The sequence below is a fragment of the Musca domestica genome, unplaced genomic scaffold, assembly GCF_030504385.1.
Source record: "Musca domestica strain aabys unplaced genomic scaffold, Musca_domestica.polishedcontigs.V.1.1 14, whole genome shotgun sequence".
NCBI lineage: Eukaryota > Metazoa > Arthropoda > Insecta > Diptera > Muscidae > Musca > Musca domestica.
Genome location: NW_026712192.1, coordinates 4,502,190 through 4,926,055, shown reverse-complemented (window position 1 = coordinate 4,926,055; position 423,866 = coordinate 4,502,190). Strand labels below are relative to the sequence as shown.

Below are 423,866 nucleotides of genomic sequence, written 5' to 3'. Positions count from 1 at the left end.
TATTGAAAACTTTAAAATGGCGTTTAGCGATTATTTGTGATCACTTTTTAAGCATGAATTCTCGAAAACTTTAAAATGGCCATAACTCCTAAATATTGAGTTTTCGGCATTTTTAGCTATTATTTGTGATCAGTTATTTGGGCATGAATATTGAAAACTTAAATGGCCATAACTCCTTAAATATTGAGTTTCGGCGTTTTTAGCTATTATTTGTGATCAGTTATTGGGCGTGAATTATTGAAAACTTAAAATGGCCATAACTCCTTAATATTGAGTTTCGGCGTTTTAGCTATTATTTGTGATCAGTTATTTGGGCATGAATTATTGAAAAACTAAAATGGCCATACTCCTTAAATATTGAGTTTTCGGCGTTTTTTAGCTATTATTTGTGATCAGTTATTTGGGCAGAATTTATTGAAAACTTTAAAATGGCCATAACTCCTTAAATATTGAGTTTTCGGCGTTTTTAGCTATTATTTGTGATCACTTTTTTTAAGCATGAATTATCGAAACTTTAAAATGGCCATAACTCCTTAAATATTGAGTTTTCGGCATTTTTAGCTATTATTTGTGATCAGTTATTTGGGCATGAATTATTGAAAACTTTAAAATGGCCATAACTCCTTAAATATTGAGTTTTTCGGCGTTTTTAGCTATTATTTGTGATCACTTTTTAAGTATTAATTATCGAAAACTTTAAAATGGCCATAACTCCTTAAATATTGAGTTTTCGGCGTTTTTTAGCTATTAGTTGTGATCACTTTTTCAAGCATAAATTATCGAAAACTTTAAAATGGCCATAACTCCTTAAATATTGAGTTTTCTGCGTTTTTAGCTATTATTTGTGATCAGTTATTTGGGCATGAATTATTGAAAACTTTAAAATGGCCATAACTCCTTAAATATTGAGTTTTCGGCGTTTTTAGCTATTATTTGTGATCAGTTATTTGGGCATGAATTATTGAAAACTTTAAAATGGCCATAACTCCTTAAATATGAGTTTTCGGCGTTTTTTAGCTATTATTTGTGATCACTTTTTAAGCATGAATTATCGAAAACTTTAAAATGGCCATAACTCCTTAAATATTGAGTTTTCGGCGTTTTTAGCTATTATTTGTGATCAGTTATTTGGGCATGAATTATTGAAAACTTTAAAATGGCCATAACTCCTTAAGTATTGAGTTTTCGGCGTTTTTTAGCTATTATTTGGGATCAGTTAATTGGGCATGAATTATTGAAAACTTTAAATGAATTATCGACAACTTTTAAATGGCCATAACTCCTTAAATATTGAGTTTTCGGCGTTTTTAGCTATTATTTGTGATCAGTTATTTAGGCATGAATTATTGAAAACTTTAAAATGGTCATAACTCCTTAAATATTGAGTTTTTCGGCGTTTTTAGCTATTATTTGTGATCAGTTATTTGGGCATGAATTATCGAAAACTTTAAAATGGCCATAACTCCTTAAATATTGAGGTTTCGGTGTTTTTAGCTATTGTTTGTGATCAGTTATTTGGGCATGAATTATTTAAAACTTTAAAATGGCCATAACTCCTTAAATATTGAGTTTTCGGCGTTTTTAGCTATTATTTGTGATCACTTTTTAAAGTATTAATTATCGAAAACTTTAAAATGGCCATAACTCCTTAAATATTGAGTTTTCCGGCGTTTTTAGCTATTATTTGTGATCAGTTATTTGGGCGTGAATTATTGAAAACTCTAAAATGGCCATAACTCCTTAAATATTGAGTTTTTCGGCGTTTTTAGCTATTATTTGTGATCACTTTTTTAAACATGAATTATCGAAAACTTTAAAATGGCCATAACTCCTTAAATATTGAGTTTTCGGCGTTTTTAGCTATTATTTGTGATCAGTTATTTGGGCGTGAATTATTGAAAACTTTAAAATGGCCATAACTCCTTAAATATTGAGTTTTCGGCGTTTTTAGCTATTATTTGTGATCAGTTATTTGGGCATGAATTATTGAAAACTTTAAAATGGCCATAACACCTTAATATTGAGTTTTCGGCGTTTTTAGCTATTATTTGGGATCAGTTAATTGGGCATGAATTATTGAAAACTTTAAATGAATTATCGACAAATTTTAAATGGCCATAACTCCTTAAATATTGAGTTTTCGGCGTTTTTAGCTATTATTTGTGATCAGTTATTTAGGCATGAATTATTGAAAACTTTAAAATGGTCATAACTCCTTAAATATTGAGTTTTCGGCGTTTTTAGCTATTATTTGTGATCAGTTATTTGGGCATGAATTATCGAAAACTTTAAAATGGCCATAAGTCCTTAAATATTGAGTTTTCGGCGTTTTTAGCTATTGTTTGTGATCAGTTATTTGGGCATGAATTATTGAAAACTTTAAATGGCCATAACTCCTTAAATATTGAGTTTTCGGCGTTTTTAGCTATTATTTGTGATCACTTTTTTAAGCATGAATTATCGAAAACTTTAAAATGGCCATAACTCCTTAAATATTGAGTTTTCGGCGTTTTTAGCTATTATTTGTGATCAGTTATTTGGGCGTGAATTATTGAAAACTCTAAAATTGCCATAACTCCTTAAATATTGAGTTTTCGGCGTTTTTAGCTATTATTTGTGATCAGTTATTTGGGCATGAATTATTGAAAACTCTAAAATGGCCATAACTCCTTAAATATTGAGTTTTCGGCGTTTTTAGCTATTATTTGTGATCAGTTATTTGGGCATGAATTATTGAAAACTTTAAAATGGCCATAACTCCTTAAATATTGAGTTTTCGGCGTTTTTAGCTATTATTTGTGATCACTTTTTTAAACATGAATTATCGAAAACTTTAAAATGGCCATAACTCCTTAAATATTGAGTTTTCGGCGTTTTTAGCTATTATTTGTGATCAGTATTTGGGCGTGAATTATCGACAACTTTTAAATGGCCATAACTCCTTAAATATTGAGTTTTCGGCGTTTTTTAGCTATTATTTGTGATCAGTTATTTAGGCATGAATTATTGAAAACTTTAAAATGGTCATAACTCCTTAAATATTGAGTTTTCGGCGTTTTTAGCTGTTATTTGTGATCACTTTTTTAAGCATGAATTATCGAAAACTTTAAAATGGCCATAACTCCTTAAATATTGAGTTTTCGGCGTTTTTAGCTATTGTTTGTGATCAGTTATTTGGGCATGAATTATTGAAAACTTTTAAAATGGCCATAACTCCTTAAATATTGAGTTTTCGGCGTTTTTTAGCTATTATTTGTGATCACTTTTTAAAGTATTAATTATCGAAAACTTTAAAATGGCCATAACTCCTTAAATATTGAGTTTTCGGCGTTTTAGCTATTATTTGTGATCAGTTATTTGGGCGTGAATTATTGAAAACTCTAAAATGGCCATAACTCCTTAAATATTGAGTTTTCCGGCGTTTTTAGCTATTATTTGTGATCAGTTATTTGGGCATGAATTATTGAAAACTTTAAAATGGCCATAACTCCTTAAATATTGAGTTTTCGGCGTTTTTAGCTATTATTTGTGATCAGTTATTTGGGCATGAATTATTGAAAACTTTAAAATGGCCATAACTCCTTAAATATTAAGTTTTCGGCGTTTTTTAGCTATTATTTGTGATCACTTTTTTAAACATGAATTATCGAAAACTTTAAAATGGCCATAACTCCTTAAATATTGAGTTTTCGGCGTTTTTAGCTATTATTTGTGATCAGTTATTTGGGCGTGAATTATTGAAAACTTTAAAATGGCCATAGCTCCTTAAATATTGAGTTTTCGGCGTTTTTAGCTATTATTTGTGATCAGTTATTTGGGCATGAATTATTGAAAACTTTAAATGGCCATAACTCCTTAAATATTGAGTTTTCGGCGTTTTTAGCTATTATTTGGGATCAGTTATTTGGGCATGAATTATTGAAAACTTTAAATGAATTATCGAAAACTTTAAAATGGCCATAACTCCTTAAATATTGAGTTTTCGGCGTTTTTAGCTATTATTTGCGATCAGTTATTTAGGCATGAATTATTGAAAACTTTAAAATGGTCATAACTCCTTAAATATTGAGTTTTCGGCGTTTTTAGCTATTATTTGTGATCAGTTATTTAGGCATGAATTATTTAAAACTTTAAAATGGCCATAACTCCTTAAATATTGAGTTTTCGGCGTTTTTAGCTATTATTTGTGATCACTTTTTAAAGTATTAATTATCAAAACTTTAAATGGCCATAACTCCTTAAATATTGAGTTTTCGGCGTTTTTAGCTATTATTTGTGATCACTTTTTAAGCATGAATTATCGAAAACTTTAAAATGACCATAACTCCTTAAATATTGAGTTTTCGGCGTTTTTAGCTATTATTTGTGATCAGTTATTTGGGCATGAATTATTTAAAACTTTAAAATGGCCATAACTCCTTAAATATTGAGTTTTCGGCGTTTTTAGCTATTATTTGTGATCACTTTTTAAAGTATTAATTATCGAAAACTTTAAAATGGCCATAACTCCTTAAATATTGAGTTTTCGGCGTTTTTAGCTATTATTTGTGATCACTTTTTTAAGCATGAATTATCGAAAACTTTAAAATGGCCATAACTCCTTAAATATTGAGTTTTCGGCGTTTTTAGCTATTATTTGGGATCAGTTAATTGGGCATGAATTATTGAAAACTTTAAATGAATTATCGACAACTTTTAAATGGCCATAACTCCTTAAATATTGAGTTTTCGGCGTTTTTAGCTATTATTTGTGATCAGTTATTTAGGCATGAATTATTGAAAACTTTAAAATGGTCATAACTCCTTAAATATTGAGTTTTCGGCGTTTTTAGCTATTATTTGTGATCAGTTATTTGGGCATGAATTATCGAAAACTTTAAAATGGCCATAACTCCTTAAATATTGAGTTTTCGGCGTTTTAGCTATTGTTTGTGATCAGTTATTTGGGCATGAATTATTGAAAACTTTAAAATGGCCATAACTCCTTAAATATTGAGTTTTCGGCGTTTTTAGCTATTATTTGTGATCACTTTTTAAAGTATTAATTATCGAAAACTTTAAAATGGCCATAACTCCTTAAATATTGAGTTTTCGGCGTTTTTAGCTATTATTTGTGATCACTTTTTTAAGCATGAATTATCGAAAACTTTAAAATGGCCATAACTCCTTAAATATTGAGTTTTCGGCGTTTTTAGCTATTATTTGTGATCAGTTATTTGGGCGTGAATTATTGAAAACTCTAAAATGGCCATAACTCCTTAAATATTGAGTTTTCGGCGTTTTTTAGCTATTATTTGTGATCAGTTATTTGGGCATGAATTATTGAAAACTTTAAAATGGCCATAACTCCTTAAATATTGAGTTTTCCGGCGTTTTTAGCTATTATTTGTGATCAGTTATTTGGGCATGAATTATTGAAAACTTTAAAATGGCCATAACTCCTTAAATATTGAGTTTTCGGCGTTTTTAGCTATTATTTGTGATCACTTTTTTAAACATGAATTATCGAAAACTTTAAAATGGCCATAACTCCTGAAATATTGAGTTTTCGGCGTTTTTAGCTATTATTTGTGATCAGTTATTTGGGCGTGAATTATTGAAAACTTTAAAATGGCCATAACTCCTTAAATATTGAGTTTTCGGCGTTTTTAGCTATTATTTGTGATCAGTTATTTGGGCATGAATTATTGAAACTTTAAAATGGCCATAACTCCTTAAATATTGAGTTTTCGGCATTTTTAGCTATTATTTGGGATCAGTTAATTGGGCATGAATTATTGAAAACTTTAAATGAATTATCGAAAACTTTAAAATGGCCATAACTCCTTAAATATTGAGTTTTCGGCGTTTTTAGCTATTATTTGCGATCAGTTATTTAGGCATGAATTATTGAAAACTTTAAAATGGTCATAACTCCTTAAATATTGAGTTTTCGGCATTTTTAGCTATTATTTGTGATCAGTTATTTAGGCATGAATTATTTAAAACTTTAAAATGGCCATAACTCCTTAAATATTGAGTTTTCGGCGTTTTTAGCTATATTTGTGATCACTTTTTAAAGTATTAATTATCGAAAACTTTAAAATGGCCATAACTCCTTAAATATTGAGTTTTCGGCGTTTTTAGCTATTATTTGTGATCACTTTTTTAAGCATGAATTATCGAAAACTTTAAAATGGCCATAACTCCTTAAATATTGAGTTTTCGGCGTTTTTAGCTATTATTTGTGATCAGTTATTTGGGCATGAATTATTGAAAACTTTAAAATAGCCATAACTCCTTAAATATTGAGTTTTCGGCGTTTTTAGCTATTATTTGGGATCAGTTAATTGGGCATGAATTATTGAAAACTTTAAATGAATTATCGACAACTTTTAAATGGCCATAACTCCTTAAATATTGAGTTTTCGGCGTTTTTAGCTATTATTTGTGCTCAGTTACTTGAGCGTGAATTATTGAAAACTTTAAAATGGCCATAACTCCTTAAATATTGAGTTTTCGGCGTTTTTAGCTATTATTTGTGATCAGTTATTTGGGCATGAATTATTGAAAACTTTAAAATGGCCATAACTCCTTAAATATTGAGTTTTCGGCGTTTTTAGCTATTATTTGTGATCACTTTTTTAAACATGAATTATCGAAAACTTTAAAATGGCCATAACTCCTTAAATATTGAGTTTTCGGCGTTTTTAGCTATTATTTGTGATCAGTTATTTGGGCATGAATTATCGAAAACTTTAAAATGGCCATAACTCCTTAAATATTGAGTTTTCGGCGTTTTTAGCTATTGTTTGTGATCAGTTATTTGGGCATGAATTATTGAAAACTTTAAAATGGCCATAACTCCTTAAATATTGAGTTTTCGGCGTTTTTAGCTATTATTTGTGATCAGTTATTAAAGTATTAATTATCGAAAACTTTAAAATGGCCATAACTCCTTAAATATTGAGTTTTCGGCGTTTTTAGCTATTATTTGTGATCACTTTTTTAAGCATGAATTATCGAAAACTTTAAAATGGCCATAACTCCTTAAATATTGAGTTTTCGGCGTTTTTAGCTATTATTTGTGATCAGTTATTTGGGCGTGAATTATTGAAAACTCTAAAATGGCCATAACTCCTTAAATATTGAGTTTTCGGCGTTTTTAGCTATTATTTGTGATCAGTTATTTGGGCATGAATTATTGAAAACTATAAAATGGCCATAACTCCTTAAATATTGAGTTTTCGGCGGTTTTAGCTATTATTTGTGATCAGTTATTTGGGCATGAATTATTGAAAACTTTAAAATGGCCATAACTCCTTAAATATTGAGTTTTCGGGGTTTTTAGCTATTATTTGTGATCACTTTTTTAAACATGAATTATCGAAAACTTTAAAATGGCCATAACTCCTTAAATATTGAGTTTTCGGCGTTTTTAGCTATTATTTGTGATCAGTTATTTGGGCGTGAATTATTGAAAACTTTAAAATGGCCATAACTCCTTAAATATTGAGTTTTCGGCGTTTTTAGCTATTATTTGTGATCAGTTATTTGGGCATGAATTATTGAAAACTTTAAAATGGCCATAACTCCTTAAATATTGAGTTTTCGGCGTTTTTAGCTATTATTTGGGATCAGTTAATTGGGCATGAATTATTGAAAACTTTAAATGAATTATCGAAAACTTTAAAATGGCCATAACTCCTTAAATATTGAGTTTTCGGCGTTTTTAGCTATTATTTGCGATCAGTTATTTAGGCATGAATTATTGAAAACTTTAAAATGGTCATAACTCCTTAAATATTGAGTTTTCGGCGTTTTTAGCTATTATTTGTGATCAGTTATTTAGGCATGAATTATTTAAAACTTTAAAATGGCCATAACTCCTTAAATATTTAGTTTTCGGCGTTTTTAGCTATTATTTGTGATCACTTTTTAAAGTATTAATTATCGAAAACTTTAAAATGGCCATAACTCCTTAAATATTGAGTTTTCGGCATTTTTAGCTATTATTTGTGATCACTTTTTTAAGCATGAATTATCGAAAACTTTAAAATGGCCATAACTCCTTAAATATTGAGTTTTCGGCGTTTTTAGCTATTATTTGTGATCAGTTATTTGGGCATGAATTATTGAAAACTTTAAAATAGCCATAACTCCTTAAATATTGAGTTTTCGGCGTTTTTAGCTATTATTTGGGATCAGTTAATTGGGCATGAATTATTGAAAACTTTAAATGAATTATCGACAACTTTTAAATGGCCATAACTCCTTAAATATTGAGTTTTCGGCGTTTTTAGCTATTATTTGTGATCAGTTATTTGAGCGTGAATTATTGAAAACTTTAAAATGGCCATAACTCCTTAAATATTGAGTTTTCGGCGTTTTTAGCTATTATTTGTGATCAGTTATTTGGGCATGAATTATTGAAAACTTTAAAATGGCCATAACTCCTTAAATATTGAGTTTCGGCGTTTTTAGCTATTATTTGTGATCACTTTTTTAAACATGAATTATCGAAAACTTTAAAATGGCCATAACTCCTTAAATATTGAGTTTTCGGCGTTTTTAGCTATTATTTGTGATCAGTTATTTGAGCGTGAATTATGGAAAACTTTAAAATGGCCATAACTCCTTAAATATTGAGTTTTCGGCGTTTTTAGCTATTATTTGTGATCAGTTATTTGGGCATGAATTATTGAAAACTTTAAAATGGCCATAACTCCTTAAATATTGAGTTTTCGGCGTTTTTAGCTATTATTTGGGATCAGTTAATTGGGCATGAATTATTGAAAACTTTAAATGAATTATCGACAACTTTTAAATGGCCATAACTCCTTAAATATTGAGTTTTCGGCGTTTTTAGCTATTATTTGTGATCAGTTATTTGAGCGTGAATTATGGAAAACTTTAAAATGGCCATAACTCCTTAAATATTGAGTTTTCGGCGTTTTTAGCTATTATTTGTGATCAGTTATTTAGGCATGAATTATTGAAAACTTTAAAATGGTCATAACTCCTTAAATATTGAGTTTTCGGCGTTTTTAGCTATTATTTGTGATCAGTTATTTGGGCATGAATTATCGAAAACTTTAAAATGGCCATAACTCCTTAAATATTGAGTTTTCGGCGTTTTTAGCTATTGTTTGTGATCAGTTATTTGGGCATGAATTATTGAAAACTTTAAAATGGCCATAACTCCTTAAATATTGAGTTTTCGGCGTTTTTAGCTATTATTTGTGATCACTTTTTAAAGTATTAATTATCGAAAACTTTAAAATGGCCATAACTCCTTAAATATATTCAGTTTTCGGCGTTTTTAGCTATTATTTGTGATCACTTTTTTAAGCATGAATTATCGAAAACTTTAAAATGGCCATAACTCCTTAAATATTGAGTTTTCGGCGTTTTTAGCTATTATTTGTGATCAGTTATTTGGGCATGAATTATTGAAAACTTTAAAATGGCCATAACTCCTTAAATATTGAGTTTTCGGCGTTTTTAGCTATTATTTGTGATCACTTTTTTAAACATGAATTATCGAAAACTTTAAAATGGCCATAACTCCTTAAATATTGAGTTTTCGGCGTTTTTAGCTATTATTTGTGATCAGTTATTTGGGCGTGAATTATTGAAAACTTTAAAATGGCCATAACTCCTTAAATATTGAGTTTTCGGCGTTTTTAGCTATTATTTGTGATCAGTTATTTAGGCATGAATTATTGAAAACTTTAAAATGGCCATAACTCCTTAAATATTGAGTTTTCGGCGTTTTTAGCTATTATTTGATCAGTTATTTAGGCATGAATTATTGAAAACTTTAAAATGGCCATAACTCCTTAAATATTGAGTTTTCGGCGTTTTTAGCTATTATTTGGGATCAGTTAATTGGGCATGAATTATTGAAAACTTTAAATGAATTATCGAAAACTTTAAAATGGCCATAACTCCTTAAATATTGAGTTTTCGGCGTTTTTAGCTATTATTTGTGATCAGTTATTTAGGCATGAATTATTTAAAACTTTAAAATGGCCATAACTCCTTAAATATTGATTTTGCGGCGTTTTTAGCTATTATTTGTGATTAGTTATTTGGGCATGAATTATTGAAAACTTTAAAATACCATAACTCCTTAAATATTGAGTTTTCGGCGTTTTTAGCTATTATTTGTGATCACTTTTTTAAGCATGAATTATCGAAAACTTTAAAATGGCCATAACTCCTTAAATATTGAGTTTTCGGCGTTTTTAGCTATTATTTGTGATCAGTTATTTGGGCATGAATTATTGAAAACTTTAAATGAATTATCGACAACTTTTAAATGGCCATAACTCCTTAAATATTGAGTTTTCGGCGTTTTAGCTATTATTTGTGATCAGTTATTTAGGCATGAATTATTGAAAACTTTAAAATGGTCATAACTCCTTAAATATTGAGTTTTCGGCGTTTTTAGCTATTATTTGTGATCAGTTATTTGGGCATGAATTATTGAAAACTTTAAAATGGCCATAACTCCTTAAATATTGAGTTTTCGGCGTTTTTAGCTATTGTTTGTGATCAGTTATTTGGGCATGAATTATTTAAAACTTTAAAATGGCCATAACTCCTTAAATATTGAGTTTTCGGCGTTTTTAGCTATTATTTGTGATTAGTTATTTGGGCAAGAATTATTGAAAACTTTAAAATACCATAACTCCTTAAATATTGAGTTTTCGGCGTTTTTAGCTATTATTTGTGATCACTTTTTAAAGTATTAATTATCGAAAACTTTAAAATGGCCATAACTCCTTAAATATTGAGTTTTCGGCGTTTTTAGCTATTATTTGTGATCACTTTTTTAAACATGAATTATCGAAAACTTTAAAATGGCCATAACTCCTTAAATATTGAGTTTTCGGCGTTTTTAGCTATTATTTGTGATCAGTTATTTGGGCATGAATTATTGAAAACTTTAAAATGGCCATAACTCCTTAAATATTGAGTTTTCGGGTTTTTAGCTATTATTTGTGATCAGTTATTTGGGCATGAATTATTGAAAACTTTAAAATGGCCATAACTCCTTAAATATTGAGTTTTCGGCGTTTTTAGCTATTGTTTGTGATCAGTTATTTGGGCATGAATTATTTAAAACTTTAAAATGGCCATAACTCCTTAAATATTGAGTTTTCGGCGTTTTTAGCTATTATTTGTGATTAGTTATTTGGGCAAGAATTATTGAAAACTTTAAAATACCGTAACTCCTTAAATATTGAGTTTTCGGCGTTTTTAGCTATTATTTGTGATCACTTTTTAAAGTATTAATTATCGAAAACTTTAAAATGGCCATAACGCCTTAAATATTGAGTTTTCGGCGTTTTTAGCTATTATTTGTGATCAGTTATTTGGGCGTGAATTATTGAAAACTCTAAAATGGCCATAACTCCTTAAATATTGAGTTTTCGGCGTTTTTAGCTATTATTTGTGATCAGTTATTTGGGCATGAATTATTGAAAACTTTAAAATGGCCATAACTCCTTAAATATTGAGTTTTCGGCGTTTTTAGCTATTATTTGTGATCAGTTATTTGGGCATGAATTATTGAAAACTTTAAAATGGCCATAACTCCTTAAATATTGAGTTTTCGGCGTTTTTAGCTATTATTTGTGATCACTTTTTTAAACATGAATTATCGAAAACTCCTTAAATATTGAGTTTTCGGCGTTTTTAGCTATTATTTGTGATCAGTTATTTGGGCGTGAATTATTGAAAACTTTAAAATGGCCATAACTCCTTAAATATTGAATTTTCGGCGTTTTTAGCTATTATTTGTGATCAGTTATTTGGGCATGAATTATTGAAAACTTTAAAATGGCCATAACTCCTTAAATATTGAGTTTTCGGCGTTTTTAGCTATTATTTGGGATCAGTTAATTGGACATGAATTATTGAAAACTTTAAATGAATTATCGAAAACTTTAAAATGGCCATAACTCCTTAAATATTGAGTTTTCGGCGTTTTTAGCTATTATTTGTGATCACTTTTTTAAGCATGAATTATCGAAAACTTTAAAATGGCCATAACTCCTTAAATATTGAGTTTTCGGCATTTTTAGCTATTATTTGTGATCAGTTATTTGGGCATGAATTATTGAAAACTTTAAAATGGCCATAACTCCTTAAATATTGAGTTTTCAGCATTTTTAGCTATTATTTGCGATCACTTTTTTAAGCATGAATTATCGAAAACTTTAAAATGGCCATAACTCCTTAAATATTGAGTTTTCGGCGTTTTTAGCTATTATTTGTGATCAGTTATTTGGGCATGAATTATTGAAAACTTTAAAATGGTCAAAACTCCTTAAATATTGAGTTTTCGGCGTTTTTAGCTATTATTTGTGATCAGTTATTTGGGCGTGAATTATCGAAAACTTTAAAATGGCCATAACTCCTTAAATATTGAGTTTTCGGCGTTTTTAGCTATTATTTGGGATCAGTTAATTGGACATGAATTATTGAAAACTTTAAAATGGCCATAACTCCTTAAATATTGAGTTTTCGGCGTTTTTAGCTATTATTTGTGATCAGTTATTTGGGCATGAATTATTGAAAACTTTAAAATGGTCAAAACTCCTTAAATATTGAGTTTTCGGCGTTTTTAGCTATTATTTGTGATCAGTTATTTGGGCGTGAATTATCGAAAACTTTAAAATGGCCATAACTCCTTAAATATTGAGTTTTCGGCGTTTTTAGCTATTATTTGGGATCAGTTAATTGGACATGAATTATTGAAAACTTTAAAATGGCCATAACTCCTTAAATATTGAGTTTTCGGCGTTTTTAGCTATTATTTGGGATCAGTTAATTGGACATGAATTATTGAAAACTTTAAATGAATTATCGAAAACTTTAAAATGGCCATAACTCCTTAAATATTGAGTTTTCGGCGTTTTTAGCTATTATTTGTGATCAGTTATTTGGGCATGAATTATTGAAAACTTTAAAATGGCCATAACTCCTTAAATATTGAGTTTTCGGCGTTTTTAGCTATTATTTGTGATCACTTTTTTAAACATGAATTATCGAAAACTCCTTAAATATTGAGTTTTCGGCGTTTTTAGCTATTATTTGTGATCAGTTATTTGGGCGTGAATTATTGAAAACTTTAAAATGGCCATAACTCCTTAAATATTGAGTTTTCGGCGTTTTTAGCTATTATTTGTGATCAGTTATTTGGGCATGAATTATTTAAAACTTTAAAATGGCCATAACTCCTTAAATATTGAGTTTTCGGCGTTTTTAGCTATTATTTGTGATTAGTTATTTGGGCATGAGTTATTGAAAACTTTAAAATACCATAACTCCTTAAATATTGAGTTTTCGGCGTTTTTAGCTATTATTTGTGATCACTTTTTAAAGCATGAATTATCGAAAACTTTAAAATGGCCATAACTCCTTAAATATTGAGTTTTCGGCATTTTTAGCTATTATTTGTGATCAGTTATTTGGGCATGAATTATTGAAAACTTTAAATGAATTATCGACAACTTTTAAATGGCCATAACTCCTTAAATATTGAGTTTTCGGCGTTTTTAGCTATTATTTGTGATCACTTTTTTAAGCATGAATTATCGAAAACTTTAAAATGGCCATAACTCCTTAAATATTGAGTTTTCGGCGTTTTTAGCTATTATTTGTGATCAGTTATTTGGGCATGAATTATTGAAAACTTTAAAATGGTCAAAACTCCTTAAATATTGAGTTTTCGGCGTTTTTAGCTATTATTTGTGATCAGTTATTTGGGCGTGAATTATCGAAAACTTTAAAATGGCCATAACTCCTTAAATATTGAGTTTTTGGCGTTTTTAGCCATTATTTGTGATCAGTTATTTGGGCATGAATTATTTCAAACTTTAAAATGCCATAACTCCTTAAATATTGAGTTTTCAGCGTTTTTAGCTATTATTTGCGATCACTTTTTAAGCATGAATTATCGAAAACTTTAAAATGGCCATAACTCCTTAAATATTGAGTTTTCGGCGTTTTTAGCTATTATTTGTGATCAGTTATTTGGGCATGAATTATTGAAAACTTTAAATAAATTATCGACAACTTTTAAATGGCCATAACTCCTTAAATATTGAGTTTTCGGCGTTTTTAGCTATTATTTGTGATCACTTTTTTAAGCATGAATTATCGAAAACTTTAAAATGGCCATAACTCCTTAAATATTGAGTTTTCGGCGTTTTTAGCTATTATTTGTGATCAGTTATTTGGGCATGAATTATTGAAAACTTTAAATAAATTATCGACAACTTTTAAATGGCCATAACTCCTTAAATATTGAGTTTTCGGCGTTTTTAGCTATTATTTGTGATCACTTTTTTAAGCATGAATTATCGAAAACTTTAAAATGGCCATAACTCCTTAAATATTGAGTTTTCGGCGTTTTTAGCTATTATTTGTGATCAGTTATTTGGGCATGAATTATTGAAAACTTTAAAATGGTCAAAACTCCTTAAATATTGAGTTTTCGGCGTTTTTAGCTATTATTTGTGATCAGTTATTTGGGCGTGAATTATCGAAAACTTTAAAATGGCCATAACTCCTTAAATATTGAGTTTTCGGCGTTTTTAGCTATTATTTGGGATCAGTTAATTGGACATGAATTATTGAAAACTTTAAAATGGCCATAACTCCTTAAATATTGAGTTTTCGGCGTTTTTAGCTATTATTTGGGATCAGTTAATTGGACATGAATTATTGAAAACTTTAAATGAATTATCGAAAACTTTAAAATGGCCATAACTCCTTAAATATTGAGTTTTCGGCGTTTTTAGCTATTATTTGTGATCAGTTATTTGGGCATGAATTATTGAAAACTTTAAAATGGCCATAACTCCTTAAATATTGAGTTTTCGGCGTTTTTAGCTATTATTTGTGATCACTTTTTTAAACATGAATTATCGAAAACTCCTTAAATATTGAGTTTTCGGCGTTTTTAGCTATTATTTGTGATCAGTTATTTGGGCGTGAATTATTGAAAACTTTAAAATGGCCATAACTCCTTAAATATTGAGTTTTCGGCGTTTTTAGCTATTATTTGTGATCAGTTATTTGGGCATGAATTATTTAAAACTTTAAAATGGCCATAACTCCTTAAATATTGAGTTTTCGGCGTTTTTAGCTATTATTTGTGATTAGTTATTTGGGCATGAGTTATTGAAAACTTTAAAATACCATAACTCCTTAAATATTGAGTTTTCGGCGTTTTTAGCTATTATTTGTGATCACTTTTTAAAGCATGAATTATCGAAAACTTTAAAATGGCCATAACTCCTTAAATATTGAGTTTTCGGCATTTTTAGCTATTATTTGTGATCAGTTATTTGGGCATGAATTATTGAAAACTTTAAATGAATTATCGACAACTTTTAAATGGCCATAACTCCTTAAATATTGAGTTTTCGGCGTTTTTAGCTATTATTTGTGATCACTTTTTTAAGCATGAATTATCGAAAACTTTAAAATGGCCATAACTCCTTAAATATTGAGTTTTCGGCGTTTTTAGCTATTATTTGTGATCAGTTATTTGGGCATGAATTATTGAAAACTTTAAAATGGTCAAAACTCCTTAAATATTGAGTTTTCGGCGTTTTTAGCTATTATTTGTGATCAGTTATTTGGGCGTGAATTATCGAAAACTTTAAAATGGCCATAACTCCTTAAATATTGAGTTTTTGGCGTTTTTAGCCATTATTTGTGATCAGTTATTTGGGCATGAATTATTTCAAACTTTAAAATGCCATAACTCCTTAAATATTGAGTTTTCAGCGTTTTTAGCTATTATTTGCGATCACTTTTTTAAGCATGAATTATCGAAAACTTTAAAATGGCCATAACTCCTTAAATATTGAGTTTTCGGCGTTTTTAGCTATTATTTGGGATCAGTTATTTGGGCATGAATTATTGAAAACTTTAAATGAATTATCGACAACTTTTAAATGGCCATAACTCCTTAAATATTGAGTTTTCGGCGTTTTTAGCTATTATTTGTGATCACTTTTTTAAGCATGAATTATCGAAAACTTTAAAATGGCCATAACTCCTTAAATATTGAGTTTTCGGCGTTTTTAGCTATTATTTGTGATCAGTTATTTGGGCATGAATTATTTAAAACTTTAAAATGCCATAACTCCTTAAATATTGAGTTTTCGGCGTTTTTAGCTATTATTTGCGATCACTTTTTTAAGCATGAATTATTGAAAATTTTAAAATGGCCATAACTCCTTAAATATTGAGTTTTCAGCGTTTTTAGCTATTATTTGCGATCACTTTTTTAATCATGAATTATCGAAAACTTTAAAATGGCCATAACTCCTTAAATATTGAGTTTTCGGCGTTTTTAGCTATTATTTGTGATCAGTTATTTGGGCGTGAATTATTGAAAACTTTAAAATGGCCATAACTCCTTAAATATTGAGTTTTCGGCGTTTTTAGCTATTATTTGTGATCACTTTTTTAAGCATGAATTATCGAAAACTTTAAAATGGCCATAACTCCTTAAATATTGAGTTTTCGGCGTTTTTAGCTATTATTTGTGATCAGTTATTTGGGCATGAATTATTGAAAACTTTAAAATGGCCATAACTCCTTAAATATTGAGTTTTCGGCGTTTTTAGCTATTATTTGTGGTCTGTTATTTGGGCGTGAATTATTGAAAACTTTAAAATGGCCATAACTCCTTAAATATTGAGTTTTCGGCGTTTTTAGCTATTATTTGTGATCACTTTTTTAAGCATGAATTATCGAAAACTTTAAAATGGCCATAACTCCTTAAATATTGAGTTTTCGACGTTTTTAGCTATTACTTGTGATCACTTTTTTAAGCATGAATTATAGAAAACTTTAAAATGGCCACAACTCCTTAAATATTGAGTTTTCGGCGTTTTTAGCTATTATTTGTGATCAGTTATTTGGGCATGAATTATTGAAAACTTTAAAATGGCCATAACTCCTTAAATATTGAGTTTTCAGCGTTTTTAGCTATTATTTGTGATCACTTTTTTAAGCATGAATTATCGAAAACTTTAAAATGGCCACAACTCCTTAAATATTGAGTTTTCGGCGTTTTTAGCTATTACTTGTGATCACTTTTTTAAGCATGAATTATAGAAAACTATAAAATGGCCATAACTCCTTAAATATTGAGTTTTCGGCGTTTTTAGCTATTATTTGTGATCACTTTTTTAAGCATGAATTATCGAAAACTATAAAATGGCCATAACTCCTTAAATATTGAGTTTTCGGCGTTTTTAGCTATTATTTGTGATCAGTTATTTGGGCATGAATTATTGAAAACTTTAAAATGCCATAACTCCTTAAATATTGAGTTTTCGGCGTTTTTAGCTATTACTTGTGATCACTTTTTTAAGCATGAATTATAGAAAACTTTAAAATGGCCATAACTCCTTAAATATTGAGTTTTCGGCGTTTTTAGCTATTATTTGAGATCACTTTTTTAAGCATGAATTATTGAAAACTTTAAAATGGCCATAACTCCTTAAATATTGAGTTTTCGGCGTTTTTAGCGATTATTTGTGATCAGTTATTTGGGCATGAAGTATTGAAAACTTTAAAATGGCCATAAATCCTTAAATATTGAGTTTTCGGCGTTTTTAGCTATTATAACTCCTTAAATATTGAGTTTTCGGCGTTTTTAGCTATTACTTGTGATCAGTTATTTGGGCATGAATTATCGAAAACATTAAAATGGCCATAACTCCTTAAATATTGAGTTGTTAGCTATTATTTGTGGTCAGCTATTTGGGCATGAATTGTCAAAAACTTTAAAATGTCCATAACTCCTGAAATATTGAGTTTTCGACCTTTTTAGCTATTATTTGTGACCACTTTTTTAAGCATTAATTCTCGAAAACTTTAAGATGGCCATAACTCCTTAAATAATGAGTTTTCGGCGTTTCTAGCTATTTTTTGTGATCACTTCTTGTAGCATGAATTATCAAAAACTTTAAAATGGCCATAACTCCTTAAATATTGAGTTTCCACCATAGTATGGAGGGTATATTAAGTTTTTCATTCCGTTTGCAACACCTCGCAATACACATTTTAGACCCCACAAAGTATATATATTCTAGATCAGTATAAAATTCTATGTCGATTTAACGAGGTCCGTCCGCGTGTCCGTCTGCCTGTCTGTCCGTCCGTCCGTCCGTCTGTGGAAATCACTCTAGCTTCTGAACGAATTGAAGAAGATTGATAAAATTTTACTCAAATGTATATTATGTCTGCACGACTTTTGGTATTGAAAATGTAGTTCCACGTTTTGGTATTGCCCCCATCTACGGTACCTCCCGATATTCGGTATTTTGATGATTTTAGCGACGTTATTTACTGGAATTGTTTCGAATTTGGTATTTAAAGTTCGTAATGGATACTTAAGCGTAAGACAGAAAATTTTCTGTGCAGGTCCACGTTTTCGCATAACCCCAAAAACAGTACTTCCAAATATTGGGTATTTTAATTACTTTAGCGACATTGTTCACCAGAATTGTTTCAAATGTGGTGTTTTGAGATTCGTAATGGATACTACAGCATAAGACGGAAAATTGTCTGCGCATTGACCACGTCTTCGTATAGCCCCCATATAATGGTTCCTACCGACATTCGGTATTTCGATGATTTTAACGACATTATTTACCGGAATTGTTTAAAATTTTGTATTTGAAGTTCGTAATGGATATTACAGCCTATGACAGAAAATTGTCTATGCAGGTTCACGTCTTCATATAGCCCCCATATATCAGTACCTCCCTATATTCGGTATTTTGATGATTTTAGCGACATTATTCACCGGAATTGTTTTAAATTTGGTATTTGAAGTTCGTAATAGATACTGCAGCCTATGACAGAAAATTGTCTGTGCAGGTCCACGTCTTCGTATAGGCCCTATATATCAGTACCTCCCCATATTCGGTATTTTGACGAGTTTAGGCGCAATACTCACCGATATTGTTTGAGATGTCGTATTTAAACTTCGTAGTGGATGCTACAGCCTCTGACAGAAAATTGTCTGGCTGGTCCAGGTCTTTACACAGCTTCGATATAACGCTACCTCCCTATATACGATATTTTGATGATTTTAGCGTCATTATTCGCCGTATATTTCAAGTTATCGAATTTGAATATGATAATGGCTTATGACAAACAATGCCTTTGTAGGTCCATGTCATATAGACCCCAAGAAAACGGATATATTCGGTATTTTAAAAATTTAAACAGAATTTTTTAAGGAGTTTGTTTTTTGAAAATTTCCAAATTCATTCCAAATTGTGGAGGGTATTCAAAGTTCGGCCCGACCGAACTTCCTGCTTTTTAACTTGATAGCTATTATATTGAGTTTTCGGCGTTTTTTATTTGTGATCAGCACCTAAATTAAAAAAAACACCATAAAGTAGTCTTTTTCAATTAATTTATTTCTTTTGTATAATTCTTCAAATATTTATTTTATTCACTAATACATAATTGAATAATATATAATTTAATTCAGTTTTATTGTTTGCTACTAATTATATTTTTTTATGCGTATTAATATTTTTGGTTTTTGGAAAAATGTCTTCTGAGTTTTTTTTTTTTGCGGTTTCTTTAACCAACTTTTTTACTTTGTCAGGCAATAATTGTTTTTTTTTATTTTATTTTTAAATTTCACTAACAAACATCCGTATCTCAAAATCTGTTTCAATGCATTTTTTGTATGTAAATGTACGCTAATATCAATTGTTTATTTGTGAGTATGGGTTTCATTCTTATTTTTTGTTTTAAATATTGCGTTAAAATTCTAAGTCACAATTAAAAATACGTAAAGTTTTTGTTCGCCTTTTTTCTGCTGCTTCAAAAGATTTGTGTATTTTTTGAGATCGGTTATGGATCATGGCATAATTAATAAGTGAAATTTGGAAACCCTTCTCCAGTACAAGAAACAAATGTTGATATTTCATTTGGTTTTAAAAAGTCCCTTGGAACACTGAGCCATGGTTACAAACTTTTTGGAATAAATTATGTCAAAATATTAAGTAGAAATTACAAATAATTTATCAAATACGCCATGACCTATTACCTTTCAATATTTATATTTAAAAAAATAAAACTAAAAAACTCTCAATTTTTTTTGTATAAAAATAAATTAAAATTTGTTTATATAAAAAAATAAAATAATGTTACATTTCTTTTTTTTCTTTAATGTTGACATAACAATGCGACTGCAACATTTGAAATATCACAAATTAATCAGGTTTCGTGAACTGAAGTTTCATCTCTTCCCCCGTTTTGTCTTGAAACTCTGTGAACAACGAACATCATTTTTGGCTAAAAAAGTCTACTCATCTCTAAATTATTATTCTTGCAGACCACTGCCGAGTTTTTTTTTTATTCACAAATCTAAAACATAAAATAAATCTCTCCAAAAATCGAGAAATTCTCAATAGTCCGCTTGGGTTTAAATAAAAAAAAAACTAAAATATAATAATTGTTTTCCAGTGCTAATTTTGATATGTTTTCTTAAATGTACAATCGAGTGTTTATTTCAAGTAAACAATTATATTTAATAAGCCTAGAAATTAATAAAAAAAATAATAATAATAATATTTAAACTAAAAGCGATGGTATGCCGCCTCCATATTTATTGCCTGTAGGCTGCTGCAGTGGCGATTTCAGCTCTTCCACAATTATTGTGCCATTTTCATCCACGGAATGGCTAAGTAGAAGATTCTCAACTTGTTCGTCGGACAATAGCTCTTTGGGTTCGGATCTAAAAAAAAATAAAATACTTTTTATTGATTATATATTATTTACACATAAACTAAGATTATGTATGTCCTGTTATTTGCAAGCTATTATGTATACTCAGCATTAAAATTTGGGGAATTAAGAAGTTTTGCACTTTTGTGTAGTAAAATATGGGCATTCTCCTAAAACTGGTCGACTTTGCGGAGTATCTCAACGACGCACAGAGGAGTGAAACCACAAAAAACGGACAATAATTGAATAAATTTTTATAAATTGGAATAAATTTTTATAAATTATTATAGAACACAAAATTCTGCTTCAGTACCGAACATTTCAAAGTCATACGTTGTTCACTTTTCTAGTTACAACGTGCTAAAGATGAGAAATGTTTCACTTTAGTTTTTTTCTCATCAAATGTGATAATATACCCTACAAGGTATGGGGGTATTACAAGGTTGGGGGTATTATAAGTTTGATTAGGCCAAAAATTATTATGGATCTCCCATCTCGCCGAGCTGAGTTGATCTATGTTAAATTGTAATCACTGTACAGGTCGCAATTATGACCCGATCCTCACGAAAATGAAAATGAAGGTGGGGTCATAATAGCAGCCTATTGTATTTGGAGATGATCGCATAATATTTAATTGAAATAAAACAAAAACAGAAACAATTCCTGATTTTGTAGTTGCTCTACAGGTTGTAGAATTCGATGCTCATTTGCGCGGAATTTGATGCTCATATCCAAAATAGTTAGACCGCTTATAACTCAGGAACGTCTGGGCGGATTTTGACAATCTACACAAATTTGGGAAAGGATAAAATCTAAGAAAATCGCCTAATAATATGACAATAAAAAGTGAATATTACTATGAAGGGTACATTATCTTTGTCATTCCGTTTGTAATTCCTCGAAATACTCATGTCAGACCCAACAAAGTATATATATTCTTGATCAGCGTAAAATTCTAAGTCGATTTAGCGATGTCCGTCTGTCCGTCTGTCTGTCTGTTGTAATTTCGCTATCTTTCAAACGAATTGAAATAGAAGGCTAAAATTTGGCACAATTGTTTACTTTTCAAGAAGGCAGGTTATGTTCGTAAATGGGCCATGTAGGTGCACGTTTTCATATAGCCCCATATAACGGTACCTCCCGATATTCGGTATTTTTGATGATTTTAGCGACATTATTCACCGGCATTGTTTCAAATTTGGCATTTGAAGTTCGAAATGGATACTACAGCCATTACTCACCGGAATAGTTTCAAATTACGTATTTAGAGCTCGTAATGGATACTACAGTCTGTGACAGAAAATTGTCTATGCAGGTCCAATCCTTCGTATAGGCCCCACATACCAGTTCCTCCCTATATTCGGTATTTTGACGAGTTTATTTGAAGTTGGAAATGGATGCTACAGCCTATGGCAGAAAATTGTCTATGTTGTTTCAGGTCTTTGCACAGCTCCGATAAAACGGCACCTCCCTATATACGATATTTTGAATGATTTTAGCTACATTATTTACCGTTTATTTCAAGTTTCGAATTTGAATATGATAATGGCTTATGACAAACAATGCCTATGTACGTCTTATAGCCCCCAATATAACGGTATTCGGCATTTTTAAGATTTTAACAGAGTTATTAACGGATTTTGTTTTTTGAAAATTTCTAAATTCGTTCCAAATGGTGGAGGGTATTCAAAGTTCGGTCCGGCCGAACTTACGACTTTTTAAGTTGTTTTTGTCATACTTTTTATAGCATGCGATTTTTTTTTATATTTGACTTACAAATTGAATTTTATATTTGGTAACATTTTTTTTTTACTTTACAGCACTATGTTTTGGGAGTATCCTATTCAAGTCGCAATTAGTAGTCCGATTCTCAAGAAATTTTGCATTTGCATAGGGTTAGGTTAAAATAAAACACGAATATTTTTCATGATGTATATTGAGGGGTTCAAATGAACCCAAAAAATTAAAACTTTCCCGAGCTTGAAGTGGCTCTACAGGTCACAATTAAAAACCCATCCTGACGGAATTTTGCATAAGATTAAGGCTCAGAAAAGCGCAGAAGTGTAGTATTTTGGACGACCCTTGATACCAAGCGGGTAAAATGGACCACAACTTTTGTGTGAAATTGTTATGGATACCTATCAACACGAGAGCATATATAAAAAAACCAGAGATAACATTTGTGCGGGACTGTATAACATAATTTTAAATAATCGACTAAAATGTGTTTGGATCTAAGAGGTTTTCCAATATATTATAGAGTTGTAGGGTATCAGATGGTCGGCCCCACACGACTTTGTTTACTTGTTTTAAAATGGAAACATCGACTACAAGTGTTTATCATTGTTTTAGAATAACCAAGTTTTTGTTGTTGTTGCAAAATGGTCAGTCTTAATTACTTTATTGTTGTTTTTATAAAAACAACGTTTGTTTATTAGTGGAGAACGATGGTAATGTTTAGCAGGGGGTAAGCCAGGGAATACCTAGGTTTCGGAAAGAGCCACCAATTCTCATCAGTTCCCTTGTTTTTTGTCTGGGATATTCTCCCCAGAAGTTATTTTAAAAATAACTTCTATTTCAAGTGACGAGACTGTAAGCTTAATAGAAAAGGAGGAAGAAGAGGAGACAGCATAACAAGTGGAGAAAGATGTAAATGTTTATAAGTGCGGTTGTAAGATTTAGAAGATTTTCCAAAAGAATTTTTGCTTTATTTAATTTTTTGGTTCCTCTTCTATTGAGCTTACGATCTCGTCACTGTTCTATAAAAAAGTTTTAAAAACAGTGATGCAAGATAGACCCATAGTTACTTTTGAGGATTTCCATGGAATCACTTTCTGAGCCGATTTAATGCCAGTCCGTCTGTTCATGTATTTTTCGTGAACTTCTTCAAAAAACATTTTTTTGACCCAAGGACGAATCCTATTGAAATTGGTGAGAATCGGTTCAAATTTAGATATAGCTCCCATATATATCTTTATCCGGTTTCAGGTTTATTGTGCCCCATATAACCAATATCAGTCCAAATTTACTGAATTTTGGCACATCCGACCGAATTCAGTGTAGAAGCAAGTACATCAAATTTAGTGAAAAACCGTTCAGATATAGCTATAGCTCCCACATATATGTTTCATCTGATTTTTGGTTTTTAGTACCTCACATGCGTAATATGCATTCGACAACAATGAGCTCGGAAATAACTTTGCCAAATTTTATCGAGAACGACAGCTAAATATAATCCAATGGTCATCGAAAATGCTAGAATTTTTCCCTGTCCTTAACTCTCTCCTCTGGCGTGTCGATTGGCTTCAACTGTGTGATCAGGATTTTTTTTGTTTGTTTGTGGTTCATTTGAACCCCTAAATATTTTGCGATCATCTTCAAATGCAAGAGGTTTTACTGTATTGCCAAATTTAGACTCATCCATATGATTTGCTTGCCTACGATATTTGGTTACATTCGTCAACGAAATCAGCATAAAAAGCCAGAAATTCGCCTTTTTGTGTATTTTGAATATCGCCTGTAAGTTATTTTTAGAGTTTCGGTAGAATGGAAATTTTCGTATTTTTCACAAAATATAGTGTTCCAATCTGCCCGCCAAGAGGGCATTCTGAATTGATAAAATTTGTCAAAATCGCTCCAGCCATTCTAGAGATATAAGCATTCTAGCTTATATCCCCATCCTTTGTATATACGCTATACATATCCGATATATTTACCATCGGCATCTATGTAACGGTCGGAATTGACCTGTTCGTCTATTTGTGATTTCGCCGGGATTAAAAATATTCGCGGTTTAATGGAAATTTTGACTTTTATTTAAGGCAAATGTTATGGTCTCTTTCACCCATTAAATATTACCCTATGACCATCAAAATTGGAAGTCTTCTACCCAGCCCTAAGCTCTAGCCCCATACTAACTTCTGCGTCGATTGGTCTACAGGGTTGCCCATATTCGACGGACCCATGTTTTTTTTTTAACCAAAGAAAAATTTGGCGGTTGGCAATGTTAATCATTTAATTTGTTCCAAGTAGATTTGTTTACATCAATTTTTGAATATGATATCTGTCAAATGGCCGCCTCTGGCGTTAATGACGTATTGTGCCCTTTTTGCTGCATTTTCCATCGTTTTTGCTAACATTTCGGCCGGAATAGCGGCTATTTCTTCACGAATGTTGTCCTTGAGCTCTTCTACGGTCCTTGGCTTGTTAACGTAAATCTTTGACTTCAAATATCCCCACAAGAAGAAGTCAGGCGGCGTCAAATCGGGCGGTGGCCAGTCCAAATCACCACTTTTCGACATCAAACGGCCCGGAAACAAATTCTTCAGAAAATCGATTGTTATGCGACTTGTGTGCGGTGGAGCGCCGTCTTGTTGAAACCAGAACTGCCTCATACGCTTTCGACGAATAATTGACATCACAAAATTGGTCATCATGTCGCGATAACGCTCCTGATTGATGGTAACAGCATTGCCATTTTCATTTTGGAAGAAAAACGGCCCAATGACCGTTTTCGCATTAGCGCCGCACCAAACTGTGACTTTTTCGTCATGAAGAGGCACTTCTTGAATCTCCTGAGGATTTTCAGTGGCGTAAAAACGGCAAATTTGCTTATTTACGGTCCCATTCAATGCGAAATGGGCTTCATCGGACATGATAATTTTTTTCCAAAATTGCTCGTCATCTTCGGCCATTTCGATGACTCTTTGGGCCCATTCCAATCGACGAGGCTTGTCCGCAGGCAACATTCTTTGCGTCAATTGAATTTTGTACAGGAACAAATGCAAATCAATGCGAATAATCCGTTGTAAAGTGGACCGAGCCATGTCCAACTGCTGAGAACGGCGTTTTTGGGATGTTCTTGGGGACCTCTCAACACTGGCTCGTACGGCAGCGATATTCTCGGCCGATCGCCTTGGTCGACTTTTATATGGCCTCTTCGGATTAGAAAGAGTCTTACCAGTCGAACATTTTTCGTATAAACGCTTACTGGTGTTCTTAGAAGGCGCAATTCTCACATTTTTTTAATTTTTTAAAAGCACGTTGAGTTTTCACAATTGACTTCTTCTGTTGAATGTAAATTTCAACTATTTCAGAGCGCTTGCGTGGCGTGTATTGGTTCATGATAAAAATCAGCTTGGACTGACGCTTCAAACGCGTTATGTCATTAAGCGATGTGACATCTCTGTCAAAAGTTATGGCGTTGCCAGATGGGTCCGTCGAATATGGGCAACACTGTATAAATGCGACTTCAAGAGCAACTGCAAAATCAGGAAATTTCTCAGTTTTTGGTCCATTTCAACTCCTAAATATTATGCGATCATCTCAAAAAGTAATAGGCTTCTATTCTGGTCGCAGCCCCACCTCCATTCTAAATTTCGTGAAGATCGGGCCATAATTGCCAACTGTAGAGTGATTACAAATTAACATGGATGGACGGACGGACGGATATACATAGCTAGATCGACTCAGCTCGACGAGATAGGAAGATCCATATATACATTCCTATATGGGAAACCAATAATTTTGAGATGTTACATAATTTTTAGCCCAATCAAACGTATAATACCCCCAACACATAGTGTTGTAGGGTATAGAAATTCATCACCCAAGTATACCTGCACAACATTCATGGCTATAGCTCTGAGTGTGCCAAAGAAATATTTTTTTAAAAACTCACAATTATAGCTCCGAGGGTCCTTCAAAAATATAATTTTAAGTAACCACTATTAAAGACCTAGTTGTTTGAAAACCCACATAAGGATTTCCTCGTGAGTTCTTTATCCCATGAAAGAAAATTGTCTACATAAGTCCACGATATCGTATATCCCCCATATAACGGTACCTCCCGATATTCGGTATTTTAATGATTTTAGCGATTGGGTACTACAACCTATGAAGGAAAATTGTCTATATAGGTCCCGGTCTTTGTATAGCCCACATATTATTAGCGACATTTTTCACCGGAAATATTTCAAGTTTCGTATTTGAAGTTCGAAATTATTACTAGAGCCTGTGACAAAAATTACTTATGCAGATCCACGTCTTCGTATAGCCCCAATATAACGATTTTCATTTTAGCGACGGTTTTTTTTTTTTGGGAACATTTTCCAGTTTCTTCCAAATGATGGAGGGTATAAAAAGTTCGGCCAGTCCGACCTTAGCTTAGATTTTTTACTTGTTTGATATTGTAAATAACATATTATTAGAAAAAAAAAACATGCTGAATATACATAATGCTTATTTACATATTGACATCAATATAAGTAGGTATTTCGGACTTATGTTAATAAAAATAAAAAAAATATAAAACATAAACCAACAACCACATTTAGATTATAAAAAAAGCCAATCAATAGTACTTGCCTCAGATAAAAGAAGAAAATTTAGAGCAGGATTTCGAATTTCAAATGACAAAAGGGAAGGAAATGTTACAAATTCAATAGAGAGATGATGGTATCAGGTTGTTAAGAGTCTTTTGTTTTGGAAGTGTTTTGCTTTTTGGGAATAAATCTTGTTGTTGTTCTTGTTTTTGTTATGTTTCAGTTTTAAAAAAATGTAAGAAAATATACTAAGAATTGAAAAAGAAACACACAGATATTGGCAAAAATACATTTGATAAAAAAACAAATAAATTTTGAAAATTTAGGAAAAGAAAGGAAATTTGATTTATTTATTTTTTTATTTCAGTTTTGTGAAATGATGTTGTAAAGCGCCAAATAGTCCAGTTTTTTTGTGCAATGCTCTATTTGTATTACTTTCATAATTGTTATTAGTTTTTGGAGTTGTTGTTGTTGTAGTAGTGGTAGTATGTTTATTAGTATTTGTATGGCTAGAATTTGTAAAAGTGCGAAAAAGTGTTAAATCATGCCTTGTGATCGGTAATGGGCGAAGAGCGTCAGCCTCTTCCCCTTCTTGTGCTTCTTCTTCTTCTTCTACTGACCTGGCAAATAGAAAGAAATCACCAGCCGATGTGGTGGACGATGAAGTGGATGTGTTGTTGGCGCCCGACATACCGCTGCCGACATTTTGTGTCCCATTACCGCCGCATTCATTGTTCATTTCCGATTCACTGTTGCGCCGTTCCAGGGTTCGTCCTACCTTTTGGAAACCAAATGAAAACACATCTTTCACCTTGTCACTGGCATCGATGAGCAGGTCAAGTGACTGCCTTCGCCCACCCACTTTAAGGCTATTCGAACGGGACAACCACTGACTAAGCGATTGTTTGCGATTCATTTGCTCTTGTTCCTGGAATATTGTGGTACAGGTCACTTTACGTTTCGGCTCATCCGAGGAGGAAGACGATGAATGGTGGGATTGAGCATCTTCGGCCACACCATCGGCATGATCATGCAATAGACTTTGATTCGAATAGCTGGAACTTGTGCTCTCCGAGTGGGATAGGCGTATTTCGGTCCATTGCTCAATGTCATTGTCATCGTTATCCGTCATTAAACCGCCACCGCCGCCGCCACCTTTTTCTGTACTTGAACTATTGTCTGTGTTCAAATTTTGACCACTGCCAATGGAGGAGGAACATTTCACCTCATAGGGACCATGCCGCTGGGCCTGGGCAAAGAGATTATCACTGGTATTACTGGTGCTGGCCGATTTATGCATGCCACCGGCGATTTTTTGAGGAAATGTCAGAACCGATTCAAAATCTCTTAACAAATGTGGACATTCATGTTCATCCGGATGCCGTTGGCGTATGGGACTTGAATTTGTGCTCAATTTATCGGGCATTTCGAGATACTCATCACTGGTATCGATATCACAGGAGAATTGTTGAAATGTTGCCATTTCACCAGAGGACGATGTGTACGTGGACGTTGTATCATCGGCGGCTTGATTTAGCATGGTTTCGTAATTTATCAGATTCTGTTGTTGTTGTTGCTGCTGCTGTCGCTGGCGATGAATTTCCTCGGAAATTTGTTCGAGATTTTTCAATGCCTCATTGTAGGTCATTTTCGCCTCGGCCACTTTATTCTCTAGGCTATTGATTTTCTCTTTTTGGGTTTTCAGAATGCCGTTGTAGTTAGCCCGCGTCTCGTAGTAGGGTCTGAAAAGAAACGTCGAAAATCGTAATTATATCGGGTTTTTGTAATATCTTCGAAACGAAAATCAAACTACTTACAAATCACTTAAATCATGTTGATAAGCCAATAAATTAATCAAAAGTAAATTTCGCCGAATATTGAAACTAAAAAAATCAAAAAAAAAAAAAAAATAAATAAATAAATAAATCAAACAATAAAATTAATATAAATTAAACTGTATTGAAAAAAAAAAATAATAAAAACCATATGCAACACAAAAAATAATTTTAAAGAAATTTAAACCCTCCACATTTTTAGAAATGTTCGGTTATTATTATGTCTTTGTGCATTGGTTTGTAACATTGAAAAGGAAGCGAGATAGACCCATAGTTGCTCTTAAGGATCTCCATAGAATCACTGAGTCGATTTATGAATGCCGTCTATCCATGTATTTTTGTGAACAAAATTCAGGCCGTACTTATTATTCGATTGACATGAAATTTTGCAAACAATATTTATTTGGCCAAGGACGACCTCTTTTGAAATTGGTAATAATCGGATCAGATTTAGATATAGCTCCAATATATCTTCAACCGATTTTGGGTTAATGTGCACCATATGGCTAATATAAGTCCAGTCTAGAAGCAAACCAAATTTGGTAAAAATCGGTTCAGATATAGCTATAACTTCCATATATATGTTTCATCCGATTTGGTGTTAAAATACCTCACATGCGTAATATGCACTCCACAACAATGATATTTGATACCGGACATCAGATGCAGCCCAAGAACACCTACGCCAAATTTTATTAAGATCGGTTCAGATTTGGATATAGCTTCCACATATATCTTCAAACCGATTTCGGGTTTATTGTGCACCAAATGGCCAATATCGGTCTAAATGACCTGAATTTTGGTACATCCGACGGAATTCATCCTAGAAACAAGTCCTTTAAATTTGGCGAAAAACAGTTCAGATATAGCTATAGTTACCGTATATATGTTTCTTCCGATTTGTGTTTTTAAGTCCCTTACATGCGTAATATGCCCACCACAACAATGATTTTTGGTACCAGATATTAGATACAGCCCAGAAATACCTTTGTCAAATTTTATCGAGTTCGGTTCAGATTTGGATATTGCTGCTATATATATATATCTTTATCCGATATCAGGTTTATTGTGCACCAAATTTCTAATATCCGCCTGGAGCGAATTGTGGCATTTCCGACCGAATTCAGTCTAGAAGTAAGTACTACAAATTTGGTAAAAAATCGGTTCAGATATAGATAAACTCCCATACATATATTTCATCCGACTTGGTAGTTTAAGTTCCTCATATGCGTAATGTGCACTCCACAACAATAATATTTAATATCGGACATCAGATACAGCTCGAATATACCTCTGTCTCTACTATCATTCTTTACTAATAAAAAAACGTTGTTTTTATAAAAACAACAATAATGGGATTAAGCCTAACTATTTTGCAACAACAAAATACTATGGTATCCCAAACAAACATGCCAACACTGTTCTATATTTTTATTCAGCATAAAATTCTGTTTCGATCTCCGCCTGTCTGTCTGTTGAAGTCACGATACATCCCACATTATTTGACATAGAGCTTCAACATTTGGCAGAACAATTTATATTGTGTCTAGGATGGTTTGTATGAAGATGAGATATATCGGTCCACGTTTCGGTATAGCCTCCAAATATAACGGAACCTCCCGATATTCGGTATTTTTATGATTTTTGCGACATTTTCTTCACAAATTTGTCAAAAAATCGATATTTGTAGTTCGTAATGAGTTCTAGCTCCGGTGGCGGAACATAGTATATATAGATCCACGTTTTGGATCCCCTCCCGATATTCGGTATTTTTATGATTTTTGCGACATTTCTTCACGAATTTGTCCAAAAATTGGTATTTGTAGTTCGCAATGAGTTCTAGCTTCGGTGGCGGAACATAGTATATATAGGTCCACGTTTTGGTATAGCCACCATATGACGGTACCTCCCGATATTCGGTAGTTTGATGATTTTAATCACACTTTTTCACGGATTTTTCCAAAAATTGGTATTTGTAGTTCGTAATGAGTTCTAGCCACGGTGGCGGAACATAGTATATATAGGTCCACGTTTTGGTATAACCCCCATATGACGGTACCTCCCGATATTCGGTAGTTTGATGATTTTAATCACACTTTTTCACGGATTTGTCCAAAAATTGGTATTTGCAGTTCGTAATGGGTGGCGAAACAAACATACAACGCTACCTCCCGATATGCGGTATTTTGATGATTTTAGCGACATGGTATTGTTTCAAAATTGGTATTTAAAGTTCGTAATGGATACTACAGCCTATGACAGAAAATTGTCTCGGCAGGTCCACGTCTTCGTTTAGCCCTCCCAATATTCGGTATTTTGATGAGTTTCGCCATATTTTTGCACGGATTGGTCTAAAAATTGATATTTGTAGTTCGCAATGGGTTCTAGCTCCGTTGGCGAAACATGGTATGTATAGGTCAACGTTTTCGTATAGCCCCACATTCACCAAAAAAAAAAAATAAAACTCACATTGGTATCAATACAAAATGTATTTCGCACATTCCGAACTCACTCACCTTGACGCCTTGATGGCCTGTCGTAATTGTCCCTGTAATTTACCCACACGATTATTGGCTACTTCCAGTTTCAATTGACACATTTTCAACGAGTTACGAGCATCGGTAACCTCCAGTTGTGATTGATTGACTTTGCCTATGAGGAAAGAAAATAACATTAGCAGGACAACAAAGCCGCATTACCACGCGCGCACACACACACACACACAAGTAAACAAATTATGGTAACATGTCACGTAAACAGGATATGATGGAATTTAACGTCATCAATATGTGGGGTGTAGTGAGGTGAGGGGCGGCAGTTATGAAGGAACTATAAATAAGCATACTTACTGGCGGCATGGCTTAGCATCTCCTGGCAGGCTGTATCCAGTGTGGATTTCTCACCCAGACCCTGTTCGGCTAAATAGACCATTTCTTTGGCTGCTGCATGAATAGATTTGGCCTTTTCATAATTTGCTGCTGCCAACTGGGTTTCTTTGGCAAGCTGGTGACGCGGGACAAAGAGAAAAATTCATAAAAAATTAATGTGGTTTTAAAATTAGCAGCAGTCTAAAGAAAGGAAGCGATTTTCACACACACACACTTCCGCACAGCTTAACAAAAATATATATTTTCTTGTTTACACCTCATTACACACTCACCTGTGCAGCATAAATGCGGGATTCATAATAGGGTTTAGCCGCCTCTATAGAATTGCCCAACTTGTGTGCCGACTGTTTTATCCTAACCACACTTTCGGCCAAAATTCGTTTAAACTCACATTTGGCTTCCTTTGGTTGGTTAGTTGGTTCGTTTTTTTTTTTTTTGTTTTTCCAGCATTCGCCCAGACGGCAATGGTGATGATGAACATCATGAAAATAAAATGAAATTATTTTGTCATATTTTCTGTGGAAAGATTTCTTGTTTCTTGTGATATGTACAGCAACAAAAAAAAATTAAATTGTCCTCCCACATCCCACATAAATGTTAGAGGAATGTGTTCGGTTGGATGCCGGCAACAGTACTTACATCAAGTTCCACTTCGTATTTATTAATATTGTCTGTGGCTGTATTGAGTTTTTCCAGTTCGACCTAGAGCGGGAGATGGAAGATAGGAAAACGGAACATAAAAAACAACAACAACAAAATAGCATTAAATAGAGGGATTACATTTTCGTTAAATGACTTTAAAAAAAAGACTACATCAATGAGATAAGGTTAAAGGTTACAATGTTGGTTGTTAGTGATATTTTGTTAAAACATATTCCACAGATTATAACGAAGGAAATAAGTTGAAGAGGATATAGGACGTTTACCCATCAATAGATAATTTGTACAAATAATTACAAAATGTTGCTCGATAACCCAAAAGAGCGAGTGAAGAGAGTTATTTTGAGAGGTGTCTCAAATTACGGGAAACAATTTAATTATTTCAATTACACTGTGCGACAAAAATCAATGCTTTCACTAATTACAGGAAACCACCAGTTGTTTACAAAAGTAGAGCTAAAAATAAAAGACATGTGTATCGGCGTTTTCAAAGTTTTTATCACAAAGTAACCTAAATAAAGGATTTAAGTTCCCCCTCTTCCATTCTTTTTGAAAATTACGGATTTATATTTCTTGGAATCTTGAAATTTTAAGCATTTATTGCCTTCCCGATACGACGATTATTTTGGTTTGGAGGATTTTTTGGGCGTCCTTTACCCTACTACTATGTGGGGTAGGGTATAAGAACGCCCAAAAAAGGGTATAAGGGTATAAGAACGCCCAAAAAAATTTACCATTTGGTAACCGCTCCACTCGGAGACCTATACGTCCATTGTGTTCATCCTAGAAGAATAGTAAGAAACAAGTAAAAAAACATTAAGTTCGGCCGGGCCAAACTTTTAATACCCTCCACCTTAGGGTAAAAGAAACATTAGAAGAAATGTGGCAAAAACCATTAAAATGCCGATTATGGGGAGGTACCGTTATATGGGGGCTATACCAAAACGTGGACCTATAATTACAATGTTTCGCCACCGGAGCTGGATCCCATTATGACCCACAAATACCAATTTTTAGACAAATCAGTGAAAAAATGTGGCAAAAACCATCAAAATAACGAATATCGGGAGGTACCGTTATATGGGGGCTATATCAAATCATGGACCCATGCATGCAATGTTTCGCCACCGAAGCTGGAACCAATTATGACCAACAAATACAAATTTTCGAACAAATCCCTGAAAAAATGTGGCAAAAATCATCAAATTACCGAATATCGGGAGGTACCGTTATATGGGGGCTATACCAAAACGTGGACCTATAATTACAATGTTTCGCCACCGGAGCTGGAACCCATTATGACCAACAAATACCGATTTTCAGACAAATCCGTGAAAAAATGTGGTAAAAAAACTAAAATACTAAATATCGGGAGGTACCTTTATATGGGGGCTATACCACAACGTGGACCTATACATGCAATGTTTTGCCACACGCTCAGGGACCCGCTATGACCTACAAATACCAATTTTAAGACAAATCCGTGAAAAAATGTGGCATAAATCATATACCAAATTATGGACCCATACATGCAATGTTCCGCCACCGGAGCTGGAAACCATTATGACCCACAAATACCAATTTTTAGACAAATCGGTGAAAAAATGTGGTAAAAAAAACTAAAATACTAAATATCGGGAGGTACCTTTATATGGGGGCTATACCACAACGTGGACCTATACATGCAATGTTTTGCCACACGCTCAGGGACCCGCTATGACCTACAAATACCAATTTTAAGACAAATCCGTGAAAAAATGTGGCATAAATCATATACCAAATTATGGACCCATACATGCAATGTTCCGCCACCGGAGCTGGAAACCATTATGACCCACAAATACCAATTTTTAGACAAATCGGTGAAAAAATGTGGTAAAAAAAACTAAAATACTAAATATCGGGAGGTACCTTTATATGGGGGCTATACCACAACGTGGACCTATACATGCAATGTTTTGCCACACGCTCAGGGACCCGCTATGACCTACAAATACCAATTTTAAGACAAATCCGTGAAAAAATGTGGCATAAATCATATACCAAATTATGGACCCATACATGCAATGTTCCGCCACCGGAGCTGGAAACCATTATGACCCACAAATACCAATTTTTAGACAAATCGGTGAAAAAATGTGGTAAAAAAAACTAAAATACTAAATATCGGGAGGTACCTTTATATGGGGGCTATACCACAACGTGGACCTATACATGCAATGTTTTGCCACACGCTCAGACCTACAAATATGACCTATAAATACCAATTTTAAGACAAATCCGTGAAAAAATGTGGCATAAATCATCAAAATACCGAATATCGGGAGGTACCGTTATATGGGGACTACACTAGAACGTGGACCGATATATCTCATTTTCAATACCAACCATCCTAGACACAATGCAAATAGCTCTGCTAAATTTTGGAGCTCTACGTCAAATAATGTGGGCTGTATCGTGATTTCAACAGACAGACAGACGGACAGACAGACAGACAGACGGACAGACAGACGGACATCGTTAAATCGACTTAGAATTTTATGCTGATTATGAATATATATACTTTATGGGGTCTAAAACGAATATTTAGGGATGTTACAAACGGAATGACAAAGTTAATATACCCTCTTTTCCAAGGTGGGGGGTATAAAAAAGGAAGAAATGGTTGATAGAAGGGGGTGAAGATAGAAGATAGAGTAATAGAATGTGATCTACGGCTAAGGAATTTGCCGTGTCGTCTTTAGCCACTTGAATCTTTTGGCTAATTGAAGAATTACTATAGGGTCAGTATTAGAAAAAGAAAACAGACCATGTGACACTAGTTCAACCACCAGCCTGTGTCTCACATTAATGTGTGCTGGGCAGTGGCACTTCTTCTTCATCTTGACAGATCCTACAGTAGTCAATGTCGTCGCTATCCCATTTCGATGTCATTGCTCTTACCTTACAGTGACCTGTGATGATACCGACCATAAGCTTTAGATCGGGTTTCGACAATGACAATAGCGATTTTGTTCTCTTCTCTGAGAATGTGGACCAGATTCTTTTGGAGATGGTGCAACCCATTTCGTCCAGCCATTTTTGTTGGATTCTCTCAGAGTAATGTATGTGAATAACCTGTAGGAAGTACCACATTGGTGGTTTAACCGAGTTATCTACTTCAATGGTAGTTGATTCGGATCCTAGCCTGACCATTTCGTCTGTAGTCTCGTTACCTGGGACGCTCATATACTCTGTATCGTTCCAATTTTAGTACGACTTCGGATTAATTGTGCACCAAATGGCCAATATCAGCCAATTTTATCAAGATCGGTTTAGATTTAGATATGGCTCCCACATATATCTTCGACCGATTTCACATTTATTATTCCCCAGGTGATTAATATTAATCCAAATTGAGTGAATTTTGACACTTCCGGCGGAATGCACCCCAGAAGCAAGTTCCTCAAATTTGGAGAAAATCGGTGCAGATATAGCTATAGCTTTCATATATATATGTTTCATCCGATTTGAGGTTTTAAGTCCCTCACATGTGTAATATGTACTCAAAAAGAACGATATTTTTTGCCAGATATCAGATACAGACCAGAAATACCTCTGCAGATTTTATCAAGATCGGTTCAAATTTCGATTTAGCTCCCATATACACATTTATTCGATTTCAGGTTTATTGTGCACCAAATGGCTTGTGGCAGCGCATGTGGACTGAATTTTGGAAATTACGACTGAATTCGTCCTAGAAACCTGTACTTCAAATTTGTTGTAAGTCGGTTCAGTTATAGCTATACCTCCCATATATATTTTTTATCCGATTTGGAGTTTAAAGTTCTTCATATGCGTAATATGCACTACACAAGAATGATATTTGGTACCAGATAACTTATAGAGCTCAAAAATACATCTGCCAATTTTATCGAGATCGAATCAGATTTGGATATAGCCCCCATATATATTTTTATCCGATTTTACGTGCACCAAATGACCAGCATTTTGGCACTTCCGACTGACTTCAGTCTAGAAGCTAGTACATCGAATTTGGTGAAAATCGGTTCAGATATAGCTATAGCTTCCATATATATGTTTCGTTCGATTTGGTGTTATAGTCCCTCAAATGCGTAATAGACACTGCACAACAATGATATTTGATACCAGACATCAGATACAGCTCGAGAAGACATCTGCCAAATTTTATCGAAATCGGTTCAGATTTTTATATAGCTTCGATATACACCTTCATTCGATTTTACGGCTGTTGCTCACCATATATATAATATCAGGCCAAATTGAAATTTCATATTTAAACGAATTTATACGCATGGTGGTATATGGTATCATATAGTCGACCCACCCGAATTTTGATCTTTCCTTTCTGGTTTTCAGATTATAGTTGAGTTTTTTAAAGGTTGGTTCACATTTGGATTTAACTCCCATATATATCATCAGCTCCAATAGGATGGATTTTGGTGAAAATCGGTTTGGAATGCCTCCATCAAATTTAGTGGAGATCGATTCAGAGTGGGATATAACTCTCATATATTAGTACCTTTCGGTTCAAAATTATATTTTCTCTAAAGCCGTAATATAGATTAAATAACAATCATAGTTGGTATTATCTACTTCATATTAATTCGAAATATAAACAATTATTTATTTTTAGTACCTAATAATCATAGTGATATTGAGTATCATAAAGTCGTCCCGCCCGACTCTTGGCCTTTCTTTATTATACCCTACAACACTATGTGTTGGGGGTATTATAAGTTTGATTGGGCCAGAATTTATGTAACACCTCGAAATATTGATTTCCCATATAGGAAAGTATATATGGATCTTCCTAGCTCGCCGAGCTGAGTCGATCTAGCTATGTATGTCCGTCCGTCCGTCTGTCCGTCTGTCCGTCTGTCCATGTTAATTTGTAATCACTCTACAGGTCGCAATTATGGTCCGATCTTCACGAAATTTAGAATGTAGGTGGGGCTTGGACCAGAATAGAACCCTATTGCTTTTGGAGATGATCGTCAAATGTTTAGGGGTTGAAATGGACCAAATACTGAAAAAATATCGGATTTTGCAGTAGCTATACAGGTCGCAATTATAGACCAATCGACGCGGAAGTTAGCATGTTGCTGTAGTTTAGGGAGGGGAAGAAGCCTACCAATTTGGGTGGACATCGGATAATATTTAGCGGGTAAAATAGACCATATCTTTTGTGTTGAAAAAATTCAAAATTTTTCATTAAACCGTGAATATTTTAAATCCCGGGGAAATCACAAAGCCATCACAAGGTTACTTCTGACCTTTACATTGATGTTAACATCCAACAAATCGGATATGTAGCAAAATATGTGCGATATATATGTCTATCAAAGAAGATATGCTTGAAAGATCTCTTATATATCGAGAACGGCTGAACTGATTTCGACAGTTCTCATTAATTCAGAATGGCCTCTTGGCAGAAAAGAAAAAACGTCTAAAAAAATCGCATAAAAATATCTCTCTAAAGATGAAAATATTAATTTTGTAAAATTTTCTCATATTTTTTCAATTTTTGTCATATTTTTGGCATATTTTCATTTTGAATTAAACATTTGGTAATATTTCTACAGCTAACAAAACTAAGTAGTTAGGATATCAGGATATCATATACAGATCGCATTTATGGCCCGATCCTTACGAAATTTTGCATGGAGATAAGATGAGGGTCAGAATAGAAGCCTACTCTTTTTGGAGATGATCGCCATATATTTAGGGATTGAAATGGACCAAAAAGCTGAAAAAATTTCGGCAGGTCGTAATTATCGCCCGATCCTCACGCACATTTGAACGGGGGTTACCGCACATTGCAAAAGACAAGCAGTTTCTAATGGCCATCCAAAAATATTCAATGTGTGAAATAGTTTGCCAACTTTTGTAGACAAACTACGAAAATTTCCATTCCAGAGACTTTTTGGAGAATTCACAAATACAGGAAAGACGCACTTCTGACTATTTCGTTGAAGAATATAGTCAAATATCTGTATCTCATATAGATGCGTTTCAGTCAAAAACCAATAATAAATGTTAATCTTTTGCCACTTCTGAGAGATTATAGGTTTTTGGGAAATATTGGTTTCAGATCTAGGAAGACCATTTAAGTGCAACATCTACCAATAAATAGGAAATGAGCAAATTAGTTTAAGTTGTTATTTTTCGAAAATTAGAGAACGAAACCTGATGGTTTTCTTTAATTATTTGTCACAATATCTTGTGGAATTTTGTCGAGTACTTCGCCTTTATAAACTGTATGGTTTATTATAGTGTTGTAGGGTATTCAACGGTCGGCCCCGCTCGACTGTAGCCTTTGCTTACTTGTTGGTTATAAATACAAAGGTTCATAAGTGGATATATATGGTAATTTTTTTTTCCGTTCCAAATTTAATTTTTTAATTCAACACAAAAATCAGGAGTTTGCTAAACGTATTTCGAATGGTGTTTTCCAATGACATTCACTTTCATATTTATGCACAGAAGCGGCCTATCCATGCTATACATTGTCTCGAAAGAAATAAGCTTCAATTGTAAAGAAATCAGTTTCCTAACGGCTGTTCGAATAACAATAACGAAACATTTTTTTTCAATCCTCCAACTGTGACATAATTGCTTCTTTTATTCGCATGTTTTCAATTTAGATTCAAAATCGAATCCCCACACTCTTTTTGAAGAAAGTATGCGCGAGTTAAACAATATTTCCCTGAATTTATAAACGAGGAGTGATTGCCACTTTAGGTGTTACGTTTTTGCAATAGACTTCTTTAAAGCGATATAGATAGATATACACAAACCAGTAAAGAAAGTCCTAAAGTCGGGCGGGGCCGATTTTATGATACCCTACACCACTTTGCTAATTTAGTTGAGCTCCACTTAATAATTAAAAGTTTTTATGGGAGAATTCAATCATACACGCTATGATTGTAATTATAATTTAAAATTCAAAGGACTAAATATGCCGAAGCATTTGTATCTTTTAAATTCGGACTTGTATTGCCCATTTGGTGCGAAATTAATTTGAAATCGGATAAAAATATATATGGGAACTATATCCAAATCTGAACCGATCTCGATAAAACTTGGCAAAGATATTTCTGAGCTGTATTTGATATATTTCCCTGGATATCGTTGTTACGGAGTGCATATTACGGCTGTGGGTAACAAATACAATAAATCGGATGAACAATATATATGGGAGCTATAACTATATCTGAACCGATCTTCACCAAATTTGGCATACTACCTTCTAGACTAAATTCGGTCGTATGTGCTAAATTCCATCCCATTTAGACAAATATTAGACGTTTGGTGCACAATCGAAAGTAAATCGGACGAAGTTATATATGGGAGCTATATCCAAATCTGAACCGATCTCGATAAAATTTGGCAAAGGTATTTCTGAGCTGCATTTAATATATATCCCCAAATATTGTTGTTACAGAGTGCATATTACGGCTGCGTAGGACAAAAATAACAAATCGGATGAACAATATATATGGGAGCTATAGCTATATCTGAACCGATTTCGATAAAATTTGGCATACTTATTTTCAGGCCTAATTTGATTGTATGCGCAAAATTCCATACTATTCGGGCTGATATTACACGTTTGGTGCACAATAAAAGGCAAATCGGACGAAGATATATATGGGAGCTATATCTAAATTTTTACCGATTACCTCCAATTTCAATAGGGTTCGTCCTTGGGCCAAACAAATGTTGTTTGCAAAATGTAATCTCAATCGGATAATAAATACGACCTGCATTTTGTTCACAAGAATACATGGACAGACGGACGGACAGACGGACTGACATGCATAAATCAACTCAGAAAGTGATTCTATGCAGATCATCAAAAGGAACTATGGGTCTATCTCGTTTCCTTTTGCCTGTTACAAACAAATGCACAAAGACATAATACCCTGACCACCTTGTGGTGTAGGGTATAAAAAGGATATATCTCTTAAAGGACTTTAATATATTTTCCATGCTTTATTATCATACAGAGAAGTCTCATTATAGGTCTTCTACATAGAGAACATCGTAGACAAAAAAAATATCTTCTTCTACTTTGAGAGAAACGGGTTATCACAACTCTGATATACGGAGGAATCCTTTGACAGAAAACATTATATAAGTCTTATATTTTGATAGTACGGTGTATGTAAAAAAACCATAAATTGGGTGAGGCCCTTATATGGGGGACCTGGTCTTATTTCCAAATATAAGAAAATCAGGATTATTAAAATATCGAATATAAGTGGATAACGTTATATGCGCGCTATAGGAAAATGTGGACCTAGATATTCAATATTTTTCCATCGGAGCCAGAACCCATTATGACCTACAAATACCAAGTTTTAGACAAATCCGTGGAAAAAGTGACAAAAATCATCAAAATAACGATTATCGGAAGGTACCGTTATATGGGAGCTATACAGAAACGAACCTATATACACTCGTATACAATGTTTCGCCACAGGAGTTAGAACCCATTATGAACTACAAATACCAATCATTAGACAAATTCGTGGCAAAATACTGAATTTCGGGAGTTTATATGGCCGTAGGCCTATATAGATAATGTTTTTTTTTTCGGGGGATAAACTACTCACAAAGAACTCCATGTGTAGTATTTCACACAATTCTATTAAAAAAATGTGACTGAAATCATCAAAATATCGAATATCGGGAGTATTTGATATATGGGAGCTATACAATATCTTGCACAGACATGGCCCATCTTCGAACTCGACCTTCTTGCAGACAAAAAACTGACCTGTGCTAAATTTTAGCTTCCTATATTAATTTGTTTTGACTCTAGCGTAATTACAGTCGGGTGGGCAGCGTTAAATCGTCTTAAAATTTTACGCTGATCGAGAATATACATACTTTGTGAGGTCTTAAATTATTATTTCGATGAGTTACAAACGGAATGACGAACTTAATATACCTCATGGTGGAGTTTATATAAAATGATGAAAAAACAAGTAAGCAAAGGCTACAGTCGAGCGGGGCCGACCATTGAATACCCTACAACATTATAATAAACGATACAGTTTATATAGGCTAGATACTCGAAAGAATTCCACAAGATATTGTGACAAATAATAAAAGAAAACCATCAGGTTTCGTTCTCTACTTTTCGAATAATAGCAACTTCAACTAATTTGCTCATTTCCAATTTATTGGTAGATGTTGCACTTAAATGGTCTTCCTAGATCTGGAACCAATATTTCCCAAAGATCTATAATCTCTCAGAAGTGGCAAAAGATTAACATTTATTATTGGTTTTTGACTGATACGCATCTATATGAAATACATACATTTGAATATATTCTTCAACGAAATCAGCGTTATCGAAATAGCCAGAAGTGCGTCTTTGCTGTATTTGTGAATTCTCCAAAAAGTCACTGGAATGGTCTATTTTTTTGTTCTATTTCAACCCCGTAAATATATGGCGATCATCTCCAAAAAGAGTAGGCTTCTATTCTGACCCTCATTTTATCCCCATGCAAAATTTCGTAAGGATCGGGCCATAAATGCGATCTGTATATGATATCCTGATATCCTAACTACTTAGTTTTGTTAGCTGTAGAAATATTACCAAATGTTTAATTCAAAATGAGAATATGCCAAAAATATGACAAAATGGAAAAAATATGAGAAAATATTACAAAATCAATATTTTCATCTTTAGAGAGATATTTGTATGCGTTTTTTTAAACGTTTTTCCTTTCCTGCCAAGAGGCCATTCTGAATTAATGAGAACTGTCGAAATCAGTTCAGCCGTTCTCGACATATATGAGATCTTTCAAGCATATCTTCTTTGATAGACATATATATCGCATATATTTTGCTATATATCCGATTTGTTGGATGTTAACATCAATGTAAAAATCAGAAGTATCCCTGTCATGGCTTTGTGATTTCGCCGGGATTTAAAATATTCGCGGTTTAATGAAAAATTTTGAATTTTGTCAACAAAAAAGATATAGCCTATTTTACCCGCTAAATATTATCCGATGACCACCCAAATTGGTAGGTTTCTTCCCCGCCCTAAACTCTAGCTACATGCGAAATTCCGCGTTGATTGGTCTATAATTGCGAACTGTATAGCTACTGCAAAATCCGACATTTTTTCAGTATTTGGTCCATTTCAACCCCTAAACATTCGGCGATCATCTCCAAAAGAAATAGGGTTCTATTCTGACCCCAGCCCCACCTCCATTCTAAATTTCGTGACGATCGGGCCATAATTGCGACCTGTAGAGTGATTACAAATTAACATGGACAGACGGACAGACGGACATACATAGCTAGATCGACTCAGCTCGGCGAGATAGGAAGATCCATATATACTTTCCTATGTGGGAAATCAATATTTCGTGGTGTTACATAATTTTTGGCCCAATCAAATTTATAATACCCCCAACACATAGTGTTGTAGGGTATAATTCAACTTTGAGAATTTTGACTCTAACTATGAAGTTTTTGAAAAATGATTCCTTTGGACATAAAGGTCTCAAACTTTTGAGGACCCATTAAAAGTCTTCTATTTTTTGGTCTTCTATCATGTTGCTCTGATAGAATATGGTTAATAATTATCTTGTTGCATAGTGTAATCATAATTTTCATAAAATACGGAAATAGTCTCTAGTTCTCTTCAAATTTCGCACAGTGCAATATTTGTACTAACATTAGGTCCAATGGACAGTTGGATATAAATGTGTATTATTTTTTTAAAGACACCTCACCATTGGCCATTTCAGTTTACCCATTGTAACGAAATAAAAAGAAGCAATTTTACTCTCTTACCGCTGCCAAAACTGCCTCATTGTCTGCATTACATTGTACGCCTTCTAGCCTTGACTTTTACAAAAATAACCAGTAAAGAAAGTCTTAACGTCGGGCGGGGCCGACTTTATGATACCCTACACCACTTTGCTAATTAAGTAGAGCTCCACATAACAATTAAAAGTTTTTATGGGAGAATTCAATCATACACGCTGTGATTATAATTATAATTTAAAGTTCAAAGGACTAAATATGCCGAAGCATTCTTTTAAATTCGGACTTGTATTGCCCATTTGGTGCGAAATTTATTTGAAATCGGACGAAGTTATATATGGGAGCTATATCCAAATCTGAACCGATCTTGATAAAATTTAGCAAATGTATTTCTGAGCTGTATTTGATATATTTCCCCAAATATTGTTCTTGCATAGTGCATATTACGGCTGAGGAGGACAAAAATAACAAATCGGATGAACAATATATATGGGAGCTATAGCTATATCTGAACCGATTTCGATCAAATTTGGCATACATATTTTCAGGCCTAATTTGGGTGTATATGCAAAATTTCATACAATTTGGGCTGATATTACACGTTTGGTGCACAATAAAAAGCAAATCGGACGAAGATATATATGGGAGCTATATCTAAATTTTGACCGATTATCTCCGATTATCTATAGGGTTCGTCCTTGGGCCAAACAAAAGATCTTTGCAAAATTTCATCTGGATCGGGTAATAAATGCGACCTGTACTTTGTTTACAAAATACATGGACAGACGGACGGACAGACGGACGGACGGACGGACTGACATGCATAAATCAACTCAGAAAGTGATTCTATGCAGATCATCAAAAGGAACTATGGGTCTATCTCGTTTCCTTTTGCAAACAAATGCACAAAGACATAATACCCTGACCACCTTGTGGTGTAGGGTATAAAAATCACTTAAAGACTTATTTTTTATACACTTGATATGATGCCACGATGCTCTATTCCAGACATAGATAATTGTCAAAGAGGCAAATGAAAATATAAACATCATTGAATATTTAACGCCTCGTATCGATAATATTTTGCTTTAGCCATGACATAAGCTCTATTTATACACAAAGCTCATACAACAATAAGACAAGTTAGATTTTATTTTGGCATTAGCTATAAATTGACCAAAACAGAAACAAAAATCTTCACTATCTATTGTGGCTGTTGCTGTTGTTGTTTTTACATTATAGTTCTCGATATAGCAGCACTGCTGTTGTGAATGATTCTCATTTTGTCGTTTGGCCAAAAACAGTTCTTCATTGTTTGTACATGTGTATAAATATATGCGTATATTTGTACGCCTCCCCCCAAAAGTATTACTAACCCAATTCATTTCTTAGCCAAACAGCTAGACAACACTTGTATTCAGCACATACATACATACATACATATGACCATAGATATTGAACTTTCATTTGGTTGTTCTCGCAGAATCCCTTTTTCGTCCAATTTCTCTTTTAGTGTCATCATCGTCATCATCATCAATGGTTATGATTTTCCCTTTTTCTCGGACTATTAATTGGCACAAAATGGCTACATTAGTGTGCAAAACAGGGCAGACGAAGTAGGAGAGGAAGGAGCGAATGGGATGAAAGAAAAAAAAAACATTTGCTGTAATTGAAAAAAAGCAGCTAATGATGCTGAATTATTTATTTTACTAGGATGGCTATTACAGCGAAAATATCAATAACATTACTTCTTATTATGAAGTTCCGGTATTGTTACCCGGCAAAAAATGTTACTATTTTTCAGTACACTTATTTGTTATCATTTCAGTATGAATAGAAAGATAATGGATATAATCTTGAGTACTTCGTATCAGGGATGAGACAGTGTGATAGTGACGTTAGAGTCAATGTCTAAAATTTGAAATGAGAACTCAACTTCGCCTTCATAAAACCAGTAAAGAAAGTTCAAAAATCGGAGAGGACCGACTATACGATACCTTACACCACCATGAGTATTTAGTGACAAAAAAAAATTAAATTGCGATTTTTTGTGAAGTAGATCATACCTACTATGAACCTTATTTGATTGCGTATCTTGGCATTAGAGTAGCCACAATTTGGGAACTATATTCAACTCTAAATCGATTTTCAACAAATTTGAAGGAGGCTTTTTCACCTCTAGTATCAAATAACATTCCTGTATATTAACATATAAACTAGTAAAAAAGCTGTAAGTTCGGCCGGGCCGAACTTTGAATACCCTCCACCAATTAATACAAATTTAACAATTTTCAAAAAAATAAAATCGGTTAAAAAGTCTGTCAAAATCTTAAGATACCGAAAGTAGCCGTTATATTAGGGTATATTCGACGACGTGGACCTACATAGGCAACTTTTGTCCTGAACCATTACAATACTCAAAAAAAAAAATAGATCGGTGAATAATGTGGCTAAAATCATTAAAATACCGAATATCGGGAGATACAGTTATATGGGGGCTATACGAAGACATGGACCTGCACAGACAATTTTCTGTCATAGGCTGTAGTACCCATTAGGAACTTCAAATTCCGGTGAATAATGTCGCTTAAATCACCAAAATACCAAAAAAAGACAGGTACAATTATATGGGGGTTATACCAAAACGCGGACCTAAATGGAAAAATTCGTTTGAAAATGAAAAAATCTCTGCTATTTCGGCTGATATTACATATATGATGGACAATAACCGTAAAATCGGATGAAAATGTACATCGAAAGTATATAAAAATCTGAACCGATAAAATCTGGCAGAGGAATTTTCGAGCTGTATAAGATCTCCGGTATCGAATATCATTGTTGTGGAGTGCATATTACGCATGTATATCTATATCTATATCTGAACCGATTTTCACAACAATTTGTAGTATATGATTCTAGGGTGAATTCAGTCGGAATTGCCAAGATTCAGTTAATTTGAGTTAATATTAGCCATTTGGTGCACAATAAACCTGAAATCGAATAAAGATATATATGGGAGCTATATCCACATCTGAACCGATCTTGACAAAATTTTAGGCACTTATTTCGGAGCTATATCTGATATCTGGTGCCAAAGATTATTGTAGAGTGCATATTACGTTTGTGACGGACTTCCGATTTTTGATGAAACATAAATATGGGAGCTATAGCTATATGTTAAGCGATTTTCACCAATATTCGAAGTACTTGTTTCTAGGATGAATTCGAACGAAAAACGAAACAAAAACAAATATTTGGAAAATTTCCAATCAATCTAATATTCAGAGATTTCGCGATTGTGAACCCTTTGAGGAGGAAGTACCAGAAGCAGTGCGCAGATATATCCCATTTTCACAGCATATCTTGTGTTAGTAAAACTAATGGCATGTAAAAAGTATGAGGAGAACCCGTAGCTTATTTCGGATTTTATGATCATTTTAGTTATTTAAAATTTTGACTCTTTGTGGGAGAGGTACTAGAAGATATGGTCCGATCTCTACCATCTTTATAACAGATCTTGTATTGATGGAAATATTGAGATATAACAAGTCTAAATGGACTTATATGTTAATTTCACACTTTATGAGCTTCATGGATTTTCAAAATTTTGACCCTCTGTGGGAGAGGTACCGGAAGAAGTGGTGTATTATATATAAGAGTTATATTTGTTCGAAATTTTGACCCTTTGTGAAGGAGTGGACCGATATTGTCAATTTTCGCACCTGACCTAGAACTGATGCAAATATTAGAATTTGCAAAGCTGGAGCATAATCTGATCATCGTTTACCTTTCTGTGCAGAAAAATATTATTTATTTATTTTTATACCCTCAACCATATGACTAGAGAGGGTATATATCATTTGATAGGTCAAAACGTGTCTAGTCGAAATAACGGTTTTAGACCCTAGGTCTCTTTGGAAAAATCTGTTTCAGGACATTTGGAGTCGATCTAGCGATGTCCGTTGGTCCGTCTGTCTGTCTGGCTGGTGCGCACGATAACTCTCGAAGAGAGAGAGTCCGATTTGGTCCAAACTTGGTACATCGCAATATGTTTGTCAAACTTAGATCGGATTCGGAGTTGGACAATATCGGTCCACTCCTTCTGGTACCTCCCCCCACAAAAGGTCGAAATTTCCAAAAATATATTTTCTGCACAGAAAGAGAAAGGATAATCCGATTATACTCCAAATTTGCAGATCCTAATGTTTCCATCAGTGCAGACAGGTACGAAAATGGACAATACCGGTCCCCTCCTTCTGGTACCTTCCCCAGAATTTGTCAAAATGCTACATTATTCACCGGTTTTCCTCAAGTTTCGTATTGGAATATTGTAATGACTTATGACAAAATTTGCCTTTACAGGTCCACGTCTTCGTATAGACCCCAATATAACGGCTATATTCAGTATTTTTAAGATTTTAACAGATTTTTTTTTTTTTTAATTTGAATTTTATTTTTTTGAAAATTTCCAAATTCGTTCCAAATGGTGGAGGGTATTCAAAGTTCGGCCCGCCCGAACTTACTGCTTCTTAACCGTTATTCTGTTGAACAGTGTAATTAAAGCATGCAATTGTTTTCCAATAACAAAACTAGTTATGTTATATTGCTTTAGGGCACAAAGGAAATGGTGTTTGATATGACGTTGTAGGCCCTTCTCGGGTATAGCCCTTTTTTACATGTATTGCCATTACAAAATTACGAAAACATGGCAGTTATTGTATTTTATTTAAGCGAATTTTACAGTATTGATTTATTTGTTTTCTTCTTTTGCTGGAATTGGAGGAGGTCAAGGTTGTGTAGATTTGTCTCCCTCTAAATATTATGCATTTTAATCGATGGTATTCTCCAAAGAACGACCACTACATTTCATTGTCATTGTTAATGTCATAGATTTTGTGCTTGCTAGATCATCGATTCGATCATCTGCGCTTTAAAAATATACAAAATCATTTGGCGTTGTTGTTGTTGTTACATTTATGTTTTTAATTTAGATCTCCGTTGAGATACGATGAGGGTCATTGTTTGACCATAAACAAGAACCGAAGAAGAACAGATAAAACAAATCACATAATACTGTGTAAAAGTCGTTGTGTTTACATCAACATTTCTATGCAGACACATGGGGACATTGGGTTGTGTCGAACGAAAAAAAAGAAAACTAGTAAAAAAACTTTAAGTTCGACCGGACAAAATTTTCAAAAAAAAAGTAAATAAATAAATAAAATCCTTTAAAAATTCTGTTAAAATCTTAAAAATACAGAAAGCAGCCGTTAAATTAGTGTCTATACGACGATGTGGACCTGCAGAGGCAACTTTTGTCATAAGTAATTACAATAATCAAATGCGAAATTTGAAAAAAAATCGGTGAATAATGTAGCTAAAATCATCAAAATAACAAATATCAAGAGGTGCCGTTACATGGGGGCTATACGAAGGCGTGGACCTGCACGGACAATTTTCTGTCGTAAGCTGTATTGTCCATAACGAACTTCTAATACCAAACTTGAAACAATTCCGGTGAACAATGTCGCTTAAATCACCAAAATACCGAAAATAGGGAGGTACCATTTATGGGGGGCTATACCAAAACGTGGACATACATGGCCCATTTTCAATACCAAAAGTCCTGCAGACATAATATGTATTTGAGTAAAATTTTATCAACGTACTTCATTTTGTTCGGAAGCTAGAGTGATTTCCACAAACGGATAGACGGACGGACAACGCTAAATCGTCATAGAATTGTATTCTGATCAAGAATATATATACAGATGCGTTTAAGGTCTGCTAGACTTTTGGTATTGAGACTGGGCTTTATAGGTCCACGTTTTGGTATAGGCCACAGGAGGTAGTAAAGGATTTTTCGGAGTTTTAGTAACAATTTCAAACCGAATTTGCTGTACATTGGAAATATGTATTCTCAGTATGTAGGAAACATCCTTGCAGAGAACTATACACAAAGATCAAGTTCTGGAATAGACCCTATTGGCTCAACTCTAGTTTAATAAAAACTCTCGGATTTTTTTGAATTTTTTCCAGGGGTAGGTATTTGATCCTTGATTCTTGGAAAGTATTTATACCCAACACCACATAACCACATAGTGGTAAGGGTATTATGTCTTTGTGCATTTGTTAGTTACTTTTGAGAATCTTCATAGAATCACTTTCTGAGTCGATTTATGCATGTAAGTCCCTCTGTCCGTCGGTCTGTCTGTCTGTCCATGTATTATGGTGAACAAAATGCAGGTCGCATTTATTATCTGATTGAGATGAAAATTTCCCAACGATATTTGTTTGGCCCAAGGACGAACCCAATTGAAATTGGTGAGAATCGATTAAAATTTAAATATAGCTCCCATATATATCTTCAGTCAATTTCGGGTTACTTGTACACTAAATGGCCAATATCGTCTCAAACGACTTGCAATTTGGCACATCCGACCGAATTTAATCTAGAAGCAACTGCATCAAATTTGGTGAATATCTGTTTAGATATAGCTATGGCTCCCACAAATATGTTTCATCCGATTTGGTGTTTAAGTCCCTCGCATTCGTAATATGCATTCCGCAAGAATGATATTTGGTACCAGATATCAGATACAGTACAGAAATACTTCTGCCAAATTGTATCATGACCGGTTTAGACTTGGATATAGCTTCCACATATATATTCAACCGATTTCGGGGTAACTGTACACCAAATGGCTAATATCAATTCAAATTGCATGAGTTATAGCACATCCGACCGAATTCAGTCCAGAAGTAAGTACATCACATATAGTTCAGATATATCTTTAGATCCCACATATATGTTTGGTGGAACTCGGCTCCGAAATATATATTTTTTTTAATAATCCTTCTCGAAGCGATATCATGCGCCCTATATCAATGTTATTTGGTACAAAAGATAAAAGTGACTACGTCAAATTTAGTGAACATCGATTCTGAATTGGATATGCCTTCCATATATCAGTCACCCCTGAAATCAAATTATAACTACTCTGAAGGCAAATGTTGATGAGTGGTAAGATCTACTTCAAATAAATTCTTTTGTTGCGGGAGCTCTACTAAATATGCATAGTGGTGTAGGGAGTCATATAGTCGGCCCCGCCCGATTTTTCACTTTTCCTTACTGTTTTTATACCCCCTATCATAGTATGATACCCTCCATTAAGTTCGTCATTCCGTTTGTAACACCTCGAAATACACATTTTAGACCCCACAAAGTATATATATTCTTGATCAGCATAAAATTCTATGTCGATGTCCGCGATGTCCGTCCGTCTATACGTCTGTGCAAATCAGTCTAGCTTCCGAACGAATGGAAGTAGATTGATAAAATTGTACTCAAATGTATGTTATGTCTGCAGGACTTTTGTTATTGAAAATGAGCCATGTAGGACCACGTTTTGGTATAGCCCCCATATAACGGTACCTCCCGATATTCGGTATTTTGATGATTTTAGCGACATTATTTACCGGAATTGTTTCAAATTTGGCATTTGAAGTTCGTAGTGGATACTACAGCCTAAGACAGAAAATTATCTGTACAGGTCCACGTCTTCGTATAGCCCCCATATAACGGTACCCACCGATATTCGGTATTTTAATGATTTTAACGACATTATTTACCGGAATCGTTTCACATTTGGTATTTGAAGTTCGTAATGGATACTATATCCTAAGTCAAAAAATGAGCCATGTAGGTCCACGTCTTCATATAGCCCCCATATAACGGTACCCCCCGATATTCGGTATTTTGATAATTTTAGCGACATTATTTAACGGAATCGTTCCAAATTTGGTATTTGAAGTTCGTAATAGATACTTCCGCATAAAACAGAAAATGGACCATGTAGGTCCACGTATTCGTATAGCCCCCATATACCGTAGCCCCCGATATTCGGTATTTTGATGATTTTAGCGACATTATTTACCGGGATTGTTTCAAATTTCGCATGTGAAGTTCGTAATGGATACTTTAGCCCATGCCAGAAAATTGTCTGTGCAGGTCCACGCCTTCGTATAGCCCACCTATAACGGTACCCACTATATTCGGTATTTTGATGTAATAACTTATGACAATAGTTGTAATAACTTATGACAAAAGTTGCCTATGCAGGTCTACGTCGTCGTATAGGCATTCGGTATTTTTAAGATTTTAACAGAATTTTAAACGGATTTTTTTTTTTTTTTTTGAAATTGCCAAATTTGTACAAAATGGTGGAGGGTATTAAAAGTTCGGCCCGGCCGAACTTACGGCTTTTTTACTTGTTAATCCTCAAAGGAGTCACGAACCGACCGTTTTTGACCCTTTTTCAAAATGTGGCTAAAATCACTTTCAACGGTATTGTAGCAAGTCAATGTAAATTTTCTAAATTTTTACACCCCCCAACACTACGTTTTGAGGGTATTATATGCATATCGCAATTATCGTCCGATCCTCGCGAAATTTTGCATGGGGGTAGGGTTAGGGTCAGAATAAAAGCCCATTGTTCTTAAGATGTACATTTAGAGGTGCAAATGGACTAAAAAATTTTTTTTTTTTTAATTTTGTAGTCGCTCTATAGGCCACAATTGAAAACTAATCGACGCGGAATTTCGCATCAGAAGAGAGTTAAGAACAGGGAAGAAGCCTAGCATTTTGGATGACCATTGGATTTTATTTAGCTGTAAAATTTGGATTTTATTTAGCGTGTGAAATTGTTATGAATACTTAACAACACTACGGAGTGCGTAAATATTGGCCAAATTTTCCGGGTCAAAAAAACTAAGGGTAACCTCTGGGCGGGGCTCCTTGACATTATTTCAAAAACGAAATATTCCAGAATGGATTTGAATATAAGAGGACTTCGAACATATTGTAGTGTTGTAGGGAATCACATGGTCGGCCCCGCACGGCTATAGCCTTTGCTTACTTGTTTTATCTGCATTAGGTGAATTATGAAAATGGAATACTTCGATCAACTATTCCTGGTACCTCCAGCACATTTTAACATTTTCTAAAAATTATCACATATTTCATATAAAGTGAAGGAAGCAGTCGATTTAGTCAATACCTAGCCCGTCGCAGAATTTTTATCCGATACGAAATCGACAATATTGGCCCATTACTTTGGAACCTACCCCGTAGAGAGACAGCAATTTGAATAATCGCAACAGAGGACCGAATATATATAAATAATAGAACGTTAACTGAGGGTATATATGTGTCGGCGAAACCGACTGCTACTTTTTACATTGTTTTTTTTTTTTTTTTTTTTTTGAACGCCCTCAAATCTACCAATTTTTTTATGCGATACACCCTAATATTTAACGAAGAACACATTTTGCACATTTTTGTATACAACATACTTATATATTCCAAAAAAAAAAAAAAAAAAAAAAAAAAAAACATTTGACAATGATTTTCCACAAAATAAGTTTGTGGTAAATGTGTGTGGGATTGGCACAGATTTCGTATAGGTACGGTGATTTTCTCATAACTTATTCATAAATTCCGAAATGTGAAAATTCAACATCCAAGCGAAAAAGAAAAAAAGACTTACTTGAACTCGTGGATCCACTGGGGCATTATTGCTTTCCGTTGACATGATGGTGACTATGAGGATTTTGGTAATTGGGTTTGTTAAAAAAAACTACTGCTTCAGAGAGAATAAAAATTTTTTTTCGGTGATTTGTAAAGAAACAAATTTCACTTTTTTAATATCAACAACAATAACAACACATTTTTTCACTTCGTTTTCAACAAATTTCTAAATTTCCATTTAAACTTTTCTATGTTGGAAGAAAACACTTTTATTGATTTATCTCCTTTTTTAAATGAACTTCTTTTTCTTCTTCCCCAATTTCTTTTGCAAAATTCTTAGAAAATTTCATAACAAATTTGTTTGCCTTTTAATGCGTTTTTCATGAAAAATTCACTTCTTTTTTTTGTTTCCCGTTCATTTATCCGTGGATTTCGTTCGTTTATACTGCACATCCATGCGTTATATTTTCTCTACTTCGTTTGGACGGTCGGTCACTCGACTCGGTTGGTTGGTTGGTAGTTTGTAATATCTGCGTGTTTGTGTGCCTGTCTCTACAGCGGAAGAAATTTTCCAACTTTGCTGCTGCTGCTGCCGCCGATGTCGCTGATAAATGTAACTTGCAGCAGTTATATTCGATTTATTTTCCTCTCTTTTGCCCGTCTCCGCAAATTCATGCTCTGGATTTTCTCCAAGCAGATATGTGTGTGTACGTTTGTTGCTGTTATTATTTATCTTCGTCGTTTACTCCCCAGTTGTCCCCACCCTAGCTGTCGGTTGGAAATCTGACATTTTCCCCCATTAGGTTCGTTGAATACAACCTAAGGTTATTGTTGTATCTCTTTTCTACAAATTTTTGGGGGGTGAACTGAGCTAATGGGGTCGGGAGAAGGGGGGCTTTATTTACAGTTACTTTTTCCTCAGATATCAACGTCAAAGAGTGTTAACACCATTGTCTTGTGTCATTCGTTCGTTTACCGTTACCGTTGCACTCAATGTGTTTGGGGGTCTGTTATAGAATTTTCCTTATCGCCGTTTAGTCGCTGTCTAAACTCGCCAAGTTATCGCGCAAAACAGAAACGAAAGCAACCCCCATTCGCAAATTCAGCTCTTAACAGACTGTTTTCATTGCCTGTGTTTGCATGCCGTTGGGGCTCTTCGTCGTTTACTGTCTGTTTATATTTTAATGGGGGGAGAGACCATGTTTGCTCTCTGTCTACCTAACTCTCTCGTGACCATAGACAAAACATGCTCTTTGTTTTGTTTTCTTCTTGCTTTTTTGTTTTATTTGACGTTTTCATGTGCCACTCAGATGTCAGGTGGCGGCTATTGTTTATTTTCTTATCGAAAGACATTTATCTTTGGTTTCGTTTATCTACAATTTTATTTTGTTTTGTTTCATTGTTCGCGGTTTGTATCTCTCGAATACAACCATGTATATAAACAAAGATTTAATTTGTACAGTACACGAATCTTAGAGATACAAAGGTATACTGTACAGAGATCAGAGAAATATCCGTTATTTTCAAATTGAAAATTTTGAGATATGTAACCTTGTACCCAGTGTGACCGCTGGAAATTTTCAAAAAGTGTCACAAAAAGTATCATTTCTTGAAAAAAGTGGCACATATCATTTTAAATGGTGGCACAGAAAGTGGCACAATTTATTTCACATTTTATTTAAAAAATAACAGTTTAGAACAAAACAACAAATTCATCTATATGTAATACTATATAGTAATAATATATGTATGTACATATTGCATATTTAACCAGTAAATAAAGCCTTGAAGTCGGACGGGGCCGACTTTATGATACCCTACACCACTTTGCTAATTTAGTAGAGCTCCGCATAACAATTAAAAGTTTTTATGGGAGAACTAAATCATACACGCTATGATTATAATTATAATTTAAAGTTCAAAGGACTAAATATGCCGAAGCATTTGTATCTTTTAAATTCGGACTTGTATTGCCCATTTGGTGCACAATTAGTTTGAAATCGGATAAAGATATATATGGCAGCTATATCCAAATCGGAACCGATCTCGATAAAATTTGGCAAAAGTTATTTCTGAGCTGTATTTGATATATTTCCCTGAATATGGTTGTTACGGAGTGCATATTACGGTTGTGGGTAACAAATATGACAAATATATATATATGGGAGCTATAGCTATATATGAACCGATCTACACCAAATTTGACATACTAGCTTCTAGACTCAATTCGGTCGTAAGTGCCAAATTTTATCCAATTTGGGCAAATATTAGACGTTTGGTGAACAATCAGAGGTAAATCGGACGAAGTTATATATGGGAGCTATATCCAAACCTGAACTTCGTCCTTGGGCCAAACAAATGATTTGTACAAAATTTCATCTGGATAGGGCAATAAATGCGAACTGCACTTTGTTTACAAAAATACATGAACAGACAGACGGACGGACGGACATGCACAAATCGAATCAGAATGTGATTCTATGCAGATCATCAAAAGGGACTATGGGTCTATCACGTTTCCTTGTGACCACCTTGTGGTGTAGGGTATAACAAGTAAAAAAGCTGTAAGTTCGGCCGGGCCGAACTTTGAATACCCTCCACCATATGGTACAAATTTGGCAATTTTCAAAAAACTAAAATCCATTAAAAATTCTGTGAAAATCTTAAAAATACCAAATGTAGCCGGATATTAGGGTCTTTACGACGACGTGGATCTGCATACGCAACTTTTGTCATAAGCCTGCACAGACAATTTTCTGGCACAGGATGTAGTATCCATTACGAACTTCAAATACAAAATTTGAAATAATTCCGGTAAAATTGCATCTAAAATCAAAAAAATACTGAATATCGGGGTACCGTAATATGTGGGCTATACGAAGACGTGGACCTGAACGAACAATTTTCTGTCACAGGCTGTAATATCCATTACGAACTTCAAATGCGAAAATTGAAACAATTCCGGTAAATAATGTCGCTAGAATCACCAAAATACCGAATATCAGGGGGTACCGTTATATGGGGGCTATACGAAGACGTGGACCTGCACAGACAATTTTCTGTCATAGGCTGTAGTAAAGTAATTAAAAATTGAAAGAAAAGAACAATGTTGACAACTTTGAGAATGCGAAAACCACTTACAAACACCTAATATAAGAGCGTTCGCTCTGAAATTTGCTATCGCAAATTGGAAATGGCAGCGTACGACGCTTTTCATTGTTTCATTTCATTTTATTGTTTTAAATACAGCATTTAGATTAAAATATACGTAGTTTAAAAAAAGGTGGCACAATGTATAAAAAAGTGGCACAAAAATTCAAAAAAGTGGCTCATTTAGGATCAAAATAAAAAAGTGGCACAAAGGTATCAAAGCCCAAAAAAGGTGGCAAAATTGATACTTTAGTGGCACAACGGTCACGCTGCTTGTACCTTATGTTTACATTTTTTTTTCGAAACACACCTCATTGTCAAAATGTATATTCATAACTCCATTGTATATACGAAAATCAGAGATGGGAACCTGTTATCAATAAATTAATTTTTATTTTTTCAGGAGAAATTCAAATTGAGTTAGAATCAATATGCTTATTGCTACGCATATATGGACAAAATTTACCCTTTCTGCAACTTTCGTTAAAATAGCCTACCTTGAATTAAGCCTACCATGGTACGAACTACAACTACTAAATTTTAGACCAATCTGTTATAAAATGTCGCTTTAGACAAAATAACGAATATCCGAAGGTACCATTTACTTGTGGACCATTATTCACCGGAATTGTTTCAAATTTGATTTTTGATGTTGGTAATGGATACTACAGCCTAAGGCAGAAAATTGTCTGTTCATCTCCCGTTAACGGCACCTCCCGATATTCGGTATTTCGATGATTTTAGCTACATTATTCACCGAATTTATATACCCTCAGCTATATGGCTACGGAGGGTATATATCATTTGATACGATCAAAACGTGCCTAGTCGAAATAACGGTTTTAGATCCTAGGTCTCTTTGGACCAAATCCGTTTCAGAACATTTGGAGTCGATCTAGCGATGTCCGTCTGTCTGGCTGGCTGGCTGGCTGGTGCGCACGATAACTCTCGAAGGGAGTATCCGATTTGGTCCAAACTGGGTACATGGTAATATTTTTATCAAACTTAGATCGAGTTCGCAGATGGGCAGGATCGACCCACTCCTTCCGGTACCTCACTGACAAAAGGTCTAAATTTTCAATAAATATATTTTCTACACAGAAAGAGAACGGATAATAGGATTTTGCAAATCCTAATATTTGCGTCAGTTCTAGGTCAGGCGTGGAAGTGGACAATATCGGTCTACTCCATCAAGTACCTCCCCCACAAATGATCAAAATTTTGAATAATTGCAACTCCCGATTGTCTTGAAATTTCACACATCCCAATATTTATATTAACCCAAGGTCTGTTTTTAAGATGGAATATATCTGTCCACTCCTTCTGGTACCTCCCCCATAAATGGTCGAAATGTTCAAAAATATATATATTTTTTGCACAGAAAGAGAAAGGATAATCCGATTTTGCTCCTACTTTGCAACACCTAATATTTTCGTCAGTGCTAGGTCAGGTGTGAAAATGGACAATATCGGAACACTCCTTCAAGTAACTCCCCCACAAATGGTCAAAATTTGAATAATTATAAGTCTTATAAAATGTGATGTAATAATTCGATTGTCTTAAATTTTCACACATCCAAATATTTTTATAAACCCAAGATCTGGTGTTAAGATGGAATATATCGGTCCACTCCTTCTGGTACCTCCGCCACAAAAGGTCGAAATTTTGAATATCCATTAAGCTCATAAAACGCGAAATTAACATCAGATTCCATTTAGACTTGGTACATATGAATATTTCTATCAACACAGGATCTGTTAAAAGAACGGTAGAGGTCGGACCGTTCCGTCTGGTACCTCTCACACAACACGCCAATGTTTTGAATAACCGAAAAGTTTATAAAATCCGAACAGAATTTTTAAAGGATTTTATTTTTTTGAACATTGCCAAATTCGTTCCAAATGATGAAGGGTATTCAAAGTTCGTCCCAGCCGAACTTACAGCTTTTTTACTTGTTTTATGAACTAATGGATTTGTTCCAAAAATGCTTCTTAAAAATATTCCTCGAAAATCAATTTCTTTGCTATTTTTTAACCCATTCTTTTTGGCACAGAAGTTTTTGACAATTTTGTTAAAAAAAATACGTTTACTGTCAGGAAGACCTTGTAAGAATTTTTTTTTAAATTAACAAATTGCATACTCCTAAGTTATGGAAAAGATTTTCAAAATAGAAAATTTCTAGCAATGATCAAGCACAATAAAAATGCCAATGTGCCCTGATTTGGATCTTGGATATAAACCAAGAAAGTCTATATAGAGTTTTTGAAAGAATCTACAGGTTTCTGAAGTCTTTCCCATGAGGGTCCTGAGGGCGATATTAGGATGTTTGATAGCTTTGCAGGTTTCACACTTGTTAAAATATTCCAACGTCCACAATTTCCATATAGGTTACAATTTTTTGAAAAAAAAAAAAAAAAAAACATAATGTAAAAACACATAAAATGTTTTTTTTTTCTAAATTGGCGAGTTTTTGAGAATTACTTAAAAACCACAATTCCTATATAATCAGGAAGTCTTAAAAAACATTTAAAAAAATTCACGATTTTATTTTATTCTGCATATCGACAAGAAATCCACGTTTTTGGTATTTTGACCACCATTCATTTCCTAAAAAGTGTACGATTTTGTGCAGAAAAATATTGTAAGAATTATTTTCTTAAAAAGACACAGTCCGGAATTCTTAACAATTAATTTAAAAGTCCAAACTTCTTGACCAGGTAGTCCTTAAAAAAATATTCTTAAACGATCTTAATTACCATAACTATCTAAGTTCGGATATGTACGAGGGAGCATGACAATTTTTTGAGCCCTCGTACATATCCGAACGTGACGAGGAAGTGGATCGATATTGTGCGTCTGCGGACACAATTTAAGTTTGATACAAATATATTTTACGATGGGCCAACTTTGGACCATATCAGACATTCCCTTCGAGAGTCATGGTGTGCTCCATACAGCACAGATTTCCATTTCATTAATGCTATACAAATTTAATGCTTGCATTGGGAATAGCATGGACAACAACCACCTGTACAATTTCTTTGTACTAAAACAACTATACTTGAAAAGTAATTGAGAGTTGCCGTACGAGAGCGCAGTGGGAACACATTATTCTCTCCATGACAAAATTGTTGCCTATCTCTGGAATACACAAATCCAATGCATACTATTTAATGGAGAATTATAATAAAAAGTGATATCATTATTTTATTTATTGGTATATACTACACCGCATTGTAGGGTAGGGTATTATGTCTCTGTGCATTAGTTTGTAATATAGAGAAGGAAGCGAGTTAGACCCATAGTTCTTTTTGATGGTCTGCATAGAATCAAATTCTGAGTAATAACTGAGTACAGATATATTTTATCTTAACAACAGATCTTGTGTTAGCAAAAATGTTTGTATATGTGAAGTTTGAAGAAAGTTAAATGCTTATTACGCATTCTTCGAGCGTTTTGTGTTGCTAAAAACTTGAACCCTATGTGGGAAGAAAATATTCCGATCTGTACCATCTTTTCAACAGATCTTGTGTTTATGGAAATATTGAGATGTTCCAAGTCTGGAATGGAATCGAATGTTAATTTCGCGTTTTTTGAGCCCTTGTAGTGGAGGTACCAGAAGGAGTGGACCGATCACAAAAGATCTTTAATTGTTCACAACAGCTCTTTTGCAGTGTTAGTTAGTAGAAATAATGGTATGTGTGAAATATAAAGAGAACCTGATGTTTATTTCGAATTTTATAAACGTTTTATTTATTCAAAACTTTGACCTTTTGTGAGGGAGGTACCAGAAGGAATGGTACGATTTCAACCGTTTTTATTACAGATCCTGTGTTGATAGAAATATTCAGAAGTGCCAAGTCTATTGGAATCGCATGTTAATTTCTCGTTTTATGAGCTTAATCGATATTCAAAATTTCGACCTTTTGTGGGGGAGGTACTAGATGGAGTGAACCGATATATTCCATTTTAACACCAGATCTTGGGTTCATAAAAATGTTGCGATGTGGGAAATTTTGAAGACTATCGGATTTTTACATCACATTTTGTAATAGTTATAATTATTCAAAATTTGTACCCTTTGTGGGGAAGCACTTGATTGAGTGGACCGATATTATCCATTTTTCACCTGACCTAGCACTGACGCAAATATTAAGATTTGCAAAATTGGATCAAAATCGGATCATCGTTTCTCATCTGTGCAGAAAACATATTTTTATACCCTCCACCATACTGGAGGGTATATTAACTTTGTCATTCCAACTTCTCAAAATACTCATGTCAGACCCAACAAAGTATATATATTCTTGATCAGCGTAAGATTCTAAGTCGATTTAGCGATGTCCGTCTGTTGTAATCACACTATCTTTCGAACGAATTGAGATAGAAGGTTAAAATTTTGCACACATTATTATTTTTCCAGTAGGCAGGTAAATTTCGGAAATGGGCCATGTAGGTTCACGTCTTCGTATATCCCTTATGTAACAGTACCTCCCGATATTCGGTATTTTAATGATTTTAGCGACATTATTCACCGGAATTGTCTCAAAATTGGTATTTGAAGTTCGTAATGGATACTACAGCCTATGACAGAAAATTGTCTGTGCAGGTCTACGTCTTCGTATAACCCCCATATAACGGTACCTCCCGATATTCGGATTTTGATGATTTAGCGACATTATTCACCGGAATTGTTTCAAATTTTATATTTGTAGTTCCAAACCAGCCATCTTCAATCAGACTAAGGTCATAAGCGAAATGGACAATATTTTTCTACTCCATTTGTAGCTCTCCTAAAGAGAATAAAAATTTAGAATAACAATAAAATATGTCGAAATATATTTTAATAAACGGATAAAGGCTGAGGGTATCAATCTGTCGGCAAAACCTACTGATACTCTGTAACTTGTTTACCTTACCTTTCAATATTTTATTCGTCTCATACAGTTTCCAATTTTATACCCTAGACCATACTATGGAGGGTATATTAACTTTGTCATTCCGTCGATTTAGCCATTTCCGTCAGTATGTCTGTCTGTCCGTCTGTCTGTCTGTTGTAATCACGCTATCTATCGAACGAATTGAGATAGAAGGCTAACATTTTGCACACGTGTTTATTTTTCCAGTAGGCAGGTTAAGTTCGTAAATGGGCCATGTAGGTCCACGTTTTCATATAGCCCCCATATAATGGTACCTCCCGATATTCGGTATTGTGATGATTTTAGCGACATTATTCACCGGAATTGTTTTAAATTTGGTATTTGAAGTTCGTAATGAATACTACACCATATGCCTATGCAGGTCCAGGTCTTCGCACAGCTCCGATATAACGGTAACTCCCTATATACGATATTTTGATGATTTTAGCTACATTATTCACCGTTTATTTCAAGTTTTGAATTTGAATATGGCAATGGCTAATGGCAAACAATGCCTATGTAAGTCCACGTCGTATAGACCCCAATATAACGACTGTATTCGGTGTTTTTAAAATTTTAACAGAATTTTTTAAGGATTTTATTTTTTGAAAATTTCCAAATTCGTTCCAAATGGTGGAGGGTATTCAAAGTTCGGTCAGGCCGAACTTACTGCTTTTTAACTTGTTATTTTTTGCTCGTCCGTAACCTTCAACAGCTTCGCCTTCTAAGCATATGGGAATGATGATCCCCCTTTACATTATTGGCCGTTTGATTTGGGTGATTCTTGGGGAGAGAAAATGTAAACAAAAACGTTTTTTTTCCCAAATATGAGAGTGACGAGCATAAATAATTGAGATACTCTCTACCACAAAATGCACTGTTGCTGGTGCTGTTACTGTTGTTGCTGTTCTCAGGCATAATGGGCATGACCACTAATACACTCACAAACTAAAACCACACACAGATACTCTCTCACTGTTCTCGCCTTACAAATGGTATATGTATTTAACAAATTAATAGCACGTACTATGAGATACATTAGTACAGGCAAAAGAGACCCAGAGAGAGACAGTGATGGCAACTGAGAGCGAGAGAATGGAGCTATCTTATTAGACATAAAGTTTGAACCGTTTATTTTCCAGTCTTCGATGAGTATTCAAAGCGAACGGTATTGAAATAAAAATACAAACGGCGAAATAATAAACAAATAACAAAAAAAAATTACAAAAAACAACAAAAAAGTGATTACAAATGGTAATGAGAAGAAAAATCTACAGTTTTTTTTATTAGAAAGAAAACAAATTTTCGGAAAATCTAGATATGAGAAAAATTTGTTTCTTTTGGAGATAATTTTAATTGGGTCTATGTGCGTTGGGTAAATGTGTGTTGACATACAAATGTATTTAAGCCAAGTTAATTGAATGGCCAATGATTTTGTATAACCAGAATTAAAATTGAAAAATTATAAAATTGAATATTAAGAAAGAGAATGTTTTTTTAGATGTGTGTGTCTATGTGTTTTGGCTTTTGGTATTGAAATTCGAGTGGAGTTGCTGCACCAGCCATGTTTGTCTGGATTTGTAAAGTTTTGCTGGTGTGAGTGCAACAATTTGTGGAAAATGTGAAATAAATTACCTACCATTACCCACAACAACAGCAACAACAAAAGTGGCTGACAACATGACGACAACAACAACAACAAGCTAAAATAGTGTAGAAGATAGAAGTGCCCAAAAAGAAGTGCAATGGAAAACACCATAGCTGTTGATGAGGAAGAAATTGAGGAAAACGAAGACAACAACAACGAATGACAAAGAACCGTGAAGAAGATGAAGAACAAATGATAGTGAAATAAAACAACAGCAACAACTACATCACTGTGTTTGTTTGTAATTCTTGTTTTTGTTTAAAAATTCAATGGCTTAAAATCAATATTTGCGTAACCAACAACAAATACAAAAAAAAAAAAGAAAACAATGCTGGAAAAAGAACGGAAAATTCAAAAGCAACAACAATTACAATAAGAGAATAACAAAATGGAAATAAATGTTGTCAATAAAAAAAAAAACAAATTCAAGGGCTTGCCTTTGCACTGGTCGGGTAGCGGATATGTTCACATATAAAGAACAGGACAGGTCATGTTGTCACATACAAATTAAATGGGTACTTCAACCAGAAGAAGTCAAATTGTATGGTCAAAAAAATATTAAAACATTGTAAATTAAAAAAAATTCTCAAAGAAAAACAAATTTCCAAAAATTCTATTAGATAATCGTTGCGGACCACCTACTTCCCCCGAATAATTCTCCTAGCATTTTGGGGTTATATAAAAAGAATACAAAACCATCCCAAAAAAACGTGACTCTTCTTTTGAGGCCTCTCGAAACTCTTTAACTAAATTAGTGCTGGGAATTTTCTATGGAATCCCCAGTCCAAACCAAAGTTAGCAGACGAAATTAGTGAAAAACGCAAAAGACATGCTTTGCGTCAGCTTTTTTCTTTTCAATTCCTTTCTGCTATGTACTTGGTTGTGTGAAGTTTTTGGTTTTTTTTTCGGACGAAGTCTTTTGCAAATCCTACTTTGTGGCTATGGCAGAGATGGGAATTTGGAATATGCATTGAAAACTTAAAAAGAAGATTTTTTTTGTTGGGCGCCATTTGACCTTAATTTTAGAAACAATAAATAGAAAGTCCTAAAGTCGGGCGGGGCCGACTTTATGATACCCTACACCACTTTGCTAATTTAGTAGAGCTCCACGTAACAATTAAAAGTTTTTATGGGAGAATTCAATCATACACGCTATGATTATAATTTAATGTTCAAAGGACTAAATATGCCGAAACATTTGTATCTTTTAAATTCGGACTTGTATTGACCATTTGGTGCAAAATTAATTTAAAATCAGGTAAAGATATATATGGGAGCTATATCCAAATCTGAACTGATCTCGAAAAAATTTTGCAGATAGATTTCTGAGCTGTATATAACATATTTCCTGAAATATCGTTGTTACGGAGTGCATATTACGGCTGTGGGTAACAAATACTAGAAATCGGATGAACAATATATATGGGAGCTATAGCTATATCTTAACCGATCTTCACCAAATTTGACATACTAGCTTCTGGACTCAATTCGGTCGTAAGTTCCAAATTGTATCCCATTTGGGAAAATATTAGACGTTTGGTTCACAATAAAAGGTAAATCGGACGAAGTTATATATGGGAGCTATATCCAAATCTGAACCTATCTCGATAAAAATTAGCAAAGGTATTTCTGAGCTGTATTTGATATATTTCCCCAAATATTGTTGTTACAGAGTGCATATTACGGCTGCGGAGGACAAAATTAACAAATCGGATGAACAATTTGGTTGAATATGAATATGCAAAATTCCATACTATTCGGGCTGATATTACACGTTTGGTGCACAATAAAAGGCAAATCGGACGAAGATATATATGGGAGCTATATCTAAATTTTTACCGATTATCTCCAATTTCAATAGGGTTTGTCCTTGGGCCAAACAAATGTTGTTTGGAAAATTTCATCTCAATCGGATAATAAATGCGACCTGCATTTTGTTCATAAGAATACATGGACAGACGGACGGACGGACGGACGGACAGACGGACTGACATGCATAAATCAACTCAGAAAGTGATTCTATGCAGATCATCAAAAGGAACTATGGGTCTATCTCGTTTCCTTCTCCATGTTACAAACAAATGCACAAAGACATAATACCCTTACCACTATGTGGTGTAGGGTATAATGAGCAACAAGGAAAAACAAAAGTAGGACATGATCTACTACATAATGCCTTAGAGCTCTCTGAAGGGAAATACACATTGATATGACTTTGGGCCCGAGCTCCTCGCCAAAATCTTTAATTCTCTGACTAGTTTAGGTACATTACTTGGTACTTACTTTAGGTACATTACATGTAAAAAGTTCGACGGGGTCGAATTTTTTAATATCCTCAACCATTTGGAAATAAATTGAAAAACATTTAAAAAATGTCGAAAATTTCCATTTAAATGAAAGCCGAGGACCTGCATACGCATTTTTTTGTCAAAGGCTGTAGTACGCATTAGGATTTTAAAATACAAAATTTAAATCAATTCCGTTGAATAATGTCGCCAATATCATTAAAATCAGACAGACTGACGAACATCGCTAAATCGACTTAGAATTGTTGTTTCTGACATGAATATTTGGAGGAGTTACAAAGAGAATGACAAAGTTTATATATCCTCCATAGTATGAGGAAGGGTAAAAAAATGGGTTTTGGAAGTATAAATAAGGCATTTTTTATTGGGCGCCATTTGCCAAAAGTTTTGCGTAACGGATTAAAATAACAACAAGTAAACAGTAAGGAAAGGATCAAAGTCTGACGGTGCCGACATTAAACTACTCTATACAACTATGCAGGGAAATACGTAGGGGGATGGCCCTGGTCTCGAGCCGATATTCTCTGAATTTTGAAGGGAACTCGACAAAATTTTGCAAATTTTTTTCTATGACGTATATGATATTTTGTACGACAAGAGCCGATTTTCATCAAAATTTGACATACTTGCTTCAACGCTATATCTAAATATAAACAAATGTCGACAATAATTCATGGGGGTATTTCAGCCCCTATCTGCTATATTGTACCGAATGAAACACTTATATGGGGTATATTACGGATTTGGGAGACTTAAACATCAATTCGGTATTAGCTATATGTGAACCGGTTTTTACAACATTTCATAAACTTTCTTAAAAATGTCAAAACATTTCCATTTGGTCAGATATCACAGATCTGGTGGACAACAATCTTGAAATCTAAACCTGAGCCTAAACCTATATATAACCTTGTCTGATGTCTTGTATGAATTGAGAGGTATATCTATATTTAGACCGGTTGTTACCAGCTTCAAAAATTTCATCTTAATCGGACAATGTGAGTATATGCGACCTGCACCTTGCTTAGAAAAATCCATGAACAGACGGACAGACAGACTCACGGATGCCACGCATATATCTGACTGAGAATGTAATTTCATGTAGATCATCAAAAGGAACTATGTCTTTGTGCATTTGTTCGTAAAATGGAAAAGGAAACTCTTGAAGATCTTCATAGAATTACTTTCTGATTCGATGTATGAATATGTCCGTCTGTCTGTCCATTTATTTTTGTGAACAAAATGCAGGTCGCGTTTATTATCCGATTGTGATGGAAATTTCCAAACAATATTTGTTTTGCCAAAGAACGAACCCTATTGAAATTGGTGCGAATCGATTAAAATTTGGATATAGCTCCCATATATCTTCAACTAATTTAGAGTTAATTGTGCACAAAATGGTCAATATCATTCCAAATGACCTGAATTTTGGCACATCCGATCGAATTCAGTGTAGGAGTCTAGGAGTAAGCACATCAAATTCGGAGAAAAGAATATAAAAATAAGTGCCTAATATATTATCAAGATCGGTTCGGTTTTGGATATAGCTTTTTATCCGATATCAGGTTTTTTGAGCACCAAATGGCTAATATTTTGTAATAAATTTGGCACTTCCGACGGAGTTCAGCCCAGAAGCAAGTACTTCAAATTTTGGTGAAAATCGGTTCAGATATATTTATAGCTCCCATATATATGTTTTAACGTTTTAATGTTAAAGTCCCTCATATGTGTAACATGCACTCCACAACAATAATATTTGATACCGGACATCAGCAAAAGCTCAAAAATACCTCTGTCAAATTTAATACAGATCGGTTCACAAGCTATTACAATATTCAAATGCGAAACTTGAAAAAAAATCAGCTTATAATGTAGCTAAAATCATCAAAATACCGAACATAGGGAGGTTCCATGAGGGTTATAAAACGTGGACCTGCACAGACAATTTAATGGCTTTGGCTATAGTATCCATTACGAACTTCAAATACAATATGTGAAATAATTCCGGTAAATAATGTCGCTAAAATCATCAAAATACCCAATATCGGTAGGTACAGTTATATGGGGGCTATACGAAAACGTGGGCCTACAAGGCTCAGTTTCTGTCTTAGTATGTAGTATCCATTACGAACTTCAAATACAAAATGTGAAATAATTCCGGTAAATAATGTCGCTAAAATCATCGAAATACCCAATATCGGTAGGTACAGTTATATGGAGGCTATACGTAAACGTGGACCTACATGTCTCATTTTCTGTCTTAGTATGTAGTATCCATTACGAACTTCAAATACCAAATTTGAAACAATTCCGGTAAAATTGTCGCTAAAATCATTAAAATACCGCATATCGAGAAGTACCGTTATATGGGGGCTATACGAAGACTTGGACCTACATAGCCCATTTTCAATACCAAAAGTCCTTTGAGTAAAATTTTAATAACCTACTTCATTTCGTTCGGAAGCTAGAGTGATTTCCACAGACGGACAGACTGACGGACATTGCTAAATCGACATAGAATTTTATGCTGATCAAATATATATATACTTTGAAGGGTCAAAAATGTATATTTCGAGGTGTTAAATACGGAATGACAAACTTAATATACCCTCCATACTATGGAGGGTATAATAAAGGTATCAGTCGGTATTGCCGACAGCCTATGACCGTTTGTAAATATATATTCAGACTTTATTGAAGAAGTTCCGAATTTCCATTTTCCATTTCATATCTGACATAAGCATATTACAACGTACCAGGACAATACTACTCCTTCACATTATATGAGATATGTATTTCAATTAATTTAATACTGATAAAAATAGTATGACCTGAAATATGTAAATAAAATCGTATTTTTTTCAATTTTAAAAATTGTTACTCAAATTTGTAACTTCTTGTGGGGAAGGTGCCAGAAGAAGTAAGTAAGCAATTCAGCATTTTCCATGCATTTTCCCTACCGAAACCGCCACTTTGGTTAGAAAATCGAAAAAATTCGATTATCTGAAATCAGTTGGGAATATAAGGCATATATAGCCAGAAAGTACCCCTCGAGACCTTTCATTTATGACCCGCCTCAATGACGCAGCTAGTATAGTTTTTGTGCAATTCAGCATTTTCCATGCATTTTCCCTACCGCCAACACCACTCTGGTTATTCGTCCTCGTCGGGAAATTATGTCATTTTCCTGTTAAATTAATTTAATTCAAATTAATTTAAAAATACGTTGATTTATCCAAAAAAAATGGTAAAAATCATTAATATTAAAAAAAAACTATTTTTCAATTAACCCCTTGCGCACCAACACATTGCATTTATATTTTAAAATTTATCTTCACGGGCATTTCCCATATAGGAAAGTATATATGGATCTTCCTAGCTCGCCGAGCTGAGTCGATCTAGCTATGTATGTCCGTCAGTCCGTCTGTCCATGTTAATTTGTAATCACTCTACAGGTCGCAATTATGGCCCGATCCTTACGAAATTTTGCACGAAGGTGGAGTTAGGGTCAGAATAGAAGCCTATTTCTTTTGGAGATTAAAATAACAACAAGTAAACAGTAAGGAAAGGATCAAAGTCTGACGGTGCCGACATTAAACTACTCTATACAACTATGCAGGGAAATACGTAGGGGGATGGCCCTGGTCTCGAGCCGATATTCTCTGAATTTTGAAGGGAACTCGACAAAATTTTGCAAATTTTTTTCTATGACGTATATGATATTTTGTACGACAAGAGCCGATTTTCATCAAAATTTGACATACTTGCTTCAACGCTATATCTAACTATAAACAAATGTCGACAATAATTCATGGGGGTATTTCAGCCCCTATCTGCTATATTGTACCGAATGAAACACTTATATGGGGTATATTACGGATTTGGGAGACTTAAACATCAATTCGGTATTAGCTATATGTGAACCGGTTTTTACAACATTTCATAAACTTTCTTAAAAATGTCAAAACATTTCCATTTGGTCAGATATCACAGATCTGGTGGACAACAATCTTGAAATCTAAACCTGAGCCTAAACCTATATATAACCTTGTCTGATGTCTTGTATGAATTGAGAGGTATATCTATATTTAGACCGGTTGTTACCAGCTTCAAAAATTTCATCTTAATCGGACAATGTGAGTATATGCGACCTGCACCTTGCTTAGAAAAATCCATGAACAGACGGACAGACAGACTCACGGATGCCACGCATATATCTGACTGAGAATGTAATTTCATGTAGATCATCAAAAGGAACTATGTCTTTGTGCATTTGTTCGTAAAATGGAAAAGGAAACTCTTGAAGATCTTCATAGAATTACTTTCTGATTCGATGTATGAATATGTCCGTCTGTCTGTCCATTTATTTTTGTGAACAAAATGCAGGTCGCGTTTATTATCCGATTGTGATGGAAATTTCCAAACAATATTTGTTTTGCCAAAGAACGAACCCTATTGAAATTGGTGCGAATCGATTAAAATTTGGATATAGCTCCCATATATATCTTCAACTAATTTAGAGTTAATTGTGCACAAAATGGTCAATATCATTCCAAATGACCTGAATTTTGGCACATCCGATCGAATTCAGTGTAGGAGTCTAGGAGTAAGCACATCAAATTCGGAGAAAAGAATATAAAAATAAGTGCCTAATATATTATCAAGATCGGTTCGGTTTTGGATATAGCTTTTTATCCGATATCAGGTTTTTTGAGCACCAAATGGCTAATATTTTGTAATAAATTTGGCACTTCCGACGGAGTTCAGCCCAGAAGCAAGTACTTCAAATTTTGGTGAAAATCGGTTCAGATATATTTATAGCTCCCATATATATGTTTTAACGTTTTAATGTTAAAGTCCCTCATATGTGTAACATGCACTCCACAACAATAATATTTGATACCGGACATCAGCAAAAGCTCAAAAATACCTCTGTCAAATTTAATACAGATCGGTTCACAAGCTATTACAATATTCAAATGCGAAACTTGAAAAAAAATCAGCTTATAATGTAGCTAAAATCATCAAAATACCGAACATAGGGAGGTTCCATGAGGGTTATAAAACGTGGACCTGCACAGACAATTTAATGGCTTTGGCTATAGTATCCATTACGAACTTCAAATACAATATGTGAAATAATTCCGGTAAATAATGTCGCTAAAATCATCAAAATACCCAATATCGGTAGGTACAGTTATATGGGGGCTATACGAAAACGTGGGCCTACAAGGCTCAGTTTCTGTCTTAGTATGTAGTATCCATTACGAACTTCAAATACAAAATGTGAAATAATTCCGGTAAATAATGTCGCTAAAATCATCGAAATACCCAATATCGGTAGGTACAGTTATATGGAGGCTATACGTAAACGTGGACCTACATGTCTCATTTTCTGTCTTAGTATGTAGTATCCATTACGAACTTCAAATACCAAATTTGAAACAATTCCGGTAAAATTGTCGCTAAAATCATTAAAATACCGCATATCGAGAAGTACCGTTATATGGGGGCTATACGAAGACTTGGACCTACATAGCCCATTTTCAATACCAAAAGTCCTTTGAGTAAAATTTTAATAACCTACTTCATTTCGTTCGGAAGCTAGAGTGATTTCCACAGACGGACAGACTGACGGACATTGCTAAATCGACATAGAATTTTATGCTGATCAAATATATATATACTTTGAAGGGTCAAAAATGTATATTTCGAGGTGTTAAATACGGAATGACAAACTTAATATACCCTCCATACTATGGAGGGTATAATAAAGGTATCAGTCGGTATTGCCGACAGCCTATGACCGTTTGTAAATATATATTCAGACTTTATTGAAGAAGTTCCGAATTTCCATTTTCCATTTCATATCTGACATAAGCATATTACAACGTACCAGGACAATACTACTCCTTCACATTATATGAGATATGTATTTCAATTAATTTAATACTGATAAAAATAGTATGACCTGAAATATGTAAATAAAATCGTATTTTTTTTCAATTTTAAAAATTGTTACTCAAATTTGTAACTTCTTGTGGGGAAGGTGCCAGAAGAAGTAAGTAAGCAATTCAGCATTTTCCATGCATTTTCCCTACCGAAACCGCCACTTTGGTTAGAAAATCGAAAAAATTCGATTATCTGAAATCAGTTGGGAATATAAGGCATATATAGCCAGAAAGTACCCCTCGAGACCTTTCATTTATGACCCGCCTCAATGACGCAGCTAGTATAGTTTTTGTGCAATTCAGCATTTTCCATGCATTTTCCCTACCGCCAACACCACTCTGGTTATTCGTCCTCGTCGGGAAATTATGTCATTTTCCTGTTAAATTAATTTAATTCAAATTAATTTAAAAATACGTTGATTTATCCAAAAAAAATGGTAAAAATCATTAATATTAAAAAAAAAACTATTTTTCAATTAACCCCTTGCGCACCAACACATTGCATTTATATTTTAAAATTTATCTTCACGGGCATTTCCCATATAGGAAAGTATATATGGATCTTCCTAGCTCGCCGAGCTGAGTCGATCTAGCTATGTATGTCCGTCAGTCCGTCTGTCCATGTTAATTTGTAATCACTCTACAGGTCGCAATTATGGCCCGATCCTTACGAAATTTTGCACGAAGGTGGAGTTAGGGTCAGAATAGAAGCCTATTTCTTTTGGAGATGATCACCAAATGTTTAGGGGTTGAAATGGACCAAATACTGAAAAAATGTCGGATTTTCCAGTAGCTATACAGGTCGCAATTATAGACCAATCGACGCGGAATTTTGCATGTAGCTAGAGTTTAGGGCAGGGAAGAAGCCTACCAATTTGGGTGGTCATCGGATAATATTTAGCGGGTAAAATAGACCATATCTTTTGTGTTGAAAAAACTCAAAATTTTTCATTAAACCGCGAATATTTTAAATCCCGGCGAAATCACAAAGCCATGACAAGGTTACTTCTGATCTTTACATTGATGTTAACATCCAACAAATCGGATATATAGCAAAATATGTGCGATATATATGTCTATCAAAGAAGATATGCTTGAAAGATCTCTTATATGTCGAGAACGGCTGCACTGATTTCGACAGTTCTCATTAATTCAGAATGGCCTCTTGGCAGGAAAGAAAAAACGTCTAAAAAACGCATAAAAATATCTCTCTAAAGATGAAAATATTGATTTTCTAACATTTTCTCATATTTTTTCAATTTTGTCATACTTTTGGCATATTTTCATTTTGAATTAAACATTTGGTAATATTTCTACAGCTAACAAAACTAAGTAGTTAGGATATCAGGATATCATATACAGATCGCATTTATGGCCCGATCCTTACGAAATTTTGGATGGGGATAAGATGAGAGTCAGAATAGAAGCCTTTTCTTTTTGGGGATGATCGCCATATATTTAGGGGTTGAAATGGACCAATAACTGGAAAATTGTTAGCAGGTCGTAATTATCGTAATTATGGGGGTTACCGGACATTGCAAAAGTCAAGCAGTTTTGGATGGCCATCCAAAAATATTCAATGTGTGAAATAGTTTGCCAACTTTTGTAGACAAAATACGAAAATGTCCATTCCAGTGGCTTTTTAGAGAATTTACAAATACAGGAAATACGCACTTCTGAATATTTCGTTAATGCTGATTTCGTTGAAGAATATAGTCAAATGTCTGTATCTCGTATAGATGCGTTTCAGTCAAAAACCAATAATAAATGTTAATCTATTGCCACTTCTGAGAGATTATAGGTTTTTGGGAAATATTGGTCCCAGATCTAGGAAGACCATTTAAGTGCAACATCTACCAATAAATTTGAAATGAGCAAATTAGTTTAAGTTGCTATTATTCGAAAATTAGAGAACGAAACCTGATGCTTTTCTTTTATTATTTGTCACAATATCTTGTGGAATTCTTTAGAGTATCTCGCCTATATAACCTGTATCGTTTATTATAGTGTTGTAGGGTATTCAACGGTCGGCCCCGCTCGACAGTAGCCTTTGCTTACTTGTATTTTAAATGTCTTTAAGAGGACCTTTATCTATTAAAACCACAAAGAATTATAATTATATTATTAGTAAACTTTCCATCCCTGGCATTTGTACATGCGTGTGGCACATTGTATTGTTGTTAATTTCCTTTTTCCTCTGTTCTTCTTCTAATCCCTTCATTTGCTTTTCTTCCTTCTTGTTTTTTTTTTATATTTTTTATTTGTAGATAGTATTCCCAATGTTCTCATATGATTTTTCGGATGTACTTATATCTGCGGGTTTGCAAGCTAGTCCGTCCGTCTGTCCACAAGAAAAAGCGCAACAAAAAACTTTTTTTTGATTTCTTCCTTCGTTCGTTTCGTTTTGTGAGCAAAGTTGTGTGCCTCTGCTGTCATCTTCTTTTTTTCTGCTGTTTTATTGTTGTTGTTATATATTTTTGTTTTTTGGTAGTATGAACACGCGAATTGTAACAATGTGACGTTTGTTCAGAACCATCTGTTATTTTTACTTGGAAACCCGAATACAACACGTGAGGGGCAGGGGGCATGGGGGACAGAAAACGGAATGCCAGACATAAAAAGTTTGTGTGTCGAAATGTTATGTTGCCAAAAAAAAAAAAAAACAAGAGACAGACAGTCAGAGGAGAGAAGAAAGCCAACTAAAAACAGACACTCCTACCAATTGAAAAGGGAATTTATTCGAGTCCGAGAATGGGATTAAGGGGACTATTTTCAGATTTGGGCGTGGTTAATTTTATCCATAACGATTATATCTTAGGGGTTATAGGAGTTATTTTTTATGTTTCTCAACCGATTATAATCAACTCAGTCTTAAAAGTTATACGAACTCCGATTCTGACCACTAAGGAAAAAATCAAAATTGGGCACGCCCCATTATTGGATACCCTACACCACGGTGAATATTTAGTTGAACTACCAATAAAAAATAAACGTCTATATTGGGTATCTATAGAACGTAAAATATATCAACTACAGTAGATATTTAAGGCATATTACAGGCTTAATTTTAAATCGGTTCAATTATACCCTCAATTATACATCTCATTTGTTACGACCAAAACGTGCTTCATTGAAATTAAAGTTTTAGCCCTTTGGGGGTATTTGGACCAAATCCGTTTCAGGATATTTGGAGTCGGTCTAGCGATGTCCGTCTGTCTATGTGTATGGCTGGTGCGCTCGATAACTCTCGAAGGGAGTATCCGATTTGGTCCAAACATGGTACCCCGTAATATTATTATCAAACTTACATCGAGTTCGGAGATGGGCAACATAGGTCCCCTCCATCTGGTACCTCCACAACAAAAGGTCAACATTTTCAAAGAAAATGTGTTACTGCACAGAAAGAGAAAGGATGATCAGATTTTGCTCCAATTTTGCAAATTCTGATATTTACATCAGTGCTACGTCAGGTGTGAAAATTGACAATATCGACCTCCCACTAAAGGGTAAAAATTTTGAATAATTATAACTTTTATAATATGTACTGTAAGTCTCTGATTCTCTTCAAATTACACACATCATAATATTTTTATTAACTCAAGGACAGGGGGGAAAATTGAATGTATCGGTCCACTACCTTCTAGTACCTCCCTCACATAGGGGTCAAAATTTCCAATATTCATGAAGCTCATAAAACGCGAAATTAACATCCAATTCCATTCAGACTTGACAAATCTAAATATTTTATCAACACAAGATATGTTATAAAGATGGTAGAGATCGAATCATTCGTTCTGGTACTTCTCCCACAACCGGTCAAAATTTCGAATAACCAAAACGATAATTAAATAAGCATCCTGTTCTCTGCAAATTTTACACATTCATTTATTTTTACTAACACAAGATTTGATGTGAATATGGGATATATCGGTCCACTGCCCCTGGTACCTCCCCCACAAAGGCTCAAAATGTTGAATATCCATGAAGCTCATAAAAAGCGAAATTAACATCCGATTCCATTTATACTTGGTACATCTAAATATTTATATCTACACAAGATTTCTTATAAATATGTCAAAGATCGAACCATTCCTTCTGGTACCTCCCCTACAAAGGGTCGAAGTTTTGAATAACCAAACCGATTATAAAATCCGAAATAAGCATCCGGTTCTCTTCATATTTCACACATCCCATTATTTCTACTAAAACACGATCTGTTGTGAAGATAGAATATATTGGTCCACTCCTGCTGGTACACCACCCCCAGCCCCCCACAAAGGGTCAACATTTTGAATATCCATGAAGCTCACAATACTCTTAATTAACATGCGATTCCATTTCAGACTTGGCACATCTCAATATTTGAATCAACACCTTATCTGTTATAAAGTGGTAGTATCGGACCATTTCTTCTGGTACCTCCCCCACATAGGGTTCAAGATTTTGAAAAACAAAACGCTCAAAAAAGCGAAATAAGCACCAAACTCTCTTCAAGTTTCACACACAAACATTGTTGTTAGCACAAGATCTGTTGTGAAGATGATATATGTATGTGCGAATCCCTATTGATACCTCACCCAAAGATCACAATTTTCAATACTTTTGTCTGTCATAGCTTGCGAAACAATTTAAATATTTCTCTCAGCAAGAAACCTGAGGTGAATATGGATTTTGTGATTTCGCATAAAATTGGATATAAATGTTCGATTTTCTAGTAATTTTGTCCATACCAATATATTTATCTGCATTCGATGAAGTATGAAAATGTCCATTCCTTCGAAATCTACCCCATAGAGGATCAAAAATTTGAATAATCATAGCAGTAGTCAAAATATATTTATGGGGATTGGGTCAGAATAGCAGCCTATTTTCCTGATTTTGAGGATGCTCTATAGGCCACAATTATGAAGCAATCGACGCGGAAATTTTCATGGAGTTAGAGTTCAAGGCAGGGCAGAAAGTAACCAAATTGTATGGTAATCTGCAAATATTTAGCTGGTAAAATAAACCATAACTTTCATCTAAAAACTACCAAAATGTCCACTAAACCGCGAATATTTTTACCCCGGCCAAATCACAAATACATTAAAAGGTCACTTCTGACCATTACAGTGATGCTAATAGCCAAGCTATCGGATATGTAGCAAAATAGGTACAATATATATGTAAACGAAACAGATCTTAGTTATTCTGCTTATAAGTCAAGAACCGCTGGACAGATTTTCACAATTCTCATCAATTCGGAATGGTCTCTTGTCATAAAAGGATAATATCTATCCTTTATTGTCATAAAAATATGACAATAAAAACGTTAAGATTTTTTTTTTTTTTGTTTTTTAAATTTTTGTCAGATTTTTTTTATCGCATGCGATTTCTTCAATTTAGTTTACATTTTTGAATTGTATTTTTATAACCTCCACCTTAGGTGGATATATTATATTAAATATTCGTCGTAGACCCCATAAAGTATATATATTCATAATCAGCATAAAATTCTAAGCGATTTAACGATATCACGATACAGCCCACATTATTTGACGTAGAGCGCCAAAATTTAGTAGAGCAATTTGTATTGTGTCTAGGATGGTTGGTATTGAAAATGTGATATATCGGTCCACGTTCCGGCATAGTCCCTATATAACGGTAACTCCCGAAATTCGGCATTTTGATGATTTATGCCACATTTTTTCACTGATTTGTCTAAAAATTGGTATTTGTAGGTCATAATGGGTCCTAGTTCGTGTGGCGAAACATTGTATGTATAGGTCCACGTTTTGGTATATTCCCCATATAACGATACCTCCCAATATTCGGTATTTTGATGATTTTTGACACATTTTTTTTTATGAATTTCTCTGAAAATTGGTAGTTTCAGGTCATAATGGGTTCTAGCTCTTTTGGCGAAACACTGTATGTATAGGTCTACGTTTTTGTATAGCCCCATATAGCCGTATTTTGATGAGTTTTGGCACATTTTCCCATGAATTTTTTTAAAGTTAATATATGTGGGTCATAATGGGCTCAAATGTTTCCTTTTCCCCTTAGGTGGAGGGTATTAAAAGTTTGGCCCGGTCGAATTTAATGTTTTTTTACTTGTTTTTTTTTTTAAGTTTACATCCTGTTACTCACGAAATTGTGCATGAGGTTAGGGTCAGAATTAAATCCTATTGTTTTGAAGATTCACATTTAGGGGTTCAAATGGACCAAAAAATTAAAATTTTCCTCATTTTGCTGTTGCTCTACAGGTCACAATTGAAAACCAATCAACACGGAATTTTGCATGAGAAGAGAGTTAATTACAGGGAAGAAGTCTAGCATATTGGATAGCCATTGGATTATATTTGGCTGCTGTCGGCCCCGCACGACCATATCCTTTGCTTACTTGTTTTTAACTTGTTATAAATCGGATTCGATTATTATACGAGAGCTTTATCTATGTTTATATCCTTTGTCGACACCGAGTCTTTTTTTAGAAAGAACCCATTACATTTTTTCCACTGGTAGTTTGTTTATATTACCTTTTGATGGTAATTTGTTCTTTGGAATTATTTTCATTATTTTATTATTATTATTTATTTATTTATAATTATTGTTATTATTATTATTATTATTATTATTATTATTATTATTATTATTATTATTATTATTATTATTATTATTATTATTATTATTATTATTATTATTATTATTATTTTAATTTCTCAGGAACAAAAATGACAAATTTTGGTATACCTTAGTCCATTGGTATTAATGATTTTTTTAAATGAATAAATAATAAAAATATTTATTTTATTTTTTATATTATATATGAGAGATAACAATGGATGTGTACTGTTCTTTGTTGCAAATCGAGTTTGTGATTGAATTTAGAAACAATAATTCAATCACAAACTCGATTTGCAACAAAGAACAATACACATCCATTGTTATCTCAAGAATTTTTGAATAAAATAAACAAATGCGAAACCAGCATCGGTCGCGTTAGAATGTTTATTCACCATTTTTATTTTAAATTTAATATACCTATATCAATATATTTAGAATAGAAATATATGTATATACTTGTTGCAAAACCACAAAAGAGAAATATATTTTTGAATACAGAAGTAAAATTAAACCACATTGTGGGCTTCTTATAATATTGCCAGTCTATGCAGAGAAAAAATATTTTATTTACGATTGTATATTTGTTAATTGTTTTTAATGTTCGCTTGTCGTTTAACTCTTCTTGTGCAATTTCGAAAAAAAAAAATAGAATAAAAATCCAGTGATTTTTAGTACATATATGAAGAAGTTATAATATTAATTTTCTCTGAAACAAAATTTATTAGAAAACAAGTACGCATGCAGGGCCGACCATGTGATACTCTACAAAAGTATAATATACAGATGAAAAAACTGCAACAAAGTCAAACACCAAACTTTTTAATTTTTTTTTTTTTAATTTTATTGAAAACAAAAAATGTCGGAAATAGCATCAAATTTTAGAATAAATTTAGATTTGTTCAAATTGGTCACATTAGGCATGAATTATGGCCTTCAAACGGCTCATTTTTCAATATTTGCCGAATGGAATATTTCGATATGTTCAGCTCACGAGCCATTTGTCGGACACTGCGACGCGGGTTCGATCAAGTCGCTTCCTTACTTTTCGAGCCATTTCTGCTGAAGTTGCTGTTTTCTTCCGTCCACTTCCTTGACGTCGGGCTACGCTACCAGTATCACGGTAACGAGCGATAGTACGAGACACAAAAGATTTATTCACCTTTAAGTATTGTATTACTCTAACGATAGCCACTTGTGGTTTTCCAGCCAAATATAAAGAAGTCACACTATCTCGCTTGAATTCCATCTTTTCAATTGTGTGTTTCCATGTGTTTCAATTGCGACCTGTATAGCGACTGCAAAATCATTAACATTTTGTTTTTTAGTCCATTTGAACCCCTAAATATACATCTTTGAAAACAGTAGAAATCCTAACCCTACCCACATGCAAAATTTTGTGAGGATCAGATCTTTGATTGAGAAAAATATGTAGATATACCAAATTTAAAGAGAATCGCCGAATTTCGCCGTTTCACAAGTTATGAGAGATTTTAATTTTTGAAAATTGTGACCATTTGTGGGGGAGGCACAAGAAGGGGTGGGCCGATATCTATCATCTTCACACCAAATCTTGTGTTAGTAAACATTTTGGAATGTGTTAAATTGAGAAAAAAATCAGATGCTTATTTCGCATTTTATGAGAGATATAATTTTTCAAAATTTTGACCCGATGTGGTGGAGGTACTAGAAGGAGTGATCTGAAATATTCCATCTTCACACCAGATTTTGTGTCGATAGAAATATTAGGATGCGTAAAATTTGAAGAGATTTTGATGATAAATTCGTATTTATGAGAGGTAAAATTATTCAAAGTTTCGACCCGTTGCGGGGAAGTACCAAGAGGAGTGGTCCGACATATTCCATCTTCAGTCCTTGTCTTGTGTTGATAGAAATGTTGAAATGTGCCGATTTTGAAAGGAATTAGATGTCCATTTCCCGTTCTACGAACCTCATAGCTATACAAAATTTTGACCCCTTGTGGGGGAGGTACCAGAAGGAAATGATTATCTTATTGTTATCAATGTATTGGAATGTGTAAAATTTGAAGGTAATCGGACTCTTATTTCTCTTTTTATAAAAGTTATAATTATTCCAAAAATGACCTTTTATGGGGGAAGTACTAGATGCAGTGGGCTGATATTGTTTATTTTCTTTTTTTTAGTGCGCACCAGCCAGCCAGGCAGACAGACCGATGGACGGACATCGCTAGATCGACTCCAAATGTCCTGAAACGGATTTGGTCTAAAGAGACCTAAGGTCTACAACAGTTATTTCGATGAGGCACGTTTTGGCCGTATCAAATGATATATACCCTCTCTAGCCATATAGCTGAGGGTATGAAAAATCACCATTTATAATTATTATTCCATTGCTTTTTTCTCTTGGCTGCGACGGCTAGCTCATGACTAGTCCGCAACTCTACTGAGTGAATATAAAGACTAGACTCGAAAGCCCTTGTTTGAGTAGTCCCCATTGCACCTTTCGTTGGACTTTCTGTAAAATTTAGATATTGTACTTTTTAACCATTGCTGCCCACCAGAATGCTAATGCTGGAATAGGTCTAATTAAGCTGCTGTACAGCCAGTAGACATTTTTGGATTTAAGACCTTCCTTAGACCTATTGTTCTTTCCCAGATTGACCAGCATCTTTGAACTTTTATGTTTATGTGGCCTTTCCAATTAAGATTTTTTATTCAGAATTATTCCTACATATTTGACTTTATTTAAGATACTAATTGCCTTTCAGGGAATCTGAAACATCGATGTGTCCAAGTTTAGTCTTCCTGGGGAAAAGACAAAATTCCCTTTTTTTCGGGCTTACGTTAAGTCCTCTTGGCCTGTAAAGTTATAAGCTATCTTTAAGAACCATTCGGTCCTAAGTTCCTCCCTCTCTGAAGTATTTTAACATCATTTGTATAGGAGACAGGCACCTCCTTGGTTTGATTCGTTAATATTTAGTTTATGGTTGTTACCCACTGGTGATAAAACTGCCCTTTGCGGGGTTCCCTTAAAAAATGTCCATAATATGAATGACCGTAGCTTATCCATCACTTCCTTAGCATGTGGCTCATGCAGTTCTGAAGGAACCGATCTACCTTTGGATAACTCAAATTGATTCTGATGTTATTGATAGCACCTCCAATATCTATTCACATAGCAAGTGTTTACATATTCTTATTAATCGTATTTGATGTATAATTATATATGCCGATATGTCGGAACACTCGGTGGGAAATGGGTATTTATTACATTTTACATTTCTTCAGAAATTTCCATTCCATTGCCCATTTCATCAACCATTATCTTGGTTTGAGAATACTTTCCGCTATCCACCTGCTCACAAAAATGTTTGAAGGAGTTGGACTTGGATGCCCTTGTTATTGGCCCCGAATACTGCAAGCATCTTACGTCTGGCCCTATGATATTGCCGTTACTCATTACCTGCTATAATAAGAGTTTGTTATTTTGCCATGTAAATTTTAGGGGAATACCCCATTTTTATACCAGTGAGCAAGGTAATGCGGAGGTTGTGTTGTTGTCATTATTTTTGGAATGCCAGTAATGCAAAGGTCATGTGCTTTTCATTACTAGTAATGCCGAAAGTAGCACATATTCTTCCCAAATTTTTGCTTTTATATTTTCTTTAATATTTAAAACAAAATGCGTATCCCTTATGAATACCATTTTCTCTTTTGAAAAGCAAACTCCCCCAGACTTTCTAAGATTTAATGTTATGCAGCATCAAGTTCCCGGCCAACTTTGACCTTTTCCATTTTCAATACAATGTATAATATCAGTAATAATACCATGTCCATGCCCGCCACCAGCCTCATTCAAACTCATCCAGCATGAGATTATTTTGCGGTTTGATGTATTTTCTGTTTCGCTTTTTTGTTGCCATTCTCACATTCTTGACATTTGTTTAAGTTTCAATTATTTATTTCTCTCCACAGCTTTCAATCGTTGAAGAGGAGTTTGGAGTTTCATTTCCTGCACTTGTATCATTGACGACGACATCATCGTCCCCATTGTGTCGCGCCCTTTTCCGTTCCCTTTGAATTATTAAATACACTTGCCAACAACGAAGTTCGATGTTGGGAGTGTGGAGTAGAGTGCTGTTTTATGCCACCTTCTTTGGCCACTTGCAAAGTTATCAAGAAGTCTGGTGTTTTCTACTCAATGAATTGAATGAAATTTCTCCCACACTCACACTCTCTCTTTCCGTTTTCATCTCACTGGTCTCTCTCTCTCCCTCTCTTTTTCCCCACAATAACGCAAATCTTTGTCTCTTGACATTGTTTTCCAGTGAGAATGTTTTGTTTGCCATGACCAACCAAGCCATGAAACAATAAGGAATCATTATTTCTTCCGTTCCGTTGTGTTCGGCATATTCTTCGTCCGTCTTGGTTCGGCAATGAATGGTTTGTTGTTACGTGTGCATTTCATGGATAAAAAGATACCTCCGACATTGTATGGTGGATGTATTGATGGAAAATGTTATGGGTTATGGTTGCTGTCGGTTGGTTGGTTGGTTGCGAGATAAAACGACAAGTGAATGTTTGTTCGAATTTGAAGGTTTGATTGTTGTGCGACAGAGTAGAGCCGAATAGCTTGCTCGTTCGGTAGACAACAAAAAGGTTTGATGTCAGCTGTGTTGTGAATGTGTGACTGTTTTATGTGTGCTGCGGCTGTTTTATGTGTGCTGCGGCGCAAATGCTTATGTTGTTCGCAGCATATTTTCGATGTTCGAATATGTTTTGTTGTCATAAAATATTTTGTTTATTTATTATGCAGGGTACATACAAAATTTTGTTTGTAGAGAAAAATGTATAGTTGTTGTTGTATTTATGTTTACATACAAACTCTCATTTGTTGTACGCTCTGTATTTGACATAGTCCCACATACACATGTATACCTTTACTATACGTATTGTAATCAGCAGCCAGCCGCATGTGGATGATACACGTTTTTATGTCGCGTGAATTAGATAACCTGATTAATTATGTTTATTAAAAAAAAAATTGTTTTCTTTTTTTTCTTTCTTTTATTTATTTATTCGTCGACTTGCGACTAAGAGGATGGAACTAAGACTAACTTTTACATTTTTAATTTACTTATTCTACAGGTATTATTTGTTAATTAATTATTGCAGTGTTAGCATAAGTTTATTTTAAATGAAATTTGATTAACACACTTTTGTAAATAATTGTATACTCAGCTCCAGACAGTTTTAACTGGAAAAATAAAATAAAGTCAAACTAAAGAATGTCAAATTCACTTATGCTTACAGTGCAATAATTGTACACGTTTTATTGGCTAATTGTTTCCAAGAACTTATCAATTTTATCAGGGGTAGTATGATTATACGTAACTACTCCCCCCTTTAGACTAGAATTCTCCTGAATTCTTTTATTTAATTTTACAGTTATATATTTATGTTTTGTTATGATTATGAAAATTAAAATAATTATTACAATTACTATAGAAATATTACATACATATGTTATTTTAGTGTGGTATTTTAATTTTCCGATATTTCTTACATTGTATTGATGTTCTTTTTCAATTTGTTCGAACGATATCTTATGTTTAAAATTTTGAGTTTTGTTTGTATTTTCAATTATTTGTCTTTCTTTTGTAATTTCTGCAATATTTGAAAAATAATAATCTTTTATCCTAACTGAACAATTATTAAAATTAATTAAATAATTTCCATTTAACAAAATTTTTTCAAAGTTACAAGTTTGATTTACAGTCGTGTTTATTGCATTTTTAATTATAATTGTGTCTATATCTAACTGTATAATTTCAAAGTCTTTATTTTTTATCAATTGACAATTATTCTTTATTAAACAATGATGACTTAACTTTAAATCTTTTAAATGTTTATTCTCTTCAAATTTATAAGTTTTATTTTGAAATTCAAAAAATCTTTCCATATTAGATTCTATTTCATTATTTTCATTATCTGGTATTGGTACAATAAATCTTAATTTTACTGTTATAAATTGTTTAGGTATTTTTATTCCAAACACAAGATAAGAGTTGTTAAGAAATGTTGTTCCAAACTGAATATATTTAAGTTTGTTATAATCTATTTCATATTTTCTTATTTCTCTACTTGTTAAAATACTTGGGTGTACAATCCCGTATTTTGCAGAAATTACGTTGTCTTGCAAATGCTCTATCTTATTCTTAATTAATTGTATATTAGTCAATTGTTCTAAGTATAAACTTTTATTATTTTCTTCCTCTAAAAATTTGTTTATAGAGTTTAATTCTTGTTCTATTTTCTTTCTATCATTCTTAATTACCATCTTTAAATGACTTAAAGTTATATTGAAATAATCATTAATTACAATCTGTTGATTATTATTTTCCTTAATTTCATTAATATTAAGAAGATGTTCTTGTATGTTCCGTCTGTCTTCATCGTCCATCGTCCCAAATAACCATTTGGTCATACTTCCTATACCGTTAATTAGTCCACGTCTTTTTCTATTTTGTTTGGGTATCAACGTCATTAATTTATTTCTGGCATCTAATAGTTCTAACTCAAGTAATTCTTTGTTTTCGATTTTCATTAGAATAATGTTATCTGTTATGTCATCTAAAATTGTTTCAATTTCGTGAAGATTGATTATATGTAAAATTATGTCCGATTCATTAACAATTTTCTGATTTCCCATGCAAATGTCCATATATCCTCTTTGTTCTGTCAGAAATTTTGTAGTAATTATCCCTCTAGTCTGTGGTATCCATATTAGTATCATCAGTATTGTCCAAATCTGCAAATTTCAAAGGTCTTTTAATATTGCACGGATGTATTCGCTCCAGTTTTGTCTTTTTATATTTCGGTTGTTCCTTATGTCGGACGGCCTTATAATTTTTTATAAACCCTTCTTTTCTATTTTCCTTATAATCTTCTCTAGAGTTATTTATTTTATCTATTATTTTTCTTTTACTGTCCTCTAAATACTTTCTAACTTTATTTTCATCCATTTTTCCTTGTTGAACCTCTTTAGGAGTACATTTAATAGTTGAGTGATATCGTTCGTTGTAATTTCTAATTGATCTCTGAATTAATTGTTTCACCGGTATTTCCTTATTTGCTTTATACATTATCCTAAACTTTTCCGCAATTGTGTTGTGAAATCGTTCTATGTCGGCGTTTCCCGTGTGACTATTAGGTTTGGTCAGATGCAATTCTATATTTTCATTGTCTAAGAATTCCTTTAGTCTAGTGGCGTTAAATTCATTATCGGCTATTATTTTCCTTGGCTTCCCTACCTTTGTAAAATGATCATCTAATTGCTCCATTATTGTTAAATGATTTCTATCATTCAATGGATACGCTGCACCGAATTTAGAAAATTTATCAATTATTGTCAAAAAATGAAATCTTTTAATCACATATGTGTCAATATGTATTATTTCGTTTTTCGTCGACGGTGTTTCTGTGTATGAGAATTTCAATTTAATTGGATTTCTATCATATTTTATCTCCTGACAAACTTCACATTGATTTATAACTAATTGAATTAGTTCCATTAATCTTGGGTAATAAATTTTATTTTTTAGTTGGTTATAGGTTTCCTGTATGCCCGAGTGCATACTTTCTTTTACATGATATAATGATATCTGTTTCACCGCCTCCACTTCTGTTTCTATATCTTGAGCCCTGATAGTGCATTTAATAAATTCCACTTGTTTCTCATTAGAGTACATTTCTATTAGTTTTTCCTGAACAGTATTATAGCTTCTCTCCGATACTTCCGAAAATATACCTATTTTTCCTTTGGTAATATACTTTCTAAATATTTCCCCCATTTCGTGAAAATCACTTTCCGCTATGAAAATTATCCTTTTATTATGTAAATGTTTTATTTCCTGAACTTTATCATTTGTAAGTATAATCTGTGTCCTGTACTTATTCACTATTTCTTCTTTTATAAAGAAATGATCTTGTAAATTTTCATCAGCTGAATGAATTGTAATCATTGATACATCATCATCATCCTCAATATTATTTATTATTCTCAATTCTGAATTATTCTCCGAATTTTGTACCTTATCTGAAATGGTATCATCTTCATTATCTTTCTCAATTCTACTTAGAAAATCTGCCACCTTGTTTTCCTTGCCTTTTATGTATTCTATATTAAAATCGTATTCTCCTAATTTCAAAAACCATCGCTGGTGCCTGGGTGACATGTCTTTCCCTCTATATTTTGTGTGTAAAAATCTGATGGGTTGGTGATCCGTAAGTATTTTAAATTTTCGACCATAGAGGTATGGTCTCAAATAATTAACGCTCCATAATATTGCTAGAAATTCTTTGTCCGTTGCCGAATAATTTCTTTCGTGATTGTTAAGCGTTCTTGATGCAAAACAAATTGGATGTCCCTCCTGTGACAGTACAGCACCGATTGCGTAATTCGACGCATCTGTAGTTAATGTAAATTGTCTTTCATAATTTGGGTATCTTAAAATTGGATGAGAGCTAATTAAAGATTTTAATTTTTCAAAAGCTTCTATGTATGTAGGGTCCCTTAAATTTATTTTTACACCTTTCTTTAAGTATTTTGTTATTGGCTGTGCGACTTTAGCATAATCTCTCACAAATTTTCTATAATATCCCGTTAATCCCAGGAAACTTTTGATTTGTTTTTCTGTTTTAGGTAAATCTAATTCTTGAATAACCTTAATTTTATTGGGGTTTGGTTTTAGTCCTTCCTTTGTCAGAATATGCCCCAAAAATTCTGTCTCTCTTTTCATGAAATTACATTTGTCGATTTGTATTTTTAAATTTGCCCGTTCCAATACCGTGAAAATGTCCGTTATGGCTTTAACGTGTTCCTTAAGAGAAGTACTAAAAATAAGTATATCGTCCAGATAAACTACACATGTTTTATTAATGAAATCTCTTAGTGTTTCATTCATTAATCGTTGGAATGTCGCTGGGGCATTTTTTAACCCAAACGGCATTCTTATGAATTCATATAATCCGTGAGGTGTCACAAAAGCTGTTTTCTCTCTGTCCTGTTCTCTTATTAGAATTTGATGGTATCCCTTGGCTAGATCCAAGGTAGTAAAATATTGTGCTCGTCCTAGTTTATCTAAAATTGAATCTATGTTCGGTAGTGGATATTTATCATCGATCGTCACTTCATTAAGCTTCCTATAATCTACCACTAATCTATATTTACGCTCTCCAGAATTATCTATTTTCTTGGGTACTACTATTAATGGGCTTGAATATCTTGAACAACTTTTCCTAATTATGCCCTGTTCCTCCATTTCCCTGATCTGTCGTCGTACTTCTTCTTCATGTTGTGGCGGATATCTGTATAATTTGGAATTTATCTGTTCATTTGTTGTCGTTCTTATTTCATGTTTTATTGTCATTGTACTTGTCAATTGGTCCCCTTCTTTAAAAAATATTTTGTCGAATCTTCTTAAAATTCTCGTAACTTCTAAATGCTCCTCTGCATTTAAATGATTCAACTGAATTCTGTCCAAGTCAACTTCCAGTTTTTCCAATGAACATATTTCCAAATCCTTATATGGATTAATTAAAAATTTTGTAATCTTGTTATTAAATGTTATGTGTCCGTCTATTAAATTTATCATCGTGTTAAAATGGTTTAGTAAATCAACTCCTATAATAAAATTGTACTTTCTTCCTTTTAACTCTTGCATTTTCCACTTAATTTTTGTATAATTTGGTAAGTTAAATTCCATAGGTGCGTCAGTTATAACTTCAAATTTAATTATGTCCTTCCTAGTTATGGTGCTAAATTCTATAGGTTGTTTTAGTAAAACTCGTTCAAAATCTTTTACCTTACTGTCAATCAGGCTTAAGTTTGCGCCTGTATCAATCAAAGCTTTATATTTCCTTTTATTAATCGTAATGGTTATGGTAGGTAAACAATCGGAGGTTGTTTCCGAAAAAAATTATTTTGTCTTTGGTCTTGTCTGTTATCCTGATGTAAATTTGGTTCAGAGTTTCCTACTACTCGATAATTATCTACTTCTATATTGTCTATTTCCATAGGTTCCTGCTGGTCTTGCCTAGGTTGATTCAAGCGATTTTGGCTGAAATTTGGCCTAGGGTTTCCTACCTGTTGCTGAAACCTTCTGAAATTTCCCGACATATTATTATAGTTACTTTGTTGGACTCTATACTGTCCTGAATGATTAAAATTTCCATTTTGATTCCTATTATTATAGTTATTATTATAACTGTTATTTTGTTGGACTCTATACTGTCCTGAATGATTAAAGTTTCTATTCCTATTATAGTTATCGTTATTATTATTATTATAGGTTTTATTATTATCATTATTATTTCGTTCTTGTCTAATATCCGACCTAAAATTATTTTGTCCTAACCAATTCCGTTGATTATATCCCTGGTTATTACTGTTAATCTGCGGATTAAAATTATTCCTATTTTGCGACCGATTTTGTCTAAATGTTACGTCGTCTTTAGTCCTAAACTTCCTATATTCTGGCCTAATGCATGTGTCTTCAAATCTCCTTCTTGTCAATATTTTTAATATATCATTAATGTTTCTTTCTTCGTAAATTTTGTCTAACAGTGTACCTTGTGTCATTTCCTTAACTGTATTTACTAAAAGACTGTCCACGTTTGATAAGTCAATATAGTGGTCATTTCGGTAATAAACTATTAACTCATCTGCCTTATATTTTAGATTCTGCAACTCTATTATTAATTCACTTACCGAATTTACTTTTAAGTTGGCTATCATCCTATATATATTGTGTGGTTCCACGTTCGGTCTATACCTTAGTTTTAAAGTCTCTTTGATTAGTTGCCAGTTGTCCGGTGTGGGTATGTTTATTATGACGTCTTTAGCTTGTCCCTGGATTATTTTATAGAATATTGTTCTTATGGCCTCCTTCTTAATATTTTCATCTTGTATAGTTGACAGCAAGTATTCAGTGCTACTAAAAAAGCTGTTCACCGTTACTTCTCCGGTGCCGGTGAAAATGGGTAGATGATTTATCGTTTTTAAAATGTTGTTTTTTGCATTATTTGATTGTGTATCATATAACACCGGGTTACGCTGTTGTTGTTGTAGTTCTTGTGTTTGCTGTTGCAATTCTAGATATGCTTGGCGTAACCGTTCCAATTGTTGATCCTTTCTGGCTAGTTCTTCTGCCGCATTTACGGATGCGATGTGAGCTTGTTCCTCCATTCTTCTTCGTTTGTCGAAGACTTTTTGCCTTTGCGAATACACTTTTAAAAGAAAAAAAAAGGATTGACTTCCTTTATCTAGTGGTGTCCACTTAACTTAAATGTTCACTGCACTATTGTTTATTTTAGTGGTGTTCAATTTTTTGAATTATTCACTGCACTATTGTTTATTTTAGTGGTGTTCAATTTTTTGAATTATTCACTGCACTATTGTTTATTTTAGTGGTGTTTAATTTTTTTTTTTTTTTTAATTATTCACTGCACTAATGTTTATTTTATAATCCTGGAGGGTCCCGTAGGATTCGCAGAATTTATTTAATTATTTATAATTTAGGTACGTTTCACTGGATCCTTTTTAATTCCTAAAGGATCCTACCGACTGCGCCAATTAGATAACCTGATTAATTATGTTTATTAAAAAAAAAATTGTTTTCTTTTTTTTCTTTCTTTTATTTATTTATTCGTCGACTTGCGACTAAGAGGATGGAACTAAGACTAACTTTTACATTTTTAATTTACTTATTCTACAGGTATTATTTGTTAATTAATTATTGCAGTGTTAGCATAAGTTTATTTTAAATGAAATTTGATTAACACACTTTTGTAAATAATTGTATACTCAGCTCCAGACAGTTTTAACTGGAAAAATAAAATAAAGTCAAACTAAAGAATGTCAAATTCACTTATGCTTACAGTGCAATAATTGTACACGTTTTATTGGCTAATTGTTTCCAAGAACTTATCAATTTTATCAGGGGTAGTATGATTATACGTAACTCGTGCGTTTCTTTCGCAAGCTTTAACAACAACAGCAACAGGGAGAACATCAGGATGAAGCCCTACGATTTGTCGCAGAAAAATTTCTTTGGAATATAGCGAGGGGAGGGGGTCAATTTTATTAATAGGTAGACAGGTAGATTATATTTTTCCTAGGCGATAACTTGGTCCAGGATTTGGAATAGTTACTCAGCAAAGATTTTGGGTATCACATTAGCGGAATAACTCATTAGAAGGCAATGTAAATTTAATTGTCAGATCTCAGTTAGAAGATATTAGAACATCTTCGTTGCCAATCTCCAACAGGGCACGTCCTCAAATTATCCTCACCTGGGAGGGTAAATGATCACCCCAGTCTATTTGTAAATACCGAGATACCTCTCCAAGAGAGAATTTGGTAAAAGACTGATTTTATAATTTCACCGAGGGGATCTCTGATTTCCAGCGGAACAAAAATTTTGAGGACAAAAAAACAAGTTCAAAAACAGCTAAGTTCGGCCTGACCGAACTTTTAATACCCTCCAACATTTGGAAGGAACTTGAAAAATTAAAAAAAAATCCGTCGAAAAATACCGCTCAAATGAAAACCGTTATATGGGTGCCATACGAAGACGTGCACCTGCATAAGTAACTTTTTTTCATAGGCTGTAGTACCGATTCCAAATATCAAACACGAAATTTAAGACAATTTCGGTAAATAATATCGCTATAATCTTAAAAATACTGAATATCGGGACCTACCGTTATATGTGGGATATACAAGACGTGGACCTGTATACCCAAGTTTTTTTTTTCGGGGTTGTAGTACACATTACGAACTTCAAATACGAAATTTCAAAAAAATTCCGGTGAATAATGTCGCTAATATTATCAAAATACCGAATATTGAGACGTATCGTTATATGGGGGCTATACCAAGACGTGCATCTGCATACGCAATTTTCTGTCATAGGCTGTAGTACCCATTGAAATCTTCAAAAACGAACTTTAAAACCATTCCGGTAAATAATGTCGCTAAAATCATAAAACCACCGAATATCGGGAGGTACGGTTATAGGGGGGGCTATACGAAAACCTGGTCCGATATGGTCCATTTAAGATCTGTCTACATGTTTGCAAAATTTTAGCCTTCTATCTCAATTCGTTCCAAATACAGCGTGATTATAACAGACTGACGGATAGGCAGATAGGGGGACATCGCTACATCGACTTAGAATTTTACCCTGAACAAGAATATATACAAAATTTTAGCTTTCTATCTCAATTCGTTCCAAATACAGCGTGATTATAACAGACAGACGGATAGGCGGACAGGTGGATATCGCTACATCGACTTAGAATTTTACGCTAATTAAGAATATATACCTGGTTCTAACATGAGTATTATGAGGAGTTACAAACGGAATGACAATGTTAATATACCCTCCACAGTATAGTGGAGGTGAGGCCAACGTATTGCCACGTTCATTGCAAACAACATAAGGTCATCCGGGGCGCAAATGTGTAAACTCAAGATATTCAGAAGAAGGACTGAGGCTTCAAGGCAGGAAGATTTCCTAAAGATCCAGAGCCCTCCTGCAACATTTTCGGAAGCAGGAAAGACATTCAGATCACCGGAGGAGCAGAATGCCGGGAAGTCTTCCTTGAAAAAGGAAAAAAAGCTTACCACTAGTCAGTGGTGCGGGCAAGCTAGGTCAGATATTTGGAGATGGTATCTATAAGGAACTAAAGACAGGGAATAACAAAGGAAGCCGCAGAAACCGGAAAAAAAGAGACTTAGTTAAGACAGAAGAGAAAGAGGGCCACAGAACATGAAAAGGAGCTGCCATCTTATTCCAAAATTGCCAGGAAGCCCTATAGGGACGAACTGTGCTGTGCAGTAATCAACACTACAGTGAGACCACCGGACCAGGAAAACTGCGCAAAGATCACCTGAAGTCTGTAGAATGCTAGGTCCACAAAGATAAATTGGAACACCTCCGCCAAGGCAGGGATCCAATAAACCTAATAAATTGCGTAGCGGAACTATTTGTGTGTCCCAAAAATGCTGTACAGTAATAACTAGCTGATAGAAATGAACTAATGTATGAAGTAGTCTTTGCTTTCAATAATCAAAATTTGGCAAATTAAAATAAAAAAATAATAAAATTAAGTACAAAATATTCGAATTGAATTAAGAAAATGAAAAAAAGGAATTCCTTAAAGAAAAAAACAATTAACAAAACTGGGCATCATTTCTATGTGGAGATCAAATCAAGAACGTCGAGAAATATAATGTGGGAATTTAATTATATCAACTGGAATTCAATTTCTCAATATGATTGCCAAGCGAAAAATTGATGCGCCTTTGTCCTGAGAGTGTAAATATGGATATTGGATGTACAATCTGACAAAATTCGCTATAACTTAGCGGTTTGGATTCATGTGTTAAAGGGTAATCAACTACCTTATAGGGTAAGAAATGTTGAATTATAAAAATCATATCCTTGTAGTCATCAACATGTATGGAGTCATAATACTTTATTCAGTGAGATATAAGGATCATTTCTAACCTTAGAGCTGGGTGTTCATAGAACGATGTGCGGTTTCGAAATGTTGTCTGATTTGTATACCCTCAGCAATATGGCTAGAGAGGGTATACATAATTTGATACGGCCAAAACTTGCCTCATCGAAATAGCGGTTTTAGACCATATGTCTATTTGTACCAAATCCGTTTCAGGACATTTGGCGGCGATCTAGCGATATCCGTCGGTCCGTCTGGCTGGTGTGCACGATAACTCTCGAAGGGAGTATCCGATTCGATCCAAACATGGTACATCGTAATATTATTATCCAAGATAAGATCGAGTTCGGAGATAGGCAATATCGTTCCACTCCTTCTGGTACCTTCCCCACAAAGCAAAGGAAATAATTTACTTCATGGAAAGAAAAAATTATTCGATTTTGTTTAAGCTTTGCACATCCCAATATTTTTATCATTGCAAGGTGAGGTGCAAAAATTGATTATATCGGTCCACTCCATCAAGTACCATCCCCAAAAAGGGTAAAAAATTTGAATAATTATAGCTCTTCTAAAATATGAAGTAAGAGTTCGACTATCGCCAAATTTCACACATCACAATATATTTATTAACATAAGATCTGCTGTGAAGATATCAGTCCACTCCTTCTGGTACCTCCCACACATAAGGCCAAAATTTTTAATATTCATGAAGCTCATAAAACGCGAAATTAACATCCAAGTCCATTCAGACGTGGTGGCACATCTCAATATTTCCCTCACCCAAAGATCTATTATAAAGATGTTAGATATTGGCCCATTCTTTCTGATACCTCCGCCTTAAAGGGTCAAAATTATGAATAAGCTAATCGATCATAAAATGCGAATTAAGCATCTAATTCTCTTGAAATTTCAGACATCCCAATATTTCTGCTAAAAATGTCTGTTGTGAGCACTCCTTCTGGTACCTCCCCCACAACGGGTCAAAATTTGTAATAACTTAAACTCTCATAAAATGTGAAATACGTATCCGATTCATTCGAAGCTTGACAGTGCTGCCATAAAAATTACCGGCATTTATAATGGAAATAACTCTTTAGTTTCTGTGGTAGCTTAAAGTGAAATTTGATGAAGAATATTTTTGCCTTCGGTGTCATCTCTCAAAAATGATGTTTAGTTGAGGAATTTTTCATATTTTCAAATGAACGTTAACCCTTAATATGTTTTTAATATTTTTGAATTCCTGGGTTTTGGTAAGGTTTGATGTCTTCTGGGACCTTCAATTGAATTTAAGGCTAACAAATATTGTGAATATTTTGTTTCCCGTTTAAAAGGAATTTTTATTTTTTTTCTCAAAAAAAAAAAAAAAAAAAAAATCGACTAAAAGGGAGCTCTTTGGCTCCTTGAGGGTTAATATTTTCAATTAAAATTATAAATATAAATTTTACGGATTCCAAGGTTTGACCCAAGGGCGAACCCTATTGAAATTGATGAGAATCGGTCCATATTTCAGATATAGCTGCCATATATATCTTCAACCGATTTCCGGTTAATTGTGCACCAAATGGCCAATATCAGTCCAAATAACCTGAATTTTAGTAAATCCGACCGAAGCAAGTACATCAAATTTGTGAAAATAGGTTCAGATATAGCTATAGCTTCCATATACATATATGTTTCATTCGATTTGGGTTTTTGGTACCAAATATCAGATACAGCTTAGAAATAAGTATTTCAAATTTTGTCAAGATCGGTTCAGATTTGGATATTGCTCCCATATATATCTTTATCCGATTTCTGGTATATTTTGTGCACCAAATGGCTAATATCAGCCCAAATTAACTGAATTTTTCACTTCGCACGAAATTCAGCCTAGAAGCAAGTATATTAAAACTGGTTGAAAATCGGTTGAAATATAGCTATAGGTCCCATAAATATATTTCATCCGATTTGGTGTTTTTTAAGTCCCTCACATGCGTAATATGCACTCCACAACAATAATATTTGATACCGGACATCAGATACTGCTCGAAAATACCTCTGCCAAATTTAATCGAGATCGGTTGAGATTTTTATGTACCTTCGATATACATCTTTTGTCCACAATATACGTAATATCAGCCCAAATTGAATAGATTGTTTTCATATTCAATCGAATTTTCCAATTTGGTGAAACTCGGTCCGGGATATCTATTGCCCCAGTAAATATTTTTATACCCCCAACCATAGTATGGATGGTGTATTAAGTTTGTCATTCCGTTTTTAACACCTCGAAATATACATTTTAGACCCCACAAAGTATACATATATATTCTTGATCAGCATAAAATTCTATGTCGATTTAGGGATGTCCTCCGTCTGCCCGTCTGTGGAAATCACTCTAGCTTCCGAAAGAATTGAAGTAGATTGATAAATTGTTACTCAAATGTATATTATGTCTGCTGGACTTTTGGTATTGAAAATGGGCCATGTCCATGGTCCACGTTTTGGTATGGCCCCCATATAACGGTACCTTCCGATATTCAGTATTTTGACGATTTTTGCAACAATATTCATCGGAATTGTTTCAAATTTGGTATTTGAAGTTTGAAATGGATACTACAGCCTATGACAGAAAATTGTCTGTGCAGGTTCACGTCTTCGTATAGCCTCAATATAACTGTACCTCCCCATATTTGGTACTTTGTTGATTTTAGCGACGATATTCATCGGAATTGTTTCTAATTTGGTATTTGAAATTTGAAATGAATACTACAGCCTATGACAGAAAATTGTCTGTGTAAGTCCATGTCTTCGTATAGCCCCCATATAAAGGTGCCCCCCGATATTCGGTATTTCGATTATTTTAGCCACATTATTCACCGGATTTTTTTTCAAGTTTCTCATTTGAATATTGTTACCTATGCAAGTCCATGCCGTCGTATAGACCCTAATGTAACAGCTACATTCGGCACTTATAAGATTTTAACAGAATTTTTAACGGATTTTATTGTTTTTGAGAATTCGTTCAAAATTCTTTCCAAATGGTGGAGGGTATTCAAAGTTCGTCCCAGCCGAACTTACGGCTTTTTTACTTGTTTAATTCTTATATGAGTTGCAATGTACAACAATGTTATTCGGTACTAGTGGTACAAAGGCCTCTGTCAATTTTATTGAAAATCGATTCAGAGTTGGATATGGTTCCGAAATTGTGACTACTCTAAAGCCATGATACGCATTGAAATAAGGTTCATAGTTGTTATGATCTACTTCACAAAAATTCCCAATAAACGTTTGTTTCTTACGGGAGCTCTACTAAATACGCATAGTGGCGTATGGTATCATATGGTCGGTTCCGCCTGACTTTTGTCTTTTCCTTACTGGTTTTTGTGTTGCACTGTGTTATCTTAGTTTTAGCATTAAAAAATTCAAATTATAAAATAAAATTATAAAAAAAAATAAAAACAGCTCATGTTCAAAAAAAAAATTGTCGCACGACCCTCGTAAATCATTGCTCCGCAAATAAACCCCATTTTTTTGTTAACGACCATTTTTATAATGTTCTATTATCTTTCATTTTTTAGGTGAATTGCAAATACACATAATACCTACAACAACAACAACAAATATCAGATGAAGCAAAGAATCGTGAGAAATCTTCAAAATAAAAGAAATACCCTGCAACAACAACAACAAGTAAATCAAATAAATAAAGAAAAGCATCTGCAACCAAAATACGTCAACATTATCTCGTGTGTTTAGTTTAAGCATTAAAGAAATCAAGTTAAACGAAATATAAGAAGAAGAAGAAGAAAAAAAATTCCCAAACGAAATAGAAGCTGAGGCGTTATTTTTTCGGGAAATCGACAACAAGAAAAAATGTTGCAAAATCAACAGTAACAACAACAACAACAGATTACAACCACTTCTCGCCATAACATCATCAACAACATCCTTTTTTTTTCGTTTGCCCAAACAACTCGAAAAAACGACGAGGAAGAAGTTCTGCAAAAGTTCAAGTGGTTGGTTTCCATCCTCCTCTGTTTCTCATTCAAATTTCATTCATCAGAAGTTTTGGTCGTTCTGTTGTAACAACAGCTGTCAGCTGGGTTTTTTTTCTGGTGGTGGTGCTACTACTTAAACTCTACACCCAAAAACCAGCTTTGCGCAGACGCTGTTTTCAACTTCTGGGCTCAGTTGAATTTAAGTACGGAGGCATATACAACAACAGCAACAACAACGCTGTTGTTAAACAGTAAATTTTTCAAATTTTCGTTACTTTTTTCGGTTTCCGTCAACAAACTTCGGTGTGTGTGGCAGTGCGTCAAAACGAGCAACCAACAACCTACCGGCAACCGGCGACCTACACGATAACATTTAATTGGATTTTTTATTTGTTTGTACTTCTCTTTTTCGTTGTTTCGTTTCGTGTATTTTCATTTACTGCCTAACTTCGTTTGTTGTCTGTTTGACTGGCTGCCTACTTATCGTCAGTCGTCGTATTTGGCTGCCTGTCTGCCTTTGCATAATGTTTGTTATCTTCGCGGTATCATCATCAGCAACATCATCGCCGGCGTCCAACACATCATATGTTTGGTGAATCTGTGTTAAGCAGTCAACGTGTGGTATTAGCAAAAAAAAGGTACGTATTCTACAATTGTTTTTTTTTTTTTATCATCAAATCGCTTATTTTTTTCAAGGTGTGTCATAACGTACCCCTACGTAGTCAAAAACAAAAATCGACCTTTAGACTTTTGTCTGAAATAAAAAGACAACATCTCGATCTTTCGATTTTGACCAATCAGCCAAACATCGGGTTTCGGTTCCCAAAATCAAATACCAAAAGCCGACTTTGCGATCTTTACAGACTGGCAATAGTCGACTTGGATTTTTAGATTTTCCAATTCCAAAAGTCGATTTATCCCAATATAACACGAACAAATTAAAAACCAGTAAAGAAAGTCCTAATGTCGAATTCAATCATACACGCTATGATTATAATTATAATTTAAAATTCAAAGGAATAAATATGCCGAAGCATTTGTATCTTTTAAATTCGGACTTGTATTGCCTATTTGGTGCGAAATTAATTTGAAATCGGATAAAAATATATATGGGAACTATATCCAAATCTGAACCGATCTCGATAAAATTTGGCAAAGATATTTCTGAGCTGTATTTGATATATTTCCCTGAATATCGTTGTTACGGAGTGCATATTACGGCTGTGGGTAACAAATACAATAAATCGGATGAACAATATGGGAGCTATAACTATATCTGAACCGATCTTCACCAAATTTGGCATACTACCTTCTAGACTAAATTCGGTCGTATGTGCCAAATTCCATCCCATTTGGACACATATTAGACGTTTGGTGCACAATAAATGGTAAATCGGACGAAGTTATATATGGGAGCTATATACAAATCTGAACCGATCTCGATAAAATTTAGCAAAGGTATTTCTGAGCTGCATTTGATATATTTCCCCAAATATTGTTGTTACAGAGTGCATATTACGGCTGCGGAGGACAAAAATAACAAATCGGATGAACAATATATATGGGAGCTATAGCTATATCTGAACCGATTTCGATAAAATTTGGCATACTTATTTTCAGGCCTAATTTGGTTGTATGTGCAAAATTCCATACTATTTGGTGCACAATTAAAGGCAAATCGGACGAAGATATATATGGGAGCTATATCTAAATTTTTACCGATTATCTCCAATTTCAATAGGGTTCGTCCTTGGGCCAAACAAATGTTGTTTGCAAAATTTCATCTCAATCGGATAATAAATGCGGCCTGCATTTTGTTCACAAGAATACATGGACAGATGGACGGACGGACGGGCAGAAGGACTGACATGCATAAATCAACTCAGAATGTGATTCTATGCAGGTCATCAAAAGGAACTATGGGTCTATCTCGTTTCCTTTTGCCTGTTACAAACAAATGCACAAAGACATAATACCCTGACCACCTTGTAGTGTAGGGTATAAATATCAGGCGGTTTTGCCGACAGATGCCGATGCCCCGATTATTTTAATATATTTTGACTTCTGTTCCGAGGGAATGGGCCAGTATTGTACATTTCGTATCGGACCTACATAAATATGATATAAATAATATATTCACTTTATAAGAGATATGTGATAATTTTAAGAAAATATTTGACCTTTTGTGGGGATTTACCAGAATAAATGGACCGATATCTACCATCTTTGTAACAGATCTTGTGTTGATGGAGCTGTGCCATGTCTGAATGGAATCGAATGTTAATTTCGCGCCTTATTAGCTTCGTGGATATTTAAAATTTTCACCCCATGTGAGAGAGGTACCAGTAGGAGTGGACCGATATATTCGATCTTCACACCAAACCTTGGGTTATTAGAAACAATGGGATGTGTGAAATATTAAGAGAACCCGATGGTTATTTCGGATATTATACTCGTTTTGGTTTTTCAAAACTTTAACCCTATGTGGTGCAGCTACCAGAAGAAATGGTCCGATCTCCACCATTTTTATAACAGATCTTGTGTTGATTGAAATATTGAGATGCGCCGAATCCGAATGAAATTGGTTATTAATTTCTCGTTTTATGAGCTTCATGGATATTCAAAACTTTGAGCCCTTGTGGGGGAGGTGCCAAAAGGAATGGTCCGATTTCTACCATCTTTATAACATATCTTGTGTTAAAAGAAATATTGAGATTTATCAAGTCTGAATATTAATTTCTCGTTTTATGAGCTTCTTGAGTGTTCAAAATTTTGACCCTTTGTGGGGGAGGTACCAGAAGGAGTAGAACGATATATTCCATCTTCACAGCAGATCTTGTGTTAATAGAAATAATGGGAAAAAAATATGAAGAAAACCAGCCTAATACAATATTTCAAGATTCTATCTTCCGCAAATTCGTCGTTCATTCTAGATCAGTCAATTATTTCAGTACTCTTTTATATATGCAGATAAAAACAAGTAAGCAAAGGCTACAGTCGAGCGGGGCCGACCGTTGAATACCCTACAACACTATAATAAACGATACAGTTTATATAGGCGAGATACTCGAAAGAATTTCACAAGATATTGTGACAAATAATAAAAGAAAACCATCAGGTTTCGTTCTCTAATTTTCGAATAATAGAAACTTGAACTAATTTGCTCATTTCCAATTTATAGGTAGAAGTTGCACGTAAATGGTCTTCCTAGATCTGGAACCAATATTTCCCAAAGACCCATAATCTCACAGAAGTGGCAAAAGATTAACATTTATTATTGGTTTTTGACTGAAACGCATCTATATGAGATACAGACATTTGACTATGTTCTTCAACGAAATCAGCGTTAACGAAATAGTCAGAAGTGCGTCTTTCCTGTATTTGTGAATTCTCCAAAAAGTCACTGGAATGGATATTTTCGTATTTTGTCTACAAAAGTTGGCAAACTATTTCACACATTGAATATTTTTGGATGGCCATCCAAAACTATTTGGCTTTTGCAATGTCCGGTAACCTCCATTCAAATTCGCGTGAGGATCGACTTGCTGACAATTTTGCAGTTTTTTTGTCCATTTCAACCCCTAAATATATGGCGATTATCTCCAAAGAGAGTAGGCTTCTATTCTGACCCTCATCTTATCCCCATGCAAAATTTCATAAGGATCGGGCCATAAATGCGATCTGTATATGATATCCTGATATCCTAACTACTTAGTTTTGTTAGCTGTAGAAATATTACCAAATGTTTAATTCAAAATGAAAATATGCCAAAAATATGACAAAATTGAAAAAATATGAGAAAATATTACAAAATCAATATTTTCATCTTCAGAGAGATATTTTTATGCAATTTTTTAGACGTTTTTTCTTTCCTGCCAAGAGGCCATTCTGAATTAATGAGAACTGTCGAAATCAGTGCAGCCGTTCTCGACATATAAGAGATCTTTCAAGCATATCTTCTTTGATAGACATATATATCGCACATATTTTGCTATATATCCGATTTGTTGGATGTTAACATCAATGTAAAGATCAGAAGTAACCTTGTCATGACTTTGTGATTTCGCCGGGATTTAAAATATTCGCGGTTTAATGAAAAATTTTGAATTTTTTCAACACAAAAGATATGGTCTATTTTACCCGCTAAACATTATCCGATGACCACCCGAATTGGTAGGCTTCTTCCCCGACCTAAACTCCAGCTACATGCGAAATTCCGCGTCGATTGGTCTATAATTGCGACCTGTAGAGCAACTGCAAAATCAGGATTTTTTTCAGTTTTTGGTCCATTTCCACCCCTAAATATTATGCGATCATCTCCAAAAGAAATAGGGTTCTATTTTGACCTTAACCCCACCTACATTCCAAATTTCGTGAAGATCGGGCCATAATTGCGACCTGTAGAGTGATTACAAATTAACATGGACAGACGGACAGACGGACAGACGGACGGACGGACATACATAGCTAGATCGACTCAGCTCGGCGAGCTAGGAAGATCCATATATACTTTCCTATATGGGAATCCAATATTTCGAGGTGTTACATAAATTCTGGCCCAATCAAACTTATAATACCCCCAACACATAGTGTTGTAGGGTATAAAGACGATTTCGAGGAGTATATGTCGGCATGACCTATTTATACGTTATAACTTGTTTTTATATCCTCAGCCATATGGCTACAGAGGGTATATATCATTTGATACGGCCAAAACGTACCTCACCGAAATAAGGGGTTTTTAACCTAGTTACAGGATATTTGGAGTCGATCTAGGGGTGTCCGTCCGTCTCTGGCTGGTACATCGTAATATTATTGTCAAATTTAGATCCAGTTTGGAGATGGACATCATTGGTCCACTCTTTCTTCTACCACCCCTATAAAATATTAAATTTTTTGCAGAATATAATCTATCTCATAGAACAAGAAAATCATAATATTTGCGTTCGTACTAGGTTAGGAGCAAAAATAGTTAATATAGACCTACACCTTGTAGTACCTCTCTGTGAAACTGTGAAAATGTGAAATGAGAACTAAATATGAAAAATAATGAAATTATATAGGCCCATTCCTTCTGGTACCTCCACCACAAAGAGGTCAAAATTTTGAATAACCAAAACGTCCAAAAAATGCGAAATAATCATTTGATTCTTTCTAAGCTTTACACATTTCAATACTTCTTCTAGTACAAGATCAATTTTGAAGATGGAGTATATTGGTTGGCACCTTCTGGTACAGCCCCCACACCGGAACTAGTTCCGCCGCCGGAAATAGAACCCATTGAAACCTACATATACCAATTTTTAGACAAATCCGTAGAAAAGTGTGACGAAAATCATAAAAATATCGAATATCGGGAGGTACCTTTGTATAGCAGCAACACGGAAACGTGGACCTATACATACAATATTCCGCCACTGGAGCTAAAACCCGAGCCGAAAAGATGTCGCATATCAAATAATCAAAATACCGAATATCGTGAGGTACCGTTATATGGGTGCTATGCCAAAACGTGGACCTATACAAAAATGTGAGAAGTGCGCCTTCTAAGAACACCATTAAGCGTTTATACGAAAAATTTTCGACTGGTAAGGCTCTTTCTAATCCGAAGAGGCCATATAAAAGTCGACCAAGGCGATCGGCCGAGAATATCGCTGCCGTACGAGCCAGTGTTGAGAGGTCCCCAAGAACATCCCAAAAACGCCGTTCTCAGCAGTAGGGCATGGCTCGGTCCACTTTACAACAGATTATTCGCATTTGTTCCCGTACAAAATTCAATTGACGCAAAGAATGTTGCCTGCGGACAAGCCTCGTCGATTGGAATAGGCCCAAAGAGTCATGGGTCCGTCGAATATGGGCAACCCTGTACATACAATATTTCGCCACATGAGAATAACCAACAAAGAGCAATTTTTAGAGAAATCCGTGAAAAATGTGACAAAAATCATCAAAATACCGAATATCGGGAGGTACCGATATATGACTATACCAAAATGTGGACCGATACATCTAATTTTCAATAACAACCATCCTAGACACAATACAAATTGTTCTGCTAAATGTTGACGCTCTTCGTCAAATAATGTATCGTGACTTCAACAGATAGACGGACAGACATCTTTGAATCTAACTTAGAATTTTATGCTGTTCATGAATATACGGCTCTACGATGAATATTTAGGAATGTTACAAACGGAATGACAAAGTAAATATACCTTCCTATCCATGGTGGAGGTATAACAAGTAAGCAAAGGCTATAGACGTACTAGGCCGACCATGTGATACCCTACAACAGTATAATATGTTGGAAGATCCTTTAGGTCCTTGTCGTTTAGTTTTTAATTGCATAACCTATAGAGCGACTGCAAAATCAGAAAAAAAAATAAGTTTTTTGTTCATTTGTATTCCTAAATATATATTTTCAAAAAGAATAGAGTTAAATTCTGACCCTAATGGAAAATTTCGTGGAACTTCACACACGTTTAAATATTATCCAAAAGTTGTCAAACATCTCATTTAGAGTGGAGGAAGAGTCGATATAAACGTAATCTGGCACGTTGTTATATTTTTACATCAGTCTGGGGTATTTTCGGAATCGCCCTCCATTTAGGGTCAACAGTTTGAATAATCATAACACAAGTCAAAATATATTTGAAGAAAAGTAAATTGACGAATGGTATACATCTGTTGGCAAAATTGATACTTTTTGACTTGTTTGAATGCCAAGTTTTGCGCACATATTTTGATTTTCCTGCCTAAAATAGCCATTTATAATGCAGCCTAATACAAATTTTTTTTTTTCAAATTTGACCTAAAGAAGTGTTTTCTGAACTCCAATATTTCTCTATTTTTTTCTCATTAAGTAAACAAATATAAAGAAAATTATTTGAATTCATAGAATGCATAAAGTTCTAAATATCGTGTAAACATTAAATAATCATTGCCTTAATTATTTGTTTGTGCAATAAACACCCAACAAATATGGTGCATAGAGCAAATATTCAAAAATAAAAAAAAATCCAATGAAATTTAAATACCAACAGTGCAATGAAAAAGTAAGCGGCACAAGGGAAACCCACATTTTTCTTAAACATTTGTATGCCCTCAGCCATATGGCTAGAGAGGGTATATATGATTTGATATGACCAAAACGTGCCTCATCGAACGATAACTCTCCAAGATCGTAATATTATTATCAAACATAGATCAAGTTCGGAGATGGGCAATATCGGTCCACACCTTATGGTACCTCCCCCATAAAAGGTCGAAATTTTCAAAAAAAAAGTTTTAGTACACAGAAAGAGAAAGTATAATCAGATTTTGCTTCAATTTTGCATATCATAATATTTGCATTTTGCAAGTACTAGGTCAGGTGCGAAAATGGACAATGTCGGTCCGCTCCACCAAGTACCTCCCCCACAAAGGATCAACATTTCGAATAACCATGAAGCTCTGAAAACGCGAAATGAACATCTGATTCCATTCAGACTTGGCACATCTCAATATTTCTATCAAAACTAAATCTGTTATAAAGATGGCAGACATCGGACCATTCCTTCTAATAACTCCCCAACTAAGGGTCAAAGTTTTGAATAACTAAAACGATTATAAAATCCGAAATAAGCATCCGGTTCTCTTCATATTTCACATATCCCATTATTTCTACTAACACAAGATCTGCTGTGGAGATGGAATATATCGATCCCTTCCACAAAAGGGTCAAAATTTTGTATATCCATGAAGCTCATAAAACGCGAAATTAATATCCTTTTCCATTCAGACTTGGTAAATCACAATATCTCCATCAACGCAAGATCTGTTAGAAAGATGGTAGAATTCGGATAATTTCTTCTGGTAGGATTCAAGATTTTTGAAAAACAAAACGCTCAAAGAATGCGAAATAAGCATCCAACTCTCTTCAAATTTCTCACATCCAAATATTTTCACACATCCAATATTTCTTGATGATATATATCTACGAACCCCTTCTGGTACCTCAACCACAGAGGGTCACAATTTTCAATTCTGTTATCTGCCTTAATTTGCGAAACAAGTCAGCGATTCTTTACAACTTGCTTTATATAAATATTTCTCTCAGCCAGGAACAGATTTCGCATAAAATTGGATATAAATGTTGGATTTTCTTGTAATTTTGACCATACCAATATTTTATCTGTATTACATAAAACATAAAAAATGGAGTTCTTCGGTCGACTATATCTGGTACCTCACGCACATTTTAACATTTTCTAAAAAATAATCATATATCCCATAAAAAGTGAGGAAAGTTATCAATAAAGTCCAAAGCTGGTACGTCACAATATTTATTGCATATTTATTTAGGTCCGATACGAAATGTACAATATTGGTCCATTCCCTCGGAACCTCGGAAACGGAAGTTCAACAATGTAAATAATCATAACAGAAGTCACTATTTTTCTTAAAAATCGCATATTGTCTGAAAGTATACATCTCTCGGCAAAACCGACTGATACTTTTTAACTTGTTTAGTAGTCAAATTGGGCTACTGTTTAATTAGAATTCCGCAAATTTGAAAATTTTCAAAAAAATAAAATCAGTTAAATATTATGTTAAAATCTTACAAATACCGAATGTTGCCGTTATAATGGGGTCTATACGACGACGTGGACCTGTATAGGCAAATTTGTCATAAGCTATTATAATATTCAAAAGCGAAACTTGAAAATAAATTTGTTTATAATGTGGCTAAAATCATCAAAATACCGCATATAATAATAGGTACCATGGGGGGTTATAAAACAGACAATTTTTGGCATAGACTGTAGTATCCATAACAAACTTCAAATACAAAATTTCAAATAATTCCGGTAAATAATGTCGCTAAAATCATCAAAATATCGAATATCGGGGGTACCGTTATATTAGGGCTATACGAAGACGTTTTCTGTCATAGACTGTAGTACGAAATACCGAGTTTCGGGAGGTACCGTATATGGGGGCTGTACGAAGACGTGGATCTATATGGCCCATTTTCTGTCTTATGCTGTAATATCTATTACGAACTTCAAATACTAAATTCTGCAGACATAATACATATTTGAGTAAATTTTTATCAACTTACTTCATTTCGTTCGGAAGCTAGAGTGATTTCCACGGACGGACATTGCTAAATCGACATAGAATTTTATGCTGATCAAGTATATATTTTGTGGGGTGTAAAATGTATATTTCGAGGTGTTACAAACGTAATGACAAACTTAATATACCCTCCATACTATGGTGGAGGGTATAAAAATAAAAACTTGAAGATTTCAGAATTATTTTAGAATAGAAATTTAGTCCAAAAACACTGCGATGTAGTGCGAATTTAAAAACTCTCACCTTATCGCTCAACTGCAGACTGAATTTCAAGCTTCTAACCCAAGGCATCGATGAGGCATTGTATCATTTTTATACCCTACACCACATAGTGGTAAGGGTATTATGTCTTTGTGCATTTGTTTGTAATATGGAGAAGGAAACGAGATAGACCCATAGTTACTTTTGAGAACCTTCATAGAATCACTTTCAGAGTCGATTTATGCATGTCAGTCCGTCCGTCCGTCCGTCTGTCCATGTATTCTTGTGAACAAAATGCAGGTCGCATTTATTATCCGATTGAGATGAAATTTTCCAAACAATATTTTTTTTGGCCCAAGGACGAACCCTATTGAAATTGGTGAGAATCGGATCAAATTTAGATATAGCTCCCATATATATCTTCATCCGATTTCGGGTTAATTGTGCACCAAATGGCCGATATAAGTCCAAATGGACTGAATTTTAGTACATCGGACCAAATTCAGCCTAGAAGCAAGTATATCAAATTTAGTGAAAATCGGTTCAGATATAGATATAGCAACCATATATATGTTTCATCCGATTTAGTGTTTTAGTCCCTTACATTCGTAATATTCACTCCACAACCGTGATATTTGGTACCAGGTATTAGATGGAGCACAGGAATAGCTGTTTTAAATTTTATCGAAATCGGTTCAGATTTGGGTATAGCTCCCATATATATCTTCATCCGATTTCGGGTTAAATGTGCACTAAATGGTCAATATCAGCCCAATTCACCTGAATTTTCGTACATAAGACCGAATTCAGTCTAGAAGCTAATACGTCAAATTTGGAGAAACCCGGTTCAGAGATAGCTATAGTTCGTAAAATGCCCGATAGAATTAGATAGATTTTGATTTTGTACCAAATATCTCATAGAGCTCTGAAATGCCCTGTATAAACCTTTTTTCGAGAGCTCTACTGAATATGCATAGTGGTGTAGGGTATCATATATGTAGTCGGCCCCGCCCGACTTTTGAGCTTTCCTTACTGGTTTTCAATTCTTTTATATAAATAAACTATCTATTTCGTGCCGCACCATACTTTTGCTCCCAACTGTATCAGACCATCAGAATGTGCATTTGCATTTACTCTGTTTTTTTTTGTTGTTTTCTTCTTCTTTTTGGTGTTCCAATATTTATTGCTGTTCGTATTTAAATAACGTGCTCTTTGAACGAAAAATTGAAATGAAATTATTGTTTATTTGTTGTTGGTACTTCAGTCGCGGCCGATATATATATTTCTTTATTTGTATTACTGGAACGTGTGTACCCATTGTCTGTTGGCCCGTTTCGCTATGGCAATACCCCTTTGCGCTCTACTTTGGCGGAGTTGTAATGTTAATGGATGCATTCAATTTTTCATTTGAAGTTCGTAAGAACTCCATGGTGTTCTTTATGATTTGTTTATGTTAACAACAAAATTATGTGATCCAAATACTCACACACGCACGCACACATATCAGCAATTCACATGCAAATGTTACCCGCTGCCTACCCAAAATGCGGGTTTACATTCCAGCTACTTTACAAATTATATTTGCCTTTTAACGCTTTTAACGCCTCTTTTCTTATTTACCCAAGTCGTACTGCTTTTTGTTTTTGTCTTTGTCGGTCACATCCAAAAGATGAGATGCGATCAACTACTGATGGATGGATTTTGTGTTGGGCATTCCATGCCATAGCATTTCTGGTTTTTTTTTTTTGTTTTTCTTTCTCGTGATGATTGGACAGTTCCTTTTGTTTACATTTCGTCAAATGAATTGTTTACATTTTAAATTAACACGACAACAACAATAAATGTATTAAATGACTTCTGTTGGTGTTGGCTACTGTTTAAGGAAATGATTTTGGAAATCGACACAAGTAGGACAACATGAGGATAATGACAATGGACCAAAAAAGATAACGACTCATACGGGAATAGATAAATGCGTGAGACACGTGTAGGTTCGGAGAGTAGAAGATAAAAACAAAACTAAAACCATTTTAAGACTGCTGTCATTTCAAAGCCACTCGACCGACAACTGTTAAAATGATTCCAGTGACAGCTCATTGTATTGTTTACAAGCGTACAAAAGCATTTTGGTGAGAATTTTCCAGAAAAAAAGTTATTCCTGATGGAATTCAGGCGTGATAGTGTGATTTCTTTATATTTGGGTGGAAAGCCACAAGTGGTTATCGTTAGAGCACTCCAGTTCTTATACAGGGTTGCCCATATTCGAAGGACCCATGACTCTTTGGGCCCATTTCAATCGACGAGGCTTGTCCGCAGGCAACATTCTTTGCGTCAATTGAATTTTGTACGGGAACAAATGCAAATCAATGCGAATAATACGTTGTAAAGTGGACCGAGCCATGCATAACTGCTGAGAACGGCGTTTTTGGGATGTTCTTGGGGACCTCTCAACACTGGCTCGTACGGCAGCGATATTCTCGGCCGATCGCCTTGGTCGACTTTTATATGGCCTCTTCGGATTAGAAAGAGCCTTACCAGTCGAAAATTTTTCGTATAAACGCTTAATGGTGTTCTTAGAAGGCGAACTTTTCACATTTTTTAATGTTTTAGAAGCACGTTGAGTTTTCACAATTGACTTCTTCTGTTGAATGTAATTTTCAGAGCGCTCGCATGGCGTGTATTGGTTTATGGTAAAAATCTGATTGGACTGACGCTTCAGACGTGGTATGTCATTAAGCGATGTGACATCTCTGTCAAAAGTTATGGCGTTGCCAGATGGGTCCGTCGAATATGGACAACCCTGTATGTGAATAAATCTTTTGTGTCTCGTACTCGCTCGTTACAGTGATACTTGTAGCGTAGCCCGACGTCAAGGAAGTGGACGGAAGAAAACAGCAACTTCAGCGGGAATGGTTCGAAAAGTAAAGAAACGACTTGATCGAAATCCGCGTCGCAGTGGCCAAAAAAATTGGCTCGTGGGCTGAACATATCGCAATATTCCATTCGGCAAATATTGAAAAACAACGAGCTCGGGTTAAAGCCATTGAAATTCCAAAAAGTGCAAGAACTTACACCGCAAAAGAGCTAAAGAGTCGCTTCGCTTGGCCGAAAGTGATGAACTGCCGAATTTGATTTTCTCCGATCAGAAAACATTCGTTGTCCAGCAGAGCAGTTTGTAAACAAACAAAATGATCGTGTTTACTTGCCAAAGAGGTCAGCTGAAAATGTGCACCTTCGGTTGGCCACCAGAACTCAAGCGCCGGCCATGGAGATGGTGTGGACCGCCCTAAAAGCCGATGGTAGCTCTCCACTCGTATTATTCGACCGTGGCATCAGAATAAATGCCGAATATTATCGCGAAAATATTCTGGAGGGTGTATTAAAGCCTTGGGCATGCAAACATTTTGGCCGCAGATCTTGGACATTCCAACAGGGCTCAGTAACATCGCACTCAGCACGCGCCATCCAAAAATGGTTACAAAATGAGGTTCCTCGCTTCATTTCCAGCGCACAATGGCCACCAAAATCTCTGGATTCCAATCCGTTGGACTATTGTGTCTGGAGTATTTTGCAAAGCAAGGTTGGCACTAAAAAATATCAAAGTGTTGATCACCTCAAGCAAACGCTTCGCCGGAAATGGGTCAAAATACCGCAGAGAAACCTTCGGGCAGCGTGTGACGGTTTCATTGGACGTTTGAAGGCCATAATTCGTGCCAAAGATGACCAATTCGAACAAATCTAAACTTATTTAAAAATTTGATGCTATTTCCGACCATTTTTGCTTTTGTTGCAGTTTATTCTTTATCTCACCCTGTATATACGGGAGCTATAGCTATATCTGAATCGATTTCACCAAAATCGGAAGAGCTTGCTTTTGGGCTGAATTCCATCGGATGTGCCAAAATTCAGGCCATTTGGAGTGATTTTAGCCATTTAGAGCACAAAAAACCTGAAATCATGTATAGATATATGTGGGAGCTATATCCAAATCTACAACAATCTCGACAAAAATTTTAAATCAATTATTTCTGAGCTGTGTCTGATATCTGGTACTAGAGATTATTGTTGTGGAGTGCATATTACGCACCAAATTGGATGAAACATATATATAGGAGCTATAGCTATATCTGAACCGAACCACAATTAACCTGATATCGAATAAATAAATATATATATATATATATATATATATATATATATATATATATATATATATATATATATATATATATATATATATATATGTATATATATATATATATATATATATATATATATATATACACATATATATATATATATATATATATATATATATATATATATCCGAGCTATATCCTAATCTGAACCGATCTCGATAAAATTTGGCATACTTATTTTCGAGCAATATCTAATGCTCGGTTCCAAATACCATTTTGGTGGAATGCTTATTACGCATATGAGGGACTTACAACCACAAATCAGACGAAGCAAATATATAGGAGTTATAGCTATATCTGAACCGATTTACTCAAAATTTGGTTAACTTGTTGCTGGACTGAATTCTGTGGGATATACCGAAATTCAGGTCTTTTGGACTAATATTGGTCAACCAAAATCGGTTGAAGATATATGGAAGCTATATCTAAATCTGATCCGATTTTCACAAATTTCAATAGGGTTCGTTCCTGGGCCAAATAAATTTTGTTTGGAAAATTTCATCTCAATCGGATAATAAATGTGGACCTGTATTTTGTTCACAAAAATACAAGGACAGACGGACTGACGGTCTGACATGCATAAATCGACTAAGAAAGTGATTCTACAAAAATTCTTAAAATTTACTATGGGTCTATCTCGCTTCCTTCTCCATGTTACAATCAAATGCACAAGAAAACAAGTAAAAAAGCTGTAAGTTCGGACGGGCCGAACTTTGAATACCCTCCACCATTTGGTAAAAATTTAACAATTAAAAAAAAAAAAACCGTTAAAAATTCTATTAAAATCTTAAAAATACCGAATGTAGGGTATATACGACGACGTGGACCTGCATAGGCAACATTTGTCATAAGCTATTACAATATTCAAATTCGAAACTTGAAAAAAAATCTGTTTATAATGTAGCTAAAATCATCAAAATACCGAATATAGGGAGGTACCATGGGGGTTATAAAAAGTGGACCTGAACAGACAATTTTCTGTCATAGGCTGTAGTATTCATTGCGAACTTCAAACACTAAATTTGAAATAGTTTTGGTAAATAATGTCGCTAAAATCATCAAAATACCGAATATCGGGGGGTATCGTTATATGGGGGCTATACGAAGACGCGGACCTAATTGCTCATTTTCTGTCTTAGGATGTAGTATGCATTACGAACTTCACATTTTTATACCCTACAACACTATGTGTTGGGTTTGATTGGGCCAGAATTTATGTAACACCTCGAAATATTGGTTTCCCATATAGGAAAGTATATATGGATCTTCCTAGCTCGCCGAGCTGAGCCGATCTAGCTATATATGTCCGTCTGTCCATGTTAATTTGTAATCCCGCTACAAGTCGTAATTATGGTCCGATCCTAACGAAATTTTGCACGAAGGTGGGGTTAGGGTCAGAATAGAAGCCTATTTCTTTTGGAGATGATCGCCAAATGTTTAGGGGTTGAAATGGACCAAATACTGAAAAAATGTCGGATTTTGCAGTAGCTATACAGGTCGCAATTAAAGACGCTATACAGGTCGCAATTAATCGATGCGGAATTTCGCATTTAGCTAGAGTTTAGGGCGGGGAAGAAGCCTACCAATTTGGTTGGTCATCGGATAATATTTAGCGGGAAAAATAGACCATATCTTTTGTGTTGAAAAAAATCAAAATTTTTCATCAAACCGCGAATATTTTAAATCCCGGCGAAATCACAAAGCCATGACAAGGTTACTTCTGACCTTTACATTGATGTTATTATCCAACAAATCGGATATATAGCGAAAAATATGTGCGATATATATGTCTATCAAAGAAGATATGCTTGAAAGATCTCTTATATGTCGAAAACGGCTGAAATGATTTCGACAGTTCTCATTAATTCAGAATGGCCTCTTGGCAGGAAAGAAAAAACCTCTAAAAAAAATCGCATAAAAATATCTCTCTAAAGAGAAAATATTGATTTTGTAAAATTTTCTCATATTTTTTCAATTTTGTCATATTTTTGGCATATTTTCATTTTGAATTGAACATTTGGTAATATTTCTACAGCCAACAAAACTAAGTAGTTCGGATATCAGGATATCATATACAGATCGCATTTATGGCCCGATCCTTATGAAATTTTGCATGGGGATAAGGTGAGGGTCAGAATAGAAGCCTACTCTTTTTGGAGATGATCGCCATATATTTAGGGGTTGAAATGGACCAACAAAACTGCAAAATTGTCAGCAGGTCGTAATTATCGCCCGATCCTCACGCACATTTGAATGGAGGTTACCGGACATTGCAAAAGCCAAACAGTTTTGGATGGCCATCCAAACATATTCAATGTGTGAAATAGTTTGCCAACTTTTGTAGACAAAATACGAACAGTGACTTTTTGGAGAAGTCACAAATACAGGAAAGACGCACTTCTGACTATTTCGTTAACGCTGATTTCGTTGAAGAATATAGTCAAATGTCTGTATCTCATATAGATGCGTTTTAGTCAAAAACCAATAATAAATGTTTATCTTTTGCCACTTCCCAGAGGTCTTTGGGAAATATTGGTTCCAGATCTAGGAAGATCATTTAAGTGCAACATCTACCAATAAGTTGGAAATGAGCAAATTAGTTTAAGTTGCTATTATTCGAAAATTAGAGAACGAAACCTGATGGTTTTCTTTTATTATTTGTCACAATATCTTGCGGAATTCTTTCGAGTATCTCGCCTATATAAACTGTATGGTTTATTATAGTGTTGTAGGGTATTCAACGGTCGGCCCCGCTCGACTGTAGCCTTTGCTTACTTGTTTTTTACTCAAAATGAATTGCAACATTGTGAGCCATTTCTAACTTTGTTTCCATTAAAAACTCCCTTTTTATCTGTCAAAGAAACACTCTACAGAACAATGTGGTGTTGGTGGTAACAATGGAGTTATCATTTCCCGGCTTCAAAAGGAAATGAATGTAAATGGAAAAACTTGTAAAGAACATGGAAAGTTTCTTTTCGCATTCTGTAAACAATTTTTCTTTTCTTTTAATTTTAATCTTAATTAAGATGTACCACAGCTGCAGTGGAGTTTGAATTCAGGGTGTGACCATCCAACCAACTGCCACTCTCTCAAGTTTTGCAACAAGAAGCCAAAGCATTGCATATTTTTGGTGTCACACAATTTTTTACGTAACTCCCTTTTTTGTTTGATTGCCTTTCAATTCTTTTATTCAATTCGATTGCCGACGATGACAAAGAAATAAATTGAAATTCATTAAAATATTTCTTAATGCTGCAATGAATGTCATATTCTGGTGTGTGTGTGTGTGTGTGCGTGTGAGCGCGTCAAAATGGAAATTTCGAATCAATGCACACTTAATTGGCATAGCAGCTATAAAGTTTAAAATCTATGGAATTTTTATTGATTTTTTCACAAAGACATGAAAATAGTTGGTGGTACTTAAAATTATGTACACAAGCCGCTTGTAGTTGCAATTACAGCACGTTCGGAAATAGGAGGCGTAAATACGTATGATTTCGAAAGGTGTAATGGCCTTGACATTAGCTGAATTAACATTCATGACTATCATTGGGAATTTTCAACACAAGGTTGTAAGTGAAACCAATGAGGAAAAGATCAAAGGCATGATCGAAAGACTATTTGATATCCTACACCAATCTGCTTATGGACGACAAGTTAAAAAGTTTCAGTCGGTTTTGCCGACAGATGTATAGCCTCAGCCAATGTTCGATTACAGGGTGAGATAAAAAAAAGCTGCAATAAAGTCAAACGCCATAATTTTTCCTTTTTATACCCTACACCACAAGGTGGTCTGGGTATTATGTCTTTGTGCATTTGTTTGTAACAGGCAAAAGGAAACGAGATAGACCCATAGTTCGTTTTGATGATCTGCATAGAATCACATTCTGAGTCGATATATGCATGTCCGTCGTTCCGTCTGTCCGTCCGTCTGTCCATGTATTTTTGTAAACAAAGTACAGTTCGCATTTATTGCCCTATCCAGATGAAATTTTGCACAAATCATTTGTTTGGCCCAAGGACGAACCCTATTGAAATTGGAGATAATCGGTCAAAATTTAGATACAGCTCTCATATATATCTTTGTCCGACTTGCCTTTCATTGTGCCAAACCAAACGTGTAATATCAGTCCGAATAGTATGGAATTTTGCACGTTCGATCAGATTGGACCTCAAAATAAGTATGCCAAATTTGATAGAAATCGTTTCAGATATAGCTATAGTTCCCATATATAATGTTCATCCGATTTGTTATTTTTGTCCTCCGCAGCCGTAATATGTACCCTGTAACAACAATATTTGGGTAAATTTATCAAATACAGCTCAGAAATACATTTGCTAAATTTTATCGAGATCAGTTCAGATTTGGATATAGCTCCCATATATAACTTCGTACGATTTACCTTGGATTGTGCACCAAGTGTATAATATTTGCCCAAATTGGATGAAATTTGGCTCTTACGACCGAATTGAGTCTAGAAGCTAGTATGTCAATCGGTTCAGATATAGCTATAGCTCCCATATATATTGTTCATCCGATTTGTTGTATTTGTTACCCACAGCCGTAATATGCACTCCGTAACAACGATATTCAGGGAAATATATCAAATACAGCCCAGAAATATCTTTGCCAAATTTTATCGAGATCGATTCCGATTTGGATATAGCTTCCATATATATTTTTATCCGATTTCAAATTAATTGTGCACCATATGGGCAATACAAGTCCGAATTTAAAAGATACAAATGCTCGACACTTTGGTATTTTTTAGTGCCAACCTTGCTTTCCAAAATACTCCAGGCACAATAGTCCAACGGAGATTTTGGTGGCCGCTGTGCGCTTGAAATGAACCGAGGAACCTTATTTTGTAACCATTCTTTGAATGTCCAAGGTCTGCGACCAAAATGTTTGCGTGCCCAAGGCTTTAATACACCCTCCAGAATATTTTCGCCATAATATTCGGCATTTATTCTGATGCCACGGTCGGTTAATACAAGCGGAGAGCGACCATCGGCTGTTATGGCGGCCCGCACCATTTCCATGGCCGGCGCTTGAGTTCTGGCGGCCACATTTTGCACATTTTCAGCTGACCTCCTTGGCAAGTAAACACGATTATTTTTTTTTGGTTACAAACTGCTGGACAACGAATGTTTTCTCATCGGAGCAACCCAAATTCGGCAGTTCACCACTTTCGGCCAAGCGAAGCAACTCTTTAGCTCTTTTGAGTCTATTTTCATTCTATTGCGGTGTAAGTTCTTGCACTTTTCGGAATTTCCGAGCTCATTTTTCAATATTTGCCGAATGGAATATTTCGATATGTTTAGCTCACAAGCCATTTTTCAGTCACTGCGACGCGGGTTTCGATCAAGTCGCTTCTTTACTTTTCCAACCATTTCTACTGATGTTGCTGTTTTCTTCCGTCCACTTATTTGACGTCGGGCTACGCTACCCGTATCACGGTAACGAGCGATGGTACGAGATACAAAAGATTTGGTACGATACCACTTGTGATATTCTAGCCAAATATAAAGAAATCACACCATCACGCTTGAATTCTATCACGAATAACTTTTTTTCTGGAAAATTCTCAACAAAATGCTTTCGTACGCTTGCGAACAATATAATGAGCTGTCACTGGAATAACTTTAACAGCTGTCGGACGAGTGGCTTAGAAGTACAGCAGTCGGAAGTTGGTTGCAGTTTTTTCATCTCACCCTGTATACCTAAAATATAAGGATTCCTAGGGATTGTAATCCGAAAATTTTCAAAAATGGAAAGGGAGGGATGAAGCCATGATTAGTCAAATTCATCACCCTGCCAAGTCTCATGAAATATGAACTGGGGTACAATTTATCTGATAGGGCTCATTGAGACTTAATTTTTTGAAGGTGACAATATACAACCAGGTTTTGGTGGTCTCCACAAACGTCTCTACAATACAAGCTCTTATCCAAATCTAACGTCCATTTTCATCATGGAAAAACGTAGGAAATGATTTACAATCTGCATTAAAAAACACTCGACATTTAGCTATTGTCATTTTTGTACAGAAAATTGTTGCTGATTCCGGCAATACTTCTTGGCTAAAGTTCAGCAGAAAACCAACAGCATTAGAGTAATGGTGGTGGTACCATGCCATGCCATTCTTTGCATGTGGTTTCTTCATCTCCAACCATCGGCAAGCAATGATTTCTATTTTCTCCAGCCGCTCGTTCGTTCGGTGAGTGCAGAATTTCTGCTTGCAATTTGTGTGCGTTTTATTTTTTTGGTTCAATGAACCGTCCACCGAACGCAACAAGACAACACAAACACACTTGGAACACATTGCACTTAGCTTCTGTGACACTAAATGCTGGGCAAAACAACAAAAAAAATAACTCAACAACAATAACTACAAACTAACCCAACTTGAACTTCGTTCACAAGAGTTTGTCAGTCCTTCATTCAAGCCTTCCGCCCTACCTCATTCCCCAGCTCATCGTTTTGTAAAAAGTGTGAAATTGCATTTTATTAGAAAACAGCGAGATGATGATGCCGTTGTCGATGGTGATGGTGATGGTGATTGCAACAACAACAGCAACATCATCATCGAACAAGACGGCTGTTACAACGACCCCACCACAACTTTGATGTCTAAACCATAACAGGGAGATGCAACAGAATTGTAACAGTGAATACGCAGAGAATTTAATACGAAGTACTCGCACAAAATTCGAAGAAATTATAAACAAGTTCGGAGAATTGCCAGATTTTTGTTATACTGCAAATGCTTAGCAAAAACTTGAGAGCGGTGTGAGAAAAAGAAATGTAGAGAAACAGAAAATAATGGATTATTATTAAAATAATATAAAGCATGATCCAGTAATGAGTAAAGTAGATACAAAGTAATTGCATTAGACTACAAACCCGAAGTTTGTGACTTTGAGACTAGGGGTCAGCATTCGAAGAAAAAACATAAAAATACGATAAATAGTTTTTGTGCGGGAGTTTCAAGAATGAGTCTCAACTAAATATTAGATCATTTGAACTTTACAGGGGTCTCAATTTGACAAAGATTGTTTTTTTTAACAAATGCACCGATAAATTCGAATTTCAATATATAGCATTTTCAGATTAAATGAAACCTTTTGCAATTCAAATGAAACTTTTTGCAGCGGGAATGAAACCTTTTGCAGTGGAATTGAAACCTTTTGCAACCGAAATGAAACTTTTTGCAAATCAAATGAAACTTTTAGATTTTTAGAAGAAAAAATAACAAAACATTTTTATTTTTAGTAGGTTTAAAATTAAATCAACTAATTATAACTAATATATAGTTAAAGAGGAATTTTTTTTGATTATTAATAACTATGTTTTTATAAAATTTTTTCTTAAAGCTTCCATAAAACACAAGTGTAGATGCAAAAAGATTGAAAAAAGTTTTTCAAGGTATTTTTTCAAAGGACCCGAATTAGGTACCTTTTTATAATCTCCTCCATGGAAAGGAGGATATATTAAATATGTCATTCGGTTTGTAACACATCTAAATATTCGTCGTAGACCCCATAAAGTATATACAATTATGATCATAGTTGATTTAATGATTTCCACTTATCTGTCTATTGAAATCACGACTGCTCTATCTCCATAATCAATAAAGCTGCGAAGCGGGAATCCTTTATTAGGTAAGATTAATAGTATACTATAACTATAAAAAATTGTGGTAAAGCTTAATTTCACATTTCAGTCCTGGCCATACCTGTAAAGGCCAAAATTTGTTTAAATTTATCTTTTTAGTGTTAAGAATTTGGAATTTAATAATATGGAAGCATTTTATATGAAATCAATAAAGAACCATTTGTTATTACAATAATTGAAAATTTAAGAAATAATATAAATAAATGTAGATATTTATAATCAATAAAAAATCCTCTTTGTCAATATATTAGTTATAATTAATTTATTTAATTTAAAAACTACTAAAAATAAAAATGTTTTGTTATGTTTCCCTCTATAAATTTAAAAGTTTCATTTGATTTGCAAAAAGTTTCATTTCGGTTGCAAATGGTTTCATTTCGGTTGCAAAAGGTTTCATTTCCGCTGCAAAAGGTTTCATTTCCACTGCAAAAGGTTTAATTTCCACTGCAAAAGGTTTCAATTTCACTCCAAAAGGTTTCATTTCCGCTGCAAAAAGTTTAATTTGAATTGCAAAAGGTTTCATTTAATCTGAAAATGCTATATTCAAAAATATTGACATGTGCTTAGTTTAAATATATTCAATTTTTACGCTTGCTTTACCATAGCGGAGTATATTGAAATGTGGTAAATTTTGAAGAAAAACTGATTTGAAAATGTTTACCTTTTGTGGGGAAATTATCCGAAGGCGTGAGCTGATATTGTCTTGACCTAGCATTGATCTCTTTGTATGAGGAATATTTTTATCTTTGAGATTTTAGACTAATCGTGTGGGAGGCACAAGAAGGAGTGAAGCGATCTCCGAGATCGATCTATTTATATCCTCAGCCATATGGCAAGAGAGGATATATATTAATTGATACGTCCAAAATGTGACTCATTGAAATAACGACCTTAAGTCTCTTTGGACCAAACTGTTTCAGGACATTTGGAGTCGATATAGTGATGTCTGTCCGGCTTGCAGATGCTCACGATAACTCTTTGGTCCAAATCAGATCAGTGCTAGGTCAGGTGCGAAAATACACAATGTCGGTCCTCTCCATCAGGTACCTCCTCAAGAAAAGGTAAAACTTTTGAATACGATGAACATCCAATTCTCTTTAAATTTCACAGATCTCAATATTTCTACCAGCACAAGATCTGGTGTGAAGATGGTCGATATCGATCCGCTCCTTCTGGTACCTCCCCAATGAAGGGTCAGAATTTGAATTACCATGAAGCTCATAAAAAGCGAAATTAGCATCCCATTATTTTCAACCATCTTATTATTTCTTAATATTTCTATCAACGGAAGACAAGACAGGTGTGAAGATGGAATATGTCGGACCGCTCCTTGTGATAATATAATTATTATGACTGTTAATTATAAATAAACATGGACCATCTGTTTGTGATACCTCCCCACAAAGGAGTCAACATTTTTCATAACATAACCGATCAAAAAATGTGAAATAAGCATTCGATTCTCTTTACCGATTCCCGATTACACACAAATCAATATATTTATTAACAAAGAATCTGGAGTGAAGATGATAAATATCTGTAGACATTGGTATGGGCAAAGTTACAAGAAAATCAAACATTTATATCAAATTCTATGCGAAATCATAAATTCCCATAAATTAAATATTCATATCAGATTTTTGGTTAAGAGAAATATTTGAAAATGGAAAATTGTAAAGAATCGCTGACTTGTTTCGCAAGTTATGACGGACCCTTTGGATGAGGTACCAGAAGGGGTTCGCAGATATGTATAATGTTCACAACAGATCTTACGTTAGCAAAAATGTTTGTATGTGTGAAATTCGAAAAGATTTGAATGATTATATCGCGTTTTATGAGCGATTTGTTTTTCGAAATTTTGACCCTTTGTGCGGGAGATACATGAGGGGAGGATCGATATTGTCTATTTTCGCACTTGACCTAGCACCGATCGAAGCAGAATCGGATGATCCTTTCTTGTGCCGTGAGGAAAATTTTTTATATGAAAATGACGATATTTTGTGAGGGAGGTACCAGAACTTCATCTTCGAACTCTATCTAATTTCAATAATAGTATTACAAGTTTGAACCAAATCGGATACTCCCTTCGAGAGTTATCGTGCGTCCGAGCCAGACAGACGGGCCGACGGACATCACCAGATCGATTCCAAAAGTCCTGAAACGGATTTTGTCCAAAGAGACCTAGGGCATAAAACCGTTATTTCGATTTGGCCGTATCAAATGATATAGGGTCTAGCCATATGGCTGAGGGTATAAAAATGGTCCGGAAAGATCTCTTTCATGACTCGCTATGGGGTTAAAATTTTCTACCAAATCTATTTGTATTGTTATCAGTTATGTTGCCGGTGACTCGATATACCTGAAATGCATGAATTCCAAAGAACCTGAATCCGAAAATTTATAAAATTTGGTAGATGGGGAAATTGCCCACTCTATGTGGGTTACTTAACGATATAAACTTTGGCGATACACGTGTATTATATTTTTTAGCTCTAATTTTATAACCTACTGGTTTTATTCTGTAATTATAAATCAGTAAGGAAAAGTCAAAAGTCAGACGGGGCCACTATGCATATTTAGTAGAGCTCCCGTAACAAAATCATTTATTTGAAGTAGATCATACCACCTATAAACATTTGGCTTTAGAGCAGTTATAGTCTGGTTTCCAATTCTGAATCGATTTTCACTAAATTTGACGGATACATTTTAATTCTTTATACCAAATAACATTGCTAGTGCATGATATAACTTCGAGATGGATTATATAAAAAAAAATATGTATCGGAGCCGAGTTCCACAAAATGGAAACGTACGTCCCGAAATTCACTTCATTTGGGCTGATATTAGCAAAATAATGGCACAATAATCCTGAAATCGGATTAAATATATATATGGGAGCTATAGCCAAATCTTAGCCCTTCTAGATAAAATTTGGCAAAGGTATTTCCGAGCTTTATAAGATATTTTTTACCAAATATCATCATATTACGAATGTGAGGGACTTAAAAACCAAATCGAACCGAGCCGATTTTCTCCAAATTTGGTGTACTTGCTTCTAGACTGAATGCGGTTGGATTTACCAAAATTCAGAACTTTTAGACAGATATTGGCCATTTGGCCGATCCGATTATCACCAATTTCAATAAGGTCCGTCCTTGGGCCAAACAAATATTGTTTGGAAAATTCCATCTCAATCGGATAAAAAATGAGACCTGCATTTTGTTCACAAGAATACATGGGCAGACACACTGACACTGAAGATCTACGAAGATAATTATGCACCTATCTCTCTTCTTTGTCCATGTTACAAACAAATTATGTCTGTTATGCATTGGTTCGTAACCGACCTTTTCCACTATGTTGGGTAGGGTATAAAAATTGATTACTGTCGCACAGTGTAGCTATAACTTTTCAAAAAAGAGATATGATTCCGTGATTTTCTTTAAACTTCTCAAATCCCAATAATTATACCAACATCAGATCTGGGATGTAAATAAGATATGTCGATTGAGGCGTTGTAAGTAAGCGGAAGTTACGATGCTGGTGTTTGTGTTGAAGACAATCGGAAATTGTGTTTGTGTTTTGGTTACAGATTTATGGAGATAATCCGGAGCTCTAGTAAATAAACGTCGGGTGTTATGAATTTGTAGGCAATCCGTAATGAAGTTGCCGTTCGAATTGTGAACGAGCGGGTTCGTATTGGACCGACAGCTCTGAGTGTTAATACTCGGCAGTATCGTATAAGATGTTTCTGGAACTCGCTGTAATACCGTTTGACTGCGGATCGTCAACTCCTTAAAATCCTAAAGAATATATCAAAATTTAAAGTAGATTTTTTGTTGAGCAGGCAGACAAATAAAGGGTGATATAAAAAAGCTGCAACAAAGTCAAACGACATAATTTTTACATCACTTTTTAAATTTTATTGAATGAAAGCAAAAAATGTCGGAAAAAGCATCTAATTTTAGAATAAGTTTAGATTTGTTCGCATTGGTCACCTTTGGCATGAATTAATCACTTCAAAAGGGACAATGAAACCGTCCAACGGTAACGAGGGATGGTACGAGACTCCAAATATTTATTCACATTTAAATGCTGGAGTGCTCTAACGATAGCCACTTGTGGTTTTCCATCCAAATATAAAGAAATCACACTATCACGCTTGAATTCCATCACGAATAACTTTTTTTCTAGAATTCTCACCAAAATGCTTTTGTACGCTTGTAAATAATATAATGAGCTGTCACTGGAATAATTTTAACAGCTGTTGGACGAGTGGCTTAGAAATGACAGCAGTCTGAAGTTTGTTGCGGTTTTTTCATCTCACCCTGTATAGGGCTCAAAGACCCTATCTTGTAATATAGAAAATATTTTTCATTTCATGTGGCAGACATCTGCATTCGATTATTTCATGTCTTGACGAAAAATTTCATATTTTAACGCCTATATCACATATTACTACAGCGTATTGGATTAAGCCACCCGAAGACCGTCTACTTTCACTGGCGCCCAACGTTTCCCCTTTCAAACGTATTTTATTAATATTGTTAATGTCATCCATTGACAAGGTCGTGTCACCCATGCCAGTGGCTTTCGATATGGGGACATGTGTCCCATCCTGTTTTTTTTTTTTTCTACTTTTTTCAAAAGCTCTCAATAACATTTTCTCTGATTTCCCTTGTTGTCTATCACTCAACCCCCTTTGCCTTTTGAGTTGTTTAACAAAAAACAATCGGCGAAAAAAAAACTCTTTCATTAAAAAAGCCATGTTTCTGGTAATCATGTTTTCTGGATTTGCTTCCTTTATCCTCTCCAGTTGGTTGGTGGTTTAGTCCTTGAACTTTATTTTGTTAGGGGATATATTTCAATATTATTGCAAAGAGAGAGAGAGAAAAAAACAACAAAAAAACAAAAGCAAAACAATACATGCTGGCATTGCTGGCCTTAACGCCACTGCAACATGTACGGCTACATGTGTTGGAAACCTTTCCTTTCTTTGTTTGTTGTTATTTTTACAACACACAATTTGCATGGTGGCACCGCTCGGCTACCTTTAACGTTTTGCCATTGTTGTAAGGCGTTGTTTCAATTTCACTGTGAAGGTTTTCCTTCATCTGTTTGGATTTTCCAATACAAAAACAAAAAGGTGGCCGCTGTGTGGAGGCCATTGTTGGGTTATTGTCGTTGCGTTTCATCGACGGCACCATCCATGCCTTGACTCTCTCACCACATATTCTGGTGTCTTTGGGTTGTGTGTGTGTGTGTGTGTGTATCTATCTGTTCGGTATGGTGTCACTGGCTTTGTTGCTTTCGATTTTCATTTTCATGCTATTTTTAAAGATCCAACGCTATCCACGTTGTTACGCTTCAGTTGTGGCTAAGAGGGAATGTACGCTGCTGGTCACAAATGTGCGCTGTGCCGGTGTGAATGTGTGAACTTTGTGTATGCTCAGCGTTTAATGTATTACACACTGTTTATATTGGCATATTCGTGAAACAAAAGTTTGGAGGGCTTAATGGGAATTCTGGGAAAACAGCTTTGGGGTTTATTAGAGCTATAGAGAATATGGAGTACACAAATATGCTCTCCTTTAATGTGGACTGTCTTCTCCAGTTCCTCTATAATATTGAGTTTGTAAAATGTGCGAAATATTCGAAATCGGGGTTTAACCTTATAAAGAGGCGGAACAACTCTAGTTTAGTAAAAACTCTAACATTTTTTCGACATTTCCAGAGATAGGTATTTTTACCCTGATTTCGGGAAATTATTTTTTCTTGGGGGACGGACCCGGGACCCCAGATTTTTGACCCGAAAGTCCGGGTTCAAGACCCGGTCTGGACCCGGATCCACTTGCCCGATGTAGGCAATATAGGTCCAACAAGTGCTCACATGATGGAGTAAGTGGTCATGGTTCGGAAGTTATAGTCAAATTATCGATTTTTTGGACCCGGATTTTTTATAAAACCCCCAAGAAGTCAAAAAAGGGTCCATTAGTGGGGGTCAACAAAATTGTTGCCAAATTATACCTGACACTCTTACCTTTCCAAAATGCTACATTTTTTGCTTATACCTTTTTCGGGTCCAGAGATATGGGTTTTTACATCCGCATAACCCGATTCTAACCAGTTCATTGAAATTATGTTTCCAATAAAAAGGGTTTATTCCGTGTAGCAGTCTATTGTCTATATAGGGTAATAGGGTAATTGTATCCGGGTCTAGTCGGGGTCTTGAACCCGGAATTTCGGGTCAAAAATCTGGGGTCCCGGGTCCGTCCCCCAAGAAAAAATAGTTTCCCGGGATCAGGGTAAAATACCTACCACTGGAAAAAATTTCGAAAAAAATTGAAGAGTTTTTACTAAACTAGAGTTAAGCCATAAGGGCTATACCAAAATGTGGACCGATATAACCAATATACTTCATGTGATGCTATTTTAAATTTTAAAGCTCTTCAATAAATTCTGCGAAATATACCTCAAAAATTCGGGGTCCTTGGATATGGTTAAGGCAATGTAAAGAATTTAAAAAAAAACTTTGGCCTGAAAACCCAAAACATTTGGGGGCATTCCTCTAAAAACTAATTACTTTCAATTCATTTGGAGTTTCCCACACTTCATAGTGGCTGTTGCACAGCGAAATTATGAGAACATTTTCAGCGATTCCGGAAAATGTGCTAAATTTGTCGAAAACAAATTAAAAAGTATTTTTCTGACAAATGTATACCCTCAGCTATCAGAGTTTATGAGATGAGAAAATCAGACAACTATTACCAATTGTTAATTATTGTTTTAATGTCCTGTGGCGGAGGTACGAGAAGATGTGAGCCGATAAATTCCATATTAAATTGTTGTTAAAAAATATGTACATGGATCAAGTTAAAAAAGAACCGCAAGCTATGAGCGATATAAATATTGAATATTGTGAATCCTTGTGGGAGAGCTACCAGAAGGGGAAGGTCGATATATCTTCATCTTCACACCATATCTTCCGTTAGTAAAAATATTGGAATATGCTAAATTTGAAGAGAATCGGATGCATATTTCGCATTTTATATGAGTCAAAATTTCGAGCCGTTGTTGGAAGGCTACCAGAAGGTGTGGTCTGATATATCTCGATATATCTAGTGCGCCTCAGCGAAACAGTCAGTCAGACAGACGGACCAAATCTGTTTCAGGACATTTGGAGTCGATCTAGCGATGTCCGTCCGGCTGTCTCTATTGTTGGCTGGCGTACGATAGCTCTCGAATGGAGTATCCGATTTGGTCAAAACTTGGTACATCGCAAAGTTATTATGAGACTTAGATCGAGGTCGAAAATGGGCAATATCCTTCTGGTACCTCTCGAACAAAAGTTCGACATTTTCAAGGAAAGAGAAAGAATAATTCGATTTTGCTCCAACTTTGCAAATCCTAATATTTGCATCTGTGCTAGGTCATGGATAATATTGGCCCACTCCATTAAGTACCTCCACAACCAAGGGTCAAAATATCGAATAATTATATCTTGCATAAAATGTGATGTAAGAGTCCAATTTTCTTCAAATTAAACACATTATAAAATTTTTATTAACCCAAGGTAGGGTATGAAGATGGAATGTATCTATCGGTCCACTCCTTCTAGTACCTCTACCACAAAGGGTTAACATTTTGAATATCCATGAAGCTCATGAAACGCGAAATTAATACTTGATCTTCTTCGGACTTGGTACATCTCAATATTTCTACCAACACAATAACTGTTATGAAGATGGTAGAGATCGGACTATTCCTTCTGATATCTTCTTCACAAATGATTAAAGTTTAAATCCGGTTCTCTTAATATTTCACACATCCCATAACTTCTACTAACACAAGATCGGCTGTGAAGATGGGATACATCGGTTCACTCCTTCTGATACCTCCCCCGCAAAGGGTAAACAAATTGAATATCCACGAAGCTCATAAAACGCGACATTAACATCCAATTCCATTCGAACTTGCCATATCTCAATACTTCTATTAACACAAAGTCTGTTATAAAAATGGTAGAGATCAGACCATTTCTTCTGGTACCTCTCCCACAAATGGTCCAAAATTTGAATAACCAAAACGAGCACAAAATCCGAAATAAGTATCCGGTTCTTTTCAAATTTCACACATCTCATTATTTCTAATTACACAACATCTGCTGTGAAGATGGGATATATCGGTCCTCTCCTTCTGATACCTCCCCCACAAAGGGTTAACATTTTGAATATCCATGCAGCTCATAATACGCGAAATTAACATCCGATTCCATTCAGACTTGGCACTTCTCAATATTTCCATCAACACAAGATCTGTTATAAAGATAATAGATATCAGACCATTGCTGGCACCACCCCAACGTATCCCCCTACGTATCCCCAACGTATCCACCTTACTCTCTTTAAATCCCACACATACAAACATTTTTGTTAACACAATATCTGTTGTGAAGGTGATATATATCTGTGAACCCCCTTCTGGTACCTCACCCAAAAAGGGTCACAATTTTCAATATTTTAATCTGTCATAACTTCTGCAGAGTTTTATTTCACGTGTGAAACGGAGGAACAAATGAATAACTGAACGATGTATTCATTTTGAATATAACTAGTCTGTGTACTAGTTCATCCAGCTCTCCTGTTTGGATTTAACTTTCACTCCATTTATTTTCCCATCCTCCTTCCAACAACCAAGTGTTACCAAGTGAATAAATGAAGAGACTCACCATGGAATAATTCATATTTATTTATGCATCGGCCTATTATTGCCATCGTCGTGGTTGCTGTTGTTGTTGCTGCTGGTATTTTGTTTGCGATATTTATAGATAGGCATAGAAGATACATATTTACACGGCGTTACAATGTTAAACATTCATATCGGAACCAACAGTTTGGTGGCTTATTTTTACAAGCACCAGCACGAAATGGTGGGTGTGTTGGGGTATAGTGTACCATTTGAAACCAATTGAATGGGAAAAAATGGGACTAAAATTAGTAAAAATTTGCGGGCGAGGGATTCATTGCAAATCGTATTTAGTTTAGTCAATGATGCAGGGTACATGAGGTTCACTGGGACCATGTGTAGCGCATTTTGTACTAATTTAATATTTGCATATGGTTTTTCTCATACTTCGCGTCTCTGTCTTCCTGCCCCCCTCCCCCCCCTTTCGTGTAAATTAGTCATTTTCTTCAGAGCCATGTCATATTTCTGATAATTTTCATTGTTGTTGTTTCGGTTGTTCATAGTTCCACATCTGAATGTCTTGCTGTTCGAATATGCCAATATTTGTTTAAAGGTATTTCAAGAAATGAAAATACAAATAAATGAAGACAGAAAACACATTAATGCCGAAGAAAACAATGTTGGTCTTTGACGTCAGGTTGAGCCAGCCAGCTGAAGGGGTTGTTAAACCATCGTCATTGCAACGATAATCAACGGCAAATTGGCATTCGTCTCGATTTGTCCATGAAGCTTTTTATGGTGTCGTACGGGTGTGTCATATGGACGGCCTTTGTCAGAGGTGTTTCACCAAGCGAAATTATCTCAATTCTTGGAAATCTTTGTCTCAAAGAAGAGTTGAAGGGATTTTTGGGAAAGATTCAGAAATATAGGTTATGTTATATTTGATTTAGAAAAGTTCTGGAAATGTTCTATTTGGAATAATTTAAAATAACAAATACTTTTTTTTTAATTTTTCAGGTAATTTGGAATTTATTAATCTAATACAGAATTTATGTAAGTATTTCACATAGTGTATTTAATTTTGATTTATTAATTAATTTTGAAAATTATTATAACGTTACCTATAATTAATATTACTAAACAAAATAAAGGGTGATTTTTAAAAGTTGTAGTAAAGTTTTTGAAAAAACCTATATAAAATACAGGGAAAAAAATAAATATTTTTTATTTGAAGGACACCATCTATTCTTAAATTGGAACCTACTCCAATAAAAATATAGTTAAGGAACCATATTCGTATGCAGCCTGACATGGAATAGCTGACAGAAACAACAAGTAAAAACCAATTGGAGCCGAGGTCCACCAAATGGAAACGTACTTCCCGAAATTCACTCCATCTGGGCTGATATTAGCCATTATTTGCACAATAAACCTAAAATCGGATTAAGGATATATATGGGAGCTATATCCAAATATTAGCCGATCTCGATAAAATATGGCAAAGGTATTTCCGAGATCTATAAGATATCTGGTACCAAATATCATTCTTGTGCAGTGGATATTACGCATGTCAGGGATTTAAAACCCGACATGTATATGGAAGCTATATCTGCACCGATTTTCAAATTTGATGTACATGTTACTAGACTGATTTCGGCCAGATGTGCCAAAATTCAGGTCACTTGGACTGATATTGGCCATTTGGTGCAAAATAAACCTGAAATCGGTTGAAGATATATATGGAAGCCATATTCATATGTCAATCGATTCTCACCAATTTCTGTAGGGTTCGTCCTTGGGCCAAACAAGTATTGTTTAGAAAATATCATCTCAGTTGGATAATAAATGGGACCTGCATTTCACAAGGATACATGGAAAGACTGACGAACAAACGGACTGACATTCATAAATCGACTTAGAAAGTGATTCTATAAAGATCCTCAAAAGAAACTATGGGTCTATCTCGCTTCCTTCTCTATGTTACAAACAAATGCACAAGGGCATAATAGCCTTACCGCTATGTGGTGTAGGGCTGTAGTACCCATTACACAGTTCGAATACGAGATGTGAAACAATTCGGGTGAAGTAAGTCGCTAAAATCAATAAAATACCGAATATCGGGAGGTACTGTTATATGGGGACTATAAGAACATGCATAGTGAACCTGCTTTTAGGCATAGACTGTAGCATCCAGTACGAACTTCAAATATCAAATTTTATACAATTCCTGTGAATAGTGTCGCTTAAATCACCAAAATGCCGAAAATAAGGAGGTATCATTATATGGGAGCTATACTAAAACGTGGACAGACATGGACCATTTACGAACTTAACCTGCCTTCTGCCAAAATACACATGTGTGCAAATTTTTGGTTTCTATCTCAATTCATTCGAAAAATAGCGTTATTACAACAGACAGACACACGGACATCGTCTTAGAATTTTACGCTGATTCAGAATATATATACTTTGTAGGGTATATCATGAATATTTCGAGCAGTTACAAACGGAATGACAACGTCTCCAGATGTAACCCCTCGAAACCAACCGTGAATTCAATATCAAATTTCAGAACTTAAAATCTATCTCTTCACCCAATATTAAATTTAGTACCATTTAGTACTTCTCGAATAATCATAGTACACATTGTCAAATCCAACTTCTTCTCTAAAACTATAAACCAACAGTAGCCTCCATATCAAATCTCAGAACTCCAGCTCCATCCTAAGGCCCAATCCGAAATTTATTATATTATATTATACGCACAACTACCGATCTATATGTATATCAAAATTGTATATGTATATACCTATTTAAAACTTTCCGTACAGCTATTATACACATTTCCGAAACCACAGCCATATTTCAATTCCAAATACCAACAGATACCTCAAATATTAAATTTAAAAACTTTAGTCCTATTTCAGCTCTATTTCACGCAATTCTAAATTTAGTACCATTTAGTATTATTCGCAGGAAAATAAGATGCATTTCTAAACCACTGCCATATCTCAAACACAGATGACATCAATAATCTAAATATCAGAATTTAATCTCTATCCCTTCACCCAATACCAAGTATAGTACATTTAATAATTTTCGTACAATTATAGTACACATTTTCAAAACCATCCCCATTTCTCAATTCGACATACCAACAGAGACTTTAATATAAAATGTGAGGATTCCAGTCCTACCCCATTCATCCAATACCAAAACTAATACCATTTAGTATTTTTGGTACAAACGAAGAGCGCATTTTGAATCCACAGCTATACCTGAAACACAGATACTAACTTTGACTTCTATAGCAAATTTCAGGATTACAGCTCTATTCCTTCGCCCAATTCCAAATATAGTACTATTTAGTACTTTGTGGGTACTTGTAGCATAAGACCACTATAGACCACTAAGACCTCCCCTATATCTCAATTCCAGGTATCAACTATATCAAATTCCAGGATTTCAGCTATTCCTTCATCTAATACCAGATAATGTTCCTTTCAGTACTTGTCGTACATTTGTAGTACACATTTTCGAAACCACCTCCATATGTACAGCATACATGTGAACAGCGAACCTAATACCAAATTCCAATTTCAAGCACTATTTGCTCACCCAGTACCAAATTGAACCAAATATAGTACTATTTAGTACTTTTCGTGCCCTTGAAGTACCCATCTCCAAAGCCAACTCTTTAACACTAACCTACCACCAAAACGGACCCCAATATAAAATTTGAAAATTTCAATTTGGTGCGTTCACCCTAACCCAAACTATGGCAACTCTTGTACCATTTCGTACAGTTCGCATAATAAGTACACATTTCCAAAACCACCTTCATATATTAAACCTACTTTCCAACCTTGATTCTCAAATTTCCAGTTTTTAGCTCTACCCGTTCACATAATACATAATACCAAACAGTACAATTTTAGAAGCTTAGTACAAATTATTTCGTAACCTAAAGTTCGAATTTCCAAATACCCTTTGGTACATCTATCCTGCACTCTATCAGTGTCTCTCACTCCAAATTTCAGAATTTTCATTCCGTATGTCAAATTATATATTTTATATATTTATATTGTCAAAAATATATTTTAGAGATTCTGACTCCAAATTTCAGAATTCTTCTTCCACTGGTCAGAGTAGTACATTTTAGTACTTTTCGAACCCTTTTGGTCGAATTTCCAAACACTCAGCCTTACGCACCGAGACTGAACCTTGTGCCAATTTCCAGATTCGTTTCAAGATTCATTTAAATTGCTATCAGACCTTGCCCCTGACTTTATCAGAAATTTCATTTCGTGTTTCCCCAAAACACTACCTTTCCCAAATTGTTTGCCTACCTTATGAGTGTTTTGCCTAATTGGGCAGCAACAAAAAATATTCCATTACTAATTTTGAAATCGAACTCATGTGAGAGACTTGTACACATGATTTGATCGGATTGGATTTGAGCTCTGTATTTGCTGTTTATTTTTTCTTCGTTCCAACAATTATCACTTAATCTCAATAGTTAACGCATGAATTGAGAACAATCTGACATGTTTATTATCGCGATTATTGGGAATTACAACGACAACAAACAAAATTGTTTTCATGTTGTGCAGTGTTTTGCGATTTCAAATAAATCCCCAATTGACAAAGTGGCAGGCTAGGCCAAACCCAAGAAGAAAACATTTCAATTGGTCAATCGAAAAGTCTGTTGAGATTGGACAGGCAAAGAAAAACTTGCAGTAAGAAATGAAAGGGGATAATTTTATTTTGAGGCGACTACTGTACGAAAAAAATCAAAAAATAAAATTGAATAGTTTGTATTATTTATTTAATGAGCTAGAATTCTGAAATTTGGAATGAGAGACCCTAATGGAGTGTAGAATAGACGTCCCAAAGGGTTTTTGGAAATTCGAACCTTAAGGCTACGAAAAATTCTAAAATGATACTAAACTTCTAAAATAGCACTATTTGGTATTATTTAAACGGATAGAGCTAAAAACTTGAAATTTGGTATAAGAATGAAGGTTGGAAAGAAATTCAACATATGAAAGTGGTTTCGGAAATGCCTACTAAGTGTGCGAACTGTACTAAATGGTACTAAAATTGGAATAGTTTTGTTTAGGGTGAACGGATAAAATTTTGAAATTTCGTATTGGGGTCCCTGCTGATTGTTGGTTTGGGATAAAGAAGTTGTTTTGGAAATGGGTACTATAGTTGCATGAAAAGTACCAAATAGTACTAAATTTTGTATTGGGTAATCATATAGTGCTTGAATTCTGAAATTTGGTATTGGGATCGCTGTTCATGTGCAGCCTGGACATGTAAAGGTGGTTTCCGGAAATGTGTACTATAATCGTACAAAAAATACCATATTTGGTATTGGGTGAAAGAATATAGATACAATTTTATGTTTATATCACTGATGGTATCTATTTTTGAGATTTGGTGTTGGTTTTGAAAGGGCTAGATAGAGCTAAAATCCCGAAATTTGATATTGATGTGTCTGTTGGTATCTGGTGTTGAGATCTAGGGATAGTTTTGCAAATACGTACTCTAATTGTTCGAAAAGTAGTAAGTAGTACCATATTTGATATTGAAGTCTTTGTTCGTTTCTGGAACTGAGATATGGAGGTGGCTTTGGAAGTGTGTACAATAATTGTACGAAAAATATTAAATGGTACTAATTTTGATATTGGGTAAAGGAATAGTGTTGGAATCCTGAAAATTGATATGGATGTCACCGTTGGTGTGTGGGCTTGAGATATAGAAGAGGCTTCGGAAATGTGTACTGTAATTTTTCGAAAAGTTCTAAATGATACAAATGTTGGGACTTTTTGGTATTGGTTGAACAGGTAGTTCTTGAAATCAAAAATTTGGTATTAGGGTCGCTGTGTACTATAATTGTACGAAAAGTACTGAATGGTACTAAATTTGGTATTGGATGAAAGTATGGTGTAAGCGTGAAAGTATGATGGTATCTATTTTTAGATTTGGTGTTGGTTTTGAATTAGTACTAAAATTGTTATTGGCTGAAGGAAAGAGTATAGATGTCACTATTGGTTTCTGTGCTTGGGAGGGCGGTCCTGGTCTTGGAAACGCGTGCTATAATTTTTCGAAAAGTACTAAATGGTACGATTTTGGATCACCGTTTGGTGTGTAAGATGGAGAGATGTAGATTGTTTCGGATATGTGTACTAAAAGTTACTAAATTTGATATTGGGTGAAATGATAGAGCTGAAAGTCTGAAATTTAATATTGAGGTCACTGTTGCTTTTTAGGGTTTGCACATGGATACGTTGGAGCAGTTTTGAATAGCAAAATTGGATGTAGGGCCATTGTACAATATATTTACTAATACTCTCCTCGGTAAAAAGGAGTACTAACAAGTTAAAAAGCAGTAAGTTCGGCCGGGCCGAACTTTGAATACCCTCCACCACTTGGAACGAATTTGGAAATAAAATCCTAAAAAAAAACTTTGGTAAAATTTTAAAAATACCGAATATTGCCGTTATATTGGTGCCTATGCGACGTGGACCCACAAAGGCATTATTTGTCATGAGTCATTACCAAATTCAAATTCGGAACTTAATAAACGTTGAATAAAATCATTAAAATATAGAATATAGGGAGGTACCGTTATATCGGAGCTGTGCGAAAGCCTGAACCTGCGTAGACAATTTTTTGTCATATTCTGTAGCATCCATTATGAACTTCAAATACGACATTTCAAACAATTTCGGTGAGTATTGTACCTAAACTCGTCAAAATGCCGAATATAGGGAGGTACTGGTATATGGGGCCTATACGAAGACCTGGACCTGCATAGACAATTTTTTGTCTTAGGCTGTATTATCCATTGCGAATTTCAAATACCAAATTTTGAACAATTCCGATTAAAAATATCGCTAAAATCATCAAAATGCCAAATATCGGGAGGTAGAGTTATATGGGGGCTATACGAAGACGTGGACCTGCACAGACAATTTCCTGTCTTAGGCTATAGTATCCATTTCGAACTTCAAATACTAAATTTGAAACAATTCCAGTGAATAATGTCGCTAAAATCATCGAAATACCAAATATCGGGAGGTACCGTTATATGAGGGCTATACGAAGACGTGGACCTGCATGGCCCATTTACGAACTTAACCTGCCTACTGTAAAAATAAACCTGTGTGCAAAATGTTAGCCTTGTATCTCAATTCGTTCGAAAGATAGCGTGATTACAACAGACAGACGGACAGACAGACGGACATCGCTTAATCGACTTAGAATTTTACGCTGATCAAGAATATATATACTTTGTTGGATCTGACATGAGTATTTCGAGGAGTTACAAACGGAATGATAAAGCTAATATACCCTCCATAGTATGGTGGAGGGTATAAAAAGGCCAAAGACGAACTACTGAACGTATCTAAAACGTAAAGGTTGACTTTGCGATGACGAGGCTGGCGGGTACTTTTTAGTTGTTAATAAAAGTTTTAAAAATTTGTGTGGACGGGCTAGGGACCGGTCTCAATGAATCAACTTCGTTTTAGGACATTTGGTGTCAATCTAGGGGTATCTCTTCGTCCTTCTCTCTGGATGGTGCTCACGATAACTCTCAAAGGGAGTATCCCATTTGGTTCAAATTTGGTACATCGTAAAATTATTATCGAACTTAGATCGAGTTCGGAGATGGGCAATATCGGGCACCTTCTTCTGGAACCTCTCCTACAAAAGGTCGAAATTTTCAAATAAAATATTTTATTGCACAGAAAGAGAATGGATAACCTGATTTTGCGCAAACATTGCACATCCCAATATTTTTATTAACCCATGGTCTATTGTGGAAATGGAATATATAGGTCCACTCCTTGTGGTACCTCACCCACAAAGGGTCGACATTTTTAATAATCATGAAGCTTATAAAACACGAAATTAATATCCGATTCTATTCTGACTTGCCACATCTCAATATTGGCATCAACACAAGATCTGTTATAAAGATAGTAGAGATCGGACCATTCCTTCTTGTACCTCCCGCACAAAGGGTTAAAATTGTGAATAACCAAAACAATTATAAAATTCGAAATAAGCATCCGATTCTCTTAATATTTCATACATCCCATTATTTCTGGTAACACAAGATCTTCGGTCAAGAAGGGACATATCGGTCCACTCCTTCTGGTACCTCCCCCAAGAGGGCCAAAGTTTTGAATATCTACGCGAAATTAACATCAGAATTCATTCAGACTTGAAAAATCTCAATATTTCCATTAACACAATATCTTTTATAAAGATGGTATAGATCGGAAAATTTCTTCAGGTACCTCCATCACAAAGGGTCAAAGTCATGAATAACCAAAACAGTTATAAAATCCGAATTAAGCATCCGTTTCTCTTCATATTTTACATATCTCACTATTTCTACTAGCACAAGATTCGTTGTAGGGATGGGATATATCGGTCCACTCCTTCGGGTACCTCCTCCATAAAGGGTCATAATGTTGAATATCTATGAAGCTCATTAAACGTGAATTTAATCTCTGATTCCATTAAGACTTGGCACATTTCAAAATTTCTATCAACACCATATCTGTTATAATGACGGTAGAGATCGGACCATTCCTTCTGGCACCTAAATACTTTAAATAACCAAAACAATTATAAAATACGAAATATGCATACGGTTCTCCTTATATTTCACACATCTCATTATTTCTACTAACACAAGATCTGCTGTGAAGATGTGATAAATATTAGTGGATTTTTCGGATCAACTCAAAAATAGTTGTTTAGAGATTTGATTTGACATTCCCACCAGTATTGGAAAAACGTGGGCCGAGGCAGTGAATAAATTTTCCAAACAATTTTCAGATCAGATTCTCTGGGAACTTCCATGCATATGAAGAAATCCTTGTCTCTTATCTCAAATTCCTATCCAAAATTGCTGTAGGGTGTAATGAAAAAATTTTCAAAATTCTTAAAATATATCAAAATACTTATGCATGGTCATGCATGCTCATATGCATACATATGTCAATGTTTTTTTTTTTTTAGCGAATAGCAATTGGTATGCGTACGGGCATAAAATGAGTCTCAAAGTCATTCAACATATGACAGCAGTTGAAGTTGAAGAAATCGATAACAAGTGAGCAACCGCTTAAAATACGAACGAGAAACATTATCGGCTCGGCCGGCTATGCTATGGGAGCTCCACACCAAAAAAAAAAAAAAATGGTTGGACAGACAAAATATGTTGAGGCTAATTGCTAGACGCTGGTGTATTAGACCAGTGCTTAGCAATTACGCTTGTGCGCCTGGGCCGGGTGCGTTGATTCCGCTGCTCTGCTTTATGACACCAGCAATTCACAGTTGTCAGCAGGCATTGGACAGGCGGGCGAGCAATTGAATAAAATATATTTTTTTTTTCGCTCAATAAAATGTAATAAATTATGTGAGGCACGATCGGCCAAATGTTTTCAACGCTTACAACAACCGCTTGGATGTTAGCCAACCAATCATCTGAATTGGTCAGCCAGCCAGCCAGCCAGCCAGCCAACAGTAGCTGACAGAACATAGAACCGAGATCACAAGCAAATTTTAGATAAGAAATATCTCAAGTTATCTTGCAATACAGCTAAGCTCTCCCTGCCTTGTTTTGACATATCTGGCATATTCACAACTTGGAGTCATAAATTGATAAACACCATCAGACTCTCTCTCTCCTCCCCACACACCCTCTTCGACCACTCTCCACAATTGCCTTGTTACGCTTTGGCCATAATAAATTCTAAAAAATACGTTCAGAATTGTTTCGAGTCATTTGGATTTTGTATTGGTATTGGAATTGTGTGATTGATGGTATCATGGTTTGTAGTTTTCCAGTCATTGTTGTTGTTTTTGTTATTATTTATAATAAACAAGAAAAATGTTGTCAAGACAAGTTGCCAAGAATGAACGAACGAACGAACAGGCCAAACGATATCAAATCAGTAAAGGTAACACCTTAATACAAATTCAACTATCATCATCTTCGATTGATGGCAGGTTGGTTTGTTTGTTGTCGGCCCAGAGAGTGTTTGTTGTAATGATGTTGTTGGCGGGTGGCAAGCTAGTTTTTTTTAACACGCAACTGGGCGCGCATGCGCACCAAATTATTTTAGAGCCGCATTATGTTGTCATTGCCGGTTGTTGGAGTGTAGATTGTGGCCGGCACAGTGGCGCCCAACAAAAAAAAAATCATTACCAAAGAATTGGTCAATTAAACGGCATCCTAACCCCTTATTTTGCTATGGAAATTCCATAGAAAATATGTACTTACCTTAGTGCTTCGAAGAGCCAATAAATGAGTTTTAAAGAGCTATTGTTCCATTTTATGCCTCCAATGGAGGCTGTCCGTCCATATGCCTGTCTGATGAAATCATAATAGTCCACATTATTTAGCTTTAAAATTCGGCACAAAGATTTCTATTACATGCAGGCTGTTTGAATTGATAATGGGTTACATTTGCCCACATTTAGGTATAGCTCCTATATAACGGTACCTCCAGATTTTCGGTATTTTGAAGGATTCTGCCACAATTTCCAACTAAATTATCTAAAAATTGACTTTTGGGGTTCTTGGCAGATCCCTTCTTTGCCTGCAAAAAATATTCGCTACAGGTCCACTAATTGCTATGCACCTCACACTTAACAGTACCTCCAGATTTTCGGTATTTTAAAGGTTTCTGTTTCAATTTCCAACCAAATTAGATGAAACTTGACAATTTGGGTTTTCCAGATTTCAGATTTTCAGTATTTTGAAAGTTTCTGCTATAATTTTCAACCAACGCAGCTGAAACTGAACATTTGGGTCTGTTCTCTCTTCCGATTTTCGTTGTTTTGAAAGTTACTGCCACAATTTCCAACGAAGTTAGCTGAAACTTAACAAATGGGGTTCTCGATAGGTATAGCCTTCAGATTTTCAATATTTTGAAGATTTCTGCCACAATTTCCAATTAAATTAGCTGAATCTTGACATTTGGGATTCTTGGTAGGTCAGTTCTCTCCTTCGGTGGAAATCACTCTAGCTTCCGAACAAAATGAAGATTGTCGGTAAAATTTTACTGAGATATATTTTACATCGGCAGGACTTTGGTATTGAAAATGGACCGAATTTGTCCACCTTTGTGGTATAGCCCCCATATACTGTTACGGCAGATTTACGGCGTATTTTGGCTTTTGAGGCACAATTTCAAAACGAATTTGCTGTAAATTGGCAGTTGTGTCCAAGTTTTGTTAAGGTCCCGACGTAACTGTACCTCCCGATGTTTGATAGTTTTATGATTTATGTCTCACTTTTCACCGGAATTGTTTGAAATTAGGTATTTGGAGTTTGTGATGGGTACCACTTCTTACGACAGAAAAATGTCTTAACAGATCCACCTCTTCGTATAGCCCTCGATATTCCACATTTTCACGATTTTCGCCACATTTTTCACCGGAATTGTTTCAAATATGAAATTTAAAGCTCCTACGTTAGAGAATTGTCTAAACAGGACCACGTTTTCGTATAGCTCCATATAACTGTACCTTCCGATATTTGGTATTTTCACGATTTTACCATAATTTTTTACCGAAATTATTTCGAATTTGGTATTTGGGGCTCATAATAAGGAGCACAGCTTCGTATAGCCCCCATAAAATAGTACCTTCCGATACTCGTATATGCATCTTTTAACACAAAATTATCTCCAAAGTGGAAGTTCGCAATATTCCATCTCTGGCAGATAATTGACAATATAAGTCAACCGATTCGTATAGCCCCCATACATATAACTGTACCTCCCATGGATGAAATCCGTTTCAGAACATTTTGAGTCAATCTAGCGATGTACTTCCGCCCGTCTATCTGGTTGGCTGGAGAGCACAATAACTCTCGAAGGGAGTATCCGATTTCATCCAAACTTGGAACATCGTAATATTATTATCAGTCTTAGATCAAGTTCGGAGATGGGTAGTATTGGTCCACTCCTTCTGGTATCTCTTACAGCAAAGATCAACGTTTTCACAGGAAATAATTTGCCATAAAGAACAAGAGAGGATAATCCATTTTGTGCCAACTTTACAAATCCTAATATTTTCACCAGCCCTAGGTCTGGTGCGAAAATCGACAATTTCGGCAAACTCAATCAAGTACCTTCCACACAAAGGGTTATAATTTTAAATAATTATAACTCTTATAAAATGTGAAATAAGAGTCCAATGATCCGAGCCATGCCCAACTGCTGAGAACGGCGTTTTTGGGATGTTCTTGGGGACCTCTCAACACTGGCTCGTACGGCAGCGATATTCTCGCCCGATCGCCTTGGTCGACTTTTATATGTCCTCTTCGGATTAGAAAGAGCCTTACCAGTCGAAAATTTTTCGTATAAACGCTTAATGGTGGCGCACTTCTCACATTTTTTAATGGTTTAAAAGCACGTTGAGTTTTCACAATTGACTTCTTCTGTTGAATGTAAATTTCAACTATTTCAGAGCGCTCGCGTGGCGTGTATTGGTTCATGGTAAATCTGCTTGGACTGACGCTTCAAACGCGGTATGTCATTAAGCGATGTGACATCTCTGTCAAAAGTTATGGCGTTGCCAGATGGGTCCGTCGAATATGGGCAACCCTGTAATAAGGATGGTAGAGATCGGACCATTCCTTCTGGTAACTACCCCACAAAGGGTCAACGTTTTGGGTAAGCAAAACGATTATAAAATCCGAAATAAGCGTCATGTTCCCTTCGTATTTCACACATTCCATTATTTCTACTCATACATGATCCCCTGTGATGGGATGGGATTAAACGCGAAACTAACCTCCGATTCCATTCAGATTTGGAACATCTCGATATTTCTATCTATAAAATATCTGTTATAAAGATGGGAGGGATTAGAGGATTTCTTTTGGACCATTTCTTTTTGGCTCAAAATGTTTAAAAAATAAAATCCTGAAATGAAGCGAAATAGGCATCCAACTCTCTTCCAACACAGACAAACATTTTGCTAGCACAATATCTATTGTTAAGTTAATATATATCTGCGAACCTCTTCTGGTACCTCATCCACAAAGGGTCACAATTTTCAATACTTTTAGCTTTCACAAAAATTCCTTCTTTGAAATGTCTATAAATATTTGTTCAAAAACACTGTTCCTCATTCTCCCCACTCATTCAGCCACACACTCTCTCATATCGAAGATAGTACATACTATGTGAATGTAGGTGCGTCTTGCTACGCTACGATCATTACTTATTAACGCATGCGTTAATGCGCCTGTGCGTCGCTGCTTAATGGAAAACGTGATGAGAATAGAAATATTTCTATTGGGTACCCTGAAGAAAAACTCCGATTTACCAATTGCACGTTGTTTCGATTTATCATGTTGTTGTTGCGGTTTTAACCAGAATTTGACATTAAACTATAAATGTTGTAATTGTATATTGCAACTAACTGGTTTGCTGCTGGCGACGACGCCGACGACGATGATGATGACGTTGGCCTATTGATTTGAAATTGTAAAAAAAAAACAAATCAACGATTAAGAACGACTCGTGCGGCCATTAATCGTTTAATGAGTTGCTCAATGCAGGTGATGAGATGAGTTGCTTGGATGGATGGATGTTGTGAGGAGTTGGCGATGAATTTGTATTCTGTTGTGTTTTTTTGTCAAGTATTATAACATACATCTTGCCACATAATAACTAAGAAACATGTGATAATGTTACCAATTTTTATACAAAATTGTAAAAGATGTGGGGGCATAGAGGCAGGTGTTAAAATAATTTTTTGTACTATTCGCCATACTACAGAGGGTATATAAATCTTTGGGTATAAAATCTTTGTTTGAAACTCCACGAAGTAAGCGTAGTACATATATATAAATGATGTTGCTAAAAACTATCAAAATACTTCATATTGGGAGGTAACGTTATATGGAGGCTATGCGAAGACGTGGGCCTACATACGCAATTATTTGTCATAGCCTGTAGTACTCGTTACGAATTATAAAAACGAAATTTGAAACAACTCCGGTGAAAAATGTCTCTATATATATAGACTTTTCCTCTTCAGGGGTAAAGAGCTTAGAAATACCTTCTAGTATGGATTTTCAGACAATTTCATTGGAAAATTTGGCTACAATGTATGGGGGCTATACGATATCGTGGACAGATATAGCCTATCTTCGAACTTGACCTATCTACAGACAAAAGACTGATCTGTGAAAAATTTTGGCTTCCTATCTTTATTGGTTTTGACTCTAGCGTGATTACAAAAGACGGACGGACAAGGCTAAATCGTCTTTGAATTTTATGCTGATCAAGAATATATATACTTTGTTATGTCTGAAATTATTATTTCGATGAGTTACAAACGTAATGATGAATGTATAACAAGTAAAAAAGCAATAAGTTCGGTCGGGCCGAACTTTGAATACCCTCCACCAATCCAATAAAAATTCTTTTAAAATCTTTAAAATATCTAATATAGGAAGGTGCCGATATATGGGGGGATATACAATATTGTGGACCTATACAGATAATTCTCTGCCGAGGTATAAAGTACCCACAAGAAACTCCTTGTGTGAATTTTTAGACAATTCCGTTGAAAAATGTGGTTAAAATCATAAAAATACCGAATATCGGTGGTACCGTTATATGGGGGATTTACGATATCGTGGACCTATATAGACAATTCTTTTTGAGGAGGTAAAATGCCCACAAGGGACTCCTTTTGTGGAATTTCAGACAATTCCATTGGAAAATGTGGCAAAAATCATCAAAATATCGAATACCGTGGGGGTACCGTTACATGGGGGCTATACGACATCGTGGACCTGTATGGACAATTCTCTGCCGAGGTATAAAGTACCCACAAGGAACTCCTTGTGTGGATTTTCAGACAATTCTGTTGAAAAATGTGGTTAAAATCATAAAAATACCGAATATCGGTGGTACCGTTATATGGGGGATTTACGATATCGTGGACCTATATAGACAATTCTTTTTGAGGAGGTAAAATGCCCACAAGGAACTCCTTGTGTGGATTTTCAGACAATTTCGTTGAAAAATGTGGGTAAAATCATCAAAATACCGAATATCGGGGGGTACCGTTATATGGGGGCTATACGATATTGTGATCCTATAAAGATAATTCTCTGCCGAGGTATAAAGTACCCACAAGGAACTCCTTATGTGGATTTTCAGAAAATTCCGTTGAAAAATGTGGGTAAAATCATCAAAATACCGAATAGCGGGGGGTACCGTTATATGGGGGCTGTACGATATTGTGGACCTATATAGATAATTCTCTGCCTAGGTATAAAGTACCCTCAAGGTACTCCTTGTGTGGATTTTAAGACAATTCCGTTGAAAAATGTGGGTAAAATCATCAAAGTACCGAATATCGGGGGGTACCGTTATATGGGGGCTATACGATATCGTGGACCGATACAGCCCATCTTCGAACTTGACCTGCCTGCAGACAAAAGAGAGATCTGTGCAAAATTTTAGCTTCCTATCTTAATTCGTTTAGACTGTAGCGTGATTACAACAGACGGACGGACAGGGCTAAATCGTCTTAGAATTTTACGCTGATCAAGAATATATATACTTTGTTGGGTCTAAAATGGTTATTTCGATGAGTTACAAACGGAATGACGAACTTAATATACCCTCCATACCTTTTTTGGTGGAGGGTATAAAAATAAATATATTTTGTTTCGAAATGCTGAAAATATTTATCTGTCAACAGCCCGGTAAAACTTTCTAATTTTCATTAAAATTGGCTTCTAGTCTTCAAAATCAATTTTTATAAATTACCGGCTAAATAGTCCTTTCAAGCAAATTTCTAAAATCACGAATCATTAAATCTATTTTTATACCAAACCAAATCGTGTTTATCTTCAGTTTATTTCGCTTTCCATTCCCCACACCAAACCAATGAACGATTTACGCCAATCCTTTATGACTAATCGTATCACCATGTTCCCTGTTTTTCTACTTTTCTTCCGTTTCCTTCTTTACATTCACCTCTGACACTCGTTGGCTGATTTTAAAACGTTGCTGGCAATTTACATACATTCGGATATACTAATTACGAAAACAACCCTCTAATCAATAGCCATCCATCCATCCATCCAATTCATTCGTTGGTTTTGAAATGCGCATGCGAGCTGAAAGGGGTGAGCTTGTGTGTGTGTGTCGTTGTGTTTGGCAAACGAAAACAAAAAGCGAAAAAAAATAAATAAATTCGTTTTTTTTTTTTCAAATTCAAATAAAGGCAGGTCAGTACTAATTGTTACTACTTTCGTCATCAATTATATTTTTTTTTCGTGCTTTTACTTTTGTTTACATTTGTGTGTTTGTTTGTTTTTTTTTGCCTTTTTCGCGACCTATCAACCTTTATTGGGGGGACTTATCTGTGAGCGGTTGGTTCAACGAAAATGTGGAAGTCATTGATCCCCCCCCCCCTCTACAAAAAGCATAACCATAATATTTATTCGAGTGCTTGACACTTGAAAACGTCAGACCGATAACAGCCAGTGGCGGGGTGCAGTGATAATAAGGGAAATGTTGTTGTTTTTTTTTTTTCAACAGATTGATAAATCAATCAATTTTTATTGTTATAATAAACAAATTTATTGATTTTATTAAAACAAATTATTATTATTAGTAAAAAAAGATACGTCATTGATAATGTTGTTTTCGTCATGGCGTAGTTAAACCTATCATCTCATAAATCAAGGTGCTTATGATTAAAGCAAATGAGCTACAAGCAAAATATCATGTGTTAATTTTTAAAGCCTCAGTGATATGGCTAGAGAGGGTATATATTATTTGCTACGGCCAAAACGTGCCTCATGGAAATAATGGTCTATCCGTTTCAGAAAATTTGGAGACGCTCCAGAGATGTCCGTCCGTCTGTCTGGTTGGCTGGAGCGCACGATAACTCTCGAAGGAAGTATCCAATGTGGTCCAAATTTGGTACATCGTAATATTATTGTCAAACATAGATTGAATACAGATATAGGCAATATCGGTCCACTCTTTCTGGTACCTTCCCCTCAAAAGGTCGAAATTCCCCAAAAAATATTTTACTGCACAGAAAAAAAAGGATAATCCGATTTTGCTCCAACTTTGCAAATCCTAATATTTGCATCGGTGCTGGGTCAGGTGCGAATATGGACAATATCGGTCCACTCCATCAAAGGGTCAAAATTTTGAATAATTATAACTCTTATAAAAGGTGAAGTAAGAGTCCGATTGTCTTTCTTCTTGTACCTCGCCCCCACCAAAATTTTAAATACCCGTATTCATCAGACTTTGCATATCTCAATATTTCCATCAATACTAGATATGTTATGAAGAATGTACAGATCGCACCGTTCCTTCTGGTAACTCCTCAACAAAGGGACAATGTTTTGAGTAACCAAAACGATTGTAAAATACGTAGTAATACATTTCACACATCCCATTTTTTCTACTAACAAAAGATCTGCTTGTGGAGATGGAATATATCGATCCACTCCATATGATACCTCCCCACAAAGGGTCAAAATTTTGAGTATCCATGAAGCTCATAAACCGTGAAATTAACATCTGATTCCATTCAGACTTTTTACAACTCAATATTTCTTCTTACACAAGATCTGTTATAAAGATGGTAGAGATCGGACCACTGCTTCCGGTATCTCCACCACAAAGAGTCAAAGTTTCGAATAATCAAAACGATTATAAAATCCGAAATAAGCAACCAGTTTTCTTCATATTTCACACACCACACTATTTCTAATAATACTAGATCTGCTGTGAAGATGGGATATATCGGCGCACTCCTTCTGTTACCTCCCCCCCAAAGGGTCACATATTTGAATATCCGTGAATCTCATAAAACGCCAAATTAACATCCGATTTCATTGAAACTTGGCCCATCTCAATATTTATGTCAACACAAGATCTGTTTTAAAGAAGGTAGAGATCGGAGCAATTCTTCTGGTATCTCCCTCACATGAGGTTCAAAATCGACCCCTCAACATGCAAATCTCTTCAAATTTCACACATACCAACATTTTTGCTAACGCAAGATCTCTTGTGAAGATGATATATATCTGCAAACTCCACATAGAGACACAATTTTCAATAATCTTATCAGTCATAAATTGTGAAACAACTCAGCGATTCTTTACAACTTGTTATATCTAAATATATGTCTCCCAACCAAAATCCTCAGATGAATATGGAATTTATGATTTTCCATGTTTATAATAATATTTATATCATATTTATTTAGGCCCGATACGTAATGGTCAATGTTGACCCATTCTTTCGAAACCCACTCCGTAGTGGGTCAAGAGGGCTGAGTGTATAAATCTGTCGGCAAAACCGACCGATACTTTTTTACTTGTTAATCCGAAGTCCAATATTTGGCTTAAATCGAAATAAATTCAAAACGCACTTCATTCCCAAACGGAATTAATTTTACTTCCTTCTGTTGAGACTTTCATTCAAAATTAAATTCTTGATATTGCTTGTATTTGTGAAACTCTTCACACCCTACCTGCCATGGCTATGCATGGCTGGCAGGCAAACTTAATTTTGGGAGTACTGTTCCAGTTCCTTTGCTGTCATGCCATAATTCCAATACCGTTTGGTAATTTAAGAAACTTTCATTGCCAAAAAAAAAAAAAAAAGGAAATAAAACTTTTTTCATTCCTGTTGTTGTTTTCATTCATTAGTCGAGATGTAAGCATAATGTAAATGAACAACTGGAGCATAAATATTGGGGTAGTTCGTCAAATAGTCACAAACTTTACATATCCTTGAAATTTTGCATAATTTTGATACATAGTTCCGATATCCAATTTTTAGAAATGCTTTCTAAAAGTATTGAAGTACTAAAAATATTTCTCTAGTTAAACATTTATATACCCTCAGCTCTAAGGATTAAGAAAACAAAAAAAAAGTTAAAAAGCAGTAAGTTCGAACTTTGAATGCCCTCCACCATTTGGAAATTTTCAAAAAAAAAAATCCTTGAAAAATTCTGTTTAAATTTTAAAAATACCGAAAATAACAGTTTTATTGTTGTCTATACGACATGGACCTACATAAGCATTGTTTTGTCATAAGCCATTACCATATTTAAATTCGAAAACTTGAAATAAACGGTGAATAATGTAGATAAAATCATCAAAATATCGTATATAGGGAGGTACCGTTATATCGGGGCTTTGCGAAAACCTGGACTAGCCTAGACAATTTTCTGTCATAGGCTGTAGCATCCATTACGAAGTTCAAATACGACATCTCAAAGAATTTCGGTGGGTATTACACCTAAGCTCGTCAAATTTGATTCAAACTTGGTACATCGTAATGTTACTGTCAAACATAGATCGAGTTCGGAGATGGGAAATATATGTCCACTCCTTCTCGTACCTCCCCGCAAAATGTCAAAAATTTCGCAGAAAATAATTTTCCGCATTGGTCCACCCATTCTTGACAATATCGACTCAATCCCTCTGGTACTTCCACCACAATGGGTCAGATTTTTGAATAATTATATTTCTTATAAATTGCGAAATAAACATCAGATTCTCTTCAAATTTGACATGTACCAACATTTTTGATAATACAACATCTGGTGTGAGGATGGGATATGTCGGTCCGCTCCTTCTAGTACCTCTTCTACAAAGTGGTCAAAATTATGAAAACGCTCATAAAATACAAAATAAGCATACGATTGTCTTCAAGTTGCACATATCTCAATATATCTTTCAACACAAAATATGGTATGAAAATGATAGGTACGGGCTGCTCCTACTCGTACCACCCCCACATAGGGTACATGATTTTGTAAAACAGAACGCTCCAAGAAAGCGAAATAAGTATCTTACTCTCTTAAAATTTCACCCATACATACATTTTAGTCAATACAAGATCTGTTATGAAGATGATATATATCTGCGAACCCCTTCTGGTAACTTACCCAAAAGGATTTCTTACAACTTGTTATATCTAAACATTTCTTTCATCCAGAAACCTGATATGAATATGGAATTTTTGATTTCCCGTAAAATTCCATATAAATGTTCGATTTCCTTCAAATTTTGCACATACCAATACTTTTATCTGCATTAGATGAATGGAATATTTCGGTCCGCAATATTTGGTACCTCACGTATACTTCCACATTTTTAAAAAATTTGCACATATTTCATATAAAATTTAGGAGTTGACAAAATAGTCTAAATAACGTTGTAATATTTATATCAGACTTAGGTCATATACGAATTGGACAATATTGCTTCGGAACCTCCCCCATAAAGGGTCAACGGTTAGAATGATCATTACTCAAGGCTGGCGGTATACATCTGTCGGCAAACCGGTTGGTAGTATTTAATATGTTTTTTTTTTCAATAAGCCACTATTTTTTGGCAATGCAAGGGCAATTTACTTAATTTAGGTAATAGGATTTATTTAGGATTTATAAGCCGAGTAACTCATAACCTTTTAATGAGTTACTCGGCTTATATACCCCCCCGAGTTTCTGCTGGAAATGCCTACTGTTTTTGCAAGATTTACAGAGATTCTTCCATATGAGGAAAACTTGTAAAATATGTATTATCTTCAGAAGATATGTCTATCTCCATAGTTATTATTATTTCTTGAAAGTCCACAGAAAGTATTTCCCAGTCGCAATTCAAACTACCTCAACAAATCACAATACACCCTAATCGTTGACAACACGTGCTACCACTCTTTCATTGTTCGCATAAATCCTTCTTTCATGTTTATATGACTTCTAATTTTAATTTTTTTTTTTGCCTTCCTGCCTTCCAATCTGGCATCCACACTTATTTCTAACAACTTTTACTTGAAGCGCTGCCAACACAAGAGATATCTTTATTTCTACGACCAAGTCAGTGAGTGAGAGTGTGGTTTTTTTGTTGTTGTTGACAACAATGGAACACACATGTTGTAATACAACCTCAAAACAGTTCTAATAAATATATTATACCTCACATTCTCCACCGATACAATATATATTACTAAGCATGGAATCATCCACCTACATGGCACCCCGCCGTGGATTCAGTGCAGTTGTAGTTCATAGAAGGCTACATGTTGTGTGTATGTGTGATTGTATATTCATATGTAGGTATATATTTTGTAGAATGACACACCACCGCTGAATAATTGTTAGTGGGTCAAGTGGCTGGAGTTATATTAAGCCATGTGAACAACCGCTAAAGCAACAATAATAGCAACAACAGCAGTGGGAGAATAAAAACAACAACTAAATACAAACATAAAGGATTCAGGAAAATGTTGGAACGAAACTTAGAAATGCATAAACTTGAGCCTATGCCGTATGCGAACATATACATACATATATCTTACAGTCAAACCTCATTATAAATCACTTTATCATTGGAACCATTTGTTTATTTTTAACCAATAATTATGTATCAAATATAATTAAAATTGATTAACACTTTTTAAAAAAAAATAATATTTTTCAAATATTTGTTAATCGTCAAAGCCATAGCTAACTGTAGCTGCATCCATTTGCTTATCAGTATGCCAACATTGAATGCCTTCCCCAATAGCCCATATTCCCGCACATGCTTAATAAATGGAAATATGGATACGAATTTCCTCTTTTTCATGTTATGGTAGGCATTTGTTATTGTTGTTGCTGTTGTTGGCGTCACATGCAACAACAATAGCATTAACAATATTAAAAGTGCAATATTTATTATAAATATAACAGCAACAAAAGCGTTTTCATTCTTTTACTTTCTTAAATGGCACCCTATAGTCGGCGAAATGAAACAACACAATGTTGGGGGGGTTGATGGATTCGGTGGCAGCGGGCAATATTTTTGACTCTCTTTATACCCTCCACCATACATAGATGGAGGGTATATTAAGTTCGTCACTCCGTTTGTAAGGAAATAATAATTTTAGGCCCAACAAAGTATATAGTCTGTTGCAATCACGCTAGAGTCAAAAGGAATTAAGATAGGCAGATAAAATTTTGCACAGATCAGTCTTTTGTCTGTGGACAGGTCAAGTTCGAAGATGGGTTACAGGTCCACGATATCGTATATCCCCCATGTAACGATACCCCCGATATTCGACATTTTGACAATTTTATGGACATTATTGACCAGAGTTGTTTCAAATTTCGTATTTGAAATTCATAATGGGTACTACAGCCCATGACTGTCTATGCAGGTCCACGTTTTCGTATAGCCTCTATATAACCGTACCTCCCAATATTCGGTATTTTTATGATTTTTGCTACATTATTCACCAGTTGTTTTTTAAGTTTCGTATTTGAAATTCCTAATAGATACTAAAGCCTGTGACAGAAAATTGTCTACGCAGGTCCAGGTCTTCGCACAGCTCCGATATAACGGTACCACCCTATATACGATATTTTGATGATTTTAGCTACATTGTTCACCGTTTATTTCAAGTTTCGAATTTGAATATGATAATGGTTTATGACAAACAATGCCTATGTAATTCCACGTCGTATAGACCCCAATATTATGGCTATATTCGGTATTTTTAAAATTTAAACAGAATTTTTTAAGGATTTTATTTTTTGAAAATTTCCAAACTCGTTCCAAATGGTGAAGGGTATTCAAAGTTCGGCCCGGCCGAACTTCCTGCATTTTTACTTGTTAAATTTATTTATTAAGAATATATTATACATATTATAGAAATTAAATAATTCATCAGAAGTCCTCGAAAAAATATTCTGAAAAATACCTTTCATTTTTGTTAGGAAGTTCCATGAAAGAATGTTTTTAAAAAATCCACTAGTTTTTCCAAGAAGTCCGTAAAAAACGTCCTTTTATCTGAATTCTTAAAAAAATATTTAACAGCCAATAATTTCACAAAAATCACGATTTATAGTAGACTAATTCCTCAAAATTGTCTAAAAAATCCAAACAATTTGACCAAGATGTTTTTTTGGAGGAAAACTTTTACTTTTTTTCGGAAAGCCTTTGAAATAAAATCCATGGTCTTTGACGTGAAAATTTTTGATCAGGAAGGAAATTTTTTCTTATATAACCAAAATTTTTACTTGGAAGATCTTACCAGGAAGATCTTAAAATTACATTTAAAATTAAGTCAGCGGTCCTTAACAATTCTCTTTTTTATATTATTTTTTCAAATCCACTATTATTTATTGGCTTTAAAAACATTCAAATAACAATATTCAACAAATTTATTAAAATCCAATTTTTGCTTACAACATGATTATCGAAAAATGATTACTTTTTGCACGAAAAAGTAAATCCATATCTAAATCCTAGAAACCAACAGTGACCTCAATATCAAATTTCAGGATTCAAGCTCTATCCATTCACTCAGCGGCAAATTTATTGCCATTTAGTACTTTTCTAACAATCATAGTGCTTTTTCCCAAATCCATTTCTTTCTCTCAAAACTATATACTAATAGTGACCTCCATATCAATTTTCGGAATACCATCTCTATCCCAAATTTATTGCCATATTTTTCGTACAGTAAACTACGCATGTCCAAAACCACCTCCTTCTCTCCACTGTAGACAACAACAGACATCTCGATGACAAATTTCAGAATTCCAAAAAATCCCAATACCCAAAGGCACATTTTATAGTATTTTGCACCTTTCGTACGTTCACAGTACGCATTTTCAGTACCACCTGCTTCTCTCAAGTATAGACCCCAACAGTAACATTCATATCAAATTTCAAGATTTCAGCCACATCCCTTCACCCAATATCAAATTTATTACTATTTAGTACTTTTCGTACAGTTATAGTACACATTTCCAAAACCATCTGTATATCTCAACAGAGACCTAAATATCAAATTTTAGAATTCCAGTCCTATACTTTTACCCAATACCAAATTAATACCATTTGGTACTTTTCGAACATACATAGGACACACAAATAGATATAGATATAGACAAAAGATACCATCATTAATATAAATATCAAATTTCAGAATTCTATCTTCATCCCTTCACCCAATACAAAATAAAGTACCATTCAGTAGTTTTCGTACAATTATAGTACAGATTTCCGATTTTTGGCAAACTAATATAATATAGAAGGTATGTGAACATCATTTATAATTTAATATATTTTTTCAAGGACCCTTTATAATCGTTGTAGTCCTAAAAAATATTTTCTTAAATATTTATCCAATGTTTTTCTAAAAATATGTTTTTTGGAGCACTTCTTAAAAACGAGGTTTTCCTCAAATATATTTTCAAGCTCCATCTATAAACCTAGATTTTTATAAATATTTTCAAACACCACTTGTAAAACTGGATTTTTTTTTTAAAGTTTAAGCACCACGTTTAATATCTCTGTCCCACAGTTACTCAGGCTAGGCGCTCATTTGCATAGCAAATTTTAAATTAATAACCCATTATTTGACAACCTTATCAGTAGGTTAGGAAGTTTAAGGATTATTTTTAGATCTCTTTTTTTTGAAAATATTTTAAAATAATAAAAATAAAAAATATGTTTTTTGAAGCACTACTTAAAAACGAGGTTTTCCTTAAATATATTTTCAAGCTCCATCTATAAAACTAGATTTTTATAAATATTTTCAAACACCACTTGTAAAAGTGGATTTTTTTTAAATTCTTAAGCACCACATTTAATACCTCTGCCCACAGTTACTCAGGCTAGGCGTTAGTTTGCATTGCAAATTTTAAATTAATAACCCATTATTTGACAACCTACTCATAATGCATTGGGTGAGAGGTTTACATTACTTTATAGTGCGTTTTTCGGCTCATGTGGATCCATAGTTTTAGCTAGGAAGTGGATTTTAAGGATCATTTTTAGATCTCTTTATACCCTACACCACATTGTGGTAAGGGTATTATGTCTTTGTGCATTTGTTTGTAACATGGGGAAGGAAACGAGATAGACCCATAGTTACTTTTGAGAACCTTCATAGAATCACTTTCTGAGTCGATTTATGCATGTCAGTCCGTCTGTCCGTCCGTCTGTCCATGTATTCTTGTGAACAAAATGCAGGTCGCATTTATTATCCGATTGAGATGCAATTTTCCAAATAATATTTTTTTGGCCCAAGGACGAACCCTATTGAAATTGGTGAGAATCGGATCAAATTTAGATATAGCTCCCATATATATCTTCATCCGATTTCGGGTTAAATGTGCACCAAATGTCCACTATTAGTCCAAATTACCTGAATTTTGGCACACCCAACCGAGTTCGGCCTAGAAGCAAGTATATCAAATTTGGAGAAAATCGGTTCAGAAACAGCTATAGCTCCCATATATAAGTTTTATCCGATTTGGTGTTTAAGTCCCTCACATTCGTAATATGCACTCCACAGGAATGATATTTGGTACCAGATATCAGATAAAGCCCAAAAATGGTTGATTTTAATCTATTAAAATCTGTTCCGATTTGGATATGCCTCCCATATATATCTTCATTCGATTTCGTGTTAATTGTGCATCAAATGGCCAGCATCAGCCCAAATGGCATGAATTTTGGCAAATCCGACCGAAACCAGCCTATAAGCAAGTACACAAATTTTAGTAAAAATCGGTTCAGATATAGCTCTAGCTCCCATATATATGTTTCATCCGATTTGCTCTTTAAGTCCCTTACATTCGTAGTATACTCTTCACAGGAATGATATTTGGTACCAGGTATCAGATAATACCCAAAAATAGTTGATTTTAATTTTATCAAAATCTGTTCAGATTTGGATATAGCATAGCATACCATACTCTTCACATTATTCTAACGATTTCAGGTTAATTGTGCACTAAATGGTCAATATCAGCCCAAATCACCTGAATTTTCGTACATAAGACCGAATTCAGTCTAGAAGCTAATACGTCAAATTTGCAGAAACCCGGTTCAGAGATAGCTATAGTTCGTAAAATGCACGATAGAATTAGATAGATTTTGATTTTGTACCAAATATCTCATAGAACTCTGAAATGCCCTGTATAAACCTTTTTACGAGAGCTCTACTAAATATGCATAGTGGTGTAGGGTATCATATAGTCGGCCTCGCCCGACTTTTGAGCTTTCCTTACTGGTTTTTTTTGAAAATATTTTAAAATAATCATAAATCATAGGGTTTATACCGTGTCGCTTTATTCACCACTTCTGCATTTTTTTTATTCACTACTTCTGCATCATTTTTATTTCAATTATTTTCTTCCCGTACATTATACTTTTCATTCATATTCTGCATATTGAAAATGAAAGACAAGCAAGAAAAAGACTCTTAAATGGTAGGTGGCGCTTTGTGTCAAAACTTTTCACATAAATCACACAATAAAAAATATTAAAAACGTTGCACAGAAAGCCTGAGCCAGTTGAGCTTCTTTTGTTGGGGTAGGCCGGCAGGCAGGCAGGTCATTGAAGAACGATTTCATTCACTCTCAGGCAGTATTTGATTTGTAGTTATTAATAACGCAGTTGTATGCAAATCAAACAAATGGTGCCAATATGAGGAGGATTTCTTCAAAGGCAATATATTTTAGCGAATTTAAAATGGAGATTGAGAACAATTATGTATTTTTTCCACTAGGAAGCCATAGCACGTGGAATGCTGTTTGATGGGGAAAATGCTATTCATAAGGAGGTTTATAAAACATAAAGAGAATAACTTGAAAATATTATCGGTAGAAAATATTGAATTATTATACAGGATGAAATGAAAAAAAAAAAAAAAAACTGCAACCAACATCAGACTGCTGTCATATCTAAGCCACTCGTTCGACAGCTGTTAAAATTATTCCAGTGACAGCTGATTATATTGTTTACAAGCGTACAAAAGCATTTTGGTGAGAATTTTCCAGAAAAAAAGTTATTCGTGATGAAATTCAAGCGCGATAGTGTGATTTCTTTATTTTTGCCTAGAAAACCACAAGTGGCTATCGTTAGAGCTGTCCAGCATTTAAATGTGAATTTATCTTTCCATCGCTCATTACCGTGACACTGGTAGTTTTGCCCAACGTCAAGGAAGTGGACGGAAGAAAACAGCAACATAAGCAGAAATGGTTCGAAAAGTATAGAAGCGACTTGATCCAAACCCGCGTCGCAGTGGCCGAAAAATGGCTATTCGGCAAATATTGAAAAATGAGCTCGGGGTAAAGCCATTGAAATTCCAAAAGGTGCAAGAACGTACACCGCATTGGAAAGAAAATAGGCTAAAAAGAGCTAAGGAGTTGCTTCGCTTGGCCGAAAGTGGTGAACTGCCGAATTTGGTTTTCTCCGATGAGAAAACATTCGTTGTCCAGCAGAGCAGTTTGTAAACAAACAAAATGATCGTGTTTACCTGCCAAAGATGTCAGCTGAAAATGTGCACCTTCGGTTGGCCACCAGAACTCAAGCGCGGGCCATGGTGATGGTGTGGGCCACTATAACAGCCGATGGTCGCTCTCCGCTCGTATTAATCGACCGTGGCATCAGAATAAATTCCGAATAATATCGCGAAAATATTCTGGAGGATGTATTAAAGCCTTGGGCACGTAAACATTTTGGCCGCAGACCTTGGACATTCCAACATGACTCAGTAACACGCGTTACCCAAGAATAGTTACAAAATGAAATTCCTCGCTTCATTTCCAGCGCACACGGGGCCACCAAACTCTCCGGATACCAATCCGTTGGACTATTGTGTCTGGAGTATTTAGCATGGTTGGCATTAAAAAAATACTAAAATGTCGATCACCTCAAGCAAGCGCTTCGCCGGGAATGGGTTAAAATACCGCAGAGCTACATTCGGGCAGCGTGTGACGGTTTCATTGGTCGTTTGAGGGCCATAATTCGTGCCAAAGGTGACCAATTCGAACAAATCTAAACTTGTTCTAAAATTTGGTGCTATTTCTGACAGTTTGCAGTTTTTTTTATCTCACCCTGCATTTAGTTATTTCTTATATTACCATTGCATTTTTAGCTCATGTCGAACTACTTTCCCTTGGTCAATGATCCCATTTCATACCTTCATTAAAAAATATATGTTTATTTTTCCTCTGATTTCACTAACTTGAAAAATTTTCCATGTTTCTGTTTTTTTTCCTAGGTATGTACCTTGTTCTGTACGATAGCTGCTACCTCAGTTTGCCTCAGTTTTAATACGATAATATTGTTACTTGGCGCAATTTACACACAGTAAGTTAAAAGGTCAAATTCGCAATAGTCACAATTAATTCAATTCAATTGTTTTTTTTTTTGTAATTTAAATACAGGGTTATTTCCCTGTTATTGTTGTTGCCCCTATGTTCGTACTTCATTTGTATGAGCTAAGCAAAACAAAATAAAACAAATAATAAATTCTGTATTAATTAATAATGGATTTTTTTTTTAAATATTTCAATCGATGTGTGCTCACATTCATATATATATATATGAAGGTAAGGTGATGAGTCTCTAAGTTATCACCAGTGAATTGGGGAAAGGTTGGAATTTGGGATCTTCTACTTTATGTATGAGGAGTACGTTTCAGATTGGGCGATAATCTGAAAGTGTTTAATAACACTATGCATTTTTTTATAATTAAAGAAACAACTCAGTAGATTATGAAAGCAGAGCTAACAAGAAAAACACACAGCTCAGTTCGGCAGGGCCACACTTTTAATACCCTCCATTATTTTGAAGGAACTTGAAAAATATTCCAAAAAAAAAAATCCATAGAAAAATGCCACTCAAAGGAAAACCGTTATATGGAGACTATACGAAGACATATATTTTTGTCATAGGCTGTAGTACCCATTACTAATTTTACATTTATAAAAAAAATCCGGTGAAAATGTCTCTAATATCATCAAAGTAACAAATATAGGGGCTGACGTTATATGTGGGCTATATGAAGAAGTAAACCTGTATACGCAATTTTTTGTCATAGCAAGTACTACCCATTACGAACTTTAAATCCGAAGTTTGAAATGATTCCGGTAAAAAAATGTCGCTAAAATCATCCAAATAGCGAATATCTGTGCGTACTGTGGTATGAGTGCTATACGATATCGTGGACTTATATAGACCATTTTCCTCCAGGGGGTTAAGTACTCAGAAGGAACTCAGAAGGAACTTTCAAACAAGGAGTTTGGCAACAATCATGATAATACCTTATATCGGCAGGTACCATTAAATAAGATATATACGATATCGTTAACCTATAATTCTCTTTCAGGGGGTAAAATATCAACGAAAAACTTCTTGTGCAGAATTTCAGACATTCCCATTGAAAAATCTGGCAAAAATCATCAAAATACCGAATATCAGGGGACTATATCTTATAGCCCCCATAAAGGTGTGTACTGATACAGCATATCTTCGAATTTGAACTGCCTGTAGACAAAAGACTGATCTCTGCAAAATTTTAGCTTCCTAAATCGTCTTACAATTTTAAGCTGATCAAGAATGTATACTTTGTTCGGTCCAAAATTATTATTTCGATGAATTACAAACGGAATGAAGAACTTAAGATACCCTCCATTCTATGTAAAGAGGGGACAAGTTCCCCTCTCTTCAATTTTTTTTTTTAATTTTTAGATTAAGATTCTTTAGAGTCTTCGAGAATATTACTGGTAACAATTATAAGATTATTTTCGTAGAAAATTTTAACCCTCAAGCGAGTCACAAAAGGGATATTTTTGGTCTTTTTTCTTTTTAAATAATGACAAAAAAACTCCCGTTAAACGGCAAAGTAGTAAGGTTAAATATTTTGCGAAATTATGTGTCATTAAAAGCATATTTTAAATGTTTACCCGCCCTTTATGTGAGTTTATGCAGAAATCTCCTACAAAACATCATTATAGAAGGATGAAGTCAAAGACAAATATATTCTTTATGAAAGAAGAAGTCTCAAACCACAGACAAGAAGTCTCTATTTCTGTAATATAAATATATATCATTGTTGTCAAAAAAAGATTAAAAATTATCAGTCGGTTTTGCCGACAGATGTATACCCTCAGCCAATATATTTAAAATATATTTAAATAATCATATTTTGACTTCTGTTACGATTATTTTAAATTGTTGACTCTCTATAGAGTAGGTTCCGAAGCTATGGATCAATATTGTCCATTTCGTATTTGACCTAAATAAATGTCATATAATTATGATACAAATTCATTAACATTTAGTATTCATATCCAAAACAATCTACATTTTTTCATACTGGACACCAACCAACAGTGATCCAAAATTAAAACCATTTAGTACTTTTCCAACAATTAAAGTACATATTAATAAAAAAAACATCTTCATATCACAATTCCAGATACCAACAGTGACCTTAATTTCAAATTTCAGTATTCCAACCCTATCTCTTCACCCAATACCGAATTCAGTACCATTTTGTATTTTTCGTACAAATCACCCCCAATTCTCAAAAAAAGATACCATCATTGATCTAAACATCTAATTTCCGAATTTTATCCTATCCCTTCACCCAATATCAAATAAAGGACCATTCAGTACTTATCGTACAATTTTAGTACACATTTCCAAACCACCGCCAAATCTCAAACGTAGATACCATCAGTAATCTAAATATTAAATTTCAGAATTTTATCTCTATCCCTTCACCCAATACCAAACATTCAGTACTTTTCGTACAATTATAGTACTCATTTTAGAAAACATTCTCATATTACTAGACTGCACATGGATGGCGATCCCAATACCAAATTTCAGATTTCAAGCACTATCTGTTCACCCAATACCAAATTCAGTACCAGATATAGTACTATTTAGTACTTTTCTTGCACTTGTAGTACTCATTTCCAAAACCAGCTCTTTATCACAAATCAAACACAAACAGGGACACCAATAAAAAAAATTCCACAATTCCAGTTTCATCTGTACATCCTAAACCAAACTGTTTCAAATTTAGTACTATTTAGTACAGTTCGAACACTTAACAAGTAAAAAAGCAGTAAGTTCGGCTGGGCCGAACTTTGAATACCCTCCACTATTTGGAACGAATTAGAAAATTTTCAAAAAAATAAAATCCAATAAAAATTCTTTTAAAATCTTTAAAATATCTAATATAGGAAGGTGCCGATATATGGGAGATATACGATATTGTGGACCTATAAAGACAAATCTATGTCTGCGTGTAATGTACTCACAAGGAACTCCTTGTATGGATTTTCAGATAATTCCATTGGAAAAGTGGCTAAAATAATCAAAATACCGAATATAGGGGAGTACCGTTATATAAGGGATATACGATATTGTGGACCTATATAGACAATTCCGTTTCAGGGGTAAAGTGCTCACAAAGAACTCCGTGTGTGGATTTTCAGACAATACGATTGGAAAATGTGGCTAAAATCATCAAAATACCGAATATCGCGGGGTACCGTTATATGGGAGCTATACGTTATAGTTAACCTATATAGAGAATTCTCTTTCGGGGGGTAAAGTGCTCACAAAGAACCCCTTGTGTACAAAGAACCCCATTCCGTTGAAAAATATGGCTAAAAACATCAAAATACCGAATATCGGGGGTACCGTTATATGAGGGCTATACGATATCGTGGATCTATATAGATAATTCTCTGCCGAGGTACAAAGTACCCACAAGGAACTCCTTGTGTGGATTTTCAGACAATTCCGATGAAAAATGTGGGTCAAATCATAAAATACCGAATATCGGGAGGTACCGTTAAATGGGGGATATACGATATCGTGGTCCTGTATAGACAATTCTCTCTCAGGGGGTGAAGTACTCACAAGGAACTACTTGTGTTGATTTTAAGACAATTCCATTGAAAACACTCCATCTGTGACTCGCATTCCAAATTTAAGAGTTCTAGCTCTATTGCTTCCTCAATAGTACCTCAGTACCTTTTAATATTTTCATACCCTTCTAGTACGAATTTCCAAAAACCTTTATCTTCGAATCAAAAGTGACCTTCACCTAAAATTTCAAGATTTTAGATGCAGCTGTTTCGTCTAGGCGTTGATGAATTATTAAGTCATTCAATCGATTGGAACAAAATGTATTTTCAGTGGCCACAAATTTTGAGATCTATTTATTCATTCAATACCTTTTTAATCCGAAACTTAGAACATACCTTTTTAGGTCATGAAATCTTCAGACTTAAGCCACAAATTTCTAGTTCTATTATTTTATTGTCAATGATTAAGAAAAGTTGCCATAGAATTTTTTGTGCCTGTTTCGTCTGAAACCTTTTTCGAATATGAAATCCCAGACATAGGACTCGATCACTTGTACTATGGCTCTATTCGTTCATTTAATTCCAATATTAAAATATAAAGTACCTTTTAGTACTTTTCGTACCTTTTTATTCTGAACTGTAGAAAACCCCTTTTTGAGGCCATGAAATTTCCAGACTTTAGGTTCCATTAGTGGTATCAAATTTCTAACTTTAATCATTCATTTAATGTCAGTGTTACAATGTATTTGAGACTCCATCAGCTATAGGAAAATTCTAGTTATATTAGTTCATTTGATCTGATGCGTACATATCTGATACCACAACTCTATTAGCCAAATACCATGACACAATATTTAGTATATTTCATACTCCTATAATTATTTTAGTATCCCATTTATTCGAATTTACAAATTATCGAACTGCAGCTTATCCTAAGAGACCGAAAGTGATTCCATTCTGAATTTCAAAATTCAAAATTTAATTGTTGGCTTTTTTAGAACCCTTTTAGTCTTTTTAGTACCTTTTAATTCCAATTAACCAAAAAAATGCAGTTGCACCACACCGTCAGACACATATATTGACAGAAATTAAAAATTCAAAGCTTCACCCATTACTTAAATAATAAGTTACAGTATTTAGCACATTTAGCACATTTAGTTCTATTTTCCAAAAATCCCGCACCGGAGGCAATACAAATTGTATGCCATGGGTATTTTAACACCGTTGTGGAGTCCAATTCTCGATATAAAAAAATATAAAAACATCTGGAAAGTTTTATCCTTCCTCGATCCGAAATTCTATTAGCCTACCAAAAGAGAGGGTCGGTTCCTTGGCTCTTTTAACAAAATGTGAGGAGTTTGTAGAAAGTGAGAGCAAAAAATTGACCCCCTTGCCCCAATTCTCATATGGACTTGGCGACTGATTAATATTCCATGTCGCCATGGATAACATCATCCATCGTCTGTGTGCGCCAAGCAGACACCCTTGAATAAATAAACGAGGGTGGCCATAGACAACCTCACACACACCCACACCCGCAAATGCACATCAAACAACAAAGATAACTTGTTGTACAACCAAAGAATAACAAAGAACCACAGAATGGAAATATTTGCAACTGAAATAACACAAATTTCATTCAAGTCGTAATTTAAGTTTTCAAAAATTATTTCTTTTTCGTTCTTCATTTTTTTCAAATTTAATGGCTTTCCAAGGAAAGTGAATTCATGAATACGCAGTGCTAATTTGAAACATTTACCAACAGTTGCAGAGTGAGAGAACTTTTTTTCTGCGGGGAAACATTTTAAATTTGATTATGGAATCAGGGCACGTTCCTGCAGATATATTTTGTGGGGAGACAGTGAACACAAACATTGTAAATATTTCAAAAAAATTGTTTTTTTTTTTTGGCTCGGGGATTTTTTTGTTGGCTTGTTTTTTTTTTTTTGTGGTGAATGTTGATTTGGAAGAAATTTAAATTCAGTGACATCACAAATCACCAACTAAGCACCAAGTTGTAGCAACATTGTCAGCATCTGTAGCATACATAGAGTTATCGATTGGACCGCTCATTCTCCTGGCAGCTAGCTGACCGAGTTGTTTGGTTACTATTTTAGTGGCAGCCATTTAGCCGCCACAACATCAAATGAATTGAGAGTTTGGAGAGCCATACATACATAAATACTTGTATGTATTTAGATGAGTGCTGCAAATGGGTTATTGGAATGGGACTTTAAATGTGAAAATATCTCAAAAAAAAAAAAAAAAAAAAAAAAACGGGATTGAATTCAAATCAATTCTAGTAAGAATGAGGTTTGTCGCAAGTCGGAAAATGGGTACTTTTTTGCAGAGGAAGACAATTCGGATAATTGAAAATGCAAGATCAACAAGAAAACAAGATGTAAGTTCGGCCGGGCCGAACTTTTAATACCCTCCACCATTTGGTAAAAATTTGGCAATTTCCAAAAAAAATAATAAAATCCGTTAAAAATTCTGTTAAAATCTTAAAAATACCGAATGCCTATACGACGACGTGGACCTGCATAGGCAACTTTTGTCATAAGTTATTACAATATTTTAATGCAAAACTTGAAGAAAAATCTGTTTCTAATATAGCTAAAATCATCAAAACACCGAATATAGGGGGTACCGTTATATGGGGGCTATACGAAGACGTGGACCTGCACAGACAATTTTCTGGCATGGGCTGAAGTATCCATTACGAACTTCACATGCGAAATTTGAAACAATCCCGGTAAATAATGTCGCTAAAATCATCAAAATACCGCATATCGGGGGGTATGGTATATGGTGGCTATACGAAGACATGGACCTACATGGCCCATTTTCTGTTTTATGCTGCAGTATCTATTACGAACTTCAAATTCCAACTTTGAAACGATTCCGGTAAATAATGTCGCTAAAATCATCAAAATACCGAATATCGGGGGGTACCGTTATATAGGGGCTATACGAAGACGTGGACCTACACAGATTATTTTCTGTCTTAGGCTGTAGTATCCATTACGAACTTCAAATGCCAAATTTGAAACAATTCCGGTGAAAAATGTCGCTAAAATCATCAAAATACCGAATATCGGGAGGTACCGTTATATGGGGGTTATATGATAACTTAGACCTACATGGTCCATTTACGAACTTAATCTGCCTACTGGCAAAATATACATGTGTGCAAAATTTTAGCCTTCTATCTCAATTTGTTCGAAAGATAGCGTGATTACAACAGACAGACATACCGACGGTCATAGCTAAATCGTCTTAGAATTTTACGCTGATCAAGAATATATATACTTTGTTGGGTCTGACATGAGTATTTCGAGGAGTTACAAACGGAAAGACAAAATTAATATACCCTCCATAGTATGGTGGAGGGTATAAAAATTAAACATGTTAAAAAATAAGTCAGTCGGTGTTCCGAGGTATATTTACCCTCAGATCGAGTTCAGAAATGGAAAATATCGTTCCGCTCCTTCTGGTCCCTCCCCCAGGAATGATCGAAATTTTCGAAAAAAATATACTGCACAGAAAGCGAAAGAATAATCCGATTTTACTCCTAATTTACAAATCCTAATATGTGCATCAGGTTCGAAAATGGACAAGGGGTCAAAGTTTTGAATAATTATAACTCCTATAAAATGTGATCTAAGAGTCCGATTGTCTTCAATAATATTTTTATTAACCCAAGGTCTTGTATGAAAATGAAATATATCGGACCACTCTTTCTGGTAACTCCCCAACAAAGATTCATAGTTTTGAATAACCAAAACAATTATAAATTCCGAAATACGCGTCCGATTTCTAACACCCCATATTTCTAACACCCCATTATTTCTACTAACAGAAGATCTGTTATAAAGATGATAGAGATTGGACCATTTTTCTGGTACCTCCCCCACAAAGGGTCAAAATTTTTGAATAACCATGAAGCTCTTAAAGCGCGAAATTAACATCCGATTTCATTGCGACTTGGCAAATCTTAACATGTCCATCAACACAAGATCTGTTATAAAGATGGTAGATATCGGTCCCCTCCTTCTTGAACCTCCCCCACAAAGGGTCAAAAATTTGAATATCCATGAAGCTCATAAAACGCGAAATAAATATCAATTCAGGCTTAATATATCTCAATATTTTCATCAACACCGGATATGTTTTAAAGGTAGTAAAGATTGGACCATTTCTTCTGGTACCTCCCCCACATAAGGTTCAAAAACAAAACGCTCTAAAAAAGTGAAGATATCTTTTAAGAGATAAAATTGTCCAAACAATATTTGTTATGCCCAAAAAAGAACCCTACTGAAATTGGTGAGAATAGGTTCAAATTTAGAAGTCCCTCACATTCGTAATATGCACTCCACAAAAATTATATTTGATACCATATATCAGGCCAGACATACCTCCGCTAAATTTTATCAGGATCGGTTCAGATTTGGATATAGCTCCCATATATATCTTCAACCGATTTCGGGTTAATTTGGCACCAATTGGCCAACATCAGTCCAAATGACCTGCATTTTTGCACATCCGAACGAATTAAGTCTAGAAGCTAGCACATCAAATTTGGGGTTTTAAGTCCCTCACATGCTTAATATACAATCCACAAGTGTGATATTTGGTACCAGATATTCTGTGGAGCTCCAAAAAAAAAAACTTCTGTCAAATTTTATTGAGATCGGATCAGATTATGATATAAAGTGCACCGAATGGTTAATATCAGCCCAAATGAACTGGATTTCGGTAATTCGGACTAAATTCTGAAAATCTGTTCTGAAAATCTGTTCTGATATAGCTCCCATATATATGTTTCATCCGATTTGGGGTTTTAATACCCTCACATGCGTAATATGCACTGCACAAGACAATTTTCGGTGCCAGATATCAGATACAGCCCAGAAATACCTCTTTCAAATGTTATCTAGATCGGATCAAATTTGAATATAGGACCCACATATATTTTTTTATCCGATATTAGGTTTATTTTACACCAAATGGTTAAAATCAGTCCAAATAAACTGGATTTTGGCACATTCGGCCGAATTCAATCCAGAAGCACGAACATCAAAAATCGGTTAAGATATAGCTAGCTCCCATATATATGTTTCATCCGATTTGGTTAAGAATTTTATATAGCTTCGATATACATCTTCATCCGATTTTATGTTTATTGCTCACAATACAGGGTTGCCCATATTCGACGGACCTTTGGGCCCTTTGGGCCCATTCCAATCGACGAGGCTTGTTCTTTGCGTCAATTGAATTTTGTACGGGAACAAATGCAAATCAATGCGAATAATCCGTTGTAAAGTGGATCGAGCCATGCCCAACTGCTGAGAACGGCGTTTTTGGGATGTTCTTGGGGACTTCTCAACACTGGCTCGTACGGCATCGATATTCTCGGCCGATCGCCTTGGTCGACTTTTATATGGCCTCTTCGGATTAGAAAGAGCCTTACCAGTCGAATTTTTCGTATAAATTTCAACTAATTCAGAGCGCTCGCGTGGCGTGTATTGGTTCATGGTAAAAATCTGCTTGGACTGACGCTTCAAACGCGGTATGTCAATAAGCGATTTGACATCTCTGTCAAAAGTTATGGCGTTGTCAGATGGGTCCGTGAAAAATGTACAACCCTGTATCATCAACCGATTTTTTTTTTAATTGTGCACCAAATGGCCAATATCAGTCCAAATCAGCTGAATTTCGGTACATCCGACCGAATTCAGTCTAGAAGCAAGAACATCGAATTTGGAGGAAATCGGTTCAGATATAGCTAAAGCTCCCTCACATGCGTAATATGCACTCCACAACAATGATATTTGATGCCGAGCCTCAGATACTACTCGAAATTACCTCTGCGAAATTTTAAAAAGATCGGTTAAAAATTTTATGTAGCTTCGATTTTATGGTTATTGCTCACAATATATTTATATGAGCCCAAATTGAATATATTTTTTCATATTCAGCCGAATATTACCATTTGGTGAAACTCGGTCCGGAATATCAATTGCTTCAATAAATATTGTTAATATATTCCTTATCGAAGTCATATCATGCACTATAAAGCAATGTTATTTGATTCATAGTTGGTATGATCTACTTCACATAAATTCCTAATATAAACTTTTTTTTTACCGGAGATCTACTAAATACGCATCATGTCATTATCAACTCCGCCCGACTTTACTTGTTTTTTTGGCCCAAAAGCCTCAACTCATTTCCAAGGATCTACGGCTGTAGTCTGCAAAAGTAGGCGACAGCTTTGACGCCCCCTCTCCGTGAGGAGAACTCTTGAAATATTTGAAGAAAAAAAAATCACATATTTCTATTTAATAACCCTTTCCTTGTTTTATTATAACACAGACACACACACACATGAAAAAAGATCAACCAACTGCAACAACTAATCACTACGCATTCATTTCATATTTATTTGTCTTGTAATTGTTGTCGTTGTTGTTATTGTCGTATCTCTTCAGAGCAATATAGATTTGTGTACTATATTGTTGAGGTCCAATAAATCGATTCTTTGGTGGTTGCCGGGAGAGGGGGATTAGACAGCAGCAAGATACCGACCTGTGTATCTGTCACTGGCAAACAGAAAACGCAACGCAACTCCAATGCATGTTGCTGACCCAAATTCAAAACACGCATTCATTTGGTGCTCATTTGTTGATATTTTATGGATGTTTTTTGGTGTTGTTGTTGTCGTTTGGAATTCAGATGCAGCAGTAGCACCAATGACTAGGCTGCAGCGCCAATATTTGATAGCAACATACATACAGAATCGACCGGGGCAAAGTTAGAGAAATCAAGCTAATGAATGCAGTTTGTAGTCGTTATCTGATTGCGAATGAGCAAGTCTATTGAATATTTGTATATCGCCGATGCTGATGATGAATTATAGATTTGCGATCTTTATAACCAATTGGCCATGCACAATCCAACTGGGGCAAAATTAGTTGAAAATAGCATTTATTTTTCCCAAGCCTTCCACGGGCCTTAAGGAAAAAAACAAAAAAAAAAAAAAAAAACGGGTGTGGCCGACTATATGATACCCTACACCATTATGCGTATTTAGTACAGCTACCGTAACAAAACAATTTATTTGAAGAAGATCATACCACCTATCAACATTTAACTTTAGAGCAGTTAAAGTTTGGTTTCAGCGGGGACTAATATATGGGAGGCATATCCAATCGTTCGAATCGATTTTCACTAAATTTGACTCAGACATTTTAAGGAGGATTATATTTAAAAAAATATGTATCGGAAAATTTACCAAAATCCAGGACTTTTGGACAGATATTGGTCATTTGCTGCACAATTTAGCAACAAAGTCAAACGCCATAGTTTTTACGTTTTTTTTTAAATTTTATTGAATTAAAGCAAAAAAATGTCGGAAATAGCATCAAATTTTAGAATGAATTTAGATTTGTTCGAGTTGGTCAACTTTGGCACGACTTATGTCCTTCAAACGACCAATGAAACCGACACACGCTGCCCGAATATTGCTCTGCGGTATTTTGGCCCATTCCCAGCGTTTGCTTGAGGTAATCGGCACTTTGGTATTTTTTAGTGCCAACCTGGCTCTCCAAAATACTCCAGACACAATAGTCCAACGGATTGGTATTCGGAGATTTTAGTGGCCATTGTGCGCTGGAAATGAAGCGAGGAACCTTATTTTGTAACCATATTTGGGTGGCGCTTGCTGAGTGCGATGGTGCTGAGTCCTGTCCTGTTGAAATGTCCAAGGTCTGCGGCCAAAATGTTTGCATGCCCAAGGCTTTAATACACCCTCCAGAATATTTTCGCGATAATATTTGGCATTTATTCTGATGCCACGGTAGATTAATACGAGCGGTGAGCGACCATCGGCTGTTATGGCGGCCCACACCATCACCAGGCCGGCGCCTGAGTTCTGGTGGCCAACTGAAGGGGCACATTTTCAGCTGAGATCTCTTTGGCAAATAAACGCGATAATTTTGTTTGTTTACAAACTGCTGGACAAAGAATATTTTCTCATCGGAGAGAACCAAATTCGGCAGTTCACCACTTTCGGCCAAACGAAGCAACTCTTTAGGCTCTTTTGAGCCCATTTTCTTTCCGTTGCTGTGCAAGTTCTTCTTGGAATTTTAATGGCTTTATCCCGAGCTCATTTCTCAATATTTGCGGAACGGAATATTGCGATATGTTCAGCTCACGAGCCATTTTTCGACCACTGCGACGAGGGTTTCGATCAAGTCGCTTCCTTAGTTTTCGAACCATATCTGCTGATGTTGCTGTTTTTTTCCGTCCACTTCGCTATCAGTATCACGGCAACAAGCGATGGTACGAGACACAAAAGATTTATTCACATTTAAATGCTGCAGTGCTCTAATGATAGCCACTTGTGGCTAGCTTGAATTCCATCACGAATAACATATTTTCTGGAAAATTCTCACCAAAATGCTTTTGTACGCTTGTAAACAATATAATGAGCTGTCACTGGAATAATTTGAACACCTGTCGGACGAGTGACTTTGAAACGACAGCAATCTGAATTTGGTTGCAGTTTTTTCATCTCACCCGTATATGTGATATTTAGCTACATCTGAACTGATTTTCACCAAAATTTGAAGCACTTGCTTTTGGGCTGAAGTCCATCAGAAATTCCAAAATTCAATCCATTTGTTCTGATATTGGCCATTTGACTTAAAATGAACCAGAAATCGGGTAAAAATAGATTTGGAAGCTACATCGAAATCTGAACCTATCTGGATAAAATTTGGCAGAGGTATTTCTGGGTTTTTCCTGATATCTGGAACCAAATATCATTGTTGTCGAATGCATATTAGGAATGTGGGGAACTTAAACAACAAATCGGCTTAAACCGATATATTAATGTACTTGCTTATAGACTAAAATCGGTCGGATATGCTATTTGGTGCACAATTAACCCGAAACCGCTTGAAGTTTTATATGGGAGCTATTTCTAAATTTCATTCGATTCTTACCAATTTCAATAGGGTTCGTCCTTGGGCCAAACAAATATTGTTTGGAAAATTTCATCACAATCGGATAATAAATGCGGTCTGCATTTTGTTCACAAAAATACATGGACAGACGGACATGCATAAATCGATAGGAAAGTGATTCTATGAAGATCTTCAAAAGTAGCTATCGGTCTGTCTCGCTTCCTTCTCCATGTTATAAAAATATTCACAAATACATAATATCCTTACCACTATGTGATGTAGGGTATAATGATTTCCATGTTTATCCTTGGAACAACGACTTGTTACGAGATTACATGCCAACAAAAACAGGTAGACGAACAACTTAGCCAGTTGAGATATGATGATCCTCCCCAAACAAAATACTGATTCGAGGACTAATATTTCAAGGTGTCACCACATTCTGGCTCCGAACCTATAACACCCCCTTTCCCACAGTTGTCTATAGCATAAAAACTATTTGCCCCAAAAAAATCATTCCATTTTTTCAGTCATTTGTCTTCGGATGTCATAAATCTGTTATTAATGAATTAATAGAAACATAAAAGCCATTTTCTGATGAGTCGTCCTCCTGCATATCGCCTATATATATTTTTTCTTGGTTTGCTCTAAAAATAAAATTAGTTCACCGCGAGAAATTGTTGTGGTACTATTTTCAGAGCACCGGCCATAAATACACAGACACACATAGATATGTACTCACGAGCTTATTGACACAAGCCATGAATAATATTTTCTGAAAATACTAATGAAGAAAACCAACCCCTCCCGGAAAAGAAATTTAATGAAGTGTTCAGTAATGAGATGTTGAAAGGTATTTGCAGATAATTCTTGACTTTAAAGTGGATATTTTTAATTATTGGGGAGGAGATGTGTGGAATTTTGTATTTTTTTTTTTTTCAAGTAGTTATCATAAAACAGTTGCACTTGTTCGTGTTAAGTAATGAATGCCGAAAATCTTTTATACTACCATATTTGAGAAATTAGATGGCGATAATGTCAAGTAGTCCTATGCGCTTTGACTCGAAATATGTAGTTATGGCAGTAACTTCGGGTTTGCCAGCAGGTGTATACCCTCAGCGAATGTTCGATTATTCAAATATATTTTGACTTCTGCTATGATTATTCAAATTGTTGAACCTCTATGAGAGTGGGTTCCGAAAGAATTGACCAATACTGTCCATTTCGTATCGGACCTAAATAAATTTGATATAAATTTTGCGATGTGCCGGGTTTGGTCCGTATTTGTCCCTTCCATCACTTTTTATAAAATGTGCCTGAGGTACCAGATATAGTCGACCGAAGTGTTCCATTTTCATAATTGATCTAATACAGATAAAAATATTGGCATGGGCAAAACTAAAAGAAGAAGAGGTTGGTATATATATACCATCTTCACAACAGATCTTGTGTTAGTAAAAATGGTTCTCTGTGTGAAATTTGAAAAAAGTTGGATGCTTATTTCACATTCTTTGAGCAAATTGTATTTCAAAATTTTTAACCCTTTGTGGGGGAGATACTAGAAGGAAGACGCCGATATATCTCATCTTCATAGCAAATCTTGTGTTAGTAGTAATAATGGGATGTGTGAAATTTAAAGAGAACCAGATGCTTATTTCGAATTTGATGATCGTTTTGGTATTTAAATCTTTGACCCTTTGTGGGGGAGGTACCAGAAGAAATAGTCTGATCTCCACCATCTTTTTAACAGATCTTGTGTTGATCGAAATAATAAGCTGTAACAAGTATGAATAGAATCGGATGTTAATTTGGCGTTTTATGAACTTTGACCTTTTGTGGGGGAGGTACCAGGAGGGGTGGACCAATGTATCCCCTCTTCACAGCTGAGCTTTTGTTAGAAAAAATGTTTGTATGTGCGAAATCTGAAGAGAACCGTATGCTTATTTCGGATTTTATGATCGTTTTGTTTTTTTAAACTTTGACCATTTGTTGAGAGGTACCAGAATGAAAGGTCCGATCTAAAAATGAAATATTGAGCTGTTCGAAGTCTGAATGGAATCGAATGTTAATTTCACCTTTTATAAGCTCGTTTGATACTCAAAATTTTGAACCCTTTTTGGGGAGGTATCAGAAGAAGTAGTCTGATTTGTTCCATCTTCAAACTAGACCTTTGGTTAATAAACATATATTGTAATGTGTATAATTTGAAGACAACCGGACTCTTACATCCCACTTTATAAGAGTTATAATTATTCAAAATGTTGACCTTTTATGGCGAAGATACTTAATAAAGTGGGCCGTATTTTCGCCAAAATCACCAAATCGGATAATTCTTCTGAGAGTTATCGTGCGCACCAGCCAGATAGACAGACGGACGAAACCTCATGATCGACTACAAATGTCCTAAAACAGATTTGGCCAAAAGAGCCGTACGGTTTGAACCCTTATTTCGACGAGGCATATTTTGGCCGTGTCAAATTATATATACCCTCTGCAGCCATATGATTATAAAAATGTCTGTTTTTCTCAAACTTAGATCAAGATCGAAGAAGGGAAATATCGGTACCTCTATAAACTAAAAACGAATTTAACAAAATTAAAAAAATTTCACACATCGAATAGATCGGATCACTTCTTCTGGTTCATCCCCCCGACGGATAAGAATTTTGAATACCCATAGCTCCTATAAAAAGCATAAAGAACGTCCGATTCTTTTCGAACTTCATATTATATATATCTTATATCCCAATATTTCTACCCACACAAGATCTGGTTTAAAGATGGAGATAGATCGGACAACTCTTAATATTTCTTCTATCACAAGAAAAAAATACAAACCGCAACGGCTGATACTTGTCCGTTTCAATAGGACTCGACCGAATTAGGCCGAATTTTCAATCTACCGATTACAAATATTTTTCCATAAACAACTTTGAATGGAATTCAAGCGTGATTTCTATATATTTGGTTGGAAACCCACAAGTGGCTATCGTTAGAGCACTCCAACATTTAAGTGTGAATAAATCTTTTGTGTCTAGTACCCGAAAGTAGACAAAAGAGACAGCATCATCAGCAGAAATGGTTCGAAAAGTAAAGAAGCGACTTGATCGAAACCCGCGTCGCAGTGGCCGAAAAATGACTTGTGAGCTGAACATATCCCAATATTCCATTCGGCAAATATTGAAAAATGAGCTCGGGGTAAAGCCATCGAAATTCCAAAAAGTGCAAGAACTTACACCGCAACAGAAAGAAAATAGACTCAAAAGAGCTAAAGAGTTGCTTCACTTGGCCAAAAGTGTTGAACTGCCGAATTTGTTTTTCTCCGATGAGAAAACATTCGTTGTCCAGTAGTTTGTAAACAAAAAAAAAAAAAAAAATAATCGTGTTTACTTGCCACCAGAACTCAAGCATTGGCCATGGTGATGGTGTGGGCTGCCATAACAGACGATGGTCGCTCTCCACTCGTATAAATCGACCGTGGTATCATAATAAATGCCGAATATTATCGCAAAAATATTCTGGAGGTTATGTTAAAGCCTTGGGCACGCAAACATTTGGGCGCCACCCAAGAACGGTTACAAATTGAGGTTCCTCGCTTCATTTCCAGGGCAATATTCAATCTTTTAAACATTCTGAGTGAAATCTTTCAATTGCAGAAAAATAAAGTTGTACAGATTCCAAATTTGGTTTAGTTTTCGAAATAATAAACAACAATTGAGTTTGTTTTTATTAAATTGGCAAAATTTGCAATTTTACTAAAATAGTAGTTTTTTGCCAGTAGTCGGCCCCATTTTCCAATGCTCGGCAAGTTTATTTGCCAGTAGTCGGCATATGGCATTTCAGTAAAAAAAAAATATTATTTTGTAAATTTTTTTATTTCAAATAGTATAAAACAATGCTATATTACTAATTCACAGTTTAATCCAGAATTTGAAATTAATTTCGTTTTTAAATAGTGTTTTATTTAATTATCACTCTAAACCAAATATAGGTAGAAAATCAAGAATAGTATGTTTACCTTCAGTACCGTATGGATTTTCAATTAAAATAAAAATGAGATAAAATAAAAAATGTACCTTTCTTATATTTGGAATTTGTGAATTTATCTCTTTCCTTTAGATAGCCAACATTTTTTTCAAAAATGCCACCGCTATCTAAAACATTAAATAGTTGATTTAAAAAACCTACTTAATTTAGAAAAATTGGTCAAAAAGCACAAATAAAAGCAACTGCAGACTCAAAACTATTTTTTGATTTGAGTAGTTTTTGGATTATTTTTTAATACTTTGCTCAAGTTTTGGTGAAATTGGTCAAAAATGATATTTTTCTAGTAAACGGCACCCCCTGCCGACTACTGGCAAATCTCTTTTTTTCTGTTCCTAATGTCGGCATTAAATAATATAACAGAAAAATTGTTGATTTTTATGTTTTTTAGTTATAAAATGATCTTTAGACTGTTATTTACTTTAATAAAATATTTCTGATTCTAAAAGTGTTAAATTTAATTTACATAAGTCGATTATTAAGTTGACACCACCACTATTTTTTTTTCTTTAGAAACAAGCACTATCGCATGCGTTGGAAGACACTCACTGACGAAACCCGTTATTCGCTCGTAATAAATGATCGGAGGTCATTGTTTTTCTACAGAAAGAGAACAGGGAACACTGTTGACGTTTTTTTTTTTTTTGCAATTATTTCATTATTTGGTCAATTCTATTTTTAGTTATTTAAGTTTAAATTTCAAAACTGCCGACTACTGGGACATGCCGAACTTAGGCGCACTTACCCTACGTCCCAAAAAATACAAACCGCAACGGTTGATACTTTCTGATTCGTTTTCAATAGGATACGACCTTAGGCCGAATTTTCGATCTTCCGATAACAAAACTTTTTTTATAAACAACTTTCAAATTTATATCTATATTTCATTCGATATACGACCTTGTTGCCGTTATATATATTATATATAACAAAACGGTAACAACCTGTCGTATTTAAGCAATATATTTTATAAATAAACTTTTGACACCTATGAAGAGTAGCACTTATAATTTCTAAACAATTTACTGTTTTAAATGAAATTAATAATCCATTGTTTAGTGTTCGATGGCAGAACTAAGAAATGTGAAAAATTCTCAAGCAAAACATCCGGTCAAGCACCCACAATATTTAAATTATTTTTTCTTGTTTTTCCAAAATAATTTGTAATCATAAATTGATTCACTCAACATCGATCGATTTCATTTCGGGTTTGTTTATTTATTTATTTGCTTTAATTCACTCAATACTGTTAAGTGATATAATTGCTAATATTTCTCAATCATTTGGCAATTATAAGCAAATACTGCCGCGGCAGCTGCTACTGCTGCTGGGAGCGTCAAAGGAACAATATTTGTAGACGTAGCTTCTATTCAAAAAAAAAAAAAAAAAAAAAAAAAAAATGAAACATTCTATCGACTAAGATTTGACGTCTCATAACATCTTGTTATGAATATTCATATTTTAACAATTTTATTAGCTTCTATATGTTAATAAATTTATCAAACATTTTGTATTATGTTCTTTTTTTCGTTTTTTTTTTTTTTTTTTTTGGAAAATATTTATATTAGTTATATTTTTTTTTATTTTGAAAACATCTGTTATTGATTAGATGATACAAGTGGTGAGGGATATTTGTGTGTTCTATAAATAAAGGCCAATATTAATTCGACAACGACTAATAAATATGTTATGACATATGAAAATTGCATAGAGACAGTTTTTTTTATATATACCCTAAGATTCTATGTTTATTTATATGAAGAAAATGGTGTTCTATTGCGGAATATTAAAGTAACATAGCCTTGAATTCACTTCGAAAGAAAAATTCACGTGATAGATAATAAATTTTAAATTGTACATCAGAAAATTAGCTATTTCTACAAATTAGGAATTAATAGTTCTTGGTATGATTCGTGAAAATATTTTGGTTCCGACGAAACAAAAACGAATTGGAACATCATCTGTAATTATCAAAATTGTGTTGAATACAATGTAGTGGGGGAGGACGTAATATGGAGAGAATCTTAACATTTTTATACCCTACACCACAAGGTGGTCAGGGTATTATGTCTTTGTGCATTTGTTTGTAACATACAAAAGGAAACGAGAAAGACCCATAGTTCCTTTTGATGATCTGCATAGAATCACTTTCAGAGTTGATTTAAGCATGTCAGTCCGTCTGTCCGTCCGTCCGTCTATCCATGTAGTCTTGTGAACAAAATGCAGGTAGCATATATTATCCGATTAAGATGAAATTTTGCACAAATCATTTGTTTGGCCCAAGGACGAATCCTATTGAAATTGGAGATAATCGGTAAAAAAATTCAGATATAGCTCCCATATATATTCGTCCGATTTGCCTTTTATTGTGCACCAAACGTGTAATATCAGCCCGAATAGTATTGAATTTTGCACATACATCCAAATTAGTATGCCTAATTTGATCGAAATCGGTTCAGATATAGCTATACCTCACCTATATATTGTTCATCCGATTTGTTATTTTTGTCCTCCGCATCCGTAATATGCAGTCTGTAACAACAATATTTGGGGAAATATATCAAATGCAGCTCAGAAATACCTTTGCTAAATTTTATCGAGATCGGTTCAGATTTGGATATAGCTCCCATATATAACTTCGTCCGATTTACCTTTGATTGTGCACCAAACGTCTAATATTTGGCCAAATTGGATGAAATTTGGGACTTATGGCCGAATTGAGTCTAGAAGCTAGTATGTTAAATTTATAGATATAGCTACAGCTCCCATATACATTGTTCATCCGATTTGTTGTATTTGTTACCCACAGCCGTAATATACACTCCGTTACAACGATATTCAGGGAAATTCAGATTTGGATATAGCTCCCATATATATATATATTTATCTGATTTCAAATTAATTGTGCACCAAATGGGCAATACAAGTCCGAATTTAAAAGATACAAATGCTTCGGCATATTTAGTCCTTTGAACTTTAAATTACAATTATATAGCGTGTATGATTAAATTCTCCCATGAAATCTTTTAATTGTTATGTCGAGCTCTACAAAATTAGCAAAGTGGTGTATGGTATCATAAAGTCAGCCCCGCCCGACTTTAGGACTTTCTTTACTGGTTTAGCAATATTATGGTTAGCAAATATATGGATCTATGCCTCCTGTATCTGTCTCTAATGACCCGTATATAAAAGTTATGGGCTAGCGATTATGTATGAACCTGCCGATGTAGATGTGCTAAAATATACGTCACACGTTATATTTACAATGTAGTTCCGCTATTAGACGCCAAAATATCTATAATTTTATAAAGTCCGCCATTAAATAGAGAGTACATTTACTGCAACACGACGAAATATTGGTCGAAGACCCCATAAATTATATTATATTATATATTCATGGTTGGAGTAAAATACTATGTCGACTTATAGGCATTAATATTATTCGAAAGATGTTTATTACATATATATAGTCCAGATTTCAGTTTTAGTGCTTATAGTATAATATATATATAGTATATAGTATAACCTCATGATTTTATGTGGCTTGGAGGTTTGGCGTTTTTTTACCTCTCAGGAAAAATGTTTACCCCCGAAGAGACCAAAGTATAATTTTTTCAGGTAATCGTTTGGGAAGTGTCAGGGGTTTAGCAATACATGTTGGCTATACCAAATCGTGAGCCTGCATTGATCATTATCTCAAATAGGGTTACCGCCTTCCAAAAGCTCAAAAGACTAATTTTGGAAAATTTAGATCTAAAATTTGACTAAAATTCTAAAAAAACACAAAATCGAATTTTATTTATGTATATAGCCCATACCAAAAAATAGTCAGATATGACCCGTTTTTCGAACCTGTCATTTTTAAAGTAATCCAAAACTCTATATCAATTGTCTATGCTTTATTTATTATTCAAAATACAAAGGTCTTTTAGTGCTAAAGCTCCTACATAAAGAGCTCTAACATAACTTTGGGCTGATACCAAAAAAAAAAAAAAAATAAAAATAAATAAAATAAAATAGACTGACATTCCTAATCTTTCAAACGAGTAATTCTTGAAGTTATCCCAAGCTCTATATCAAATTTCTGTGTACCACATGGCCGATATCAGTCCAAATGCCATGAATTTTGGTACATCCGACCGAATTCTGTCTAGAAGTAAGCATATCATATATAGCTCCCATATATAGGTTTCATCCGATTTGGTGTTTAAGTCTCCCACATTCCTAATATGCACCTCACAAGAATGATGTTTGGTACTAGTTATCAGATACATCCCAGAAATGCCTCTGCCGAATTGAATCAAGATTGGCTCAGCTTTGGATATAGCTCCCATATATATCTTTATCCGATTTCAGGTTTTTTATGCACCAAATGGCTAATATCAGCCCAAATGGACGGAATTTTGGCACTTCCTACAAAATTTAGCCAAAAAGCAAGTACTTAAGATTTTGGTGAAAATCAGTTGAGATTTTGCTATAGCTCCCATGTATATGTTATATCCGATTTGGTGTTAAACTCCCTCACATGCGTAATATGCTCTACACAACAATGATATTTGGTACCAAATGACTTATGGAGCACTCCCCAAAAATTATATTTGATGCCGGGCATCAGATACTGCCCGAAAATACCTCTACCAAATTTCCTCTTTCTCACCAAAATACTTCCAAGTTATAAACCTTCCTTACACCTGAACATTTACTGAATATTTTTATTCCAATAAAAAATCCACGTTTATAGTCCTTTAAAAATTCTTTAAAAAATCCACTTTTATAGTCCTTTAAAAATTCTTTAAAAAATCCACGTTTATAGTCCTTTAAAAATTCTTTAAAAAATCCACGTTTATAGTCCTTTAAAAATTCTTTAAAAAATCCACTTTTATAGTCCTTTAAAAATTCTTTAAAAAATCCACGTTTATAGTCCTTTAAAAATTCTTTAAAAAATCCACGTTTATAGTCCTTTAAAAATTCTTTAAAAAATCCACTTTTATAGTCCTTTAAAAATTCTTTAAAAAATCCACGTCTATAGTCCTTTAAAAATTCATTAAAAAATCCACGTCTATAGTCCTTTAAAAATTCATTAAAAAATCCACGTCTACAGTCCTTTAAAAATTCTTTAAAAAATCCACGTCTATAGTCCTTTAAAAATTCTTTAAAAAATCCACGTCTATAGTCCTTTAAAAATTCTTTAAAAAATCCACGTCTATAGTCCTTTAAAAATTCTTTAAAAATCCACGTCTATAGTCCTTTAAAAATTCTTTAAAAATCCACGTCTATAGTCCTTTAAAAATTCTTTAAAAAATCCACGTTTATTGTCCTTTAAATGTCCTTTAAAAATTCTTTAAAAAATCCACGTCTATGGTCCTTTAAAAATTCGTTAAAAAATCCACGTCTATAGTCCTTTGAATATCCTTTAAAAATTGTTTAAAAAATCCAAAGCAAATGAAAAGTGACAGCTCTAAGCAAATTGGTTTATTTCCAATAACAAAACCAATAACATTGGCTTCTATGACAGCCAAAACCGATAAAATTCTAATTCGAAAATAAAACCGATAACATCGATTTTCATGACACCAAAGCATTTTTTCTTGTCGTTTTTAAAACCAATAGTGACAAAATTGGTTTCGCTTTACAGCTTTTTTACTTGTTTTAAATATTTTTCATAAATATTTACCACTAAATTTAGTGGACGATTCACACCATTCTGGTGGGACTATAAAAAATTACTATTACAATTTATTTAGCCCCAACACACAAATCAAAAAAAAAACATAATTTAATTTGTTAAACATTTAAGGGAAGCAACAATTAATTCGTTGGCTAAACAAGTCATATTAACGCCACGTTTAAACGAAAATTAATTGCTGCTGCTGTTGCTGCAAAAGAGAAAGAATGTTTATCACACGAAATTGTTTATATTTTCCTTTAAATGAAAAAAAAAATAAGAAACAAAAAATAAATCGACTATATCATCATTGCTATTTGTTATTGTTTTTTTTTTTTTTTTTTTTTTTTTTGTTTTATTAGTTTCCCAGTCATTAACAAACTTTGTTTGCCAAATTGTAAGTGTTTCTAGCCAACGTCCGCCACGTTGCGATTATGAGATAATCGAATGGATTTCAGTTAATGAATGAATGAACGACTGACCGACCGACCGACTGAATGAAAACTCATTACTTTTACAATTACTATCGGCCGAATTGATTAACAACTTGCAATTGACAATTGCCGCCAAGTGATGAATATAAAATTAATCATTAGCCACTTTTGTCCGGCAGATGTTTCGTTGAACGCGCATCGATTTTTCATTCACTTTGTGAATGGCTGTTAACAAAGTATCGGCTAATTGCATTAGATGGACAGGCTTTTCGTGTGATTGACAGCGTAAAGTGACTGTAAAATGAGCTAACGAACTGGATGTTAAGCAATTTTCTCGTTTTGTTTGGTTTTAAGGGAAAGTTTGGAATATTTGGAATTTATAGGCTTTAAATATTAGAGGCATTTTCACAGGGGAATGGCGATTAAATTTTTCAAGAGGTTGAAGCCGAATTTTATGGAAAATTGTCTAGCCTCTCTTAAATTTTGAACTAAACTTGATTAGTAACTAAAATTTTTTAATTGGTATTCTTTAGATAATTTAAAATTTTAAGACTATTTCTACTTTTAATGATGTTAATATTTTATCTCTTTCAGGTTAGTTCCCGAACATATTGGATACTTTGATCCGTAACAAATATTGATAGGTATGTTCAAATGTAATATCGAAATTTCGGACGCTTATGGACTTACAGAGGATAGTGAGGGTTTTAAATGTAATCGTATGCTACACCGATCGACAACATTAAAATTCTTTGCAATTTACTCGATAAGCCCTTTAGATGAAAAAAGTAGAGCTGAAGACAGAAGACAAGTGAATTTGAAAGTTCAAATCTCAAAGTAACCTAAAAACTTCCCAAATTTCAACTTTTTTTTTTGAAATTTTCTAATTCAGATTAATTGGAATCTTTTGAGTAGGTCCTGCTGCAATAATACTGATAACCATACAAGGAATTTTTTAGTCGAACATATTAATTTTCAAACTATTCGCCAAAAGGGACTTTATGGCACTTCCCTTTAACATAATCGTAACAAGTCCATATATTCCACAAAAATATTTATCATAAAGTTCCAGAATGGTTTTGAGAATACATCAAAGTCTGAATTTTACCTAAACGCTTTCAAGGCGTCTATGTGTAGCCTCGACCTTATAGAAAAGGGACCCCAAAATTTTAAGCTATATATAGGAAGGTTAGTATAGAGATTTGAAAATTAATAGAGAACTTCAAGAATCATTGTTTAAAAATGGGTAAAGTCGCTGCCTTTTTGGTATTGGTTCCCATATTACCCCCATATGAGAACTGTGTGTGTTTATATGGCTACAGAGGGTATATATCATTTGATACAAAAAAAGTGTGTAATGAAAAAACGGATTTAGACCCAAGGTTTTTTGGACTAAATCAGTTTCAGGAGATTTGGAGTCGATTTAGCGATATCCGTCCGACTATCTGTGTGTCTGGCTGGTGCGCACGATAACTCTCGAAGGGAGTATCCGATTTGTTCCAGAATTGATACGTAATATTATTATTACATTTAGATCGAGTTCGAAGAAGGGCAACAAAAGGGCAATAAAAATGTCTAAATGTTCCAAGTAAATAATTTATCTTATAGAACAAATCCCAACATTTTTATCAGTGCTAGGTCAGGTGCGAAAATGAACAATATCGGCCCACTCAATCAAGTACCTCCCTCATGATTATAACTCTTATAAAATGTGAAATAATGATACGACTGTCTTTAAATTTTTGCACATATCAATATTTCTATCAACACAAGTTTTAATAAAAATGACGGAGAGAACACTCCTTGTACTACCTCCCTCTCTCTCGCAGCAGGTCAACATTTGAAGCTTATTACAAAAACAACAATAAACATCCGAATACTTCTATTTCTATCAACTCAAGGTCATGTGTGAAAATGGAATATTTCGAAGATGACCTATATCGGTCTACGATATCGTATATCCTCCATAGAAAATTTGAAGGCTTAATTCTGTTGGAAGTGCCAAAATTCAGTCCATTTGGCTATTTGGTGCACAAAAAAACCTGATATCTTGTAAAGATATTTAGGCACTTATTTCTGGTACCAAATATCATTCTTGTGGAGTGCATATTACGTATGTGAGGGACCTAAAACACCAAATCGGATGAAACATATATATTGTAGCTATAGCTATATCTGAACCGATTTTCACCAAATCTAAAGTACTTGTTTGTAGGAAGAATTCTACCGAAATGGCCAAAATTCCGTCCATTTGAGCACAATGAACATTATATCGGATAAAGATATATATGGAAGCTATAATCTAATCCGATCTCGATAAAATTTGGTAGAGGTATTTTTGAGCTCCATAAGTTGTCTGGTAACAAATATCACTCTTGTGAAGTGCATATTACGAATGTGACTTAAACACCAAATCGGATGAAACATATATATGGGAGCTATAGTTATATCTGAGTCGATTTTCTCCAAGTATGATGTACTTGCTTCTGGACTGGATTCGATGGGACGTGCTAAAATTCAGGTCATTTGGTGCATAATTAATCCGATATCGGTTGACGATAGATATAGGAGCTATTTTAAAATTTGAACCGATTCTCACCAATTTCAATACGGTTCGTCCTTGGGTCAAACCAATATTGTTCGGAAATTTTCATCTATATCCGATAAATAAATAATAAATGCTACCTGCGTTTTATTCAAAAAAAAAAAAAAAAAATACATGAACGGACGGATGGACAGACAGAGGGACTGACATGCACAAATCGACTCGGGAAGTGATCCTATGAAGATCCTCGAAAGTAACTGTGGGATTATTTCGCTTCCTTCTCCATGTTAGAAAAAAAATGTACCCTATATGTGGTGTAGGGTATAAATAATTTTTCTATTTTAAGGACCTTATGTGGGGTTTTTTTATAATATTATATAGCGGAATATATATTACATATATAGGGCTAGGTGTGGAATAATTCATTCAATTTATTTTTTAATCAATAACAAAACTACGAATTTTACCAGACTCACTTCTAAATTGTGAATCCTTTAATGCAAGTCGTAGAAAATTAAGGTGCAATGTTAGATTATGTTTAAATATGTTTGTGTATGTGTGCGCGTATATTAAAGTACTACATGCACATTCCATGCTTGTATGTATTACTTTAAGTTCAATAAACTCATCTTCCTTGCTTGTGTGTGTTTATGTATGTGTGAGTTTTGTTTTTGTTACTTCGACTATCTCAAGTTGATTGAACTTTTCTTAATTAAAAGAAAAACCCCATAATTGCTTAATGGAAAAACTAAATGAAATTGATAAACAAATTTGAATTTATGTGGCAAAACTTCGGATCGGATACAAAATTGTGACAAGCTGTTGGTGTAGGAAGTAAAGTTTTCTAACTTAAATTGCAGAGTTGAGGAAGAAAAAAGAATACAAAAAAAATATATTTTTTACAGAAGGTGTTTTGGAACGCGTTATTTTGTTGCAATGACGCTTAGAATTTAATTTAAGACATTTAAAGTTTTTACAAATTAATTTCGAATTTTGAATAACTAAGCTGATAAGTTCGGCTCTGTTGAACTTCCCTTCATAGGACAAAAAAATATATAGGTTTGGTTTTTGGAACAAATCGGGTTATCGATGTACATTATTCAAATTGGAATCTACAAAAAATTTGCACATATTTCCATACCCTACACCACATACTAGAAAGGGTATTGTGTCTTTCGGCATTTGTTGGCAACATGGAGAAAAAAGCGGGATAGTTACTTTTAGGGATCTCTATATCATCACTTTCTAAGTCGATGTATGCATGACAGGCCGTCTGTCCGTCCGTCCGTCTGTCTGTCTGTCCATGTATTTTTGTGAACAAAATCCTGGTCGTATTTATTATCCGATTGAAATGAAAATTTCCACAAATCATTTGCTTGGCCTAAGGACGTACCCTATTAAAATTGGTGAGAATAAGAAATAGCTCCCATTTATATTCAACCCATTTCGAATTAATTGTTCACCAAATGGCCAATATCTAGAAGCAAGTACATAAGATTGGGAGAAAATCGGTTCAGATATAGCTATAGCTTCCATATATATGTTTCATACGATTTGATGTTTAAGTCCCTCACATTCGTAATATGCACTAAAAAGAATGATATTTGGTACCAGATATCAGATATAGATCGGTTCAGATTTGGATATTTCTCCCATATATATCTTTATCCGATTTCAGGTTTATTGTGCATCAAATGGATAATATCAGCCCAAATTGACTGAATTTTTTACTTCCGAAAAAATTTAGCCCAGAAGGACTGAATTGTGGCACTTCCATAGGAATTCAGCCCAGAAACAAGTACTTCAATTTTTGATCAAAATCGGTTCAGATATAGCTATAGCTCCTCCCATACATATGTTCTATATCGATTTGGTATTAAAGTTCCTCACATTCATAATATGCACTCCACAACAACGATATTTGATACCAGACATCAGATACAGCTCGAAAATACCTCTGCCAAATTTTATCGAAATCAGTTAAGATTTTTATATACCTTTGATTAACATCTTCATCCAATCGATTTAGCGATGTCCGGCCGTCTGTCCTTCTGTGGAAACCACTCTAGCTTCCGAACAAAATAAAGGACTGCAGGACTTTTGGTATTGAAAATGGGTTATGTAGGTCCAGGTTTGAGTATAGCCCCCATATATTGGTACCTTCCGATATTCGATATTTTCGTGATTTAAGCGACATTATTCACCGGGATTGTTTCAAAGTTGAAATTAGAAGTTTATAATGGATACTACAGCCTAGACAGAAAATGCAGGTCCACGTCTTCATATGACCCCCCCCCATATAACGGTACCTCCCAATATTCGGTATTATGATGATTTTAGCGACATTATTCTATTAGCGGTACCTCCTGATAATCGGTATTATGATGATTTTAGCGACATTATTCACCGGAATTTTTACAAATTTGGTATTTGAAGTTCGTAATGAATACTACAGCCTATGACAGAAAAATGTCTGTGTAGATCCACGTCTTCGTATAACCCCCATATAGCGGTACCTCCTGATATTCGGTATTTTGACGATTTTATCGGCATTATTCACTGGAATTGTTTCAAATTTAGTATTTGAAGTTTGTAATGGATACTAAAACCTATGAGAGAAAATTGTCTGTGCAGATCCACGTTTTGGTATAGCTCCCATATAATAGTACCTCCCTATATTCGGCATTTTGATGATTTTAGCTACATTATTCACCGAATTTACCGAACTTACAGCTTTTTTACTTGTTTCGTATTCAACCGATTTTTATACCCTACACCACAAGGTGGTCAGGGTATTATGTCTTTGTGCATTTGTTTGTAACAGGCAAAAGGAAACGAGATAGACCCATAGTTCCTTTTGATGATCTGCATAGAATCACTTTCTGAGTTGATTTATGCATGTCAGTCCGTCTGTCCGTCCGTCCGTCCGTCTGTCCATGTATTTTTGTGAACAAAATGCAGGTCGCATTTATTATCCGATTCAGATGAAATTTTGCAAACAATATTTGTTTGGCCCAAGGACGAACCCTATTGAAATTGGAGATAATCGGTAAAAATTTAGATATAGCTCTCATATATATCTTCGTCCGATTTGCCTTTTATTGTGCACCAAACGTGTAATATCAGCTCGAATAGTATGGAATTTTGCACATACAACCAAATTAGGCCTGAAAATAAGTATGCCAAATTTGATCGAAATCGGTTCAGATATAGCTATAGCTTCCATATATATTGTTCATCCGATTTGTTATTTTTTTCCTCCGCAGCCGTAATATGCACTCTGTAACAACAATAGTTGTGGAAATCTACCAAATACAGGTCAGAAATACATTTGCTAAATTTTATAGAGATCGGTTCAGATTTAGATATAGCTCCCATATATAACTTCATCCGATTTACCCTTTATTGTGCACCAAGTGTCTAATATTTGCCCAAATGGGACGGAATTTGGCGCATACGACCGAACTGAGTCTAGAAGGTAGTATGCCAAATCTGGTGAAGATCGGTTCAGATATAGTTATAGCTCCCATACATATTGTTCATCCGATTTGTTATTTTTGTCCTCCGCAGCCGTAATATGCACTCTGTAACAACAATAGTTGTCGAAATCTACCAAATACAGCTCAGAAATACATTTGCTAAATTTTATCGAGATCGGTTCAGATTTAGATATAGCTCCAATATATAACTTCGTCCGATTTACCTTTATTGTGCACCAAATTGGATGAAATGTGGCACTTTCGACCGAATTGAGTCTAGAAGCTAGTATGTCAAATTTGGTGAAGATCAATTCAGATATAGCTATAGCTCCCATATATATTGTTCATCCGATTTGTCATATTTGTTACCCACAGCCTTAATATGCACTCCGTAACAACGATATTCAGGGAAATATATCAAATACAGCTCAAATTTTATCGAGATCGGTTCAGATTTGGATATAGCTCCCATATATATCTTTATCTGATTTCAAATTAATTTTGCACCAAATGGGCAATGCAAGTCCGAATTTAGAAGATACACATGCTCCGGCATAAAAACTTTTAATTGTTGTGCGCAGCTCTACTAAATTAGCAAAGTGGTGTAGGGTATCATAAAGTCGCCCCCCCGACTTTAATACTTTCTTTACTGGTTTTTTAATGGCGAAGTTTAAGGCCTCAAATGAATGATGATCCGATTTTCTGTTGCGGGGCCTTTGTTACTTAAATGTAATTTGCATATATTTTTTTCATTATTGATCGTTTAGTCGTTGATAAGATAAATTGCTAGTTTTCAATCAAAAATTGTCTTTTACGCATGTTAACTAACGAACGAACCAGCCAATACTGGCCAAGTTACGACTATGCCATGCTACAACGGCCAGCCTAACGCATTCTTAATTACCTAGGCTGGCCATATATATATATTTTTTTTTTGCATCATGTAATATGGCATAATGGTTATGGATTTTTAATTGATATTTAAAATGTGTAATTTTTTTCAGCTTGTTGCACAACATGTTTATAAAAAATTGAAAAACAAAAAAACAATAACAAATATTATTTAGCAAAACACAAATTCTAAAACTTGGTAATAATTCAAAAAAGTGTGTGTACATATTTTTCGCACATAATCTTTGTGAAACGTCCATCATAATTATTTTAAATATGTATTTGTTGTTTATAAAACAGCAATTTTTTATGACCCACAACGCCTACAGACGTGCGAAAAAATACAAAATAATTTGTTGAGAGGTGAATAAAAAAACGAAAAAAAAACAACAAATTACTAAGCAAATAAACCCATAAACTATTTGATAAAATCTCTGTATTAAATAATTATTTAAATTATGACAACATCTGTTGTTGCCAGTGCATTAAATTTTACGATAATAAAATACGATATGACTTTTAACGGAAAAAAATATTTATTATGAAAAAAAAAAACCATAATAATGGAATGGAATAAAAATATAAAGACCAAATATATAAACAAATTATAAGAAATATAAAAATTTAAATATAACAAGTTAAAAAGCATCAGTCGGTCTTGCCGACAGATGTATACCCTCAGCCAATGTTCGATTATTTCAAAATGTTTTGACTTCTCTTATGATTATTCAAATTGTTGACGCTCCATGGAGTAGGTTCCGAAGGAATGGGCCAATGTTGTCCATTTATTTAAATATTGACGTTTGGACTACATTGGTTACTTCCTTCACTTTGTATGAGATACGTGATAATTTAAAAAAAAAAACAAGTATTCCATTTTCATACCAATACATTTAAAAATATATTGGTTTGGGCGAAATTACAGAAAAATCGAACATATATATTCAATTTTATTGGGAAACATAAATTTCATATTCAGATCAGATTTCTGGTTAAGGTACCAGAAGTAACGATCCGATCTCTACGATCTTTTTAACATATATTGTGCTAATGGAAATATTGAGATGTACCAAGTCTGAATGCAATCGGATGTTTATTGCCTGTTTTCTACTCAAAATGTTGAACCTTTGTGGGGCAGGTACCAGAAGGGGGTGGACTGATATATCCAAACTTCACACCAGACCTTGGATTAATAAAAATATTGTGATGTGTGTAATTTGAAGACAGCCGGAAGCTCGGACCCTTTTTGGGGAGGGACCAGTAGGAATGTTCCGATCTCTACCATATTTTAAGCAGATCTTTTGTTGATTGAAGAATTGAAAATTACCAAGTCTGAGTAGAGTCGGATGTTAATTTCCCGTTTTATGAGCTTCATAAGTTCTCAAAATTTTGAACCTTTGTGGGGCAGGTACCAGAAGTGGTGGACCGATATATCCCATCTTCACACCAGACCTGTAATGTGTATAATTTGAAGATAATCGGTCTCTTACATCAAATTTTATAAGAATTATAATTATTCAAAATGTTGACCCTTTGTGGGGGAGGTATTTGATGGAGTGGACCGATATTGACCATTTTCGTACCTGACCTGGAACTGATGCAAATATTAGGATTTTCAAAATTGGGTTAAAATTGGAGCAAAATCGTATTATCTCTTTTATACCCTCCATTGTATGGAGGGTATAATTAAGTTTTTCATTCCGTTTGTAACACCTCGAAATACACATTTTGGACCCCACAAAGTATTCTGATCAGCATAAAATTCTATGTCGATTTAGCGATGTCCGTTCGTCTGTCCGTCTGTGGAAATCACTGTAGCTTCCGAAAGAATTGAAGTAGATTGATAAAATTTTGCTCAAATGTATGTTATGTCTGCAGGAATAGAAAATGGGTCATGTAGCTCCACGTTTTGGTATAGCCCCCATATAACGGTACCTCCCGATATTCGGTATTTTTAAGATTTTAGCGACATTATTTAGCGACATTAATTCAAAATTGGTATTTGAAGTTCGTAATGGATACTAGACCCTAAGACAGAAAAGAGGCCCACGTCTTCGTATAGCCCCCATATAACAGCGCCTCCGGATATTCGGTATTTTGTTTTAAAATTGGCATTTGAAATTCGTAATGGGCACTACAGCCTAAGACAGAGAATGAGCCATGTAGGTCTGCGTCTTCGTATAGCCCCCATATAACGGTACCTCCCGATATTCGGTATTTTGATGATTTTAGAAACATTATTTACCGGAATTATTTCAAATTTTGTATTTGAATAGCCCCCATATAACGGTACGTCCGATATTCGGTATTTTGATGATTTTACCGACATTATTTACCGGAATTGTTTCAAATTTGGTATTTGAAGTTCGGAATGAATACTACAGCCCACGCAAAAAATTGTCTATGCAGGTCCACGTTTTATTACCCCCATGGTACCTCCCTATATTCGGGATTTTGATGATTTTAGCTACATTATAAACTGATTTTTTTCAAGTTTCGCATTTGAATATTGTAATAGCTTATGACAAAAGTTGTCTATGCAGGTGCACGTCGGCGTATAGACTCTAATATATACGGCTACTTTCGATGTTTTTAAGATTTGAATTGAATTTTTAATAGATTTAATTTTTTGGAAAATTGCTAAATTTGTTCAAAGTTCGGCCCGGTCGAACTTACAACTTTTTTACTGGTTATTATTCAAAAATTTTGACCCTTTGTTGGGTAGGTACCAGAAAAAGTGGTCCGATCTCTACCATATTTATAGCAAATCTTGCTTTGATGGAAATATTGTTATGTACCAAGTCTAAATGGAAGCGGATGTTAATTTCGTGTTTTATGACATTCATGAATATTAAAAATGTTGACCCTTTGTGGAGGAGGTACCATAAGGAGGGATCCGATACATTTCACCTTCACACCAGACCTTGGGTTAATCAAAATATTGTGATGTGTGAAATTTGAAGACAATCGGACTCTTGCACCAAATTTTATAAGAACTGTAATTATTCAAAATTCTAACCCTTTGTGGGGGAGGTGCTAGATGGATGGATGGACCGATATTGACCATTTTCGTACCTGACCTAGAACAGATGTAAATATAAGGATTTTCGAAATTGGAGTAATATCTTTTTATCATTTCTCTTCCTGTGTAGTGAAATATTTTTTCGAAAAATTTGACCTTTGTGGGGGAAGTACCAGAAGGAGTAGACCGATATTGCCCATCTCCGAACTCAATCTAAGTTTAATAATAATAATAATAATAATAATAATAATAATAATAATAATAATAATAATAATAATAATAATAATAATAATAATAATAATAATAATAATAATAATAATAATAATAATAAAATAATAATAATAAAAATAATAATAATAAAAATAATAATAATAATAATAATAATAATAATAATAATAATAATAATAATAATAATAATAATAATAATAATAATAATAATAATAATAATAATAATAATAATAATAAGAATAATAATAAGAATAATAATAATAATAATAATAATAATAATAATAATAATAATAATAATAATAATAATAATAATAATAATAATAATAATAATAATAATAATAATAATAATAATAATAATAATAATAATAATAATAATACGTTGAACCAAGTTTCGACAGAATCTGATATTTCCTTCGAGAGTTATCGTGCGAACCAGCCAGATAGCCCAACAGGCAAACGAACGGACATCGCTAGATCGACTCCAATTGTCCTGAAAAAAGAGACCTAAGGTTTAAAACCGTTATTTCGATGAGACACGTTTTGGCCGTATCAAATGGTATATTACCTCTGTAGCCATATGGCTGAGGGTATTATCAAAATTTGTGTAATGAAATATGAAATATTTGTGCGAGCTCTTCACGCCATCTCTGCAATGGCCCATTCCGTGTGCATGTATCTCTCCAAGATTTCACACAGTGGAATGTGATTTAAAAGTAATGATTTTTAAAAAATGAAATATTTTAACTTTTGAATTTCTGAAAGTGCTCCTCGACAGTTTTTCAACGATGCTTTCCATATGGATCTATCCGTCGAGGATTTCACACTTCCCTGTTAGCTTCCTAATTCCTTTTTATACCCTCCACCTTGGAAAGGAGGGTATATAAACGTTGTCATTCCGTTTGTAGCATCCTTAAATATTCGTCGTAGACCCCATAAAGTATATATATTCATAATCAGCATAAAATTCTAAGTCGATTTAACGATATCCGTCTGTCTGTCTGTCCATCTGTCTGTTGAAATCACGATACAGCCCACATTATTTGACGTAGAGCGCCAAAATGTAGCAGAGCAATTTGTATTGTGTCTAGTATAGTTAGTATTGAAAATGAGATATATCGGTCCACGATTTGGTATAGCCCCCATATAACGGTACCTCCCGATATTCGGTATTTTGATGATTTTTGACACATTTCCTCACGAATTTCTCTGAAAATTGGTTGTTGTAGATCATAATGGGTCCCAGTTCGTGTGGCGAGTCATTGTAATTATAGGTCCACGTTTTGGTATAGCCCCCATATAATGGTACCTCCCGATATTCGGTATTTTGATGATTTTTGACACATTTTCTCACGAATTTCTCTGAAAATTGGTAGTTGTAGATCATAATGTGTCCCAGTTCGTGCGGTGAGTCATTGAAATTATAGGTCCACGTTTTGGTATAGCCCCCATATAACGGTACCTCCCGATATTCGGTATTTTGATAATTTTTGCCACATATTTTCGCGGATTGGTTTAAAAATTGGTATTTGTAGGTCATAATGGGTTCTAGCTCCGTTGGCGAAACATTGTATGTATAGGTCCATGATTTGGTATAGCCCCCATATAACGATACCTCCCAATATTCGGCATTTTAATGGTTGTTGTCACATTTCTTCTAATGTTTCCTTTACCCTAAGATGGAGGGTATTAAATGTTTGGCCCGGCCGAACTTAATATATTTTTACTTGTTCATATTTAAAATAAAATTTATTGGTTCCATATTTTCATTTTATGGTGTGCAATAAAAAGTCCAAATTCGTTTATTTGCTTTAACACTGACATCTAACGTGGTCTCACATAAATTAAGTTCAAATTGAGGTTGAGATCTTATTTGATCTCAATAACTCACTTGAATTTACCTTAACACGAAAAAAGGGTAGGGCCCCCACACAAAGAGACACTCGAACTGGGCCGGGGAGGGAGAAAAAATTCTGCAAATCGGTGTTAAGGCTGACTTAAGTGGAGATGAGATATTGTACATGCCTCTTGGCCAATGGCTTATGTGGCACTGGCGAAAAGGGCTTTAAGGCTATAAGAAGATGTCATTACAATTACATCAGCCGGTCGTCGTCGTCGTTGGCGTCATCGTCGTCATTGTAACCGTTCATTGTACTGCACTTAGTTCTCCATATTCTGTCAATAACACCTTGTACGTGTCATATTTCGAAATTGCAGGCAGGTCATCAACGACATCATCGCCAAAGCCGTAGTCATGTTGGCTGCCTTGTCATTACCAATTTTTCCTGGCAGGTGATACTAACCAGGTCTCTTTAGGTTTTATGTTTATCATTCATGCCTCCATTCAAAAGCAACAGCAGCAGCAGCAATAGTTAATGCCCAGTGTTATGTTTAGGATTTTCTTTTTTTTTCGTTTTTTGCTTTGTTTTGTTTTACGCTATCATTGTGTCCTTTTGAGCTCCATCCAGTAGAACAATAACCCAATAAAATTTGTCAGAGAACACAAATTCAAACAGTGAATGAACCAAAACAACTGCAATGAGAATATCAGAGTGCCAAAGTGGTCGAGTGGAGAAAAGTTTATTCACCGTAACTAGGAATTGAAATTGAATAATATCCGATACAACGTTCTACCGCTGTGGACTTAACAATGAAAATATATGAAGGTACTTCGCTTAACTTGTCGTACCTATTCCCATTTTCCGTCTGCATTGTAAATACCGAACACGTTACAAAAATACAAAAACACTTTACAAAAATACACCGGTTACGGTAACACAAATACAAAAGGTGTGGCTTAAAATAAACTCGTCAACTATTTTATTGTCGCATTTTTTTTTACACTTAACCCAAAACAATGAGATAATGCCGTGCGCTTTAAATGCGTTGTAACTCAGTTCAGATTAAGGTAGCCCGGTGGATGGAAAAGTGATTTAAAATATTTGTTTGAAACAATTTTTTTTTTTGAGAAAAAAATCACAAATCTTCCTTAAAACGTCAGATACGGAGAATGTATATTTAGAAATGTAAAGCAGCAAATGAAAGTCAGTAGGGAAGGCAGACCTATGTGATACCAGGTGCCCGGACATAATCTCTCCATTGCAGTTATGGTGACTGTATATGTTCGATACGTTCCACCACAATTTTCCAATACTCGTCAATCACGGATGCTGATTGGAACACTGGCATCTCCTCTACAACTCCCTTGGCGGTTACCGTAGTGAGCGGAGCGCCGCTGGGTATTGGTTGTTGGCGGTAGGCTCACCTTGCCCTTATTGGAAGTAGTTGTAGTTGTAATAATATACAGACATGAGACAATCAGCGGTCACTCAGAACCTCTGCGTTCACTTGTCTGTATTTGCATATGTATTAGAATTAGACAAGGGATCCTCAACGATTACTTAGAACCTCCGCGTTCACTTGTCTTTTAGAAACGAAAGCGTAAAGCCTCTGTCGCCACCCCAATTACTTAAGGTAATTTTGTTTTCATCACACGCGCGAAGCTATACGAAGCCTTTCCCCCACTCCCCTGAGCTAAACATACACATAGTCCCTGTTCGATTTTATTTTGGTCATAACTCCCATAATAATGTGGGTATAAAAGGGTGAGATAAAAAACACTGCAACAAAGTCAATCGCCATAATTTTTAATTTTTTTTTTTTTTCAAATTTTATTGAATGAAAGCAAAAATGTCGGAAATCAAATCAAATTTTAGAATAAATTTAGATTTATTCGAATTGGTCAACTTTGACACGAATTATGGCCTTAAAACGGCCAATGAAACCGTCACACGCTGCCCGAATGTTACTCTGCGGTATTTTGACCCATTCCCGGCGAATCGCTTGCTTGGGGTGATCGACACTTTGGTATTTTTTAGTGCCAACCTTGCTTTCCAGAATACTCCAGACACAATACTCCAACGGATTGGTATCCGGAAATTTTGTTGGCCATTGTGCGCTGCAAATGAAGCGGCGAACATCATTTTGTAACCATTCTTGGGTGGCGCATGATAAGTGTTATGGTGCTGAGTCCTGTTGCAATGTCCAAGGTCTGCGGCCAAAATGTTTGCATGCCCAAGGCTTTTATACACCCTCCAGAATATTTTCGCGATAATATTTGGCATTTATTCTGATGCCACGGTCGATTAATACGAGCGGAGAGCGACCATCGGCTTTTAGGGCGGCCCACACTATCACCATGGCCGGCGCTTGAGTTCTGGTGGCCAACTGAAGGGGCACATGTTCAGGTGACATCTTTGGCAGGTAAACACGGCCATTTTGTTTGTTTACAAACTGCTGGTTAACGAATGTTTTCTCATCGGATAAAACCAAATTCGACAGTTCACCACTTCCGGCCAAGCGAAGCAACTTTTTACCTCTTTTGAGTCTATTTTTTTCTGTTGCGGTGTAAGTTCTTGCACTTTTTGGAATTTCATTGGCTTTACCCCGAGCTCATTTTTCAATATTTTCCGAATGGAATATTGCGATATGTTCATCTCACGAGCCATTTTTCGTCCACTGCGACGCGGGTTTCGATCTGTTCGGACCATTTCTGCTGATTTTGCTGTTTCTTCCGTCCGCTTCCTTGACGTCGGGCAACGCTACCAGTATGACGGTAACGAGCGATGGTCTGAGACACAAAATATTTATTCACTTTTAAATACTGGAGTGCTCTAACGATAGCCACTTGTGGTTTTCCAGCCAAATATAAAGAAATCACACTATCACACTTAAATTCCATCACGAATAACTTTTTTTCTGGAAAATTCTCACCAAAATACATTTGTTCGCTTGTATACAATATAATAAGCTGTCACTGGAACAATTTTAACAGCTGTCGAACGAGTGGCTTAGAAATAATAACAATCTGAAGTTGGTTGCGGTTTTTTCATCTCACCCTCTATATGAAGAAATGTAAAGCAACAAATGAAAGCCAATAGGGAAGGCAGACCTATGCGATACTCGGTGCCCGGACATAATTTCTTGATTGTAATTATATGGACTATGATCGATATTATTTTTGTCATAACGCCCATAATAATGTGGGGATTAGAGGAGTAGAAAATTTCAAGGCCCGGTTGGACAAAATTATGATTTAATGAATTTTATTACTAATATCTTCGGAACTACAAGAGATATCATAACATTTGACATCATTTTGAAAATACAAGAGTGTAGGCTATAATGTAGTTTGAAGAACTCAGTTCCCCATAATAGGTCCATATGAGTCGTTGGTGTCGCTATACAGGGTTGCCCATATTCGATGGACCCATCTGGCAACGCCATAACTTTTGACAGAGATGTCACATCGCTTAATGACATACCGCGTTTGAAGCGTCAGTCCAAGCAGATTTTTACCATGAACCAATATACGCCACGCGAGCGCTCTGAACAGAAGAAGTCAATTGTAAAAACTCAACGTGCTTTTAAAACATTAAAAAATGTGAGAAGTGCGCCTTCTAAGAACACCATTTAGCGTTTATACGAAAAATTTTCGACTGGTAAGGCTCTTTCTAATCCGAAGAGGCCATATAAAAGTCGACCAAGGCGATCGAACGAGAATATCGCTGCCGTACGAGCCAGTGTTGAGAGGTCCCCAAGAACATCCCCAAAACGCCGTTCTCAGCAGTTGGGCATGGCTCGGTCCACTTTACAACGGATTATTCGCATTGATTTGCATTTGTTCCCGCACAATATTCAATTGACGCAAAGAATGTTGCCTGCGGACAAGCCTTGTCAATTGGAATGGGCCCAAAGAGTCATCGAAATGGCCGAAGATGACGAGCAATTTTGGAACAAAATTATCATGTCCAATGAAGCCCATTTCACATTGAATGGGACCGTAAATAAGCAAACTTGCCGTTTTTACGCCACTGAAAATCTTCAGGAGATTCAAGAAGTGCCTCTTCATGACGAAAAAGTCACAGTTTGGTGCGGCGTTAGTGCGAAAACGGTCATTGGGCCGTTTTTCTTGACATGATGACCAATTGTGTGATGCCAATTATTCGTCGAAAGCGTATGAGGCAGTTCTGGTTTCAACAAGGCGGCGCTCCACCGCACACAAGTCGCATAACAATCGATTTTCTGAAGAATTTGTTTCCGGGCCGTTTGATGTCGAAAAGTGGTGATTTGGACTGGCCACCGCGTTCACCCGATTTGATGCCGCCTGACTTCTTCTTGTGGGGATATTTGAAGTCAAAGGTTTACGTTAACAAGCCAAGGACCGTAGAAGAGCTCAAGGATAACATTCGTGAAGAAATAGCCGCTATTCCGGCCGAAATGTTGGCAAAAACGATGGAAAATTCAGCAAAAAGGGCACAATACGTCACCAACGCCAGAGGCGGCCATTGGAGAGATATCATATTCAACTAAAGTCGGGCGGGGCCGATTTTATGATACCCTACACCACTTTGCTAATTTAGTTGAGCTCCACATAACAATTAAAAGTTCTTATGGGAGAATTCAATCATACACGCTATAATTATAATTATAATTTAAAATTCAAAGACTAAATATGCCGAAGCATTTGTATCTTTTAAATTCGGACTTGTATTGCCCATTTGGTGCGAAATTAATTTGAAATCGCATAAAAATATATATATCCAAATCTGAACCGATCTCGATAAAATTTGGCAAAAATATTTCTGAGCTGTATTTGATATATTTCCCTGAATATCGTTGTTACGGAGTGCATATTACGGCTGTGAGTAACAAATACAATAAATCGGATGAACAATATATATGGGAGCTATAACTACATCTGAACCGATCTGAACCAAATTTGGCATACTACCTTCTAGACTACATTCGGTCGTATGTGCCAAATTCCATCCCATTTGGACAAATATTAGACGTTTGGTGCACAATCAAAATAAATCGGACGAAGTTATATATGGGAGCTATATCCAAATCTGAACCGATCTAGATAAAATTTAGCAAAGGTATTTTTGAGCTGCATTTGATATATTTCCCCAAATATTGTTGTTACAGAGTGCATATTACGGCTGCGGAGGACAAAAATAACAAATCGGATGAACAATATATATGGGAGCTATAGCTATATCTGAACCGATTTCGATAAAATTTGGCATACTTATTTTCAGGCCTAATTTGGTTGTATGTGCAAAATTCCATACTATTCGCGCTGATATTACACGTTTGGTGCACAATAAAAGGCAAATCGGACGAAGATATATATAGGAGCTATATCTAAATTTTTACCGATTATCTCCAATTTCAATAGGGTTCGTCCTTGGGCCAAACAAATGTTGTTTGCAACATTTTATCTCAATCGGATAATAAATGCGACCTGCATTTTGTTCACAAGAATACATGGACAGACGGACTGACATGCATAAATCAGAAAGTGATTCTATGCAGATCAGCAAAAGGAACTATGGGTCTATCTCGTTTCCTTTTGCCTGTTACAAACAAATGCACAAAGACATTATACCCTGACCACCTTGTGGTCCTTGATTTTTAAAAAAAAAAAAAAAACATGGGTCCGTCGAATATGGGCAACCCTGTATTTGCAATCATTCATGGTGTTAGTTTGTGTTTCTGCTTGGGGACTCCGTTAGTTTAGCCCCCAGAGACGGACAAACATGTGAAATAGATTATTTTATAGTCTGTGGCTCGGTCCTCATATATCCCGACATTTATATGCTCATACATGTGTATATACACATGCATGCATAAAAAAGTTTACAACAACTTATTATACGACAAGCATTTGTGAAAAGACACGAGTTTCATGTCTCTGTAAGAGAAGGTGTATAGCACATATCACCTGTTATGCTGCTACCTACACACATATGTAGGAACACACACACACTCACGGGGACCACAATCGCGGTTCACATAATGTGTCACCGTTTGTTGCAAAGAAAGGACTACCCATCCGCATATGGCTGCTTGGTTAGTTGTATCTGCATTGTTTTGTTGGTTGTATTTTACGTGGGTATTTGTCTCGAGTTATTGTGGCCTGGTTTGTGTTGTTATCGTTGCTGTTGTTGGGGGGGTCTTGTAACCATTTTGTCTACAGGGATGTCTGTATGTCGTCCCGTGTCTATGACTATGACACTAAGAGACACTTTTTTATGCATTCGTTTGTTCGTTTCCATTTCCTCATGTGTTGCACTACTTACCTTTCATGAATCGGGAGGACTAGATGACTGCAGTTTTTCGATGTGCATTCTAGGTAGGGTTGGTTAACTATGACACAATAGGGTTATTGAAGAAGATATATTAATAATTAAATAATTAAAATTATAAATAACCAGTAAAGAAAGTCTTAAAGGCCCCGCCCGACTTTATGATACCCTACACCACTTTGCTAATTAAGTAGAGCTCCACATAACAATTAAAAGTTTATATGGGATAATTCAATCATACACGCTATGAATATAATTATAATTTAAAGTTCAAAGGACTAAATATGCCGAAGCATTTGTATCTTTTAAATTCGGAATTGTATTGGCCATTTGGTGCACAATTAATTTGAAATCGGATAAAGATATATATGGGAGCTATATCCAAATCTGAAGCGATCTCGATAAAATTTGGCAAAGATATTTCTGAGCTGTATTTGATATATTTCCCTGAATACCGTTGTTACGGAGTGCATACTACGGCTGTGGGTAACAAATATGACAAATCGGATGAACAGTATATATGGGAGCTATAGCTACATCTGAACAGATCTTCACCAATTTTGACATACTAGCTTCTAGACCCAATTCGGTCGTAAGTGCCAAATTGCATCCCATTTGGACAAATATTAGACGTTTGGTGCACAATAAAAGGTAAATCGAACGAAGTTATATATGGGAGCTATATCCAAATCTGAACCGATCTCGATAAAATTTAGCTAATGTATTTCTGAGCTGCATTTGATATATTTCCCCGAATATTGTTGTTGCAGAGTGCATATTACGGCGGCGGTGGACAAAAATAACAAATCGGATGAACAATATATATGGGAGCTATAGCTATATCTGAACCGATTTCGATGAAATTTGGCATACTTATTTTCAGGCCTAATTTGGTCGTATGTGCAAAATTCCATAGAATTCAGGCTGATATTACACGTTTAGTGCACAATAAAAAGCAAATCGGACGAAGATATATATGGGAGCTATATCTAAATTTTGACCGATTATTTCCAATTTCAATAGGGTTTGTCCTTGGGCCAAACAAATGATCTGTGCAAAATTTCATCTGGATCGGGCAATAAATGCGACCTGTACTTTGTTTACAAAAATACATGGACAGACGGACAGGAGGACGGACGGACATGCATAAATCGACTCAGAATGTGATTCTATGCAGATCATCAAAAGGAACTATGGGTCTATCTCGTTTCCATACTACCCTGACCACCTTGTGGTGTAGGGTATAAAAAGTTAAATAGTACCAGTCGGTTTTGCTATTCGGTTCAGCTATTGTTCGTCCGTTATATTAAACACAAACTAACACCATGAATGATTGAAAATATAGCGACACCAACGATACTCGAAACAATAACAAAATCAGCGGTTGTTTGCTGCAAAGCAGGACTATGGCTAGCTAGAATGCAAAACTATACCAACGAACATTTATATAATAAATCCTGCATAATACAGGAGCTCAGCGTCCTATTAATGATTATGGTGACAGATATTTTATGAATCCATAAGCAATATTTCACGACGGTTCGATTTTCTAAGTAGCAGCGCCATGACATTTTTAATTGCTACGCTACAATATCTTTTTGGTGTTATTGTGGAAAAATCACGGTCCAATCGAAAAAGTAAACTTTTCGTTTAAAATTCTGCAGAAAATCGGGCAATATTTTCACATTTTATGGGAGCTATTATATATCAAATATTGACTCTCTAAGGGGAGGTACTTAAAGGACTGTCTACTTCCATGTTGTACGTTTTTATACCCTACACCACAAAGTGGTAAGGGTCATATGTCTTTGTACATTTGCTTATAACAACGGAAAAGGAAGCGAGATAGACCCATAGTTACTTTTGAGAATCTTCATAGAATCACTTTATGAGCCGATTTATGCACGTCAGTTCGTCCGTCCCTCCGTCCATGTATTCTCATGAACAAAATGCATGTAGCAATTATTATCCGATTGACATGACATTTTGCAAAAAATATTTGTTTGGCCCAAGGACGAACCCTATTGAAATTGCTGATAATAGGATCAGATTTAGATATAGCTCCCACATCTTCAACCGATTTCGGGTTAAGTGTGCACCAAATGGCTAATATAAGTCTAAATTACCTGTATTTTGGTACATCCCATCGAATATAGTTTAGAAGCCCAAGTAAATCAAAATATCAGATACAGCTCAGAAGTAAGTGATTTAAATTTTTTCAAGATCGGTTCAGATTTCAATGTAGCTATAGCTAATATCAGCCCAAATGGATAGAATTTTGACAATTCCGACTGAATTCATCGTAAAAACAAGTACTTCAAGTTTGGTGAAAATCGGTTTAGACATAGCTATAGCTCCCACATATGTTTCCTCCGATTTGGAGTTAATCCTCACATGCGTGATATGCACTCCACAACAATGATATTTGGTATAGAATATCAAATACCTTGAAAATTTTTGACGAAATCCGAGCAGATTTGGATATGGCTCCCATATATATTTTCGTTCGATTTCAGGGATATTTTTCGCCATCCGTTATTATACCCTCCACCATAGTATGGAGGGTATATTACGTTTGTTATTCCGTTTGTAACACCTCGAAATATACATTTTAGACCCCGCAAAGCATATTCTTGATCAGCATAAAATTCTAAGTCGATTTAACGATGTTCATCCGTCTGCGGAAATCACGCTACCTTCCGAAAGAAATGAAGATAATATTTTGGGACAGAAAATTACCTATGCTAGTTCAGATCTTCGACAGATAGCCCTCATATATCGGTACCTCTCCATATTCGGTATTTTGTTGATTTCAGCGACATTATTCACCGTATTTGAAGTTCCCAATAGGTATTACCGGCTGCGACAGAAAATTGCTTGTGTAGGTACAGGTCTTCGTATAGCCCCCAATATATCGGTAACTCCATATATTCGGTATTGTGATGATTTTAGCTACATTATTCATCGGAATTGTTTCAAATTTCGTATTTGAATATTTTAATGGTCTATGACAAAAAATTGTCTGTGCAGATCCACGTCTTCGTATAGACCCAATTCCCTATATTCGGCATTTTTAAGTCTATATCACAAATTTTTAACGGGATGTTCCCAAGAAATTGGCCAATATTGTCAAACTCCTCTCTGATATAAATATTACAACGTGTCATTTTCACTTAAAATGAAATATATATTGCGATATCGGAAAAATTTACAAATATGTTATATACATATATAAAACTTTGATCCTTTGGGGATCAAGGACGACATCTGACATTTTCACATCTGGTGTTAGTAAAAATATTGAAATATGCGAAGTTTGGATAGAATCGGATGCTAATTTCGCAATTTTAGGACGTTTTGTTATTAAAAATTGTCTCTTTGACTCCTTTGTGGTAATAAAAATATTAGGATGTATGAAATTTGTAGACAATCAGTTTTTCATTTCGTATTTCATGGGAGATATAATAATTCAAAATTTTTACCAGTACCTCCCCCATCAAAAGAAGTGGTCCTATATACTCCAACTTTACACCAGATCTTTTTTTGAAGGAAATATTGTGACCTGCCGAGTTTGAAACGAATCCGATGCTCATTTCGCGTTTTGCGAGTCTCATGGCTTCCAAATTTTGACCCGTTGTGGGGGAGGTACCAGAAGGAGTGAACCAAATCTCGTGTAATAAAAATATTGTGTTGTATGAATAATTGAGAGAATTGGATTCTCAAGTTTCGCTTATTATGATCGTTTTGGTTATTCAAAATTAGTGACCCTTTGTGGAGGAGGTACCAGAAGAGGTCTGATCTATACCATCTTTACAACAGATCTTGTGTTGATCAACAAATATGGAGATGTACCGAGTAATCGGATTCTTATTTCGCGTTTCAAATTTTTTAAAATTTTTACTCGCTGTGGCATAGGTATCGGAGGGTGTGGGCCGATATATCCCGCATTCACATCGGATCGTTTGTTATTGAAAATATTGGGATGTGTGAAATTTGAAGAGAATCGGTTGCTTATATCGCACTTCATGAGAGATATAATTTTTCAAAATTTTGACCCGTTGTGGGGGGGGGGCTGTACCAGAAGGAATGGTCCGATATATTTTATCTTCATAACAGATCTTGTGTTAGTAAGAATATTTCGATAGGTAAAATTTGTAGGCAATCGAACTCTTACTCCACATTTTATAAGAATTATAGTTATTCCAAATTTTCACCCTTTGTGGTCGAGGTACTTGAAGGAGTGGCCCAATATTGTCCACTTTCATAATCGACCTAGAACTCGTAGAAATATTAGGATTTGCAAAGTTTGTACAAAATTCGATGATTTTTTCTGGTTCTATGAGGTTAATTATTTTCTTTGAAAATATTGACCTTCTGTGAGGGGGGTAGCAGAAGGAGTGCACCGATATTTTCCGTCTCCGAACTCGATCTAAGATTGACAATAATATACGAGTGTGGACCACATCGGATTCTCCTTTCCTTTCATCAGCCACACCGACAGACAGACTGATGTACACCCCTAGATCAACGCCAGTTTTCCTGAAACGGATTTAGTCCAATTATATCTAGGGTATAAAACCGTGATTTCGATTAGGCACGTTTTGGTCGTATCAAGTAATATATATACCCTCTGTAGCCTTATGGCTGAGGTTATAAATAGTGCGCTTCAGTCCCTAATGGTTACACTTACAGGGTTGCCCATATTCGACGGACCCATCTGGCAACGACATAACTTTTGACAGAGATGTCACATCGCTTAATGACATACCACGTTTGAAGCGCCAGTCCAAGCAGATTTTTACCATGAACCAATACACGCCACGCGAGCGCTCTGAAATAGTTGAAATTTACATTCAACAGAAGAAGTCAATTGTGAAAACTCAACGTGCTTTTAAAACATTAGAAAAAGTGAGTAGTGCGCCTTCTAAGAACACCATTAAGCGTTTATACGAAAAATTTTCGACTGGTAAGGCTCTTTCTAATCCGAAGAGGCCATATAAAAGTCGATCAAGGCGATCGGCCGAGAATATCGCTGCCGTACGAGCCAGTGTTGAGAGGTCCCCAAGAACATCCCAAAAACGCCGTTCTCAGCAGTTGGGCATGGCTCGGTCCACTTTACAACGGATTATTCGCATTGATTTGCATTTGTTCCCGTACAAAATTCAATTGACGCAAAGAATGTTGCCTGCGGACAAGCCTCGTCGATTGGAATGGGCCCAAAGGTCCGTCGAATATGGGCAACTCTGTATAATTCCTTCAGAATCAGTTCTGACTATAATTACTATCAAATCGTTCGGCCCTTAACTATGAAGTTTTAAGGTAGACTTTCCTGAGGTGCCATAAAAAAACTTCTCCGTACTTGTCCAAGAGCAGGGGAATAGGATGGCGAATATGGTTGAGTAATCATTGTCATTGAACTCCAGTGAAGAGGGAACTATTCTCCATAAATATTTCTCTATTTCGTGAATAGAACGACTAAGCTTCTCTTACCTTGGACGAAGCTGCACCCTTTTCAGAAGTCTTCGTTTTGGTTTGAAAATGAATAGATAATATCATGCAAATCAGTCAAAAACACATCTCCCTTTTTATACCCCTATTTAACCTACATACATATGTGCATACATGATTATCTGAGTGTGTGTCATAAAAAATAAATAGAATATAAGTTTCATTTAGTTTACACAGTTCATTTACCTTAAGATTACCTACTTTCGTCGTTGCCATTTTTTTTTCATTCTCCTTGCTTCCATTTTATTAGTTTTCTATTATTTTAAAACTGCTATCCTCGAACTTTGTCTTTACTCCTTGCACTCACCATACATATGTGTGCACATAGCTATCTACATATACATATATCTCTAATGGCAATTGCTGTCAATGTTCGGTATGTGTGTCACTACGACGGATATGCTGTTTTGTGGGGGTATAGATTACTTGGCAATGGTCGTTCACACACACACACACACACACACACACACACGCACACATATTTAACCCACAAATACCGTTCAACTAACATTTCATAATTTATTTAAAGCACTTCCTTTAGCATTTCACCTATTAACGAATTATAATTTTATATCCTTTCTTTTCGTTTCATTGCAGGTAAATGCAATTCTCTTGACTTTAAGGCAGTACTGACATATAAGTGTAAGTTACATATTTATCTGTAAATAAATTATTAGCTGCCCTGACACACGAAATTAGATATCAAGGCCCCGTCGACGATTGGCATAATTTATTTGCATAGTTGTGGGGAAATGGCATAGAAGGGCAATACATGCATAAAAATGCATTTCCCAAGGAGTCATGTTTTGAAATCGGCCAGTTTTGGTTCTAATAAAGAAGCCAATAGCACTAAATGCAAAGGAGAAAATCTATAATAAAAAAAAATGGCATGATGATTACTGATGGTGTAAAGGGGTGATTTAAGGTAGAAGTTAAGGATATTCAATATTTAAGGTTCACAAAAAATCCATAATGTACAAAATGGTACGGTATTGTTATTAAGAGAATTGAAATTTTAGATTGTGAAAACAACTAAAATTTACAAAATTATGTTGAACGTTTTGAATAAGCTAGATCATTAGGATTTTCCATGAATCATTTTGGGAGGAGCATATCTTGAAAACTGTTCAGAATTTTCTAAGGTTCAATTTTTTTATATTTTTGTCTCGAGTTCGGATCTATGAATACGAAGCTAATATAATTTAAAAAAAAATTATATTGATTGAAAAGTAAGAGCTAGAACTTCGAAGTTTGGCATGAGGGTCACTTTTTTGGTAAGGTAAAGTGTTATTTTTGCAAAGGTACGTTATTTTAAACTATATGATTGAGCGAGAAGTATGAGCTTAAATTGGGATATTTTGAAAGTGGGTTGGAGTAAAGTGTTTTCTTCAAAATTCTGATTTTGGATTAGATAACATTTATATGGCCCTATATCCAAATAAAGCAATTAAGATCAAGTGTAAGGTAATGAGAAAAAACTGCAATGTCTAAACCAGTAAAGAAAGTCTTAAAGTCGGGCGGGGCCGACTTTATGATACCCTACACCACTTTGCTAATTTAGTAGAGCTCCGCATAACATTTAAAAATTTTTATGGGAGAATTCCGTCATACACGCTATGATTATAATTATAATTTAAAGTTCAAAGGACTAAATATGCCGAAGCATTTGTATCTTTTAAATTCGGACTTGTATTGCCCATTTGGTGCAAAATTAATTTTTAAATCAGATAAAGATATATATGGGAGCTATTTCCAAATCTGAACCGATCTCGATAAAATTTAGCAAAAATATTTCTGAGCTGTATTTGATATATTTCCCTGAATATCATTGTTATGGAGTGCATATTACGGCTGTGGGTAACACATACAAGAAATCGGATGAACAATATATATGGGAGCTATAGCTATATCTTAACCGATCTTCACCAAATTTGACATACTAGCTTCTAGACTCAATTCGGTCGTAAGTGCCAAATTCCATCCCAATTGGACCAATATTAGACGTTTGGTGCACAATAAAAGGTAAATCGGACGAAGTTATATATGGGAGCTTTATCCAAATCTGAACCGATCTTGATAAAATTTAGCAAAGGTATTTCTGAGCTGCATTTGATATATTTCCCCAAATATTGTTGTTACAGAGTGCATATTACGGCTGCCGAGGACAAAAATAACAAATCGGATGAACAATTTATATAGGAGCTATAGCCATATCTGAACCGATTTCGATCAAATTTGGTATACTTATTTTCAGGCCTAATTTGGTTGTATGTGCAAAATTCCATACTATTCGGGCTGATATTACACGTTTGGTGCACAATAAAAAGCAAATCGTACGAAGATATATATGGGAGCTATATCTAAATTTTTACTGATTATCTCCAATTTCAATAGGGTTCGTCCTTGGGCCAAACAAATGTTGTTTGGAAAATTTCATCTCAATCGGATAATAAATGCGACCTGAATTTTGTTCACAAGAATACATGGACAGACGGACGAACAGACGGACTGACATGCATAAATCAACTCAGAAAGTGATTCTATGGAGATCCGCAAAACTAACTATGGGTCTATCTCGCTTCCTTCTCCATGTTACAAACAAATGCACAAGGACATAATACCCTGACCACCTTGTGGTGTAGGGTATAAAAAGCAGCTAAGTTCAGCCGGGACGAACTTTTAATACCTATCACCATTTAGAAGGAACTTGGAAATTTTCAAAAAACAAAATTTTGGAAACTACCACTTAATTGGAAACCGTTATATAGGGACTATACGAAGACTTCAACCTTTTTGTCATATGCTCTAGTACCCATTACAAACTTCAAATAAGAAATTTGAAATAGTTCCAATGTCGCTAAAATCATTGAAATATCGACTATCGGGAGGTACTGTTATATGGGAACTATACGAAGACGTGGGCCTGCAAACGAAATTTTTGTCATAGGTTGTAGTACCCATTAGGATCTTCTAATGCGAAATTTTAAACGATTTCAGTGAATAATGTTGCTGAAATCATCCAAATACCGACTACTGGGAGGTACCATAATATTGGGCCCATACGAAGATGTGGAAATAGCTTCAAATTTAGAATAATTTTAGATTTTTTTCGCCTTCAAACGGCCAATGAAACCATCACATGCTGCCCGAATGTTGCTTTGCGGTATTTTGGCCCATTCCAGCACGCGTGCTGAGTACGATCGTGCTGAGTCCTGTTGGAATGTCCAAGGTCTGCGGCCAAAATATTTGCGTATCCAATGCTTTTATACACCCTCCAGAATATTTTCGCGATAATATTCGGCATTTATTCTGATGCCACGGTCGATTAATACGAGCGGAGAGTGACCATCGGCTGTTATGGCGACCCGCACCATCACTATGGCCGGCGCTTGAGTTCTGGTGGCCAACCGAAGGTGCACATTTTCAGCTGACCTCTTTGGCAAGTATAAACAACAACTTTTTTTTTGTTTACAAACTGCTGGACAACGAATGTTTTCACATCGCAGAAAACCAAATGCGACAGTTCATCACTTTCGGCCAAGCGAAGCAACTCTTTAGCTCTTTTGAGTATATTTTCTTTCTGTTGCGGTGTAAGTTCTTGCATATTTTGGAATTTCAATGGCTTTAGTCCGAGCACATTTTTCAATATTTGCCGAATGGAAAATTGCGATATGTTCAGCTCACAAGCCATTTTTCGGCCACTGCGACGCGGGTCGGGCTACACTACCAATATCAAGGTAAGGAGCGATGGTACGAAACGCTGGATTGTTCTAACGATAGCCACTTGTGGTTTTCCAGCCAAATATAAAGAAATCACAGTATCACGCTTGAATTCCATCACGAATAACTTTTTTTCTGAAAAATTCTCTCCAAAATGCTTTTTCTACACTTGCTAACAATATAATGAGCTGTCACTGGAATAATTTTAACAGCAGTGGCTTAGAGATGACAGCAGTCTGAAATTATTTGCAGTTTTTTCATCTCTCCCTGTAGAGGTGTTACAAATACAAACAAATTTTATATACCCTCCGTCCTTTGTGTAGAATACAATAATCGACGAGATTTGACTAAGACAAAATTGGTCCACCCCATCAAGTACCTCCCGAACAGGGGTTCGGTCTATAATTGCGACCGGCATAGCTACTGCAAAATCCGACATCAATATATTTTTATTAACACAAGGTCTTGAGGGAAGATAATAGATACCGGCCTACCTCTTTTGGTACCTCTCCCACAAAGGGTCACTAGTTTATTTACTTTTATCTATCATAACTTGCGGAACAAGTCAGAGACTCTTTTCAAATTTGGTATATGTAAATGTTCCTCTCAACCAGAAATATGACGTGAATATGGAATTTCTGGTACCTCCCGCACAAACGGTTAAAATTTTGATTGAAATTTATTCCCATAAACTTGGTAATATATGTCTCACTTTCTTCAAATTTTGCAGCCCAATATTTTTATCAGCGATAGATGGAACACTTCGGTCCACTATATTTGGTACCTCTCGCATATATCAAAATTGTCATTTTTTAATTTTTCTCCAAACGACCGATAGTAGCCTCATTGAAAATTCAGTCATTCCGAACTTTGTCCTATTTTATTTGCTATCTCTGTGATTTCCAAATTAAATCATCGGTCTTTGGCATTTGTTTCGATATCTTTGTTCTTCTTATTCAATTATCTTACAATTTATTTACATTTGTTGTTGTTGTTGCCCAACAAAAAATCCGTCAATGCAAATTAAATAAAATGTATTTCTTAAACTTGGAATGTTTGAAATTTTTGTTCTTCCATTGCTTGTTTGTTATTGCTTCGATTGTCTACTTAAAGCTGGCAGTGCTAATGGTGCTCATGGTGTTGGCCATTTGCACTTGGAGGTGTTCTTTGGGTCACGTATTGGCCGTAAACAGCAACAGCAACAACAACATCAACGATGACGACAAGCCGTCGTACATCGTTTACAAATATTTTGAATAGATTAATTATCGAGACCATTGTGCGAATATTGAAGTATGTTTCTGTGGGCATTTGTTGTGGTGCTTAGTTGCTGTTGTTGTTGTTGTAATTGCTTTTGTGTTGCTGTATTGTCGATTTCAATTTTTATTTCTATATTTATTTGTTGTGTTTAATGATTTTAACGCCAACTCGTAAATAGATTTACGTGAATTTCGATCTTAACTACTAATTTTTGTGGTCATAGCTTCTGCTGCTGCTACCGCTGCCGTTGTTGTTGTTATTGTTATTGCCATATCGCTGTGCGCTTCTTGTTGAATGTCAAACTCAATGCGTTGTGGTTGCGCTCTAACCTAGTGCTGTCATTGCTTCTGCTAAAATTCCGCTTGAATATTCATTTGAATTCGCTGATATCACAGCCGAGATAGCCGAAGCTATTGTCGCAGCTGTTGCCGCCGCTTTATAGTCGACAAGTGCTGACCGAAACGAGCCACCGTCTATGACATCGAATTGACATTGACTTTGTCCTTAACAGCAAATTTTTGGTTTTCACTTCAATATTATGTGATTTCTATGGTTATGGTAAAACGTCGAACAAAAAACGGTAGATATTTTTAATTGTTATTAACATTGATGTGCCTATAGTAATTTGATTGTTCTTTTTGTTTTTGTAATTCCAAAAATGAATTGATTAAGCAATCAAATAGTTCCTTTTTTATTTTGGAAAATACGAGAATTTTTGTGGATGGATTGGGAGACCTATCCACAAAATCGGCTATCCTCAATATCCCAAAAAATGTAAAGTTTCCTTTTATGGGGGCTATACCTATTTTGATTATTTTCTAAGAAGAGAAAATCAACTCAGCTGATTTGGTTGGAAAATGGGATCCAAAGGTAAACAATGATTTTGCGACAAATGCATACCCTCAGCCAATGTTCGATGATTTAAATATATTTTATCTAGAACTGATACAAATATTAGGATTTGTAAGGTTGGAGCAAAATCGGGATAATCCGATTCTCTTTATGTGCAGTAAAATATTTTTTTTTTGGAAATTTCGACATTTTGTGGGAGAGGTACAAGAAGGAGTGGACCGATATTGCCCGTCTACGAACTCGATCTAAGTTTGATAATAATATTACGATGTACTAAGTTTGAACCAAATTGGATACTCTCTATGACAGTTATCGTGCGCACCAGCCAGACGGACAGACGGGCATCGCTAGATTGACTCCAAACGTCCTGAAACGGATTTGATTAAAAAAAACCTAGGGTCTAAAACCATTATTTCGATGAGGCACTTTTTGGCCATTTCAAATGATACGATAGATACTAATATTTACATCAGTGCTAGGCTAGGCCCAAAAATGGATAATATCGCTCCACTTAAATACCTCCCCCACAAAGGGTCAAAATTTTGAATAATTATAACTATTATAAAATGGGATATAAGAGTCCGATTGTCTTAAAATTACACTCATGAAAACATTTTTATTAACGGAAGGTCTTGTGTGAAGATGGAAAACATCGGCTCACTCCGTCTGATACCTCCAAACAAAATGTCGAAATTAAAAAAAAAAAAATATTCTACTGCACAGAAAGAGAAAGAATAATCCGATTTTGCACCAACTTTGCAAATCTTATTATCTACAACAATGCTATGTCAGGTGCGGAAATGGGCAATATCGGACCAGTCTATAAAGTACCTCCCATGCAAAGGGTTTGAAAATATGATGTAAGAGTCCGATGGTCTTCAAATTACACACATCACAGTATTTTTTATCAACCCAAGGGCCGGTGTGAAGATGGAATAAATCGGTCCACTCCTTCAGGTACCTCCCCCACAGAGAGTCAACATTTTGAACATCCATGAAGCCTATAAAACGCAAAATTAACATCCGATCCTATTCTGACTTGGTACATTTCAATATTTCCATTAACACAAGATCTGTTATAAAGATTGTAGAGATCGGACAATTCCTTCTGGTACCTCCCACACAAAGGTTCAAAATTTTGAATAACCAAAACGATTACAAAATGTGAAATAAGCATCCGGTTCTCTTCATATTTCTCCACATGCCATTATATTTACTAACATAAGATCTGCTATGAAGGTGAGATATATCGACGCCATCCTTCTTCTTGTATCTCCCTCACAAAGGATCACAATTTTCAATACTTACTTGCGAAACAAGCCAGCGATTCTTTAGAACTCGCTATATCTAAATATTTCTCTCAACCAAAAACCTGAGATGAATATGGAATTTATGAATTCTCATAAAATTGAATATATCTGTTCGAATTTCTTGTAATTTTGCCCTTAACAATATTTTTATCTGTATTAGAGGAAGTATGAAAATTGAATACATCAGTCGATTATATCTGACACCCAATGCATATTTTAACATTTTCAAAAATTATCACATATTTCATAAATGTGAAGGAAGTCGTCGATATAGCCCAAACCTGGCACGTCGCAATATTTGTATTATATTTATTTAAGTCCTATACAAAATGGACAATACTGGCTCATTCCTTCGAAGCCAACTCCACAGAAGTGAAATATATATTTGAATAATCGAACTTCGAACTGAGGGTATACATCTGTCGGTAAAACCGACTGAAAAGTTTTAACGTTTTTTTCTTGGTTTCGTCGTATTCTACTGGCCGCAATTATAGACCAATCGTATCGGAAATTATCATGGGGGATTCGCGTATAGGGCAGGGAAGAAGTCTACCATGACAATCGGGTAATATTAAGTTGTTGAAACTTAACCTCGATTCTTTCTAATGCTGAAATAATAAATAAATACATGAAAAGGACACCTCTAACTTTTCATTAATGCTGAGGACTTCCATGAATATTTCAAGTTTTGTTACCAAACCCAAGGTAAATTTTTTTTACCCCACCGGCTATGGCCAGAACTTGTTATGACTCGGGGCTTGCCATGCCTCATAATAAATACTGTGGTGTTTTCCAAAGACTGTGCTCGAAATCGTCGAGGGTCATACCCTGAGTCTTCGTTAAACTAGTCATAGATTATTTGATTTAAAAGGTGCTTGAGTCAGGTAAGGGATGTCGTCCCTTCTAATGAGCTCTAGATCAGCACCTTCCCGACGAAGTTTGAAAAGGTTACCCTCTATGAATCGAATTTAATTCAGAAATCGACAATAATTTTTGGGTTTAACTTAACTCTTTGAAGTCTTTGGATTGTTTTTCTCATCAGAAGATATAGGGACTCCTTAATAACATCCAAATTTGTTTCATTGCCACCTTTCCACCTTATCATAAACTTACTCCTCTGTACCACAGAAAGCTATTTTCTGTCGTTCGTTTGGTGTCGTATTCTTGACATTACCTGACTACAAATACCGAGGCACTCATATTGCAGATTGCTAGATAACGGCGGAGTCTGACTGTTTAGCTCAGAGGGGCTCCGCCGATGGGAGTAAAACGCCGAATGCGTCGAGCAGTGGACCGTAGGATATGTAAAAAAGATAAAACACAAGGGGTTTTTCTTAGTATAAATGAACTATTTATTCCTAGTTTGGTTAGTGGGTAACAATATTACCTTTGGCAACTATATGCCTATCTATGCACAACGATATGTGCCTTGCAAACGATATTGCGGGTGTTGTCTGTCCGAATGACAGCGAAATACCCTTAATGTCTAAAGGAGGCGGCAAAACAAGTGACAACTAATTAGTAGTTAAAATGTCAAAGGCGCTAGCACAAGGTTGCAATAAACCGTAGCGCGTACATTTTAACGACTAATTAAGGACCAAACCAGGGGTCAATAAATAGCAATATTTTATGCAATTCTAAATTAAACATGCCGACCCCCTTGAAACATCAAAGCATGTTTCAACACAATTAACTTAATCTATATAAGATCCAGTAGTAGGTACGGGTTGTATAGTGCAGTGTGAGCTTTTTTTCGAACTAAATGTAGGGAATGGAAACGCAGATGAATCGGCAGTAACAGATTCGGGATCCATCTCCGCTACAACGATAATATGAAGCCGCAGATGAATCTGCAGTAACAGATTCGGACTTCAATCAAGTTATATTTATACACGAAATGTAGTACTTTGAAGCCGCAGATGAACCTGCAGTTACAGATTCGGACTTCATTCGAGCTATGTGTTTCTCGAAACGATATTCGAGGCGGGTTCCAATTGAGACCCTGTGCCAATGCCGGTATATAAACCGCCATCTGTCGTGAGACCGATTTTACGCGAAGGTCGCTTTACAACATTGTTTTCAAATTTAAACTTCTTTTTATTATTTCCATTGAATAAATTTGTTTTTATAAATTTAATTAAGTTCTCTTTCGACATTTGGTGTAGTGATTTTAAACGAACCATTTCCGATTTTTTATTTTGGACCTCGACAGATGTGGAGAATGTACATTTTGAGGGACGAAAAGCTGGGGCTGCAGCTGACAACAACGATTTTGACGAGCTTGCCTGAGCTTTTGGAGTCAAAACCGGAATCGAACTATTCGGTTTTACTGACTCGCGATGTAATAACATGTGATGACGTTGACCACATTTCAAACAACTATTTTTACTAGTACAATTTACTAGTTTATGTCCCTTTACCAAACAATTTATGCAATGGTCGTTGCGCTTTACGAATGCAAACCTATTTGCGGGGGATAAATTCTTAAACTTTGAACACAAATGAAGCCGATGGATTTTCTCACTACAAAGAGAACACGTTTTCCCAATTGAAGGGGAATACGAACATTTAGAGTTGGACTTGGTAGCGGTATTAAACGAATTTGTATCAGTCGAAGGAATCGATTTCTCTCGATAACTTTCCAAACACACAAGCGTGTTTATCCTTTCTGAAAGAAATGTGTCTAAATCTTTCCACGAAGAAAGGGCCGATTTGTTTTTAATACCTTGTTCCCATAGCATTGTCGTTTCTTCCGGCAAGCGTTGCAGGCAAAGAAAGACAAGTATCGGATCCCATTGATCTGTGGGAACGTTATAGATCGACATAGAAAAAATGCAACTATTTATTCCCCGTCGGATCTCCTTAAGACCCACTGCAGTTTCTTTCTCAAGAATCGGAAGATTATGCAACGACTTTAGTTGTTGATGAACCAATAATCGAATATTGTTGTATTCATCATTTAATGCTTTCCATGCGAAAGCGAAACCACGATTTGTTAGAGGAAACTGCGAAACGATTTCCCGAGCTTCTCCAGAAGTTTTGTTCAGCAAATAGAACATACGTTCAACATCACTCAATCGAGAGTTATTAATGTAAACGGCGCTAAACAATTCCCGAAAGGAAGGCCAAGAAGAAAAATCTCCCTCAAAAACATTAATATCAATTGGTGGCAATGTCATATTGTGAACGATATCACAACCAGAAGAAATATTTGCCGCCATATTTTCCTGCGATTCAGGAGCCAAAAGTAATTTAGCCGATTGCTCTTGATTTTTATCCGCAATTTTAATCGAATTTCTTGTTATGCACCGATATTTGATAATTTTTCTATTAATTGTTGCCATTGTACTTGAATAAGTGTTAATGGAGTCGTTATATTTACTCTCTGCCAAATGCAGAGATTCCTTAGCGACACTTTCCGAATTTTCTATGTTTCGCAAGGATTTATTTACCGATCGCCATAATTTTTCGAACTTGCTCTTCCTTTCCTCTAAAAAACTAATATCTAAATCATTATCTTCTATTGCACCTATTTGTGCACCAAATTCTGTTAGAGCGTCCAATGCTCTAAAGAAGGTTTGTAGAGGAGTGAAGGCCATAATTAAATGTAGAAACGCCGAACTAATTTGGGGAAAAATACTAAAATAAATAAAATAACAATTTTATTTTTATTTATTTAATTAGTCAAAATGACCTTTTGTAGGGTGTATAAGTTTACTAAAGGATAAAAAACAACGATCAAAATTTAATACACGATAGTATTAATATTATTCTTACTTCAATAACAACAATAATTTTACACCCAATACCAACTAATATAACAAACAGAGGTGACCGACCAACGTAGTGTAGCTACTCAACCTAAGCGGACACGACAGAAAGAGGAATACACAAAAATATTCTTCCTTCGTTTGTTATGTTCGTTCACTGATCTAACAATGCACAAACAACAAGTGCTGATCAGAGAACGACGACAAAGCAAGCAAGCAGCGGTGGGGGTTCAAACAGTGTTGTTGTTGTTTGCGACAAACAAAACAGAAAATGAATTTGACTGTTGTTACAACGAGAAAAAGAGAATAAATGTAACAACAACAATATGCAATGTTAAAGAATAATATTGCGATCTTTGCTTTAGGTAGTAAAGCACACCAAACTAAGAACTAACAACGACGACGTTTTTGTTGGTATCAACGAAACGAGATGTTTAATGTTTTGTTGTTTGAAACGAACCAAAACAAAAAGAAAATTAGCGAACGATTTTTGCAACAGTTTTACTTTTGAGTTTTGTTTTGATTTTGATGCTGCCTAATACAAGCATCCAAATTAGAAGCCGACGATTGGCGAGAAACAAAACAAAAGGGAAAGAGGTGACGTTGTAAAACGACCTTTGTACCCAAACAAAACCGATTGTTTTGTTGGTGTCGCGGTAATTTAATAACGCGAGCTCACTTAAAAACAACACTGCACTATACGTACCTTGTAATGCAGGAGTAATGGACTGTATATTTATGGATTCCAAAAGCGTCCAAGAGGGCTGGAATATCCGGTTCGATTGGACCAATGTTTAGCTCAGAGGGGCTCCGCCGATGGGAGTAAAACGCCGAATGCGTCGAGCAGTGGACCGTAGGATATGTAAAAAAGATAAAACACAAGGGGTTTTTCTTAGTATAAATGAACTATTTATTCCTAGTTTGGTTAGTGGGTAACAATATTACCTTTGGCAACTATATGCCTATCTATGCACAACGATATGTGCCTTGCAAACGATATTGCGGGTTTTGTCTGTCCGAATGACAGCGAAATACCCTTAATGTCTAAAGGAGGCGGCAAAACAAGTGACAACTAATTAGTAGTTAAAATGTCAAAGGCGCTAGCACAAGGTTGCAATAAACCGTAGCGCGTACATTTTAACGACTAATTAAGGACCAAACCAGGGGTCAATAAATAGCAATATTTTATGCAATTCTAAATTAAACACTGACCATATGGCAACGGTACTGCTTGTATATCTTTATTTAAGACTTGCAATACAAATATTTTAATTTGACGACTCTCTCCTGAACCTTGTACCACTCCGACCAAACACATATTTCTCCGCGGATCATGCAAGTTATTGGTCATACTACTAAATATAATTTGGAATATCGAAAAGATATAATGGATCTCAATCAGCCAGTATTCAGTATTATCCTTACAACCCCTTCGAAAAACTATCAATTTGGTAGCCAAATCACCTTTTTATAATTATACTATAATTCGCTCCAATAGCAAATGTATTTGCTCAATCTTCCATTTATGGCACAAATTACATAAAGCTCCATTCCAAAAAATCGATACCGTAATTACTTTGAAAATCCAATAAATCTAACCCTTATTATTGGCTATCACACGATGTTTGCCCTTTTCAAATGCACACTTGCATTCGTTTTTTGGGCGCGCCCCCCTTCCGCCCACATTACTATCTGCATTTTTCATTTGGTTTCGCCAAAAATGAAAAGAACATTCAACCAAACACTACCACTTGTACATGCAATCGTATTTTATTTAAATAACAATATCATGTTGTTGCAGAGTAACATTTTCAGGACATGCAACCGAGAGAGTAGGTGGATGTGTGGGTGTATGATTGTACGAAAGGCTGCTTTCAAAGGATATGCGCATTTAATATAAAATTCAATGTCATGTTCACATGTTTTTTTTGCGAATGGAGTGAGAAACAGCATTTTTAAATGTCGCTGTTCAACACAACACTGCACATGTGAATGACATACATTTTAAAGATGGAGCAGAGGAGGAGAGAGCGAGAGTGTGCCAAATGGATGAGCCAAAATGAAATATTTAAAGTCTGTTTTTAAGTAGATGGGTGTAGAGAAATGGGCTTTAGTAAAAAAGACAAGAGTTTAATTTAGAAGAGACAAACGAAAAAAATTCGCCTTTTTGGTAAAATAGTTGGGAGTCAAGTTTGGCGAAGCCTCGGAAGCTAGAATATAACATATCAGGCTTTTTTGCCTGATGATATATCGGTTCACCTCTTCTGTTTTCTCCTCGATAATTGTCGAGTGTTCCAAAAGCATTACATATTTCATAGAAATCAAAGGAGATTTTCAAATAAATATTGGAAAAGTAATCTAGGATTTCTTCCACTTTTTAGCTAAAAATGTAAGGGAAATTTTTAGGAGATATTTACAGAATGAAGTTCCGTATTCGGAATACTTATCCAACAATATTTTCGAATTCGCTGTAAATTTTCTTAAAAATCCACTGTGCAACAGCCAATTTGGGGTGTTGGAAAACCCAGTATTCGGTTTGTAAATCAATACCCCAAAAGGTGTTAGGGTTTCAGGCCAAATTTATTTAGGACCACTCCATCTAGCATTAACCATAGACAAAGGGACGCAAATATTTGGACCTATATTTTGCAAACTCTTCGATAAAAGTGAAGTGAAATAACTGACTGATTGATCGAGAATCAACGCCCAGATAAAATGGCTGAAGGCAGAATCTTGAAATTTTGCACAAGTGTTAGTTTTGGTACGCTTCTTGTCTGAGCTGTCTTGTTATCGAGCTGAGTTTTGGGAAATTCGTACTAAAATGGTACGAAAAGTACTAAAATGTCCAAAAATTGAATACTTTGTAAGGGACAAACGGAATTAGCTAGAATTCCGAAATTCGAAATGAAAGATACTGATGGATTGCAGGAAAGACATATAAAGGATAGAAATTCGAACTTTAGGAGGCCTAACTCTAGTTTAGTAAAAACTTCAATTTTTTCGAAACTTTTTCCAATGGTAAGTATTTTTATCCTGATTCCGGGAATCTATATTTTTTCTTGGGGGACGGACCTGGGATTCCAGATTTTTGACCCGAAAGTCTGGGTTCATGTCCCGCACTAGACCCCGATCCACTTACCCGATATAGACAATATAGATCCCGTAAAAGATATTAGCATAAATTGCAGCATTTTGGAAAAGTAAGAGTGTCAGCTATAATTTGACATCGATTTTGTTGACTCTCATAATGGACCCTTTTTCGACTTTATGGGGGTTTTATAAAAAATACGATTCCAAAAAATCGATAATTTGACTGTAATCTCCGAACCTAACATGTGAACACTTGTATTTTCATAAGGTTTCAAACGATACCTATATTGTCTATATTGGGTAAGTGGATCCGGATTTTCGGGTCAAAAATCTGTGGTCCCGAGTTCGTCTACCAAGAATAAAATAGTTTCCTGGAATCAGGGTAATAAATTTCGAAAAAATTGAAGAGTTTTTACCAAACTAGAGTTGTTCCGAAGAAATTTTTTATGCGAATCCAGGTATTGGAAATGTAAGTTTGATAACGAAAGTGGTCTTGGAAATGTGTGCTAAGTTTCAAACTGTACTAAATGGTACTACATTTGGAACAGTTTGGTAAACGAATGAAGATGGAATTTTGAAATGTTTTATTGGGATCCGTGTAGTAGGTTGGTTATAAGGAGTTGGTTTTGCAAATTTGTACTACAAGTGCAGGAAAAGTACTAAATAGTACCATATTTGCCACAATTTGGTATAGGCTAAATATATATTGATTGAAATCTGAAATTTTGTATTAGGGTCGCTATTCATTTGCAACCATCGTCATACGGTTTCAGGAAGGTGTACTATAATTGTGCGAAAAGTACTGAAAGGTACTATATTTGGTATCGAATGAAGGGATAGATGTATCTGTGTTTGAGATTTGGCGGTGGTTTGGAAATGTGTACTATATATGTACGAAAAGTACTAAATGCCACTAAATTCGGTATTGGGAAAAGGGATTGGGCTGTCATTCCGAATTTGATATTGAGGTCCGAAATTGCAACATGGAGGTGGTTTTGGCAATGTGTATTACAATTGCACGAAATGTACTAAATAGTACTAAATTTGGTATTGGTTGAAGAAAGAGAGGTTAAATTCTGAAATTTGTCATATTTGTCACTGTTGGTTTCTGGAATTGAGATATGCATGTGGTCTTGGCAATGTGTACGATAATTTTTCGAAAAGTACTTAATGGTACTAATTTTGGAACTATTTGGTATTGAGTGAGGATATAATGCTTGAAGTCAGAAATTTTGTATTATGTTCGCTTTTCGTGTGTAGCTAGGGCATATGAAGGTACTTTCGGAAATGTATACCATAATTGTACGAAAAGCTCTGAACTGTACTATCCTTGGCATTGGGTGAAGGTGAAGTAGAGATAATATTCTGAAATTTTACATTAATATTACTGATGGTATCTGTGTTCGAGATTTGCATGTGGTTTTGGAAATGTTTACTACGATTGTGCGAAAAGTACTAAATTTGTATTGGGTAAAGGAATAGTGATGGAATCCCAAAATTTGACATGTATGTGACTGTTGGTGTCTATGATTGAGATATAGAGGTGGTTTTGGAAATATAAACGATAATTGTTCGAAAAGTAGTAAATGGTACTAATTTTGGAACTATTTGGTAATGGACGCTGTTCATGTAAAACTTGGACATACGAATGTGGTTTTGGAAATTTGTACTACGATTTTACGAAAAGTACTTATTAGTACTAAATTTGGTATTAGGTGAAGGAAGAGAGATAAAACCCTGACATTTGACATGGATGTCACTGTTAGTGTCTGAAATTTAGATATGGAGGTGGTTTTGGCAGTGTGTGCCATAATTGTTCGAAAAGTACTAAATGGTATTAATTTTTGATCACTGTTGGTGTCTGGGATGCAGAGATGAAGATTGTTCTAATTTCGTATTTGCTTAAGGGATAGAGTTGAAAACCTTAAAACTGAGATGCCTGTTGGTTCCTAAGGTTAGCATATGGAGACGTTGAAAAAGTTTAGGAGAGAAAAATAGAATGTAGGTCCGGTCCACTGTGCAAGGTTTTACTAATATCCTCCTAATAACAATAATAATAATAATAATAATAATAATAATAATAATAATAATAATAATAATAATAATAATAATAATAATAATAATAATAATAATAATAATAATAATAATAGTAATAATAATAATAATAATAATAATAATAATAATAATAATAATAATAATAATAATAATAATAATAATAATAATAATAATAATAATAATAATAATAATAATAATAATAATAATAATAATAATAATAATAATAATAATAATAATAATAATAATAATAATAATAATAATAATAATAATAATAATAATAATAATAATATAATAATAATAATAATAATAATAATAATAATAATAATAATAATAATAATAATAATAATAATAATAATAATAATAATAATAATAATAATAATAATATAATAATAATAATAATAATAATGATAATAATGATAATAATGATAATGATAATGATAATGATAATGATAATGATAATGATAATGATAATGATAATGATAATGATAATGATAATGATAATGATAATGATAATGATAATGATAATGATAATGATAATGATAATGATAATGATAATGATAATGATAATGATAATGATAATGATAATGATAATGATAATGATAATGATAATGATAATGATAATGATAATGATAATGATAATGATAATGATAATGATAATGATAATGATAATGATAATGATAATGATAATGATAATGATAATGATAATGATAATGATAATGATAATGATAATAATGATAATAATAATAATAATAATAATTATAATAAATAAATAAAAAATAAATAAAATCCGTTAAAAATTGTGTTCAAATCTTAAAAGTACCGAATGTAGCCGTTATACTATAGTCCATACGACGACGTGGATTTGCAAAAATATGTGAATAAGGTAGCTATAATCATCAAAATACCGAATAGAGGGCGGAACCGTTATAGGAGGGCTATAAGAAGTCGTGGACCTGCACACATAATTTTTTTTGTCATAGGCTGTAATATCCATTACGAACTTCAAATACCAAATTTGAAACAATTCGGGAGAATAATGACGCCTAAGTTATCAAAATACTAAATATAGGGAGCTATACGTGGTTCTGCACAGACAATTTTCTGTCATAGGATGTAGTGTCCATTACGAACTTTAACTACCAAATTTCCGGTGAATAAAGTCCCTTAATTTATAAAAATACCGAATATCGGAAAGTACCGTTATATTGTATACGTGGGCCTGCACATACAATTTTCTGTCTTAGGCTGTGGTATGCATTTCGAACTTTAAATACCAAATATAAAACAGTTCCGATGAATAATGTCGCTTAAATCACTATACCAAAACGTGGACCTACATGGCCCATTTAAAAAAAAAAAAAAAAAAAAAAAATATATATATACTGCAGACATAATATACAATGGAGGAAAATTTAATCAACCTACTTTATTTCTATAGTTAGCTAGAGTGATTTCCAAAGACGGACATCGCTAAATCGACATAGAATTTTATGCTGATCAAGAATATATATACTTTGTGTGGTCTAATATGTTTATTTCGAAGCTAAAATTTTAAGGTGGACATTTCGCTGATTTAGTAGCGGGCACTTGCTAGTATTTAATATAGAGCATTGTAATTTTATTGAGAGTTTGCAAAAGTTTTAGAATCATGCTTTTAAAAAATTGTCTCGTTGATTAATTCCGATTTTTCCTGTAATTATTTTGAAAATTATGTGGGCTATATTTAATAATTGTCTTAAATATTTTCATTTAAACTCTGTTATTTGAACTCTTCTTATTCATGTCGTGTGAATTCGTGTCAATTGTTCTCTCCATGTGAACTCCACTTTGTTTTTTTCTTTTGCGTCTCAATGTGTTTTGAATAAATGAATGCCCAGCATGAATAATGCAACAAAACATTTTTCACTTTTCGCAAATGCTAGAAAAATGTTCGAAGAATAAACGAAATAATACATTACTTATTGTTCGGGAAACTTTTTCTCACAAACATGCAAAAATACATATTAACGAATACAAATGGACGATGTATACCTTGACATGGAAAAAATTTGCCGGAAAAACAAAGAAGAGGCCGTGCAAGATATTCGAAAGATGAAAATTGTGTGGCGGGGAAATAGTGGTTTCGCAACACAAAAAGGGAAATAAAAATGTTTTTCGGTGAAAAGTTGAAATCATAAAACAAGTTAGAACGTGTCAGCAGAATTTGTCGGCAGATGAATTACCCTCAACCCATGACCAGGCGCATGAATACTCGTATATACATACATTTCTATAAATAATACATGCATATTCATGCGAATTCCAAAGTATTGACTTGTGTCAAAAATGTCGAAAGTTATCTTACCTCAGGCTGAATTTGGACAATACATTGAAGCATTCATCATATGTGTGGTGTCAATATGTCCTCAAAGGAGAATTTTCTCTATTTTCATATGTCGCATTGAAATTCCACATGTAAGTCAAAATTTGTAGTAAAAAGGACTAATTAATGCTAAAATACCAAATTTAGAGCTAAAATACCAAACTTTTACAGATTTTTATATTTGATGTGTCCAAAAGTTTTTTAAACTCCCGAAGGAGGTATCCAATGTAGCCCAAAATTTCCACATCCTAATATAGCTCATATCAAATAGGATATATCGGTTCAAACAAATTTTAAAAACTCAAACAAATCATAATTTGTATTATAACTCTAACATTATAATATTTATATCAGACTTAAGCCTAGTTCGAAAAATCGATAATATCGGCCCGCTCCCGAAAGGGTCGAAATGATTAACCGATCCTCCTCCAACTAGACACATTCACATACTTCTGTAAGCATTGTATCTAGATACATCTTGCCATAATTTTGAAGAAGATAATAATTTGAATAAAATATGGAATTATTTGATTTTTCTTGTTAGTCAAAGTAAAAAATTGATTCGAAATTCAATTTCAAAATCCCAATATATTATGGAACAAAAAAATGTACTTTATATGAAAGAGTAGAGCAAGAGCTTTTATATTTAGCATGGTACTTAACACTAAAATGTCATAAAAATATATAAAGAAGCTTAGTTTAGCCGGACCATTTGGAAGAAACTTGCAAAATATATAAAAAAAAAAACAAGTAAAAAAACATTAAGTTCGGTCGGGCCAAACTTTTAATACCCTCCACCTTAGGGTAAAAGAAACATTAGAAGAAATGTGGCAAAAACCATTAAAATGCCGAATATCGGGAGGTACCGTTATATGGGGGCTACACCAAAACGTGAACCTATAATTACAATGTTTCGCCACACGAACAAGGACCCATTATGACCCAAAAATACCAATTTTTAGACAAATCAGTGAAAAAATGTGACAAAAACCATCAAAATACCGAATTTCGGGAGGTACCGTTATATGGGGGCTATACCAGAACGTGGACCGATATATCTCATTTTCATTTTCAATACCAACCATCCTAGACACAATGCAAATAGCTAAATTTTGCTAAATTTTGGCGCTCTACGTCAAATAATGTGGGCTGTATCGTGATTTCAACGGACGGACAGACGGACATCATTAAATCGACTTAGAATTTTATGCTGATTATGAATATATATACTTTATGGGGTCTAAGACGAATATTTAAGGATGTTACACACGGAATGACAAAGTTAATATACCCTCCTTTCCAAGGTGGTGGGTATAAAAATTCGTTTAAAAATGCAGCTATAATGTTAAAAAAATCCAACTATCAGGTGTTACAAGTTTAAGGGGCTATGCGGAAACGTAGACCTCTACGGCCAATTATCTGCCAGAGAAGCCGAAGCTTATTACGAAGTCTTAACTAAAATAATCAAAATGCCGAATATTGGGAGTATAATTATGTGGGGGCTATATGAAGATGTGGACCTCCAATGAACAATTTTCTTAAACAATTCTAGTGAAAAACCAGTAAGGAAAGCTCAAAAGTCGGGCGAGGCCGACTATATGATACCCTACACCACTATGCATATTTAGTAGAGCTCTCGTAAAAAGGTTTATACAGGGCATTTCAGAGCTCTATGAGATATTTGGTACAAAATCAAAATCTATCTAATTCTATCGTGCATTTTACGAACTATAGCTATCTCTGAACCGGGTTTCTCCAAATTTTACGTATTAGCTTCTAGACTGGTGATTTGGGCTGATATTGACCATTTAGTGCACATTTAACCCGAAATCGGATGAAGATATATATGGGAGCTATATCCAAGTCTGAACCGATTTCGGTAAAATTTAAAACAGCTATTCCTGTGCTCCATCTAATACCTGGTACCAAATATCACGGTTGTGGAGTGAATATTACGAATGTGTGGGACTAAAACTCTAAATCGGATGAAACATGTATATGGTTGCTATATCTATATCTGAACCGATTTTCACTAAATTTGATATATTTGCTTCTAGGCTGAATTTGGCCCGATGTACTAAAATTCAGTCCATTTGGACTTATATCGGCCATTTGGTGCACAATTAACCCCCAATCGGATGAAGATATATATGGGAGCTATGTCCAAATCTGAATCGATTTCGATAAAATTACAAACAGCTATTTCTGGGCTGTATCTTATATCTGGTACCAAATATCATTCTTGTGGAGTGCATATTACGAATGTGAGAGGCTTAAACACCAAATCGGATGAAAGATATATATGGGAGCTATAGCTATATCTGAACCGATTTTCTCCAAATTTGATATACTTGCTTCTAGGCCGAACTCGGTTGGGTGTGCCAAAATTCAGGTAATTTGGACTGATAGTGGACATTTGGTGCACATTTAACCCGAAATCGGATGAATATATATATGGGAGCTATAGCTGTTTCTGAACCGATTTTCTCCAAATTTGTTGTATTTGCTTTAAGGCTAATCTCGGTCACATGTCCCAAAATTCGGGCCATTTGGGCTGATATTGGCCATTTGGTGGTCAATTAACCCGAAATCGGATGAAGATATATATGGGAGCTATATCCAAATCTGAACCGATTTCGATAAAATTTAAAACAGCAATTTCTGTGCTCCATCTAATACCTGGTACCAAATATCACGGTTGTGGAGTGCATAGTAGGAATGTGAGGGACTTAAAGATCAAATCGGATGAAAGATATATATAGGAGCTTTAGCTATATCTGAACCGATTTTCTCCAAATTTGATATACTTGCTTCTAGGCCGAACTCGGTTGGGTGTGCCAAAATTCAGGTAATTTGGACTGATAGTGGATATTTGGTGCACATTTAACCCGAAATTGGATGAAGATATATATGGGAGCTATATCTAAATTTGATCCGATTCTCACCAATTTCAATAGGGTTCGTCCTTGGGCCAAAAAAATATTGTTTGGAAAATTTCATCTCAATCGGATAATAAATGCGACCTGCACTTTGTTCACAAGAATACATGGACAGACGGACGGACGGACGGACGGACGGACTGACATGCATAAATCGACTCAGAAAGTGATTCTATGAAGGTTCTCAAAAGTAACTATGGGTCTATCTCGTTTCCTTCTCCATGTTACAAACAAATGCACAAAGACATAATACCCTTACCACTATGTGGTGTAGGGTATAAAAATGTAACACAACTGATCAAAATAACGAGTATCTGGTAGTGCATCCATATGGGGATTATGAGACCTATGTAGACCTTGCAATGCAATGAAGTTGCTGGGAACACAATCAGCTAATTTACAGCAAATTCAAACTAAAAAAAACCAAAAACACCTTAAAACGAGCGATACAGTTATGTGGGGGCTATCCCGAAATGTGGGCATATATACCCCATTTTCAGTAACAAAAGTGATTTCCGCAGACGGACGGAGATCGCTAAATTGACATATAATTTTATGGTGATCTAGAATGTATATACTTTGAATTTACCGCATAGGAAGAGAACGGATAATTAGCTTTTATTCACGCTTTGCAAATCGTCATGTTTGCATTGCAGCAAGATCAGGTGCGAGAATGGACTACTCCTTCTAGTACCTACCTCACAAAGGTTCCAAATTTGAAATATCTAAAACTCTCATAAAATGCGAAATATTCAGCAGAATCTCTTCAAATTTCATACATGCCAATATTTTTACGATTACAGAATCTGATATAAAGGTGGGGTATAGCGGACCACTCCTTCTGGTACCTACCCCACAAAGGGTCAACCTTTTAAATAACCAAAACGCTCATAAAATGCGAAATAAGCATCCGATTACTTTCAAACTTCGCACATCCCAAAATGTCTACCCAAATCTGACGTGAAAATGGGATATATCGGACTACTCCTTTGAATGCCTTCCTCACAAAGGGTCAAAATTTGGAATATCAATAACGCTCATAAAATGCGAAATATACATCAGATTCTTTTTTAATTTCACATATCCTAATATTTTAACCATTACAAGATACACATTCACACCTTCTGTTACCTCCTCCACAAACGTCAATATTTTGAATAAGATGGGATATATCGGCCCATATTTTCTAATACCTCCTCCACAACGGGTAAACATTTTGAATAATAATAATTATTCTAAAATTTGAAATAAGAGTCCTATTGTCTTCAAATTTCGCTCATCCCAATATTTTAAAAAATACATTTCAATGATTTTCTTCAAACCTTGCATTTTGCAATATTTTTACCAAACAAGAGATCTGATCTGAATATAAAATTTATGAGCCCACTCTCTCTGGTACCTTCTCTACTTTTTAACATTATGGCATTTTCCTAACAATTTAATGCCTGTGTAAAATTAAAAATTCTAAAATTCGGCCTGTCCGCTATTACGGAGTGAAGAAAATTAAAACAAGGTTGCGGAGTTGCTCAAATTTTGCTAGAGTTCGAGACTTGAAAAAACCTCGTTTCCGACTCCGAAACTATTTCCTTTTTTAATATGAAATATTCTCTTCTCTTATTCTCTTATTTCTGACGCCGCAATTTTTTTATAAGAGTGAATTTCTAAAAATGCTTGGACTCAGCATCCCTTATTGAACAGAAATTTGTAATGATCCTGGTAGGAATGATCAATGCAAAAGAACAAGAATTATAAAAATTTTGAAATTTTTATTTTGTTTTGTCCGAAAATGACAAAAATTGAGTATATCGTAAAACATCGCTTCTTTGTTATTTGTAAAGCGTTTTTATAGAGAAGGACCCAGAATATATGCTTTTTGGTGTAGTAAATAAATTCAGAAAAACAGGTCCATATATATGAATATTTTTCAAAATTCTTCTACCAACTCTGAAACTGAAATTGCATATTACAGTAAGAAAAGATTTAAATATTGAAAAAAAAAAAAATAATAATAATATAATATTTTCGATTTTTTATTGCTAGTTATGTAGAGTCCGACTTTAAAAACATATCTGACCTAAATGACCAAATACCATAAGCATTGGAGTGAAAACCAAAACATCTTAATGTCTTGTACCGAAGTGTGGAATCATAAAACATTACTAAAATAGCAAAACCAAAGAATTTTGCCGCATTCTCATGTCTTGCCATGCATCCATCCATTCTGCTCTCAAGGGGTGTAATGGTTTGATGATTTATGGTTGGCATTTATTTGTAAAGGAAAAGCCGGCAAAAAAAACCGAAATCATTTTGTATGTAAAGAAAATCGTTTTTAAGCAGACATTAAATTCGACACCATATGTGAGTGTGTGTGTCCAAACACATGACCCATTTTTTTTTTTGGCCAAAATAAGAACAAAATTACCATCATTTCGAATGAAAGCGAAAAAAGCTAGAAAAAAATTGATTTACATATCTTTGCACCATAATCGATCTTATCATTATCAGGAGTGTCGTCATCGTTATTATGTTTTGACACATGTCAAAATAATACCAACACAACACTACTTGTCTTTTGGACCATTAATAAATATTTAATTTTTTTATTTGTTTGTGATACCCACCAAATTATTCGTTGGCATTTAAGCCATAAAACGTACAATGTCACAGTCACACCGCTATCAATGTCAGGCGGGTGTCATCCGCTACTGCTCTGTTATTTCATTGATTGATTTTTATGACTTCCAACTTGACTTTCTAGTGTTTCATTTCCGCAACCAGCATTATTTTACACAGTAGGTAAAATTTCACTTTTAGCATTATTTTGTAGAAAAGGAAAAAATAATAAAAAAAATCCATTGGCCCATGAGGGGATCGAACCCGCGACCTTCGCGTTATTAGCACGACGCTCTAACCAACTGAGCTAATGGGCCTCGTCGTGTTAGCTGGCACTAGTTATGCCATTGTTGTGGTGGAATATTCACACAAACAGTCCGCACGTTAGAGCTGCCAGCTGTTAGTTGGTGGAATTTTTTTTTGATAAGAATTTCTAAAAATAAACTGCGTGTATTTTGTTCGCATGGGTCTTAATGGTATTCAAAGCAGCAGAGTGTTCAAACGGAATTTATTAAAGTAATGAATAACAAATGTGTGTCTGTGTGTGTGACAAGGCTTAATATTATGTTTTAATAAATTATTCAACTAAATGGTTGATAATCTCGGATGACACATTAGCCATATTCGATGTTTCTCTAAGCGTAATTCCTTTGAGATTTCAACCCATTATTTACCTTCTACCATGTAATGGGAGGATATATTAAGGTTTTTATTCCCTTTGTAAATCTATTATAAAAATTCCACATTTCCATCTGTCTGTCCGCCTGTGGCAATCACTAATTCTTGACGAGAGAGACCCAGATGATTAACCATTTTCCATAGTTATATTTTCTTTGTAAATTTCATGGAATTGAAAATGGCATTACCTTCAAAGAGTCACACAATAAGGGTGAGATCCATTTTCTAGCTTTGAAATTTGGCTTAAACATTTACATTACGTCTAGGATGTCTAATATTAAAAACGGGGCGTATGGATCCACGTTTCGGTATGACCTCCATAAAGCACAATTTATAGCTTTCCTTACAGGGTGAGATAAATCTCGGAAATAGCATCAAATTTTAGAATAAGTTTAGATTTGTTCGAATTGGTCACCTTTGACACGAATTATGGCCTTCAAACGGCCAATGAAACCGTCACACGCTACCCGAATGTTGCTCTGCGGTATTTTGCCTCATTTCTGGCGAAGCGCTTACTTGAGATGATCGACACTTTGGTATTTTGTAGTGCCAACCTTGCTTTCCAAAATACTACAGACTCAATAGTCCAACGGTTTGGTATCCGGAGATTTTGGTGGCCATTATGGGCTGGAAATGAAGCGAGGAACCTCATTTTGTAACCATTCTTGGGTGGCGCGTGCTGAGTGCGATGGTGCTGAGTCCTGTTGGAATGTCCAAGGTCTGCGGCCAAAATGTTTGCGTGCCCAAGGCTTTAATACACCCTCCAGAATATTTTTGCGATAATATTCGGAATTTATTCTGATGCCACAGTCGATTAATACGAGCGGAGAGCGACCATAGGCTATTATGGCGGCCCACACCATCACTTGGCCGGCGCATGAGTTCTGGTGGCCAACCGAAGGTCCACATTTTCAACTGACCTCCTCGGCAAGTAAACACGATCAATTTGTTTGTTTCCAAACTGCTGGACAAAGATATTTTCTCATCAAATTCGGCAGTTCACCACTTTCGGCCAAGCGTAGCAACTCTTTAAATCTTTTGAGTCTATTTTCTTTCTGTTTCGGTGTAAGTTCGTTCACTTTTTGAAATTTCAATGGCTTTACCCCGAGATCATTTTTCAATATTTACCGGATGGAATATTGCGATAAGTTCAGCTCACGAGCCATTTTTCGGCCACTGCGACGCGGTTTTCGATCAAGTCGCTTCTTTACTTTTCGAACCATTTCTGCTGATGTTGCAGTTTTCTTTCGTCCACTTCCTTGACGTCGGGCTACGCTACCAGTATCACGGCAATGAGCCGAGATACAAACGCTTTATTCTCATTTATATGCTGGAGTGCTCTTACGATAGCCACTTGTGGTTTTCCAGGCAAATATAAAGAAATCACACTATCACGCTTGAATTTCATCACGAATAACTTTTTATACCCTACACCACAAGGTGGTCAGGGTATTATGTCTTTGTGCATTTGTTTGTAACAGGCAAAAGGAAAAGAGATAGACCCATAGTTCCTTTTGATGATCTGCATAGAATCATTTTCTGAGTTGATTTATGCATATCAGTCCGTCTGTCCGTCCGTCCGTCTGTCCATGTATTTTTGTGAACAAAATGCAGGTCGCATTTATTATCCGATTGAGATGAAATTTTCCAAACAACATTTGTTTGGCCCAAGGACGAACCCTATTGAAATTGGAGATAATCGGTAAAAATTTAGATATAGCTCCCATATATATATTCGTCCGATTTGCCTTTTATTGTGCACCAAACGTGTAATATCAGCCCGAATAGTATGGAATTTTGCACATGCAACCAAATTAGGTCTAAAAATAAGCATGGCAAATTTTATCGAAATCGGTTCAGATATAGCTATAGCTCCCATATATATTGTTCATCTGATTTGTTATTTTTGTCCTCCGCAGCCGTAATATGCATTCTGTAACAACAATATTTGGGGAAATATATCAAGTGCAGCTCAAAAATACCTTTGCTAAATTTTATCGAGATCGGTTCAGATTTGGATATAGCTCCCATATATAACTTCATCCGATTTACCTTTTATTGTGCACCAAACGTCTAATATTTGCCCAAATGGGATGGAATTTGGCACATACGGTCGAATTGAGTCTAGAAGGTAGTATGCCAAATTTGGTGAAGATCGGTTCAGATATAGCTATAGCTCCCATATATATTGTTCATCCGATTTATTGTATTTGTTACCCACAGCCGTAATATGCACTCCGTAACAACGATATTCAGGGAAATATATCAAATACAGCTCAGAAATATCTTTGCCAAATTTTATCGAGATCGGTTCAGATTTGGATATAGTTCCCATATATATTTTTATCCGATTTCAAATTAATTTCGCACCAAATGGTTAATACAAGTCCGAATTTAAAAGATACAAATGCTTCGGCGTATTTAGTCCTTTAAATTTTAAATTATAATTATAATCATAGGGTGTATGAGTGAATTCTCCCATCAAAAATTTTACTTGTTATGTGGAGCTCAACTATATTAGCAAAGTGGTGTAGGGTATCATAAAATCGGCCCCACCCGACTTTAGGACTTTCTTTACTGGTTTTCTGTAAAATTCTCACCAAAATGCTTTTGTACGTTTGTAAACAATATAATGAGCTGTCACTGGAATAATTTTAAGAGCTGTCGGACGAGTGGCTTAGGAATGACAGCTGTCTGAAGTTGGTTGCAGTTTTTTCATCTCACCCAGGGTTGTCCATATTCGACGGACCCATCTGGCAACGCCATAACTTTTGACAGAGATGTCACATCGCTTAATGACATACCGCGTTTGAAGCGTCAGTCCAAGCAGATTTTTACCATGAACCAATACACGCAACGCGAAATAGTTGAAATTTACATTCAACAGAAAAAGTCAATTGTGAGAACTCAACGTGCTTTTAAAACATTAAAAAATGTGAGAAGTGAGCCTTCTAAAAACACCATTAAGCGTTTATACGAAAAATTTTCGACTGGCAAGGCTCTCCCTAATCCGAAGAGGCCATATAAAAGTCGACCAAGGCGATCGGCCGAGAATAATGCTGTCGTACGAGCCAGTGTTGAGAGGTCCCCAAGAACATCCCAAAAACGCCGTTCTCAGCAGTTGGGCATAGCTCGGTCCACTTTACAACGGATTATTCGGATTGATTTGCATTTGTTCCCGTACAAAATTCAATTGACGCAAAGAATGTTGCCTGCGGACAAGCCTCGTCGATTGGAATGGGCCCAAAGGTCCGTCGAATTTAGGCAACCCTGTGTATAGACCCACCATATTACGGTACCTCCCTATACTCGGTATTTTGATGATTTTAGCTACATTTTTCAATGGAATTGTAACCCCATATATCGGTACCTTACTATGTTCGATATTTTAATGATTTTAGCGACATTGTTAACCGGAAGTGTTTCAAATTTCGTTTTTGCCGTTCGTCATGGGTACTATGCAGGTCCACGTCTGCGTATACACCCCAAAATAATGCTAACTCCCTGTATTTGGTATTTTAAAAGTTTTGACAGAATATGTAATGGATTCTAGGGTAAGTGCGCCTAAGTTCGGCATGTCCCAGTAATCGGCAGTTTTGAAATTTAAACTTAAATAACTAAAAATGGAATTGACCAAATAATGAAATAATTGCAAAAAAACGTCAACAGTGTTCTCTGCTCTCTTTCTGTAAAACAACAATGAGCTCCGATCATTTATTACGAGAGAATAACGGTTTTCGTCAGTGAGTGTCTTCCAACGCGTGCGATAGTGCTTGTTTGTAAATAAAAAAATCGTGGTGGCGTCAACTTAATAATCGATTAAAGTAAATTAAATTTAATACTTTTGGAATCAGAAATATTTTATAATAGTAAATAATAGTCTAAGGATCATTTTATAACTTAAAAAACATAAATAATCAAGCATTTTTCTCTTATATTATTTAATGCCGACATTAGGAACAGAAAAAAGAGATTTGCCGATCAATTTGTTTGTTTCCAAACTCCTGGACAAAGATATTTTTTCATCGGAGAAAGCCAAATTCGGCAGTTCACCACTTTCGGCCAAGTGAAGCAACTCTTTGACTCTTTTGAGTCTATTTTCTTTCTGTTTAGGTGTAAGTTCGTGCACTTTTTGAAATTTCAATGGCTTTACCCCGAGCTCATTTTTCAATATTTACCAAATGGAATATTGCGATATGTTCAGCTCACGAGCAATATTTCGGCCACTGCGATGCGGGTTTCGATCAAATCGCTTCGTCAGGGGGTGCCGATTACTAGCAAAATGCCATTTTTGACCTATTTCAACTACTGGCAAAAAACGACTATTTTGGTAAAATCGCAAATTTTGCCAATTTAATAAAAACAAATTCAATTGTTTTTTATTATTTCGAAAACTTATTTTTCTGCAATTGAAAGATTTCACTCAGAATGTCGAAAGATTGAAAAGCCTAAAAGTGCCGACTACTGGTACATTTACCCTATTCTATTTTTTTTTTTTGACATTTTTGAAAGTCGTTCCAAATGGTGGAAGGTATTCCGAGGTTACTTATTGTTATTTAACTTATTTTTTCTCCTATAATATTCTTCTATCTCCTATAATATTTCAATATATATTTCTTATATTTCAGGTAACTATTTCCTATATATGACTATGCCCCATTGATTGTGATATTGTTATCATTTTACAAAGTAAGTTTTAATGCAAAGTTAAATTTTAAAAATAATAATTTCCAAAAACAATTTTCTCCATACAATTCCGTATATACCCTATATGTATATTCTGCATGCTATAATAACTAAACTAGCTATCTTGTTTTTTTTTTGTTATGACAATATCACTCAAAACTTCTCAATTTATTTCAATAATGTCCACTTCACAGTAATAAATACGCCCCTCTCTTAAAATCGGTTTATTTGTTATTTCACAATGACTTTCAAAAAATTGAACAGACAAACAAACCGAAAATCCCCGATATTGTCTCACTAAACGAACTACCCCCCACACAATTATTTGTCATCGTTACACGCATTGCAATTTAAATTAATGAAATTAAAAGCAATGTTGATAACAGCAGTTACAGGCAGAGAGAGAGAGAGAGAGAGAGAGAGAGAACCACTGGCAATAATCAGACAACAACAACAACAACTACGACAGCGTCGAGGGTACTTCTAATGCTTGTTGTTTTGTGGAATAGAAATGACCGCATTAGCTACAAACTATTATTTCCTAGGAACCTAATAACGGCAAGCATTTCCACATTATTGCGCGATTATCTCAAGTCAATTGCCTGCAAAAAAAAATGCAAACGCAAAATGCAATAGAAATTAGTAACAAATTGCAATTGTTCCCAGTAAGAATGCAGTGTTTTATTCTTATCGTAAGGGCAGGGGAAAAATAGGAGAAGTAGGATTATTTCGTTCAGACTTAAATCTAAACCAGTAAAGAAAGTCTTAAAGTCGGGCGGGGCCGACTTTATGATACCCTACACCACTTTGCTAATTTAGTAGAACTGCGCATAACAATTAAAAGTTTTTATTGGAAAATTCAATCATACACGCTATGATTATAATTATAATTTAAAGTTCAAAGAACTAAATATGCCGAAGCATTTGTATATATTAAATTCGGACTTGTATTGCCCATTTGGTGCACAATTAATCTCAAATCGGGTAAAAATATATATGGGAGCTTTATCCAAATCGGAACCAGTCTCGATAAAATTGGGCAAAGATATTTCTGAGCTGTATTTGATATATATCCCTGAATATCGTTGTTACGGAGTGCATATTACGGCTGTGGGTAACAAATACAAGAAATCGGATGAACAATGTGTATGGGAGCTATAGCTATATCTGAACCGATCTTCACCAAATTAGACACACTAGCTTCTAGACTCAATTCGATCGTAAGTTCCAAATTTCATCCAATTTGAGCAAATATTAGACGTTTGGTGCACAATCCAAGGTAAGTAGGACGAAGTTATATATGGGAGCTATATCCAAATATGAACCGATCTCGATAAAATTTAGCAAATGTATTTCTGAGCTGTATTTGAAATATTTCCCCAAATATTGTTGTTACAGAGGGCATATTACGGCTGCGGAGGACAAAAATAATAAATCGGATGAGCAATATATATGGGAGCTATAGCTATATCTGAACCGATTTCGATCAAATTCCATACTATTCGTACTAATATTACACGTTTGGTGCTCAATAAAAGGCAAATCAGACGAAGATATATATGGGAGCTATATCTAAATTTTGACCAATTATCTCCAACTTCAATAGGGTTCGTCCTTGGGCCAAACAAATGATTTGTGCAAAATTTCATCTGGATAGGGCAATAAATGCGAACTGTACTTTGTTTACAAAAGTACATGAACAGACGAACGGACGGACATGCATAAATCGACTCGGAATGTGATTCTATGCAGATCATCAAAAGGAACTATGGGTATATCTCGTTTCCTTTTGCCTGTTACAAACAAATGCACAAAGACATAATACCCTGACCACCTTGTGGTGTAGGGTATAAAAATATGAATTTAATAATAGAACAATGCAATTTATTCCAAAAATTTTGTTGTCAGGTCAGCTGGGCCTCTATCTCCGAACTAACTCCCCAAGAATGGTGAAACTGTTCAACAATACGTAGTTAGATAACTGTGATGGTGGATAAGGACAAATGTATTAACATTTCTTAACAAACTGGAAGTTTCTGAGTTAGGATGTGCCGAGTTATTCGATTACCGATACAAAGTATGAGAAAAGCTATTTCTCAATTTGATTTTTCTGTATATCCACCACCATAGTATGAAAGGTATACTAAGTTTGTCATTACGTTTGGAACACCTCGAAATATACATTTTAGATTCCGCAAAGTCTATATATTATTGATCAGCATAAATTTCAATGTCGATTACGCGATGTCCGTACGCCCATCTGTCCGTCTGTGGAAATCACTCTATATTCCGAACTATATGAAGTAGGTTGATAAAATTTTACTCAAATGTATATAAGTCTGCAGGACTTTTGGTGTTGAAAATGGGTACATGTACGTCCACGTTTTGGTATAGCCCCCATAAAATGGTACCACCCTATTTTCGGTATTTTATTGATTCAAGAGACATTGTTCACCGAAATTGTTTCAAATTTGGTATTTTAAGTTCGTAATGCATACTACAGTCTAAGACAGAAAATTGTCTGTGCCAGTCCACGCCTTCGTATAGCCCCCATATTACTGTATCTCCCGATATTCGGTATTTTGATGAGTTTTTAACTACATTATTCACCGAATTTTTCTTTTCAAGTTTCGCATTTGAATATTGTAATGACTTATGACAAAAATTGCCTATACAGGTCCTGGTCGTCGTATAAGCCCTAATATAACGGCTACATATGGTATTTTTAGACTTTAACATAATTTTTAACGTGTTTATATATTTTTTTTTTTTTGAAAATTGCCAAATAGGTTCCAAATTGTGAAGGGCATTCAAAGTTCGAATCCGCCGAACTTACAGCTTTTTTACATGTTTTGAGATGATATGTTTTTATACCCTCAGCAATTTGGCTAGAGAGGATATCATTTGATACGGCCAAAAACGTGTCTCATCGAAATAATGATTTTAAACCCTAGGTCTCTTTGGACCAAATCAGTTTCAGGACATTTGGAGCCGATCTAGCCATGTCCACCCGTCCATCCGTCTGGCTGGCTGGCTGGTGCGCACGATAACTTTCGAAGGGAGTATCCGATTTGGTCCAAACTTGGTATTTTGCAATATTATTATCAAACTTAGATCTAGTTCGGAGATGGGAATTATCGGTCCACATCTTCTGGTACCTCCCCCACAAAAGGTCGAACTTTTGAAAAAAAAAAAATATTTTATTGCATGGAAAGAGAAAGGATAATCCGATTTTGCTCCAACTACTAATATTTGCGTCAGTGCTAGGATAGGTGCGAAAATGGACAATCGGTATACTCCATCAAGTACCTCCCCCACAAAGGGTAAACATTTTACAACTCTTATAAAATGTGATGGAAGTTTCCGATTGCCTTCAAATTTCACACATCCCAATATTTTTATTAACCCAAGGTCTAGTGTTAAGATGGAGTACATCGGTCTTCTCCTTCCCGTACCTCCTCCACAAATGGTCGAAATTTTGAAAAGAAAAACATATTTTCTGCACAGAAAAAGAAACGATAATCCTATTTTTCTCCAACTTTGCAAATCCTAATATTTGTGTCAGTGCTAGGTCAGGTGCGAAAATGGACAATATCGGTCTACTCCAACAAGTACCTGCCCCACAAAGGGTCAACATTTTGAATAATTAAAACTGTTATAAAATATGATGTAAGAGTCCGATTGCCTTCAAATTTCACCTATCCCAATATTTTTTTAACCCATGGTCTGAATAATTACAACTTTTATAAATGTGATATAAGAGTCCGATTGTCTTCAAATTACAAAAAGACCCCAACATTTTTTTTATCTCGTGTGAATATGGACCGATGTTCTAGATACCAAAAATTCCAAATGCAATTCCAGATACAAAAAATTCCAAAATCTTGCATTTTGAAATTTATCTATTCTTTTTGTCCAAAATTTTTCTGTCCAAAACTATTTCCACATCTCCATATGTGAAACCTAGAAACCAAGAGTGACCTCAATATCGAATTTCAGAATTTCCTCTCTATTCCAATAGCCAGCGACATATTTTGTGGCATTTTGCACTTTTCGTACATTTATAGTACGCAATTCCAAAACCACCCCCTACTCTCACCTACAGTCAGCAACAGTGTTATCCATACTAAATTTCAGGATTTCAGCTCGAAACACCGCCAAATGTCAATCGCATATACCATCAGTAATCTAAATACCATATTTGAGAATTTTATCTCTACCCTTAACCCAATAGCAAATTTAGTACCATTCAGTACTTTTCGTGCAATTGCGGTACATATTTACGTAACCACCTCCATATGTCCAGACTATCCTAATACCAAATTTCAGATTTCAAGCACTAACTATTCATCCAATACTAAATTGTACCAAATATCGTACAATTTATTTATTTTCGTGCATTTGTGATACACATTTCCAAAACCACTTTTTTATCACAAACCAACCACAAACAGACATAAAATTTTAAAAGTCCAGCTATTTCCGTTCGCCCTAAACCAGGCTGCTCCAAATTTGGTACCATTTAGTACAGTTCGCACACATGGTACACATTTCCAAAACCCTCTTCATATATCAAACTTTCTTTCCAACCTTGATTCTCATACCCAACTTTAAGTTTATAATTTTTTTCAATCCTAAGAGGTAACATTTAAGAAGTTTACTACCATTTTAGAACTTTTCGTGACCGTAAAGTTTGAATTTAAAAAAAAAACCTTTGGTTACTCTCATTCTAAATTTCAAAATTCTAGCATATTGCCCTTGTCCAAAACAATGTTTTCAATTTTTAGTACTTTTCGTACCGTATTTCTAAAAACTCTTATCACACCTCTACGCACCCATTATATAAGGTAGAAATACTTCGATATAACCATAATAAAATAGACTTTTATTGAACATTATTATAGAATTCCAAAGCAAGTGTTTTGAAATTAAGAATAAAACAAGTTGAAAAGCACTAAGTTTGGCCGGGCCGAATTTTGAATACCCTCCACCATTTGGAACGAATTTGGAAATTTTCAAAAAATAAAGTCCTTAAAAAATTCTGTTAAAATTTTAAAAATACCGAATATAGCCGCTATATTGGGTTCTATACGACGTTTACCTACATAGGCCTTTCATTATCAAATTCAAATTCGAAACTTGAAATAAACGGTGAATAATGTAGCTAAAATCATCAAAATATCGTATATAGGGAGGTACCATTATATCGGAGCTGTGCGAAGACTTGGACCAGCATAGACAATTTTCTATCATAGGTTGCAGCATCCATTATGAACTCTAAATATGTAATTTGAAATTCCGGTGAATAATGTCGCTAAAATCATCAAAATACCGAATATCGGGAGGTACAGTTATATGGGGGCTATACGAAGACGTGGACCTGCACAGACAATTTTCTGTCATAGGCTGTAGTATCCATTACGAATCTCAAATACCAAATTTGAAACAAGTCCGATGAATAATGTCGCTTAAATCACCAAAATACCGAATATCGGGAGGTACCGTTATATGGGGGCTATACGAAGACGTGGACCTGCACAGACAATTTTCTGTCATAGGCTGTAGTATCCATTACGAATCTCAAATACCAAATTTGAAACAAGTCCGATGAATAATGTCGCTAAAATCATCAAAATACCGAATATCGGGAGGTACCGTTATATGGGGGCTATACGAAGACGTGGACCTGCACAGACAATTTTCTGTCATAGGCTGTAGTATCCATTACGAATCTCAAATACCAAATTTGAAACAAGTCCGATGAATAATGTCGCTAAAATCATCAAAATACCGAATATCGAGGGTACCGTTATATGAGGGCTATACGAAGACGTGGACCTGCACAGACAATTTTCTGTCATAGGCTGTAGTATCCATTACGAATCTCAAATACCAAATTTGAAACAAGTCCGATGAATAGTGTCGTTAAAATCATCAAAATACCGAATATCGAGGGTACCGTTATATGAGGGCTATACGAAGACATGGACCTACACAGACAATTTTCTGTCATAGGCTGTAGTATCCATTACGAATCTCAAATACCAAATTTGAAACAAGTCCGATGAATAATGTCGCTAAAATCATCAAAATACCGAATATCGAGGGTACCGTTATATGAGGGCTATACGAAGACGTGGACCTGCACAGACAATTTTCTGTCATAGGCTGTAGTATCCATTTCGAACTTCAAACACCAAAGTTGAAACAATTCCGGTGAATAATGTTGCTAAAATCATCAAAATACCGAATATCGGGAGGCACTTACATATGGGGCTATATGAAAACGTGGACCTACATGGCCCAATAACAACCTTACTGGAAAAATAAATACGTGTGCAAAATTTTAACCTTCTATTTCAATTCGTTCAAAAGATAGCGTGCTTACAACAGACATACAGACCGACGGACATGGCTAAATCGACTTAGAATTTTACGCTGATCAAGAATATATATACTTTGTTGGGTCTGACATGAGTATTTCGAGGAGTTACAAACGGAATGGCAAAGTTAATATACCCTCCATAGTATGGTGGAGGGTATAACAAATGTTTAAAACATATGTGTGTCTTTAATTTTATGAGTATTTCATTAATTATTTTGAACTAAATTCTCGCGTTTCATTCATTGATTTATTTTTGTTTATAGTAGAAAACGATTTGGGTATTACAAAATTTAAGTGTTTTATTTGCGATTGATCTCCATAGATGATGATATCGATCATTTGTTGCGGGCGCAACAAAAATTAAGAAAATCGCTTAAAATAATCAATCATTATTTAATAGCATTATTTGGCTTAAAACGTTTTGAAAAAATATCTATCTGGTGATGGCGAGAAAAAAGAAAAACAAATTGTCCGAAATTTAGTGGAGGTGGCTGGTGTTCGCGGAAATAATTGCCAGTACTCAAATCAGATGCGGCCGAAAACGGAAAAAGTGTGTTGTTTGTAAACACAAAAAAAAAAATGAGACTATTAAAGAAACTTAAGACATTAACAAAGTAGCGTAAATATAAACACCCTCGTTTAGATAGGAACACACATACATTTTTGCCATATCCCTCCTCTCTTTAATGAGAGGGCGTCTGCTAAGACAAAAATAATTTGTTATTCCAACTAATTGTTTTCTTTTTTGTTAATTTTTTTTTTTTTTGCAAAGCCAAAAAAGTCCGCCCAGACAAATTGTCTCAATGTCTCGGCATGTATTTAATTTATTAAATTACATATGAGACAACATCATCGCAAAACTTATCCCAATCTGTATGACCTACTTATTCTTATTGGGAAAAAGTGTGTCTCAAAGCTAATTAGCTTTGGTCAAATTTGGAAGTTCTTTTTGCTTGAGGTTTGGCAAAAGGTAATTATGATGAAGGGTAGGGTAAATGAAGAGTGGGTAATGTACTTGAGATTATTGATTAATAATGTTTCCATAAAATGCGTTAAATGAAGTAAAAATTTGTTGAGTTCAAATGAAGGCCCCGAAGTTCTACATGACAGCAAATTTGGCAAATTTCAAAAGAAAATTCAGTTAAATTCTTTTGATAAAATATGGCTAAAAATCTGACAATATGTTAGAAGCGGCGGCCATGGTGATGGTGTGGGCCGCCATAACAGCCGATGGTCGCTCTCCACTCGTATTAATCGACCATGGGCATTAGAATAATTGCCGAATCTTATCGCGAAAGTATTCTGGAGGGTGTACGAAAACATTTTGGCCGCAGACCTTGGACATTCCAACAGAAATCAGCACCATCGCACTCAGCACGTGACACTCAAGAATGGTTACAAAATGAGGTTCCTCGCTTCAATTCCAGCGCACAATGGCCACCAAAATCTCCGGATACCAATCAGTTGGACCATTGTGTCTGGAGTATTTCGGAAAGCAAGGTTAGCAGTAAAAATACCAACGTGTCGATCACCTCAAGCAAGCGCTTCGCCAGGAATGAGCCAAAATACCGCAGAGCAACATTCGGGAAGCATGTGACGGCTTCATCGGCCGTTTGAAGGCCATAATTCGTGCCAAAGGTGACCAATTCGAACAAATCTAAACTTATTCCAAAAGTTGATGCTATTTCCGGCATTTTTTGCTTTCATTCAATAAAATTAAAATGTAAAAAAAATTTAAAAATTATGGCGTTTGACTTTGTTGCAGTTCTTTTTTAACTCACCCTGTATATGCAATTTTGTGAAAAATTATAAATTCCATTTTCATCTCAGTTTTCTGGTTGAGAGAAATATTTAGATATAGCAAGTTGTAAAGAATCGCCGACTTGTTTCGCAAGTTATGACAGATAAAAATATTAAAAATTGTGACTCCTTGTTGGTGAGAAACCAGAAGGGGTTCGCAGGTACACATCATCTTTACAACTGATCTTGTGGTAGCAAAAATGTTTGTGTGTGTGAAATTTGACGAGAGTTGGGTGCTTATTCCGCTTTCTTTAGGCGTTTTGTTTTTCAAAATCTTGTACTCTATGTGGCGGTGGTACCAGAAAAAGTGGTCTGATCTCTAGCATCTTTATGACAGATCTTGTGTTGAGGGAAATATTGAGATGTGCTAAGGCTGAAAGGAATCGGATGTTAATTTTGTGTTTTATGGTCTTAATGAATATTCAAAATTTTGACCCTTTGTGGAGGAGATAGCGGAAGAATTTGATTGATATATTCCATATTTAAACCAGATCTTGGGTTAAAAAAATTAGATTGGGTTAAAAAGTTAAAATATTGTGGTATGTGTAATTTGAAGACAATCGGACTGTTACATAAGAGTTATAATTATTCAAAATGTTAACCCTCCGTGAGGAAGGTGCTTGGACCGATATTGTCCATTTTCTCACCTGACCTAGCATTGGCGGAAGTATTATGATTTCCAAAGTTGGAGCGAAATCGAATCATCTTTTCTCTTTCGGTGCAGTAAATTATTTTCTTTGAAAATGTTGACATCTTGTGCAGGAGGTACCAGAGGGAGTGGACCGATATTGCCTATCTCCGTACTCGACTTAAGTTGGGCTATAATATTACGGTGTATCTTGTTTGGACCAAATCGGATACTCCCTTCGAAAGTTATCGTGCGCACCACCCAGCCGAACAGACAGACAGACAGACATCGCTAGATCAACTTCAAATGTCCTGAAACAGATATGGTCCAAAACGGAAACAGATTTGGTCCAAAGAGACCTAGGGTCAATAACAGTTATTTCGATGAGGAACGATTTGGCCATATCAAATGAAATATACCCTCTTTAGTCATATGGCTGAGGGTATAATGACAATGCATTGGCCTTACTCAATTTAATAGATGTAGACCTTTATTCACATGGCAATGAATGCATAGACTTGAAATAACATGACCCTATTGGCATGACGAAGTATGGACCCATATTGGCATGACAATACATAACATAGACATATTTTCACATGACAATTCATTGTTATGACAATGTATAGACGTCAATATCGTCAATGACTCATATTGACATGACAATCCATGGATCCATACTAACATGAACATGGACATATGTTGAAATGGCAATACATGGTTCTATATTGTCGTGAAAAAAAGAACATGTATACGATAGAATATGTCCCCCTTCGCGACCCATGGGAAAATATCCAAGCAATCTAATCAAAAGTTTCCTCCGTAAGTTAATTCTGAAAATAACATGTATCATATATGTTACGATACAACCTCCGATAAGTTCCCCCGGTTAACAAAACGCTCCATGGTCGCTTAACAATTGTACAGCTTATTAAACATAACACTTTCATATCAATTTGACGGAGGGTGTATTGTACCGAACTTAAATATAATCCGGGAATCAATTACACAAAACAGACGGTGGACAAGTGAGTGTGGGTGATTGGAGCGGATCATGGCACTCAATTAAACGAGTGTTTACTAACGACACACTTTTCCATATTTGTCATTGACTGGGATTGGTTTTGGTTGGTATAATCCCAACAAATGATAAATGAGCAAATGGAAAATACACCTCAGAAGCAAATACACACTCACTCACGCAACAGCTGTAAAATGAGATAAATATTGGAAATTTAATTTATTGAGACACTGCTTTTGAATTTCCCATTTAAATTTGTATCGGCCGCACGTCTAATTGGTTTATTTCATGGGAACTAAGTTAGCATGGATGTGTAATTCAGAAAGTTACAACTTAGATTTGTTTGTATGGCATCAACGGAAGTTTAAAAAAAAAGTTAAAAAAAATCCTGTACTACGATTCCGATGAACTACAATAACAATGTTTCAAATTTCCATATTCTTCCGTTCACTCAAAACGGAATTGTAACAAATTTAATACCATTTAATACTTTTTAGAACGTATTTCCAAAACCACTTCCATATCGCAATCTTACACACTAACGTTGATCCTAATGCCATATTTCAGATTTCAGGCAGCATCCATTCATGGTGTACCAAATTTAGTACCATTTGGTACCTTTCGTACGCCTGCTGAACGCATTTCCCAAACCAAATATTTATACACCAGTATAGACCCCAATTCCAAGATTTTATATTTTCAGATATATCCGTTTATCCAAAACGGAATTATGCCAAATTTAGTACCATTTAGTACACAGTTCTTTCCCTTGGAACATATTTCCAAAAGCCCCCACTTATATCAACACTACTTCCCAAACTTAATTTTTGTACCCTCAGTCATATGGCTACAAAGGGATATATAAGGGAGGGATATATAAGGGAATATTCATAGCAGAAGTCAAGATATTTTTAAATATTCGAGCATTGGCTGAGAGTATACATCTGTCGGCAAAGCCGACCCATACTTTTTTACTTGTTTTATCAAAAATCAATATTTGAGATATGTCAAGATTTTTGTATGACATTTACTACTTTTAGTACGCTTCTAGTCCGAAATTCCAAAAACTTAGCCTTATCTCACCCCTGTCCACCAACAGTGACCCACATAAACCCTGTAAAAATATCATTTAAAAATTAAGGATAGTCCTTCAAAAAGAATTCGTCCTTGTCCTCCAAAAATCTTCGTAAAAATCAGTAGTTATTTCTCTGATACCCTTTTTTCAATGCCTATGGCTGACTTCTTTCGCATGTTATGGCAGATATAATTATTTAAAATGTTTTCCCCTTTGTCGGGGAGTTATGGAGTAGAAGTGGGCCGTTTGGCATGTATGCCATATGGTCCATATATCATCAAAACATTGAGATAAATGAGGTTTGCAGAATAAAGGTGTCTGGCTCCACATTTGACATGAGTAGAGTAAAGGTCCTAGGGAAGGGGTTCATTCTCGCACCTGACTTAGTACTGATACAAATATTGGAAGTTCAAAATTTGAATAAAATGTTCTTCAAAATTTCTTTCTCCGAACTCTAAGTTTGGTAAAAATATAACGATGCACCAAGTTTCGATCTAATCGGATACTTCCTTCTAGAGTTATCGTGTGCACCAGCCAGTGATATGGATGGGTGGACACAGCTAGAACAACTCCAAATGTTCTGAAACGGATTTCGTCCAATGAGAAAATATTCTCAATAAATAAATCAGTAATAAAAGGACGAAAGTCGGGATCTACTATATAATACCTTACAGCACTATTCGTATTTAGTAAAGCTCCCATAACAAAAAAAAAATTACTGGGAATTTATGTGAAGTAGATCATACCAACTATGAACTTTACTCGAATGCGTATCTTGGCTTCAGAGTAGTCAAAATTTGGGACTTATATCCAATCCAATCGATTTTCAACAAATTTGATTGTGGCTTTTGTACATCTAGTACCAAATAACGTTGATGTATTGTGCATGATAATATTAAAAAAATATTTATAGGAGCAATAAATATACCGAAGTTTCACCAAAAAGGAAAAAATTCGGTTGAATGTTAAAAAATCTATCCAATTTGAGCTGATATTACATATATAGCGAACAAAAACCAATGAAATCGGAAGAAAAAGTATATCGAATCGGAAGAAAAAGTATACCGATCTCGAAAAAATTTGACAGAATGATTTTTGGGCTGTATCTGATGTCTGGTACCAAATATTATTTTTGTGGAGTGCACATTGTGCATGTGAGGGACTCAAAAACATGACATCGGGTGAAACATATCATATATGGGAGCTATAGTTATATTTGAACCAAATTGGATGTACTTGCTTCTAGACTGAATTCTGAATTGCTTCTAGACTGAACACTTTAACGCGAAATCGGATGAAACATATATATGAGAGCTATAGCTATATCTGAACCGATTTTCACAAAATTTGATGCGCTTGCTTTAAGGCTGAATTCGGACGGATGTGCCAAAATTCAGTTTATTTGGACTGATATTGGCCATTTGTTGCACAATTAACACGAAATCGGTTGAAGATATATATGGAAGCTATATGCATATCTGAGCCGATCTTGACAAAATTTTAAGCACTTATTTATGAGCTGTATCCGATATCTCGTACAAAGGATTATTGTTGTGGAGGGCACATTATTCAGGTGAGGGTTTATAAAACCAAATCGGATAAAACATGTATACGGGAGCTGTAGCTATATCTGAACCAATTTTTATTTTTTGGGTTTATTTGGGTTGATATTAGCCATTTGGTGCACAATAAACCTGAAATCCGATCAAGATATATATGGGAGCTATGTTCAAATCTGAACCGATCTTGACAAATTTTAAAAGAGCTCTATCTGATATCTGTTACTAAATATCATTGTTGTGGAGTGCATATTACGCATTTAAGGGACCAAAACCCGAAATCGTATGAAACGTATATATTGAAGCTATAGCTATATCTGAACTGATTTTCTCTAAATTTTATGTACTTGCTTCTGGGCTGAATTCGGTCGGATGTGCCAAAAATTCAGGTCATTTGGACTGATATTGTCTATTTGGTGCACAGCTAACCCAAAATCGGATAAAGATATATGTGAGAGTTATATCCAAATCTGAACCGATCTTGGCAAAATTTTAGGTACTGATTTCTGAGCTGCATCTGATATGAGGATAATAAATGTGACCTGCATTTTGTTCACAAAAATACATGGAGAGACGGATGGACGGACTGATATGCACAAATCGACTCAAAAAGTGATTCTATGAAGATCCTCAAAAGTAAAAGTAAGTATGGGTCTATCTCGCTTCCTTCTCCATGTTACAAACAAATGCACAAAACCAAAATTTGATCTGAAAAAATCTAATTTTTTATAGTTCTTGTAAGACTTTAAATTTCCTAAAAATTTGTCAACCACATTAACACAATTCCATGTATCTGATATTTGACACTGCAGAAGTACAAAGGTGACTGACTGACTGCATTTGCAGTTGAGAATGTCTGAATCACTGCAGAAAAATCAAAGTAAATTCCAAAACAACAGCCATATTTTTTATGTTGAAGCAAAAAAAGTCTCACTTATGTTCTGCTATGTAAAAAATGTGCGAATAATGTGTATCCCTTCCCCTACTTATCGCCGAATGCGCATACATAAATATGTATGTATCAACATACATACGTATGTGTATGTACGCATGCATCACATGGGATGTTCGTAGTTATGTATGTAGGTTGGTTGTTCGGTTGGTTGGTTGATATGTTCAAATGTATTCCTGCTGTCACTATCATGTTTTCAAGTTGCTCTTCCACCTCGCCAAAGAAACCCAAAACAAAACCGGAGAAAAATAAAAACATTGACAAGTTTTAGCTGCTGATTTTTCTGCTGAACGCCTGGTAGTCGAAACTAACGAACACTACAACAAAAAAAAAATACACTACAACCAACCTGTCATCTACAACTACGAACTACATGAATACATATGTATATGTGTATTCACATATGTATAAGGAAACACTGTTAAGAAAAAGTTACTTCTCATGGCTCTGGATGGCATGGCTACTACTAACAGTGCGTATGTCGTATGTGGAGTCTAACTTCACATGACTTCAGAAAACTATATTTCTGCGCAGGGTATTATTACGAGAGGGAGAAGGGGTTTGTTTGGGGTATATGACTAAGGAACACAACAAAATATGTTGGAAATTTATATCACCCCCTGGGCAATTTCTTCTCATTTAGCTTATTCTCTGTTTTAACAGAAACTTCAATGGGTTGGACTAAAGGTCACACATTCGATGGGTTTCCTTAGGAATATTTTGTAAAAAATTCCTAGTACCTAAATAATGCATGACAAAATTTGTGAGCAATGGCAATCGATGATCAGTGATACGGAACACACAAAAAAATAATTTTGAAAATGAGTTCTGGATGACTCAACCGCATCAGCAAAACAGCAGAGTTAGTTGCAAAAGCCTCATAAAACATTTACGACCAAATAAACTGTTATTACTTCGTTTTGTTTATTGCACATGAAACGATATTTTGTAAAACTTTTAAATATTATTATAAGTACGATGACAAATTTTTTATTAGGGGCGTGGCACTTATATATAAAATCATGGTTTTCGTATATTTGAGGGACATCCATAGCCACAAACTAAGATTTTGGATTGTTTTGAAAATATCTTATTGGGAAACTCTAACACCAATATCCGCGCAAACATTTAAAGCGACCGTCAGAACAATTTTCGTGGATTATTATAACCTCCACCATAGTAGGGAGGGTATCTTAAGTTCGTCATTCCGTTTGTAACATCTCGAAATTTACATTTTAGACCCCACAGAGTATATATATTCTTGATCAGCATAAAAATCTATGTCGATTTAGCAATGTCCGTCCGTCTGTGGAAATTACTCTAGCTTCCGAAAGAAATGAAGTAGGTTGATAAAATTTCACTCAACTGTGTATTATGTCTGCAGGACTTTTGTTATTGAAAATTGGCCATCTAGCTCCACGCCTTCATGTAGCCCCCATATACCTAACCTCCCGATATTCGGTATTTTGATGATTTTCGCGACATTATTTACCGGAACTATTTTAAATTTGGTATTTAAAGTTCGCCATGAAAACTACAGCCTATGACAGGAGGTACCTCCCGCTATGCAGTATTTTGATGATTTTAGCGACATTATTTACCGGAACTATTTTAAATTTGGTATTTAAAGTTCGTAATGAATACTACGTCCTATGACAGGAGATTGTCTGTGCAGGTCCGCGTCTTCGTATAGCCCTCAAATAACAATACCTCCCGATATTCGGTACTTTGATGATTTTAGCTACATTATTCACCGGAATTATTTCAAATTTTGTATTTGAAGTTCGTAATGGTTGCTACAGCTTATGCCAGAAAATTGCCTGTGCAGGTCCACGTTTTAAACTCCCATGGTACCTTCCTATATACGGTATTTTGATAATTTTAGCTATATTATAAACAGATTTTTTTTTCAAGTTTCGCATTTGAATATTGTAATAGCTTATGACAAAAGTTGCCTATGCAGTTCCACGTCGTCGTATAGACTCCAATATAACGGCTACATTTGGTATTTTTAAAATTTTAACAGAATTTTTAACGGATTTTATTTTATTTATTTTTTTTTTATTTTTTTGAAAATTGTCAAATTTGTATTAACTGGTGGAGAGTATTCAAAGTTCGGTCCGGTCGAACTTACAGCTTTTTTAGTTGTTTTTAATTGAGCGGCTATTGGGGCTAAAATTGAGATGTTGTAAAGTAATATCAGAATTATCAACGCTGTTTATTGGTGCCGGAACTAAATTTTGAGTGAAGGTTTCAAAATAAAATAATTTCACAGAAAAAATCTCTCGTGGATTTAGGCCTTTTCAGTGACTGAAAGAGTTTTAACATTTTAAAAAAGACTACTGCAGACAAATTCTTGTATTTTTAACAGAAATATTGGATGTTTGAGTGTATACCTTAAACGACTGTCCGAGCTAAAATCCTAAATTTAAAAAATAAAAATGTTAAGGAATGCCCGAGCTGTCATCGTCCATATGTATACCCTACACCACATAGTGATAGGGGTTACTTACTTACTTTTGAGAATATTCATAGAATTATTTCTGAGTTGATTTATTCATGTCAGTCCGTCCATTTATTTTTGTGAACAAAATGTAGGTCGCATTTATTATCCGATTGAGATGAAATTTTCCACACAATATTTGTTTGGCCCCAGGACGAATCCTATTGAAAATGATGAGAATCGATTCAAATACAGATATAGCTCCTCAAACGGGTTAATTGTGTACCAAATGACCAATGTCAAAATTTGTAGGAATCAGTCAAAATTTAGATATAGCTCCCATATATTTAAATTTAATTGTGCATCAAATGACCAATATCAGTCCAAATTACCAGCATTTTGACACATACGACCGAATTGAGTGTAGAAGCAAGTACATCAAGTTTGGAGAAAATCGATTCCGATATAGCAAGTGCTCCCATATATATGTTTCATGCGATTTGGTGTTTTTATCTCTCACATTCTTAATATGCACTCCAGAAGAATGATATATAGTACCAGATATGAAATACAGCCCAGAAATACCTCTGTCCAATGTTATCGATATTGGATCAGATTAGGATATAGCTTCCACATATATCTTTATCCGATTTCTGATTTATTGTGCAACAAATTGCTACTATCAGCACAAATGTACAGAATTTTGGCAATTCCGACTGAATTCATGCCAGAAACAAGTACTTGGTGAAAATCTATTCAGATATAGGTATAGCTGCCATATTTATGTTTCAACCGATTTGGGGTTTGAAGTCTCTCACATAACAATGATTTTTGGTACGAGACATAAAATATAGCTCAGAAATAAGTGCCTAAAATTTTATCGAGATCCCTTCAGCTATGGATATAGCTGCTATATATATATATATATATATATATATATATATATATATATATATATATATATATATATATATATATATATATATATATATATATATCTTTATAGGATTTCAGGTTTATTGTTCACCAAATGGCTAATGTCAGCCGAAATGAACTGAATTTTTGGCACTTCCGATGGAATTCAGCTCAGAAGGACTGAATTTTGGAACTTTCAACGGAATTCAGCCCAGAAGCAAGTACGTAAAATGCATGCGATACATTTTTGGATTTTTTAGTGATAATAATATTTGGCCTTAGGAAATGTTTATAGTTCTATTCAATAGTTCTATCGCGGATTGTTTTATATTATTTTGAGGAGGTTTCATATTGGGTTTTCAGAATATTTTTTAAAAAGGGATACCAGAGCTATTATCTTAGATTTTTGTTAGAATATATTTTCGAATAATATTAGGCCTTAGGGGTTTTGAAGGAATATCACTTAGTTTACTTTGGAATTCTATAGCAAATTTTCGAAGCTACATTCCTGATTGCAGATTTTTGGAATACTTATGAAATGACTATCATAGCTTTATTTTTTTTTAATATTTTAAAAAAGACCTTAAAACCCGCTATTTCGACGGGGCAAGTATCAATTGATATATACCTTCTCTAGGCATATGACTGAGGGTATAAACAGGGTTACAGGGATTTAGCGATTAAATATAATACTGCTGATGTTTTATACCCTACGCCACAAGATGGTCAGGGTATTATGTCTTTGTGGATTTGTTTGTAACAGGCAAAAGGAAACGAGATAAACCCATAGTTCCTTTTGATGATCTGCATAGAATCACTTTCTGAGTTGATTTATGCATTTCAGTCCGTCTGTCCGTCCGTCTGTCCGTCCGTCCGTCCGTCTGTCCATGTATTCTTGTGAACAAAATGCAGGTCGCATTTGTTATCCGATTGAGATGAAATTTGCCAAACAACATTTGTTTGGCCCAACGACGAACCCTATTGAAATTGGAGATAATCGGTAAAAATTTAGATATAGCTCCCATATATATCTTCGTCCGATTTGCCTTTTATTGTGCACCAAACGTGTAATATCAGCCCGAATAGTATGGAATTTTGCACATACAACCAAATTAGGCCTGAAAATAAGTTTGCCAAATTTTATCGAAATCGGTTCAGATATAGCTATAGCTCCCATATATATTGTTCATCCGATTTGTTATTTTTGTCCTCCGCAGCCGTAATATGCACTCTGTAACAACAATATTTGGGGAAATATATCAAATGCAGCTCAGAATTACATTTGCTAAATTTTATCGAGATCGGTTCAGATTTGGATATAGCTCCCATATATAACTTCGTCCCATTTACAATTTATTGTGCACCAAACGTCTAATATTTGTCCAAATGGGATGGAATTTGGCACATACGACCGAATTTAGTCTATAAGGTAGTATGCCAAATGTTGTGAAGATCGGTTCAGATATAGTTATAGCTCCCATATATATTGTTCATCCGATTTATTGTATTTGTTACCCACAGCCGTAATATGCACTCCGTAACAACGATATTCAGGGAAATATATCAAATACAGCTCAGAAATATCTTTGCCAAATTTTATCGAGATCGGTTCAGATTTGGATATTATCAGATTTCAAATTAATTTCGCACCAAATGGGCAATACAAGTCCAAATTTAAAAGATACAAATGCTTCGGCATATTTAGTCCTTTGAATTTTAAATTATAATTATAATCATAGCGTGTATGATTGAATTCTCCCATAAAAACTTTTAATTATTAAGTGGAGCTCAACTAAATTAGCAAAGTGGTGTAGGGTATCATAAAATCGGCCCCGCCCGACTTTAGGACTTTCTTTAGTGGTTTTTTTTTTGTATTGTGATTGTGGTCTTTCATAATATATAAATACGATACTGGTCAAAGCTTTTAATTGGTGGGATGTGAAAAAAAAACTAAAATTATATAAAATGCTTAGAGACAATGTGATTAGGACCTCTAAAGTATTTATCAGTAATGTGCCAATATTAATATTGTCTCCTAAGGGATATGCATTTAAAATACCAAAAAAAAAAAAAAATGCTTATTTGGATGGAAAATATGGTTATAATGTTAAACATGTCCGTTTTATGAAGGAAAGTTCAAAACCCGGACATATCTCAAACAGATGTTAAGTGGAGGTGAAAAACTAAAACTTCAAAATATCAATTTACCGCCACTTCAGGTGGAGAGAGTGGCTTCATACCTAAAAATCGGACCCCTATACGAAATATGCAAAAATGTTTATATTCCTCCTGTTACATAGCGAATTAATGTCTCATAAGAACATGATTTATTATGTTAAAAAACAGTATCCACTTTCCTCCCACTTTTCTCCACAAAATGATGAATCACATATTGTTGTGGCATAAGTCTGAAAGCTCCACCACAAAGAAGTATGCGGTTAGAATAACAACTACAAGTTGGGAATATTTGCCCAAGGCGTCTCGTCATCATAACCTGTCGTACAGCTTTTTGTATTGTGGCTGGCAGCAATATTATTCATAGTTGTTGTAAATGTTGGATGCGTTAGCCAGCAACAATTGGTTGCAAAGTGCAGCAGCAGCAACAATTGCCATCGCAATCAAGTGGCACTCCATTATTCCTTTTTTTCAATGCCATTATGTGCTGCATTTTTTCTGTTTCTGCTTTGTTTTGTTCGTTTGACCATTTTCGCCAAACATGCTCAAGGGGTGTAAACCGCTCTACACACAACCCACAACATTGAGGGGAAATATCGTTGATTGTGTGTGTGTGTGAACAGGCCTTTGGTATTTGATTGACTTGACTGGCTGACTGACTGACAGACAAGCCAGGATTGTGAATTGCCTTTGGTTGGGTAGTTGGCAGTTTTTTTTGCTGTTGTTTTGGAAATTGATGTTTTTCTACCCAATTTGGATGAGTCCATATCAGGTTCCTGTTTCTCGGCAGATGAGTTGTTACACACAAATGGTTTGATGCGCAAAGGCGATGTTGTGGAAAACAATGTTATTCTCTTTTGTTTTTTTTTTTTTTTTGCATTTTTAGGCTACCCTGATTGAGTTGTTGAGGAGGATGGTGTGACAATTCCCAAGGAATGCGAGTAATGCAGCTTAATTATAGCCTCCACAATACTATGCAGGTATATAAACTTTGTCATTCCGTTTGTAACTCCTCGAAATACTCATGTCAATTCTAAGTCGATTTAGCGACGTCAGTCTTTCTGTTGTAATCACTGTCTTTGGAACAAATTGAGATAGAAGGCTAAAATTTTGCACCCCTGTGTATTTTGCGGTAGGCATGATAAGCTCGCAAATGGCCCATGTCGGTCCACGTTTCCGTATATCCCCTATATAACGATACCTCCCAATATTCGGTATATTGATGATATTAGCGATATTTTTTACTGAGTTGTTTCAAATTTGGTATTTAAAATTCGTAAAGGGTACTTCAGCCTATGACAAAAAATCGCATATGCAGATCCACGTCGCTCCCAATATTCGGTATTTTGGTGATTTTATCGTCATTATTCACCTCAATTGTTTCAAATTTCGTATTTGTAGTTCCTAATGGGCAGTACAGCCTATGACAAATAATTGTCTATGCTGGTCCCCGTTTTTATATAGCCCTACATAGCGGTACCTCCCTTTTTTCGGTATTTTAATTATTTTAGCATACTTATTCATTGGAATTGTTTAAAATTTCGTATTTGAAGCTCGTAATGGGTACTACATTTTCCATTTTTATACCCTACAACACTATGTGTTGGGGGTATTATAAGTTTGATTGGCCCAAAAATTATGTAACACCTCGAAATATTGGTTTCCCATATAGGAAAGTATATATGGATCTTCCTAGCTCGCCGAGCTGAGTCGATCTAGCTATGTATGTCCGTCCGTCCGTCTGTCCGTCTGTCCATGTTAATTTGTAATCACTCTACAGGTCGCAATTATGGCCCGAACCTTACGAAATTTTGCACGAAGGTGGGGTTAGGGTCAGAATAGAAGCCTACTCCTTTTGGAGATAATCGCCATATATTTAGGGGTTGAAATGGACCAAAAAACTGCAAAATTGTCTGCAGGTCGTAATTATCGCCAAATGTTTAGGGGTTGAAATGGTCCAAATACTGAAAAAATGTCGGATTTTGCAGTAGCTATACAGGTCGCAATTATAGCCTACCAATTTGGGTGGTTATCGGATAATATTTAGCGGGTAAAATAGACCATATCTTTTGTGTTGAAAAAATTCAAAATTTTTCATTAAACCGCGAATATTTTAAATCCCGGCGAAATCATAAAGCCATGACAAGGTTACTTCTGATTTTTATATTGATGTTAACATCCAACAAAACGGATATATAGCAAAATATTTGCGATATATATGTTTATATGCTTGAAAAATCTCTCATATGTCGAGAACGGCTGAACTGATTTCGTCAGTTCTCATTAATTCAGAATGGCCTCTTGGCAGGAAAGAAAAAACGTCTAAAAAATCGCATAAAAATATCTCTCTAAAGATGAAAATATTGATTTTGTAACATTTTCTCATATTTTTTCAATTTTGTCATATTTTTGGCATATTTTCATTTTGAATTAAACATTTGGTAATATTTCTACAGCTAACAAAACTAAGTAGTTAGGATATCAGGATATCATATACAGATCGCATTTATGGCCCGATCCCAACTAAATTTAGCATGGAGATAAGATGAGGGTCAGAATAAAAGCCTACTCCTTTTGGAGATAATCGCCATATATTTAGGGGTTGAAATGGACCAAAAAACTGCAAAATTGTCTGCAGGACGTAATTATCGCCCGATCCTCACGCACATTTGAATGGGGGTTACCCGACATTACAAAAGCCAAGCAGTTTTGGATGGCGATCAAAAATATTCAATGTGTGAAATAGTTTGCCAACTTTTGTAGACAAAATACGAAAATGTCCATTCCAGTGACTTTTTGGAGAATTCACAAATACAGGAAAGACGCACTTCTTAACGCTGATTTCGTTGAAGAATATAGTCAAATGTCTGTATCTCCTATAGATGCGTTTTAGTCAAAACCAATAATAAATGTTAATCTTTTGTCACTTCTAAGAGATTATAGGTCTTTGGAAAATATTGGTTCCAGATCTTGGAAGACTATTTACGTGCAACATCTACCAATAAATTGGAAATAAGCAAATTAGTTTAAGTTACTATTATTCGAAAATTAGAGAACGGAACCTGATGGTTTTCTTTTATTATTTGTCACAATATCTTGTGGAATTCTTTCTTTCGAGTATCTCGCCTATATAAACTGTATCGTTTATTATAGTGTTGTAGGGTATTCAACGGTCGGCCCCGCTCGACTGTAGCCTTTGCTTACTTGTTTATTTTCAAATTTCTCGAAAATGGTAGAGGTTATTAAAAGTTTTTTCCGTCCGACCTTAGCTATTTTCTCACTTATTTCTAAAACTAATTGTTTTTCGATTATTTAAATATATTTAGATTTTTCTATTATGATTATTCAAATGTTTGACTCTCTATGAAGTATGTTCAGAAGGAATGACCAATATTTCTATTTCGTATCGGACCTAACTAAATATAATGTAAATATGGCGACGTGCCAGATTTGGACTATATCTTAACATTAAATGGAATATTTGATAATTTTTAGAAAATTTTAAAATGTGCATGAGGTACCAGACCGAAGTATTATATTTTCAAAGTTGACTTGTTTCGCATGTTATGACAGATAAAAATATTAAAAATTGTGACCCTTTGTGGGTGAGGTACCAGGAGGGGTTCGCTGATATATATCATCTTCACAGCATATCTTGTCTTAACAAAAATGTTTGTATGTGGGAAATTTGAAAAGAGTTCAATGCTTATTCCGTTTTCTTTGAGCGTTTTGTTTTTTGAAATCTGGAACCCTATGTGGGGGAGGTCTGAGTGGAATCGGAGGTTGATTTGGCGTTTTATGAGCTTTTGACCATTTGTTGGGGAGTTGCCAGAAGGGGTAGACCGATATATCTCATCTTCGCCGCAGACCTTGTGTTTGTAGAAATAATGAGATTTGTGAAATATGAAGAGAACCGGATATCAGAAGGAATTGTTCGATCTCTACCATCTATATAACAGATCTTGCGTTGATGGAAGTATTAAGATGTGGCAAGTCTGAATGAAATTGGATGTTAATTTTGAGTTTTATGAGCTTCATGGGTATTCAAATTTTTGACCCTTTTGTGGGGGAGGTACGAGAAGGATGATAAATTCTATCATCACACCAGACCTTGGGTTACTAAAAGTATTGTAATGTGTGTAATTTGAAGACAATCAGAATCGTACATCACATTTTGTAAGAGTTATAATTATCCAAAATGTCGACCCTTTGTAAGGTACTTGATGGAGTGAGCCGATATTGTCCATTTTCGCACCTGATCTAGCACTGATGCAGATATTAAGATTTGCAAAGTTGGAGCAAAATCGTATAATCTATTCTCATTCTGCAAAGGAATATATATATTTTTTTTTTTTTTTTTCGAAATTTCGACGCTATGTTGGGGAGGCACCAGAAGGAGTGGAGCGATATTGTCCATCTCCGAACTCGATCTAAATTTCAAAATAATATTACGTTGTGCCAAGTTTGGACCAAATAGGATACTCCCTTCGAGAGTTATCGTACGCTACAGCCAAACAGCAGACAGATGGACGGACATCGCTAAATCGACTCCAAATGTCCTGAAACGGATTTTTGTCCAAAGATACCTAGGATATAAAACTGATATTTCCATGATGCACGCTTTGGCTGTATCAAATGATATATACCCTCTAAAAATTTGTAGAATAATACCGTTTAAATAAAAATCATTAAATAGGGCTATACGAAGGTATGTGGGGGAAATACCAGGACCTGTATAAGTAATTTTCTTGTCCAAACGTCAAATACGAAATTGTCCGAACTTCATCTTACCACGTCGTGGACCTGTATATTCAATTTTATTTGTCATAGGATACCCATTACGAACTTCAAACACGACATTTGAAAGATTTCCGGTGAAAAATGTCCCTAAAATCATCAAAATATCGAATATTGGGATGTATTGTTATATAGGGGCTATACGAAGACGTCGACCTGCATATGCATTTTTATACCCTACACCACAAGGTGGTCAGGGTATTATGCCTTTGTGCATTTATTTGTAACAGGCAAAAGGAAACGAGATAGACCCATAGTTCTTTTTGATGATCTGCATAGAATCACTTTCTGAGTTGATTTATGCATGTCAGTCCGTCTGTCCGTCCGTCCGTCTGTCCGTGTATTTTTGTGAACAAAATGCAGGTCGCATTTATTATCCGATTGAGATGAAATTTTGCAATTTTGTTTGGCCCAAGGACGAACCCTATTGAAATTGGAGATAATCGGTAAAAATTTAGATATAGCTCCCACATATATCTTCGTCCGATTTGCCTTTTATTGTGCACCATACGTGTAATATCAGCCCGAATAGTATGGGATTTTGCACATACAACCAAATTAGGCCTGAAAATAAGTATGCCAAATTTGAACGAAATCGGTTCAGATATAGCTATAGCTCCCATATATATTGTTCATCCGATTTGTTGTATTTGTTACCCACAGCCGTAATATGCACTCCGTAACAACGATATTCAGGGAAATATATCAAATACAGCTCAGAAATATATTTGCCAAATTTTATCGAGATCGGTTCAGATTTGGATTTAGCTCCCATATATATCATTATCTGATTTAGAATTAATTTTGCACCAAATGGGCAATACAAGTCCGAATTTAAAAGATACAAATGCTTCGGCGTATTTAGTCCTTTATATTTTAAATTATAATTATAATCATAGCGTGTATGATTGAATACTCCCATAAAAACTTTTACTTGTTATGTGGAGCTCAACTAAATTAGCAAAGTGGTGTAGGGTATCATAAAATCGGCCCCGCCCGACTTTAGGACTTTCTTTACTGGTTTTGTTTGTTATTTTTTAGATTTAAAAACCGATTTTGAAAAAATTCCAGTTTTTAATGTCTTTAAATTCATAAAAATACCGAATATTGGGAGTTATCGTTATATAAGGGCTATACGAAGACTTTGATCTGCATAAGTAATTTTTTGTCATAGGTTCTAGTACTCATTAGGATCTTCAAACATAAGATTTGAAACAATTGCGGTAAATAATGTCCCTAAAATCATCAGAATGCCGAACGTGATCCGCCATGGGCCGAACTTAACTTACCTACTCGCAAAATACACATGTGTGCTAGATTTTAGTCATTTATGTCAATTCGTTCCGAAAGTGATTACGACAGACAAATAGACGGATATCGCCAAATCGAGAATTTTATTGTGATCTGAATCTGGGCCTAACATGAGTATTTCGAGGAGTTAAAAAGGGAATGACAATCTCAATATACCCTCCATAGTATGGTGGAGGGTATATAAACTTTGATTTTGGTAATTGCTTGGGTCCACCCTTACTATGGAGGGTATATTAATTTTGTCATTCTGTCCGTCTGTCTGTTGTAATCACGCTATCTTTCGAACAAATTGAGATAGAAGGCTAAATTTTTGCAGACATGTATATTATGCCAGTAGGCAGGTTAAGTTCGTAAATGGGCCATGTAGGTCCAAGTTATCATATAGCCCCCATATAACGGTACCTCCTGATATTCGGTATTTTGATGATTTTAGCGACATTTTTTACCGGAATTGTTTCAAATTTGGCATTTGAAGTTCGTAATGAATACTACAGCCTAATACAGAAAATTATCTGTGCAGGTCCACGTCTTCGTACAGCCCCCATATAACGGTACCCCCCGAAATTCGCTATTTTTTAGCGACATTATTTACCGGAATCGTTTCAAAATTTGGTATTTGAAGTTCGTAACGGATACTTCAGCCCATGCCAGAAAATTGTCTGTGCAGGTTCACGTTTTCGTATAGCCCCCATATAACGGTACCCCCTATATTCGATATTTTGATGATTTAAGCTACATTATAAACATATTTTTCTTCAAGTTTCGCATTTAAATATTGTGATAACTTATGACAAAAGTTGCCTATGCAGGTCCACGTCGTCGTATAGGCATTCGGTATTTTTAATATTTTAACAGAATTTTTAACAGATTTTATTTTTTTGGAAATTGCCAAATTTGTACCAAATGGTGGAGGGTATTAAAAGTTCGGCCCTGCCGAACTTACAGCTTTTTTACTTGTTTTCCACTCGATTTGGCTGAAAACTTCCATTTTGGTTTGTTTTTTCGGGGTTAGAAAATTTCCGAAAGGAAAGGAATATTTTACCTAAATCTTTGCAAGTTTATAACGAGCTGCTACGCAAAAACCCCTCCTCTGTCTTGTCACACCGCCCTCGTTCCTTATTGTATACTTATACACTCCCGCCCCCTTTTTACTGGCATTTCACCGCACACAGAAATATCCGTAAATTGGATGGTTGGATGGATGCTATGTAGCAGTGTGGTAGTCAGTGACTACTGTTACTTGCCACTTTGCCCCCACCACCAACAAATCTACGAACATTTCTCCTCCGTCCGTTCGGTGTTTGTATTTTTTTTTTCTTTTTTTTTTTCTTTTTTTGTTCGGCTGATAAATTCTTTTCTCTGACTACACTAGCTGGGAGGAAAACAAAACGCTTGCTGGTCTTAACTGGGAGCCTGTTATTTAACATGAATTATCATAAACATGTTTGTGACAGATAGATGATGAGCTTGTAAGTTATCTTTACTCTCTCCTCACGCACACGTGTGTGTGTGTGTGTGAGTGATTGAAACGCGTGGTTGATAGGTGGCAATTTTCATTTTTCTTTCGTTCTTTGAAAATTTCTCTGATGGGGTTCGGAGGTGAGGATAAATGTGGGGGTGGTGGGATTGCTAAATTGTGTGAATTGTGAAATCGTTGGTTGTGTGGGAGAATGTGGCGGAAGGGGGTTTGATTATTGTGATATATTCTGTAATGGAGAGGATGGTCGGCACCAGTGATGCTGTTACTGATAAAAAAAATTCGTTTTCTGTTATGTTGCCTGGTAGATTCCAATGATAGTGCAGATAATGATGACGATGATGATTATGAGTTATTGTTGATAATTTTTTGTGAGATATGAATAGGTATTCCCCCAAAAAGAGGTTTCCTATTTCGTTCTATCATTTTCATCATCACCTTATCTAAATGGGTAGCCATATCACCGGTGGTGGTAGTCTTATTATTTTATGATTAATTACTATTTTATGATAATTGTCATTGGCCAAGTGTAAGTAAGGCAGGCAGGCAGTTTGTTTGCCTCAGTTTGCTCATATCACATGGAGGTATAGGCGATCATAAATTCCTGCCAGTATTTTTGATAGCCCGCATACATTTTTTCTGTGTTGTTGTTGTGGTTGCTTCTTCTTACACTTGTCCCATATCATATTTAATAATTTTTTTACTGGCTTTGCTGGCTTTTTTTTTTTTTGCTGTTGTTGGGTTTTTCGTTTGATGATATTGTGGCTGTCGACGTTGTTGTGGCTGGTGGCTGCCCGGCATACACATGACTTTGAATATGTGTGTCCGCAGCTATCTTTTTACACTCTCATAATAACGAACGTCCAGCCAGCCAGCCAGCCAGTTAGGCAGCCCGCCAGTAAACCAATCATACGGTAGGCAGGCAGTCAGCCAGACATCCAACCATTTAGTTACCCGGCACACCAGTCACTTGATCGGCATAATGTCCAACCAGTAACATGGGCAAGGTATATTCTCGAATTAATTGAATTCAAATCAGCAGTTGGAGCCGTAGTAGTAGTAGTAGCTGCGGCTTTGTATGAATGTCACTTTTGTTCCCATAGGCGCCATTCACAAAGAAAACCAAGCCATGTCTTCTCCATCTTCTTCTCCTTCTTGGTGTCCCCACAACTCATAATTGAAGCCGGGTAGTTTCTTCTTCTTCTGCTGGCGATAGTGCACTTTTATGGCTTTTCTTTTCAGCCCCTCCGTCCAGCTCGACCTCCTCCTCCTCCTCCTTTCTTGGAGCTGAATGTCCATCAATGCATGTAAATCAAGACATACGCAAGTGTATTATTATCCAACCACTGCCAACGGACCCGTAAACCCATCCATCCAGCCATCCATCGAATCGTTATGTTTTGCTTTGGAATTGCATTACCCCCCAAAATTATGGACATTATCCATAATTTGCATTACCTGAAACATTTTGGAAACTATGACACGCTGAAGGGTAATTGACATGTGAGCCCATCAATATAATGACCTTAGCATTTGTAGGGCATTTTAAGGTAACAGTTCTCATGACATTGATTGGCATTGTTAATGGATGAGAGGGAATATTTAAGAGGGAGGGGATTTGAATTCAGGAAAATTAAAATAAATGGAAACAATGATTTCTCACAGCACAACAATTATATGATGGATACAGAGAGTAAATATCACTTGATATGTCCAAAATGTGCCTCATCGAATTATTGGTTTATGGACCCTAGAACTCTTTATAACAAATGTGATTTAAAACATTTGGAGACGATCTAGCCACATCTGTTTATGCGATATATACGTAAGAAATATGTTAGGATGGAAAATAGAAAATATTGTCCCAAAAAGGGATATGTAGTACAATATTTTGCTAAACAACTGTCGAAACATCGATTAAAATGTTTTAACTCGCTAAAGTTATAAGAAAAAAATCTGTGTCCGGATCTAAGATCCGATCGGATAATTACGGTTACTTACTGAAGTTATTTTTTAACTTTGGGATTAGCTTTCACATGATATCTCCCATTTGTACATAATACCTTCCTTATTTTTAAATTCTTTGTCAGTTTTGGGGTATTTGAGTATATTCTCTAAAATGTTTTATTGCAATTAGCAAGAAGGGTTGGACCGAAATTGCCAATTACCTAACCTAATCTGAGTTTGACAATAATATTACGATTTACAAAGTTTGGGGGCAAATCTAATACTCCCTTAGATAGTAACTAAGCGCACCAATCAGGTCGACGTACGGACTGGTATACCTGGACCGACTCCAAAGGTCCTGAAACAAAGTACCCTAAACAGAAATTTCCCCCTCTTCCACATTTTTTCGAACTAGGGTTTCTCGGCATCCGTTCCAGAGCTGCTTTACCTTATATGTCTTTGTGCATTTTTTGTACCATGGAGAAGGAAGCGAGATAGACCCATAGTTACTTGTATTCTTGTCCTTGTACTATTGTGAACAAAATGCAGGTCGATTGAGGTGAAATTTCCCAAACAATATTTGTTTGACCCCAGGACGAACCTTATTGAAATTGGTAATAATCAGATCAGATTTAAATGTAGCTCCGTTTTAATGTTAATTGTGCACCAAATGACTAATATCAGTCCAAAAGTCCTGAATTTTGGTACTTCCAACCGAATTCAGTCTAGAAGCAAGTACATCAAATTTGGTGAAAATCGGCTATAGCTCCTACATGTATGTTTTATCGTATTTGGGGTTTAAAGTCCCTCCCAAGCGCAATATGCACTACACAAGAATGTTTTTTGGTATCAGATATCAAATACAGCCCAGAAATACCCCTTCCAAATTCTATCGAGATTGGTTCAGATTTGGATATTGCTCCCATATATGTGTTTATTTGATTTCAGTTTTTTTTATTTGATTTCAGTAATGAATATTAGTCCAAATGACCTGAATTTTTTCTAGAACCTAGTTCGTCAAATTTTATGAAAATCGGTTCAGATATAGCTTTCGCTCCCATATCTATGTTTCATCCGATTAGGTCTGTAAGTCCCTCAAATTAGTAATATGCATTCGACAACAATGATATTTGGTACAAGATATCTTACAAAGCTCGGAAATACCTGTGCCAAATTTTATCGATATCGGCTAGGATTTGGATATAGCTGCCATATACAAGGTGAGATACAAAAACTGCAACAAAGTCAAACGCCATAATTTTTTATTTTCTTTTTTATATTTAATTGAATGAAAGCAAAAAATATCAGAAATAGCAGACACAATAGTCCAATGGATTGCTATCCGGAGATTTTGGTGGCCATTGTGCGCTGGAAATGAAGCGAGCAACTTAATTTTCTAACCATTCTTGGGTGGTGCGTGCTGAGAGCGATGGTGCTGGATGGTGTTGGAATGTCCAAGGTCTGCGGCCAGAATGTTTGCGTGCCCAAGGCTTTAATACACCCTCCAGAATATTATTCACATATAAATGCTGGAGTGCTCTAACGATAGCCACTTGTTGTTTCCTAGCCAAATTTCCTGGAGAATTCTCACCAAAATGCTTTTGTACACTTGTAAACAATATGATGAGGTGTGACTGGAATAATTTTAACAACTGTCGGACGAGTGGTTTAGAAAGGACAGCAGTCTGAAGCTGGTTGCAGTTTTTCATCTCACCCTATATATCCGTAATCCGATTTCAGGTTTTATGTGAAAATAATGGCTAATATCAGTCCAAATAGTGTGAATTTCGGGACGTACGTTTCCATTTGGCGGAACTCGGTTCCGATATATATTTTTATACCCTCCACCTTGGAAATGAGGGTATATTACATTTGACATTCCGTTTGTAACACCTTTAAATAATCGTCGTAGACCCTATAAAGTATGATTAGGGAGGTACCGTTATATGGGATAGCCCCTTTATAACGCTACCTCCCGATATTCTGTATTTTAATAGTTTTTGCCACATATTTCCAACAATTTGTCTGAAAATTCGTATTTGTACTTCGTTATGAGTTTTACCTCCAGTGGCGGAACATCGTATATATAGGTCCACGTGTTCGTGTAGCCCCCGTATAACGGTACCTCCCCACATTCGGTATTTTGATGGTTTTAGCCACATTTTTCTACGGATTTATCTAAAAATTGGTATTTGTAGTTCGTCATTTTTAAACATACATGTAAAATCGCAAACTCATTGGTCTTGAGTTATGGTGGAGGGTACTAAAACGTATTCCTGTATATTGTTATCATCCTAATTTTAATATGTCCTTTTTATTTCTTGGATATCCTAAAATGAATTTCCAAACACGTGAAATGTTTGTTCCGTAATGGTTTTGTTAAAAAATGTTAGATATGTCTTAAAACACAATGGGAATAAAACGTTCTAAAATAATTCCGAATTATAATACATTTTATAATTTTATTACTAAAATTGAGCGGCTGTATACTGTTTAATTTACAATATGCCTATTCGATTACATATGCATTCGTTTGCATGGGTTTAGTGTGTGTGTGTGTGAGAGACATATGACGAACAAAATCCTATCGATGAAAGCAAATAAATTGCAAAATTCTTTTCATTTTACGCGAGCAAATAAAAATCTATAAAATTAAATATTTACGGATATCAAACAAAATAATGAAAAGAAAAAGTGTTAAACGTGTCTACGGCTGTTTATTGTCTAGGCATGCATTTGAAAATATTGATATTCCATTAACAAGGTGTGCGAAAGGAAAATTACATTTAATGACGTTTTAGGTAATGATGTAATTAATTTATTTATTTATTTTTTTTTTTTTTTTGAATGAGTGGCTCTATAGCATTAGAAATTTTTCTGTTGGGTAAATATATTTTGAAATTATAAAATTCCATGGTTTTTGTTCCTCTATCAGACCTCAGTCTGTTATAAACATTACAATATGCAAAGTTTGTAGTATATTGAGAATTCCCTTCGCTTTCTGTGAACTGTTTATTTTAGCTGGATCGACTCGAAAAATTTTGAAATTAATTTTGTCGAAAAGGAGACATGGGTTTTAAGACCGCTATTGTGCAGATAGATAATACTAAGCTCATGTCAGATATTATGGAACTAACTATGATTTCTTTTTTTTCGAGAGAGAGAGAGAGAGAGTGAGGGATTGTGAGCGAGAGAGGGAGAGTATTGCAACTTACCAAGGATATCAATATTATTATCATTCTAACAAATGCCCGCCACTTCGTCAGCGAAAAGTCCAACTTAAAATGTTTAATTCGTTCCAATAGCGTAAAATTATTTTGTCCTGTCCTTCTGTTGTAATCACGCTAGGGTCAAAAAGAATAAAGATAGAAAGTTACAATTTTGCACAGATCAGTCTACAAATCTGTCTACGAATCCATACTAAAAGTTCTTTCTATACACTTTACCCCCTGGAAGAAAAATGTCTATATAGGTCCACGATATCGTATAGCGTAACTACAACGGTACCTCCCGATATTTGGTATTTTAATGATTTTCTCGGCATTATTCACCGGAATTGTTTCAAATTTCGTAGTTAGAATTCGCAATGGATACTACAATCTATCACAGAAAATTGTCTATGCAGGTCCAGGTCTTCGTATGGGCCCCATATATCAGTAACTCCCTGTATTCGGTATTTTGACGATTTTAAGTAAAATATTAACCGAAATTGTTTGAAATTACGCATTTGAATTAAATTGTCTATGCAGGTCCAGGTCTACGTATAGCTCCAATAAAATGGATAAAATGGTCCCAATATTCGATATTTTTATGATTTTCGCGGATTTTTTTCAAGTTTCGCATTTGAGGATTGTAATGGCTCATGGCAAAAGTTGCGTATGGAAGTTTATACAGACTAACCAATATAACGGCTGTATTCTGTATTTTTTAAGATTTCAGCCCTATCCCTACACACAATAACAAATTTGGTAACATTTAGTATCTATCCCTTCAACCCAGGCTAAATTTAGTACTATTTGGTACTTTTCGTACAACTATAATAAACACGATTAAAACCACCTCCATATCTTAACCACAGGCACTAACAGTGACATCCATATTAAATTTTAGGCTCTTAGATCTCAATGCCAAAATTAGTACTATTTAGTACTTTTCGTAGAATGTATAGTACACATTTGCAAACTCACCTCCATATCTCAATTCCAGATACCAAGAGAAATCTCAATATGAAATTTGAGGATTCCAGCCCTATTCCTTCAATCAATTCAAATTTTGTTCCATTTAGGACTTTTCGTACAAATATAGGACGCATTTCCGAACCACTGCCAATTCTCAAACTTAGATACCATCAGTAATCTTAATATCAAATTTCAAAATTGTATTTTTATCCCTTCAGCCAATACCAAATTTGATACCATTTAGTACTTTTCCATCTCCATACCTTAACATCAGACACGGACAGTGGTACATACACCTGAACAGCGACCTTAATATCGAATTTCAGATAAAATTTCGTATTGGAAGAACTTAGTGGGTACTACAACCTTGCCATAAGTTTCATATTCACATGGAGGTCCACGTCTTCGTATAGCCCCATATAACGGTACCTCCCGATATTCGGTATTTTGATGATTTTAGCGACATTATTCACCGAAATTGTTACAAATTTGGTATTTGAAGTTCGCAATGGATAGTACAGCCTAAGACAGAAAATTGTCTATGCAGGTCCACGTTTTCGTATAGCCCCCATATAACGGTACCTCCCGATATTTGGTATTTTGATAATTTTAGCGACATTATTTACCTATTTAACTATTTTAAATTTGGTATTTAAAGTTCGTAATGAATACTACTGCCAATGACAGGAGGTTGCCTGTGCAGGTCCGCGTCTTCGTATAGCCTCCATATAATGGTACCTCCCGATATTCTGTATTTTGATGATTTTAGCTACATTATTTACCGAAATTGTTTTAAATTTCGCATTTGAAATTCGTAATGGATACTACAGCCTATGACAGAAAATTGTCCATGCAGGTCCACGTCTTCGTATAGCCCTCATATAACGGTACCTCCCGATATTTGGTATTTTTATGATTTTAGCGACATTATTTATCGGAATTGTTTCAAATTTAATATTTAAAGTTCGTAATGGATACTACATCCTATGACAGAAAATTGTCTGTGCAAGTTCACGTCTTCGTATAGCCCCCATATAACGGTACTCCCAATATTCGGTATTTTGGTGATCTTAGCGACATTATTTAGCGGAATTGTTTCAAATTTGGTGTTTTAAGTTCGTAATGAATACTACAGCCTAAGACAGAAAATGGGCCATTCAGGTCTACGTTTTCGTATAGCCCCCATATAACGGTACCTCCCGATATTCGGTATTTTGGTGATTTTAGCGACATTATTAACCGAAATTATTACAAATTTGGTATTTGAAGTTTGTAATGGATAGTAAAGCCTAAGACAGAAAATTGTCTATGCAGGTCCACGTCTTCGTATAGCCTCCGATATTCGGTATTTTTATGATTTTAGCGACATTATTCACCGATATTGCTACAAATTTCGTATCTTAAAATAGTAAAGGGTACTACAGCCTATGACAAAAAATTTCGTATGCAGTTCCACGTCTTCGTATGGTCCCCATGTAACGTTTAAGTGGTACTTTTCGAATTTTTTTGGCGAAAATTTTCAAGTTCCTTCCAAATGGTGGAAGGTATTATCAGTGACTCTCATTCCAAATTTCCTACGCACCAAGTCTGACCCACGTGGAAAATTTCAAATTCTAGCTTCAGCTGCTTCGTTTGGTCGTTGATTCTGAGTCAGTTATTTCACTACTCTTTTATGTGTATGGTATCGATTTATGGCATCGAAAATAAATTCTTTCTAACTCACAAAAAAATTTCGTCATACTATTTTTCCCCACCCAAACCACCTATGTTTTCCCTAAAATCAATATCTTACTCCTTGCAATTTTCTCATCATTTTCAACATTTTCAATTTAAGAATTTATTTTTGAAAAAAAAAAAACTCACTTCCTTTGTTTCTTTTTAATTAAATTAATTTTCTTTTTATTGAGCGGCAGCAACAGAAAATGTGTGAAGCCAAACAATTGATTGTGTGCTATTTTTTTTCTTTCGTTGCTTCTCTTTCTTGTTTGCTTTTTCATTAATTGAGATCACACGTATTGTTGGAATAGTGGCGTTGTTGTTGTTGTTGCTGGGGCTGATGGCCATGCATTCAATTGAACAATTTGTTTGTTTTTAATTAATTGACACTAAATAACAGTTATAGGACATCGACTATATTGCAAAGCGGGCAGAGAAAATAGAAAACAGAGAAACCCCGAAAGAAAGTGTAGCATGGAAAACTTAGCCGCAGCAACAGCTATAACCGTGATCTTGCGTCTGACCCACAAATAATGCAAAATAGACTGCAGAAAGATGCACGGCATTTCAATCAATTAACAACTACAACTAATTAGAACCAGGTTAACAGCCTAGATAATCGACATCCAATTCCAAAGTGTCAATTGGGTAGAAGATGTAGAAGTTTTTTTTTTGCAAAAGTGTGTATTAAGCTGGGTGCTTTTTTTTCAATTTTAAAATTAAAAGCAGTAAGGAAAGGTCAAAAGTCGAGCGGGACCGACTATATGACACCCTACACCACTATGCACATTTAGTAGAGCTCCCGTAACAAAAAATATATAATTATATGAAATATGAACGTCTTTTGAATGTGTATCATGGCTTTAGAGTAGTCGCAATTTGGGAACTATATCCAACTCTGAATCGATTTTCAACAAATTTGACGAAGGCTTTTGTATCTGTAGTACCAAATAGCATTGCTATATAGTGCATGATTATATAAAAACAAGTAAAAAAGCTGTAAGTTCGGCCGGTCCGAACTTTTAATACCCTCCACCATCTGGTACAAATTTGGCAATTTCCAACAAAAAAAAAAAAAAAAAATAAAATAAAATAAAATAAAATCTGTTAAAAATTCTGTTAAAATCTTAAAAATACCGAATGCCTATACGACGACGTGAACCTGCATAGGCAACTTTTGTCATACATTTTTACTATATTTAATTGCGAAACTTGAAGAAAAATCAGTTTACAATGTAGCTAAAATCATTAAAATACCGAATACAGGGAGGTACCATGGAGGTTATAAAACTTGGACCCGCACAGACAATTTTCTGTCATAGGCTGTAGTATTCATTACGAACTTCAAATACAAGATTGAAACAATTCCGGTGAATAATGTAGCTATAATCATCAAAATACCGAATATCGGGAGGTGCCGTTATATGAGGGCTATACGAAGACGTGGACCTGCACAGATAATTTTCTGTCTTAGGCTGTAGTATCCATTTTGAACTACAAATACCAAATTTGAAACAGTTCCGGTAAATAATGTCGCTAAAATAATCAAAATACCGAATATCGGGTCGTACCGTCATATGGGGGCTATACGAAGACGTGGACCTTCACAGACAATCTTCTGTCATAGGCTGTAGTATCCGTTACGAACTTCAAATACAAAATTGAAACAATTCCGGTGAATAATGTAGCTATAATCATCAAAATACCGAATATCGGGAGGTACCGTTATATGAGGGCTATACGAAGACTTGGACCTGCACAGATAATTTTCTGTCTTAGGCTGTAGTATCCATTACGAACTTCAAATACAAAATGGAAACAATTCCGGTGAATAATGTCGCTAAAATCATCAAAATACCGAATATCGGGAGGTTCCGTTATATGGGGGCTATGCGAAGATGTGGACCTACATGGCCCATTTTACAAAAAGTCCTGCAGACATAATACGCATTTGAGTAAAATTTTATCAACCTACTTCATTTCGTTCGGAAGCTAGAATGATTTCCACAGACGGATAGATGGACGAACATTGATAAATCGACATAGAGTTTTATGCCGATCAAGAATATATATACTTTGTTGGGTCTAAAATGTATATTTCGAGGTGTTACAAACGGAATGACAAACTTAATATACCCTCCATGCTATGGTGGAGGGTATAAAAATATTTATTGGAGCAACCGAGTTTCACCAAATAGTAAAATTCGGTTGAATATGAAAAAATCTATCCAATTTGGGCTGATATAACATGTATGGAGGACAATAACCGTAAAATCGGATGAAGATATATATCGAAGCTATCACAAATTCAAACCGATCTCGGTCAAATTTGGCAGAGGTATTTTCGAGCTGTAATTGATGTCCGGTATCAAATTTCGTTGTTGTGATGGGCATTGTACAAGACATGTGAAGCTTTAACACCAAATCGGATGAAACATATATGTGGGCGTTATAGCTATATCTGAACCGGTTTCCACCGAAATTTGAGGTACTTGTTTCTAGGATGAATGTATCATATGTGGTACCAAATATCATTCCTGTCGAGTGTATGTTACGAAAAGGATTGACTTAAGCATTAAATTGGATGAAATATATATGGGTGCCGATTTTCACTAAATTTGAAGTGCCAAAGTTCAGTTTTTTCGGCTTATATCAGCCACTGTTGCACAATAAACCTGAAATCGGATAAAGATATATATGGGAGCTATATCCAAATCTGAACAGACGTCGATAAAAATTGGCAGAGGTATTTCTGGGCTTTATCTCATATTTGGTACCAAATATCATTCTTGTGGAGTGAGGGACTTTAACACCAAATCGGATATAACATATATATGAGAGCTATATCTGAACCGATTTTCACCAAATTTCAAGTACTTGTTTTTGGGATGAATTCAGTCGGAACTGTCAAAATTCAGTCAATTTGGTCTAATTTTAACCATTTGGTGCCCAACAAATCTGATATCGGATAAAGATATATACAGATTAGGGCTATGTCCTAATCTGATCAAATCTCGATAAAATTTGACAGAGTTTTTTTTTTTTTTGAGCTTCATTAGTTATCTGGTAACAAATATCATAGTTGTCGAATGCATATTACGAATTTGAGGGACATAAAACCCGACATCAGTTGAAACATATATATGGGTGCTATAGTTACATCTGAGCCGATTTTCACCAAATTTAACATACTAAATTCGGTCGGATGTACCAAAATACAGGTCATTTTGGCCTAATATTTGTCATTTGGTGTATAATAAACCCGAAATCGGTTGAAAATATAAATGGGAGCTATATCTAAATTTTAACCGATTTTCACCAATTTCAGTAGGGTTCGTCGTTGGACGCGAAATTTAATCTCAATCGGATAATAAATGCGACCTTCATGGACAGACGGACGACGGACTGACACGCATAGATCGACTCAGAAAGTAATTCTATGAAAATCCTAAAAAGTAACTATGAGTCTCTCCCGCTTTTTTCTCCATGTTGCAAACATATGCCCAAAGCCTTGATATCCTTACCACTATGTGGCGTAGTTAAAAAAAAAAACAGATCAATTTTCTTTTAAATGTCTAGTATTATGTGTCTAGTGGTGTAACATTAATAAATCCACTATTATGCCTCTGTGCGGTGATTCTTAAAAAGGCTACAATTTAAGCTCTGGTGGTTTCTTCAAAAACAATCCAAAATTGTAGGATATGCAGCCTATAAAATAACTCACGAGTAAAACTATACGGTCATTTTTCTCTAATATTCAGACCTCCGAAAAAAAACTCGCTCCAATTCGAACGAAAACTCTCCTTGGAGTAGAAAAACCAACGAGCAAAACTTAATTTTTCGGTTTAGCTCGAATATGGGAGAGCCAGTTTTGTTCGTTTTAGAAAACGAGTAGGTTCTACTCTTGGGGAGCACTTCTTTAAGTTTTGTCATGTCGTTGTTGTATTGCTTTCTCTCACTCTCACACTTCAAGCAGTTCCACTAGCGAGGAACTTTCACTTCCGAGTAAAAATGAGTAAATCTGTGCTCTGCTAATATAGTTTAAATCCACTACTACATATATTTTGTTCATTTAAAAAAGACTAGTTGTAAAATTCTAAAAAATATCACTCATAGCAGATTTAAAATAATTAAACAATATTTTCTTTTTTTCAGACAAAAAATAATTCCATTGAAAACATAAATTGGTAAGTTTCCCAATTAAACCTCTCCAAGCATGATAAATCCAGATATATCCACAGAACCTTGATCTGAATAGAATCATATTTTGAATCAATTTATTAATGTCTATCTGTTCATATATCTTCAGCAAATCTTTTGTTAGTAGAAATAATGGGATGTGTGAAACATGAAAAAAAAACCGAATGCTTACTTCGAATTATATATTCGTTTTGGTTATTCAAAATTTTCACCCCTTGTGGGCGAGGTGCAGAAGGATCTCTATTATCTTAATAATAGATCTTGTGTTGATAGAAATATTTAGATGTGCCAAGACTGATTGGAAACGGATGGTCATTTTTAAAAAATTTTGACCCCTTTTTTGGGAATGTACCAGAAGGAGTTGGCCGATATTGCCCATCTCCGAACTCAATCTCAGCTTGATAATAATATTACTATGTACCAAGTTTGGTTCTCTAAATCTCAAAAGAAATTTATAAATATTAGACATTTTTGGTACATCCACCATAAAATGTCAAAATTTTCACAGAACCTAATTGTCCTCACAAAAGAGGAAATTATCGTCCAATTTTCTCCAAACTTTTCAAATCCCAATATTCGAATTAGATAAAAGGGCTAAAGTGTTGAATATTTATAACACTTATAAAATGAGAACTGAGCATCCGATGCTCTTCTAGTATTACACAACTCAATAGTTCTACTAGCTAAGCAGCTGATGTAAAAATGGGCAATATCGGTACACTCTTCCTGGTATCTCTCTCGCAAAGGGTCAACATTTTGAATAACTTATAAGTCTCATAAAATGCGGAATATGCATCCGATTGTCTTCAAATTGCACACATCCCAATATTTTCACTAACACAAAATCTGATGTGAAAATGGTAGATATCGGTCTACTCCATCTGGTACCTCCCCCACAACCGGTCAAAATTAGCATCAAATAGCATCAAATTTTAGAATAAGTTTAGATTTTGTTCCAATTGGTCACCTTTGGCGCGAATTATGGCCTTCAAACAGCCAATGAAACGGTCACAAGCCGCCCGAATGTTGCTCTGCGGTGTTTTGACTCTTTCCCGGCGAAGCGCTTGCTTGAGGTGATCGACACTTTGGTTTTTTTTTTAGTGTCAATCTTGTTTTCCAAAATAATCCAGACACAATAGTCCAACGGATTGGTATTCGGAGATTTTAATAGCCATTGTGGGCTGGAAATGAAGCGTTGAACCTCATTTTGTAATCATTCTTGGAATTCTGTTGCAGTGTCCAAGGTCTGCGCCAAAATGTTTGCGTGCCCAAGGCTTTAATACACCCTCCAGAAGATTTTCGCGATAATTTTCAGCATTAACCCTGATACCTCTTATAACCCTGATGCCACGGTCGACTAATACGAGTGGAGGGCGACCATCGGTTGTTATGGCGGCCCACATCATCACCATGGTGATGTTCAGCTCACGAGCCATTTTTCGACCACTCTGACGGGGGTTTCGATCAAGTCGCTTCTTTCGAACCATTTCTGAAGATGTTGCTGTTTTCTTTTGTCTACAGCCTTGACGTCGGATTACGCTACCAGTATGACGGTAACGAGCGATGGTACGAGATACAAAAGATTTATTCACATTTAAATGCCGGAGTGCTCTAACGATAGCCACTTGTGGTTTTCCAGGCAAATATAAAAAACACACTATCACGCTTGAATTCCATCACGAATAACTTTTTTTCTGGAAAATTCTGAACAAAATGATTGTATACGCTTGTAAAAAATATATTGAGCTGTCACTGGAATAATTTTAATAGCTGTTGGACGAGTGGCTTAGAAATGATAGCAGTCTGAAGTTGGTTGCTGTTTTCTCATCTCACCCTGTATCTCTCATAACATGCGAGACAAGTTTGCGATTCTATTCAAACTTGGTAAATATTTTAAGCACAGCTCATCAATGCTTGAGACATAAGGAGACTATACAGAAACCTGCGTCATATTGAGTAATGCTAATTTTCATTCAATGTACTTCCGAATTTCCAATCCAAAAATAAATGCAATGTCCAAAATTATAAAGTTCATTAGACAATTTTTCTTAATTAACCATTAATTCCGTAACATTTTCGAATTTTCTACATTTCCTTACATTTTTGGTGAACAATTACTTCCATTTTAATACCAGATTTTTGTGGAACTTTTCAATATTTAATAAAACAAAAGACTAATTGGTCATTAGTATTCTATGGGTAAAAATGTGCGCACAACAAAAACAATTTATTTGAACATTTGTCCATTTTATGAGAAAAGAAAACAAAAAAATAAAAATACATTTTGTTAGTTGTTGTGATGTAAATTGCAAGTGGGCGGCTTGTGGTTTTCGGGCGTTGCAGCGATAAATGAAAGTAGGAAAAAAAAACAAAACCGAAAACTACGGAGGAAAATATTTCACACTACAAACAATTATACAAAAATAAATCATGAATTTGTAGTGTTTCCGGTTTAAAATTAAATTTTTTAATTTACAATATTTTTTGGGGGGAATTCGACCAAATTGGAAAAAAATTAAATAAAATAAAAAATAATAATAATAAATAATATTAAAAATAATTACCGGAAAAATCCAGCAAATTAAGAAAGTATCGCCAAAAATACAAGACACGTGTATTGGCGTTTTGAAAGTTTCCAATGTTACCAAAATAGAGGAGGCAAGTTCCTCTCTCTTTCACAACTTTTGAAATGTTCGTATTAAAACTCCTTAGAACCCGTATATCTTAGGTAAATACAGCAAATATTTTGGTCGGAAATTTAAATCCTCAAGCGAGTCAACAAAGGGGTCATTTTGGTCCTTTTTTAGAGTATGGTCAAAAACTCCATTTAAGTGGGATCGTAGCAAGTCAAAATATTCTACAAAATTATTTCTCATAAAAATCTACAGTAATTCCTAGAAGAAATCAAAAGTCTAAACATTACATAAACGGAAGGAATTCAGATATATTAAAAATACATTTTAGGGTTAAAGCCTACCTTATGTGAGTTTATGCAAAATGCTCCAGCAACGCATCATTTTAAAAGGATAACATAAAACACAAAATTATTCTACAACAATTTTCATTATAAGTTAACAACGAATCAAAATCTTTATATGCATTATTTATCAAGAAAATATTTCTCAAAAAAAAAAAAAAAAATGTTCTCAAAAAAGTCAGAAAATATTCCCAACATATTTTGATAATTTTTTCGGCTAGAGAGGGTATTAATCATATGATACAGACAAAACGTGCCTCATCGAAATAGAGGTTTTAGACCCTAGGTCCCTTTGGGCAAAATATAATATTTTTGTCAAACTTATCTCGATTTAGAAGATGGACAATATCGGCCCACTCCTTCTGGTACCTCCCCCACAAAAGGTCGAAATTTTCAAGAAATATATTTTACTGCACAGAACGAGAAAGGATTATCCGATTTTGCTCCAACATTGGAAATCCTATTATTTGCATCAGTGCAAGGTCAGGTGCGAAAATGGACAATATCGGTCTACTCCATCAAGTTCCTCCCACACAAAGGGTCAAAATTTTGAATAATTATAACTCTTATAAAATGTGACGTAAGAGTCCTATTGTCTTCAAATTTCACACATCCCAATATTTTTATTAAGCCAATGTCTGGCGTGAAAATGGCCCACTCCTTCTGGTACCTCCCCCACAAAGGCTCAAAATTTCGAATATCCGTGAAGCTTATATAACGGGAAGTTAACATTCATACTTGGCACATCTCAATATTTCTATCAACACCAGATCTGTTATAAAGATAGTAGAGATCGGACCACTCCTTCTGGTACCTCCCCCAAAAGTGTGAAATTTTTGAATAACCAAAACGATTATAAAATCCCAAATAAGCATCCGGTTCTCTTCATATTTCACACATCCCATTATTTTTACTATCACAATATTTGCTGTAAAGATGGGATATATCTTTCCACTCTTTCTCTATATAGAGAGCTTAAATTGCTTCTATAATTATTGGCTTCAAAAATGCGCTGAGTCGGTCCACATTTGGTATAGTATCCCGATTTTAAGTATTTTTCATGTTTTAGTTATATTTTCGATCGAATTTCGTCAAATTTTTGTTATCTTGAGTTCTTCTACGTTAAAATGAAATGTGGAAAACCCGTTAAAATGCCGAATATCGGGAGGTACCGTTAAATGGGGGCTATACCAAAACGTGGACCTATGATTACAATGCTTCGCCACACGAACTAGGACCCATTATGACCAACAAATACCAATTTTTAGACAAATCAGTATGGGGGCTATACCAAATCATGGACCCATACATGCAATGTTTCGCCACCGGAGCTGGAACCCATTATGACCAACAAATACCAATTTTCAGACAAATCCGTGAAAAAATGTGGCAAAAATAATCAAATTACCGAATATCGGGAGGTACCTTTATATGGGGGCTATACCAAAACGTGGACCTACACATGCAATGTTTTGCCACACGAACTAGGACCACAAATACCAATTTTTAGACAAATCAGTGGAAAAATGTGGCAAAAAAAAATTAAAATACCGAATATCGGGAGGTACCTTAATATGGGGGCTATACCAAAACGTTGACCTATACATACAATGTTTCGCCACACGAACTAGGGCCCATTATGACTCACAAATACCAATTTTTAGACAAATCAGTGAAAAAATGTGGCATAAATCATCAAAATATCGAATATCGGGAGGTACCGTTATATGGGGACTATACCAGAAAGTGTACCGATATATCTCATTTTCAATACCAACCATCCTAGACACAATATAAATTGCTCTGCTAAATTTTGGCGCTCTACGTCAAATAATGTGGGCTGTATCGTGATTTCAACAGATAGACAGACAGACGGACATCATTAAATCGACTTAGAATTTTATGCTGATTAAGAATATATATACCTGATGGGGTCATCGCGAATTATTAAGGATGTTACATACGGAATGACAAAGTTAATATACCCTCCTTTTAAAGGTGGAGGGTATAATTAGGTCCACAAGTTGGCACATCCCTTTTATGAAGATATTCCTTGATTTTGGTTATTACGAAGGTCTTCGCCATACTTCCTAATTGACGTGGCTTATTAAGTTTCCTAAATAATGAAAACAATTTAACTTTCTCACTTTCTACCCAGTTGTCATCATATTTTTCCTTATGATGGCAACCCTAACGCCCATAATGCAACCAAATGCATTTCGGGCATATTAAAAATTTTATTCGTCTATAAAATGTGTTTTGCATCGTTTTCTGGTCCATATGTCAGACATTTGCTCCTATCTTTACAACATGTGTGGGGGTAGGCGTGTGTTCGTGTGTGTGTGACACAGTGTCACACCTCAAACATTTTAACTTTTTTAATTGTCGACATAAATCATTTGTAGCCATTGTGGTTTGGAGAATGGCATGGATGGCAGAGACATGTTGAGGGGAGAATCTCCCACTTCCATACGTTTCATTTCATTTGTCATTCCTGAGACACAGCGAACAAAAGAAGGAACATGAAGAATTTGTTAGACAGTTGAGCATCACAAAAAAGAAACAAAGAAGATAAAGATAAAATACAAATTCACTGAATTTCATTTAAATAAAATGAAACATTTGTGTTTCAATAGCTTGACAAATTTAAATAGCATTGCAGGTGAATTTAAATGCAATGTGGAGAGCCACTCGGAATGAATATTGTGGAGATTTCTTTGTTTAAATCTTAGTCCAAGACAAAAGAAATGCAAATTCATTGCTCCAGCTTTTCTAAGCAATCAATGCTCTATGAGAAGAAAAAGATGTTATTGCAGTAAAAAACTTCAACTCATTAGCTTGGGAAGAAGAAGCCCGCAAAACGGTTGACAGAGTTTTTTTTTTTTTTTTCATAGCGTGTTTGTTGTTATATCTGGAAAAATGTTGAATTTTAAATGTAAAGGATAATTTTCATAATGTAGCACCCCTTGTCAAAAGCAGGAATGTAAAATGTGCAGACCAATTGACTGACTTTTTCATTTCTATGAATCATTTATTAGAATAGCTCGACGAGTGGAAAAGGGTTAAATATCGGATATAGTATTCAAACGAGTTCCATTTTTATACCCTCAGCCATATGGATACAGAATTTGATCCAAATTTCTCCATCGTAATATTTTTATCAAACTTGATCTAGTTCGGAGATAGGCAACATCAGCCCACTTTTTTCCACTTCAAATTTAACACATCCCAATATTTTTAGTAACACAAGATCTGAAGTTCACTAAACGCGAAATGGGGATCCGATTCCTTTGAAACTAGACACATCACAATATTTATATCAGCACAAAATCTGGTGTGCAGATGGAATACATCGGACCACTCCTTCTGTTACTTCCTCTTCAAAGGGGTTAACATTTCAAATAACTGAAACCCTCATTATAAGCGATATATGCATCCGATTTTATTCAAATTTCACAAATCTCAAGATCTTGTGTAAATATAATATCTATCGGTCTATCCCTTCTTGTGCCTTCCCCATATAATACCGAAAATATTCTGGGGGGTGTTTTAAAGCCTTGAGTACGCAAACATTTTGGCCGTAGGTCTTGGACATTCCAACAGGACTCAGCATCATCGCACTCAGCACACGCCACACAAAAATGGTTACAAAATGAGGTTCCTCGCTTCATTTACAGTGCATAATGACCATCAAAATCTCCGGATACCAATCCGTTGAACTGTTGTGTCTGGAGCAATTTGGAAAGCAAGGTTTACTCTAAAAATATCACCTCAAGCAAGCGCTTCGCGGGGAATGGGCCAAAATACCGCAGAGCAACATTCGGGCAACGTGTAACGGTTTCATTGGCCGTATGAAGGTCATAATTCGGGTCAAAAGTGACCGATTCGAACAAATCTAAATTTATTCTAAAATCTTATGCTATTTCCGACATTTTTTGCTTTTATTCAATATAATTAAAAATATTAAAAATTATGGCGTTTGAATTTGTTGCAGTTTTTTCAACTCTCCCTTTATATTTCATCTTTCCGCCTGGTTTTGTGTGATCCGATGTATTCCGATGTGTTCCATCTTCAAAGCAAATCTTGTGTTAGTAGAAATATTGAAATTTGCCGAGTTTTATCGAATCGGATGCTCATTTCGCTTTTTGTGAGCTTGATGGTTATTCAAAAGGTTGACCAGTTGTGGGAGAGGTACCTGAATTCCGCCGTCACACATGATTCGATATTGATTGGATTATATTTTTTTGATTTGAATTAAATTATTAAATTAAAATATTTTTTGTAATATTTGTTACCTTTTATGGGGAAGGTACCAGAAGGAGTGGACCGATTATGTCCACCTCTGGATCTAGGTTTGACAAAAATATTTCGCTGTTCCAAGTTCAGCCCGGCAGACAGACGGACGAACACCCTTAGATCGACTCCAAATGTCCTGAAACGGATTTGGTCCAAAGAAACCTAGGGTCATCTCGATGAGGCATGTTTTAGCTGTAACAAATGATATATACCCTCGTTAGCCATATGGCTGAGGGTATAAAACATTCTATAACTGTGATGATGAGATATATACATTTACTCTTCTAGCAACTTTCAAAATTTACCAAAAATTAATTTTTAGAATTTCAAACATTGAAAATTGGTAGAGTATTATCGAATTTACATTAGACTGAGAATGGAATGAACTTAGATTTATGCAGTGACATAACCTCTACGGAGTGATAGTATCAGTGTATATGGTTTTTGTGTCAGAGTGAGCACCTTAACCTGAAATACTAACTTCCTTAGCACAAATATATAGAGAAGAATAGTGATACGCCCCAGAGACCAATAGATTTTTAGACTGGACTATGCCAAATCTATTCATGGACCAGCATTCCTAATTTCCTTGTTGGTTAAATAATAATTATTAACTTCTAAAAACCTTGATATTGGCATAATTGGCAACTAGCATGCCTTTGCCACATGTCTAAAATTAAAACCGCCCACACCCTTTGCTGTTTTTCCAAAGGCGTTGAAAAATTGTTGTTTTTTTTTTTTTTTGTATGCAAAAAATACAAATTGGCGAAAAATTGTTTTTAATTTATTTTGATTGATTTGGTTGGTGGTGCGATTTATTGATTTCCTGTAGGCGATGATTGAATATTTTTTTGCATCCCAGTGCGATAAATAGAGCAATCTGTTACAGTGATTTAGTTTTTCTCTTTTCATTTAACAAAAAATTACGGTAATATCCGCCATTGCTGTTAAATTTACTTTTTTCCTTATATATGAGAATTAAATTTGTTTGCCATATTTTCTATTTGTTTTATTCTGGCTGTTTTATTTTCCTCTTTTCTTGATTTCTGTTCCATTTCAAAAGTTAATATTTTGGCTATAATTAACGCAGGTAAAGGAGGTAAATGCAGCAACAAATGACTTGACATGTGTTGTTCTTCAAATTTATTTATATTTTTCTGATGTGTGTGTGTTCTGTTTTCGGCGTACAGAACAACAACAACAGCAACAATAATATTAAATAAAGAAAAAATACAACAACATATCATCAGTCAAGACGTTGTTCTTCTACTATTTGCTTGACTCAAGTGTTTTCAATCAGTTCAAATATTGACTATGTATAGCCAGTCTGCCAGCCAACCAACCAGCAATGCTTCCCGTGTTTTCGAACTGCCACAATGTTGTTGCTTTTTCTGTTGTTGTCGTTGCTGCTGCTGCTGCTGATTGTTTGTTGTTCATTCTGAATTCGTATTGTAGATGCCAAATAATACTTCAAAATTAAATTTCAAATTTCATTTCAACCCATTTATCATTCCTTATGGCCAGAAGATGATGATGATGATGGACCGGACCGTACCGTACCATACCAGATCGGATCGGCCAACTAGCACACGGCACAATGGACGAAAACGACAACGACGACGACAGTACACGCGTCATTCCCATCAGAAAAATGTATTTTTGGCCTTGCCCACCTCTCTTCCTGTTGGCCATAGCATTAAATATGTCAGGGTGTGTGTGTGTGTGTCCAAAAATGTTTTATATTTTCTTTCCCAAAAAGAAACAGCAGAACATCCATCAGGCCGCCTGCTGAACATAAAAATAAAACACAAATAAAATAGGAGGACAGAACTGAACATTTGAAGCATCATTTGTCTACATGGTCTTGCATTTATTTGAATGATTATTATTTATTAGTCCATGTTAGAGATGTCAGAGGATTTTGTATGACTTTCTCAGAATTATTTAAAATATATAAGGATGAATATTTTTAGGAGTCTTGTAAATTTTGATCTCCAGGGAATTTTTGGAAATATAAATCATAAATTCCGTATTCCAGCTGTAAAGAATCGCTGACTTCTTTCGCAAGTAATGACAGATAAAAGTTTTAAAATTTTGACCCTTTGTGGGTGAGGTACCAGAAAGGGTTTGCAGATATATATCATCTTCACAACAGATCTTGTGTTAGCAAAAATGTTTGTATGTGTGAAATTTGAAGAGAGCTGGATGCTTACTTGGATTTCTTTGAGCGTTTCGTCTTTCAAAATCTAAAACCATATGTGGGCGAGGTACCAGAAAAAATGGTCCGATCTCTAACATCTTTATAAAATATCTTTTGTTAATGAAAGTATTGAGATGTGCCAAGTCTGAATGCAATCAGATGTTAATTTCGCGTTTTATAAGCTTCATGGTTTGTGGAGGACGTACCAGAAGAATAGCCCAACCTCTACCATCTTTACAACAAATCTAGTTCTGATAGAAATAATGATATGCGCCAAATAAATGGAATCGTATGTTAATTTCGCGTTTTATGAGCTTCATGGATATTAACAATTTGAACCCTTTTTGGGGGGAGGTACCAGAAGGAATGGACCGATATATCCCATCTTCACACCAGATCCTGTGCTTGGGTAGCAATAACGGGATGTGTGAAATATGAAGAGAACCGGATGCTTATTTTGGCTTTTATAATGGTTTTTCCTATTTAAAAATTTCACCCTTTTTGGGGGGAGGTATCAGAAGGAATGGTCCGACCTCTACTATATTTATTATAGATTTCGTGTTAATGGAAATATTGAAATGTACTAAGTCTGCATGCAATCGGATGTTAAGTTCGCGTTTTATGAGCTTCATGGTTAATCAAAATTTTATTTCGGATTTTATGATGGTTTTTCTTATTTAAAACTTTGACCCTTTTTTGGGGGAGGTATCAGAAGGAATGGTCCGATCTCTACCATCCTAATAAAAGATATTTTGTTGATGGAAATTTTAAGATGTACCAAGTCTAAATCGAATCAGATTTTAATTTCGCGTTTTATGAGCTTCATGGTTATTCAAAATGTTGACCCTTTGTGGGGAAGGTACCAGAGGAATCCACAGCAGACATTGTCTTAGTAGAAATAATGCGGTGTGTGAAATATAAAAGGAAACGGAGACTTATTTCGGATTTTATAATCGTTTTGGTTATTCAAAACTTTTATCTTTGTGGGAGAGGTACCAGAAGAAATTGTCCGATCCCTACCGTCTTCACAACAGATATTGTGTTGATGGAAATATTGAGATGTGCGAAGTCTGAAGGGAATCGGTTGTTAATTTCGCGTTTTACGAGATTCATGGATATTCAAAGTTTTGAGCCTTTGTGGGGGGGGGGAGGTACCAGAAGAAGTGGACCGATATATTCTATCTTCATAGCAGATCTAGTTTTGGTAAAAATAATGGGATGTGTGAAATATTAGGGGATCTGAATGATTGCTTTGGGTTTTATAATCGTTTAACCCTTTGTGGGGTACGTATTAATGGTCCGATCTCGACCATTTTTATACCCTACACCATATAGTGGTAAGGGTATTATGTCTTTGTGCATTTGTTTGTAACATGGAGAAGGAAACGAGATAGACCCATAGTTACTTTTGAGAACCTTCATAGAATCACTTTCTGTGTCGATTTATGCATGTCAGTCCGTCTGTCCGTCCGTCCGTCTGTCCGTGTATTCTTGTGAACAAAATGCAGGTCGCATTTATTATCCGATTGAGATGAAATTTTCCAAAAAACTTTTTTGTGGCCCAAGGACGAACCCTATTGAAATTGGAATCGTATCAAATTTAGATATAGCTCCCATATATATCTTCATCCGATTTCGGGTTAAATGTGCACCAAATGTCCACTATCAGTCCAAATTACCTGAATTTTGGCACACCCAACCGAGTTCGGCCTAGAAGCAAGTATATCAAATTCGGTTCAGATATAGCTATAGCTCCCATATATATCTTTCATCCGATTTGATCTTTAAGTCCCTCACATTCCTACTATGCACTCCACAACCGTGATATTTGGTACCAGGTATTAGATGGAGCACAGAAATAGCTGTTTTAAATTTTATCGAAATCAGTTCAGATTTGGATATAGCTTCCATATATATCTTCATCCGATTTCGTGTTAATTGACCACCAAATGGCCAATATTAGCCCAAATGGCCCGAATTTTGGCACATGTGACCGAGATTAGCCTTAAAGCAAATACAACAAATTTGGAGAAAATCGGTTCAGAAACAGCTATAGCTCCCATATATATGTTTTATCCGATTTGGTGTTTAAGCCTCTCACATTCGTAATATGCACTCCACAAGAATGATATTTGGTGCCAGATAAAAGATACAGCCCAGGAATAGCTGTTTTAAATTTTACCGAAATCGGTTCAGATTTGGATATAGCTCCCATATCTTCATCCGATTTCGGGTGATTGACCACCAAATGGCCGTAATAGCATCTATTTTGGCAAATCCGACCGAAACCAGCTTAGAAGCAAGTACAACCAATTTTAGTAAAAATCGGTTCAGATATAGCTATAGCTCCCATATATATCCTCATCCGATTTCGTGTTAATTGTGCATCAAATGGCCAATATCAGCCCAAATGGCATGAATTTTCGTACATAAGACCGAATTCAGTCTAGAAGCTAATACGTCAAATTTGGAGAAACCCGGTTCAGAGATAGCTATAGCTCGTAAAATGCACGATAGAATTAGATGGATTTTGATTTTGTACCAAATATCTCATAGAGCTCCGAAATGCCCTGTATAAACCTTTTTACGAGAGCTCTACTAAATATGCATACAGTCGGCCCCGCCCGACTTTTGAGCTTTTCTTACTGGTTATAACAGATCTTGTGTTCATGGAAATAATGAGATGCGCCAAATTTAAATGGAATCAGATGTTAATTTCGCGTTTTATGAGCTTCATAGTTATTCAGAATGTTGACCCTTTGTGGGGGAGGTACCAGAAGGAATCGACCAATATATTCCATCTTCATAACAGGCCTTCAGTTAATAAATTAATTGGTATATCGGAGATTTGAAGACATTCGGACGCTTACATCACATTTTATAAAAGTTATTATTGTTCAAAATGTTGACCCTCTGTGGAGGAGGTACTTGATGCAGTGGACCGATATTGTCCATTTTCGAACCTAACCTGACCCTAATTCAAATATTAGATTTCGCGAAGTTGGAGCAAAATCGAGTTATCCTTTCTTTTTCTGTGCAGCCAAATTTTTTTTTTTTTTCAAAATTTCGACATTTTGTAGGGAAAGTATCAGATGGAGTGGACTTATATTGCCCATCTCCGAGCTCGATGTAAGCTTGATAATAATATTACAAAGTACCATGTTTGGACCAAATCGGATACTCCCTTCGAGAGTTATCTTGCGCACAAGCTAGCCAGCCAGACAGACAGACGGGCGGACGAACATCGCTAGATCGACTCTAAATATCCTGAAGCGGATTTGGTTCAAAAGGACCTAGTGTCTAAAACCATTATTTCGATAAAGCGCGTTTTGGCCGTATCAAATGATATATATCCCTCTCTAGCCATATGACTGAGGGTATAACTAGCGATATGGCTGTTGTTATAAAAAGGACTCCTTTCGCCCAACTATTTCAATATCTTCTAACATATTTCCCATTTATTCGTGGGTTTTTAAGATATCTCAGCTCTGGGAATTTCGAAAATACATATAATTTGATAATTTCTAGTTTTGATTGTTTTTTATTTGACGTCTTCAATTTATTCCTACCAACTTAGCCCACTCTTTTAGTACGTCCCATATTGGCATCCCTTTTTTCGTATGCACGTGTATATGCACATATAGATGGCGTCGTTCATCGTTATTGCCGCTTAATAATAGAAAATTGTTGTGGTGTTGTTGTTAATGCTCTTCTGGTCCATTGTTTTATTGCATAAACTTTGTGTGTGCGACTTTAACGTCAATTTACGTGCGTAATGAATGTTTAGAAAGAATTTATTGTTTTTGTTTTCTTCGTTATTACAATTCCAATGGTTTGGCACTTTGTCCGCAATAAAATGAAACAAAACACAAAGTTAATAGAACTATTTTATTGATTCGTATGGAAAACTTTAAGAGGTGGTTACATTGGCATTGACTGCAAATGAATGAAAACAGAACTTTTGCATTACAATTTTATGTTCTAAAACAAGATTACGCATGAGACATGAAATGCCCTTTCAAGGACTAACAGATTAATAATCGAGAGTTTGTTTAAGATTTTTTTTTTTTCAAAAATCATGAAATAAAAAATATATATTTTCTAGGTCATAAATTTTCCAATGCCAACGAAGCAATAAGCGTGTATTTTTAAAAGAATTTTTTTTAAGGACCAGCTAAACAATAAGCGTGGATTTTGAAAAGAATATTTTTTCAAGGACCAGCGAAACAATAAGCGTTGATTTTTGCAATAATATTTTCTCAAGGACCACCGGACCTATAAGCGTGGATTTTTAAAATAATATTTTTTCAATGACCAGTAATTCAATAGACGTGGATTTTTAAAAGAATATTTTTAAATGGACCAGTAGATCAATAAACGTGGATTTTTAAAAGAATATTTTTTCATGGACCAGCAGACCATTTAGCCTGGATTTTAAAGAATATTTTTTCAAGGACCAGCTAAACAATAAGCGTGGATTTTTAAAAGAATATTTTTTCAAGGACCAGCTAAACAATAAACGTGGATTTTTAAAAGAATATTTTTTCAAGGACCAGCTAAACAATAAGCGTGGATTTTTAAAAGAATATTTTTTCAAGGACCAGCAGACCAATAAAAGTGGATTTTTAAAATAATATTTTTTCAAGGACCAGCAGACCAATAAAATTGGATTTTAAAAGAATATTTTTTTCAAGGACCAGCAGACCAATAAAAATGTATTTTAAAATGAATATTTTTTCAAGGACCAGCAGACCAATAAAAGTGTATTATAAAATGAATATTTTTTTCAAGGACCAATAAGCGAGGATTTTCCAAAGAAAATTTTTTAAGGTAGTGGGAAATTCTAAGTGGACTTGACTGATTACTAGTAAGTTATTAGATTATTAGATATTCCAAAATATATATTTAGGAATAGCCCCGAATATTCGGAAAGTCGTACTTTAAATTCTAGACTCGTTCCAACAATTCGTGTTAGGCCCTTTTGGGAACTCAAAATGCACAATTTGTTCAGCTTGAGAAGATTTTTTAATCAAAACATCATACATCATAATAAATTTTCAGATTTTCAAGATTTTTTACACTATTCTAATTTGTTTTTTTTTTTCGGAAAGAATTATAGGAATACGTTTTTCTTTTACACCTAAAAGTCCTAAAAATCTTTTATTTTGAAGTCTACCGAGGAGTATGTTAGTAGAATCATTGCACAATGGCCACACATCTAATTTTTCTGACCAAAATTGTTTCAACGTCTCCATATGTAAACCATAAAACAAGTAAATATCAGTTTTTAGAATCTCATATTTATTCTTTCACCTAATGCTAAAATTAGTACACGTGCTCAAAACAAACTTCATATCTCAATTCCAGATATCAATAGGGAGCTCAATGTCAAATTTGAGGATTCCAGCTCTATCCCTTACGCAATACCAAATTTAGTACTATTTTGTACTCTTCGTTCGTACATGTATAGTACACATTTCCAAAACACCTCCATATGTCCAGGCTACATACGAACAGCAATCGTAACCACAAAATTTTTAGATACTAACAGAGACCTCGATGTCAAATTTGATGATTCCAGCCCTATACCTTCACCCAATACCAAATTTAGTACCATTTAATACTTTTCGTATAAATATAGGACGTAAACCACCGACATCAAAGACAGATACCATAAGGAATCCTAATTTTAAATTTCAGACCTTTATCTCCATCTCTACAGCCAATACCATATATAGTACAATTCAGTACTTTTCGGTACTTAGAGTAGACATTTCCAAAACCACCTCCATATGTCCAGGCTACACATGAAGAGCGACATTAATAATAAATTTAATATTTCAAACCTACTACCAACAGGGATCCAAATACAAAATTTCGAAATTCCAACTTCATTCGTTACCTAAACCAAACTTTTCCAAATTTAGTACCATTTAGTGCAGTTCGTACACGTAGTACACATTTCCAAAACCACCAGCATATGTCAAAATTACTTTCCAACCTTGATTTTAAAATAATTTGCAAAATTTCAAGTTTTTAGCTCTATCCGTTCACTTAATACGAAATGGTACCATTTTAGAAATTCAGTACGATTTTAGAATTTTCGTAACCTTTAAGTTGTAATTTCCAAAAACCATTTGGTGCATTGATACTGCACAATGGCAGTGTTTCTCATCCCACATTTCAGAATTCTAGCCAATTTCGATTGTTCAATACAAAGTATTAAATTTTTATTACATTTTAGTCCTTTTGGTACCTTTGTGGTACGAACTTCCAAAAACCCAGCCTTATGCAAAATTTCAAGATTCTAGCTTCAGCCAATTTGTCTGGATTTTGATTTCAGATTGGTCAGTCAGTTATTGCACTTCTTTTTTCTATATGTAGATAAAAAGACAATTGCGAAGGGTATATATCATTCGGCATAACCTACATGTACGTCCTAACTTGTTTTTATAACCTCAGCAATAACGGCGAAATAACGGTTTAGACCCTAGGTCTTCTTGGGTTAAATCCGTTTTAGGACCTTTGGAGTCGATTTAGATATGTCCGTCCATTCATTCGTCGGTCTGTCTGGGTGCTGCGTACTATAACTCTCGAAGGTATTATCCGATTTGATCCAAACTTGGTACATCGTCATTTTATTATTTAAATTAGATCGAGTTCGGAGATAAGCAAAATCGGCCCACCCATCTGGTACCTCGCCCACAAAAGACCAACATTTTTACAGAAAATTATTTACCTCATTGAGAAAGAATGAATATTCTATTTTGTTCAACTCCTGATATGTGCATCAGTGCTAAGTCGGGTGCGAAAATGGACACTATCGGCCCACACCACCAATTACCTCCCCAAACAAAGGGTCAAAATTTAGTATAATTATAATTCTAATAAAGTATGATGTAAGAGGCTGATTGCTTTCCACCTACACACATCACAATACTTTTACTAACCCAGATGAAATATATATCGGTCCATTACTTCTGGTACCTCCTCTACAAGGGGTCAAAATTTTGAATAACCAAAACGGTTATAAAATCGAAAATAAGTATCCATTTCTCTTCATATTTCACGCATCTCATAATTTCTGCTAATACAAGACCTGCTGTGAATATATATCGGGATATATCGGACCACTCCTACTGGTACCTCCGCCACAAAGGGTCAACATTTTGAATACCCATGAAGCTCATAAAACGCGAAATTAACATCCGACTCCATTCGGACTTGCCACATCTCAACGCAAGATGTGTTACAAAGATGGTGGAGATCGAACCATTCAAAGATCAAAGTTTTAAATAACCAAAACGATTTTAAAAAACCGAAATACGCATCCGTTTCTCTTAATATTTCACACATCCAATTTTTCTACTAACACAAGATCTGCTGTGAAGATAGGATATTTCGGTCCACTCCTTCATGTACCTCCCCCACAAAGGGTCAAAATTTTGTATATCCATGAAGCTCATAAAGCGGGAAATTATTATTCGATTCCATTCAGACTTGGCACATCTCAATATTTCCATCAACGCAAGATCTGCTATAAAGACGGTAGGGATCGGACCATTTCTTCTGTTACCTGCCCCACATAGCGTTCAAGATTTGGAAAAACGAAACGCTCAAAGAATGCGAATTTCACACATACAAATATATTTGCTAACGCAAGATCTGTTGTGAAGATGGTATATATCTGCGAACCACTGCTGGTACCTCACCCACAAAGGGTCACAATTTTCAATGCTTTTATCTGTCATAATTTGCGAAATAAGCTGGCGATTCCTTACAACTTTCTATATCTAAATTTTTCTTTCAACCAAAAACTTGAGATAAATATGGAATTTATAATTTCGCATAAAATTGGATATGAATGTTCTGTTTGATTGTAATTTTTCCTATACCAATATTTTTATCTGCATTAGATGAACCATGAAAATGGAATACTTCGGTCGACTATATCTTGTACCTCACGAAAATTTTAATACTTTCTAAAAATTATCACATATCTCATATAAATTGGAGGAAGTACCCAATATAGTCCAAGCCTGGCAAGTCGGAATAATATTTCGTTCGGATGCGAAATGGATCATATTGGCCCATTCCTTCAAAACCTACTCCATAGAGGGTCAACAATTTGAAAATCAGAACAGAAGTCAAAATATATTTAAATAATCGAACGTTGCCTGAGGGTATATCTCCGTCGGCAAAACAGACTGATACTTTTTAACCAGTTTTTTTTTAAATAAAATCGGTCAATATTTGCTATTCATATTTTTCCGCCTTTTCGCTAAACAAGTTATTGAAGTTTATCGCCGGAAAAAAATAACTATCTAATGAATTTTTTAGTTGAAACATTTCGTTTGCTGTCTTCATAAAGTCTTCTTAGATTATGCAAAATTGAAGGTTTAGGAGATGACTGAAAAAATCCCTCCCATCATTACTACTGACTCAACATAGCCGTCTCTCTCTCTCTCTCTCTCTCTCTCTCTATGTCTCTTCTCGTTATCAATGGACATATTAATTAATCAGACGACAAGCGAATGGTATTTTGGCACAAATTTTCCACAATAAATCATTTGACTAAATTTAACCTGATTTTTACCTCTCATGACGGAATAATGCCATACTTAAGCGCTGGCAACAATAAAACGGAAAACTCAACTAAATGGTCCCTTAGCCATTTACATGAACGTTCGTTTGTTCACTTGTTCGTTCGTTGGTACGTTCGTTCATTCATACATTCATTTAGTGTTCACGATGTTCGAACATACACTGACACTGGCTGACATTTTGACATGGCAAGTATTTGGCTAAGATTGTTTTGGGTGTTTTTTTTTTTCGTCTTCTTCTGATTCTGCTTCCTTCTCCCCAAACACGGCAAAGGTTGATTGCATTTGTCTACTGTCAGAGTACTTTAAAACGTCCTTGGAAATGTCGGATTTTTGGTTTTTGCATTTGGGCGAAAATTGGGTGACATGGGACGTGAATGGGTGTGTGTGTGTGATCATCACTTAAATTATTTGACTTTTGGGTACTTTTTTTTGTTGGCGCCAGAGTTCATATAAAATTAAGACATTTTGAACAAAATGCGACATAATAAAGTGTAGGGAATTTTTATTTGTGTCGCTGGGTCATGAATAATTATAGGGATGATAAAAAACGACAATGCTTAATGTTGGAGAAATTAAACATATTTTTTATTTCGTGTTGCTTGCCATAATTTAATATGCTGAATAATTAGAGGAGTTTTTTTGTGAAAATGAATGGAAATTATAATTAATGAAAACTCAAACCCTATAGAGCAAAATCTTCCACGTTCATTTGTGCTGAAGAAAAAAAAATACTCTCCAATGGACCATAAATCACCAATGAACAATAGGCCACTTATGAACGATTGTTTTACATTGGAGAAGTTACTTAAAGTCACAAATTACTTTCAGAATCCAATTTCGAACGTCAACTCGATTATTGATCAACTCGTATTTGAAAAACAAAACCTATAAAATAAATGCGAATATAGATCCCAAATAGAAGGGAGACTTCAGATCTATATTCGCCTTTATTTTCTATGATTTTTTTTTTTCAAATACGAGCTGATCAGTAATCAAGTCGACGCTCGAAATTAGATTCTGGCTATACAGTATGAGATAAAAAAAAAAACTGCAACAAAGTCAACCGGCATAATTTTTAAATTTTTTCAAATTTTATTAAATGAAAGCAAAAAAATGTCGGAAATAGCATCAAATTTTAGAATAAGTTTAGATTTGTTCGAATTGGTCACCTTTGCCATGAATTTTGGCCTTCAAACCGCCGATGAAACCGTCACACGCTGCCCGAATGTTGCTCTGCGGTATTTTGGCCCATTCCCGGGGAAGCGCTTGCTTGTGGTGATCGGCACTTTGGTATTTTTTAGTGCCAACCTTGCCTTCCAAAATTCTCCAGACACAATAGTCCAACGGATTGGTATCCGGAGATTATGGTGGCCATTGCGCACAGGAAATGAAGCAAGGAATCTCATTTTGTAACCATTCTTGGATGGAGTGTGATGGTGCTGAATTTCCAAGGTCTGCGGCCAAATTGTTTGCGTGCCCAAGGCTTTAATATACCCTCCAGAATATTTTCGCGATAACATTAGGCATTTATTCTGATGCCACGGTCGATTAATACGAGCGGAGAGCGGTCATCGGCTGTTATGGCGGCCCACACCATCATCATGGCCGGCGCTTGAGTTCTGGTGGCCAACCGAAGGTGCACATTTTCAGCTGACCTCTTTGGCAAGTAAACACGATAATTTTGTTTGTTTACAAAGTGCTGGACAACGCATGTTTCCTCCTCGGATAAAACCAAATTCTGCAGTTCACCACTTTGGGCCAAGCGAAGCAACTCTTTAGCTCTTTTTATGTCTATTTTCTTTTGTTGCGGTGTAAGTTATTGCACTTTTTGGAATTTCAATAGCTTTACTCCCAGCTCATTTTTCAATATTTGCCGATGGGATATTGCGATATGTTCAGCTCACGAGCCATTTTTCGGCAACTGCGACGCGGGTTTCGATCAAGTCGCTTCTTTATTCTCCGAACCATTTCTGCTGATGTTGCTGTTTTCTTCCGTCCACTTACTTGACGTCGGGCTACGCTACCAGTACACAGTGACGAGCGATGATACGAGACAGAAAAGATTTATTCACATTTAAAAGCTGGAGTGCTCTATCAATAGCCACTTGGGTTTCCAGCCAAAATTAAAAAGAAATCACACTATAATGCTTGAATTCCATCACGAATAACTTTTTTTCTGGAAAATTCTCACCAAAAAGCTTTTGTCCGCTTGTAAACATTATGATGAGCTGTCACTGGAATAATTTTAACAGCTCTCTGTCGAGTGGCTAGGAAATTTTCATTAGTCTGAAGGTGGTTGCAGTTTTTCCATCTCACCCTGTAAGTCACCTATGACCCATTTATTTTTATCTTCTCAGATTTCTGGTTTAGAGAAATATTTAGATTTAGCAAGTTGTAAAGAAGCGCTGATTTTTTGTTTTGCAAGTTATGTGGGGAGCAGAGGGCTGCAATGAGTTTGATTGAGTAGGCTTGATCACACACAGTAGAAATACAATCAAACTCAATCAGTCGGTCAGATTTAACATGTTTATTCGAGTTGCTCAAGCCAAACGAAAAAGTTGTGATCAAACATGTATTGATCGAAGTGTTGTGTTCGCAATCAAACAGCTCCCATGATTTATTTGTTTACGAACTTATGTTGAATTGTTCATAACGGGTCGATCATCTATGAGGAGTCTTGTCGGTTTGATTCATCCCAGTTAAGTGAGTGATTTGATTTTATTAAAACACAAATGTTCGAATCTGAGCGAAATCATGATTGTAATTTTACAAAGGATTTCATAACTAAAAGCTGTCCCCATTAAAAAATCGGTGCAAATTATATTTAATAAACAGACAATTTTTTCATTTTATTTGGGTTTTTGGTATGTGAGACTTCAGTGACTTATTTCTAAATAACAATATTAATATTTTTAATACCGAAACACATCATTGGTATTGAGTAAATAAAAATGTTTAAATATTTTTTTATTATTTTTTTTATTATATTTTTATTTTAAAATATTTATCAAGATTTTTCCCAAACTTCGAGCTTTTCTTTTACCTACACGTGTATAGTTTCTACTTGCAACAATTTCGGTCGCACTATCACAACATTCTTCCATTTCAAATATTATATATGTAAGTCAAAATAAACTGTCCCAACTTGATTGAATGGTTGAATAAACAATGACGCTGAGCGAACTCGATTCAAAGAAAACAATCACAGTTGTGATTGCTCATTTAAATTCTGCTGAACACATCAAACCGTCTCGAACACTCATATTCGATTGTGAATGAAGTGATTCAAACTGAGCGTTCGATTCGATCCGATGCGAAAACGGTCATTTCATTCAGATCAAACTAAACGACTGCATCAACAAAAATCGTGTAAGAAACCGAGTGTGGTTGAATTTTTGCATACTCGTTGCAGCCCTCTGGTGGGGAGGTTCGCAGATATATATCATCTTCACAACAGATCTTGTGTTAGCAAAAATGTTTGTATGTGTGAACTTTGAAGAGGGTTGGATGCTTATTGGGATTTTTTTTGAGAATTTCTTTTTTAAAAATCTTAAAGCCCATGTGGGGGAGTTACCAGATGAAATGATCCGATCTCTACCATTTTTATAACAGATTTTGTGTTAATGGAAATATCGAGATGTGCCAAGTCTAAATGGAATCGGATGTTAATTGCGCGTTTTATGAGCTTTATGGATATTCAAAATTTTGAGCCTTCGTGGGGGAGGTACCTGAAGGTATGGTCCGATTTTTACCACCATTATTACAGATCTTGTGTTGATTGTAATATCGAGATGTGCCAAGTCTGAGTAGAATCGGATGTTAATTTCGCGTTTTATGAGCTTCATGGATATTCAAAATTTTGACCCTTTGTGGGGGAGGTTCCAGAAGGAGTGGACCGATATATTCTATCTTCACACCATACCTTGGGTTAATACAAATATTGTGATGTGTGTAATTTGAAGACAATCTGACTCAAAAATCACTATTGATAAGATTTATAATTATTCAAAATTTTGACCCTTTATGGGGGAGGTACCAGAAGGAGTGGTCCGATCTCTACCATATATATAACATATATTGTGTAGATAAAAATGTTGAGTTGTACTAAATCTGAATGAAATCGGATCTTAATTTCGGGTTTTATAAACTTCATGGATATTCAAAATGTTTTACTCTTTGTGGGGGAGGTTCCAGAAGGAGGGGAACGATATATTCCATCTTCATACAAGACTTTGGCTTAATGAAAATATTGTGATGTGCATAATTTGAAGAGAATCATTTGCTTATTTCGGATTTAATAATCGTTTTGGTTATTCAAAACTTTGACACTACCCATCTTCACACCAGACCTTGAGTTATTAAAAATATTGTGGTCTGTGTAATTTGAAGACAATCGGACTGTTACACCTCAATTTATAGGAGTTATAATTATTCTAAATTTTGTCCTTTTGTTGGGGAGGTACTTCAGGGAGGTACACCTTATCTACCACCGATGCAAATATTAGAATTTCCAAAGTTGAGGAAAAATTGGATTATCCTTTCTCTTTCTGTCCAGTATATATTTCTATACCCTACACCACAGGGTGGTCAGGGTATTATGTCTTTGTGCATTTGTTTGTAACAGGCAAAAGGAAACGAGATAGACCCATAGTTCCTTTTGATGATCTGCATAGAATCACATTTTGAGTCGATTTATGCATGTCCGTCCGTCCGTCTGTCCATGTATTTTTGTAAACAAAGTACAGTTCGCATTTATTGCCCTATCCAGATGAAATTTTGCACAAGTCATTTGTTTGGCCCAAGGACGAACCCTATTGAAATTGGAGATAATCGGTCAAAATTTAGATATAGCTCCCATATATATCTTCGTCCGATTTGCTTTTTATTGTGCACCAAACGTGTAATATCAGTCCGAATAGTATGGAATTTTGCACGTACGATCAGATTGGACCTGAAAATAAGTATGCCAAATTTGATCGAAATCGGTACAGATATAGCTATAGCTCCCATATATATTGTTTATCCGATTTGTTATTTATGTCCTCCGCTGCCGTAATATGCACTCTGTAACAACAATATTTGGGGAAATATATCAAATACAACTCAGAAATACACATGTTAAATTTTGTCGAGATCGGTTCAGATTTGGATATAGCTCCCAAATATAACTTCGTCCGATTTACCTTTGGTTGTGCACCAAACGTCTAATATTTGTCCAAAATGGATGAAATTTGGCACTTACGACTTTCGAATTGAGTCTAGAAGCTAGTATGTCAAATTTGGTGAAGATCGGTTCAGATATAGCTATAGCTCCCATATATATTGTTCATCCGAATTGTTATATTGGTTAACCAAAGCTGTAATATGCACTCCGTAATAACGATATTCAGGGAAATATATCATATACAGCTCAGAAATACATATGTTAAATTTTGTCGAGATCGGTTCAGATATAGCTATAGCTCTTATATATACTGTTCATCCGATTTGTAATATTTGTTACCCACAGCCGTAATATGCACTCCGTAACAACGATATTCAGGGAAATATATCAAATACAGCTCAGAAATATCATTGCCAAATTTTATCGAGATCGGTTGAGATTTGGATATAGCTCCCATATATATCTTTATCTGATTTCAAATTAATTTTGGACCAAATGGGCAATACAAGTCCGAATTTGAAAGATACAAATGCTTCGGCATATTTAGTCCCTTGAACTTTAAATTATAATTATAATCATAGCGTGTATGATTGAATTCTCCCATAAAAACTTTTAATTGTTATGCGGATTTCTACTAAATTAGCAAATTGGTGTAGGGTATCATAAAGTCGGCCCCGCCCGACTTTTGGACTTTCTTTACTGGTTTTAAATGTCGACCTTTTGTGGTGGAGTTACCTGAAGGAGTGGACCGATATTGCCCATCTCCGAACTCGATCTAATTTTGATTATAATATTACGATGTACCAAGTTTGAACCAAATCGGAAAAAAACATTAAAACGTGACCACTTTCAATCTTAAATATTATAAACTTTAATCATATTTTTATATTAATATAAACATTTTTTATAATTTATATATCCATACCTGTTGTCATTGCTGCTGCTCTTGTGTTTCATTACAACACATTTGACATTCCATCGCCATCGTCATCCTCCAAACAGCAACAACCACATCACTTTATCACAAGGACTAAGGCTACGTCATTATGCATGTCTCTTCTGGCCATGTTAATGGTACGTTGATGATGTTTGTTGCTATAATAATAAAAAACCCACACACACACACACACGGAGAAGTGCTCTTCTGTCTGTCTAAAGTGCGTCCTTTCAAGTGGTTAAACTGACATTAATGACAGCAACAGCAGAAACAAAACTGCTATGCGAAATTGTTTAAAACAAAAGTAAATTATTGCCCACAAACACGTTAGGTGGATTTTGGATATGAAGTGGAAAAATAATAACAACAACATTTTGTTGCCAAACCACAATGGCTATTAATGAAAATGTCTGTATACCTGATAGAGATATTTTAATTAGAAAGCTAAAAATAAATAGTGAGTTATCAACTAAATGGACACGGCAAAAATTGATATCCGCATAACCCGTTACAAGGTAATTTTAACTTATCATAACAACGAACGACGCACAGAGGGGTGAAATCACAAAACACGGAGATTAATTGAAAAATTAAATTCGTCTTTTGAAATAAATGTTTTTAATCTATTATAGAACACTAACTTCTACTTCAGTACCGAAAATTATACAGTGGCAAAGTGGAGAAATATTTCACTTTTTCGCAAGAAGGAGGAAAAAATCTGTCTTTGTTTTTTTTTTTTTTTTTTTTTAACTGCAATAATTTAGTTTTTTTTTCTCATCAAAAGTGATTATTTTAAAATTGAAACATCGATTACAGGTAGTTATCAGTATTTTAGATTAAAAAAGTTAAAAAAATAATTATTTAAAAATATTTTAAAATTTAATTCAAAATATTACCATATTTTCGCCATATCCGAAAAGTATATGGAGTTTAAAAAAATAATATCGAAAAGGTCTTAAAATTTTAATTTTGTATTTTAGTATGGAATGTCATCTTTCATAATCAACAAAAAAACTCGAGCCGTTTTTTGCCGTTTTTGTTTAATTAAAAAAATGGTAAAAATAGCCAATTGATTTTGCGGTGAATGTACCTTGATCTAGCTCTCGGCTTTGTTTTTTTTGTTCCTTTAAAATCATTTAAATTTTATTTTTTTTAAATAATTTTTGTTCCTTTTAAATCAGTTTCTTTTGCCTTTTTATCCTATTCTAATCTATATAAAAAAATCCAGTCTCTTCAAAAATTAGTGGCGAGGTTACCTTCCTCACCTTTAACATTGACTGATAATCCTTTTTAAAACAATGAGAGAGATTTAAGGGAGGAACACCATAGTCATGATTTTCTAAAAATCTGTTACATGTTTTTTTTTTAATATATATAAGAGGTTTTGGTCTGTATCAGATTTGAAGGCTTTATTGTCAGTCAATTTTTATATATTTTTTATTATTATTCCTTTTTATATAAAAATATGTAGTATTTTTGTCTTCAGATTTAAAAAGGTTTTTCGAAGGATAAATTATTTTTTCTAACTCAAACCAATTTTGTTATTTGTTGCTGATATGACAATTGAAAAAACATAAATAAATGGGAGCAACGAAATTATTCCTTTGAATCGATTTAGAGGATCTAAACCCATTGGGTCATACAGAGACCTATGTTATGCGTGGTCTTATATTGACATTTTTTTTTTAGTTTTTATCAACAGAAAAACCAGTAAAGAAAGTCCTAAAGTCGGGCGGGACCGATTTTATGATACCCTACACCACTTTGCTAATTTACTTGAGCTCCATTTAATATGGGAGAATTCAATCATACACGCTATGAATATAATTATAATTTAAAATTGAAAGGACTAAATATGCCGAAGCATTTGTATCTTTTAAATTCGGACTTGTATTTCCCATTTGGTGCGAAATTAATTTGAAATCGGATAAAAATATATAAGGGAACTATATCCAAATCTGAACCGATCTCGATAAAATTTGGCAAATATATTTCTGAGCTGTATTTGATATATTTCCCTGAATATCGTTGTTACGGAGTGCATATTACGGCTGTGGGTAACAAATACAATAAATCGGATGAACAATATATATGGGAGCTATAACTATATCTGAACCGATCTTCACCAGATTTGGCATACTACGTTATAGACTAAATTCGGTCGTATGTGCCAAATTCCATCAGATTTGGACAAATATTAGACGTTTGGTTCGCAATAATTGGTAAATCGGACGAAGTTATATATGGGAGCTATATCCAAATCTGAACCGATCTCGATAAAATTTAGCAAAGGTATTCCTGAGCTGCATTTGATATATTTCCCCAAATATTGTTGTTACAGAGTGCATATTATGGCTGCGGAGGACAAAAATAACAAATCGGATGAACAATATATATAATCGGATGAACAATATATATATGAACAGAAATAGCTGAACCGATTTCGATAAAATTTGGCATACTTATTTTCAGGCCTAATTTGGTTGTATGTGCAAAATTCCATACTATTCGGGCCGATATTACACGTTTGGTGCACAATAAAACGCAAATCGAAGATATATATGGGAGCTATATCTAAATTTTTACCGATTATCTCCAATTTCAATAGGGTTCGTCCTTGGGCCAAACAAATGTTGTTTGCATGGACAGACGGACGGACGGACGGACAGACGGACTGACATGCATAAATCAACTCAGAAAGTGATTCTATGCAGATCATCAAAAGGAACTATGGGTCTATCTCGTTTCCTTTTGCCTGTTACAAACAAATGCACAAAGACATAATACCCTGACCACCTTGTGGTGTAGGGTATAATGAAAGACCAAATAATAAGTTTGTAAAAAAACCCTGTCTGAAACCCTCAAAATGCCTAAAACTAGGAAGTATAATTATATAGGGTCAATATAAAAGTGGACTCACCTTCACAGAAATTTGCAGAGAAAGATTATCAAAATACCTAAGATTTGGAAGTGTCGTTATATTTGGCCAACAAAATTAAGCAGGGAGAGAGTCTGGCAGTTCTGAACTCAAAATGTGAAGTTACTCATGAATGGGTTTACAATTCTGTTCGAAACCTTCAAAATATCGCAAATTAGGTAGAGTAATATAATATATAATATAATAGAGCCATATAGTGGAGCAATCTTAAAATTGTCTATCAATAACAGATTATATATACTCCTAACCCCAAATGTCAGGTTAGAATTATGGTCAAAACAATTAAAATACCAAAAATTAGGAAGTAACGCTATATGGGGCCCTTGCCGAAACGTGGATCGACATGTCCCATTTTTATAACCTCAGTCATATGGCTACAGAGGGTATATATCATTTGAAATGGCCAAAACGTGCTTAGTCGAAATAACGGTTTTAGACCCTAGTCGATCTAGCGATGTCCATCCGTCTGTCTGTCTGGCTGGCTGGTGCGCACGATAACTCTCGAAGGGAGTATCCGATTTGGTCCAAATTGGCTACAACGTAATATTTGTGTCAAACTTAGATCGAGTTCGGAGATGGGCAATATCGGTCCACTCCTTCTGGTACCTCGCCCACAAAAGGTCGAAATTTTCAAAAAAATATATTTTTTGCACAGGAAGAGAAAGGATAATCCGAATTTGCTCCAACTTTGCAAATCCTAATATTTGCGTCAGTGCTAGTTCAGGTGTGAAAATGGGCAATATCGGTCCACTCCATCAAGTACCTCCCCTACAAATGGTCAAACTTTTGAATAATTACAACTCTCATAAAATTGTATGTAAGAGTCCGATTGTCTTCAAATTTCACACATCCCAATATTTATATTAGCCCAAGGTCTTGTGTTAAGATGAACAATATCGGTCCACTCCTTCTGGTACCTCGCCCACAAAAGGTCGAAATTTTCAAAAAAATATATTTTTTGCACAGAAAGAGAAAGGCTAATCCGAATTTGCTCCGACTTTGCGAATCCTAATATTTGCGTCAGTGCTAGGACAGGTGTGAAAATGGACAATATCGGTCCACTCCATCAAGTACCTCCCCCACAAAATATTGAATTTTTGAGTACCCATGAAGCTCATAAATCGCCAAATTAACATCCGATTCCATTTAGACTTGGCACATCTGTCGAAATATTTATATAATATTTTGGGTCCGATAGGAAATGGGCAATATTGGCCCATTCCTTCGGGATCTGCTCCATAGAGGGTCAAACGTTTGAATAACCTTAACACTAGTCAAAATATATTTAGATAATCGAACATAGGCTGAGGGTATATCTCTGGCGGCAATACCGACTGATACTTTTTAACTTGTTAATACCAAATATACTAAGGGTAATATAATTCCCTGAATTAATCCGTTTTTGGGGATAGCACCCCACTGTGCGACGTCCCTGAGGTCCTACGAACATATATGGCAAAATTCGTTTCCAACTGGGTTGGGGAGCGTAAAATCGCAAATTTGCTACAATCAGATATGTGAATAAAATCGAATCCAACTCGTTAATTGGGTATTGGAGAGACAACATGAAAATGCTGAATTTGCCGAAATGATCTTTCGTGACGAGACCCATGTCCATCTTGATGCCTTCGTCAATTGGCACAGTTGCTATATTTGGGACAAGGAAAATCTCGAGTGATTCTCGAGAAGAAAATGCATCCTCATCGTGTCACTGTGTGATGTGGTTTTTGGGTTTTTTATTAAAATGTGGCAGGTCAAGCGCTAACAGTCAAGTATCATGAAATGAGAACAAGTTTTTTTTTGCCTAAAATTGAAGAAATGAGTGTGGAGGACATGTGGTTTCAATAAGATGACATCACATGATCAGATATTGCTTAGCTATCAAATTTTATCGAGATCGGCTCATATTCAAATATATACAGGATGAGATGAAAAAACTGCGACCAACTTCAAACTGCTGTCATTTCTAAGCCACTAGTCCGAGAAGCTGTTAAAATTATTCAAGTGAGAGCTCATTATGTTGTTTATAAGCGTTCAAAAGCATTTTGATGAGAATTTTCCAGAAAAAAATTATTCGTGATGTAATTCAAGCGTGATGGTGTGATTTCTTTATATTTGGCTGGAAAACCACAAGTGGCTATCGTTAGAGCACTCAGGCATTTAAATGTGAATAAATCTGTTGGTGTCTCGTACCATCGCTCGTTACCGTGATACTGGTAGCGTAGCCCGACGTCAAGGAAGTGGACGAAAGAAAACTGCAACATCAGCTGAAATGGTTCGTAAAGTAAAGAAGCGACTTGATCGAAACCCGCGTCGCAGTGGCCGAAAAATGGCTAGTGAGCTGAACTTATCGCAATATTCTATTCGGCAAATATTGAAAAATTAGCTCGGTGTAAAACCATTGAAATTCAAAAAAATGGAAGAACTTATACCGCTACAGAAAGAAAATAGACTTAAACGAGCTAAAGAGTTGCTTCGCTTGGCCGAAAGTGGTGACCTGCCGAATTTGGTTTTCTCCGATGAGAAAACATTCATTGTCCAGCAGTTTGCAAAGAAACAAAATGATCGTGTTTACTTGCCAAAGAGGTCAGCTGAAAATGTGCACCTTCGGATGGCCACCAGAATTCAAGCGCCGGCCATGCTGATGGTGTGGGCCGCCATAACAGCCCATGGTCGCTGTCCGCTCGTATTAATCGACCGTGGCATCAGAATAAATGCCAAATATTATCGCCAAAATATTCTGGAGGGTATATAAAAGCCTTGGGCAGGCAAACATTTTGGCCGCAGACCTTGGACATTGCAACAGGACTCAGCACCATCACACTTACCATGCGCCACCCATGAATTATTACAAAACCTCACGCAAGTGCTTCGCCGGGAATGGGCCAAAATATCACAGAGCAAAATTTGGGTAGTGTGTGACGGTTTCATTGGCCGTTTGGAGGCCATAATTCGTGCCAAAAGTGACCAATTCGAAAAAATCTAAACTTATTCTAACATTTGATGTTAGTTCCGACATTTTTGCTTAATTGAATAAAATTTAAAAATATGTAATAATTATGGCGTTTGATTTTGTTGCAGTTTTTTTATCTCACCCTGTATAATGTAAAATGCAAGAATTCGAAATTTCAAAAAAAAAAAAAAAAAAAACAAGTTTAAAAGTATCAGTCGGTATTGCCGCCAGATATATACCCTCAGCTTATGTTCGATTATTTAAATATATTTTGACTAGTGTTAAGATTATCCAAACGTCTGACCCTCTATGGAGCAGGTCCCGAAGGAATGGGCCAATATTGCCCATTTCCTATCGGACCCAAAAATATGATATAAATATTTCGACAGATGTGCCAAGTCGGATGTTAATTTGGCGTTTTATGAGCATCATGGGTACTCAAAATTTTAATATTTTGTGGGGGAGGTACCAGAAGGAGTGGGCCGATGTATTCCCCCTTCACACCATACCATGGGTTAATACAAATATTAGGATGTGTTAAATTTGAAGACAATAGGACTTTTACACCACATTTTATGAGAGTTGTAATTATTCAAAATTTTGACCGTTTGTGGGGGAGGTACTTGATGGAGTGGACCGATACTGTCCATTTCCACACCTCACCTAGTACTGACGCAAATTTTAGGATATGCAAAGTTGGAGCAGAATCGGATTATCCTTTCTCTTTCTGTGCAAAAAATATGTTTTTTGAACATTTCGACCTTTTGTGGAGGAGGTACCAGAATGAGTGGACCAATATTGTTCATCTTAACACCAGACCTTGGGTTAATATAAACATTGGGATGTGTGAAATTTGACGACAATCGGACTCCTACATCACATTTTATGAAAGTTGTAATTTTTCAAAATTTTGACCATTTGTGGGGGAGGTACTTGATGGAGTGAACCTATATTATCCATTTTCACACTTGACCTAGCACTGACGCAAATATTAAGATTTGCAAAGTTGGAGCAAAATCGGATTATCCTTTCTCTCTCTGTGCCAAAAATATATCTTTTGAAAATTTCGACCTTTTGTGGGGGAGGTACCAGAATGAGTGGACCGATATTGCCCATCTCCGAATTCGATCTAAGTTTGACAAAAATATTACGATGTAGCCAATTTGGACCAAATCGGCTACTCCCTTCGAGAGTTTTCGTGCGCACTAGCCAGCCAGACAGACAGACGGACGGACATCGCTAGATCGACTCCAAATGTTCTGAAACGGATTTGGTCCAAAGAGACCTAGGGTCTAAAACCGTTATTTCGACTAGTAGCCATATGGCTGAGGGTATAATAAAAATGTTGATTAGGGATCAGATCAGATCAGATTCTGCTCAAAGCGGAATTTCTGTCAACATTAGATCTGGGATGAAGTTAGAATATAGCGGAACACTTCTTCCGGTTAAAATGGGCAATATTGGTTCACTTCTTCTTGTATCTCCACTATAAAACTTAACACTATGACACTTAAAAATCAAATGGGACACACCATATTTGGTCTGTGGTAATATTACTTTTATACTTAAGTTTGGAGGAAACATGGAAAAGGTCTAAATTTTTGGCATGCAGATATGTTGGTCCACTACTTTTGTACGTCTTCCACGATAGATCCAATGTTTTAATAATCATAAGTTTTTTAAATTGCAAAATTCTAGGGTTATAGTTAAATAGAGTGTACTTAGATTGGTGGTTTCTTAATACCAACACTAACTATTGGAGGAAGATAGAAGGGGCTCTACAATATCTTGTGTCATTTGCTATCGTTTTACTTCTTTCCACAATTCCCCAATATAAAATAATATTTAAAACGCGACGCATTACAAAATATACATGGGTATTACATAGTTATCTCTGAAAGATTTGGTCCAAAGTTTCCAAAAAAACAAATGCTATAAACTAAATTCAACACATCCTTCTTCATTCAATACATTTTCCTCCTACACAGCCATACAATATTTAATAATGTACATACATGGATATGCTCCTATACAGAACTAGCTATTTTATATATGTATCTGTAATATCCTGAAATATCTCGCTCAGATACATATGGGCATTTATGTGTTTGTGTTTATCACTCGGCATGTCCCATAACCATTTAACATATCGTTGGGTTTGAAAATGTGTTGACATCGTTTATTTCAATATTCCTGGCTGCCGTCGTCGTTGCTGATGCTGTTATTGCTGGTGCTGCTGCTGCTGCTGATAATCATTTGCTTCATCGACTGTGAAATTTCTAAAAATAATTTTTAGTTTTTCCTCTTCTTTTTTTGCTTTGTTTACACTTTGTGTGTACTCTTTGGCCCCCGAATAAAATATGGATGATTGGTTGGGTCGTACAGATAGATAAATTGAACATAAATTGATAAAAACAAGTTGCGATTCGGCAAAAATATTATTTCATTACAAATTACCATTTATTAATCATTTGATAGGAAAGAGGACAATTTTTGTAGTAATTGAATTTATTTTTCTTTTTTTTTTTGTGAAAAATATTATCGATTGAAATATGAATGTAGGAGAAAATTTTTCGATTTGGTGCCAAAACTATTGCTCTCGGATAAAAAAGTATATTTTTATACCCTCCACCATTCTATGGAAGATTGTACCTCCCTGTATTCGGTATTTTAATGATTTTAGCGACATTATTCACCGGAATTGTTTCAAATTCCGTATTTGAAGATCTTAATGGGTGCTACAGCCTATGACAAAAAATTACATATGCAGGCCCACGTCTTTGTGTAGTCGCCATACAACGGTATCACCCTATATTCGGAATTTTTATGATTCTAGAGACAGGAATTGTCTGAAATATCGTATTTGAAGTATATAGAGGGCACTACAACCTATGACAGCAAGCTATCTATGTAGGTCCTCGTCTTCGTATATCCCCTACGGTTTTCACCTTAACGGATTTTTTTTTGATTTTTTTTTTAAATTCAAATGGTGGAGGGTATTAAAAGTTCAACCCGGTCGAACATAGCTGCTTTTTTACTTGTTTTAATTTGAGTCTTCGAAAGGACTTACCTTTGTAAATACCAAAATATTACAAAATAAGTTAAATAGTATCTATTGGTTTTGCCAAAAGGAAGCATACCAGCCTTGAGTTATGATTATTCTAAGTTCTGGCCCTTTATGGAGGAGGTTCCGAACAGTTGGCCAATATTGTCCAATTCCATTAATTACATATTCATTTTATATTTCTGGCCTAAGGAAATCCTTTCAAAAGAAAAATCAAAATTAAAAAATGACTTAAAAATCCACGCCTTTCAAAATAAAAATAAAAATTAAAAACTTCTTTAAAAATGCACGCCTTTCAAAATAAAAATAAAAATTAAAAACTTCTTTAAAAATCCACGCCTTTCAAAATAAAAATAAAAATTAAAAAAAAAAACTTCTTTAAAAATGCACGCCTTTCAAAATAAAAATAAAAATTAAAAGAAAAAAACTTCTTTAAAAATGCACGCCTTTCAAAATAAAAATAAAAATTAAAAACTTCTTTAAAAATCCACGCCTTTCAAAATAAAAATAAAAATTAAAAACTTCTTTAAAAATCCACGCCTTTCAAAATAAAAATAAAAATTAAAAACTTCTTTAAAAATCCACGCCTTTCAAAATAAAAATAAAAATTAAAAACTTCTTTAAAAATCCACGCCTTTCAAAATAAAAATCAAAATTAAAAAAATGTCTTTAAAAATCTACGCCTTTCAAAATAAAAATCAAAATTAAAAAATTCCTTAAAAATCCACGCCTTTCAAAATAAAAATAGAAATTAAAAAAATGTCTTTAAAAATCCACGCCTTTCAAAATAAAAATCAAAATTAAAAAAATGTCTTTAAAAATCCACGCCTTTCAAAATAAAAATCAAAATTAAAAAAATGTCTTTAAAAATCCATGCCTTTCAAAATAAAAATCAAAATTAAAAAAATTCCTTAAAAATCCACGCCTTTCAAAATAAAAATAGAAATTAAAAAAATGTCTTTAAAAATCCACGCCTTTCAAAATAAAAATCAAAATTAAAAAAATGTCTTTAAAAATCCACGCCTTTCAAAATAAAAATCAAAATTAAAAAAAATGTCTTAAAAAATCCATGCCTTTCAAAATAAAAATCAAAATTAAAAAAAATGTCTTTAAAAATCCACGCCTTTCAAAATAAAAATCAAAATTAAAAAAATGTCTTTAAAAATCCACGCCTTTCAAAATAAAAATCAAAATTAAAAAAAAATGTCTTTAAAAATCCACGCCTTTTAAAATAAAAATCAAAATTAAAAAAATGTCTTCAAAAATCTACGCCTTTCAAAATAAAAATCAAAATTAAAAAAATTCCTTAAAAATACACGCCTTTCAAAATAAAAATCAAAATTAAAAAAATTTCTTAAAAATCCACGCCTTTCAAAATAAAAATAAAAATTAAAAACTTCTTTAAAAATCCACACCTTTCAAAATGAAAATTAAATTAAAAAATTCTTTAAAAAATCCACCCCTTTTAAAACAAAAATCAAAACAAAAACATTCTCTAAAAATCCACGCCTACTGGGCTAAAAATCAAAATTAAAAAATTCTTTAAAAATCCACGCCTTCCAAAATAAAAATCAAAATTAGAAAAATTCTTTAAAAATCCACGCCTTCCAAAATAAAAATCAAAATTAGAAAAATTCTTTAAAAATTCACGCCTTCAAAAATAAAAATCAAAATTAAAAAATTCTTTGAAAATCCACGCCTTTCAAAATAAAAATCAAAATTAAAAAATTCCTTAAAAATCCACGCCTTTCAAAATAAAAATTAAATTAAAAAATTTTTTGAAAATCCACGCCTTTCAAAATAAAAATCAAAATTAAAAAATTCTTTAAAAATCCACGCCTTCCAAAATAAAAATCAAAATTAAAAATTTCTTTGAAAATCCACTCCTTTCAAAATAAAAATCAAACTTAAAAAATTCTTTAAAAATCTACGCCTTTCAAAACAAAAATCAAAATTAGAAAAATTCTTTAGAAATCCACGCCTTGCAAAATAAAAATCAAAATTGAAAAATTCATTAAAAATCCACGCCTTTCAAAATTAATATGAAAATTAAAAAAATCTTTAACAGTCCACGCCTTTCAAAATAAAAATGAAATTTTTTTCTTTTTGAAATAGATTTCTGGCTAAGGAAAATATTTAGATATATCAAGTTGTATAGAATCGCCGTGTAATTTAAAATTAATCGGACACTTACATCACATTTTATAAGAGTTATAATTATTCAAAATTTTGACCTTTTGTGGGGAGGTACCAGACCGATATTGTCCATCTCCGAACTCGATCTATGTTTGATAATAATATTACGATGAACAAAGTTTGGACCAAATCGGATACTCCCTTCGAGAGTTATCGTACGCACTAACCAGCCAGGCAGACAGACGGACATCGCTAGATCGACTCCAAATGTCCTGAAATGGAGTGGGTCCAAAGAGACCTATGATCTAAAAGCGTTGTTTTGATGAGGCATGTTTTGGAAATATCAAATTATATATACCCTCTCTATCCATATAGCTGAAGGTATAAACGTGTTGAAAAGTATCAGTCGATTTGCTGACATAAATATACCCTCGGCATAGGGTTTGACTAAAATTTGCTTTTTCGGAGATCTTGGCAAATTCAGGTATCAGAAAAAGTTGACCGTAAATCTATAACAAAATGAGATTCGCAAATTTTAAAGGAAATCGATTTTTTTATTTTTTTTTTTCAAAATTCTGATCTTTTGTAGGGAATCTACACGAAGAATTGGGTATATAACCCATTTTCATTCTATAGCGATACCTCCCAATATTCCTTTTTTCACTTCATTTTTTGATATTTGGCTTTTACTCTTCGGGTTCTGTCCCCCGTCACTTATTGATTTTCTAATATGATTCTTTCCAAGTGACGGAGGAAATCAAAAGTTCACCGCTGCCAAATTTAACTCCTCTTACGCTTTCAAACCTTCATCCCCGAAACAAAGACCTTTCATCCCGAAAGTAATTTCTACATTGAAGATATTGTTACACCACGTTATTTATTGACATTTTTAATTAATAAACTCAAAATAATTTACGGAAAAATTGATAGTAAATTTCTAATAATCTCGGCAGGGTTTTATGAGATCTACGAACACCTTAAATAATTTCAAAAATCCGTACCTTTTTATCTCGATGATTCCTTAACGTTTCCCGTAAAATAAACCGATGATCACAATCAGAACATATTTTTCTCAAACAAAATATTCCCTCTTCCGAAAGATTGTTTTCTTCCCTACACCTCCTTTGTAGTGGAGCAACAAAAATGAAATTGAAAGACTACGAACTCAAACTTCCAACATCCAATACCCCCAAAAAAAGTTATTTTCTTATTTTCCTTTGGGGGCAAAAAAGAAAATCAACAAAAAAACATAAAAGTAATTTCTTTACTTTAACTGTGAAAAGATTTCTTTGGGACACAGAACCGAAAACAAAAAATGAAATCCCATTTCATTTTCCTTTCCACTTCGAATGTTACAAACTACTGATGTGGGTTTTCTTATTTTCCGCTGCAAGATGTTGTTGGTGGGTTGAATGAGGTGTTATTTTTTTTCTGTATGCGCCCTGACACCATTTGCAGCATCTTCGTTAAGTTGTTACTTCCCTTTTACAACTTCCACATCCGCGAATGACAAACTTTACTTTTTTGCTCTTCGACTTTCCAGCATCGAGCGAAAGAAAGGAAAATTAAAAATGTAAACAAATGTTTAAAACTGCGGAGATTTTTCCTTTACCAGCTGTCGGATTTTGAACATTGAAAGACAAGTGGGTTTTTCCTGTGATTTAAAAAAAGAAAAAAAAAATAGAAGAAAATGAAGTGATGGTGTTTCGGAGCATAGTTTTAACTGTAAGATTTCTAAATGTCCAACCATGTCAGCAGTGTTGATAAAAATATAGGGTCCGCCAAAAATTTTTTCTGTGTGGCACATAGCACCGTCATTTTGAAACAAAATGTTGCCAACATCAATTTCTGAAATTTTTGTGAACAAAAATTGGTTCAACATGACCCGATAATGTAACGGCCACCTCCTTGCTCATTTTCAACTAAAAAGCCGAATTATGCCTTTTAACCAAAATCCGCAACAAATAGTTACTAGTTTTGAGTGTATTGGTTTTTCAATGTATGCTTGCGGGTTTTCTGTGCCCCAAATGCGACAAGCTTGCTTACATACGAAACAGACGGTGCTTCTCTTCAACCTGAATCCGTACGCAATTTTCGTACACATTCTGCAACATTACCATGATTTTCAATGTAATGTCGCAATATGTCCCAGGGTTGTTGAAGCGTATACACAACCGTATTCGGAAGGATAAACAAATTACAAAACACTAGTGGAAAACTAGTTACATTGCGGGCCCTATTTTACAAGAGACTTTGTTCTTCTTGCAGTCTTTTTGATATGTCTGAAAGCATCATAGAATAGTATCGATCAGACCCATGCAATGACAGCACATGACGAGCTGCGGAAATCTTCAGACAATTCGATCGAAAAAAAAAAATCAAGAGGTAACTATATATGGGTACTACTCCAAACCATGGACACACATCCAAATTTAATGTCCAATGAAGAACATAGACCTGTATTGAACAATTTCCGTAGTGGAAGTTTTATTCAATGAGAACTCAACTCGAAAATGTCCAATTACAGCATTTTCGATTGCAATTGGTGGATGAAAATAATATGGCCGTTGATTTCAATATTTCTCTCATTGAAGAATGCTACAGCTTTTATGAGATAGGAGATCAGCCTTCCACATATTTTCTAAAATAATCCAGACACATGCATTCGTTCGCATAAATATCGATATCTTTGTAGTATCGAGGACGTGTATCACATTTGTTTGAAACATGGAGAAGGGAGCGGGATAGATCCATAGTTACTTTTGAGGATCTTCTTAGAATAATTTTCTGAATCGATTTATGTATATCAGTACGTCTGTCCCTCCACCCTCCGTCTGTCCATGTATTTCTGTGATCAAACCGAAGGTCGCATTTGTTATCCGATTGAGATGAAGTTTTCCAAACAATAATTGTTTGGCCCAAGGACGAATTTCGGATTAATTGTGTACCAAATGGCCAATATCAGCCCAAATGAACTGAATGTATGCACATCCGACCGAATTTAGTCTAGAAGCACGTACATAGAATTTGGTTCGGATGTAGATATCGGTTCAGAAAGAGCTATAGCTTCCATATATATGTTTCATCCGATTTGCTGTTTAAAGACCCACACATGCGTAATATGCACTCCACAAGAATGATATTTGGTACCAGACAACTCATGGAACTCAACACCAACTGCGTCAAATTTTATCAAGATCGGATCAGATTTGGATATAGCTTCCCTATATATATTTTTATCCGATATCAGGTTTGTTGTACATCAAATGGTAAATATCAACCCAAATGTAATGCATTTTGACATTTCCGACGGAATTCAGCCTAAAAGCAAGTGCTTGAAATTTTGGTGAAAATCGGTTCAGATATAGCTATAGCTCCCATATATATGTTTCATCCGATTTGGTGTTAAAGTTCCTCACATGCGTAATATGTATTCCAAAACAATTATATTTGATACTGGGCATCAGACACTGCTCGAAAATACCTCTTCCAAATTCTATCGAGATCGGTTCAGATTTTTATATAGCTCCGATATATTTTTAAATAGATGATCCTTTTCGAGGTGATATCACTTACTCTCTAGCAATGTTATTTGGTAAGAGAGGTAAAAATGCCTCCCTCAAATTTGGTAAAAATCGATTCGGATTGTGATATACGTCCTATATATTAGTTTCCTATGGAACCAAAATTCAAATAATTTTCATAGTTGGTGTGATCTGCTTCACATAAATTCCCAATATAAGTGGTTTGTCACGGAACATCTGCAAAACATGCATAGTCCACGATATCGCATGGCCCCCATTAACGGTACCTCCCATTTTTTGATATTTTGACGATTTTAGCTTATTTTTCAATTTAATTGTTTGAAATTCTACACAAGGAGTTCCTTGTGGGTACTTCACCTCCTGTAAGAGAATTGTCTATATAAGTCCACGATATTGTATATCCCAAAAAAAAAAACTTACTTCCCGATATCCGGCATTTTGGTGATTGTAGCTATATTTTTCAATGGAATTACCTCAAAAAACTGAGAAGTTTCCCCCCTGGAAGAGAATTTTCTAGGTCCACGATATCGAATATTCCCCATATAACGGTACCTCCCAATATTCGGTGTTTTGATGATATTAACAATATTTTTCAATGGAATTGTCTGAAAATCCACTCTATGAGTTGCTTCTGAGTACTTTACCCCCTGGAAGATAATTGTCCATATACGTCCACGATCGATTTACGATTTACGATTATATCGTATATCCACCATATAACGGTACCTCCCGATATTTGGTATTATGATGTTTGTAGCCATATCTTTCCATGGATTTTTTTTTTAATTATTCAAGATCTTTCAAAATGGTGGAGGTATTAAAAGTTTGCCCGGCCGAATATAGCTCCTTTTTCACTTTTTTAATATTATTATATAAATTTTGTTTGCTAAGTTCTTAAGAGAACCATGTTCTCTGGCAGAAACAGAGACATATTCAACAAGTTAAAAAGTAGCAAGTTCGGGCGGGCCAAACTTTGAATACTCTCCACCATTTGGAACGAATTTGGAAATTTTCAGAAAATAGAATCATTAAAACATTCTGTTAAAATTTTAAAAATACCAAATATAGCCGTTATATTGAGGTGTATACGATGTGGGCCTACATAGACATTGTTTGTCAAAAGCCATTACCATATTCAAATTCGAAACTTGAAATAAACGGTGAATAATGTTGCTAAAATCATCAAAATATCGTATATAGGGAGGTACCGTTCTATCGGAGCTGTGCGAAGACCTGGACCTGCATAGACAATTTTCCGTCACAGGCTGTAGCATCCATTACGAACTTCAAATACCAAATTTGAAACAATTCCGGTGAATAATGTCGCTAAAATCATCAAAATACCGAATATCGGGAGGTACCGTTATATGGAGGCTATATGAAGACGTGGACTTGCACAGACAATTTTCTGTCTTAGGGTGTAGTATCCAATTCGAACTTCAAATACCAAATTTGAAACAATTCCGGTGAATAATGTCGCTAAATTCATTAAAATACCGAATATCGGGAGGTGCCGTTATATGGGGGCTATATGAAAACGTGGACCTACATTTACGAACTTAACCTGCATACTGGAAAACTAAATATGTGTGCAAAATTTTAGCCATCTATCTCAATTCAATAGAAAGATAGCGTGATTACAACAGACAGACAGGCAGACGGACATGCCTAAATCGTCTTAGAATTTTACACAGATCAAGAATATATATACTTTGTTGGGTGTGACATGAGTATTTCGAGGAGTTACAAACGGAATGACAAAGTTAATATACCCTCCATAGTATGGTTGAGGGTATAAAAACGTTACTATCCAAATGGTGGAGGGTATTTAACGTTGGACCCGGAAGTTATCTGCTTTTTTACTTGTTTTACCTATATTTTGATTATCCTGTTAAAAATGTATTTCTTCTCTTCTCGTGCCGTACGGTTTGACTTACCTGGTCTTATGCTTAAATATATTCCACAAAACTATTGCAGATATATTTGGAGAAAAAAACTTGGAAAATTCCCTTTGGCATAGCCTAAGAAAATGAAGAAAAAGAAGAATGAGGGATTTCTTCAGGATATGAATTTTTTATTTAATATAAAATGAAGGAAAAATACCACCTAGTGGCTAAATAATAACACACATGTATTAAATATTCATAAATTTATTTAATCTGTAAAAAATAATTCAAACTTTAAAACATATTTCCCTTTCGCTCTCTCTTTCATTGCAGATTTAATGGTCTTCTTGTTGGAGGAATTGCAGCAAAACTTTAAAGTTTTGGCTTTCGCCGCTTAAATAACCGCCCCTCAAAGGCGGTGGTGGTTGGTTGGGCTTCATTCTTAATTTCAACTTTTGTTTCTTAAGTTTCTCAACACTCTCCAACTATCAAAGCTGTAAAATATTATTACTAACACTCACACACATACACATCATAAATCATCTTGTCATCAGTCATCCGGAGTTATCGTCATGGATCATGCTGTGAAAGCTACACGTGGTCGTCCTTGGAATACACTGCGTTTCGAAAACGATGAACTGGAATGTCTCTATCAACGTTACACACTCAAATTGCAGAGGTTTTCGGTGCTGGGAGTGGTGGCCCTGGTTGTGGTGCTATGTGGTGTAATGGCCGCCTTATCCTTTGTCTACAATTACACTGCAACATTTCATGTAAGTGGTTTCTTTTCTTTCTTTTTCTTTTAGGAGAGTTGTCTGTCACTCTGATTTCTGAATTATAAGCAAGTGCCACCAAATATATGTCTTGTTCTTTTTTTTCTTCTCCATTTCCAGAATGTCTTCAATTCATTTGTGTGCCTCCTATTTGCCATAATTTTAATTTTGTTGCAATGTCGCGTGATCAAGGATCATCATTTACCCTGCCTTTGCTATGGCATTCTATTATTTACTGCTGCCATTTGTTTTGTTTCGATGCCGACATTGGGTTCCATATTTCCGGTTGACACCAAGGAGGTAAGTTTTCAACTACTTGTTTTTGGGTCAAAGGCATTTTTCTGATGTTTGATTTTTTGGCAGTGTTTAGCTTTTTAGCTATAGTTTCCATTTTTTTTTTTGTTTGGCGTTAAAATTGAAAGCTTTAAATGTTAACATGAAATGGGAAGTCATCTTTTGACACGAAGGTAGCTGGAAATTTAGTAGAACCTAAAAACTTTAATATTCGGCAGGACTTTTTAAAAAACTTATATATTGAATTGCAAACATGCATTTTATTCAGAATATCTTGTGATGAATTAATATTTCTAAATATGAAATAATAGGTAATGTTAGTGAAAAATAAGGCTGGAAACTTAAAAATCAACCAGAATCGAACATTACGACGTTTCATAGGGCTTATGGTGAAATATGGACCGATATTTAAATTGTTTGTATGGCGCACAATAATTACAATCACTTTGTTTGAAAATAAGGAGGCTTCATATACTACTGAGCCTATTTGTCCCATGAAAGGAAAGGAATATCTTTCCATGAATAGGATGCCATATGACAAAAATACAAATAAAAAACATTAAGTTCGGCTGGGACGAACTTTTGATAACCTCCACCTATGGAAAATTTTTTGTATGAAGAGAACAGTATACTTATTTCGGATTTTATTATCGTTTTGCTTATTCAAAACTTTGACCCTTTGTGGGAGAGGTGCCATAACAAATGGTCCTCTCTACCATCTTTATTGTGTTGATAGAAATATTGAGATACGCCAAATCCGAATGGAATCGGACATTCCGTGTTATGAGCTTTATGGGTGCTCAAAATTGTGACCCTTTGTAGGGGAGGCGCCAGAAGGAGTGGACAGATATATTCCATCTTCAAAGTACATTTTGTGTTAGTAGAAATAATGGGATGTGTGAAATTTGAAGAGAACAGGATACTTATTTCGGATTTTATAAAGCTTATTTAAAACTTACCTTTACCTTTTGTGGGGGAGGTACCAGAAGGAATAGTTCGATCTGTACCATCTTTGTAACAGATCCAGTGGAATCGAACGTCAATTTCGCGTATTATGAGCTTCAAAATTTTGATTTTGTGTCGGATGTACTTGACGGAGTAGACCGATATTGTTCATTTTCGAACCTGACCTAGAACTAATGCAAAAATTCGGACAAAATTTGAGCAAAATAGGATAATCTTTCCTCTCTCTATGCAAAGAAATATTTTCTTTAAAAATGTCGGCTTTTTGTGGGTGAGGTACCAGAAGGAGTGGACCGATATTGTCCATCTTCTAACTCGATCTAAGTTTGATAACAATATTGCGATGTACCAAGTTTAGACCAAATCGGGTACTCCATTCGAGAGTTATCGTGCGGACATCGCTAGATCGACTCCAAATGTCCTGAAACGGATTTGGCGCAAAGAGACCTGGGGTCTAAAACCGTTGTACAAAATACTTTGTATATACTTTTGAGTGCGGTTGAGGCGCTGGGAAATTCTAACAATCAAAAATGAAGATTCCAAAATATCAGTTTCGCAGCTGCGATAAAATATCACAGATGTAGAATTCAGTGACCCACACACACAGATATCGATGCGCCAGTAGGTAGCCAAGACCACTTGAATGAAGGGACAAGCAGCCATGTAATAAAAATATGAACAATTGTGTGGCTGCAACTAGGTTAAGTTAGATTAGTTTCAGTAGTACATAAGGAACATATTTTAAAAATAAAACGAGAATTGGAAAAGCATTTGCACCGTCAGATTCTGTCTTTCCTTTCTCATTTTTCAATCGTTATTTCGATAAGGCACGTTTTGGCCATATTAAATGATATATACTGTCTCTAGCCACTTAGCTGAGGATATAAAAAACAAAATTTTGATATTTATTCATAAATAAATAACAATTCAACATTATTTCCATATTATCTCGCAATTTTGACAACGAACTTTACAATACTTTACACTAACACTAGGAATATGTAACCCATAATATGCATATACATACATATGTTGTACAATATTCATTCACGTCATCACTTAACTTCAGTAATTAATTAAATCTTTTTTTTTAATTAATTACATATTCAAATTATTCTTTTTGTAACACAATTATTTTAACCTACATAAAGGATGCAACCGAGGTAATAAATTGAAAAATGTAGAACAAAAAACGTCGAGGCACATAAAGTACTATTAAAGCCTTTATTGATTGTAGTTGTTTTTTTTTTTTTTTTAATGAGAGAGTAATTAAATATCAATTATTTATGGTAAAATGCAAATAAAATATCGCACTGGCCATGTAGATCATTATCACGTAGAGAAGATAGTTTCGTTCGGTAGAAACATCGTCAACAATACAATTATATCAGAGGTCATTATTTAACATAAATTCTACAAAACAACACTGTGCAAAAAGAGAAATAAGAGTTGTATCAAAAGAGCAATAACTAAAAATTTAAAAAAAAAATATTAAAATATAAAAAGAAGTAAAAAATCTGTAAGTACGGCCGGACCGAACTCTGAATACCCTCCTCCATTTGAAACAAAAACAATACAATCCGTTAAAAGTGCATTTAAAATCTTAAAAATACCGAATGTATCTGTTATATTAGGGTCTATAGGACGACATGAACCTGTATAGGTAACATTTGCCATAAGCTAAGCGAAATTAAGCGAAACTTAAAAAAATCGCTAGAATCGTCAAAATACCGAACATTGGGAGGTACCGTTATATCGGGGCTATACAAAGACAGACAGTTTTCTGTCACAGACTGTACAGGGTTGCCCATATTCGACGGACCCATGACTCTTTGGGCCCATTCCAATCGACGAGGCTTGTCCGCAGGCCACATTCTTTGTGTCAATTGAATTTTGTACGGGAACAAATGCAAATCAATGCGAATAATCCGTTGTAACGTGGACCGAGCCATGCCCAACTGCTGAGAACGGCGTTTTTGGGATGTTCTTGGGGACCTCTCAACACTGGCTCGTACGGCAGCGATATTCTCGGCCGATCGCCTTGGTCGACTTTTATATGGCCTCTTCGGATTAGAAAGAGCCTTAGCAGTCGAAAATTTTTCGTATAAACGCTTAATGGTGTTCTTAGAAGGCGCACTTCTCACATTTTTTAATGTTTTAAAAGTACGTTGAGTTTTCACAATTGAATTCTTCTGTTGAATGGACATTTCAGAGCGCTCGCGTGTATTGGCTCATGGTAAAAATCTGCTTGGACTGCCGCTTTAAACGCGGTATGTCATTAAGCGATGTGACATCTCTGTCAAAAGTTATGGCGTTGCCAGATGGGTCCGTCGAATATGGAAAACCCTGTAGTACCTATTAGGAACTTTAAATACGAAATTTCAAACAATTTCGGTGAATATTGTACCTTAAATTGTCAGAATGCCGAATGTAGGAAGGTGCTGACATATAGGGCCTATACGAAGAATTGGACATGCATTGACAATTATCTGACATAGACTGTAGTTCCCATTACGAACTCTAAATACGGAATTTGAAACAAATCCGGTGAATAATGTAATGTAAACTAAAATCATCAAAATACCGAATATTGGAAGGTAACGTTATGTCGCGACTATACCAAGAGCTGGACCACCATAGACAATTTTCTGTCAGAGGCTGTAGTACCTATTATTCTATTCAATAGGAAATTTCAAACATTTTCGGTGAATATTGTACCTTAAATCGTCAGAATGCCGAATGTTGGGGGGGGGGCATCGTACGTGGACCCATACAGGGGAAACAATACTCAAAAATAACTTCTAATATTGATTTTTTCAACAATTCCATTGAAAAATGTAGCTAAAATCATAAAAATACCAAATATAGGGATGTACCGTTATATGGGGGATATACGATATCGTGGACCTGCACAGACAATTTTCTGTCTTAGACTGCAGTATCCATTACGAACTTCACATACCAAATTTGAAACAATTCCGGTGAAAATGTTGCTGAAATCATTAAAATGTCGAATATCGGGAGGGGGGCTCTACGAAGACGTGGACCTGCACAGAAAATTTTTTGTCTTAGGCTGTAGTATCCATAACGAACTTCAAATACCAAATTTGAAACAATTCCGGTGAATAAATTCGCTAAAATCATCAAAATACCGGATATCGGGCTATACGAAGACGTGGACCTGCACAGATAATTTTCCCTTATAGGCTGTAGTATCCATTACGAGCTTCAAATACCAAATTTGAAACAATTCTGGTGAAAATGTCGCTAAAATTATTAAAATACCGAATATCGGGAGGAACCGTTATATGGGGGCTCTACCACAACGTGGACCTACACGGCCTATTTTCAATACTAAAAGTACTGCAGACATAATATACATTCGAGTAAAATTTATCAATCTACTTTAATTCGTTCGGAACCTAGAGTGATTTCCACAGACGGACAGACGGAGGGACATCGCTAAATCGACATCGAATTTTATGCTGATCAGGAATATATACTTTGTGGGGTCTAAAATGCATATTTCGAGGTGTTACAAACGGAATGACAAACTTAATATACCCTTCATACTATGGTGGAGTCATATGGAATTATTTATTGTCAAATCCCCTGTGCAGTATGAGTATGGAAATATAATTAAGAGAGTAATAAGTTTTCTTTAAGAAAATAATAACGATCAGAATCCGTTCAGAATCCTCATGTTGGCTTAATCTTGATTTTTCAAAAATTTGTGGTTAGAAATATGTAGCTTTTTCACTCTCATGGCTTAGTTTTTTCCTAGAACTTAATCATAGTCAAGTAATAGCTTTACATTTCGATTTGATTTCATTTCAACTAGATATATCCCCTGTTGATTTTAATAATTTCCGAGATTTACATTTCATTTCTTTTACATTTTCTTCTTTTCGTGTTTCTCCCAACAGGTCATGGCCGAAGGTGTATGGCAAATCGTCTTTGTGGTCTTTTTGGCTTATGCCATGATGCCATTGCAAATCTGGGAAGCTGTTTGCTTTGGCATTACACTACCCCTGGTGCACATCAGTTTAACTGTCTATAAAATATTTACAGATGCATTTCGTTATTTGGAATATAATCAGGTAAGTGCAACCAAAAAGATCTGTTTGGCTGGCTGGCTGGCTGGCTGAATGGCCAGCTGCATGGCTATTTTGTTCGTTGGATGATAGACGTTGTAAATGTCTGGTCAGGCTAAAGAGAATTTTGTTTTATAAATAATTGCATATAAATTGAATTGAAATGCCCGAATGGTTATTAAATTTAGTGGTTGGCCAAGTGCAGTCAAACACATGTCTGTCTGGCTGAAGGATAAAGACAAACAGACTGGGAGGCTTTAAAAAATAAATTAACATAAAAAGCCCATTGACCAGGCCTGTGTGTCTACTGCAATGTATGTACATTTTCAGGGACAATTTTTCTTCAATTGACATGGAGGACAAGTAAATACACACAAAATATTGAGGCACTTGTATTTATATATCTATACATATTTCTCTACATATGTATGTCCGGAAATCTAAATATATGTGTAACCACCAGGAAATGTTAACATTTCCTTCTTCTTCTTCTTCTTGCACCCTGTCGCTTTATTTATTTAATCAAGCGATTTAGCCTTCGCCTAGCAAAGGTCAGCTGTCATGAGGCAATTACTGCTGACAGACAGCTGTGGTTGAATGTTGTTTCTGATTAGCCATTTGGACGTATGAGCGATGTTAATTAAATATCTATTTTAATATAATATTCATACGCACCAATGTACGAGACAAAAATAGAAGTTTTATTTATTAATGTTAAAACTAGAGAATGTCAAATTAAAATAAATTTTTACAGGGGTATAAACAATGATTATATATTAGTGGAGAAAAAAGGGTTTTGGAAAGAGCCACGTCAACATCCTTTTTATTGGAGATATTCTTCTCAGAAGTTATTTGAAAACCAGTACGGAAAAGTCATTTGGGTTGATATTAGCCATTATTTGCACAATAAACCTGAAATCGGATTAAATATATATATGGGAACTATATACAAATCTGAGCCGATCTTGATAAAAGTCGACTAAGGTATTTCCGAGCCCTATATGATATTTGGTACCAAATATCCTTGTTGTGGAGTTCATATTACGAATGTGGTGAACTTAAGGACTAAATTGGATGAAACATATATTTGGGAGCTATAACTATATCTTTACCGATTTTCACCATATTTGATCTACTTGCTTCTAGACTGAATTCGATTGGATGTGTCAAAATTCGCAATTAACCCGAAATCGGTTAAAAATATATATGGGAGCTATGTCCAAATTTGAATCGATCTTGATAAAATTTGGCAGAGGTATTTCTGGGCTGTATCTGATATCTGATACCAAACATCATTCTTGTGGAGAACATACTACGAGTGTGAGGGATTTAAACACCAAATCGAATGAAACATATATATGAGAGCTATACTGATTTTCAGCAAATTTGATGTACTTGCTTCCATACTGAAATTGGTCGCATGTGCTAAAATTCAGATGACTTGAACTGATATTGACCATTTGGGGCACAATTTTCCCTAAATCGGTTGATGATATAAATGATTCTCACCAATTTCAATAGGGTTTGTCCTTGGGCCAAACAAAATTTCTTTGGAAAATTTCTTCTCAATCGGATAATAAATTCCATTGCATTTTGCATTGCAGTGTATTTTGTTCACAAAAATGCATGGACAGACATACGGACGGACAGTTGGGCTGGCATGCATGAATCGGCTCAGAAAGTGATTCTATGAACATTCTCAAAAATTAATAATTATTTAAGATAGACCCATATCTCGCTTCCTTCTCCATTAATTGCACAAAGTCATAATACCCTTACCACCATGTGGTGTAGGGTATAATTTCATTGGAGAGATAGCAATTCCATTGTAGCGAAAGGAACATAGGATATTATTTTTATGACATTTCTTCTAAATTTCACAATCGCTCATATATAATCAAAAAAGTTCAAAATTATTAAAGAGACCACCATCTCCACTTATACCAGCATCTTATAATATTCTCAAGGTATTTACAAACTTTGAAATATTCTACTTTACTTCCGTTCCCCATTTGGTTCCGCATGGAAAGGTCTGGGGAATTCAGTATATGGATTTTACTAGCAGCTGCAAAAACCCATGCACCTTTTTGAAAATTCAATATTGGCAAATCGATATACTTGTCTCGGAGGTCCTCTACGCAAATGGACAATATCGGCCCCCTTGCTTCTCTACTTCAAAGAATTATACATTTAAAAGCACAAAAAGTCTGGTAAGGTACATAAATGCACCTAAAATTTAATGCTTTGCTTGGACAAAGGAATTGAGCTAGAATTCTGAGGTTTGGAATGAGAGTCACTGATCGTGTGTAGGATAGATGTACCAAAAAAATTGTGGAAATTCGAACCTTAAAGTTATGAAAAGTTCCAAAATGATACTAAACTTCTTAAATGGTATCAATTGATATTGTTATGTGTGGGTAAACAGATATTGCTTGATATCTGAAATTTGGTATTAGTCTCGCTGTTCATGTGAAGTCTGGACATAGAGATGCATGATTGGCATTGGGTGAAGATATAGGATAGATAAAATTCTGAAATTTGATATTTGGATTGGATTTAGTGGTGGTTTGTAAATTTGTCCTATATTATGTACGAAAAGTATGTACTATAATTGTATGAAAAGTACTAAATAGTACTTAATTTGGTATTGGGTGAAGGGATAGAGATAAAATTCTGAAATTTGATATTTAGATTATAGATTCTTATATTTGATGGTGGTTTGTAAATTTGTATAATGTACGAAAAGTACTAAATGGTACTAAATTTGGTATTGGGGGAAAGAATAAAGATAAAATTCTGAAATTTGGTATTGAGATTTCTGATGATAAATCTATTTAAGATTTGGCGGTGGTTTGGAAATGCGTCCTGTATTACGTACGAAAGGTAGTTAATTGTACTAAATTTGGTATTGGAAAGGATAGAGTTGGAATTCTCAAATTTTATATTGAGAAATCTGTTGTTATCTGGAATTAAGATATGGCGGTAGTTTTGGAAATGTATACTATAATTGTACGAAAAGAACTAAATAATACTAAATTTGGTATTGGGTGACGGAAGAGATCTAAAATCCTAAATTTTGTTAAAGATGTAAGTGTTGGTGCTGTTGATATTTTATAACTGTTGATATCTGAGGTTGAAATTCGAAGGCTGGTTTCGTTCTTTAGGTTGAAACATCTGTTTCGTCAAATGCCAAAATTTTTCAGATGTCATATGTCTTTAGAATTATTTGTTTCAGATCTCTGATGATTATTTGAATGGAGATCAATAAGGTTGAACATTTGCTTTTATTATATAGTAGATACTGGGATTTTTGTTAGAGGAATCTTCATTCTAGTCAAAAGAGTTTCAGATCTGTAGAAACTTTACGGAAAATTGTGGTGTTGTTGTGGAGTATCAAATTGTGGGCCCCGCCCGACTTTAGTCCTAGCAAACTATTTTTTGGGCAATTCTTTTTTTATTCAGTGAAGATCTTCTTTCTTTGGTGACTTACATATAAGCTTGATAAAGAATATTCTTGTCTTTGGCGTCATCCTTCTTGAGTGATGTTTTTGTTTTTTAAAAATACGGAGTTTTATTAACTCCTAAAAATAATAATAAATTCCTACATATGGAAGAGGGAGGACATGTTGTCCCTTTTATATAGAATAGTCCATAGTTTAGTTCTATTTTAAGAATCCACTGAGTTTTTCCTGTAGTTATTATTATTATTTTATTTGTTTTTGTTGTTGCAACAAATTTGTTCGGGATTCCGCTGAACTTTTCATTAATCAAAGAAAAAATGCTAAATCGTCTCTATTCAGTATTATCGCGATGTGACAAAATAAAAACACATTTCAGGCGTATGAGTATTATCTGAACTCCGACGAACAATATAAATCATACGCATTGTTTTACAACAATATTTGTCATTGCTCACACAACAATAATTAATTTTCGTTTTTTTTGCCATTTGTCTTTACAGCTTATAGCCAACATTGTTATGTTTATTGGTGTTAATGTCGCCGGTCTAGTCGTTAATATCATGATGGAACGTGCACAGCGTCGTGCATTTTTGGATACACGAAATTGCATTGCCGCCCGTCTAGAAATTCAGGATGAAAACGAGAAACTGGAGAGACTTTTGTTGTCGGTACTACCTCAGCATGTTGCAATGCAAATGAAAAATGATATATTGTCACCGGTTGCCGGGCAATTTCATAGAATTTACATACAGAAGCACGAGAATGTGAGGTAAGTAAAACAAAAAAAAAAAAAAAAAACAAAAAAAATGGATGAAAAATTACAAAAAAAAAAAAGGATATAAAAATATAATCAGGGCTGTCACAGAAACCATGTCAATTTTGCTTATTGTCGTTTTTGTAAACCAATGTTGGTTTCATTTGGTGTCATGAAACCAAGTTGGTTTTGTCAATTTCGAATGTAAATAAAACCAATGTTCGAAACAGCTGTTGTTGCTTACATGTGTTGTTTGTTTATTTGTCATTGAAATATCAGTAAAAGTAAAGTAAATAAAAAAAGGAATAAGTCGGTATAAATAAAGTAAGATGGCATCAGCAGTGGTAGTTTTTGTGTTGTTGGACGAAGAACGCTCAGAAAAGGTGACGAGAAAAGCTCTTAGAGATTTCAGCAACCCACTGTAGTTGCCGGAGATAGCGTGAGTAAATTTTTTTATTGTGAACATACTCATAAAGCTGCTTTGCGGATTTATGGTTTATGGTCCTTTAAATATCCTTTAAAAAAATCTTTAAAAAAATCCACGTTTATAGTCCTTTAAAAAATATTTAAAAAATCCACGTTTGTGGTCCTTTAAAAAATCTTTAAAAAATCCACGTTTGTGGTCCTTTAAAAAATCTTAAAAAAAATCCACGTTTGTGGTCCTTTAAATATCCTTTATTCTTTAAAAAATCCACGTTTATAGTCCTTTAAATATCCTTTAAAAATTCTTAAAAAAAATACACGTTTATAGTCCTTTAAAAATTCTTTAAAAAATCCACGTTTATAGTCCTTTAAAAATTCTTTAAAAAAATCCACGTTTATAGTCCTTTAAAAATTCTTTAAAAAAATCCACGTTTATAGTCCTTTAAAAATTCTTTAAAAAAATCCACGTTTATAGTCCTTTAAAAATTCTTTAAAAAAATCCACGTTTATAGTCCTTTAAAAATTCTTTAAAAAAATCCACGTTTATAGTCCTTTAAAAATTCTTTAAAAAAATCCACGTTTATAGTCCTTTAAAAATTCTTTAAAAAAATCCACGTTTATAGTCCTTTAAAAATTCTTTAAAAAAATCCACGTTTATAGTCCTTTAAAAATTCTTTAAAAAAATCCACGTTTATAGTCCTTTAAAAATTCTTTAAAAAAATCCACGTTTATAGTCCTTTAAAAATTCTTTAAAAAAATCCACGTTTATAGTCCTTTAAAAATTCTTTAAAAAAATCCACGTTTATAGTCCTTTAAAAATTCTTTAAAAAAATCCACGTTTATAGTCCTTTAAAAATTCTTTAAAAAAATCCACGTTTATAGTCCTTTAAAAATTCTTTAAAAAAATCCACGTTTATAGTCCTTTAAAAATTCTTTAAAAAAATCCACGTTTATAGTCCTTTAAAATTCTTTAAAAAAATCCACGTTTATAGTCCTTTAAAAATTCTTTAAAAAAATCCACGTTTATAGTCCTTTAAAAATTCTTTAAAAAAATCCACGTTTATAGTCCTTTAAAAATTCTTTAAAAAAATCCACGTTTATAGTCCTTTAAAAATTCTTTAAAAAAATCCACGTTTATAGTCCTTTAAAAATTCTTTAAAAAAATCCACGTTTATAGTCCTTTAAAAATTCTTTAAAAAAATCCACGTTTATAGTCCTTTAAAAATTCTTTAAAAAAATCCACGTTTATAGTCCTTTAAAAATTCTTTAAAAAAATCCACGTTTATAGTCCTTTAAAAATTCTTTAAAAAAATCCACGTTTATAGTCCTTTAAAAATTCTTTAAAAAAATCCACGTTTATAGTCCTTTAAAAATTCTTTAAAAAAATCCACGTTTATAGTCCTTTAAAAATTCTTTAAAAAAATCCACGTTTATAGTCCTTTAAAAATTCTTTAAAAAAATCCACGTTTATAGTCCTTTAAAATTCTTTAAAAAAATCCACGTTTATAGTCCTTTAAAAATTCTTTAAAAAAATCCACGTTTATAGTCCTTTAAAAATTCTTTAAAAAAATCCACGTTTATAGTCCTTTAAAATTCTTTAAAAAAATCCACGTTTATAGTCCTTTAAAAATTCTTTAAAAAAATCCACGTTTATAGTCCTTTAAAAATTCTTTAAAAAAATCCACGTTTATAGTCCTTTAAAAATTCTTTAAAAAAATCCACGTTTATAGTCCTTTAAAAATTCTTTAAAAAATCCACGTTTATAGTCCTTTAAAAATTCTTTAAAAAAATCCACGTTTATAGTCCTTTAAAAATTCTTTAAAAATCCACGTTTATAGTCCTTTAAAAATTCTTTAAAAAAATCCACGTTTATAGTCCTTTAAAAATTCTTTAAAAAAATCCACGTTTATAGTCCTTTAAAAATTCTTTAAAAAAATCCACGTTTATAGTCCTTTAAAAATTCTTTAAAAAAATCCACGATTATAGTCCTTTAAAAATTCTTTAAAAAAATCCACGTTTATAGTCCTTTAAAAATTCTTTAAAAAAATCCATGTTTATAGTCCTTTAAAAATTCTTTAAAAAAATCCACGTTTATAGTCCTTTAAAAATTCTTTAAAAAAATCCACGTTTATAGTCCTTTAAAAATTCTTTAAAAAATCCACGTTTATAGTCCTTTAACAAATCTTTAAAAAATCCACGTTTATAGTCCTTTAACAAATCTTTAAAAAATCCACGTTTATAGTTCTTTAAATATCCTTTAAAAAATCCACTTTTATAGTTCTTTAAATATCCTTTAAAAATCTTTAAAAAATCCACGTTTATAGTCCTTTAAATATCCTTGAAAAAATTTTTAAGAAATCCACGTTTATAGTTCTTTAAATATCCTTTAAAAAATCTTTAAAAAATCCACGTTTATAGTTCTTTAAATATCCTTTAAAAATCTTTAAAAAATCCACGTTTATAGTCCCTTAAATATCCTTTAAAAATCCACTTTTGTAGTCCTTTAAATATACTTTAAAAATCTTTAAAAATATCCACATTTTTAGTCCTTTGAATATCCTTCAAAAATTGTTTAAAAAAATCCAAAGTAAATGAAAAGTGACAGCTCTAAGCAACTTGGTTTATTTCCAATAACAAAACCAATAACATTGGCTTCTATGACAACCAAAACCGATAATATTGATTTTCATGACACCAAATCATTTTTTCTTGTCGTTTTTAAAACTGATAGTGACAAAATTGGTTTCTATGACAGCCCTAAATACAATAAATTCTGGAAAGAAGGTTCTCAGCAAACAAATAAAGTGAAGTTGTTGTTTTATACAAACAATTGTTATCTGTACAATTTCAAAATTGTTAGTTAATACTATTTGTTTATTCCCACTCAGATGTACACAAAGTTTTTAAGGTAACATTAATTAGCTGCACCAAAAAAAAAAAAAACGAAAAAAAATTATCCCCTTTCAGAAGTAAATTTTGAAATTTTGCAGAAAAAATGAACGAAATTTAAATATTCCCTCCTTTACCAGACACCTCTCGGAAAATAAATGTTTTGTATCAAATATGGTTTTCCAATATAACAAATAAAATAAACAAAAAAATTTGCATAATTTTGTAGTTTCACCACAATGTGTTTATTATCTTTGAGAGCCAAACAAAATAATCGAAATTTTCCACAAACATACAAAGATTTCTAAACATAATATATATTTACTTGTATGAATATATTAACCAGCCATGAAAATAAATCTAAATAATGGCAAAGTATTTATGCCACATTTTACAATAATATTTTTCCAATATGCAAACAAAAATAAATATGTCAACAATTCAAACGTTTGTTTGTGGTATTTGTTGTTTATGGGCATATATATATGGATAATAATTGCAGATTCCAACGGTATGAGTGGAATTCTCCGGAAAAAAATGATTTCAACAAGAGATTCAATTAGAGTCCTTAGAGATAACTTTTCCAAAACTATGACTAGATTCAGTCTTATGCCGTGATATTGACTATTACCAAAATTTTGTCAATTGCGATATAAACTCCGACACTCCGATCGAAATATTTACTTCGAACCTTTATATTGTTTAATATTTGTCGTACTATACCAGAGAGATAAGGGGATTTCATGAGAATAGTTAGATTTTTATACCCTACACCACATAGTTGTAAGGGTATTATGTCTTTGTGCATTTGTTTGAGACATGGAGAAGGAAGCGAGATAGACCCATACAGGGTTGCCCATATTCGACGGACCCATCTGGCAACGCCATAACTTTTGACAGAGATGTCACAATGCGTCAGTCCAAGCAGATTTTTACCATGAACCAATACACGCCACGCGAGCGCTCTGAAATTTAAATGTGAGAAGTGCGCCTTCTAAGAACACCGTAAAGCGTTTATACGAAGAATTTTCGACTGGTAAGGCTTTTTCTAATCCGAAGAGGCCATATAAAAGTCGACCAAGGCGATCGGCCGAGAATATCGCTGCCGTACGACATCCCAAACAAACATCCCAAAAACGCTGTTCTCAGCAGTTGGGCATGGCTCGGCCCACTTTACAACGGATTATTCGCATTGATTTGCATTTGTTCCCGTACAAAATTCAATTGGCGCAAAGAGTGTTGCCTGCGGACAAGCCTCGTCGATTGGAATGGGCCCAAAGAGTCATCGAAATGAAAAATGGCCATGCTGTTACCATCAATCAGGAGCGTTATCGCGACATGATGACCAATTTTGTGATGCCAATTATTCGTCGAAAGCGTATGAGGCAGTTCTGGTTTCAACAAGACGGCGCTCCACCGCACTCAAGTCGCATAACAATCGATTTTCTGAAGAATTTGTTTCCGGGCCGTTTGATGTCGAAAAGTGGTGATTTGGACTGGCCACCGCGTTCGCCCGATTTTACGCCGCTTGACTTCTTCTTGTGGGGATATTTGAAGTCAAAGGTTTACGTTAACAAGCCAAGGACCGTAGAAGAGCTCAAGGACAACATTCGTGAAGAAATAGCCGCTATTCCGGCATAAATGTTTGCAAAAACGATGGAAAATGCAGCAAAAATGGCACAATACGTCATCAACGCCAGAGGCGGCCATTTGAGAGATATCATATTCAAAATTTGATGTAAACAAATCTACTTGGAACAAATTAAATGATTAACATTGCCGACCGCAAAATTTTTATTTTTTCTTTGATCTTTAAAAAAAAAACATTTTCTTCATAGAATCGCTTTCTAAGTCGATTTATGCATGTCAGTCCGTAGCTCCATGTATATTTGCGAAAAAAAATCAGGTGCACATTTATTTTCCGACTGAGATGAAATTTTCCAAACAGTATTTGTTTGGCCCAAGGACAAACCCTATTGAAATTTGTGAGAATCGGTTGAAATTTAGATATAGCTCCCTCATATATCTTCATCCGATTTCAGGTTTATTGTGAACCAAATGACTAATATCAGCCCAAATGAACTGTCTTCCGACGGAATTCAGTCTAGAAGCAAGGACATCAAATTTGGTAGAAATCGGGTGAGATGTAGCTTCCATATATATGTTTCATCCGATTTTATGCATAAATTCCTCACTTTCATAATAAGAACTCTACATTAATGGTATTCGGTACCAGATATCTTATAGAGCTTAGAAATAATATTGGTTCAGATATAGCTATAGCTCTCATACATACGTTTCATCCGATTTCCCCAATTCCTGTATTATTTTTAGTGATGGGAAAATGGACAAAATCGGCCCACTACATTATGTACCGGTCTTCCAAAAGATCAAAATTTGGAATTATTATAACTCTTATAAAATTTGAAATAGGAGCCCGATTTTTTCAAATATCACATATACCAGTGTTTTTTTAACACAAGATCTTATGTGCAGATGGGATATATCGGTCGACTGCATCAAGTACCTCCCCCACAAAGGGTCAAAATTTTGAATAATTATAATTCTTATAAATGTGATGTAAGAGTCCGATTGTCTTCAACTTACACACATTACAATATTTTTATTAACCCAAGGCCTTGTGTGAGAATGGAATATATCAGGGCACTCCTTGTGGTAGCTCCACCACAAAGGGTGAAAATTTTAATATGCTTGAAGCTCGTAAAACGCTAAATTAATAAGGCACATTTCAATATTTCCATCAACACCAGGTCTGTTATGAATACGGCAGACTCCTTATTCTGGTGCCTCCCCCACAAAGGGTCATAATTTTAAACAACCAAAACGATAATAAAATCCGAAAAAATCATTCGGTTCCCTCCTATTTCACATATCCCATTATTTTTACTAACACAAGATCTGCTGTGAAAATGGGATATATAAACTTCTTTAGGTTCACTTTTTTTCTCTATATATTTCACAAATCCCAATATTTCTACTATTCAATTGGTCCAATCCTCCTAGTTCCTCAAAATTTTTAATATCCATGAAGCTTATAAAATGCGAAATTAACATCCTGTTCCATGCAGACTTGGTAAATCTCAATATTTCGTTCAACACAAGACCTTTTATAACGATTGTAGACATCGGAATATTTCTCTTATGGTTCCTCCTCCGCATAGGCTTCAAGATTTTGAAGAACAAAACGCTCAAAGAAAGCGAAATAAGCGTCCAACTCGCTTCAAATTTCACATATACAAACATTTTTGCTAACACAAGATCTGTTGTATAGATGTTATATATCTGCGAAGCCCTTCTGGCATCTCACTTACAAAGGGTCACAATTTTCAATATATTTATCTGTCATACCTTGCGAAAAAAGTCAGCGATTCTTTTAACTTGCTATATCTAAATATATCTCTCAACCAGAAAGCCGAGATGAATATGGAATTTATGATTTCGCCTAGAATTGGAAATAAATGTTCGATTTTTTTGTAATTTTGCCTATACCAATATTTTTGCCTGTATTAGACGAAGTATGAAAATGGAATACTTCTATCGACTATATCTGGTACCTCGCGGACATTTTAATATTTTCTAAAAATTATCAAATTTCTCATACAAAGTGAAGGAAGTAGTCAATATAGTCCAAACCTGGCACATCGAGATATTTATATAATATTTAGTTAGGTCCGATATGAAATGGACAGCATTGGCCTATTCCTGCGGAACCAACTCCATTGAGGATCAACAATTTGAATAATCATAGCAGAAGTCAAAATATATTTAAATAATCGAACTTTGGCTGGGGGTATACATGTGTCGGCAAACCCGACTGATATTTATACCCTACACGACATAGTGGTAAGGGTCGATTTCTTGTAAACAAAATGCAGGTCGCATTTATTATCCGATTGAGATGAAATTTTCCGAACAATATTTGTTTGACTTAAGGATGAGCCCTACTGAAATTTGTGATATTCGGATCAGGTATAGATCTAACTGCTATATATCGTTAAAGTTATTTGTGCACCAAATGGCCAATATAAGTCCAAGTGACCTGAATTTTGGCACATGCAACCAAATTCAGCTTAGAAGCAAATACATCGAATTTGGAAAAAATTGGTTCAGATATAGCTATAGCTCCCATATATATATTTCATCCGATTTGTTGTTTAAGTCCCTAACATTAGTAATATGCATTCGAAGTCAATGATATTTGGTAGCAGATATTTTATAGAGCTCAGAAATACCTTTGTCAAATTTTATCGAAGATTTGGCTATAACTCCCACATATATATCTCTAATCCGATTTCAGGTTTATGGTACAAATAATGGCTAATATCAGCCCAAATGGACTGAATTTCGGGACGTACGTTTCCATTTTGTGGATCTCGACTCCGATATAAATAAATGTAATTGAATGTTACCGAAATTATATAATTTTCATATATTTAGAATAGAGACTGGCAATACTTTATATAATCACGAATTATCATATTTAAAATATAAGATGTTGTTTTTTAACAGAAACTCTAAAATCCGTTCTTTTTTTAATTCCACTTCAATTCAGTTATGGCACTCTTTGAATAAATTATCAATGTTTTTTTGATGAATGTATTTGATGAATTTTGCCCCCTTATTTCCATTATTAATCAGAGATGGTCCGAATGGGAAAATTTTAGGTTTTCGACTGTAACAAAGTTGTAAACGTCGAAAACGTCATAAAGCTGTATAAAAAGTATGAAATGTATTTAACGTCATAAACCTGAAAAATGCTGTGTTATAATCATTATTATGGTCAATTTCTCAAGCTCTTGTTACTAAAACGATTCAGTAAGTTTTTATACATAATTTACTTTGTTAAAAATAATTTATTTAAAATAATTGGAAAACTTTGAATTTGTATGAAACAAATTTCAAATGTATATTGCTGATAGTACCCACGATACTATATAATCACAACTTATATAATATGAACACATGTAAGATTCTCAAAATTTAGACTTTTATAAAATCTACTTTTTGTGATCTTGATGTTTTTTATATAAAACATTTAAATTTAATTAAAGGAATCATAAAATATACAAAATACATAGCACGCCCTCTATAAAATGTCGCGTATACTGCTTGATGTGTTTTTCATTGCATTTGTGCATGTTGACAAATTGAACTGACATATGTCAACCAAAAAACGCCAAAAACAAATTAGTTTGAGCGGGAGATAAAACTACTTTTCAACAATTACAAAAATTTTATATATTTAAAAATGTTAAAAAGTCCGAGTGATGAACAACAACCAGAGGGGTTTGGACAAAGTTCTGGAGCAACCGGTGGTAGGCCCCTTCATCCATATTGGTACGGATATACAAAAATAAGTGAACGAGGAAAAGCTATTGCCCAGTGCAATAGGTGCAAGCAATTAATCCGCAACACGGCTATTAACAGAATGCAGTCACATCGGTAAGTACTCAATATTAATATTAACACAACGATTATTTATAAATGCGTTTTTGGATTTTTAGGAAAAAATGCAATGTTGAACAGATTGACGAGGACAACGGAAGTGATTTACTTGAAGCGGGTATATCCCAAAAAAATGTAAGCATGAATTCGTTTTCAATTTACATGTATTAAAATATCACTATTACTTTCAGTTGTCATGTACACAGACATCAAATACTCAAACTACTATTAAGGATTTTTTTCGTAAAATCAACAAGAAAGACAAAGCTCAACTCGACATTCGTACTGCCAGATTTTTTTTCGCTTGTAACATTCCTTTTGTTGCAGCAGGTAATCAATTCTTCAAAGATTTTTGCAAAGGAATGCAACCATCGTACAAACCACCAAGCAGAAAAAGGATAGCTGGACCACTATTGGATGCAGTGCATAAGGAGCAAATCGATTTGAATGCGAAATTTTTAAAAGAAGGTACATATTCCGTACTTCTTATTGACGGATGGAAAAATTCAGCATCAAACACAAAAAATGTCGCAGCATTACTGCACAACTGTGATCACAGAATTTTTTTGGAATCTTACGACTTTTCATACATGAGAGAAACTTCAGAAAATCTCACTGAAATGGTGAAGAAAGCTGCCAGTTTAGCCAAAGATCGATACAAAGTTGAAGTTTTCGCTGTAGTCACAGATAATGCTGCCAATATGGTATCAATGGGCCGGAATGTTGGGCTGATTCATACAACGTGTAATGCCCACATCGGCAATTTGCTATCCAAAGATATCATCAAGAATTTTGGTATTCGTTTCGAGTTAAATTATCTTTGTGCGACTGGGAATAGCCAGAGGCGATCTACGCGGCTACAGTCTCAACAAAACGATGATGTATTCGGTATGTTGGAGGACGAAGTTACTGAAAACTCTTCAATACTTGGAAAAGTACATAAAATTCTTAATGAATTTAAAAAAGTACATATTGAAAGAAAGTTGTCAATGCTTGGAGGAACCAAAGCGAAGTTAGCATGTGCAACAAGATGGTGCAGTGAGCGTGATGGACTTTTTTGGTTGATAAACAACATTTCCAAAATGAAGCAAATATCTGCAGAAACTAACACTGATGGAAAACCCTTGGTCAAATCGGTGCCGTGACATAACCCCCAGAGACATAACCCCCATTTTTTTTTTGGGGCTTAAGTCCGTTTCATAGCGCGGACATAACCCCCAATTTGACTGGGGGCTATGTCCGACGTAGTTGGCGGACATAATCCCCAATGGGGGTTATGACCGATTTTATTTTTAACATTAAACGTTATAGAAAGGTAAGAGAATGTAAATAATTTTATTATTTTTCAACAAAAAATGAATATTTTAATGTAACAAAAACTAGATTTCATTAGATAATAAATTTATATATAATTTTGTTAAATATAGAACTCTTCCACATGACCAACTACTTGTTTACAAAATGGACATAATGTGAGTGTGTCGTTATTAAGATTTCTTTTATTAATTTCATCAAAACATGCCCGACAAATTTTTCCATGTTTGCATGGTTTTAGAATTATGTTCTTTTTATTTGTAAAGCAAACTTCACACAAAAGTCCATCTGCAATTTTTTCGTCCTCTTCTTCGGATTCTGATGCTTCCGAGTCCAAGTTAATGGAAATATTTTCGTTATCACGCATTATGTTGTTGCTTTTATTTGTCATACTTTGTAAAAAAATTTTAAGAGTAATTTCGCCCAAATCATACTTCGAAACTAATTCATTTATTAAATCATGTCGGTCCCTATTCCTCTTTTTTGGCCTTTCAAAAACTTCATAAAATCCATCCAGGGTTTGCGATAATTCATTAAACTGTCGACTCTCATCATGTTTCAAAACTTTGAAAAACTCCCAGAAGTTTCCATGTGTTGGAATTCGCGTCGATAAGTAGCTATTATACCCTTCTAATGCACTTGTCGTTCTAATATGCTCCTTGTAAAGGGACATATTTTTGGGAGTTTCCTATCAAAATAAAATGTTGTATATTAATGTTTATGGAATTATTTTATTTATTTTTTAATATACCTTTTTTAACCACTGTACCTCAAAATATTTAAAAAGAGGTTCAAATACATTTTCATTTGCTGTAGCAAACAAGGGGTTAGCATATGCTTCCATTTTACAAATATTAAAGGCTTCTTCAATTACAACATCTTTCAGAAGTGGCAAAACGAGAATTTTTTTAAAAATTCGCTTTGCCTCTGTTGATGTTTGCATAAATCTTGAGAGTTGTTTTATTTTAGAAGCCTTTCTTCTTACAGCTTGACAAAAATGAAACCAACAGCCCTTAATTTTTGTATGTGGAAAAACAGAAAGGATGGCATTCCTCATAGATTTCTCGAAATCGGTAGTAAAGCTTTTGGCATCAAATTTGAAAATATTTGAATCAATATATTGCAGCACGTGTTCATATGCTTTTTGTTTCTTATTTGACATAAGAACAAAAGCAAAAGGGAAAGTCTGTAAATATTTAAATAATAATACAATATATTTATACGTTCCAATTTCAAATTTATAATTGTTGCTATAAGTAAACAAAACGACGGCGCCGCATCGAAATTTTTTCATAGGAAAACTGTTAAAATTATTGTTATGAAAATTTTTTCATAACATATCTGCATTTTAAAATTGTAAACGAAGCGCCGCAGGCGAAAAATTTTTCATAAAAAATCGCGCGATTTTTTATGAATAATTTTTCATAGGAAAACTGTTAAAATTATTGTTATGAGAATTTTTCATAACATATCTACATTCTTAAATTGTAAAAATTATTCACTTAGCTTTTGTTTATACACTTTACTTACGTGTCTATCCTGGGCAATATGTATTATTAGTAGCTGTTTGTATCCGCATGCTGGAACTACCGCAAATGTTGCATCCATTAAGTAATGTCGATCATCGCAGTTAATATTATCATTTATCAATTTCGTCATAGGAATTGACAAAAAGAGCGTGTATGAAAAATCGTCTTCTGTCACAGTTGTTTGATAAAATTTTTCTTTATTATTACTCGCACACATTCCGAATTCATTAAGTATGGTAGGATTTTTAAATAATTTTATGAAGTCTTGTGGGCTTTGAGGTACCCTTGGCATTTTTTCACACTTAATCCTACGTAAGTGGCGCTGCATTTTACTAAAAACCAGCGATTTTGCAGTATCGTTGTTCTGGCATACATTATTGAATACCTCTCTAACTCTGTTAGCTTGCAAAGATGGTTGAGCAACTTCAGTTTTGATTTTATTTTTTAAAACAAGTTGTTTTTTATGTTCCTCCTGATCTCCGTGTTCCAGATGAACTTCTTTGCCAGTTCGCACAGTGCATTTTCCATTTACTTCAGAGATTAAGATTGAAGCTTTACACTTACTTTGATAGCATTCATATCTTTTAATATTTTCACTTGTCTTTTTATTAAAATACTTAGATTTGAACGCAAAAATCTGCTTTTCGTTTTTTAAATACACTAAAACGCTACCTTTACGCGCACCCGTAATGTATTCAAAGTCCATTTCTGTATTCATGTTATCTCGTCAACGACTAAATAATTGTGATAAAAAACGTAAATAATACTCGAAATCTAGTTCTTTCATGCAGAATTATAACGGTAAATTGTTAAATTATGAATAAACTAATATTTTGTGAAATATTGAAAAAAACAAATTTTGGGGGTTATGTCCGTTTTTCAGCGCGGACTTAACCCCCAAAATTATGGGGCTTATGTCCGTATATTTTTTGGGGATTAAGTCCGTCCCATACGTCGGACATATTCCCCAGTCAAATTGGGGATTATGTCCGCGCTATGAAACGGACTTAAGCCCCCCAAAAAAAAGGGGGGTTATGTCTCTGGGGGCTATGTCCGGGCACCGGTCAAATCCTATATAAGTGAGCTGCTCTATAAGGAGGACTTTATTCAATCCGTTAAGGAACTATTTGATCTTTTGAATCCTGTAGCTTTACTTATAAAAAACTGTCAAAAGTCTGAGTATTCTATAGCTGATGCAACAGAAGAATGGATAAAATTGCTTACTACGGCAAAACCAGAATTATATGAAGTGGCGGCAGAAAGATGTAGAATCAGTAAAGTCTTTAATAAATATAACCTGGCAGCAAATGTTTTGCATCCGCTATATAAGGGTGGAAGGCTGAACCCAGAGCAAATGCAAAAAGTTGAAGACTTTTTACTGGAAAATCTTGATGAACATGGATTACAATCATTTTCAGAATACAAAAATGCGGCAGGATTTTTTGCCTTACTTTTGGAAAAAACATCCAAACCTGGGCTATTCTGGGAATTGGCTGCAAATAGACACAAATCATTAGCGACATTTGCACAAAAATTGCTCATGATACCAGCTTCAACAGCTCAGCTGGAGGGTATTTTTTCAAATTGGACACATGTTCATACCGATTTGAGGAACAGATTAGACTCAGAACGTTCTAAGAAATTGTTAGAAGTTTATTTTTCTTTAAGAATAAATGAAACAAAAGACGTCTCGCAGTATATAGAGGATACTGATTCCAGCGAAAACGAAAATTAAACGAAACAAATTACAAAATAATTTGTAATAACAGTATGTACCTGCTTAGAGGCCTTTGATTTTAAATGTAATTTAAATGAATTATTTAAGTTTGTTATGTTTTTATATTATCTGTTTAATAAAACAAATATTTTAAAGAAAAACTGAATTGGACTTTAAGAGACAAATGTGTTTTTTATTTCGTTCCTATTTTTGTCAAAAACCTTGTTTTATCGGGTAGGTTTACGACTTTTCCGACGTATGTAATATACGTCGGAAATGTATGTCAGATACGTCATAATTTCCGACGGGCCATCTATGTTATTAATCAAATCACATGCGTGAATTGGCTCTCGAAAAGCAACACTAATCCATCACCTGCTTTTGTTTTGATAGCTATTCAAAAGCCATAAATTCTCCACTGATCACCTAGACGTATGAGTATTTATGTTTTAGCCAACTGTGCGGCATTCATACGCAGTACGAGGTACGTTGGTAACATAGAATTTCAAATCATTTCATCAATTTAAACTCAAATATGAAATTCTCAAAGTAATTTGTTTTCATATCGCCTAGTATGTTAGACATAATTTAAATGGCATCGAGATACAAAACATTTATTTTGAAACAAATTTCAACAATCTTTTAATAACATAAATATCAATTTGAAATGTTTATTTTTCTTTAATTCTAAAATACTACATAGTTTTCGCAAACAGTATGACATCAGTCGAGGTCAGAACTGGAGGGGCATCAAAAAAATATCAAAAATCAAATTCACCCAAAATTCCAAGTTGAGACCGATCACGTAAAAGATCATTTCGTATTGATGGAAATTTTGACTGCAAAGAAAATATTTTTGTTGTTTTTTTTTTTTGTTTTTTTCTCACAATTTCTACGAAAATAGATTCCATTTAAATTAAACAAATGAAATGTATCAATCAGAAAAAAAATAAATTTCTGTTTTCGACCGACGAATACGAACATTGTGACACACCTTTGCACGTATATACAAACAAATAGCTCAATGATAAACATGCCAAAATTCAATTGTCGTAAATAGTTTTAAATGTCTGTTTTTAAGATTGCTTTTCGTAGAAATGATACAATCAAATTGGTATTCGTTCCAATTTTATTTCTAGTATATATTTTATAAAAATAATTCAGCGATTAAATTCAAATTATGGAACTTTTTTTCGTTCATTGAGTTGGCGATATGAGGTGATCAAAAAAAAAACTCAGATATGTTGATCTGTTTATTTTTTAGAGATTAGAAGAATGTATATTGAATCAAATAATATTGACATAAACGAAAATTTTCTGTCATAATATTATCAAAGTACTGAATATGGAGAGGTACAGTTATATGGGGGCTATATGAACACGTACACCTGCACACACAATTTTCTGTCTCAGGCTATAGTATCCGTTACGAACTTCAAATACCAAATTTGAAACGATTTCGGTGAATAATGTCGCCAAAACCATCAAAATGCCGAATATCAAGAGATATCATTATATGAGGGCTATATGAAAACGTGGACCTACATTGCCCATTTTCAATACCAAAAGTCCTGCAAATATAATACACATTTGAGTAAAATTTTATCAACCTACTTCATTTCGTTCGGAAGCTAGACTGATTTCCACAGACTGATAGACGGACGGACATCGCTAAATCGACATAGAATTGGGGTCTAAAATGTATATTTCGAGGTGTTACAAATGGAATGACAAATTTAATATACCATCCATGCCGTGGTGAAAGGTATAAAAACCGTCTATTCAGGTTCCCATTTTGGTATGGCACCCTAACGGCTCCAACTCCAACTTTTTTTATACACTGAGCCATAGCCATATGGAGGGTATATAAAATTTGATACGGTCAAACGTGTCTCATCGAAATAACCGTTTAGACCATAGGTCTCTTTGGAACAAATCCGTTTCAGGACATTTGGGATCGACCTAGCGATATCCGTCCGTCCGTCTGTCTGTCTATCAAGCTGGCGGGTGCGCACGATAACTCTCGAAGCGAGTACCCGATTTGATTCAAACTTGATGCATGGTAATATTATTGTCAAACTTAGACCGAGTTCGGATATGGGAAGTACCACTATCATCACAAAATTTAGCAGTGACAAATTCTGGCAGCTCAGAACTAAAAATGTCAAGTAAATAATAGCTTAAAATAATAATGGGCTTAAACATTCAAAATACCGAAAAACAGGGAGTAACGATGTATGTGGGCCATACCAAAACGTGGACCGATATGTCTCATTTTTATACCCTCCACCTTGGAAAGGAGGGTATATTAACTTTGTCATTCCGTTTGTAACATCCTTAAATATTCGTCGTAGACCCCATAAGGTATATATATTCATAATCAGCATAAAATTCTAAGTCGATTTAACGATGTCCGTCTGTCTGTCTGTCTGTCTGTCTGTCTGTCTGTTGAAATCACGATACAGCCCACATTATTTGACGTAGAGCGCCAAAATTTAGCAGAGCAATTTTTATTGTGTCTAGGATGGTTGGTATTGAGAAAATGAGACATATCGGTCCACGTTCTGGTATATTCCACATATAACGGTACCTCCCGATATTCAGTATTTTGATGATTTGTCCCACATTTTTTCACGGATTTGTCTGAAAATTGGTATTTGTAGGTCATAACGGGTTCCTGTGCGTGTGGCAAAACATTGCATGTATGGGTTCACGTTTTGGTACAGCCCCCATATAAAGGTACCTCCCGATATTCGGTATTTTATTTTTTTTGCCACCTTTTTTCACGGATTTGTCTATAAATTGGTATTCGTTGGTCATAATGGGTTCTAGCTCCGGTGGCGAAACATTGCATGTATAGGCCCCCGTTCTGGTATAGCCCCCATATAACGGTACCTCCCGATATTCGGTATTTTGAAGGTTTTTGCCACATTTTTCCAGGAATTTATCTGAAAATTGGTAGTTGTAGATCATAATGGGTCCTAGTTCGTGTGGCGAGTCTTTGTAATAATAGGTCAATGATTTGGTATAGCCCCTATATAACGGTACCTCCCAACATTCGGTATTTTGATGATTTTTGACAAATTTTTTCAAGAATTTCTCTGAAAATTGGTAGTTGTAGATCATAATGGGTCCTAGTTCGTGTGGCGAGTCATTGTAATTATAGGTCCACGTTTTGGTAAAGCCCCAATATAACGATACCTGCCGATATTCGGAAATTTGATGATTTTTGCCACATTTTTTCACGGATTTGTCTGAAAATTGGTATTTGTAGGTCATAATCGGTTCTAGCTCCTTTGGCGAAACATTGTATGTGTAGGTCCACGATTTGGTTTAGCCCCAATATAACGGTACCTGACGATATTCGACATTTTAATGGTTTTTGCCACATTTCTTCTAATGTTTACTTTACCCTAAGGTGGAGGGTATTAAAAGTTTGGCCCGGCCGAACTTAATGTTTTTTTACTTGTTGATACTAAAAACACTGGTCAATCAAAGCGATAGAATGCTTCTCTGCATTAGTCACCGGTTTTGAAGATCTCACTGAACTGTGCGACGTCTGCATTTTACCTCTTAATGCTCAGGAACGGATTCTATTCTAACATTATATTAAATATGTTCAAAAACTACATAAACCCCTTTTAAACCTTGTTCCTTACATTTTCTTTATTTTCAGCATTTTATTTGCCGATATTGTTGGATTTACGGTGCTATCATCACAGTGTAGTGCACAGGAATTGGTAAGACTGTTAAATGAACTTTTTGGAAGATTTGATCAGTTGGCGCATGTAAGTATTCCTACTTCTTCCCAAGGTTGCCACAATTCCTAATAAAATGCGTTTCGTTGCAGGACAACCATTGTTTGCGCATTAAAATTTTGGGAGATTGTTATTATTGCGTTTCGGGTCTGCCGGAACCGCGAAAGGATCATGCCAAATGTACAGTAGAAATGGGTTTAGATATGATAGATGCTATAGCGTAAGTTTTTGAGCATTTTTGGAAAAATATTACTGCTATTAAAAATAATTCGATTGTATTGAGCTCGCGGTGAATTTTTGTTAATTATTATTTTTTCAAGATTTCTCAATTTTATGAATTATATCATCGGAAAACCGTTCTACAAAGGATAATAAATAATTAACATAAATTTACCTCCAGCTGGATTAAATCGATTTTTTTTTTTTTTTTTGAGGAAATATTTTTTGAAATAAATTGTTTTTTTTTTTCCTATAGTTCTGTTGTTGAGGCCACCGATGTCATGTTAAATATGCGCGTTGGCATCCATACCGGCCGTGTTTTGTGCGGTGTCTTGGGTCTGAGAAAATGGCAATTTGACGTGTGGTCCAATGATGTAACATTGGCCAATCACATGGAATCGGGTGGTGAGCCGGGTAGGGTACATGTTACCCGGGCCACGCTAGATGCTTTGTCGGGTGAATATGAAGTCGAGGCTGGTCACGGGGATCAACGATCTTCATATTTGAGAGATCATGGTGTGGATACATATTTTATTGTACCACCACCACACAGGCGCAAGGTATATATAATATATGTTTTAAATAATATTATTTGACAATAATTGCTGACCTTTGAACTTTTTTGTAACTTCTTTATACTTATTTTTTTGGCTCGAGGTAAGGTCGGAATTAAAAGACAAACTTCGTTTTTATTTTTGATATTTTGTTTTTCGATATTTCGAGCATAATTAAGTCATCATTATTCCGGAAATTTGTGTTTTTTTTTTTTAAAGGAACGGTCTCGGATACCTAATATTTGACTCGAAAGTGGACGTCATAGACCCGGTTTATACCTGGATCTACTAAATCGATCGATAGTCAATATAGCTATCATTTGTAATCTTATTATCATAACTATGCAACTAGTGGTCACTCGTTATTTAAAATGGTTCGGAAGTTATATAAAAAATTTAGATTTTTGAAACCATGTCTTTTATAGAATCTCGCAAAAGTTGAAAATTTACCCATTATGGGAGGCCACACAATAAATGTCAAATTATCTGATTTTTTCCTGGATCCAGAGAAATTGGTCTTTGAATTCGGACAATTCTATTTTTATACCCTACACCACTTAGGGGAAAGGGTATTATGTCTTTGCGCATTTGTTTATAACATGGAGAAGGAAGCGTGATAGACCCATAGTTACTTTTGAGGATCTTCATAGAAAAATTATTATTAGTTTGCTCCAAGGACGAACCCTATTGAAATTGGTGAGAATCAGTTCAAATTTAGATATAAGTCCCATATATATCTTCAAGAGATTTCGGGTTAATTGTGCACCAAATGGCCAATACCAGTCTAAATGACCTGAATTTTAGCGCATCCGACGGAATTAAGCCTGGAAGCCTTGCATCAAATTTGGAGAAAATCGGTTAAGAAACAATAACCCTTGAAATTTTGTCAAGATCGGTTCAGATTTGGATATAGCTCCCATATGTATCTTTATCCGATTTCAGGCTTTTTGCGCATCAAATGTCTAATATCAGCCCAAATAGACTGAATTTTGGGAATTCCGACTGGATTCATCCTAGAAACAAGTAATTCAAATTTGGAAATCGGTTCGGATATAGCTATAGCTCCCATATATATGTTTCATCCGATTTGGTGTTTTAAGTCCCTCACATTCGTAATATGCACTCCGCAATAATAATCTTTGGTACCAGATATCAGATACAGCTCAAAAAAGGTGTTTAAAATTGTGTCAAGGTCGGTTCAGATTTGAATATAGCTCCCATACATGTCTTAATCCGATTTCAGGTTTTTTGCGCATCAAATGTCTAATATCACCTCCAATGAACTGAATTTTTGAAATTCCGACTGAATTCATCCTGGTAACAAATACTTCAAATTTAGTGAAAATTTGTTCAGATATAGCTGCAGCTCCCGACTTGGCTTTTTAAGTCCCTCACATGCGTAATATGCACTCCAGAACAATGGTATTTGATACCGGACATCAGAGGCAACTCGAATATACCTTTGCCAAATTTTATCGAGATCGGGTCAGATTTTTATATAGCTGTGATATACATCTTCATCCGATTTTTTCGGTTATTGCCCACCATACATGTAGCTCCCCTCAATGCGCATAGTGATGTAGTTGGCCCATCCCGACTTTTGACCTTTCCTTATTTTTTTTTATGGATTCAGCAATTCAGCCTGGGTTTGGGATTTATTCCTCTGGGTATGAACACCTATAACGGGCTCTTTTTTATGTTTGTGGGATTTTATAAAATATATATATATATAACTTCCGAACCATTATAAATAACCCTATGATATGACCACTAGCTTTCAAATAGTACCATTATTGTTCATATCGGTTTAGTAGGTCCGTGTTTTGGATTTTTGTCTTGGATTTTTGAACTCGGACAATTCTGCTCAGTACATCGAACCAAAGTTTTCTAAATATTTTAATTTTTTTATGAATTCAGGCATTTAGCCTTGGTTTGGATTTTTTTTCCTCTGGGTATGAACACCCACAATGGGCCTTTTTCCTATTTTAGTGGGGTTTTAATAAAAAAAATCGATATAACTCCCAAACCATTATAAATAACCCCATAATATGTCCATATCGGTTATGTAGATCCGGGTCTTGGACGCAGACTTTCGGGTAAAATAACCAAATATCGGAGTCGGTCCTTCAACCCCCGCCGAAAAAAATTTGCCGGAATCAGGGTGAAAGTAGTAACTTGCGTAAAAAAATTAAAAAGATCCGGGAGTTAAAGAACAGCTGATCACCATATTTTGCGTTTTGTTCTCCTTTTGCTATAAATTATGGTCATAAATTATCTCTAATTATGTCATAAATTATGGTCTAAAATCGGAAAAATATTTTTATATCCTCCACCATACTATGGAGGGTATATTAATTTTGTCATTCCGTTTGTAACTCCTCGAAATACTCATGTCAGACCCAACAAAGAATATATATTCTTGATCAGCGTAAAATTCTAAGACGATATAGCCATGTCCGTCTGTCTGTCTGTGTGTCTGTCTGTCCCTCTGTCTGTCTGTCTGTTGTAATCACGCTATCTTTCGAACAAATTGAGATAGAAGACTAAAATTTTGCACACATGTATATTTTGCCAGTAGGCAGGTTAAGTTCGTAAATGGGCCATGTAGGTCCAAGTTATCATATAGCCCCCATATAACGGTACCTCCCGATATTCGGTATTTTAGCGACATTATTCACCGGAATTGTTTTCAATTTGGCATTTGAAGTTCGTAATGGATACTACAACCTAAAACAGAAAATTATCTGTACAGGTCCACGTCTTCTTATAACGGTACCCCCCCCCCCCATATTCGGTATTTTGATGATTTTAACGACAGTATTTACCGGAATCGTTTCAAATTTGGTATTTGAAGTTCGTAATGGATGCTACATCCTAAGTCAAAAAATGAGCCATGTAGGTTTACGTCTTCATATAGACCCGATGTAAAGGTACCCCCCCCCCAATATTCGGTATTTTGATGATTTTAGCGACATTATTTACCGGAATCGTTTCAAATTTGGTACTTGAAGTTCGTAATGTATGCTACATCTTATGTCAAAAAATGAGCTACGTAGGTCCACGTATTCATATTGCCCCCATATAACTGTACCCCCCGATATTCGGTATTTTGATGATTTTAGCGGCATTATTTACCGGAATCGTTTCAAATTTCGCATGTGAAGTTGGTAATGGATACTTCAGCCCATGCCAGAAAATTGTCTGTGCAGGTCCACGCCTTCGTATAGCCCCCATATAACGGTACCCGCTATATTCGGTATTTTGATGAATTTAGCTACATTAAAAACAGATTTTTCTTCAAGTTTCGCATTTAAATATTGCAATAACTTATGACAAAAGTTGTTTATGCAGGTCTACGTCGTCGTATAGGCATTTGGTATTTTTAAGATTTTAACAGAATTTTAAACGGATTTTATTTATTTATTTTTTTTTTTTTGTACCAAATAGTTTGTTTGTTTGTTTTTTTTAATTATCGCCTGACCTCAAGCCAAAAAAATAAATATAAACCTATTTAAAATAACATACTTTTAAAATATTAATATTATTTTCATTCGTTTTACAGCCCTTAATGCTCAACACCCTGGGTGTGCGTTCCGCCATTGGATCTCGTCGAAAACTCTCATTCCGCAATGTCTCGAATGTGGTGATGCAATTATTGCATACCATCAAATTTTCCGAACCTGTACCATTTTCCAACATTGCCACCGGCTCATTTCCCTCGTCGGGAGGAAATGCCAGCGGCCGTGGCAGTACAAGTGGCGGTGATGGTCAACTGGAAAAGGGATCACGAAAGGTATGTTCATGCAAGCAGTTTTCTTTAGAGTAGTGCAAAACTAAAATTCCCCCCTAAAACCAAAAAGAAAAAAAAATACTAACCCTTATTTTGCCAAAGTTTTTTTTTTCATAAGAAAGCATACAAAGATATATTTCAAATACAGCAAAAATATATTTATTTTTCAAATAGAATGTAGTTTATCAAAAATATGAAAATCTTAAAAACTTAGAATTTTATTTGCATGCCCTTTAAAGTTTTCATAAACAATAATTAACCAAACACTTTACAATATACCAAAAAAAAAAAATATTTATTACTCAAAGCTCAAAGCTTTCAAACTTAAGAAACCAAAAGCAATAAAACTATAACACTTTACACTGCAATTAGCTTTCGTATTAATTAAGTTCTTTCCGTTTTTTTTTCCTTTTCTTTTCGGTGGCTTCTTCTTTTATTTCGATCAACAAAATTGGCTACGCTTTCCCCCCGATTTTATTTAATCACCCCACCTCCTTCCCAATTTGGTTTCTCCTGTATGGCTTCTAATACACTCGGTCACATGAAATCCAATTTTTTTTCTCTTAACCCCCCACACAACCTTATTTCTTACTAACTAACAATTTTTCTCTAAACATTCCTTACCTCCCCTTAACGAATTAAATTTTTTTCAAAAATTTTATTTTTAATTTTCTTTTTATTTTTCATTTCTTTTCTCTTTCTCCTATACTTTTTGTATTCTTTGTGGTATTTGTGTTGTGTTACTGTTGTAATTGTTCCTTTCCATTACAGGATGCGGTAAGTGTTCTATGGTGTTCCTTTTATTTTTGTTTTCTAACCCTTAAAGAGCAATAGGGAAACAATAACCGACATTATTTTTTACCATCTCTGATCCATAGTTGGAATTTGAGATTTTTTTTATTTTGATAAAGAGATGGTGAAAAGTATCAAAACTAATACAAATGAAAACAATTCTGGTGATTGGAGACAGTGGAGAAAATAGGAATTGAATGTATTAAAAAATGGCATTAGAAGAATAATATTGTTTAATACAAGAAGAAGAAGAAGCTGAAGCTCAAAACCAATGTTCTGAACATCTTTCTTTTTAGAATTCAGGATTTTTGGCACCTAATAGAAACAAACGTTTTGAATGCCCAGCTGCCAGAAAAAAACCTATTTGACCTATTACTAAATGATCTTTTGGTTTTATCTTAGTATAAGCAACATATCCGTCTTAAAATTTAGAAGAAACGACAGAGAAACTGCTCGCGGCGTGGGTAAATTCTCGGATTTAAAAAAAATCCAGATTTGAGTATTTGTACCCTGATTCCAGGAAAGTATTTTTTCTTTGGGTGACGGCCCCTGATATTTGACCCGAAAGTGCGTGTCAAAGACCCGGATTTTATCCGGATCTACAAAATCTATCGATGGATCGATATATGTTTGTTTTGAAACCTACTAAAAATAACCATTCAATAAGTTGTCACGCATTATTTAGAACGGTTTGGAAGTTACATAAAAATGACCGATTTTTTGTCCCGTATTTTTTTTTTAATCTCACAAAACTCGAAAATTGAGCCACAAAATAAAGGCCAAATTATAGTTGACAAAATACTACAATATGTGTGATAATTTTTTTTTCTGGATCCAGAGATATGGGTCTTTGAACCCGGACAATTCTGTTCGGTACATCGAATCAAAGTTTTCTAAGTTTGAAACTTTTTTTATGGAGCCAGTATTCAGCCTGGGTTTGTGATTTTCTCCTATGGGTATGGACTCCCATAATGGGCCCCTTTTCGACTTTTTGGGGGTTTTATAAAACATCGGTATAACTCCCGAACCATTCTAAATAACGCCATAATGTGATCACTAGGTATTCTAATTAGCTTTGAAATAGTACCAATGTTATCCATATCGGTTTAGTAGATCCGGGTCTAATATCCGGGAACAGTGTCAAGAAAAATACTTTCTCGAAATCAGGGTACAAATACCTACCTCCGGAAAAAAATCGAAAAGATCCGAGAGTTAACGTACGGTTGTTGCTAGATGTTTAAACAATCGAGAGATTTTCAAATTCCCTTTAGAAAATCCTCTGGGCTGTCAAACTCGCTAAGGAGGAATCCCATTCTTCAAGTGAGGAGCATCCCTGGCTACTATTGATTGTATTCTTAGTGGCGTTTCCCTAACATACATCGTATATACGTATGTGGGGAAAAGTGGCCGACGGGTTGACCAATTCGCCAAAAGCTGGTTACCTTCAGGGGACTACATCATATTTACACCTGTTTGACCGTCTTCTTTGAGGGTTATGCTTTTCATCGCAGAAAAATAACACTTGTTAGGGTGTTTCGAGTTTTCTGACCCCTTACTATGAGACCTCAGCTTCCTTAGCTACGATAGTGGCGAAAAAAAAAGAAAACGGCAAAAAACCCCTGCTGTGTGACTTGAAGTAACTTCTCATTTGGCCTTTCTGTCTTTAACTCACCTACGAATCTGCACACCTTGTATTTGAGAGATGCTTTGAGGAACCTATCCACAGGGACTTCTAGCGTCTTCGATTACAAATAAAGCAGAACATATTTAAAAAATCTCCGATTTACTTCTCCTTTGGCCTTTCTGTCTATAACTCAACTACGAATTTACGCACCTGAAATTTGAGAGGTGCCTTTAGGTCCCCTATCTACAGGGACTTTTAGCGTCTTCGATTACAAATCAAGCAGAACATATTTAAAAAATCTCCGATTTACAGTCTGACTGAAAATATTTTTATGAAAAAATTACGATCGCGAATCTGTAAAAATTTTTAAATCCGCGAAAACAAATCTCGAAAAAATATTTATATTAAAATCCATGATTACAAATCTGGAAGAAATTATTTTTATTAAAATCCCCAATTAGAAATCTAACAGAAAATATTCTTATAAAAACCACGATTACAAATCTGAGAGAACTTATTTTTATAAAAATCAATAATTGTAGACCTGACACAAAATATTTTTATAAAAAATCCACGATTGTAAGTCTGGCTAAAGAAACTTTACTAAAAATCCACAACAAAAAATCTGGGAGCTTTTTTTTACAAAAAATCCTCACTTTTTAACTTCCTCGGTGGCTCAAACAGAAGCCGGGTTGGCTTTTATAACTGCAGGCTCAAATTCAACTACCACCTTGAACTGCTGGAATTTGGAAGGTGCCTTCGAGGCCTCTATACGAATCTTCCTCAGAATCTATTGGTATTGGTATCTATAAAAGTGTCGAACATTTCTATTCTTTTACATTCTGGCTCTTCTTTACAACCGATTCGCGTCAACAACATTCGGCTTTAATATGAAAATTTGATCGACACAGACGGAGCTCCTCGGTATGTGAAAATGTCGGCCTTCAAATTTTCCCACGTATCTCCTGAATCTGTTAAGACTTAAAAAAAAAAAACAAGTAAAAAAGCAGTAAGTTCGGCCGGGCCGAATTTTGAATACCCTCCACCATTTGGAACGAATTAGAAAAAATTCAAAAAAATAAAATCCATTAAAAATTCTTTTAAATCTTTGAAATGTTTAATATAAGAAGGTGCCAATATATGGGGGATATACGATATTGTGGACCCTCCAGGGGTAAAGTGCTCACAAAGAACTACGTGTGTGGATTTTCAGACAATACGATCGAAAAATCATCAAAATACCGGGGGTCGCGTTATATGGGGGAAATACGATATCGTTGACCTATAAAGACAACTCTCTGTGAGGGGGTAAAGTACTCACAAAGAACTCCTTGTGTAGAATTTCAGACAATTCCGTTGAAAAATGTGGGTAAAATCATGAAAATACCGAATATGGGGTGTCGTCCCCATCGAATAGTATTGACAATTTTGTCGCCATGTAAGGGTTTTGTCTGGTTAAATAATTTGTTTTTGAACTCCTGTCTCTAATCACCAGAATTGTGTTCACTGTTGTTCATGATCAACATATAACAAATATATATATATATATGACTACAACAAAAATAAATATTTGTGTTCCATGTTAAAGTAATATGTTATAAGGCAAGGAAACATAGTGTTTGTTATACCTAACAATATATAATGGAAAATGTTTTACATAAATAGTTTTGCTAAATTAAAAAATAGAATTATAAAAAAATATATTTAATTAGCTAGAAAAATGTTATTAAATAGTAGACATTTTGTAAATAATAAATAATTGTTTTCATTAAAGTATTTACAGTGTTAGTATATTTGAAAACTTAATTTACTTCATTATACGCCTTAGATGATTTGTATTTTGATGTTACACTGCTATGGCAATAAATAAAAATATAGGAAATTGACTAGAAAAAATGGTAGTCGTAGAGACTATCTAAGTATCAAATTCAAAAATATTAAATAGATGACTTTACACATTTTTGAAATTGCAGACTATAAAAAAATAGAATTGTTAAGCTTATTAATGAATTTATATACGACTGTCTTTTGAACTCAATTAACTAGCAGGAATTATACACAATTATAGTAAAGATGGTACCTTTCATCTTATTCTCACTCACTCCTACACTCTTCGATGGGAAATCCTTTTTTACAGATGTAAAAAAATGTTCTCTTAAATCTTCAATTTCTAATCTTCTCTTTTAGAACATTTCATTACTACAAATCTGAAAATATAAGCGAAAAGAGAACAAAATTCAAACTTGCCAATCTGAAAGAAAATATAAAGAAAACCCCTTTTACCTATGAATAAAAATTCACGATTCTCACACAAAGTATTTAATAAATTGTAAATCTGACAAAAAAAATTCTATAAAAATTTAAAAAAAAAATTAAATAAATAAATAAAAAATAAAACAAGTAAAAAACATTAAGTTCGTCCGGGCCAAACTTTTAATACCCTCCACCTTAGGGCAAAGGAAACATCAGATGAAAATTGGCACAAACCATTAAAATGCCGAATATCGGGAGGTGCCGTTATAGCTCCCATATAACGGCACCTCCCGATACCAAATCGTGGACCTACACATGTAATGTTTCGCCAAAGGAGCTAGAACCCTTTATGACCCACAAATACCAATTTTTAGACAAATCCGTGAAAAAATGCGGCAAAAATCATCAAAATACCGAATATTGGGAGGTACCGTTATATGGGGGCTATACCAAATAGTGGACCCATACATGCAATGTTTCGCCACCGGAGCTGGAACCCATTATGACCAAAAAATACCAATTTTTAGACAAATCCGTGAAAAAATGTGGCAAAAATAATCAAAATGCCGAATATCGGGAGGTACCTTTATATGGGGGCTATACCAAAACGTGAACCCATACATGCAATGTTTTTCCACACGTACAGGGACCCGTTATGACCTACAAATACCAATTTTCAAACAAATCAGTGAAAAAATGTGGCATAAATCATCAAAGTACCGAATATCGGGAAGTACCGTTATATGGGGACTATACCAGAACGTGTACCGATATATCTCATTTTCAATACCAACCATCCTAGACACAATACAAATTGCTCTGCTAAATTTTGGCGCTCTACGTCAAATAATGTGGGCTGTATCGTGATTTCAACAGACGGACAGACAGACAGAGGGACAGACAGACAGACAGACGGACATCGTTAAATCGACTTAGAATTTTATGCTGATTATGAATATATATACTTTATGGGGTCTACGCCGAATATTTAAGGATGTTACAAACGGAATGACAAAGTTAATATACCCTCCTTTCCAAGGGGGAGGTTCTAAAAATAAAATCTACGATTACAAATCTGATAGAAAATAATTTGATACAAATCTGCAATTACAAATCCGGTATAATTTTTTTTTTTTCGAAAAAATTTTTAAAAGATATTTAAAAGACAAAAAACTCTATAAAAATTTAAAAAAATAAATAAATAAAATATAAAAAAAAAATCTACGATTACAAATCTGATAGAAAATAATTTTATACAAATTCGCGATTACAAATGCGGGATACAATTGTTTTTATTTTCGAAAAATCCAAGATTGTAAGGCTGATGAGACTGAAAATAGTTATACGAAAATTCCACGATTATAAATCTGCTAAAAAAATATTTATAATTATATACGATTTAAAAAAATACGTAAAAAATCTAAGAGATAACATTTCTTTAAAAATGCACGATTGCAAATCCAGTAGGCTACAAATCTGACAAAAAACTTTTCTTATAAAAATAAGCGAAAATCTGACAGAAAATATTTTAATAAGAATCAACAATAAACAATTAAGCAAAGGCTATAGTCGTGCGGGGCCGACCATGTGATACCCTACAACATTACAATATGTTAGAAGCCCCTTATGTCCAAATCCATTTTGGAAGATTTCGCTTTTGAAATTATGTGACGGAGCACTGCCCAGATATTACCCTTAGCATTTTGACCAGGGACATTTGCCCAATATTTACGCACTCCGTCGTATTTTGCGATCATCTCCAAAAGCAAGAGGCTCCTCTGTATCTCCAAATTCAGACTCTTCTATACGATCTTCTTGTCTACGATATTTGGCTATATTCGTCAAAGAAATAAGCAAAAAAAGGCAGAAGTTCGCATTTTGTGTATTTCGGCTATCGCCTGTAAGTAATGTTGGTATTTTTCAGACAAAAGTAGTGGTCCATTCTACACGATGTCCTAAACTCTCTTTATGACCTTTATAACGGCTGCAAAATCAGGAACATTTTTAGTTGTTGGTCCATTTCAACCCCTAAATATATTGCGGACATCTTTGAAAACAATAGGCCTAGCCCTTCTGAGCCTAACCGTACCCTTTTCGTGAGGATCGGACGATAATTGCAATCTGTATATAATATCCCAAACCTGTGTTGTAAGGTGGAAAAATATTACAAAATGTACACCTTAATATTATAAGTCAAATTGAAAAAATCACATGCGATAAAAAATATGAAAATATAAAAAAATGTCACAAAATACTACAAAATCTATATTAAAATCTTTATTGGCATATTTTTCTGCGATTTTTTTAGATTTTATACTTTTATGCCAAGAGGGCATTCTGAATTTACAAAATTTGTCAAAATCGGTCCAGCCATTCTTGAGATATAAGCATTCTAGCTAACATCCCCTTCCTTTGTATATATACATTGTATATATTTCGCTATATATAACCGATATATTTACTATCGGCATCTACATAACGGCCAGAATTGACCTGTTCGTCCATTTGTGATTTCGCCGGGATTAAAAATATTCGCGGTTTAATGAAAAACTTGACTTTTATTTAACACAAATGTTGTGGCCTATTTAACCCACTAAATATTACCCGATGACCATCACAATTGGAAGGCTTCTGCCCAGCCCTAAGCTCTAGCCGCATGCTAACTTCCACGTCGATTGGTCTATAATTGCGACCTGTAGAGCAACTGCAAAATCAGGATTTTTTTCAGTTTTTGGTCCATTTCGACCCCTAAATATTATGCGATCATCTCCAAAAGAAATAGGGTTCTATTCTGAACCTAGCCCCACCTTCATAGCTACATCGACTAAGCTCGGCGAGATAGGAAGATCCATATATACTTTCCTATGTGGGAAATCAATATTTCGTGGTGTTACATAATTTTTGGCCCAATCAAACTTATAATACCCCCAACACATAGTGTTGTAGGGAATAATCACATTCTAAATTTGACAAAAGAAATAAAATAAAATTTGAAAAAAAAAAAAAAAAAAACAAGTAAAATAGTATCAGTCGGTTTTTCCGAGCGATGTATACCCTCAGCCTTGAGTTATGATTACTCAAACTGTTGACTCTTTATGGGGGAGACTGCGAAGCAGTTGACCAATATTGCCCAATTCGTATTTGACCTAAGACTGATATAATTATTACAATGTGCCATATTTGGAAAATGTGGAAATATGCGTGAGGTAACAGATATGGCGGACCGAAGTATTCCATTTTCAGACTTCATCTAATACAGATAAAAATATTGGTTTGTGCAAAATTTGAACGAAATCGAATATTTACATCCAATTTTATGCGAAATTATAAATTCTGATAAATTACATATACATATTAGATTTCTGATTAGGAGAAATATTTATATATACCAAGTTGTAAAAAATCGCCAACTTGTTTTGCAGATTACGGTATTGAAATTTTTGGCATCCTTACATCAGATCTTGTGTTAGCAAAAATGTTTGTAAGTGTGAAATTTGAAGAGAGTTGGATGCTTATTTCACCTTGATTGAACCCTATGTGAGGGAGGCCCCATATGATTTGATCGAGTTCGAAGATCACTCCTTCTGGTACCTCCCCCACAAAAGTCCAAATTTCTAGAAAAATGTTTTACTGCATGTTTTACTGCACAGAAAGGATAATCCGATTGTGCTCCGACTTTGCAAATCCTAATATTTACAGCAGTGCTCGGTCAGATGATAAAATGGACAATATCGGTTCACTTCATCAAGTACATCCCCCTCAAAGTATCAAAATTTTGAATAATTTCACATTCAAATTAAACACATCACAATATTTTATTGTAATTAACCCAAAGTCTGGTGTGAAGATGGAATATATCCGTCTGTCTGTCTGGCTGGTTGGTGCGCACGATAACTCTCGAAGCGAATATCCGAATGGTCCAAACTTGGTACATCGTAATATTTTATAGGCAACATAAAATGTGATGTAAGAGACCGATTGTCTTTAAATTACACATATCACAATAATTTTATTAACTAAAGGTCTGGTATGAAGATGGATTATATCAAACCCCTTCTTCTGGTATCTCCCCCACGAAGGGACAAAATTTTGAATAACCATGAAACTCATAAAACGTGAAATTAACATCCCAATCCATTCAGACTAAGCACTTCTCAATATTTCTATCAATACAAGATCTGTTATAAAAAAGAATAGATATAACGGATAGATCAGACCATACTATCCGCTACCTCCCCCACAAGGGGTTAAAGTTTCGAATAACCAAAGCGATTATTAAATCCCAAATAAGCATTCGGTTAGCTTTATATTTCACACATTCCATTGTTTCTACTATCACAAGATCTGTTGTGAAGATGTAATATATCGGTCCCTTCCTTCTGGTACCTCCCCCAAAAGGATTAAAATTTTGAATATCCGTGATGCACATAAAACGCGAAATTAACGTCCGATTCCATTCAGACTTGACATATCTCAATATTTCTATCAACACAAGATCTGTTATAAACATGGTAGATATAAGACCATTTCTTCTGGTACCTCCTTCACAAAGGGTTAACGTTTTGAATAACCAAAACGATTACAAAATCCAAAATAAGCATCCAGTTCTCTTCACATTTCACAAATCCTATTATTTCTACTAACACAAGATCTGCTGTTAATATTTGATACATCGGTCCACACCTTCTGGTGCCTCCCTTACAAAGAGTCAAAATTTTGAATAACCATGATGCTCATAAAACGCGAAATTAACATCCGATTTCATTCAGACTTGGCATATCTCAATATTGCTATCGACACAAGATCGGACTATTTTTTCTGGTATCTCCTCCCCACAGATATTTAAAACTCATACGCTCAAAGAAAGCGATATAAGCATCCAACACTCTTCTGTAGTGAAGATGATATATATCGGCAAACCCCATCTGGTACCTCACCCACAAACGTTCACAATTTTCAATACTTTTATCTGTCAGAACTTGCGAAACAAGTCAGCAATTTTTCTCATAATTATCACATATCTCATATAAAGTGAAGGAGTTAACCAATATTGTCGACACCTGGAACGTCGCAGTATTTATATCATACTTACTTAGGTCCGATATGAAATGTACAATATTGGCTCATCCCTTCGGAACCTACTCCATAGAGGGTCAACAATTTAACAGACGTCAAAATATATTCAAATAATCGTACGATGGCTGAAGGTTTACATCTGTCGGCAAAATCCACTGAAAATTGTTATCTTGCTAAGCTTTACATTAATAATCTGCAGGATTTGACCCTTAATTATTTTGTGTGTAATCTAGACATATTTAAAAAAAAATATTTGGAAATTTTGATTAAAACAGAACTTTAATCAGTTTTCTTAGTTCCAGAATTGAGGTTTGGTTGTTTAAAACCATCAGGGCAATTTTTCAGGTGGTTTGTCAAGACCATTTCATATTTATTTTGGTAGACATTTTGAAATTCAAATTTTCATCTTTGACGACTAAGAATATTAAAAACAAATCATCTAAATTGTATAATTTATAAAAAAAAATAAATATTCTGCAATCAATAGCATTAGTGTTAATAATTAATTTCGAAATAGAATAACATAAAATATTTGTAGTTAATACATACACGCATTGAGAAAATTATAAATATCTTTCCCAACTTAACTCTCATCTCTCTCTCCTAACTATCAAGTCTTTCTGATTCTAGTCCTTATATTTGATTTTTTCTTCTATTCCTATTTATTACCATACATAACTTTGATTTGTGTTTTATTTTTTCTTTTGGTGTAAATATCTTTCCTTTCTAACAAACTTCTACATACATACATACTAAATATATGAACATGTTCGATCGACAAAATTGTGCGATCGTTCGATTGAATTGGTGAAAACCGTTTTTTTTTTCTTTCACAATTACCATTTGAATTTTGTTGTAAATATTTGTTGTTCTTTTCTTTCTTTGTCTTTTATTTTTTTTTTCATCATCTATATTATGTTGTATATTTTTTTCTTTTTGTTGTTGTTCTTTATTTTTTTTTCGGATTTTTTTCCATTCTTTAGGTGATACGACTACAAAAAATCTTACATGCTCCAACACCACCAGGTGGCGGTGTTACCATACAAGTAGGAACAACTTCCAATTCCACAACAAATACGATTAGTCGCATCCATAGACTTAATCAGAATCAAAATAAACTTAAAGTGAGATTTATTTCAAGCAACTTTAAATCAAAAACCAAAAAAAAAAAAGCAATCAAAAATTATCAATGAATATTTTTCCTCTGTTTTGTATTTTGCAAAAAAAATGAAAAAAAAAAAATCACAAATGTTCCGAAATGTTTTTTTGAGTTAGCTTGTTCCTTTCGATTGTTAGTTTTGAAAGTTTTCTTTGCTCCATCTGCTGGAAATGTTTCCCCATAATCTACTGTTCTGTTTTTTGGAAACCAATTTTTTGTGTTTTTGTTTAAAGTTCAATCTCATGAAAAATTGTTTTGAGTTTGGTTCTCTTTTTTTACAATCTTTGTTTCGAGTTTTTTTTCTCACTAATTCGATTTTTGACTTTTTGAATTGAAATGCTTTTTTTATAATGCAGCTTTTTTCATAAATTATATTTATTTCAATGGCTTTACCCCGAGCTCATTTTTCAATATTTGTCGAATGGAATATTGTGATATGTTCAGCTCACGAGCCATTTTTCGGCCACTGCGACGCGGGTTTCGATCAAGTTGCTTCTTTTCTTTTCGTACCATTTCTGCTGATTTTGCTTTTTAAAATTTGCTTGCTTTTTTAAATTTTTACTATTTTAAACTTTGCTAAAAACAATATTGACTGAATTTTTTTACCACTTCGAAGTTCGAAAAACTCCAAAAATTTACTGAGATGTGCTCGATTTGTGCTATAGTGTTCCGTTTACTCTTTCTCAACTGTTTTTGAAACATAACAATTAAAAATCAATAAATATATACCAAATTCGGTATGGGATGACTTTATGATACCCTACACTGCTTTGCATATATAGTAGAAGTACATATAAAAACTAAACGCTTTTATGCGGAATTTATGAGAATTAAAATATGCCAAATATGGTCGTTTTTGAATGCGTATTATTCATTCACATTCATCCTAATTGAGCTGATATTACACTTTTTTAGGTACAATAAACGTGAAATCGGGTGAAGATATATATTGGAGCTACATCCAAATCTAAAGCGATCTATATAAAATTTGGCAGAGGTATTTATATACTACATCTGATAGTTGATATCAAATATCGTTGTTGTGAAGAGTGTTTTACGTATGTGAGGGAGTAAAATACAAAATCGGATGATATGTATATGTGGGCCCTATAGCTATATCTTAACCGATTTTCAATGAATTTGACACACTTTTTTCCAGCCCAAAATCCATTCAATTCGGGTTTATATTAACCTTTTCGAGCACAATAATCGAGTAAAGATATATATGGGAGCTATATCCAAATCTGAACCGATCTCGATAAAATTCGGCAAAAATATTTCTGAGATGAATTCAATATATTTCTCCAAGAAACCTAACAAATCAGATGAAGAATTTATATGGGAGAAATAGCTATATCTGAACCCATTTCCACCAAATTCATATGTGCAAAATTCCATCTTATTTGGACTAATATTACACATTTGGCGCACACTCAAAGGCAAACCGGACGAGGATATATATGGGAGCTAAATCTATTTTTTACCGATTATCTCCAATTATCTATTATCTCCAATTTCAATAGGGTTCGTCCTTGAACCAAAGAAATGTTTTGTGCAAACTTTTATTTTAATCGGGCAATAAATGCGATCCGATCTTAACACTAGATCTTATGTTGGAAGAAATATTGACATGGGCTGAGTTGGAAATGAATCGAATGCTCATTTCATATTTTGTGTACGTAATGTTGAGCCGTTTTCATGGAGGTCAGAAGATCTTTTGAAAAGGATTTGGTCCAATAAGACCTAGGGGTCGAAACCCGTTATTTCGATGTGGTACGTTCTGGTCGAATCAAATGATATGTGTTCAATTGTGTGATTTTTTGGGTTACTCCCTCTGGTGTCAGAATCTCAGCTGCTATGAAGTGTATATTTTCACCATTAGATGGTGCACAAAATCTATATCGGGACATTGTCTAACAATGTCTAATAACAATATTCCCCGATATTTCGTATTTTGCCGACTTTAGCCACATTCTCTAACGAAATTACTTAAAATTCGATATTTGGATTTCGTAAGAGGATCTCTACTCTTGTCGAAGAAAAATGTATGTATATAAGTGAAGGATTTTCCATAATATCTTCCCGATATTCGGTAATTTCATGATTTTAGACACATTTTTATACCCTCAGATACATGGCTAAAGAGAGTATATTTCATTTGGTACGACCAAAATGTGCCTCATCGAAATAACGATTTCAGACTCTAAGTCTTCAAAATTTTTTCAAAAAAATATTTTGCTACCCTGAAAGAGAAAGGATGATCCGATTTTGCTTCAACTTTGCAAATCCTAATATTTGGTACGTCTGATTTTATAAAATGCGATGTAAGAGTCCGATTGTCGTGAAATTAGAGGACTCGATATTTTTATTATCCCAAGGTCTGGTGTAAAAATGGAATATATCGGTCCACTCCTTCTGGTACCTCCCACAAAAAAGGATCAAAATTTTGAATATCTTTGAAGCTCATAAAATCAACATCCGATTCCATTCAGACTTGGCACATCTCAATATTTCTTTCCGCACAAGATCTGTTATAAAGATGGTAGCGATTGGACCACTTCTTCTGGTACCTCACCCACAAAGGCTCAAAATTTTGGATATCCATTAATCTTACGAAAAGCGTTATTAACATTCGATTCTGTTCAGACATGGTACATCTCAATATTTTCATCAACGCATGATCTGCTATAAAGATTGTGGAGATCGGACAATTTCTTCTGGTACATCACCCACAAAGGGTCAAAATTTTGAATACTCAAAACGATCACAAAACCCGAAAAAACATACAACTATCTTCAAATAACACTAACACAAGATCGCTGTGAAGATCTGGTACCTCACCCACAAATGCTCAAAATTTTGAATATCCATGAAACTCACGAAAATCGAAATTAACATTCGATTCCGTTCAGACTTGGTTCATCTCAATATTTCCATAAAGATTGTGGAGATCGGACCATTTCTTCTTGTACATCCCCACAAAGAGTACAAATTTTGAACATTCATGAAGCTCATAAAACTTGAAAGTAATATCCGATTCCACTCAGACTTGATATATCTCAATATTTCTATCAACACAAGATCTATTATAATGATTCCATTTATTCTGGTACCTCCCCCACAAAGGGTCAACTTCCCCAAGAAATTGTTCAAAACTTTGAAAAAAACTAAACGTTCATACGAAGCGAAATAAGCATCCAACTCTCTTGAAATTTCCCACAGCAAAATACTTTTGCTTACGCAAAATCTGCTGTGAAGATGATATATACCTTACCCACAAAGGGTCAATATTTTCAATATTTTCATCTGTCATAACTTGTAAAACAAGTTAACGATTATGTTACCACCTGCTATATCTAAATATTTCTCTCAACCAAAAACCTGCGATAAACATATAATTTATGATTTCGCATAAAATCGGATATAAATGTCCGATTTTCTTTTAATTTTTGAATATTTATATCCTACACCACAAGATTGTCAGGGTATTACGTCTTTGTGTATTTGTTTGTAACAGGCAAAAGGAAACGAGATAGACCCATAGTTCCTTTTGATGATCTGCATAGAATCACATTATGAGTTGATATATGCATGCCCGTCCGTCCGTCCGTCTGTCCATATATTTTTGTATAGATGAAATTTTGCACAAATCATTTGTTTGGCCCAAGGACGAAACCTATTGAAATTGGAGATATTCGGTAAAAATTTAGATATAGCTCCCATATATATCTTCGTCCGATTTGCCTTTTATTGTGCACCAAACGTGTAATATCAGCCCGAATAGAATTTGGCACATACAACCAAATTAAGCCCGAAAATAAGTATGCCAAATTTGATCGAAATCGGTTTAGATATAGACATAGCTCCAATATATATTGTTCATCCGATTTGCTATTTAAGTCCTCCGCAGCCGTAATATGCACTCTGTAAGGACAATATTTGGGGAAATATATTAAATATAGCTCAGAAATACCTAAGTTTTATCGAGATTGGCTCGGATATATCTCCCATATATAACTTCGTCCGATTTACCTTTTATTGTGCACCGAACGTCTAATATTTGCCCAAATGGGATGAAATTTGGCACTTACGACCGAATTGAGTCTAGAAGCTAGTATGTCAAATTTGGTGAAGTTTGGTTCAGATATAGCTATAGCTCCAATATATATTGTTCATCCGATTTGTTATATTTGTTACCCACAGCTGTTATTTGCACTCCGTAACAACGATATTCAGGGAAATATATCAAATACAGCTCAGAAATACCTTTGCCAAATTTTATCAAGATCGGTTCAGATTTGGATATAGCTCCCCTATATATCATATGGGCAATACAAGTCCAAACTTAAAAGGTGCAAATGCTTCGGCATATTTCGTCCTTGGAACTTTAAATTATAATTATAATCAAAGCGTGTATGATTGAAATCTCCCATAAAAATGTTTAATTCTTATGTACAGCTCTACTAAATTATCAAAGTGGTGTAGTGTATCTTAAAGTCGCCCCGCCCGACTTTAAGCCTTTCTTTACTGGTTTTATCTGTATTAGATATAGTATCAAAATGGAATATTTCGGTCGTGTTTTTAACATTTTCTAAAAATTATCACATATATTATATAAAGTGAAGGAAGTAGTCGATATAGTTAAAACCTGGCATATCACAATATTTATATCATATACAGGGTTGCCCATATTCGACGGACCCATGGGCCCATTCCAATCGACGAGGCTTGTCCGCAGGCAACATTCTTTGCGTCAATTGGATTTTGTGCGGGAACAAATGCAAATCAATGCGAATAATCCGTTGTAAACTGGACCGAGCCATGCCCAACTGCTAAGAACGGTGTTTTTGGGATGTTCTTGGGGACCTCTCAACACTGGCTCGTTTTTTTAATGTTTTAAAAGCACGTTGAGTTTTCACAATTGACTTCTTCTGTTGAATGTAAATTTCAACTATTTCAGAGCGCTCGCGTGGCGTGTATTGGTTCATGGTCTGCTTGGATTGACGCTTCAAACGCGGTATGTCATTAAGCGATGTAACATCTCTGTCAAAAGTTATGGCGTTGCCAGATGGGTCCGTCAAATATGGGTAACCCTGTATATTTAGGTCCGATACGAAATGGACAATATTGGCCCATTCCTTCGAAACCTACTCCAGAGAGGGTCAAACTTTCATAATCATAACAGAAGTGAAATATATTTCAAATAATCGAACATTAGCTGGCGGCATAACCGATATTTCCTAACTTCTTTATAGAATTATTAAAAATTTGAATTGTATGTTCCTAATGACAAAAGCGCCCCCTACCCCTTGAATACAGGAATTTCGGCATTAACAGACATATTTTTTCATGAGTTATTTACCAATTGGTGGAGGGTATAAAAAAGGGTATGTATGTACTGTGTTGTGAAGAGTCAATGTTAAAGCATATTTCGGCATTAAGTCAATATTGATTTCAAAGTTTAAAAATAGTAAACAAAAATTGCCCTGGCCTCCCAATGCAGTGTTACAACTGTTTCCAGTTTATTTTTTTCTTTTATAAAACTTCAGTTCCGAAAAAGCATGCTGTTATTTTTTATTGAAGTTAAGCTGTTTTTGTAATCAAATGTGCATGTTTCGTTCATTAAAGTTTTGGGTTTGTATTCACAAAAAAAAAAAATTGATATTGATTTTAGTTGATGTGCATATGTATATTTACCGCCATTGGTGTTGTCTGAGTATGAATATAACTTAGTTAAATGCATGTTATATTTTATTGTACTAACAACCAACATTTTGTAATATTTTATTTGTTTCCTATATCCGAGGCCACAGGTTAAATATTTTCATAAAAGAAATTGAATTTTAAAAAGACAGAAGATATTTAGTAAATATGTCTTTGTCGCATTATAGATTACCTCAAATTTTTTTTATGAAAAATGTTTAACTTTTGGTCTACGCTTTCATACATCTCCATGTAAAAATGTAAAGCTACCCGATATGATATATGTATGTATATCGACCCGATATGCTATTGTCGTAAATCTTTTATTTCACTTAAGTAAATTTTCCAATTTTAGTTAGTAGATTCATAGAAGTGTCCTTGTTAGAATCCTTTTTTGTCATATTTTTACATGGAGATGTTATCAATTGAAGTTCATTTTATTTCCTGAGTTATGGATGTAAAGTTTGAAGTTGTTGTTTTTTTTTTAAATTTTTAACAAAAACAATGTTTTTCTAATGAATTTTTCTATTTTATTTTCTGTTTTCGTTTCTTTATTTTTAACCATTTCCATTTTTTTACAAAACATTAATTTTGTTTCTCCCATATTTTCTTACTCTTTGTCTCTCTCTCTCTCTCGTTCTCGTTCTTGTTCTCTCTTTTTGTCTTTCCATCCCCAAACCAAAAAAATGCATCCAAACTTTTCATTTCAATTGAAAACAAACCCCTCCCCCCTACGCCACTTCAAACCCCAACCAATTAGTCAAAAGTTACGGACAAATTCAAACGACCCTTTCGCAAGCGTCACTCCTCGGTCCATCATCAGCCGACAAATCGTGTTAATCGATTCCTATCACAAGCAATCAATGCCCGTTCGGTGGACTGCGACAAATCGGAACATGTCGATCGTATCACTTTGCGTTTTCGCGAAAGCGACAAAGAACGTGAATATCGCAAAGATTTCGACTTGGGCTTTACCACCGCCATGGGCTGTTCACTGCTGCTGTTGATATTGGGCGCAGCACTGCAGGTGACTGCTTTGCCAAGGACCTTGATATTGTTGTTACTTTTCCTAACCGCTTTCGTATGGGTCAGTGCCATATTGATGTTGTTGCTGGCCGTACGTTTGAAATGGATTGTTTGGGATTTGTCACAGAGTTTTACGCTGCGCATGGCCATCACCATATTCACGGTGATTTTGATCTATTCCGTCGGCCAGGTGAATGTGGTAAGTGTGAGCATTTTTTCAATAATTTGATAAAAAAGTGTTAATGTATTGGTGTTTTGTTTTCCAGTTTACTTGTGTATCGGATCATCCCTGTTCCAGCAATGTGACCACCACAACACCCACCATGGAAGAAGACCTTCTGATGTTGATACATCAAAATGATGCCCATCGCAAATGTTCGCTGCCACAATATGTTTCGTTATCGGCCACATTTGCTTTCCTCTCAGTGTCGGTATTTTTAAGGTATGGACAAACGGTCGAATGGCCTTCCACAAATGACCTTTAAACTATTAATAAATTAACACTGTCACTCACACACACCCACACACACCCACACACACCCTCATTGTTATGCTTTCCTTCTATTTTCAGACTGCCCATAATATTTAAATCTCTGCTGGTGGTCACAATGGGTGTCGTCTATTGTCTATTTATTGAACTCTCCCATACGAATATCTTTGACTGTTATGACAGCCGTGTCAAGTAAGTGTGTCATGAGGAATTATACATTTTTTGTTGTTGGTTTTGTTTTAGATTCAAAAGAAATGTATTTTAAGTTTTAAGGACACATTAACTGTAGCATTTATTTGTTGTTCACAAAATGTCCTGTTTTTTCGTTGTCTCTCTCTCTCTCTCTCTCTCTCTGTTATCCTTGTAGTGCTGCAATTCCACTTCATTTGATATCATTGGCCCGTATTATCATCTTTATGATTGCCATCCTTGTCCATGGTCGTTTGGTTGAGTGGACAGCCAGATTAGATTTTCTCTGGCAGTTGCAGGCATCACAGGAGAAAAAGGAGATGGATGTGCTACAGGAATCGAATAAAAGGATATTACACAACCTGCTGCCAGCCCATGTGGCAGCCCACTTTTTGGATAATCAATTTCGCAGTAATATGGTAAGAACTTGGAATTTGAAATGAAAAAAAATCTAAAAGAAATTAGTACGAAATGTACAAAAAGTTACAAAATTGCCATCGTAAAGAGATAGAACACTGGATTTAGAGTAAGTCTCGCTTATGGGTGAGAAAAAGAGGGATATTTATACCCTACACCACAAGGTGGTCATTATACCCTACACCACAAGGTGGTCAGGGTATTATGTCTTTGTGCATTTGTTTGTAACAGTCAAAAGGAAACGAGATAGACCCATAGTTACTTTTGATGATCTGCATAGAATCACATTCTGAGTCGATTTATGCATGTCCGTCCGTCCGTCTGTCCGTCTGTCCATGTATTTTTGTAAACAAAGTACAGCTCGCATTTATTCTCCTATCCAGATGAAATTTTGCAAAAATCATTTGTTTGACCCAAGGACGAACCCTATTGAAATTGGAGATAATCGGTCAAAATTTATATATACCTCCCATATATATCTTCGTCCGATTTGCCTTTTATTGTACATCAAACGTGTAATATCAGACCGAATGGTATGGAATTTTGCACGTATGATCAGATTGGACCTGAAAATGAGTATGCCAAATTTTATCGAAATCGGTTCAGATATAGCTATAGCTCCCATATATATTTTTCCTCCGATTTGTTATTTTTGTCCTCCGCAGCCGTAATATGCAATCCGTAACAACAATATTTTGGGAAATATATCAAATACAGCTCAGAAATACATTTGCTAAATTTTATCGAGATCGGTTCATATTTGGATATAGCTCCCATATATAACTTCGTCCGATTTACCTTTTATTGTGCACCAAGCGTCTAATATTTGTCCAAATGGGATGGAATTTGGCACATACGACCGAATTGAGTCTAGAAGCTAGTACGCCAAATTTTGTGAAGATCGGTTCAGATATAGCTATAGATCCCATATATATTATTTATTCGATTTGTTGTATTTGTTACCCACAGCCGTATTATGCACTTCGTAACAAGGATATTCAGGGAAATATATCAAATACAGCTCAGAAATATATTTGCCAATTTTTATCGAGATCGGTTCAGATTTGGATATAGCTCCCATATATATTTTTATCCGATTTCAAATTAATTGTGCACCAAATGGGTAATACAAGTCCGAATTTAAAAGATACAAATGCTTCGGCATATTCAGTCTTTGAACTTTAAATTATAATTATAATCATAGCGTGTATGTTGAATTCTCCCATTAAAACATTTAATTGTTATGCGGAGCTCTACTTAATTAGCAAAGTGGTGTAGGGTATCATAAAGTCGGCCCCGCCAGACTTTAAGACTTTCTTTACTGGTTTTAGTATTGTACGTATATTATGGCACAACAGGATTTTCAGTAATTTTCATATTTTTTTCAGTAGTCCCCATATAACGGAACTTCTAAATTTTATGACGATGCCGATCTGGTCATAAATCGAAGTTTTAAATGATAGAGGATAAAAAGGTTGGCCTAGCCTAACTTATCGTTTTAACGGTTTTAGAGCAGACGACTATCAAACTTGCGACTTCGCAATATTATTGCTAAACAATATCGGTTCAGTCCTTCTGGTACTTTCCCCCACAAAATTTTGAAATTTTTCAAAAAATATTTTATTGCACAGAAAGAGAAAGGATAATCCGATTTTGCTCCAACTTTGCTAATCCTAATATTTGCATCAGTACTAAGTCAAAATAGACATCATCGGTCCATTCCATCAAATACCTCCCCCACAAAGGGTAAAAAAAAATCTGAAATTATCCGATTGAGATGGAATTTTTGGTTTGGCTCAAGGACGAACCCTATTGAAATTGGTGAGAATCGGTTTAAATTTAGATATAGCTCCCAAATATATCTTCAACCGATTTCCGGTTAATTGTGTACCAAATAGCCAATATCATTCCAAATGACTTGAATTTTGGCAATTCCGACTGAATACTTCCTAGAAATATGTAATTTAAATTTGTAGAAACCCGGTTCAGATATAGATGTTTCATCCGATTTGGGGTTTTTAATACCTCAAATGCATAATGTGCACTCCACAACAATGATCTTTTGGTGCCAAATAACTTATGGAGCTCATAATTACATCTGTCAAATTTTATCGAAATTGGATCAGATTGGGATATAGCAGCCCAAATAAACTGAGTCTTGGCAATTCCGACTGAGTTAATCTTAGAAACGAGTACTTCAAATTTTGTGGAAATCGGTTAAGATATAACCATAGCTGCTATATATGTTTTTTCCGATTTGTTGTTAAAGTCCCTCACATGCATAATATGCACTCTCCAACAAAAATCCTTGGTTCCAGATGTCAGCTACAGCTCAGAAATAAGTGTTTAAAATTTTATCAAGATCGGTTCTGATTTGGATATAGCTTCCATATATATTTTTATCCGTTTTCAGGTTTTTTGTGCCCCAAATGGCTAATATCATCCCAAATGCACTGGATGTTGGCATTTCCGACTGAATTTTGACACTTACAACGGAACTTACTTCAGAAGCAAGTCCTTCAAATTTTGGTGAAAATAGGTTCAGATATAGCTGCAGCATCCACATATATGTTTCACCCAATTCGGTGTTAAAGCCCCTCACATGCGTAATATGCCCTCCACAGCAATTAGATTTGATACCGGTCATCAGGCACAGCTTGAAAGTTATTCTGCCAAATTTTATGGAGATCGGTTCAGATTTTTATATAGCTTCGATATACGTTTTCATCCGATTTTACGGTTGTTGCTCAGAATAGATTTTTCATATTCAACCGAACTTTTCGGCTTGGTGAATCTCTGTCCGTTGTTTTTATCAAAAAACAACAATAATGGGACAAAGTCTGACTATTTTGCAACCACAGAATATTACGGTATCCCGAACAAACATGCCAACACTATTCTATTGCTCTAACAAACATTTTTATACCCTACACCACAAGGTGGTCAGGGTATTATGTCTTTGTGCATTTGTTTGTAACAGGCAAAAGGAAACGAGATAGACCCATAGTTCCTTTTGATGATCTGCATAGAATTACTTTCTGAGTTGATTTATGCATGTCAGTCCGTCTGTCCGACCGTCCGTCCGTCCGTCCGCCCGTCTGTCCATGTATTCTTGTGAACAAAATGCAGGTCGCATTTATTATCCGATTGAGATGAAATTTTGCACAGATCATTTGTTTGGCCCAATGACGAACCCTATTCAAATTGGAGATAATCGTCCGATTTGCTTTTTATTGTGCACCAAACGTGTAATATCAGCCCGAATAGTATGGAATTTTGCACATACAACCAAATTAGGCCTGAAAATAAGTATGCCAAATTTCGATATCGGTTCAGATATAGCTATAGCTCCCATATATAGTGTTCATCCGATTTGTTATTTTTGTCCTCCGCAGCCGTAATATGCACTCTGTAACAACAATATATGGGGAAATATATCAAATGCAGCTAAGAAATACCTTTGCTAAATTTTATCGAGATCGGTTCAGATTTGGATATAGCTCCCATATATAACTTCGTCCGATTTACCTTTTATTGAGCACCAAACGTCTAATATTTGCCCAAATGGGATGGAATTTGGCACATACGACCGAATTGAGTCTAGAAGGTAGTATGCCAAATTTGGATGAAGATCGGTTCAGATATAGCTATAGCTCCCATATAAACAGTTCATCCGATTTGTTATATTTGTTACCCACAGCCGTAATATGCACTCCGTAACAACGATATTAAGGAAATATATCAAGTACAGCTTAGAAATATCTTTGCCAAATTTTGTCGAGATCGGTTCAGATTTGGATATAGTTCCCATATATATCTTTAACTGATTTTAAGTTAATTTTGCACCAAATGGGCAATAAAAGTCCGAATTTAAAAGATACAAATGCTTCGGCATATTTAGTCCTTTGAACTGTAAATTATAATTATAATAATAGCGTGTATGATTTAATTCTCCCATAAAAACTTTTAATTGTTATGAGGAGCTCTACTAAATTATCAAAGTGGTGTAGGGTATCATAAAATCGGCCCCGCCCGACTTTAGGACTTTCTTTACTGATTTAATATTATCCTTATTGAAGTCATATAAGAAGTACAATAACCTCTGTCAAATTTGTTAAAAATCTATTCAGAGTTGGATATAGTTCCAAAATTATGACTACTCCAAAGTCATGATTTGTATTTAAATATGGTCCATAGTTGGTATTTTATGTAACTTCGATATACATCTTCATCCAATCGAAGTCATATCATGCAATATACATCAATGTAATTTGGATCATAGTTGGTATGATGTACTTCACATGAATTCCCAATATAAACTTTTTTGTTACAGGAGCTCTGCTAAATACGCATAGTGGTGTAGGGTACCATATAGTCGGCCCCGCCCGACTTTTGACCTTTCGCTACTGGTTATTCCTTACTTTTTGCTTTCTTTCTTCACAGGAACTGTATCATCAAAGCTATGCCAAGGTGGGTGTCATATTTGCCAGTGTACCGAACTTCCATGAGTTCTACACTGAAATGGATGGTTCGGATCAGGGCTTGGAATGCTTGCGTTTGTTAAATGAAATTATAGCCGATTTTGATGAGGTAAGAGGCATTCTCCTGATTCTGGTTTCCAATATTAATAAAAATTTCCCAATAATTGTACATTTCAGCTATTGAAAGAAGAACGTTTTCTGGGCATTGATAAAATCAAAACTGTTGGCAGTACTTACATGGCTGTGGTGGGCTTAATACCGGGTAATTATAAAAATATGAAAAATTTTTAAATCGATATTAATGATTAATTTTTTCTTTCTATTTCTCAGAATACAAAATCAATCCCAATGACCAGAATTCTGTGCGACGCCATATGACCGCTCTTGTGGAATATGTTAAGGCAATGCGTTTATCTCTGCAAGAGATTAACAGTCATTCCTATAATAATTTTATGTTAAGAGTTGGTATGTCTCTCTCTTTTTATTTATACCGCTTTTACTCTCTCTCTCTCTCTCTCTACTAAATTAAAATTATACAATTACTAAAACTCTCCATTTTTCAAGGTATCAACATTGGCCCTGTAGTAGCTGGTGTCATTGGCGCCCGCAAACCCCAATATGACATCTGGGGCAATACAGTGAATGTGGCCAGTCGCATGGACTCGACCGGTATACCGGGCTATACCCAAGTCACACAAGAAGTTGTGGACAGCCTACAAGGCTCCCATTTCGAATTCAAGTAAGCTGGACTTTTTTTGAACTAAAAAAATAACACGCATTAAATTGTTTTCCGTTTAGATGCCGCGGCACAATTAAGGTCAAGGGTAAGGGTGATATGATCACCTATTTCCTGAATGACAACAGCAGTAATGCCTTGAATGGAGAGGTGCGCAATGCCATGCTGGGCAATCGTGCCCTTACAAACACGGCCTTTGGCGGTGGTCCGGCACCCCAGACCCAGTTACAGGCAACCGACTATTATCAGAAACAATCGCAGGATAATAGCTACCACTTGAACATGAATTCGGAAACATATAATGTCAAGAAGGATACATATGGCTATATGGATCAAACGGATCCTGTCAACGCCCTCAACAACACCAATAATTTGCTAATGAAAAACTCCAATGAGGAACAACAGCTGTTACTGCAACACATGCAGCCCCAACATCATCAGCATCATTTGGCCCAGCAACAACAACAGCGAATGAACAGTAAATTACAAAAACAACCATTTTTAGCCAATGGCGGCTTGCCCAATATCCATGAGAATGGGCATAATGGCAATGAGGAGCTGCATGGCAACGGCGGTTACACCAATGGCGTTGGGAACAATGGATATCAGCAGCAGCAGCAACAACATCAACGTAATCATTCGTCTAGCTCTATGAGCAGCATGGGTTTAAATCCTAATTCCCTACCACCTAATCAACATCCGCCTCTACCACCATTACCGAATTCATCATCGTCATCCATTTTGGCCAATTCCAATGCCTACCTACAACAACAACAACAACAGCAACAACATAACCTCAACCATAACCACCACCAAACATCACTGTCATCATCAAGTGCACAACCTGCCACAGCCACAGCAGGTCCTCTGGCCCCCACATCATCTTCTTCGGTAATGTTCCGTGAACAATTTAATATTATTGAAAATCCTAGCAATAATCGTCATCTATTCAATAATTATATTAATAATCCTACTCCTACTCTCTCACACACAAACAATCATCAGCTACAACAGCATGATCCCTATGCTCCGCTGGAGAATTTCAATAATCTTATGTATGGTGCGTCGGCGGCGGCGGCGTCAGCTGGTAATGGTAAACGCGATATGCGTGATCTGCATGTATCGTCCTCCTCCTCCTCTTCGCAACATCCTCCGCAAGCATCAGCATCCAACTATCATCATTATTTGTATCAACAACAACAGCAACAACAACAACAACACCAGCATCATCTTCACCAAAACAACAGTAACAGTAACTCGAATAATCATCATCAAATGCCTACTCCTCCTCCACCTACTTCTAACCAATTTCATTACAATAACAAAAACAATTTCAATAATCAAAATGGCTACAACAATTCCGATAGTCACTATCTGAACTATAATAATTGTCGCGAAAGTGAACCGTTGTTGCATGCCACCCAAGTGGCCAAGGTGAGTTGTTCTTATATAGATGATTCCGATACAGACTCGGAAGAACCTCATCATCATCATCATCATCACGATCATGATGATGATAATTATGAAGATAATGATAATGAAGACGATTGTAGTGATGATTACCACCCAGGCACTGAAGAATATCTGTTATGAAAATCCACTCTCAAGTAGTAAATTGTTAGTACATAGTAGTTAATCTTCCTGTAGTTATCTCCAACACTGAGCACCCACTCTCACATTGCAATTGGCTATGGAAATGAATGAAAGAAATTCACATCATTTTAAAAATAGGTTTTGGTCAAGCATTTAGACAAAATTTACTAACCTTTACACACGAATTTGAATGCCAAAGTAATAACCCTCTCACCGGTGATGGTAAAAATAGTTCCTAATAGTCGAATTATCCCACCAGCTTGTTTATATATCGATTTTTTTTTATTTAAAGTAAACTAGGGTCATATGCTTATTTTGTTTAAGTAGTTGTGGATTTTATATTAGCTCTCTCGTAGTATTTAAACTCACACACCATGTCAAAAGTATAACACATTTGAAGGAACTCCCATACAAATGGCATTTTCCTTAGTCTTTATCAAACTGACCGCGAAGATATTGTCTAGACATAGCGTAAAGTGTGTCGCATCACCTTACCCCTCATTTCACTTCCATATTTCTCGCTTGGAAATCGAAATTCTTTGAATTTACTGACCCATCCTTTGACGTACACTGTTGCCTTAGTCAGGAGAGGTGGGATCTCTTCCATATATGTACACATAATCTTAATACCCTACACCACAAGGTGGTCAGGGTATTATGTCTTTGTGCATTTGTTTGTAACAGGAAAAAGGAAACGAGATAGACCCATAGTTCCTTTTGATGATATACATAGAATCACATTCTGAGTCGATTTATGCATATCCGTCCATCTGTCCATGTATTTTTGTAAACAAAGTACAGCTCGCATTTATTGCGCTATACAGATGAAATTTTGCACAAATCATTTGTTTGGCCTAAGGACGAACCGTATTGAAATTGGAGATAATCGGTCAAAATTTAGATATACCTCCCATATATATCTTCGTCCGATTTGCCTTTTATTGTGTATCAAACGTGTAATATCAGGCCGAATGGTATGGAATTTTGCACGTACGATCAGATTGGACCTGAAAATAAGTATGCCAAATTTTATCGAAATCGGATCAGATATAGCTATAGCTCCCATATATATTGTTCATCCGATTTGTTATTTTTGTCCTCCGCAGCCGTAATATGCAATCTGTAACAACAATATTGTGGGAAATATATCAAATACAGGGTTGCCCATATTCGACGGACCTTTGGGCCCATTCCAATCGACGAGGCTTGTCCGCAACATTCTTTGCGTCAATTGAATTTTGTACCGCAACAAATGCAAATGAATGCGAATAATCCGTTGTAAAGTGGACCGAGCCATGCCCAACTGCTGAGAACGGCGTTTTTTGGATGTTCTTGGGGACCTCTCAACACTGGCTCGTACAGCAGCGATATTCTCGGCCGATCGCTTTGGTCGACTTTTATATGGCCTCTTCGGATTAGAAAGAGCCTTACCAATCGAAAATGGTGTTCTTAGAAGGCGCACTTCTCACAGTTTTTAATGTTTTAAAAGCACGTTGAGTTTTCACAATTGACTTCTTGTAAATTTCAACTATTTCAGAGCGCTGGCGTGGCCTGTATTGGTTCATGGTAAAAATCTGCTTGGACTGACGTTTCAAACGCGGTATGTCATTAAGCGATGTGACATCTCTGTCAAAAGTTATGGCGTTGCCAGATGGGTCCGTCGAATATGGGCAACCCTGTACAGCTCAGAAATACATTTGCTAAATTTTATCGAGTTCGGTTCAGATTTGGATATAGCTCCCATATATAACTTCGTCCGATTTACTTTGTATTGTGCACCAAACCTCTAATATTTGTCCAAATGGGATGGAATTTGGCACATACGAACGATTGAGTCTAGACGCTGGTATGCTAAATTTGGTGAAGATCGGTTCAGAAATAGCTATAGCTCCCATATATATTGTTCATCGGATTTTTTGTATTTGTTACTCACAGCCGTATTATGCACTCCCTAACAACGGTATTCAGGGAAATGTATCAAATACAGTTCAGAAATATCTTTGCCAAATTTTATCGAGATCGGTTCCGATTTGGATATAGCTCCCATATGTATCTTTATCCGATTTCAAATTAATTGTGCACCAAATGGGTAATACAATTCCGAATTTGAAAGATGCAAATGCTTCGGCATATTCAGTCTTTTGAACCTTAAATTATAATCATAGCGTATATGAACTTTTAATTTTTATGCGGAGCTCTACTAAATTAGCAAAGTGGTGTAGGGTATCATAAAGTCGGCCCCGCCCGACTTTAAGACTTTCTTTACTGGTTTTAAATTGTATTTTATATTCCCGTCTTCTAAAGTTTGTTGGTCTCGGATCCACATTATTCAATGTTTCAGAGAGGAAAATCAATATGGGAATTTTTTTGTCCATCCATCCATGTTGTATTCTTTTAGTCCCTGAAATCGACCTAGATGTCGTTGGCTACAGAGGCTATGTAATGAGACCCCATCGAAATAAAAATATTACATCCTAGGTCTCTTTGGGCGAAATTAATTTCAGTACATTTGGAATTAAATCTAGCTTTGTCCATCCTCTGTCTGTGTGTGCGCTCGATAACTCTCGATGGGAGTATGCGATTTGGTTCAAAATTGAAATATCGTAATGTTTTTACCGTACTTGTACCCTTTTCACTCAAAATTTTACAATAAAAATAAGTAAAAAAGTAGCTAAGTTCGGTCAGGCCGAACTTTTTATATTCTCCACTATTTGGAAAAAATTTGAAAAATTTCAAAAAAAAAAAATCCAAATGAAAACCGTTATGTGGGGGCTATACGAAGACGTGGTCCTGCGTAAGTTATTTGTGTCATAGGCTGAAGAAACATGAAAAATAAAAAAAAAAAAAATCCAAATGAAAACCGTTATGTGGGGGCTATACGAAGACGTGGTCCTGCGTAAGTTATTTGTGTCATAGGCTGTAGTAATGGTTCCGAACTTTATATACTAAATTTGTAACAATTCCGGTGAATAATATCGCAAAAATAATGAAATCATCGAATATCTGGGGGTATCGTTATATGGGCGCTATACTAAAACGTGGACCTATCTAGACAATGCTCTTCTAGGGAGTAAAGTACTCAGAAGGAACCCCTTGTGTGAATTTAAAGGCAATTCCATAAAAAAAATTTGGCCGAAAACATCAAAATACCGAATATCGGGGGGTACCGTTATATGGGGAGTAAACGATATCGTGGACGTGTATAGACAATTCTCTTCTTGAAAATAAAGTACTTACAAGGAACTCCTTGTAAGGATTTGTAGACAATTTCGTTGAAAAATGTGGCAAAAATCATCAAAATACCGAATATCGGGAGGTACCCTTATATAGAGGATGTATGATATCGGGGACCTGGAACTCCTTTTGTGGATTGTAAAACAAACAAAAAATTGGCTAAAATCATACAATACCGAATATCGGTGGTATACGATATCGTGGACCGATATGCCCAACCTTCGAACTTGACCTGCCTGCATACAAAAGACAGATCTGTGCAAAATTTAAATTATTATTTCGATGAGTTACAAACGGAAAGACGAACTTAATATACCCTCCATACTATGTATGGTGAAGGGTATAAAAATCACTTTTGCTGGGAAGGGAGAACCCAATATAGTTCAAATATGACACATCATGTTTTGATAGATCTTCGGTAATAAGAATTGCCGAATTTGGTAATATTTTATTTTTTATACCCTACACCACATGGTGGTAAGGGTATTAGGGCTCTGTGCATTTGTTTGTAACATGGAGAAGGAAGCGCGATAGACCCATAATTACTTTTCAGGATCTTCATATAATCATTTTTTGAGTCGATGGATTGATTGAACCAAATGTAGATCACATTTATTATCCGATTGAGATGAAATTTTCCAAACAATATTTGTTTGGCCCAAGGACGAACCCTATTGAAATTGGTAATAATCGGATCAGATTTACATGCAGCTCCCATATACATTTAACCGATTTCTGGTTAATTGTGCATCAAATGGCCAATATCAGTCCAAATGACCTGAGTTTTGGTACATCCAACCGCATTCAGTCTCGAAGCTAGTACATCGAATTCGGAGAAAATCGGTTCAGGTATAGCCACATCTCCCATAGTTCCTTTTGATGATCTGCATAGAATCACATTCTGAGTCGATTTATGCATGTCCGTCCGTCTGTTCGTGTGTCCATGTATTTTTGTAAGCAAAGTACAGTCCGCATTTATTACCCGATCCAGATGAAATTTTGCACAGATCATTTATTTGGCTTAAAGGACAAACCCTATTGAAATTGGAGATAATCGGTCAAAATTTAGATATAGCTCCCATATATATCTTCGTCCGATTTGCCTTTTATTGTGCACCAAACGTGTAATATCAGCCAGAATTGTATGGAATTTTGCATATGCACCCAAATTAGGCCTGAAAATATGTATGCCAAATTTGATCGAAATCGGTTCAGATATAGCTATAGCTCCCATATATATTGTTCATCCGATTTGTTATTTTTGTCCTCCGCAGCCATAATATTCACTCTGTAATAACAATATTTGGGGAAATATATCAAATACAATTCAGAAATACATTTGATAAATTTTATCGAGATCGGTCCAAATCTGAGTATAGCTCCAATATATAACTTCGTCCGATTTACTTTTTATTGTGCACCAAACGTCTAATATTTGTCCAAATCGGATGGAATTTGGCACATACGACCGAATTGAGTCTAGAAGCTAGTATGTCAAATTTCGTAAATATCGGTTCAGATATAGCTATAGCTCCCATATATATTTTTCATCCGATATGTTATTTTTGTCCTCCGCAGCCGTAATATGCACTCCGTAACAACGATATTCAGGGAAACATATCAAATACAGCTCAGAAATATCTTTGCCAAATTTAATCAAGATCGGTTCCGATTTGGATATAGCCCCTATATATATATATCTTTATCCGATTTCAAATTAATTGTGCACCAAATGGGCACTACATGTCTTTTAATTATAATTTAAATTATAATTATAATCATAGCGTGTATGATTGAATTCTCCTATAAAAACTTTTAATTGTTATGCGGAGCTCTACTAAATTAGCAAAGTGGTGTAGGGTATCATAAAGTCGTCCACGCCCGACTTTAAGACTCTCTTTACTGGTTTTTATATAATACTTCTCGAAGTGATATCATGCACTCTATAGCAATGTTATTTGATGTAAATGATTAAAATGTCTCCGTCAAATGTAGTGAAAATGGAATCAAAATTGGATATGCCTCCCATATATTAGTTCCCTTTGAAACAAAACTAAAACTGCTCTAAAGCCAAAAGTTGATAGGTGGTATGACCTACTTCAAAAAATTCTTTTGTTACGGGAGCTCTACTATATACATAGTGGTGTAGGGTATCATACAGTCGGCCTCGCCCGGCTTTTAACTTTTCCTTACTGGTATTTTAGATATTTGTAAACATCGTACTTAACAGATATCAGTTCGGTTTCGTAAATATTATAGTGTTATGTACCTATAGGATTTATACAGAGATCAGTGAGAAATGTATTTCACGGTGACATCAATGAAAGTCAAATATTGTTTAAGGTATGAGCAACTTCTAAGAGTTCTCCGAAAAAAGCTCACTATTACCCCTTAAAATTTTCACATTTTAATTGCACTCTTCCCAAATAGTTTTTATAAAGACCCCTTGTAGTGTCCCACAAATGAAAACTCTTCAAGTCCAATAGAGTCTACCACATGTATCTCTACAATTTTTTCTCTTAGAATATATTGCATTTTTCCCCTCTTTCCTCCTCGTATATTTTACCCCACTTTCCTTGACCTCTATCTTAGTTGCATCCTATATTTTACTCAAACTAATGATCTCATAACCTCGTGTCAAAAGAAAAAGTATTTAATTTGAAATGGTGAAGGTTTTTTATACATTTAATTTGTAAATAATTTTTTTAATGTTCCATTTTGTTTTCTATGTTCTCTTTTCTTGTTCGTAAATAACCTATAACGATCGATAATGTTCGAATCCATCCATACCAAAACATCCATTCATCATTTGCATGCTGACCACATGAAACGCTGAAACGTAAACGATGTTTCCCCATTTATCTCCATCCATCCATCTCTCTCTGTCTGTCTCCACACAATAAATGTTGTGTCTGTGTCTCTATGTCTGCGTGTGTGTGTATGTGACTTGCAACTGCTTTGCTGCTTTGGCAATCAACAAACAAACTCTGTGTGTTAACCATCCACCCCACACAAACTAAAACAACATCCAGATAATGTCAATGCAGCATCATCAGCAACAACAACAACAACAAATGCATCACACACCCACTAAATATGAACCGCCTCGTTATATGTGCCCCAATAATGTATTTGTACAACAACAACAGCAACAGATCCAACACCAACTCCAACAATACCAAGCCCAGCAGCAGCCACAACCACCCCTACCGCTATCGAAACAGCAACAACAACAACCACAACAATACCCTCTGTACTCCCAACAGCCCCAGCCTCCTCTACCAGCCCTACCACCCAAACCTGCCACATTAACAACGAGTCTAAAACAGAATACCCCTCTTCTACGCTCCTACATGAAGCCACTACCGAAACTACCGAACGAACTGGAAGAGAGTCGTGAAATGTCTTCCACCGACGACCTCAGCTCCCGACCACATTCACCCTCAATGAGTTCTTCGGATGAGAGCTATTCCAAGACCACCGAGGGTGAGGGTGAAGAAGATTCGCCGCACCGTCTAATAGCAACAGGAGGAGCAGCGGCAGCAGCAGTCAATAGTCATCACATGGCCAATCGCAACAATGGCAGCAATGCCCTTCAATGGCTATATCCATGCGATATACAAGTGGATCCGACCTCACCAGTCATTGATATGTCGAACTTGAAGGACTTTGAGGTCAGTTCCACCACTGAGAGTCAGGGCCAATATACCACCACCACACAAAATAAGGGAGATTCATGTAACAGTTTCGAGTATCAGGATCGTTTGGCCTTGGCACAGAGTCAGAAGACAGCAAACATGTCCCAGGCAACATCGGGCAGTAGTGGCAACCAGAATGTCACCAAGTCACCATTTGAGAGGGAATTGCAAAGACTGCTAAACGAATCTTCGAGGGCAAGGGGATTGGCAAATAACCACAATTCTGCAGCTGCCACCGCCTCTTCGTCGACGGGTGGCAATGTCACTTCTGGTTCCTTGGGCAATGTTGAGGCTGGCAACACGACCAGCAACAGCAGTAGCCGCAACAACATTGACATCAGCTATTCGGGCAGCAACAGCAAACTGAGTTCCAATGGCTTAAATGTGGCCGCCGGTATTGGAGGCAGCGGTAGCTTGGGCAGCAATGGTAATTTAAGCGGCAGCACACCTCTCAGTGGCAACAACAATCTGAAGAATGTCACCACCGCCATGGCAGTCACAATGTTGGAAGAGCTAAACTCACCCACCAGTGGACACAGGCAGGGCTCCAAGATACCTGTTAGTACAAGCTTTATGATTGCCAAACATCCTGTGGGTCTAGAGGCTATCAAGGAAATAACCCGCAACAAGAATCCCTCAGAATCCAGTCAAATGTAAGTAGTGACGAGATATTGGAGAATTTATTTTCCGCAATCATTCCCCTCCAACCCCTTCTTCTTGTTATAGGCAAACATCGGACACGGAGTCGTGTGAAATTTTACACGAGACCCGTAATCAATTGAATCTGGCCATGATGGACCACCATCACAACAGCATGACCAATAAATCCTCGACCTCAACCAATGGTACAAACTACAACAATTTTCCTCAGCAGACGGCACCTCTGCCACCAGCACAGGGCCACCACTTGCAACAGTCATCGTCGCAGGCATCCACCAAAGAACACAATCATCGTCACAGAGTACGGCCACGTTCCAAAGACTATGATCAGAGTCACGAAAGTCTCGATCAGCTGCAGGAGGCGGGCGAATCAAAGTCGAATGGTCGTTATAATCGGCATCATCATCATCACCACCACCATCATCATCATCACAATCATAATAATCATCATTCACGTCCCACCCGAAACAATCATCATCATTTGGTCAACAATCACGATCAGGATGATGAGCGCGATGATACCGAAGATAATTTGGCCGATGAAGAATTCGAAGATGATGAAGTGGGTCGCGATGTGCGAAAGAAACGCCTGTTGCCACCCACGGAATTGGTAAATCATTATCGCAGTGATGACGAGGATGATGATGATGATGGTTGCAGAGGTAGGGAGGGGTTGGAAGATGATGATGATGACGACGACGACGACGACGAAGATCATGAGTGTGGTCCCGAAGAGGCACTGGTCGGCGGCGGTGGAGTTGACAACAGGGATATAGGTTTGCTAAATGGTGGTGGCGGCGGCGGCGCTGGTGCAAACAGCGGCAATTATCACGATCACCGTTTGGATTCACTGGAAACGAATGTGATAAATGATGAGCTCAAATATGGTGCCGGTCATCATAATCATCAATCGATGGACTCGAATCATTTGGAGAGTCAATCGGAATGGTCAGATGATGATTGTCGGGAAGAGGCAACAGGTAAGTTGGGGTGGAAAAGAAGGTATTTTTTCATAGTCTGTTTAAGCAGTTAAACTTTAGGAGTTATCATAACTTGAGAAGCTCACATGGACTTATTCGGTCGACTATATCTGCTATCTCACGCATATTTTAACATTTTCTAAAAATTATCATTCCCCCTGATTTTAGTTATTGCATTGGTCTTGGCCATACATTTTTTTTTGGCGTGGAACTTTTTATACCCTACACCACAAGGTGGTCAGGGTATTATGTCTTTGTGCATTTGTTTGTAACAGGCAAAAGGAAACGAGATAGACCCATAGTTCCTTTTGATGATCTGCATAGAATCACATTCTGAGTCGATTTATGCATGTCCGTCCGTCTGTCCATGTATTTTTGTAAACAAAGTACATACAGTTCGCATTTATTGCCCTATCCAGATGAAATTTTGCACAAGTGATTTGTTTGGCCAAAGGACGAACACTATTGAAATTGGAGATAATCGGTCTAAATTTAGATATAGCTCCCATATATATCTTCGTCCGATTTGCCTTTTTTTGTGCACCAAACGTGTAATATCAGTCCGAATAGTATGAAATTTCGCACGTACGACCAAGTTAGGCCTGAAAATAAGTATGCCAAATTTGATCGGAATCGGTTCAGATATAGCTATAGCTCCCATATATATTGTTAATCCGATTTGTTATTTTTGTCCTCCGCAGCCGTAATATGCACTCTGTAACAACAATATTTGTGAAAATATATCAAATACAGCTCAGAAATACATTTGCTAAATTTTATCGAGATCGGTTCAGATTTGGATATAGCTCCCATATATAACTTCGTCCGATTTACCATTTATTGTGCACCAAACGTCTAATATTTGTCCAAATGGGATGGAATTTGGCACATACGACCGAATTTAGTCTAGAAGCTAGTATGCCAAATTTGGTGGAGATCGGTTCAGATATAGCTATAGCTCCCATATATACTGTTCATTCGATTTGTTATATTTGTTACCCATAGCCGTAATATGCACTCCGTAACAACGATATTCAGGGAAATATATCAAATACAGCTCAGAAATATTTTTGCCTAATTTTATCGACAGCGGTTCCGATGTGGATATAGCTATTTTTAATCCGATTTCAAATTAATTTTGCACCAAATGGGCAATACAAGTCCGAATTTAAAAGATACAAATGCTTCGGCATATTTAGTCCTTTGAACTTTAAATTATAATTGTAATCATATCGTGTTTGATTGAATTCTCCCATAAAAACTTTAAATTGTTATGCGGAACTCCACTAAATTAGCAAAGTGGTGTAGGGTATCATAAAGTCGGCCCCGCCCGACTTTAAGGCTTTCTTCACTGTTTTTTTTTTTTTTTTTTTTGCAACCTGTTTCAGAGTTGCGCCCATATAAAAAATGCTCCTGATTTATCCCTCTAAAATTATGTTTTGTAGAAGAAATGGCATAAACTCATATGAAATATGGATTCTGACTTCGAGTTTTTAACAGTATAGTTTAATAGTTTAACGCAATGGCGACCTTTCGTAATCGATTTTGCGTTCATAGATTATTAGTCCACCTTGTCTTTCGTACGAGCCTCAAAGTATGCAATGATTTTCGTGTTTTAATTTTGTTATTTATATTTGTGCTCTAAAATATCGACAGTTGGCAACACTTCAAAGAACATGAAATGAAGATTATCTTTGGTTGGGAAGCAAAATTGATATTTAGCTACAAGTCGACTTTTAGTCCAAGGTAAAAAGAATAAGTAAAAAAGCAGCTAAGTTCAGCAGACCCGAACTTTTTATACACTCCACCATTTGGAAGGAAACATTAAAAAAAATTCAGTCGAAATGGAGACCGTTATATGGGGGCTATACGAAGACGTGCTATTTTCGGTCATAGGCTGAAATACCTACTACGGACTTCAAATACGAAATTTGAAACAATTCTGGTTAATAATGTCCCCTAAAATCATCAAAATACTGAATATCGGGAGGTATCGTTATATGGGGGCTATACGACCCATGGACGTGGACCTGCATAGACAATTTTCGGTTATATGTTGAAGTACCTATTACGAACTGCAAATACGAAAATTAAAACAATTCCGGTTAATAATGTCCCTAAAATCATAAAAAATACTGAATATAGGGAGGTATCGTTATATGGTGGCTATACGACGTATAGACGTGGACCTGCACACACAATTTTCGGTCAAAGGTTGGAGTACCCACTTTGAACTTTAAATACGAAATTTGAAACAATTCCGGTAAAAAATGTCGATAAAATCTTGAAAATACCTAAGATCTGAGGGTACTTTAATATGGGTGTTATACTAAACCGTGAACCTATGTAGACAATTCTTTTCCGAGAGGTAGAGTGCTCAGAAGAAACACCTTGTGTGGATTTTCAGACAATTCCATTGATAAATTTGACTATAATCATGAAAATGCCGCATATCGGGGGTACCGTTAAATAGGGTATACACAATATCGTGGGCCTATATAGACAGTTCTCTTACACGGGGTAATTTACTCATAAGGAATTCCTTTTTGTGGGTTATAAGAAAATTCCACTGAAAAATTTGGCTACAATCATGAAAATTGGGGGGTACAGTTGTATGGGGTCTATACGATATCGTGGATCTATATAGACAATTCACTTGCAGGGGTAAAATAGTCAGAAGAAACTCTTTGTGTGCATCTTTAGACAATTCCATTAAAAATAGGACTAAAATCAAAAAAATACCGAATATTGGGAAGTACCGTTATATGGGGGCTATACCATATCGTGGACCGATATAGCCCATCTTCGAACTTGAGCTGCCTGCAGACAAAAGCCTGATCTGTTTAAAGTTTTTGCTTCCTATAATTATTCCTTTTGACTCTAGCGTGATTACAACATACGGACAGGGCTAAATCGTCTTAGAATTTTTACGCTGATCAAGAATATATATACTTTGGTAGGACTAAAGTTGAAGAATTTTGATGGAATTATTTTTTTTTTTTTGCTGAGAAAATACCTCTGTTATTACATCCCTTTTCATCCCTCACATTTTTTTCATTTCTACTGACAATCTAATACAAATTATCTTCCTCGTTTTTACAGGCGGTGCCGAATCCACCGGTTACATAACCGATGAGCCGGGTTTGGAAAATATCTCTCTACTTAATGAGGCTGGTCTAACCGATGCCGAAGGTGCTTTATCCGATGTCAATTCTTTATATAATGCTCCCGATGTTGATGATACATCTGTGTCGAGTCGTGCCAGTTCAAGGCTCCTTAGTTTAGATTCTCTCAGTGGTCTCTATGATTGTGATATGGATTCAAAACATGAAATGGCTATTGTTAATGTCTCCAATAAGATAACTAGTAAATTTGGACCACCTCAGCAGCAGCAACAGCAACAACAAGGACAGCAGCAGCAACAAGGACAACAACAACACCAATCACAAAATCATCATCACACCCATCCACAACACCAATAACAAAAGCAACAACAACCAAGTTAATTAAGATCAAGGCAACTTAATACTATTAATACATATGTATGTTTATTGTACCACAACAGCAACAACAATACAACACCGCCTGTTTGGTAAATATAACATGGCGTACTATATATATATAGACGATATCAACCAATGCGATTATTGTAGTAACTTAAAACTCCAAAAAATGAAAATGCAAGCAAATATTTTTTTGTTTTCAAAAAATTTTTTCTTATTTTTATTTCAAAATTTATTAGATGTAAGTTCGAATACCCAAAATTGGGAAATTGAAAATCCAGTAATATGATTACATGTTTTCGCTAACGAAGGGGAAATGATGCGGGATTTTTTTTTCGGAGTACTTAGGGGATGATATAATTGGGAAGAGGTAAAATGTAGAAAAGTTTGGGGGTGTATTTGTTATTCAGTTGAAAAGGCCTTCCATAATTCTATGGATATCTTAAATGAATATTTATATAAAATATCCGGGTTATAACCCCAAGGTTATTTCTTATGTTCAAATTGATATTTTCATTTGCTTCTGATACTGACGTTGGGCGCCACAATATAATTATATTAAATATTTGCGTTGGGCGCCATTTAATATTCACAAAAAAAAAAAAAATCATGATATGATTCCATATTTCTTGGTGGTTTAAATGGACTCCAAAAAACGTTGCTGATTTTTTTCGCTCTTCACCTAAAATCTAAATTATCAAAAAATCTGTTATATGATATGACAAAGCAGACAAAATCTGAGAAACGTACAAAATTTGTACCGGAAGTAAATATTTTTGCGAATTCGTCTGCTATTTGTTTCGAATTATTCCTTAATATTCGAAAAAAGGTTAGATTACGGTAGTCGTCGTCAAAAATGAACAACGGTATTGGGGTTGTCGTTTTTTGTCGATAGCGACGAATGATTGCTATTATCATAGACGAAACAGTCGACGTGAAGTCGTTTCTATAGAATATCTGTCGCCGTAAAAAATTGTGACGACATTGTATTTTTAGCCAACATTAATATTTTAACCATTTTGTATTTGATATTTGACCATGAAAATAACAACAGCAAAACAATTTGGAAATATTGAACTCATTTCCTACTAATATCCTCAATGCTGTGGCCAGTTGAAACAACTCTAGTTTAGTAAAAACTGTTCGATTTTTTGAAATTTTTTCAAGAGTTAAGCATTTTTTCAATATAGTTATCGTTTGAAAAATACCTATCTAACAAGTGGTCACAGAGGAGAGTATCTCTGGACCCAAAAATTTTAATTAAAAATAATTTAAGCACATATTTTAATTAAAATATGTACTTACTTGGAGTCAGGCAATGGAAATATATTTGTTTACTGCCTTAGCACTCGCCGCTGCCAACAATTTTGACAAACTTTTGATGTCGCTTCTATACCTTACCGTAATCGAAGCGACGGCGATGGCAACTTCCACATAAAGTCGACGAGGACTATAGGACGACAACCGTAATTGGGCCGAATAATTTGGAGTTAATGTTATGTGGAGCTAATCCCAATATCTGGCAATATCTTGTATTAAGAAATTTTACCCTTTTGGATTCCAAAATAGTACTCTGTAGGATCGATATTAAATATTTACTCCGTAGAGATTAAATATTCCACATAAAAAGTACGCATTTTGACTATAATTTGTTGGATCCAATTTGGATGGAATATGAATTCAATTTTGTTGAAGCCACTATAAAGTTTTCCAATTAAGAGTGTCATTTCGTTTGTGACTAAAGTCCGTTTTTAAAATTACATTGGGCGCCAATATAATTCAACTTAAATTTTGCTTGAAATAATTTTTAAAATTTCATTCGTCGATAAAAAAATCAATATCTCCTGAGTCCAAATTACAGATTTACAGATTACAGATTTATTTTAGAATATTTTGAATTTGAAATTATATTGGGCGCCAGTTTCAACTAATTTTAAAAAAATTTAATCATTAAATGTAGGTTGGGCGCCAGCGTGACACTTAAATTATATTGGGCGCCAGTTTCAATTACAAATTATTATCCAATGCTCCTCATTGGAAACAACGAAAATAAATATATTTTCAAAATAATCTTATCAAACTTTCGTAACCTTAATTATTCGTCCATCTCGTCACTACCGATAAAATATTTGTTTTTAATTCTACGTTGGGTGCCAGGATTGGTCAATTTCTTTTGTGACAGAGGTTGACGATTCCATTTCTAAAATCCTCCCCTTCTCAAATACATTGGGCGCCAGGAAGATTTTATTTAAATTATTCAGCATTCTGTTGACACAAACAAATATTTTGCCTTTTAAATACATTGGGCGCCAGCCGTTTTCTTGAACAAAACAGACGGACATATTCAAATGTCATTTAGAACAGATTTTCTAAAATCCTCACCTTCCAAATTACAATGAGCGCCTGGAGTATTTGATTTTAATTACATAGGGCGCCAACCGTTTTCTTAAAAAAAAAAAAAAAAACAGACGGACCAATTCAAGGATCAGTTAGAACAGATTTGTATCGAAAAAGCCTTTTAAAATAATGTTGGGCGCCAAGATAGTTTAGTTTTAGTTCTCATAGAATCCATTGTGCATTTTATTTTTGTTTCTTTCTAAAAAAAAGGTGGGCGCCAGAGCTAGATGATTATATACCCAAAATCGTCAGCTACAAAATTATTTTGGGCGTCAATAGGAGTTGATTTCGATTGTTTTATCAAATATTTTCATATTCTTTTCTATGCAACAAATACGTAACTACTTAAATGACGCTGGTCGCCAGCCTTATTCGATTTCATAAAAGTGGACCCATAAAACTGTAATTTCCATGACTACATACATACTAGTTTTCATCAATAAAATCCACCTCTTAAAAATAATAGTCAATTTTCAAAAATTCTCACATTTACTTTAATCGCCACCAACAGCAGTGGCAACCCCTAATACAATTTTTTTTAAACATAGCACATATGTTGGGTGCCAATTGTCATATTTTTACTTCAATATTAATATTATTTCCGTTTCAAATTTTAATAGCACTTATATCTTTTAAAAATCGGTAATAACATTCCCAATTGTGCGTCCAATCCCCACCATCAAAATTTGCCTTAGCGCCTAGAGACTCAATTTTTGGTCGTTATAAAATAGAAGCCTTGCCTTTTACTTTTGTACCCCTTCAGACATAGCCCATCATTTACTAAGTAGGTCATGAAAAGTTCAAAGACCCCATGCAAAATTAAAATAAGTAAGCAATGGTTATATTTGGATAACACAAATCAGTGGCACTCTGTTTTGTAAAATCATATGATCCCCGATTTTTTTTCTTTTGATGATTCCTCAACTTCAAATTAAAGTTGGGCGCCAAGATAGGTTGGTTTCAATTTTGATAGAATTATTATGGTTCCCCCCAAAAACAAACCCGTGATCCATAAATTTAAGGGCCATATAGTCGATAGTTTTATGGCGCCCAACGTAATTAATCTAAGGCCTATTCGACGGCAAATTTAACTTCTATTGAAAAACTACATTTCCAAAACTTCTTACTGCATCTCTCCCCAACTATTTTCTTTCCAAAACATCCCAAAAATTCGGTATCACAACCTTCGAAAGGAAACACCAAATTGGAAAAAAGGTCTATTAAAATTATTTATAAAAAAAATACATAAAAACAACATTTTTCAGATTTCTTAATGTATATGTGTTAAAATAAAACTTAAGAAAGAAAATCAAGAAAAAAGAAAATTAAAAAAAAACACACACACACACATAAAAATGAAAGTATTTTTTGATAGCAGTATATATGTATACAACACTGATTATATATGTATGTATATTTAACTAGAATTTAAACAGTCATTGAGTAAAAAACAAAAAAAAAAATGGAAAAACAAATGATTTGAGAGCAAAAGGTATTTTTTTAAGTTTAAAAAAACATATATTATTACATGGATAATTATTCTAAAGGAAAAGAGAAAAAAATTAAAAACAAGAAATACTTAATTAGTTTTAGTTGCAACTCGTATAGCATTAAAAATGGAAGACTATTAAAGGAAAAAAAAAAACAATGGAAGGGAAGAGAAAAAATCATTAAAGATATTGAAACCACAAGCTATGAATTATTGTAATTAATAAAAAAAAAAAAAAACTAAAGAAAAGAAAACCCCAACTGAGAATAATGCTTTAACTAAATCGTTTAAAATAAAACTAACCTAACAAGAAAAGTTAAACTCTTAAAGAAAACAACATTAAATGTCATAAACAAAATGCCAAAAGTAAAGCTTATTAAAAACAAAAAATTAAAGAAACCCTTTTCATGACACGTGTATTATATTTGCATCAATTTTTTTTAAATAAATTACATACAGTGGCTTAAAGTAAAAATAAGAATATACAAACGTATTTTTAGGATTTAAAGGTATGTATTTATAAGCAGCATTTTTGGGATTATAAATTTTAAGAGCTTATAGCTTTTTTTTTCAGTAAAATCCACACTTTCAAAATTACGTTGGGCGCCATGAGAATTCTTTAATTTTCAATTTAATTTTAATATTTTGCCCCTGGGATCATTGACTTGGTATCAAGGTTGAGGATTTTTCTTATGATAAAATTCACTTTTTTATTGTAGGATTTAAAATTATTAGGATTTTAAATTCTAGTGAAACTTTTCTGTGTCCTCTTTCAGTTTGAATATATTTTAATAATCACAGGGCCTCATATGACCGGATAAATACAATGCCTTCTAAATTAAATTGGGCGCCAGTGACTGTCATTTACAAACTATTTTGTTCACCACAAATCAGTGACCTTCCCTTATTGAAAATTTTATATACACTGACCTCCATCGATTAAAATCTCAAATTCAAAGATACGTTGGATGCCAAAATCGGTTAGTTTCAATTGTGATAACCATGTAGCCGATAGTATTGTGGATAAATATTTTGCCTTCTTAATTACGTTAAGCGCCAGGAGGAGTCGATTTCAATTGTGATAGAGTTAATGTTCATATTTGTTTGTCCCTGCAAACTAGATACATTGCTTTATATTTTTGTATCTGTCTAAAAAAGGACATCTACTATTCAATAGGTGATAAAATGTTTAAAACCCCCATGTAATATAAACTACGTTGGGCGCCATATTTCATATTTTTTGTACCCGCAATCTAGATACATTGCTTTGTATTGTTGTACCTGTCTAAAAAAGGGCATCTGCTTCTCAATAGGTCATAAAATATTTAAAACCCCCCCGTAAAATAAACTACGTTGGGCGCCAGATTTCCATTTCCATTTCTATTTTTTTTTTTTTTTTTTTTCAAAAATTCGATAGGATTTCAGGAGGACCTATTCAGGAATAGACTTTTAGTAGCTAAATAAAATCATCACTTGTTTCTTCAAAATAACCCTATATTCAAAATAACGTTGGGTGCCAATGATAGAGTTCGTTGTTAAATTCATTTTGGTCCTCCAAACCACGGGCCCCGGATTCCTAAATGTAGAGACATGTAACTTAAGTTATATATTGATAAGGAGAGTCTATTAACTTTGTCATTTCGTTTGTAACATCCCTAAATATTCGTCGTTGCCCCAATAAAGTATATATATTCATAATCAGCATAAAATTTTACGTCGAGTTGACGATGTCTGTCCGTCTTTCTGTCTGTCTGCCTGTCTGTTGAAATCACGATACAGCCCACATTATTTGACATAGAGCTTCAAAATTTGTCAGAACAATTTGTATTGTAACTAGGATGGTTGGCATTCAAAATTAGATATATCGGTGCACGTTTTTTTTTTCGTATTTGTAGGTGATAATGGGCTCTAGCTCCGGTAGCGAAACATTGTATGTATAGGTCCACGATTTTGTATATGCCCCATATAACGGTACCACCCTATATTCGGTGTTTTGATAATGTTTGCCACATTTTTCCGCGGATTTTTCGAAAAATTGCCATTTTTAGTTCACAATGGGTTCTAGCTCCGTTAGCAAAACATTGAATATATAGGTCCCACTAATGTTGGGTATTTTGATAATCCTAGTCACATTTATCCACGAAACTATTTCAACTTTGACATTTAAGAAGATTTGGTAGATTAAAATCCTTAAAGTATAAAATTGTCTATAGATGTTCCCGTTTTGGTGTGGATTTTGACCACATTTCCAAAGGAATTAACTATAATTTGATATTTTGGCTTGTGATGGAGTGATTAAGTTTTTACAGATAATTTCTAACGCGCTTCCCTTTTCTGTATGGCTTTCATATCTTGTATATACCCAGGGGAGTTGAAGTCCGTTCTAATCGGAATTTATTACATTCTGACATTTTTTGTACATTTTCAGTGGAATGTTCTTTTTTTTATTTTTTGTAGGGGACATACCAATTACAAAAAATCTCCCCCCAAAAAGGTACGGTTCAAATTTTTTATTAATAGCAACTAAAAATGTCCAATAAAAAATTATCTAAATTTCAATAACAGAGTTCTATTTATTTATTCGAATAAAAATTCAAATCTATTTAAAATTTGGAAAGGCATGAAAATAGAGGCAACCTATAATAGGGCTTTGTTGGGCAGATTGATATAATACCTCTAACTTTTTTCATAAAATCACAATAAACCCCAAATCAGCGATTTCCACCTTTTTTGCTAAGAGCTACTGTAATGTAAGTTAATATTTACGTATGTGTTCATAAATTTACGCAATTTTGCCCAACACTGTTGGTTGGGTATTTACCGGCGGCTGCATAAAATACATCAAAACGGAATGATGTAAATGATTGAAACACTTACATATACACACATACATTCATGCAGCCACCGGTAAATTCCAATGCTGAATTCCAATAAATAAGCATCGTCAACAGCCAAAACTGGTTTGATGTGACGATGCAAATTGGACAATAGTTAGTTCTGATTTAATTTTCGTCGCGAAAACAAGTTTCCCCCCGTGTGACAAGTGTCAGTGCAAAATAAAATAGAGAACCAAATCTAATTACATTGATATTAACATACAACAGTGAAAATCTAACCAACAACAAGAAGTATCAACATTACAAAACGAGTTAAAATTGTTAAAATAAATTACAAAGACGTTCAACAACACACAACAAGAAGGTGAAAAACAAAATTGTATAAAAAAAAACACATACACCATACATATAAAACTTGTACATAAAAACTTAAAATCTAATGAATTAATACTAATTAACTAAAATTTAAAGTCTACAAAATAAAAACGCCATGAAATAAACCTAAAATAAATTATTCAAATTTTAAACCTAATTATCCTTAAATCTAAGTGCACCCCCATAAAAACACAAATAAAAACGAACCATTTGAAATAAATAAAAAAAAACCATATAAATTTGTTATAATTTAGAAAGGGCAAAAAAGGTAAGCCTAAAAACATTTGGTCCTCCAGAGCCGGATCAAAAAGTGAAAGTTTTTTAAATAATTAAAAACAAAAAAGAACAATTTGTGAGTGGACGCATAAAAGAACAGTGAGAAAAAAGAACAGTGAAATAGAAAAAAATACAGTGGGGTTCAAAAATAAGTGCAAAGTTTAAAAAGAGTTGAGAAAAAAAATAATTAACAAAAAATAGACTTTACACAGTGCAACAAAAAGTAAAGTTACACAGTGCTACAAGAAAATAAATAAATTTTTAAAATTTTAGAAAAATTAAATTTTTTCTTCAATTTTAAAAAAAGAAAAATAAAAAATTTTTTCAACAAATTAACAAAAAGAAGTTGAAGTGACATTAATTTTTTTATACAAGAAGAAAAGTGACATTAATTTTTTTATACAAAAAGAAGAGTGACATAAAAAAAAGTGACATTAAAGATTAATTTACCCAAAAAGACAATAGAAAGTGATACAAAAGAGACAATATACAGTGACACAGAGAGCAACAACAAGGAAAATTGTGGAACCAGCAGCAAGGAGAGACGGACGGACACACGCAGCACAACAACACCAACAACAACCGAGACCCAAAACCCAAAATCAAAGTGAGTACTCGTTTAAATTTCTTTTTTGACACAAAAGGGCATTTCGGGAGCAGGCAAATCTTCAATATTTGCATTGACCCGCATATTCCCATAATTTGCAATAACACTTTGACCCATATTCAAAGCTGCTAGTTGCCCACTTAGACACTGTGACGGAAAATTTCCCAATTTGGAGCCATTTTTGTGGACGGACATTTGGCTATTGACCCGAAGGAAAAAAGCGGACAGACACATATTTTTTTCAAAAATAGCGGGAATTTTCAGCCATAAATAACTATATATATACTAAAAATCTTGGAATTTTCTGAACGTGGAGTTCAGGTAAATACATAAGCGCCATATTGACACAAATACATAAGCTTTGAACTTTGGAAAATTGGCGTCACCAAACTTGGCAAATATATAAACGCCATATTGCAAAAAGTATATACAATTTTTTGGAAACAAAGCGTCACTTGCAAAATATAGTCGCCATATTTTTTGGAAATATTTGGCGCCTATCGATAACATAAAGAAGTAAATAACAACCGTTTAAAAAAAAAAAAATAGCGTCTGGTGGACAGACAAAAAATAACCTAAATTTTTTTTGAAAATTTTGGAAACCAAGCAAGCGTCTGGTGGACAGACACACATGTGATACAAAACCTACAAATTTTTTTGAAATTTTTGGAAAAAAAAAAAAAATTATTGGCAAAAAAGCAAGCGTCTGGTGGACAGACATACATTTGAAACTTAAACTACAAATTTTTTTGAAATTTTGGAGAACAAATTTTATATCGGAGTCTGGTGGACAGACATAAAATCGATCCCATATATTTACAATTTTTATTTTTATTCTAATTTTAACCCTTTTTCCCATTTAGCACAATATCTATTGCTCTAAGGAGCTTAAAAATTTTTCTGTGACCCAAAATTAATTTCTTGCATTTTTCGCAGAAATATTTTGCTGGTAAACTTTTTTGATTTTGTGACACATTACACGACTTTTTGGGAAAAATTTCTTCCTTGGATTTTTTTTTGCAATTTCTTGAATTTTTCTGCAATTCCTTGAAATTTATGCTGAAAATATTTGGATTTTGACCCAAATTATTTTCTTTTGAAATATTTTGCTGGGACATAAAATTTTCCGCTGAAATATCTGGACCTTGACCCAAATCAATTTTTTTGGAAATTTTTGCTCAAATTTTTGGATTTTTGACCCAAATTATTTGTTTGAAATATTTCTGCTGAAATATTTGGATTTATACATACATAATTTTCTCTAACTCTCGTTGCGAATTTTATCGAAAAATTTGGCGAATTTAGAAAATTTGTTGAATCAGACAAATTTTCACAGCAATAATCAAAGTTATTGGCTTTTATAAAATAAAATCCTCCTGTCATAGGATATTAAGCGATTTTAAGTAAAAATTTTGAAACTTTTGTTCGACAACCCAACACACATTTTTACGTCGTTGAAAATATTTTTGGATTTTCTGGAATTTTTTTTGGAATTTTCAACTTCTCTTTGATTATCAAACTAGACTCTCGTTGTTTTTTGGGAAAAAAAATCGTTTATTGTAACAATACATCTCTGGTAATTTCTGTCTTTGCAATTCTTGTTTCCACAATTTTGTTACAAAAAAAAAAAAAACTTTTGGATTATTTGTCGATTTGCAAAAATAAAATCCTCCTGTAAGTGGACTTTAAGAGATTTTATTTTCTTTTTCGGCTTCTTTTGGCAAAAAATTGACCCTTTGGCAACCCAACAAACAATTTTTAATCAAATCAAACCGGCGTCAAATACAAAGAAAATTGTTGAAATTTTTCAAATATTTTGAAACTTTTGGGAAGAAAACGAAATATAATTCGAACCAAACCAATAATTGAACATAGATTTCGTTGATCAAATTGAAGAAGATAGCTTATCCTTATTTTTTAAAAATAAAAATCTGGATAAAAGTTTGAATCTTATTCCAAGTCAATCCTTTTCATTGGGTTACCTTTCATTTTTGCAACACAACAAAATTTCGGTAAAGGTTAATACTCAGGCATCAAAATGGATAAGACCCTAAGCGAAAAATTCGCAAACTGCGTCAACGATCTTCAGGATTATATTTCAATTTTTTCAATAACCAAACCGGATGACACGGTTCATACTTTGGAGACAACACGTATGGAGTTGGATTCTGCATGGGACCAGGTCAAAAGGGCATATTTAGACTGCCGTGATTATGTTCCAGAGGAAGGAGGAAAAACCATCGACAAAAATAAACTGAGGAAACATTATATGGATACCATGGGATCATATAAACAGGCGCTGAGTTCAATAAATGGACAAATTCAAAATATTTTGGATGAAAAGGCACAGGAAAAAATGAAAAGAGAGTCAGAGATATCACAACAAGGAAGGGAAGTGGATTTTACTAATGTATCGCGGCTACCTCCATGCGATACCGACACATTTAAAGGTGGTTATAGAGAATGGCCAACTTTCAGAGATCTATTTTCGGCAATTTACATAAACAATTCAAAATTAAGCAATGTCGAAAAATTATTCCATTTAACGCAGAAGACCGCAGGAGAAGCTAGAGAAATTATTTCGCATGTCCCACTAACAAATGATGGATTTACATTAGCATGGAAAAATCTCATAGATCGTTACGAGAATAAACGGATGCAAATTAATGAAGAAATCAAGACACTTTTTAATCTACCTGGAGTTTCTACAGAATCAAGTCACACAATTCAAAAACTACAACGCACGGTAAATAGCTGCATTCAGACACTGGGGATGCTTGATGTCGATGTTAAAGGATGGGATCCGATTTTAATATACATTTGTTCAACAAAATTACCTAGAGGCTTTTTAGAAGAATTCGAGAACTCATTAAGCGATTGCAAACAGATTCCAAAATGGAAACAGTTTGACGCTTTCTTAACAAACAAATTCAAAACTTTGGAATCAGTTGGAAATATAAAGCCCTCTATATCGAAATTTGCTCAACAAAAACCAACTAACAATCAAACGCCTAGATTTTTGAAAACATTTCAAACAAATGTCTCAAGAAATACAAACAATTTTGGAGGAAGACCTACTACTGTATCACAACCTCAACAAAATAAACCAAAAAATACTCAAACATGTCAAGTCTGCAAATCAAATCATTTCATTAGAGATTGCAGCGAATTTTTGAAAAAGAGTGTGAATGACAGAATTCACATCGTGAAAACATCACACATATGCTACAATTGCTTGTCATCAAATCACGGAGTAAAGGATTGCAAAAGTCGCTTTGGCTGCCGGATTTGTACTATGCGACACAATACTTTGTTACATAAGGGAACGGAAACCCAAACAACAAATACATACCTAGCTCGAGTGGAAGCACAACCTAGTACTAGTGCTGCCGCTCTTACAAATCAAATACAGTCCACTACAAACCTAGAACCAACTACTATTACTACTTTGACCCTCCAAGATAAGCAAATTTGTGAGCGACAATCTGGAGGAACACTACTTTTTACAGCAATAGTACAAATTGAAACCAAAGGACAACTTTACGATGCCCGAGCTCTAATAGACTCAGGATCACAATCCACATTTATTTCTGAAAAGATGAAAAACTTTTTGAAGTTACCTACACGGAACAACTTAGTTCATGTCACTGGCTTAAGTCAATTTGTTTCTGAGACTTCAACGAAATCTTGCTTGTTTACTATGAGATCCAAATACGACCCTAGCTTTAAACTGGAAGTCTGGGCTCCAGTTTTAAAGAACTTACCTACAAATTTGCCACCGCAAAACTTAGATGAATCACAACTTCGAGATGTAACAGCATTAGAACTGGCTGACCCGAAATTTTACGTCAGTCAACCAATCGATTTACTTATTGGAATGGACATTGGACCATTAATATTCACAATTGGAACTCCAATGAAAACATTTGGATCAATTTTAACACAAAAAACCAAATTTGGATGGATAGTTGGAGGACCCATACCAGGAAGCACCCTTCAACGAAAACAAATATCACTTCTAAATACAACTTCAATAGAAAAAGTACTTACACGTTTTTGGGAGGTGGAAGAGACCCCTAAAAAAGTTTTACGGTCAGAAGAAGACCAATTTTGCGAACAAAACTACACTGAAACAACAATACGAAACAAGGATGGAAGATATGTGGTGACTCTCCCATTCAAAAAATGCGAAGAATTGGGGAATTCCCGAAACATCGCCCTAGCTCAATTCTACAGAATGGAGAAAAAACTTATGAAAACACCTGAGATCAAAGAACAATATGATGCCTCAATTCTTGAATACTTAGAACTTGGTCATATGAGGAAAATCAATCCGAATGAAATAGATAAAATGCCAAATTATTATCTACCACATCACGCTGTGATAAAACCCGATCGACTCACGACGAAGTTAAGAGTCGTATTTAACGCTTCTTGTCCTTCATCAAACAAAACAAGTCTCAATGACCTACTATATCCTGGACCCATTCTTCAACAGGATTTGGTATTGCAAATTTTAAAATGGAGATTCTTCAAATATGCCTTCAATGCAGATATAACAAAGATGTATCGACAGATACTTTTGGATTCAAAGCAAACAAAATATCAACGAATTCTCTTTAGACAGTCTCCTGAAAACCCAGTAGAGGATTATGAGCTGCTAACAGTTACATTTGGAGTTAACTGCGCACCATATTTAGCATTGAGAACTCTTCTCAAACTAGCAGAAGATATAAAAGAATTATACCCTAGAGCCGCAAATATAATTTTGAATAATTTGTATGTTGATGATGTATTAGCTGGCGGCCACACTGAGGATGAATCAATAAAAGCTCGAAAGGAATTAACTGACGCTTTAGACTCTGCCGGTTTTACACTAATGAAATGGGCGTCAAATAATCACAAAATAATACAAGATATTCCACATGAACATTTACTACCACTCAATTGGCTAGACATTTCCGAAGATGCTTCTACTAAGACCCTTGGAATTCGATGGAATATCTCAGGCGATTATTTTTCTTTCACACCACCTTCTATGGAAAATAAAAATATATCCTCAAAAAGAGAAGTTTTATCAACGATAGCCAAATTGTTTGACCCATGTGGATGGCTGGCACCGGTGGTTGTTGTAGCTAAGCTAATAATGCAACAAATCTGGCTAGACAAAATTGACTGGGATGATCAATTAAAACCAATAACTCAAATGAACTGGAACAATTTTGTCAAAAATAGCAAAGATATTGAATATCTCAGAGTTCCTCGATGGATTCAATACACGCTAGATGGTTCTGTAGAGATTCACGGATTTTGTGACGCGTCGGAAAGCGCGTATGGAGCCACTCTATATATTAGAGTGGAAAATACTGACCATACCACACATACATTCTTACTAGCAGCAAAAACTCGTGTCGCTCCAATTAAAAAACTGTCAATACCCAGACTCGAGTTATGCGGGGCAGTATTACTCTCCAAGTTAGCAAAATCCATTGTTAATAGCCTACAAATATCAAAATATTCGACACAATTTTGGACCGATTCTACCATCGTCTTAGCATGGTTAAAAAAGCCTCCTTGTCACTGGAGCACATTTGTTGGAAATAGAGTCTCGGAAATTTCTGATAATGTTGGACAAGAAAATTGGAGACATGTCGATTCGGAAAATAATCCAGCTGATATTGCGAGCCGTGGATGTTCACCCGCCGAGCTAAAGACCAATGAACTCTGGTGGCAGGGACCTCAATGGCTCAGAATGCCAAAAGACCGTTGGCCAACACAAGATATCCCACAAGACACAAACGCCGAAGCCAAAACGGCAAAAGTCATGACTCTTTTCGCGGAAAGAGATGACCCTTTAAAAAATTTCTCCTCTTTATCTAAAGTTTATCGATCATACGCATATGCTCTAAGACTCTGGAAAAATACTGGAGCAAATAGGCAACATCTTCGCACGTCATCACAAGACCTTACAGCAGCCGAAATCCAAGATGGAAAACGATCTTGCATAATTCGTACCCAGAAATTCGTATATGCCGAAGAATACAACTCACTTATGAAAAAGACTCAAATTTCTCCTTCAAGTCCTCTATTGACACTCAACCCGTTTCTAGACTCAAAGGGTATTATTAGAGCAAATAGCAGATTGGTACAATCGCCAGCCCTTACATATAGCGAACGTCATCCAATAATACTACCACATGGCGCAAAGCTTAGCAAATTGTTAGTCGAATTCACTCATAAGATCACCTTGCACGGTGGTAATCAATTAATGACCCGAGTATTAAGGTCCGAATTCTGGATATTTGGACTCAAATCGCTAATCAAACAAACCATACGAAAATGTCGAATCTGCTTAATTCACAAAAAACAAACCCAAACTCAAATAATGGCTTCGCTACCACCCGAACGTACTTTTCTCTCTCGACCCTTTACAAACACAGGGGTAGATTTCGCAGGACCCTTTAACATTAAAAGTTATTCAGGAAGAGCCTGCTTTATTACAAAAGGCTATGTGTGCCTGTTTGTTTGTTTCGCCACGAAGGCTATACATTTAGAACCCACAAGCGATTTGTCGACATATGCCTTTCTTGCAGCTTTTTCTAGGTTCATAAGTCGGCGAGGTTGTCCATCTTGTATATTTTCTGACAACGGAACTAACTTTGTAGGAGCGGTTGATCTATTAAAGCGAGATCGATTAGCTTTCATGAAGAATATTCAAAATAGCACTATTCAAAACAACTTCACTCAAAATCTTACTTGGAAATTTATTCCTCCTGGTGCTCCGCACATGGGCGGCTTGTGGGAAGCTGGTGTTAAATCATTTAAAATTCATTTACGAAAAAGCATCCCAAAAATGAATTTCACTTTTGAAGAATTTACAACTATTTTAGCAAGAATTGAAGGCTGTCTTAATTCGCGACCCTTAAGTCCTGCTAGCGATGACCCAAATGACCTTTCCCCTTTGACTCCTGGCCATTTCTTAATAGGAACATCTATCCTTACCCCAGCTGAACCAGACATTTCAGATACAGATCTAAGCTTAGTCAATCGTTGGAAAAGACTCAAAGTTATTTCTCAATATTTTTGCAACAGGTGGAAATTAGAATATCTTCACGAACTTCACAGAAGAACTAAGTGGAAATATGAAAAAGAGAATATCAAAGAGGGAGATTTAGTTGTCGTAAAAGATGATAGATTGGCTCCGCATGAATGGAAGTTAGGTCGTATCGAAAAAACGTATCCAGGCAGTGATCAAAATACCAGGGTTGTAGACATACGGACGGCAAGTGGCAACATTAGCAGACCCATAACAAAAATTGTCAAATTGTTTTCCGACTGACTAGTCGGATTCACACCCAAAAAAGAATTTAGTACTCGCCTTCATTTTCTTTCAGATATGGCCGCTTACTTGCCCAACCAGGACTACCGTCTGGACGATCGCAGCCGTAGCCCAGCCTCATCTGCCCGTCCTACAGCAAGAAGCGCCAACAGACCCTTACGGCCAATCCAACGTCCCAGTTCCACATCCCCTGAAAGACGTCAACGAAGTCGATCCGATGCAAGACCCCGCCAACGCCAAGAAAGACCAAGCTACTGGCAATATTCATGTGGACTATGCCAAGAAGACCATGCCCTCAGTGCCTGTGAGAGGTTCCGCCGGCAGACGCCCTTTCAGCGGTATGAGACCGTGGAGCGTCGGGGGTATTGCCGAAATTGCCTGGCGAGAAGTCATTTGGCCCCCGACTGCCCGTCTTTAACTGGTTGCCGGAGATGCAACTACCGGCACCATACCCTATTGCACGGGGCGTCTCAATTGGAAGAGGTATCCCTAAATATAGAAGCCGTCACCACCCCAGCTTTCGCATGGGACTTAGTATTTGTACCGACGGCTATGGTGCGCATAACGGCCGAGGGCATGGAGGGGTTCAGCATGTTGCGAGCCATAGTTAGCCAATCGGCGACGATGTCCAAGATCTCGTATGCAGCTTTCCGTCGCCTGGGTCTGCAGTCGCGGAGCTACAAAGGGGAGCGATTCACCACCTTCACCGTTTCGCCCCGCCGCACAAACTCTGATTGGAGTCTGAAGGTAAATGCTTTAATAATTGAAGACCTCCCCAGACGCATTTACTCAGACCCGATATTAGAAGACCCCACGAGATGTTTTACGAACTATGCGCTTGCTGACCCTGATCCCAGAGGAAATAGTCCGATCGATGTGGAACTGGGAGCGGACACGTACTCCGCCATACGAAAAGAAGGGTGTACAGCAGCTGGAATTGGAGATGTCCTGGCCTACAACACACAACTGGGCTACGTGTTTGCCGGACCCATCAAGAATATGCCGAGGAACGGATGAACGAGAATTCTTATGGTATACTACAAATGAATACTTACACTTGTCATTCGGGGCCCAGAAAATGTTCATAAATTTACGCAATTTTGCCCAACACTGTTGGTTGGGTATTTACCGGCGGCTGCATAAAATACATCAAAACGGAATGATGTAAATGATTGAAACACTTACATATACACACATACATTCATGCAGCCACCGGTAAATTCCAATGCTGAATTCCAATAAATAAGCATCGTCAACAGCCAAAACTGGTTTGATGTGACGATGCAAATTGGACAATAGTTAGTTCTGATTTAATTTTCGTCGCGAAAACAAGTTTCCCCCCGTGTGACAAGTGTCAGTGCAAAATAAAATAGAGAACCAAATCTAATTACATTGATATTAACATACAACAGTGAAAATCTAACCAACAACAAGAAGTATCAACATTACAAAACGAGTTAAAATTGTTAAAATAAATTACAAAGACGTTCAACAACACACAACAAGAAGGTGAAAAACAAAATTGTATAAAAAAAAACACATACACCATACATATAAAACTTGTACATAAAAACTTAAAATCTAATGAATTAATACTAATTAACTAAAATTTAAAGTCTACAAAATAAAAACGCCATGAAATAAACCTAAAATAAATTATTCAAATTTTAAACCTAATTATCCTTAAATCTAAGTGCACCCCCATAAAAACACAAATAAAAACGAACCATTTGAAATAAATAAAAAAAAACCATATAAATTTGTTATAATTTAGAAAGGGCAAAAAAGGTAAGCCTAAAAACAGTATGAAACCCGTCTTTTTTTCTAACGAATATTTTAAGTTTTAAATACCAACGATACTTATTAAAAGCGTGAGGTCTATAACAATTAAATGTGTTAAATGTGTGTGGCAGTTCTCAACTTTTAAACCTATTCGGTGTTTGTTATAGACCTGCTAATCTTCAATTTTTGAAGTTAAAAAAATAAACTGTTGCTGTTTAATTTGCTGTAAGACCCCTCATTTTGAGACTACATATTTCTGCAGCCAAAAAGAAAAAATTATTTTTTTGAAACTCAGTTACTGATATGGTGTTATTGCGTAATAAGAATGTCATTTTTAACCTAACAAAAACGCCAAGCGTTTAGTTTTTTTCACAAATATAAATTTTATGATAACAAAAAAACAATGCTATATGTATATATGATTTGTGTGTGTGCTTTTTCTTTAACTATAAGTTTCAGCTTTAATTATTAAGAAAAGAAGATGTAAACTCTTGCTTGACAACCAACGCTTCCAATTCAAAATTGTTAGATTACTTTTGAAAATATGTTAAAAATCGAACTCCTCTACCAACAGAAAAATTTTTTTTTTTCATTAAATTTTTGTCATGCACAATTACTAGAAATTAATATAAAATAACAAAAAATAATTTCTCATTTTTTTGTTTGGTGTAAATATCACACAGTAATTATAAACATATAATGTCTGTAAAGTCTTATAAATTTGCCGATTAAGTTGTTTTTTTATAAAAAAAAATCTATTTTTTTAAAATATAATTTTTTGTAACGACTTTATTTTTAAGTTTTTCTATTATAAAATGTGACATCAAACTTAAAAAGAAAAAACTGAAAAAATAATATATATATAAATTAATATTAATATACTTATACATATAAATGTAGATTAACCGATCACTTATATATACAAAAAAAAAAAAAAATAATAAAAATTAAATATACAGGCATACAGCAACACAAAAACACACACCCATACCTAAATAAATAATATATCTCCAGTAATGGTCAACTATTAAAAATATGTAATTATTATTCATGAATTTAAGTTATTTACCAATAAACAACAACAACAACAACAAAGTGAAATGAATATCAAAACTTAAAGATAATTCCGGTGTTTTATTTATAAAATCCACTCCTTTTTGCCAGAGAGAACTTAAAGCAGAGAGAGCTTAATTTCTCAATAACAATGCTCGTGCAACAAGTATGTCTTGAGTAATCTCCGAGATTTTTTATAAATTTTCGATTTTTGAACGAAGCTATTAAAATTTTTTTTTAAAAATACCAAGATTTTTGTAATGAAGTTGTCGAAAATATTGTAAAAATCCGCAATTTTTGAACGAATTTATAAACAGTTTTTCTTAAAAAAAATAACTCAATGTTGTAAAGAATTGTTTGAAATTCACAGTTTTGGCCAAGAAATTTTAAAAATAAACTTCAAACAATCTTTTCACTTGGCGGACATTTTTTCTTTAAAAGTCAAACATTTTTATTCGGAAAGAATGTGCAAGAATATGCAAGTATATTTTTAAACAAGAAAGCATTTTTACTTAGTTCGGTGGTCCTGGAAAAACTTTCTTAAAACATCAATGAATTTTCCGGAAGACTTTATAAAATTTATTCTTAAAAATTCAATGTTTTCATTTAAAAGAACTCCACAATTTATATTCATTATTGAATAATAATACAGACATGGGAAGATGCAGAACGATATATGTAAAAATTCACGATTTTTGGTCTTAAAGTGTTTGACAAATTTTTTTCTCCACCATAGTATGGAGTGTATATTAAGTTTGTCATTCTGTTTGTAACACCTCGAAATATACATTTTAGACCCCACGAAGTATATTTATTCTTGATCACCATAAGCATATGTCGATTTAGCAATGTCCGCTCGTCTATACGTCTGTGAAAATCACTCTAGCTTCCGAACGAAATGAAGTAGGTTGATAAAATTTAACTCAAATGCGTATTATATCTGCAGGACTTTTGGTATTGAAAATGGGCCATGTAGGTCCACGTTTTGGTATTGCCCCCATATAACAGTGCATCCCGATATTCGGTATTTTGATGATTTTAGCGACATTATTTAGCGGTATTTGAGGTTCGAAATTGATACTGCATACTAAGACAGAAAATGAGCCATGTATATCCACGTCTTCGTATAGCACCCATATAACGGTACCCCCCGATATTCGGTATTTTGATGATTTTAGCGACATAATTTGACGGAATTGTTTCAAATTTTGCATTTGAAGTTCGTAATGGATACTACAGCCTATGACAGTAAATTGTCTGTGCGGGTCCACGTCTTTATATAGTCCCCATATAACGGTACCCCCGATATTCGGCATTTTAATGTTTTAGCGACATTATTTACCGGAATTATATCAAATTTTGTATTTGAAGTTCGGATTGGATACTACAGCCTATGCCAGAAAATTGTCTGTGCAGGTCCACGTTTTATAACCCCTATGGTACCTCCCTATATTCGGTATTTTTATGATTTTAGCAACATTATAAACAGATTCTTTTTCAAGTTTCGCATTTGAATATTGTAACAGCTTATTACGAATGTTGCCTATGCATGTCCACGTCGTCGTATGGATCCTAATATACGGCTATATTCGGTATTATTCAGATTTTAACAGAAATTTAACGGATTTTTTTTTTTGAAATTGCCATATTTGGTGGATGTTATTCAAAGTTCGGCCCAGACGAAGTCGTGGACTCGGTTCGCTTAATATACATATATATTATTTTTTAAAATTTTGACGTTTGTATAGGAGGTACCGGAAAAAAATTAATAAATTTTAAAAATTACATTTTGCTTTCATATTAAACATTATTCCGCGAGTAACGAGTATCGAGATCGGTTCAGATTTGGTTGATTGGACCGATATGCACAAGATATTTATGGGAGCTGTATCAACAATACTCGTGAATTTTAACACAATCGGAAAATTTGAAGAAGTTGTAAAATTTCAGTCGGTGTTTCGACGGATATATGCCTTTAGCATTTGACTATTTGAATACCCATTTCGGAAGATTTTCCAAATGTTGGCCCTCATTTTCCAACTTTACATTAGATGTAATTTTAATACAATCCTAGCAATATGAAAACTTTGAAAAGAGAGCTGGATATTAATTTCGTATTTTATGAAAATTATGATATTCATGCGATATCTAAAACTTTGTAATTGGGATATTGGAATTTCGAAGGAAATCGGAAACAAAGTAGTTTTTATTCAAAACTTGTTTCTTTTTGTTCGATTCGTCTTATATGAGATATGGTTATGACGAAATTTTTTGACAGTTGTGGGATATTTGGAAGAAAATCGTACTCGATATCAGTTATTGAACAAGTAAGCAAAGACTACAGTCGAGCGGGGCCGACCGTTGAATACCCTACAACACTATAATAAATGATACAGTTTATATAGGCGAGATACTCGAAAGAATTCCACAAGATATTGTGACAAATAATAAAAGAAAACCATCAGGTTTCGTTCTCTAATTTTCGAATAATAGCAACTTAAACTAATTTGCTCATTTCCAATTTATTGGTAGATGTTGCACGTAAATGGTCTTCCTAGATCTGGAACCAATATTTCCCAAAGACCTATAATCTCTCAGAAGTGGCAAAAGATTAACATTTATTATTGGTTTTTGACTAAAACGCATCTATATGAGATACAGACATTTGACTATATTCTGCAACGAAATCAGCCTTAACGAAATAGTCAGAAGTGCGTCTTTCCTGTATTTGTGAATTCTCCAAAAAGTCACTGGAATGGATATTTTCGTATTTTGTCTACAAAAGTTTGCAAACTATTTCACACATTGAATATTTTTGGATGGCCATCCAAAACTATTTGGCTTTTGCAATGTCCGGTAACCTCCATTCAAATGCGCGTGAGGATCGGGCGATAATTACGACTTGCTGACAATTTTGCAGTTTTTTTGTCCATTTCAACCCCTAAATATATGGCGATTATCTCCAAAAAGAGTATGATTCTATTCTGACCCTCATCTTATCCCCATGCAAAATTTCATAAGGATCGGGCCATAAATGCGATCTGTATATGATATCCTGATATCCTAACTACTTAGTTTTGTTAGCTGTAGAAATATTACCAAATGTTTAATTCAAAATGAAAATATGCCAAAAATATGACAAAATTGAAAAAATATGAGAAAATATTACAAAATCAATATTTTCATCTTTAGAGAGATATTTTTATGCAATTTTTTTAGACGTTTTTTCTTTCCTGCCAAGAGGCCATTCTGAATTAATGAGAACTATCGAAATCAGTTCAGCCGTTCTCGACACATAAGATATCTTTCAAGCATATCTTCTTTGATAGACATATATATCGCACATATTTTACTATATATCCGATTTGTTGGATGTTAACATCAATGTAAAGATCAGAAGTAACCTTGACATGGCTTTGTGATTTCGCCGGGATTTAAAATATTCGCGGTTTAATGAAAATTTTTGAATTTTTTCAACACAAAAGATATGGTCTATTTTACCCGCTAAATATTATCCGATGACCACCCAAATTGGTAGACTTCTTCCCCGCCCTAAACTCTAGCTACATACGAAATTCCGCGTCGATTGGTCTATAATTGCGACCTGTATAGCTACTGCAAAATCCGACATTTTTTCAGTATTTGGTCCATTTCAACCCCTAAACATTTGGCGATCATCTCCAAAAGAAATAGGCTTCTATTCTGACCCTAACCCCACCTTCGTGCAAAATTTCGTTAGGATCGGGCCATAATTGCGACCTGTAGCGTGATTACAAATTAACATGGACAGACGGACAGACGGACGGACGGAAATACATAGCTATATCGACTCAGCTCGGCGAGCTAGTAAGATCCATATATACTTTCCTATGTGGGAAACCAATATTTCGAGGTGTTACATAATTTTTGGCCCAATCAAACTTATAATACCCCCAACACATAGTGTTGTAGGGTATAAAAATGAAAAAAAATCTTGTGGGGGAGGTACAAGGACCAAAGTCTTTTTTATTCCGATGTACCAAGTTTAAACTATATTGGGTTCACTTATTTTGCAAGCTTTTTTTTGAGCGTTATAGAAAATAACCTTTGTCTAATAAATAAGTAGCACGATATGCCAAGTTGGAACTATATCGGGTAATCCCGTTGTTCAATAAGAAACTTTTTTTCCTTTTTATACCCTACACCACAAGGTGGTCAGGGTATTATGTCTTTGTGCATTTGTTTGTAACAGGCAAAAGGAAATGATATAGACCCATAGTTCCTTTTGATGATCTGCATAGAATCACATTCTGAGTCGATTTATGCATGTCCGTCCGTCCGTCTGTCCGTCCGTCCGTATTTTTGTAAACAAAGTACAGGTCGCATTTATTGTCCGATCCAGATGAAATTTTGCACAGATCATTTGTTTGGCCCAAGGACGAACCCTATTGAAATTGGAGATAATCGCTCAAAATTTAGATATAGCTCCCATATATATCTTCGTCCGATTTGTCTTTTATTGTGCACCAAACGTGTAATATCAGCCCGAATTGTATGGAATTTTGCATATACACCCAAATTAGGCCTGAAAATATGTATGCAAAATTTGATCGAAATCGGTTCAGATATAGCTATAGCTCCCATATATATTGTTCATCCGATTTGTTATTTTTGTCCACCGCTGCCGTAATATGCACTCTGCAACAACAATATTTGAGGTAATATATCAAATATAGCTCAAAAATACATTTGCTAAATTTTATCGAGATCGGTTCAGATTTGGATATAGCTCCCATATATATCTTTATCCGATTTCAAGTTAAGTGTGCACCAAATGGGCAATACAATTCCGAATTTAAAAGATACAAATGGTTCGGCATTTTTAGTCCTTCGACTTTAAATTATAATTATAATCATAGCGTGTATGATTGAATTCTACCATAAAAACTTTCAATTGTTATGTGGAGCTATACTAAATTAGCAAAGTGGTGTAGGGTATCATAAAGTCGGCCCCGCCCGACTTTAAGACTTTCTTTACTGGTTTTTTTTTGAAAAATGTTTGATCGTTTTGACTCTGTGACAAGTGTGAACTATGTTGGTTGCTTCCATTGCAACAATATTTGAGGGGGAAGTAACAGAAGAAAGAAGAAGACCGACTCTGTCCCAGTTTTGAAAAGAAATCAATATTCCCTTCTCCGTGATACAGATGTATTACATATTCACTCTAATATTACATTGTGTAAAGTTTTGTTTAATATTTTCAATGTTTCGAATTTTATAAGGGATACTTTTACATTAACTGTTAATTAATTGTGAATTTTGATGAAAATTGTGTGATAATTCTAAATATTTGTAAAATAGTATTTCGCAAAATTTTAGCTTTTTTGAGTGGAAATATTAAATTTTACGATTTGAAAAGTTTCAACCAGATGGGACACTTCCCTACGCTTTATATGACATTTATTTTCTTTTTTTTATATTTTTGAACATTTTTAGGTTGTGGGATACAGGAAGATATAGATATCGTTTAACAAGTAAATATTTTCTAATTTTTATGTGATGTCAATAATTCCATGTTATCTCCCTGAATTAGTTCTTTGAAAACAAATACCTAACAGTCTAAATAACAAACTTTTTAGTCATGAAGCATTTGGAGTCTATGATAGCAAATAAACACTGGCTGAGAAAACACTGGCTGAGCAAACAGTGGAATGGCACCTGTCAAAGCGAACGTTACAAGTTCATGGATATTTACATTACATAGACTTCCGCTTTATTCACGATTGCCTATAACAAATATATTTTTTATTTAATTCTATATAATACGACAAATTCTAACAATACGATATCAGATGAATTGAATCTCCATCAGACGAATAATGAATCAGTTTCTTGTAATTTTCTCGCTTACAACGCTCTTTGGCTTTGCCATAGCTACGGATTATTGTTCAGCATCTTTGTGCAATAAGGGAGTAACTCATGTGGCCTGTGGTAGCGAGGTAAGTCATTCAATGCTGATCTCATTTTATATAATTATAATATTGAAATGATTTATCCTTTAGAGCTTTGGTCCTTCTTGTCCAAGAAATGCGGCGGAAGTGCCGATAGATGAAGCTTTTAAAGCCACCATTGTTCGGGCTCACAATGAGAAACGTAATTTAGTTGCTGGTGGCGGTGTCAATGGCTTGCAGCCTGCCTGTCGTATGGCCACCATGGAATGGGATGATGAATTAGCTCGAATCGCCGGCTACAATGCACGCCAGTGTCAAATGTTTCATGACCAGTGTCGTAATACTGAAAGCTTTAAATATGCTGGTCAAAATCTGGCTTGGAGAACTTATCGTGGTTCGGCAAATTATAACGACCTCTTGCAGAAGGCCTTCGATATGTGGTACAATGAAGTGAAAGATGTTCAAATGAGCTACATTAATTCATACCCAGTTGGGTATAATGGACCGTAAGTTGATTTCTCCAGGTCGTGTAATTTTACAAAATTAATAAAAATTATTGAATTTCCAGGACAATTGGTCATGCCACAGTCATGTTGGCCGATCGTAATATACGTGTGGGTTGCGCTGCTGTCACCTACGAGTCACCCTACTCTCCCACGGAAACTTTCTCAATTACCTGTAATTATGCCACAACAAATATGGTTGGATTCCCCATCTATGCCAACTGTAGCTCAGCAGCTGCATCATGTACGACCGGGAAAAATTCTCAATATCCAAATTTGTGCTCTACCTCCGAAAAATATGATGTCAATAAATGGTACTGATTTATATTTTTGGTTGATGTTTTGTTATTACTTTAATTATTTTCTTAAATAAAAAATATATTAATTAAAATTTTTTGCATTTTATATTAAATTTTACGAAAAATGAAATAGAGAACAAGTTAAAGAGCAGTAAGTTCGGCCGGGTCGAACTTTGAATACTCTCCACCATTTGGAACGAATTTGGAATTTTTCAAAAAATAATCTGTTATAAATTCTGTTAAAATGCCGAATATAGCCGTTACATTCGGTTCTACATGGGCACTGTTTGTCATAAGCCGTTACCATATTCAAATTCGAAACTTGAAATAAACGGTGAATAATATAGCTAAAATTATTAAAATACCATATATAGGGAGATATCGTTATATCGGAGCTATACGAAGACCTGGACCTGCAAAGACAATTTTCTGTCATAGGCTGTAGCATCTATTACGATCTTCAAATTCGACATCTCAAACAATTTCAGCAGGTATTGTACCTAAACACGTCAAAATACCGAATTTAGGGAGGTACTGATATATGGGACCTAAACGAAGACCTGGGCCTGCATAGACAATTTTCTGGCATAGGATGTAGCATCCATTACGAACTTCAAATACGACATCTCAAACAATTTCAGTGGGTATTGTACCTAAACACGTCAAAATACCGAATTTAGGGAGGTACTGATATATGGGGCCTAAACGAAAACCTGGACCTGCATAGACAATTTTCTGTCACAGACTGTAGATACCATTACGAATTCTAAAAACGTAATTTGAAACAATTCCGGTGAATAATGTCGCTAAAATTATCAAAATACCGAATATCGGGAGGTATTGTTATGTGGGGGCTATATGAAGACGTGGACCTGCACAGACAATTTTCTGTATTAGGCTGTAGTATCCCTTTCGAACTTCAAATAGCAAATTTGAAACAATTTCGGTGAATAATGTCGCCCATTTACGAACTTAACCTGCCTACTGGAAAAATAAACATATGTTCAAAATTTTAGCCTTCTATCTCTATTCGTTCGAAAGATAGCGTGATTATAACAGACAGACGGACAGACAGACAGACGGACGGACGGACAGACAGACGGACATCGCTAAATTGACTTAGAATTTTACACTATGTGTTTGAGGGTATTATAAGTTTGATTGGGTCAAAAATTATGTAACACTACGAAATATTGGGTTTCCCACTTGGGAAAGAATATATGGATCTTCCTATATCGGCGAGCTGAGTCGATCTAGTTATGTATGTTCGTCCGTCCGTCTATCCGTCTGTCCATGTTAATTTGTAGTCAAGCTACAGGTCGCAATTATGACCCGATCCTCACGAAAGTGAAAATGGAGGTGGGGTTGGGGTTAGAATAGAACCCTATTGCTTTTGGAGATGATTGCAAAATATTTAAGGGTTGAAATGGACCAAATACTTGAAAAATGTCGGATTTTGCAGTAGCTCTATAGGCCACAGTTATGAACCAATCGACGCGGAAATTTACATGGAGTTGGAGTTTAGGACTGGGCAGAAGCCTACCAATTTGGACAATATTTAGCGGGTAAAATAGACCCTTACTTTTATGTAAGAAAATAGGAAAATTTCCACTTAACCGCCAATATTTGTAACCCCAACCAAATCACGAATACATTAAAAGGTCACTCCTGACCATTAAAGTGATGCTGAAAGCTAAGAAATCGGATATATTGTAAAATAGGAATAATATATATATGTAAAATAAATAGATCTTATTTATTCTGCTTATAAGTCCGGAACCGCTGGGCCGATTTTCACAATTCCCATCAATTTGGAATGGTCCCTGGCCAGAAAAGAATAAAATCTAAGGAAATCGCGGAAAAATATACCAAAAAATGAGTGAATATCCTTTGCTGATTTTTTCAATTTGACACACAATTTTGAATTGAAAATTTTCGAAATTTTTACCCACCTCAACACTACGCTTTGAGGGTATTATATGCATGTCGCAATTATCGTCCGATCCTTACGAAATTGCATGGGGTAGCGTCAGGGTTAGAATTAAAGCCTATTGTTGTTAAGATGTACATTTAGGGATTCAAATGGACTAAAAAATTTTAATTTTTCTAATTCTGTGTTCGCTAAACTAATTGACTCGGAATTTCGCATCAGGAGAGAGTTAAGGACAGGGAAGAAATCTAGCATTTCGCGTGAAACTGTTTTGAGTACAACATAACGGATTGCGTAAATATTGGCCAAATTCTTCGGGTCAAAAACCTAAGAGTAACATCTGGATAGGGCACTATGACATTATTTCAAAAATGAAATCTTCCAAAATGGATTTGTATATAAGGATACTTCAAACATATTGTAGTGTTGTAGGGTATCACATGGTCGGTACCGCATGACTTTGCTTACTTGTTTCAATATACAGGGTTGCCCATATTCGACGGACCCATCTGGCAACGCCATAACTTTTGACAGAGTGTCAGTCCAAGCAGATTTTTACCAATACCAGAACCTATACACGCCACGCGAGCGCTCTGAAATAGTTGAAATTTACATTCAACAGAAGAAGTCAATTGTGAAAATTCAACGTGCTTTTAAAACATTAAAAAATGTGAGAAGTGCGCCTTCTAAGAACACCATTAGGTGTTTATACGAAAAATTTTCGACTGGTAAGGCTCTTTCTAATCCGAAGAGGCCATATAAAAGTCGACCAAGGCGATCGGCCGAGAATATCGCTGCCGTACGAGCCAGTGTTGAGAGGTCCCCAAGAACATCCCAAAAACGCCGTTCTCAGCAGTTGGACATGGCTCGGTCGACTTTACAACGGATTATTCGCATTGATTTGCATTTGTTCCCGTACAAAATTCAATTGACGCAAAGAATGTTGCCTGCGGACAAGCCTCGTCGATTGGAATGGGCCCAAAGAGTCATCGAAATGGCCGAAGATGACGAGCAATCTTGGAACAAAATTATCATGTCCGATGAAGCCCATTTCACATTGAATGGGACCGTAAATAAGCAAAATTGCCGTTTTTACGCCACTGAAGATCCACAGGAGATTCAAGAAGTGCCTCTTCATGACGAAAAAGTCACAGTTTGGTGCGGCGTTAGTGCGAAAACGATCATTGGGCCGTTTTTCTTCCAAAATGAAAATGACCATGCTGTTACCATCAATCAGGAGCGTTATCGCGACATGATGACCAATTTTGTGATGCCAATTATTCGTCGAAAGCGTATGAGGCAGTTCTGGTTTCAATAAGACGGCGCTCCACCGCACACAATTCGCATAAGGGCACAATAGGTCATCAACGCCAGAGGCGGCCATTTGAGAGATATCATATTCAAAAATTGATGTAAACAAATCTACTTGGAACAAATTAAATGATTAACATTACCAACCGCCAAATTTTTATTTTTTTCTTTGATTTAAAAAAAATGGGTCCGTTGAATATGGGCAACCCTGTAAATGTTTTTATACCCTACACCACAAGGTGGTCGGGGTATTATGTCTTTGTGCATTTGTTTGTAACAGGCAAAAGGAAACGAGATAGACCCATAGTTCCTTTTGATGATCTGTCCGTCTGTCCATGTATTTTTGTAAACAAAGTACAGTTCGCATTTATCGCCCAATCCAGATGAAATTTTGCACAAATCATTTGTTTGGCCCAAGGACAAACCCTATTGAAATTGTAGATAATTGGTCAAAATTTAGATATAGCTCCCATATATATCTTCGTCCGATTTGCCTTTTATTGTGCACCAAACGTGCAATATCAGCCCGAATAGTATGGAATTTTGCACATACAACATACAAATTAGGCCTGAAAATAAGTATGCCAAATTTTATCGAAATCGGTTCAGATATAGCTATAGCTCCCATATATATAGTTCATCCGATTTGTTATTTTTGTCCTCCGCAGCCGTAATATGCACTATGCAACAACAATATTTGGGGAAATATATCAAATGCAGCTCAGAAATATCATTGCCAAATTTTATCGAGATCGGTTCCGATTTTGATATAGCTCCCATATGTATTTTTATCCAATTTCAAATTAATTGTGCACCAAATGGGCAATACAAGTCGGAATTTAAAAGATACAAATGTTTCGGCATATTTAGTCCTTTGAACTTTAAATTACAATTATAATCATAGCATGTATGGTTAAATTCTCCTATAAAATCTTTTAATTGTTATGTGGAGCTCTACTAAATTAGCAAAGTGGTGTAGGGTATCATAAAGTCGACCGCGCCCTACTTTAGAACTTTCTTTACTGGTTTTCTATTGCACTTGGGATACTAGGTAGGGCTAACAATAATGGACTAATAATAAAATGCGATTTTAAATATTTCTTCCTCTGACACTCTTCCCAAAACATTAAATTGAGATTTTGACATAGATTAGAAACGCATAATATAACAGTAACAGTAAACATACAATTTCATCTTATAATATATACATTTCGAATGTAATTAAAAAAAATAATATAACTCTATACATAGTTTATTCAAAGACTTTAAGTAAAATTTGGTGTAAAGTATTTTCTTAAAATTTAATGGAAATATAAAAAAGTCTTTTCTTTTGTAACTTATGGTCCAATTTCAACGAAAATATTTTTGTTTTTGGCGCCATTCTTCTAAAATTATGTTTTGAAGAAAAATTTTGTTAAACTCATATGAAGTACAACTTCAAACCTAAAATGTGGCATTTTTGTAAGACTTACAGGAATCTCAGGGTGTGTGTTAAGAAAACATAATTTTTCCCAATGTATCGTCTTTCATATTTTTACAATCCTTCTCCTGATACAAAACAGACTCAAATTGTTCGCTAGGCCTTTTGGGGAAACATGCTCCACATATGTAGGTGTCCAATCTAATAACTTTTCGACAATCTCTTTAACACAGTGATAACATTAAGCACCCTGAAGTAATAAAGATAAACAAGGAAGTCTAAAGAAATACACAGGTGTTCCACTTATCTCTCTACCTAAGTAAGACACTTCGAAAATCTTCAACATAGTTCATAAACATTTGATAAGACGTGGGAATATTTGTACAGTATTCTAAATAAAAGAGGGAAATATTTTTGGAAAATTTTTGGGTTTGTAATATTTACATGACCTTATTTACATGCAATGTAACGACCTTGAAAACAACACACATATTATAGAGAGACCTGTCAAAATTTGACTATTTAAGCAGACACTTTTGGGGAAATCTCTATCAGTCAACCACAGGAAACAGTCGGTATTAAAAGTTAGAATGAAACACTACATCGCAGTTTTAATTATCGGTTCTGGGCTTGCCCTTGCAACGGCCACCGACTATTGTTCATCGGATTTGTGTAATAAAGGAGTAACACATGTTGCCTGTGGACCGAAAGTAAGTAGGAAGACGTAAGGCCTATTTTGCACTGCGCTGTCCTTTCCAATTTCAATTATAAGCCCCATACATTTAATGTATGTATGTATGATTGGCAGGTATTAATCAAAAAAATGTATTTAATTTTCAGGAATTTTCCTCCTCATGTCCCTCGAATGCGGCCTTCGTTTCAATTGATGACAAACTAAAAGCTGAAATTGTCAAGGCCCACAATGAAAAACGTAATTTGGTAGCTGGCGGTGGTGTCAATGGTCTTGAACCTGCTTGTCGTATGGCCACCATGGAATGGGACGACGAATTGGCTGATGTTGCTGCCTATAACGTTCTGCAATGCAAGATGTCTCACGATAAGTGTCGTAATACGGAAACCTTTAAATATGCTGGACAAAATTTGGCCTGGAGATCGTACTGGGGTAAACCAAATTACAGTTCACTTTTCGGAAAATCTTTTGACATGTGGTATAATGAGGTAAAGGATGTGAAAATGGATTACATCAAGGATTTCCCAAAGGGCTACAGCGGACCGTAAGTTAAAAATCAAGAAATATAATTTTTGATGCTATTTAAATTTTAATTTTTTTAGTGACATTGGTCATTTCACTGTTATAATGGCCGATCGCAATATTCGTGTGGGTTGTGCTGCCGCCACATATAAGGACTCAGGAGACAAGCAAATCTTCTTGGTTGCCTGCAATTATGCCACCACCAATATGGTGGGTAACCCCATCTATGCCAACTGCAGTTCTCCAGCTAGTAAATGTGAGAATGGTAAAAATTCACAATATTCCAATTTGTGTTCTGCATCGGAAAAGTACGACGTTAATAAGTGGTAGTGAGAGAAACTTTGCTTAGGGTTGTTACCGCTTTTTTTGGCATTTGTTATTTAATCTTAAATATGGAAATAAAAAATACATTTGAAAAAACAATTACAAAATATTGATTTTGACTTCCCGCAACTTTTTAACCTCCACAATAAATTTGACATTCCCGATCAAGTTTTAGATTTTAAATAGATAAAGGTTTGTCTGTATGACTAAAGATAGAATCGACATTATTTTATGGAGGTTTTACGAAGGTATGTATATATTATGCATGTGTCCCATATTTAGGAGTTCATTTCGTTTAAATTAACTTTTAAAATTTTCGGTGTTTTTAGGATTTCAGTTGCAGTTTTTAACTGAATTAGCTATAATTCGACTGTCAACAATTTTGCAATATTGACCCAAAATCACATTAAAAGTATTTTTAAGCAAAAAATAACATCGATATTAATAAATAAAAGAGTAAAGTAATTAACCGACTGGGTTTTTGAAATTCGTACAAGAACGGTACGAAAAGTATTAAAAGGTACTAAATATCGTACTCTTTGTGTTTAAAGGAAACAGTAGAGCTAGAACTCTTAAATTTGGAATGAGGGTCACTGATGGAGTGTATAACACATGTACTTAAGAGTTTTGGGAAATTCGCACTATAAGTGTGCGAAAAGTACTAAAATGTACTACATTTGGTACCATTTCGTTTCATGTGATCTTTTCGAGCTAAAATCTTGAAATTTGGAATGGGAATCAAGATGCAGGAGTAGAGTCGATGTAAGAAGGTAGTTTTGAAATTGTGTACCCATGTAGACGAAAAGTACTAAACGGTACTAAATTTTGTACAATTTGAATTTGGAGGAACGGATGGAGCTGGAATTCTGAAATTTGAAATTAACATTATTGGCGGAGTTTAGGGTTGGGATATTGGAGAAGCTTTCGAAATTTGTACTTATGTACATGAAAAGTACTCAATGGTACTAAATTTGGTACAATTTCGATTTGGGTGAACCGATGCAGCTGGGATACTGAAATTCAGAAATAAGTTTACTATTCCATTCTAGGAATGAGTAATATATAGGTAGTTTTGGAAATTCGAACTTATATGTACTAAATTTAGTACAATCTGGATTGTGGTAAACAGATAGAGCTAAAATTTGCAAATTATTTTGTATGAGATTGTATGTTTGGAAATTTGAAGTGTAGGATTGGGGTATGTAGGAAGTTTTGGAAGTTCGTACGTACATGTACTAAATTTGGTAAAATTTGGATTTATGTGAACCGATAGAGCTGGAATCCTCAAATTTGATATTAAGGTCACCGTTGGTGTTTGTGATTAAGATATGGAGGTGATTTTGGAAATATGTACTACAATTGTTCGATATTGAGGTGGCTGTTGGTATCTGGTGTTGAGATCTAGTGGTGGTTTGGCCAATGTGTACTATAATCTTTCGAAGAGTACTAAATGGTACTAAATTTTGATATGAGTACTAAATGTTACTAAATTTGGTATTGGTGGTATTTTAAATACCCTCCACCATTTGGAACGAATTTGGCATTTAAAAAAAATAAAATCCGTCAAAAATGCTGTTAAAATCTTAAAAACACCGAATGTAGCCGTTATATTAGGGTCCATACGACGACGTGGACATGCATAGGCAATTTTTGTCATAAGCCATTACAATATTCAAATGCGAAACTTGAAAAAAAATCGGTGAATAATGTAGCTAAAATTATCAAAGTACCAAATATCGGGAGTTACCGTTATATGAGGGCTTAACGAAGATAATATCCGATACGATCTTCAAATACCAAATTTGAAATAATTCGGGTTAATAATGTCGCTAAAATCATCAAAATACCGAATATCAGGAGGTGCTGTTATATGGGGGCTATAAGAAGACGTGGACCTGCACGGATAATTTTCTGCCATAGGCTGTAGTATCCATTACGATCTTTAAGTACCAAATTTGAAACAGTTCCGGTGAATAAAGTCGCTTAAATCTCCAAAGTACCGAATATACCGGAGGCAACATTATATAGGGGCTATGCCAAAACGTGGACCTACCTAAATTTATACTTCAACGATTTTCAATACCAAAAGTCCTGTAGACATAATATACAATTGAGTAAAATGTTATCAAGCTACTTCTCTTCGTTCGAAAACTAAAGTGATTTCCAGAGACGGACCGACAGACATCGCTTAATCGACATAGAATTATATGCTGATCAAGAATTTGTGGAGACTAAAATGTATATTTCGAGGTGTTACAAACGGAATGACAAACTTAATATACCCTCCATACTATGGTGGAGAGTATAAAAATGGAAAGTCTGTAACTTAGTACGATGTATAAATTGTGGATTGAATTTTTTTCAAACTGAACAAATTGTGAAAAAATCTACAACTTCGCTTACGAAGTAGCGGGAAAGTTGCATTCATAACAATCGACCAAATTAGGTATGTTTTTTTAAAATTTAGGGTTTTGTCTATACTTCAACGATTGTTATTTCTTGCGAGTCTTAAATACCGAATTTTACATTATTTCGTGGGTAAATGTGACTATGATGACTAGGACCAATATGGACAATATTTTGATGCCGGTTGTAGAACCCATTTTGAAGTACAAATACTAAATTTCACACAAATCTATTAGAAAATGTGGCTTAAATAGTTAAAATGCCGAATATAAGACTGAAATGTGATATGTGCGCTATAGGAAAAAGTGGACCTAGATAATCAATGTTCTGCCACCGGGGCTACGATCTATGACGAGCTACAAATACCAATTTTTAGACAAATTAGGGTAAAACCATCAAAATACCGAATATCGGGAGGTACCATAATATGGGGGCTATCCCAAAACTTCGACGATTTTCAATACCAACCTAGACACAAAGCATACAACGGTGCCAAATTGTAAGCTCTTCGTCAAATAATGGGACATACAGACGGATATTGTTAAATCGACTTAGAATTTTATTCTGACCATGAATATGTATATACTTTATGGGGTCAATAGCGAATATTTAGATATGTTATAAACGAAATGACAGATTTAATATGCCCTCCTTTCCAAGGTGGTGGGTATAAAAATAGTTGCAAAAAAAAAAAGAAAAACCGAAAATATGTCCTAATTGTTTCTCGGCTTTTATTGACTTGTCGCCGGAATGTGACATAAACTGTCGTTTTAAACATAAGGCGTCAAAAGAAGAAATATCCTTTACAAAATTTCATTGCTAACCTCTGTATAAACTTCTAAGAAAATAACATTCGAAATTTATGTATTACAAGTGAAAATTACGTGTTTTTATACCCTACAACACTATGTGTTGGGGGTATTATAAGTTTGATTGGGCCAAAAATTATGTAACACCTAACAACATATTGGTTTCCCACATAGGAAAGTATATATGGATCTTCCTAGCTCGCCGAGCTGAGTCGATCTAGCTATGTATGTCCGTCCGTCCGTCTGTCCGTCTGTCCATGTTAATTTGTAATCACGCTATAGGCCGCAATTATGGACCGATCTTCACGAAATTTAAAATGGAGGTGGGGCTAGGGTCAGAATAGAACCCTATTTCTTTTGGTGATGATCGCATAATATTTAGGGGTTGAAATGGACCAAAAACTGAAAAATTCCTGAGTTTGCACTTGCTCTACAGGTCGCAATTATAGACCAATCGACGCGGAATTTCGCATGTAGCTAGAGTTTAGGGCGGGGAAGAAGCCTACCAATTTGGGTGGTCATCGGATTATATTTAGCGGGTAAAATAGACCATATCTTTTGTATTGAAAAAAATCAAAATTTTTCATTAAAACGTGAATATTTTAAATCCCGGCGAAATCACAAGGCCATCACAAGGTTACTTCTGACCTTTACTTTGATATTAACATCCAACAAACCGGATATATAGCAAAATATGTGCGATATATATGTCTATCAAAGAAGATATGCTTGAAAGATCTCATATATGTCGAGAACGGCTGAACTGATTTCGGCAGTTCTCATTAATTAATAATTCAGAATGGCCTCTTGGCAGGAAAGAAAAAAACGTCTAAAAGATCGCATAAAAATATCTCTCTAAAGATGAAAATATTGATTTTGTAATATTTTCTCATATTTTTTCAATTTTGTCATATTTTTGGCATATTTTCATTTTGAATTAAACATTTGGTAATATTTCTACAGCTAACAAAACTAAGTAGTTAAGATATCAGAATATCATATACAGATCGCATTTATGGCCCGATCCTTACGAAATTTTGCATGGGGATAAGTTGAGGGTCAGAATAGAAGCCTACTCTTTTTGGAGATGATCGCCATATATTTAGAGGTTGAAATGGACCAAAAAAATGCAACATTGTCAGCAGTTCGTAATTATCGCCCGATCCTCGCGCTCATTTGAATGGGGGTTACCGCACATTGCAAAAGCCAAGCAGTTTTGGATGGCCATCCAAAAATATTCAATGTGTGAAATAGTTTGCCAACTTTTGTAGACAAAATACGAAAATCTCCATTCCAGTGAATATGGAGAATTCACAAATACAGGAAAGACGCACTTCTGACTATTTCGTTAACGCTGATTTAGTTGAAGAATATAGTCAAATGGCTGTATTTCATATAGATGCGTTTCAGTCAAAAGCCAATAATAAATGTTAATCTTTTGCCACTTCTGAGAGACTATGGGTCTTTGGGAAATATTGGTTCCAGATCTAGGAAGACCATTTAAGTACAACATCTACCAATAAATTGGAAATGAGCAAATTAGTTTAAGTTTCTATTATTCGAAAATTAGAGAACGAAACCTGATGGTTTTCTTTTATTATTTGTCACAATATCTTGCGGAATTCTTTCGAGTATCTCACCTATATGAACGGTATCGTTTATTATAGTGTTGTAGGGTATTCAACGGTCGGTCCCGCTCGACTGTAGCCTTTGCTTACTTGTTTTTAAAATAACTTCTGGGGAGAATATCCCAGACAAAAAGAAGGGAACTGATGACGATTGGTGGCTCTTTCCGAAACCTAGGTATTCCCTGCCTTACCCCCTGGTAAACATTACCATCGTTCTCCACTAATAAACAAACGTTGTTTTTATAAAAACAACAATAAAGGGATAAAGCCAGACCATTTTGCAACAACAAAATACTACGGTATCCCGAACAAACAAGCCACACTGTTCTATTATTAAATTATTAGAATATGGTAATTATTATTACCAAAATAGAAAAAAACAAGTAAAAAAGCAGTAAGTTCGGCTAGGACGAACTTTGAATACCCTCCACCATTTGGAACGAATTACAAAATTTTCAAAAACTAAAATTCATTAAAAATTCTGTTAAAATCTTTAAAATATCTAATATCGGAAGGTGCCGATATATGGGAGGATATACGATATTGTGGACCTATATAGACAAATACCTTTCAGAGGTTAAAGTGCTCACAAAGAACTCCTTGTGTGGATTTTCAGACAATACCATAGGAAAATATGGCTAAAATCCTCAAAATACCGAATATAGGGGGTACCGTTATATGGGGATATACGATATCGTGGACCTGTATAGACAATTCTCTCTCAGGGGGTGAAGTACTCACAAGGAACTACTTGTGTGGATTTTAAGACAATTCCATTGAAAAGTGTGGCTAACATCATCAAAATACCGAATATCGGGGGGTACAGTTATATGGGGAATATACGATATCGTGGGCCTATATAGACAATTCTTTTTGAGGGGGTGAAATGCCCACAAGGCACTCCTTTTGTGGAATCTCAGACAATTCCATTGAAAAATGTGGATAAAATCATCAAAATACCAAATTTCGGGGGTACCGTTATATGGGGGCTATACGATATGGTGGACCTATATAGATAATTCTCTGCCGAGGTATAAAGTATACACAAGGAACTCTTTGTGTGGATTTTCGGACAATTCCGATGAACAATGTGGGTAAAATTATTAAAATACCGAATATCGGGGGTACCGTTATATGGGGGATATACGATATCGTGGACCTGTAGAGACAATTCTCTCTCAGGGAGTAAAGTACTCACAAGGAACTACTTGTGTGGATTTTAAGACAATTCCATTGAAAAATGTGGCTAACATCATCAAAATACCGAATATCGGGGGGTACAGTTATATGGGGGATATACGATATAGACAATTCTTTTTGAGGGGATAAAATGTCCACAAGGGACTCCTTTTGGGGAATTTCAGACAATTCCATTGAAAAGTGTGGCTAAAATCATCAAAATACCGAATATCGGGGGTACCGTTATATGGGGACCGATATAGCCCATCTTCGAACTTGACCTGCCTGCAGACAAAAAAGAGATCTGTGCAAAATTTTAGCTTCCTATATTAATTCGTGAAGACTGTAGCGTGATTACAACAGACGGACAGACGGACGGACAGGGCTAAATCGTCTTAGAATTTTACGCTGATCAAGAATATATATACTTTGTTGGGTCTAAAATGATTATTTCGATGAGTTACAAACGGAATGACGAACTTAATATACCCTCCATACTTTCTTTGGTGGAGGGTATAAAAACAGGAATCTGGGTGGAAAACGGAACATAAAATCTTAATTTGATACTGCCATATTTGGTACTTGCTGACATGAAAGATATCATTATGATTATTAGTTAATTGTATGTATAATGCTAGTTAATAAAAATAACATCGAAAATTGTACTTAGGGAGAATCCTCAAATCAAAATACAGTCAATTCCTCTGGATATAAGGACCGATAAGGCCACATGACAAATACATACTTTTTTTGGGGCAAATTTCACAGACTTAGATAAAATAATGTGGATTCTGTTCTGTTCAATCAGATTGACGGACAAAGCTGAATCTATTTAAAATTTAAAACTTGATTGGTAATGTCAAATTTATGGCGGAAGTTAAAAAGTTTGCAAAAAGTAAAAACCATGATTTTTAATTGTTTTTACGAATGTATGTTTCTTTATTTTCATATTTTATAACGAAATAACAAATGCCAAAGAACAGTAACACCACTAAGTATAGTTTCTTTCACTGCCATTTATTAACGTCATACTTTTCCGATGAAGAACACAAATTGGAATATTGTGAATTTTTACCAGTCTCACACTTACTGGCTGGAGAACTGCAATTGGCATAGATGGGGTTACCCACCATATTGGTGGTGGCATAATTGCAGGCAACCAAGAAGATTTGTTTGTCTCCTGAGTCCTTATATGTGGCAGCAGCACAACCCACACGAATATTGCGATCGGCCATTATAACAGTGAAATGACCAATATCCCTAAAAAAAATTAAAATTTAAATATCATCAAAAGTTTAACTCCTTAATTTTTAACTTACGGTCCACTATAGCCCTTTGGGAAATCCTTGATGTAATCCATTTTAACATCCTTTACCTCATTGTACCACATGTCAAAAGATTTTCCGAAAAGTGAACTGTAATTAGGTTTGCCCCAATAGGATCTCCAAGCCAAATTTTGTCCAGCATATTTGAAGGTTTCCGTATTACGGCACTTGTCATGAGACATCTTACATTGCAGAACGTTATAGGCAGCAACCTCAGCCAATTCGCCATCCCATTCCATGGTAGCCATACGACAGGCAGGTTCAAGACCATTAACACCACCGCCAGCTACTAAATTTCGTTTTTCATTGTGAGCCTTGACAATTTCAGCTTTTAATTTGTCATCAATTGAAACGAAGGCGGCATTCGAGGGACACGAGGAGGAAAATTCCTGGAAAGCAAATTTATTTTCAATAATTCTACCATATATGTAAACGTATATAACATTTAATTGAAATTCCAAAGGACAGCAGTGCAAAATAGGCCTTACGTCTTCCTACTTACTTTAGGTCCACAGGCAACATGTGTTACTCCTTTATTACACAAATCGGATGAACAATAGTCGGTGGCCGTTGCAAGTGCAAGGACAGAACCGATAATTAAAACTGCGATGTAGTGTTTCATTCTAACTTGTAATACAGACTCTTTCCTGTGGTTGACTGATAAAGATTTCCCCGAAAGTCTCTTCTTAAATAGTTAAATTTTGACAGGTATCTCAGAGATATGTGTATGGATATCAAGGTCATTACAAAGTAGGTAAATAAGCGAATGTAAATATTACAACTACAAATGTTTTCAAACAAAATTTTCCCCTTCTATCTAGATTACTGCAGAAATATTCCCACGTCTTATCAAATGTTTATGAACTATGTTTTTCGGGAAGTGTTAAGCTTAGAGAATGGTGGGATAGGTAGAGCACATATATGTCTAGTTACTTCCTTATTTATCTTTATGGCTTTGGGGTGATTATTGTTATCACTGTGCTATAAAGAATGTCGAAACATTTTCATGTTGGTCGACATACATGAATGTATCTTGATAGACATCATGTTATGTACATATGTATGCTTTATAGTGATTCACAATGTTTTCATTTGAGGGATAAATGGGTTTAGAGCTCAATCTGCATTCTGACTAAGAAATCTAAAAAATTACTCAGAATAGATAACATAGCCAAAGAAGAGAAAAATACAATAAAATAAAGAAGGAAATTTCATAAAAGCAAAATAATGAAAAAAAAAAAATAATTTTCGCAGAACTCAATTCACAAAAAAAAAACACATTTTTCAGAAACTAATTATATCTATGGTATTTTTTTATAACTGACTATTGTGTTAATGAATTATTCAGAAACAATAAGAACGAATTTTCAATCAAATAGCTTTTTATAATTTTTATACCCTACAACACTATGTGTTGGGGGTATTATAAGTTTGATTGGGCCAAAAATTATGTAACACCGCGAAATATTGGTTTCCCACTTAGGAAAGTATATATGGATCTTCCTAGCTCGCCGAGCTGCGTCGATCTAGCTATGTATGTCCGTCCGTCCGTCTGTCCATGTTAATTTGTAATCACTCTACAGGTCGTAATTATGGCCCGATCTTCACGAAATTTAGTATGGAGGTGGGGTTAATGTCAGAATAGAACCCTATTTCTTTTGGAGATGATCGCCAAATGTTTAGGGGTTGAAATGGACCAAATACTGAAAAAATGTCGGATTTTGCAGTAGCTATACAGGTCGCATTTATAGACCAATCGACGCGGAATTTCGCATGTAGCTAGAGTTTAGGGCGGGGAAGAAGCCTACCAATTTGGGTGGTCATCGGATTATATTTAGCGGGTAAAATAGACCATATCTTTTGTGTTGAAAAAAATCAAAAATTTTCATTAAAACGTGAATATTTTAAATCCCGGCGAAATCACAAGGCCATGACAAGGTTACTTCTGACCTTTACTTTGATGTTAACATCCAACAAACCGGATATATAGCAAAATATGTGCGACATATATGCCTATCAAAGAAGATATGCTTGAAGGATCTCTTATAAGTCGAGAACGGCTGAACTGATTTCGACAGTTCTCATTAATTCTGAATGGCCTCTTGGCAGGAAAGAAAAAACGTCTTAAAAAATCGCATAAAAATATCTCTATAAAGATGAAAATATTGATTTTGTAATATTTTCTCATATTTTTTCAATTTTGTCATATTTTTGGCATATTTTCATTTTGAATTAAACATTTGGTAATATTTCTACAGCTAACAAAACTAAGTAGTTAAGATATCAGAATATCATATACAGATCGCATTTATGGCCCGATCCTTACGAAATTTTGCATGGGGATAAGATGAGGGTCAGAATAGAAGCCTACTCTTTTTGGAGATGATCGCCATATATTTAGAGGTTGAAATGGACCAAAAAAATGCAACATTGTCAGCAGTTCGTAATTATCGCCCGATCCTCGCGCACATTTGAATGGGGGTTACCGCACATTGCAAAAGCCAAGCAGTTTTGGATGGCCATCCAAAAATATTCAATGTGTGAAATAGTTTGCCAACTTTTGTAGACAAAATACGAAAATCTCCATTCCAGTGAATATGGAGAATTCACAAATACAGGAAAGACGCACTTCTGACTATTTCGTTAACGCTGATTTAGTTGAAGAATATAGTCAAATGGCTGTATTTCATATAGATGCGTTTCAGTCAAAAGCCAATAATAAATGTTAATCTTTTGCCACTTCTGAGAGACTATGGGTCTTTGGGAAATATTGGTTCCAGATCTAGGAAGACCATTTAAGTACAACATCTACCAATAAATTGGAAATGAGCAAATTAGTTTAAGTTTCTATTATTCGAAAATTAGAGAACGAAACCTGATGGTTTTCTTTTATTATTTGTCACAATATCTTGCGGAATTCTTTCGAGTATCTCACCTATATGAACTGTATCGTTTATTATAATGTTGTAGCGTATTCAACGGTCGGTCCCGCTCGCCTGTAGCCTTTGCTTACTTGTTTTTTTTGTTTTTTTGAAAATCAAATCGCCAGCCGGGCTGAACTTTTAATACAAATTCGAAAAAAATTTGCAAATTTTCAAAAAAACAAAAAAGAAATTCCTTGAATATTAATGCTCAAACAATAAAAATTTCGAATATTGTTAGTTACCGTTATATTGTGGCCTATACGAAGACGTGGGTCTGTATATAAAATTTTTGTTAAAGGCCATTATGATACTCAAATTCGAAACTTTATACGAAATTATAAAAATTTTAATTTTATTAATTTTTTAAATTTTATGTCATAGACTGTAGTACCCATTAGGAACTTTAAATACCACTGAATGATGTCGCTAAAATCATCAAAATACCGAACATTTGGTGGCACACTTATATGGGGGCTGTTCCAAAGCGTGGGCCTGAATAGACCATTTTCAATACCAAAAGTCCTGCAGACATATTATACATTTGCGTAAAATTTTAGTGTGATTTCCACAGATCGACAGACAAACATCGCTAAATGGACATAGAATTTTATGCTGATCTAGATTATGCAGGGTGAGATAAAAAAAAACTACAACAAAGTCAAACGCCAATATTTTTATACCCTCCACCATAGTATGGAGGGTTTATTAAGTTTGTTATTCCGTTTGTAACACCTCGAAATATACATTTTAGACCCCATAAAGTATATACATTCTTGATCAGCATAAAATTCTATGTCGATTTATCAATGTCCGTCCGTCTGTCCGTCTGTGGAAATCACTCTAGCTTCCGAACGAAATGAAGTAGGTTGATAAAATTTTACTCAAATGTGTATTATGTCTGCAGAACTTTTGGTATTAAAAATGGGCCATGTAGGTCCACGTCTTCGTATAGCCCCCATATAACGGTACCCCCGATATTCTGTATTTTGATGATTTTAGCGACATTTTTTACCGGAATTGTTTCAAATTTTATATTTGAAGTTCGTCATAGATACTACAGCATAAACTTCTTCGTGTAGCCCCCATATAACGGTACCCCCCGATATTCGGTATTCTGATGATTTTAGTGATATTATTTACCAGAACTATTTCAAATTTGTTATTTGAAGTTCGTAATATATACTACAGCATAAAAGAGAAAATGGTCTGTGCAGGTCCATTTCTTCGTATGGCCCCATGATTTTAGTGACATTATTTACCGGAATTGTTTCAAATTTCGCATTTGAAGTTCGTAATGGATACTACAGCCTATGACAAAAAATTGTCTGTGCAGGTTCACGTTTTACAACTCCCATGGTTCTTCCCTATATTCGGAATTTTGATGATTTTAGCTATATTATAAACAGATTTTTTTCAAGTTTCGCATTTGAATATTGTAATAGCTTGTGAGAAAAGTTGCCTATGCAGGCCCACGTCGTCGTACAGAACCTAATATATGGCTACATTCGGTATTTTTAAGATTTTAACAGAATTTTTAAAGGATTTTATTTTTTTTTAAATTGCCAAATTTTTTACCAAATGGTGGAGAGTATTCAAAGTTCGGCCCGGCTGAACTTACAGCTTTTTACTTGCTTAATTTTTTTTTTAAATTTTATTGAATAAAAGAAAAAAATCTCGGAAATAGCATCAAATTTTACAACCTTGCCAGCCTTGCTTTCCAAAATACTCCAGACACAATAGCCCAACGGATTGGTATCCGGAGATTTTGGTAGCCATTGTGCGCTGGAAATGAAGCAAGGAACCTCATTTTGTTGTCCAAGGTCTACGGTCAAAATGTTTGCGCGCCCAAGGCTTCTAATACTTTTGTAGAGCATGCGGGGAAGAAGATGGTACATTAACTTAAAATAACCCCCATAATAAAGTGACGATTATCTCCGGTTCCAAAATGGATATAGTCCCCATGGAGAGTATGGCCGTTTGCTGTGGGGATTATGTCCGAAAAATATTCGGGCATAATCCCCAGATAGGAAACAGGGCTTAAGTTGAGTTTTTGGGCTATGCTGGGTTTAACCTGAAATATTTATCACAGTTAGGTGTTTTTAACCTGATTACGGCAGTGTTATTTTTTCGAGGGTTATACCCAAAGCTTCCAAATGATACCCATTTTGTACAGTTTTGTAGAACTGAATAACCGGGTATTTCCCCCACGAAAAAGTTCCTTTACCTTAATCATGTTATAAAACTTACCCCATAATGGGGTTAGTATCCGCAATAATTTTGGATAATGGGTCATTATTATTATGGGGATTATGGCCGCTAATTTTTGGTGATTATAACCTACTTCTTTTTGGACATATTCCTCATTCCATTAACACCTTGGGAAACAGTTCGGTGGTAGTAAATAGCCGCTGAACCACTGGACATTAAGCAAGTGACCTAATTGTGGAGGCAGAGAGGGCGAAAAACAGTTGGAAACAACATCTGTGAATTAAAGCCTCAGGTTGTCCGTTAATGCAGAAAATGTTCCGTGGCAACTGGGAATTATCTTGGAGAGCTTCGACTCGTAAAAATTATTTAATTAATTTATTTTTTATTTATTTACAATTAATCAAAACATAATCATATACATAAAAACAAGTAAGCAAAGGCTACAGTCGAGCGGGGCCGACCGTTGAATACCCTACAACACTATAATAAAGGATACAGTTTATATAGGCGAGATACTTGAAAGAATTCCACAAGATATTGTGACAAAAAATAAAAGAAAACCATCAGGTTCCGTTCTCTAATTTTCGAATAATAGCAACTTAAACTAATGCTCATTTCCAATTTATTTGTAGATGTTGCACTTAAATGGTCTTCCTAGATCTGGAACCAATATTTCCCAAAGACCTATAATCTCTCAGAAGTGGCAAAAGATTAACATTTATTATTGGTTTTTGACTGAAACGCATCTATATGAGATACAGACATTTGACTATAATCTTCAACGAAATCAGCGTTAACGAAATAGTCAGAAGTGCGTCTTTCCTGTATTTGTGAATTCTCCAAAAAGTCACTGGAATGTATATTTTCGTATTTTGTCTACAAAAGTTGGCAAACTATTTCACACATTGAATATTTTTTTATGGCCATCCGAAACTGCTTGGCTTTTGCAATGTGCGGTAACCCCATTCAAATGTGCGTGAGGATCGAGCGATAATTACGACCTACCGACAATTTTGCAGTTTTTTGGTCCATTCAAACCCCTAAATATATGGCGATCATCTCCAAAAAGAGTAGGCTTCTATTCTGACCCTCATCTTATCCCCATACAAAATTTCGTAAGGATCGGGACATAAATGCGATCTGTATATGATATCCTGATATCTCAACAACTTAGTTTTGTTAGCTGTAGAAATATTACCAAATGTTTAATTCAAAATGAAAATATGCCAAAAATATGACAAAATTGAAAAAATATGAGAAAATATTACAAAATCAATATTTTCATCTTTAGAGAGATATTTTTATGCGATCTTTTAGACGTTTTTTTCTTTCCTGCCAAGAGGCCATTCTGAATTAATGAGAACAGTCGAAATCAGTTCAGCCGTTCTCGACATATAAGACATCTTTCAAGCATATCTTCTTTGGTAGACATATATATCGCACATATTTTGCTATATATCCGGTTTGTTGGATGTTAACATCAATGTAAAGATCAGAAGTAACCTTGTCATGGCTTTATGATTTCGCCGGGATTTAAAATATTCGCGGTTTAATGAAAAATTTTGAATTTTTTCAACACATCGGATAATATTTACCCGCTAAATATTATCCGATGACCACCCAAATTGGTAGG

The 423,866-nt window shown here is 34.8% G+C and overlaps 7 protein-coding genes and 1 non-coding gene across 15 annotated transcripts; 4 read left to right on the top strand and 4 right to left on the bottom strand.

The window, feature by feature from the left end:
• Positions 1 to 19,452: 19,452 nt before the first annotated feature.
• On the bottom strand, positions 19,453 to 53,959 carry LOC101895925 (uncharacterized). 3 transcript variants are annotated; one of them, XM_059119141.1, is made up of 8 exons: positions 52,848 to 53,959; positions 32,461 to 32,523; positions 32,094 to 32,222; positions 31,783 to 31,936; positions 31,450 to 31,585; positions 28,916 to 28,981; positions 27,719 to 28,840; positions 19,454 to 20,785 (listed from the first exon to the last, which is right to left on the bottom strand). In XM_059119141.1, exons 1-8 carry the CDS (start codon positions 52,890 to 52,892, stop codon positions 20,623 to 20,625), a joined length of 1,878 nt encoding a protein of 625 aa, XP_058975124.1. In that variant the 5' UTR covers positions 52,893 to 53,959; the 3' UTR covers positions 19,454 to 20,622. The 3 variants fall into 3 exon arrangements, with proteins under 3 accessions (XP_058975126.1, XP_058975125.1, XP_058975124.1); XM_059119143.1 differs by lacking the exon at positions 28,916 to 28,981 and having other exon boundaries at positions 19,453 to 20,785; XM_059119142.1 differs by lacking the exon at positions 32,461 to 32,523 and having other exon boundaries at positions 19,453 to 20,785.
• An 8,085-nt stretch (positions 53,960 to 62,044) lies between these two features.
• LOC101890662 (Ca(2+)/calmodulin-responsive adenylate cyclase) lies at positions 62,045 to 382,537 on the top strand. 5 transcript variants are annotated; one of them, XM_059119137.1, is made up of 25 exons: positions 62,045 to 62,151; positions 95,476 to 96,533; positions 268,311 to 268,342; positions 309,391 to 309,830; positions 309,951 to 310,130; positions 315,014 to 315,187; positions 319,143 to 319,411; positions 336,411 to 336,522; positions 336,585 to 336,712; positions 336,968 to 337,271; positions 340,828 to 341,058; positions 351,784 to 351,924; positions 358,423 to 358,887; positions 358,955 to 359,130; positions 359,260 to 359,370; positions 359,546 to 359,786; positions 364,228 to 364,374; positions 364,443 to 364,527; positions 364,596 to 364,730; positions 364,830 to 365,004; positions 365,064 to 365,892; positions 366,007 to 366,435; positions 372,861 to 374,179; positions 374,253 to 375,166; positions 378,269 to 382,537. In XM_059119137.1, the coding sequence occupies exons 4-25, from the start codon at positions 309,630 to 309,632 to the stop codon at positions 378,646 to 378,648; spliced, it is 7,146 nt and encodes a 2,381-aa protein (XP_058975120.1). In that variant the 5' UTR covers positions 62,045 to 62,151; positions 95,476 to 96,533; positions 268,311 to 268,342; positions 309,391 to 309,629; the 3' UTR covers positions 378,649 to 382,537. The 5 variants fall into 5 exon arrangements, with proteins under 5 accessions (XP_058975120.1, XP_058975117.1, XP_058975116.1 ...); XM_059119134.1 differs by lacking the exon at positions 351,784 to 351,924; XM_059119133.1 differs by lacking the exons at positions 62,045 to 62,151; positions 351,784 to 351,924 and adding an exon at positions 91,601 to 91,864.
• TRNAI-AAU (transfer RNA isoleucine (anticodon AAU)) lies at positions 224,656 to 224,729 on the bottom strand. The gene has a single exon. It is a non-coding gene; the product is annotated as a tRNA-Ile (tRNA).
• On the bottom strand, positions 329,612 to 332,060 carry LOC131801085 (uncharacterized). Its single transcript, XM_059119138.1, has 2 exons — positions 331,019 to 332,060; positions 329,612 to 330,674 (listed from the first exon to the last, which is right to left on the bottom strand). Exons 1-2 carry the CDS (start codon positions 331,733 to 331,735, stop codon positions 330,231 to 330,233), a joined length of 1,161 nt encoding a protein of 386 aa, XP_058975121.1. The 5' UTR covers positions 331,736 to 332,060; the 3' UTR covers positions 329,612 to 330,230.
• Positions 382,538 to 386,407: 3,870 nt separating the features above from the next.
• LOC131801086 (uncharacterized) lies at positions 386,408 to 396,878 on the top strand. Of its 2 annotated transcripts, none has more exons than XM_059119139.1 (2): positions 386,408 to 386,650; positions 394,045 to 396,878. In XM_059119139.1, exon 2 carries the CDS (start codon positions 394,047 to 394,049, stop codon positions 395,004 to 395,006), a length of 960 nt encoding a protein of 319 aa, XP_058975122.1. In that variant the 5' UTR covers positions 386,408 to 386,650; positions 394,045 to 394,046; the 3' UTR covers positions 395,007 to 396,878. The 2 variants fall into 2 exon arrangements, with proteins under 2 accessions (XP_058975122.1, XP_058975123.1); XM_059119140.1 differs by lacking the exon at positions 386,408 to 386,650 and having other exon boundaries at positions 392,824 to 395,021; positions 395,402 to 396,878.
• A 5,645-nt stretch (positions 396,879 to 402,523) lies between these two features.
• Positions 402,524 to 403,609, top strand: LOC101896587 (antigen 5 like allergen Cul n 1-like). Its single transcript, XM_005186186.4, has 3 exons — positions 402,524 to 402,802; positions 402,866 to 403,260; positions 403,323 to 403,609. Exons 1-3 carry the CDS (start codon positions 402,683 to 402,685, stop codon positions 403,576 to 403,578), a joined length of 771 nt encoding a protein of 256 aa, XP_005186243.2. The 5' UTR covers positions 402,524 to 402,682; the 3' UTR covers positions 403,579 to 403,609.
• Positions 403,610 to 408,711: 5,102 nt separating this feature from the next.
• On the top strand, positions 408,712 to 409,820 carry LOC101891256 (antigen 5 like allergen Cul n 1-like). The gene is made up of 3 exons (XM_005190956.3): positions 408,712 to 408,927; positions 409,058 to 409,452; positions 409,511 to 409,820. The coding sequence occupies exons 1-3, from the start codon at positions 408,808 to 408,810 to the stop codon at positions 409,758 to 409,760; spliced, it is 765 nt and encodes a 254-aa protein (XP_005191013.1). The 5' UTR covers positions 408,712 to 408,807; the 3' UTR covers positions 409,761 to 409,820.
• Positions 409,821 to 416,772: 6,952 nt separating this feature from the next.
• On the bottom strand, positions 416,773 to 417,890 carry LOC101896771 (antigen 5 like allergen Cul n 1-like). The gene is made up of 3 exons (XM_059119001.1): positions 417,604 to 417,890; positions 417,096 to 417,490; positions 416,773 to 417,036 (listed from the first exon to the last, which is right to left on the bottom strand). Exons 1-3 carry the CDS (start codon positions 417,721 to 417,723, stop codon positions 416,784 to 416,786), a joined length of 768 nt encoding a protein of 255 aa, XP_058974984.1. The 5' UTR covers positions 417,724 to 417,890; the 3' UTR covers positions 416,773 to 416,783.
• Positions 417,891 to 423,866: the final 5,976 nt, after the last annotated feature.

What these genes read in the sequence shown, in the direction of transcription:
- LOC101896771 (XM_059119001.1), bottom strand. Translation starts at nt 417,723, where the DNA reads ATGAAACACTACATCGCAGTTTTAATTATCGGTTCTGTCCTTGCACTT. An exon ending in ATGTTGCCTGTGGACCTAAA is followed by an intron (nt 417,491 to 417,603) that starts GTAAGTAGGAAG and finishes TTTGCTTTCCAG; the next exon opens with GAATTTTCCTCCTCGTGTCC. An exon ending in CCAAAGGGCTATAGTGGACC is followed by an intron (nt 417,037 to 417,095) that starts GTAAGTTAAAAA and finishes AATTTTTTTTAG; the next exon opens with GGATATTGGTCATTTCACTG.
- LOC131801086 (XM_059119139.1), top strand. Translation starts at nt 394,047, where the DNA reads ATGGCCGCTTACTTGCCCAACCAGGACTACCGTCTGGACGATCGCAGC.
- LOC101896587 (XM_005186186.4), top strand. Translation starts at nt 402,683, where the DNA reads ATGAATCAGTTTCTTGTAATTTTCTCGCTTACAACGCTCTTTGGCTTT. An exon ending in ATGTGGCCTGTGGTAGCGAG is followed by an intron (nt 402,803 to 402,865) that starts GTAAGTCATTCA and finishes TTTATCCTTTAG; the next exon opens with AGCTTTGGTCCTTCTTGTCC. An exon ending in CCAGTTGGGTATAATGGACC is followed by an intron (nt 403,261 to 403,322) that starts GTAAGTTGATTT and finishes TTGAATTTCCAG; the next exon opens with GACAATTGGTCATGCCACAG.
- LOC101891256 (XM_005190956.3), top strand. Translation starts at nt 408,808, where the DNA reads ATGAAACACTACATCGCAGTTTTAATTATCGGTTCTGGGCTTGCCCTT. An exon ending in ATGTTGCCTGTGGACCGAAA is followed by an intron (nt 408,928 to 409,057) that starts GTAAGTAGGAAG and finishes TTTAATTTTCAG; the next exon opens with GAATTTTCCTCCTCATGTCC. An exon ending in CCAAAGGGCTACAGCGGACC is followed by an intron (nt 409,453 to 409,510) that starts GTAAGTTAAAAA and finishes TAATTTTTTTAG; the next exon opens with TGACATTGGTCATTTCACTG.
- LOC101890662 (XM_059119137.1), top strand. Translation starts at nt 309,630, where the DNA reads ATGGATCATGCTGTGAAAGCTACACGTGGTCGTCCTTGGAATACACTG. An exon ending in GTTATTTGGAATATAATCAG is followed by an intron (nt 315,188 to 319,142) that starts GTAAGTGCAACC and finishes TTGTCTTTACAG; the next exon opens with CTTATAGCCAACATTGTTAT. An exon ending in CAGAAGCACGAGAATGTGAG is followed by an intron (nt 319,412 to 336,410) that starts GTAAGTAAAACA and finishes CTTTATTTTCAG; the next exon opens with CATTTTATTTGCCGATATTG.
- LOC131801085 (XM_059119138.1), bottom strand. Translation starts at nt 331,735, where the DNA reads ATGAATACAGAAATGGACTTTGAATACATTACGGGTGCGCGTAAAGGT. An exon ending in ATATTGCCCAGGATAGACAC is followed by an intron (nt 330,675 to 331,018) that starts GTAAGTAAAGTG and finishes AAATATTTACAG; the next exon opens with ACTTTCCCTTTTGCTTTTGT.
- LOC101895925 (XM_059119141.1), bottom strand. Translation starts at nt 52,892, where the DNA reads ATGTCAACGGAAAGCAATAATGCCCCAGTGGATCCACGAGTTCAA. An exon ending in AATACGAAGTGGAACTTGAT is followed by an intron (nt 32,223 to 32,460) that starts GTAAGTACTGTT and finishes AACCAACCAAAG; the next exon opens with GAAGCCAAATGTGAGTTTAA. An exon ending in CCCGCATTTATGCTGCACAG is followed by an intron (nt 31,937 to 32,093) that starts GTGAGTGTGTAA and finishes CCGCGTCACCAG; the next exon opens with CTTGCCAAAGAAACCCAGTT.